The sequence below is a fragment of the Heloderma suspectum genome, chromosome 10 (genome assembly GCF_057233095.1).
Source record: "Heloderma suspectum isolate Gila_16-S chromosome 10, 16-S_ref, whole genome shotgun sequence".
NCBI classification, from domain to species: domain Eukaryota; kingdom Metazoa; phylum Chordata; class Lepidosauria; order Squamata; family Helodermatidae; genus Heloderma; species Heloderma suspectum.
In genome coordinates this window covers 33,256,673-33,756,282 of record NC_139467.1, presented here as the reverse complement: position 1 = coordinate 33,756,282, position 499,610 = coordinate 33,256,673, and the positions used below count along the sequence as shown (strand labels likewise).

Sequence of the window (499,610 nt, the reverse complement as noted above, 5' to 3'; positions counted from 1 at the left end):
AAACATGTATAGGACTACACCCTTAAGAAGCCTTTGCCAAATAGTAAGCAACACATACATAATTCAGGAACTTTCACAACTTCTCCAAAATTTATTCACACACTGATTTCACTCCTCCTGTCCTCCTTTCCCCCAAGTTCACAACTTCCCCTTATACTAAAACCCACTTCCGAGATACCTATTATAACAGCCTCCCCCAACATGGTGCCCTCCAGATGTTTTGGACAATGACTCCCATTAGCCCCAGCCAGCACAAGCAGTGGTTGAGGCTGATGGGAGTTGTAGTGCAAAACATCTGAAGGGCACCATGTTGGGGAACGCTGTACTGTATGATCTTAAGAGACTCAATCAGGCTGCTTTAGTTAAGTACGTGTACCCTTTTTTTGTATACTGCCTTGAAAGGCGGTTTGTCTTTAAAGGCTGTATATATATTTAAAATAAAAGTAAATAAATACACCCACAAGCTTCCTTCCCCCACCCCCACCCCTTCTTTCACATGACACTCCACATTCTGCATCTCCTCCCTCAACATCTTGTAGCTCTTGGAAGCTCACAGGTCCTTATCAGTATGTTTGATTTTGGGGTTCCTCTCAGTTCCCTCCTCCCGCTACCTTTTTAAAATTCCCAACCTAATATACTTCTGCCTACCTAAAGAAATCCTCGAGATATGTAGAAACCTTACCTGTTTTTTGTGTGGCCTGACTTCTCTTTCAAACTGATAGGCCATCCATGTAGGGCCGACCCTGCCATTAGGCAGAATGAGACAGCTGCCTCAAGCAGCAGATGCTGAGGGCCAGGGAGCAGCTGTGAGGTGTTGGGAGGAAAGAGCTGCGTATGGTATCTGGCCTGTCCTGCACTCCCCTAAACCAGCCTGTGGCCCTCAGGTACACCAGAGGACATTGCACCATCACCAGCGTTGAAGTAAATTTCAGTTTCCAGTCTGGCTGGATTCTGCACATGGAATGACAGGGTGCCATCTTATCCTTTGCCTCAGGCAGGCAAAATGTCTTGTGCCGACCCTGCATCCACATTTGGTGTTCGAGAGAATGATTCCACAATAAATTCCCAGGCATTTGGCAGAACATGGTGAGTTTTAATTGGTCCTGGATGAGTCTTTAGTCATGTCTTGACAGTTTGAAGTTGTTTTTAGTTATATGTTGTTTGTGTATATCGTCTGTGTGCTTTTATGTAAATGGCTTTTAAACTTTTTATACTGTATTTAATGTTTTAACTTCTGTAAGCTGCCCAGACAGCTTTGACTATGGGGCAGTATAGAAATGTAAATAATAATAATTTTATGCAGATTGTAGAATTCAGCTTTTCTTTATATAGGATGCTCTGTGGACCTCAGGGCCAAACTAAGAATAGAATAGAATAGAATAGAATAGAATAGAATAGAATAGAATAGAATCCTAGGGTTGGAAGGGGCCTACAAGACCATCAAGTCCAACCCCCTGCTCAATGCAGGAAGCCTGATTCCCAGGCGGTCTCCCATCCAAGTACTAATCAGGGCTGACCCTGCTTAGGTTCCAAGATCAGATGAGATTGGGCACATCCAGCCTTTGGAATGCACAGAAGTGATGAGACTATAATTCACATGCCCATCCCATTCATGTATAAGTATGGGTGTGATACTTTTAACTGTCAAAAGAACATGGAGGGGTACTGAACACACACACGGCAACACTTTCCCTCAGCCTGTTACTCCAGCCATTTTCTCACTTTCTGGTTCTCTCACAGTCCCCGTTTACAGTTCAGGACCCTCTCTGTTGTATTTCTCCAACAGTCAAGTTTCAGTAGCAGGATACCTGTAATGCCCTCAAGGGAGGAATCCCTCAGTGGAGGCTGGTAGCTCTGATGCCAGTGGGGTAGTGAATCCACTCTGGGTTTCAGTCAAAACTCTAAAGGAGCTGTCCAATTCCTTTTGAATTCTGACTGGTTCTGACTGAAACCCAGAGCGGATTCACCACCCGACTGACATCGGAGCCACCAGCCTCCACTGAGGGATCCCCCTCCTCTTTTGAGGAACTAGAACTCCCTGAGACAGATGAAGCCATGGAGCCACCTCTGCCAGGAGACATGGGGGAGCCTGGGCCCTCAGGGTAGAAGACCACAGGTCCGCCCCTGCCAGGAGAGGGGAGTTCTGCTTCAGAGGCTGAGTGTCCACCCAGTCCCAGAGAGTGTCTTCGCCTTAAGAGGCAGAGCAGTAAGGCTCTCTAAAACAAAATACCCGACTCCAAGGAAGAACTCAGGAGTACGGATTGTAATCTACAGCAGCTGGGCCATGGGTGGGACTCAGGAGGCCCTGGGAATATAAGCTTGCATTCTGTGTTTCGATTTAGCTGAAAAAAACACTGGCTCTCAGCTCCTTGTGGCCTGACCATAACTTGTGCTTGGACCTCCATATTATCGACCTTGGCTGCCCGACGCTACCTCTGTATTCTGATTATACCTGCCTGATATTCCATGTGCTGGACCTTGGCTGTGCTCTGACCCATCTCTGGAAAATCCTTGTTTGCTGGTAAAAACTCTGCTTCACTTTTGGCTGCTTAACTGACTCCTTCATTGCAATTAATGGTGGGGCGGGGGCTGGCTGCCAGTCCAACTGGGCCAAGTAGCTGTGTGGTCCCAAGCTGGTACTGGCCAAGTTAAAAGGCAGCAATCTAGGATCAGGAGAACAAGTGTGTAGTCAAAACGAGAGAGGGGTCAAGTGCAAACATAGCAAGCAAGGATCGGAGCGGGCAGGACCAAGAGACAAATTGCTCAAACAGGACCAGCGTCTTGAGACTAGGGCTTTATAAAGCCAGGTGGGCAGGGATTGGGCCTTGGAGTCAACTGACTGAGTGGGCGGGCTGGGACTGCAGCCTCGATGGTGCCCCCAATGCACAAAGCTCAGTTTTCCAGGCTAGCAGTGGGAATGAAGCACAAGGTAAGGCGCAAAATCCATGGTCCTCTCCCCTGAGGGCCCAGCTCCCCCATGTCTCCTGACAGAGGTAGCTCCATGGCTTCATCTGTCTCAGGGAGTTCTAGGGAGCTCTAGTTACACACATGTGATACATTACAACCTCCTGCCCTGTTTTATATGTGAATGCAATGGACATGTGAAAAGAGACTAAAGGCCTTTCTGCCCCAGCATTCTGTTTGCACAGGGCCAACCAGATGTCCATGAGGTGCTCACAAGTAGGGTATGAGTGCAACAGCAGCACCCTCCCACTCATGTTCCCAGAAACTGGCAAACTGCTTCTGATACCGAGACTGGAGGACATCAGTCAGGTCTAATTTGGCCCTTCGACATACTTCGCCCCCTCTGTAGGCAGAATTCAAATGTACAATATCTTTGGGGCTACTGTTTCCTTCTTTCCTACCCACCGTGCTCTCTACTTGCTCTTAAAAATTAAGCTGCATAACAAGAATGGGGCGGGGGGCGGGGGAGAAGGATATAATTACTTTTAGGATCCTGACAAATAGATTTTGTACCGCTTTACTTCAGGAGTTATGGAATGTTCACTTGAACTGTGAATATGCTCAAAATGGTTGTGGAATACTGAGTAGGCAGAAGTTTACCGAATATGCCGTGCTATTTCGTCTGTGTCGTACCTGTGTGGAATATGCCCTAAAAGTTAATTCTACTATTTAAATAGGCTGTTCCAGTCTAAAGATATGTCTGAAATTATGAATACTAAGTGACTGCAGCCCAGCCTCATGAATTACTGATGATGGTGCCACAGAATGAATTGATCTTTCAATTTTGCTGTGACCTTTTTTGAGCTTCTGGGTTGAAACTTTGGAACCCATGTACTCTGCCAGGCATTGTGCAAATCCTCTCTTTCTTGATCTGTGTATCTTATCCCAACTCAACCCAAAAGCTTGGGCAGGTACTAAATTAAAAATCATACAGATGAAAAAAATCCAGTTTAAAATCTGATTAAAACCGGTAAGTCCTACCAGGAGTAGGAGAAAAACATCACTTCAAGCTGGCTGTCCCTGACAATTTTCCAGGTGCAGGAAGAGTCTCATGAAATAGGATAGGGGCAAGGGGGACCCTAGACTAGATGTTAGCAACTGGTGCCCTAGGTGAACCATGCAATTGGCGCCCCCACTCCCAAACCCTAAGGGCAGATCTCTGCTGAGTTTTTGGTACACTGGAAAACATTTCGCTCTTACTTTCCATTTAATGAAGAGGCACCTCCCCTCCGCCCCGCATCTTCTGAAGCAGAAATATTATCATTTATAATAAAAGGCACCCAAAATGGTTTTGGGTTTGTTTGTTTTTTACTAAGCTCTGTATCAGCACAGAGGGTCTGATAAAACAACACACGAGCGCTGCCATCCGCTCCGTGAAGAAACAGAAGTCCCATCCACCTCACCCAGGAGAGGTCCCTGGAAGAAGGGTCCCGGTTGCATCCTCGGGGTGACATGGCCAACAAGGCATCGCCAGCCCCTAGACTCAGCCCTCTGAGGCAAAGGAAGTGGCACCTCTCAGGGGAGCCTCTTACTCCCTGCCTCCAACTGGGAGCAGCAGCGGAGAAGGAAGGTATCCTGCGTCGCCTGACGGAGGACCAGATCCCAAAGGTGGGCAGGCAAGCAACCTGACTTAGCCCCATCATCCCTTGCTCATCCCTTGCTCACCTCCTCAGCCTTGGTCGTATTCCCTTTATGCACATGGGCATCGAAATAATGACATCTTCATTATTGTATTGGTATTTTCTTTTTAATTTGTATTTTTCCTCTCAAATTTGGTACCCCACTTAACTTGGCCTAGTTCGAAATACTGACACCTTCATTATTTTGTTGGTATTTTCTTTTTAATTTGTATTTTTCCCCTCAAATTTGGCGCCCCACTTAACTTGGCCTAATTTGAAATACTGACATTTTCATTACTTTGTTGGTATTTTCTTTTTAATTTGTGTTTTCCCCCTCAAATTTGGCACCCCACTTAACTTGGCCTAGTTCGAAATACTGACATCTTCATTATTTTGTTGGTATTTTCTTTTTAATTTGTATTTTTTCCCTCAAATTTGGCGCCCCACTTAACTTGGCCTAGTTCACCTATATGGATGGGCTGCCCCTGAACAACGGGAGCAGAACCTCAGGACTGGGAGCCAAATCCGGCCTTCAGAGGTTCCCAAGACATTTCCCCCGATTGTTCGGTGGACTTCCCGACTTTTGTGCAGTTTCCCCCCCCCCATTCTAAAAGGTTGAAATGCCTCTCCTGAGGCCTCGCCACTAGTAATGAGAGCTTTCAGATATAATATGCTGGTATCTTGGTCCTGCCCCTTTTGCTTTTGATGCCACCCACCAAAGGTCCCCTGGGAGCTTCTCCAAAATAGTATTCAGCCCTCGGGCTGAAAGAGGTTCAACACACCTGAAATAGATGGTTTTCTTTTCCTCACCAGGACTGGAACATGAATCCTTCTTTTCAATAGCACTTCTCCATTCTGGAATGTATGAGGGAGAAATGGATGCCTCATCTACACCTCACTCACACACGAACTAGGCTGGGCTTGTGTCCTACTTTTTGAATATATGTATTTTTAAATTAAATTTCTTAAGATGCCATCCTACAGACAGAGGGCTCCAAGTCCAGAGCCCCCTGCCTCTTCCATGCCCTGTCGCCAAGAGGGCCTAGGAGGACAGGGGCCATTTTGCCTCCGTTCCTCCATTTAAACTTTTTGAAGCAGCTAGATGGGCCTCTGAGCCCATTCAGCTGACTTACCTTTCAGTGGGTATGGAGGGGACTGGAGAGAGCCCATACCATATTGCAGCCTCTCCTCTCCCCTCCCACCAGCATACCCCCTTTTCTCCATCTCCAACTTCTCTTGCAAGGTCGCAGTTGTAACCTCATAAGAGAAGCTTTCTGTGGCTGCTGGCAATGGAGGAGGGAAGATCCACCATTGGATCTTTTCCTCCACACCCATAGTTCTGTCTACTGGCACGGAGAAAGATTTCTGCAGCATCCTATGGCACCCCAGATACTTAAGGCCATAGGGTTGCTCTCCTAGACTCTTAAAAAAAAAAAAGACTCAAGGCATCTTCCAACAAAATTAAGTCACACACAAATTTAAAGCAGATACAAACAACAAGCAATAAAATACCATGACGCCATAAAACACCTAAAACATCAGTGAAAACCATAAACAACTCCATTGATGCATTAAGGAGCCCATCCTATGACATCTAATGCCTGGGAATACTCTGCAAAGGACAGCCCTCTATGTGAAGTACTCTCCAGTCCAAGGCTGGTTTAAAGATAAAGAACCGTCAGAAGGAAGAGCTGGGCCTTGGAGTTGCCCATCAGCAGCACCTGGGCAGCAGACAGAACAGGGAGGCACACAGGTCACCCCATCACAGCCTTCCCAGATGTATTTATATTTCTCATGAAATTAAAAGACGCTTGCTCCTTGGGAGGAAAGCTATGGCCAACCTAGACAGCATAGTAAGAAGCAGAGGCATCACCTTGCCGACAAAGGTCCGTCTAATCAAAGCTATGGTTTTCCCAGTAGTAATGTATGGCTGTGAGAGCTGGACTATAAGGAAGGCTGAGCGCCGAGGAATTGATGCTTTCGAACTGTGGTGCTGGAGAAGACTCTTACGAGTCCCCTGGACTGCAAGGAGGTCAGATCAGTCCATCCTAAAGGAGATCAACCCTGACTGCTCATTGGAAGGACAGATACTGAAGCTGAAGCTCAAATATTCTGGCCACCTAATGCGAAGAGAAAACTCCCTGGAAAAGACCCTGATGCTGGGAAAGACTGAAGGCAAAAGGAGAAGGGGACAGCAGAGGATGAGATGGCTAGATAGCATCACTGATGCAATGAATGTGGACTTGAGCACGCTCCAGGAGAGAGCGCAGGACAGGAAGGCCTGGCGTGCTACGGTCCATGGGGTCATGAAGAGTTGGACATGACTGAACGACTGAACAACAACCCAGGGTCATCCCATGAAACTGATTGGTGAGAAATCCAGGACAGATAAAAGGAAGGACTTCTTCCTGCAGCACATAGTTAAACTATGGAATTCACTTCCACAAATTGTAGTGATGGTCTCCAATTTGGATGGCTTTAAAGGGGGATTGGACAAATTATTGAAGAAGGCTATCAATGGCTCCTAGTCCTGATGGCTATGTGCTACCTCCGGTAGCAGAGGCAGTATGCCTGTGTATACCTGTGGCTTGGGAACAGGGGCAGGAGGGTGCAGTTGCATACATGGCCTCCTTGTGGGTCTCTGGTGGGCAGCTGGTTGGCCACTGTGTGAACAGAACGCTGGACTAGATGGCCCCTTGGTCTGATCCAGCAGGGCTCTTATGTTCTTCTATTTAATCATTATTTCTAAATATGCACCTCTACTTATACATTAGCCTATGGAATTTTTTTGGCGACTTTGCATCCTCTTTGGGGGCAATGCACATGTGGCCACCCTGCCTCCCCGCTCCCTAGACTCTCGATTGCCCAAACAGAATGGAAGCTGAAGCAAGCCACGCGATGACGTAAACAAACCCTCAGACTGCCATTCGCTGAGAACATGTAACTGGGTCATCCTCCTTCTTGTTAAGAAGCTGCTCCACTGAATTGTGCAAAAATTAGAAATTGTAAGGGGCAATAAAAAATATCCAGGTAATTAGAGCTTTGAAAACCGAACTGCAGCAGTAGATAAAAATAGGGCAAGGACAGGAGCTGCAATCTGAATCTTATGCAAGTTTGTTTTCTTATCTTTTCTGATTTATCATGGAAGGTTTCCCACCTTGAATTATTGTCAGTGGATAACATGGTGCTAGAAGAAGACCTGAGCTTTAAATCCTAGCTCAGACACTTCCCTGCTGGCCATGGTGGCTGGGAATGATGGGAATTGCAGTCCAACACATCTGGCAGAGGGCATCGGATTGGAGGAGATTGCCCTTGGGAGATATAGTTCAGTTCCCCAGCTGGAGAAAGAGAATAATGACTACCTTGTGGGGTTGTTGTGAGAAGAGCGAGGCCAGGAGGCTGTTACTCATTCTGAGATATAGGATGAGGCAATGTATAAACTTAAAAAATCTGTAAGTATAGATTTGGTCAATGTTGTTGTTGTTGTTTTTTAATATGTGTGTCTATTGAAAATGCTGAAACTTTTACATCTCAAACCCGAATTTAAAATAGGGCAGAATATAGAGGTTACAAGAGCATGGAATATAGGGGCAACTGAGAAAGAGGATACATCTCCAGTGGAATATGTTATCATTAGCAAATCATGCCCTAATCAGTTCAATCCAAAATCATTTGCACTGCATAGAAAAATAGCATACTGAAAAACCTGTTCGACCCAGACAAAGATGTACCCATGATGGGGTCTGGAGGAAGTTGATCTTGCAGTGATCCAGAGAAGGTAGTAACACAAAGTGAGCAACAAACTCGTCTTATGTTAGTATCGGTGGAGTTAGTATCAGTTAGTGTCAGTGGAGGCTGGTGGCTCTGATATCAGTGGGGCAGTGAATCTGCTCCAGGTTTCAGTCAGAATTCTAAAGCACCTTGGATAGCTCTTTTAGTGTTCTGACTGAAATCCGGGGTGGATTCACTGCCTCAGCCTCTACTGGAGACTGTATATCTATCAAGTCAAGAATTGGCGTGAAAAGCAAGGGCTGGTCTTTAGAATTCTGCACAGGTCCCAGAAAAGCAAGAGAGGGCCTTTAGAACTCTGCACAGGTCCCAGAGAAGAGACAACTTGTTCTGATGAGTGCTAACTAAGCTGTTGTCGTCCCTCCTTCTAATAGCAAATTATTTGGTGCATGCCTGCTAATGAAAATGGAACCAACACAGTGCCATTGAGAAACAAGAGGAAGGTATCCTAGATGTCCTAGATGGTGGCCATCACTACAAGATGTAGTGATGGCCACCAATTTGGATGGCTTTATAAGGGGGTTAGACAAATTAATGGAGGAGAAGGCTATCAATGTGTACTAGTCCTGATGGCTATAGGCTACCTCCAGTATCAGAGGCAGTATGCCTGTATACTCCAGTTACCGGGGAACATGGGTGGGAGGGTGCTCTTGCACTTATGTCCTGCTTGTGGGTTTCCTGTGGGCAGCTGGTTGGCCTCTGTGTGAACAGAATGCTGCATTAGATGGACCCTTGGTCTGATCCAGCACAGCCCTTCTTATGTTCTTGTGTTCTTAAAGTTGAGCATCACTTGGAAAAGAAAAACACAGTGTGTGTGTATGTGTGTGTGTGTTGGAGAGTAAATTGCCCTGCCTGTGCTCTTTATTATCTCCCCCAAGGACTGCTGTTTGCAGTGGTGAGCAAGCTTGGTGGCACGTGAGAGCCTTTATGGTGTGTGGCAAAAGTGCTAGCCCCTTTGGGTCATTCTTTTGCAGCATTCTAAAAACAGTAGCTAAAGAGCCCCCACCCCTGTAATTCGAGCACTGATCCAGTCAATTTTACCTCTCCCTTCATTTGTATGGGACTAGCATGGCAGCTGCAACTGCAGTAAGCAAGCTTTTTTTGATTTCCAGCAGAAACAGTTCCTCCCCTATGTACAGTTGCATGTTCTGTTAAACTACCAATGCTGGATCGAGGCTAGTGCAGCAGCAGCAAGAGGGAGATACTGCTCCAAAGCCTGCGATTAGTGCTGTCTATATCTAGTGCTTATTTATTTATTGCATTTATATCCCACCTTTTTTCCTCTCGCAAGAAACCAAGGCAGCTTACATTATCCTCCTCCTCTCCTTTTATCCTCCCAACAACAACCCTGTGAGGTAGGTTGGGCTGAGAGTCTGAGACTGGCCCAATGTCACCCAGTGAGCTTCCACAGCCAAGTAGGGACTAGAACTCGGATCTCCCAGCTCCCAGTCCAGCATTCTCACCACTACACCACACTGGATCTCTCATGGCTGAGCCAAGGGGATTCTCAGTGGTTCCTTGCTACCACTTATCTATGCATTGATTGATTTATTTAAAAGATTTATGGGTCACCTCTTTTTTGGGGTTTTTAGGGAAACCCCCCCCCAAAGCGGTGTACAAAATTTAAAACCCCAAATGAAACTATGATTAATAATAATAATAAAAACAGCAATTAATAATAATAATAAACAGCAATTAATAATAATAATAAAAACAGCAATAAAAAGTAATAATACAGCAATAAAATCAATATGAACAGTGAAACCCAGAAATAACAATGGGTCTTCCACTCCGTAAGACTTGACAAAATCTGTTCAAGGCCAAATTGCCTCTAGTGGAACTGGCTTTTGGGGCTCAGGGCTGAGCAGATTCAAGAGCTTTCTGTTTCATCTCTATCTTCCATCATGACTCACCCCAAGGCTTAGGGATGTGGTGGGCCATACAATTCACATTAATACACTGCTGCTGTCCCCTAGTGGTAAGTGCATGCACTCTGGTTTACTTTCTTCACAAAGTCTGGAGGAATGATATCCATCCTTTGATCCTTTGCCTCTCAGTGGGTTTTTAAGAGAAAAGTTTGAGTGGCTTAAAGGAAGCTTCTCTGTAGCAACAGAATGAAAATGCTTGGCAACAGCCGCAGGGTGTGTCTGTGTATACCCAGATGCCAGTTTCCAAAGCATTCTGCATTTGTTTCTCTAGGAAGCTGCCTTATACCGAGTCAGAAGATGGATCTGTCTGGCTCAGTATTGCCTGCACTGACCGGGCAATGGCTCTCCATGCTTTCAGGTAGGGGGTCCTTCCCAGCCCTATCTGGAGATGCTGGGGACTGAACCAGGAACCTTCCGTATGCAAAGCAGGTGGTCCTGCTGCTGAACCATGGCTCTGCTCTGGAAACGAACACAAGGTTCCAGTCTTCATGCTTCTGAGTAAAGGGTTGATTGACAGCAGCTCGACAGGGGTTTTCCCCCCTGCCAGGGACCAGCCTTCCCCAACACGGTACCTCTAGATGTTTTGGACTAGAATTCGTATCATCGTGGACTATTGGCTGTGAAGTCTGGGGCTGATAGGAATTGTAGTCCAAAATATTTGGAGGGTGTCACATTAGGGAAGCCCGCCCAGGATGGAGACTGGTACTTGCTGAATGCAAAGCATCTGCTCTACCACTGTAGCCCAAAGCTATGGAAAATCTTGTATCTCTTTTCCAGAGGTCCTCATGAGCAGGTATATTTAATCCTTCCTCTGTGCTTTCCTTCTGGGAGGATAATTGGGAAATATGTAAACCAAGTGCTGGACCCAAGTCATTCGGTAGTCTCAGAGAGTCCTGAGGAGGGCATGGTCAGGCAGCTTGTTCCTTTTTAAAGTGGCCACAGAATTGACAGGTGGCCTTGCGGCGAATTACAATGAAGGCCAAATCACAGATATCGGAGGAAACATCCAGTGAGTTCTTTTTGGTGTTGTTGGTTTTTTTATGTGAAAAGCTTGCTGCTGAGAGGTGGAAACGAGGCATCTCATTTTATTCAGACGTCTTTCTTATCAGCTCCTTGGGAAACCTGTAGCTGGCATTGTTCTTATAATTGTTCATCCCAATTTCAGTTTCTCTCCGCTTCCACCCCCATTCTTGCACAGATGGGTATCAACCCCGCAAAAGATCCAGCTGTTAAAAGGGAAGGCTTGTAAACATCCCCATAGCAGAGCCCCTTCCTTGTCTGGCTGCCCCAGTCTCCTTGTCCCAAATCAAGGGTCAGAGACTTTGTTCCTCTGCTCTTCAAGATGTCTCTCCTCCTTCTGACTCATCCCTTGGACCAGTTGATTGTGCTTCATGTCACATCAGACCATTTGGTCCATCCTGCCCTGTTTTATCTACTTTGATTGGTAGTGGCTACCCAGGTTGTCAGGCCATGCTGGCTGGGAATTATGGGAGTTGTAGTCCAACACATCTGGCCTGCCTGGTTTCCCAGTCTGGCCCACTGGGGTCCCCCAAATGGCCCCGCTCCTTCCACCACCCCCTTCCCTCTGACAGTCAATCATCTGGCGGTTTCCTGGCTTTTGAGCAGTTTTTCCCCATTCTGTAAGGTTGAAATGCCTCCCATAAGGCTCAGTCACTGACAGTAAGAACTCTAAGCTAAAATATGCTGGTATGCTTTGTATTTTGCCCCACCCCTTTTGCTGTTAGCCCCACCTACCACTGGAATGTGGCCCCCGAGAGCTTCCCTGAAATTGAATTTGGCCCTCAGGCTGAAAGTGGTTCAACACCCCTGCTCTAGGTGAGACAGCCACTCAGCCGAGACCAACAGCAAGCCAAGATGCCAGCTTAGGAGGATGGGAAGAGATGAAGAGGGGCTCAGGGAGAACAGTAAGTGACGGTTGCCACAACCACCCACTTCCAGCATCTGTCACTCTGCCCAGTGATAAGGCCGGCTCTACACCCAGAGTACAGAGCAAAGCAATTCTAGTTTTATTCTGGTTGTATTTTTATATTGTGGTTTTAATGTTTTTATATTTTATATTGTTTTACTGTGTGCTTTTTGCTTTTAGTTTTTGTGAACTGCCCAGGGAGCTTCAGCTATTGGGCAATATATAAATGAAATGAAATGGAATGAATGAATGAATAAATAAAGCGATGGGCAAAGCCAAGAAGATGTGTCAATAGTTTTAATAGACAATGGGTTTTAAAAATATTTGTTTATATAAAGGATTATCATCTTGTATTTCGACCAAATGATCTCCAAGGCATCTTACAACAGATCAAGACAATGCAAAAATAAAATGTGGTGCACTTAAGACCATTTAAAACAGCAGCAGAACAGCATCTCCACACTAAGTGAATATTTTGTCAAAAGCTCAAGCGAGCTAAACAACTGTTTACCTGGATCCTAAAAGAAAATCAGACTTCTCACCAGGGAAACATATTTGGGAAGGGAGTTCTGTAGTTGGGGAGACACAACAGAGAAGTGCCCGTTCCTGACAGCTACAACAGAAAAGCCTTGTTCCTAATCACTCCCCACCTAAATTATGAAAAAGAGGCGCACAGGAGCACTATATCTTCTGCAGAAGACATTTCTATAGCGGGCGACGTGGTGCCTTCACAAATGGAATGTTAATAGGAATGGATGTGGCCCAGGCTCCCTGCTGAAATCCCAGAAGCCAAGTGGGCGCTCAAATCAGACCTCCCTTAGTTAGACATGAGACTTCAGTGTCCTGTGTTGTGCCTTTACTTCACCCTGAAACAAGGAAAACCAGAACAAAATGTAGAAATCAAGAGAAATTATGCAAATCCCCTCTACCACCTACAAATCAACCTGAAGGAGCACCTTCTCCATTATGTTTCTGCCTGATTGCAAATATTGTGTTTGGAGGCTTTTCTCTGGGTGCCATCACCCACAATGATATGACATATAGTTACCAGGGAAAGAGTCTTCTCTGTGGTGGCCCCTCTGTGGAATGCCCTTCCCAGGGAGATCCTCCTGCTGTCTTCACTGTATACCTTTCTATGCCAGGCGGATCTCCCTGGGCCCTTCCTCTTCCAGCAAGCATTTAATATTTAACCTGTTGCTTTGATTGTTCATTTTGCTGCTGGCTCTTTAATGTTTTTAATATTTTAAAAAAGGTTTTAATGTTTCAAAATGTATTACTTTGCTATTTTTGTTGCTGTATTTTTTGTTTTGTTATTTTATTGTTGTTGTTGTTTTATTATTGTAAACTGCCCCAAGGACATTTGCAAGCTGGGCGGTATACAAATTTAACAAACAAACAAAATAACAAGTCTAGACTTAGTGCTTCATAGAATCATAGAATAGAAGGGCTGGAAGGGGCCTACAAGACCATCGAGTCCAACCCCCTGCTCGATGCAGGAATCCAAGTCAGAGCATCCCTGACAGGTGGCTGTCCAGCCTCGTCTTGAATGCCTCCAGTGTGGGAGAGCCTGCTACCTCTGAAGTAATTGGTTCTATTGCCGTATTGCTGTAACAGTCAGGACGTTTTTCCTGCTGTTCAGCCGGAATCTGGCTTCCTGTAACTTGATCCCATTATTATGTGTCCTAGACTCCGGGATGATCAAGAAGAGATGCTGGCCTTCCTCTCTGTGGCAACCATTCGAGTACTTGAAGAGTGCTACCATATCTCCCCTCTGTCTTCTCTTCTCAAGGCTAAACATGCCCAGTCCTTTCAGTCTCTCCTCATAGGGCTTTGTTTCCAGTCCCCTGATTATCCTCTTTGCCCTCTTCTGAACCGTTTCCAGTTTGTCTGCATCCTTCTTAAAGTGTGGTACCCAGAACTGGACACAGTACTCAAGTTGAGGCCTAACCAGTGCTGAGTAGAGGGAGGGAACTAGTACTTCATGTGATTTGAAAGCTATACTTCTATTAATGCAGCCCAAAATTGTTGTTTATTCATTCAGTCGCTTCCGACCCTTCGTGACTTCATGGACCAGCCCACGCCAGAGCTTCCTGTCGGTCGTCACCACCCCCAGCTCCCCCAAGGTCGAGTCCGTCACCTCCAGAATGTCATCCATCCATCTTGCCCTTGGTCGGCCCCTCTTCCTTTGGCCTTCCACTTTCCCTAGCATCAGCATCTTCTCCAGGGTATCCTGTCTTCTCATTAGGTGGCCAAAGTACTTCAGTTTTGCCTTTAATATCATTCCCTCAAGTGAGCAGTCTGGCTTTATTTCCTGGAGGATGGACTGGTTTGATCTTCTGGCAGTCCAAGGCACTCTCAGAATTTTCCTCCAATACCACAGTTCAAAAGCATCTATTTTCCTTCGCTCAGCCTTCCTTATGGTCCAGCTCTCGCAGCCATAGGTTACTACAGGGAATAGCATTGCTTTAACTATGCGGACTGTTGTTGTCAGTGTGATGTCTCTGCTCTTCACTATTTTATCAAGATTTGTCATTGCTCTCCTCCCAAGAAGTAAACGTCTTCTGATTTCCTGGCTGCAGTCAGCATCTGCAGTAATCTTTGCACCTAGAAAGACAAAGTCTGTCACTGCCTCCACGTTTTCTCCCTCTATTTGCCAGTTATCAATCAAGCTGGTTGCCATAATCTTGGTTGTTTTGAGGTTTAACTGCAACCCAGCTTTTGCACTTTCTTCTTTCACCTTCGTCATAAGGTTCCTCAGCTCCTCCTCGCTTTCAGCCATCAAAGTGGTATCATCTGCATATCAGAGATTGTTAATGCTTCTTCCAGCGATTTTAACTCCAGCCTTGGCTTCATCAAGCCCAGCACGTCGCATGATGTGTTCTGCGTACAGGTTGAATAGGTAGGGTGAGAGTATACAACCCTGCCGTACTCCTTTCCCAAACTTAAACCAGTCCGTTGATCCGTGGTCTGTTCTTACCGTTGCTACTTGGCCTTTATACAGATTCCTCAGGAGGCAGACAAGATGACTTGGTATCCCCATACCACCAAGAACTTGCCACAATTTGTTATGATCCACACAGTCAAAGGCTTTAGAATAGTCAATAAAACAGAAATAGATGTTTTTCTGAAACTCCCTGGCTTTCTCCATTATCGAGCAGATATTGGGAATTTGGTCTCTAGTTCCTCTGCCTTTTCTAAACCCAGCTTGTACATCTGGCAATTCTTGTTCCATGAATTGCTGGAGTCTACCTTGCAAGATCTTGAGCATTACCTTACTGGCATGTGAAATAAGTGCCACTGTTGGATAGTTTGAACATTCTTTGGTGCTTCCCTTTTTTGGTATGGGGATATAAGTTGATTTTTTTTCCAATCTGTTGGCCATTCTTGTGTTTTACAAATTTGCTGGCATATGGCATGCATCACCCTGACAGCATCATCTTGCAAGATTTTAAACAGTTCAGCTGGGATACTGTCATCTCCTGCTGCCTTGTTATTAACAATGCTTCTTAAGGCCCATTCAACCTCACTCTTCAGGATGTCTGGCTCTAGCTCACTGACCACACCGTCAAATCTATCCCCGATATTATTATCCTTCCTATACAGGTCTTCCGTATATTCTTGCCACCTTTTCTTGATCTCTTTTGCTTCTGTTCGGTCCTTGCCATCTTTGTTTTTGATCATACCCATTTTTGCCTGGAATTTACCTCTGATGTTTCTAATTTTCTGGAAGAGGTCTCTTGTCCTTCCTATTCTATTATCTTCTTCCGTTTCCACGCATTGCTTGTTTAAAAATAATTCCTGATCTCTTCTGGCTAACCTCTGGAATTTTGCATTTAATTGGGCAGATCTCCCCCTATCACTGTTGCCTTTTGCTTTCCTTCTTTCTTGGGCTGCTTCCAGTGTCTCAGCAGACAGCCATCTTGCCTTCTTGGTTTTCTTTTTCTTTGGGACGTTTTTTGTTGCCGCCTCCTGAACAATGTTGCAAACTTCTGTCCATAGTTCTTCCAGGATCCTATCTACTAAATCTAGTCCCTTAAATCTATTCTTCACCTCCACTGCATATTCATGAGGAATATTCATGAGCTCATATCTAACTGATCTGTGGGTCTTCCCTATTCTCTTTAGTCTGATTCTAAATTGTGCAATAAGAAGTTTGTGATCTGAACTACAATCAGCTCCAGGTCTTGTTTTTACCAACTGCATAGATGTCTACCACCTTTGGCTACAAAGGATGTAGTCAATCTGATTTCGGTGTCAACCGTCTGGTGAAGTCCATGTATAAAGTCGTCTCTTAGGTTGTTGGAAGAGAGTGTTCGTTATGCACAGTGAGTTGTCTTGGCAAAATTCTATCAGCCTATGTCCTGCTTCATTTTGTTCTACCAGACCATGCTTGCCTGTAATTCCAGGTGTCGTTTGACTACCCACCTTAGCATTCCAGTCTCCTGTAATGAAAATAACATCTTTGTTTGGCGTACTATCCAGTAGGTGCTGCAGATCCTCATAGAAATGATCTGCTTCTGCTTTTTTAGCATCTGTGGTTGGGGTGTATATTTGGATCACTGTGATGTTAAATGGCTTACCCTGAATTTCAATTGAGATCATTCTGTCATTTTTTGGATTGTATCCAAGCACTGCTTTAGCCACTTTATTATTAATTATGAAGGCTACTCGATTTCTTCTGTGGTCCTCTTGTCCACAGTAGTAGATCTGGTGGTCATTTGATGTGAAATGGCCCATTCCAGTCCATTTCAGTTCACCGACACCCAAAATGTCTATATTTAATCTTGACATCTCCCCAATAACCACATCCAATTTGCCCTGGCTCATAGATCTTACATTTCAGGTATGGTGTGCTGATCTTTAGAACATCGGATTCGTCGTTCACCACCAGCACTATCGGCTGCTAGCCGTCCTTTCGGCTTTGAGCTAGCTGCGTCATCACGTCTGGGGCTAGTTGAACTTATCCTCTGTTCCTCCCCAGTAGCATTTTGACCATCTTCTGACCTGGGAGTCCCATCTTCCGATGGTATACCGACATATCTCTGGTTGTACTGATCCATTTAGTTTTCATGGCAAGAATACTGGGGTGGGTTGCTGTTTCCTTCCCCAGGGATCGTATTTAGTCTGACCTCTCTGCCATGACCTTCCATCTTGGGTGTCCCTTCACGGTTTAGCTCATGACGTCATTGAGGTGCTCAAGCTCCAGCACCACGACAAGGTAACGATCTCCTTTGCTGAAGGCAGCCCAAAATAGCATTTGCCTTTTTTTGCAGCCACATCACATTGTTGGCTCATATTCAGCTTGTGATCTACAACAATTCCAAATTCCTTCTCGCTTGTAGTACTGTTGAGCCAAGTATCCCCCATCTTATAACTGTGCATTTGGTTTCTTTTTCCTAGGTGCAGAACTTGGCATTTATCCCTATGAAATTTCATTCCATTGTTTTCAGCCCAGCGCTCCAGCCTCTTAGGACCACTTTGAATTTTGTTTCTGTCTTCTAGGGTATTAGCTATCCCACCCAATTTTGTGTTGGCTGCAAATTTGATCAGCATTCCCTGCACCTCCTCATCCAAGTCATTAATAAAAGTGTTGAAGAGCACTGGGCCCAGGACTGAGCCCTGCAGTACCCCACTCGTTACCTCTCCCCAGTTTGAGAAGATCCCATTGATAAGCACTCTTCGAGTCCAATCTTGTAGCCAACTGTGGATCCACCTGATAGTTTTTTCATCTAGCCCACTTTGAGCTAGTTTGCTCATCAGGATATCAAGGGGCACTTTGTCAAAAGCTTTGCTGAAGTCGAGGTATATTATGTCCACAGGATTCTCACAGTCCATAAGGGAGGTTACCTGTTCAAAAAATGAACAAAAAATTGTTCATTTTTTCAAAAAATGTTCAAAAAATGAGATCAGATTCGTCTGGCAGGATTTGTTCTTCACAAATCCATGTTGGCTGTGAGTAATCACTGCATTGTTTTCAAGGTGCTTACAGATGGATTGCTTTATCATCTGCTCCAGAATTTTCCCAGGGACTGATGTCAGACTGGTCTATAGTTCCCAGGTTCCTCCTTTTTGCCCTTTTTGAAGATAGGGACAACATGCTTGTTGAACCTTGTCTTGGGGTTGGTGGCTTTAGCACTAATTCTGGCACCTGGGTGGGAACGCACGTGTGTGTGTGTTTATATTTGTGTGTGTATATATACAGGAAATTGTGTATTTGCGAACCGCCCAGAGAGCTTCAGCTATTGGGCGGTATAGAAATGTAATTAATTGATTAATTATCAGGGACAGAACTCCAGCAGTAGTGACACTAGCTTGAAACGCTTTTCTGTTTGCACATATTGTGGCTGGTGCCAACACAGCAAGCAGGCTGAGCTGGTTCTAGATTGTGATAGATGTCCTGCTTGACAGAGGACAATCCTCTCTTTGAAGGCATCCTCTTTTTGAAGGGCTGTCCGCTAGTCCGAGTCCAGTTCAAAGATACGGAGAGCAGCATGGTTTTTGGAGTCGCCCATCACCGCTCAGCACCTGAACAGCAGACTCGGAGGCAGGCTGCCTTTCCCATTCTGGTGAGACGTGTAGTATCTCTATTTAAATTATAGTCATTATTCCTCAGTTTGCATCTCTACCTATAAATTAACAGATGCCATTGTTATGTAAAGCAGCACCCTATTTTGCCTTTTCTTTAGCAATGAGTAAGTGGGCACCCTAAGAAAGGGGCTGTGTAAGGAAGTGGGCGTGAGAGCAATTTCCACAGTTGCCACAGCCACGTCACATTCTGCCAGCAGCGCAGTCACCATACCTGCCCCACCTCACCAGATCCTCTCGGAGGGGGTGAGTGATACAGGAAGCACAGATCTGCCCTCTGTAGTCTCTCGCCCGTGTGCAACGGGGCCCAGGGGCTGCCTCCTATAACAGAAAGAGGCCTCAGAAAAACATAGATCTAGAACTCTGCATGGGTAATAGCAGCTTGGGGAAGCAGGCAATTTTTAAAGTGGAAAAATGGCCAGGGTGGCAAGGATTATGTACCCCCCCGTGGGGCACTTCTGCTTAACTGCATAGTCTTCCAAGGCTGCTTTCCATTTCAAATAAACATTCAGGGCTTCATTGTATACATTTTATGTCACTTTAGTCTGCCTTTTTGTGTGTGTTTGACACTGGTCAGGCCTGTGCTCTAAGAGAAAAGTAGCATTGACTTTGACTCCAAATTCTAGCCACCATCTTAAAAGTGTGGCTTTTATGCATACAGATCTGTGAACTGGCCAGCCAGGAGGCCAGACATGTCTCTGAGCCATTGGTCTGGTGTATGATTGATTCCAAAAACTACTCCAGGGCTGGGCAACGTGTAGCTCTCCAGATGTTTTGGCCTACAACTCCTATCAGCCCTAGTTAGCATAACCAATGGTGAGGGATGATGGGAGTTGTAGGAGAGCCAGTGTGGTGTAGTGGCGAGAGTGTTGGACTGGGAGCCAGGAGATCTGGGTTCTAGTCCCCACTCGGCCATGGAAGCTCACTGGGTGAGCTATCTCATAGCCTGAGCTATCTCATAGCCCAACCTACCTCACAGGGTTGTTGTTGTGAGGATAAAATGGAGAGGAGGACAAGGAGGAAAAAAAGGCGGGATATAAATGTAATAAACAAACAAACAAATAAATAGGCCAAAACATCTGGAGGACTACAACTTGCCCAAACCTGTTCTTTCCCTCTTGTTCCTTGAACAGTGCAATGCTACGCATGTCTATTCAGAAGTAACTGCTATTGAGTTCAGTGGGGCTTACTCCCAAATAAGTGGGTATAGGATCGGAGCCTTGCCAGCATAAACTTTAAGGTGTCACCTGAACAGCAGACCCCATCCTCCATCACACGCTGGAGGACAAGATAACTGCAAAGGCCGGAGCAGCTCTCACCAATGTAACAAAATGTGTAAAAGCACTAAATCTCTCTTGACAAGCCAATTTTGTTGAATTTCACTGATTGTCATATTGCAAGTACAGCAAACAGTGAAGAAAAAAGAAGCTGCATTCCTGGGATTATTATGCCACTTTCAATTCTTTTTCTTCCTGATACTGGAAGTTTAAATCATAAGGCTTGCTTTGCTTTTTTGTAAATGTAACCATAGCAACAAGCACATCTAAATTATGACAAGTTGATCACTGGAGGCACATTGTGCATCATCTCCAAGATTTGTTGTTGTTAAACTTTTTTGCAAACAGACAATGGGGAACCGATGACTTTCCCCATTATCACCAGGCCCCTGAAATATTTATTTATTTATTTCATCTCTATACCGCCCAATAGCCGGAGCTCTCTGGGCAGTTCACAAAAATTAAAACCAATTCATTCATTTCATTTTTTTATCAGAACTTACAAAATTAGCAAATTTCTTCATAACATAATAATCTCAAGTTATTTAAAATTATTAAAAAAAAAATGGAGTATGGAGGAAAGCAAATCTGACAGGCTCATCCATCCAGGCAGGGGGCTTTGAGTGCTTAGCTCTTAAAAGTCTGGTTTTGAATCCCTGTGTACTCAGCCATGGCTGAAGTGCTTGTTTACGGTCGCCACTTCTTTTTCCTGCCAGGCTCCTCATTTTTAATAGCTACGTGGCAGGCAGGGACAGCATCATCCTCTCCTTGCTGGGAACAGCTGTACTTAACATCTGTCTGTGCAGATAGCCGAGAATTTTGTTCAGATCAGTTTTGATAAGAATTTACCAACATTTGCAACATTTGCAAATTTTGATAAGAATTTACCAACATTTGCAAATTTCTTCATAAATGGGACAGTAAAAAAATTGAGATTTAAAAAATTTGAATATAGGAGAAAGCAAAAGTGTCAGATTTGCCCTACCGTAGCTGGGAACAGGATAGCTTTGTCCTGATCTAGCAGAGCTCATATGTTTTTATGCTATATTCCAAAGAAACTGCCCGAGCCAGCTATCATGAGTCAGACTGAAAGCCCCACCTCACCTGAGTCAATGAATTCTGGACAAATATTGTGTCCAGAATATCCCACCCTTCCTTGAGTCATCCTAGTTACCAGCTGCAGCGCCTTGCAGAAGCAGCAGCTGTGTTGGGAAAGTGCCAGGATTTTTCACATACACACACACACACACACACACACACACATGGGGCCATCTATGAATGCAAAAGAGAAAATACTTCACCGAAAAAGAGGACAAAAGAGGGCGCTGTTTTGCGATAAATTTGCACGTGCTCATTTATAAGTATAAACGCAGGTGTGGAGATAATTTCTGTTATTTAAATAGAAATGCAGTACATCTCACCCCAGTGGGGAATACTGTGTCCAGGTGACCTACGGGTCTGCTCATTCTGCTGCCCAGGTGTTGAACTGTGCAGAATTCAGCAGCCAGGATGCTCAGAAGAGCACCAAGCAACACCTACATTACACCTGTGTTAAAATAATTGCATTGGCTGCCTGTTAGCTACCAAGCCCTGTTCGAGGTTTGACTGTTGGTATATAAACCCCTGCACTGTGGTGCTGGAGAAGACTCTTACAAGTCCCCTGGACTGCAAGGAGGTCAAATCAGTCCATCCTAAAGGAAATCAACCCTGAGTGCTCATTGGAAGGACAGATACTGAAGCTGAAGCTCAAATATTTTGGCCACCTAATGCGGAGAGAAAACTCCCTGGAAAAGACCCTGACGCTGGGAAGGATTGAAGGCAAAAGGAGAAGGGGATGGCAGAGGATGAGATGGCTAGATAGCATCGCCGATGCAATGAATATGAACCTGAGCACACTCCGGGAGAGAGCGGAGGACAAGAAGGCCTGGCGTGCTATGGTCCATGGGGTCACGAGGAGTCAGACACGACCGAATGACTGAGCAACAACAACAAACCCCTGCACAACCCAGGACTAGCATACTTAGCTGATCGCCTCCCTCTATACACCCAGTTGATCCCTGTGATTTTCTGAGAAGGCTTGATTGGTTGTGAGCAAGAGAGTGTCACCAAGTAACCGCGCATAAACGGGCCTCCCTAGTGGTGGCACCCACCTCTGGAACACCCTCCAATGTGGTGTTTAAGAAGCAGAAAGTTTGCTGGGCTTTAAACACCTCTTGAAGACATATTTGTTTACACTGGCTTTTCCTGACTTATAATGACACTGCTCTGTTTCATTATTGACTTCTTGTGATGTCTTTATGTCATTCTTGGTTTTTCTTGGTTTTTCACTGTTTATATATTCCTGTGCTGTATTTTAGCTATATGTCTATCTCTATATACATTTAGGGAGCAATCCTATGGCCTCTATCCTATGGGTTGTGGGGCCATAGGATAGTTCGGATTCCTGGATCCAAGGTCAGAGACAGCACTCCGAGCTCGGAGGCAGGAATCCGAGCTCCCTTCCCCCTCGTAGCCAGCATGGAAAGAACCGTGCTGGCTGTCTCCCTGAGCTTGCAAAAGCAACCTTGGTGAGGAGGAGGGAAAGGGGGCAAGCCAGTGGGAGGGGAGGGGACTGTGGAAGCTGGCATACGCCGTATCCCCTGGCCTCCCCAACTACCTTCCCTTCTGCTCTGCAAAGCCCTAGCTACACAGGCGAAAAAGCTCATCTAGCCAAAATGCAGAGCAGGAAGCAACGATCACCTCCACCACTCCTCCCATTCTGCACTGGATGGCCATAAGCCTCCAAGATAGGATTGTGCCCTCAGTGCTATAAAAGTAGTATAAATACATACATACATAATTTTAAAATGAGCAGCTTCAAGGCTCCTGCTCTTCCAGCTTCTGGGGGTGCTTCCAGATGGAGGGCACCTTGTGGTTCCAACTTTTCTTCCTTAACAGATCTTTCTCTGATATATAAAAAAAAAGGGAGAAGCGGTGGGAACATACGGGAGGGTTACAAGCGGAGGACGATGATGTCTGGACCCCCTGTAAAATTCTGTGAATGAGGCAGGGCAATTGCACAATAAAAGCCTCGTTTGAAAGCAGGCTGAGAGAAAAACTTATTTGTAACCACTTTCTCCGCACCATGCATAATTTTAGTTACCTCCCTCATGTCCATTCACCCAACCCCATAGTAGGGATGTATGGATTCTGTAAAATCTTCTCTGTTTGTGTTTCGTGGATTGTCAGGTGCCTTTTGTTTCATCGTCTGTTCACAGACAAATTCGATTTTTTTTTGTTATGTGAAAAAATATGCAAATAATTCCATTAGAGGGTTTACAGCAGAGCTTTCCAAACTGTGTGCTGCGACACATTAGTGTGTCGGCGGCAGTGTGTAGGTGCGTCGCGCGAAATGCAGAAAATTGTGCGGAAGGGCACCGCGGAGCTCCCTTACTCGCATTTGCTTCCCTTGGCCCCTCCCCCGGAACTTCCTAAAGCAGCTAATGTTAAAGCAGCTAAGGCTTAGCTGCTTTAACATTAGCTGCTTTAGGATCATGTAGCGTCTTGACATAGGGCGCACGTGATTGGTGGTGTTGGAGCAGTACGGCGAGGGGCGAAGAGAGGGGAGGGGAGGCGCCACCCTGGGAGCAGAGCTTGGCCAACGCCGGCGCAAAGTGGCAGCGGCCACCAGCCCTGAGAGATTTTGAGCGTGCCCTTCGCGGACTTCTGCACCGTGCTCCTGCGCGGCCAGGCCAGAGTAGCGTGTGGGTGGAAACACTGCCTGGGACTGGGACTGCACCAAGGGGGCCGTCCGCCATCTTGGCCAGTCAGAACGGAGCTCAGTGGAGGCCAGAAGCCTCAGAATCAGTGTGCTCCCAAGCACCCGGGTGAGCGCAGCTGCAGGCTGTCACCCAGTCAACTCACCTGCTGCTGGCTGAAGGGAGGCCACCCTCCCAAGCCCTATGTGGCAAACAGCAAGCCACCCACCACAAGGCACTTATAATTTGATTTCTGCCATTTATTTTTATTTTTACTCTGCTGTAATTGTGGATTAACTACCCACCGGCAGTGTACCACCAGAAAGTGCTGTAACTGGACTCTGGACATAGGCATTGCAAATATTTACAGCAATATAGCTTTGCAGTGAGACATATATATTTACACCATTTTTGTTGGACTTTTGCTTCTCTACTTCATGTGTTTTTGCAGCTGAGCTCCTACCTGGGCCTATGTCTCCAGTTGTAAATACTTTAGTTAATTTTGTTTATTTTTCACATTTTCTTGCACTTATTTACATATTGTTACTCATAAATGACAACAATGTATGTTATTATCTTACAAATCATATATTTTTTAAAATATAAATGAAAGGTTTTCATGAGATATGTTCTATACCCATACATTTCGTTATTACAATTTATGTATGTGTCTGTATCTCTTACAATGGGTTAGTTTAACCTCCGGTTTGCTAGTAAAACTGAATTACCGTGTCACGAAATGATGCATGTCTAAAAAGTATGTCACCAACATGAAAAGTTTGGAAAGCTCTGGTTTACAACAATTTACATAATTTACTTTAGTACATAACAGTTAGCATATTGTTCCCCCATTCCATTCAACTTTTCCTCAGCAGAAACTTGCTTATTTTCCTACCAATAAATATGCATAAAATTTGGGGGACAGGGGGGGGGGGAGATCTGAAAGTCCATGGATTCTGCGCAGCCTGAGGGGGTTGGTGTGCATCAGATTCTGCAGGTCGGATTCTTAGAAGTCCAAGCTCATTTATTCTGTCTTGAATTTCTCCAGCGTCCCTACCCCATATAGCCATCTTTTGGGAGTTCCACCTCTTGACCCATGCAGGGGAGACACACACACACAGAAATGATTGAGGCCTGGTTTGGAAGAAGCACAAGCCTCCCAGAGCAGCTGACAGGTTCTTGTTAGGTCACGCTTTGAAAAGTGAAGCTCCGGGAGGATTGAAAGCCTGCCTTGGTATTAGGTTGTTTACACAGTTTGCTTGATATGTGAACAAGCCGCATGTTGAAAGATTAAAGACAGGCCCCCTTCGGTTTACAAATAAATAAATAAAAAGGATAACAGAGAAGTGAAAGATGCATCAGTCACCTTCCTGCCTGATCATAGTCAAAGTGAGCGGCAGAGAGAAACTTTCCAGAACCTGAGCAAAAGGTACTTGAGCTGGGAGGCAGGTTCTTTCTTTCTTACCAGCTGAGTTTCCCTCTCTCTAGGGAGACTGGGGCTACGGTTGGTGAAAGAATCTTTGAGTCAGGAGAGTGTGGCCTGACAAAACAAGAAAATCCATATAATAGCTGCTGTTCTTGAAGTATGATTATGCTGCAGAAGGTGACTATTTGACATGGTGCCATTGCCTGCTTGCGCTGTTGATTCAGTGTCCTTCAACTCACAGACTGTGTGCTTTTTTCAGCTCCTTTTCTTCCCTCGCCACGCTGGCTCTGCACAGCTCATAAAGCTAATGAGCTGGATTATTTCCTCACTCATGTATCACTGGGAAAATTATATATTCCAGGTGTATAGGCTTTATTAGATGGGTTGGTGCTGGAGGCAGTGGGGGAAAACGTCAAGCAGGGGAGCTTTCAGCTTTCTGCTCAATCTGAAAGCTGATGGATTTGTTTTGTGTCTTTTGACAAGGAGGCCAGATCCTGCAGCTTGCTCTGCCCCTCACCTCTCCACCTCCATCCCCACAGCTCTGCCAGTCAACTTCTCCTAGGTGGGATTCCCATCTCATCTCCTTCCCTCCCTCCATTCTTATTGTGGATGAAAGGCCAGGTAGCAATAGAGAAGTACATAAGTGAGGAGCGGGAGCGTTCAGAACCTGGAAGCAAGGAACATTTCACATGACTACTTGGGCCTCTCTTTTTTATGTGCTGAAGTTAATCTCAAGTGGTCTGCAATTCCTATAGTCACCCTGAGGTGTAAATCCAGGTAAATCAGGCAAAAATATCCTCTGTCTATTTTTAGTCTTACCAGGTATATTGGGGGACAGCCAAACCATGCCAGCATTTTATGGACAGGGATTTTTTCCCCATTGAGGATCCCATGCGATTCTTACCCCCACCCTCAGTCTGAAGTGGTTCAGTCCAGGAACAGTTTTCCAGGGCCAGATCTACGCTTCATGTCATAACGATATGATCCCATCATGGTGATGCTGTATCCCTCTTGTGCATTTATACCTCGCAGCACACACAATGACATCCGTTGCAGTGCTTTGGACAATACGGAATAAAAAGCAGGAAATAATGCTAGAAAAGTGGTATGTGGAATGCATAATTCGCCCCAACTGTTACCAGTACACTTCAACACTGATAAAAAGCACTAGTGTAGATCCAGCCCAGGGCCGCATCTATATGGCACCACTTTGACCCCCCCACCCCGTCGCAACTGCGCAGCAATTCAGCTTCGAGTCAGCATGCCCTGCGATACACTCGCACTATACTGCGGGCTTCCCTCACAGACTCGCCATGCCCCTTTTTTTGCTATTATACTGAAATGCGCAGCTGTGCAGTCCCGTGAGTGTGGGGGTGGGACACTTCAGCGGCTGTTTTGTATCTGAGGGGCTCTGCTGTGTCTTTCCGTCCCATTTTAGGTAAAAAGTGAGTGTTTTGTGCTCCTTCATTTCTGCACCATCAGTTTGTCAGTTCCTCAGCCCGAGACCCTCACAATGGTTTGCACTCACAAGCGTGAGCACTATGTGCCTAGCCATAGCTCCAAAATGGTGGCCAGAGCGATGCTGGTCCTTCCTGAAGGCGCCCCCCCCCCGGCCCTTGGGTACAGAGTCCACAACTGTTGCAAAGATATGAAGCTGCAAAACTGTGCAAAAGTGTGATTAAATAGATGAAAATGCCCCTCTGTGCCTCTGTAACTGCACAGCTGTGAAGGGACGGGGGAGTAAAGGGGCGTCACAGAGTGATGCAGGCACTACGCACGCCTACAACACGCCCACTGCAAAATGTGAAGTCAGTTCAGGGAAGGAACGGACGGCCCACAACCATGGGGGAACCTGCAGCAAACCCCCAAAATCACAGTAAAGCGACTCCTGGGAACTCCGCATTTTCTGGGCAAAAACCATGGATGGCTGCAAAGTTGCGACTTTATCATCTATCACAAGGGACCTCGACTCGCACCCGCCCCGGAGTAAAAGCCCAGTGTAGATGGGGCCCAGGTGATCAGCTGTTTTGTAGCCTAAATCTCGCTGAGAGCCAGTGTGGTGTAGTGGTTAGAATTGTGTCACCCTGCAGTGGGCATTGAACTCTTAGGTTAGAAGTGCCAAGATAGTGATACATCAGACTCAAAGGTTTACTTACAAGGAGTACTTTATTGGGTAACTTACAGCACACAGGCGTACCCAATGGTTGGATCGCACAGCTTCTCTGAACCCCGAGCCACTGGGTACAATGGGTCTTATACTCTACAGGTTAGCAATAAGCAGCGTTTCAGCAGCACGCGCCCCTCATGTTCATTCTCAGCATAAACTAACAGTGCTTGGTTCTCAAGCACAGCCACCTGCAGCTTTAAGGTGAACAAACTCTGCTTCTCAGGCTCATCAGTGATAAGACATTCTCCTCATGAGAGACGAATGTTCTTGGAGCTACTTCTCACCCTTTTTACTCATCTGGCTACATCAGGAGGCCGGTTAAGGGAAAACAGCAGCCCCCTGACCAAAGGCAGAGAGCATTATGGATCGAAGCCACTCCAGAACTACTAATAGCTTGGTTCAGGCCTGGGGCCTTACAAGAATGTTGGACTGGGAGCTGGGAGATCCAGATTCTAGTCCCCACTCGGTCATGGAAGCTCACTGGGTGACTTTGGGCCAGTCACAGACTCTCCGTCACAGCCCAACCTACCCCACAGGGGTTGTTGTTTTGTGAGGATAAAATGGAGGAGGATGATAATGTAAGCTGCCTTGGGTTCCTTGCAAGAGGAAAAAAGGCGGGATATAAATGCAATAAATAATAATAATAAAACTATTATTATTATTATTATTATTATCCTCTGCAAAGAGGGGTAGTTGTTACTGTTGCCCCTATAACTCACTGCTAAAGTCTTTTTGCACCATTATTATGGAGAAGTCTATAAAAATGTTGAATGCTCACCAAACTTTCATCAATCAGGAAAACACATTTCTCTGTGTTAGAGAAGCGACTGTGTTTACAGTGCAATCCTATACATATCTACTCAGAAGTAAACCCTATTGTGTTCAGTGGAATGTATTCCCAGGGAAGCATGTATAGGACAGCAGCCTAAATCTCATTTAGGATATATGACTGAATATTGAGGCTTATCATTCAAGGGGAAGATATACTTTTGTTTATTACATATATACGTGTGTGTCTGCACACACATTATACAAACTTGGGTTTGCATAAATCCATACATTATAAACAATGCCATTGAAACAGTAGAGGCAGAGGGAGAGATGGTGGCAGGAGGCACCTGGGTCATTATGGGGGTGGGGAATGCAACAGCGTGTCAGTTGCTCCCAAGCTGTCTCCCTTATTGGAGAGCCTGAGTTGCCCTGGGGACAGTCCCCCTGGGTTGAAGGTCCTGCTGCTGAATGCCAGGTCGTGAACCAGAAAACAGCAGCCATCCAGGACTTGGTCCTGGACGAATGTTTCAAGCTGGCCTGGATCACGGAGACCTGGCTGGATGAGACTGAGGAAGGAAATCTCTCCCAGCTTTGCCTATATGGGTTCTCCATGTGGCAGCAGGCAAGACCTGGGGGGCGGGGAGGTGGCGTTGCAATGGTCTCTTGGCGATTCTGTCCAGGTGCCCCATCCCACAGCCTTCCAGTTTTGAATGTGTGCATCTGAAGGTGGGTGTTTGGGATGGAAGAGGGTTCCTGTTGGTGCACCGCCCACCCTGCTGCTCAACAGTCTGCCTTCCCGAGCTAGCTGAGGTGGTCTCAGTGTTGGTGTGGGAGTCTCCGTGGCTTGTTGTGCTGGGGGACTTCAACATATATGCTGAGGCCACCTTGTCAGGAGTGGCCAGGAATTCATGGCCTCCATGCCAACCATGGGTCTGTCCCAAATAGTATCTGGCCCCAGTTACTCAGTAGGGCACACTTTGGAACTGTTTTTTCTATGTAGGGTGGGATAACAATGATCTAGGGGTGGAGGAACTTTCTATAGTTCAGTTGTCATGGCCCCACCTGGTGTGATTTAGACTTGCTAAGACTCAGAGCCTCTGCAGGGGCGGGGGACCAATTAAGATGGTCCACCCCAGGAGAGTGATGGATCTGGATGTCTTTCTGAGGGCTCTTAAGGATTTTCCTGTCATCTCAGTGCACAGTTCTTTTGACGTCCTGGTTGACTTCTGGAATGAAGAAACGTCCTGGGTAGTTAGCACAATTGCTCCTGAGCATCCTCTTCCATGGAGTGGAGCCAAATGAGTCCCCGGGTTTTCTAGGGTGCTGCAGACAATGAAACAAGTGGACATTGACTAGAGTGATGTTGGTGGAAAACGTGGAATGAGTGCGATTGAACACGGGCTAGAGCTCATTTGAAAGCCTATTCAGTGTCAGTGATGGCGGCAAAGAAATTGTACTTCTCCACAATCATTGCACCTGGTCAGAATCGCCCAGCAAAGCTTTTCCAGCTGGCAATGGTCTGTTACGCTCTAGCCTGCAAGAAGAAGAGGTGGACCATTCGATGGCCCACTGTGACTGATTTGCATGAGACTTTGCAGATAAAATTGATTGTATCTGTGCCGGCCATTTCAATCTGGCTTCAGGCCTGGTTACGGGACAGAGACTGCTTTGATTGCCTTGGTGGACAATCTATGCTGGGAACTGGATAAGGGGAGTGTGTCTCTGTTAGTTCTGCTGGACCTTTTGGTAGCTTTTGATACCATGGTATCCTTCTGGGGCATCTATCTGAGCTAGGACTGAGAAGCGCTATTATATGGTGACTCTGGTCCTTCTTGGAGGGGCAATCTCAGAAGGTGGTGCCTGGGTGATTCCAGTTGGACACTGTGGCCATCGGCCTGTGGTGTCCTTCAGGGGTACATCTTATCCCCCAGGCTATTTAACATATACATGAAACCCCTGGGAGAGATTGTCCAGAGTTTGGGAGTTTGGTGCCGTCAGTGTGCTGATGTTCCCCAGCTCTACCTCTTCTTTCCGTCTAAATCTAAGGAAGCTGTTCTGGTTCTAAATCAGTGCCTGATGTCGGTAATGGACTGGATGAGGGCAAACAAATTGAAGCTTAATCCAGAAAAGGTGGAGGTGCTTTTGGTCAGTCAAAGGGCAGACCAGGGAATAGGGATTCATTCTGTGATGGATGGGGTTGCACTCCCCCAAAGACTCAGGCTTGCAGTTTGGGGGTACTCTTGGACTCGGCCCTGAACCTGGATGCCCAGGTCTCGGCATTGGCCAGGAGTGTGTTTGCACAGCTGTGGCTTGTATGCCAACTGCACCTGTTCCTAGAGACGTCTGATCTGGCCATAGTCACACATGCCTTAGTTACATCCTGTTTGGACTACTGTAACACACTTTATGTGGGGCTGCCCTTGAAAACTGTTCAAAAACTTCAGCTGGTCCAGAATGCTGCAGCCAGACTGTTGATCAGGGCTGGTTCCAGGCAGAATATGACTCCCTTGTTATAGCAGCTTCACTGGCTACCAGTCTGTTTCCAGGCAGAATTCAAAGTGCTGGTTATGACCTATAAAGCCCTTTATGGTTTGGGACCAGGCTACCTGAAAGAACACCTTCTCCCATACAAGCTTGCCTGGTTCTTAAGATCTTCTGGAGTGGCCTTTCTTTTGAGACTGCCACCTTCAGAGGCGTGTTCGGTGGTGACCCAAGAGAGGGCCTTTTTGGTGGCAGCCCCCAGGCTGTGGGACTCCCTCCCAAGGGAATTCACTCCCGCTCTGCTGTCCTTTCATTGGCAGGCAAAGACCGCTTTATTAAAGAAGGGCTTTGGTAGGACTATTGAACTGGGTGCTGTTTTGTTTTGTTTTAATCTGTAATTGTTATTTTTCATTGTATTTTTATTGCAGAGAGCTTCAGCTATTGGGAGGTATAGAAATAAATACGTTTTAATATATCACTTTATTGTTTTAATCAATTTTAATTGTGCCTGTAAACTGCCTTGAGTGCCATTTTTTGGAGGAAAGCAGGGTACAAATTAATGACATAAATAAAATAAAAACAACAAATACAATTCCAGGAGTATATCCTAGAGCTATTGAGTATTGCCTTCATTCAGCATAGGAGCACAGAGTTTGTTTAATACAAGCATAAACATCAGGTAAATACCTTTCACATGCAACCCAGCCTTGAGCCCTTACTGGTATTTTTCTATATATTTTAATTTGCTTGTGGTTGTATAGCGCTCTTTGGGGAGTCATGCAATTTTCATGTTGAATGGTTGTATAATTTATTGGCATAAAGGTCAACTGTTGGCTTGGGAAATTAACTGTATGAGTACACATGTTCATGGTAGGCCCATATAGTGCATTTGAAGCAACATTCACATTTGTCATCATCACAAATTGTGGCAAGTTCTTGGTGGTATGGGGATACCAAGTCATCTTGTCTGCCTCCTGAGGAATCTGTATAACGACCAAGTAGCAACGGTAAGAACAGACCACGGATCAACGGACTGGTTTAAGATTGGGAAAGGAGTACGGCAGGGTTGTGTACTCTCACCCTACCTATTCAACTTGTACGCAGAACACATCATGCGACGTGCTGGGCTTGATGAAGCCAAGGCTGGAGTTAAAATCGCTGGAAGAAACATTAACAATCTCTGATATGCAGATGATACCACTTTGATGGCTGAAAGCGAGGAGGAGCTGAGGAACCTTATGACGAAGGTGAAAGAAGAAAGTGCAAAAGCTGGGTTGCAGTTAAACTTCAAAAAAACCAAGATTATGGCAACCAGCTTGATTGATAACTGGTAAACAGAGGAAGAAAACGTAGAGGCAGTGACAGACTTTGTCTTTCTAGGCGTAAAGATTACTGCGGATGCTGACCGCAGCCAGGAAATCAGAAGACGTTTACTTCTTGGGAGGAGAGCAATGACAAATCTTGATTAAATAGTTAAGAGCAGAGACATCACACTGACAACAAAGGTCCGCATAGTTAAAGCAATGGTATTCCCTGTAGTAACCTATGGCTGCGAGAGCTGGACCATAAGGAAGGCTGAGTGAAGGAAGATAGATGCTTTTGAACTGTGGTGTTGGAGGAAAATTCTGAGAGTGCCTTGGACTGCCAGAAAATCAAACCAGTCCATCCTCCAGGAAATAAAGCCAGACTGCTCACTTGAGGGAATGATATTAAAGGCAAAACTGAAGTACTTTGGCCACCTAATGAGAAGACAGGATACCCTGGAGAAGATGCTGATGCTAGGGAAAGTGGAAGGCCAAAGGAAGAGGGGCCGACCAAGGGCAAGATGGATGGATGACATTCTGGAGGTGACGGACTTGACCTTGGGGGAGCTGGAGGTGGCGACGGCCGACAGGAAGCTCTGGCGTGGGCTGGTCCATGAAGTCACGAAGAGTCAGAAGCAACTGAGCAAATAAACAACAACACAGTTTATTTCCAATGGAACAATCCCAGATAGGATGCCCTTTGGGGTTGTCTGCCTTTTGAAAACAATGTTCTCAAAGTATTTTATGGTATGATAAGGCTGAACAAGTTGGGCAACAACTCAGTACAATGGATGAAGGACAACCGTAGTGGTTGGCCTGAGCGAGTCTCTGCAGTTTCCAAGGTGTTGCGTTTGGATGCTAAAGCACCATCCAACGCAAGGCAAATGCAGACCCTGTTATAGGAGCCCAATTCCATAATATTTACCACCCTGGAAACCCCTTGCTAAAAGGCTCGCTAGCACAAGATTGCTAGGAAGTAGTGATGTATGGATTTTGTAAAATCCATTCTGCCTGCATTTCGCAGATTGTCAGGTGCCTTTTGTTCTATTGTCCACTCATTAGTGGAGCCAGATTGTTTCCAATTTCCCAAATATGTGCAAATTCGCACTTGCGAAAATGTGCAAATCCCTCTCAAAATGTGCACCCTGTATGGGCATTTTCCTGCTTTAGCCTATGGGGGAAATGCATATTTTAGCAGGTGTCTTTTAATTATATGTATTTTTCTACAACTAAATTTGTATACAATTCCAGAAACTAAAAAAAAAAATGATCCGCAAGTCTGCAGAACCTGTGCAACTCGGGAAGAGCCAGTCCGCTGTGGCATCTGCAGGTCAGATTCATAGAAATCCAAACTCATTTGATTCCATTGCAGATTTCTCCAACATCCCTACTGGGGAGTCAGGTCAGCTCTATATGAACAGCGTTGCTTGGAGGATCAGATCAATGGTCCATCTTACCTGGTGTTCTGTTCCCAACCTCAGCCAGCCAGATGCTACTATGACCCTGGCTTCCATGAGCACAGAGACCTAAGGTCAGTGGGCAAACTGAGGAAGCAATACATCCAAGCCCAATGGCCAGAGCCCCACCGACTCAACCCAACTCAAGCCAAACCACAGATTATGGCTTAATAAACCAGTCCCATTCACACCTACTTCATTCCTCTCTTCACGTGAGCAAGTAAACAAACCAGGAAAGAGAAAGCTTTGTGTGACATTTGAACCCAGGATTATGATTTATTGCACTGAAGCAAAGCAGGATTCAGAAACCAACGACAAATCCTAGTTTAAAGCTGGGAGGAGGGAAGAAGAGGAACACGTGGGCACAAAGCTAGGGGATCCACCTGTGCATCACCAAAACAGAGGACAAAAAAGGGCACACATTTGCAGAAAGAGATTACATCTGCTAGATTATATGTATAGATGCAAATTGGGAAATAATTACTATAATTTAAACAGAAATACGATGCATCTTGCCACAGTGAGGAAGACTGAGAGCGGGTGAGATGTGTGCTTGCTGTTCACTCTGCCGTCCAGGTGCCAACCGTTGATGGGCAATTTCCAGCCCCCTGCTGCTCCCCCCTTCTCATAGCGCTTTGTCTTTAAACCAGATTTGGACTGGACAGCCCTTCAAATAGAGCAGGGGTGAGGAATCACAGGCCTGGGGCCAAATTCCATCCTCCTGGGGTCCCAATCTGGCTCTCTTACCATGTCCCCACCCTCTTTCCCCAACTTCCAATTGTTTGGTGCTTTTCTGGATTTTGTCCCATTTTGTCCCCATTCTAAAATGCGGAAACACTTCCCCTAATGCTTAGTGGCAGTAAGAGCTTTAAGCTAAAATGTGCTGGTGTGTTCGGACTGCCCCCTTTGGCATTCATCCCCACACGCCATTGGAATGCGGCCCCTGAGAGCTTCTCCGAAAAGAATTTTGGCTCTTGGGCTGAAGAGGATCCACATCTTTTTTTAGTTCTAACTGCTGTTTATTTTGTTAGGATTGTTTTAGTGTGTCTACGTGTGATTTATATTTTTGTGTGTGTAATTCGTCTTGAGTTTGATTTGATCAAAGGAAGGCAGAATATAAACTTTCAAACAAATAAATATTAAACTCCCAACATCAAGGTCCTATATAGTCATGATAATCAGTTACGGACTGAACTCCGTAAGTGGTTGAGACTTTCCACCACTCCCAGGCATTTGGCAGCATATGCTAGGTATTTAATCAGGCCATGGGATATTATTTAGATATGTGTGTGGGTGTATGTGTGTCTGCTCTGTTTATATGTTTGTAGCTAAACTTTTTATTTTATGCATAATGCCATATTTTAAGGGTTTTAATCTTTGTAAACCTCCCAGAGAGCTTTGGCTATAGGGCAGAACAGACATGAAACAGAAAAAACATGATGACAACATGTATTGCATAGTGGAGCACAGCACCAGCCTGATTGTGGGGGGAAAGTATGAAGGGGAAGTCACAATTTGATTGATCTGAAATATTAATTCCTTAAAAATATTTTTTTAATGTGGATTTTTAAGTGATGTTTTCCTCCTGCAAAATAGGGCTGAGTGTTGGTTATAGGGTTGTAAAAGGTCTACATACCTTCCTTGATTTGAGCAGTGAATTTTAAATTATTCTCCCAATAATATGTGCCCCAGCTGTGGGCTGAACTACAAGTTACATGTGACACAAAAATGTCACACCTGCCATAACGTGTAGGATCACGTGTCTAATGTCCTGACATCATCCAGTTGTGTCCCCACTCTGTAGAAATGGCTGCCTCTGGCAAGCACAGAGAAGCACCCATCATGATGACTTTAGATCATGGGGAAAGTGGTCCAGGGAAGAGTGGGGAAGACTCAGAACTGAGAATGCCATTTTCAGCTTCATCCTCTTGTTGCACATAACATGCAGTTTTGCCCTCTGTAAGGATGGGCAGATCTGACTGTTTCAGTTTCGCTTAGTTCTTCACTTTCCCTGTAAATTCTGTAAGTTCTGCACTTAAATTGTGCTTCAGTTTGCAAATTTTGTGTGTGTGTGTGTGTCTCTGTTCACACAAAAAATCATGCACATTTTTGTGTGCATTTCTTCTAATATATGCATTTTTGTATACACATTTCCTATGGTGCATGTTTTCTGCAAGTGGTTTTACCCTAACGTAATATGCTTTTGTGCATACCTTCCCTTTATATATGTATTTTGGTGTATACTTTTTGAGTTGTAAATTGCATTGCAACATTCTGAAAAGTGTGGATTTAGCTGCGAAAGGGTGTTCTGGTTTGCGTATTGGTTTGGGAGGCGCAAATTAGGGAAGCCTTTATAAAAATCCAGACTGAACTAATTTCTCAGCCATTTCTACCTGCGAGCTGAGAAGTATTCTGGTTGGGAGTCCCATGCATAAGGAGCAGCAAGAGAGTACAAGTGAATCATCCCTGCTGAAGTAACCTGTCCAAATATTGACCTGGCCTGTCTGGATGCTTTTTAGCTTGTGAGATGTGACAGGATGACAGTGCGCTCCGCTGTGGCTCCAGGCAAAAGCCACATTTGCAACATGCTATTGGAGGTTGCTATGAATAACATCAGGTGAATCTGTGTTCCAATTTGGAAACATGGAAAATAGTTGAGCTTGGGATTGTATTTCCTTACTGAGCTGCTATGTCCCATAGTGAACTGTTTATCATTGTTGTTTTATTGTTTTTGTTTATTGTCCTTTCCATAGGGCTTGATTTTACTATTTACAATGCTAGGGACCAGACCTGGAACTAGGGGTGCCAAAGAAATCGGTTGGGGGGAGGTGAAGTTCAATGAGGTTTTCTGGGTTCAGCCCCTGGACTTCATTTTGGTTCCTGCTGTGGTGCCCGATTTGATCTGCAGTGAATCAAGCCAGTTCGCAGTTTTATGGGTATTTTGTGCATCCTCCCTCTTTTTGTGTGGAAGGTTCTGCAATTTGTGATAACTTCTGAGAAATTTGCCCAAATTACAGCTGTATTTGCACAAATTATGCAAATTACAGCCAAATTCTCACAATTTGTGTGACTTTGGCCATAAATTACACAAGTTTGGCTGTAATTTGCGCAAATTCAGCCATAATTGGTGCAAATTGCTCAGAAATTTCTGCAAATTGCAGTACCTTCCAAAACGTGTGCAAAAAAGTTCCTGAGTTTGGGGAACAGCCCGCAGCTCAGTTTGCAGATGCAAAGCAAGTTGTATACACCGCAGAACTCCACTTAGCCAAAAACAAAATGGATTTCCCAGTTACAGACATCCCTACCTGGAACACAGTAAAGGTAAGTAAACACTAACGTAAGGTCCTGGAGTGGCTTGTTAAGCACGGCAACAAGCCACCCCGCCCGGGTTTGCACAACATGATAAGGTGAGGTGACTGCCCACAATGGTGGCCAGAACATACTGCAAACCACCACGGCTTATTTAAACCATGGTGGGTGCCGACAGCCATGCGAACCAGCTCAGTAAGTAACCAACAAAGGGGAGTACCCTTAATTTGGTTCCAGCCCTCTATCTTGTCTTGTCACAGTCTAGTAGGACATGCATGGAAAACCAAGGGCGTTGGTGCAAATTCCTACCTGGCTGGTGGAAATGGTGTTGTTCTTTGGCTTCTAAGGATGGCTTACAAGTGATGACAAACTTTACAAATATTGTAAACAATCTGGGATCCCTTTTTAAGTAGGGCTGTCACCCAATGAAAGGAATCATGATGCCAGGCGCTGCCTATGTTGATGTCTTTTAGGCACCAGGCAAATACCTTTATAAGAATCATATACTCTTAATCTCTGTTGTTGTTTTTCAGTTCCTTCTGCTGTGATTGCTTTTGGTGCTGTCTTTTGCTGTTTTATTGTGTTATTGCAAATTGTCCATGGAAAATTTGAACTGAAATGTTCAGAGAAATAAAATGCAGAGTATCCGACTTGCCCTGGAGTAACCAGAGCCAGCCTCCACATAACTTGGGAGTGGGAGTAGGGTTTCTGGATCAAAGGGCACAAATTCCAGCCAGGCTTGCGGCCTCTTCTTAGCCACTCCGGGTGCTTCCAGACAGGGCTTTTATTGTGCCACCACCGCCCTGCCTCATTCACAGAATTTTATGTGTGTGTGCCCAGATGCCATTGTCTTCCATTTGCAACTCTCCCGTCTATTTCCACCATTTCTTCTGACCTTTTCCTTACTGCAAAAAAAAAATCTGTTAAGGAAGGAAAGGTGGAATAGCTCAACAGTGCCTTTTGTTTGGTAGGACTAGGAACCCTCCGGTCTGGAAGCACCCACTCTCTTTCAAAATGAACCACTGGCTGCTTTTCCACAAGTGGTGGTAGGGTGGCCACATACGAATTGCCAAAAAAAAAAAGGAATGCACCACCAAAGAAAGAGGACAAAAGAGGATGGTGATTTGCATAAGGTTCGCATATGCTAATTGATGGGTACAGATGCAAATTTAGGATTATTTGTTTGTTTGTGACCCTTATACGCCACTGAATATAATAAAATCCTTCAGCAGTTCACAATAAAATGATTGTGAAATGATTATTAGAAATGAAATAGAAATACAGTCCATCTCATCATAGTGTGGAAGGGCAGGTGACCTGCGTGCCGGCTTGTTCAGTCTGCTAACTGTGGATGGGCAACAAATCTTATGGTCATCTTTAAAATGGAATTGGACTGTTCAGCCCTTCAAATAGAGGATGGTTCTCAGGCAGCTCTTCAAATAGAGGAGCGCCTTCTGTAAAAGAGGACATATGGCCACCTTAACTGTGGTGGCCATGTTGTTCCCTTCCATCACTTGAGCTTAGTCAATAATAAAAGAACTTGCTATGACAGTGTAGCGGTTATAATTTGAGATCAAGACTGAGATGGCTTTGGTGGGATCCAGATTTGTTCCTTCCCTGCCGTTTTAATTAAGTGCAGTCGGATCAGCTTGCTACTTATCGCAGCAACAATGTTTTATTAACTCTTCTTCTGGTCCTCACTTCCAAACGGCACATTGCAGAAGTGAACCATGCTATGCGAGATGCACAATGCGGCAGAGGACCCAGGAACAGTCATAGAATCTGAAGATCAAACTAGATGTGATGCTAAAGGCATCATTAGAAAGCACAGAAGGGTTTTGGGTTTTTTATTTAATAGCAGGCATGTGTATGGGGGTTGATTTTCAGATAGGCTGCAGCATGTGGGGAGGGGCAGTGTACTCCTTCCCACCCCCACCTCCTGCATTAGCCTTGAGACCAATGGGAGCGTGTGTGTGTGTAAGGGGGGGGGAGCATTTTCATCAGCATTGTGGCTGGGGAAGGAATAGATAAACCTCCTCTCCCTGCATATGTTTCAGATAAAAATTGGAAGCCTGCACACCTGCTGTTAAATGACAAAGCACATCCGGGTTTTGTTTTTTAAAGATGTGTTTAGTCTCACTTTCTAGTGTGGTAGAAGTCCAAAACTGGACTTGGAGATCTGTGCCCAGCTGCCCTCCAATTAAGCTCTGGACATGCGGGTAAGATCCAACTCGAGTTTATTCGTGTACAACGAAGGCTCTGTCAACCCAGAGGCAGCTCAGATCAACACTCACCGGTTACTTTTATAATCATAATGTGTCTAAATAAGTGACATCAGCCAAGCCTAGCGCGCATGTCTGCTCATTATCAACTGAGTTTTAGTGACCCCCCCCCCCCCCGGTTCCTCCCTGAGAGTCCTGCAACTTTCTTAAAATTCATGACCCAATTATTTTGGAAGCATGATGATCCATAGGTGTGGGGTGAGTTGCTGTGCCAACAAGATAACCTATCTCTACTGTCCTAGCAGTTTCTCCTTCAATATGGAAGAAATAGAGACAACAGTTTTAGGCCTTTGAGGAATCTGCCACATAGGCACGAAGAAGCCGAGACGACATGGCTTTGGCCTTAGTTTTCTCCACACTAGTTTGGCCCTAAGTTGTAGAGGGAGATACAACAGAAGCTTGGCCTAAAACAACAGCTTTATTGGAACTGAAATCTGTGATCAGATTGAGGCTGGGAGCAAGACGCCTGGAAACAGTTTAGCGAACCTATTCTCCTTAACTTCAGTTCCATTAATCATGTTGCAGCTACCCAATTTTTAAAATGATTTACATAAAAAACATAAGCCAATAAACCACAACCTCCCATCCACCCACCCTAGTGCCCATGAACAAAATTTGCTAAAATTGAGCCAGTCAGGAAGCCTTAAATGTGTTAGGTTACATAGCCTTTGAGGTACTCTGGTCTCTCTTCCAGATGGCTCCTGACGCTAATAAAACATTACTCTTCCACTGTAAAACAAAAGTGGAATTGCAGTTGACTTTCCACACTATTGGGGATATTGCACTTTTTCTGTGTGTTCATCCCTCCCTCTAAATCAGTGGGTGCGGAAGGTTTAATTCACCTGAGCAGCCCTTTGAAGGTAGAGTTATCCTTTTATAATAAAATACATTATTTATTTAGTGCTGAGTGTTTTTTCCTTTAAGTGCGATTATCCATTACTATCCCTTAAATGTCAAAAACAAAGTACTTAACATTTGTTTTGGATCAAAAATGTAGATTGCAAGCATTTAATTATGAAAAACACATTGCTAAAATGGTGATGACCATAATGGGTCCCCCCCTTTATTTGTTTGAATTAGTATTATAATGTTACAGTGCTATAACACTCTTACATTTAAGCAGTATTTTGCTCATCCTAATGTTTAAAAAACTATAGTTGGAAAAGCATTTTAGCAACCATTAAACATTTGGTTAAAAATATCAATGGGGTTATAAAATGGGTGTGCACTGCAAAGCTTATGAGGGATGTGTGCTAAGCATGCTGGGAGTTGTAGGACTTTTTTCTGTCTAAACACACATAGGATCACACCATTACCCACATCAAAACGACACCTCTTTAAAAAGACAGGACAGTCGCACCAAGGGCATCTGAACCTGTGGAAATTACGCCATTTGTCCATTCTTCTCCATAAAGGAAGACTTTCTGCAGTAAGAAAAAAGATGGGGAAAGCACTGGAGGATTACAAATGGATGCTGGGTGGCTGCTTGTGAATCACCACAGAAGAGAACAAAAGAGGACACCGATTTGCATAAAACTTGCATATGCTAATTGATATGTATCAATGCAAATTTAGAAATAATCATTACAATTTACATGATGCCATCTTTACATTATGTACACAAGGGATTCGTAATATGATGGTGAGCAAGGCATTTCCGTCAGGTCTAGTGACATGTCCCACCAAAGACTGCTTGAAAAGTTAACTTCAAAATATACATTGCCCTACAATCTCAGCTGCTCATTTTTGCATTAAGTGTTGTGCGTTTTATCATTATTTGTAGCACATCTCACCCCCCAAATACTGAAATGTCAGACGTTTAAAGTTCAGATTTTACAGCGGGAGCTGTAAAATATAGTTCCCAAGCAAGTCAAGAGAGTATTACAGCCACCAAAAGAGGTAAAGGCCACATGCAAATGCTTCCATTAATTAATTAATTAGCTAACTAAAGGATTTTCATCCCACTGTTCAGCCAAAAAGGCTGTTAGAATGGCTTACATATAATCAGTAAAATGATGGTCCCCGCCCGCAGGTTTACAATCTAAAAAGTCGCAACACATGAGGAAGAAGGAATGGGGAGGGAAGAGGGGAAAATTAAATAGCCCTGCTTCCCACTTTTATCTGCCTCAGTGCAGCCTGCTGGAATGACAGCTGGAGAAGGAGGCAGAGGAGGAGAAGCCTTCATTAGCACAAAGGAGCTTTTCTCCCTTTCCTTTTGAGCACCTGGTGCTGCCCTGGAGGTCACTTCCGAAGATCCTTCCTTCCCATGGAACTTCCAAGTTGAGAAATTTCCCCCCGAGTTCCCTTCCATTGGGCAGGAGAGGCTTCAGAAGCTCTGCTGTGAGAGGGGAACTCTTCACACAGCCCCTAGGATCCTGGTCACAGTTGGCAGGCAAGATCCAGGACTAGGCATCACCAAAAGAATCAACAAATGGAATGTACTGATCTGCAGAAGATTTACCTGTGCCGTTGTGTCTGTACCGACGCACGCTGAGAAATGGTTATTATAATTTAAATAGACGTCCATTTTGCCATAGTGGGGAAGACTGTGACCAGGTGACCAGCTGTGAACCTACGTAATCTGCTTTACAGGCGCGAAGAGTTAGTAGGGACTTGAAAAGCCGCCGCTGCTTTCCCTCCTTATAGGGCTTATCTTTAAACTGGACTTGTACTGGGCATCCCTTCAGTTAGAGGATAACACTGAATACTAGCACTCCACACAGCAACATTTTGTTGCAGGTCTCACTTGTATAGACTAACAGCAAACTCAGATGCAGAGGCATTGACAGCTCTGTAGCCAAAACAGGGCTTGTTGTTGCTCAGTCATTCAGTCGTGTCCGACTCTTCGTGACCCCGTGGACCATAGCACGCCAGGCCTTCCTGTCCTCCACTGTCTCCCGGAGTGTGCTCAAGTCCATATTCATTGCATCGGTGATGCTATCTAGCCATCTCATCCTCTGCCGTCCCCTTCTCCTTTTGCCTTCGATCTTTCCCAGCATCAGGGTCTTTTCCAGGGAGTTTTCTCTTCGCATTAGGTGGCCAAAATATTTGAGCTTCAGCTTCAGTATCTGTCCTTCCAATGAGCAGTCAGGGTTGATTTCCTATTGATTGATTTGACCTCCCTGCAGTCCAGGGGACTCGTAAGAGTCTTCTCCAGCACCACAGTTCGAAAGCATCAATTCTTCAGCGCTCAGCCTTCCTTACAGTCCAGCTCTCACAGCCATACATTGCTACTGGGAAAACCATAGTTTTGATTATACAGACCTTTGTCAGCAAGGTGATGTCTCTGCTTCTTACTATGCTGTCTAGGTTGGCCATAGCTTTCCTCCCAAGGAGCAAGCGTCTTGTAATTTCATGGCTGCAGTCACCGTCTGCGGTGATCTTGGAGCCCAAGAAAGTAAATTCTGTCACTGCTTCCATTTCTTCCCCTTCTATATGCCAGGAAGTGATGGGGCCAGATGCCATGATCTTAGTTTTTTTAATGTTGAGTTTCAAACCAGCTTTTGCACTCACCACTTTCACCCTCAACAAGAGGATCTTTAGATCCTCTTTGCTTTCTGCCATTAGGGTGGTATCGTCTGCGTATCTGAGGTTGTTGATAATTCTCCCGGCAATCTTAATTCGGACCTGTGGTTCATCCAACCCGGCATTTCTCATGATGTACTCTGCACAGGGCGACAATATGCAGCCTTGTCGTACTCCTTCCTTTCCCAATCTGGAACCAATCGGTTGTTCCATGTCTGGTTCTCACTGTTGCTTCTTGACCCTTGTACAGGTTTCTCAGGAGACAGGTAAGGTAGTCTGGTACTCCCATCTCTTTAAGAATTTGCCACAGTTTGTTGTGATCCAAAAATCCACAATCAAAGGCTTTAGCGTAGCCAATGAAGCAGAAATAGATGTTTTTCTGGAATTCTCTTGCTTTCTCCATGATCCAGCGAATGTTGGCGATTTGATCTCTAGTTCCTCTGCCTCTTCTAAACCCAGCTTGTACTTCCGGTAGTTCTCAGTTCGCATGCTGCTGAAGCCTAGCTTGTAGGATTTTGAGCATCACCTTGCTGGCATGTGAAATGAGCACAATTGTAGGGTAGTTTGAAACAGGGCTACTAGGAAACAAACGAGGGCGGTATCATTGTGAATCAGAAGATTTGCAGAAGTACCCCCCCCCACACACACACACACACAAATCTTTGGAAAGAAAAAAAGAAAAGAAAAAAGGAGGCAACCCTCCAGCACCAATAAGCTCAGTGAAGACTGAGGAGGCTCAGTGGTCACAAAATGCTCTCTAAGGGGGAATGGAGTGGCAGAAGGCCTGGTTGGCTGGAACCCTGAATAGCAGCATAACATTTGGGTGCAGGTCTCATTTATTCTTGAATTTTTCGAACTGCAGGCAGCATTTTGAACTTTGCTTGGAATCTGCCCCACTGCTACTGGCCTAGGTAGCGCAGCTTAGGATTGCCCTGGGAAAAGGCCAGGCCTCCTGCTTTTCCAGTGACACAGGCAGACAGCAGGGGCAGGTCTCCACGTGCATGCTGTACCAACTGTATATGGCAGGGGTATGGAACCTCTTTCAGCCCAAGGACTGGATTCCATTTCAGTAGAGGGCTGTGTTCCAGTGGTGGGCGGGGTCAAAGGCAAAAGGGGCAGGGCCAAAAAACCAGCATATTGTAGCTTGAAGTTCTTACTGCCAGCAGTTAAGCCTTAGGAGAGGGATTGCAGCCTGTAGAATGCAACTTAGGGATTGCAACCTCTTATGCCAGTAGCTAAGCCTTTAGGAGAGGGAACGCAACCTTTAGAACCAGGAAAAAAGCTGCACAAAAGCTGGGAAACCACCAAATGATGGGTGATCACAGGAAAGGGGGTGGGGCCAGGGACAGGTGGTGTGGCATGCTGGGGACTCTCAGGGCTCATATTTGCCTCCTGGTTCTGAGGTTCTGCACCCTGATATACAGACTCGATACCTGTCTTCCTCCACCTGGTGCCCCACAGATGTGTAAGACTGCACCTCCTATAATGGGAGTTGTACTCCAAAACATCTGGAGGGCACCAGGTTGAGGAAGGCTGCTCTGCGCACACACACACCTGCTCGCTCGCGGCACGGTTACTGTGTTCTAAATGATGCCCTTGAAGGGTTGCGTTGGCTTTTAGCATTCTTAAAGTGATGGGGCAATGGCAGGGGGGAGACGGGGGAGGGGGAGATGGAACCATTTGATAAATTGAAGCAGACACAAAGTAACAATTTGCCAAGATCAAAGTAGGTGACACTGTTTTCTCCTAAAAGGGGGCAGGAAGATGACCTCCGGCAATGCAAACCCACCCTTTTCTTTGCAGCTCAATTCACTCTTGCAGAGCAGTGGTGTTCACTCAGAATGGTGCAGTGAACAGTCAGCCACTGTGTGGGGGTCAAATTCCTTTCTGGGACAATGCTTTCCTACGGCTGTACCAGGGGTGCACGTTCTGACTGTGTGCCCACCAGGTGCGTTTTGTCTTTGTTCACTGTGTTCCGTGGAACCCACAGTTGCCTTGTGAATATGTCTAAATCTGAAAAGGCCCAGTACTGGCTGAAAACAATACTGATGACTCCAGGAACCTGAAGATCTGTAATTGCAGCTGATGGTTTCAGATATATATCAGCCCACAGCAGAACAATATGCATAATTTCTATTCATCCAATTCTACACGGCACATTTCTTCCCTGGCTAGAATTCTGCCAGTAATGTATATGAAAGGAAGCTTGTGGGAAGCTGAAGCAACCTCTCTCTCTCTCTCTCTCTCTCTCCTCTTCTCATCCTACCCCAATTTAGTTAAAAAAGAAAAGAAAAAAAGAGCTCTTGCAATTCTCCAAAGTTGACTCTGCTCTGCCCCATTTCTCTTTAGCTGCCTGGCATTTCACTCCAAATCTGTTCTGGAAAGATGTCCTGCATGCACAAGTGATGGTATAGCTCAGCTGCTAATAGCTCAACAGACACAAGGGTCTGTTTTGCTTTGTTTTTAAAATGAAAAGCAGCCTTTGCCCATGCATTGCACGTCTTAAATTGAAGACCAAGTTCTGGGGCAGGTTCCTGCTCAATGCCCTAAGGAACTGCCAAAGGACAACAGTGTCACAGCAGAGACGTTGGCAGCTGTTTCCCTGGTTAGAAGCCTGACTCAGCCCTGTTTGAGGTGAGGAAGCTCAGAACAAGTGGATGCCTCAGTTGCCTCTTGAGCTCTTGGTAAAGGGCTGAGCTATGACATTTTACAAAAGGGGTGCAGAATCTCAGCCCGGGGGACAAATCCGGCCCTCCTGGGCAGCAGCACCGCTAGGGCTGGACTTCGGGGCCAAAGCCAGGGGCCAAAGCCCAGCCCCCCCCCCCCGTGACCACCTGGACAGCAGCAGCCAATGAGGGCAGCAGACACAAACTCCATTCTTGTAGTCACAATGGTGCTATGATTTAAGTGAGTTTAAAAAGCAAAGCTGCACATGCTCAGAATTATTTTTTAAAATATTTTAATCACAGTTGCTGTTGTTGTTCCAACATATGAGGAATGTAGAAGCAGTTGTAAAGACTGGAATTGCGGTTGGGAGGAGAGAACAGAAATGTGGGTTGTGCACTTCACAACTGAAGTAATACTCAAGATCATCTAAAGGGCCCCCTGTAAGATCTATGAAGGCGCAATCCTATGCATGTTTAGACAGAAAAAAGTCCTACAACTCCCAGCATTCCCCAGCCAGCAATGGGCATTTGGGAGTTGTAGGACTTTTTCTATCTAAACATGCATCGGATTGCACCCTAAGCCTCCCAGGTCTACTGCCTGCTCTCCCTCAATCTGGGCATTATGTCGCTGCGAGAGGCCATTTCTGTGGCCTGACAGATTCTAGCACCACCTCCCTGCCAGTTGGTCTACTGGTCTATCCCAGATACTTGCTACCCTTTGGGCCTCGATGTTGAGAGTGGTACAAATCAGGGACAAGATAGTGCATGGTGAAGCAACGATACTGCCCCTAAAATCTTGCAGGTCTTGGGAGAGGAATTGCTGTAGCCATTGTGCCAATGTACTGCGTAGGCAGAAGGCACAGCAAGTCCTGGAACCTTTAAAGACCAGGTAATCCCTTTGATCTGGCCACCATAGGAAGGCACCACAAAGAACAGGGGCAATCAAGGTCAGCGCTTATTTCCAAGGGACCATGAATAGAAGGTAACTGGACAGGTGGGAAGAGAGGAATTCTGTCTAACTTACTTGGGTAGAGGCAGGGAGGCAGTGGCCATCTTACCTGAAGTAGCCTAGGTCTAATAGCTTTATTCACCAATGAGAGTGGGATTTTTGAGATCAGGGCAGAACCTTCAGCTGCAGTCCTGTGCGCAATGACTTGGGAGTAAGCCCTACTGAACTTGGTGGCCCTTCCTTCTGAGTAAACATGCATGGAGTTGGGTTGCCCATATGGTGGCCTCTTTTATAGAGGACAGTCTTTTATTTGAAGGGCTGCCAGAGACTGTCCTCTGTTTGAAGTCATCCTCTATTTGAAGGCTTATGCAGTCTAAGTCCAGTTTAAAGAAAAAGAACCTTCAGAACTGTTGGCCATCCACGGTTAGCAGCACCTGGGCGGCAAACTGAACAGGCAGGCACACTAAAGCGTAAAGATATCTTTAAAAAAAAAAAGCATTTCAAAGGGCACATTAAAAAAAAATACATATTTTTTGAATGCGATAGTAAATTTGGGAATTTGCAAACATTTCTCAAAAAGAAAAAAGAAGAAAAAAACCCTGCTGCTTGCGTTTGAGTTGTGAACAGGATATCTTTGCATGATTTGCGAATGAAGTGAAATTCCCGTACAGCCATACAAGCTAGCCGCTCAAGGTCCTATGCAAGCTCAAGGCTTTCTGTCACAGGTTTTTCTAACTAAAAAGAAGTAAAATAATTTTTTGTGGGTGGGGTTCAAAAATGGGATTCCCCACCCACACTCTGAAATGATACAGAGAGCCAGCGTGGTGTAGTGGCTAGAGTGCTGGACTGGGAGTCGGGAGATCCGGGTTCTAGTCCCCACTCGGCCATGGAAGCTCACTGGGTGACTTTGGGCCAGTCACAGACTCTCAGCCCAACCTACCTCACAGGGTGGTTGTTGTGAGGATAAAATGGAGGAAGGAGGAGGATCATGTATGCTGCCTTGAGTTCCTTGGAGGAAAAAAGGCAGGATATAAATGCAATAAATAAATAAATAAATAAATAAATAAATACAGAGTGTTTCCAGATGGACAACTCCTAGTGCTACTAGTCAAAAGGCATTGTGCAGCTATTGCATCTTTCCTCCTTTCATGGATTTATGGTGATCCAGAAAAGGCAAAAGAAGCAGTGGGAAAACACGGGTGGGTTACAAAGGGAAGACAATGAGATCTGGACGCCCCTCCCCCCGAAATTCTGAATGAGGCCGGCAGTGCCACGAAAAAAACCTCATCTGGAAACACACACGGTTCATTCCACCAATGCAGGGTTCTTCCACCTCATTCCCACCTCATTCTGTTGCATGTACAGGCCAGGCCTTAGTTCCAAATAAGCATGGTTAGGACTGGATGGCAAATTAAAAATCAGGAGCTGTGCTTTGTGATAAATGGGCTTCTACCGGATTGTTTTTAAAAAGTTGAACTTTGTTCACAGCTCTCGACCAGATGTCTTAAACACACTTCCTTGGCATATTCTGCTCACCCTGGTCATTTTAAACATGAAAATAAAACTCCTTCTCTGGATGTGATGCGGAAATATATATTCTGGAAATGTGAGCTCAATGGTGCTTGCATTGTATTCTGTTGGTTAACGTCTGGACAGGGAAAAGGGTAATTCCCTCATTTGGCAGGGTAGTACGCTTCAGCGGTTGTATTCTCCTCTGTGGGGAATATATATATATATATGTACTCAAAACACCTGCCCTTGTAACCTTACCTCCTCTTTCCCACCACCCCTCACCAATGCAATCTGGGCTTCATCAGAGCAACTTTCCCATAAGTCTCAGGAACTGATGTGCCTTCATTCCTTGCCCAGCCACACTGTTGGGACACAAAACGTCAGAAGCATTTAACCTAATCGATATTCTGGCTGTTTGAGACCACTGGAGAAAAGAGCTTGATGATGTCTGTCTGGTGCCTGTAAAATAGCCTGGAAGCTGCATATCCATCTTAATTTAATTGCCCAAAGGACACCAGTTGACCCATGTTTCCCCCCGCAGATGGAATTACGGCAAAGTTGACAAATGTGTTTAGAACAGGCGTTCCTGCTCCTCCCTGTCCCCCTCCCCCAACAGGTTCCTAAGTGGTGCTTTCCTACCACAGAGCAAACTGACTGGATGTTTTGTTTAAAAAAAAAAAAAATTCTTTGGACGCCTCACTTGTGCCCTGACTCTGAATCCAGGGAGATTAAGTGATTGTCTTTTGCTGCTCTGAAGTGGCTTTGTTTTGCGTAATTCAGAGCCATTCGGGTTACAGGGGAATTAATTTAGCTGCTTTGAGTGAGGGCAAAGAGATCTATTTTCCTCCGAAATATTAAGTGCTTCCTATGGCACTTGGGCACACTTGGGGGATTTTCTGCACGGCGTGCAGACTTGCTTCCCTTATTAGGTGAAGAAGAGCTGCCTTTCCAATGTGAATCTGGTTGGCAACTGGAGCTGGACTCGAACGGCACCCTCTCCGTTCAACAGCACAGGTACTGCCAGCATTTCAGCTCCTGCTGGGTCTCTTGGATTAGTTGACCAAGGGGCCCCAGTCCCTGGTGGCAAGTCCAGGATTAAATAGTCGCCATTTGAATTGCTATGGGGAGAGCCATTGCTCAGTGGCTCAGTGGCAGAGCACATGCTTCGCATGGAAAGGTCCCAGGTTTGATCCCCATCTCCAGGTAGAACTGAGCAAGGCCCCCATCTGAAATTCTGGGCAACTGCTGCCAGTCCATGTGGACCAGCCTTCCCCAACCAGATGTTCTGGACTTCATTTCCCACCAGCCCCTGCCAACATGGCTGATGGTCAGGAATGCTGGGAGATGTAGCCTGAACCATTTGGAGGGACATCTGGAGAAAGCTGGTGTAGCCAGTGCCACGAGAGAGTGTCTGACCTGGTTCTAAGGCAGCTTCATATGTTCTGTCCGTTCACCAGAGGGCTGCAGGGATATGGCAACATCCCAATCTACATCCATCAGAGAGTCCAATGGGGGCTTTCAATTTGGTACCGGACTGCCAGGCTCTGTGGCACCCTGGTTCCCCTGCTCCCACTTAATCTCTGTGCCAGTAACCTAAAGCAGCGGCGCGGAACCTTTCAGCCTGAGGACAAAATTCCATTTCAAAGATGCTCTCATGAGTGGGGGGGGGGGCATTCCAATCATTCCAGTGGTGGGTGGGCTTGAAGGGAAAGGAGGCAGGACCGAAGGGGCAGGACCAAAATCCCCCAAATGCCAGCTTGTCTTAGCTTAAAGCTCTGTTTGCCAGACATTAAGCCTTAGGAGAGGCAGTTCAACCTTTTGAAATGGGGGGAGGGAGCGGGAAAGCCAGGAAACCACTAACTGTTTGGTGGTCAGGGGGAATGGGGTGGGCAGGGGGCATGACCATGTGGGAAACCCCGGATGGCCAGATTGGGACCCCAGGTTCAAGACCCTGACCCACAGGATGTCAGCGGAAATACAGTCCATGTGCGGACACAACATCACTGGTTGAAAGAGGGCACTGAAAGGACATTGGCCACACCATCGGAGGAAGCTTCATTGCACTCATAAGCCAGAACATAAAAGAGCCCCCTAAAGGTTTCTGGGTTGGGCTTGCTTGCTGATCTGAGCTACTGGGGTGGGGGGGTTGTCCTAGTCCCAGACTGCCTTCCTCTCCATCTTTGCTTCTGCCTTGCTCTGCCTTCAACTTCACAGGAGCTGGATTTGACAGATACACTGTGGCAGGTCCTCAGGGCCACTGAGATGCAGTTTCTAGTTTCTATCATTGTCCTAGAGGAGCTCACCTTGGAGGGGGAAAAAAGCAACTCCAAAGAGAATGGCAGGCTTGCATGTTTGACCTGTGTTTGGTGGAAGCTGGTGGCTCTGATGTCAGTGGGGCGATGAATCCGCTCCGGGATTCAGTCAGAACTCTAAAGGAGCTTCTGACTGAAGCCCAGAGCAGATTCACTGCCCCACTCACATCCGAGGCACCAGCCTCCACTGCCTGTGTTTCTTTCTTCTGATCTGGAATAGGGTTGTAGTGCATTTGCACAAAATTAAGGAAGGGAAAAAACCCCACCAACCTGGCAAGAATTGAAATTGATGTTAACAGTGTGTGTGTGTGTGTATTCAGTGGCCACATCCAGGGTTTGGAACTCCTGAGGAAGATCCGTCTCCCCCCGCTCCGCCCTTCACACACACTCTCTGATGACCTTCCACCAGATGGTTAAAACCTTCTTATTGGGAATAAGAATCACTTAGGGAGCAATCCAATGCATGTTTGGACAGAAAAAAAGTACTACAACTCCCAGCATGCCCCAGCCAGCATGGCTGCTGGGACATGCTGGGAGTTGTAGGACTTTTTCTGTCTAAACATGAATAGGATTGTGCCCTGAAGCTCCTGGGCTGATTTGTGAGTTATCAAACTGCACTGCATTATTTTTATTGCTGGGGGATATATACTTTTTAAATGGTGGTCCATCTTTCTTTTTTCTTTTCTTTTTTTGGTATTCTACTGCTTTTAATAATTTTGGTTTTATTTGTTTTGACTATTGTTATTGTTAGCTGACTTGAGCTTTTTTTTCTTCTTAAGAAAAAACAGGATATAAATGAAGTGAGGCGTGTGGTACTAAGGAGAGGGCCTTTTCACTGGTGGCATCCTGGTTATGGAATCCTCTCTCCAGAGAATCTTGCCTGGTTGTGGGCTCTTTTTAGCACTAGGTGAAGACCTTTTTATTCTCCCCAGCTTTTTAGTCCTTCATTAAAAAAAACAACAACACTCTGTTGCTGCTGGCTTTTATGTTGGTTTTATTATGTTTTTAAACTTTTTAGCTGTTTATGTTATGTTTTATTATGTTTGTATTTTATGATCTTAAGTTTTGTTTTGTGAACTGCCCAGACAGCTTTCAGCTATAGGACAACATAGAAATACTAGTGCAAATCCCCGTCGCCACAGGAGCGAGTAGTATGAGAATGATTGAATAAAAATATGTTTGCCCATTTCCCTTGTGACTGGAACAACTTTACATTTTAAGAATAAATGTTCTACAAATAAACCAGCCAAGGTGAAAACAAAAAAACGATGTTCATTTTAAAAAGATCGTTTACCATTTCTTGAAGTTTGAGGTCAAAAACATGTGATGTAAGATTTTTCTCTCTCTTCTCCCTGTCATGTCCTTAGCGTCTCTTCTTCTTCCTCTAACTGACTTTTCTTAAGCTATTTCACCTCTTTCTCCTCAGCTTCTCTTCTTCCTCCTCTATCACAACTGACTTTTCTTCAGCCCCTTTCCCAACATTCTGTGCCTGTCCTTTCATTGGCCCAGCACCCTTAAGAGCTCACAGGAGAACGCATTATTACAGATGCACACACATTACATTAAATGCACAGTGGAAGGCATGTGCATTAACCTCCCCTTTGCCTCATCCCTCTCCCTTCTCCCTTCCTGAGCTGTCCAAAGCTCGAGCTTTTAACTTTTTCAGCATTTCAACATTTTCTACATACCTACACTGCTCAAGCTTTAAAACAAAAATGAGCAAAATCGGTCCAGTAGATCTCTAGTAATAAGCCTTACACTACCGTATTCTTATATAAGATGCACCAATGAAACAGTTCTGTCCTTAACCACTAACACACAACAAAGCAGAATAGGTTGAAGGAAAATTATGTGTATAAAAATTCAACAAAATTTTAACACAAATACTGGTATTTCACACAAAATTTAAGATAATAGATTAGCAGTCCATCAAGATATCACATATACATGGCTGCAACACTGATTTCCACATCAAAAGGCTGTACAAATATGCAGTGCCTATCTCCCAAACACCTTTCAACCAAACTGGTCCTCTTCAGTGGGAAAAATATAAATAGTAATTCTAGCCCTTACTAAAAACATGTTTTCATGATGTTAACTTTCCTACATAGAACCTGTAAAGCAAAATACACAGCGATATCTGGGATAATATAGAAATATAACACTCATCAATCAATGTTTAAATAAATGCATGCATGCATGCATGCATGCCACTACTAAATTTGGATAAACCCTTCTCCTGAAAACTAGGATGAAAATAGTTGGGGAAAAAGATCAAGAACCGAAGGTTTCTTAGAATTTCCCACTGTGTGCTGAACAAGGAAGTCATTCTTCAGTGAACATTTTCAATCAGGCTTCCCTAACCTGGCACCCCCCAGATGTGTTGGATTGCACTCCCATCCTCCCCAGCCAGCATGGATGATGGGAACTGCAGTCCAACACATCTGGAGTAGGGATGTCAGAGGAATCCGTCCAGGGGCTGAAGCTTGCTGAGCTTCCATCAGCTCAGCCACCTGCATCAATTTGGGCCAGCTTGCTGATTTTCCAGTTTGTTTGTTTTTTTGTCAATTGAAATTTGTGCAAATTGCAGCTGTAACTTGATCAAATTGTGACTCTAGTTTGCATAATTTGCAAAAAGTTCCCAGATTTCAGGAAAAGCCTGCAGTGCAGCTCGCAAATGCAGGCAGCGGAGATCCGTCAGCCCCCCAAAAGGCTGGATTATCAAATGACGGACATCCCTAATCTGGAGGGTGCCAGCTTGGGGAAGGCTGTTTTAAATCTTAGGCTGCAATCCTTTGTACACTTACCTTGGACTGGGAGTCAAGCCCCATTGAACTCAATGGACTTACCTCTGAATAAACACACACAAAAGCAGCTTTTGCAACCCAGTTCCCTTATCAAGTCAACAGTGGGCTTTGAACAATGTTTCCCATCTATTCTGCCCATAGCTCTGCTTTGGATAGAAGTAGACATTAATACAGTGTCAAAAGCCACAAAGAATGGAATGAGCAAAGGGAGGATGGATGTGGATCGAAGATAACTGAAGGCCGATCAAGACTGCAAGGAAAAAATGAAAAAATTGGGCACAGCACAACCAGGCAGGGCTATAGTTCAGTCGTAAAGCACATATTTTGCATGCAGAATGTCCCAGGTTCAATCCCTGGCATTTCCAGTTAAAAGGATCAAGTAGCAAGTGATGGGAAAGTCCTCCGGCCTGGAATTCTAAAAAGCTGCTGTCAGACAGTGCAGGCAATACTGGGTTAGATGGACAAATAATCTGTCCTGGTATAAGACAACTTCCTATGTTCATATACCTGGTTGTTGTTGTTCAGTCGTTCAGTCGTGTCCGACTCTTCGTGACCCCATGGACCATAGCACGCCAGGCCTTCCTGTCCTGCGCTCTCTCCCGGAGCGTGCTCAAGTTCATATTCATTGCATCCGTGATGCTATCTAGCCATCTCATCCTCTGCCGTCCCCTTCTCCTTTTGCCTTCAGTCTTTCCCAGCATCAGGGTCTTTTCCAGGGAGTTTTCTCTTCGCATTAGGTGGCCAAAATATTTGAGCTTCAGCTTCAGTATCTGTCCTTCCAATGAGCACTCAGGGTTGATTTCCTTTAGGATGGACTGATTTGACCTCCTTGCAGTCCAGGGCACTCGTAAGAGTCTTCTCCAGCACCACAGTTCGAAAGCATCAATTCTTCGGCGCTCAGCCTTCCTTATAGTCCAGCTCTCACAGCCATACATTACTACTGGGAAAACCATAGCTTTGATTAGACGGACCTTTGTCGGCAAGGTGATGTCTCTGCTTCTTACTATGCTGTCTAGGTTGGCCATAGCTTTCCTCCCAAGGAGCAAGCGTCTTTTAATTTCATGGCTACAGTCACCGTCTGCGGTGATCTTGGAACCCAAGAAAGTAAAATCTGTCACTGCTTCCATTTCTTCCCCTTCCATATGCCAGGAAGTGATGGGGCCAGATGCCATGATCTTAGTTTTTTTAATGTTGAGTTTCAAACCAGCTTTTGCACTCTCCTCTTTCACCCTCAACAAGAGGCTCTTGAGATCCTCTTCGCTTTCTGCCATTAGGGTGGTATCGTCTGCATATCGGAGGTTGTTGATAATTCTCCCAGCAATCTTAATTCCGACCTCTGATTCATCCAACCCGGCATTTCTCATGATGTACTCTGCATATAAGTTAAATAAGCAGGGTGACAATATGCAGCCTTGTCGTACTCCTTTCCCAATTTTGAACCAATCGGTTGTTCCATGTCTGGTTCTTACTGTTGCTTCTTGACCCTCGTACAGGTTTCTCAGGAGACAGGTAAGGTGGTCTGGTACTCCCATCACTTTAAGAATTTGCCACAGTTTGTTGTGATCCACACAATCAAAGGCTTTAGCGTAGTCAATGAAGCAGAAATAGACGTTTTTCTGGAATTCTCTTGCTTTCTCCATGATGCAGCGAATGTTGGCGATTTGATCTCTAGTTCCTCTGCCTCTTCTAAACCCAGCTTGTACTTCCGGTAATTCTCGGTTCGCATACTGCTGAAGCCTAGCTTGTAGGATTTTGAGCATCACCTTGCTGGCATGTGAAATGAGCGCAATTGTGCGGTAGTTTGAACACTCTTTGGCGTTGCCCTTCTTTGGAATTGGAATGTAAACTGACCTTTTCCAGTCTTGTGGCCACTGTTGAGTGTTCCAGATTTGTTGGCATATTGAATGCAGCACTTTAACAGCATCATCTTTTAGGATTTTAAATAGTTCATCTGGAATACTGTCATCTCCGCTAGCTTTGTTGTTACTAATGCTTCCTAAGGCCCACTTGACTTCACTCTCGAGGATGTCCGGCTCAAGTTCAGTGACCGCACTATCATGGCTATCAGGGACATTCAGATCTTTCCTGTATAGTTCTTCTGTGTATTCTTGCCACCTCTTCTTAATCTCATCTGCTTCTGTTAGGTCCCTGCCTTCTTTGTCCTTTATCATGCCCGTCTTTGCACAAAACGTTCCCTTGAGATCTCCAATTTTCTTGAAGAGATCTCTAGTCTTTCCCATTCTGTTGTTTTCCTCGATTTCTTTGCATTGTTCATTTAAGAAGGCCTTCTTGTCTCTCCTTGCTATTCTCTGGAACTCTGCATTCAGTTGGGTATATCTTCCCCTTTCTCCCTTGCTTTTCGCTTCCCTTCTTTTGTGAGCTACTTGTAAAGCCTCATCAGACAGCCACTTTGCTTTCTTGCATTTCTTTTTCTTTGGGATGGATTTCGTTGCTGCCTCCTGAACAATGTTACGGACCTCCGTCCATAGTTCCTCAGCCACTCTGTCTATCAGGTCTAATCCCTGAAATCTATTCCTCACCTCCACTGTATATTCATCAGGGATATGATTTAGGTCATACCTGAACGGTTTAGTGGTTTTCCCGACGTTCTTCAATTTAAGCCGAAATTTTGCAAGAAGCAGCTCATGATCTGAGCCACAGTCAGCTCCAGGTCTTGTTTTTACTGACTGTATGGAGCTTCTCCATCTTTGGCTGCAAAGGACATAATCAATCTGATTTCGATATTGACCATCTGGTGATGTCCATGTGTAGAGTCGCCTCTTGTGCTGTTGGAAAAGAGTGTTTGCTATGATCAGCATGTTCTCTTGGCAAAACTCTATTAGCTTTTGTCCTGCTTCATTTTGTACACCAAGGCCATGCTTGCCTGTTATCCCGGTGATTTCTTGACTTCCTACTTTAGCATTCCAATCCCCTATGATGAAGAGGACATCTTTTTTTGGTGTTAGTTCTAGAAGGTGTTGTAGGTCTTCATAGAACCGATCAACCTCAGCTTCTTCGGCCTCAGTGGTTGGGGCATAGACTTGAATTACTGTGATGTTGAATGGTTTGCCTTGGATTCGTACTGAGATCATTCTATCATTTTTAATATTGTACCCCAGTACTGCTTTTCCCACCCTTTTGTTGACTATGAGTGCTACTCCATTTCTTCTAAGGGATTCTTGCCCACAATAGTAGATATGATAGTCACCTGAATTAAATTCGCCCATGCCTGTCCATTTGAGTTCGCTGATTCCCAAGATGTCGATGTTCAATCTTGCCATCTCATGTTTGACCACCTCCAGCTTACCTTGATTCATTGATCTGACATTCCAGGTTCCTAAACAATATTGTTCTTTACAGCATCGGATTTTCTTTTCACCACCAGACACATCCACAGCTGAGTGTCCTTTCGGGTTTGGCCCAGCCGCTTCACTCTTTCTGGCGCTACTTGGAAATACCCTCTGCTCTTCCCCAGTAGCATATTGGACACCTTCCGACCTGAGGGGCTCATCTTCCGGCGTCATCTCGTTTAGCCTTGTGATACATTCCATGGGGTTTTCTTGGCAAGAATACTGGAGTGGGTTGCCATTTCCTTCTCCAGTGGACCACATTTTGTCAGAACTCTCTGCCATGACCTGTCCGTCTTGGGTGGCCCTGCACGGCATAGCTTATGGCTTCACTGAGTTACGCAAGCCCCTTCGCCACAACAAGGCAGTGATCCATGAAGGGGTCATATACCTGGAAGAAAGGCTAAATAAAGGTTCAATTGTATACACACTTACCTGGGAGTAAATCCCATTGAACTCAGTGCAGCTTACCTCTGAGCAGAGATGTATAAAATGGCACTGTAAGTCAAGTTCCTGAAAGCCAATATGACTTAATGCAGCCTTTCCCACCCTGGTACCCTCCAGACGTTTTGGACATGGCCAATGGTCAGGAAACCTGGGAGTTGTAGCCCAAAACGTCTGGGCAGCACCAGTGTAGCCTGTTATGTCTGACTTAAGGTTCCAGGATGTGGCTTGTCTTTGGCCTTGAAAAGTACTGAACCACAATTAACAGCTGGATAGAAGGATTATGCATTGCTTTTAATTAATAAGAAATAAATATCACACTTACACACACACACACACACCCATACCCTACAGAAAAACAGGAATAGAGAACAAGACAAAGTATCGAATATACGTTACCATTAGAACTTTCTGCCAGCAGAGGCTACCCCCTGCCTGAAGCAACCCCACCGAGTATCTTCCCTTTACTTGTATAGTTTTACACTTGAACATGATATGTGATTGCTTACTGTACTCTGGCTACTGTACTCTTTTAATCCTGCCTTTTCATATTTGATGAAATTTTGTATTTTCTTCAATAGTTCTATAGAAATTTCCCAACTTATTCTCTGTAGTTTGGGGGCATGAACCTTACTGAGCAAGTATTTTTCTCATAATGGTCTCTTTTCCCCAGGGCAAACTTCTTGCCAGTAATAGGTCAAAAGCAATCTTTAGTTTAGGCAGCCTTTTAAGCTAGGCCTCTTTGATAGGCCTGATTTGATCATTGCCTTAAAATTGCCTACACCCAGTTGGGAAAGGTGATGGACAGCATACTAGAATTGGACTAGGAGATAATTTTTAAATATGATCAGCAGTATGTAAATCTATTAAATAAATAAATAAATAAATAAATAATAAATCCTGCTCAGCTATGATGTTCAGTAGATAGCATTGGATAAGTTGAGACTTCTCAGACTAAACTACCTTACAGGGTTATTGTGAAGATAAGATGGGATAACCCCAGCCCCCATGTTATCCTGAGCTGCTTGGAGGAATAGGGGGATGCAAATGTGATCACACACCAATAATGACTTTGCTTTGATCCACTCTAGATGTCTCTCTCTTGTTGATGTTGTTTTTGTTATGCTGTTGCTGTTGTTCTATTTGTTGTTATGGGAAAAAATATCTATAACTCCAATAAAAACATTTTCTTAAAATGATTGCACATCAAGTTATCAAGGATCCATCCTAGTATAGAGTAATCTCTCTCCGTTTTGGTACTCTACACCAGCAGTGGGCAGAAGGTAGCTCTCCAGTTTTGGACTTCAACTCCCAGAAGCCCCTGCCTGCATGGCCAAAGGTCAAGAATGCTGGGAGTTGAAGCCCAAAACATCTGGAGACCCCTGCTCTACAGAAGAGGAGGGCAGACATCAGGCTTCTAGGATGTACTCTTTAAAAAACTAGTATGTATGTATGTATGTATGTATGTATTTATTTATTTATTTATTACATTTCTATACTGCCCAATAGCTCTCTGGGTTGTTCACAACAATTAAAACCACAAAATTCATCATAAAATACAATATAAAGTATATAATAAAAAATATAAAACCCAGTAGCAATGCAGAGATTTAAAATACAAAAACAACGACAGAACTAAAAGATTAAAATGCCTTGGAAAATAAAAAGGTCTTCACCTGGCGCCGGAAAGAGTGCAATGTAGGCTTCAGGCGAGTGTCTTTGGGAAGCTCATTCCACAACCGGATTGCTTAAGTCCTCCCAGAGCCAGGTGCACAATAGCGGAAGGAAGTAAGTGGATTTACCCTTAGAACTGAGAAACCGAAAGCCTCAGAGCACATGCTCACCCCAAGAATTTGTTTTCTGTGCCTGAATGGCGCTCATGGACATTCCACCCATAAATCCAGTCCTGGTTCTCCCCCAAGCTTTTGTTATCCGAGTAACCTAATTTAGAAAGAAAAAGCCTATTTGTTTTTGCTATTGTTAAACAACCCAGAGTCAGGAACCCTTGCTGTCACCTAGGGATGTATCCTGATCTACCTTCTGCCCATCCCTGCTAGGGTGGCTGCCTATGAAGTCCCCCAAAAGAGGAAATGCATCAGCAAAAAAGAGTGCAGAAAGATAAAGCTTTGCATGAAATGTGCATATGCTAATCTATATGTCCATGAAAATTTAGAAATAATCATGGTAATTTAAATAGAAATGCAGTACATCGCACCATAACGTGGACGACTGCGACCAGGTGACCTTTGTGCCGGCCGGTTCAGTCTGCTGTTCAGGTGCAGGGGGGTGGGCAACGGTTCTTAATCTTTCAACCAGACTTGGGCTGGATAATCTTTCAAACAGAGGATGGTCTTCTCTAAAAGAGGGCACATGGCCACCTTATAAGCGGCCAATGAGAAACAGAGAACCCAGCCTATGTAGACTTGCACTTATTGGCACAATATATTTGGTTATAATAACTGTGTTCCAGATGGATCACGGTAACCCCATCTGCTATAATAACGTTGTCTGATTCTCCACCTGGGCCTGCCATAAAGGGACTAGTTTCAAACAATGTCAGGCCCATAACCAGAAGGTCTGTGATGGTGAGGAGGCCTGAGGGGTGGGGATGGGAATCATTGCAGCAGGGTCAGAACCTAAATCCAGGTAGCCTAATATGCTAAACGATATTTAATTGTATTATTTCCTACTAGGGAGTACTTAAGTAGAATTTGGGCGGCACGTGTTGCTTTATTTTCCTGCAAGGGGCTAGGAGCTTAGTTTTTTGTTTTTTGTTTTAACGAAAGCTGAACATCAAGGGAGGAATCTGGAAGCAGAGCTGGCCTCAGGGGTCGGCATTGTTGGTCACGTGCCAAGGCCCATGTTGCGCTAGGAGGCCCACTGCCCATCAGTGGAGTCTCATGGCTCCTGCTGCTCTCCCTCCTTGCTTTTCCTGCCTGTTGACCTGCCCTCTCCAAGCAACCAAGCAAAAGGAGGTGGGCGAAGGCGCTTCCCCTCTGGGAAGTGGTGTGGATTGGGCCTCAGAGTATGGCAAGCAAAATAGGCAGCAACAGTATCGAGGAGGAGGAGATGGTGAGTGAGGAGAGAGGCTTACAAACAAAATGAATGTCTCTCTTAAAAATCCACTCTGTACGGCACAATTGCCAGTCTTCCTCACTCCACAGCATCCTAGCTGTCATGTCACTGAAGGATCTCCCAGGGACACAGGCTGGAATCATTTCCCCCTGGTGGGTCCTGTCTACCAGGAATGGGGAGGAAATATATTCCCATTTTCCTTGGTTGGAAAAGCATGTTGTTGGTTTTTAAAAGGCTTTCAAACTTTCCTGGCTAGACCTGAATAGATGTCTATGCTCTGGTAACCTCTAAATTAGATTACTGCAATGCACTGTATTTATTACATTTCTATACTGCCCAATAGCTCTCTGAGTGGTTCACAACAATTAAAACCACAATTTTAATTAAATTAAATTAAAATTAATTTTAATTGTGGTTTTAATTGTGTTTTGTTGTGAACCACAAGCGGTTCACAACCATTAAAACCACAGCTGCCTTTGAAGATGGTTCAGAAGCTGTAGCTTGTGCAAAATGCAGTGGCCAGATTGAAAGCAGGGACAAGAAAGTCCAAATGTATCAGTGGAGGCTGGTGGCTCCGATTTCAGTGGGGCTGTGAATCCCAAAATAGGTTTGGCACCTCGGATAGCTCCTTTAGAGTTCTGGCTGGTTCTGACTGAAACCCAGAATGGATACACAGCCCCACCACAATGGGAGCCACCAGCCTCCACTGGAACATAAAACACCGATTCTGGCCCGCTTGCACTGGCTGCCTGTTTCTGACTCAAGGTGCTGGTTTTGACCTATAAAGCCTTACAGGGCTCGGGACCACAATACCTGATGGAGCACCATTCTTGGCATAAACTGACCCATATGTGATGTTCAGCATTTAAGGTCCTCCTCTGGGTGCCTCCTCCAAGGGAAGCTTGGAAGGTGGCAATAATGGAGAGGGCCTTCTCTGTGGTGGTCCCCCAATTTTGGAATGATCTCCCTGATGAGGTCTGCCTGGCGCCAACACTGTTATCTTTTTGGTGCCAGATAAAACTGCCCTCTTCTCTCAGGCAGCATGGATTGTCTTTGGCTGATTGTTTAAAAATTGTTTTTAGATATATATTGTCTGAGTGTGTGCTGTCTGTTTATACATTATATGTAAATGGTTTTGTACCTTGTATAATGTATTTTAATGGTTTTAAATTTTTGTGAACTGCCCAGACAGCTTTGGCTATGGGGCTGTATAGAAAAATATAATAAATGAATGAAATGAATGAATGAATGATCAATCTCCCCTGCCCCCTGGTCAACCCACTCCTGATTCTACAGGGATCAAATGGGGCCTTTTCTTTATGAAATGTATCAAGCTTTCATTGGGAGGCCATGTGTCCTACATTACAGAGGACAGTCCTCTATTGGAAGGGCTGCCAGAGGTCAGTCCACTGCTTGAAGGTGTCCTGTATTTGAAGTGCTTCCAGTCCACATCTGGTTTAAAGATAAAGAATATATCTACATCAACACCTATGTATGAGTATTTACTCCTTTTTGTTGATGTGTACTTGTCCACCCTTTCATTTCCTCATCTTGGAACATCATGCAAGCAAGTTGAGGAGCAGAAGAACAAAGAAGGGGGGCATGCTTATGAGGAGGAGTGGTGTAGGGTTGCCACTTATGCATCGCTGAAAAGGAGGAAATGCATCACCAAAAAAAGAAAAGAAAAGGATGGCAATTTGCATAACATTTGCATATACCAATTTATAGGTATAGATGCAAATGTATTTATTACATTTCTATACCACCCAATAGCCAAAGCTCTATTGGAGCTCTAATTATAATAATTAGAAGCAATAATGATAATTTTAGCAGAGATGCAATGCTTCTCACCATGGTGTGGGCACACTGTGACCAGGCGAACTGTGCGTCTGCCTGCGCTGTCTGGGAGCCAGGTGCTAACTATGGATGGGCGACAGCTCTGATGGTTATCTTTAAACTGGAACTGGACAGGGCAGCCTTTCAGACAGAGGATGCCTTCAAAGAGCGGGCTGTCCTCTGTAAAAGAGGAACATGGGAAGTTGCCTTATCAGTCAGGCTCTTGGTCCATCTAGCCCAGTATTGGTTTTTTTTATCCTTTTTTTCTTTTTAAATATTTTATTTATAGTGACAAACACATCGAATTTAAAGTCTAAGGGCAGTGAGTCTAAGGGCAGGGACTGCCTTATCTTCTAAATCTTTGTCTAATTGTTGACAAAGGGTAGTGCATTTAATGCTTTCCTCCTTTACTTTCCAGACAGAAATACAGATGGAGTCCACCTCGCTCAGTACTGTCGACACTGACTGGCAGCGACTTTCAGGGGTTCAGGTAGGGTTCTTTCCTAGCCCTACCTGAAGCCAGGGATTGAACCTGCAACCTTCTGCATGTGAAGCAGGTGATCTACCACTGACTTACAGTGCCTCCCCTTAGGTGAGGATCCATGGCCACCCCAAAGGGAGGACCACTGAGAACATCTTCCCCAAGAGGTCCCAAATCCTGGAATTGGCCCTCCTTGAGGGAGCCAGCCCCTCTGCGGCCCTGTTAAAATCAAAGCTTCTGCTGTGACTGGCTTCTCTATTTTGACTTAAGCCAAGGCCTCCCATCTTTTTGCTGCCTCCTGTGCTGAAGAAGCAAGACAAGCTGTGTTAAAATACGACTCCTTTTCTCTTTGGTCTCTCAGCTGGGAAGGCCACATCTATGATGGGTCAACTGAAGCTGACTGCTCTGGTGGCAACAACCCAATCCCCCCCCCCCGCTCCCGTCTTGCACCAGAGTGGTTAACAGAACCTTACACTGCCTTGCAGGGGCCGTAATGAAAATGCAAGCCCCATTACACACTAAATAAAAGAGCAAAAGTGACAGTTCACCGTCTGGATCAGAAACAGATCGTTGCTTGTGGGGGCTGACATAAACCATAAGCCCTTTGAGGCGGGTAATGAAAATGGAGGGGCACTTTTAATCTTTGGCCAAAATGTTAAGAACACAACAGAAATAACTCTTCTCCCCTCTGCTTTGAAACAACAGCGAGAATGAAAAGAGGGACCATTCTTTCACACGGTTTCACGAGAGGTGATTGTTGTCATTTTGGTAGGGTGGCAAATCACCAAGAGATAGGGTGGCAAATCACCAAGAGATAGGGTGGCAAATCACCAAGAGATCTATCCCAACCTACCTTCAGCCCAGCCCTGCTAGACTGAGCAGTTCATCTACAGTCCATCTAGTCCAGCATTCTGTTCACACAGTGGCCAACCAGCTGCCCACTGGAAAGCCACAAGCAGGACATGAGTGCAGCAGCACCCTCCCGTCCACGTTCCCCAGCAACTGATGTACTCAGGCAGACTGCCTCTGATACTGGAAGTAGTATACAGCCATCAGGACTAGTAGCCACTGATAGCCTTTTCCTCCAGAAATCTGTCTAACCCCCGTTTAAAGCCATCCAAATTGGTGGCCATCACTACATCTTGTAGAAGCAAATTCCATAGTTTAACTATGCGCTGTGTGACGAAGTCCTCCCTTTTATCTGTCCTGAATCTCCCACAGATCAGCTTCATGGGATGACCCCCACTGAGTTCTAGTATTATGAGAGGGAGAAAAATGTCTCCCTATCCACTTTGTCCACACAATGCATATTTTGTACACCTCCATCATGCCTGTTACGAATTACCAAACAAGAAGAAAGCAATTTGCTTAAAATTTGCACATTACTTTATATGTCTAGATGCAATTTTAGAAATAATTGTTACAATTTAAATAGAAATAGAGTCTGTCTCACCATTGTATGGAAGATTGTGCCCAGGTGACCTGCGTGCCTGCTTGTTCAGTCTGCTGCCCAGGGGCTAACTATGCATGGGCAACAGTTCTTACGGTTCTTTATCTTTACACTGGGATTGTACAGGACAGCCCTTCAAATAGAGGGTGGTCCTGGGGCAGTCCTTCAAATGGAGGACTGTCCTCTGAAAAAGAGGACACATGGCCACCCTGGGAGGGGATGTGGGAATCTCATGGGAAAATGCCCTGGAATTGCAGAAGTGAGCTCTAGCACAGCAGAGCTGAAGGGAGATGCACCCTTTGCCAGCAGACTGAAGGTCATTGAGAGCCTTTCTACATGAGGGATTTATTGTGTGCTTGTGATGTTTCACTCACGGTAGTTTGCAGATACTTTCCACGTCATCCTTCTCCATGGCCTCTCCTGTTGTTTGAAACCCTTTTAGCATCTTTTTTCCTAATGAGGAAGGTCTGGTATATCCATGAATGGTGGCATGAAACCCTCATGTATTTGCGCAATTCCACTGTACCACAGCGCCACCAAGTGGTTGCGTAATGGAACATATAGAAAGGCAGAGAAAGGAAAAAACCCGGACAAAAACATGTGTTAAAGAGCCAATCTTAATCCCATAAAGAATCCAGAAGCAGAAGCCTCAGTAAAGTGGCGGGTTGAAAGCCTCATGTAGAAAAGCCCTCAGACAGCCCCCTCTGCCTCCCAGAGAGAACCTCATGGCAAAGGGGAGACCGACTGGCCCTCCCCATTAGCCAGGGAAGGAGCAGCTGCTCCAGTGGCTGCTTTCCTCTTCGATTTTTTTCCTTTTGTGTCATGTCTTTTACAGTGTGAGTCTAATGGCAGGGACTGCCTTATCTTCTAAATCTGAACAGCACAGAGAAAATGTGAGGTGCTTTATAAGATCATCATCACGTTTCCCCGGGAGGTTGTGGTGAGACCCAGGTGAGGATATAATTTGGTTTTATCTTGTGCTGTTTTATTGTTATCTTAGATGTTATGTTTTTCATTTATCTGTACGCTGCTCAGAGAACTTTGCTTGTTACATTTTTAAAAAGCCAAATAACCAATTGGTTCTGTCAGCTTATCACAGGCGTGTTTGTGGATGGGACTCTACCCTGCCACAATTGTTGAACCTAAGACTGGAGAGTAATCAAGTGGAGATTCAGCTAGGATGGCCACTTATGAACTGCCAGAAAAAAGGAATGCATCACCCAAACAGCAAACAAAAGAGGACGATTTTCATTTTAAAAAACGTATATGCTAATTTATAGGTATATATGCAAATGTTGAAATTATTATTACAATTTCAATAGAAATACGGTACATCTCACCATAGAGTAGGTGACCAGGTAACCTGTGTGCCTGCCTGTGCAGTCTGCTGGTTCTTTATCTTTTAACTGGAAATAGACAGGAGAGAGAGGACTGTCCTCCTCAAAAGAGGGCACATGGCCACCCTGGCTCGGTGCTGCAAGGACTGACAAAGGAGAGGACTACATCGAAATCAGCCAGACCTTTAAGAACATTCCTCAACAGCAATAGGCCAGAGTGGGTCATGTAGTGGAGCCCTATAAAAGCGGCTAGGTGGTGTTGCTCAGCTCACAAGTCTGAGCAGCAAGAGAACGACGTTGTTGTTCCCTGTGACAGACGGACTCTGCTCCCCTCTGCGTGATCTGACAGCAATAGTTTCCCCCACCCACCCCAAATCAGGTCCAGACTGTTTTAACTGTCTGCAGTGGAGACCCATAAACCAAAGTATCTGGCCTTCCTAGTCACATCTGATTTAGCTGCCAAGAATCTTCCCGATGCTCTTTATTACAGAACTGTAAAGGAGAAAGAAAATTGAACCGTCTCATTGGTTGCTGGGATGTAACCTCCCCAGATGCCTCTTGGCTCTTCTACGGTTTCTGCCTTGTTCTTGTTTCTCTGCATTGATTCTGTGGAAAGAGGGGGAAGGGAACTGTTGAAGCCTTTAGCCCTTTATCATATTTAACTCTTCATCTTGTTGCCAAATAGAAACTTGAAGACAAAAACAACAGCAGCAGCAAAACCCTTCGTCTAATTTCTGCAGAATACTGGGTTAAGGGCAGTGGAGCCTGGTGGCTCCCATGTCAGTGGGGTGGTAAATCCTCTCCAGGTCTCAGTCAGAACCCTAAAAGAGCTAACCAAGGTTGGAGAGCTCCTTTGGAGTTCTGACTGGCTCCAATTGAAACCCGGAGCAGATTCATCGCTGTACTGACATCAGAACCACCACCTCTACTGGTTAAGGGAAATGACATAGACTTTTTATCCCGACTACGAATCTGACTGGTTTTGGCTTGTTTAACTGATAAATCTTCCAGGACAGAGAAAGCTAGAAGGGTGGGTAATAGATATTGTCCAAATTCCTATCTCTGCCCTTAGCAGGCAAATGCAATTTAAATTCTAAGTAAGCTCTCAGATATATATAGATTAGAGTTTAAATCCAGGCTGTTGTAGCCTTCTGTGCAACAAAATTGAAGTTTACAACAAAGTTAATTTGCAAGAATGCTAATTTATTTAAATATCTGTTCGGAATATATTCTTTTCTGTGAACCTGGGATTTGTTTGTAATTTTGAGGGACTGATAGAAGCCTATTGCATTGCTTTAAAAACAAAAACCTGTTTGTTCATTTATCTGAAGCAATTTAATTCCGCTGCTCAGCCAATAGGCTTCTCGAGTGGCTTACATTCAATCAATAAAACAAGACAGACCTCCTACAGGCTTAGAATCTAAATAGGCACAACAGAAAAGGAAAAAAGGGATGGGGAGGGAAGAGGAATAAAGCAAGTGGCCGTTCATCTGGGCTGATAGAATGACCCTGCTTCCCATCTCATCTCCGTCTGCTGCTTGCCTGTGGGAATGGCCGTTGGTGGTGATGATTGAGGAAGGACCCTGAAGGAGGTGGCCTTATAGCAGGGCTGGTGGAATGGCCGTTGTCAAGGTTCCCCTTATGATCTGGACCCCCTGAGCAACTCCTTGAGGTTCTCTTGCCTCCTTAAGAGTCCCACGTTCCTCTTTTTAACCTTCCCCTTCCCAGTAATGTGGCGTTTAGGCTGTAGATGTGGGGTGATGGACACTCTAGACACAGGGTTTAACCACAACAGTTTACTGGTAAATTAAAGCAAGCAAATCACAACTAAAGGTATTTACACCATAGAGCTGAGTGATAGAAAAGGTATTAAAAGAAAATAAAAAGTTGCAAAATGAAAGTTCCTTTACCCTAGCTGTCCTTAGACTTTTCTAGGCTGCTTCTTCCTGCTCAATCTTCAGACCCTGCTCTCACTTCAGGGCCAGGCTCCTGCTGTCTCTCCTGCTCCTGATCTGGCTGCAGCCTGGTTTTTCTCACACTTACTGGCTTTCTCTCTCTCTCTGGATATACCCCCTCCCTCAAAACCGAAAGTACTGCTTCAAACCTGAAAAAATGAAACTTAAGTGGAGAAAAGAAACTGAGACTTAATGACAGAAATGAAACTACTCCTCTCAAGGTTACCCCCTCCCAACAGAAAACTCCAGGCCTCTAAGCCTGGCCCTTTCTCCCTTTGCCTCTGTAGGCCTCACACCTTCACAGCCCTGCTTCCTGTCTCATCTCAGTTTAGATGAAGTGAGGTCCACAAGCATGAACTATGATGATTTCCCCCTTAAAACAACAATTGCAAATAGTGGCAAATAAGTGACAAGTATGGTTACACTGCTCCTTCCTTACCACTGTTGCAATCTTGGAACTAGACCCCTCTTTTAGAGGTTTTCCCAGACTCTGATCCCAAGACTGAATATTTGGCCAAGAGATACTGGAATACTGAGTCCAGTTCTGGGCACTACACTTTAAGGACATGAACAAACTGGTGTATGTCCAAAGGAGGGCAAACACGTTGGTGAGGAGTCTGGAAACCCGGTCCTGTGAACAATGGTTGAAAGAGCTGGGTATGTTTAGCCTGGAGGAGAGAAGATGAAGGGGAGACATGAGAGTGGCCTTCAAATATCTAGAGGGCTGTCATGCAAAAGATGGACCAGACTTGTTGTTCCAAAGGGCAAGACTAGAGCTAATGGGTGGAAATGAGAGGGGAGTAGATTTTGGTTGACTATTAAGAGAACCTTCTTAACAGTGAGAGCTGCTCACACTGGAGCACAGACAGTGGAACAGACTACCTTGGGAGATGGTGGGTTCTCCTTTGCTGGGGGGATTTAAGCAGAAGCTGGATGGCCCTCTGTTAGGGATGCTCTAGCTTCATCCTGCATTAAGCAAGGGGGTTCATCTAGATGACCTCTAGGGCACCTTCCAACACAATGATTCTATGAATGCTCATGGCTTCTGAATCTGCCGAAGCTGAGAAGAATCTCTCCAAAGACCACTCTGAAGAGGAGAAAGACCCAGGAGAGGAGGTCAACCCCAGGCCTGGCATTATTATTATTATTATTATTATTATTTATTTATTTATTTATTTCATTTCTATACCACCCAATAGCCGAAGCTCTCTGGGCGGTTCACAAAAATTAAAACCAAACAACACACAATAAAACAATTTAAAATATACAGAACATTAAAACCACAATATAACAATACAACCACAATAAAACCTAGCAGCAGTACAGGAGTTTAAAATACAGATTTAAAACAGCAAAGATAAAAATTTAGAAAGCTAAAATGCCTGGGAAAATAAAAAGGTCTTCACCTGGCGCCAAAAGGAGTACAATGTAGGTGCCAGGCGAACCTCACTAGGGAGCTCATTCCAGAGCCGGGGTGCCACAACAGAAAAAGCCCTCCTCCTAGTAGCCACCCGCCTCACTTCCTTTGGCAGGGGCTCACGGAGAAGGGCCGCTGATGATGTTCTTAAGGTTCGGGCAGGCACATATGGGAGGAGGCGATCCTTCAGGTAACCTGGCCCCAAGCCGTTAAGGGCTTTGAATGTTAACACCAGCACTTTGAATCGGGCCCGGAAATGGACTGGCAGCCAGTGCAGCTGGAAAAGTACTGGCGTAATATGAGCTCGCAGGCCAGTCCCTGTTAACAATCTTGCTGCCCTATTTTGGACCAGCTGAAGTTTCCGGACTGTTTTCAAAGGCAGCCCCACGTATAACGCACTGCAGTAATCCAGACGAGAAGTTATCAGAGCATGGATAACTGTAGCTAGGCTATCTCTGTCCAGATAAAGGCGTAGTTGGTATACCAGCCTAAGCTGGTAAAAAGTGCTCCGTGCCACTGAGTTCACCTGTGCCTCAAGTGACAGTTCTGGATCCAAGAGCACCCCCAAACTACGAACCTGATCCTTTAGGGGGAGTGCAACCCCCTCCAGAACAGGTTGAATATCACCTAGCCGGGCAGACGAACCACCCACTAACAGTACCTCCGTCTTGTCTGGATTGAGTTTCAGTTTACTGGCCCTCATCCAGTCCATTACCGTGCCCAGGCACTGGTTCAGAACAGCCACTGCCTCTCCTGGTTTTGATGAGAAAGAGAGGTAGAGCTGGGTGTCATCCGCATATTGATGGCACCTCAGCCCACACCTCCGGATAACCTCCCCCAGCGGTTTCATGTAGATGTTAAACAGCATGGGGGATAAAATAGAGCCCTGTGGAACCCCCTCGGCACAATTGCCATGGCGCAGAGCAATAGGACAGGGCATCAGGGGTCAGTATCATCGGGCACCTACCAAGGCCCCTATCACACTGCCAAAGCCTGGAGTCTGCTGGTCCTACTGCTCTTCCTCCTCCATGCTGTCGCACTTTGGTCACCTGCCCTCTCTGAGTGAGTGAGCTCTGGGTGCAGCTCTGCCAGTCCTCAGACGTTGCTGGGAGAATGTAAAGGCTCGGTTCAAACTCTGGAGTAACATTAGCTGTCACTGGATGTAGCTCAGCAGAGGGTGATGGCTCCAGTGTCAGTGGGAGAGTGAATCTGCCCCAGGCTTCAGTCAGAACTCTAAAGGAGCTATCCAAGGGAGAGAGAAGAGAAGAAGAAGAAGAAGAAGCAGATCATCTAGGTGCCCAGTCCTAGAGGTATCTTGCAGTGGAGGCTGGTGGCTTCCACACCTTGGATAGCTCCGTTAGAGTTCTGACTAAAACCTGGAGCGGATTTATCACCCCACTGACATCAGAGCCACCAGCCTCCACTGGTGTAGCTACTGGGGGCTCTGCCAAGTACCGTAGAGCCTGCATAGGACCTGGCCTCCATTAGCCTTGAAGTCTGGACCTGTTACCCAGAGCCTGTCCCAGAGGGCCAGAGCAAAGGAGACATCAGAGATCCATGATCAGCTCTTTAATTTCTTTACATCATCTCTTCATGTTCTTCTCTAGATGTGTTGGACTGCAATAGCCGGTAATGATGGGGGTTGCATTTCAACACATCTGGAGGGCACTATGTTGGGGAAAGCTGATTTAAATTTTGGCAAAGAGCAGCCATTGGGGGCTGGGGGTTGGAATTTGGACTGGGACTGCAGCACTAGGCTTGGGGCTAATATTTTCCTCCAGTACCATCTTTCCAAAGAAAATACTCCCCAAGTTGTTATTTACATTGTTAGGGGAAATTTGCAAGTACAGCCTTCATTTTCCCCAGTGGGGCAAATAACAGCGTTGGAAGGGCTGATTTTCATCACAAAAACAGTGCTGGGGGAAAGGGTTGACCCTCCCCACACCCAGCACTGTGATCCCAATCTCATTCCCCCCTCCCCCCTCAGCTAGTATTTGCTAAACTTTAAAAGGGCAATCAAAATGATCAAGGGGCTGGATCAACTCCCCTAGAGGAAAGGTTACAATGTTTGGGATTTTTTAGCTTAGAAAAAGGGTGTGTAAGTTGAAGCATGATAGAGGTGTAGAAAAATCATGCATGGTGTGGGGAAAGTGAATCAGGAGACATTCTTCTCTGTCTCTTATAAAACTAGAATTCAAGGTCATCCAATGAAGATGAATGATGGGAGATTCAGGACAGATAAAAGGAGGTACTTCTTCACACAGCGCGTAGTTAAACTATGGAATTTGCTACCACAAGATGTAGTGATAGCAACCAACTTAGATGGCTTTAATGGGGCATTAGACAAATTAATGGAGAAGGCTATCAGTGGCTACTAGTCCTGATGGCTATATACTACCTCCACTATCAGAGGCAACATGCCTGTGTACACCAGTTGCTGGTAAACATGGGCAGGAGAGTGCTGTTGTACTCATGTCCTGCTTGTGGGCTTCCCACAGGCTTCTGGTTGGCCACTGTGCAAACAGAATGCTGGGCTAGTGGGCCTTTGGTCTGCTCCAGCATGGCTCTTATGTTCTTTAAGAGACTGTATCCCATTCTGTGGTTTCTTGGGGCCTGTAGGTAGGGATGTTAGAGAAATCCGCCGCGGATTCAAATGAGGCCGGATTCTTTGGAATCTGGCCACAGGAATCCGCGGCAGATCGGCACCACTTACCTCCGCTCCAGGAGGATTGGAGGCAGAACGGCACTCGGCTGCTTCTTTCACTGGAGCCATTCGCCTCCTCCATGCCGATCGCCATTTCTTTTTTATTATTATTTTTAAAGGTGATCGGCAGAATGTGCCCATACTAAAAATACAGCCATGAATCTTGCGTATAAGTCTATTTGTCCATAGGCTTATATGCAAGATTCACGGCTCTATTTTGCGTATAAGTCTATTGGCACATCCTGCCGATAGCCATTTTTTCTTTTTTTAAGAGATGGCAATTGGTGCGGAGGAGGTGAATGGCTCTAGCCGGCAAGGTAAGCGGCCCTATAGCCGGTGTGGCTCTGTGGAATCCTCATGGAGCGGAGCCACTCCGGAGGATTCCAGGGGGGAAGGAATGGATTGCCTTCCCCCCCACGGATTCCCCACTGGAACGGACAGTGGGGAATCTGTACACCCCTATCTGTAGGGAAAGCCAGTAGCATCTGATGGCAGTCAGTTCAAGGCAGGAAGAAAATAGGACCTTAGATAGCGCCATGTGAGTCCAGCTGGCTGGAACGTTTTCCTACTAGAGCAATAGGAGGATGTTGTCTCAGCAGGGGGCTAAAGCTGAACTGAAGCCTTATATAGGCTGACAAGACTCCTGAAGCTGACTGGACTGTTAAAGGAAGGCCCTTGCTTGACTTTGTAGCCTGAGACTTTTGTGAGGCTGGGGAGATGGAGGTTCTACCGAGGACTCGTTCTCTGAGCCAGAGGATGATGGCAGGGCTGCATCCTCAGGCTGGGAGGACCCAAAATAAGGCACTGGCTGCCCTAGCCCTGTGGAAGTAGCCTGTACTTTCTCCTCATCAGAATCTTCTGCTGCACACCAGGAGGTCCGAGGGCTGAGGGTCATGACAGAGTTCAGATCCTTGATGTCCATGGTCTCATCTAGTTTGACCCTGAGTTATTCCAGCTGAATGTCAGAACATGCCAGGTGAAGCTTAGCGACCTACAGGCTCATAGACTGACTAGAACTAAGCAGCTCTTAGCATTCCTGATTGCATAAACATGACTTCACGGGCATACACGACAGGCAGAAAAGAGAGGACCTGAGATCTACTCTGTACTAAGGATTTTGGAGAAATCCTCAACGGAATCAAATGAGTTTGGATTTCTATGAATCCAACCCACAGATTCCACAACAGACTGGCTTTTCCCAAGTCGCATGGATTCCATGGACTTGCAGACTTTTTTTTTACTTTCCAGAATTTTACACAAATTTAGTTGTAGAAAAATATTTAAAATAAAAAACACTGGCTGAAAATGTGCATTTTCCCCATAGGCTAAAGCATGAAAATGCACATTTGGAGGGATTTGCGCATTTTCACAAATGCAAATTTGCACAAATTTGGGAAATGGAAAAAAATCCAATCCCATCAATGAGTGGATGACAGAACAAAAGGCACCTGACAGTCCATGAAATGCAGACAGAATGGATTTAACAAAATTGGTACATTCCTACTCTGTACCATTCATTTCGCAACCTGCCTGGAAGATCCCCGTCTTTATAAATTCCAAAAGATTGTTTGGGCCGTAGTTCACTGGCTTGCCATGGGCTACCAGCCATAATCTCTCAGCCTCAATTCCTCATCTGTAAAATGGGAAGAGATGTGACACTCTTCAGAGGGCTGTTGTGATAACAATTTAAAATACTATGGAACATTTTGCCAGTGTAAAGGTTTCTTAAGAACTATTAGCAATCATAATTACCTCTCCCTCCCCCCCCACGTGTGCCTCTATTTACTCCCACAGAGATTAAAAATCTATATCGTTCCAGCCTTCTTGCTTCGTGCTGGATCAGTCTATCTAATGTAGAACTGAAAGCCCTTTTCATATTAATTGGACTCTTTGCGGGTTAAATGCCATTGATCAATTTGATCATTTCTGAGAGCATTTGCTAAAGTAGCGGCATTCAAGCTGTGTTCCAAGAAACCCTGGAGTTCCTCACAAACTTATTAGGGATTCCTCAGTTAGAAGTACAGTCCAGTATTGGTGGAAATGCATCCCTGAAAGATAGCTTGCCCAGCAGCCCAGCAGGCAATGCATAAGTGTAGGGAGAATGTCGGGTTTGCTCTCTCCATTCTCGGGTTTGCTCTCTCAACAAGTTCACCCTGCACGAACTGAGCTTGTGCCTTAGAACACTTCCCAGAATCCCCTGCAACAAGCAAGGGCCCTTTGATGGATGGGCAGGAGTTCCTTGGCAGACATGTTGGTATGAAAAGGTTCCCTGAATCAAGAGACTTTGAAAACCATGGTATTAGAGTGCATCTTCCAGCAGTGAAGGAGCATCTTTGCAACTTATCACTTGGTAGGGGCGAGGGTTGGAGGAGAGCTCGGGCAAGCCACTATTCTCTCAGCTTCAGACTGCGCTTCCGTAAAATGGGAATACTACTACTGCTACCAATCATAATCATTTAAAAAACACCAGCACAGATTTCCTTTTAAGGTTGTTTTAAATTTAAAGTGATTTGCATTCTTCTGATGGGCTATATAAATCGGATCTTGAATGTTCAAGATTTGAGCCTCTGATTTTGTAGCCCTCCTCAACAAGTTCTAAAGTGGGAAGTGTGATGCGACCTCTTGAACCGTCTTCTGTTGATGGCAGTACACAAAACATATTGTACTGAGGGAGATGAGAGGGGGAAACAGGACCATTCCACCAGCCCTGCAGAATTACATTTTCCCCCTCTTTGCTCCCCATTCCTTTTTCTTTGTGTGCTGTGTCTTTTTAGATTGTAAGCCTGTGGGCAGGAACTTTCTTGTTTAATTGATTATGTGTAAGCCGCTCCGGCTGAAAAGCAGCACAAAAAGTCTGAAGAAGCAGTGGAAGAACACAGGCAGGCTACAAATTGAAGACGACATCATCTGGACCCCCCATAAAATTAAGAATGTAAGACAAACCCTGCTTGATCAGGTCAAAGCTTTAGTTGGTCCAGCATTATGTGCTTACAGTAGCAAACCAGCTGCAAATGGGAAGCCCACAAGGAGGACATAATTGCAACAACACCTTCCTGCTCATGCTCCTAGGAATTGGCATGCAGTCATATTGTTCCCTGTCCATGAATGAGGTGATGTGATTGCACAGTCAAAGCCTCATCTGGAAGCACCCCTAAAATCCTTCAAAAGCCTCAGCCAGTCAGATAAAAATGCTCACTTTCCCAAGATTTTGATCCTTCTTTCCCCTACCCCCACTGCATTCATGCTTGCCTTGAGCACACTCGGCAATACAGGTTTCCAAAGTACCAGGCATCTACCTTTCTGAGGATAGGGTTACTTGGTACTGAAGTGCAATATTATTTTAAATTGCAAGTGTGTGTGAAAGATATGTCCAGTTTCTTCCTGATATGATGGGGCTACATCTCATGATCCCATGTGCCAAGCAGATAAGCCAGCCTGGCATGACTTCATACATTTCGTTCCATCCATCTAACTTCAAGAACTTGGCTTCATGGTTTGCAGCAGAATCGCTCATTACCTATAGGTGCCAGTTTCTCGCCTCACAAAGATTCGAACTACTCCTGTAAAGAATATGGAAGAGTTTTTTGGAACAGCAAAATGATTCAGGTCTCCTGTTACAAGACAAGCTGGACGATCTACAAATAAACACAGTTACTCTGCCAAAGTATTTTGCCTCCAGTTCTGCCCATCATACTGTAGGACTCCCTTCCTGCTTCTTCCTATACCAGTAGATACTACATTCTGTTTTTCCTATGGCCATAATAAAGTCCCTTCTTTAAAAGTATTTCTTCCAGTCATACTAAAAAATAAACCTCAATACAGCAACCTTCCATTTTTTTCCTGTAATTGCATCTTGGCTTTCTAACTCTTTCTTTGCCAGTTTATCAGTGACTAAACTATAGCAATTGAGGGAAGGGTTCCCCATACTAAGTTGCTTGTCTTAAATGTAATTCTGCATTTACCTCAAGGCCAGTGAACTACCTTTAAAAAGGAATGTCTTAATTTTAGCATAATGTAGAAATCTTCATTTGGTAAACAGCTTCTGTTGTGTATGTATATTATCCTCCATTTCCCACACAGACAATAAGCTCTTTCTTCTATGTATGGATGCACTTGTGTTTTCTTTTATTCAACATTGCAAATAACTTCTAAGCCAGAGATAGATGATCTGTTGCCCTTCAGATGTTTTGGGCTATGACTCCCATAATTCTTGACTTTTGGTCATGCTGGCTGAGGCTTATGGGAGTTGTAGTCCCAAATATCTGGAGGGGACCAGGTTGCCTACCCCTATAATCAAAGCTGTAGTGTCAGACAGTTTGTTTCAACTTTAATTTTGGTTTAAATATCTGGTTTCACTCCGCATGGTGCCAGGGTTAGAATGCTAGGAATTGTAAAATCCCAGTTCAAATTGCTGTTCAGCAGGTATGACGCTCACTGGGTGATTATAGGCAAGTCACTCTCTCCAGGGCTGGCATCAGTACCCAATGTCCTTGGGTAGCCACAAGGGCCCTAGCACCTGGACAGGGCCTACTGCTAACGCTAGATCACTGGGTCTGAGAGCTGCCCACCATTTAAATTCCCACAATGCCTCAGAGCAATATCACAGCATTGTGGGAAATTAAAATGGCAGCTGGCTCCCAGCCACTTGGCACAGATAGCACTGTTGCTGTCTGCTGCCACCACCTCCAGGTAGGACTGCTTGTGTGGAGGTCCAAGTGATGTAGGAGGGGGCCCGCTGGAAGATACTTTCCTGGGGGTGCTCAAACCTGGAGCCCACCTTATCTCCCACTACACATACCCCAACTCACAGGGTTGTGAAGCTAAATGTGCTGCTCTGAGTTCCTCAGAATAAAAGCAGGATATAAATGTAATCAACAGATCGTGCTGTTTGAATCGGTAACCTTCCTCCTTTTCAGACCTGGGATACACCTTTAGCCAAAAGACACATTTGACACATGTTAATTAATTTTAGACCCTGGACATATTTAAAGTTGTTTTTTCCCCGCCCTGCTCTTAAGCCAAAAAAGGCTCCCAGATTAGCTAACATATCAGTAAAAAACAAGACGCGTTTCTCCCCCACCCCCAGCTTTAGGTAGCAATATGTATAACTACACGTCAACATGTAGTGAACCAGCCTGCTGCATTGGTGGTGGGGGTGGGGGTCCTGCTCATTCTGCTGTAATGCTCTCCGGACCTCTGCCTGAAAAGTCCTTCCCTGGTGGCACCACTGATTTGGGGACACCATATATAACTCTTTTTAACCATATCTTTGTGCAATGGTCCTGCTGCTGTTGCAATCCACCTTAGGTCAAGTCAGGCTGCTGGAAACCAGTAGTGGGTCCTGACCCACCACTTGGAGGATAAACTGTTAGATGAGCATTGTAAATCTATCCTGCTACATCATGAAGGCAGAACCCTTATTCCATTCGGCAGTGGCCAGTGGAGGCTGGTGGTAAATCTGGGGTGGTAAATCTGCTCCGGGTTTCAGTCAGAACCACTCAGAACTCTAATGGAGCTAGGGTTCTGACTGAAACCCAGCTCCTTTAGAGGTCTGACTGAAAGCTGGAGCAGATTCACCACCCCACTGACATTGGAGCAACCAGCCTCCACTGTCAGTGACCGATATGCAGCTAGATCCTTCTGCTTTTGATCCTAAAACACAACTTTAAACCAAATCAGACCATCCGTTCATCTAGCCCAGTAGTGACCTAGCCCAGTACTGTCGACTCAGACTGGCAGTTCTCAGAAAGGGGGCCTTTCACCTTCTGCTGCCTGGGATCCTAGGCAGGAACACCTGGGCCCCCAGATGTTGTTGGACCAAAACTCCCATCATCCTTGACCATTGCTCCTGCTGGCTGGGGCTGATGGGAGTTCAAGTCCAAAATCTGGAGTGTCACAGGGTCTGAGTCCAGCTCTGTTTTAATTGGAGGTGACAAAGAGAGTTTTGTAAACTCTGGGGCAGCAGCACCAGAAGGGTAGGAAATATGAGCAACAGATGAGATCCCTTTGACACAGATGCCTGTCCTTGTGCCCTGACCTTTCTCCTGGCTTGCCTTGTCCTCAAGCCACCAGCCTCTGAGAGAACTAGGGTGGCCACTTATGAATCCACAAAACAGAGGAAAAGCATCACCAAAAGAGAGGACAGAAGAGGACACCATTTTGCAATAAATGTGCATATACTAATGTACAGGTATAGGTACAAATTTAGAAACTATTATATAATTTAAATAGAAATATGCTACATCTCACCACTGAGTGGAAGACTGTGACTGGTAGGGTTGTATGGATTGTGTAAAGTCCATTCCATCTGTGTTTTGCAGGTTATCAGGTGCCCTTCATTCTGTTGTTCGCCCATTGATGGAATTTGATTTTTTTTAGTTTCCTAATTTGTGCAAATTCGCATGTGCAAAAATGCACAAATTCCACCAAAATGCGCAAATCCCCCCATACCATTTTCACACTTTAGCCTATAGGGGAAATGTGTATTTTCTGACTTTTTAAAAATTTTGTGAAATTTTCTATGACAAAATTTGTGCAAAATTCCTGAAGGTTAGAAAAATAGTCCACAAGTCTGCAGAATCTGTCCAACAGGGGAAATGCCGGTCCACTGCAGAATCCATGGGTCGGATTCACAAAAATCTGAGCTTATTTGGTTCTGTAGTTGATTTCTCCAACATCCCTAGTGACCAGTGTGCCTACCTCTTCAGTCTGCTGTTCTGGAGCTAAGTGGTGATGGACAACATTTCTTATGGTTCTTTGTACTGGACTTTATACTGGACTTGGGTAGGGCAGCCCTTCAAATAGAGGCCACCTTCAAACTTATGACTGCCCTCTGGCAGCCCTTTAGACAGTGGACTGTCCTCTGTACAAGAGGACATGTGGCCATCCTATGCCATCTGTTTCTCTCTCTAGCGTTTAAAGCAGATAAACTTCCAGGCTGAATTGCAACATACACAGACTGCACTCAAGACATTTTGGCACCTGGGCAGAAAATCCAAATGCAATCTGTGGAATGGGAGTTGGGAGGAAGAAACATATGATTAATCTAAAGAATTGGCAATATCCTGTTCTTTAATGGTATCCCCACCAAAACATGCACACATTTATCACCTACACTGGGATATTGCACCTTGTCTAATAGTACAGGGGCAGCCCTGGGAGTAAGTGTGGTGCCGTGGTTTGGGGCCTTTCTATCTGTTAGATGCCAGCCTATCTGGGTTAGCCACTGAGTGTACAATCCTAACTCTGTATGATGAGCGTAGTTGCATGCTTTGTCTCATTTGTACATTACATTCTTAGTTGTACACTTAAACAGTAACCTTACATTTACACATAAAAACGGAACATTTAGGCTACTATCCTGTACCCACTTACCTGGGAGTAAGCCCTACTGAAGTCAATGGGACTTCTGAGTGGACACAACTAGGATTGCACTGTAAGTGTTCAGATTGGATATGGAAAATTTTGCTTCATATCCCTGTTCAACTGAAAAGCGTACTGGGCAAGTAATTTCCTCACCACCTAATGGGCTCTTGGGAAGTAGGGGGCTGTGATGCTAAAATGATTCCCTAAGTTCCTGGCCTAGAAGACACTCCACTCACTCTAGTGACTAGGACGAGAAGATGCAATGGGGGGCAATGTGACTGTATCTTTAATAGTTGTGTATTTGAAGGAATTTCAGTAGGTAGAAGAGGGAATTTGCTGATACGTCAAGGAGGATCTGCTCTCATCCCCTGTGAGAAGGCAAACTTCTTTGGCTAGAATAGGGAACACATATAGTTTTACGGCTGAAAGCTTTTCCTAATGAAGAACAGCTAGCTTGAAACATGTAAAGCATTTAGTCCCCTAATAAGCAATCAACAGCACCAACAGCCTTTTCCTTCTTTTTCTGTGGCACTCTTTAATAGCCTTCCCCAATTGGGTGGCCTCCAGATGTGTTGGGCTACAACTTCCATCACCAGCCAGCCAGGGATGATGGGACTTGTAGTCCAACTCATCTGGAGAGCACTAGGCTGGGAAAGGCTGAACGATCACTGGATCATACACTGCCTGACTAGTCCTATGGGAATTTTAACCGTTAAATACTGTATGTGTAATGTAAGAATGCTGCAGCAGAATCACAAGACATCTGTGCAGATAGTTACAATTAGATTGCTTGACCTGTATTATTAGGTGGAGAAAAAATAACAAGAACTCTAGTTATATTGAGGTGTTGATTTTTAGCCAAACCCACCTTATTAGACACCTTTCAGAGGAGTGGCACTGCTAGTCTCTTACAGCAGAAACAACAAAGGGTTTTGCGGCACTGTTAAAAGTAGCAAATGTACTATAGCTTCAGCTTTCGTGGACTAGAGGATGTGGATCCCAGTACACAGAAGCTTATATCATAAAAATGTTGTTAGTCTTTAAGGTACCACAAGACTATTTGTTGTTTATATTAGACACGTGGCTGTTACAGAAAAAAAAATTATGCGCACATTGACACGAGTTATACAAAAAGACACGTGTCAGTCCCCTTCAGAAGACCGCTGGCAACTTTGACCCCGCAATGCTCCATCACCCTCTCTGGGACCTCCCGTTTCTTCCTCTTCAACGATCCGAAGCACCTCCAGCCAATCAGAACTGAAGAGCTTGACAACCAATAGCGTACGACAGCAAGGAGCTCCGGCCTGCCTCTGTGGTAAACAAAATCGGGGAGGGGGCTCGTGCCCGAGCGACAATCCTACGTCGCCAATCAGTCAGTAGTAGTCGAAGCTACTGGGCCAATAGAGGAAGGGGAAGTCGACGGAGGGTGGGGGGGAAGAGAAGCGCGCGCCAAACTAGACAGCGGCGGCGCGCGCGTCCAATCTGCCTCTCGAGGGGAGCATCATCCGTTGAAAGGAGGCGTGGCCTACAAGGGGGAGAAGTGCCGGCGAGGCGTGGACAAACGCGCGGAGGCGGAGCCTCGTTGGAGGAGGCGGCGCCGGCTGGAGCAGGGGCTGCTGCTGTCGCAGTAGGAGATGAGCTGCGGAAGGGGTAACGTTAGGTGCGGATAAGGCTGCCTAGCGGCGGTGGAGGAGCGCGAGGACAGATGCAGCCTGGCAACTGCTCTTTCCCCTCTTTACAGCGGGCTAGGGCAGGGTTGTCATTGCATTTGATGAGCCTGGTGCTCTTAGGAGGAGGAGGTGCCAAACCTTTAATGCCTTGCTGGGCAGCGAGAAAGGCTCTGAAGAGGCTCGCTACCCCTGGAGCGTTCGCCTGGTAGGCAACCTTTTCTCCTCGTTTAATGGGCACTTAGATCCGTTGACAGTTAGCAGCGAGGAAAGGCAGAAACCTCCTCCTCCGTTTCTTTTCTTTCTGTGCATATACAGACAATAGCGCGTCCAGAGAGCCGTCTGCCTGCGATTTCAGTTTCCTGGCAGAGAGAGAAAAGAGACCGGGGATGGAAGCCCAGAGAACTAGCAGCCCAGCTAAATAATGGAATTAATGTGTGATGCCCAGATTATAGCTGTGTTCCTTTAGTATTCTGCCCGTGGCTTCTTTTGCTTGTTTTTAAAGAAGCTTAATATCACCCAATGAGCAAAGAGGAAAAAGTTGTGAATGTTTCTTCTCTGGGGAGGAGGAGCCACGAAAGTCGGGATGAAATTTACCAGATGGTTGTAAAACGGGGATGAAAGCAAAGACCGGACTATTTATTAATATATATATTATATATATATATATATATATATATATATATATAATCACTCTGCACTGGATTTCTCTGCTTGCAACAAGCCTGACTCGAGTCCAAAAGGCGATTTCTGAGAAGCCTGGAGAGGAACCAAAAGGCTACCGACAAAAGAGCCCTGCGCTAGTTTGCGGTGCGCGCGCGCTTTCCCCCCTTCTTTTTCTTTCCGCTCCCCATCCAATCCCTCCCTCGGCTGTGTGGATCCTCCCCTTCTAGAGGGGGAGGAGATGAATGCCTGGGTTTTCCCTAAACAGCCGACTGATTATTACCAGAAGAACCCGACCTGGGAAGCCTCGAGGATGCGGCTTGCAACAGCCGAGAGCTGATGCTCAGTCCGGGCAGAGAGAGACCGGGCTGAAGTGGATGGAATGAGCAGGACGACCTGGGCGATTACGACGAGCGTGGCGGCGGAGGGCTGCAGACGCCGCGGCGGCGGCGGCCGGGGCGCACGAGCCGGTCGCGGCTGCACGCAACAGCCCCCTCGCGCTGAGCGGGCAGGCGCGGGGCCCCTTCCTGCAGAAATGCTGCATCATGGATGGACCCATCACCCGTCCGGATCTGCCCCTGAAGCAGCCTGAGAACAGCACCCCTGGCGCCTACTAGCAGCAGCAGTACGCAAGCCGCGAGTAAGGCGTGGACGGAGTAAAACAAGAAAAGCCTCCCCGCTCCCTTTCTGTCTGTCTGGCCCGCGCTGCCCCATCTGCTGCCTCCGTCAGGGCCCCCAAGGAGGCAGCGAGGATGTCTCGGCTGTAGGCTCAAAAACGGGCGAGCGAAGGGACAGGAAGGAAGAGGCGGCTGTCGCTGCTGCTTTTCCGCCTTCCTCCTTGCATCTCGCCCGGCAACTCCTCAACTTCTTGCCCAGCTGCCGGAGCAGCTGCTGCTGCTCGGCCGCCGGGAACTTCTTCCAGAGGGCTGGGCAGCCAGGGCTGGGACGGGGGTGCAAAGACGCCCATCCGCGGCCGGGCGTGCATGCCCTGTGCCTGTCTAGGCTAAACGGAGACACGTGTCATCTGAGGCAAACCCAGTTGAAGCCCTAATTTGGGGAGACGCGCCATATATATACAGATATATATTTAAAAACTCTGCATTTTGGTTTCCTTCCGTTCCTGGATCTACTTTAAAAAGCCGGACGCACGTTCTCATATATTCCCCGCGTGCGCTCGGTTCTCTCCACGGCCAGCCGCTCCAGCCCTCGCCCGCTGACCCGCCGCAGGTTGCTCAGGTCGTCGCCCGAGTCTTGCCCGGGTTGCTGCCGCCGCCTCCCTCCAAGCCGGGTCGGGCCGCTTCGATCCGGGGTGGCGGCGGCGTCGTCGTCGTCGTCGTCGGGTGCCCCGCCGCCGCCGCCGGGCCTTGCGGCGCGCCCATGCTGCTGCTGCGGAAGCTCCCGGGCATGCCGGGCTGGCCGCCGTCGTCGGCGCTGGGTCTGCGGCTGCCGCAGAAGTTCCTCTTCCTGCTCTTCCTCTCGGGCCTGCTCACGCTCTGCTTCGGGGCCCTCTTCTTGCTGCCGGACTCTTCCCGCTTCAAGCGCCTCTTCTTGCCCCGGCGAGGGGCCGCCGGCGACCCCGACGCGCCCCGCAGCCCGCCGCCCACGCCGGGGCCCGGCCCCGGCCGCCGCCACGCCGGCCCCAGCCCGGCCGGCGCCGCGCCGCCGCGCCGCCTCAGGGACCCCAAGCTCCCGCCTGCGCAGCCGGCGGCGGCGGCGATAGCGGCCGCCGCCACTTCTCCCAAGCGGGACCGCCACAGCCACAGCCACGGCCCCCGCCAGCCGCCTCAGCAGCAGCAGCGCCACCAGCGCCAGGGCCCGCCGGGGGAGAAGCGGGCGGCCGGCGCGGGGACGGGCGCCGACACCGCGGCCCCGCTGAGCCAGACTCGAGCCCCGTTCCGCTTCGACTACGAGGTGTTCCGTCGCAGCCTCCGCCACCCGGTGCTGGGCAGGAGAAAAGGCGGGACCGAGGACCCCGGGGACCGAGCCCGACGGCTGAAGATCAAGGAGGTGAGTGAGGGAGGAGGCGCCTCCCCGCCCTCCTTCCCTCTTCGTTCCTTTGCCGCCTCCTCGTCCTCCCCTCGGGTCTCGCTTCCTTCGCTCTTCCCCTCAGCCCCTCATTCTTGTGAATGGTAGTCGTGATTGTGAAGGAGGCTTTGGGCAGAGCGCGCGTGAGGCGACGAGTCCCTGCCTGCCTCCGGGAGCACACAAGCCAAAGAGCCGTAGAAAGAGGGCTGATAGCTGGATCGCGCTTCTGAACCCTGTGTAGGCGATTGGTAAGGAAGGGCGCTCCGTCTACGCTCAGAGGTATGCTTTTCCATCCAGACTGGGCACCGCCTCACTGGAAGCGGGTTGTAGGGCTGAACCCTGGCTCAAGTTTAGGCCTTCCGGCCATCCTCGTTCAGCTCTTCGTGGTGTTTGCTCCCCTCTGTGGTTATTTTTCCACAGCTCCCCTCGGCCCCCACACCTTTTGAATACGTTCAGAATGAATCTGGAATAATCACCAGTCCTGTGTTCGCAAGTGCTTAGATGGATTAGAGTTCTTCTCTTTTGCCTTACAAGCATGTGTAGAACGGGTGGGAACAACTGAGGGAGTGAAGGACGTAACTTTGGGCCACATCACATGCTAGGATTTAAACAGGCACTTGCATTACAGGACCTGTCTTGTGTTCAGGTAAAGCACTAATCTTTGAAGTGGGGCCGTGCCTTATTTTTCAGCTGCAGAGAAATGTCCACCGGAGAGCAGGGGATAATTGTAGTTCTCTGTGGTAGTGTGTTTCTGTGGTGTACACGACATTTAAACACACACACACATCAAAGATTACAAGTTCTAGTGGGTGTGCAACATGAAGTTGTAACGCGTAATTGTTAAAATTGTGAAGTGGCTCATAAAAGGCATTTAAGCTAAGCAATAATGAACTAGCGCCCTTCTACCTGCTTTTATTTTGCATTTTGCACCCTCATATTTCCTTAAGTTGTACCTTCCATTACCTCTGCAAGCTTCAATTACCTGCCCATTAAACCTCCAGTTGTCTGCTCACCTTTTCCACATTTCTGTTTGCTTCCATTCCTTTCTTGGTGTCAGCAGTTCTTGCCTGCTTTATTCTTCTCACTTACATCCTATCCTGCATTCCTACCTCTTTATGTGTCTATTTAGCCACTCTTTTTCCTTTCTGATTTACCTTCCATTTTGCTCTCAAGGGCTTTTCCTGTTACTCTTTTATGCCTTCTATGTTTGCCCCTTCAAGCTTCCTTATAGCTCAGCATCCCCCAACCCAGCGTCAGATGTTTTGGGTTATAATGCTCATTAGCTCCAGCTAGCATGGCTAATGGTCAGTGATGATGGGAGTTATAGTTCAAAACATCTGGAGGGCTCCAGTTTGAGGAAGGCTGTTATAGCTGATCCTATGAATGTATACTCAGAAGTATGTCCCACTGATTTCTCAGGGACTTGCTCTGAAGTAACTGCATACGACCGGAGCCTTGCAGAACAAATCTATATGTACATTTATTTAGAAATAAGTACCACTGTATTTAATTTTTATTTATTTATTTATTCATTTCATTTCATTTCTATACCGCCCAATAGCCAAAGCTCTCTGGGCGGTTCACAAAAATTAAAACCAAACAACACACAATAAAACAATTTAAAATATATAGAGCATTAAAACCACAATATAACAATACAACCACAATAAAACCTAGCAGCAGTGCAGGAGTTTAAAATACAAATTTTTAAAACAGCAAAGCTAAACATATAGAAAGCTAAAATGCTTGGGAAAATAAAAAGGTCTTCACCTGGCGCCGAAAGGAATACAATGTAGGTGCCAGGCGAACCTCACTAGGGAGCTCATTCCAGAGCCGGGGTGCCACAGCAGAAAAAGCCCTCCTCCTAGTAGCCACCCGCCTCACTTCCTTTGGCAGGGGCTCATGGAGATAAGCTTAATAAGGAGATAAGCTTAATAAGGCTTTCTCCCCTGTAAGTGTGCTTAGGATTGCAGCCTGAGTTTCTTCACTTTCCCTTATCTCCCACCCCCATAACACTGTTACCCCTGCTTTTCTAGTTTCACCTTCTCTTCCACCCCAACACACACACACACACACACACCTCTGCACCGGATATTTTTTGTTTCAAGAAAATGGCTGCAGTAGTTTACTATTGTGATATATGTGTGAAGAAGCAGGTGTGGATTGGCTTCCTGATGTAACCCCCCCCAAAAAACCCGTTGAAGCTATCCCCACATGTTACAGAATACGTGGGATTGGATCCAGATTTAGTCATACATAGAGTAGAGCCATTGAAATAAATGGGATTTGTTAGTCATGACTAAATGGATCAAACCCATGATATATTGTACGTGACTATGGAGTTAGGACAGTGCACTCATTCTTTCATGTTTGGATTCTTTTGTTCTCCTGCCCTCTTTCAACACCTCTCATGCTGTATTGATTTCTGCCTCATTCATACCTTCTTGCTTTTCATTAGTGATCCTCCTCGATATTTCTGTTCATTCTTGTAACCTTCTCGGCCTTGATTTTTTTTTTATTCTCTTATGCTTTCTTGTGTACAAATGATGGCTTTTCAGAGACTTGAAGGTGATACGATAGTCTATGGTGTGCATGCTCCTCATTTTTTCTCTCCACTACTTGTCTCTAGTGAAACAAGTTCTGCTGGTTTTTGAAGCAGAGCTTAGAAAACTTATTGGACCATTATTCGCTTTTCCATAGAGCAGATATGAAGGAACTCTAACAAACTGTTAACTGGACACAATAAGATGAAAAGGAGTAAAATTAATCTTGGGTTGGATGTTAGGGGAAAACTCTGTAGAAATTAAAATGTCTCTTTGGAGGTAGCGGACGTTAGGCCGATAGAGATGTGCGAAACTGAAATTGGATAAAAGGATTGCAGTTGACAGGGTTAAAAAGCCCCAAGGCTGGCTCCAGCCCCAAAGCAAGGCTTCTTCCTGAAATACAGGAGTGTATCAGCCTCTTACCTCAACCTTTTCAGACCTGGAACCCGTAACTAAACACAACCTGCCATGTTGGACCCATTTTTGATATTTTTTTTACTATATATGTCGGTCTGTTTCCTTCTGCCTTTTTTCGACTTTTTGCTCCTTGTTCCTTCTCTTATCAAAAATAATAGTGGTAGTGTTGCCGATGTCACCCACGTTAGGTAAGGGTACTCCAGGTGGTGATCAGTGAATTAGGTATTGTAATCCAGAGTGCACTGTGCCACAAGCAGAGGACAGGGATGAATCATTTGCATCTACAGGACACACAGCTCCAGGTGACTCAAGCAAGAGAATCAATCTGTTATAAGGAAAAGACAAATAAATACATATCACAGTTGTTAGCACCTCTGAGCTGGAGGAAAACTCTTTCTGGCCCTGAACATTGGAATTGGTTGAGAACCTTGAGCATGGATACCGTGTTCCAGGTCCAGTTCATGGCATCAAAAGGGCTGCCTATACTGTTATAGTTCAGTTTGAAAGAGTTTCTACAAAACATATTTTGTGCTTGGCAAGAGAAGTGGGAGAACTTTTGGGGGGGCCAACATGCGGCAAAGTAATGCTATTTCCGGATTACACTAAAGAAATTGCTGACAAAAGAAGGCAATTTACCAAGGTGAGAAATCAGGCAAGACAAATGAATCTGCAATATCATATCACATATCGTGCTATATTTTGCATTCTTTTTGAAGGCCAGATGAAAAAGTTTTTAAATCATGAAATGGCGGAGGCTTGGCTAGCTGGCATTCAAAGTAAGGCAGGGGAGATATCTTCCCCAGCCTCATGAGCTGGGAACTTTTCAATTATTATTGTACTTCGGATTTGTTTGGGTTATAAGGTCCAGGCAGTATGCCAGTCCAGAGTACTGTTTACATACATCCCCCTTTTTTTCCCCCCTCTCTTTTTCTTATTTCCTCTTTTTTTACATTAGACATGATATACTGTATAATAAAATTCCTGTTTGTGTGTGTGTAGATATGTATACATTCATATATAGATTTAGAAATGACATTATCTAAAATATAGATTGCATAAAATTTATTAGTGATTTGTTATTATTACTTATCCTTTTTAATTTCCTTCTTTTTATTATTATTATTACTATCATTATTATGAGACTTTAATTAGTAATATTTTTGGCTGGTTAAATTGTTAAGCTTTACTATTATATGTTAACTGAAGGGCAATATATGGTTATTGGAAATGAATTGTAGGCTTGCTCCCTTGCTATAAGACTGATGATATGATATTGAAATGTAAGGTTGATTATCTATGCTGTACTGAATTGTAATACTGGCAATAGGTATAACTTTTAAGTAGAATGATATTTGAAGTTTGTGTGTGATGGAGTTTAAATTTAATCCTTTTAAGTAACTTTTTATATTTTTTCTTTTTCTTGCTTTCTTCTTCCTTTTCTTTCTTCTGTTTTTTTTCCCTTTTTCATTATTGCTGTGTCCTCCTAAGACTACTGTATTGTTGGAAACTGTAGATAATGACTAGGTTGTTGGTACTGTTTATTTCATTTATAAAGATAAAAAATAGAATAAAAAGTATTTTCCAAAAAAAAAAAAAAAAGAATTGGTTGAGAACCTTTTTGTGTGGCAAAACCCAACCATCAAATCTTCTGAAAAGGAGATGTCGTTTTGGTACATGTCAACTCTACCACCAAAGATACCATCTCTGGCCATAGCAGCCCCTGATTCCCAATGATATTGGCAACAGATGTGTATTGATGCCCATGGGAAGAACTGAGTATGGTCCAACAGGGCCTCCCTCCCTTTGTGTGGTATTTTGGCACCAAGCATTTGAAGAGACAGGAGGAGAACACTTGTGAAACGATAGACCAGATTTCACCATGTGCGTATGTTAGACTCTGAGCAGTCTCTCTTGTCACTGTGGGTTTCATGCATGTAACTGAGAACAAAATTTGGCCCAGTGCCCACAGTACATGCATAAAAGGTTGATTGGCAGCTTTGACAATGTTGCAGGGTGATTGGTGACCTAGTTAATCAAAGAGCTGTAGCACTTAACGATCTTTTGGCTACTGTGGCTAGCCAACTTGGAGCAAATCTCAGGTTGGCAATAGATGTGAATTCATAAACCAAATAGATTTAATGATGCAAGCCTTCATTTCTTGAGTCAGTTCCTCCATGAAACTACTTGGGTTGAACAGAGAGCAAAATCTAGACATGGCAGAATAAAATAGAAGGAGACTCATGATGGTAGCAATTTTTACATACAGTATAAAATATTACTTCTGATCCTGGGATTTTGATCAAGTCTTACAAAACAAAACACTTGCAATAGTGATAAAATTCCATCCCCTCTGCCAGGCAACCAGACAAAACATCCCCTTGGGGGTGCTCATTTTCTTTACTGTCCCAGGCATTGCTGAGATTAGCTCTGCCTGCCTGCTGCACTGTTAGCAGCGGGGAATTGAAGAGCACCCCGCTGCTGCTGCCACCACTGCCTTGGTTTCTTGCACACTTGGGACTTAAGGTTTCCCATTTGTATTGCTATGTTGCAAGCTTTTCAGGCCTAGAGCATGCTGGGACAAAAGTTTCTGTTAACCATGGCACAATTTTAAACAAAAATAAGATAAAGTACCACTAAGTTAGTAGCATTTGAACCTTGCAGCCGAAGGCATGTCTATATCCCCCTCCTACTTGTAGACAACTTCTAAAGTACAACCATGTTTAATGTGGTTGTTTCTCCATGTGTAAAGAATGACCTGTACAAAATTGCAGATTCAGAGGAATTAGCATCTTGGCATCTGCCATTACTCCTCACCTAACATTGAAGGGCCTCCAGTGCTCTCTGTTAGACTATAGCTTTGAATGCAGCGTTAATGGATAAATGGATTTTTCCGTTCTCTCTTTCCAGCTGGCTTATTTAGTTTTTTCCCCTGTGGATTAATATTGTTCTTTTCTTCTTTTGGAAAATCTGCAGCTAAGTTGCATTCTACTCTGAGAACTGGAGATGCTCCTGGGGAGTTTGCCTGTGGACCTTATTCAAGGAGGACTAGTATTGGTTTCTTTTGTAGATGGTTGGAAATACGAATCTGGCATTCCCCTTCTTTTATAAAATGGTATTGGAGAGCATTTGGACCTTTAATACAGATGGGGAAGGAAAAAAAAGAGAAAATGAGCACCGATTTGTTTCTTCCAAGTGACTGTAGCATGGGAACACAGCAGAAGTGAGCTAGATATTACAAGAAATTTGTTACAGGTGTGACTTACTAAATACATGTATGTTTAAAGACAGATTCACCCAGTCATTCACTCTGCTTGTGTTCAGTTGCTTTTTCCCCACCTTGCCTGGAGGGCAAAGAAATTCATCTGGATAGTTCAGCATGATTGGGAAGCCACAGTTCTGTCCATCACCACATAAAACTTTGGGAAGATGTCTGGTGGTGGGCACAAAGATGCTTCTGTTCACTGTGAAAGATTCAGACCCATTTGCTACTATCGTTGAATGCAGCCCAGGGGAGGAAGGAATGGAAGTAGAAGTGACTAACACACGTGGTGTGTCATCTGAATTGGCCTGGGGTGCTTTCAGATGAGGCTCACAATCTCCCTGCCTCATTCACAGAATTTTGCTGGGGGACCAGACAGTGGGATTCTTCGCACGGAACTTTTATCCTGCTATTGAGATTGGTTACTCACAGAAGTTTGCAGGCCTTTTAGATTATGTCATTAATCTCCAGGGTGTCTCCCGCACTAAATGATCTTTATTCCATTTTTTAAAAAGATCGGAGATAATGAGCTATGAAATTACTGCACTTGAATTCTGCTTCAGTTGCATTGTGAAAAACAAAATGCTGCAATAAGAGGAGCTAGACCACAGCGCTATCTAGCGGCTGTATAATGAAATATATGGAAGGCTCAGATAAGAGGGAAAAGGGGGTGGGTGGAAGAAGCACGTGTAAAGGGAGTCTGTCATGATCCTGCATTCAAAACAGAAGCAGAAAGCCCTGTTTTAAATGTGAGATTTTAGGCTGGTGTAGAGATGTTCAGTATCATCTTCCTCTTGTAACTCTCACATGTTTTCCCACTGCTCCTTCTGTCCTTTTTAGTTACTGCAGAAAATCTATGAAGAAAAAAACAGAATAGCTGCACAATACCTTTTGATCATTAAAGCTCCATTCAGAGGCAGCCTAAGTGTGACATCTGTAATATGACTCTTTTTGAATAGAAATTTGTGACATGTTTTGCCATATTCAGAATACACTGATGCATGTACAAAAGGCTAATATATGGGACTGTGAGATGTTCTTTTCCATATTTTATATTCTGGCATTCTGGTTCTAACCTGATCCTTCAGAAGCTTACAGCTAAAATCCAGTAAAACACATTAGAGTACACAGCATCCCAGTCCCAAGCAATAAAATACCAAAATAGTGCCAAAAGTTCAACACAGATAAAAACAAGAGAATCAACTATTGGTCCCTAAAAAGACCTCTGAAGCAGAAAAGCTGTTGCCCTCTTTCTAAAGGATATGAGCGAGCGACCCAGGTGAGTCATTCTGGTAACATATTCCAAATAAAGGGCACCACCAGTGAAAAGGCTGGTATTTCCCAGCCTTTGGTCACAGGGCCAGCGCATTTTGGCACAGGGCCTTGTGTGATGATCTGAACATACAGTAATACATTTGAGAGGAAAAAAAGAGTTCTCAATAGAGACTTAACTTTCACATGCTTTCTGTACTCAAGTTCTATGGAAGACTTACACATCATTATAATGAATGACGAAGTTATGTCTTTTAAAGGATCATCACTCATGCATGTTAACTTCTAAATACCTTATTTTCCCATGGTTTCAGCTGTTGGACTAGGGAGGTAACTGTGCACAACAGGAAAAGAGGTTAGTTAAAGATAAAGCGTTGGATTTTCAACAATTGTAAGGGCCAGAGGAAGGAAATGAACATCAGGGGAAAGACAAAATGTATTAAAATTGCTGAAGAAGCGTTACAGGAAAGAGAAGGAAGCAGAGGTCTGTGTCAATGTTTAGATTAAATAACATCTTGATTTGTGTGTGTGATGCAATTTTAGGGAGTCGGTGAAAAGTCACTCAGATTAGTGGGATGATTGGTGAAATTGCTGTGCAAGTTCTTTGTCAGACTATAGAAGCACAGAAGTGCTTTTGCCAGAAGATATTATGCAATGAGTTGGTTTGTGACTTTTTAGTTTCCAGAAAATTCCTGCAGGGGAGTATGAGAATCGGAATAGAATATAGAATAGAATAGAATCAGAATAGGAAGAGTGTAGTAATGAATCCAGAACTCATTCAGTTGAGAGTTAGTGGTACTTCACACTTAAGGTGTACACTTTAGAATAGCTTTCCCCAACCTGGTACCCTCCAGATCTTGTGGACTACAGCCCCCATCAGTCCCAGCCAGCATGGCCAATGGTTAGGGATGGTGGGGGTTCAGTCAGTTTGTAAGGTGTGAATGTGAGAAACCAGAGTTTACAGACATATGTACCATTAGCTGCTCCTTCCTTTTGGGTATACATTTGGTGACAAACCTGGGTTTGCTGCTGGATAACCCATGGGACAGCCGTGAATACTATGCTCCTTAAGGCTATCAAGCCATACATTCATATCTTGATTTGGGGGGGGGGGGTGTCTGGGGGATTGTTGACACAATCGTGATTTAGAGACTGTTGCCTCAGAGTTGTTACCCTCAGAGAGAATCTGCTGCCTATAGGTTCAAGGAGTACTGGAGCTGATGGCTGGATCATTCATTTAACCCATCCAAAATTATTATTAGAGTTGTAATTAGATCTCATCTGGGATTAAAGAGAGGCATGTTAAGAGCCCTTGATCTTGCCAAGGGTCATTGACTCAACTTGTCTCAGCTCCTTGAGAATGTAAACAAACTGAAGGTTGAAGTGAGTTTCAGCAGTGGTTATCCAAGAAGAATTTATGGTAACTTTGACTAGATCTAGCCTTAATGGGTGACCTCCTCCCTGCATACTAAGATTCCCCAAAGAGACCCCCTTGAAAGGTTCTCCACCATCAGAAGTGTGACAGATAAGTTATAGGGCTTTCTTCAGAGCAATACCTCTTTTTATAGAACTCTCTTTACAGAGGAGTCCACTTATCATAGACTGGCGAAGGTGGGCCTTTGTGATGGTCAAGTGTGTTTTTGTCTTCCAGTGCCAAATTGAGCCTGTACATATTGTATTTCCTGAGCTTTGATCCTTGCCTTTCAGTTTTGTGTTGGTTTACTGCCCTGGGGGATGGGGGGAACTGGTGGTCCTCCAGATGTTGATGGACCACAGCTCCCATTGTCCCTGACCATTGGCCGTGCTGGCTGGGACTGATGAAGGTTGGAGTCCAGCCATGTCTGGAGAGCCGCTAGTTCCCCACCATAGGTTCACCCCATATTTCTATCAGTGGTAGGCCAAAGAAGCTTATAAAATGTTTTATGGATGTTGTTTGTTGGACAAAGCACATAAAGCATTGGGAGCATCAAAAACAAATCATACTTAGCTTGGCCACCAAATGCCTGTTAAAAGAAAAAGGACTTCTGCCCTGTGAAAAGCAATGGATTCAGGTGAAGCTCTCTTGGGAGGGCATGCCATAATCTGGGCTCCAGAACAGAAGAGACCCTGTGTCTAATACCCATCCACTGGTAGTTGTGCAATAGGCATTTTATGAAGAATTCTATTTTAGTTTTAGTTTATATTGAATTTCATTGTACAATGCACTAAGAATTCTGCAACAAAGTGGGATATAAATTTTAAGATATAAACCTGTTACTCATAGGTAGCTTTCTTATGTGGCTGAGGAGTCCAAAGCTTAGTTTGTACCACAGATTTTTAGAGACTGTCCCTCTGAGGATAAGATGTTTTTCCTCCTGATATTTTTGAGCTTATGCTTGCATGGACATAATTTGTATATGCTAACTCTGGAGATCTTTTGCACTTTTCAAAATAACAGTTTTTCTATTTTGATGTGGGGAGAAGGAGAGTGTAGCATCAGCAAAGGATGTGGAGTATTCATGTACATGTCCTATTAGGCTGCAGGGCTTACCTTCTTTAAAATGTAAAGTCTGCTAAATCAGGGACATGCACTTTCTCAAATAAACTCCTTTTGGTTTCCTCACCTTTCTGCCTCTGCTGCAGATCGTCAGTGCCCATCTAGAGAATTTTGCCTAGGCTGAGCTGTGTGTTAACCTTTGCCAGCTGTTTGATGCAGGAATTTCTAACCTTCTTAGAAGCAAGAAAGCAGTGAAATCAATTTAGCAGTATCTCAAATATGTTGGGGTTTTGTGTTTTTAAGTCCAAACAAACGTTATATAAGTCATCTCCTAAATTTGTCTCTGGAAGCTGGCTGTCATATAATTGATCAGTAGCGCATAGTTTCAGGGAAAATCTAATTTTTAACAAGTGCCAAATACTAAATGATTAATGTTTGAAAACTGACGTCCGTGTGTGACTGTAAAAATTACACAGTGGGACATAACATATTTATGTTTCCAATGAATTTTTTACGTCAAATTCGCTTGAGTTGCAAGTCAACATGATTGGCTTTCTCCCCATCCTCAAGCCTGCCACCTCTGGAAAACACAGCCAGAGATCTAGAAAAATCAAGCTGTTTTGTTCCTGCCTCTTGTGTTATTGTAAGCAGTAATAACATTGTTGTTTTTTTGCAGTTGGAAAGGAGCTGACAGTTTTGCTGGTAATTGATGAGGCAGGAGAGGCTTGCACTGTGATATCTTGTTGACTTGGCAGGATGGGTGGGGTAGGGTGGGGGATTGAGAGGCCAATAGGAAAACATACAGTTGTGTGCCCTTCCAGTGTTTTGGGACTGAGACATAAGGGTTGTGTTTGTGTATAAAAATCAGTTATCAAAAGCTGGGAATAAATATTTTTGTTTTAATCCACATCTTCTTTTGACTTGATGGTCTCCTCACTTCATCTTGTTGTCTAGTTATTTTATGAGTTGTTCTTGTGACTTTTTTTGGAAGGGGAAACATTTCTGAATAGCCTAACAACATGACTGGCTCCAAAGGGCAACAAGGTGGGACAAATGCACATGGTCCACAGGCATGGTTTGATGAAGCTTCAGAGACACCATATGGCAGCCTTATCCAACCTGGTTCCCTTCAGGTGTGTTAGACTACAACCCTGAGCATCCCTAGCCACTGGGCTTGCTGGTTGAGGCTGCTGAGTTGGGGAAGGCTGCTGTAATGGTCTTAGCTTTCCTTTTTAGTCTTCTCTATGGGATGCTAAGAGCCATTTTTTATTTGTATGAATACAACTTACATATAAGAGAGCTAGTGTGAGGTAGTGGTTAGAGTGTTGGACTGGGGCTCGGGAGATCCAGGTTCTAGTCCTCACTTAGCCATGGAGCTCACTGGGTGACTTTAGGTCAGTCATTGAGTCTCAGTCTAACCTACATCGAAGGTTTGTAGTGAGGATAAAATGGGGAGGGAGGATCATGTAAGCCTCCTTGTATTCCTTTCAAGAAGAAAAATATTAGTATATAAATGTAACAATAACAATATGCAATTAACTGCATACCTGTGGTGGATCTGGGGATGCTAACTTCCACTGGTGACTGTGAGTATGGATCAAGGGGGTGGTCTGGATTAATGCAGTCCATAAAAGTAAGGCTGAATCTAAGTAACCTGGAAGATTGGGCAGGGAGGTGATACTGCCACGGAGAATGGGGAAGCTGACCTTGAGTGACCATGGGCACTTTGAAAGGTGAGAATATAAAAATTGATATGTTGCTTGGCTACTTTCACGAGTCATCTAGGCGGAATACTCTCTGTGCTTCACCCATTCCACTGTTTAAGTTTTAAACTTTAAGGAGAAACTCTCCCCTTAATGGACACACCTTCCCCTACCCCAATCCTGACAACTGCAAGATGGCTCTTCAAATGCTACCAAATAGCCAGGAAATTGTTGGGGACTGCTGTCCACTGTCAGTGGCCTTTGGCCCAGAAAGATGCTGTGTGACTTCTGGGGGCCCACTAGTCAGTGTAGATGGGGTATTACTGGCCAAGGGCTCAGCAGCTTCCCAGGTAGTGGAGGAGATCGGTGCCTTGAAGGCACATGCTCCAACATAGCAGCTGGGTCTGACTTAACAGGGGACTTCATATTAAGTCTGGTAGGGTGAGTTGTCCTTACTATGTGTACTTCCAAAGGAGTAACCAAACAGCCCACTTTATCACAACATTAGGTTTATCATAAGACTGGTACCATGTTGCAACCTGCCACCTACATACCTCTGTGTCAAATGGAGTATAAAAATGAAATTCGAGGATATTGGCAGATAGAGAAGTTTTTTCTGCCTTGACCTGTGATGGCGGCCAATGCTGTGGAAGTGGGGAAAGTTGAACAAAGTTTCAAAGGGGAAAACTCTGCATCATTGCTCCCATCAAAGTTGGCACATCTGATCCCTATCTGTGTGTCTTGCAGATGTGAATCAGAGGGCACAGAGCAAATACGAGCATGTACCTTTTAAGTGAGGAGTAAATTTTATAGGACAGCTTTTTGACAAAATAGAATTCCCTTTACTAAAATGTCTCTGCTTAAAGAAGGCTTCACATATGTTTTTACTACACAGGGTAATTGCTATGCAGGAAAAAGCATGTAATTTGTGAAGTGTGGCATGAGGGTTTATTTTGCCATAAGTACATGCGATGAAAAGCTGCTGCACATGTCTGCTTCCCACATCCCCTGTACTTGTTGTGCCAGTTGCTCTTATTGAACTTCTTTTCCCTCCAAATATCCTGTCTCCAAATTTAAACTTGCTCTTGTGAGGCTTTTTTGTTACTTCCTATTTTGTTATTTAGCTTAGAAAATTTCTCCTGTGCTTTTCTCACAAAGATGCGGATCAGCTTACGGTAAATAACACAGTTACAATGCAAGCAGTGCAGAGGAGGCCTTGCAGTGTAAACAGATAGTTTTCAAGTCCTCCTCTCCTCCTGCCAACGTCCTGGGTAGCTTTTTTGCTGTGATGCTGCTGCCAGCCTCATTTGCTTTTGAGTCTCTCCAGTGATTCAGATTCCAGCCTGAATGTCTTGAGCCAAAATACTCTCCAAATTGCCTCTACCTGATCCTCAAACTCTCCAAATAGCCTGTACCTGGAGGCAGCATTCCATTGCAGCACTCCAATATTTCAAGATGGGATTCTTAGGGCTGGTTGGGAGGCCAGGGCGGGTTAGCACAACTGTCGAGCTTCAGAGAGGTGGACAGAGCTAGGTTGATTTCCTTCCTTCTTCCAGCCACCAGGCTCCGGTAGGTGAGAAAGTGTTTTACATGCTGATGGGGATCAAGAAGAGGAGGTGGCAGAGGCAGGCAGGCTGTTGAAACCTCTGGTAGATACATAGGCAGGCCAGGTTGATTTCCTCTGTTCTTCCAGTCAACTGGCCCTTGCAGTTAAGATGATGATCTGCTTGGCAGGTGAGGTTTAGCCACTTCTAAATTTGCTACACTACATATTTGGGGAATTAATGCCATCTGAATACGACATAAGGTCATGCACTATTGTCAGGAGTCATCCGTTCTGTATCAGTTCAAGGAGCTGGCATAGTGCAATGGTAAAGGGAGCCTTCCCATTCAAGTATTGGCTCAGACACAAACTCACTAGGTGGTCTTAGGCAGCCACTGTTTTCTCAGCCGTTCTGCCTCCACATGCAGTCTGGGGATAAAGTTGCTGACCAACCTTAAAGGGTAATTGTAAGGATTACTAAAATAATGGATGCAAAATGCTTGAACACTCTAAAATACTTCATAAATGCGGTTTATAAATTTTTCTTCTTCTTCTTACAAGAGCCACGTTTTGTAAGGGAAGGTTCAACATAAGTTTCCCATAAATCTGAAGAGGATTTTCCTCTTACTGGAAGACCTCTGTATCCAGCCTTCTTATATTGGCAATAACATCCCATTTCACTCAGGATATTTCTCCATCCCTTGTTCTTTTTCTACCTGTGCAGCCTCTTCATTTAGACGGTTGTGATCTTTTCTGGATTCGTTGCATAGGGATTTCATCTATGTGGCTTCCACAACTCCTCTCAAGATGGTCACTGTAATGAACAATATTCCCTGCTGTACATTAATAGAAACAAGTAGCACTTCATTGTGTTGCTCAAGTCAACAGTTACTTGAGGGGAAGAAACAAGGGGGGTAGAATTGTAATGGACTACATTTGACCCAGAAAGCTAAATGGTGATAGTAGTTTCTGGACCACACAGCAGCAGTGTGGCTCAACTAGTAGGGTCTTGTGACTTGCAAAGAAATAGGTCTTTGCAAGGGCCAGAGGGCTGTGGGCACTTGGATTTCCTTCCTGCATAGACAGTACATAGACATTTGCTAAACAATGGCTTTCCCCTGTAGTATTGCTGCTCTCCATAAGCTGAATGTCCCTGAAATATATAAAACTTGCAGAGAGAATAATTGGCAATGTAGGCTATATTTTAACCTAAATGTTGACAGTCTATTTTGAGTAGAAAGTCAAGGTAATGGTGAATATCTTGAGTACCCCAACCCCCCGCCCGGAATATTGCACATCCATCATCCAAGGATTGCATGGAATACCAGCTATTGCTTAGCATTGGTCCTAAGAAATGAATCCCAAATCTGTTTGGAGTGTTAATGCTCCCTTGGCCCTTTCTCCTTCCTTGTTTTAATCCTTTTCTCTACTGTACTGATTGCAAATCTCTCTTGTATTAGAGATTTTCCTTTAATCTTGAGCACAGGATACAGTCAGTTTGAATCTAAGCTGCTGTCCTTTCCAAGGAAAGGATGTCAAAAGCACAGCTCCCTCTTGGTGCCATTTAACAAATTACACAAAGGCAAACTTGAAAGTTTTAGATGTACAGTTAAGCCATACCTAATCTCTTATGTTACTTGGGCTAGAGAAGTCAAAAGTGGCTGCATATGGTGTTTGGGGCACAACATACAGGTGGTAGAAAGAGCAACCTTGATTGGTTTCTAAATTTGGTTATGGTCAGATTTGTAATTCCAGTCTGCTAATTGGCATTTACAACAGACTGGGCATAAATTCCAGTCTTTTGGTTCCTTCCCCATTACCTTATAGATCAGGATGCTGGGTCAGGAGACTGTATGCTGTTAGCTCTGTCCCCTCCCCATCTTTTGGGATTCAGTAATGACTTATTTCGAACAACCGAAGCTGTACTAGTAAAGCCTACTTGTCACCATTGTTTCACATCATCTTTTAATTTGGTTATAAGTTCAGAGTTTAACTGTGCAATTATGTTGTTCAAAGAAACCACACAACAGTAACAGTTTCCTGGAGAGAACAGTCATGGAGTTTCCATTATTGATCTCTGAAAGTTATGTGTGCTGCTCTCACCTGTAAACTAGAGTGTAACAGGGCCACTGCCTACAGATTGCACCTATGGTGCTTCCCTGAATCGTTCGACCAACTGTCGCTGCAGTTTTATCTTGGAAATCTCCAGACAAGGAAATCCTTGCTAGCACTATGCAGATATGGTTCTTCCATTGAACAGTGATGGTGCAAGTTGACCCTTGGTTTTGGCATGTGAATAGCACTAGTAGCGATCTGAGCTGGAGATGGATACTGAACTTGAGGATAAAACTTCAGGCTTCTTTGGTGGCTGGGTTTTTGTCCAGTGTGCTTTTTTAAGAGGAACAATTTGTCAGGGCCAGGCCATACCCAAATCTCTGACCTAAAGCTGGGGCTTTGAACTAGGACTTGGGGCCAAAGCCAGATCCCAAAGTACAGCAGGCAGAAGGTCTTGCTCTATTGACCAGGCAAAGGCGGAAGGTGAGACTCCTAGTATTTATACGAGGCCCGGCCAATTCAGACACTTCATATTGCCAAAGAGACTGATCTTGCACATGCCTATCCTGTACCTGAGAAACTCTCTGAGGACCATATGACAAGGTTCCCAACTTCAGGCTGTGAGGTTCCTGATTCACCCCCCCCAAATTCTTTGACAAAAGCATGACTGAAGATTATAACAGGTCCAAATGAATCTTATCCAAATTCTAGCTAAACTGTTTGGTAACTATTTTTCCGAGTGTACTGTGATCCTATCACCATTTCAGTTCGGGGGTGGTGTGGGGGGAATGTTTTGAATATACCAATATAGTCCAATATAGTTTGTTGAAATCTAAATACATTTTTTTCTTCTGCTTTCTCTGCAGGCTGTGTGTGAAAAAAGACTATACGGGGTGGGCAACTTGTGGCCCTCCAGATGTTTTGGCCTAGAACTCCCATCAGTCCTTACCATTGACTGTGCTGGCTATGGCTGATGGGACTTGTATGCCAAAAGTCTGGAAGGCCACAACTTTCCCACCCTTGATTATAGAAGGTCCTTCTCTGGCTCTTCTTCTTCCTTGCCTTCTCTCTCTCTCCTTCTCCAGTACCTGCAATAGATTTGTGTGCCTAATCCATCTCGGGTGCATTCGTGCCAACACAATTTTAGAAGTAACCTGTCTGACACTGCAAAGTCTCTCTTTTTGGGGGTGGGGAGTGGTTTGGCTCTGGGGCAGATGAGTAATGGAGCTAAAAATATATTTGTACTGTTCATTGACATGCTTGATTGCCTAATATATATGCATATTTGCTTTAAGGATGAAAGCACATGAATGGAAGAAGTCCTTTTAACCCACTCCGGTTCACAAGATATTGCAACTATAAAACCATCTTCAGCATAAGGGTGTTTCTGCCTTTCAGGACGTTTCTGCTTGTCAGTAAATATTTCTTTTCTGCTATTAAAGTGGGTGTGGAAAATGCTTCCTTAAAAAAAGAAAAGTTGCTTTTAAAATTGATTTGTAAACAGCTGCTTCTGTAAAACTCTGTAGTGTTCGTACAGAAGCCAAGCTACTGGTGGCATGGATCTCTCCAGAGGATTGTTAATGGCTGAACATAAGCAGAGGCCATGATTAAGTAGGTTTTTGGGACACACGCACTGACCTATTGGTTATGCAGGAGGTCTGTACAACAGCATACCTTGTTCAACAAACATGCAGGAACTAAAAAGGCAAGGTGGAACATTTTAGTTGCCAGTCCACTGAACTTCTCTCCTAATTCTCCCCCCACCCTTCTCATAACTTGTAAGCCACCTCAAGATGTGGAGGCTGCAAACTTCGATCAACAGATTGCAACTCCCAGCATCCCTCAGCCAGCCATGCTGTCTGGGCAGTGCTGGGAGTTATAGTCTTACACATATGGGGGGTGCCAGGTTGGGGAAGGCTGAAGTAAAGAATTAGTTAACTTATTAGTGGCAAGGGGGCATATTTAATTGTTGAAGTTAAGATCATACGACCTTTGCTGGATCATCTAGTCCAGCATCTGCTTCCCAACAGAGACCTGCCAGCCCAGATGCATCACACAAAGGTAACAACTCTCTCCTATTGTTTGTCCCTAGTAACCCTAGTGTCCAAAGATTCCCTGCTTCTGGGCATGGAGGTTCCACCTAGCCAAGCCTTCCCAACCTGGGTCACTCCAGAACTTGTTAGTCTAGGCTACAACTCCCATCAGCCCAAGCCAGTGGTGAGGGATGATGGCAGTTGTAGGCCAAAACATCTGGAGGTACCCAGGTTGGGGAAGCCTGACCTAGCTTCCAGTAGATCTCTCCTCCCAAGATGCGAGTTAAGGACATGTTTGTTTGTTTTTTCCCTGAGGCTATTTTGGTTTTAGTGAATTACTGGAATATGCAGTCAAAAAGCAAACATTAAAGTTGGCCTTTCCTTCTAACTGAGCTGTAGGTTTAATTTATTAAATTGTATGTTTTCTTTTCCTTCAGTGTCTCAAAGGTATATATATTGAGGTTTGGTAATATTCACATTTTATTTAAAATTGATTGATTGATCAATGACTTTAAGAGGCAGATGATTTGTCAGCTAAAAATAAATGTGTGTGTGAAATATACGTAGCTTTTTATTGGAGTGTGAAGCAAGGGTTGCCAAATAATATAGGCCATGTCGACATGGGGATTTCCCGTTGAATTGATTTGGGAAGCAATGTGTTAGGAGGCAAAAGCAGCTGCCCTGTTGCATCAGACTTGTTAGGCTTTCAAGCTGTCTTTCTATCTTTTATGGCTGAGGCAGATACAGTTTCTCTTCAAATTGTATTGGTTCTAAGTATTATGCATACCTAGGAAATACTTTTTAGACTTGCAGAAAGCACTTTGATGTGTGGCATTAATATGCATTGGTGGTGACTGCCTAACCTATCCACAGATTTCCCATTTCTCTTATAGTCTATGGCAGCCTTCCTCAACCTGGAGCCCTCCAGATGTGTTGGACCAGAATTCCCATCATCCCTGACCATTTGTCATGCTGGCTGGGGCTGATAGGGGTTATAGCCTAAAACATCTGAAGGGCACCAGGTTGGGGAAGGCTGGTGCATGGTGTGGCCTAGAATTTTCTGGAACCTTGGCAGGCACTTGCCAGCTTAGGTCATTGAGCAATACAGAAGATGAGCAAAATTCCTGTATATGATAAGCAGTGTTTGGGCCAAACTAGATATTATGAGGGAATCCTGGGTTTCCAATTCCTTGTTTCTCCTGTATTGTTAATGAAGAGAGTGGAGGAGGCATTGCAGGGAAATTATGTGAGAGAGGTGTATTTAACCCTTCCCTGCAGTTGCCCCTCTGCTCTTCTGAGAGGTTCTCCCCTCCAGTCCTGGCTTTGAATGGGAACTGAACCTAGCTGGGTGGAACGGAAAAAGTTTGCGGGCGGCATTTATTGGTGAGCATCAGCAGGTATGAGAGGGGTTAACACCCCTCCCCCCCGCAACTACTTCCCTACAAGTTGGTTTCTAATAATAAGGAATAATATTCCCTATTATTTTGGCAAATGTGGGTTTAGGGCCATGCATTTACCAAGACAACATCTATTTCTGCCCTGTGTTTGCACATGTGTGCGCATGTGCACTGGCACTACACAGCCAGCTGCCTGGAATAGATAGCTGGCTTTGCCAGCACTTCTTACCAGGGCACATGAGTAAAATGTTGCTTTGTTCTACCGATGTCCCTGCCAAAGACTGTTCGTAATGCGATGGGCTGAATAGAATCATAGAATAGTAGGGTTGGAAGGGGCCTACAAGGCCATCGCGTCCAACCCCCTGCTCAATGCAGGAATCAAGTCAGAGCATCCCGGACAGATGGCTGTCCAGCCTCATCTTGAATGCCTCCAGTGTGGGAGAGCCAACCACCTAGGGATGTACGAATTACTTACCTGCTGTTCTGGCGGGGTGGGGGGTCTGCGGGGGGGGGGAGGCAATCCGTTCCTTCCCCAGAATCCTTGCCAGCCAAGTCCGCTCCACAGCAGTTCCGCGGAACCGCCAGCCGGCTCCAAAGCCCCAGCGATATGGCCACCATTGCCGTATCGCTGGCTGGACTGACGTACTGCGGATACAAATGGCATCCGACGTAGTGGACGCCATTTGTGTTCCTGCTGTTTGGCATGATAGCCTATCGTGTGAAGGAACAGGGACTCAAATACGCCGTTCGCGTCCCTGTTTTTTCACGCAATAGGCTACGTAAAGATTTACATAGCCTATCACGTCAAAGAGCAGGGACACAAATGGCATAGCGGACGCCATTTGCGTCCACAGTCCGTCAAGTCCAGCCAGCGATACGGCAATGGCGGCCATATTGCTGGAGCTTTGGAGCCGGGGGCAGGCAGGATCTGGCTGGCAAAGACTTTGCGGGGAGGCGGAGGTAAGAGATCTGATCTTCCACAGATTTCGGGGGGCCGGATTCAGTAGAATCCGGCCTCATTGGGGGTCCCTGGAGGATTTCTCCGCCATCCCTACCACTACCTCCCTAGGTAATTGGTTCCATTGTCGTTTTGCTCTAACAGTCAGGCAGTTTTTCCTGATGTTCAGCCAGAACCTGGCTTTCTGTAACTTGAGCCCATTATTACATGTCCTGTACTCTGGGATGGTCGAGAAGAGATGCTGGCCTTCCTGTCTGTGGCAACCTTTCAAGTACTTGAAGAGTGCTATCCTATCTCCCCTCAGTCTTCTCTTCTCAAGGCTAAACATGCCCAGCTCTTCAGTCTCTCTTCATAGGGCTTTGTTTCCAGTCCCCTGATCATCTTTGTTGCCCTCCTCTGGACCCTCTAGGGATGTTGGAGAATTCCGCTGCGGACTCCAGTGAGGCCAGATTCTTTAGAATTCTTTATGTGGTGGAACGGCGCAATCGCCTCCGCCACCCCGCGAAGTCCCCCCCGGAACGGTCCTACCTGGCGGCAGCAGCAGATGCAGTAGTGGATGCAGTGGCGGCGGATGCGGCGGCAGCAGCAGGTCGTCTTCCGGCCACTGCCGGGCTGCTGTGGCCACAAATGGCAGCCATCGTAGCGGCTGCCATTTGCGTCCCTGCATTAGGCCGTGATAAGCTATGTAAGTATTTACGTAGCCTATCACAGCAAAGTGCAGGGGCGCAAAAGGCGCCCATTACGCCATTTGCGCCCCTGCTCTTTGCTGTGATAGGCTACGTAAATACTTATGTAGCCTATCACAGCCTAAGGCACGGACGCAAATGACAGCCGGCGTAGTGGCTGCCATTTGCGTCCACAGTGTGGCAGCAGCGGCTGGAGGTCTGGCTGCAGCTGGCCCTGGCCGGCAGCTCTGCGGCTTTGCCATGGAGCGGAGCCAGCCAAGGAGGATTCCGGGGGGGGGGGTGTTGGATCCCCTCCCCACCCCAGCAGATGCCCCGACCAGAACTGGGTGAGTAATCTGCCCATCCGTAGAACCCTCTCCAGTTTGTCTGCATCCTTCTTAAAGTGTGGTGCCCAGAACTGGACGCAGTACTCCACATGAGGCCTAACCAGTGCTGAGTAGAGGGGAACTAGTACTTCCCGGGATTTGGAAGCTATGCTTCTATTACTGCAGCCCAAAATAGCATTTGCCGTTTTTGCAGCCACATCACATTGTTGGCTCATATTCAGCTTGTGATCGACAACAATTCCAAGATCCTTGCTTATAGTGTGGTTGAGCCACGTATTCCTAGGGATGTCAGAGAATTTCTCCACGAATCTTGGGGAGGCCGAATGCCAGCGCATTCGGCCCCCTGAAATTGGTGGAGAAACAGTCTGCCCCCCCCCCCCAGGACGGGACTTACCTTGGGCGAATCCTCCTGGTGGCTCCGGCGGCGGTTCGGCAGCGGTGGCGGCCGGTCTTCCGACCGGCTCCCGCCACCGCGATTTCCAAGTAAAAAACCCCCCAAACAAACGTGATAGGCTACGTAAAGATTTACGTAGCCTATCACGGCTAGATTTCTAAAAAAACACTGTGATAGGCTACGTAAATGTTTACGTAGCCTATCACGGCTGACTTGAAGAAAAAAAAAAAAGCACGTATGCAAATGGCGGTGCCCATGGGCGCCGCCATTTGCATTCCTTATTTTGGCACGTGTAGTCTACGTAAACATTTACGTAGACTACGGCGAAAATAAGGGCAACGCAAATAGCAAATAGCGTTGCCCTTATTTTCTCCGTAGTCTACGTAAATGTTTACGTAGACTACACGTGCCAAAATAAGGAACACAAATGCGTACGCTTTTTTATTTTTATTTTTTATTTGCGTACGCGCTTTTTTTTTTAAAGTCAGCCGTGATAGGCTACGTAAACATTTACGTAGCCTATCACGGCTGACTGCAGGGACGCAAACGGCGGCGGCTGTGGCCGCCGCCATTTGTGTCCCGGCAGGAGACACGGTTTCGTGGCCGGAGGGATGGGGCGCCTCCCCCCCGCCAGAATTTTGACGGGGAGGGACGGGGCGCCTCCCCCCTGGCCAGAATTTTGGCGGGGAGGGACGGGGCGCCTCCCCCCCGCCCAGAATTTCGGGGGGAGGGACGGAGCGCCTCCCCCCCACCGCGAAGCAAGCGTCGGGATCAGGTAGGGACTTTCGTCCATCCCTACGTATCCCCCATCTTGTAACTGTGCATTTGGTTTCTTTTTCCTAGGTGCAGAACTTGGCATTTATCCCCATTAAATGTCATTCTGTTGTTTTCTGCCCAGCACTGCAGTCTATCCAGATCACTTTGAATTTTGTTTCTGTCTTCCAAAGTATTAGCTATCCCGCCCAATTTTGTGTCATCTGCAAATTTGATCAGCATTCCCTGCACCTCCTCCTCCAAGTCATTAATATAAATGTTGAAGAGCACTGGGCCCAGGACTGAGCCCTGTGGTACCCTGCTCATTACGTATTCCCAGTTTGAGAAGATCCCATTGAGAAGCACTCTTTGAGTCCGATTCTGTAGCCAACTGTGGATCCACCTGATGGTTGTTTCATCTAGCCCACTTTGAGCTAGTTTGCTCATCAGGAAATCATGGGGCACTTTGTCGAAAGCTTTGCTGAAGTCAAGGTATGTTATGTCTACAGCATTCCCACAGTCCACAAGGGAGGTTATCTGATCAAAAAATGAGATCAGATTCATCTGGCAGGATTTGTTCTTGACAATTCCTGTTGGCTTTGAGTAATCACTGCATTGTTTTCAAGGTGCTTCCAGATGGATTGCTTTCTCATCTGCTCCAGAATTTTCCCAGGGCTTGATGTCAGACTGACTGATTTGTAGTTCCCAGGTTCCTCCTTTTTACCCTTTTTGAAGACAGAGACAACATTAGCCCTCCTCCAGTCATCTGACACTTCACCCGTCCTCCATGATTTCTCAAAGAAAATAGACAGCGGTTCAGAGAGTTCTTCTGCCAGTTCCTTTAGTCTCTAGGATGCAGTTCATCTGGCCCTGGAGATTTGAACTCATTCAAAGTCATTAGGTGTTCCTTGACCATATGCCTCTCGATCTCAAGCTGCAATCCTGCCCCTTCAGCCTGTACTTCGCCTTTGCCAGGGGGATCATAGACCCTCTTTTGGGGGAAGACTGAGCCAAAGTAGGAATTGAGCACTTTTGCCTTTTCTTTGTCATCTGTTATCATTTTGCCATCCTTATTTAATAGCTGAACCACCATTTCTTTCCTCTGTCTTTTACTATGCACGTAGCTGAAGAAAGCCTTTTTGTTGCTTTTAGCCTCCCTCGTTAACGTCAGCTCGTTCTCAGCTTTAGCCTTCCTGACGCCATCCCTTCAATTCTGTGCTACCTGCCTGTACTCTTCCTTTGTTGCTTGGCCTACATTCCACTTCCTATATGTGTCCTTTTTTGTTTTCAAGTCACCTCTAAGCTTTTTTTGAAGCCACGTGGGCTTCTTCTGTTGTCTTCCACCTTTTCTTCTTGATGGAATTGTTTGTAATTGTGCCTTGAGAATTTCCTTTTTTAAAAGCTCCCACCCATCTTGGATTCCTTTTCTCATTAGAGTCGCTTGCCATGGGACCTTACTGATCATTGTTCTGAGTTTATCAAAATCAGCTTTCCTAAAATCCAGGGTACGTGTTTGACTACACTTGGCTTTTGCTTCCCTTAGAACCAAGAACTCAAGTATAACATGGTTGCTTTCCCCCAGAGTTCCTGTAACTGTTACTTTATCCACTAAGTCATCTCTGTTGGTTAGGTTCATGTCAAGGATAGCCAATCCTCTAGTTCCTTCCTCTACTTTCGGTAGGAGGAAGCTATCTGCCATACAAGTCAGGAATTTCCTGGAGGGGCTATGTTTTGCAGAATTTGTCTCCCAACAAATATTGGGGAAATTGAAGTCCCCCATTACTACTACATCATGCTTCCTTGAAACATTGGCAATTTACTTTTCAAAAGTTTCATCCTCGTCTTCTCCTCGATAGGGAGGCCGGTAGTAGACTCCGACCACCAGGTTCCTTTTATTTTTTGCTCCATTTATTTTGATCCAGATGCTCTCGATGGGGCTACCAAGCTCATCCTCCTGTATTTCTGTGCAGAGATACGTATTTTTCACATATAGTGCAACCCCACCTCCCTTTCTTTTCCTCCTGTTCTTTTTGAACAAGTTATATCCTTCCATTGCTGTATTCCAGTCATGAGAGTCATCCCTCCAAGTCTCAGTTACACCTATCAAGTCATAATTTCCCTCTTGTATTAAGAGTTCAAGTTCATTCTGTTTGTTTCCCATACTCAGGGCATTAGTATATAGACATCGAAGACCATGTGCTTCATAGTCTGGCTTTCTTCCTACATGTTTCTGAAGACTATTATTGGGTGCTATTAGAGCTGTTCTCTCTGTTGCGGTGCACGAGCCTTCATCCATTGTTACCCCCAACTTTACATCTCCCTTCCCCATATAATCATAACAGATTATAAATGGTATTTTGTATAACATAGAGGCTCTCTGCTCTTTGCCCCCTCTACCACATTTTCTACAAATTTAGGGCTTATTTTTTCTGCCTATGAATGAATGGCTGTTATCTACTTACATGGGAGAAAATAAAAGGATGCCCTTGGACACCATTGGGGTGGGGGCCTAAACCAGCCCTCTTTCAACAGGGTCCTGTATTACTGACAGTGTTTTTTTGTTGGGCCATAGAACTTAACGGGAGCCACTGAGAACTGAGTCTGCTTCTATCCTTTCAGCTTCATAGCCCCACCTTTTGGTTTCTGTTTCTTGCATGTGAGACTTAGATGAAACATTGGGACTATATTTAGCTGAATGTGTTGTGCATGACTGGATCCACCTGTAATAATAGAGATACGAAAGAAAAACACTCCGAGTGTAATAATCTGCTAATGCAGGAGAATTAGAAATGGATTGCCTGTACAACTGAAATGAACACCACATATCCCTGCTGATTGCTTAGTTTTGCCAGTCAGAAATACCTAGAAAATATACATGTATTTGTGTGAACATTTCTCCCTTGCCCACAAAAAAGTTACAGATCTGACCAGAGAGAAGAGTTTGAGATAACGTTTGCATTTGCTTCCAAGCAAAGAGAGAAGAGGGCGCTACACCCATTAGCTTCTCTGTCTGAATGACCACTTAAGAGCACATGCCTATCTATAATCCATACGTGATTATATCGGTGAATGTGAGGCTATTAAACCACCTGTGACCCTGAGATCAGAGATTACTCTTAAGTGATCACATCTATCTCAGATTGTTTTGGAGGTTTGTCACTTTAAGATAAGTCTTTGTTACCTAGGCAGGGAATACCAGGGTATCTTGGCCACAACCTTTTGCACATCATCTTGCTTTACCCTTGTGTCACTGTATTTTGTATTAAATAATGACCTAAGATTATTCATTCATCCTAGATAAAATGGGTCTTCTGAGAATCAAAGGACAGTATCCAACTGTGTCATTCCGTTAGCACAAATGACCTTGCGCTAGAGAAAACTAGGTTCTGAACTATGCGCAAGAGATAAATTACGCTTGCGCAACCAAGTTTGCACACGTGGTTGTGCATTATGCTTGTGCAGCCAGTTGTGCAATGCATTGCGCAACTGCTTGCACACCCAGTTGCACAAGTGTAATGGACAACTGCTTGTGCAACAGAAAGATTCAGTGGAGCTCCGCTAGCGGTATTTGAGTTTGCGGAATGACACCATTGGATACTGCCCCAAAGCTCCTAATTATCTTGGGACTCTGCAGACTTGTGTATGCTTAAGTTGTTCCTGGTTATTTTACATCTTGACTGAATAGGCAAATGAGATTGAAGTGGGTGGAGAGATCGCCATCCTTTGACCCTTAATTTCACTGGAAAGAGGTACTAATTAGAAGTCAATAGTAATTAACCATCTTGGGTATACATGTGATCCCTTGGTTGAAAAACGGGATGGAATGATGAACTGAATTCCAGCTAAGAAACTAAACATTGTTTTAATCTCTGATGGAAACACCTGGTATTTGGTGTTCTTGTTTAGAGGACCTTAGCTTTTAACAATTCTACATCATATTTCCTGTTGAAGTTTCTGGTTGCAGTGGTAATTCTTCTGAAAATAGCAAGCATGGCACGCTCTTTCTCAATACTAGTGCATGTGTGTGTGCACGTGGGGGGCGCATTATATAAAAAGTGGTTCTTGTTATTCCTGTGTCAACGGGCTTTTGCTGGCCATCAAGAGGCCTGATTACCTATGAAAGCTAACTAAGCACTGATGTTGTCATAAGATCTTATACTTCATCCTGGTGGCATATATTTAAGCAAGCTCAGTTAATAGATTAAACATATGGTGTCTGAGGAGAGGACACAATTTGAATTGCCAGGATTTATTGATTTAGATTTACAACACCTCTGCCCTGAGGGAGGTGACTTAAATATTTAGTGGTACAATTGAAAAAAAGAAAGATGGATGCCTATCTCTGAAAGGTTCATAATCTGAAGAAAGCCTTTGCAACTTGTGACCTAAAAAGCTGAATGCAGCCTAGTAGCCATGTGTAAGTGACCTGTATTACCCGTGTGTGTGTGTGTGTGTGTGTGTGTGTGTGTAAAGTGGAATTAACCCAAACACACCCAGTTAGTACTGCCAGGCCAATTTAACCTAATTTATTGAAAAAGCTTATAAAGATTCCACAAGTGGGATCCGCAACAGAACATTGCAGTGTGGAGTGCTCCTGCTCTTCAGGCTTCCAGCCAGCCATGCCCTTTTCCAGAATGCTCCATTTCATCCCCCCCTTCCCCCTCCCCCAACAGTCAGCTAGCATTCTGAGCCTACTGAGCATGCTCAGTCCTCAATGGGCTGTTTTTGTGTGGTAGTTGAGTTGTCTTTTTTCCCCCCTAAGGTTTGTCCCTCCCCCAAATATATATATTGTTCTTTTGCAAACTTCTGTGCTTTCTCCAAGACTGTTGATAGCTCTCTCTTATGTGTGCATGGTGCCACTTTGACTACATAAGGATCATCACATGGAAAATGAGTTCATGATTAGTATATAGGATATTTGCTGTGGCTAGGGAGTCGTCCACAAGTCCTCCTTGCTGGCCAGGGATCCTTCTGGAGGTACTCATTGACTTCCATGGTGTCTTCAGATGACGGTGCAAATACCATGGGCTGCTGTATTCATATTCCATGATGGGCATTCTTAAAGGATGGCTGTGACTCCCACTTTGGCACTGAAGTGTTCTGTAATTTTTCAGCATTAATCTGGGGCGCAGGTCATGTTGCTGCTGTAGCTGATCATTCATTAAAAGAAGAGTACATAACTCCTGTTTGTTCTGCTAGGACAACCCACATGTCTTTCTCTTTGGATTCCACTGGGTCTGATTCCCCACTGCAGCCTTTTACCTGACCTCAGAACATGGAGGCTTCATAGGGAAAGAACAGAGACAGAAGGCAATAGATATAGGGAGGTAACACCTGCCTGGTACTTGACAGTCCCTTTTTTGTTGTAGTCTTGAGCAGGCAGAAAAGACAAGAATCGCATAGTATTCCAAGTGGGCTGCTAAATGTGGGTGGTGGGCTACATTTAGCTCAGTGAGTTGCAAGTTGCTATCTCTCTTCAGACTTTTTTTCTTCAGTGATGTAGAGAGGTAAGGAGTCCTTTGTATGTGAACATCCATGCAAGTGTGTATAGAGTTGGCTGTGCGCTTGCTGGGAAGCCACAGCTGAGGGCTGCTTATCATTGAGTGTACAGTGACAGCCAACAGGGTGCAGTGTAGCCTTCCCCAACCTGGTACCCTCCAGATGCAGCTTCCAGCATTCCTGATCATTGTCCATGCTGGCTGTTGCTGGTGGGAGTTATAGACCAAAACATCTGAAGGGCACCTTTGGGACAGGCTGTTGTAGTGGTTAGAGTATCAGGGTAGAACTATGGACCAGGTGTGAATCATCACTCAGCCAATATACTGTGACTGGCTCAAGGTCACCATCTCTTAGCCCAACCTACTTCACTGGATTGTTGTGAGGATAAAATAATGTGTTTGAGGGGAAGGATTGGACCTTTTATTCGACTCTGGGCTCCTTAGAGGGTGGATAGGATTAAAATACAATAAAAATGCATTGACAAGCTAGCCTTTAAAGCAGAAACCAGGTTTGTGTATTGATGATTGGCTAGTCTTTGTGTCAAACATGAAGGCACTTCCTCTGCTCTTTGGAATGGTTTGCAGTCTTTAAATGAATGCAGGATGGGGAAGTTAAAGAAATAAAGAGCTGAACGAATGGAGCAGATAAACATGCCAGGTACTTGGAAGGAAACCAAAATTAAGTGGGCACCTTGCCAGAAGCTGTGTGTGTATGTTTCAGTCCACGAACTGTATGTGTGTCAACTGAACAGTGAAATAGGGGTAGGAAGCAGAAATTGCCCTGTAGTTGAAAAACCTACCGCTCTTTGAAAGTATTTCTCCAGCCCTAAAAGGGAACTACAAGGGAGAGCAGCAGGACTCAAACATGTGTCACAGCTGGACACCTATAATGAAGTGTGGAGCATATTACAGGTGTTTGGTGGTGACCCACATTTGAAGATGAGCAGTCTGCTGTAGTTCCACTCTTGGACTTGAGTGCATTTTTGATATTCACTCTATGGCTGTCGGTGGTAGTTGTTGGGCTCCTGCTGGCTGTGCCACAGTGAAGTGCACAAGGGGAGGTTAAGTAATACAAGGTTACTGGTTTCTTCTAATGGTTTCCATGTTGTTGACCCATCTTTTGAGAGTCGGACTAGATGTTTGAAAGTCTAAAGGTGCAATCCTATGCATGTTTAGAGAGAAAAAAGTCATACAACTCCCAGAGTGCCCCAGCCAGCGGTGCTGGCTGGGGAATGCTGGAAGTTGTAGAACATTTTTCTCTCTGAACATGCATAGGATTGTGCCTTAAATCTTTATATGCTTCTAATAAGCAGAGGGGAGAGGAATGATTTGGAGGGGAGGAATGCTTAACCCTCCCCACTGTCGCTGTGCGCTCCCCTCCCCAAACATGGAGCTGGCAGAGGAGAGGGGAGTGTGTGAAAAAGAAGTGGTGGGCAGGGGAAGGATAAGCACCTGCCCAGTGCTTCCTCCTCCCCAGTACTTCCTGGCTGCTTTGTGGAGGATTCTGCTGAATGCTCTAACAGCAAGTTATGCTGGTAAAATATTTCTGTGTGTGTGTGCCTTGTATTTAACCACTAGCCACAGGAATTGCATGCAGGCAAGTACATGGTGTTCCATGCAGGCAAGCGAGCGGACTAGTAGAGGAGGGACAGACTGCTCATTCCCTCTCTGCACCCAGCATAGAAATGCAGTGGGCTGCTACAAGAGGGGCATAGCCCTCCAACCTCCACCCCAAATCTTTTGTAGGCTAGTAACATTTGTGGCCTTACTTACAAGTCTTAAATCTTAACTGGGATTAAGATTAAGATTAAGATGGCAACAGTTGTCTCTGCGACATTTTGTACTGGGTGCACTGAGATTCTCAGTCAGAGAGGAAAGCCTGCCTGTTTTTTTCTAATTAGGAGGTTCAGAGAAAGTAGCACTTCCCTCTTCTGAAAAGAAGGCCTTGTCCTATCGGAGCCCTCAAGGCAACTTCCAGGTAATTCTCAGGACCAAACATCAAGAGAGGAAGGGGAAGTTCCTGTTTGGCTTTTGCTGAAGCTCTAAAACCCAGGAGAACCAGGTTGGAAGATTAATTTCTTCTGGGCACAAGAATGGAGAAGAAAAAGATGCAAGAGATAGATAGAAAGATAAAAATAGCCAGTTCTCCACTCTAGAAAACCAGAATAAAGGGTGAGATTGTGGAAGTGAAGGGCTGAGGCTCTGCAGATAGGAACAAGCTCAGTACCCAAGGTCTTGTATCCCTTGTATTTATTTCATTTATACTCCTCCTTTCTTCCCTACAACTCAAGGCAGGATGCTTGTGGTTCCATCCAGATGAGATTTCTGAGAGCTGTGATTGGACCTCCTATTTGTTTAAATTTTAGCAAACAGCAACTGAGGTTGGGGAGGGGGAGGGGAGGGGACTGTGGTGTTGGGGCAGAGGGGTTAACCATTTCCACCAGTGGTATTAGTGAAAATTGTCTCCCTGAAACTCCTTGACCATTGCGGGAAGTTATGTGTATGCATAAGCTTCCTCATATGGATCAAATAACTTCAGGGGACAATATTTGATGGGAAACTGGTGCTAGGGGGGAAAGGTTTAAACCTCCCCAGCTCTGCAGTTCTGATCTGAATTCAGAGCACCTTGTGGGTGCTTAGCAAAAATGGTAGAGAAATAAGAGGTCGAGTCACAGATCTTGTCTAGTTGGGCCCTCATCCTGCTTAGTTTCAGCAAGATTTCTGTATCCTCTGCTTGCAGATTATGCCCTGGGACTATGTGGCAAAGTAAATCAGCTAAAATTGGCAAGAATATTGGAAGAGAGGCAAAGGCTGCTTTCTTCAAGAAACTGGGTAATGCGGGGGGGGGGGGGGGCTGAGCCTTGAAGCCAAGGGTGTTTTTGAGTAATTTTCCTTCCACAGGAATGAATGGCTGCTGTTTATTCCTATGGGTGGAAGTAAAACAATGTAGGGACAAATGATTAATTCGGTTTGCATTTCAATGCAAATTTATCGACTTTGCATGCTCTGAACCAAAACACAAACTGGAATGCAATTTTCCACCGAGATCCGTACATTTCTGAAGTTTGTGATGCAGTTCGTACAAAGATGTGCAAATTTTAAAGAAATGCTTTATTTATTGGGGAAATTGTGCATGTTTGCTAAAGTGCACACAAAAATGTGGATTTTTCAAACACTCATCCATATTTTTATGTGGACAAAAATAATATTGCAGTCCAATACGGAATGGAGACAGAGCAAAGTTAGCATTGGAAAAATGAGTAGTTGAGCGAAATTGAGCTTAGCAAATTCGCCTATCTCTCTAGTTAAGAGACCGCATGCAGTAAAACCGAACCCTGCCAATGGATGGAAGGCTTCTTCTAGAAAGCAATCTCCATAGAGGGGTGCAGAGCTCATAGAGGTCTCTGCACCACTCTGTTTACCCTTCTATCATAAAAGCAGTGCTAAACAGCCCTTGGCTCCACATACTCCAAAAAAATGAAAATGAGGCTTAATTCAGCGTTTGATATACCTCACATCTATCTCTGACCTTGTTTGCATATGGGCCCCCTTTGGGGAAGTGGTTTAAGGGCTTCTTGCAGTGATCTTAGCTTGCAGTCTCGTTGGGCAGCTTTGGAAAATAAGTATTTTATTAAAGTTTGAGGATGTAAACTTAATGGCTTGTGGAATTCTGCAGATGCAGGAGGAAATCTCTCTTGCTTATTTATCGTCTTCTAACTGCTGTAGGAGGCTGCATCCTTCTCGGGACTGTAATTCACCACAATCTGAGCTGCATTAGTATCACATTTCCATATCTCCAAATGTGTATTTGGCATAGTCTTCCTGTGCATGCCTGCTGTATACATTTTCCCTGTAACGGATTATTTATGTTAAATAATGCAAGCATAGGGAACCAGAGTGGTCTGGTAGATAGTGCCAGACTTGGCCTGAGTTCAAATCCTCACTCAGTTATATATTTACCAGGTGGCCTTAAGCAGTTGCTATCTCAGCTTTTGCATATAATATGGGAATAGTTTTCGCTCTCACAGATTGTCAGGGCGAGGGTAATGAAAAAGATGTTAATTGCTATATAAATACAGTAGTCTACCATAGTTCTCAGTGATGGATCTAGAGCCGAGTATTAGAATGATTGACCAAGTTCCTTCTCTCCCGGTGTATGTGTGTACCAACGCTCCATTTCAGACGTTCTTGGAGGAAACTGATTATCTGGACCCATTTCAGTCTGGTTTCAGGCTAGTGTACGGCACTGAAATGGCCTTGGTTGCTCAGACTGATGACCTACTCTGGGTGAAAGACAGGGGGAATGCTACCCTGTTGATCTTCCTGGATCTCTCAGCAGCTTTTGACACCATTGATCATGGTGTCTTACTGGATCGGCTCTGCGGGATGGGAGTTGGGGGCACTGTGCTACAGTGGTTCCACTCCTACCTGTGGGCTGATTCCAGAGAGTGGTATTGGGGGATTCTTGTTCTACCCCATGGCTATTAAGCTGTGGGGTGCCACAGGGTTCTATTCTTCCCCCATGCTGTTCAACATCTATATGAAGCCATTGAGTGAGGTCATTAGGAGTTTTGGGGTTGGGTGTCACCAGTATGGTGATGATACTCAGCTCTATTTCTCCTTGTCATCGGAGTTGGCTGAGGCAGTGAAGGTGCTGGACTAGTGCCTGGAGGCTGTAATGGCCTGGATGAGGGCCAATAAACTGAAGCGAAATCCTGACAAGACGGTAGCTCTGTCGATTGGTGGTTCCCTAGTCTGGAACTAGGACTAGTCTGGGAATTGGGTAAGCAGCCTGTCCTGGACGGGGTTGCACTCCTCTGAAGGAGCAGGTACATAGCTTGGGAGTACTCCTAGACCCATCCCTCTCATTGGAGCTCCAGGTGGACTCCATGGCCCAGAGTACTTGGGGCCAGCTTTGGCTGATCTGCCAGCTATGGCCTTTCCTGGACAGGGATAACCTAGCCACAGTAGTACATGTACTGGTAACTTTCTGATTAGACTGCCGCGATGCACTTTACGTGGGGCTGCCCTTGAAGATGACTCGGAAGTTGCAGCTAGTGCAAAACGCAGCAGCTAGACTGCTGACTGGAACATCTTATAAAAATCATATAACACCAGTTTTAAAGGGATTGCACTGGCTGCCAATATGCTTCCAGTCAGAATTCAAAGTTTTGGTGATTACTTTTAAAGCCTAAACGGCTTGGGACCTCGATATTTAAGGTAGCACCTTGCCTGCCCGAGGACTGAGATCTGTTGGAGGGGCCCTCCTCTGCGTCCCACCAGTGCGAGACATATACTATGGTGGGACGTGGGAGAGGGCCTTCTCTGCTGTGGCACCCTGGTTGTGGAATGCCCTCCCCTTGGAGGCCTGATTGGCACAGACATTGGTCTCATTTTGGTGCCAAGTAAAACATGGTGTTTTACCAAAGCCTTTGCGGGCTAAATGCATTCCCTAAAGTAGCACAGTGTTTTAACTGTTTTATTGTTTTAGATTTTAATTGTTATTAGCTTGTCCATGGTTTAATATGTTTTTAGCTGTTTAAATTATTTATTGTTTTATACTATTTACATTAATTTTATCTGTACGCCTCCCAGAGATCTTAATGATACAGGGCAGGATAGAAATGTTTTAAATAAATAAATAAATTTCAGTTTTACCCCTTGTTTTCCACTAATAATCTTCATTTTCTAGAAGTACAGAATGTCCTTAAGTGTCCACCCCACCCCTGTGTTGAGTTTGTATTGCCTTGCAAGAATGTTTGGATTTCTTTAACCAAAATTTGGATTACTTTAACCAGGTTTGCAAAACACTTTAAATTTTGGTTACAAATTGTGGTTATGAGGGCAGTCCTGGTTAGCTGCGATACCCATGCCTTGTTACACCATGGCTTTAGCTGTCTGTTCACCATGCAGACTCAGATAGGGTGATGTGGAAGGGTTTTTAAAAAATAGAAGTAAGGTGAATACGTTACAGGACTTTCATATCTGGGCTGGATTGAGAGATAGAATAGAATGTGAGATGATCAAATGAAATACGTGAGCATTTTAATAAAGAGAAATTAATTACAACTTTATGTTTTAAAAAGGTACCCTATAGAATGGTTTGATAATCTGCATATTGAACATTTTAGGAACAACATATGTTATGGCCAGTTTTTGCAATAAGAAAGAATAGTTCTAAATTTCAAAAAGAAGCTATAACTTTAAACAGCTGTTCTAAAAGTATGATGAAGAAAAAGTTGAATTTTGACTGCAGTGAAAACTTAATTTGCAGTTCTTTTGTAGCTCTTGTAGAAAAAAAAATGTTGCTCGAGCGCTTCCTACTCACCATTTTAATGATTACTTATTTATTTTATTTTATTTATTGCATTTATACCCCGCCTTTTTTCCTCTTGCAAGGAGCCCAAGGCGGCTTACATTATCCTCCTCCTCTCCATTTTATCCTCTCAACAACAACCCTGTGAGGTGGGTTGGGCTGAGAGTCTGTGACTGGCCCAAAGTCACCCAGTGAGCTTCCATGGCCGAGTGGGGCCTAGAACCCAGATCTCCCGGCTCCTAGTCCAACACTCTTGCCACTACACCACACTGGTAGTACACCACACCACACCACTACACTTTTGCCTTGATTATTATAATCTCTAAGGTCTTCGGCTCATTTCTTTAGAAAAGCTATATTCTTTCTCTCATTCCCATTGTCTTTCATTCATTCATATTTGCTGCCAAGAAATCTTTTGGTTTCTTGGGGGGAAAAGGCAGACAGTACAGTTATGTATGATCCTGGAAACTGACAGCCGTTTTTGCAGTAGCGCACATTGCTGTCTGAATGGCAGTAGCTTACTTCTGCTAGAATATGGTCTGTGGGATCAGATAACGGAGTTTGGCGCAAACACGTGACCTCTTCTTGCTTCTGTAGCCGCCCCGGAGAGGCAAAAACCCAAACGTCTCAACCACTAATAGAATTGTCTGCAAGCTCTAATTATGATAGGTGAAGGTCCCTTAATACAGTATTTCCTCTCTATTACAGCTCTTCAGTTAGTCCCTAGCCTTGCTATTTCACCCTCAAAATCTGTTACTGCTCACTTGCATTCTGCTTCCTCATTAGAAAACAATATCTTGCAAAGTCAACCAGTGCTGCTGCTGTGATGTTTCCCAAATTAGGTACCTTTGGGATTAATGCTTAATATAGCACCTGTTTTCAGGCTTTTTAAAGACACAAATCTGCCACGTTTCTATCCAGTTGGGCTAGGCATTCAATTAGGAGCATGCTAAATTGTGTTTTTGAGAGATTCTCTTTTCGGTTTCCATGGCTGGGGTGTGGGGAGAGTGGATGGTGAGTCAGGAGGCCTCCTGGGTACTGTTCCTAGTTTTGCTGCTGCTACTATGTCTGACCATGGGTAAGTCAACTCCCTCGCCAATGCTTTCCTTGCTTTCAAATATGGGGAAATTATTGGCGTTTGTCACAAATATGGTGAGGCTTAATTTGATAACTTTGAAATCTCTTGTAAGAGACTGCTAGATATAACTACCCCTTCATGGATCACTGCCTTGTTGTGGCGAAGGGGCTTGCGTAACTCAGTGAAGCCATAAGCTATGCCGTGCAGGGCCACCCAAGACGGACAGGTCATGGCAGAGAGTTCTGACAAAATGTGGTCCACTGGAGAAGGAAATGGCAACCCACTCCAGTATTCTTGCCAAGAAAACCCCATGGAACGTAACACAAGGCTAAAAGATATGACGCCGGAAGATGAGCCCCTCAGGTCGGAAGGTGTCCAATATGCTACTGGGGAAGAGCAGAGGGTATTTCCAAGTAGCGCCAGAAAGAGTGAAGCGGCTGCGCCAAACCCGAAAGGACACTCAGCTGTGGATGTGTCTGGCGGTGAAAAGAAAATCCGATGCTGTAAAGAACAATATTGTTTAGGAACCTGGAATGTCAGATCAATGAATCAAGGTAAGCTGGAGGTGGTCAAACATGAGATGGCAAGATTGAACATCGACATCTTGGGAATCAGCGAACTAAAATGGACAGGCATGGGTGAATTTAATTCAGGTGACCATCATATCTACTATTGTGGGCAAGAATCCCTTAGAAGAAATGGAGTAGCACTCATAGTCAACAAAAGGGTGGGAAAAGCAGTACTGGGGTACAATCTTAAAAATGATAGAATGATCTCAGTACGAATCCAAGGCAAACCATTCAACATCACAGTAATTCAAGTCTATGCCCCAACCACTGAGGCCGAAGAAGCTGAGGTTGATCGGTTCTGTGAAGACCTACAACACCTTCTAGAACTAACACCAAAAAAAGATGTCCTCTTCATCATAGGGGATTGGAATGCTAAAGTAGGAAGTCAAGAAATCACCGGGATAACAGGCAGGCATGGCCTTGGTGTACAAAATGAAGCAGGACAAAAGCTAATAGAGTTTTGCCAAGAGAACATGCTGATCATAGCAAACACTCTTTTCCAACAGCACAAGAGGCGACTCTACACATGGACGTCACCAGATATATTGAAATCAGATTGATTATGTCCTTTGCAGCCAAAGATGGAGAAGCTCCATACAGTCAGTAAAAACAAGACCTGGAGCTGACTGTGGCTCAGATCATGAGCTTCTTGTTGCAAAATTTCGGCTTAAATTGAAGAACGTCGGGAAAACCACTAAACCGTTCAGGTATGACCTAAATCATATCCCTGATGAATATACAGTGGAGGTGAGGAATAGATTTCAGGGATTAGACCTGATAGACAGAGTGCCTGAGGAACTATGGACGGAGGTCCGTAACATTGTTCAGGAGGCAGCAACGAAATCCATCCCAAAGAAAAAGAAATGCAAGAAAGCAAAGTGGCTGTCTGATGAGGCTTTACAAGTAGCTCACGAAAGAAGGGAAGTGAAAAGCAAGGGAGAAAGGGGAAGATATACCCAACTGAATGCAGAGTTCCAGAGAATAGCAAGGAGAGACAAGAAGGCCTTCTTAAATGAACAATGCAAAGAAATCGAGAAAACAACAGAATGGGAAAGACTAGAGATCTCTTCAAGAAAATTGGAGATCTCAAGGGAACGTTTTGTGCAAAGACGGGCATGATAAAGGACAAAGAAGGCAGGGACCTAACAGAAGCAGATGAGATTAAGAAGAGGTGGCAAGAATACACAGAAGAACTATACAGGAAAGATCTGAATGTCCCTGATAGCCATGATAGTGCAGTCACTGAACTTGAGCCGGACATCCTAGAGAGTGAAGTCAAGTGGGCCTTAGGAAGCATTAGTAACAACAAAGCTAGCAGAGATGACAGTATTCCAGCAGAGCTATTTAAAATCCTAAAAGATGATGCTGTTAAAGTGCTGCATTCAATATGCCAACAAATCTGGAACACTCAACAGTGGCCACAAGACTGGAAAAGGTCAGTTTACATTCCAATTCCAAAGAAGGGCAACGCCAAAGAGTGTTCAAACTACCGCACAATTGCGCTCATTTCACATGCCAGCAAGGTGATGCTCAAAATCCTACAAGCTAGGCTTCAGCAGTATGCGAACTGAGAACTACCGGAAGTACAAGCTGGGTTTAGAAGAGGCAGAGGAACTAGAGATCAAATCGCCAACATTCGCTGCATCATGGAGAAAGCAAGAGAATTCCAGAAAAACGTCTATTTCTGCTTCATTGACTACGCTAAAGCCTTTGATTGTGTGGATCACAACAAACTGTGGCAAATTCTTAAAGTGATGGGAGTACCAGACCACCTTACCTGTCTCCTGAGAAACCTGTACGAGGGTCAAGAAGCAACAGTAAGAACCAGACATGGAACAACCGATTGGTTCAAAATTGGGAAAGGAGTACGACAAGGCTGCATATTGTCACCCTGCTTATTTAACTTATATGCAGAGTACATCATGAGAAATGCCGGGTTGGATGAATCAGAGGTCGGAATTAAGATTGCTAGGAGAATTATCAACAACCTCCGATATGCAGACGATACCACCCTAATGGCAGAAAGCGAAGAGGATCTAAAGAGCCTCTTGTTGAGGGTGAAAGAGGAGAGTGCAAAAGCTGGTTTGAAACTCAACATTCAAAAAACTAAGATCATGGCATCTGGCCCCATCACTTCCTGGCATATAGAAGGGGAAGAAATGGAAGCAGTGACAGATTTTACTTTCTTGGGCTCCAAGATCACCGCAGACGGTGACTGTAGCCATGAAATTAAAAGACGCTTGCTCCTTGGGAGGAAAGCTATGGCCAACCTAGACAGCATAGTAAGAAGCAGAGACATCACCTTGCTGACAAAGGTCCATCTAATCAAAGCTATGGTTTTCCCAGTAGTAATGTATGGCTGTGAGAGCTGGACTATAAGGAAGGCTGAGCGCCGAAGAATTGATGCTTTCGAACTGTGGTGCTGGAGAAGACTCTTACGAGTCCCCTGGACTGCAAGGAGGTCAAATCAGTCCATCCTAAAGGAAATCAACCCTGAGTGCTCATTGGAAGGACAGATACTGAAGCTGAAGCTCCAATATTTTGGCCACCTAATGCGAAGAGAAAACTCCCTGGAAAAGACCCTGATGCTGGGAAAGACAGAAGGCAAAAGGAGAAGGGGACGGCAGAGGATGAGATGGCTAGATAGCATCACCGATGCAATGAATATGAACTTGAGCACGCTCCGGGAGAGAGCGGAGGACAGGAAGGCCTGGCGTGCTATGGTCCATGGGGTCACGAAGAGTCGGACACGACTGAACAACAACAACAAGATATAACTAACCTGATCGTCTTTCTGATGAATGGGATTTTTTGTCTTTCCACTCGAAAGAGAGGGTATCACAGTTCAACTTGGAAATTGTTGTAGAACTAGCATTGAGCAGGGTGCCCTGTTTTCTACAACTTGAAACTCCAACAAATTGTGCCATTGAAGGGAATGGGTATAAAAGAGTTTGCATGCATTCTTGAAAAGCTTTCTTATCTTGGGAGAATACAATTTTTCTTTGTAAGAGATAATAGCAGGACAATCAGGAATATGAATTTGTGGGTCTTGATAGCCAAAAAGTGGGTAGTGTGAAAATGTAGAGAATTGGCCCATGGGGAGGGATTGGGATCAGTGCTGAATGCAAATAGTTCACTCTTGATTATTTGAACTTTTCTCTCTTCTCGCAACCCTTCGTTTCTTAGCATACAATAAAAACTGTTTACACACTTCTCAGGTTTGAAGTTTACCATGAGGGCTAGAGACTCTCTTGATTTTAAAAAATGCAAGTTGAGACTCTGTGGGATCTCTCAAATTAGTTTGCATTAGAGCCTTTATACTTGCCTTGCATGTTCTAAATCTTCTGATCCTGAGAAAAGGCCATGATGGCTAAGGGTGGATCAGAAGTTTGGATTTAGAAGCCAAGGAGATAACAAGAGCAGCCGTGAACCTCTGCCAAACTTGGAGCCCAGGAAAGTTGGGCAGTTCATGGGCTGGCACATAAAATTGAGTTCACAGTAGAGTAGGGGCAGGAAGTGTTTTAAAATACGGTATGTGGAACTCCCTCCCTAGGGAACTCCGTCATGCCCCCTCTTTAATGAGCTTCTGTCGTGCATTAAAAACGTGGTTGTTCAGGCAGGCATTTGGGGTGGGTTAGGGTATTTTAGAAAATGTTTTTATTGTAGAATTTTATTGTTTTAAACTGTTTTATTGTATGTTGTACATCACCCAGAGTGGCTGGGTGACCAGCCAGATGGGCGATTAATAAATTTAATAATAATAATAATAATAATAATAATAATCTGAAGGGTTGCAGTGGACTTGTGTGCTAATTAGGCTATCTTATATAATAATGCCAAACTCATCCTTTCTGTGTGTGTATCCTTATTTCGCCAAAATGGCATCATTCGTGCTCGAGAGGGAGGTATATAAGGTTCTACCCTTTAAGTGACCTAAGGGAGTCAGTGTGGTGTACTGGTTAGAGTGTTGGACTGGGACTCAGGAGATCTGGGTTCTAGTCACCATGCAGCCATAAAACTCAGTGGGTGACTTTGGGTGAGTCACAGAGTCTTAACCTAACTTACCTCACAGGGTTGTTGTGAGGATAAAATGGAGAGGAGGAGAACCATGTAAGTTGCCTTGGGTTCCTTGCAAGAGGGGAAAAGGAAGGATATAAATGTAATAATAAATAAATAATTTTAAAATAAAATAAATTGGTGTGGGGGGAACCTCACATTTTGCAGAAGTACAAAACAATGATGGGGGGAACCCCAAAACAGCCCAGTGAGGAGTGATCATGCCCAGTGGGCATGAAATACTGACTGACTGTTGAGAGGAAAAGATGGAAAGCAAGGTGGGAGGGGAATGGAATGGAGTATCATGGAAGGAGATGTGGGTGGCTGGAACCCAAATTAGGCCATTCTTACATTGCCTAATATTGCCTTGAACCTGATGAAAACCAGACCAGGATGGGTGGACATGGAAGCATTTCTCCTCTGATGCCTTTTGTACAATCTGGCCTGAGTTCAGCATCCTTGAGAAACATTGCAAAAAATCAATAAACTGCCCCAAATGTTCTTGGTCATCTGCATAGTCTGAGAAGGTCATTTCCATAGTACAGTTGCTCATAGAAGCCACATGTCTGTGATTCTGTCCCTTGTTTGATCTCTCAGTGTTAGTAAACACTTCCTGAAAGGCTGAGAAATGTAATCTTTCTCCACTGGAGTCTTTCAAACAGCAGAGTGTCTTGGTCACCTGGTGTGCTCAAAAACTTTGGTATTGTTCACCTCAGAGAGGCTGTCAGCTGTGGTATTTTACATCATAAATGAGTTGGCTGGTTGGGGTCATTGTAGTGTATCATTTTGACACACAAGTACACTATACTTGTGTGTGTGTGTGTGTGTGTGTGTGTGTGTGTGGCGGGGGGGGGGGGGGCTTTTCTCCAGGTCCATGAGGTCTAAAAACTTTATTCTTTTTAAAATGAAGACTAAAGTGGACAGAATTGGGAGTGAGACCTTGGTTAGTCTAGGAACAATAAACAGACACATTGGGCCAATTTGCATGACAGGAGGGTGGTTAATAAGCCATGATGGGTTGTTAATCACCACTGCACATGCCTCCCAATTTACATAATTACCCTTGCTGGGAGTGGCTTGTCATCATGTCTGAAACCAATGAGGGTGGCTGGCTGGTGTGGTTAAGAAACCACCCAGAACCCCTGGTCCGTTGTAGGGTTGCTAGGTGGTTTGTTAGCTACCCCAGCCACCTACCCTCTCCAGGTTCGGCTGTCACAACAAGCTGCACCCGACAAGGGTAATTAGGTAAATTGGGAGGCGCACAACAAACGTGTGGTTTATTAACCACCCCCATGTGGAACCTGCTCACTGGTTCAGTTCTTATTTTCTTATCATCTAAACCAGGTTTGTGAACAACCTGCAGTGTTCCTCAGGCTTGCACACTCCCTGTTCCTCATATGAGGGGGGAAAATTCTGGTTCAAATTCATAGCAAACCAGAGTTTGTCATTTCATCAAAACATGGGAAACCATGATTTTCCATCAAAGCAGCATTCCAAACCGTGCTTTGTTTACAAAATATGGTTTGTGCAGACAGAAACATATCATCCTGAGGTTTGTGCATCTGTTCTCATATCAACAAATCATGGTTTGGACAAGTCCTACCATGGCAAATCCCATCTCTCTAACTATTGCACAGTGTGGTTGTGTGTGGATAAAATAGGAAAAAAAGTATCTTTTGTTCTCTTGTTTTATTCAGTTTTGATATAAAAAGAACATCAAAATAAGTGATCTTTCCATAACAACTGTCCCTCCCGCTACATTACAAAAATACCCCAATTTACAGCAAATATCCCATATGTCAATAGTGAACTTATTCTCCAAGGGTGGATATATTTATGTATTTGTTTGTTTTATTCAGAATTATTTTTTGACCTTCTTTAAGGGTAAAACGTTCTCAAGGCAGTGTACAGAATAAAAACCATATAGACATTTACAAATAGGCAATAAATATACAATAAAATACTATAAAAACAAAAACAAAATAGCACCATCCCTACACACAAGTGGGAGGTATCAACAGGCTTGAAGGAATCCCAAAGTTTGCAGAAGGACCAAAACAATTAGGAAAAAAATCCTGAGGGGGGCAGTCCCCCTCCAAAACAGCCCAGTGAGGACTGAGCATGCTCAGTGGACACGTAGTGCTGGTGGTGTGTGTGGCGGGGAGATCAGGGCAGTGTGAGGGGTGAATGGAATGGAATATCCTGTAAGAAGTCATAGCTGGTTGGCTGGACGCCTGAAGAGGAGCATCCTGTACTACAACGTTTTGTTGAAGGTCCCACTTTTAAAGCTATTTGCCAGTTTCCATATTTCCAGGTCATTCATCTTCAGCTCTCTTGTATTCTTTCAATAGCACAAATTAGCATTACCGCTACATACTTTAAAAGGTGGGGGGAGTTACATACACATATGGACATGAAAAGCAGAAACAGAGCAGGCCAGTGAGGATCCTAGTGGCTGGGCAGGGATCTCAGCAGCCAAGTGTGAAGACAAAGTGTTTTAGAAATAGATTTCAGATTATTTGCAAACGTTTATAAGGCTGTCTTTGTAAGCCATCTATTGCTTAGAAGCGAAATGTACTGTTTCTGCCATGCAGGAGTGGATATGTGGCGGATTCTTGGCTTTCCAAGCTGGTAGTACCAGACTTTGGCGAGAAGTGTAGCATGCCGGAACCAAGCTTGCTAAGAACCAGCCAGTGCCCACAGTCTTGGAATGGAACCAATTATAGATGGAACAAAACTGTTATTCTTGACTTCTGTTTTACGCTTCTAGGTTGCAAAATGTACTGCCTTCATACTGACCATGCTGGTTTGATGCAAGCGTAGGTGAAGTATGAGTCATACCTGTCTCCTTGCTGATATCATAAGTCACCCTGGGAAGACAGATGATCTTGTTCCAACACTTGATGCTGAGGAGGCATTTGTATTCATTTTAACTGTGTTACCAAAGAGCAAAACCTTTAATAATAATAATATTTTGCATGCCTTGCAAATATTCAGCTTTCTTACGAGATCTCATGGATTCAATTTTTTCCATTGTTCTCAGAAGCAGTCAGTGGATATGTGTCGAAAGCTTTTGTTTTGCAGAGAGGCATGGAGTAGGGCTGTCCTTTTTCTCCCCATCTGTTTGACCTTGCTTTGCACACACTAATGGTTCCAATCAGGGCTAATGTGACGAAATAAAAGTGTTAAGGTAGCCAATAATGACTACACGGTGATGTTCTCAGCAGACCATGTAATGCTGACTCTAATCCTGTATCATCTATACCTATGTTGCTCTGTCTTGTCACATCCTTGCCTGCCTACTCAATTGGAGTAAATCAGAATAGCCTTGGGATATTCATCTAATGCACGCTTATTTGTGCCATGACTTTTTGGATAGACCAAAGGTAAAATTAAGGATTTGAATCCCCAGCAAATTAAGATTGTAAAAGTTAACACGGATATGCTGTTACTCAAGACAATTTAGATTTGAAACATCAGCAGGCATTAGAATCTCTCTCTCTCTCTCTCTCTCTCTCTCTCTCTCTGGGGTAAGGACAAAACAATTAAAATGAATGTTGCCACATTTGATTTATTTAATCAGAAGTCTACATTTGCTTGTCCAAATTGCTTATGTTCATAAAATTAAATTATGTTTTGCAGTTTTCTACAGGATGGCAAATGACTATATCTTATTTTTAAAACTGCAGTTATGGGGTGAAAAGGGATATTTCCATGTTTCTAACTTTGGTGCTTTGTAACCTGATTTGCATGTCCAAACAACGTTGAGAATGAAGCTGGAGTGAGCATGCTAGTTCTTGCCCACCAATCACTCCTGCTGCAGCTGAGCAGAGCTAAACAACCTGGGATGCTCTGCCTCTGGGTTGTATATCGTGACATCCGAACCCGGAATTGTAGGCTGTTAGAGAAGGAATAACCCAGATTTGTAACCCATGGTTTGTTCTTGGGTTACAAGTCTGGGTAGTTCCTCCCACAACAATCTACAATTTGGGGTTTGGATGTCATGATAAATAACTCAGGGATGGAGTGTCTGTGGGTTGTTTAGCTCAGTGGGAATGGATAGGTGGCCAGGGGCCAGCATACTGGCTCGCCCCCTCTTATTCTCAGCTACTCAGGGTTCAAACAAACTCTGGGGTAGCCATGATGTGTGAACAAAATCTCACAGCCTTGTTTCACAAGCATTGAAGTGGCAGCCAGGCACCTCTTTTAAGCAAGTGAGATAGGTTAGGTAGGAAATAATGTATCTGCAATAATTTCATAGCATTATATAGCTGGGTATAGGATGTATATGTAAAAAGAACATAGGAGATAGGGTGGCTCCTTACCAGTTGCCAACAAAGAGGAAATGCATTATCCACAAAGAGGCCAAATGAGGGCAGCGATTTGCATTCAATTTTCATATATTAATTTATATGTTTAGATGCATATTTAGAAATAATAACTATTTAAATAGAAATGTACTACTTCTCTAAATGTACACTACATAGTGTGAAACACTGTGACTAGGTGATCTGTGTGTCTGCCTGCTCAGTTTGCTGTCTAGGTTCTAACTGTTGATGGGCAAGAGTTCTTATTGTTTTTTTTCTTTAAATCAGAATTGGAGTAGACATCTCTTCAAATAGAGGATGGTTCTCCAGCAGCCCTTCAAACAGGGGTCTGTGCTCTGTCACCCTAGTGGGAGGGAAGAGTTTCTTGCTTACAGTTCTGCGAAAGCTGTGTGGAGGAAACTGGCAAATGTATTGTAACTTTATCTTTTTATGTACCAGAGGTCACCCATTTGGTTTCACCCCAATTTGAAATTTGGGGGCAGTTTATTGCAAAATCTCAGGCGTAAAGGTATTCTGACATTATTGAGCTCTCAAGATCTCTATTATTATTTTTGATGAAGTGCAATAAAATATGGCCTTCCTGCTAATCAAATTTAGAAATACTCACTTATGCCATTTATTAACAATTGCCTTTGTGCTGGGTGCCTGCTTAGGTTTCAGCTGAGCCCACTATTATTGGTTTTCTTGGAGGTGCTTAGCATCTTATCTAAGACTACAATTCCTCCTTCTCTTTATATAATGAAAGAGCAAATTCTGAATTTAGATTCTTTTAAGTTGTAAGCTGAACTCAGAGTCTAGCTATGCGGGCAAGTCTTTTCACTGGAACAAAGCTCTGAGAAGAACTGGTTCTGTAAGGTCCACCAGGGAGATTTTTGGTCAGTAGTGGTGAAGCAAATTAATTTGAATGTGAGCTGTTCTTGTTTCTTGGAATGCCTCCCCAAGCTCCTTGGAGGAATGTGCAAGTGTGGCTAAATAAAAATGGATGAATGAACTGGAGCCTCCCTGGAACTCTGATTCAAGCCCAGTATGTTGTTGTTGGTGTTACTACTACTATTTATCATTATCATCATCATCATCATCATCTTTACACCGTCTCTGGGAGGTGTACAATACATTAAAAACATAAAATACAAACATTAAAACAAAACAAAGCAAATAAAACAGTGCAAAATAAAACTAACATAAAACCAGTAGCAAAGAATAAAACCAACAGCAGAACAAAGTATTAAAAGCACTAAAAACAGTTCTTAAAGTGCTTGGGAGAATAAAATTGTCTTCACTTGGTGCCGGAAATACCATAATGTAGGTGCCAGGTGAGCCTCTCTGGGGACAGCATTCTACAAATGGGGTGCCACCACTAAACAGGCCCTCTCTGTTGTAGCCACCTGCCTTGCCACATTTGGTGGCGGCACCTGGAGGAGGGTTTTAGATGATGATCCTAGTGTCCAGGTAGGTAAATATGGGAGGAGATGATCTTAAAGTAACCTGGCCCCAAGTCATTTAGGGCTGTAAAAGTTAAAACCAGCATTTTGAATTGGGCCCAGAAACAGATTGGCAGCCAGTGCAGATGGAGAAGTACTGGCATTATACAATTATATCTGCCAGTCCCAGTTAGTGGTCCAGCTGCCCTATTTTAGACTAACTGAAGTTTAACACGTTGCAATAATCCAAATAGGAAGTTAACACATACATACAGTGTGAATAACTGTTGTAAGGCTATCTCTGTCCAGGTAAGGATGTAGTTGGTATATCACCATTAAGCTGATAAAAGGTGCTCCAAGCCACTGTGCCTTTAGTGATAATGATGTATGGGCAAGTCTGTATGCTTACCTGAAATTTAGCAGACATGGTCTACATCTTTTGCCACAGTGGACCTTAAATTATTGAAGCAACTTTTTCAAGTCTCCTCAGGTGGAACAAAGAGCCAATCTACCCATTCAGAATTATGGTACGGTCCTATTAGGACCATACATTTTACATGGGAGGTTGCATGTCAAAATGCTCATCATGTTTTGGATGCACATACCCTTCCCAAATAAACCATCCTCCCTGCAGTTAGAAAACTTGCACATCATAGTAACATATGAGGCTGTCATATGTTATATGACTCATTATAAGAGTCAGACCATTTGTTCATCTACCCTAGTATTGTTGACACTGACGGGCAGCAGCTCTCCAGGATTTGGGGCAGGATTCTTTCCTAGCCCTACCTGGAGAAGCTGGGGATTGAACCTGGGACCTTGTGCATGCAGAGCATGTGCTTTACCACTGAGCTACTGCCTCTCCCTAAGGACATGAAGATCTGTTGGTAGCCCTTCTCTTAATTCTCTATATGGAATGCTTCCAGCTGCAGATTACTGAAGGCTTCCAGCTGCAAACTAAGTTGTCTGTTTTTTCTTCTCACTAGACCCATTTATTTATTAATAATTTATTAATAATTATAAATAGTATGTAAAACAGTGAGCACAAATTATTTTGCAATTTGCCCCCCTCCCCCAAAAAAGATTACAGAAAGCAACCCCCCATCTCATTGTTTGAACATTATTATAATGTATTTGTTTTGTTGATAATGTTTAAAACAAACAGTTTTCAGTATCTAGTATTTAAGGATAAATAAATAATTGTATTTACACTGCTGCTCCAGGTCTGGCAGACTTTCAGATTCCACTTCAACTCCAGTTCTGGAGTGTGAGTGTACATGTAGCTTGAAGGTAGAGACCCGGGCCATTCCTTTCCATAATTTCACATGAACAGGAACTGGCAATAGAACATGATTTCGGATCCCATCCCAGTAAGCTCTGCATTAAATTAAAACAAACACACAATACCCTAGCAAGTTTCTAGTCCTTAGGACAGAGAAGTACAGTTGTCACCCCCAAACTCTAGTTGAAGGTCGCATGGTGCTGCACCCAGATTTTTGAATGCCTTGTCCCATGAAGTGGGGTTGTGCCACTTCATCACTGTGTTTTTGTCAGTTGCTGAAGACTGTTTTATTCCAGCAGTGTTTGATTGAATGTGGCAGATAATGTTCTTATGTTTAGGGTTTAACTGCTGACTCTTTCTCCTTGGTTGGTTGATTTACATAATTGTTCTTATGAAACTGTAATTTTTGAAATGTTATTAAAAACAAAGATAGCCATGCTGGTCCATGAGAAAAAAAAATCCAAAATTCATAGATGGACAATATCTTTATGAGAACCAACCAACATTCCACAAAAGTGTGCAACCTTTCAAATTCTCCAGAGCTCTTCATCAGGCTAGGTGGTACAAAAAGTGGTCGATGCAGAAAGAAATGGCTTAGTTCAAAAAACTGGCCAGATGTACTTCGCAGATCACCTATTTATTTATTTTTATTTATTAAATTTGTTAATCACCCATCTGGCTGGTCATCCACTTTTTGTACCACCTAGCCTGGTGAAAAGTTCTGGAGAACTCTAAAGCTTGCACACACTGGAATTTTGGCTGGTCCTAGTAAATGTATTATCCACCTATGGATTTTTAAAAAGTTGTACACTCAATTATTTCACATTCCCAAGGTTCTGATTTCACAGCATCCAACACTACAAGCCTTCTTAATAGTGCTTTTGCACTACTCGTGATCGGATATAAGCATTTTAATAAGATAAATATAAAATAAAGTCAGCAGTAGGTTTCCCAGAGAGAAATCCACTGGCCAGGTTTTTCCTTCCCTTGGGGGCCGAGTTGGTCTGTTTGCTCAAGTGAGAATTGGGCAGTAGTCCTTTATACTAGGAGGCCATGTGTCCTGTTTTGCAGCAGATAGTCCTCTATTTGAAGCGCTATCCAGTTGAAGTCCACTTTAAAGATAAAGAATCATAAGAAGGGAGAGCAGGACAGCCCTTGAAGTTGCCCATGAACACTTAGCACCTGGACAGCAGATCACACAAGGGGTTGCACAGGTCACCTGGCCACAGTCTTCCCCACTAGGATGGGATGTATTGTAGTTCTACTAAATTACAATAAATTATTCCTAAACGTGCATATATACATGTAAATTAGCATATGCAACAACTTGATTAAACAAGGCAATAAAATTAGATGGCATTCAGCATTACTAGAAAACTGAAAATGTCTCTCCCAATGTCTTATTTCAGCTGTAAAAGATAAAGGGAGCTATGTTAGTACATAAGAAATTATCCAAACTCCATAGTCAGACAGTGGGCCAGTTTGCACGATCAAAACTGCCCCACATCATTTGGTCCTAATAGAGGTAATGATCCAGTTCACACAGTCAGAACAAACCATTGGGGCTTATTTAAGCCATGGCGGCTCATTTAAATCGGTGGCATGTGCCATGGCTTATTAAAGGGTTGTTTGCCCCTCAGACAAGCTTTGCCATCTGGGTTCAGAGAGCACAACAAGCCGCACCCAGGCGGGTGATTAGGCTAATGGTGCCCAGCATGCACTGCTGATTTAAACAAGCCACCATGACTTAAATAAGCCTTAGTGGCTTGTTTTGATCATGTGAACTGGGTCATTACCTTTATTAGGACCAAGCGATGTGGGGCAGACATTTTCCAGTGCTTAATTTTTCCACGGAAATGTTTCCATTTTGTATGTTCATTACTAACAATGAATGTATGGTAATTGCAAATCCAATATGAGGCATACTTGGCAGTTTCCAAGTTGTAATTAATGTTTTTCAGATGATTATCTCTAGCAAATATTTGAGAGAATACGTATATGTCATTGAAATAGGTGTCTCAAATTGAAATGGAACTAATGAAACTGAAGGTGCCCCAGCAACCTTAGTGGAAGAGAGTTGAACTCTGTTGAAACAGATGAATGGTTGTCAGTTATGTACATTCTTTGGGTTACTGAAATTAATTAGTGTGTCAACAGTTTTCAGTAATTTAGTTTTTTCCTGTTACATTTAAACCATGTAGGGGAAGTACATTAGTCTTTAAATCTTTTAGAAGTATTCCAATAAGAATGTTTACATAATAGAGCATTTAAATCACATTAAGTATACTTTAATTTTCGCCCTTCAAATATTTCTGGTGTAATGGGACAAGTGTAATAAATAAATAAGATACAAAAAATTAACGTGGTGTACTTTTTAAAGCTCTGCTGTTTGTTAAATACAAGTAAAATAAACATGCTAAATTAGATCACTCACTAAGCCATAGGGAGTCTAGGACAGGGGTGGGCAGAACGTAGATCTCCAGATGTTTTGAGATTCAGCTTCCAGAAGCCCTGGCCAGCATGGCCAATGGTCAGAAATACTGGGAGTTGAAGTCTAAAACACCTGGAGATCTACTTTCTGCCCAGCCCAGGTCTAGAGCATCTAAAACATTTCCATTTCAAACTGAAAATTTTCTGATGCCAGTTACCCAATTCAAATGAGCCTTGGAAAGTTAGCAAATCAGCACTGGAAAAATGTCCGGGAAATTTTCCGATTCAAAATTTTCCAGAAAACCCACATCATTAGGACTAACACAAAACAGCAAGCTTTCGTGTTCTCCAGAATTCTTCCTCAGGCTGGATGTTAAGCAAAGTGAGTTCTGGAAGGGGAAAGTGGCTTGTAGCCACAATCTCTGCATTTCATCAGTATCTTAAAATTTAAAGTAGGAGCGAGCTATCAGGCTTAATTGGATAAGGGTCAACTGGGGGTACTTCCAGAAGATGCTTTTATTGTGCCATGGCCTTGCTTCATTCACTGAATTTCACAGGGGTCCAAGCGATGACGTCTTCCACTCATAACCCTTCCATGTTTCCCCACTGCTGCTTCCTTTTTCTTTTTTGCAGAAAACCGGATACCACAGTTCTTACTGTGGTTGTGAGGGGGAGGACAGCGTATGGGGAAGGTCATCCCCACACACTTTCCTCCCCATAGAAATCGTGCTTCCCACAGCCTGCCTTAAGAAAAACATGCAGGTTCTTTGCTAGGTAGAAAATAAAAGTAAAGAGATTATCAGCAAAGCTAGAGATCAAGTTTAGGTGGTGTACTGGGTAAAAAAAACTCAATAGAATCAAATTGAGTAGCATTACATTTTGAGGGATATGTTCCCTCCAGCCACCAGGTAAATTTCCATCATCAGGTGGAAGAAAGTTATCCATCCAGCCCCTTCCATGAAGGAGCAATCTCAATCACAGGATAAAAGCTCAGTGTGAAGGAGCCCTGTATAGAGAAAGCAAAGGAGGCCACATTAGTCCATAAGTAAAATTCTAAAACACACAGTTCAGCAAATCTTTATTAGGAAGCTTATTAGCAAGCTTTCGAGTTCTCCAGTATTCAAAACATGGCCCTCCCCGCGCCTTTTCTTTTGATCCTTGCAGTGCATCCAGTTTTAGGTATTTGATTAAAAAGTGATAATAATCTTAAGTAACCTAGAAAATTTAGTTAATCAAGGACTGGAGACAGAGCTTTCCACACCAGAGGACCTGGCTTCCAGGGAGACCTGAGCAGAGTTGGTTTTAACAGGAGGTGTTTGGCTTCAAATTTGCCTAGGGACCCCTTTCCCCAAACGTCTGCTAAGTGGGGACTGGCTACAATTACTCAGGGTTGAGGGAAGGCCCGTTCTCTGTACATACTCAAGACATGGTGTTCTTGTTACTTGATATGCTATAGGGCACCCTTCTGCAAGCTGGGACCCTCTAGATGTGTTGGACTACAACTCCCATCATTCCCGGCCATGATGGGAGTTGCAGTCTGATACATCTGGAGGGCACCAGGTTGGGGAAGGTTGATATAGGGCCAAGACCTGTCATTGGAAGCTGAATCTGGGGCTCAGCCCAGGTGAACCAGAGCTTCAGTTCAGCCCTGGGCTTGAGTTCCAGCACTTGTGTGTATAAGTTAACCACCAGGAGTAGTTTATACAAATTGGGGAAAGACCTGCATAAGGGCGGTTAATTAATGTAAAGGCTAGTGGCTGCTTGTTTGAAGTCGTATTAAATTAAAATCTCTCCTGTTTTCCCAGTGTTTTATCGTTTAGGTCTGGACACTAATGTGACTGCTTGAAAACAGATAATTTGGCCAGTGTGTTTCTAAATTGCTCAAGTTCCTGTTGGGATCTATTGGATTTACTGTAATCTTTAATTATAGAAAACGTAATTACTTTAGGACGGATTATCTAAGTTGCTGTCCATTTCATAGTGTTGCCTAGTAACCTCTTTTGCTGTGCTGGGTCTGTTCCACTCGTTGCAGGCTTTTAAATTAGAGAAAGTAAAAGGCTATGGTGGTTTAGCGCGTTCCTGGCTGAGCAAAACCTTTTAGTCAAATGTCACCATTTTTTAAAAATAATGACTCGGATCAGAGACGGCCTTTGAAATTGTGTCGCAAAGCCCAAGAGCCTTCAAGTCTTTCATGCATCCACCAATGCATGTGTTTGCTTGCCTAGACATGTGAAGGCCTGGAAAACCCAGAAAAATTGGGAAAACCCAGAAAAATTAGAGGGAAAGTTTTCCCCCCAGTTTTTCCAGTGATTTTTGGGAAAGTGGGGATGGGTGTTTCCTGAATTTTTCAGGCACTTCTCCATCCTCAACTCAGTTTCTCCATGCTATGTCGAGGCATCTTGTCAAGGGTAGATGAAGAGGAGGGGTCTAGAACAGGTGTGACCAACTTACATGTTCTTGGCATGACTGTATTCTCCATTTTAATTTTGTTAGGTTTTTTTATATCATCAGTGATCTCCCCCTGCCCCTTTAAAAAAAAATCTTTCGAACTATCCCTTGAGGTAGGTCAGGCTAAGAGAGAAGTGCTTAGGCTAGGCTCAAGATCATCCGGTAAGCCTTATGAATGAGCAGGGATTCCTGCATTGAGCAGGGGGTTGGACTTGATGGTCTTATAGCCCCCTTTCAACCCTTCTATGATTCTATGATTCAAACCTGTGCTTCCACAGTCTTGCCCTAACACCCTAACCACTACAGCACACTGGCTGCCAGACACTAGTCTGAAGGCCAGTACCATCTAAGATGGAGTAGCAGTGGGATGAGAGCCTCTACTGGGTGAAAGAAATGCCATTCCTTGACTACTGGAAACTTAATCAGGCACTACCCATAATAAAGCTGGTGTTACTTAGTAGTAAGGGCTTCACCATGTCCTTTGTACTAGACTACCGAGGAAGACTATGTCGAAATATGTTTGATTTATTTGGTATTGGTTATTTTTGTATGGTTAGGCTTATCCAGCACAATCACATTGTATTCTCTCTTATTGTTTTGATGTATATTTCTTTTACAGCATAACACCAGTGTACTTTCCTGTATTGTTTTGATGTATATTTTAAAACTATATAGATACCTTAGGGAGCGCCTTCTCCCCTATGTCCCAGTCTGCCACCTAAGGTCCTCTGAGGGCTATCTGCTGCGGCTGCCTAATGTGAGATTGGCAGCCACACTCAAGAGGACCTTTTCCTTTGCCGCTGCTCAGTTGTGGAACAACCTGCCCGTTGAAGTGCTCCTGCTGACCTCATTGAAGGTTCTTAAGCAGGCATTAAAGACTCTATTATTCTGGCAGGCCTTCCCTTTTGAGAACTCTTGTTCCCTTTGCTGACTGTTGTATACTGTTTTTAAGCTGTGTTGTTTTAAGCTGTGTTGTTTTATTGCTGGATTTTTAAAAATTCTTTTTAGTTCAAAGTTGTTTCTAGTTATATGTTGTTTGTATATATTGTTCGTATGCTTTTATGTAAATGGTTTTAAAATTTGTATATTGTATTTTAATGTTTTCACTTTTGAAAACCACCTAGAGTGCTTCGGCTTTGGGGCAGTATAGAAATGTAATAAATAATAATAATTAAAAAATTATCACTAGATTTACCTCCATACATATTTATTATTATCAGTAAGCCCAACCCAGTTGTTTTGTGCTAGATGCCAGTTATTTACCTTTGGCCCTTGTGCATACAAAGCATGTGCTTTATTTCAGACCTATTGCCTCTCCACTGACACTAGAGCAGCCTTCCAGATGTTTTGGACCTCAGTTCCCATCTGCCCATCCAGCACGGCTAATGGTCAGGAATTATGGCAGTTGTGGCGTAGAACATCTGGAGGGCACCAGATTGTGGAAGGCTGCACTAGAGGGTAATTCCACTTCCTTCTTCAGGCCTTGAAGGAGGAGGAAACTTGTGTGCCCAACACCAAGCCAGACATTGGGTAATTTGGTGTATATGTGCTGCTGCTGTAGTGTGGACATCAAACATTTGTTGCCTTTGCTGCTGCTGCCTGTACAAGCTACGCTATCTACCCAAATCGTTGCTAGAAGAGCAGGGTAATCAGATTGCAGTGCTTAGGTATGATGCTGTCAAAAGACCAATTGAAGCAAGTGGGTGGGTGGGTTGGTTATGTTTCCAAGAATGCTTTGAAAAAAGGCTAACAAGTTGGCATTGTTCCATATTTAATCTTTTGGGCCTTTTCTTATTTACTTAGCCTGGGTGCATAAAACCGATCAAATAGCCTCCTTTTGGAACACTGCATTCTGAGGTCTTATTGGCCTAGCATAAGCGTGAGTTTATGCATTCAGTGGCATAAAAAGATGGAGCTTTTCCCAGACTTTTCCATGTTGGGTTGCAGATGGGTTTGCATGTTTCACTGCTCCTCTATTTTTTTTGGGGGGGGGGAATCTCCCTGCTAGCATGCTCGAGAGAAGGGGTCCCCTAGCCATCCTTTGGTGTGTGCGCACATGTATAACCAGAAAATGCAGTATTCCCCCTTGCACCTGGAAGTGATGCAGTCCAGGATGAGCTTTACTAGTTGACTTTTTATGAATATATATGCTGACACTTTACCCTGCTGATAGCTTAGGCTGTTAGAAGTAGATCTAACGCAAGAATTACAGTGTTTAAACTCCTGCATGTATCAGGTTAGACCCATACAGTATGCTTTTAGATGTATCTCCATGGTAAGCCAGTTCTTTGATAAAGAATTTAGTGCTAACCCACATTTTTTATCACATGCTCCAAGGGCTTCCCTTCTCTGCATTAACAGCTTGCCTTCTTCACACCAGGAACAAAATAATGTAATTGCTTTAAATTCTGGTTGACTTTTAGCCATTCCAGTTGTCTCACTGTGTAAGTAACCTCCACTTCCCTCGAAATCAGTAGGAGCCTCACAGTTCTCTCACTTTGAAACTTTAGGCTTTCCGTTATGGGGAATGGGGATCGTAACATATATTCTAGTCAAGTGACCTTTCAGAAAGTATATAGCCTTGAAGTCAATTAAAAATCTGCATTGTGGGACACAAATGGTCCATGCAAACTTGCATTCCATCAGGTCCTTCCTAGCATCCCAGGAATTGATTTTTATTGAGGAAAAAAACATTTCTAGCCCTCATGTTTGTAAAGAAAAGTATTTATTTATTTATTTATTTGATTTATACCCCACCTTTCCACTAAGAAAATGGTGCTCTAGGCAACTAACAATAATAACCAATTTTTAAAAATAAAAACTTGGTTAAAACAATCAAAACTATGAAAATGTGCTACTGTTAAATCTTACTAAATCAAGATTTGCCAAAAGAAGGGCAAAAGCATTCCATAAATAAAATAATAGGAACATGTGGTAGCAGATATTCAGGCCCCATGGGACACGTGTTACTTTTTCTCCATCATGGTTGCTAACATGGTGGTTGGGGCCCAGTGTTGGGTGGGGGTCAAAGCAAGCAGGTTGGTTGATGAGAGCAAGGGGTGTAAAGGGTGGGGACACATGCTTTTGCAGGGAATGCTGGAAAGGTTGGAACCTGCCTTGGCAGTCTCTTTCAACCTCTCAGTCATGTGCAGTGTGCCTTGTGCCAATTGCAGATCATGCAGGGGCATTCAAGGTCATGCTGTCAATTTGCAGAGTAATGATTGGGGTGGAGTGTAAGAGCACCATAAATGTTTATGCCAGCCCATAGAAAAGTTTTCTGATTGGTTAAAAGAGAAATAAAATAAAGCCAGTCCCTGTATCCATCTGCAGCTCATTTTGCCCCTCTCCTGGAGGGAAGAGACTAGAACCTGGAGTCCATCTAGTCCAGCATTCTTTTTGCACAGTTGCTAACCAGCTGCCGAAGGGAAACCCACCACCAGGACATGAGTGCAACAGCACCCTCCCACCCATGTTCCCCAGAAACTGGTGTACATAGACATACTGCCTCTGATACTGGAAGCAGCACATAGTCATCAGGACTAGTAGCCATTGATAGCCTTCTCCTCAAGGAATCACCAACTGCCAGGGGTCAGAATAGTCTCCCCCCCCCCCAACTTAGTCCTATTTTTATCGTGCTGTGTATGTGGTTTTTTGTTGGAAACTGTTCTTACTGTAAGAATGTTGGTTGACAGTGAGGTATAATTATCATAAAGTCACAGCAAACAGTAAAATTTAAAAACAAATAAAACTAACAATACACCAGAATAAAATTCTACAAATTTCAACTTAAAGGCATTCTGAAATTTGTCTTAAACTATCTTCTAAAACTCATGTCCTTCTTGCGAGCTTTCCACAGGCAGCTGGTTGGGCACTGTGTGAACAGAATGCTGGAGTGGATAAGCCTTTAGTTTGATCCACCAAGATTCTTATGTTCTTAACAAGGACACAAGGCAAAACTTCTAGGCCAGGGAGTTCCACAATTGGGACCATATGGCAAGGCTCTCTAGGTGCTGTTAGGGTGACCCACTGTGCCTCAGGCAAAGATGGCCAAGCATATATTTTGGTGCCCCTGGATCCATCACTGTCATAAGATAGTGGAGCACCTTTTACCAGCTTTGTCTGGTATCCCAAGAATGACTCTATCTGGTGGTGGACTTCAGATGTTTTGGGCTACAATTCCCATCATCCCTGACCATTGGCCATGCCGGCTGGGGCTTACAGGAACTGTAGTCCTAAACATTTGGAGGGTATTATGTTGCCTACCCGGATGTAGTTACAGTGATCCATGCTCTGGTGACCTCCTGTTTGGATTACTGTAATGTGTACCTGGGGTTTCTTTGAGGATGGTTCAGAAACATCAGCTGGTGCAAAATATGGCTGCAGAAGTTTTAACTGGGACCAGGTGAGAGGGCTCTTTTGATGGTGGCCTCCTGGCTTTGGAATGCAGTTACTAGGGAAGCATGACTGGCAGAAACATTATCTTGCTGGTGCCAGGCTAAGACTCTTCTGTTATTCTGGGTATTTTAAGTATTTTAAGTATTTATGCATTTTAGTACTTTGGTTAATTTAAGATCTACTATTTTAGTCCCTGCTGTGTGTGTGTGTGTGTGTGTGTGTGCGTGCGTGCGTGCGTGTTTTAGCTCCCTCCCATACAGTGCTGGTTTTAAAGTTTCTAATCTGTATTTATTATGATGTGCTGGTATGTGTGTTTGGGTTTTATGTTGTGTTGGGTATTAACTGATTCGTTGTGATTTATTGTACAATTATTAAATTTGAATTGTATAGCACTTACAGAATCCATTTATAGGTGTTTAATACATATCACAAAGAAAATAAACAGTACTCTTGATAGAGCCTCCTCAGATTATTTTAATGCTTGGGGAGAAAATCTTAAATTTGAACAATACAGGAAACCAGTGGTGTCAATATCTTTATTTATTTGCTAGATTTATATACTACTCTATATCTGATAAGATTCCTGAGCGGTAAGCAATAAAAATGGGGGGAAAATAATCAAAATACAGAATTAAAATATTTAAAATCAGATCGGGAGAATCAACAAGGTCATACTCCCCCGTCTCTCTCCTGACATAGGAAGGCAACCAAAGCTATTTCCATGCCCTACTTGGCCTGAACCCCGACTGAAATGGATCCAGATAATCGGTCTTATCCAAGAGAGTCTGGAGCTGATTGGCTACCACCTACTCAAGGACCTTGCCCAGGAAAGGAACATTTGCTACCAGTCTGAAGTTGTTAAGATCTTCTGGGTCCAGGGAGATTTTCTTCAGAAGTGGTCTCACCACCATCTCTTTGAGCTGGCGCGGGACCACTCTGTCTTGTAAGAAGGCATTAATCACTCCCTTGGCCCAGCTGGCTGTTTCTTCCCTGCCAGTTTTTCTAAGCTGGCAGTTTTAAACTTCTGTAAACCGCCCAGAGAGCTTTGGCTATGGGGCAGTATAGAAATGCAATAAATAAGTAAATAAGCAAGCAAGCCAAGAGGAGCAATAAGGTAGTGGTTGCTCAAATCCGTCCCAGTACCTTGTCAATGTCCTTGAGCTTTGCCAACTGAAACTCATCCAATAAAACTAGACAAGACTGTGCACTGGATACCTCACCTGATTCACCTGCTATAACACTGGACTCTAAGTCCCAATAGGTACAAGAGATTATATCTTGGAAGTACTTTGCAAACATATCACCGCAAGCCTCTAATGGTTCTACGGTGTCCTTAGGGCCAGCATGAAATAAGCCCTGGACAAATACCCTGGTCCCATGTAGTTTAGGGCTTTATACACCAATGACAAAACCTTAAACCTGGTCTGATAGAAAATAGACAGCCAATGAAGTTCTCTCAGCAAAGGAGTTATATGCTGAAACGAGGCAGCTCCCAACTGTCACATTTTGGACTAGCTACAGTCTCCGGACCAACCTTAAGGGCAGCCACACGTAGTGCATGTTTCAGAAATCTAGGGCTTCTCCACATTAATAGAAAAACCTGCTGCCTTACTGGGGTTTTCTGCTTCCAGATTCTTTGCGGGATTGTGATCGACTCTGTTACATGGGTGGACACGGGCGACCATGTGGTTTGAACTGAAATCTTCAGTTTCTGCACTTTTCCTATGTTTTCCTTTAGACAACGCTATCTAGTGGCTGAAATATAGTGCTACGGAGGCATTACATGCTACCAATTCTGTGCATTTTTAAAACATACCTGATTTAGTCTGGTGTTTTTTACAGCGGGATAAATTTGAAAAGCACAGGAGGGGCCCTGGATGTCGACAACATCATGCAATGAACCCACAAACCTCGGCAAGTGGCCAATCCCAAACATGTAATAAATTGCTGGTGCAGAGAAACTCCTTGTCTTGACGTTACTAGCATCTGTATCACTGCAGCCAAGCTATTCTGTCCCGGAGCAGCTGCAGCTGGCATACCAGACAAAACTGCTGTGGCTGCTTGGGCCTCCAACAACAAAGATAGATCCAGGAGTATCCCCAGACTATGAACTTGATTTTCAGAGGGAGTGCAGCCCCATCCAGAACAGGAACTGCTCACCCACAGGACCTCCTTCTTGCCAGGATTCATTCTCAGTTTATTGCAGTGATGTGGGGTGGAAAACTTTCAAAAACAGGACATTTGGGGGCAAATAACCAGTGCTTTATTTTTCTGTGGAAAATTTTCCATTTCTTAAGTTCATTAGTAAAAATTAATTTATGCCAATTGCAAATGCAATATTAGGCATGCTTGGCAGTTTCAAAGGTGTAATTAATGTTTTTCAGGTGATTATTCCTAGCAAGCATGTGAGAGAATACATATATGTCATTGAAATACATGTCTTAGAGTGAAATGGAACTAATAAGTAGTGACTGTGAAACTGAAGTTGCCCCAACAGCCTTAATAGAAGAGAACTGAACTCTATAGAAATAGATGAGTGGTTTCAGCTATGTTCAGTTCTTTGGGTTGCTAAAATTAATTTGTGTGTCAACAGTTTTCAGTACTTTGGTTTTTTCCTTAATTTTAAAACATGTAAGGGAAGTACATACTATTGTCTTTAAATGTTTATAAACATTCCAATAAAAAATTATATAAGAACATAAATTCCATGCTGGATCAGACCAAGGGTCCATCTAGTCCAGCGTTCTTTTCACACAGTGGCCAGCCAGCTGCGCATGGGAAACCCACAAATAGGACATGAGTACAACAGCACCCTCCCACCTATGTACCCCAGCAGGTGGTATACATAGGCATACTGCCTCTGATACTGGAGGTAGCATATAGCCATCAGGAATAGGAGACATTGATAGCCTTCTCCTCCATTAATTTGTCTAATCCCCTTTCAAAGCCATCCAAATTGGTGGCCATTACTACATCTTGTGGTAGCGATTTCCATAGTTTAACTCTGCGCTGTGTGAAGAAGTCCTTCCTTTTATTTGCCCTGAATCTCCCACCAATCAGTTTAAATCACATTAAGTATGCTTTAACTTTCCACCTCAAATATTTAAGATCAAATATTAGTGGAATATTGGGACAAAAAACTAACATGGGGTAATTTTTTTAGTGTTGTTGTTTATTACATACAAGTAAAATAAACATACTAAATTAGATCTCTCTTGGGGCAGGGTTGGGCAACTTGTGGCCCTCCAGATATTTTGGCCTACAGCTCCCATCAGCTGTAGCCAGCAAAGCCAATGGTGAGGGACGATCAGAGTTGTAGGCCAAAACATCTGGAGGTCACAAGTTGCCCACTTCTGTTCTGGGGCATCAGAAAAGTTTCTAATGAGAACTGAAAAGTTTCCAATGCAAATGATCCCATGCAAATGAACTTAATTTACAATGAACAATTTTACAGAAAAGCCACATCTCTGGTTTATTGGCCCTCATTACTGAATTTAGGCATTGATCCAAGACTTCCACAGCTTCACCTGATTCAGATGTCAGAGGGAGAAAGAGCTGCATATCATCAGCATATTGATGGCACTTGGCTCCACAACCCCTGATGACCACTCCCAGGGGCTTCAAGTAGGACCATAGGAAGCTGCCTTATACTGAGTCAGACCATTGGCCTATGTAGCCTAGTATTGTCAACACTGACTGACAGTGGCTCTCCAGGGTTTCAGGCAGGATTTTTCCTCGTCCTACCTGGAGAAGCTGGGGATTGAACCTGTGACCTTCTGCATGCAAAGCATGTGCTCTATTACACTGAGCTATGGCTCCTCCCCCCTTCATGGATCACTGCCTTGTTGTGGCGAAGGGGCTTGAATAACTCAGTGAAGCCATAAGCTATGCTGTGCAGGGCCACCCAGGACGGACAGGTCATGGCGGAGAGTTCTGACAAAATGTGGTCCACTGGAGAAGGAAATGGCAACCCACTCCAGTATTCTTGCCAAGAAAACCCCATGGAACGTATCACAAGGCTAAAAGAGATGATGCCGGAAGATGAGCCCCTCAGGTCAGAAGGTGTCCAATATACTACTGGGGAAGAGCAGAGGGAATTTCCAAGTAGCGCCAGAAAGAGTGAAGCGGCTGGGCCAAAGCCGAAAGGACACTCAGCTGTGGATGTGTCTGGTGGTGAAAAGAAAGTCCGATGCTGTAAAGAACAATATTGTTTAGGAACCTGGAATGTCAGATCAATGAATCAAGGTAAGCTGGAGTTGGTCAAACATGAGATGGCAAGACTGAACATCGACATCTTGGGAATCAGCGAACTAAAATGGACAAGCATGGGCGAATTTAATTCAGGTGACCATTATATCTACTACTGTGGGCAAGAATCCCTTAGAAGAAATGGAGTAGCACTCATAGTCAACAAAAGGGTGGGAAAAGCAGCACTGGGGTACAATCTCAAAAACGATAGAATGATCTCAGTACGAATCCAAGGCAAACCATTCAACATCACAGTAATTCAAGTCTATGCCCCAACCACTGATGCCAAAGAAGCTGAGGTTGATCGGTTCTGTGAAGACCTACAACACCTTCTAGAACTAACACCAAAAAAAGATGTCCTTTTCATCATAGGGGATTGGAATGCTAAAGTAGGAAGTCAAGAAATCACCGGGATAACAGGCAAGCATAGCCTTGGTGTACAAAATGAAGCAGGACAAAGGCTAATAGAGTTTTGTCAAGAGAACATGCTGATCATAGCAAACACTCTTTTCCAACAGCACAAGAGGCGACTCTACACATGGACATTACCAGATGGTCAATATCGAAATCAGATTGATTATGTATTTTGCAGCCAAAGATGGAGCAGCTCTATACAGTCAGTAAAAACAAGACCTGGAGCTGACTGTGGCTCAGATCATGAGCTTCTTGTTGCAAAATTTCGGCTTAAATTGAAGAATGTAGGGAAAACCACTAAACCATTCAGGTATGACCTAAATCATATCCCTTCTGAATATACAGTGGAGGTGAGGAATAGATTTCAGGGATTAGACCTGATAGACAGAGTGCCTGAGGAACTATGGACGGAGGTCCATAACATTGTTCAGGAGGCAGCAACTCAATCCATCCCAAAGAAAAAGAAATGCAAGAAAGCAAAGTGGCTGCCTGAGGAGGCTTTACAAGTAGCTGAGGAAAGAAGGGAAGCGAAAAGCACAGGAGAAAGGGGAAGATATATCCAACTGAATGCAGAGTTCCAGAGAATAGCAAGGAGAGACAAGAAGGCCTTCTTAAATGAACAATGCAAAGAAATCGAGGGAAACAACAGAATGGGAAAGACTAGAGATCTCTTCAAGAAAATCGGAGATATCAAGGGAACGTTTTGTGCAAAGACAGGCATGATAAAGGACAAAGAAGGCAGGGAACTAACAGAAGCAGATGAGATTAAGAAGAGGTGGCAAGAATACACAGAAGAACTATACAGGAAAGATCTTAATGTCCCTGATAGCCATGATAGTGCAGTCACTGAACTTGAGCCGGACATCATAGAGAGTGAAGTCAAGTGGGCCTTAGGAAACATTACTAACAACAAAGCTAGCGAAGATGACAGTATTCCAGCTGAGCTATTTAAAATCCTAAAAGATGCCTCTTGTTGAGGGTGAAAGTGAAGAGTGCAAAAGCTGGTTTGAAACTCAACATTAAAAAAACTAAGATCATGGCATCTGGCCCCATCACTTCCTGGCATATGGAAGGGGAAGAAATGAAAGCAGTGACAGATTTTATTTTCTTGGGCTCCAAGATCACCACAGACGGTGACTGTAGCCATGAAATTAAAGAACGCTTGCTCCTTGGGAGGAAAGCTATGGCAAACCTAGACAGCATAGTCAGAAGCAGAGACATCACCTTTTGACTAAAGGTCCGTCTAGTCAAAGCTATGGTTTTCCCAGTAGTAATGTATGACTGTGAGAGCTGGACTATAAGGAAGGCTGAGAGTGGGTTTCTTCCACACTACTGCCTTCTTAAGGGCAGCAGGAACCATCCCTTTGCATAGAGATGCATTTACCACTCCCTGGACCCACCTAGTCACACCCTCACCTAGCACTTATTTAGCCGGGAAGGGCAAGGATTGAGAGAGAATGTGGTCTGTAACATTGCTGCAAGCACCTTGTCCACATCATCAGGCCTCTATATTGACCAATTTTATCAAAGTAATTGCTCCCTCCCCCCTCTGTGTTTTAAAAACACAGGGCCTTTTGACACCCTGGCTGACCATCAAATCCAAAAATGGGTTGAAAATTACGAGATTTCAAAAGTACTCTGATAAACTGGAGTCTGCACTGAGAAGACCCCTCTAAGGTTTCTTTTTTTCTTTTTCTTTTTTTACCCTTACTCAAAAAGACAAAATAAAAATAGAATGTGCCAGAATTTGGTCGGGGGTGCTCTTCAGTTGTAGTTTTCAAACCACCTTCCAACCCTAAGCTTTGTGATGAATCAGTGAAAAATGGGTTGTTTGGGACAGCCTGAATATTCTTTTTGTCACTAATAAATGCTTACGGTCCATTTTCTTGGAACAGCGATGAAATGGAGGCAGCAGGACAAAAAAGATCTTGAAATATGTGATGTATACATTCCAACATAAGGGTATAAAAACTGTAAATGAATTTTTTGTTGCACACAAGAGAACACATTTGGCTCTCCAGTGTCTCTAGGCAACATGTTGAATGTGATCCATCCTCCCTGTGATTCTAAGCACAAAACAGGAGAATAAGTGCAAGAGTTTCAGACACAGTGACCAGCGCAGCCAACCAGAAACTCTCTCTCTTTGTACTGCTAAGGCTTTTCATAACAGCATGAGAAATTCAGCTTCATTTGCCATTCGGTCGGCAAAAGAGCAAACATAAACAAAAATTATTCCAAGTTGCTGGAGTCAAATGTTAGAGTCCATTTTGGGTGGGCCTTTATGGGGGAAAGCCATTTCTTTCAGTAGTGCCCTTGATTGGGAGGAGGTGCTTTTTCAAACAAGATCTGCCATGAGATTTAATCACTTCAAATAATGGTTTCAGGCTTTGGTTAATCTTAACTACTGGTACTGTCTGCACCAACAAGCTGCCTAACTGTGGTTCAGGTGGAGGAGTTCCAGGGAGGGGAGGGAGTTAAGTTTGGTGAAGGTTCTTCCGCGAGTTGGCATTACAGCTGTGTGGGCTTGCGATGTACAAAATTGCAAACTGTGTGGTTTAGCAATTTCCATCTCATTTTTTTCATAATCAACGTGCCTATGATGCACTGGTTGTATTCTTATTCTGAAGTACTTCCACCACATATGGTGGAAATCCAACAACGATTCTTGATAGATGGAGCTGGAAATCATAAAATGTAGGGGGTCATCTATTTGGCTTTTTTCATTGATTCCAATCCTACAGAATTGGTTGAGGGGATGGGGTGGTTTGGACTGGAACCAAGGTGATCCCCCCCTCCCGCTGCCAGCTGTATGACTTTCTGATTGAGATGGTGTTGCTGTTTCCTGCTACATAATATGGATGTGGTACATAAGTAAGCAAAATATGGAATAAGACCTGCCATCCTAAAGGTTTTTAGTTGATTCATCAGCTAGCTCATTCTAATCGGTTGACCTGGACTGAACCTATGACAGAAGCCTCAACAGGGAGACCAGTCCTATGGCTGCTAGACAGTGTCTAGACGGCCATAGGATTTTTCAGTTTCTGGGAACCGCACCCTCCTCCCCCACTGCTCATAGGTGGCACGGTTCTTCCCTATCTCTGCACTTGTAAATGCAGCGTGGAGTGGGCAAAAAGGGGGTGTTCCCGCACAGTGCTTCCTATGCACCGCGCAGCCTTCCCCCCCTTGCTCCAAAGCCCTCAGCTAGACAGCCAAAATCGGTTGTTTAGCCACAAATGCAGGGTGGCCAGAGCGTAGAGGAGAGGTTCCCCTCGTGCTCTGCCTGCCCTGCATTGGATAGTCAGATGCTTCCGAGTTCAGAGACAGCTGACTCTCCCAGTAGGATTGTGCCTTTAGGTACCTTTAGAGTTTACTGAAAGAAAGGGGCCCATGAGGCAGTTTACAACTATACACATACTTCTTAGTACAATAAAGGCTAAAAGCAATAAAAAAAAAATCCTTCAAAACAATAAAATGGCATAAAAAGAAGAAAAGAATTTAAAAGCATTAAAAAAACACACATTAAGAGCTTTGTGGAACAAACATTTCTTGGCTGACCGCCTACAAACCGTCAAGGACAAGGACAGTCAAACTGATAGCTTCTCTTGCTAGTGGTTCTTAATGGTAGAAGGTAAGCCATATGACCCCTTCATGGATCACTGCATTGTTGTGGCGAAGGGACTTGCATAACTCAGTGAAGCCATAAGCTATGCTGTGCAGGGCCACCCAAGACGGACAGGTCATGGCAGAGAGTTCTGACAAAATGTGGTCCACTGGAGAAGGAAATGGCAACCCACTCCAGTATTCTTGCCAAGAAAACCCCATGGAATGTATCACAAGGCTAAAAGAGATGACGCCGGAAATTGAGCCCCTCAGGTCGGAAGGTGTCCAATATACTACTGGGGAAGAGCAGAGGGTATTTCCAAGTAGCGCCAGAAAGAGTGAAGCGGCTGGGCCAAAGCCGAAAGGACACTCAGCTGTGGATGTGTCTGGTGATACATCACCTTGCCGACAAAGGTCCATATAATCAAAGCTATGGTTTTCCCGGAAGTAATGTATGGCTGTGAGAGCTGGACTATAAGGAAGGCTGAGCGCTGAAGAATTGATGCTTTCGAACTGTGGTGCTGGAGATGACTTACGCGTCCCCTGGACTGCAAGGAGATCAAATCAGTCCATCCTAAAGGAAATCAACCCTGACTGCTCATTGGAAGGACAGATACTGAAGCTGAAGCTCAAATATTTTGGCCACCAAATGCAAAGAGAAAACTCCCTGGAAAAGACCCTGATGCTGGGAAAGATTGAAGGCAAAAGAAGAAGGGGACGGCAGAGGATGAGATGGCTAGATAGCATCACCGATGCAATGAATATGAACTTGAGCACACTCCGGGAGAGAGCGCAGGACAGGAAGGCCTGGCGTGCTATGGTCCATGGGGTCACAAAGAGTCGGACACGACTTAACGACTGAACAACAACAAAAAGCCATATGAGTTAAACTGTGTATATGTTAACTTTCAATAACAGCTGGAAGGAAAGTTGCTTTGCATTTCTGTGTTATTAAATTTGGTGCAGGGGGTGAGGAAGGAGGTGACTGTTGTCTGTATGTCCTGCATAGCAGTCTGCCCTCCATTCTTGACGCCACTAGTTAATTCGGAAGCAGATTTTGAAGTGTGCTAAAGCTTTTGGCTGATCTCCCACCTTGTAAATAGCCACTCGCCTAGTCACCTAAGATTGCATCCAGGTGACAGACATAACGTAAAACAACAAATGATTGCTATAGGTATGTGCAGATGGATGGCCTGCCAACATTTTATAAGGCATACTAACGTCAGCGTCTAAAGTAATCAATTAAATTGCATCTGACTTCTTAGTTGGAATGAGTGGTGTCGGTACACAACATCATACATCGACTCAGAGAAAAAAGGAGTATGAAAAACCTGACTCAGATGAGTGACGTTTCCTCTAGAAACACATACAGGAGGTTGTGTTCTCACTAGCGAGTACATTAAGCTACAAGAGTTAATGAATTCTGGAGAACTGATTCATCCATGCTGGATCTCGAAAGCTGAGTAGGTTTTTTTCTTCCAAAATTCCTTGCTTTTGCTGATGGCGGCATCTTAATGTTATCAGTCTGTTCTGCTCATGTTTACCCTCATCCAGATGACAAGCTCAGTGAAAATTTACTTTGGAAGATGGATAGTGGGTTTTGGTTTTCTTGACAGGGGGGGAGTACTAAATCAAACACTGTCTGTAGTCCCCCCCCCCCCTGGCTAATTAAACCGGGTCCTGCCAGATGCAAGTAATGCTGGGTTTTGGAAAATGGACAACTGGAGAAAGAATTGAGACACACACAGGGAATGAGGACAGCACAAAGAATCTGAGATGTGAGGAGCCCATCTCCTCCTTGAAGACCTCGTACCCTAGGAAATCTGCATGGATAAGTCGGAAGGATCCTTATTTATTTTATTTATTTTGAGGTATTTTTACCCTGTGCTTCAGCCAAAAAGTGCAGATTACAAAGATCAGTAAAATGGTATCTGCCTTTAGGCTTATAATCTATAAGCCTTTAGGTTTATAATCTAAAAGGCACGACACAAAAGGAAAGCGGACTGGGAGGGAGGAGGAAAAAAGCAAACTCAGGCACTAGTTCTTAGTTACATAGTTATTGTAACAATCAGGTGGAGCATGTACAGTTCAAGAAGAGGAAGATCCAAATGTTGCTGGTCTCTCAGCTGAGCTGATGGCATGGTCCTCCCTCCCTTCACTGCTGCAGCCTGATACTGGGGTGCCGAACCTCTTTCAGGTTGAGGGTCAAATTCAGTTTCAAAGAAGCTCTTGTGGGCTGCATTCCAGTGGTGGGTGGGGCTGAAGGCAAAATGAGTGAGGCCAAACATACCAGTATGTTTTAGCTTAAAGCTCTTACTGCCAGTAACAAAGTCTTAGGTGAGGTATTTCAACGTTTCAGAATTGGGAGTGAGGGAAGCCAGGAAACGACCCAACAATAGCGGGTTGGGGGAAGGGGTAGGGCCAGGAGAAAGGGGTGTGGCCATCTGGCGAACTCTGGCAAGCTGGAATTGGCCCGGTGGGCCTGAGGTCTCCCCGCTCCCCCCATGGCCTAATGAAATGGTTGCCACCAGTTGACAGCTGAAGGAGGAACCTGATGGAGTTGACTTGAATGAAGTGCATGAACAAAAATGTTTGCTTATAAACTGAGAGTTCCCATCCTTCTCTCAAACCATCCCAAGATGGAATTAGGACAGCCTTACAGCACAAGCCGATCCACATTTACTTGGAAGTAAGCCCCACTTTGTTCAGTGGGGTTTAGTTATCAATGAGCACATTCACAGAATTGCTTAATGACTATTAATGCCATGTTAGGCAGCATAAGTCCCATAGGTCATGTATTTGGCCTACTGCTTATAGGGCCACTAAATTAGTTTGATGTTAGACCAGAGCTGCATATTCATGGCAAAAAGGGGATTCCCAACCCTGCATTTCCCATTAATATTCAAAGCAGCGAGGGAATTGGCATTTGCAGGGGGAAAGTAGTGGCCCAGAGGAGAAATGCTTGATTCTTCCCAAGCCCCTCTGCTTTTTGTCTGCAACTCTGCTGGCCGGTTTCCCCCTACTTATCCGTTAAATATGTCTGGGAACCCTGGCTGAAGAACAAGTGGCTGTGGGGAGGGTTAAGCTTTGCACACCACTGGCAAATGGGCATGGGAATCCTGTCTTTGCCACTGGATATGTTGATTTTCCCTTGCGTAATCCATTTAAATGGGATGAATGATGCTTCTGGGGCAAGGAAGAGAAGGGCTGCTGATGAAATTTTTTTAACCATAGTGCATTACGAGTGGAGATATGTGTACATTTCTGGAGCCAGGGTTTGTATTTGTGTGCAGTACCTTCAGTGTCTCTTCCTCACAGTTTTAAAATCTTGCTCACCTCTTTTGCCTTGGTGAGATGAGCCTGAAATGGAACTACAGGCAGAGACAAGCCAAATGTCCTTCCACCTCCCCCCTTCAGCTCAAAGCTGGGGACAGGAGGCCAAACCATGTGGGCTTCCCTCTGCACTCAAGGGGCATCCTTAGTTTGGAGCACCTGTTGCCTACAAAAGCAAAGCAGACTGACTCACTTCTTCCTCCCCCACTTCAGCTTGGAGCTGAAACGAGGGGATCATAGAATTAGAGATCATCTAGAGCAACGATTGGACACAGAGGCAGAACAAATCAATGCACCCCCTCCTCCCCCCACTTCAGCTTACCCCCTGGGTTTAGAAGCAAAGCAGGTTGGCATATGTGCATTTCCCCCCCTCAGTTCTGAGCTAAAGGAGAGGCACATCTGTTTGCGCAAGGGGTGCTCCCAGCTTGGAGTGTCCTTCAGTTCTGCCTCCTACTCCAGGTCTGAACTGGGGAGCGCATGCTCAGGCACTTGTTTTCTGCCCCCTCCAAAGCTTATTGCTGGAAAGAGGAGCTGACTTCCGCCTAGCTTTGTTATGCTTTTGAGACTTAGCATGAGATCAGGACAATACTCCACACCTTGTGGGCTGGGGCTGTCCTGACGAAAAATAAACTTTTGGTTGGCCAGTAAGGCCAGCCCTAATTCATTGACTGCTGCTCTTTCCCCTTTATTGAGTTGGTTCACACATAATGCTGAGCCACCATGCGTGAATTAACTTGCAGGGCTTCCCAGTGTGCGCCAGCCGCCATTTTGAATATGCAAGCTGTGGTGTGTGCCATGGCTTATCATGTCATGTGAACCCTGGCGGCATGGGTTATGCGAGGGTTAAACAACCCTAGAACTTCCCAGATGGGAAGGTCATACAATCAGTCTTGCAGGTGTGTGGAGTCCTGATCATGCAGCTGTGAATTTTTGCTGTCAGCTATGCCAAAACAGAATATTCAAGTCAGGCCAATGGATGCCGGATTTATTTACATACTTACTTATGTTCTTATTGCCCCCTTGACTTCAGTAAGCTTGCTCTGGACTAGGTGATTTGGGGATTGTGACCTTAGAAAACTCTCTGAACTAGGTTGCCATTAGATTGCTTTGAGAGAGAGAGAGGCCTTGTTTAGGGGAAAGCTTGGCAACTCAGCAGCATTCTTGTCTCTTAACGATGGATATTTGTCATTTTCATTTCCCCTGCCAGCTGGAGCCCAACTTGCAAAGGGAAGGCAGATAAGTTCCCTCTGAGCATATGTGTCAATGACCCCCATGCATCTGAATCCTTCCTGGAAGGCCAGTTTGATGATTACTTGGAATCTCTTCCCACCCGCACACTCTTCAGAGTTGGAGAGCTGCTTGTGCCAGGGGGAATCTTTTAAGAAGTCATAAGTCTTAATTTTTCTGGGACCTGAAGTTTTTTTTAATTGTTCTACAGACATTCCACTCCTCTCCCTTTAGAAAGCTCATACAGACTTCTGCAAGGAGCTTCTTGGGGTCTACAGGCCAAGCACTGCATCAGTCCAAATACATATCTGTAGGAGATAGTAGACTTTTTTAAAAAAATGACATGACAGAGGCTTTGCTTCACACCGCCCTTTTATCTCCTGTGGTTGTACAGGTTTTTGAAACAATACAAGATCCTCTTTGCCAGAGGAGAAAGTGTGCTGAGTATACCCAGCATGGGCAGCAATCCGTGTTTCAAACTGCTTTCACCATCTCCTGCCTCTTGCCCCTCCACTTAAAAAAAAAAAAAGCCACCACATTGGTGGCTTCCACACCTCCTGCTGGGTCCAGACTAGCCTCCCGATAGGGGATGTTCCAAATTAACATTGTTTGAGCCACACCTCACTTTGTGTGTCGTCTATTTGGTTTGGTTTTTAATATATGGAGGTTGTAAATGTGGAAAAACCTCCTTCAGGAATCTGTCACGTTGTAAATTGCTAGAATTTATCTTTGAGCTTTTCTACATGAGGCATTTATTGTGTGTCTGTCATTTCCTACTCATGGTTGCTTACTGGTTCTTTAAATGACTTTGTGACCCTCCACTTGCCAGTATTTTTTTTTAGAGTGGGGGAAATGGGGTATTTCTTCTGAAAGCGAAAGAAAATGTATTTTCCTACTTGTGTAATTGTGTTATTCCACTATAGCACAGTTCCGCTTAGAGGCTATGTAGTGGAAAACAGAAAAAGAAAAGCTCTTTGTGTAGACCTTGGATCTCAATTCTGCAACAAAACCGAAAGTAGATACAGTGGATTAACAACCTTGTGTAGAAAAACTTTTAGTAAACACTGTTTACTGCCTAGATGGCAGGTGCAGTCCAGACACAGGTGTACTGCTTCAGTGAAAACTAGGCATTTGGTAGCAGCCCTGCCTCCTTGCCTTCTGAAGCAGGCTATGCTCGCATGTGAAAACACATAGTTTTGCCACAGAGAAAACAGGCTCTCAGGGTTAGGCTCAAATTAGACTCTATTATCCTGTGGTTCTGTGTCTAAATAGAATTTCGTACCCAGGTTCACATCTCACTCAGCTACAGTAGCTGAGAACACAAGAGCCATGCTGGATCAGACCAAAGGCCCATCGAGTCCAGGATTCTGTTCACACAGTGGTCAACCAGCTGATGACCAGGAACCCATAAGCAGGGCATGAGCGCAACAGCACCCTCCCACCCATGTTCCCCAGCAACTGGCATACATAGGCTCACTGCCTTTGTTACTGGAGGCAGCACATAGCCATCAGGACTAGTAGCCCTTGATAGCCTTTTTCTCCAGGAATTTGTCTAACCCCCTTTTAAAGCTGTCCAAATTGGTGGCCATCACTGCATCCTGTGGTAGCAAATTCCATAGTTTAACTCTGCGCTGTGTGAAGAAGTCCTTCCTTTTATCTGTCCTGAATCTCCCACCAATCAGCTTCATAGGATGACCCTGGGATCTAGTATTGTGAGAGAGGAAGAAAAATGTCTCCCTATCCACATTCTCCACACCATGCATAATTTTGTACACCTCTGTCATGTCTCCCGTTACCCTCCTTTATTCCAAGCTGAACAATCTCAGCTGTTGAAACCTTCTTTATTGGGTAGATGCTCCATCCCCTTGATCATTTTAGTGGCCCTTTTCCGCACTTTTTCCAGCTCTACAGTATATTTTTTTAGGTATGGTGACCAGAACTGTACACAGTATTCCAAGTGTGGTTGCACCAAGGGTTTGTAAAAGGGCAGTATGATATTGATAGTTTTATTCTCAGTTCCTTTTCTAATTATGCCTAACATGGAGTTTGCCTTTTTTACAGTGACTGCACACTGGGTTGACATTTTCATCGAGCTGTCCACCACAACCTGAAGATCTCTTTCTTGGTCGGTCACCACTAGCTCAGATCCCATCAGGTTATACTTGAAGTTGGGATTGCCCCAACATGCATCACCTTACACTTGCTTACACGGAACTGCATTTGCTATGTAGATGCCCATTTTCCCAGTTTGGAGAGATCCTTTTGGAGCTCTTCACAATCCCTTTTTGTTTTAACCACCCTGAATACTTTGGTGCCATTGGCAAACTTGGCCACTTCACTGCTCACTCCTAATTCCAGATCATTTATGAACAGGTTGAAAAGCATTGGTCCCAATACAGATCCTTGTGGGACCCCACTATTTACTTTCCTCCATTAGGAGAATTTACCATTTATTCCTACTCTCTGCTTTCTGTTCTTTAACCAGTTACTGATCCATAAGAGTCCTCTGATTCCATGACTGCTATGTTTGTTCAGGAGTTTTTGGTGAGGGACTTTGTCAAAAGCCTTTTGGAAGTTCAAGTAAACAATGTCTACTGGATCACCCCTGTCCACATGTTTATTAACTTGTTTATCTTGTGGTAGCAAGTTCCATAGTTTAACTATGTGCTGTGTGAAGAAGCTAAATGAAATATCTGTGTTCAGAGGCACTGTGTCTCTGAATGCCAGTTGTGGGTGGGGGTGGGGGACAGAGTGGGTGGGGGGACAATAGGGGAGGCCGACTGCCTTCATGTCCTGCTTATGAGATTCCCAGTGGCATCTCGTTGGCTACTGTGGGAAATAACATGCTTGAGGAGATAAAGTGTTAGTCGAATTCAGCAAGACTCCCCTTAGTTTATATCTCATTGTTGTACCCGGTGGCCCTTTTTTCTGTATTTCTAAAAAATGGTTAATATATTTGTTGTGTTGATACAATTAACACAAACACAGCCATAACAACAAATAGGCTTGTAGAGACAGGAGAGAGGAGGAGGAGGACAAGGGTTGTCAGTGAGCGTTCACAGCTTTTGCTCATTTCCTGAGTGTTTTTTTCAATTTTACAGGGGCATGATAAACAAAATACTTTTACAGTCAGCCAGGCATAGAGTTCAGAATAAGCTTTCCATATTGATTGGTAAGAATCTAATTCCATTAATCTATAATATGTCGCTAGTTCATGTATGGCAAATGCGGAAAGGCCTTTTTTTCTATTGGTGGATTGTTGGTCTGTGTTTACCTTCCCAGTGTCATAAAATGATACATTCGGTGATCCATTTCTACTATCTTGGTGTCAGGTTCCATACAATTGCAAGGTATCTTATCAAATGCTATTTTGTCTGTGAATTTTAGATCAATTTCCTGACCTCTGTCCAGAATTGAGAAACAACAGGACAATACGACATTGTGTGTGTTAATGAGCCTTCTTTATCATTGCACATCTTTTCTTTCTATCTGGTATTTATCTAATAACTTTCTTTCAACACAGTGATTCTCAGACGATATGAATGAAGCCATCTGATAGCTGGCTAACCATTAGTTGTCTTTCTTTCTTGCAGATGATGAAATTTGCTTGGGATAACTACAAGCAATATGCCTTGGGGAAAAATGAACTGAGACCGCTCACTAAGAATGGACACATCGGAACCATGTTTGGTGAGCTGAACTTCAGTTTGCTGGAATGGTCTGTCAACTGCTGTCTTCTTCCTGAATATTTAGGAAGAATAAAACTAGGCCAGAGACAGTTGACATACTTGGAGGAGTGACTGAAACCACAGTGAATCTACAGTAACCCTTTTTAGAACAGATGCATAAATGAAGCCCAAAAGCAACCAGTTCTTCTGTTTCCAGAAGTTGGCTGCGCAGACTGTTGATTGGCTGGCCCTTATGACAGTCAGGAAACCATGTTTCTCCTCCTTCCCCCACCTGCCTGTGCAGAGTGCAGATTGGCTGGTCCCCATGACAGTAGTAAAACCACTCTGTTCCTGAAAAGATCTGTTCCTGAAAAGAGGTATGTCTGTCTCAGGTCTTATAGGTTGTTGTTACAGTTTTTGTCAGCTGCAGGAATTAGGTATGTAAAAACAACTGAAACTAGTTCTGGAAGAAAAAGAAACATGAAAGAAAACCCCACTGAAATGCAGCATGAACTTACTGTTCAGCTTCCTTTGCAAATTCTAGTCTATGACATGTTTTTTATAGATTTAGTCTGGTGTTGGGTCCAGGACTGATTAACTGCCCGTTTTATGTGGTGGAAAGAGGGTTGCACAATGCACACTGATTGCAAAGTGATCATTTGATGACCTCACCTCACAGCCAGATCCCTACTGAGAACGTCAGCGGGATGATCACTTTGCTGTCGTTTCAGCAGTTAAGAGAGCAAGAGCTCAGACAGAGCTGAAAGCCATTTTTGACATCCTTCTGAGGGCAGGAGGAGAGAACTAAGCAGAAAATGTCACAGGTTTCAGTCATTTCATTTATACATTTAAAGGCCACCTCTTCAGCAAAGCTCTCAGAACAGCTTACAATAAAACAATAAAACTACAGTTTAATATGAGTAATAAAATCACAATAAAATGAGAGGCATTGGAACAATAAAATCAAATGGTAGTGGTGTCTCAACTCCAAGCAGTTTTGAATGAAATTGATTATTTAGATCCACTCTAATGGATGGACAGAGTCGACCCTGTTGGTTCTCCTAGACCTCTCAGTGGCTTTTGACACTATAGTATTCTTCTGGGTCATCTGACCAGGGCAGGTGTAGGAGACATAGCATTGTGCCAGCTTCAGTCCTTTCTCGCGGGATGTACTTAGTTGATGGTGCTGGGGGACATTTGTTCCAACTTATGGCCCTTTGCCTTATGGAGTGCCACATGGTTCTATTCAACATCTACAACCTACATGTACTTTCTACATGGAGCCACTAGCAGAAGTCATTGGGAGGTTTGGGTTAAAGTATCATCATTTTGTGGATGATTCACAGCTCTGTCAGGGGAGGAGAGAGGGTGGCCAGCCTCGGTATTTCACAGTCGTGTGGTACACCTTTAGCCTTGCAGTTGCGCGGTACACCTACAACTAAGGAATACCCAGAAGGGAAGGAGAGAGGGCAGCCAGTACTGCAAGGGAGCATAGACAGGGCTGGGAACAAACCTCCCCAATCATGGAATCATGCCGGGTCACCCCTTCAGAGCAACGCAGCAGTTTGTTTTTTCCATTGACAGGTAGCAGCCGCTGATTCATTTATATCTCCTCTTCAGAATAGTCCCCTGTGTGTGTGTTTGTGGGGAGGAGGAGCAGGCTTAGTTCAGGTTGGGGAAGCAGAAGCAGCAGTAGCCACCGCTGCTGACTCCAGGGTGCTAGCTTAGGGAGGCAATTCCAGCCCCTTTCCTCCATGCAGGACCTAAGTGCCTCCTGTCTGCCCGCCTGTCGGTCTGTCCCGGGCTTCAATATTGCTGGTTCACAGTCGGTGGATGTGAGGAGAAGAGGTGTAGGGTAAACTATCCGACATTACTCATGTCTTCCATTAAACTTCCCTGAGCAGAGGAGCATGGAGAAGGGTGGGGGCAAGACTCTGTCACTGGCTGAGCAGCATCTGTGGGGTTGATGACGTTCACTTCTACTAGCTGGACTCCGCCCATGCAGCCACAAAGGCAGATTAATGTGCCGTTCGACCTGTGAAAAGCGGATTTTAAGGTGGTGTATGGTCTGCATTTTTTGCTTTGTGTGCCTGGGACTGACCAAAAGCAATTTCATGAAAATCCTGATAATACTGGAAGCACTTCTCATTCTGTTTCCATGTAGACTCCGCCTATTGTAATGTGCCTTAAGTGGAGCTGTCTTTGAAGACTGTTTGGAAACTTCAGTTAGTGCAGTTTGCCGCAGCCCTGATGTTGGTGGGGACTAAGCGCTTGAGCCATATTACATCAGTCCTGCATCAGCTGCATTGGCTGCCAGTTCACTACTGAGCTCTATTCAAAGTGCAGGTATTGACCCTGAGAACCCTAAACCGTTTGGGACCAGCTTACTTAAACATCTGCCTATACCCATATGAACCTGCCTGTGCATTAAGATCAGCTGCAGAGACCCTGCTTGTATGTTTGCCAGTAGGGTCAGTTAGGCAGGTGGGCATAAGAGACAGGGCCTATTTGTTAACTCTTCCCCAAGGGGTGTGATTAGTTCCCTCTCTCTATTTTGTTTAGGTGGGCTCTAAAGATGATTTTATTTCAGTCGGCTTTGAATTAAGAAGGTAGGGTAATGTTTCTGTTGCTTTGTGCCATTTTTCCTTTTGGAACAGCCCTCTCCGTTTCAAAAGCAGTTTTCCTTGCTTGGGGTGGGGGGTTGCTTTTTGAGAAACGAACGGCCAAGGCTCCATTAGGCATATGGAGCTGGCTGGGCCATATTATGTCAATCCTTTGGATCCTGGCCATCGCTTGAGACACTAGTGCATGTCCATCAGTTTGTTCTTTTAGGCCCTGCCCTCATTCTTCCAGATCCGCTGCAGCCCCTACATAAAGAAGGTGGAGGTGGGGTTCTCCCTTATCCAAACAAACCCAGCCACCTCTTGTTTAAACTATGGCATTATACTCTCAACCTGGTAATGCTGCTGTCTAGATCCTCAACTCTCTGAAATCAGCCAAGCATTTCCTCTTGCATCATTTCTGTTACAGGAGAAAGGTGGTGCTCATGAAATATTGAATACGTAAATCAATATTAAAGGCTTTGCTTTGTGTGCTTACTGGTTTGTATAATTTTCTCTTTAGCGGATTATAGTATTTTGGGTAACTCAAATACTTGTGCTGCTTAGACAGCTGGTGTTTTCTGTCAGTCTCTCTCCCCCTCCCCCTTGCTTTTCTGAAGCTAAGCGGTTTCCTTTGTCACCTCAGCTCCTCAATGTCACCAACGTTTGATTTGACAGTTTGGATACTTTTAAAGATCAGCTTTCCCCCACCTGGCACCCTCCAGATGTGTTGGACTACAACACATCTGGAAAGCACCAAGTTGGAGAAGGCTGTTTAAGATTATTAAACTGGATAGAAATGGTCTCCTGACTGGCTCTATAAGACTATGTTGGGGCAGAATTGCTGATTGCCTGATTTTTGTTAAACTGGGAAAACAGGAAGCATTACAATGATTCCAGATTGAATATCATGGCTGAAGCTGGGGGGTATCAGAGGATGCTGTTTGCTACATTTGCTTGCATCCTTTCAACATGGTGACCCTTGAGATTGCTAGAAGGGATGCTGGGAATTGTGAAGGCCACCATATGTAACCTGGATCTGTGCCCCTCATGTCTAGTTAAGGCTGGATGGCCAGAGTTGAAAGTTATCTGTTAGTACAGATAATTAACTGAGTATAGTGGGATTGTTGTTCCCTTTAAAGTGACAAGATCCTTCCACTGCAAACCCCTCAGATAATATCTGGCCAGCTACAGGTCTGCCTTGAGCCATTCTTTTCTGAGGAAGTTGATCAAATGTGTGGTCATAGCAGAGCAGGATTGATTGGATGATGCTTTCTTCCTTAATGGTTTCGGGCCTTATCAGCTAGATGATCTGTGTCTGGAGGTGGGGATGCCGTGCTGTTGATTCTCTTACACCTTTCCCCAACATTTGACACTGTGGATCATGACATCTTATTATGTTGTTTGGAACATCTGGAGGGTGTTAACTGGTTTAGCTCTGAACTGGCTTTGTTCCTTTTTATTAGGCTGTTCTCCAAAGTAGTTACCAGAAGACTCTCCCCTGCCCCCTGAGAAATGCAATGTGGTGGGTCTCCTTATAGGAAACCATTGGGAGAGATTGTGCAGAGCTTTATGGGTTGCCTGTTGTCAATATGCTAATGTGCTCAGCTCTACATTGTTTAGTCAATGGAGTCAGGAGTGGCAAGCCTTGGTTCTGAACCAGCATCTCAAGACCGTGGTCAAATGGATGAGAGTGACCAAGCGGGGGTTGAACCCGAACCTCAGACAAGACCTGCTGGTTGGGATTGGATGTCCTCGGAGTAGCGGTATGCATGTTGCAGTGTTGGCACAAGTCTGTAGCCTGGATGTGCTCCTAGGTTTGGTGCCACTGTTTGATAAACAGGTTGGGTGATGAGCAGGAGCAACTTCCATCCATTGCATCCAATATGCCGTCTACATTTCCTCAACCATAACCTCACAACTGTTATCCATGTTTTTGTACCTCAAGCGTTGACTGCTAGAATGTGTTGTATGTGGGGTTTCACTTGAAGATGTTCTGGACGCTGCTGCTAATGCCAAATGCCTTTTGGCAGATACAGGTAGACAAAGTCACATCCAGCTGATGCTGTGCAAACATATTTCCATGCTCAATACAGGGTACTTTTTTACCTTTAAATCTTTGATACTTGATACCTTTAAATCTCTACACATCCTGGAACCACCATATCTGAAACAGCACCTCTCCTGGTACAAGTCCACCCAGTTGCTGAATGTATCTTCAAAGCGCTGTTTTCAAAGTTCCCTCTATCCTGGAAATTAGAATATCTGCAGCCCGGGAGTAGGGCTTACTTTGTGTTTGCCCCTTCTTAACAGAATGTCCTACTCCAAGTAAAACCTGTAAGTGCCTTCCTTCTGAGCTCTAAGTATTTGTCTGCGAAGGACTTTGGCCAGTTGTTTGGAGGGGCCAGTGGATGCTGCCATACTGCTGTGGCCTCTTGTTATTGTTCTTGGCCATGTTTGTTGCAAGGTTTTTTATAATTGCATTTTTATTGAAAATATATAATGGTATGCCTTCTTGAACATTGGGGAAAGTAAGTTACAAATATTTTGAGTAGAATAAATACTGTAGAACATGGACTACACCATCCATGCTGATTTGGTTAAACTGTGTATCCTCTGTCTTAAGTTTAGAGCGTCAGGGGACAAGCTTAGGGATCAGCACAGTCCTCGTGTAGCTTTGTGGCAACTAGGTTGTCTCCAGCAGTGTGCCTGACACTGGGATAATCTCTGTCTGGCAGTGCCCTAAAATGTATGGCATGTTACCAGTCATGTTTGTGCTTCTTCATTCCAAACCACAAAACATTGATTTCAAAGTCTTGTATGGATTACATCACAGGGATCATCCCAAAATTTCATTCTGGGTGTGGTAAATATGACTTAAGTTATTTGAACATCTGGGGATGGATTTTCCATGCATGCATTTTACCTCCATTGTTGGTTTTGGACTATTCATCTTGGGACAACTCATGGAGGCACGGTTGTGGCTGCTCAGTTATGTGCTTCCTGGGAAACCACCCATATACTTTCCCTAGCTTGCTTTCTCCTGGTACACAGATTTGGTGTGTTCCCTCCCCCAGTGTCTTGTCACCCCTTGCAGGCTGGCCCTTTACAGTTTCATCCAAATAAGGAACTACCATAGGGATGAAGGAGTTCCATACTGACGCAGCATCACAAGTTGGGTCTAGCTAGGTGTTCTTATCTATTGTTAAGCCACCCAGCCACTCAAGACACCAGGAGGAAGCAGAGCAAGGCTTCTCCCCTCTAATTCTAAAAATAGCTCAGTTGCCTCTGGACCTTTGATGAAGTCACTGCAGAATCCCAAGCCTCTGTCTTTCCTCTGACTCTGCTCCTGTGTTACCCTTTGGAATTTTTTTCTTCATCTGGAAAGCTCTTGCTACCATTCTCGCTGTTTCTGGGATGGACTCCTACTGGCCAAAGTTGACAGTAGTCTGTTATGCTGGCTTCCAGTTGTCAGCACAGGAGCATCCTGGCAGAAGCAGTCCTTTCCTTTCCCCTGGAGTACTTTGCTTTCACAAGGTTGATTACATGGGAAGTTATAGCCCAGAAGTGACCCATGTTTGGGTCTGGCTCTCTTTATCTGCACTGCTTGCCCTGCATCTTGTAACTCCCCACCCCCCATGGATGAGTTTCACCCAAACTCCTAAAGAAACATGATACTAAAAAGGAACAAGCACCTGAGAAGATTGTAATGTGTGTATCATGCTCAAACTATTGGTGACATTTAGGAGGGGGTTGTACTGCATTTATGAGGGCTCTTCAGAAAAGATCCTGGAGCAGAAGGGCTTGCAGCCTTTTGGGGTAAAAAAAAAAAAAAAAGATTCCCCTGAGTGCATTTTCTGCTGGCGCTCTTCTTATCCCCCTTTCCCTTAACATGAAGTCAGCTGGTCCCCTTGCTGAGTCATTTTTCTCCCTACAATACTAAATGCATTTTATGAATTAGGGAGATAACTGCTCCCCATTTCTCCCCCCAACCCCAATACAATGGTTTAAGGAAATGAGTCACAATTGGGTAGCGTAGGCAGCCCTGGTACTTTCCTTGCTGGAGGTGTCAAAATTATGTGAGAAACTTATTTGCAGCTGCTTCTGTGTGGGAGGGAGGATACCTCACCAGGGCTATTTTCAACCATGTTTGTGTGCTGTGAAATCTTCACGTTCCATAAGGTTGCAATATGGTCTTTTCAGTTGTGCATATGATGCTCACTTAGGACCAAACCTTCCTTATTCAGGGGTGGTGCTTTGGAGCAGGGGGAATCTGGTTTTATTACATATAGTCTACTTTGCTGACATGCCCAAGATTGGATGAGGGGCGGGGCGCTATTGATGAACTCAGTGGTATATTGCAGATTGCTTTGCTGGGCTCTGGGTGTCCTTTTGTTCTCTTGTTTTCTGCCACTATGCACTGTCCCATCTATTTGGTGGATTGGCCCATCCATTGAATGGATGGAACAATTCTAATAAATACTTAAGTCTGCAGAGGGTATCCAGTAGCTAGATTCTGAGAGGAAGGTAATGGGGAAAACTAGAACGGTTTTCAGACCAGCAAAGAAACCTCTTTCAAGCAACAGGCCGTGGCGTGTCATCCGGCCTAACCCCTCTACAGAGCTGGAGGCTCACTCTGAAGCCTGAACAACCCGAGCCTGAACCTGACTCTCCTTTTACTGATTTTCTTTAATTTTACCACCGGGCTGTGTTATTGCACCCATCCTTGCCTTGCTCCCAGAACCTTGCTACTCTGACTTGGCTGGAGCCTGGGTATGGCACAGACGAGAGAGTGTGGAACTGGGATGGGGAAGGGGAATGCATGGTGGCTGGGAAATATGGAAGTTCCAGTGTAACACATCTGGAACACATCAAGTCAGGGAAGGCTGGTCTGTTTTGTCTGCATACCAGCATGATGTCTGGAAGGCCCAGCTAATTGTGGCTTTCCCTACCTGCCCCTATGCCACCCTTGGACGCCCAGGTAAGCCCAGCATAATGTTGTTCACTGTCCCTTTCCACCATCTCACTGCTGGCACTGTAGTCGTTGGAGCAAATTAACATTGGAAAGTGCACCGTGATCTTTTTTCTCAAAGGTGCTAGAGAGAAGCACATTTATTATCTGGCTAGGCATTTCAAGCACACCTGTCACCACAATGGCTGCCATTATACAACAGACTTATTATTCTGCCTGCTCCCTGTGTCTGTCATATCTACTTATTATTCTGACAAAACGTTTTAAATCCCTTTAGCCTGGCAGCGTTTTATGTAGTTATGGAGGAAGGAGCTGAATTCTGTTCTAAGGGTGCATCAACAAAATTTATCAGTTAAGGCCTGATGTGTCACACTGTACTCCAGTGTGGTTTTAAGATGCTAGAGACTTTTCTTTTTCTTTCATCCTCCTGGTATTTTTTTGAGGGCTCCATGTTGGCAGCCTAAAGGATCATCTTGTGACTTGTCTCCTTGTTTAATCTGCACTTAAATTCAGATGGCAAATAAAAACAACCCTTATAACATAGTTGGGCCCAGGGCCCTGTTTGTTCTATACCTCTGGATGATTGATTGGTTTTGATTGATTCTTAATCTATTTATTTGTAGGCCCCCTTCCCATAGAAGTGGGCCAGGGCAGCTCAGAACGAATCAAAATAGAACACTAAACAGTAAATGCAATGGCCATTGAGAACATCTCTCTGTGATAACATCTCTGAACTCTGAACCAGGCAAAAAGATGATGATAGTATTAATGAGGAGCCCTTTCATGGCTTGTAGTAGGACACAGGTGTAAAATCTAGTATCTGACCAGGAATTCAACATCCTGAGATTTCCTTGGAAGTGGCACATGCATATCTTCTTTTAGTTTGAAAAAGTAATGTTTTTCTAGTCCTTATGGCTGCAGTGACAATCTTAAAAGTGGTAGTGCTTAATGAATTCTTAAAAATCGAAGGCAGATTATCAGGATACATGATGCAGAGTTATATTAAGTTAAGTGTTATATTGATATATAATATATATTATATTAAGCATTTGCTTAATCTTCATAAGTCAGGCCTCGGAACTCACCTTTACTTGGTGCAGAACTTGGCACACCATTTGGATATTTTATAGTATGGAATTTACACAGCCCTGGTCATATAATCTCTTATTAGGAGTCTTATAAGCACCTTCATATGCTAGGTTATAGTATTGACTAGTTTAGTTCCTCCCTCCCCACACATTTAACATGTAAAATTGGCTTGACCAAAGACCTGAGGTAAAAGTAATACTGGGTATGTAAAAAATACTTACATGTGACAAGCATCGCATTTAAATCAGGTTGCTGGCCATTCATCATGTGTATCGTTAGCACAACAGGAATTCGAGGCCCCTCCATGCCGATATGCTAATGCTGTACACATAGAAACCAGGGCTTCATTTAAGCAAGTTGCCTTGCCATCTGTGTGTGTAAATTTCACTTTTTAACAAAATGGCTTTTGTTGCGGTTTGTACATCTTTGTGAGTCCTGGCAAGTTTCTCTTCCATGGAGGCTGTGACAACTGGCATATCAGCAGGACTTCAGTGGCAAAGATGTTGACATGTAAAGTCTAATGATATGAGGTTGCTTGTGTTCTGTGTGGAGATCTGTTGCTCCCTCTCTCTCTGTTCCACACACACACACAATTCCGCTGTGTGCAGCAGAGCGTGTGCCTTGCTGACTTAAAGACAGCACGATAAAATGTTCTTGGAAAGTGAGACTGCTTAGTCACAACTTGTGTCCTTCTCGAGAAGCTGATAGAGCTTTCCAAAGCTCTCTGTCTGTTCTCTGTCTTTGAAAATTGGGCTGTCTTTAGAGCTCCTCAAAACAAAGCTTTGTTGGTTAATCGTGTTAACTATATCATTATTTGCTCATAACTTTGCATATGAGCAAAAACAGCCATTTTGGAAAAGCATGCCTTCTCTGATTTCATTTGATGCACACCTATACTGCAGCTGGCACCAACAAAGAAATGGCATCCCTTTCCCCCATTTTGTGTCTGTGTATAAGAGAGGGATGTCTCTTCTAAGGTGGCCCCTATCACCTGTAAAATTTGCAATTACTTATCCAGGGGACACCTAACCGCAGGTTGATTATGTCGATGCCTCTAGATGTCACCAATTGTGATGACCTGAGAGAAGCCATGTTACAGCTGTCTTTTGCTGTACACGACTTCACACACCAGGTACTCTGCCTCATTCTTCCAATATTCTGAATGCTCTGTAACCATGCTCTTGAGGTGCCTGCTCCCATGATGTTGAAACAAGGTCCTGTTGTGAACCTGGCTACAAATCAGCCCAGTAGGGGTCTCTGATAAAGACATCCAAATCAGGAACATCTGTCCAGGGAATCTTTTGGCCTTCGAATCCACCAAATGCAAGTGGTGAACGCCTCCCTTGAGGAGGGAATGATGCCATCAGCCCTCAAGGAGGCAATGATAAGACCGCTCTTAAAGAAGCCCTCCTTGGATCCTCAAGTTCTGAACAACTTTCACCCAGTCTCAAATCTGCCATTTTTGGACAAGGTGATTGAGCGGGTGGTGGCGATGCAGTTGAAGGCACACTTGGAAGAAACTGATTATCTAGACCCATTTCAGTCGGGCTTCAGGCTTGGGCATGGGACAGAAAGGAATGCTGAAGGAATTGCACTGGTTACCAGTTGTTTTCTGGGCCAAATTCAAGGTGTTGGTTTTGACCTTTAAAACCCTATATGGCTCCGGCCCAGCCTATCTTAAGGTGCACCTCCAGCAACACCAGACAGGCCGCTTAACAAGATCAGCCTCGGATGGCCTTCTCTCTGTCCCATCAGCCAGGACAGCTAGACTGGTGGGGATGAGGGAGAGGGCCTTTTCTGTGGTGGCCCCCAGTCTGTGGAACTCCCTCCCTAGGGAACTCCGCCATGCCCCCTCTTTAATGAGCTTCCGCCATGCATTAAAAACGTGGTTGTTCAGGCAGGCATTTGGGGTGGGTTAGGGTATTTTAGAAAACATTTTTATTGTAGAATTTTATTGTTTTAAACTGTTTTATTATATGCTGTACATTGCCCAGAGTGGTTGGGTGAGCAGCCAGATGGACGATTAATAAATTTAATAAATAAATAAAAAGTATGAAGATGAATTCCGTGCAGACCTTTGTGAAGAGGCGGAAGAAGACAGCAACTGACTAGGCTCTGACCCTGATAGTGAGCTTTTCTACACAAGGCATTTATTGTGCTCTTGTGATTTCTTATTCATGGTTGTTTATGGGTTCTTTAGACAACATCGTAATCCTCCAGTTTTGCTTCTGTTTTTTAAGAGCATGTTCCTGTTTGTTTGTTTTTTTTAGACCCGGGAAAATGGGGTATTATTTCTGAAAGTGAAATCAAAGGTATTTTCCTACTTGTATAATTGTGATATTCCCCTACAGCACAGTGCCATCTAGAGGTTATGTAGCAGAAAAGTAGGAAAGGAAAAGCTGTTTCTGTAGAACTCAGATTTCAATTCTGTGATGAAATCAAAAGTAGATACAGCGATTAACAGCCTCATGTAGAAAAGCTCAGTGTCAGCACAGGCCTTTGGGAAAAGGAGTCTGAATCAACCCCTCCAGGAAAAAGCTCCCCCACACACACACACGCACCCTCCATTAGAAAGAATGGAGTTTGAGGCTGTGTATGGCCACCTCTTAAAATCCATTGCTGCATTAGTAGCTGGGTTCTGGCAATTGTCAGTCCCTGCTTGAGGGCAGAATGGCTCAGATAGGGGTAGAGCTTATGGATGTCATTAAGGGGCTCCTTCCCTACTCCTCCACCTAATAATTTGAGCACAGGTTCTAGTCTTATGAGCAAGGGAGAAAAATGTCTTACTCTCCACTTTCTCCACACCATGCATAATTTTATACACTTCTATATTCTCTCTTGCTTGCTTTTTTCTAAGGTACAGTTTTAACCTCTGGATGAAAGACTTTCTCAGGCTCAAGCATTCACAACTTATGATCAGCCAAGCCAAATGCAGTCAGCCAGGGGCTCAGTTAAAGTCTGGCTGCTTTCATGGAACTCCAAAAACAGGGCAGCTGTCAGACACCAGGAAAGACCCAATTCATGGCTGTTGGGGCTGCATTTAGCTTGGTGAATCACAAGTCGTGCAAGACTTTTATAGCTCAAAATGAATTGGGTTTCCTTTCTGTTTGATAAATTCCATTTCATGTGTGTTGCTGGTTGACTTCTTTGAGCTTCACCCTCACTTTTAGCGTCTCTGAAATGAGCCTTCCTTGGGGTCATTGCAAAGATGACTGAGAATGAAATGTTTACATGCTCCAAACCTTAACAAAAGGCTGGGTTATAAATTTAAATGAAAGCCTCTTGTTCTGTAGTTCTGTTACACAACACTTGTCCAAGTGTAGTACTGTCATGCCATTGGAGAGATAAACGCAAGGGTGACCTAGATAGGAGGCCGCGCATCTCATTAGCAGTCCCTTGAGTCAACTGGTCTCTGTCACTGAAGCACCCATTTTTCCAAGTCGTTGCATTTTGCTATTTATTTTTTTTTAAAACAAGGTATTGGTTGAAGATTATAGGAAAACAAGCTCAAGCTAATTAGAAGCAACAAGAGCCAATGCACTTGAGTTTAATGCAGGAAAAGGTAATTGGATGAAACATTAACGGGTATTTTTGCAGGTGCAAAAAGGGCCTGTTTGATGGCGTAGGGGCTTTGGTGTCCATCCCTCATTTCTTAGGCTCATATACAGTTTTAAAACCTCAGAGGTGTTCTTTTCTGTGATCGATTTGAGAGTTGTTCTCAATTTGCATTCCAAATCCATCCTTGCTAACTGCCGTGCCACATTATGTAGAATTGCTTTGCACATTTTGCAGGAGAAAATGTATTTTATCTCCTTCACCCTGCCTTCCGCAGCTCTAGCAAAGTTGTTTTCATCTTTTCCTAGAATGGCATAACCTGCTGTCCTCTTTCTTTAGGAGTTGCAGCTGGCTGGTCGATTATTGGTTTTAACCAGCACATTTTGGTTTTGTTTATCTGGGTTGGTTTTATTGCTCTGAGATCAGTCACAGCAAATCTGTTTTCCTCAATCCATCCAAACATGAAAGTAGTTGGCTATTTCCCATCTGATTCCTATCTGAGCTGACATTTATCCTTGATAGTTTCCATCCACAGCTCCCCACCCTCCCAAGTCTGCCAAGGACAAACCGATATCATTAGCTGGCCAATAGTTATCTGTAGGCATCACTTTCACATTCCAGACTAGGGCGAGGAGGATGCAAGTTCCTTGAATCTGATCGTTAGCAGACCACAATCCTATTGCCCGCTTCTGCCAAGAGCCTCTGCCTTTTTAGAGTGTCCATATTCTTCGAGTGCAGAGAATAGAAGGTCACACTGGATGTTGAACTTGGATCTTCCATTTGTTGTTCAGTCGTTAAGTCATGTCCAACTCTTCGTGACCCCATGGATCATAGCACGCCAGGCCTTCCTGTCCTCCGCTCTCTCCCGGAGTGTGCTCAAGTTCATATTCATTGCATCGGTGATGCTGTCTAGCCATCTCATCCTCTGCTGTCCCCTTCTCCTTTTGCCTTCAATCTTTCCCAGCATCAGGGTCTTTTCCAGGGAGTTTTCTCTTCCCATTAGGTGGCCAAAATATTGGAGCTTCAGCTTCAGTATCTGTCCTTCCAATGAGCAGTCAGGGTTGATTTCCTTTAGGATGGACTGATTTGACCTCCTTGCAGTCCAGGGGACTCGTAAGAGTCTTCTCCAGCACCACAGTTCGAAAGCATCGATACTTCGGCGCTCAGCCTTCCTTATAGTCCAGCTCTCACAGCCATACGTTACTACTGGGAAAACCATAGCTTTGATTATGTGGACCTTTGTCGGCAAGGTGATGTCTCTGCTTCTTACTATGCTGTCTAGGTTTGCCATAGCTTTCCTCTCAAGGAGCAAGCGTCTTTTAATTTCATGGCTACAGTCACCGTCTGTGGTGATCTTGGAGCCCAAGAAAGTAAATTCTGTCACTGCTTCCATTTCTTCCCCTTCTATATGCCAGGAAGTGATAGGGCCAGATGCCATGATCTTAGTTTTTTTGATGTTGAGTTTCAAACCAGCTTTTGCACTCTCCACTTTCACTCTCAGCAAGAGGTTCTTTAGATCCTCTTCGCTTTCTGCCATTAGGGTGGTATCATCTGCGTATCTGAGGTTGTTGATAATTCTCCCGGCAATCTAAATTCCGACCTCTGATTCATCCAACCCGGCATTTCTCATGATGTACTCTGCATATAAGTTAAATAAGCAGGGCGACAATATGCAGCCTTGTCGTACTTCTTTCCCAATTTTGAACCAATCGGTTGTTCCATGTCTGGTTCTTACTGTTGCTTCTTGACCCTCGTACAGGTTTCTCAGGAGACAGATAAGGTGGTCTGGTACTCCCATCTCTTTAAGAATTTGCCAGAGTTTGTTGTGATCCACACAATCAAAGGCTTTAGCGTAGTCAATGAAGCAGAAATAAGACATTTTTCTGGAATTCTCTTGCTTTCTCCATGATGCAGCGAATGTTGGCGATTTGATCTCTAGTTCCTCTGCCTCTTCAGAACTCAGCTTGTACTTCCGGTAGTTCCCGGTTCACATACTGCTGAAGCCTAGCTTGTAGGATTTTGAAAATAACCTTGCTGGCATGGCATGAAATGAGCGCAATTGTACAGTAGTTTGAACACTCTTTGGCATTGCACTTCTTTGGAATTGGAATGTAAACTGACCTTTCCCAGTCTTGTGGCCACTGTTGAGTGTTCCAAATTTGTTGGCATATTGAGTGCAGCACTTTAACAGCATCATCTTTTAGGATTTTAAATAGTTCATCTGGAATACTGTCATCTCCGCTAGCTTTGTTGTTAGTAATGCTTCCTAAGGCCCACTTGACTACACTCTCTAGGATGTCTGGCTCAAGTTCCGTGACCGCACTGTCATGGCTATCAGGGACATTAAGATCTTTCCTGTATAGTTCTGCTGTGTATTCTTTCCACCTCTTCTTAATCTCATCTGCTTCTGTTAGTTCCCTGCCTTCTTTGTCCTCTATCATGCCCGTCTTTGCACAAAACGTTCCCTTGATATCTCCGATTTTCTTGAAAAGATCTCTAGTCTTTCCCATTCTGTTGTTTTCCTCGATTTCTTTGCATTGTTCATTTAAGAAGGCCTTCTTGTCTCTCCTTGCTATTCTCTGGAACTCTGCATTCAGTTGGATATATCTTCCCCTTTCTCCTGTGCTTTTCGCTTCCCTTCTTTCCTCAGCTACTTGTAAAGCCTCCTCAGGCAGCCACTTTGCTTTCTTGCATTTCTTTTTCTTTGGGATGGATTGAGTTGCTGCCTCCTGAACAATGTTACGGACCTCCATCCATAGTTCCTCAGGCATTCTGTCTATCAGGTCTAATCCCTTAAATCTATTCCTCACCTCCACTGTATATTCATAAAGGATATGATTTAGGTCATATCTGAATGGTTTAGTGGTTTTCCCTACTTTCTTCAATTTAAGCCGAAATTTTGCAAGAAGCAACTCATGATCTGAGCCACAGTCAGCTCCAGGTCTTGTTTTCACTGACAGGATAGAGCTTCTCCATCTTTGGCTGCAAAGGACATAATCAATCTGATTTCGATATTGACCATCTGGTAATGTCCATGTGTAGAGTCGCCTCTTGTGCTGTTGGAAAAGAGTGTTTGCTATGATCAGCATGTTCTCTTGACAAAACTCTATTAGCCTTTGTCCTGCTTCATTTTGTACACCAAGGCTATGCTTGCCTGTTATCCCGGTGATTTCTTGACTTCCTACTTTAGCATTCCAGTCCCCTATGATGAAAAGGACATCTTTTTTTGGTGTTAGTTCTAGAAGGTGTTGTAGGTCTTCATAGAACCGATCAACTTCAGCTTCTTCGGCCTCAGTAGTTGGGGCATAGACTTGAATTACTGTGATGTTGAATGGTTTGCCTTGGATTCGTACTGAGATCATTCTATCGTTTTTGAGATTGTACCCCAGTACTGCTTTTCCCACCCTTTTATTGACTATGAGTGCTACTCCATTTCTTCTACGGGATTCTTGCCCACAGTAGTAGATATAATGGTCACCTGAATTAACTTCGCCCATGCTTGTCCATTTTAGTTCGCTGATTCCCAAGATGTCGATGTTCAATCTTGCCATCTCATGTTTGACCACCTCCAGCTTACCTTGATTCATTGATCTGACATTCCAGGTTCCTAAACAATATTGTTCTTTACAGCATCGGACTTTCTTTTCACCACCAGACACATCCACAGCTGAGTGTCCTTTCGGGTTTGGCCCAGCCACTTCACTCTTTCTGGCGCTACTTGGAAATACCCTCTGCTCTTCCCCAGTAGTATATTGGACACCTTCCGGCATCATATCTTTTAGCCTTGTGATACGTTCCATGGGGTTCTCTTGGCAAGAATACTGGAGTGGGTTGCCATTTCCTTCTCCAGTAGACCACATTTTGTCAGAACTCTCCTCCATGACCTGCCCGTCTTGGGTGGTCCTGCACGGCATAGCTTATGGCTTCACTGAGTTACGCGAGGCCCTTCGCCACAACAAGGCAGTGATCAATAAAGGGGGGATCTTCCATATTGTTATATAATTCAGTCGCTTGTAACCAGGGTTGTCTACCATGTCTAAACTCAATTATTTCTGTGTGTGTTATAAGGATGAATGTTGCCACGAAGCTCTTGTTTTTCTCTTCAGCTGCTATGGTTGAAAGCCAGTCTAAATATCACACTTGCCAAGAAGACGCCAGTCCCCTTGGTGATCACCTCGCACTGCTCCCAGTATCAACTAGTACTCATCCCATGACCTGGGGCTATGATGTTGTGAGTTTCCCTGTTCCCTCTGGAGAGTGTCATTGACAAGGCTGGATAAATTAGCAACATGGTGGCTCCAAGTAATGTGGAGAGTTGTATGAAAATGATACAACCAGGGGATGGAAAACTGGCCAAGACGATGTCAATCCCTGTAGTGGCGTAATGGCTAGAGTGGCTAACAAGACTTGCTCTGCAGGTGGTATGATTGGAGGAGTAGCAGAGATGCTTTTTCTTGTTGTTGCTAACTTTGTTGTAACTGGAGATACAAGTTCTGGATCCTTTCTGCGAGCTGAATAAACATGCCGTTTGCATCCTTTTTATAACCTGTCTTTTTTTTTGCTTGCTGAGCAGAGGATGTGCACCAAGATCGGCAGATGTGGCACTGGGGCCAAGGCAGTGGCTAGCTTTATTTAAATCTAGACCTCAGGGGCCCTGAAAGCAGTGGCTTGAGTTCGAAGCTGGAGCCCTGTAGTGGAGCAAGTAGAAGGTATTGCTGTGGTGACTGAGAAGAAGGCCGAAGCCTCAAGTATTTATACCAGGACAGTCAAAATAGAGGCTTGATATGTCTGTCTATTTCTGGGGCTGGTGTTAAAGGCTGCTGTTTGCAGTGTTGCCTGAGGAGAGCTATGTGGCCCAAGTGCACCGTCCAGGATAGTTCACTTAGGCTAGGTCCCAGGTTCAGAACCCGAGATTCCTGCTTTGAGCCTTGGAGTCCCTAGCACTGGGTTCATCAGCGTGGTGCCTTTGGGCACCATTGTGCCCACAGACCCCTCTCTTGGCACCCGTCAGGCTTTCTAGCCCTCCTGAATTGTATTTTATTTCTTAAGATTTTTTATTTTTTTAAATGTTTGTTTTTAACCTGGGAGGCTGGCATGAGGTAAAGCGAAGTGCTGCCCTCCAGCACCATCTTTATTTGGGTTCAAAAGAGTGATTTTGTGTTCTGGAGTTTAGAGCCCACCTCTGCCTTGTACTTAGGTTCTCGGGCAAATTACATTTCTTTTAGTCTCACCAGGTAGCCTTCTCGGAAATGAGTGATTTGAGACTGGTTGTGCCCACCATGGCAGGTGGGCATGGCAGTTATCTTTAGGCATCACTTTCACATTCCAGACTAGGGCGAGGATGCAAATTCCTTGAATCTGGTCAATAGCAGACCACAATCCATTTTATGAACAGACAACCTGCCCCATGGCAGCCATTTTGTGAGAGCACCCACAACACTCTCTCAAGATTCCAGATGTGCCCACTGACCCAAAAAGTTTGGGGTTCCAGCTTTAGCAGAACAGTACAAGCAAAGTGTATGAGGCTCTGAAGAAATTTGAGGTAAGAGATGTATTTGGCCTGTAAATGCATTCTGTGCTTGGATACAGGATGATGAAAGCCATTGTGATTTGCTTATGAAATCAACTGGATTTTCTAATGTTTACTGTTCTTGGTTTTTTTAAATTGTTTTCCAGAGCACTTCTTATTTGCAAAGTGCTTATTTGGCCTCACAACAACCACACAAAGTAGAACATGATTGTTTCTATGTTAGCATCTGAAAAATGAAGGTTAAAAGACTTTTGGCCATTTGCCCAAGGTTTAAAGTCTTCCTTCAAAATGCCATGTTTTGATCCTGTTTGGAAATGTTTCTTGTCATAGGAAGCTGCCATATACCGTGTTAGTATCTTTTTCTGAGTCTTCTCATCCATTAACGAATGTGTGCACCCGTGCAAAAACAGTGAAGCGCCTTGAGGCCTCCTTTATGATAGATAAACATTTCTCTGTGTAAGACATCTCTATGCCTCCAGCTCTGCTCCTTTTTTATTTTAAATTCTGCATATAATGTTCCCTTGTCTACTCAGAAAGGACTGGTAGATTTAAATTATTTTAATAGGCAATGTATAGCAGTGAATTAAAGGTAAGCAGCAATGGGTTTCTTCTGGCATAATTTATATCTACCTGCCAGAATAAGCCACTTCCTCTGTCTTTTAATTCTCTGTATACATCCCTGATTAGGAGGCATCAGACTTAATCATGTTATGTTAGCTTTCAATTTGAGGACTTAGCTTTTATTTTCCTTCTGGTTTGTTAAGCACCAAATAACTAAATACTTCCTTCTGCTTAATCTACCCCCCACCCCCGAATCAACAAGATCAATATTAATTTGCCCATTTTCTACTAACTCCTCTGTGATCTCAGTCTGAAATCCCTCTCTTGTGCAACTTACCTGTATTTTCTCCAGGTAATCACTTTAGTTCCTAATCATTAACTTGAGTGCTGATTCTCTCCCCCCTGCCCCCAATCCCACAGGACATTAGCTTTCATATCTGGTTGGCTGCCAATTTCAAGGGTAGTTTCATGTATTGTAGAGGTACAGCAGGTACATCTAAGAACTTTGCAACTTTTTCAGAGCGTTGTCTTCTGAGTTAGGAAATTTTCCCAATGTAACCTCAAAGGCGGAAAGGTTTGGCAGAACCATTTTCAGCTCCGTCCTGAATGGCTGGTCAAAAAAGAGGGGAAAGGAAAAGGAAAAACTCTGTGTTTGAACATGATTTGAACGTCTGCAATAATTTATTCTCAATAAGTCTAATTCCTGATATATGTTGTCCCCACTGGGAAGGGAGTTGAATTTAATCTGAGCTGAAAATAGATTTGAAAATTGAAAGGTTGTGAGTGAAAATGGCACAGTTCCATCCCACTGGTTAATCTGAGCAAGTAGCAAAATATATGTGATCTCACTTTTATTATCTCGCTTATCAAAATGACTTTCCAAATATTTGCATAGGAAATGGCATATGGAAATAAAATCTGCCAACCACCATGGGCAAGAAATGTCTTAGTTCAAGAGTGGAGAACCTCAGGCCCCGGAGCCAAATCTGGCCCCCCTGGGGTCCCCAGATGGCCGTGCCCTTTCTCCCTAGGCTTTTGTGCAGTTTTTTCTCATTCTAAAAGGTTGAAATGCCTTTTCTAAGGCTTAGTTAGTGGCAGTAAGAGCTTTAAGCTACATATGCTTCTTATGGTGGATTTTTTTGTATTTTTGGCCTGACTGCTTTTGCCTCCAGCCCCTCTCACCACTGGAATGCCCCCCGCCCCCGAGAGTGTCTCCAAAACTGAATTTGGCCCTCGGACTGAAAGTGGTTCCCCATCCCTGTCTTCAGTTGAAGATGACCATGTTGTGGCACCTTTGTGCCAAAGACATAGGAAGGTGTTGCTATGAAACGTTGGTAGGGCCACACCTAAGTACCTGGGCTTTTTGTTTTACTGTAACCCCAGGATCATTTATGGTTTCATTAACATAAGAACATAAAGAGCCCTGCTGAATCAGACAGAGTTTCATCTAGGCTAGCATCCTGCTTCCTATGCTGGCCAATCAGAAACCTCATGTCTAAGATTTAGGAAGTTATATACCACTCAGTCCTGGGAAGTCCTCATTTGGATTATTGAGCTCTACTTTGGCCACCATATTTCAATTCAGAGGGCAGTTGCATGGGTGCTACAGAAAGAGAAAGATGGAAGAACCTGGTTGTGTTTAGCTTTTAAAAAAAGATAATGAAAGGACAATGTGTTAGGTTTTTAGATAACTAGAGCAGAAACTCAGAAAGAAGATAGGCCAGCCATCTTATTTCATAGGACAGGAATATTTCCTTGAATGTTGGGAAGGTCAAACACAAGTGAATATTAAAAAGAACATGTTACTTCCAAAGGTAGTGAAACAAGATATCTATAAAGTTTTCAGAAGCACATTCCTGGGAGGTTTCCAAGAAAAATGGGTTAAGGAATCTCACCTTAGGTCAGAGTTGAATTGGAGATCCGGTAGGATCCTTGCCTTCTCTAAGGCTGCAGTCCCATGCAGACTTACCTAGGAGCAAGCCTAATTTAACACAGTGGGACTTACTGCTGAGTCAACATGCATGGGGTTACATTGCATGATTCTCATTCACTGTGGCAGGAAAAGTGTTACTGTGTATTGGCCAATTTGGTGGTCTCTTTCAGCCTTGGATGCCATGATACCAATGCTTAGAAAAAGTTCTACAGGATTGCATTGAACACTGAGTCAGAAAAGTGTGTTGTCTTGTAATGTATGAATGGTAGCATCTCCTTTTTCCCAGCTCTCATTCACATACTGGGAAGCTGCTGGGCATGGCAGCTTCCCAGTGCAGAGGGGATCCTGGGCAAACAAGTCAACCATGCTGTCATCCATATAGGTTTCCTTCCAATACAATTAATCGTAATGTTTTAACTCAAGTGTAAAGTGCCCCTCCATCTCATATGTGACACAGTCTTTACGTATGCCATATTCAGGTTCATCTTTCACCACCTCTCCTGGATTGCATTCTGGAGAGTTCCCAACCTTTGCAGTCTGGGTGGTGGGTGGGGAGATGCAGTTCCTGGCCACCAAAGTATCACTCCAGCCAAATCCTTCTGAATATTATTCACTGTAGAGAAATATTGTCTGGAGTTGCAAGCTGTTTCCTTTCCATTATCTTGACACATCTTCTGCTGTTCTTCGAAATACATGTTCAGCGTTGGAGGATGCGCCCCTTTCTTTTTGATGCCGATAGTGCAAGTCTCAGAGTCTCTCTTTCTGTCTTTCTGGATCCAAAAGGAATTATCAGCCTCTGCTCATTAGCAACTAGCTAAGGCGCTTGAAGTCCATGGATAATTGTTTTAGATGGGATGCGGGTTCTCATTTGAATGAGCCTCGTGTGTAATTGTGCAGTTCCTTGGGGAGGTGCATGATGAAAAAGCAAATCATGTTACCTTTAACCAGCTAGCAATTAATTTCAGCCAATAAAATAAATCCGCCTAGAGGGCCTTAGGCCAATAACATGTCTGTTGTTCTCTTTCAATTGGTGCATTTAAAATGGTGCAAATCTGTCTTGTCACAATTCCTCAAATCTGTTTGGTGTTTATATAATGCTAGCACAATGGTTACCATTATGATGGGCAGCACCAGTGTGAAGGGAGGGCTTGTACATTGCAAGGACCTCTCATAGGGAGAGGAAGGGCATCTCTGTGCAGGCACACATCGCACCACTTGTGAGATTCTGGCAAAGGGATGGTTGAGCCACCAATCACAGGGATGGTTTCCTCAACACAACAACTTCCCCTTTACTTCTCCCATTGGAACACATGAAAACTGTTCACTTTGATGGGAGAAAGGAAAGGGGTGTACTTGCAGCTACCTTTCAGTTGAGGCATTGGTTTTCAACTGATGAGTTAGGGCCCACAAGTGGGTTATGTCCTGAGTTGAGGTGGGTCATTCAAATTGCACCACCCACTTTTCTTTTTTTGTTGGCTTCGGAACATAGGGAGCTGCCTTCTACTGAGTCATTTAGCTCAGTTTTGGCAATACAGACTGGTAGAAGCTCTCCAGAGCTTCTGATGGTGGTTTTTCCCAGCCCTGCCTGGAGATGCTGGGAATTGAACCTGGGACCTTCTCTATGCAAAGCATGTGCTCTGCCACTGAGCTACTGCCCCTTCTCCCTTGCTTCTTTGAGTTTCTCTGAACAGAGCTGTGTGTGTGTGTGTGTGTGTGTGTGTGTTTGCTTTAAGGAACAGAGAGAAGGTGACGAGATGCAAAGTGAAGACTAGCTTCCTTTACCATCTTAAGAGTTGCATAGAGGAGGGAATTGTGGCAGCTGCATCTTTTCTCACCCCTGTATTGGCAAACTGCAGGTACCCCAACTCCCTTTTCTACCCAACCATCAAAGGGGCAGGAGCCCTGCTGGTCCTTCTTGGCATTTGGTCACTGAGAGACAGTAGCAGAAAGACAAGACATGTTAGGTTGGAAAATAGGGTCCTTATGTTATAAGTTAGAATCAAAGGCTAAAGATCACTGGGATGGGGGCTGTCCGCTGCTGGAAAGCTCAGCCATTGGGACTTGAACCTGCTCCTGTCTGCATACGCTGAGTTGCAATTATTGGCCAAACCATAAGAATAACCATAAGACCCTTGTCATGGTCAGATCACTATCTGGTGACATTGGACTTCTCAGTTCCACAACCCCTCCGCAGGGGTGGAGGACCCATTAAAATGGTCCTCCCCAGGCGTCTTATGGATCCAAATGGATTCCTGAACGCACTTGGGGATTCTCTGGGGCACGCCAACGGCCACTCGGTCGAGACCCTGGTGGGTGGCTGGAATGCCGCAATCACTGGGGCATTAGATCGGGTGGCTCTGAAACCCTGAACAGGGCTCGGACTGCACCATGGTTCAATCCGCGGTTACGAGCTCTGAAACAGGAGGTGAGACGGCTAGAGCGCCGGTGGCGGAAGTCTCGCTCCAAAGACGATCAGACACGGGCTAGAGCTGTATCTTCAGCCTATCACGTGGCGGTGAAGGCAGCAAAAAAGGAATATTATGCTGCCTCTATCGCGTCTGCAGAGCGCTGTCCCAGGAGGCTGTTCCAAGTGGTCCGGAGCCTGGTCGGTCCTGTGGCTCTGGAACCACTGGAGCATTCTGAGGCCTCCTGTGAGGCCTTGGCAAGGCACTTTGCAGATAAAATTGATCAGATTAGGTGTGTTACTCTGCACGCTGTGGATACAGTTAGTGAGCAAGAGGCGGCCTGTGGCAAACCGGTTTTGTGGGATCGGTTCCAACTTCTTCCTCCTGATGAAGTGGACAAGGTGCTTTCATCTGTATGGCCGACCACCTGCTTACTTGATCCTTGCCCATCTTGGCTCATTATGGGCTGCAGAGAGAGACTGGGTGAGGGGATCAGGGCGGTGGTGAATGCCTCCCTTGAGTAGGGAGTGATGCCATCAGCCCTCAAAGAGGCAGTGATAAGACTGCTCTTAAAGAAGCCCTCCTTGGATCCTCAAGTTTTGAACAACTTTCGCCCAGTCTCAAATCTGCCATTTTTGGACAAGGTGATTGAGCGGGTGGTGGCGGTGCAGTTGAAGGCACACTTGGAAGAAACTGATTATCTAGACCCATTTCAGTCGGGCTTCAGGCTTGGGCATGGGACAGAAACGGCCTTGGTCACCTTGGTAGATGATATGAGGAGGGCTCTGGATAGGGGTGAATGCTCCTTCCTTGTTCTCCTCGACCTCTCAGCGGCTTTTGATACCGTTGACCACAGTATCCTCCTGGACCGCCTGGAGGGGTTGGGCATTGGAGACACCGTATTGTGGTGGTTCCAGTCCTTCCTCTCCGGCAGGTACCAGAGGGTAGCTCTGGGAGAGGGGGTTTCGGACCCGTGGCCACTTGTGGGGTGCCACAGGGTTCCATCCTCTCCCCGATGCTATTTAACATCTTTGTGAAGCCGCTGGGAGCTATCATCAGGAGGTTTGGGGTGCAGTGTCATCAGTATGCGGATGACACGCAGCTCTATCTCTCATTCAAATCTTCACCAAGGTTGGCTGTAGAATCCCTGTCCAAATGTCTGGAGACAGTGAGTGGCTGGATGGGGAGGAATAGGCTGAAGCTGAACCCTGACAAGACCGAGGTACTTTTGGTGGGAGACAAGAGGAGGTTGGGGGATGTTGACCTGGTGTTGAATGGGGTACGGCTACCCTTGAAAGACCAGGTCTGCAGCCTGGGGGTCATTTTGGACTCCCAGCTGTCCATGGAGGCTCAGGTGTCAGCTGTGAGCCGGACAGCGCTGTATCAACTCCATCTGATACGGTGGCTGCGCCCCTTCCTTCCCGACCATCTGCTCCCATCGGTAGTACATGCCCTGGTCTCTTGTTTAGACTACTGTAATGCGCTCTACGTGGGGTTACCCTTGAAGACGGTTCGGAAACTGCAGCTGGTACAGAACGCGGCGGCTCGCCTGATTAAAGGCAGCCGCCGGCGAGATCACATCACTCGAGTTCTGAAGGAGTTGCATTGGTTACCAGTTGTTTTCTGGGCCAGATTCAAGGTGTTGGTTTTGACCTTTAAAACCCTATATGGTTCCAGCCCAGCCTATCTTAAGGAGCGCCTCCAGCAGCACCAGACAGGCCGCTTAACAAGATCAGCCTCGGATGGCCTTCTCTCTGTCCCATCAGCCAGGACAGCTAGACTGGTGGGGACAAGGGAGAGGGCCTTTTCTGTGGTGGCCCCCAGTCTGTGGAACTCCCTCCCTAGGGAACTCCGTCATGCCCCTTCTTTAATGACCTTCCGTCGTGCATTAAAAACGTGGTTGTTCAGGCAGGCATTTGGGGTGGGTTAGGGTATTTTAGAAAATGTTTTTATTGTAGAATTTTATTGTTTTAAACTGTTTTATTGTACGTTGTACATCACCCAGAGTGGCTGGGTGACCAGCCAGATGGGCGATTAATAAATTTAATAATAATAATAATAATAATAATAAGAAGAAGAAGAAGAACATAAGAAAAGCCCTGGTGGATCAAACCAAAGGCCTATGTAGTCCATTCAGCTTCACGGGATGACCCTGGGAGAAAGTGTGAGGGAATGTTGGAACTTGTCCTCCTGTCTATCTATCTACTTTTACTCACACATATGCATAAGTAATTAATTAAATACAATATTTAGTTCAGGTAGCATGAGGACTAGGATATTGGGCATACTGCAGGAGGTTTTAAAAACAGAATTGAATGGGAGTGAGAGATACTCTGGATGTATGTTTCTTCATTAGTGTGAACCTATTTGAGTCTGTTAGTAAAATAAATAATACAGTGAGTAACTTAGATATGTGTCTCAAGGCTGTGGTCCTACATGACATTCATGCTCAGGCAGTCCAAAAGCCAGCATCTATCATGCCAACATGTCTACTAGTAAATCTGACAGCGGTTGTGCGATGTGTAGGCTGGTTCTCATTGAACAATGCAGGTGGACCTGTGATTAATTAGTTCTGCCTATGAATTCAGAAGGATGAGCAGCTGACAAGACAAAACAGATTGAGATGTCTTACAGCCAGCTTTATGGACAAATCTTGTTAATGCTGTCCTTTAAAGATTTTTTCTTGGTGAAATAAGAAATGGAGCATCTTTATTTTCCATTTTTTTAAAAAGTCTCAGAGCAGCTTCTTCAGAGTTCTGTTAACTTGACAATCTGCAAAACAGGAAAAGCCACACGAGAAAGCAAGGTTGAATTAACCACTAAGCAAAGTACACAAAAGAGAAGGGCTCTACCACCACCCCCTCCAAAGAAGCCAAATCTGTATTATCATCCTTTTCCTCCCCTCTATCTTCAATGTTCAGAAATGAGCACTGGTGTTTATGTAGCCAAAATGGCTCATAAGGCAGGCATCAGCAGCTGTGGGGAAATCCTAAGGTGTGTAGAAGAACAAGAAATGTTTAGGGGGGAAAAAAACCTAAGTGGGAGGGAACCCAAAACCAGCCCATTGAGGACTGAGCATGCTCAGTGGCCATAGAATCCTGACCTACTGGTGGGTGGGGGAGAATGGAAAACAAAGGGAAGGGGAGTGGAGTGGAATGGAATGGAGTATCCTGGAAGAAGGCATTGCTGGCTGGCTGGCTGGAATGAACACTGAACAGGAGCATTCTGCAGATGTTGCAACCTGCAACATTTTGTTGCAAGTTCCACTTTTACTCAGATGTCATGGTAAGAAATATTCAGAATGAATATGTGTGCATTTAATTCAATTTCATTTAGTTAGTGCTTTAGCTCTCCTACATATTGGGATTCATAGCTATCCCCCGAAAGATCCACACATGTGTAAAATGCTTCCACTACAAAACAGGCATAGGACTTCTTCCTGTAAATACCTGGCTACATCACGCAGGACTAACACATCAAATGCACAAGACCTTTGGCAGTTTGACTATATGAATTGCATTTCCCTATTTTAAAACACAGACTTTAAGAGATGGTGTCGTATCGGTGTATAACAAGTTGTTGTTGTTGTTCAGTCGTTCAGTCGTGTCCGACTCTTCGTGACCCCATGGACCATAGCACGCCAGGCCTTCCTGTCCTGCGCTCTCTCCCGGAGCGTGCTCAAGTTCATACTCATTGCATCGGTGATGCTATCTAGCCATCTCATCCTCTGCCGTCCCCTTCTCCTTTTGCCTTCAGTCTTTCCCAGCATCAGGGTCTTTTCCAGGGAGTTTTCTCTTCGCATTAGGTGGCCAAAATATTGGAGCTTCAGCTTCATTATCTGTCCTTCCAATGAGCAGTCAGGGTTGATTTCCTTTAGGATGGACTGATTTGACCTCCTTGCAGTCCAGGGGACTCGTAAGAGTCTTCTCCAGCACCACAGTTCGAAAGCATCAATTCTTCGGCGCTCAGCCTTCCTTATAGTCCAGCTCTCACAGCCATACGTTGCTACTGGGAAAACCATAGCTTTGATTAGATGGACCTTTGTCGGCAAGGTGATGTCTCTGCTTCTTACTATGCTGTCTAGGTTGGCCATAGCTTTCCTCCCAAGGAGCAAGCGTCTTTTAATTTCATGGCTACAGTCACCGTCTGCGGTGATCTTGGAAGTATAACAAGACTATTATGTAAAAGAAAATGTGGGACACAGAAAAACAGCTTCCCTAGCTAACGTATTGTTCTACAGTAAGAGGGTCAGTTGCCCTGTGTTCTTAAGCCCCCAACCACAACAGAACACAATTTTAAAATCTGAGGATTAAATTAAAAGGATATTAAGGTCAGATCCCAATTGAGATGAATGGGTAAAATGTACTTATGCATAGCCAAGATATTTAGCGGGATGTCAGTGAGTCTTATACATGTCTATTCAGAGGCAGTTCTGTGAGACTTACTCCCAGGTAGGTATTATAGGTTGATGCAGCAATTAAGATAAGGGTTGATATTATTGTTCTCCCCTTCAAGAGACTTTTTAGGTTGGGAGAAAAATATGAATGATTAAGGTATGGGAGATCTCTGGAGTCTATCATTACCCCTTATTTGATTTTCTTTCTGTATAGTGTTACCTCTATAAGCCTTGATACCGTTTCATTTTTTTAAATACTACATTGAAGATGAAATTGGCAAATATATGCTGCTGTCTTTAAAAAAAAAATCCCGATTACTTAATTGGATCCCGAATGCCACAAAATCCCCCATATGAAGTGTTAATTAAAACATGGCTAAAATAATGAACGTGTGTTAATGCCCCACCTTTCTTCAGGGAAGGGCATTCCCTGGATGTGGATAGCCACTCTAATGGCTCTGCTATCCTTAGTGATTGGGATGTGGTGTAGTATTAATATGGAGGTCTCATCCAGAGGGCATTATCAGTTACGGTGTGACATTAAAAGATTTATCTGGATAATTGGCAGGTGTTCATTTGGTTTTCTTGTTTATTAGTAGAATTAATAGTTGGCAGTTGTTGCCAAAAAATCTCTCCCCTTTGGTCAGTGACAGCCGAGCCCAAATGCTTCTCTTTTTTTATTCTAAAGAGGTAGCTGTGTTAGTCTGTTACAGCAAGCACAAAAAATAATCTTATGGCACCTTAAAGACCAAAAGATGTATTATCTGTGAAAGTATCTGTCATAATAAATGTTAGTCTTTAAGGTGTTGCAAGCCTCCTTTTTGTGTCTGCTTTCTGATTATTGTCTGTGAGATCATCAAGGCTAGAGACTTACATCCGTGATTTTGAAAATGTTTAAATATGCATCAGATTCATTATGACACAAAAGAGGATGCACACCATCTTTGACATGTTGGCCTCATCTTTCCCTTATTCCTGGTACAACTAGAGGGGAATGCATGGTGAAGGTGCTAATGAAGGTGACTGTATTTCTTGAAGACATGTTTGTGTATGTTTAATATCTGGGTACACATAAATAAAGTCTCTGTGAATCAGAATTTTGTCTGCATTGCCCAGGTTGAGTCACTGCAGCACTTCAGAGTTATAGTAAACCTGGCAGGAAAATATCGAACCCTGCCATGACATGTTGGCTTTTTTCAATGACAACTTCAATAGAGTGACCATCTGATGAGTAGCTGTTCTGTTGTTTTGATTCAGAAGAATATATATGTTCTATAGAGGCAACAAAAATGATAAAAATGATAGTGTGTGTGTGTGTATATATATATATGTGTGTGTGTGCGTGTGTGTGTGTGTGTAAATATACTCTATAGATGTATATTTATGTTTTCTAAGTGCTGCCACTGTTGACTTGGCCACATACATAAGAGAGGGCATGTTTGGAGACAGGGAAGTTGCACCCAATTTTTGTATGATCTTTAATTATAAAAGAGGATGTGTGTCTGTCCATTCATCCATCAGTGCCATAGCCTGCACAACTCTGAAACTTAGACACCTGAAACTTGGCGTGCATATTAAAGGGACCCTAGGGGGATTATTTTCTTTTTTTAAATGCATTAATTTAAATTAATTTAAATGTGTGCATGCAGGTTGAAGCCAGGGAAAATTAGTAGACTGAGGGGCAGAGTTATATGCCTGCCCCTCCCCCCTGCTGTGGTGCAGCCCCCCCTGCAGGGAATGTAGTGGACAGACCCCTCTCTCGGGGACTTAATGGGGTACATGATGACAGGGGCCATGCCTAGGGTTGCCAGTGGGTATGGCTTCGCTCAGACAGGGCAGGCATAATGGGTCCAACTCTGACAGGTATATAAGTTTCCTTGAAGGCTTCGCTGTATAAAATGAAGGGTTAGCCCAACCCTAGCAAAGCCGGGTCCATTTGCCAGTAAGAACATAAGATGAGCACTGTTAAATAGGACCAACATTCCACCCAGTCCTGCATACCATGCTTGTAGTGTCCATTTCAATGTTTATGGAAGCTGACAAGTAGGGGATGAAAGCACCTACCATCTGCCACTGTTTTATCCTCTGGCACGTGGTATTCAGAGGTATATAGCACTTGAACGTGGATATTCTATTGATATGTGTCAGCTAAGAGCCGCTGATAGACTTTTCCTCCTCCTCTTCCATGGTTTTGTCTAATCCTTTCTTTAAAGCCACCTAAGCTGGTGGCCATCACTGCATCTTGTGGCAGCAAGTCCCATAAATAAATTAGGTGTTGTGTGGAGTGCGATGTTTTGTCTGACCTGACTATACTGCCCATCAATTTCATGGGGTGACCCAGAGTTCTAGCATTTATGAGTGAGGGAGAAAGATGGAAACTGAAGGATTGGTATTGATTACCAATATATGATAAATAAATAAATTCCAACAAAAATGAGAATTTCAGTGCTAAAGGACAAGACTCTTGGGGCTTTTTCGTTTAGGTGGGGAAGAGAAGGCTAAGGGTTGATATGACAGAGGTTCACAAAATTATAAATGATGTGGCGAGATTGCAGAGATAAATGTATTTGATATTGACTTCTGCAAATAAGATCCTGTACACCCAATCAGCTACCTACCCTGTAGTTAGGGGGTGTGAATTTTGTTTGGTCTGCATTTTTAAGCAAAATAACCCAAACTAATATGTGAATTGGAACATAGTTAGCCTTTTTATTATTCATAGAATCATAGAATAGTAGGGTTGGAAGGGGCCTACAAGACCATCGAGTCCAACCCCCTGCTCAATGCAGGAATCCAAGTCAGAGCATCCCCAACAGATGGCTGTCCAGCCTCATCTTGAATGCCTCCAGTGTGGGAGAGCCCGCTACCTCCCTAGGTCATTGGTTCCATTGTCGTATTACTCTAACAGTCAGGAAGCTTTTCCTGATGTTCAGCCGAAATCTGGCTTCCTGTCACTTGAGCCCATTATTCCATGCCCTGCACTCTGGGATGATCGAGAAGAGATCCTGGCCTTCCTCTCTGTGACAACCTTTCAAGTACTTGAAGAGTGCTATCTTATCTCCCCTCAGTCTTCTCTGTTTTATTAGTATACTCTGCCTTGGGAGGGCTTCTGCCCTGAAAAGTGACCAAGAAATATTTCAGATTAATTAATTAATTCTGATTGTGCACTCCTCTGCATTTTGCAAGGGAGTTCTCAGCTCAAAAATGCATACAAAAATGCATATTTAAGGGGGAAATATGTACAATTCAAATACAAAATTTCAAGTTTTTTCTTAAAAAGTCACAGAAAATGGAACTGAAGAGACTTATGAGTGAATGAATGAGAAATGGAGGCCACAATCCTATGCAGGCTTAGACAGAAAAAAGTCCTACAACTCCCAGCATGCCCCAGCCAGGATTGCCCCCTGACATGGACTGGAAATAGACTGAGCTGTCCATCTCTACCTGTAGCAAATGGAGTGAGGTTACATTTAACATGTATACAATAATGAGCTCATGGAATAGAACTTTGGTAAACAAATCAGATGGGTCAACACCATCATCATATTTATATACTTTTGTGAGCCGCTTTGGGGACCTTTTTAGCCAAAAGGCAGCATAGAAATAAACTATGACATGACGTGACTTACTGAGATACCACATCTATTGCATACTGACAGTAGACATGGGTGCAGTGTTGTGCAGTTCCACACGCTCATGAATACTGTCAAGATATGTGCTGAAAAGAAGTAGTATTTAATATTAGTGTCCTTCTGGGGATCCTGTTAACCTTAGACATTTGGGGTTTCCTTTCCGAACATATATTAATTCACAAAATTGCAGTTTCCCTACCATTCAATTTATAACGGAAGATATAAGTGCTTTGGCGTAATATCTGTTTGTTTTTAATCTCAGGGTTCATTAATTGCAAAAAAGGAAGTCACTAGCAATTTTATAATTGGTATTATCTATCTTAAGCCCTCTTTAGAAAACACCCTTGTTTATGGCTATGACAGATGGCTCTAAATCATGAGCAAATGATGATAGGACATCTGCAATAGGTAGTTTTAAATGGATAATTTTGAAAGTTTAGTTGACCCCAGCCCCTTAAAGCTGTTATGAATTGTTTGGCAGCCAAAATACTTCAGTCCAGCATATACGTGTGCTGGACACAGTTTTGTCTGGAGGTTGCGAAAGCCAACACTTAGGACTGAGTTGCAGGTCAAATTTAGTTATTCATAAATGCATACTTACTTCTGCCCTAAAGACTCACCATGCAGCTTACAATAATGAAATCACAAAATCCAGCACATTCCCATTGTAAAACAGTAAAAATCTTAAAATAACAAGCATTAAAAACAGGCACAGCAATTTAACCAGCAGAGGAGCCTGAATGGAACAAACATTAAAGCTGACATCACACCCCACCCGAAGCATGTTGAAATAATTTTTTTAAAGTCCTTAGCTTGCTTCCAGATGATCAGTAGGAAACAGGCTTTGGGAGGTATCTTCCTTATGGGTTGTGTGGTTGTGCTCACCGTGACAACAAAGAAAAAGAAATGCCATTAAAACATCTTGTATTGAGCCATTGCATTAACCATTGCTTTTCCCCCCATTGCCAGCCTGTTTCTCTTTGAGACTCTTAACGAGAGGGAGGAAGTTATTAAAGAGTACAGTCATTCTCCTAACAAACCTCCACCTCCCAAGTCTGGTGCCTGTCATATGTTAGATGACAACTCCCATCATCCCCAACCATCATGATGGGATTGATGGAATTATAGTACAATGCATCTGGGAAGCACCAGATTGGGGAAGGGCGTCGTAGCCAGTCAATTTATTCTTATTCTATCCTTCTGCCATGACCCCGGAGTCCAGCAGTGACATGGACTCTGAGGCCGAAAATCCAGTAGTGCCAACAGAGGAAACTCCAGGTTTGAGCACCACTGCAGAACTGCCAGAGATCCCTGAGCCTGAGCCTCCAGAGACCCCAAAGCCTATCCCCAGCACTGGACCAGCATTGTCATCTACAGGAGCCCCACATTCGAGGAAGCCAGTGTGCCAATGCCAGAAGCATGCCAGGCATGAACTCTTGGAGAGATGGAGGAGTGCTAGGCTACAAGCCAGAGACCTGTCCCTTTAAGGCTTCCATTCTGAAGCAAAGTGTGGATTCCGGGACTGCAGCATAAAAGCCTTCAGCCTGGTCTCAGACTTGATGGAGCGAGTTGCTCACTAGGAGCTCTCCTTGGCCTTGGCTCTGGGCCCGGCCACTTGCTGCCCGGCCACTTGCTGCCCAGAATTGATCCCCATGGGCTTCTGCTTGATCTTGAAAAGGACATCTTCTCTCAGACTTGAGTAAGGAAAGGTCCAGGGTAAGGGAAACTTGCAAACAGAATCGTACGTACGATGAGACTTCCTGCCTCCTATCGGTAGCTTCCCTCTTCCATGAATTCTCCTCATTCCTTCTTGGCTCCAGCCCCAATCCCTGGAAACTTCACCCAGTTGCTAAGATCCTGGCACCAGGGGGCTGTGACGTGACAGCCTTGGGAGTGCTGGTATTTGCCTCTCTGCATGTATGACTGTTACGTTTCAAAGAGCAGAAGGGCAAGGGTGAGTGTACTCAGTTATGCAAAGGGCATTTGGCAAAGCCTGTCCGTTGCCTACTTCTGGATTTCTGGGGCAGACCTCAATAGATGTCTCCCATAGTTGAGGGACCTTGAATTGAGAATACTTGCTCTTAACTGTAAATGTGTGAAGTTATTTCTAGAAGGTGGAAGGAAAAAGGGGGCAATTGCGGTTGAGTATACTGGTGTTTTCACAGGGTGGAGGAGTGGTGCAGACTTTGTATTGCTTCACTTTCCTATTGTTCTTATCCCTCCACCCTCACCCCAAGTTTTTCTCTCTGATCCCCATAGGGAGGCTTATCACATAGTGGTGAAAGAAAAGGAGTGGATTGAGGGCATAGGGCTCATTCATTTAGTACCAAATGATGGTTTGGCATTGTGTCTGAACCAGTTCTGTGGGTGTGTGTTTGGAGGGCTAGAATATAAATGAAATAAATATGCTTCATTTTCCCCCACTCTTATTTATGGTGGTACTGCATTGACCAGACAGAGATGCTTCATTGCATTCACTCTGACAAAAGCTACGTTCTTGTGCTATCGTCTCTTTCTTCTTTATTTTCTTTCTTTCTTTATTGGTTTTATTTCACAGACAATACTTCCATAGAAAAGAAACAGAGTTAAAATGAAATATCACCTACCATGGTTGTGATTGCAAATTTCTTTGGTATCCAGAACATTTGTCACTTATCACTAATATTTGGTTGAAATCGTTCTCTGGAATGCCACAATTGTAAGATGTAAGTGGACTATTACGGAGTTTCTGTCCTAAACAATTTCTTTTTTTTTTTTTTTTGTACCTGGCTGGGGGACAGGACCTACATTTATATAAGGATTGCTTAGCTTTGGAGAGAGGCTGATTGAAACTCACTGAAAAGCTCTGGAGAGAGGAAAATCACTGGCCATTTCCTGCATTATTCCCCCCCCCCCCAACAATTCTGCATAACCTTTTTTTCTTTTTTTATTTGCTAATTCTAGTAGAACCTCAGCTTTCATTTTTAAGAAAAGCAAATAGCTAGCGTTATGGTAGAAATACGTTTGAAAAGGGCAGGCCATGCCTTTGAAAATCTGTAGTGTGGCAGGAGAAAATAATCTTGTTTTGTGCATAGCTTACCTTATCTCCACCAGGTGGAGGTATTGCAACTTTGCAGATAAATCTACACAAGCTACTAGTCCACCTGATCAGACATTCTCCATTAATCACTTGTGGCACATTGGTGGTCTGAAAGAGAAGAACCACCAGCTCATCTCCAGTCTACAAAAATATGTCCCTCCATGGTTGCTCACAGTAGGCTAATTCACATGTAACAATAAACCAGGATTGCTGTGACTTCTGGCTTATTGGTAATGAACAAGTGCTGGTGCATGCTGTCCATTCGCTCTGGTTTGGCTCCTCCCATCAGTGGGAGTGGCTAAACAAACCAGACATTTACAGGGTTCATTTGTTTAGCATGCCCAAACTGGGATTTCTTGGTTATTGCTCCCAAGTAAGCCACGAATCAGAAGCCAGGGCTTGTTTAGCCACTCTTGATAGCAGGAAGAGCCAAGTGGGAGCAATCAGGCAGCATGCACAAGCACTCTCCTCATAAACTATAAACCAGGATTCTCAGCAATTCTCGCTTGCCATTACATGCAAACCGGGCCATTGTCTGTGGCTTGGATCGTGGTCAGTGGATAAAAGATCCAAGAAAAAACCTAGCAACAGTTCATTTAATAGGGAGCAAATTCCCCAGAGCAGCCTTCTGCAACCTGGTGCCCTCCAGATGTATTGGGTTATGACTCCTGTCATGGGCACACTGCCTGGGGATTATAGGAGTTGTAGGCCAACACATCAGAAGGAAACCAAGTTGTGGAGGACTGCTTTGGAGAATGCCTGAAACCCATTTTGATGGAATCCAAAGATGAAAAGAAGGTTCTTCCTTCTCAACCTGGGAAACAGAAGAAGCAGATTAAACATTCTTCTAAGCAACCCAGTGGCCCTCTAGATATTTTGGACTACAACTCCTATAAATCCCAGCCACCATGGCCAATGGTCAGGGATTATGGGAATTGTAGTCAAAAACATGTGGAAGACACCAGCTTGTCTACTCCTGCTATAGGTCCAGGGTGTCTCACATGATTCCCCTGTTTTATCCTCATTGCAATGCTGTGAAGTAGGTTAGGCTGAAAGAGAGTGATTGGCCCAAGGTCACCCAGTTAGCTTCATGGCTGAGTAGGATTTGCACTCAGGTCTCCCCAGTTCCTACAGTACACTGGACCTTCAGAATGTTCTTGCAAAATTGAAAGGTGGGGTATAAATATTCTATGACATAAAGAATTGAAGATTTCAGGGAATGAAACTGGGACCTCGGGCATGCAGAGTGTGCTCTACCACTAAGCTGTCACCCCTTGCCTGAATGCTGAACAACTGGGCCCAGAATCTGGAGGTAAATCAATGCAGGCACTGAAGCAAATCCCAAATTAAAGTGAAGTATATGTCAATATTAATATGTGGCATTTCCTGGCTCTTAGCCCTGCACTTGATCACTTGTATACAACCGTGTTGAAATGTTCAGTTATTTTTGCCTCTAAACATTGTCCAAGATGTTGCACTGTAATCGTGCATTGGGTCTTGAGGAATTCTGGACTTTGCACAGCTCTGTTAACAAAATAATTTGAACTGTGTGATATTAAAAGACTGAAAATAAAACAGATGAAGCTACGCAATGGACCATACCTGGAAGACTTTCCCTACTGTGAATTTGGCTAAGCAAATGAGGCCTTCTTACAAGCAGTGTAATTAGGGTACGGTGGGGGTGATGCAGAATGCCAAAGGCAGGGCTATAGTAAACCCTCAGAATGTGGCCAGTCCAGAGGAGGGCAGCTCAAGCAAAAGGTGAAGCTGCTGCACATACTTGGATGGTGCTAGCTGAGGCCTCCAAGGTTCTTCCTGAGAGCTGCTTCCAGTATGCTGTAAGCCTGGAAGGCTTGCAATATGACATTAGGCACAGAATCCAGCTTTCTGGGGATCGCAGCTTAAGCTTTTAAAAAGTTCCTTATCCATATAGCTGCAAATTCATTATTCCTTTTATCCCAGCTTTTGCTACGCAAGTGATCGAAATGGCTAACCAAAAAAAAAAAAAAAAAGCCATCATGTTCTATCCAGAAGTTAGTCACACTTCAAATCCAGAGGAAGTCAATCATGAATGATGTGTCCCACTGTTTTTCAGTTAGATTAAAGCAGGCTTCTCCAACCTGGTGCCCTCTGGATGTGTTGGACAAATCAAAATAAAAAAATCAGTCTGTGCTGTTTGGACTAAAACTCCCATATTCCCCCAGCCAGCTATGAGAAAACCTGCTAAAATAATATGGTCATTGCTGCCCACTGTAAAGTGAGCAGAGATAGGGCTAAGAAAAACATTTTAGGGAGGTTGTTAGAAATTCTGAGCACCACAATGGAAAAGGGCCCCATCTCTTGTGTCCACCTACCATACCTCTAAATGGAGTGAAGTATTGGGGGCGGGGGGAGAACTTGGAGAAAGGCTTTAGCAGTCATTTCATTTTAGCAGGGAGCACACACAAACCTTGCCCCAAGGTTTGCCTTGATCTTTGGTACTATTATTCAACTCATAAAATTGGGTGCCTGCCTTTCTTGATTTTTGGTTTAACGAGGCAGCAACCTAAATCAAAGCTGCTGAGCCTTTTGAATCTGGCCCAGACTATGCTACCATAAGAAAGGACTTCCTTTCCACAGCATCCATTCACCTGTCTTTTGGCAGCTTTATAGAACCGCAAGAGGTCTGACAGCATGCCTTGGAATGGCTGAGCGCTGCCTCCTATGACTAAGCAAGGTATTAAGATAACCGGATCTCACAGAAAAAGCATCCTAATTTTTTATTCCGAACAAGGTTTTAGCACTAATTTTTGTTTTGACAAATATGACTTGACATGAGAGTAGTAGGAGTCGGGGCCTTTAATTTTTGATGTGGCTTTGCATCATTCTGATCTAAATTCTTCTCTCCACCGCCTTCTTTTTCGACTGTAAACTCCATTATTAAAGTTAGCAGGAAAAGCTATTTGCAAACTCAACTCTGTAGCATTTAAGCGCCCCTGTTACATGCAAGATTAAGTATGATAGCTTTTTAATGACTTGTGCTGTTCACTTTTTTAAAAACATAGACAGAATGGATTACTGTATACTTGCTAAAAGCAGCCTCATCCCTCCCACTCTTCCTGGTTGCAGTTTTGTTCCGCGAGAAGCTACACTAGCAAATGTTTGCTCTGTAGCCATTTGGAACCTCTGCAAAGGTATTACACATGAGGGTAGAAAGGGAAAGCTCTGTCTATCTTAAGGCGAGGACTGCAGCTTTCTGTACAGAAAGTCCAAGGTTCCACCTCTGGCATCTCTAGTTATAAGGATCAGGTAGGAGATGAAGGAAAAGACTTTGGACAGCCACTGTGTCAGTCATGGTAGGTACCATCTGGACAAATGGTCTGATCGGATGTAAGGCCACTTCCTATGTCTTCCTTCTGCCACTACTTTTCATTTTGCTTGCTTGGGAACAGGAGCAGAAGATGTCATGCTGAAGTGAGGGTGTTGAAAACAGCATGAAAAAGGGGAGGGAGCAGGTCATATTCTGAAAAATGTCCCTGAAAAACTTTTAGCTCACTTCTAGTTACAATTAAACATCTTGTGCTCAGTGGTGCAGCAAGGACATTTTAGACCCTGGATCAAGTGGTTTTACAGGGGCTCCCTTTAGAAAGCCGTGTGTATTTCTTCAGTTGCAAAGCACCCAACTAATATTTATCTTCTCCCCCCTGCTCCTACCATTCCATGCTTTACAGGTGCTTCTACACTTGTGAGATGTTAGAGCAAAAAACTAGCAAAAGATAGTCTGCCAACCCTGATGAAAAAAAGAAATACCCTGAGCATGTGCAGTTTCACATTTTAAACTCACTTAGACTATGGGGCCATCACGACTACAGGAATAAAACAGCGTTTGCTTCGGCTGCCCTAATGGTAAACACATTCACTTGGGAATAAGCATAATTTTGTTGTTAAATGAGATCAAGTATTTTTAAAGTTAAATAAATAAATTGAGCATCTGTAACAACATACGTGTCTGGCTGTCCACTTTTAACTGGTTTTAAAAATGGTTTTAAAAATAAGGATGCTGTGGCGACCAGTGTCAGCCCTGGTGCCCCTAGCATGCCCATGCCAGCCCTGGTGCCAACCCCAGGCTTGTCTATTGCTGCCCCATCACCTATAGTTCTCTAGATGGTTAGAGAGAGCCAGTGTGGTGCAGTGGTTAAAGTGTTGGGTTGGAACTGGGCAATCTGGCTTCTAGTCCCCACTCAGCCATGGGCTCATTGGATTACTTTGGGCCAGTCACCAATTCTCAGCCTAAGCTACCTCACATGGTTGTTGTGAGGATAAAACAGAGAGGAGGAGGACCAGGTATGCCTCCTTGGGTTCCTTGCAAGAGGAGAAAGGTGGAATGTAAATGTAGTAGTAGTACTAATCAAAATAAAATTGGAGGCCACCTGGGTGAACTTTGGCCCTTGAGGTCCAGCCTCAGCTGCACTATTGCTTGTGCTTAGGGTGAGCATCCACTGTAGGCTATCTCTTCTCCATGCTGTAATGCCAACCACCCTGTCAGGAATGCAAGCAGGCCCCAAACCGCACCATGAGCTTTCGTCTACCTTCTGTGCCTTCTTTGTCATGTTCAAATTATGTTGTCTGCACCAGTCAGTGCAAACGTGAATTGAAGGGTGGGATCTTGGAGCACCTCGCCTCCTCCCTCCCCGAGTCTGTGATTACTTAGTGCTTTAGCGGCTTGATTACATGACAGACTTACTTAAACTTGTTAGTGTCCTTGGCTGTGCAGGTTGATGTGTGGCTTCCAAAGTATTCCCCAAATGGGCCACAGAACACACATTGTACTTCCTAATGAGCCTTGGGTGATGTGTTCCTTGTCGCTGAACCGTCACCACAATTGGCCCTAACGGATACTGTTCCAGGCAGATCTCAGGAGAGGGGTCCAGGCTTGCTGGAAAGAAATGAGAAGTGAAAGCGACTTATTAACTGGTCCAGTTCAGGATTTGTTTCCTGCAGGATAGTCAGACAGGTACTCAAATGGAGCCCAAAGCTCCATGTTTAAAAATCTTAGGCTTGGCTAAAATTCAATGCAGGATTTCCAATTCATAATAAATGTACTTCATTTTCATGCATCATTCTGGATAATCCTATGTGAAGTTTGGCAGAGTTCAGAATATTTTGGTGAGGGACAGTATTACAGCAGGAAGAATTGCCTTGGGGAGTCAGGTACAGATTAGGTTTATAGAGAGAAGACTGATTAAATGCTCAGGATGGAGACATTTGGCTATTTGGCTGACTATAAAAATATGACAGCCTTGTTTGATAGATTGGGGTGGAGAACCTCACCCTTGAGGGCCACATTCTGACAGGGATGACTGGTGGGTCTAGTGTCAGTGGTGAGCAGGGCTGGAACCAAACGATGGTGGCTCTGGAGCCACCCACACTCTGTCTTTCTTGCACACATGTACCCCAGCCAGCCAGCCATATGTTCTCTGTTATACATACACACATCACCCATTCGTCAATCATCCATTCACCCCACACTCCCATTCAAACGCACCTCATCCATTCAAACACAGGGGTCTATCTAGTCCAGCATTCTGTTTCCCACAGTGTTCACCAGAAATGGGGGAATCACAGTTGCCTCCAGGAAGCCCAAAGTGGGAAAGGCTACAGACAGTATACCCCTCTCACTGTTGCTTCCTAGCAGCTGGTATGTCATGGTATGGAGATTCCATTGAACTATCTTGTCTACTTATGTCCACTAATAGAGCTATCCCCTCCCTAAATTCATCTAATGCCTCCTTTCAAGTCCTCCAAGCCAGCGGCCATCACCACGTCTTATGGCTGTGAATTCGGTAAGTAGATTATGTGTTGTATGAAGAAGGACTTCCATTTTGTCTGTTCTGAATTTCTTGCTCATCAGTTTAATTGTGCACAGTTAAGCCTTCCCTAACCTAGTGTCCTCCAGGTGTGTTGAACTACAACTCCCATAATCCCCCAGGCAACCCATCTGGAGGGCACCAGGTTGGGGAAGCCTGGCATAGTATTTCGTAGAGTGCTTGTTCCCTTGGAGGTCTGTCTGTGGCAGAATTGCCATCAAGACCCACTGTTCTTTTCCTCCCATTAACTTTGTTTTCCCTGAACTAACTTTGGAAGTCTTTTGGCTGCTTCTAAAATTAAGCCTCCGGTGCTTTGCCTTTTTGCCCTGGTGGTTTCTGCCTCCAGAGCTGTCCATTCAGCACCTCTCACAGGCATTGCATCACTTGAAGCAGCACATGGACTTCTGTAAAGTAGATGGAGCCAAGATGGGTGATCAGGTTTCAGGGTGGGTTGAAAACTAAACAAAGCTGCCTTGTTGCACTCCTCGCATATGCCCATTCTTCTCTGGTACAAGCTGAATAAATGAACACGAGGCTTAGAACTGTGTGGTACCAGCTCTCGGATGTGAGGAGTGGGCAAAGATACTTTGGGTTACTGTTCCTATCTGAAATTGCTTCTGCTGTGGGTAGTTTTCTCCACTCCCCCTCACAGCTGAGGAAAACAAATAGAGGCCTTGTTGAAATCTCAGGGCTTCCACCACAGTTTTGGGGGTTGGTTTGGAAACTGAGGATTTTAACCTTTTCCTTTCTTTTTCTGAAATAATAGTATAAAGTTAGCTTGCCTTCAGTGTTTTGCAGAGGCTTCCCTTTGGTTTATGTTGACCGTGCTAGCCAAGAATAATGGGAGTTGCACTCCAAAACATCTGAAGGGCACCAGGTTGGGGAAGGCTGACTTAGATGAACCTTCTGTGGATGCAGCATTTGGCAGTGGAGTTCTGCCCAAGAGGATTGATATCTTCAGGGGAGAGGTTGTAAGCTGGGCAAGACCCCTTGGCTTAGGAGAGCAGGAGGTGGCTCCCTCCTGCTCAAGTTGGAACTTGATGTGGTATTCCACAAGGAGAGAGGTGTGCTCCTGGAAATGAAAGACAATTTGTATGGACACTTATAAGAACCTGAATTTATGCTAAGCCCGTATGCTCTTTTTTCCACTCCTCAATCATGTGGGCTTGAAATTTGGAGAAGACTAGAGAAAAAATTGGCTTTCCCACAATTCTATGGAAACAACTAGGTTTTCTGATGAAAATAGGGCTGTTCCAAATGTTCCCCACCCTTTTTTGCCTCCATACCTAGTGATTTTGATGGGGTGCAAGTTTTTCTCCCCAAAATATTTAGACTGTGCAATATTCACCTTCCTTCTAATCCTGTTCAGCATCATGATTGTCAGAAGCGCCCTAGCAGTCTCTTTCAGGAGACTCGAATAGCCAACTCAAGACACAGACGAAAGGTTTCTTTTCAAGGCTTTAATCCTTTTACAACTTAATGACTCTTTCAGATGCTAATCACCAGCGACTAAGCAAGGAACAGCAGAGTAGCCTATGCTCCGAGTAGGCAGTTGATCCCCGTTTGAAGGAGAGTCACTTGAAGACCCTGAACTTATGGACTAGGGAGAGATCCTCCCTCTTTCCCTTGGGTCCACGGGAGGCGGCCATTGCTTGCGCACCAAACGGGCGCTATGCCTCCTTTCCGCGTCCTCCATTGCTCGTTGCTCCCTGTGACTGCGTCGAGCATCTAGCAAGCCCCGTTCCCACACTTTCTCACTGCTAGTGTCACTATCTCAGGAATGCCGGCAGGAGGAATCTCTGCCAGCTGCTGTGCCTGTGAGGGATGAGCTGGCCCCTCTCCCATGGATTGCTGATCCTCCTTAGAATCAGAACTGCTCTGGAGTTCTTTCGGCTCAGTTTCCACCCTGACAATGATTTCCTTTGGCTGCTGCTTCTTCTGTACCACCCCTTGGCTACTGTTGCCATTTCACCAACGTTTTGCCCCCCTGTGCTACTCCTTGGTTTATCCACATGGCTGCATAATTGCATAATGAACTAGATGTCACAGTGCTACATAGCCAGTCAGGTTGGTTTCAAGATGACATCACTTACAGCAAGTGGGAGACAATTCAAACAAATAAGTGAACATTTTTACAAGGCCTGCTGGGAAATCATCAAACGTGCAGTCTGGGGGGTGGGGGTGGGGGTTTCAGCATTGCCAAAAATGTTCAGGGAAAAACAATTAATAGTTTGGGCTCAGCTCTATTTAGAAGCTTCACACATCATGCTGTGCAGCAGGGTGATAGCTCTGCAGGTTCCCAAACTACCAGTATTAATGATCATTTTAACACACTTTAATTCACACAGTGGGATTGTTGGTGCTGCTTAAAGGGTGTGCCTGCCCCCCTTTCAAAACTTTTAAAGCTTGGGATGATGATTCTAATTCTTAAATGTGATTATGAGAAACCTTCTAAGTTAATTACACTAGAATAAAATAGCTCTAGGATGCCTTTCTAGGAGGGCGGGCTGGCTGGCTTGTCATCCATCCAGTCATCTCAAAATCACCTTCCTTCCTTTACAGCTCCCTAGTGTCTTTTATGCTGTGCATTTGATCGAGGCTTTTAAAGCTTCTTTTCCTAGCTGCTTCCCTGCTTCCACCTGACCGAATTTATGCATTTGATCTTTTCCAGGGCATCCCCATTTCATTAAGGATTTCACCCTACCAGCATGCCGAACAAAGTAGAGTGTTGTTATAGCGCTCTTGCATGTATTTATAAGAAATTGCCACAATATCTTCGGTAATTCAGCATCCTCCAGCATATCCAAGACTAGAGTGGCAGAATAGTTCAAAGTTTTCAAAGTCTTTTTGTTCAAGGTGAGCTAGCTAGTTGCATCATCTGGCCTTGTGCCTGCAACAGAATGTAATTCTTTCCCAGTGTTGAGGTGTATATAGAATAGCTGTTTGTGTTTGGGTTTTTTTTTCTCTGCAAGGTTTTGAACAGGACATAGCCCTTATTTAATGGGAGGTCTTCAAAGCAAAAATAAAATTTTGTTCAGTATAAGAAAGTATGAAATTATGTACACTCAGACAAAATTGTTCTAGCTTCATATATACATTGATGGGGGTCTAAGCTGCTGATTGTGATTACCCAAGAACAAATTCTTGGAATCATGGTTGAAAGCTCATGGAAAAATCCTGATCCACTGTGCAGCAACAATGAAAAACTTCAATGCTTGGAATTACTAGGAATGGGATTGCCAAAATTATAATGCCTTTATATAAATGTAAATAAATTTATATAAATTTAAATAAAGGAATAAAGTATAACATATAAATTTATAGCATGGCCAATGCTATGGGTTGTATTCAGTGTTAGTCTAATTTAAGTATCATTTATTTCAATGAGTCTACTCTGAGTTGGACTAACATTGGATATAACCCAATGCCCCCATCTAATTATCCTATCCCCAAAGGATATCATACAGAAAAAAGCAATCAAACCCATTGAGATTTGGTACATCCCCATGCAAGGCAAGTGTATAGTGTTATGTATTTCTTTAAATGGATGTAGAGAAGATTGGTAGTTAATTTGCTTAAGCAGTTTTTGAGCATGCATAGAAAGCACACTGGAAGCCAGGATGAGCTGGGAAAATATTGAGAGAGACTTAAGGATATATTTGTGCTTTATTATAACAAGAAACAAACCAGTCTGGTAGACTATGGAAGTACCAAGTATGAACACACCCAGCTTCACAGTAGAAATCCATATCCTGTGCAAGCGCAGGAGATTCTGAACAAGTCCGTGTCTGTTCATACAGCGGAGCATTCCTCCTGGACAACCTGCCTCACTGCTTGTTTCAGCCAGCTGCATGCTCAGTACTGGCCAAGGAAGCCACAGAATTTTCAGGAACAGTGAACAGATCAGCATAGGCAAGTGTAGCAGCAAGCATGCTATGCTGCGCTGGCTAAAGAACTTGGTAAATTACTTTGGAGAGGTGGGGAGAGGGGAAGAGACAGGATGTCACACAGATACACCCCCACCATCCATTCATACACTAGCACTGTGTCTGGATATTTCCATCTCATGCTACATAGTCCTTTTAACTGGAGATGACAGAGACTGAACCTGGGATCGTCTGCATACAAAGCATGTACTTTGCCACTGTACTGCAGTCCTTCCCTAGGGCTCTCTGCAGAGAAAGGGTGTCTGCTAAACTGGTGTGTTTACAGTGGCGCTCCCCCATGCAGTTCCTTTGGGTGCCATGCCACCCATGGGCACCTCCAATGGTGCCCGCAAAGCTCTCCCTGCCCCCTTAAAAAAAATTGTTTTAAATAAAAAATGGACAAACGTTAGGGCACCAGGCTCTCCTTCCTGTTCCTGAACCTGCTGCGGATCAGCTGTTCAGTGGGCAGGAAGAGAAAGCAAGGCAAAGGGATAGAGGGAAAGAAATAGTGAGGCTAGAGGCTGGGAGTTGAGAGAAACAGCAAGATAAAGGAGTGAATGGGAGAGAAAGAGCAAGGCTAGAGGCCTGGAAGGAAGAGAAAGAAGAAAGCTTGGGATGGGAAAGGGAGAGAAATAGCAAGGAAAGGGGTTGGGGAGAGAAAGAGCAAGGCTGAGAGTGGGAGTGGACAGAGAGAGAGTGCGCAAAGGTGAAAGGTCTTTGTGGATGGAAGAAGATTGGGTGGGCCAGGAAGCAACTCTTCCCATTTCCCCTCTAGCCTTGCTCTTTCCCTCTCTCCCCACACCCCTTGACTAGCCAGGCCTCCATGGCAGCCATTATGTGACTAGTCACATCCTACATGGGGCCATTTTGTTGTGGTGCCCACAGCAGTTGCTCAAATTCCCATATGTCCCCCCAGCTCCAAAAGGGTTAGGGACCCCTTGTCTACAGTATAGATGTCATAGTCATAGAATCATAGGGTTGGAAAGGGCCTACAAGACCATCAAGTCCAACCCCCTGCTCAATGCAGGAAGCCTGATTCCCATGCAGTCTCCCATCCAAGTACTAACCAGGGCTGACCCTGCTTAGCTTCTGAGATCAGACAACATTGGGCGCATCCAGCCCTTTGCTTGTGTGTCTGTGTGATGAAAGACAGATAGAGAGGAGGGGGGAGAGAGAGATCCATTAATTAAAACCGAGTCCTCCATTGTAGCTGGGGTTAAAAGGTTAATCCCCAGACTGAAATGACTGAAGGCTGCTGGTTTAAATCATAGTGATGTGAATTTTCAGTTTTTAAATGTGTGTTGTGGATAAGGTTCGTTTGGGAGGCGGGGTTATTTTTGCCTTTTTCAAATGTGAAAACTGGCAGTTTTGTTCATTATTTGCACAGTTACTCTGTAAAAAGATTTCTGCTTCTCGGTCACAACCATATAAGAAAAAAGAACGAAATATGAGAAGTTGAAAATAGTGATTTTCAGAAGAGCAGGAAGGGCATGGATGCATTCCAACAGATTCTAGCTAGGATTTCAAATTTTGTTTTTGCCACTCAGAATATACAACTTCTCTTTTGAATGCACATATATTTCTAGCAAGGTGTGTTTTCGAAACCACTGCCCTTGCTGTGCTTCAAATAGGCAGTCATAGTATAATCCTTGCAAGAGCTTGTTCTCCACCGTCTCTCCACTCTGGTCAAGTGACAGCATAAAATGGTGAACCTTTGGCTTCAGTTCTCATTGTCTTGACACACAGGCACTCTCTCTTTCTCTCTCCAGTGCTGCTCAGATGAAAATAGATACTCATGTTCTAAGTGAAACAGTAACTCATCATGGATGGGTAAATGGCACAGGGAAGCCACTTCAAGGTGGTGGTGGGGAATTGTCTGGTGGCCAGTGCATTAGGCTCAAAGGATATGGAAAAACTTTTGCTATTAAAGGACACAATCCAGAGCGACATTCTCCTGCACAAGCCCTGTTGAAACCAGTGGGAAGAGCACAAAAATGTTCTCCTGAAATTCCATTCATTTCAGTGGATCTTGCGCAGGGAAATGTCCTGTTGGATTGTGCCCAAAATATATTTTTTCCTTTGACAAAGAGCCATAGTTCTCCCAGCAGCGGTAAACCTGTGTCTCTTTGCTGTAGCACTTCTAACGAGTTGGGAGATTCAAAAGATGGCTCTCTCCCCCACTAAAGAACATTTCAACACATGCCAGACTTCCAACACATAGAACCCTTCTCTCTGACACCTATTTGTTCTCTTTGTGAAGAGATTTTTTTTATTTTTGTATAGAGAAGGGTTCAGTTGTGTGAGCTGTCACCTGCAGTCTGGAGTGGCACAGCCCAAGAATAGATTGACTGAGAAATACACATGTACATTTCAAAGCTTGAAATCAGTGTCACACATCTAATTTCTTGTAATATAACTTTCAAGATAACACCGTCAGAGTTTGTTATGCCAACATTGTGATGGTTACATCCAAAATGGGTACAAAGCAGCAGCTCAAAGAAATCTCTGCTTATCAGGGGTCTCATAGGACATAGGAAGCTGCCTTATCCGAAGTAGAACATTGGCCCATCTGGCTCAGTATCGTCTCCATTGGCTTTCCCCAATGTGGTGACCTCTGGATGTTTTGAACTACAATTCTCATCATCCCCACCCAGCATAGCCAATGGTCAAGGATGATTAGAGTCATAGTACAAAACATCTTGAAGTTCCCCAACACCATGTCGGGAAAGGCTGGTCAAGGTCTACACTGACTGACAGCTATTCTCCAGGGTTCCAGACAGGGGGTCTTTCCCAGCCCTTCCTGGAGATGCTGGGGATTGAACCTGGGACCTTCTTCATGCAAAGTGGGTGCTCTGCCACTGAGCTATGGCCCTTCCACCCTGCCTTTTCCATGAGGAGAAGGTAACGTCTGATTCAGGTTGTGCCCCATTTATTTGAAGCAAGGCAATGCAGTTGCGTGGGTGTGGTGGATTTGGGGGCCGTAAAGGATGGCAAAGTGGGTGGGAGACAAACATCTGTCCTTCCTGGGTATAAACTCTGTTGAAATGAATTTTGCAGGAAACCTTCCCAGTGGTTTGTGACCCATGCTGATTAATCATTTTGGGTGTCCCACCTTGAGCACTGGACTCCCTTGGGCCAGCTCTGGTTGCACCTTCTAAAGCAGCAATTCCCAAACTGTGTGCCAGAACAAAAGGGTGTCCTGTAAGGAAAGTGCAAGTGTGCTGCAAGAACTGAATGCTCCTTTGAGACCAAAATACTCATGCATAAAGGAGGAACATATGAAAATGGCATATACCAGGCCAGACTACTTTTCCATTCTGCTCAATATTGCCTAGTCTGACTGGCAGCAACTCTCCAAGCTTTCAGGCAGAGGTCTTCCCCATCATCACTTACCTTCTTCTTTTAATGGGAGATGCCAGGGATTGAATCAGGGACTTTCTGCATGGAAAGCAGGCGCTATACTGCTGAGCTTCATGCCTATTGGCCACACATCTGCATGCTTTACTGCTCTGGCCTTGCCTTCTTATCAGTCTCCATTAAGGGTAGGTTGTTCTACCCGCTGTCTGCATACAGTGGGCTAGTTCAGATGATAATTTGCCCGCTGGGTCTGAGCCTTGGGCTATCGCTCTCTGGTTCCTTCTTTGTTTGGGCCAACTGTTGTTCTGGCTGTTACTTCCAAATTAGCAAGCAATGGTTTGCACTAGCCCTCCAAGACAGAATTTGAAACCTTGGTTTGCAGTGGGTTTGCTCTGAGAGAGAAATGTTTTGCTCTCCTCCACCCCCGTGAATGAACGTGCGTGGGCGCACACACTCTCCTGTCCCATTCGCAATTTTTACAGATCTGATCAAAGGCGTTGCAGAAGAAATGAATGTGCCCAAAGTCCCCATGCAGGAAATACAGAATTTCCAGCTCTTGAGTCTTTGGACATCAAGCATTCGAGGAACAGGATGAAATAACATCTTCATGCAATACAAAGGACAATCCATCAGCAAAACCCTTCTTTGCTTACGTACAATACGCAGCATCAGGGAAGGCAAAGCCATTCATGATGCTGGATAAAAGAGCAGAGCCTGTTACTAATCCCTCAGCGCATTTCGTGTATTTAAAGGCATTTACTTTACACAGAAGCCCTTTACAAATTCAAACTATTTTTTCCCCTTCATTTCAATTAAGCAAGCTGGAAAAATTACTTTTATGATTGTCTCTCAGTCCCTCTTCAGTTCAGAGGGAGGAATCTAACTTCTTAATTGTCTGTCTCTATTCTTTATGAAGGGCTTTGTGGATTATATCATCAAATTAAATCAAGCCCATTAGTGTGTAACTTTTGCAATATCACAGTAATAGCCTGTGCCTCAGGCGCTGCTGGGTGGGGTTTGTGTCTCTCTGTGTGTTTGTCCGTATTTGCCAGTGGGTGTTTTTTTTTTTTGCCAGTGTCCCATGTTGCATGGAGCTAGTACATTTCTTCTGCTAATAGAAAAGAGCATAAAAATCACATAATCATTAATATTGCAGAATCATTAGAGCACTCATAAAAGGAGAGGCGAGCGCTGGCTGCGGAGATGTTATTTTTCATGGTCAGTGCCTTTTGTAAACATGCTACAGAAGCATCAGCCTTTTTGGAACAAGCTTGTAGATTGGGAAGCGGGGGAGGAGGTTCTACTCCATCAATGTTGGGCTCCCTTCAGATCATGTTGGTTAGGTAATCATTCTTCAAAACTGTTGGGCTGTCTCCCTGCTAGCTGACGGAAAGCAGCAGGGTTTTCTGCGTCCATACAGGCACAGGGGTGACAAGTTATAGCACACGGAGCAAGAATTAGGGGAACAGAGTCTGAATCAGTCTCTGAATTTCAGCTGCCACCGGTGATCACTCCTTTATTACTCAGGTGGATGAGAAACCTGAGCTACAAGTTGGGGTTGTTGTCCTTGTTCTACGAAGAGTGCAAGGCTAGGCAGTAAGTAGGCCAACTATTCCAGAATTATTGCAGTGGCAGAAGAGGAAGTTAAAAACACACCTTTTCTCATTCTGTTGGTGGCATTTGCGTTTGCCTTGTGGCACGCAGGTTCCTTTGCACACCAAGGGCTAAACTAGATGAGAAATTAATTGAGTAGATCCTTACATGTAGATAAGTTATCATGTGGTATCATATATCACATTTTTTTTTTACAGCTAGAGTAATCACTGGGTCCATAGTTTGGAGTTAAAGGCAGAAGATCCAGTAGTACTTTTCAGTATCCTGGGGGTTAACGCTGGGCCACAGGCAGCTACGTACACAGGAGTCAGTGCAAAAGCAGGATTGAGGTTGCAGCCGAATGAACAGGGTGCTGATGCAGATGAACAGGAGGGTCATTATGGAGACAGTTTGTTTCAAATTGCTTTGCACACTGTGCAGTGGCAAACGTGTTTTTTTGGTACCATGCTACGGACATGCTACAAAGACCTGCAATCAATCCTAGGTCCCTGGTGCGCATGCAGTGGAGAACATGTGTTGTCTCATGCACACACATGGCACTTTACAGGTATATCTTTAAAATGCATAGGCTGTATCTCTCCCTGTTTTTTGATGTGATCTGGACTGCTTGTATAACCTAGCAAATTTGTAGCTGTTCAATAAAAATACGCATTGTGTGTGTATATAGACAGATATATACACTGTATGTGAAGTCAGCAATCTGCTGACTAGTTCAAAACTGTCAAACACTTCAACCAAGTAGTAGAATAAAACTGCAGGCCTTAAAACAAGAAGTCATTTTAAAAAAATAGGGCCAAATTGGAAGGCTTGAAGGAAATGGCAGCATTCTGCAGAATGCAGTTCATCAAAATGATTTGCACTTGTATTAAAACCTTTGCCTAAATTCCATTTGTTATGCTTATATCCTAGATTTTCTTTAGAAAGCTCAAAGGAGCCAGCGCCCTGCTAGATTCCCCTTAGATGTGCTGACCTCTTCCATATCTCCTTGCTTTCACCTTTGTATAGCATTATGTGAACCGCCCAGAGAGCTTCGGCTATTGGGTGGTATAGAAAGGGAATGAATGAATGAATGAAAGAAAGAAAAAGAAAGAAATGTATTCTGACCATGGGGCCCTAGTGTCTTTGAGTGGAGGCATTCTCATCACATAGGAGGAGAGTCATGACCACATGTGAAGTCTCCTAGTCTACATGGTGGCTTGTTTCGAGTGTGCCATGCCATGAGCATCAGAAAGGTATGGAGACCCTAGAATACAATTTGATATAGAGGCCCCATATCCAATGCCACTCATAATAACCGTGGGAGGTGGGTCACCATATCATTCCTGAGCTGAGACTGAGAAGTAGTTACTGAAATAAAACACAACTTTTTATTTGCAACATAACGGTAACAACAACGGACAAGCAAAAAAAAGAGGGGTTAATATCATGAAACGTTTCAATATACATTAATATTTAACATCTCCCTTGATATAGGGAAAAGAAAAAAGGGGGGGAAAGATGGTGTGTGTGGAGGGAAAGGATTAATATTTCCCTTTCAAATATAAGCAGTCTATATATCTAAATAAGCATCCATATGACTTTGACAGTTGTAGGTTGCTCAAATGTAGCAAGAGCAGTAGGATCTTCAGTCCATTGAGTGATAGGTGGTGGGTGTTTTTCCCTCCAAGCTTGGAGTATAAGTCTCTTTGCAACTGTAAAGACTCTCAGTATCCACTTTTGCTGTCCATCTGTTAATCCCGACATCACAGGGATGTAATTTAAATTTCATGTACATCTGCTATTATCTCAGACTTTTCAAGAACAAAATTTATACGAGCAATGACTTCCAACAAAAAAAGAAACCACTACAGGACATAGCTGCATTGTATGCCTCAATGAGACATTGTCCTCATTACATGCCAGCTTCTAGCAGAGCTAGCCAGCTTCTTTGTAGCAAGCCTATGTGGTGTCTGATATACACGAAACATCAATTTTTGTTGAATCAATCTCAATTTTAAATCTACAGAAATAAAACGTATGGAAGCTAAGGCTACTTTCCATTGATGAAACTGTACAGAATATTCCAAATCCTTATTCCATTCATCTGTGACCTTCTGAATATCTATTTTACTACATTCTAAAAGACTTTTATAGACAACTATTGTAGGCTTAGCTTTCTGCAAGGAACCAATTAATTCCTCCCACCACTGTCATTCCAGAGCTGAAATTTAGAAGTAATGACTTAACCAAAGGTCCATAGTGAATCCACCAGCACTGAGCTGGGATTTCCACCATCATGGAACCATAGAGTTGGAGGGCTATTGTAGGTCATCAAGTCCAACCCCTACTCAATGCAGGAAATTCAGAGCTAGAACACCCATCAACAGGTGGCTGTCCAGCCTCTACCTGAAAATCTCCAACAAGAGAGAGCCCACCACTCCCTTAAGTAATTGGTTCCACTGTCACACTTCTCTTGCCATCCAGAAGTTTCTCCTGAAGTTCGTCTTAAATCTACCTTCTTGTAACTTAAAAGATCTACTCCTTCCCTCTGAGGCAGCAGAGAACAGGTATTTGCCCTCTTCTGTGTGCCAGTCTTTCAGGTATTTGAAGAGTGCTGTCATGTCTCCCTTAAATCTTCTCTTCTTTAGGCTAAGCATGCCCAGTACATTCAACGGTAGGACTTGTTTTCTGACCATCTTCCTTGAACTCTCTGAATGTGCTCCAATTTGTCTACATCCTTCTTAAAGCGCACTGCCCCAGAACTGTGTGCACTACTCTAGATCAGCCTTTCTAGCTGACTCGGGATGCTGGGAGTTGTAGTCCAACACATCTGGAGGGCACTAGGTTGGGGAAAGCTGCTCTAGATGAAGGGTCCTTCCAGATGAGGCTTTTATTGCACAATTGCCCTGCCTCATTTATGGAATTTTACTGGGGGGGGGGGGGTTTCCAGGTGAAGACACTTTCCATTTGTAACCCTTGTGTGCATTCCCATGTGTTCCACCTCTTCTCTTAACACACACAAGATAACAGGGGGCGGGGGGAATGGAATAGCTGCACAGTGCCTTTTGATTAGTAATGCAAAGTCTGGCTAGTACAGAATAACATGGAACTCTTACTTCGAGTGACTTGGAAACTCTGGTTCTGTTAATGGAGCCTCACATTGCTGGATCTTCCTGATGAGCTTCAGGGCTGGACGGAAACTCTTTTAGTCTGAGGGCCTCCCTGTGCATCTGAAAAACAGCAATATTTAGAACAGACCTCTACAGCGCCCGACCCATCAAGCCAAACGCAGCCCTTGAGCCGCGTAGTCTGGCCTGGCAGGGGCTCAGCAACCCCCCTGTGCTTCTGCATGTCAGGACAGGCAGCAACGCCAGGGGGTTGAAGGATGCTGTTCTGCTTGGCGGGCCACAAGCTGTAAAGCGTGGGTGGTGCAATGCACTGATGATTGTGCTTTGTCTGCATGTACACTGTTGCCCCCTGCTGGAGAAGAACAACAGTAATGGCCAGATCGCTGCTCAAGGGGGAGCTGCTAGCTAAGCCAGCAGCGCTGTTCTTTGACACGGGCTGTTTTGGACACCCAAAGCATTTGTTCAGAATCCTGCGGTTGCCAGCTGATGTCATATCTTACATTCATATCGGGGCTGGAAAGCTGTGAGTCACTTCTCCCTGGAAATGCGCATTCGATGCCTGACAGAACAAACGGTGCGCCGTTACGAACGCCATCTGAGTTCGTGCGGCATCTCTCTCAGCTAGAGAATGGCTCCTTGCTCTTGGTAGGTAGGCAACTGTGGAGGAAGACGTGCTTTGTCCAGAGAGGGTCTGGAGAAACTGTGGCTGTGTTTGGACATCACGCAAAACCAGGGGTGTGGAAAAGCAGGGCCAGGAGCCAGATCCAGCCCTCGGGGGTTGCCCGGGCGGCCACACCTCCTTCCCTTGGCCACACCTCCTTCCCTTGGCCACACCTCCTTCCCTTGGCCACACCTCCTTCCCTTGGCCACACCTCCTTCCCTTGGCCACACCTCCTTCCCTTGGCCACTAATCTGTTGGTGGTTTCCTGGCTTTCGTGCAGCTTTCCCCCCTGTGCTAAAGTTGGAATGCCTCCTCTCCTAAGGCTTAGTGACTGGCAGTAAGAGCTTTAAGCTAAAATTTGCTGACATTTCTTTGGTGTTTGGGCTATGCCCCTTTGCCTTTGGCCATACCCAGCACTGGAATGCACCCCCTCGCGCACACACACACGCCAAGGTTCTCTAGGATGGAATTCGGCCCTCAGACTGAAAGAGGTTCAACACTACTGCACTAAACTCCTGTAATGTGAACAAGCCCAGTCTGATCTCGGGCTAGTGCTGTCCTCCTCCCTCCTTCTGCAGCACCGCCACAAAGAAGAGTTCAGAAGCTTACTCAACTGAGGTACAGCATTTTTGTCCGAACTCTAAACTGTGGTTAATGTTAACTTTGGTTTGCTTAAACAAGCCAGCTTTGTGAACCATGGTTTGAAGATGGCTTGTTTCAAACAAGCCAAAGCTGAGGATGAGCGGGCATGGGATCAGCAAAAGGAGGCCCAGCCTCACCAACCCTTTAGAATGGTTTGAGGTAGTCAGCAAACAGGAAGAAAGAGGCAACCCCATGCGCATGGTATATTTGGACTTTTTAAAACCTTTTGAGAAAATCCCTCACCAAAGGCCCAGAAGTAAACCAAGAAGCTGTGGGATAAAAGGGCGGGTCCTCTTATGGGTTGGTAACAATTAAGGAACAGGAAACAGAGGGTATGAGAGTATATAGATTGCAGCAGTTTATTCAGGATGGTGAAATTTAAAGTGGACGGTGAAGAGCTCCAAATGGGTTTGTGCTGCTGGTGACTAACCAGGAAAGAGATCTTGGGATTGTGGTCAATTGCTTGATAAGGTCAATTCAGTCTGCGGCAGTAGTGAAAAGGGCAAATTCCTGGATCCTGGCTAAACGGGGTAAAGGGGAGTTGCTTGCACCTCTCTGAGGAATTGCCTGTGCTTCTCTATGCAGGCCTGCCCTGTGTTTTGGTCTAAGCTCCATTTTTGTTCTCCAGTAAGGCAGCTGATAGAGTCATTGTGCCAGTTGTACTGATTAATTGGCCTGTTCTTTGAGATCCTCAAGAGCAGGCTGAAAATGCTGTTTTTAACAAGAGGATGTAAATATTAAAGCAGTGATGCTAAAGCTGATTACAAAACTTGGATTCTGGTTGAGGTGTCAAATATAATGTGATATATCCTCCAAACCATGAACCTACCTGTATACTACGCTCAGCATCTGAGAACTTCTTCCAGGTGCCTCCTCTGGGAGGCTCAGAAGGTGGCAACAAGAGGGCCTTTTCAGTGGCAGCCCCCAATTATGGAATTATCTCCCCAATGAGGCCCGCTTGGCACCAACATGGTTATCTTTTTGGTGCCAGATTAAGACTTTTCACTTTTCTCAGGGATTTGGCAGCAGATGATGAGTTCTAATCAGGTCCTAGATTTGTCTTGCGGTTATGGTTGATTGCTTGAAGTTGTTTTTAGATATATGTTTTCTCTACTGTCTGTATGTTTTTATGTAAACAGTTTTTAAACTTTGTATGCTGTTTTTTTAATGGTTTTTAATCTTTGTAAACCACCCAGAAAGCTTTGGCTATGGGGTGGTATGAAAATATTATTAATAATAATAATAATAATACCCTTCTTCAGACCCTCACCCTTTCTGGGGAACCATCAACTTAACCCCTGGGGCCTCAGCCGCAATCAAACAAAACTGAAGTATGTGTAACTCCCATTCATCTCATGTTACCCTTGCCTCTCCCATTAGGCCCCTCCCCTTCCCAACTAATTCCCCTGCTATTGCCATATGGGTGACTAAGTTCCTTGAGGCAGGGATCTGCCCTCTTTGTTTTATGAAACTCTATAAAATGTTGTGCATATTGGTGGCACTGTATTTGTTATTAGTATTATTATTATTATGAAGAATAATAATATCAATACAAAATTCCATATTTAACCATTGGTAGCAATTTGTTTAAAGCCATGCCACATATGCATATGTGCACACACACACACGCACACATCCCACAAAGGGAAGTGAAATAAAGATCCATCCAAGTTTTCTGTTTTCTGCTGATACAGGAGGTCTGCGGGGAGCAACAGTGGTGGATGCCTTAGATACGCTGTATGTCATGGAGCTGCAGGAAGAATTCCAAGAAGCCAAAGATTGGGTGGAGAAGAGCTTGGACTTAAATGTGGTGAGTCAGTCTTTGAATATGCTTCTCTGTGTTGCAGAAACTGCCTGGTATGTTTTGAACCCTGATCTTTTGACCCTGGGTTCACACCCACAGCCCCTGTAAAAACAAGCTGAGAATGGGGAAATATACAGTTGTGTGGGGAGGCAAGGAGCCAAAAATATTAGAGAAAATGTTCTGGTTTATTCTTCTTACTCTTCTGCCATATACCATGATCACCAGGTAAGGGTACAGTGGAAGAGAAAACCCAATCAGTGTCTCTTTCGTTGCAGCTTGCCCTTTAAGCATCACCTCTTTTCATCTCCATCTCCTCACTCAGCAGGGTTGATAGTTTGAAAACCCAAAAATATGTGTGTAGGTGTTTGAAGCTTAAGCATTGACCTAACACTTCTCATTTGCAATATAATGTTAACTATGTTACCATTTTTATTGTATAGGACATCATTAAAAATTTGTAAGGTAATCCATTATTATTACCACTTTACAGATAAAAGGGCTGAGTCTGGGAATGGGCAGAATGAGGCCATAGTAGAAGAGGGCCTTGAACTCAGGCTGCCCAGATCTAAGCTTAAATCACTATCCGCAAGATCACAGTGGCTGTCCTATGAGCATGTAAATTTAATGCTGGTATCTGACAACCAGAAAAGTGTTTCTGAATCTCCTGCTTCAGATAATCCCCATTTGAAAATGAAGTTTAACATAACTAGGCATAATCCAGTGCAGCCTTATAATGAACCACTTGTAATAATACAAGATAATTGAATATATGTAATGCTTTAAGCTAAGACTGCTTGGTTTTTCCAAGGGTAGAAAAAAACTAGTTTTCCAGGGCTGTGAAAAACAGCAGCAGAGTTCCCCTGTTGCTTTGCCCAATAAGCAACCCTGGCTTATTAGCTGAAATCTCTGTGTTCAGAGGCAGAATGCCTCTCATTGGCGAATGACAATGGGCAAGGGCTATTGCACTCATATCCTGCTTTTGGGCTTCCTGGAGGTATTGTTGGTGTCAGGGTGGAAACTGAGCAGATAGAACCCCAGAGCAGTTTTGATCCTGAGGAGGATCAGCAATCCTTGGGAGAGGAGCCAGCTTATCCCTCACAGGCACAGCAGCTGGCAGAGATTCCTCCTGCCGGCATTCCTGAGATAGATAGTGATCCTAGCAGGGAGAAAATGCGGGAATGCCGGGGCTTGCTAGACGCTCGACGCAGACGCAAAGAGCAACGAGCAATGGAGGGTGCGGAAAGGAGGCGTAGCGCCCGTTTGGCACGCAAGCAACGGCCGCCTGCCATGGACCCAAGGGAGAGAGGGAGGATCTCTCCCTAGCCCATAAGTTTGGGGTCTTCAAGTGACTCTCCTTCAAATGGGGATCAACTGCCTACTTGGTGCATAGGCCACTGCTGTTCCTTGCTTAGTTGCTGGTGATTAGCATCTGAAAGAGTCATTAAGTTGTAAAAGGATTAAAGCCTTGAAAAGAAACCTTTTGTCTGTGTCTTGAGTTAGCTATTGGACTCCACTGAAAGAGGCCGCCAGAGCGCTCCTGACAGTTGGCCACTGTAGGAAACAAGATGCTGAACTAGAAAGGCCCTTGGTCTGATCCATAGGAACACAGGAAGCTGCCTCATGCAGAATCAGACCATCTAGTCCAGTATTGTTGATACTGATTGGCAGGTGCTCTCCAGGGTATTAGGGAAGTGTTTTTCCTACCTGGAGGATGCCAGGGATTGAACTTGCAACCTTCTGCATGCAAAGCGTGTGCCCTACCACTGAGCTCATGGCAAGTCTTGTGCACATGTGTGTATTGATATAAAAATGTCTATCCAACCCTTTTATCCCAGAGATAAAACCTCCAGGGCGGCTAACAACCATAGTCAATTGCAGTAAAAACAATATAAAATCCCTTATTGAAAACAATGAGTGCAGCAACAAAATCATTCGGTTAAGAGCAGTATCTGAAGCATAAGCCAGTTGAAACACTTTCCTCCCCCTAAATATCTCAGATTCCTTATATTTCAGAAGGTACTGCTATTTAATTTATTTATCTGCATTTCGTTGGTTCCTTTCAGTTTCAAAAAACACACATTTTTACCTTTTCAATGGAAAGCGGGGCGGGGCGGGGTCAACTAGATTTGCAGAACAAGGTGTTCCAAAGTGGAGGTGCTGCAAATCTATCCAGGGTTTCCTGGCTATCCAGGGTTTCAGACAGGGTTTTTTCCAGCCCTATCTGGAGATGTCAGGGATTGAACCTGGAGTCTTCTGCATGCAAAGCAGGTGCTCTGTGGCAGAGATGGGGAACCTCAGTGGAAACCTGTTGGGGGCCAGATGCCTGTGGTGGGTACCAAAGTGGGTGGAGCTGTGGCCACTCACACACACACACAGACACAATCATTCACTTTCTTCTTCCCCCACCCCCCTCAACCCTCCAAATCAGGCTTGTAAAGCAGAATATTCTGCTCCTGCTTTGCCAGGAGAAGCTGGCTGCATGTCCTCCATGGCCAGTATCAAAGCCATTTGGACTAGCAAAGCAGGGACAGAGTGTTTGCTTTGCCAGCCCAGCTGGGTATCTCTCCTCTCCCCGCACCCTTTGCTTTTCAGCTGTTTCCCAATCAGCTGAGCAATGGGGCGGGGGGGGGGGATTGTGGGGTTCCAAATGCCCTGTGGGCCAGAGGTTCCCACCCCCACTCTGCGGCTTTGTTACTAGCCTCTCTTTAGTTCCCATCTTGGATCAGAGCTTGGTGATGATTTCCCTCCAGTCCTTACTTTAAAAACTGCTGTGGGCTCAAATCTTGTATATACCGAGACGATGTTGAACTTCTAATTCCAGAGACGCATCATAGTTGTTGCAGCAAGGCTGGCGCTTTCTTGAAGCAAGAGCAGTGAACGTGGCCGCCTCTCCTTAGGAAAGCATTGTTTTGAAAGAGATGACCAGCACAGGCTGGCAAACAGACAGTTGCATCTAATACATTTGGTGGAGTACTTTGTGTTTGGTTTCGGATTGATAGGAGACAGAAAGAGAGCGATAAGAGACAGAATAGAGAGCGTTAATTGATCCGTGTTTTCACAAAAGCTCTTCCTCCCACCCATCCGCCCCCACAGATCAATCTGTAAATGCAGGAATGAACCTTGGAGATAGACAGCTCACAGGATGTAATGCAGAAGAGACCAAATCTGCATTAACAACATTTTTTTTTTTAGTACAGTCAGTTATGATAGAACAGAGCCAACTAATATGGAGATGAAACGTTTGGAAAATAAAAGATATGCTGGGTATTGTTTCCGGAGGCTGGCAACATTTCTTTGAGCAGAGATAAGCTATTTCAGAATGGTGTTATCCTGAAAGTATTGGGCTTAGATATGGAAGTCCTCTGTTCAAAACTAGCTCAGTCACAACTGAATGGCCTTTGGCAAACATCTCATCCTTCATCTCCTGTCCATAATGATAAAAGAGGAAATCTGTGTTGTCTATCGGTGCCATAGCGCCAAGACCATGAAACCTAGACACTTGAAACTTGCCATGCATAGTAAGGGGACCCTAGGGGTTATTTTGTTTTAAACACACATTAATTAATGTTAATTAATTTAAATGTGTCCGTGTGGTTGAAGCATGCAATAACAGCTTCAGCCATGAGGGGAAGACTTCCTTAATCAGCACATAGTTTTGCAGTCCAAACCGTTTGAAACCAGGGGAGAGTAGTAGGCCAAGAGACAGAGTTATATGCCTTCTCCCTCCCGGCTGCTGTAGGGCAGATCCCACTCTGGGGAATGGAGACCCCCCTCCTTCAGTTTGCTTGAAACCTTCTCTGTATCAAACTAAGGGCTACTCCAACCCTTGTGAAGCCGGGTCTGTTCACTAGTCTGAAATAAAAGTGCAACATCCTGTGGCTGTGATGTTCCTCGGTTTGGTGGCTGGTGGGTTACATGTCAGGCCAGCCAGACCAAAGCTTCCTTCCCTTCGCATTTGCCCTTGTGTGTTCACCCAATGCTGCCATTGACCACTAGCAGCCAGACACTGGTGGTCATCAGATGCATGGAGCAGGTGGGTTTAATCTACCCAGCAATTGGACTAAGCAGCCCTGCCTTATTAGAACTGCTGTGGAAAGTATGGTGAAAGTGCTATATAACATCGTTGCACCATCTATATTTGCCAGTTTCTGGCTTCTGTCGTTTGGTCATTCCGGCCTTTCGATGCCATGTGCCTCCTGCCCATTAGAGGCAGGAGGGAACGGACAGTGTGAGCAAGAAACAGAATCACGAATAGACCCATGGTTGATCCTGCTATGGAAGAACAAGGGAAGGGGAGGCAGCACTCCTTCTTGTTTTGTAGTGGCAGCAGCATCATTGTCACCAAGGGAAAAGAAGCACCCCCTTTTCTCAGCAGGGACAGTCTGTCTCTTCACTACTAGCTGACTAATCCAGATGTGAAAGGACAAACCTGAAAGAATGGAATGGAGAAAAGTCTCTCCTTACTTGCTTTACAGGAGCATCACAGGAACTGAGAGGAGACATCCTTGTTGTCTGGGCCCACTCACCCAATGAGGAGCAACACATAGTGATAAGCATTTTTGCTTGTTAATAATCATAATAATAGGGAGAAGAAGGTGGAACTGGTAGGACCACCATGGTCCAGTGGGCCTGTTTGGTTCAACTCTGAATGCAAATGTGATAATCATTATAATCTAATACTTATATTGCACCGGTAATATACTAGGTGCTTTATGTCGGTAAAACATAAACAAGGTCCTGTCCTCAAGCTGTCTTAAAAACATGAGTCAACCAGTAAGCGACCCTGGAGGGTAGAGGAAACCATTGTACTTAATGACCAAGTTTAAAAGGGGGGGAAAGGAACAGATACAGCAAAGAGACCAGGGCTTGGGACAGATGATTGTATTAACAAGAGCTGAAGGTGATACGATAGAGGCCAACTCATTCCCACCGTTTTCTCTGTTCAGAGGTTTTGGTAGTGTTTCAGAAACCTGCAGAACCTGTTTGAGCATATCCTTGTTGGTCTGCAATTTCTTCTTCATACCATTTTCAGTTCTCTTAAGAACAGAATTGCCCATCTCCAGGCAAAGAATTGGAAAGAAACTTAAACATGGCAGAGCAACATTGTGGAGGGAAGGCAGGTGAGATGTAGTAGTAGTTGTTGTAATGGAAGAAGATGGAGTTGAGGTCAGACAGATCTCCGGAGGAAGGCAATGCCAGGCCTTTGAAAGCCCTGTGAAGTTCTGTACCCCAAGGATTGTGAAGTAAACGTGTGTGTGCGTGTGTGTGAGAGGAAGAGAGAGAGAGAGAGGATCAGTTGAGTGGTGTTGTGGATAGAGTGTTAGAATATGACCTGGACTCAAATTCCTGCTCAGATATAAAGCTCCCTGGGAGACCTGCATCACAGGGCTGTTGGGAAAATAAGGGAACCATGCACGCCACTCTGAGCTTCTTGGAGGAAAGGGCTGAATGTGTGTGTGTGTGTGTGTGTGTGTGTGAGAGAGAGAGAGAGAGAGAGAGAGAGAGAGGGAGGGAGGGAGGGAGGGAGGAAAGTTCCTTCCTGCAGGTCAGTGTTTAGCGCTTGCTTGCAGTGCTTTCTCTTCCCCTTTTTCTAATGGTGCCTCTTACTTATCACTGAAATAGTTGGTCTACCTGCAGCCTCAGGGTGTGTGTGTGTGTGTGTGAGAGAGAGAGAGAGAGAGAGAGAGAGAGAGATTGTAAGGAGCTGATATTTACTCAGAAAGCAGAACTGAATTGGCATGCAGGATCAGGCTTCAGGAGCGAATTTTTGAAAGGAACAATTTGACTGCAATTGCTTTGACATTTCACTGATCCAAAGCTGGATTATTATAGATCATAACTAGCTCCAGGTAAAGGGCCATCTGAAAGATTCAGTCTGCCATTGTCAGTGGATGCCCATAAAAAGAAAGGGTTGGGGGTGAATGTGACCCAGGCCTCCCTTCTGCCCCTTGCTGGCCTAAACATGTTTACTTGGAAATATCCCATTGATTTCAGTGGAATTGTCTTCTGAGTAACCATGGTCAGAATGAATGGCGTTATGGCTGCCCATAATGTACCTCTCCATGCTTTAATGGCGTGGATATGTGAGTTCTTCCTCAGACAATACAAAGAAGCATGGAGAACAGGAAAAACATGCCACCACGCTCCCTGTTTTTCTTCCACCACTAGTATCCCATCCCACTCTTGTAATACTCAGATTCTCAGTAGGTGGCATTGGGCAAGTGACTGCTGGCCACAATGTTTCATCTGTGAATTTTACAGAAATTAGGGAGGACATGTAAAGTCCTTTTGCTTGTTAAAAAGTGCTAAATAATAAAACCAGTTCACACATGGCCCTGACATGTAGGGTATGCACACTGCTGGCACAGGAACAGATGATGGCTATATATGTTCTCTCCCACTGTGTTGAATTGTGGATCGAGGCCTGTGCGTGTAAATCCTTACCTGGAAAGCACCCACCCATCTGACCACCCCCTTTTTGGCAAGTGATGGATTATGTAAGGTGGAGCCTGCTCAGGAATTTGCACACATGGGCTACAGCTTGCATCCAAAACATGATGGGAGAGGCTGAACAAGCCCAAGGCTCACTCCTGCATCCCGTCACCTATATGCTGGGGCATCCTAAGGCCAAAGCTGGATGAGACAGAGAACATGCGATAGAAACAGCAGCCCTGCAGATCTCCTTCTTTCTTATCCCCATGTTAACAGTTAAACACACAGCACGATGTCATTGTGGGAAGGGTTTCTCTATCTCTTCAAGCCACAGCTAGTGGAAGGTTATAGGGGCAGGCAAATGCCCAAGCTTATGATTGTCATGTCATGAGATTTACTAGATGATACCGGAGGAGGGGGTGGCAGGGAGGAAATGCAGGGCTTCTGCTCTTGGTGGTGGCCCCACATTCTCTATATCCCCTACAAGTTCTGTCATAAGGAATGTAGTTTTGTGAGTACTGGAAGTGCCCTTTTGTGCCATTATTCAGTTGCATATTGTCTTGTCTTACTGTTTACAATTCAGTTAACATATACTCTGAAACCATCCTACCTTGTTCTCCACAGAATGGTGAAGCTTCCTTGTTTGAAGTGAACATCCGCTACGTTGGAGGGCTTCTGGCTGCATTTTACTTAACTGGCGAAGAGGTTTGTTCCAGCATGTTTGCACCTTTTCACGTACGGAGAACATTTCTGCACGAAAAAAGCTACATGCACGCATACATTCCACCCAGCAAACCCTACCCACCAGACCCTTCAAAATCATTTCCTTTGCCTCAACAAACTAAAAACATAACTTCTTTATAAATATTGAAATGCTGATGATGCCTGTTAATTAAATCTCACATAATTACTTTCCCCGGCTCATCTGTATAGATGTTTCCTCCTGTGGACCATTTCTCCTAGATAGCTCTTCGGCTTAGTACATTGGTCCCTGCTGAGAAGCCATTTGCCACGATCTTGGCCTTGCGTTCAGAACTTGTTAATTTCCTGATGTTGGAGAGAGGAACTTTCACAGGCCCCACAAGGTCACATATAATGTTGTAGTGGGGTAAACCATCATTTTCAGTAGCAGCTTTCAGCTTTATTGCCAAAAAGTGAAAGCTGTCGTAAGTGTTAAGGCAGTGGGACGAGAGCTTCAGCCCCTCTGTTTTTGCATTCCAAGGGATCCTCCACTGTTCCAGGGAAGAGGGCACCACACACATACACACACTCCCCATGAAGCCCCTGAGGTTGCACAACCACCACGACAGCTATCTCCAAGGAAAACAAGCCCCACTAGGACAAGGCTGGGGAATCTCAGGCCTGGGGGCCAAATCCTGAAGTCCCAGTCTGGCCTTCCAGGGTTTCCCAGATGGCCTGTCCCTTTTCCTGAACCACCCCTCTCAAAGCTTGAAACACCACTCCTAAGTCTTAATTACTGACAATAAGAGCTTTAATCTGCAATATGCTGGCTATTTTTGCCCCACCCCTTTTTGTTTCACCCCCACCCACCACTGAAAGGCTCCCCTCCCACATGCGCACACACAAGAACTTCTCTGAAATGGATTCAGCCCTTGGGCTGAAAGAGGTTCCCCACCCCTGCTTTAGGATTTGCATGTATCAGGAGGGAATTCATTAATTTTGGCATTAAGCCCTTTTCTAAAAAGCGTGTAACCAAATTATCTAGGCAGGCTCTTTCATAAAATATAGATGCAAGCTGATAAGTGTTTAGCCAAAACTCTTATTACAATGAAGGTAGTTGTTATTTGGACAGCTTTAAAGGGGGATTAGACAAGTTTATGGAGCATAAAGCTATCAATGGGTGCTAGTCACAATGGCTATATGGGATCTTGAGGTTTCAGAGGCAGAATGCTTCTGCATGCCAGTTGCAGAGGAACAGCAGGAGATGGATGCTGCCTTCTTCCCCTGCTTGTGGGAAGAGATCTGTGGCAGTTGAACCCCAGGCTCACTTGTGGATCATACAGAAGACCTTGGGCAAGCTGCGATGGCTTGATCTCCATTCTTGCAACAAGTGCTCAGACAGCCCTTGCAGATGCTGTGCAATGGCAAAAAGGGAACAATATTCAATACTGGGCCCCAGCTTCAGCTTCTTGAACATTTCAGCTTTCCTTGAAGAGCAATAGCCCCCATGATTGCAAAGTTAGTCTTGGGAGGCAACATCTAGTGAGGTGTCAGAAGTCAGGGAGGGGCTTCTCTTAGTAGGATTTCCAAGGATCGGGAGACAGGCTGTGGTGCCCCACCCTGTGACTAGCAAAACCAAGATGAATTCTGCCAAATGTACGTGGGCTGCTATCTATCCTGTCCTATCCTTCCCATGATTCCCCTCCTCCTGCCCCAATCCTTGATGCACCACTTAAAATAAATATTTGCCCCCAGACTCAACCCCAGAGGGAACTTGCTGTCTGTCCAAGCCCTGAGGAATTGGGCTGCCTTTGGTCACCCAGGGCCCTAATCTGATTTGCCTCGCTTTTAGTTGACAGCTTTGAATGGCTGGTGTGTTTGTGCATGCCTCTGTATGAGTGCAATCTGATAAGCAATCTGACTGGGGTAGGCACAGGGGGACAGGCTTTATTGACACCCTTCCTCCCCCTGCCTACCTCTGATGATATGTCCCTCCAAGGATGTTTCTTCCCCAGGAGTAAATGCCACCTGCTTTTCAAAGACGAAGCAGCCTCCAGTCTGACCAAGATTAATCTTCCTTACCAAAATGAATTTTGCTGAGCAATAAAATGTCATTGCAGTATAGTTCCCCCTTATTTTCCTGCAATCTCCAGTATGGGTTGAGGCTGATCACACCATTTATTTGTGATGGGAGGCATCGAGAGATGGCACAAAATATCCAGGGCAGAGACTAGAGCAAATAGCAAGCTGCCCTCCTGTTAATCCCGGTGGTGGTTTTGCATGTCAGAATGAGAGCGCAGCAATGATCCATTACCGCTAGAAGCTTTATGCAAAGGTGTTATCAGGAATGACTTTTTCTGTCTTGCTTAAGAAACCACAGTGGAGTGTGAGCTGTGAAGCCAGTCTTCAGGAGCATAGATTTATATACCATCCAGCTGACACATGCCCTGTGATGGCAATCATAAAACCAAACAACAACAACAAAATAACCTAATGATAAAAAATAATAATAATACAAAGAAGTATCTGAATATGAAACAGTAAACATATTTAAAAATATGTAAAACATTGAGAAATCAGCAGTATAATACTCTTTCATTAGCTCTTGTAAGTAAGCTTTTTCTCCTCACTTCTGTCCAGAGACTTGCTTACCATTAGTTATCTTATGCAGGGTTAGAATGCATCAGAAGGTATTTTAACCCGGTATAAATGTTCTGCTTTCTTAGGAAGTTTCACAGTTTGAAATCTTAGATTTCTTAAAAAGAGAGAGATTCTCAGTAGCACCTACTGAGCCATTTGCTTTTGGGTTTGGGTGGGGGATTTTGCGCATGAGTGAAAGGCGTCTGGATGTTGGGCAGGGTTTCCCATGATCAGCCTTCCCCAACCTGTTGCCCTCCAGATGTGTTGGACTACAAGTCCCAGCACGCCCCATCTCGAGGGCACCAAGTTGGGGAGGCTGCCCAAGAGGAAAGGGTGTCTGCCATCACCACCTCTTCATGGAGGAGGCCAGGGCTTAGGTACAGCTGGAAATTGACCTTGTACGTTGGTCTTCTCTCCACTTTTTTTCTCCTTCCTGAATGAAATCTTTGCTAGCCTGAGGAAGGCCTGTGAGCGTGTAGGAAGAAGTCCCAGTGGACTTTCTCTGCAGAGGGATCTCTTGCTGTCTTAAAGTCCTCGGTGGCAGCTTGGACTGATCTAGAGGGGCTAGAAGTAAAAGGCTTGGGCTCAATTTCTGACGTCACTTAACAAGCTTCCCCTTTACCACGAATAGTTAGAGTAGCCAGAGGCTAAGAGGTAAGTTGGCTGCAGGAAGCCCAGGGGGCTGCCCTTTGTCCTTCTGAGTGGCTGTGAGCTCACCAGGTGCTTCTGAGAGCTCCAACTGAATTGGGGGGGGGGTGGCCTGAGTACTCCCAGCAGCTGAGTGGGCGGGAAGCTTCAGTCTGTTTCCCACCTCCCAGTTGAGCAGAGCAGAGCAGAACAGAGCAAGCTGCTCCAGCTGGTCCAGGGACTACAGAAGCAAGCAAGCTCCCAGAGAGTGAGCAACCAGAGCGAGCGAACAGGGGGAGCAAGCCAGAGTTGGTCAGGAGAGTTTAGCAGGGGAGGTCAAGGGGGAGGCCCCTAACATTTTTTAAATTTTTAAATTTTATTTTATTTTTTAACTAACTTTTTTTCATTTATTTGTCTTGTAACACACACTTCCACACCAGTGGGACTCTGCTCTTAACCTCTACTGAGTAGAGGAGCAGGCACAGGCTAGTCTAGAACAATCACAAAGCTAGACACAAAAAGGGAAAAGAGGCAATGGAAGGACAAGACTCTCCAGTGGTGGTGACCTGCAAAGTGTGTGCAATGTTTGTTTTCTTGCCTGAGAACAACATGGCCTACACCTGCAACAAGTGCAAGTTGATCACGCTGCTGGAAGAAAAAGTAAGTGGACTGGAGCAGTGACTGTCGACCCTCCGGGGAATAAGAGAACACGAAGAGTTCTTGGACAGAATGGGGGAACTACAGCAGCAAAGTGAAGACCAGAAGCTTGAAGAGCAACAGCAAGATGAGGCAGAAGTGGGAAATGCTGAAGCGAAGAAAAATGGAGTAGAGGATACTCCTTGGAAAAGGGTGACAGTTAGGAGAAGAAGAACTAGATGCCACTCTGCACCAGTGGAAGCAGTGGAGCTGTGGAACCGATTCCAGGTACTTGCGGATGAGACTGGAGGACAGCCTGCAGAGGAAGAATCACAGGGGAACCTACATGAGAGTGAGCAAGAGGCTGAAGGTCAGTCAAACAGAGGCGATGAAACCCAGGCCTACAAGAAGAAGAAGAGAAGAGTGGTAGTAGTGGGAGACTCCTTGCTGCGTGGGATCGAGACCCAAGTATGTCGTGAAGACCCGTGGACTTGCCAGGTATGTTGTCTCCGTGAGGACGGATTAGAGACGTGACTGAAAGGTTGCCTGCACTTATAAAGCCCACTGACAGGTATCCCTTTCTTCTCATCCATGTGGGAACAAATGATACCGCCAAGCGGAGCTATGAAGAAATCACATCAGACTTTGAATGTTTGGGAAGGAAACTCAAGAACTTTGGGGCCCAGATAGTTTTCTCATCCATCCTTCCAGTAGTTAGAAGAGGGATAGAAAGGGAATGAAAAATACTCCGGGTGAATGACTGGCTACGAAGGTGGTGCCGACGAGAGAGATTTGGATTCTGGGACCACGGGCTACACTTCCTGGAAGATGGGGTGTTGGCAAGGGACGGGTTGCACCTCACAAAGGCTGGGAAGAATGTGTTTGGCCACAGCATGAACAACTTCATCAGGAGGGCTTTAAACTGAATCCTACAGGGAAGGGAGATGTAATGTTGGGGGTAACAATGGACGTAGGCGCATGCACTGCAACGGAGAGAACAGCTTTGATAGCGCCCAATATTAGTCTTCAGACACATGTAGGAAGAAAGCCAGACTATGAAGCACATGGTCTTTGATGTCTGTATACTAATGCCCAGAGTATGGGAAACAAACAGAATGAACTTGAACTCTTAATACAAGAGGGAAATTATGACTTGATAGGTATAACTGAGACTTGGTGGGATGACTCTCATGACTGGAATACAGCAATTGAAGGATATAACTTGTTCAAAAAGAACAGAAGGAACAGAAAGGGAGGTGGGGTTGCACTGTATGTGAAAAATACATATCTCTGCACAGAAATACAGGAGGATGAGCTTGGTAGCTCCATCGAGAGCATCTGGATCAAAATAAATGGAGCAAAGAATAAAAGGAACCTGGTGGTCGGGGTCTACTACCGGCCACCCAATCAAGGAGAAGATGAGGATGAAACTTTTGAAAAGCAAATTGCCAATGTTTTAAGGAAGCATGATGTAGTAGTAATGGGGGACTTCAATTTCCCCGATATTTGTTGGGAGACAAATTCTGCAAAACATGGCCCCTCCAGGAAATGCCTGACTTGTGTGGCGGATAACTTCCTCCTACCGAAAGTAGAGGAAGGAACTAGAGGATCGGCTATCCTTGATTTGATCCTATCCAACAGAGATGACTTAGTGGATAAAGTAGCAGTTACAAGAACTCTGGGGGAAAGCGACCATGTTATACTTGAGTTCTTGGTTCTAAGGGAAGCAAAAGCCGAGTGTAGTCAAATGCGTACCCTGGATTTTAGGAAAGCTGGTTTTAATAAACTCAGAACAATGATCAGTAAGGTCCCATGGCAAGCGACACTAACAAGAAAAGGAGTCCAGGAAGGGTGGGAGCTTTTAAAAAAGGAAATTCTCAAGGCACAATTACAAACAGTTCCAACAAGAAGAAAAGGTGGAAGACAACAGAAGAAGCCGATGTGGCTTCACAAAAAGCTTAGAGATGACCTGAAAACAAAAAAGGACACATACAGGAAGTGGAAAGAAGGCCAAGTAACAAAGGAAGAGTACAGGCAGGTAGCACAGAATTGCAGGGATGGTGTCAGGAAGGCTAAAGCTGAGAACGAGCTGAGGTTAGCGAGGGATGCTAAAAGCAACAAAAAGGCTTTCTTCAGCTACGTGCATAGTAAAAGGCAGAGGAAAGAAATGGTGGTTCAGCTATTAAATAAGGATGGCAAAACGATAACAGATGACTAGGGGTGGACCAAAGTCCCTTACCTGTCGTCGAAGGACGTTCGCGGTGGGGGGGAGGCGCTTCGCTGCTCCCCCCGTGAAGTTCAGGCCGGGGGGGGGAGGCTTCCCGCCTCGCCCCGGCCGAAATTCAGGCCGGGGGGGAGGCTTCCCGCCTCGCCCCGGCCGAAATTCAGGCCGGGGAGGAGGCTTCCCGGCCGCCAACGCGAAAGTTTTTTTTTAAAAAAAACACCCCCTGATAGGCTACGTGACGATTCACGTAGCCTATCACGGCTAGATCTGCAAAGTCAGCCGTGATAGGCTACGTCAATCGTCACGTAGCCTATCACGGGTGACTTAAAAAAAAAAAAAAAGCGCGTATGCTAATGGCGGCCCCCATAGGGAGCCGCCATTCGCGTTCCTTATTTAGTCGCCGTAGTCTACGTAAACATTTACGTAGACTACAGCGACCAAATAAGGAACGGGAATGGCGGCTCCCTATGGGGGCCGCCATTATCCGTACGCGCTTTTTTTTTTTTAAAGTCACCCGTGATAGGCTACGTGACGATTGACGTAGCCTATCACGGCTGACTTTGCAAATCTAGCCGTGATAGGCTACGTGAATCGTCACGTAGCCTATCAGGGGGCGTTTTGTTTTTTTTTCTTTGATTGCAATGGCAGCGGCGGCAGCCGGTCGAAAGACCGGCTGCCGCTCCCGCCCCGCTCGAACACCCGCCGAACCGCCGGCCGGACCCGCCACCGGGAGGGACATTCGGTGAAGGTAAGTCCCGTCCCGGGGGGGGTGCGGGGGGCGGGGGGGGTTCAGAGGATTTCTCCCCGAAACTTGTTCGGGGGGCCGAACACGTTGGTGCTCGGCCCCCCGAAGTTTCGGGGAGAAATTCTCCGCCATCCCTACAGATGACAAAGGAAAGGCAGAGGTGCTCAATTCTTACTTTGGCTCAGTCTTCTCCCAAAAGAAGGTCTATGACCCCCCTGGCAAAGGCGAAGTCCAGGCTGAAGGGGCAGGATTGCAGCTTGAGATCGATAGGCACATGGTCAAGGAACACCTAATTATTTTGAATGAGTTCAGATCTCCAGAGCCAGATGAACTGCATCCTAGGGTAATAAAGGAACTGGCAGAAGAACTCTCTGAACCACTGTCTATTCTCTATGAGAAATCATGGAGGACGGGGGAAGTGCCAGTTGACTGGAGGAGGGCTAATGTTGTCCCTATCTTCAAAAAGGGTAAAAAGGAGGAACCTGGGAACTACAGACTAGTCAGTCTGACATCAATCCCTGAGAAAATTCTGGAGCAGATGATAAAGCAATCCATCTGGAAACCTTGAAAACAAGGCAGTCATTACTTGAAGCCAAGATGGATTTGTCAAGAACAAGTCCTGCCAGACGAATCTGATCTCATTTTTTGATCAAGTCACTTCCTTTGTGGACCGTGGGAATGCTGTAGACATCATATACCTTGACTTCAGCAAAGCTTTCGACAAAGTGCCCCATGATTTCCTGATGAGCAAACTAGCTCAAAGTGGGCTAGATGAAACAACGATCCGGTGGATCCACAGTTGGCTACAGAATCGGACTCAAAGAGTGCTACTCAATGGGATCTTCTCAAACTGGGGAGAGGTAATGAGCAGGGTACCGCAGGGCTCAGTCCTGGGCCCAGTGCTCTTCAACATTTGTATTAATGACTTGGAGGAGGAGGTGCAGGGAATGCTGATCACATTTGCAGATGACACAAAATTGGGTGGGATAGCTAATACTTTGGAAGACCGAAACAGAATTCAAAGTGATCTGGATAGACTGGAGTGCTGGGCAGAAAACAACAGAATGAAATTTCATAGGGATAAATGCCAAGTTCTGCACCTAGGAAAAAGAAACCAAATGCAGTTACAAGATGGGGGATACATGGCTCAACCACACTACAAGCGAGAAGGATCTTGGAATTGTTGTCAATCACAAGCTGAATATGAGCCAACAATGTGATGTGGCTGCAAAAAAGGCAAATGCTCTTTTGGGCTGCATTCATAGAAGCATAGCTTCCAAATCCCAGGAAGTACTAGTTCCCCTCTACTCAGCACTGGTTAGACCTCATCTGGAGTACTGTGTCCAGTTCTGGGCACCACATTTTAAGAAGGATGCAGACAAACTGGAGAGGGTTCAGAGGAGGGCGACAGAGGTGATCAGGGGACTGGAAACAAAGCCCTATGAAGAGAGACTGAAAGAATTGGGCCTGTTTAGCCTTGAGAAGAGAAGACTGAGGGGAGATATGAGAGCACTCTTCAAGTACTTGAAAGGTTGTCCCAGAAAGGAAGGCCAGCATCTCTTCTCAATCATCCCAGAGTGCAGGACACGGAATAATGGGCTCAAGTGACAGGAAGCCAGATTCTGGCTGAACATCAAGAAAAACTTCCTGACTGTTAGAGCAATACGACAATGGAACCAATGACCTAGGGAGGTGGTGGGCTCTCCCACACTGAAGGCGTACAAGACGAGGCTGGACAGCCATCTGTCAGGGATGCTCTGACTTGGATTCCTGCCTTGAGCAGGGTGGTTGGCCTTGATGGCCTTGTAGGCCCCTTCCAACCCTGCTATTCTATGATCCTAGTCTCTTGAGCACAGATTACTGCTGGTAGCAGTTTGTCCTCAAAATAATTGGGCGCAATTTCCCTCCATTCTAGCAGGTCTAGATTTGGGAGGCTGGGAAGGAGAAGTAATTTGCCATTTTTTTTAATGAGACTTGGAAATTGACTAGAACAGTAAACAATTAAAAGGGAGATTGAGAAGAAATTAACTGTGGACATGAAGTTCTAGATTCTGCTGCTTGTGTAGGAATAATCTCTCAGCAGAAGGCTGTGCAATGCTGGTATATTGACAGTTACTGGGAACAGTTGTGGCTGGGCTTAAAGTTTTAAAACTCTTGTGGTTTCTGTTTTGTGAAACCTTATTTGTCCTTGGCATGAATGTCCCATGTAATGCCCCTCTCACCCTCCTTCCAACAACAGCAGCAGCAGTAGCAACAAAGTGAACGTTGTTTTCCATTTCACACTTCTCTAAGCTGAGTTAAGGCTGGCCTGCCAAGGCATTAGCATAAGAATACGTGGAGAAACGCCATAAGTCAGCTTCTCCCAGTTGGCAGTCTGTCAGGTGGCAGGATTTGAAGCTGAAACCTTTGACTTGACTGGTTAATCTTTACTCCGTTGGTTTAAAGGAGCAGCTCTGGTGGCTTAGGAGGTTCATGAGGAAATGCCACGTTTTTTCATGCCAGATGCAGACACACGGTTTTGCATAATCCACTTCAACTTCCATTCCCCCAGATAATGCAGGGCTTGCCTGTAAAGAGAAATCACATGTGGTGTGGTGGGAGGGGGCAGGGGAGAAAATACAGAGATGTAGGCCAACAGAAAGGAGGTATCTTTTTTGCAAATTAATGACTTACACTGAGCAGTCTCTGCAGAGGAGCTGGGATTCTTTTAGCATTCTTTACACATCTATTAAACTCCCCTCTCCTTTGTTTATTTGGATGTAAGTGTCATGTTTCACCACTCTTATAGGGAGGGGTGGGCAACTTGCAGCCTGTGGCCTAATTTCAAAAGCCTCTTCAACTGATCAGTTCAGTTACCCCTCTCCCAGCAGCCTCCTCGGAGGAAAGAAACAGATTAAGCTGCCTTATACTTAGTCAAACCATTCGTCCACCTAGACCAGTGTTGTCAACACTGACTGGCAGTGGGTCTCCAGGGTTTCAGGCAGAATTCTTTCCTTGCCCTACCTGGAGATACCGGGCATTGAACCTGGGACCTTCTGCCTGAAAAGCAGGTGCTCTACCACTGTGCTACAGAAGACGATAGTGGAAAGAGAGAAAAGGGGGTAGCCCTGCCTGCTTCTGGCTCTGGTCCATCCATTGCTGGGATGCATCCCCTGACAGATTACTTCCAGAGAATGCAGCCCTTGGCAGAAAAAAGATTCCCTGTCCCTGACCTTGGGTAGGGATGCTTGAAACTGATATGTTTCAGAGGTTGTTTATTTAGGCCAGCCTTCCCTAACTTAGTGCCCTCCAGATGTGTTGGACTACAGCTCTCAGCATGCTCTAGCCAGCATGGCTGGCTGGGGCATGATGGGAGTTGTAGTCCAACACATCTGTCAGGCACCAAGTTAAGGAAGGCTGAGTTAGGCTGCAATTCTCTGTATGCCTTCCTTGAAATAAGTCCTACTAGACTCAGTGAGGCTGACTTCTGAGGATACAGGTATAGGATTGCAGCTTGCATAGTGTAATGCTGAGTTGGCATCTCCTGACTGCGTAGAGTGGGGATGGAGAACAATTTTTAAGGGAGCTGAAAGTGCTACGAATGGGGCACCCTCGTTTGTGGTGTTCATGCCCATTTATTTCCATTCTCCTATCAGCTCTGGTCATTCGAGCTTTTGCAGGTTTACCAGAGATGAGAGCGGGATAGAGTGTTGAAGATGGCACGCTATGGACAACAGTGCCTCTGTCATGCCATCTTCAACACTGAAAAAAGCACTTGTTGGTCTCCAAGCATAGGAGATGAATTCCCAGGGTATATCAGCCACATCTCTCTTTTCTCACTTTCTCAAGTCATTTACAGGTCGCTTGTTAGGGAACAGCACACTTCATCTCCCTTTGCATTAGGGTTGTTACTTCCAATCATGAGCTCACTTGTGTCCTATTTTACTTAGAGCTGATTCAAGCTGAGTCTCAAGGTTCCTGAAAACAGGAGCGGATGCAGAGGCGGCGGAGTAAGCTCCGCGTCCCTCACCTTTGTTCCTGCACTATCACAGGTACAAGCACCAGATCACAATCTGCCCCCATTCTGTGCTCCAGGCAAGCTGTCTGTTTCACTTCCTCCCCCACGCCCAGCTATAGTTACCTATTTAAGTATCTGTTTGATTTGGAGGGGTAAATTTGAAAACTAGAAACAGTGCTCAGAGCCCTGCTCTTGAGAAGGGAGAGAGGTGGCGTCATGATCAACACAAGGGCCGGCCAGCCAGCATTGTGCAAATCCAACTTCTGCTCAAACTGGGGGGGGGGGGGGAGTTGGGTGCATAGGAAGCTGCCTTATTATACCAAGTTAAATTATTAGTCTTTGTAGCCCAGTTCTGTCTCTCTTGACTGGCAGTGGCTCTGCTGATGTCCGGTAGAGGATCTTTCCCATCACATGCTCCCTGGTCCCTTTAAGTCAGCGGTTCTCAACCTGTGGGTCGCGACCCCTTTGGGGGTCGAATGACCCTTTCACAGGGGTCGCCTAAGACCATTGGAAAACACATAGTTCCGATGGTCTTAGGAACCGAGACACCGCTCCTCTATCCGTCTCCAGGCGGGTCCGCCCACATGCAGATACGCTAGATAGAATCTAGCACCTTTGTGAGGCTCTAGGTGAGGGAGGCGAGAGAAGGGGAGGCGAAGAGGGAAGGGAGGCCCAGAGGCTCCAGCGCTGACGGTGGCGGCTCCCCTTACGAGGGTGACTGGCTGGTGGGGTCCGGCGTGCTCCGCCCCGGGGAGGCCGGACCAGGAAGCGCGTGTGGCCGGCCGGGGGGCTGCTGAAGCGGCAGCGGTCTAAGCGGTAAGAGCGCGGGGAGAGAGCCAGGCAGGGCTGGCATGTCTGTGTCCGCCGCCTGCAAGGCCCGGCTAGGCCTGGCCGCCCGCCGTGGGATAGGCAAGGATGGCGTGTGGAGAAATTGGAGATGGCGGGAGGCAGAGTGGCCGAAGGGTCGCCGCTTATGGGCGGGCGAGGGAAGATCTCCATGATACGAGGGATGGCAGGAGGGAAGGGCGGTGTCCAGAGCTGCACGCCAAATTATTGGGGGATGTGGGGAGAGAAGGGAGCCGAGGCCTGGCTGCTGTGGGCAGAGGGTGGCCCCCGCAAGCCAGGAGGGTGAGGGGAGATGGGCCGCGATGGTCTTGTGAGGATGGTGTGTGAAGCCAAGGCCTGATGCTGTGGAGTGGGCTGGGTTGCGCTGTGCGGCGAGGAGGAGACGGGTCCCCTGCGTGGGTTCGGGGATCCCTGAGGTGGGGATGAAGGGCAGCTGCGAAGCACTCCGTGGGGGGCAGGCGGGCTGTGGGGTTGGGGCGCGGCGCACACAGGCCTGCCCCTGAGGAGTGGGCTGGGCTGTGGGGGTGTGTGAAGGGGGCATTTTTATATGGGCTAAGGGAGGCCTATAGGGTGTGTGGAAGAAGGGCGCAGTGCAAAAGCATATGGGGTGGGTCAGAAGGCTGGGCGAGGACCTGGAGGTCGTGGGCTGCAGAGGCTTGTCCTTATGGGGTGGGGTGGGCAGTGAGGGGTGAAGGGGGTGTTTATGGGCAAAACGACCTGGGAGAGGAGCCCTATGTGGGGTCGTGGGAAGCAGAGGCTAGTCCCTATGGGGTGGGCTGGGCAGTGAGGGGTGAAGGGGGTGTTAATGGGCTAAAGGAGCCCTGTCTCTTCTTGGGTGGGGGTTGATTAATCACTATGCTTTAATTATGTTCAATTTGTAACAATGAAAATACATCCTGCATATCAGATATTTACATTACGATTCATAACAGTAGCAAAATTACAGTTATGAAGTAGCAACGAAAATAATTTTATGGTTGGGGGTCACCACAACATGAGGAACTGTATTAAAGGGTCGCGGCACTAGGAAGGTTGAGAACCATTGCTTTAAGTGGAGATGCGAGAAACTGGGGCTGGAGCATCTCCCCTATGAGGAAAGGTTACAACAGGTGGGACTCTTTAGCTTAGGAAAAAAGACGAGTGAAGGGAGACAGGATAGAGGTGTACAAGAGAAAGTGGAAAGGGAGACATTTTTCTCCCTCATAATACTAGAACCCAGTGGGGTCACCCATGAAGCTGATTGGTGGGAGATTCAGGACAGATAAAATGAAGAGCTTCTTCACACAGCGCAGAGTTAAACTAAGGAATTTGCTTCCACAGAATGTGCTGATGGCCACCAATTTAGATGGCTTTAAAAAGGGATTACACACATTCATGGTGAATAAGGCTATAACTGCCTACTAGTCCTGATGGCTATATGGTATCAGAGGCAGCATCCTGATGGCTATATGCTATCAGAGCCAGTATCAGAGGCAGTAGGCCTATGTACACCAGCTGCTGGGAAACATGGGCAGGAAGGTGCTGTTGCACTCATGTCTTTCTTGTGGGTGTCCCACAGGCAGATGATTGACCACTGTGTACATAGAAGGCTGGACTAGATGGACCTTTGATCTGATCTAGCATGGGTCTTCTTATGTTCTTAACATTGTGCAAATGCATGGGTGGTTGTGGAGTAAGATTTCTTTGCCACCATCACTGTCGCAAAGTAAGCCCTATGATGGTTTCTCAGGTGTGTTTGGTCATGCTCATCCCAGGTTTTTTGCCACCTACACTCTAGCCGCCAGCCCAAACCTGTTGCAGTTTCCCTGAGCAAAGGTGCTGATGTCCTCATTTGATCCAGGCAAACAAAATTAAGTCTGTGTGGACTGAAAACTAAACCAAATTCTCTTAGTGGCTGAAATTATGGAGGTTTATATTTAGAAAACCAACACAATTTGCATTTCCCAACCTGTTCTTTTTTCTTTCCTTTTTTCTTTCTTTTTTTTACTGTCAACTTGCTCACTTTGTCCTTCCTCTCTTTAAACAGGTCTTCAAGAGCAAAGCTCTGGAACTTGGAGAGAAGCTTCTGCCAGCCTTTAACACACCGACGGGCATCCCACGGGGAGTCATAAACCTGGGCAGGCAAGGCACATATCGTTACTCTCTTGTCTTTAACAAATGCACCTCCTAGTAAAAGACCAGGAGAGCCCTGTTAGGTGGGACTAAAGGTTCACCTAGTCCAGCTTCCCTGTTTCCAACAGTGACCGGCCAAATGCTTCCGGGAATCTCATAGGCAGAGCATGATGGTGACAACATTCCTCTATTTTTATCCCCAGCATCTGGCATTGAGAAATTTACTGTAGTTGTTGTAGCTGGGTTCTCATCTACTCCGATACTGCAACTAAAGTTTTTCAATAACTCCAAAACCATATCAGCAAGACTCACATCTGCATTATATACTCAGGCACAAAATAAACCTGAGTATAATTTTTAAAATAATAATAACAACAACAACAACGTTTATATCCCGCCTTTATTCCTCTTGCAAGGAACTCTTTGCAGCTTACTTGGTCCTCCTCTCCATTTTATCCTCCCGACAACCCTATGCTGTAGGTTAGGTTCAGTGACTGACCCAAAATCACCCAGTGAGTTTCATGGCTGAGTGGGGACTAGAACCCAGATATCCTGAGACCCGGTCCAACACTAACCACACCACCACCTCTCAGAGAACTAATAAATAAATGTGGCTGCCCTTTAGGCTGGTCCAGAAGCTGCAGCTGGTGTAGAATGTGGCCGTCCTGCTGTTGTCAGGTGCCACTCTGTATCAGTACATGACACCTCTGCTGAAGGCTCTGCACTGGCTGCCCATTTGCTACTGGTCCTGTCTCTAAAGCCCTGAACAACTTGGGACTGGGATACTCGAGGACACTCCTTCCCCCTTGCCATCCTGCCCAATCACGGAGGTCTTCTGAAGAGGCACTCCTGGTGGTCCCATGCGGGTGGGAGATCTGCTTCGAAACCACTGGGAGCAGGGCCTTTAGTGTGTGGGCTCCTGCCCTGCAGACTGCCCTGCAAACTGAGATCAGGCATGCACCTACATTACTTTGTTTTTGGCGCTTGCTGAAGACTCTTCTTTTCGGGCAAGCATTTCCTGACAAATGACTAAATTCCAGTCACAGATTTACTGTTGTTTCTGCTTTTATTGTTGTTTCTGCTTAGAATTCTCCTAAGTTTGGATCTTGTAAAGGAAGAGTGGGGAGCATTCCACCCCTCAGGTGCCTTTGAGCGACCCACAGGCTTTTGGAAGAATCCAGCCTCAACCCCCTTAGTGAAGGGAAGTGCAGCCTGGGTACAGCCTCTGTACAAAAGGCCAACAGCTGCTAGGAACATGTGCCCTCCCTCTTGACAAGAACTGAATCACAATAGCCAGCTGGTCTGAGAGCGGCTGCCAAAGGGCATTCGCTATTCTGGGACTACTGGAATATTTCCAGGAGAGCTTGCTTTTCTCTGTTCTTTAACCCTGTCTCTTTTATTTACAAAAATAAATACATCTGTGTATGTGAGGTGGCTTGAGGCTTAGGGTTAAGGAAGGGTTTAAATCAACCAAACCTGAGAATTTCAGCTTTTGTTTCTTTAAAGTAAGTTTCTAGCTGTCATGGTTGCAGCAATAAGTTTGAAAATGAGATCCAAGGATTGCAAGGCCGGCAGTCATGGTGGTGAGGAATAAGAAGGGAGGCAAGTCACAAAAATATTAATTCAAAGGTATGCTCATATCATGTTTTTGAATTTCGTTGTCTTTAAATGGGGTTCCCATAGTGCAGTCTTCCCTTAACTGGTGCCCTCCAGAAGTTTTGGATCTCAAGTCCCACCAGCCCCAACCAGTATGTCCAGTGGTCAGGAATGCTGGGAGCTGCCAAGCAAAACATATAGAAGGCAACAGGCTGGAGAAGGCTGCCAAATGCCTGCAGCAAAAAAATATTGTTAAACCCCCTAATTTTTGCAACAAGGCAGCAGCCAACATCAAGTCTTTGTATGCTGTCATATTTTACTCTGGTCTTTTGAGTTGTAGGATTTCCTGGAATTTTCTGTAATTCCAGCCATGCAAGCACCTCCATGTATTTCAGGATTTTCTTCATGGTGTAAAACTCCCGAGGGCCTCATAGCTCAGTGGCAGAACACATGCTTTGCATATATAAGAAGATCCCTGGTTCAGTCCTTGGCATCTCCCGTTGAAAGGATCTCAGATGACAGGCTTGGGGAGGATCCCTGCCTGAGACCTCAGAGAGCTGTTGCAATCAGGAGAGAGTGTTCTGGGCTATTTATTTTATTTATTTATTAAATTTATTAATGGCCTATCTGGCTGGTCACCCTGGCTAAATGGACCGATGACCTGTCTCTGTACATGGGAGCATCAAACGCCCATGTATTTGTCCTCCTCTTTTCATCTTACCTCACTGAAAACATGTCACCTTTCCCCCCTCTGCCTTAGCTAGTTTCATTTACCATCAGGGTCTGGTTCAAGATGCTGTTCTTATTAAGGTCTAACTTCTGCTTTTTTAATCAGCCTGAATCCTTCACCAGCTAATCTTTGGCCAAAATGCCAGATCTTCTGTAATCCTTTGTGAAGGGACAATGACGAGATGAGACTATCACTCTAGTCCAGGGGCGGGGAACCCTTTTTTCTTTTAAGGGCTGCATTCCCTTAAGGGTAATCTGTCAGGGGCCACATGTCAGCAGTGAGTGGGCAACCCCCTTTTCTCTCTCTTTTTCTGCCACCCCATTTTTCTCTCTTTTTCTTCCACTTCCCTTCTCTCTGCCACCCCCATTTCTCTCTCTCTCCTTTTCTGCCACCCTGTTTGCGCTCTCTCTTTCTGCCATTTCCTTTTCTCTCTCTCTTTTTGCCTCTACTTTCTCTTTTCCTGCCACCCCATTTTCTCTCTTTTTCTTTTTCTGCCATCCCTTCTCCCTCTTTCTCTCTCTCTCTGCCACCCCTTTGCTCTCTCCCTCCTCCTCCTCCCTGCCCAGCCAGCTGCTATGGGAGGGACAGATTGCTGATCACTTGCACAGGTCTGTTGAAATGAGGACTGCAAGTTGCCCACCCCCAGTCTCGACATCCCCAAATGGCTCACTGGTGACCTTGGCTAACATTGAAACATTTGGAGGAGGCTTCTTGAGCATTCCAAAAGAACAATACACCCTGATTAGAGGGTATGGAGATTGTGCAAGAGCTGCATGAGCGTATATGGGAGCATAAACCCAAGGGGGTGAGGGAAATAATTCAGCAGAGCATGGTGGTGGTGGTGGTGGTGGTGGTGGTGGTGGTGGTGGTGGTGGTGAGGTGATCAAAGCAAATCAGTACAAGTCCTTCTGCTGCTAACTAAGGAAATACAAAAGGCCATCCAGAGTCTCCCCACTCCAGTTTTCTGTTACTTAAAAGCATAACTGGGACCTGTTACTAGAGGCAAACCAAGCAGGATTTATGACCCAAGAAATTTCTTACAACTTGACCTGATTAATCTTGCTTTAGCTGCAGTGGTACAGAGGATGGATTGCTAGGCAACTGCCACCCTAAATACTGAAAAAAACAAACAAAAAAAAACAATAGCAAAACGTTGAGCCCAACATTTGTGCAATTAATTTAATGTTTATTTCTAGAGCATGTGCACGAACTAGGCAGTGCATATGAGACAAAGTAAGAGGCACAGGGCTTGCGCTCAGGCCTAAGAGCCTGAGCCTAGACACACAAAGGACGTGGATTGGAGAGAAGTGGATTGGAGAGAAAGCGGGGGTGGGGGAGATCAGTCTGAGAATGTGCTGGAGCAAAGAGGCGAGTTTTTAAAGTTAGAATGAATCCTAATTCATTTTGAAATGTGCATCTGGGTCTGTTTTTCCTCAAGTGCGAGAATTGTCTACAACAGAGCTCAGCTGCCAGGGGCAGCAGTGAAAAAGACTGGGCTCTCCAGCATGGTTCCCATAGGCACCAGTGAGCTCAGGCACACTTCTCTTGAAGCCCACCAGGCTCCCTATCTCTGCTGATTTTTATTCCACAAGGGTTTTGTTTGTTTAACTAAATGGGAGACTGGCATGCTGTAAAGTGAAGTTCTGCTCTCAAGCTCCATCTTCATTTGAGTTCAAAAAAGTTGTTTTGTGTTTTGGAGCTCAGCTCCCACCTCTGTCTTGTACTTAGGTTCTCAGGCAAGTTACTTTCCTTTTAGCCTCAGTAGTTTGCTTTCTGGGAAATGGGTGCTTTGAAACCAGCCATGCCCACTATGGTAGCCATTTTTTGAATGACCAACCCCTTATGGCAGCCATTTTGTGAGAGTACCCATACCATCCTCTCAAAATGCCAAATTTGCCTACTGATCCAAAAAGGTTGTAGACCTCTTATCTGAAAGATAAACCCCCTATATCGCTTGGAATGCTGCAGAAGCTGCTGGTTGCCAGAAGATATATATGCATGATCCCAGAGAGCTGAGTCTTAACAAGCTTACAAGAGACCCCAGATTTAGTAGTGCTGTCTTTCAGATTGTGTGATGCAAAATATTTCAGGTCGCCTTGTAACCAGTAGTTGATGGGTGAGAGGGAAGGAAATGTCTATATCAGGCTTCCAGGGTTAATGGCAGGCCCAGATCAGCCAGCTTTTACAAAACCTCAGAAACCTCTGCACGTTGCTGAGACTACAGCTCTTCCTGAGTGAGCTCCAGCCAGCCTAGATCTGTCCAGGGTCCTGACAGACTCAGCTTGGCCTGGCTGGACCCAATTCACCCTGGCTGAACTTGACTGTGCCCCATCAGACTTGACTCTGCCACATCCTTCTAGTAAGTGCAACAGCTTCAGATTGGCTCTCCTGGGAACCTTGAGCCAAGCTAGACAGGACATCAGGTTCCTAGAGTGCCTTACCCATGAAACAGTCAAACCACCAACCCCCGTTGTCATCATTTTCAGCTTCAAACCTGAGGAGGGCAACTGGGGATTGGCTGTGACCTCACACAAAAATACAGCCTGTGGTTAACCACATAGGAAGAGGCAGGGTCTTGTTGACAACATGTTTTGGCTTGGCTAACAAGGCCAGCCCAAAAACTGTAGACTCCAGGCCTTCCTTCTTTAACATTAGAGGGTGAAAGCCCTCTTTTAAATATCTGAGCACCCATCGAGTTCCAGCATCTTGTTTCCAAGGGTGACTAGATCCCTCTGGGAAGGCCATGAGCTGGGCATAAAAGCAACAGCCCTCTCCCGTTGCTTCTTCCCCAGCAACTGGTATTCAGAGGTTCCATTGAGCCATCATGGCCAGTAGCTGTTGACAGACCCAATTTTCATGAATTTCTCTAATCCCATAATCCCTTTTGGAAGTAGATTGGAGGTGTAATTCTGCACCTGAGAATGTCTTATTTCCCCAAAGCCCACTCATCCGCCCGCCCACCCACCCCATTTCTCCAAAAGAGTTGACTTTTCAGCAAAAGAGCATTTGCTTTTAAACCTTGAGCTAGTGGCAGCCCCTTGGAGTTTGGTGCACAAGCCTTTTAGCGCCATCTGCTGCCTCCCCCCAGTTGGAGCAATGGTAATTCCTCCCTTAAAGATATATATAAAAAGAGAGAAACATGAAAGTAATCTGCCACCCATGATCATGCTAATCAGGAGATCTCACAATCAGGCCTGCGTCTCTCCTGTGATAAAAACCGCTGAGCTTCTCCCATGCCAGCAGCTGCAGAGGCTATTTTCAGATCAAGCCCCGAAGATACAAGTTGCTCTGCAGAATCTGGAGAGGCTGAGATGATTTTAAAGGGCTATAATCAAAGATGTTGTGTGGGGCGATTGAAACAGACAAGCAAGACAGCAAAGCCAATGAAAATTTCTTCCTCTGGTGAGCACATTTTAAGCTGTAGGGGCTCCCTTCAATTTCGTTAAGACCTGGGGCTCTGCGTGCCATTTCAGTTATGACCAGAAGCAGCACTTGGTTGCTTAAGGCCTTGGATCTGAAGCTCTAGATTTTGCTTTCAAGGCAGCTTGGGGTCACCCCAGCTGCGCCTGCTACCTGATGACCAGAGCTGCCTTTGCCAGTGTCCGCTTTCCATGTGAATGCATATATGCGCATGCAAAACTGTACACTATGCTCTCAGGTCTACACAACCAGTGACCCATTCAGCCAAACCCAGCTTGCCCTGTATGGCGATCCACTAGGGCCCTGATAAACATCCTTCTGTTTCTGCTTGCAGCAAAAACAGGGAGGTTGTAACCTCCAGATACCGTTGATTTGTATTGGGCTGAGTGCAACACTTCTTGTAGCTCTTGTCTTCTAGAGGCCCATCCAAATGGCACCTTCAGAGTGCAGAAAGTATCCCAAGAAAAGACAGGAGCCCTTTACTCCCTCTGGACACCTGTGCATTCACTGCACAAAGCCAGACATGTGGATCTGTGCTGGTCTGTGCCCGCTTTATGGACTGGCAGATCCAGGTCCAGCTAAAGCACTCTGTGCATTTGTCCCTCAGCGATTGGATACCCTGAAGCAGCACACCTGGTCCCTGAAATTGGAGTCTACCATAACAAATCATGTGAACGTCTTTCGTGGCTTCTAAATAAAAAGAAAGAAATGGGAGCTTATACCATGAGACAACAGGTCTCAACCCTATCTTTAGCTGTTGCAACAGTTTTGAAAGTTTCACTTTTTGCACAGCTGTAGATGTAATCATGAAAACTGTGGTGTAATCATGCACCCTTTCCCCACACTGATAATCCCAAAGGCCTGGAACAGAGGTGGGCAGTTCCTGGCAGTGTGGCAGCAAGGAAAATTAGCCTCCTTTTAAAAGCCAGAAGTGGCAGTTTGCTGCTGAGCCTCAATGGCGCAGCAGCAAAAAGTAGCTTTTTAAAAGCAAAATAGCCCCTTTTCCCACCATCACGGTGCAAAATTTTGGCGGCAGGGCAGGGATGAAGCCCCCAGTGAGATCCAGGCTGGCGGGGCAGTGCAGCCTCCTAACCCCTAGAAGTTGCCTTCCCTTGGCCTAGAAGAAGGGAGGTGGCAAGGGTCCTCACCCCTCTTCACCATTACTTTGATTGCCATCCTTGTTAAGTCAGCAGTGTAAGTAAACGGCATTGACTTCAATCAATGTGTTCCATGGCTTGCATTTTTTCTAATTTTTATGGTAAATGTTTATTTTTCTACCTTTTGACCTGATAGGTCAGCAAGGCAGCTACCAAAAGGCTTAACATCCACAATACAATTTTTAAAAACACCATAATAATGAAGAAGCAGTAATGTAATTTAGCTGAGTAGCAGAAAAATCAGCAGAAGATAGCAGTAGCCAACCTATTCAAAGGTAAAGCTAATCACAGAAATTATTTTTTAAAATTCCTCTTTTGGAAAGGAAAAGAAAAGAAGAGAATGTGTGGGACGTGGTGAAAAGACTTTCAGGAAAGTCATTGTGGAGGGTGGATATTCCCCGGCCCCATCCCAGACACGAAGGACTGTGCTCCATTGCTCTCGGTGGACTTGTGTAGAACAGGAAAACAGGCCTCAGTGGCCATGTTAAAAAAATCCTGGTTTTGTCTATGGTTTTCCAAACCTCCTAGTTCCAAGGAGTCCTTCCCACATCACTTCCAGAAGAAGCTGCTTTTTATGGAGATCGGACCATTGGCCCAACTAGCCTAATATGATTGACTCTGACAGACAGCAGCTCCCCAGGCTCTTGGGTGGAGGCTTTTCCCATCACCTGCTACCTGGCCTCATTTTAACTGAAAGTTGACTGGGGCCTTCTGCATGCAGCACGTCTGCTCTGTCACTGAGCAATGTTCCCTGCCCTAGAAATGTGCTTGCTGAGCAAATTCCCCCTGCCCCCCCCCCCGATATGGGCAGTCCCCAGGGCCTCCATGGCAAGGCAGGCAGTCTTTGGGGGACAACTGACCTTCTCTTTGAGTGGCCCTGATAAGCTTCCAAGGAGCCCCAGCGTCACTGAGGACACACTTTGAAAAGCACTGGTGCTGCTAGACAGGCCCTGCTGCGAACAGGCAAAGGCCAGCCCCATGCCAGGTTTGCAGAGGGGATTGTTCTGGAATTCTGCCTCGTGTGCTTAGGGATGAATGTTTTCTTTTCTGCCCCTGCAGTGGGATGAGCTGGAGCTGGGGATGGGCATCTGCGGGAAGCAGCATTTTAGCCGAATTCGGCAGCCTCCACTTAGAATTTCTGCACCTCTCGGAGCTGTCTGGGAATTCAGTATATACCGAAAAGGCAAGTACTTCCCTTGTTCCTTCTGCATATGCTTACAGCCGTTCCCCTGAGACATCACTGAAGCTCGTTAGGTGGTAATGACCGGAACTGATGAGCAGGAACCTTATACTTCCACCGTAACCCACCTGTTACCTCCTTGCTGATTTCGAACTGAGTGCATGGTTGCATAGCTGGGCCTGCTTAAGGCTGTGACGGCGAGTCCCTGATGAGCTGCTGCAGGGAGCTTGGGAGCCTCTTCTGTCAGCTTTCTGCCTCCAGCCCCTGGAGTGGAGACCCAGGGATCCATCAGAGTTAAGCTCCTTGGCTAAGCCCAGCAATTGCAGTGGGGCACCTTTTGACTGCCTGTTAGCAAAATGAGGCACTCCTGTTTGCGCTGTCATGCCTGACATAATGAGGTCACTGCAGATTATTTGGCCGTAAAGCCCTTAGAAGACCCAGCTCTGGAAGACAGAGTAACTCTTTCCGTACATGTTCATGGTCAGGCGTTGGTTCTTTGTATGAGCAGCTGTATGGCAATGGGCCATTTCCAGAAGGGGTGGAGAGCAGTAAATACTGCTTTCTCCAAACTCTTTAGGCATGCATAAGTAGCTGTTGGGAAGGGTGATGGGTTATAGCCCTGGGTGCACTCTATATTTTGTGATCATGAAATGTCCTTCTTCAGAGGATTATTGGAATTCTTTAAGAGTCGCTTTCTGCTAAAAATATTATTAGATGTTACCTTGAGGTTTCATTCTGTGCTCCTGCAATGGCGTGTGTGAGTGCATGAGGAACTGGGTACACTGCTGGATAGCAAGTCTCATTGGCTTCCCTCCACCCCAGCAGCTCTGGAATACCCCACCCTGAAGGAGACATTGCTCCAATCAGAATGAGAACAAATCCCTTAACCCCAACTAAAACAGATCAGCCACTCATGGCACAAAATGCTCTGATGGCTCTCCCTGATATTTCCGTGAAACAGCTCAAGAACAGCCTGTTCCAAGGATATATTCAATGTTAGCAATGCAGTCATCTGCCCACTTGGTGGTAGGGAATAGGGCATAGAGGAGGACAAGATGCAAAGGGGGTGCAAAAGAGAAATTGGGAAGCAAGAGAGAGACACCAAAGGTAGCAAGGAAGTGGGAAACCAAGGAAATGGAATAAAAAAGAGAAGGCATGAATGAAGCAGAGTAGTGGAAAGACTGCTACATAAGAATGATGAAGTTCACTGGAGAATAGAGTGAATGGGGGAAAGGGTGGGGAGAGAAGATATGAGAAAGGAAACAACGAGCAGAAACACTCTGGGGAGGAGGGATGAACCCTTAGGGGAAGAGCCATAGTTAAATCTAGGATTAACTCAAAAGTGTCGTGTTCATGACATATCATGCAGTGTATGGGGAGGGCTCTGAGCTTGTGGGGAGGGAATGAGGTTCTTAATGCTTTTCCAAGAGGACCAATTGTATCTCTAGTCTGTTATTAAGTCCAGCCAGTCAGTAAGTGTGAGAACTGGCTTGTTAATGGATTCACCCACCCAGAACATGCTATAGATTAAAGCTAAAGCCATGTGAGAAAACAAAGCACACAGGAGGAGCCGGTTGCAAACAGCTATCCGGAGGGAAATGGGCTTCCAAAAAGCAGATCAGCTCATTAGCTCTCAGCCAGAGACTTACTGGTCTTTGTAATGGAGCACTTCCAATCTGCATTTGTGCTCAGGCTTGTCATTAATATACCACGTTCTTCAGTTGAGCCAATACGTCACGACTGTGTGGCTGGGACCAGCCTTTCAGTTGATAAAGACCTGGTGCAGACATAACACTTAATCCTGGTTTGCTTGTTTGTACGTTTAAAAAAAAACCCTCCATCCTAATCCTAGTTTTTTGTCTTTGCCTGACAATCCATCTCAGGGTTAAGCTGTCATAATTGTGTTTGCTCAAAGTAGGCATAACATTTAAACAGAGTCCCATGCAAACCATAGTTTAAAAACTCAGCTTTCAACCATGCTTTCACATCCTGGTTTGTAGCCAATTCTTAATCACAGATAGTATTAAGATTAACACAACTGTGGCAAACAAAAACAAATGGTGGTTAAGCATCATGTCTGCAAAGGGCCAGTTTCACTTGATTTTATAAAAGATATAGGGCATAATTTACCATAAACACCTCCCATAAAAGAAAGCCCCATAGAAATTTGCGGGACTTACACAAGAGCACGTGCCTGATTTCTCCCTGGCAGACAGCTATTAAAGTATGAGGAATCTTCGTTGAGGCCAGGTGCTAGCAACCTTAGCTATCGCCGTGTGCATACTATAGGGCAGGAGTGGGCCTTCCAGAAGTTTTGGCCTACAAAACTACATCCTTCACCGTTGGCTACACTGGCTAGGGCTGATGGGAGCTGTAGGCCAACACATCTGGAAGGCCACAAGCTGTCCACTCCTGCCATAGGGCCATGCAGCAGTGGTTGGCAGCTGACACCCTTCAGGCCAGATGTGGCCTGTATACAGCTGCTACTTGGCTCAGTCACTGTTGCCTTTACTTCTTTGACTACGTGAGGTGAGAGATCCCCCAGCCTGCCAGAGCTCATTGGCATAGGGGAGACTAGAGGGAATACATGGGTACTTGTTAGGTTGCAGTTGCTTGTCAACAGACAAGGCTTTTCCCTTTTCATCCGATGGGCTTTTTCCTTATAGGAAGCTGCCTGCTATCTCTGCCTTTTTTTACTGTCTCTTGCTTAGGACAGGCCTTTAGCTGTCAGCCTTGTGCCTTTGGCCTTTGCTGACTCTGAAGCAATGGTAGATTGTAAGATTTGCTACAACCCTGCAGCAGATGTGTAGGATTTGCTGGCAAGCAGTATCTATCACGAGCATGCCCTGTGGAGGATAGGTCTGTCAGTGAATATAAGCCTTAATAGCTGAATGAAACCTCCATGTTCCAAAGTAGTATACCCCAGAATATACTCCTTTGTATAAGAAGAAGAGAAGAGTAGTAGTAGTGGGAGACTCCTTGCTGCGTGGGATCAAAACCCAAGTATGTCGCGAAGACCCATGGGCTTGCCAGGTATGTTGTCTCCCATGAAGACAGATTAGAGACATGACTCAAAGGTTGCCTGCACTCATAAAGCCCACTGACAAGGTTCCCTTTCTTCTCATCCATGTGGGAACAAATGATACCTCCAAACGGAGCTATGAAGAAATCATGTCAGACTTTGAAGCTTTGGGAAGGAAACTCAAGAACTTTGGGGCCCAGATAGTTTTCTCATCCATCCTTCCAGCAGTTAGAGGGATAGAAAGGGAAAGAAAAATACTCCAAGTGAATGACTGTCTACGAAGGTGGTGCCAGCGCAAGATTTGGATTCTGGGACCACAGTCTATACTTCCTGGAAGATGGGCTATTGGCAAGGGACGGGTTGCACCTCACAAAGGATGGGAAGAATGTGTTTGGCCAAAGCATGAAGAACTTCATCAGGAGGGCTTTAAACTGAATCCTACGGGGAAGGGAGATAAAAAGTCGGGGATAACAATGGACGTAGGCTCATGCAGTGCAATGGAGAGAACAGCTCTAATAGCACCCAATAATAGTCTTCAGACACATGTAGGAAGAAAGCCAGACTATGAAGCACATGGTCTTCGATGTCTATATACTAATGCCCAGAGTATGGGAAACAAACAGAACGAACTTGAACTCTTAATACAAGAAGGAAATTATGTCTTGATAGGTATAACTGAGACTTGGTGGGATGACTCTCATGACTGGAATACAGCAATTGAAGGATATAACTTGTTCAAAAAGAACAGAAGGAACAGAAAGGGAGGTGGGGTTGCACTGTATGTGAAAAATACATATCTCTGCACAGAAATACAGGAGGATGAGCTTGGTAGCCCCATCGAGAGCATCTGGATCAAAATAAATGGAGCAAAGAATAAAAGGAACCTGGTGGTCGGACTCTACTACCGGCCACCCAATCAAGGAGAAGACGAGGATGAAACTTCTGAAAAGCAAATTGCCAGTGTTTCGAGGAAGCATGATGTAGTAGTAATGGGGGACTTCAATTTCCCCGATATTTGTTGGGAGACAAATTCTGCAAAACATGGCCCCTCCAGGAAATTCCTGATTGTGTGGTGGATAACTTCCTCCTACCGAAAGTATAGGAAGGAACTAGAGGATTGGCTATCCTTGACTTGATCCTAACCAACAGAGATGACCTAGTGGATAAAGTAGCAGTTACAAGAACTCTGGGGGAAAGCGACCATGTTATACTTGAGTTCTTGGTTCTAAGGGACGCAAAAGCCGAGTGTAGAAAACGCGTACCCTGGATTTTAGGAAAGCTGATTTTGATAAACTCAGAACAATGATCAGTAAGGTCCCATGGCAAGTGACTCTAACGAGGAAAGGAGTCCAAGATGGGTGGGAGCTTTTAAAAAAGGAAATTCTCAAGGCACAATTACAAACAATTCCAACAAGAAGAAAAGGTGGAAGACAACAGAAGAAGCCGATGTGGTTTCACAAAAAGCTTAGAGATGACCTGAAAACAAAAAAGGACACATACAGGAAGTGGAAAGAAGGCCAAGTAACAAAGGAAGAGTGCAGGCAGGTAGCACAGAATTGCAGGGATGGTGTCAGGAAGCCTAAAGCTGAGAACGAGCTGAGGTTAGTGAGGGATGCTAAAAGCAACAAAAAGGCTTTCTTCAGCTACGTGCATAGTAAAAGACAGAGGAAAGAAATGGTGGTTTAGCTATTAAATAAGGATGGTAAAATGATAACAGATGACAAAGGAAAGGCAGAGGTGCTCGATTCCTATTTTGGTTCAGTCTTCTCCCAAAAGAGGGTCTATGACTCCCCCCCCCCCCCCCGGCAAAGGCGAAGTACAGGCTGAAGGGGCAGGATTGCAGCTTGAGATCGATAGGCATATATGGTCAAGGAACACCTAATTATTTTGAATGAGTTCAAATCTCCAGGGCCAGATGAACTGCATCCTAGAGACTAAAGGAACTGGCAGAAGAACTCTCTGAACCGCTGTCTATTTTCTTTGAGAAATCATGGAGGACGGGTGAAGTGTCAGATGACTGGAGGAGGGCTAATGATGTCCCTATCTTCAAAAAGGGTAAAAAGGAGGAACCTGGGAACTACAGACCAGTCAGTCTGACATCAATCCCTGGGAAAATTCTGGAGCAGATGATAAAGCAATCCATCTGGAAGCACCTTGAAAACAATGCCGTGATTACTCGAAGCCAACATGGATTTGTCAAGAACAAATCCTGCCTGACGAATCTGATCTCATTGTTTGATCAAGTAACCTCCCTTGTGGTCTGTGGGAATGCTGTGGACATCATATACCTCGACTTCAGCAAAGCTTTCGACAAAGTGCCCCATGATCTCCTGATGAGCAAACTAGCTCAAAGTGGGCTAGATGAAACAACGATCCGGTGGATCCACAATTGGCTACAGAATCGGAGTCAAAGAGTGCTTCTCAATGGGATCTTCTAAAACTGGGGAGAGGTAACGAGCAGGGTACTGCAGGGCTCAGTCCTGGGCCCAGTGCTCTTCAACATTTGTATTAGTGACTTGGAGGAGGAGGTGCAGGGAATGCTGATCAAATTTGCAGATGACACAAAATTGGGCAGGATAGCTAATACTTTGGAAGACCGAAACAGAATTCAAAGTGATCTGGATAGACTGGAGCGCTAGGCAGAAAACAACAGAATGACATTTCATAGGGATAAATGCCAAGTTCTGCACCTAGGAAAAAGAAACCAAATGCACAGTTACAAGATGGGGGATACGTGGCTCAACCACACTACAAGCGAGAAGGATCTTGGAATTGTCGTTGATCACAAGCTGAATATGAGCCAACAATGTGATGTAGCTGCAAAAAAGGCAAATGGGCTGCATTCATAGAAGCATAGCTTCCAAATCCCAGGAAGTACTAGTTCCCCTCTACTCAGCACTGGTTAGACCTCATCTGGAGTACTGTGTCCAGTTCTGGGCACCACATTTTAAGAAGGATGCAGACAAACTGGAGAGGGTTCAGAGGAGGGCGACAGAGGTGATCAGGGGACTGGAAAAGCCCTATGAAGAGAGACTGAAAGAATTGGGCCTGTTTAGCCTTGAGAAGAGAAGACTGAGGGGAGATATGAGAGCACTCTTCAAGTACTTGAAAGGTTGTCCCAGAAAGGAAGGCCAGCATCTCTTCTCAATCATCCCAGAGTGCAGGACACGGAATAATGGGCTCAAGTGACAGGAAGCCAGATTCCGGCTGAACATCAAGAAAAACTTCCTGACTGTTAGATCAATACGACAATGGAACCCAATGACCTAGGGAGGTGGTGGGCTGTCCCACACTGGAGGCATTCAAGACGAGGCTGGATAGCCATCTGTCAGGGATGCTCTGACTTGGATTCCTGCCTTGAGCAGGGGGTTGGACTCGATGGCCTTGTAGCCCCCTTCCAACCCTACTATTCTATGATTCTATGAGAATACCAGGTGCTGGGGGCAAACAGTAGAGAATGGCCATTGTCATTATGTCTCTGCTCGTGAGCTACCATAGGCATCTGGCTGGCTGCTGTTGAATGCAGCGTGCTGGACTAGATGCATTTGGCCTTTATCCAGCAAGACTATGCTTATATTCTTGTGGATCACCCCATGGGGATGCTCACACCTAAGGAAGGAAGGATGCCCCTTGCCAAATGTTGGCACTCTTGTAAAGGGAGACTTCTCTACAGATGTGCCTTGACACTCCGCACACCTCACCTCACTTCTTTAATATGACCTTGCTGGTAAATCGAATTGGTTTGTATTTGTCCTATAAATAGCAGTGAGAACCAGGGTAATGATATCATGACATGGAGTATTTGATCTGGACCAGGGAAAGCCTGGTTCAAATTCCCACTCAGCCGTGAAGCTCACTGAGTCAGTCACACTCTCTTGGTCTAACCTACTTGCTCAACAAGGTTGTTGTGAAATTAAAACAGTATAAGAGCCATCCAGCACCATCTCTGGTAGAGGCTGCTCTGAGCTCCTTAGCAAAGGTGCAGGGTGCAAGTGCGATAAATAAACGACCCCTACCGAACTGACAGCTGACATTGTCCACTGTATCTTCCTGGACCGGGGGCCACATAGGCTGCTGAAAAAAATATTTTAACAACCTCTAAAACATGGTCGGGAATGCTATTTGTTTATTATTTAGTGCATTTCTATTCTGCCTTTCTTCCATCATGGAACTCTCAGCAATGTACACAGAGTCCCCAGGCAGTCCTCCAATCCAGGCACTCACCACACTCCAGCCCGCTGAGCTTCAGCAAGATGGATACAAGGCAGGGGTAGGCAAGCTTTGGGGGCACATTTGGCAATTTCAGAAACTGTCCTGGGCACCACTGCAAACTGGCTGCCATGGGAGGTGTGGCTAGTCGCAAAGGACAAAGAGCCTGCCTGACAGACTGAGTACAAAATAGAAGTGGGGTCTGAGCACCCCAACACACTAAACAACTCATCTGAACCCACAGTTTTTAGTACCATCAAAAACCTGTTTCACAGAAGGCAAACTTTTTTTCTTCCCTGACCCTTCTTCTGCCAGCCAGCTCATTTTCCCCTATCGCTTTTTCTCTCCCACTCTGGATCACCACCCATAGACGTTCTCTCTCTCTCTCTCTCTCCCCCCCCTCCCCCTCCATCACCACCCCTCACACACAGACACACACACACATATGCAAGCAGCTCAGGTATCCATCATGCAAGTGGGAGCTGTAGGGCCCCTTGGTGGATGCCAAGAACAATGTCCGGGGCTCATTGGTGGCTGCAGGCATCACATTGCCCACCTGTGTTATAGGGTGGGCCTTCAGAGTATGCCATGGAACCTTATCTAATGTTTCCATAGAAATACATTTATTTATTTATTTATTTATTTAACGATATTTATGAACTGCTTACATTAAAGAACGTTTCAAGTGATGTACAGAACAACACAGCATAAGATAATAATTAAAAACTGTGTGGAGAAGACAGTATTACCTTCCTGGAAATGCTTGTTGCAAAAAGTATGTTTTCCGTAGACACTGAAAACCCAGAAGGGTTTGCACCCATCTAATTTGTACTGCTAGGGAGTTCCAGAGAGGTGGGTAGTATGATACTAAAGCTTCCATTCCGAGTCATCATGGACCAGACATCTGAAATTTTGGGCACCACCAGAAGGGTATCACCTGATGCGTGCAACCAACAAATAGGCAGGGAGGGGGTCAGGCAATATCTTAAGTATCCTGGTCCTGAATTGTTTAGGGCTTTGGCTTAAGGTGTAATATGTATAAGGTGTAATACACCTGTTACACAGATGTAATAAGTTTTGTAATATGCCTTCCCCTGAAGACCACAGATTCATAAACCAAAGATACCATTGGCCTTCCCAGTGAATGACAGTATGTCTGTAGAACTGATTGAAACAGATGCTGCTTGGGAGTTTGTACTGCTTTAAGGTTTGGTGGGTGGCTTGTTTGTCTTTTTAAAAACTGCAGCTGTGGATGGGAAAATAGAAAGGAGTTTATTTGGTCTCTCTCTCTCTCCCCGCCCCCCCCCCTTGTAGGTGATGAACATCCGCAAAGTCCTGAACAGAATTGAGAAACCACAGGGACTCTATCCTAACTTTCTTAGTCCCGTAACTGGGAACTGGGTGCAGCGTGAGTATTAAGAATCCCTTGGCTGAGCTGAATAAATGCTTATCCATGCGTGTCAGACTTTCTAGCGCCTCCACAAGTGTGAGAGCCCTAAGCCAAGAAAATGTTAGCCGCCAAATTAAAATCCTCACTGATGCTAATCAAGGAGCTCATTATGCAGGGTGCTTCAAAGTAATTCTACTGTACAGATGCAAAAGAGTCATTCCTAACACTCAGAGCCCTTGTCTCTGCCAAGTACCTCTTAACATCCAGAGCCACAAAGGACCACTAGGCCTATTGGCAAGTGACCTCCAGTGTGTCCACAACATGCCAACGATATTAAGCTTTGGGAGATTTCTCTCTTTCTGCAGTAGTTGCCTGCTACAGTTGCCAGGCTGGCTGGCCAGGGCTGAAAGAGCCTTACAAAGCAGTGTTCATCACTGCAATGCTCAAGGGCCACTTTTCCCAGTCACCTCAAGTGTGGCCCTCCACCGCTCTCTCGCTCTCCCTTTGCAGTAGCTGGTCACTCTCAGCTGGGTCTCTCTGGTTCTTCCTTGTTGTTTGCTTCAGCGTTGGGCTAGCTGCTGTGTTTTGGGCTACCGGAGGCGGCTTGAGGGTTGGGGAGTCGGTGACCTGCTGCTCGTCAGCTGTGCGGCGGGGGGGCAATCAGCCAACTACCTATGGTGGGAGAGGAGTCTAATAGGCAAAGAGCAACATGATTGGCTAGCTGCAGTGGTGCACTGAGCAGGTGATGGGGTTGAAGCTGAATGCACGGCCAAAGGAGCAAGCAATATGGACCTTGTCTGGGAGATTTTGCTGCACCGAGCAGAACACTCTCAGTGACGAGAACAAGATCCATCCCAATCCAAGGACCAAATGAGTCTGTTGGAATTTGCCTGCTGGGCGACTTGGTGACTGACTGATGAGTCCTTGTTTGGATGACATGGAGGAGGATGGGGAGGAGAGGACTGAAAAGGCCTTCAGCCAAGTCCAGTGCAGAGTGTCACCACTTGATCGGGGGAGAGGAGAGCCCCCCTATGTCTCAGGAAAGGCCCTCAAGCAGGTGCCTGGGCAGTGCCTGGAGCCAAAGTGGCTCCTGCTGGAAAAATAGTGAAGATCGTTGCTATAAAGAGAGCAGAAGAAATCCAGGATACTAGGAGTCGGGCCTCCCCTGTAATTGTCCATGGAGCATCAAAATTTGAGGAGCTAGAAAAAGATGATCAAAATGATCTGGGGTGGGAATTCTTCCCTACAAGTAGAAGCAAAAACATTTCTGGGGATTTAGGGTTTTTTGGAGAGGGGGAGACAAATAAGGGGAGAACTGAGAAAGGTTCATAAAATTATGCATGATGTGGAGGAAGTTGTTCTCCCTTTTTCCTAGCACTAAAACTCAGGATCACCAAATAAAGTTGATGGGCAGTACATTCAGGACAAACAAAATATGACAAGAGCCCTGCTGGATCAGCTCAAAGGCCCATTTAGTCCAGCTTTGTATTCTCACAGTGGCCATTCCAGATGCCCTAGGGAAGCTCACAAGAGGACTGGAGCAGAAGAACATTCTCCCACTGTTGTTCCCCAGCATTGTTGATATTCTAGGCATGCTGTGTCACTGATTTGCTGTTGTTGTTGCTCAGTCGTTCGGTCGTGTCCGACTCTTCATGATCCCATGGACGGTAGCACGCCAGACCTTCCTGTCCTCCGCTCTCTCCCGGAGTATGCTCAGGTTCATATTCATTGCATTGGTGATCCTATCTAGCCATCTCATCCTCTGCCGTCCCCTTCTCCTTTTGCCTTCGATCTTTCCCAGCATCAGGGTCTTTTCCAGGGAGTTTTCTCTTCGCATTAGGTGGCCAAAATATTGGAGCTTCAGCTTCAGTATCTGTCCTTCCAATGAGCAGTCAGGGTTGGTTTCCTTTAGGATTGACTGATTGACCTCCTCGCAGCCCAGGGGACTCGTAAGAGTCTTCTCCAGCACCACAGTTCGAAAGCATCAGTTCTTCGGCGCTCAGCCTTCCTTATAGTCCAGCTCTCACAGCCATACATTGCTACTGGGAAAACCATAGCTTTGATTATACGAACCTTTGTCGGCAAGGTGATGTCTCTGCTTCTTACTATGCTGTCTAGGTTGGCCATAGCTTTCCTCCCAAGGAGCAAGCGTCTTGTAATTTCATGGCTACAGTCACCGTCTGCGGTGATCTTGGAGCCCAAGAAAGTAAAATCTGTCACTGCTTCCATTTCTTCCCCTTCTGTATGCCAGGAAGTGATGGGGCCAGATGCCATGATCTTAGTTTTTTTAATGTTGTTGAGTTTCAAACCAGCTTTTGCACTCTCCACTTTCACCCTCAACAAGAGGCTCTTTAGATCCTCTTCGCTTTCTGCCATTAGGGTGGTATCGTCTGCATATCTGAGGTCGTTGATAATTCTGTCACTGATACTTTAGGTAATATATCTATTAGCCATTATGATTAGTAGCTGCTGATAGCCCTTTCCTCCAGGAATTTGCTAATCCCCTTTTAAAGCCATCTAAATTGGTAGCCATCAGAACATCTTTTGGTAGCAAATTCCATAGTTTCAACTATGTGCTGCATGAAGAAATGCTGCCTTTTGTCTGCCCTGAGTCTCCCCCATTCAGCTACATTGGATGACCTGAAATTCTGGTATTATGAGAGAAAGAGAAAAAAAAAATCTCTATCCTCTTTCTCCACACTGTGTATAATTCTATAAACTACTATGATTGGCTCCCCTTATTCTAAAAAGTCCAAATATTGTAACCTTTCCTCATAGGGGAGTTGCACCAGCCCCCTGATCACGTTGGCTGTTCTTTTCTACACCTTTTCCAACTCTACAATATCCTTTTTGAGATGCAGTAAGCGGAACTGTATTTTTATTGTGGTTCCACCATAGATTTGTGTAAAGGTATTGTGATATCGGCTGTTTCATTTTTGATCCCTTTCCAAATGATCCCCATGGAATTCACCTTTTTTCACAGCTGCTGCATACTGGATTGGTGTTTTCATCAAGCTATCTACACACAACCCCAAGGTCTGTGGAGGCTGGTGGCTCCGATGTCAGTGGGATGGTGAATCCACTCCAGGTTTCAATCAGAACTCTAAAGGAGCTATCCAAGGTGCTCCACTTGGATAGCTCCTTTAAAGTTCTGACCGAACCCCAGAGTAGATTCACAGCCCCACTGACATCGGAGCCACCAGCCTCCACTGCCCAAGATTCCTTTCCTGGTCAGCCACTGCCAGCTCAGATTGCATCCATGGAAGGGTTCACACATCACACTAATCAACCCAGTGTGGGTTGTTGTTGAACTGTGGACTATCATGTTGTCTGGATGCTGCACTTTTTCCGTAGGTTGGGTAATTATGTTGTCTGAACACAGCGCATTTCCACAAGGTTGCTCATTAACCATGCAGTGTGGCTTGTTAGCCACTCTGAACAACCCAGCAACAAGCCATGTGTTCTCAAGGTGGCTTGTTCGAGAAAAATAAACCACACTGTATGGTTAACAAGCCATCCTGCAGAAAACACACTGCGTTCAGTCAACACGTTAACCCACACTGTGGAAAACATGCTGCATTCAGACAACACCATATCCCATGATGGGTTAACGTGTTGTGTGAACCCAGTGTATGTGAAGTTAGGATTCCCCCTCCACAATGTGCATCACTTCACACTTACTTACATTGAACTGCATTTGCCATTTTGTTGCCCGTTCACCAGTTTGGAGCAATCATTTTGGAGCTCTTCACAACCCCTTTTTTGTTTTTAAGAGCCTGAATGTTTTGGTGTTGTCAGCAAACCTAGGCATCTCATTGCTCACCCCTTACTCCAGATCAAGTTTAAAAGCACTTTTGCTTGGGGGGGACCCCAGTTCTTAAATTCCTCCATTGTGAGATCTGTCTGCTTATTCCTCTTCTCTGATCAGCAATTTCACATTTGAGCTCTTTAAGGACTCTTGGGTGGATGCCATCTGGACTCAAAGCTTTGTTCATTTTAAATTTGTCAATAAAACAGGAAGCTGCCTTTCACTGTGTGAAACCGTTGCTCCATCTTGCATGGTCAGCATGAGTGGCAGTGACAATCTTAGGTTTCAGTCAGGGGTTTTTCCCAGCCCTACCTGGAGATCCTGGGGATTGAACCTGGGACTTTTTGCATGCAAAGCAGGGGCTCCACCACTGCACGAAGACCTGGAACTTCATTTCTTGTCGCCACTGTTATCCCCGGCTTCTCCAGGCAGGGCTAGGAAAGAATCCTGCCTGAAACCCTGGAGAGCCGCTGCCCGTCAGTGTCGACAATACCGGGCCAGCTGGACCAACGGTCTGACTTCGTATCAGGCAGCTTCCCATGTTCCTCAGTTCTTTAGACTCCCTTCCTGAAAAAGTCAGTTCAGGTACAGGTATCTGCCCTACATCTCCTGTAGTGAAGACAGTGCAAAGAATTTTTCAGGTTTTCTGCAACCACGGTACCCTCCTTTCGCATATCTAGCCGAAAATGCAGGGCAGCTGGAGCACAGAGGAGAGGATTCCCTCCATCCTCCAGCCGCCCTGCAATAGATAAGAATCAGCCTCCAAGTTCGGAGGCTGACGTCTGTCTCCATAGGATTGCGCCCTTAAAGAATCCTTTATTGTTGGTCTTGATGTTTTTAGCAGTATACATCTCTTATTGTCTGCTTGCGCTTGTGTTATGTGTGTTTAAGTTTGGGTTCCCTTTCGTTCTCATTTGGGCAAGACTTCCGTTTTCTGAAGGAAGGATGTCTATCGAGGGCTACTAGTCATGATGGCTATATTGAATCTCCATATTTAGAGGCAGCATGGCACTAAATTGTATGATAGGTTTTTAACTTGTTCTGGGATTTCTATTGTTGATTGGTTTAAATTGTTTTTCTATATAAATGGTTTCTTATATTAAGTTTTAAACTTAAAACTTATATTAAGTTTTATATTGTCTTTTTAAGGTTTTAATCTTCTGTAAATGGCCCAGAGAGCTTTGGCTATTGGGCAGTATGGAAATGTAATTGATGATGACGATATCAGTTAATAGGAAACACTAGGAGAAGGCTGCGGAAGCATCTGATTAGTCATTGTGAGGAACAGGATGCTGCGCTACATTAGCTTCCCGTTCTCTGTATGATCATCCTATAATATTCATCCGTGCTATTAAATCAGAGGTGGTGAACCTGATTGGTCCTGGAAGCCGGATTGCCTCCTGGGAGCAATCCAGAGGGCCGCATGATGTCAGAGGCAAAGCCCCTCCCTGAATCCCCCACCCCTGATGCCACCCAACCCCATTTTTCCATCCTCCGGAGGCTCCCCGTCCCTGCTTTAAAGAATATTTATACAGCACCTCTGCACTTCCCATAGCTCAGTCGCCAAGTGAGATTGATTGGCAGTAGGCAAAAGAAAGTAATTCTTTGCACAACGCACACATTGATTTATAGGATTTGCTGCCACAAGTTGTGGTGATGGCCGCTGGCTTAGGCAGTTTTAAAAGGTGATTAGACCAAACTCGTGGAGAAGGAGAAGCTTGTCTGCAGCTGTTGGCTGTGATGGCTCAATAGGGCCCCCGTTGTCCAAGGCAGGAGGTCACCAAGTACCAGTTGCTGAGGGCCAACAATGGGGCAGGGCACTGTTGCTTTCATGACTTCTTCCCAAGATCATCTGGCTGAACGTTGCAGGAGATGCTGTATCAGGTGACGCTTTTGTCTGATTCAGCTGGTCTATCCTTGTTATGTTCATACATAACATAACGTGAACGACAGTGGATGCAGCTGCACAGAACAGTAAGCCAGGATTCTAGTGAATCCTGGCTTACTGTGAATGAGCTGCATGTTGGTGCATGTAGCTTGTTCACTCCAACTTGGCTTCTCATAGAATCACTGGGTTGGAAGGGGCCTACAAGACCATCAAGACCAACCCCCTGCTCCCACTATCACAAGCAGCTAAACAAGAAATTGTTTCCTTACTATGACATCTGAACCTGGGATCCTGATTTGTTGCTCCCAAACAAGCCAGGATTCACAAGCCAAGAGCAAACTGATGCATGATCTTGGTTGTAAAGGGCACAACAAGCCAGGATCCTGGATTCATGCAACTCACTAAGCAAACCAGCTCCGGCAGCCTTGTGGGCAGGAGGAGCCAAGCGGAGCAAATAGGCTGCGTGTACTGGCACACAGATCATTCACAGGAAGCCAGGATTTACCATTCTGTAGAAACACAGCTAGTTCCCTGCCTTCAGGATCACAACTGAAAAAAAAGGCAGATTGGGAAAAGGGAATGTGGCAGAAAAGGGTGGAGGAACGGAGGAGGAGACAAGTCTTGTTTAGACAATTTGTACCGGTGTCCTGGATAGGATCACACTCCTTCCTCTTTGAAATCCAAGGGGTGGCCTGTGACAGTGGGATGTTCTCTTCCTCCTGTTGCACCCGCTGCCTTCGGGTCTCTTCGCTTTGCTAGAGCAATGCGATTGTCAGGCTTGACTGCGCCTGTAGCCAGGGAGATGCAGCAGGAGGTTAGTCTCTCTTCAAGAGCAGGATTTCAGTATTTCTGATAAGCTTCAAAGCATGCAAGGAACAGAGAAATCAGCTCATCCAAAACACATACACCACGCATTAACCTGCATTTCAGCAGGAAGCCGTGCACATTAACCAGTGGAGGGCCTCAGAGTACGTGCACTCGTGTCTGGGCATAGAAATAAATCCCAATAGAAATAAATTCTATTCTCTTTACTTTTCTTGAAAGGTGATTTCCACATCCTTGGCTGCCCTGAAGAATCTATGCTGAGATGTAAAACTAACACCCCCTCCCCCCAGTGTGCTTTAAAGTTACAGATCTGTCCAGCAGTTTCTCGGACCGATTTTCCCCAGGCTAGCTGGATGCAGAGCAAGTGCAGTCTGAACAGGTAGCCTTGGAAAAGCACCGTCATTGAGTATTCTGGGCACACCTCCACACCTGACATTGTAGCTCTCTGTGCTGTCCATCTCCCCACCATGTCAGTCTGCTCAGGCTATACAAACCTCCACAGGACCCTAATATGTCACTCCAGGCAGACAACCACAGCTACAAAATGTAGATGGCCGTGCCAGCTGCTAGGAGGTTCTGAACTTGCAATCCAGTCAAATCCCGGGCTTTTTTCTGCTCTGATGCCGGCAAGCAAGGCTTGTTCCACATCCCCTGCAGTTCCCTTTCCCCTCTGTGAGGAAGAAGGTAATGGCTGATGCAGGTACACAGTAACAGGGCTGCCTATAAACTATCATTCTGAAGGAGGACAGCATATGCTACTGGGTGAAAAAAATTCAGCTTCCCAAGAAGGTCTGTTTTGTTTTGCTTTTTTAAAAAAAAAACACCCAGGATTTATTATTTATTTATTTGTTAGATTCATATACTGCCCAACTGATAAATTGAGGGAGTTTACATTCATAAAACCAAACAACAACAAAACAACCAAACAAAAAATACAAGTATCAAAATAATACAAAATAATACAATTAAAAACATTTTGTAAAAATTAAAGACATTAAGGAGCCAGCAGTAAAATGAATAATCAGAGCAAAAGATTGAAGATTAAATGCCTGCTTAAAGAGGAAGGTCTTAACCTGGCATCTAAATGTATACAATGAAGATGCCAGATGGATCTCCCTGGGAAGGGCATTCCGCAGACAGGGCCACGACAGAGAAGGCTCTTTCCCTCAGCCTGCTTTCTTAATGTATTCCCCTCCCTTCAATCCAGAAAGATCACCGAAGGCAGCTTATATAAAATAACAAAATACAAAAACTGTATGGAACATCAAACTTATGCAGTGAAAACATGCCTGTGAAAAGCTACAGTTGATCACAACACTGGCCAAAGAGCACACATAGATCTGTTGTGTACTGCAGCTGGCCAACAGCCTCAGCTGCTTTGTGAAACAGAAATGGTTTTGTCAGCTTCTTCAAATGCAGGAAAGAGGAAATCTGGCAGGTATTGCTTGGCAGGAAGCTCCAGAGAGAAGGGGTGGGCACTCTGAAGGCCCTGCTTCCCTTCAACACCTTCCAAACCTCAGTAGCCTCAGGGGAACTGGAAAAAGTACCCATGGCTTAACCCTCACTCAAAACATTAGCCAAAAAAAGTGACAGAGAAGGGCTGCAACATTTAGGGTGCAATCCTATGGCTGCTAGACAGCGGCTAGATGGCCATGGGATTTTTCGGTTTATGAGAACCGACCAGCGCTCCAAGGTTGGTTCCCAGAAAACCACCTCCCTGCCCACACCACCTCGTAAGAAGCGTGGTTTGTCCCTGGCTCTGCACTCATAAGAGCACCACGGAGCGGCGGAAAGGGGGAGTTCCTGGGTGCAGGGGGAGGGGACAGAGGAAGCGCCAGTACTACGCTTCCTATGCCCCCACCCCCCTCCGACCTGCTCTGGCTAAATGGCTGAAATTGTCCGTCTAGCCACTAATGCGGCGGCTGGAGCATGGAGGAGAAGATCCCCTCCGCGCTCCACCCGCCCTGCATTGGATAGTCGGTTGCCTCCAAGTTCAGAGGCAGCCAACTATCCCCATTGAAGTGGGCACTTACTCAATTAAATGGTTTGATTAATTGTTTAAAAAAACTTTTGATCAAATAAAAAAGCTGTTCCCAAAATCAGGGAGTGAGTTAGGGGGCAGGTGTGCGTATATGTGTGTGTGTCTATTTAGAACATTTCTATCTCGCCTTCTTTCTATCATGGGACCCAAGGTGGTATGCATATCCTCAAGCAGTCACCCATCTAGGCACTGACTGACCCCAGCTTAGGTACAGCAAGGTGGCTGCATTGTTTGTCCTTGACCCTGTCCTGGGACCAGCAGAAGGAAGGCATTACCTTTGAAGAGGCATTCCCGCTTCTCCCACACACAAGAAAGAATGCCTCTTCCAAGGTGGCACGTGCCATGACAGGTACATACTTCGCCTAAACAGAAAGGAAGTCTCCTACCGTGAAAAGCGGTTTGCACTGCTGTGCAAATTTACACAAATTGAATGAGGTGATTAATGGTGTGTCAACCCAAATCACACTGTGTTGTACTCCTTCTTCTTGCTCCTGCAGATCATGTTTCAATTGGTGGCCTTGGGGACAGTTTTTATGAATACCTGATCAAATCTTGGGTGATGTCGGGCAAGAGGGATGCTGAAGCCAAAAACATGTATGACAAAGCGCTGGAGGTAAGATGAAGAATGAGGCTGGATTCCTTTTGCAGCTGTGTTTCTTGAAGAGAATGTCATACCAACCTGAACAGCAGTGTGTGGCTCACAAGCTGCCATGCTGGATGTTAAGCCCTGTGAGCCTTGGGTTCAAATCTCATCTCAGGCATGGACTCACTGGACAAACGGAGCCGAGTCACTATTTGTGTTTCAGCCTCAGGATGAAGACAGTGCAGCTGGGCTTGAACATCACGATGAACAATAGCTTATCAGGATGGGAATGGGCCTTGGGCTTGCATGCTCCCCACTCCCCTCTCTGTTGCAGCCCCAAGGAGGAGGCTGGCAGCTTTTGCTTTTGATTAGCCACAGTTTAGCATTGCATCCAGACCCTAAACTGCGGTGAATCTTAGCTGATTTGAATAAACAAGCCAGCTTTGTAATGCATAGTTTGACGTTTTGAAGTTGGCTTGTTTGAAACAAAGCATCATTAAAATTAACTACACTTTGTTGAGTTCAGACAATGCAACAAGCTGCATTTAATTTTTAAAAGGGAAGTGAAAATTCTGGCCACACCAGAGAGGGGAGCATGCAAGCCCGAAACCTGTTCCAAACGCAACCATTGTTTTTAGGGGTGGGATGGGGTGGGGTGGGGGGAGTGAGGGTGCTTTCGATATAGTTCTGCAGGTTTTCAGTGTGGTTCAATTTGAACTGGGGAAAGTTAGCTGTGGGGGCTGCCTATTGACCACCACCTGTGACGTCGCAGCACGCACACACACGCGCCGCATTTCTGGAGCAGTTTTGAGACTGTTTTAAAACTTCCCTATTAGTCTTGTTTTGTTTTTAGTTGTTTGGGTTAATGTGAAGGATGATGTATAAACAAACGTACATGCATGCTTCAAAAAGGAAGGCAGCGTGCCTGGCACACCAAGAGAGTGGCAAGAAAAACAGACAGCCAATTCAGCGCTTGGTCTGTTGAACTGAACATCTGTCACACGCATTTCAACATAGGGAGCCGCCTTATACCGAATCAGGCCATGGGCCATTCTAGCTCAGTATTGCCAATACTGATAGACAGTGGCTCCCCTTGGATCCCTTCCCCGCCCTACCCAGAGACGCTGGGGATTGAACCTGGGACCTTGTGCACGCAAAGCGGGTGCTGTGCCACTGAGCTACGGCCCCTCCCCAAGCAGAGTTGCAGCTCTGCAACTCTCACGCTCTGCGTGAGGAACGGTGACCACCCTTATATCCTTAACCTCTGTCTCTGCTCATAGTTGCCCTTCTCTTTATGAAATGGAATGGTCATGATTTGCAGCACCAAGTCAGTTAATGATAACGAGGGAATATATGGACTGGAAAGATCTTAAAGTGCTGCAGACTTCATAAATGGGATTTTTTTTTAATCAGGTGGGGTTTTTTTCAGTTTGATTTTCTATTGTAATGTGTCTTGGAGACTTTTTTGTTAAAAAGTGACCAAGATGTTTGGAACAGACTGTTGTGGGAGGGGGTAGAGCCTCCTTCATGAGAGATTTTAAGCAGAGGCCAGGTGGCCACCTGTCATGAGTGCTGTAATAGTGGATTTCCTGCATTGGCAGTGGGCTGGACTAGATCAGCCTTCCCCAGCCTGGTGCCCTCTCCAGATGTGTTGGACTGCAACTCCCAGCATCCCCAGCTAGCCAGCATGGCCATTGGCCAATGGCCATGCTGGCTGGCTAGTGATGCTGGGAGGTGCAGTCCAACACATCTGGAGAGGGCACCAGGCTGGGAAAGGGTAGGTAAAACGATCTTTGATGTTGCTTCAAACGCTATGATTCCATGATTTGTATATACACGAAATGCTGCTGTTCAGGCAGCATCCTATTTGCCTACAGTCCGTTTCCCACATGAGCAACATGCATTTTCTTTCTCCTCAATGCCACTGACTTTAGGCCATAGAAAAGCACCTTGTGAAAAAGTCAGCCAGCGGACTGACTTACATTGCAGAGTGGCGAGGAGGCATTTTGGACCACAAGATGGGCCACCTGGCCTGCTTCTCCGGTGGCATGATAGCCCTGGGAGCGGAGCATGCCGCAGAAGAAGAGCAGAAGCAGCACTATATGGACCTGGCTGCAGAAATCACACACACCTGCCACGAGTCTTACGCCCGCTCAGGTAAACACGAGACCTGTCCTGAAGAGGAGTGGCGCGAAGCGTTCCTTCCCTTTAAGACGGCCCAGCCAACTTTTGCCCATGGCCATTTGGAAAAGCCGCTCCCACCCACCCATCACCCCCAGCTGATGCTATAAGGCTACCTCTAAACTGCACCACTCCTTTCATGAATGTGCCTGCCTTGTAGCGCCCTCAGTGTGCTCTGTACATAAATAAGCAAAAAGGGCAAGTCCCTGGCCCAAGGAGCCTCCTTTCGAAACTTCAGCAGGAGCGGGGGGGGACACACCAAAGGACAGGAAAAGGGTGTGGTAGCAAAGGATGGATGTGCTGACGTGTGCTTAGGTTTCATCCCAGTGGGAATGAGGGCCTAAGGGGTGAGGCTAGCAGCTTCATGGACAAGGCGGGTTTGACAAGTAGCCTTTTGCAGGTGCAAAGGAGTTCCACTTCGAAGAGACACAGACAAACACCAGAAGAGTAACTAAAAAGTGCATGAGAGATCCCTCCGTAGCTGAGGTAGAACTGGAAGAGCAAACACTGCAGACAGGGATATAAAGGAAAGCAAGGCAGAAAGCGTGGGCATGGGCATGAGAAGGCTGTAATGACAGTTTCTCCCCTATAGAGCTGGAAAGGGGGGGGTGATCAATACTGGGCATGGTAGCATTGTTTGGACATGGCATTGGACCCTCCATGGTGGCCAGGACACACAGAAACTGCATCAGAAAGTGGTCCGGTGTAGTGCAGTGCTCTCACCTTGTACCTTTCCGGGTGTGCATCAGTCAGTGCTTAGTGCTCATTTGAGGCCACTGCAAGGCACATCAAGGGGCAGTCACGGAAGGATTCCCCCCCTCCCTCCCTCAGCTACGTGTGTTTAAACGTGTGTGCCCTGTTCACAGCTGATGCTCAGGACTGGCTTAGAGAGTTTCCTGCCCTAATTGGAGCAAAGGTTGGGGGCTGGCGGTACAGCCTGCCACACAAACTTAGGGAGCAATCGTATCTCCCCTAGAGGGTGTTTCTTGTTTCCTGGCTCTGCGCTCTTAGACAGGGCTCGGAGCCAGGAAACTGCGCTCCTTCCTCCCCCTCGTGGCCAGCGTGGAGAGGACCGTACCGGCTGCCTCTCTGCCCTCGGGAAGTGGAGTGTGGAAACGGGGGGGGGGGGGGGAGGCCAGGGTGGCTGGTTTACGCCTTTTTCTAATGTTTCCAGCATCCTTTCCTCCCCTTCCCCAAAGCTTCCGCTAGACAGGCAAAATAGCCTGTCCAGCTAAAATATAGCACGGGAAGCACGAGGCGCCTCCCTCTCTGCATAGGATACCCATAAGCCTCTGAGTTTGGGGGCTTGTGAGGGCGCAACCCATAGGATGGAGCCCTTAGAGTATGCTCAGAACCCTCTGCACTAGGGGGCAGCTTGTAGCCAGAGGTAGCCTTGCTGGAAGCAGCGTGGGCCCTTGGCTCTGTACATGGCGCCATGATAGCAGGCTTCTCTTGAATTGCGCTGCCGTAGGGGACTACCTGGTCTGCCTGCGTGGTCGAGCCTCGCTGACATAAGGGATGTGTATATTTCACGCATTCTTTTTGCAGAATTCAGCCTTTCTTCACCCAGGTTCTGGACTGCAGTAGTGGAGAGGTACTGAATGCACACAGTCTACTCAAACATCTCCCTGCCCCCTGCCTTCAGTAAGGGCAGGGCCACGCTTTACACAGCAACAGTGTTTGCTGTATAGACACACTGCTGCCACCCACAGGGAGCCATAAGGCAAGGTGGTGGAATCAGGAGTCGGAGCCAAAGAAGGCACCGAAACACACCATAACCAGGAAGACTGTTGTTGGTCTGGCAAAGTCCCAGCCCAAACGCGGCGCTGTTTTATAGCCCTTCCTGTCCATGAGTGCCCACTGGCCAGGCGGGGCCAGTCCCGAGCCGGAGAATTCTTCACTGCCCACAAAGATGCTCCAAACCGTGGTTTTGCTGGCTCATCACATGGAGCACCTGTGGACTGAGCTGTGGATTCCCAGTTCTAGCCCCAATGACTCCCGGTACTGTGGAGGATATGTGTCCTGAAGCCCCTTAATTGGGTCAGGGCTCCCAGGTAGTACATGAACACGTGTGTGGAAAGGCAGATGTCTGCCATCCACATATGCTGACAAACGCACCAGCACAAGGCTCGCGCCTGCACAGCCATGTTTGTGGCGCTTCCCTTGGTAGCAGTCCATTCATAAGCTGTCTAGTACAGCGGCTGACTCCACAAGGCCAGGCAGAGAAGGCAACCTGCTGGCAGCACTGACTTGTCCCACTGTGTGGGCTAGCAAGGCATGCTGTCTCGAGTTAAGGGTTTTAGAGGTTTTGAAATACTCAGCAGGTCCCGGAGTGCTTGGTGCTTCGTATCTAGAGGTGCCCCCCAGGCCGTCTTCCCTGGGAGAAGGGAAAAGCAGTTGAGCATCAGCCCAGAACACAAGCATGCAAGCCAGGATGACAGACACCGCTGGGACTGGTGTTGTCCTTTTGCTACACCAAAGGTGAAAAGTGGCTCGAGATAGTTGCTGCTAAAGTGGCTATTCGATCAAGGGGGCTTGACTTCTTGTTTTGTTTGCTAACCATCTTCCCAATGCATTCAGCTGGGCTTGGCAGTGATCTCATTTGCCCTGGGCAGGTCAGAGCATTGCAGCCTTCAAAGTGAAAACAGGAACCTGTCCCAGAGATGAAAACAGGTGCAGGAGTGTCAAAGACATTGCCAGTTCCCATAATAACCGTAGTTTCCTTGGGGCTAAAGATCGGTGTCATTTCCCCCTCGAAGCTGGGGGCACTCCCACCAGGGTCAACATTTCACTCTGAGGGCTTCCTAGGGGTCTGAAAAACATATTTCCCATTCTTTAGTTGTCAATGTGTCTGTGTTTTTAGGAGCCCCACCATCACCACACACACAGAGCTTAATAAACACTTCAGCTTACTAGGATGTGACAAGCATCAAAGTCCCAGGTTCCTCTGAAAGCCTCATGTCTAATGTATTCCTTTGCTAGATACCAAGCTGGGCCCAGAAGCATTTCGCTTTGATTCCGGCACTGAAGCCGTAGCCACCCGACTCAGTGATCGCTATTACATTCTGCGCCCCGAGGTTGTCGAAAGTTACCTGTACATGTGGAGGTTGACACACGATCCCAAGTACCGGCAGTGGGGCTGGGAAGCTGTACAGGTATGGTCTGAGAAACAGCCACAATGCAGATCTCTTAAAAAGACAGGAGGACTACAAGGGGGAAAATACTGGAATGCAGCTGTTTTGGCAGCAACGTCGCCTGGATGCTACCTTATTAACTGAGGGAACACATGAGGCCAGTTCCGGAGCAAATGGCTAGCGTGGAAGCAGCTGTAGTCAGGAAGCCGAGCTGAGGTCATTTCCAAGAAACAGACAGGGTGGAGGAGAGGAGTAGGTAGCACGCAGCAGAGCTGGCAGGACCAAGGAGCACTGGAGCAAGGTGAGGGACTGCGAGCTTCACACAGGACAGGAGCACTTTCGTTGTACCATTCTGCCAATAGCAGGAAGGCACTAATTCTTATTCTGCTAGCAAATGAAGCTTGCATTTTGCGAGCACAGATGGAGGCTTCTGGCTGCCACCGGTAGTGCCTCCTCCCCTATAGCTGTCTGAAAAGGCAGTGGAACCCTCCATGTTCCAGCTTGCTTTTGGCTGAATTGCTGCCCTCTATTATGACGTCCACTTCATGCCCCATCAACAGCTTGGTTATGGCCTGCTTATTCATTCGCTTACAGGTATATTACGAGTATTTCTCAATTTGTTTAGTGCCCTGAAATTTGACACATCCTTAGCCCTGGGTATCCCAGTTACTCAAAGCATCTGAGAAATGGTCATCTTTATATTTCTCTCCTAAAACAGGGGACTGCAAGTATGCCTCACTTGACTAAACTACTCCCTATGCTAGCTAGGGGGCTGAAATTTGGTATAGCCATATTCCAAGATACCCTGACTACTGGAAAAGTCAGAGGAGTGGAGTGGGGTGGGGTGGGGCATTTGTCAATCTCTCCTGCAAAAATGCAGGACTGAGCGTACCAGCAAATGATTAGGCTACTTCCAGGCCTACCTGGACAGCTGAAATTTGGCACATACATTGTTCCAAGATGCTTTGATTAGTCAAAAGTTCTGAAATTGGGACATCTGTAAGTCACTCTGTACATTTCTTGCACCCCGAAATGGTTGCAGTACTTCTAGAAAGTTGAAATTCAGAACAAATGAAGCCTAAGATGGCTTTGTAGCAAAGCCTGAAACTGGAACATGAAGGGTTGGATCCAGATTTAGTCATACCTAGAGTAGACTCATTGAAATCAATGGGACTTGAGTTAGTCCCATTGATTTCAGTGGATCTGCCTTTGTTGTTGTTCAGTCGTTAAGTCGTGTCCGACTCTTCGTGACCCCGTGGACCATAGCACGCCAGGCCTTCCTGTCCTCCACTCTCTGTCCCCTTCTCCTTTTGCCTTCAATCTTTCCCAGCATCAGGGTCTTTTCCAGTGAGTTTTCTCTTTGCATTTGGTGGCCAAAATATTTGAGCTTCAGCTTCAGTATCTGTCCTTCCAGTGAGCACTCAGGGTTGATTTCCTTTAGGATTGACTGATTTGACCTCCTTGCCGTCCAGGGGACTCGTAAGAGTCTTCTCCAGCACCACAGTTCAAAAGCATCGATTCTTTGGCGCTCAGCCTTCCTTATAGTCCAGCTGTCACAGCCATATGTTACTACTGGGAAAACCATAGCTTTGATTAGATGGACCTTTGTCAGCAAGGTGATGTCTCTGCTTCTTACTATGCTGTCTAGGTTTGCCATAGCTTTCCTCCCAAGGAGCAAGCGTCTTTTAATTCCATGGCTACAGTCACCGTCTGTGGTGATCTTGGAGCCCAAGAAAATAAAATCTGTCACTGCTTCCATTTCTTCCCCTTCTATATGCCAGGAAGTGATAGGGCCAGATGCCATGATCTTAGTTTTTTTAATGTTGAGTTTCAAACCAGCTTTTGCACTCTCCTCTTTCACCCTCAACAAGAGGCTCTTTAGATCCTCTTCACTTTCTGCCATTAGGGTGGTATCGTCTGCATATCTGAGGTTGTTGATAATTCTCCCGGCAATCTTAATTCCGACCTGTGATTCATCCAACCCGGCGTTTCTCATGATATACTCTGCATATAAGTTAAATAAGCAGGGCGACAATATACAGCCTTGTCGTACTCCTTTCCCAATTTTGAACCAATTGGTTGTTCCATGTCCGGTTCTTTCTGTTGCTTCTTGACCCTTGTACAGGTTTCTCAGGAGACAGGTAAGGTGGTCTGGTAGTCCCATCTCTTTAAGAATTTGCCACAGTTTGTTGTGATCCACACAATCAAAGGCTTTAGCGTAGTCAATGAAGCAGAAATAGATGCTTTTCTGGAATTCTCTTGCTTTCTCCATGATGCAGCGAATGTTGGCGATTTGATCTCTAGTTCCTCTGCCTCTTCGAAACCCAGCTTGTACTTCCGGTAGTTCTCGGTTCTAGGGATGGACGAAAGTCCCTTACCTGATCCCGATGCTTGCTTCGCGGTGGGGGGGAGGCGCTCCGTCCCTCCCCCCGAAATTCTGGCCGGGGGGGGAGGCGCCCCGTCCCTCCCCGCCAAAATTCTGGCTGGGGGGAGGTGCCCCGTCCCTCCCCGCCAAAATTCTGGCTGGGGGGGAGGCGCCCCGTCCCTCTGGCCGTGAAACCTCATCGTCTGCCGGGATGCAAATGGCGGCAGCCGTAGCCGCCGCCGTTTGCGTCCCTGTAGTCAGCCGTGATAGGCTACGTAAATGTTTATGTAGCCTATCACGGCTGACTTTGGGGGGGGGGGAAGCACGTATGCAAATGGCGGTGCCCATGGGCGCCGCCATTTGCGTTTCTTATTTTGGCACGTGTAGTCTATGTAAACATTTACGTAGACTACGGCGAAAATAAGGGCAACGCTATTTGCGTTCCCCTTATTTTCGCCGTAGTCTATGTAAATGCTTACTTAGACTTGTTGTTGTTGTTCAGTCATTCAGTCGTGTCCGACTCTTCGTGACCCCATGGACCATAGCACGCCAGGCCTTCCTGTCCTGCGCTCTCTCCCGGAGCGTGCTCAAGTTCATATTCATTGCATCCGTGATGCTATCTAGCCATCTCATCCTCTGCCGTCCCCTTCTCCTATTGCCCTCAGTCCTTCCCAGTATCAGGGTCTTTTCCAGGGAGTTTTCTCTTCGCATTAGGTGGCCAAAATATTGGAGCTTCAGCTTCATTATCTGTCCTTCCAATGAGCAGTCAGGGTTGATTTCCTTTAGGATGGACTGATTTGACCTCCTTGCAGTCCAGGGGACTCGTAAGAGTCTTCTCCAGCACCACAGTTCGAAAGCATCAATTCTTCGGCGCTCAGCCTTCCTTATAGTCCAGTTCTCACAGCCATACATTACTACTGGGAAAACCATAGCTTTGATTAGACGGACCTTTGTCGGCAAGGTGATGTCTCTGCTTCTTACTATGCTGTCTAGGTTGGCCATAGCTTTCCTCCCAAGGAGCAAGCGTCTTTTAATTTCATGGCTACAGTCACCGTCTGCGGTGATCTTGGAGCCCAAGAAAGTAAAATCTGTCACTGCTTCCATTTCTTCCCCTTCTATATGCCAGGAAGTGATAGGGCCAGATGCCATGATCTTAGTTTTTTTAATGTTGAGTTTCAAACCAGCTTTTGCACTCTCCTCTTTCACCCTCAACAAGAGGCTCTTGAGATCCTCTTCGCTTTCTGCCATTAGGGTGGTATCGTCTGCATATCGGAGGTTGTTGATAATTCTCCCGGCAATCTTAATTCCGACCTCTGATTCATCCAACCCGGCATTTCTCATGATGTACTCTGCATATAAGTTAAATAAGCAGGGTGACAATATGCAGCCTTGTCGTACTCCTTTCCCAATTTTGAACCAATCGGTTGTTCCATCTCTGGTTCTTACTGTTGCTTCTTGACTCTCGTACAGGTTTCTCAGGAGACAGGTAAGGTGGTCTGGTACTCCCATCACTTTAAGAATTTGCCACAGTTTGTTGTGATCCACACAATCAAAGGCTTTAGTGTAGTCAATGAAGCAGAAACAGACGTTTTTCTAGAATTCTCTTGCTTTCTCCATGATGCAGCGAATGTTGACGATTTGATCTCTAGTTCCTCTGCCTCTTCGAAACCCAGCTTGTACTTCCGGTAGTTCTCGGTTCGCATACTGCTGAAGCCTAGCTTGTAGGATTTTGAGCATCACCTTGCTGGCATGTGAAATGAGCGCAATGGTGCGGTAGTTTGAACACTCTTTGGCGTTGCCCTTCTTTGGAATTGGAATGTAAACTGACCTTTTCCAGTCTTGTGGCCACTGTTGAGTGTTCCAGATTTGTTGGCATATTGAATGCAGTACTTTAACAGCATCATCTTTTAGGATTTTAAATAGCTCGGCTGGAATACTGTCATCTCCGCTGGCTTTGTTGTTAGTAATGTTTCCTAAGGCCCACTTGACTTCACTCTTTAGGATGTCCGGCTCAAGTTCCGTGACCGCACTATCATGGCTATCAGGGACATTAAGATCTTTCCTGTATAGTTCTTCTGTGTATTCTTTCCACCTCTTCTTAATCTCATCTGCTTCTGTTAGTTCCCTGCCTTCTTTGTCCTTTATCATGCCCGTCTTTGCACAAAACGTTCCCTTGAGATCTCCGATTTTCTTGAAAAGATCTCTAGTCTTTCCCATTCTACTGTTTTCCTCGATTTCTTTGTATTGTTCATTTAAGAAGGCCTTCTTGTCTCTCCTTGCTATTCTCTGGAACTCTGCATTCAGTTGGGTATATCTTCCCCTTTCTCCCTTGCTTTTCGCTTCCCTTCTTTCCTCAGCTACTTGTAAAGCCTCATCAGACAGCCACTTTGCTTTCTTGCATTTCTTTTTCTTTGGGATGGATTGAGTTGCTACCTCCTGAACAATGTTACGGACCTCCGTCCATAGTTCCTCAGGCACTCTGTCTATCAGGTCTAATCCCTTAAATCTATTCCTCACCTCCACTGTATATTCATAAGGGATATGATTTAGGTCATACCTGAATGGTTTACTGGTTTTCCCTATGTTCTTCAATTTAAGCCGAAATTTTGCAAGAAGCAGCTCATGATCTGAGCCACAGTCAGCTCCAGGTCTTGTTTTCACTGACAGGATAGAGCTTCTCCATCTTTGGCTGCAAAGGACATAATCAATCTGATTTCGATATTGACCATCTGGTGATGTCCATGTGTAGAGTCGCCTCTTGTGCTGTTGGAAAAGAGTGTTTGCTATGATCAGCATGTTCTCTTGGCAAAACTCCCAAATCAAAGTGTTTAATTTGTAACAGAAGCTTCCATTTCAACACAGAACATGTCTAGCAAGTGTGCAGCGAGCAGGGTGGGGGGAAATACTGGGCTGTGAAGGGTTCTTTTGCCTTCACCCATACTTCTGTTTTGGGGAGAGGGGACACAAGTGGCTAAAGTCCAGGGTGTTTCTTGTTTTGTTTTTCTCCGTGGCAAGGCTCAAACCCACAGACATGACAAGCAGTCATCAAGAAGGGGTTGCCTCTGAGCATCTGCAGACGGTTTCTCCCCCTCACCCCCACCACTGGATAACTAAAATCAAGCCTACACACAGTGGAGGCTGGTGGTTCCGATATCAGTGGGGCGGTGAATCCACTCTTGGTTTCATTCAGAACCAGTCAGAACTCTAAAGGAGCTATGGATAGCTCCTTTAGAATTCTGACTGAAACCCGGAGGCCACCAGCCTCCACTGCCTACATGCATCTAGCAGGGTTGGGGAGAAGCTTGCACATCAGAGGGCACAGCTGCATAGCAGGTTCATTCCCCATCACCTTGCTTTTTAGAAGTGGAGCAGTGAGAGACACTCTGATTGCAAGGACTATTTGACACGGGGCCAGTGTTAGAATCCCAAATTCCAGACTTGGCGCCAAATGTGGAAGCAGATTTGCATAATGCGATTAAGACCCATATTTCATTTATTAAGTTTGGATTTTATTCCTTACTGCTGAGTTTGGACTTCTTGATCTCATTAACGTTGTCGTCGTCACAGATTTGAGATGGAAGCTTAGGACTCAGTGATGCCTACAGGCAAGGAAGGGCTCTTGCGCAGCTCCTGTTAATTGCAATGAGGTGGGAGTGCGAGAACCCTCTGCGGGCTTCTGCTCCATGGCTCAGAGCTTTCTCTTCCCCACTCTGCTGTCCTTAACAGCGCCCCGCCCCCGAGTCTGCCGCTCACAGCAATGACTTCACCTTGCCTCCTTGTAGAGCCGCCTCTGATAGCGAGCATACAAACAGCCTGCTGGGTCAGTCCAGTATCGTGTTTCCCACAGTGGCCAACCAGATGCCCATTTGAAGGCCGACATCTAATGTACTGGTGGTTATATTTATCAGCCAACCTTCATTCAGTTGAAAAGTATTTCAGGAAAGGATTTCTCTGCTCAGTTGTTTGTTTGTTTATTATTTATTTGTTTGTTTGTTTAAATTTTATCCCACCTTTCCTCCAAGGAGCCCAAGGCAGCGAACATGATCTTCCTCCTCCTCCTCACAACAGCCCTGTGAGTCAGGTTAGGCTGAGAGTCAGTAACTGGCCCAAAGTCAGCCAGTGACCTTCATAGCCAAGTGGGGACTAGCACCCAGGTTCCAGTCCAACACTGTAACTGCTACACCACACTGGCTCCCAGTCTTCTGACAGCTATTACCAAAGACTGGGTGTAACAGAAAATGCCGGCCATCCAAGTGTCCCATCCCTCCAATTAATCAAGGCGAGCTTATTTTCTTGGACCACTGGGTAATAGTCACCAGCTTTTCCATGGGAACCCTGCCTCTATAAAATCTGAATCATGCTCATACACCTGCATAGGTAAAACACAACTGATTGTGCTTAGTTACTTGTTTGCTGCTCTGCCATTGCTGGAAGAGATATGACATTCTACCTCCCATTTGCTGCCCAAACCAGGCACTCGAGAAATACTGCCGAGTAGAAGGGGGTTTCTCCGGGATCCGTGACGTTTATACCACCAACCCGAGTCATGACAACATGCAACAGAGTTTTTTCCTGGCAGAGACATTAAAGTAAGTCGTGAGCATTTCTAACATCTCTGAATGGAAAGAGGCTTAGGGTGGCTATTTTTGTAAAAGGAGTGTGGGGTGGGGAATCAACAGTGGTTTCATCTTAAATAGAGCAGGAATCTCTGTGGTGCCATTGCACAAGTTTAAGGGATCAAGTGTTTTTTGGGTTTTTTTTAATTTCTATACCGCCCAATAGCCGAAGCTCTCTGGGCGGTTCACAAAAATTAAAACCAAACAACACACAATAAAACAATTTAAAATATGTAGAACATTAAAACCACAATATAACAATACAACCACAATAAAACCTAGCAGCAGTGCAGGAGTTTAAAATACAGATTTAAAACAGCAAAGCTAAAAACTTAGAAAGCTAAAAAGCTAAAATGCCTGGGAAAATAAAAAGATCTTCACCTGGCGCCGAAAGGAATACAATGTAGGTGCCAGGCGAACCTCACTAGGGAGCTCATTCCAGAGCTGGGGTGCCACAGCAGAAAAAGCCCTCCTCCTAGTAGCCACCCGCCTCACTTCCTTTGGCAGGGGCTCATGGAGAAGGGCCGCTGACGATGATCTTAAGGTCCGGGCAGGCACATATGGGAGGAGGCGATCCTTCAGGTAACCTGGCCCCAAGCCGTTAAGGGCTTTAAATATTAATACCAGCACTTTGAATCGGGCCCAGAAATGGACTGGCAGCCAGTGCAGCTGGAAAAGTACTGGCGTAATATGAGCTCGCAGGCCAGTCCCTGTTAACAATCTTGCTGCCCTATTTTGGACCAGCTGAAGTTTCCGTACCGTTTTCAAAGGCAGCCCCACGTATAACGCATTGCAGTAATCCAGACGAGAAGTTATCAGAGCATGGATAACTGTAGCAAGGCTATCTCTGTCCAGATAAGGGCATAGTTGGTATACTAGCCTAAGCTGATAAAAAGTGCTCCGTGCCACTGAGTTCACCTGTGCCTCAAGTGACAGTTCTGGATCCAAGAGCACCCCCAAACTACGAACCTGATCCTTTAGGGGGAGTGCAGTCCCCTCCAGAACAGGTTGAATATCACCTAGCCGGGCAGACGAACCACCCACTAACAGTACCTCCATCTTGTCTGGATTGAGTTTCAGTTTATTGGCCCTCATCCAGTCCATTACCGTGCCCAGGCACTGATTCAGAACAGCCACTGCCTCACCTGGTTTTGATGAGAAAGAGAGGTAGAGCTGGGTGTCATCTGCATATTGATGGCACCTCAGCCCACACCTCCGGATAACCTCCCCCAGCGGTTTCATGTAGATGTTAAACAGCATAGGGGATAAAACAGAGCCCTGTGGAACCCCACGGCACAATTGCCATGGCACAGAGCAATAATCCCCCAGCAACACCTTCTGGAATTGGCCATCCAAGTAGAAGCGGAACCACTGTAGTGCAGCGCCTCCAACTCCCAACCCAGACAACCTATCCAGAAGGATACCATGGTCGATGGTATCGAAAGCCACTGAAAGGTCCAGGAGAATCAACAGGGTCGCACTCCCCCTGTCTCTCTCCCAGCAGAGGTCATCCCACAGGACGACCAAGGCAGTTTCCATTCCAAAACTAGGCCTGAAGCCCGATTGAAATGGATCCAGATAATCCGTTTCATTCAACAGTGCCTGGAGCTGTCCTACAGCCACCCGCTCAAGCACCTTGCCCAGAAATGACCAGAAGTTGGTCATTTCTGTCTTGGAATGTACTTTGTAATCAGTTCCTGGGGTTAGCTAAGGTTCTTTGTCAATTCGCTTTTCTAATGGCCTCTGTTGAATGGAACTACTGGAGGGATCAGTGCCATGTTCTTCTTTTGAAACTGGCCGGGCGGGGGGGTACTTTTGCATATTCATCACTTGGGAGGTGTAGAGGCAAAATGTAAAAAGACGGCTCAAAGCGCATTCACGCTGCCTCTTTGCGGTTGTAGCAGACCAGCAAACCGAGCATTGGTTAGATGCCTTCCGCGCTTTGACCCGCTGCCCCATCGTCACCCCTTTTCCACCCACTGGAGGAAGGGCCCCGCAGCCAGGTGCCTGAGAACGTTGCGCTGCGTTCGTCTCGGGCGCCTGGTTGCAGGCAGCTGATGTTCCCCGCCCGCTCACCTGCTTTCTCACTGCTGCACTCCCACTGCTGCTGCCACCGCCACCTCCTGCTGGGAAAGAAAACGCTCTGCGGCTGAGTGCCCGAGAGGGAAGTGGCGCCACCTCCTCCCATCTCGGGCAACCGGCTGTAGAGCACTTGGCTCTTCCGCAGCAGGAGGAGGGGGCAACGAGGGGGCAACTAGCCCATGGGGGAAAGAGCACAGCCCATTTATGTACATTCGGAAAGAGGCACATTGCACTGTGATCACACTTTGCGTGATTCCTTCATATTTCCTGTGTGCACACCCTTAATTTCTCACCGCTTGCTGATGCACGATGAGATGGCAGAACTGTGACCTAACCCAAAGTTACTTAGGGAGAAAATGGTCCAACAAGCCATCTGAAATGACCATGCTAGCCTTGGACTGCATCTCCCATCATCTCTCTCTTGCTCCCCTTTTCTGCCACCTCTTCTTCCCCCCTTTCTCCCCCTCTTTCCAACCCCCCCTTTCCTTTCTCTCCCTCTCCCTCCCCATCCAGCAGGCTGCCAGAGGAGGGACAGATTCCTCTTGCAAGAGGTCGCTCGCTAGCAGAGGGCTTTTGAAATTAGGCTGAGGGGTGCAAGTTGCCCACCCTTGTCTAAATGTACTCAGTCATGCAATCAAATCAGGAGGCTGAAGAAAGTTAATGGGGGGTGTCTTAGTCTGTTGATTTTCAGACTTGTACTTCCTGGAACTGTAGCCACTTTGACTTGTCTGCTTAGGAACGTCTGTGCATCTGAGTTCTGCAAAGGACTCTGGGACGTGTTCTGCAGCGCGCGCACAGTTCCTACAGGATACTAGCCAGACTTCATGGTCACTCTCCATGAAGTGAAAGTGCACCCTAAAACACCACCCATGCTCCCTTGCAGCTGCACACTGCAGGACGCGAGTAGTGATGGAGGACGCTGTCTTTTGCGGAGCACTGCCTGCCATTACTGATTTTTCCCTTGAGCATCCTATCTTTCCAAGTAGCCCCTCTGGCTTCCCTGGAACGCAGTTTGAAAATGTAGTCTTAACAGATGATCCACATCAGCTGATGCACCACTGAGTAGAGCCAAACAGAATGTTGCCTGACAGGCTCATCTGGTGTGCCCTTTTCTCTTTCCCTCGGCTCCAGGTACCTCTATCTTCTGTTCTGTGAAGATGACGTGCTGTCTCTTGAGGACTGGGTGCTCAACACCGAAGCCCACCCTTTGCCTGTGAACCACACGGACTTTCTCCTAAAGGCGGCCGTGCAGTAGGGGCGTCTGCACTCCCCCAGCCTCCGCAGCGGGAGGCAGAGGGTTACTTGCTCTCTCTCTCTCTCTCTCTCTCTCTCTCCTTTCCAATAAAGGAATATGTACGCTCCCAAAAAGGAATTTGGGGGGCATTCGTCCAATTCCGGACAGTAGTATATCGGGGAGTATAAAAACTGTGAATCAAGCACCTTCGTGGTTTTTTTCCTCCATGAGGAAACTTTATAAGCCTGGCAATGAGATGTTGATTATGGGCCATAATACACACAAAATCATGGACATTCCTTTCTACGGAGAATTTCTATGGAACCCATTGACTTAGTTTTCATGTGGCCAAAGGATCAGGAGTTTGCCATAAAACAGATGTGGGTTTGTGCCACTCTTCTTGTCTCCCACCTCCCATCCTGCCTTCTCCTTTTTATATACACTTGATTTTTTATCACCTAATTTACACTTTTTTCAAAATAACATGCATCCTACTAAATGATCTCGATGCCATAACTGATCAGAAAGTGTCTGCAAAATTCTGAATCCCAAACGTTGTTTATCTCTCTCTCTCTCTTTTCCCCCCTATGCTCTTAAAACGTTTACTGAATGTTGCGTCATGTGGTTGGGGGGTGGGGGTAGCTTTCTGACGTTTGAAGTTTTCCTGCTTTTGTTTTGTTTTGCTTTGTTTTCTTTGGTTTCGACTTTGGTTTAATTTGGAGCTAAATATCACAAGGCACTTGTAATGATTTCATTTCTGTAACATTCAGAGATGTGAAAATAGAATAAAAGTTCCTGTCAGATCAGAAGTGGCTGGATGGCTCAGGTCTCTCTCATTGCCCCAGAAGGTGAGAAGGAAGAGCTCGGTGGCAGGGTGAAGCACGAACCTGAGCAGAGCCTCTGGAGTTTTTGCTGCAGGGGCAGATGGAAGGGGCAGCTGCCTCTGCTGCTCTGGAACAGCAGAGGACAGAAGGACCCTGATGCAAGAAGGCAGGAGAGCGGGGAACAGGGCAGAGGGCGGGTGAGCGTCAGCATTCCGTTGGGACCTGGAGGTGCAGCTTACGCCGGGCGTGCTCAGCCTGTGGCTCTCCAGAAGTCGTTGGACTCCAGCTTCCATCAACCGGAGCCAGCATGGCCAACGGCTGGTGGGAGTTGTAATCCATCAATATCTGGAAGGCACCCGGTTGGAGAAGGCTGTGTTAGGTGGTGGATGATGTTCCTTTTCTTGTTGTTGTTGTTGTTGTTATTGCTTTATTTATTAAATTTATATGTTGCTTTCTTCTGCAAAAAGCAGTCTCAAAGCGACTTACACACACAATACAGAAATCCGTAATTAATATATGAGAGAGAAAAAAACCAGAATCAGTACAATAATACAAATTGAAATGAACCCCATAAATACACGGTGTAAAAACAATACAAATCAAAAAGTGTTCATCCACGATACACAACATTTCCCCCTTCTCACAGCCTAGAATGAACACCACAAAATCATCCCACAACAATTGGACCGTAACTAGCATCCAAATGCCTGAGAAAATAGATTTACTACCCTATAGCAAACTAGTTTTCACTCCCCCCGCCCCCATGCTATATGGTTCATTCAAACACTAAGATACTTTGCCTTGGATGCATTTCTCCTCATCACATTTGGTGGGTTTCTTTCTTCACAGCCTCAAATGAATGAAAGGGGGAAAGAAAAAACACTTCAAACAAGTAGTAAAAGACAAAAGGTTTCATTTTGAATTCACACCTCTTGAAGTCCCAGAGGGAAATAAGACTTGTCAGATGGGGACTTTAATTTCATCTTGGGGATAAGGAGACTGACAAATAATCTTCTCCTAGATGGATAGTTGTTAGTAAGTAAAAGCTTTGGGAATGAGTCATCCTATTGAGAGGTTTTGATAGCAGGGATATAAGCTTAGCCCAAAGTAATTTTATAGTGGATTAAAATATGCATCTTGTGGAATCCAAAGCTTCCTTTTGACATGAATTGAAGAGTGTCATTCCAACTCCGTGGGTTTTCATCATTTATAATTTTGATTGATTTTTTGAAGTGCGATACGACAATATAATCTGTAGAAAATAAAGGAGAGTTGCCAGTCCCACCCTAATTTAAGTTACACACAAAATTCCCACAAACATGAAAGCAAAAAGAGAGAATAGCAAAAGAAGAGACCAAAAGAAATAGAAGGCAGTGTTTGTTTATGGAGAGATTCGGGAGGTTTATTATTATTTCTGTCTTTTCAGAGCCCCATTGCTTTTAATTTCTACATACTGTTTTTGTTTTTCAGTTTTCAGAAAAACTAGAGCCGCTGTTTGGCAGTGCTAGGTACTGTAGTGTATTGATTACTAAAGCAAGGTGATGTGATTGCATTATGGCGTGCTTTAACCTACCTCATGAAAACTAGTATCCTATGCACCAGGCACACTCTGCCACAATTCTTACGGGAAAGCTTCAGATGACCACTGTTTCCCTTAAGCCAGCCTTCTCCAACCTGTTGCCCTCCAGATGTTTTGGAACACAATTCCCAGCATTCCTCACCACTGCCCATGCTGGTTGGGGGACAATGGGAGTTGTAGTTCAAAATACCTGGAGGGTACTGGGTTGGGGAAGGCTGCCTTATGCCATGACAAAACAGTACAAAACACTGCATGACAGTTCAGCAGGGCTGGCTGGAGACATTTTGCTGCCTGAAGCAAAGAATGAGACGGCGCCCCCTCCTGATCCATGTACAGAAGCCAACTGGACTGGCCGTTGAAGAGTTCTCCAACACTGGCAAGCGGGCACCGTCCTCCACCGCATCTGAGGGCAGCAGGCTAGCTTAGGAGTGCAGGGCAGGTTGCACACAGCTCTGGCCTCCCAGCAATTCCCCACCACGCCTGTTTCCCAGCATCTGCTGCCTCCCCCAGCCTGTGCAGCTTTCCCCAACCTAGCGCCCTCCAGATGTGTTGGAACTACAACTCCCAGCATCCCCCAGCCAGCCAGGTTGGGAAAAGCTAGCTTAGCTGTAGGCCAAGCCCTGCAGTTCAGTTTTCCCAACAAGATCTGTTTGAAACTGGCTTGTATTATGTGAAGTAGTCACAATGTATGTATTTATGTCTCGTTTTTCTGTATAAAGTTGTCCAAAAGAGGCTAACGGAATAAAACCCTAAATTAAAAAAAAATCCATTAAAATATAAATTCCATTAAAACAAAAACAAATCAATCAGATGACAAAGTAGCAGCATCAACAAACAACTTATCCAATATAATCTCACAGCAGCAAACAATTAAAATATTGAATAAGAACATAAGAATAGCTCTGCTGGATCAGACCAAGGGTCCATCTAGCCCAGCATTCTGTTCACACAGTGGCCAACCAGCTGTTGACCAGGAACCCACAAGCAGGACACAAGCGCAACAGCACCCACCCACCCATGCCCCCAGCAACTGGTGTACATAGGCTCGCTGCCTCTGGTACTGGAGGTAGCACATAGCCATCAGGCCTAGTAGCCAATGATAGCCTTTTCCACCAGCAATTTGTCCAACCCCCTTTTAAAGCCATCCAAATTGGAATGCCTATTGAAAAAGAACCTGCAGACTATGCCAAAAGAGGGAGTGAGAGGGGCCACACAGATCTCTTCAGGGACAAGGTCCCAAAACTTTTGTGCTACCACCAGGAAGGCCTTGTACATACCTGTCCTGAATTCCCACATTGCGAGTAGAGCCTCCAAAACTGATCTTAAAGCAGGGGTGGGGACCCTTTATTCTGTGGAAGGCTGCATTCCTTCAGCGGTAACTGTTGGGGACTGCATACTGACAGTGGATATGCCCCTCCAAAAAAGTTGATGGGGCCACTCTCAAAACACACAGGACCACACTGCATTGACTCTCTCTAGTCATACCCATTTCACAAACCTAAGCTAGTTTTCTACTGCTTTAGCAACCATGACTTTCCTGTACATTGCACACCCTTCAACGCTTTACAGGCAAAAATTGTAACCTCCCAGTAGTGCTAGTAACACCCTAGTTTTCATACCAATAATCACTCCCCAACTGTCTGTGTGCACATGTGTGTATACACACACACCCCTTCACTTTGCCAAAGACTTACTCTGCGATGGCCTCTCCCGCACGGATTTAAAATGCAAGAAGATGCTCCTTTGAGTTAAAGATACAGGGCAAAATCCAAAAAAACCCCTACTTAGAGTAGACCCCTTGAAATGAATGGGGCTTCAGTTAGTCATGACTAACAAGTCCCATTCATTTCAATAGGTCTGCTCTAAGTAGGACGTATCTTTGATTTTACCCACACCGTGGGTGGTGGTGGGGATAAATGGGAAGAAAACATAATTTAGAATAATAAAAGGATGTGTGTCTATCAGTCAGTGCCATACCTCCAAGACCATGAAACTAGCACTGTACCAAAAATTTCTCCCACTTTTTTCCCTGCCATTCTCATTCAATTTGATAGAAAAGGAATTGCTTTTGAAAAGCAATTCAATGGTGAAGAAAATTTCAGAGAAATTCTCATGGGTTCAGGTTTCTTGTGCTTACCTTACTTACGAAGTGGCCAAGGAGGGCATGTGAGTGTCTTGTCTTTCACTGTACAATCACCTCTCTGTCAGCCTGTAGCCTCCTTGGCTTCCCTTATTTCAATTAAAGCCCAGGGGAAGACATCCTGATGTAATTCCTCCCATAGGGCTCTTTCGGATCAGGAAGTGCAGGCAGCCTGGGAGGCTGCAGAGCAATAGAGAGATGTGTAATAGAAAGAAAGAAAACACACACACATACAGCCCCCTCAGCTGCGTCACGGTGAGTACGTAAGCACAAAAACACCACAAAAGTAAATTATAAAATACCATGAGAATGAGGATGCAGACAAACTGAAGAGGGTTCAGAGGAGGGCAACAAAGATGATCAGGGGACTGGAAACAAAGCCCTATGAAGAGAGACTGAAAGAACTGGGCATGTTCAGCCTTGAGAAGTGACGACTGAGGGGAGATAGGATAGCGCTCTTCAAGTCCTTGAAAGGTTGTCACAGAGAGGAAGGCCAGGATCTCTTCTCGATCATCCCAGAGTGCAGGACACAGAATCACGGGCTCAAGTGACAGGAAGCCAGATTCCGGCTGAACATCAGGAAAAACTTCCTGACTGTTAGAGCAATACGACAATGGAACCAATTCAAGATGAGGCTGGACAGCCATCTGTCAGGGATGCTCTGACTTGGATTCCTGCACTGAGCAGGGGGTTGGACTCGATAGTCTTATAGGCCCCTTGCAACTCTTTTATTCTGTGTTTCTATGATTCTATGAATCCTCTTTCATGGGGGAAGAAAACCTTCAGGAAATTGGAGGACAGATTCCATCTTGGCACTAGCTCTACCTCTGCCCTGGAGCTGGACACAACACTGCCACCCTCACACCTGCATTGTGGTGGATGCAAAATGGAGCCCAGCCTGCCAGCACAATTGATGCTGTAGCCCGTTGCAGTGGCAGCACCTAAAACCCTTTAAAAGAGAAGAAGCTGTGCTATGACCCCTGCCAAAGAGAAATTGTTGAGAAGTTCTCCCCCCCCTGGAGAAATTTGGTGAAATTCTCCCCCCAATTTCTCTGCCTACAAATAGGGTGGAGAATTTCAAGAGGCCATTTGCGCTCAGCTCTGTGTGAAACCTAGACACTTGAAACTTGGCATGCATACCAAGGGGACCTGCAAATTAAATAAATGCATACATGATTTTTAAAAAATTATTTTAATGTTATTAAAATGAATCAGTTTTAATTAATTTCATGTGCATAGTTAAACTATGGAATTCACTACCGCAAGATGTAGTCATGGCCACCAATTCAGATGGCTTTAGAAGGGGATGAGACAAATTCATGGAGGAGAAATCTATCAATGGCTACTAGTCCTGACGGCCATATGCTACCTCCAGTATCAGAGGCAGGATGTCTATGTACATCGGTTGCTGGGGAACATGGGCGGGAGGGTGCCGTTGCACTCATATCCGGCTTGTGGATTTCCCACAGGCAGTTGGCTGGCCACTGTGTGAACAGAATGCTGGAGTAAATGGACCCTTGGTCTGATCCAGCAGGGCTGTTCTGATGTTCTTGTATCAAATGTGTCCGTATGTTTGAAGCCTGCAGTACCACCTCCAATCACTAGGTAGCAGACTTTTCTAACCAGCACGAAGCTTACAGTCAATTTTGAAGCCAGGCAGAAGTTATATGGCAGCCCCCTCCCTTGGGGATGGAGTGGACAGACCCTTCCCTTAGGGCTCTCGGGTGCCAGCAGGTGTGGCTTCACTCAGACAGGGTGGGCACAATGTGTCTAACTCTGACAGCAACGTAAGTTTGCATGAAGGCTTTGCACTGTATTAAACTAAGGATGGTTCCAAGCTGTGCAAAGCCAGGTCCATTCGATTGTCCCCAGACAGCATGGCCATTGGTCATGCTGGCTGGGGGGTGGCAGGAGTTGTCACCCAACCGATCTGGAGGACACCAACTCGAGCAAAGGTGCTAGAATGTGTGTCGCCATCAGTTCCAAGTGAGCCTCACCGGCGACCGCATGCACAACAGCAGCTTGTGCGCTGTGTGGTGCGTTGCCATTCATGAGCACACGTCAACACTGTGTGCCTTGGAGGTGAGCTTGCATCTCCCCCACCCCACACAGGGATTTACATTCTAGAGACATCAAGGTGGGAGGGAGATGAAGCCTGAAGAGTGACAGCTCTGACGACCCACACTGAAAAGTTCAAGGTCTTAAAAAGGCAAAGATTTGTTTTTGTTGGATTGTTTGTTAACTGCTTGGAAGCTTGTTCATGCTGAAAAACAGGTGGGTTTGGGGGCCTCATGCCAGGCAGGATTCCTTCCTAGGCCCACCTGGAGATGCAGCGGATTGAACCTGGAACTTTCTGTATGCAAAGCAGGTGCTTCACCACTGAGCCACAATTCCACCCCTAAGGTTCACACAGATACATGCACCCCATACACACACATGCACCCCATTCATTCATTCACACACACACACACACACACACTTCCTAGCCCCACCTGTGCTGTTCGGCTGGTGAGGGGGAGCATTTTCCCTGCTCAGGGCTAAGAGAAAAGCTTCTCTCAGCCCTGGGGCAGGGAAAGGGATGGATGGGGCTTGGGAAGAAGCTTGGTGGGCCACATTGGGAACTTTGGGGGATGTATTTACTGTGCCTAGTATGATTTATATATTTGCTCACTTGAAGCATTTTTATCACACTCTTCAGCCAAGGCTCTCAAAGTGGCATACAAAGATCAGAAATAAGTCAATCCCTGAAAGATCAGAAATAAGAAATAAGATCAGAAATAAGTCAGTCCCTGCCAGCAGACTTACAGTCTAAGAAATATAGCACAAAGGGAATTGGGAGGGAGGCGGAACATAGGAGGTATATAGGGATGTCAGAGAAATCCACAGTGGATTCAAATGAGTTTGTATTTCTATTAATCTGATCGGTGGATTCTGCAGCAGACTGGCTTTTTCCAAGCCGTGCTGATTCTGTGGAGTTGTGGACCATTGTTTGTTTACTTTAGGGGGGATTTGTACAAATTTGCACTTGAGCTAATGTGCAAGTGCACAGTAGCACTAATGCACACTTGCACTGATGTACATTAGCATTAACGCGCGCTTATGCAAGTGAAATGAATTTCTTGTATATCCCTAAAAATAATCTGATTCTCTCAATGAGCAGAAGACCCCTGATAATCCGTGAAACACAGATGGAATGGATTTAACAAAATCCATACATTCCTTTAGGTATGTAGCGACAGCTGGAACATACGAATTGTGGTTTGGTGAGGGTTCTGAATTCTGTGCTAGAGATAACTACCTTCCTCCCCTTACAGAACTACATTTCCCAGGGTTTTTAAATCCCCTTTTAAAAGGGGATTAGACAACTTCATGGAGAATATGGCAATCGACGGCTACTACACATGATGGTTTTATGCATCCTCCAGGATCTGCAGCAGGGTGCTTCTGACTACCAATTGTTGGGCAACATGACTGGGAGGGTGCTATCAACAAGTCAACAAGCATATCCTGGCTGGCCACTGTGGGAACAGAATGCTAGACTAGACAGGCTTTCGGTCTGATCCAGCAGGGCTCTTATGCTCTTTGAGGAGAGTGGATGACTATTACACCAGTTTAAATCTGTGCTGTTGTAACTACGTGTGCTAGGTAAATGTCCAAATACATGTTTTCCTCATCTTTCCAAGCACAGAACACCCTGTCCATTTTTCTGGGCCTTGTTTCATATATACTTACATTAAGCTACACACAAGACCGTTGGTTCACAAATATGTTTTCATTACTTCTCCAGAACTCTCTGAAGTGCCCAGTTCCTCTTTTGATGTAGGTTATGAATGGTCTTGTATTGACAGCAAGAACAATGGCGTCTAATGGCACCCTCAAGACTGGCATAAGCAGTTGTGGGCCAGAGACTAATCGAGAGTACTTCCATGGCTGGGGAGGGGCAGGAGGATATAAGACAACCTTAAAAACAAACAAACAAAAACAATTAAGCAAATGAAAGAAACAGGCCTCAAAGCATTTGGTTCTCATATTGCCTGCTACTTTCTACAGATTAAAAAAAAACATTTGATGTTAGTAGCCCCCCACATGCAGCAGAGGAAGGGCAGAAAATCTCCGTTATCAGTCTGAGAATTTCATAAACGGTGTAGGAATGTGAGCAGCACGAGGAAAGGTTAGGAGACAGTAATTTATGGAGGAAGATTAAAAGAACTTAATATGTATCGCTCAGCCAAACGGCTAGCTAAGGAGGGATGTGACATTCATGCAAAAGGAGTCTAGGAGCCTTTAGGAAGAGGGCTTGTTTAGAAGAATGATATCAAAGGAATGTGATAACAAGGAGTAATGGGAGGAAATTAATCCAACACTGGTTGGAAACAAACCTTTTGGCTCAGTGTCAGACACTTCAGCATGTAAAGAGTCCCTTGTGTAACTGCATAAGTGTGGGAAAGAACAGGGCAAGTGCGCAGGCCCAGAAAGTGCAGAGTTTAGCATATGTGGATTGCTTCATGGTGCACCCAGCTTAGAACCCCACCCGTTTTCATAGCACTAGCTGCAAAGTAGCTGGAAATGGTTCAAGCAGTAGGCTGGCAAATGTCAGGTGAGTTGTAAGCAAGGTGCGATGTGCACCGTAGACGTGACACTTGTATGTGTGAGAACAGCAGCAGAGTTTTTAAGGAATACTCCTTAAAAACTCTGTTACACATTGTTTACAACCCACTGGGGAAAAGCCCAGGGCAGAAAATCTATATTGCCAGAAATGAGGGCGGAATGCAACCTAAAGCGCAATCCTATGGGATTGCCGCCTGCTAGACGGAAGCCCCGGAGACCGAGAGGTGATTTTTGCCTCTGCATCCTCCTTCTTGATTTTTTTCCTCTAGATGGGGGAGGTTGTGCTGCCGGGACTGAGGCTGGAGAGGCCACAGAATAGAATGGATCTTGGCCTCTCCTTTCCCCTCCCTCCCTTCCCCACCCACTGGAACACAGCCCCCTTACGCCTCTACAAGGTCATCCAAGGTCGATCTTCCAACTTTGGGAAGCAGTCACCGTGGTTCTTCTGCAGTGGCTGCAAGGGGGTGGGGGTGGGAATGCAGACTCCCCCTCCCAAAGCCATAGCAGTGATTTTGGCTTTGGGAGGGGGAGTCTCGCTTAGTCTATGGTCCCTGGAATGCTCTTCGAGGGACCATAGGATTGCTCTGACCTGTATTTGATTTATATCCCACCCAAGGAGCTCAAGGCAGCACACTTGGTTCTCTCCCATTTTATCCTCACAACAACCCTATGAGGTAGGTTAGGCTGTGAGATCGTGACCGGCCCAAGGTCATCCAGGGAGCTTCATGGCGTTGGGGATTTGAACTTGGGTCTCTCTGGCCTTAGCCCAGTACTCTAACCACTTTACCACACTGGTTGTCTTAACTGAGAAGTGTCCTTGGTTAGTGATCCATCTAGGCCTCATATTGCTCTGGCCTTTGAGCAAATTTTGCAGGCCCAACCACTCATGTAGGTGTCTGCTGCAAAAGTGAACCTGTTTCTTCCAGTTCACTCATGTGGCCTGTCTCATCCTGAGGACTCCTGGGTTTGCTTCTTTATGATGCAGTACACAACAGTACAACAGAGACAAGAAGGCCTTCTTAAATGAACAATGCAAAGAAATCGAGGAAAACAACAGAATGGGAAAGACTAGAGATCTCTTCAAGAAAATTGGAGATCTCAAGGGAACGTTTTGTGCAAAGACGGGCATGATAAAGGACAAAGAAGGCAGGGACCTAACAGATGCAGATGAGATTAAGAAGAGGTGGAAAGAATACACAGAAGAACTATACAGGAAAGATCTTAATGTCCTTGATAGCCATGATAGTGCAGTCACTGAACTTGAGCCGGACATCCTCGAGAGTGAAGTCAAGTGGGCCTTAGGAAGCATTACTAACAACAATGCTAGTGGAGATGACAGTATTCCAGCTGAGCTATTTAAAATCCTAAAAGATGATGCTGTTAAAGTGCTGCACTCAATATGCCAACAAATTTGGAACACTCAACAATGGCCGCAAGACTGGAAAAGGTCAGTTTACATTCCAACTCCAAAGAAGGGCAACGCCAAAGAGTGTTCAAACTACCGCACAATTGCGCTCATTTCACACGCCAGCAAGGTGATGCTCAAAATCCTACAAGCTAGGCTTCAGCAGTATGCGAACCGAGAACTACCGGAAGTACAAGCTGGGTTTCGAAGAGGCAGAGGAACTAGAGATCAAATTGTCAACATTCGCTGCATCATGGAGAAAGCAAGAGAATTCTAGAAAAACGTCTACTTCTGCTTCATTGACTACGCTAAAGCCTTTGATTGTGTGGATCACAACAAACTGTGGCAAATTCTGAAAGAGATGGGAGTACCAGACCACCTTACCTGTCTCCTGAGAAACCTGTACGAGGGACAAGAAGCAACAGTAAGAACCAGACATGGAACAACTGAGTGGTTTAAAATTGGGAAAGGAGTACGACAAGGCTGCATATTGTCACCCTGCTTATTTAACTTATATGCAGAGTACATCATGAGAAATGCCGGGCTGGATGAATCAGAGGTCGGAATTAAGATTGCTGGGAGAATTATCAACAACCTCCGATATGCAGACGATACCACCCTAATGGCAGAAAGTGAAGAGGATCTAAAGAGCCTCTTGTTGAGGATGAAAGAGGAGAGTGCAAAAGCTGGTTTGAAACTCAACATTAAAAAAACTAAGATCATGGCATCTGGCCCTATCACTTTCTGGCATATAGAAGGGGAAGAAATGGAAGCAGTGACAGATTTTACTTTCTTGGGCTCCAAGATCACCGCAGACGGTGACTGTAGGCATGAAATTAAAAGACGCTTGCTCCTTGGAAGGAAAGCTATGGCAAACCTAGACAGCATAGTAAGAAGCAGAGACATCACCTTACCGACAAAGGTCCGTCTAATCAAAGCTATGGTTTTCCCAGTAGTAATGTATGGCTGTGAGAGCTGGACTATAAGGAAGGCTGAGCGCCGAAGAATTGATGCTTTCGAACTGTGGTGCTGGAGAAGACTCTTACGAGTCCCCTGGACTGCGAGGAGGTCAAATCAGTCCATCCTAAAGGAAATCAACCCTGAGTGCTCATTGGAAGGACAGATACTGAAGCTGAAGCTCAAATATTTTGGCCACCTAATGCGAAGAGAACTCTCTGGAAAAGACCCTGATGCTGGGAAAGACTGAAGGCAAAAGGAGAAGGGGACGGCAGAGGATGAGATGGTTAGATAGCATCACGGATGCAATGAATATAAACTTGAGCACGCTCCGGGAGAGAGTGCAGGACAGGAAGGCCTGGCGTGCTATGGTCCATGGGGTCACGAAGAGTCGGACACAACTGAACAACTGAACAACAACAACAACACAATAGTGCCAACTTTTATTTTTCTGGTCTTGTTTTAACAGTACCCTGACATGCAGAAATGTAGCAGGTTGAGCATTTTCCTGGTTTTCTCTAGTATTCCATGCTGTTTAATCTGTTCTGACCAGCAGGAAGCAGGCTATACTAAAAATTCACCTAGATCCTTCCATTTAGGTGATAAAAGCTTCAACAAAATACTGAAAAATATTTATATTAAAAATGTCTGTCCTGCATTCCCCCTCCAATGGAGAAGCTCTAAGCGCCAACTAGATATAATAGACAAGCAAAGGATAACATGCGCTCAAAAGCAGCAAGGTCTAGAGCAGTAACAACTGTTGCAACAGAAGTGGGTGCCACAATAAATCTGTTAGCCTTTAAGGTACAACACGTCTCAGTATTGTTTTTGAACTTGAAGACTGATAAGTCCAGGTGTATCCACAGGTGTCCTCGTGTATCACAAGGGATCCTTTGCCACCTGTGGACCTCAATGAATATCAGAAGATGGTTTTGCTTACCATCAGCTACAAAACAAAAAAATTACGTGGCTAGGATGTACACCTTGAACTGCTTTTCATTCTCATAAGAGAAGGACAACTCACAGATAAAGACCTTGGCCATTCTCCCAATGATCTCAGAGGCTGTTCCACACTGGATCCAACAAAGCAGTACACGCCCCTCCACTCAGATGGTTTTTGCCATGCACAGAAAGACAGCCAGAGAACATGAAATGTCCCTCTTTGAGGAAAAATTATCAAGTTGCTAGTCTCTGTTGAGGGCTGCAGAGGGGAAAAGTATGAAAATATGAGGCCAGGAAAAACTCAGAAGCTAAAAACCATCTTAAACAGGGCTTCTTCAGATGGCTAGGCAGTAAGGTAGTTCTGTCCACGGAGTTAATAGGAGTGTATTTGGGCTTTGACCATGTTTAGGATCATGTCTACGCCCTCACTGCTTCTGTTCTCTGTCCCTAAAACTTTATTCCTACTACCCTTAGAAATGACACCTATTCTTTGTGACAGAGACTTTTGTGTTGACCGGCTGTGTCACACCACACAAAAACTAAATAGCTGCAGTTTTTCTCCTGGGAGAAAAACATATCACTTTGGTGGAATTATGGGATTCCGAATAGGATCAGATGGTCAATAGTCCACCATTTTCAGGAAGACTGGGATTGTTATCTGCCATGAGTCTCTGAAATTAAACTGAGTAGATTGCAAAGTGCTGCAAAGGAATCTCTCCAAATTGGATGGATGGTGAACAAAATGGCGTTAAGTGTAAACTCATTCACATTGGAGGAAAGCATCCTAACTTCATAGATATTTATTCTATTATAGAAACAAGTGGAATCTGCAACAAAATGTTGCAGTGTGGAGTTTTGATGTTCAGGATTTTAGCCAGCTGGGGAATGCTGTAGGACCTTTTTCTGCCTAAACATGCATAGGATTGTGCCTGTAATTCTATTCCCTTGCCCACAATTTTCAATTTCCCCCCTAATAGTGTCCCCGTGGCAATAATAGCCAAACCATCTAGAAAAGAATAAGGAAGTGGGGCTGTGCACCCCACATGACGCTTTGAGCCACCCCAAATCTCATCTGATCTCGGAAGCTAAGCAGGGTCAGCCCTGGTTAGTACTTGGATGGAGAACTGCCTGGGAATCAGGTTTCCTGCATTGAGCAGGGGGTTGGACCCGATGGTCTTGTAGGCCCCTTCCAACCCTAGGATTCTATGATTCTATGACTGGCCAAATCCACACACATCTAGCATGAGATGGCATTAAATCATATGCAACCCAACATCTTGCACCCAAAGAAGGCACTGAGCTGGATGTGACTCAGTGCCGTTGCGTAGAGGACACTCATTTGGGGTGGTTGAAAGCTTATTGTGAGGTTCATAACTCCCCCTTCCTTATTTGTAATTGTCATCTGGGGACATCACGCATTAACAGAATCGTGCAAAAACGATGGTTTAGATTAGAGATCGTTATTGTTCATCCTGAAGGGGGCAGTCCGTCCGTCCGTCCGTCCCCCCCCCCCCCGTCTTGGAGATACATGAAAGGGGTAGTCCAAAGTCTATTTTGGGATGCAGGAGCATAAGAAATTTAAGACCTTCTTAAGTTTACCGATCAAAGTCTGTTCTGCACAAATAACCTACTGGGAACTAATTAGTAACTTCAGCATCACTGGTTTGAGGCATGGTATCTGACTGGAAACACTTCTTGATGCAGTGGAAAGTTTACGAACAACAACAAAAATAAACATCATACTAACATTACTAACCACAACAACAATATGCTGTACAGCATGTTTACTTGGAAGTAAGACCCACTATATTGAATGTGTAAGACCCACTGCACTTGGAAGTAAGGCCCACTATATTGAAGGTGACATTACCAAATAAGTCAGGTTTGCAAGCACAAAATAAGGAAGGATTGCTGTAGCAACAACAAAAACAGTAGTAGTAGTAGTAGTAGTAGTAGTAGTAGTAAGTGTAAAGGAGGGGCCGTGGTGGCTTAGTGGTTAAGACGCTGAACTGCAGACCAGAAGGTCAGCAGTTCGAGACCCAAGTGCCGCGTGACCGAGTGAGCTCCCGTCTTCAGTCCCAGCTCCTGCCAACCTAGCAGTTCGAAAGCAAGAAATTGCAAGTAGATAAATAGGCACCGCCTTGGCGGGAAAGGTAACAGCGTTCCGTGCACCTCGGTGTTCGGTCATGTCGGCCACATGACCGTCCTTGGACAGTGCTGGCTCTTCCGCTTAGAAATGGAGATGAGCACCACACCCTAGAGTCGGACACAACTGGTTGGGGACACCTTTACCTTTTTAGTAGTAACTGTAGTAGTATTTGCTGTGTAGGCACTTTGATGCATGTTTACTGGGAAGCCCCACTGCACTGAGGTGGCAATCATATACGGACATGTTGTTGTTCAGTCATTCAGTCGTGCCCGACTCTTCGTCACCCCATGGACCGCAGCACGCCAGGCCTTCCTGTCCTGCGCTCCCTCCCGGAGCGTGCTCAAGCCCATATTCATTGCATCGGCAATGCTATCTAGCCATCTCATCCTCCGCCGTCCGGGAATAAGCCCAAGTGAGCTCAGTGGGACTTACTTCTGAGCACACATGTATAGCATCTGTGAATATGACACGCAACCTAGACAGCATAGTAAGAAGCAGAGACATCACCTTGCCGACAAAGGTCCGACTAATCAAAGCTATGGTTTTCCCAGTAGTAATGTATGGCTGTGAGAGCTGGACTATAAGGAAGGCTGAGCGCCGAAGAATTGATGCTTTCGAACTGTGGTGCTGGAGAAGACTCTTACGAGTCCCCTGGACTGCAAGGAGGTCAAATCAGTCCATCCTAAAGGAAATCAACCCTGAGTGCTCATTGGAAGGACAGATACTGAAGCTGAAGCTCAAATATTTTGGCCACCTAACGCGAAGAGAAAACTCCCTGGAAAAGACCCTGATGCTGGGAAAGACTGAAGGCAAAAGGAGAAGGGGACGGCAGAGGATGAGATGGCTAGATTGCATCACCGATGCAATGAATATGGACTTGAGCACGCTCCGGGAGAGAGCGCAGGACAGGAAGGCCTGGCTTGCTATGGTCCATGGGGTCACGAAGAGTCGGACACGACTGAACGACTGAACAACAAACAAGTGTGCAGAGGACTGCAGGCATGGGTGAAGAATAATGCTACAGTGATGCAGCGTTACTACAGTAATGCTGTAGTAATACTATATAAATAATAAATAATCGTGTTTTAGTATTATTATACCAACAATGTAATAATAAATTTAAATGTATTATTAAATTTAATAATACAATCAATTATATATATATATATATATACACACACACACACACATAATGTTTGTGACATGACACCTCCTGGCAGGAGCCACCCCGGGCGCCTGTGGGCCGAGCGGGCCGCGGCGCTGCCTCTCTGGCGCCTCCTCAGCCCGGCCCGGCGGCGCGAGGCGGGAGCGAGCGGGGGAAACGGGGCCTCGGAGGCTCCGGCGGCGGCGCCGGGCGATGGCCGGGGGAGAAGAGGGGCACAGGCCCGCCGAGGCCTCCCCGCCTTCGGCGGCGGCCGGCGGCCGGCGCCCCCCGTCGCCGCCGCGGCTGCCGCGGCTGGGCCTGGCCTTGGCCCTGCTGGCCGCTGCGCTGGCCGTGAAGTACTACCGGGACTCGGAGGCGGCCCGGCGGCAGGTAGGGGCGGCGGGAGAGCGAGAGCGAGAGCGGGCGGCCTCAGCCCGGGCGGCCGCGGGGCCCGTGCGCGGGGCCCGGGCGGCGGCGCTCTGGGGCGGCCGCGGGGCCTGGCCGCGGGCAGCGCGCGGGGCTCAGGAGGCCGAGAGGCCGGCGGGCCTTCGGGGCCGGGCGGGCGCTCGGAGGGCTTCGGGGCTGGCGCGCTGCGGGGAACCTGGCGGCGCTTTCCGTGCTGGAGGTTGCGCGGGGCGCTCTCGGGCGCGTCTCCTCGGGAGCAAGCCGGCCGCGCCCGGCGGGGCTGCCTCCCGGGCGAGCGCGCACGTCGCGGAGCAGGCCCGGCGGCGCCGTGCTGCCGCTCGGCCTTGCCCAGCCCGGCCTCCCGGGGGGCTCCGACGGCACTTCCATGATTCCCAGCCAACACGGGAGTGCGCCGAAACATGCCGGCCGGGAAGGGTGGGGCTTGCAGCCCGGCGCATCTGGAGGGTGGCGCCGCTGCGCGCATCTGCACAGAAGGACGTTCTGCTGTGTTCAGTGGTGTTTACTCCCAGGCAAGCCCACATATAGGACTGCAGCCTGAGGCTTGCCGTATCTACACGCCCTGGCCTGAGAGTGACCCCCATTGACCTCAGCCGGATGTCTGAGTGGGCGCGGGTGGGATTGCCCTGTAAGGACAACTCTGCCAGTGCAACATTTGGGGCGCAATCCTGTGCATGTTTAGACAGAAATCAGCCCTACAACTCCCAGCAACGCTGGGAGTTGTAGGGCTGATTTCTGTCTAAACATGCATAGGATTGCCCCCTTAACGCCTTTAAACTTTAGGCACTTAGCTGCAGCGATTATATTTATTTGTATTTACTATTACTGCATTTATATCCTGCCCTCCTGCACGGAACCCAAGGCAGCTTGCGCGGTCCTCCTCCTCCTCTCCATTTTATCTTCGCCACAACCCCGCGAGGTAGGTTAGGCTGAGTCAGGGACTGGCCCAAAGTCACCTAGGGCACAATCCTAACTAGATAGGTGGCCGCCTATCCGAAGCGAGGCAGGAGAAGCACAGGGGGGTGGGGATCATTCCCTCCGCGCCTCTCCTGCCCTGCTTTTTCTGCTAGACAGCCATTTTTGTACAGCAAAATGTTTGTACAGCAAACAACAAAACATGTTTGCTGTTGTACAGCAGCCTCCTCTCCCGCTCCCCCTGCCCCCTGTGGCTAGACAGCCATTTTTGGCTGTCTAGCCACAGGGGGCAGGGGGAGCGGGAGAGGAGGCTGCTGTACAACACATAGGATGCGTCCTACACGCAGATCCACTCTCCCCACCTCAGAACGCCCCCAGCCCTGCCCCTTTTCAGCTGCCCTGTGCTCCTCTTCCGAGCGCGGAGGATGGGGTTTCTCCACGCTGCCTCCGAGGCAACGTGGAAGTTGGGGGAGGTCAGTTTTCTAACAGTATATCCTATGGCCATCTAGCCGCTGTCTAGCGGCCATAGGATTGCTCCCCTAGTGAGCTTCATGGACTAGAACCCGGGTCTCCTGAGTCCCAGTCTGACATTCTAACCACTGCACTACACTGGTTTTTAATTATACAATTGCTGTTATGGACATCCAGTAAAGTAGAATGCTGGGAGGTGCAGGATGGACCAAAGGAAGCACAACCTTACACAACAGTGTAACAAATCTGTAGAATTTGCTGCCACAAGTTGATGACATGCCTGCCGGCTTAGATGGCTTTAAAGCAGGGATGGGGAACTGTTATCTGGTGAGGGGGCTGGGTGACACATGCACACCACACTGACCCTATCCTGGCCAGATGCTATCAGTGAGTAGGGCCATGTCCCTGACACCATCCGTTTCCTGGCTGGAGCACAAGCTGGGACTTCTTCAGCCAGCGCTTCGGTCAGAGATCTGACTTTGCTGCATGTGGGCTTTCCCTTACCAGGGAAAGCCTGGGTGAAGCCACTGCAACAGAGACATCCTCTACCCCACACATTGGTCAGAGTAGCTTCACCCGCCTTATGCTTTCCCCCATTGGGGAGGATGCATGGTAGGCAAAGCACCCTCTGTTATCGCCAATCACTGATGGTAAATAACAATGGGGATTCCTCTCCCTTCTAGCTTCCAGGGGGTGGGGGCTTGGGGAGGGGGCCAGGTAAGCCTGGGGGCTGGGTAGGAAACCTGCGGGCTGGATTAGGCCACAGGCTGGAGGGTCCCCATCCCTGCTGTAAAGTATGTGGGAGAGAAAGAGACAAATTCATGGAGAAAGAGACAAATTCATGGAGAAAGAGTCAATGGCTGTTCGTTATGATGACCCCATAGAATCTCTGTGTTCAGAGGAAGTATGCCACTGAATACTAGTTGCTAAAGGGGACGAGAATGGCAGGTGGCTGTAGCCTTCATGCCATCCTCATGGGCTTCCTGGAGGCATCTAGTTGGCCACTTTGGAGAACAAGATGCTTTACCAGATGAATATCAGAATATTGGTCTGATATAGCTGGGCTCTTCTTGTGTACATAATAAGTTGTTGTTAGGGTAAGGGGAAGTTAATGGGGCAGGAGCGGACTTGGTGGCCTCAGCTGGGAAGAAGCCATTTGCTAAATGATGCCATTAGAAGGGAAGAGTGGCTAAGAGGAAATGAGGCTACTGATGGGATCTTAGCAGTTGTATAGTGGTGTGAAGATTTCAGGCCTACAGAGGCAAAGGGAAAAAGGGTCAGGCATAGAGGCCTGGAGTTTTCTGTTGGGAGGGGGTAGCTGAGAGGAGTAGTTTCATTTCTCCGGTTGTCAGTTTCATTTCTCCACTTAAGGTTAATTTCTTCAGGTTTAAAACAGTGCTTTTGGTTTTGAGGGAAGAGGGTATATAAAGAGATGGAGAGAGCCAGTAAAAGCAGATCCAACCAGAGCCTGAAGTGAGAGCAGAGTCTAAAGAGTGAGCAGGAAGAAGCAGCCTAGAAAAATCTAAGGACAGCTAGGGTAAAGGAACTTGCGTTTTGCAACTTTTATTTTATTTTAATGCCTTTTGTATTGCTCAGCTCTATTTGTAAATACCTTTAGTTGTGATTTGCTAGCTTTAAATTTACCAGTCAACTGTTGTGGTTAAACCCTGTGTCTAGAGTGTCAGTCAACCCACATCTACAGTCTAAACCCCACATTACAGGGAAGGGGAAGTTTAATATTTAATATTTAAGGAAGGTGGGACTCTTAAGGAGGCAAGAGATCCTTAAGGAGTTGCTCAGGGGGTGCAGGTCATAAGGGGAGCCTTGATGGGTGGAAATAGAGCACTTGGTGGGAGAAACTGTTGCAGACAGAGAGGGCTGATGGTTTTACTGTGGCCGGGGGGAAACTAGGGGTCAAGAGGATTGGGGGTGTTAGCAGGAGACTGTGCTGTGATTTACATGTTGTGTAGAGATTTTTATTGGAATACTTGCAAAATTGTAAAGACAATAGCATGTACTTCCCTTACATTGTTTAAAATTAAGGGAGCGGGGGAGAAGAAAGGTATTGAAAATGGTTGACACATTAATTAATTTTAGCAACCCAAAGAACTGTGCCTGATATGCTGACAACTACTCATCTATTTCAACAGAGTTCAATTCTCTTTTGTTAAGGTTTTTGGGGCACCTTCAGTTTTGCTGTCATTTATTTTTTAGTTCCATTTTACTCTGAGACTATTTATTCATCTATTTATTTATTTTCAACATTTATTTATTTACCACATCTAAACAGATTCTGGAACAGAAAAAGGGAATAAAACACCATATTAAGTTTGTTTTGTTTTTTAAAACAGAATACCGATAAAAACCATGGCTGGTCAATCAAGGAAGGCAGCAAAAACAAAACATCACTGGTTGCTGATGCCTGCCTGACCTCCAGAGCCAGGGAGTTCCACAGAAAGGGAGCCACCACACTGATGGCTGTACTCCCAGTGGACTCCAAAACGGGCCATAGGTCCATGTGGAACCACCGGGAGTATCCCATCTGATGACCTCGGTGACCGGGTACTTTGATAAGGGAGAAGGCGCTCTCTCAGGTATCGTGGTCCCAAGTTATTTAGGGCTATATACACTGATAGTAAAACCTTAAACCTGGCCTGGTAGCGAATAGGCAGCCAGTGCAGTTCCCTCAGCAAAGGAGTTGCAAGCTGAAAAGGGGCAGCTCCCGACAACAGCCAAGCTGCTGCATTCTGAGCTAGCTCCAGCTGCCGGACCAGCCTTAAAGGCAGCCCCACATAGAGCACATTGTAGAAATCCAGTCTTGAGGAAACTAGCACCTGTACCATGTATTTCAATGACATATATGTATTAAGAACATAGGAAGAGCCATGCTAGATCAGACCAAGGGTCCATCTAGTCCAGCATTCTGTTCACACAGTGGCCAGCCAACTGTCGACTAGGAACCCACAAGCAGGACATGAGCGCAACAGCACCCTCCTGCCCATGATCCCCAGCAACTGGTTATGTAGGCTCTACATACTGCCTCTGGTACTGGAGGTAGCACATAGCCATCAAGACTAGTAGCTAGCCTTTTCCTCCAGGAATTTGTCTAACCCCCTTTTAAAGCCATCAAGACTGGTGGCCATCACTACTTCCTCTGGTGGCGAATTCCATAGTTTGACTCTGCGCTGTGTGAAGAAGCCCTTCCTTTTATCTGTCCTGAATCTCCCACCAATCAGCTTCTTGGGATGACCTCGGGTTGTAGTATTTTGAGAGAGGGAGAAAAATGTCTCCCTATCCACATTCTCCACATCACGCATAATTTTGTACACCTCTATTATGTCTCCCCTTACCCTCCTTTTTTCCACGCTAAAGAATCCCAGCTATTGTAACCTTCTCTCATAGGGGAGTTGCTCCAGCCCCTTGATCATTTTAGTTGCCCTTTGCTGCACTTTTCCAGCCCTACAATATCTTTTTTTAGGTGTGGTGACCAGAACTGTACACAGTATTCTAAGTGTGGTTGCACCAAAGATTTGTATAAGGGCAGAATGATATTGGCAGTTTTATTCTCAATTCCTTTTCTAATTATGCCTAACATGGAGTTTGCCTTTTTTATAGTGGCCGCACACTGGACTGATATTTTCATTGAGCTGTCCACCACAACCCCAAGATCTCTTTCTTGGTCGGTCACCACTAGCTCTGATCCCAGCAGGTTATACCTGAAGTTGGGATTTTTTGCTTCGACGTGCATCACTTCACACTTGCTTACATTGAACCGCATTTGCTGTTTAGATGCCCATTCTGCCAGTTTGGAGAGATCCTTTTGGAGCTCTTCACAATCCCTTTTTGTTTTAACCACCGTAAATAATTTGGTGTCATTGGCAAACTTGGCCAGTTCACTACTCTCTCCTAATTCGAGATCATTTATGAACAGGTTGAAAAGCATCGGTCCTAATAAAGGTCCCTGTGGGACCCCTCCATTGGGAGAATGTTTGTTTGTTTGTTTAATTTCTTAATCGCCCATCTGGCCAGTCACCCAGCCACTCTGGGCAATGTACAGCAAAACAATTTTAAAACAATAAAATTCTAATTTAAAATGTATTTCTAAAAATACCCTAACCCACCCCAATTGCCTGCCTGAACAATCATGTCTTTAATGTGTTGCGGAAGCTCATTAAAGAGGGGGCATGGCAGAGTTTCCTAGGGAGGGAGTTCCACAGACTGGGGGCTACTACAGAGAAGGCCCTCTCCCTCATCCTCACCAGCCTAGCTGTCCTGGCTGATGGGACAGAGAGAAGGCCATCCTTGGCTGATCTTGTTAAGCGGCCTGTCTGGTTTTGCTGGAGGCACTCCTTGAGAATTTACCATTTATTCCTACTCTCTGCTCTTTAACCAGTTATTTCACAAACTTGCTAAGGATAATTGCCTGAAAAACATTAATTATAACTTTGGAACTGCCAAGTTTTGCCGAATAGTGTGTTTTCCATTGGCATACATTCATTTTTCCTAATTAACTTATGAAGCAGATTTTTTTTCACAGAAAAATAGAGCACTGGAAAGTTTTCCACCCCATATCACTGATGTAGGCAGATTCAGATAACTGGAAAACTGTTCTCTCCCCCACCCCACCCTGCCAGTGTATATAGTAGTGATCAATCTTGTTGATATGCTGGCAGGTTCCAAGTCCTGGTACTTGACTTTTTGTGGGTAGTGGCAGGATTCTGTAGGAATTCTTTGAAGGTGATCCACACCTGAAGAAAATTCTATACTTGCAGATGCTTTAACGTCACTGCTCAGTCAAGACAGGGATTTGATTGTCTGAATCAATCCTCCTTTGAATAACAAGAAGGTCCTGGTCATGGCTACTTTTTGTAAATACAATTGAACATGATGCTTCCCTGTGGGCCTTTCTAGGTGAGAAAACAATTCCAGATTTGTTCCTCAGGGGCATTTCAAATAGCCTTGATCCAGTACTAGCAATGATGTCTTGGCTCCACGTACGTCGTGGTGTCAGGGGCCCCTGCTAGATTTTTAGCTTCTACTTGGCTCCCAGCTCTTCTGAACCTAGGCTTCATGTCCTTTGCCAGCTCATCTCCGCTTTTTACGCAGCTGGTACCATCCTGGCTGCGCCCTAGGAGGCACTTGAGTGCTTTCCTGCCTGTAATTGACAAGAGCAGCACCTTCCAGGCAACATTAGCATCCTTTTAGGCTGGCAGGTGGCAGATGGAAAATAAACGGGCTTGGGAGCTGTGGGGATGCTAATGGTGTTGCAGGCAGCACAGAATCACTGCAGCTTGAACTGCAGAGGGAAGAAACCTCATTGCACAGGGCGGGGTGGGTTGTCCCCCTGCACTCCATGGAAATTGGCAGAGAGAAATCCAACTTGTATGAGCCCTCCCCATCCTGGCTTGGTTCATGGGTTTGTTGGTGTGCAGTCTCTCCTGAGGGATTGGCCCAGGCCTCCCATGCATTCGAACATCCTAAAACAGGCTGAAAAAAGGCAAATGTTTAGCCAGTAGTAGTGAGCTTAGCTTGAAAGAACGCAAGTTGTGGATGCATTCCATTGGGAACTTTGCCTTAAATGACACAAATGAATGGAGGTTGGAGGAAGAACATGACTATATAACCATTATTTAACACTTGCTGCATCCCAGCTGTATGCTAGGAGCTCAGTACTTCTCCCATTTATATTGATGGGGCTTGTGCAGTAGAATATCCTGAATGAATTTTGCCCTGTGTCTGCTAAACACTGAGAAGTCAGGATGGGCTGTAGGCTCCATTAGGCTTTGGGTGAGTTGGGTGGGAATGCGTTCCTCCCTCCAGGTCCACTACTCCATGCATGGGCAGCCTGCGGCCCTTAGTTGCTCTCTATCCAGCCCACTTTTCTGAACACCCAGCTGATCAACTATCAGCTGTTAGGGGAAGAGATCACTGTTTCGCTGCTGCTGCAGCAGCAGCAGCAGCAGCAGCAGCAGCGGGGAAACTGCAATCTTGATCAGGATCAAGGGGAGGTTGATCAAGGGATGTTAAACCCTCTCCCTCCTCATCAGCTATCGTGATCCCACTGGGGTGTGGGAGGAGAGAAACTGTGTGTGTGTGTGTGTGCGCGTGTGTGTGTGTGAAAGAGAGAGAGAGAGAAAGAAAGAAAGAATGAATGAAGGGGTGTGTGTGTCTCTGTCTCCTGTGCCACCCATCGAAGCCCCACTCACCACCAGCTTTGACCTATTGTGTTCTGCAGAGGCCAGTGCAGCTCCCAAACCCATATAGGTTGCCCACTCCTGCACTACTCTTTGTCACTTGTACACCATTCCCAGTACTTAAAATGTTGCAACCCCCCCTCCTCATTGGAATGCAGATTATTTTCAGTTAGCACAATTCAATACACGGCGCTTGAGTTTCTTGGGTTCAATAATTGGAAATGTTTTGGTGTGGAAAATGCATGTTCATTGGGGAAGGGCTGAAGCTCAGTGACAGAGCACCTGCTTTGCATGCAGAAGGTCCCAGATTCAATTCCTGGCACCTCTAGGTAGTGCTAGGAAAGAATCCTGCCTGGAACACTGGAGAGCTGCTGCTGCCAGTCTGCACTGATAATACTAAGCTAGAGAGACCAGTGGTAGATGGCAGTTTCCTATCTAAGGTTTTGCAGGCATTTTATGGGGAAGGGCCATAGCTCAGTGGCAGAGATTATGGTTTGCATGGAGAAAGCTACAGGTTCCGTTCCCAGCATCTCCAATTCCCAGCATCTGAAATTCTGTCAGTCATTGCCAGTGAGCCTTCCTCCACCTGATGCCCTCTGGATGTGTTGCACTGCAACACATGTAGCCCACCACATGTGGAGGGTGCCAGGTTGGCGAAATCTGGTGTGGGCAATAGTGAGCCAGTGCTCTGACTGGATATAAGGCAGCATTCTGTGTTCCTATAGTGATGGTCAGTTTGTTTATATGCTGCATTTCCCACAAATGCATTATGCTCAAAGCAGTACACAAAAGATGAAGTGAGAGCAGTCTAAATACAACAGCACATACCTGTACCCAAAACACATGTATTACATAATAAACACTATAAAAATGAGAACACATTACACGATAACATTGACAGTTCAAGAATTCAGTAACCATTCAATTAAAGCATATGAAATTTAAATAAGCATAAAACATACCAATGTCACAATAAAGAATAACTAACAACAACAAAACCCCTATAAGTCCCTATTATAACAACAAAACCCTATTGCAGACAAACTGGAGAGGGTTCAGAGGAGGGCAACAAAGATGATCAGGGGACTGGAAACAAAGCCCTATGAAGAGAGACTGAAAGAACTGGGCATGCTTAGCCTTGAGAAGAGAAGACTGAGGGGAGATAGGATAGAGCTGTTCAAGTACTTGAAAGGTTGTCACAGAGAGGAAGGCCAGCATCTCTTCTCAATCATCCCAGAGTGCAGGACACAGAATAATGGGCTCAAGTTACAGGAAGCCAGATTCCGGCTGAACATCAGGAAAAACTTCCTGACTGTTAGAGCAATACGACAATGGAACCAATTACCTGGGGAGGTGGTGGGCTCTCCCACACTGGAGGTTTCAAGACGAGGCTGGGCAGCCATCTGTCAGGGATGCTCTGACTTGGATTCCTGCATTGAGCCGGGGGTTGGACTCGAAGGCCTTGTAGGCCCCTTCCAACCCTACTATTCTATGATTCTATGAAGTCAATTAACAAATGCACCATCCTTTGCATCACCAGCTTCTTCTTTTATTGGTGATGCCTTCTTCACTGTAGCTACTTTGCTGTTCAAAGGGTGAAGAAGAACGAAAGAGGGCCGGGTCATGACGTTTTGCTAAAGCAGACAATCCATGCAGCAGGCTCCATATGCACACTCTAATTAACATGGGGAACAATTGACAGTGACATTCTCCCACACAAGCTCCATTGAAATGAGCCGAAGCTACTCAAGGAGCCATTCGTTTCAGTGGGGCTTGTGGAGGAGAACATCTCTGGGGATTGTGTCCCATCATGCATTAAATCTATCTTCCTAAATTGCGCCAACTCACCTTGTCTCATTGCAGAGGTCCCTCTAGAACCTAAGGCTCTTGTCCCTCTGAGTGATGAGGTGACAATAACCTGGTTTGCATGGAACAACAACCTAAGTTCTTTTTTAAAAACCCTGGGTTGTTGTGGACAAGCCAGTGTGCTAATCACCATGGCTTGATCACTCCCCTTGGTTCCTCCTGCCAGTGAGAATGGTTAAACAACTCAGGGACACTTCATCCCTGGGTTGTTTAGTGTGATGTATGAACGGAACTCTAACTTGTCTCTTGTCAAGCCAGAGAAATAATCCACTGTTTGTTCTTAAATTATTTCTCTGGCTTGTCAGGGGGGAGACAAGTCAGAGTTCCAGATTCAGATGTCATGTGAAAGAATCCAGAAACAGAGCGTCCTTGGGTAGTTTAGCTGCTCCCGCTGGCAGGAGGAGCCATGCAGAAGCAATTGACAAGCCAGTGACTAACACATTGGATTGTTCATGACAAACCAAGGTTTAGAAAAAATCCTGGGTGTTTTTTGTGTGCAAACTGGGCCAATATTGGGGCTCCTTATTTGCTGGCCTTCTCACAATTGCTTCAGTTTACAAGCATCTTAACAGACTTCAACTGCTCTTCTATTTTCACTTCTGTGGCTTCAGACAGCCATGTTTTATTGCTGTGCAGGGATGGACAGCATAAAGTGATATCCACTTGAAACGAGGTAGTTTGAAGAAGGGGCCCAAAATCTGCCTGAGCTACTGGATTTTTTGCATTCACCATGAGAGCATAGCTTCAATTTGGATTTGGAAGTGCCCTCTGGAACATTTTAGAATGTTATATGTGACTGTAACCTTCACGGTTTATGCACTGGGTTGGTTACATAAGTCTATGCAATCAGAGCACAAATAAAAGGTCCGTGGTTCACTGACCAGCACTGAGCCAAACACAAATATCTGCACATTTCTGGGCTACCTGCAGGGCCTACATGACTTGTGCATGATTCCACTGACAGATCCTGGGCATTTGGGTGTGATTTCCATGACAGAGGTGCTCCTAGATTACATTTAGAGGTGCTCTTTGATTAGATGTGAATTATTTAGACAGGCTTCCTTTTAAAAACAACAGCGCACCAACTTTTTTCTTGCAAAATAAGGGCTGATTTGCAGGAGCCAATGTTGGCCCTGACCATGCACTGAGCCTAGTCAGTGCATACTCTTTAACGCAGGGGTGGACAGACCTGAGGCTTGTGGGGTCTACTTTGTTTTTTCCCAGAACCCTGAGCTCCCCCAACTGGAGCCAAAAACAAAATGGTGGCTCAGTGGGTGATGCCAAATACTTAACCTTACCCCCTGTGATGTACATCTGACATAACCTGCATGTGCATGTATGATTACATCTAGCTCGACACTCTAAAACTGGCCAGCAGAGCAGCACAAAGACCTGGTCAAAGGCAACCAATTAATACTTACATTTTACAGGGGAGGAACACTGAGGCTGAGAGAGAAGTGATTAGCACAGCATGTGTTGACTACAACTCCTTTCACACCCCAGCCTGCAATAGGAGTTGTAGTCCAACACATCTGGAGGGTGCCAGGTTATGGAAGGCTGGATTAGCACAAGGTCAGCCATTTTGTTACTTGCTGCTGTTAAAACTACTGGGAGTCAGAAACACTGATTTAGTACAACTCGCCCAGAGATCTACCAGTAGATCCAAACCTACCTTCTGCCCACCTTTGCTCTAACTGGCAGCTCTGCAAAGTGGTCCTCTGATTTTTCAGCCAGCAGAAGGTAAGAGCCCCCACCCCCCCCGCTGGGTTGGACCAAGGGCCAATCTAGTCCAGTGTCCATTGGTAGCCAGCCAGATACCTCTAGGAGCTCACAAGCTGGACATGCAGGTTGGTAGCCCTTCCCCATTTCTCTCCAGCATCTGCTATGCCTGGCAGTTCCATTTAGTTCCATATTGTAAAGCTACCTTGGGAAAACTGCAGTCTTGAAAGGCAGCTAAGAAATGCATTAAATGATAGACAGTTGGACAGAGAATCATAACTAAGCATTTTCGGGTGTGACAAATAACTTTCTTCTCCCACATCTCCTTGTGGGCTGAAAATTTGTGCACAACATGAGGGCTTTGCTAATAATGCTCACCAAATCCGCTGCACAGCCAGGCCAAATAATTCAGTCCTCACAATTTCCTTGCAAGATAAACAACCTTAGAAGAAAACAAAAATGCCTAGATCCTGCATCACAACAGTTTTACTGGGGAGAAAAATAATCTCAAGAGGGACTGGAATTTCACCCCGTGCAGAGCACTCCTGCTTAGCTTAGATCTGTGTGGAGCACATTACATAGCTTGGATGTCGGAGGAGACACAAGTTCAAATCCCTGCTCAGCTGTGAAGCTCACCAGGGTGGGAGCTCTGCCACTGAGCTCTGCCTCACTCCATAGTTGTCCTTTGTCCTGCCAACTCATGTTGACCCCTTGGTCTTTTCTGACTGTTGTGGAAGATGTCTCCCTCCTGCCCCCAGCTCAATCCGAAATGCAGTTATGAGAGTAAGCCCCCTTGAGTTCGGTATAACTGCCAGATAAGTTTGCTCACAGCCTTAGTTCTTATGCTTAATGCTCTTGCAATAGGGCTTTTTATTGCCTTTATTCAGAGTACCTCAGGGCATTTATACCGTGCCAACTTCAAGGCCAAAATAAACATGAAAATCTCCCAACTTAATTTTTTTCTTAAAGCATCCTGCATTGTTGAGAGTGTTCGACTTTGATTGGAGCAGTGATACTGCAAGAGGGGTTTTAACCCTTTCCACCCGTATGCACATACATATACAGTGGGCCGGTTCACATGACATGATAGCCCATCATAGGTTATTTAACCCTTGGTGAGGCTGCGGGACACATGCAGCCACCTTTTTGCATATCCAGTCCCCGTTCAGAGGTTGTATTGTGCAACTCTGGCAAGCATTGGGTTATGCAACGGTTAAACAACGCTTGCATAACCTTAGAATAGACCATGAGTTATGCAACGGTTGTTTAACTTTCACATAACCCATGCTCGTCAGGTTCACATGACACGGCAACCCCCAAGCAGGGGGTTGGACATGCAAAGTGGTGTCTGTGTGCGCCGTGGCACATGCAGCACAGTACCATGCAAACCAGGTCAGTATCACCCTGCTGGAAGGAAATACAGACCATTGAGGATCTCTGTCCTGTCCTCAGGAAAAGAGAAGGTGGATGCTCCACCAACTTGTATTTTCCCCCCAGCAGGCCTAGTAGCTGGGGGGGGGGGGATTTAGGTCAGGAAAAATAGTTTAACAGCTTCTCCTTCAACGCTGCTGCTCCAGTCAAGATTGGAGCCCTGCCCCCTCCCTGTGGTTGCTTTTAAGGTTTAAAAAATGGAGGATCTGATCACGGATCTTCTGCATCACATCTGTTTTGGCCCTCAGCCCATTTCATATATCCAATGAAGTAAGTTCCTGCCTTCAAAGGTGCATGTTCAAGAAACCAGGTAATTGCATGGGTGCTAGAACAGATTCTGTGTCCTTTGAGCTCAGGTTGTTAGAATGTACATGGAATTACTTCTTTAATTCATGCATTGAAGAGCCTCTCTTCTTTCCCAACTAGGAGACGGCCCTGAATTCTCTGGGGAATGAAGGTCTTTTTCTGTTCTCTTCCCTGGATACGAACAATGACTTGTACATCAGTCCTGAGGAATTCAAGCCAATTGCAGAGAAGCTAACCGGTAGGCATTTAATTCCTTCAGTACACAGATGTCTAATAAATATTCCTCAGAGAGGACTATCTTATTAATTCTTTTAACATAGCTTGTCTAGGTCTTCCTGATTACTCCCCATATGTGCTGGCTTTCCCCATCTTTCACTGGGGATGTCTATCCTATCCTCAGGAAAGGAGGAAGATTCACCAGCCAACTTTTCTGACCTGAAAAATGGGAAGTTGTTATTCCAGACTCTGTCTGATTCTCCTTGTATCACTGGCTCCCTGAGCATGCAAAGAACAAATGTTGGATCTTCCCAGTGCTGGCTAAATTGGTTTGAAATCAAACTGCATCGAGGAAGTGTGAACCTGACAGAGGTGGTTTCACCAGCAAAGCACTGGTAAAATTCTAGTGGAGAAATGCACAGTAAGCATAATGCATGGGTAAAGGCATATTTTAATTTATTATCTTTAAAACAGTTTGCCCTGTTCTTTGACTGTGTGGTCCCCAAGGCAACTTACAACTCATCATTTATGACATTGCCACCATAAATGAGTAAAACAATTAACATAAAGATGAAGAAAAACTCCAAACACAGCAACATAAAACACTGCAAAGTGAGAGAGAGCATAAAACAAATAGCTGATTAATCAAATGCCATGAAAAGCCCAGGCAAAAAGAGCAGGTTTTACCAGGGGCTTTAAGACGCTGAACTGCAGACTGGAAGGTCGGCAGGACAGCAGTTTGAGACCCGAGTGCTGCGTGATGGAATGAGCTCCCATCTTCAGTCCCAGCTTCTGCCAACCTAGCAGTTCGAAAGCAAGAAATTGCAAGTAGATAAATAGGCACCGCCTCGGCGGGAAAGGTAACAGCGTTCCGTGCACCTCGGTGTTCAGTCATGCCGGCCACATGACCACGGAAGCGTCTTCGGACAGCGCTGGCTCTTCGGCTTAGAAACGGGGATGAGCACCACACCCTAGAGTCGGACACGACTGGTTGGGGACACCTTTACCTTTTTAAAGATTAGTAAATGTTGTGCCTGTTAAGAGTCAGGAAGCATGGTCAGGTCCAGCTGCTGCCAATGGCCCAGCTGCAACTCCTCGCTGCACCCTTCCTCCATTGGCGGCAGTGCCACATCCTCCTCCTCTCCCTGCTGTTTGTGGGGAGGTCCTGCCAACCTACCCATCCACTGATAGCGGACTTTTATAGGGCGGAGACATGGAAGGATGAGTGAGAGGATCTGGGGTTGCCGATGGCATGGTGGGGGACTGATGTAAACCTTTTATAACAGGGGTGAGCAACTTGTGGCCCTTCAGATGTTTTGGCCTACAATTTCCATCATCCCTCACCATGGCTATGCTGGCTAGACCTGGTGAGAAATGTAGACCAAAACATCTGGAGGGCCACAAGGTGCCCACCCCTGTTTAGAACTAGTACTGTGAATATTCACAGTATATATGAATATTCATATATTCATTTCTGTGGTCATTGAGAGGGCAAGCCTCATTCAGCACAATGGGAGAAAACACCCCTTGACTGGGGTCATGGTGAAAGGCACACCGCAGGGCAGGGCTAGCATACCCGAGCTAAATGCGAGGGGTTGGGGCATACAACAACTATACCAGGAAGAACCTGACTTAAGGAAAAGAATCGGACTTTAAGCAGTCTCAGGAGATCCGGTTTTTCCCTGATAAGCTCCAGGGTGGCTGCTGGATGGCCACGACATCATGTATTCCTACCGCTCTCAATACACAGCCAGCTCAGAGTAAATCACTGGTGGAAACACCCCCTTATTCCACACCATTTTCATTTCTGGCATCTGCTTCCGTCTCCTTCCTGGATTGGTTGCACAAGTGATCCCACCCGATCAGTTATCACACAGTAAATGGAACAATGTCACAGTGCTATGTAACCTATTGGATTTGGTAGACTGAGGGCAGTGAACAAATGAGTATTTTTGCAGGGAGTCCTGAAGAATTACAAAAAGGGGAGGGGTTTTTGTTGTTATTGCAGCGATGAAAATAATTTGCAAAAAAACTGAGTAATCTTAGCTAAGCTCTCCTTTCAGTGTGTAAATCATGTAGTTATTTCCATGGCTTAAGCAGCATAATTTTAAGCGACCCCCAATTTAAATGAAGGATTGATGACCACATGAAAGCATCAGCAAATAGCCATACATTAGTCATTCCACATTTCTTCTGTAGCAGTTTGCACCCTCAAGCAGCTGTTGCAGCCCTATTCAGCAGCAAGAGTTGCCAGGTGGCCCGAACAAGCTCCAGGTTTTTGCAGAGACTGTTTTAAAAACGGTGCCATCTCGAATTCCCTATTGGACATGTGAATGACCTTCCTCTTGGTAGCTTCTTGGGAAAATTCTTCATGTAAATCCATCATACGTACATAAAAGGCTGGAGATCTGTGTGCGTGAGCTGTGTGTGTGAGCTGCCCACAGCACACAACTGCTCTTGCTTTAATTCTCTTTGCTCAACCCCTAGGCTGATTTACACAACGAGAGGCAGCTAAGCTTCCTGTGTTTTTCAAAAGGCTTATGCACCAGACACCTCTCTCACAAAGGGCAATTTTTCCAAATCTGCAGTTCCCATTGTTGAACTTGCAAAACTGCACACATTGGCTTTGTCTGGGGCTTAAAAGGGATTTAGAACTGCTGAAGACAAGAGATACAGCTCTGCGGTAATGTGGCCAGAGAGCTGCTGGCATCGAGATGCAAGTGGGCTGCTGCTCTGATCTCTGAAATCTCATTGCATATGGAAATTGCGGCACATCCACTTGCTGGTTACTTGTGGTCTTGATGATGCTGCCTTGGGCAGAGCATCTGATTGCGCTCACAGTCCGTTCATAGGAGAGGATTCAGCCTGCGCATCTCTGGAGTGGATAAAGCAGATTGTGAAACCAGCGTGGGTTCTAGAGTGTTGACAGCTGGCTTCCTATTGCAAAGACAAGGGCATTCACACTTCTGACCCTGCAGTATTGCACCACACAGAGAACAAAGGCAGCAGCTGTGTGGCCATGCCTCAGGATAGCGAACATCTGCTTATTCATCCTGGCAGATTCAGCCTGGGGGACCAGATTCTGTCCAGTCAAGCTGTTCATGTGCTGGAGCCCTCCTGGCATGGTGTCATCCTCTCCCACCTCCCTCCAAGCAGCTTGGTAGCACAGTGCCCCCATCTTGCTGAAGAGTTCCGGGGGGGGGGGGGGCTGGCTGCACTCAGAGTAGGGTCTGGAGGCAGTCTGCAAGCCTGCGGTTGGTTGGTAAGTCCTGACTTACCCACTTGGAATATGTCATGTAGCAGAATGATAATAGTTTCACAGAAACTGCACGTACAATTGCATAATCAAGCTGAGAACACGCACAAAAAATCCCCCCCCACACACACACACTTCAAAGAATGCAAGACCACTGCTGGTGGTCTGTTGCTGCCCCCTGTTGCTCCATGAGGGTAGAAGCACTCAGTTGTCTTTTTTTTTTGTACCTTCTTCCCAGGCTAAAGGCCAGCTAATACAACAATACACATGGTAAGAACATGGGATGAACATGTTCAGGTTTAGTTGTGCTTGCGGTGAAGAGATAGTTTTGGTGAAAAGGGGGGGAGACAGGCTCTGGTGCTCAAGAAAACAAAATGTATTGAGCTCAACGTGTTTCGGAATACTTCCTTTCCTCCGGAGCTATTAAAAGCCATTTGATCTCTTGTTCTGAAACTGAGAGCAATGGTCCTCCACAATAGCATTTGCAAGTATCCAGAGGAAAGAACACTCTTCGCTTCTGCTTACTCGTCGGGAAGAGATAGTTTCACTACGAGCACATTCTCAACCCTCATGTAACCCTCTGCCTGCCCCTGGCTGCTTCATCCCAGCAGGGTAAACATGGGTTGCATTGTGTTGCAAACTGGGTATGTATGGGGTATGGGCTATGGGGTGTGGGGAAGCAGTGTTGCAACTGCCATGAGCCTGGATTGGTTCAACCTATATTCTTACTGTGCCAATATCTTCCTGTGAACCAGCACAACTACTCCCCATCCCCTTGGAGCCTGTCAGTGTCTTGCCAGTTCTGCAGCATAGCCGAAAGGGTGGGAGAGAAAGCAAGGCCCTTATGTTGGGCTGTCCGGCCCAACTGCCACCCACTCCTTCCCTTCCTGGATTCCAGCAGCAGCTGCCAGAGTCACAGGACCAAGGGAGAGGCCCTTCTGTGGGTCTGGTTTGACAACAATTCACCCTGGCTTTTCCCTCTTGATTCTCCTTCCCTTTCATTCTCCTTTCCTTTCCTCCTTAAACTGCCCTACCTCTAGGTTGTAAGCCTGATGACATGGCCTGTGCTATTACTAACGGTCGTACAGCGCCTACTGATTTTAGGTGCTTTAATAAACATAGCCATAAAGCAGGGTTTCTTACTGTTTGCTACTTGAATCCATTGTGGACAGCACAGAAAAGGCAGCTTTGAGGAAACGACAGGTTTCTGTAGAACCAACACACACGCACACACATATATTTGAAAGGGTGGGACAGGAGGTGAAATTATAGTTTTTATTGGGACGGATTCTTTCTGGAAGACTTCAGTCCAGTCCACATCATCATGTAAGCCTTTTGTAGCAGGGACTTATCTTCTCATTCTTTGTACATAGAGGGTGCTATATTATTATTATTATTATTATTATTATTATTATTTTTCTATGCAATAAGTTACCATCATTTGAGATTGCATAACTGTTGCTACCATGAATTCACATGGATTCACTGTGACAGGGTGCTTTTCCTTAATATATTTCAGGCAACCTCCCTTTCATAGGTAGTAATTTATGGGTACCTGATAATAAATTAATAATATGTTAATAATAAATTATGGGCAGTATCCTGTCCTGCTGCGGCGGCACAGCTACTTGTGTTGCGCCAGTGGACTGCTACTGCTACAAGAACTAGCAGTTCGTGAAATAACCCCCCAAAAAGAAATGAAACACTCACTGCAGAATGGGTCAGGTCAACAGAACTCCCTCCTGTGAGCTCTGCTGACGTGCTGAAAACGATTATTGGGGTCATTTCTGCTCGTTTCAAATATCACTGGTTCCTGTTGCACTAGTAAGTCTTTTCCGCTAGTGCAGGGGCAGTGTAGGATACTGCCGAATGCTGTTGCTGTTTCTCTGTTCAGGCATTGTCCCTGTCTCTGACACTGAGGAAGAAGAGGTGCTGGATCCTAGTGGGGAGACTCTTTCTATCATTGCAAAATTCCAGCCCCTGCTAATGGAAACAATGACAAAGAGCAAGGATGGTTTCCTTGGAGTGAGTATTATATTTAATTAGTGCTGCATGCTCTCATCAGCAGATTAATCACCCAATGACTCAATCCTGTGCATTTCTAGACAATCCTATGCATGTCTACTTTTTCTAGGACTTTTTTCTGTCCAAACATGCATAGGATTGTGCCCTAAAACTCTACTTGCTTAAGATGTACAGAAAGGACTGGCTTTAATCAGCAGGTCTTCAAATTAAGGCCACATCTGTTTGTATTTGGGGGTTTTATATTTCCATAATAAAGAATGCAAGAGAAAAAAATGTTAGCCTTTCCTTCTAATCATAACTCAGTACAAACATCACATCAGTTCGTGTTGAAGGAAGCGTATGTTTATGGATTGGAGTAATGTCTGAATGGCTTGCAATCTGCTGGCAAACTAGAAGCAGAAGCCATAGTTTGAAGTGGGTTTGCAGATCACAGTTCGTGCCAACTGTGGTTTTGGCATGATGTCCGAATTGACAAACAGTGGTTATGGTTGTTTTGCTCTGTATCTGTACCGGAGAAATGAACTGAGGCACACCAAAGCCTCCCCTGGCGCCTTCCTCCTGGGAAGTACTTAGTGCGCTGCTTCCCTTCCCAATTGGCAGGGCAAGCGGAGCACGAACGTGGAATCCCCACTGTTCTCTCTGATGTGTGATCGGAGATAAAGCAGGGATTCCCCGCATCATTCCCCCTCCCACATGACCTGGAGGCTGCTGGGGGCTGGGGGAGAAAGCAGGGAGAAGAATCCCCATTGTTATCTCTGATCACAGATAGGAGATAAAGGAGAGGATTCCTCTGTGCTGCTCCCCCTCCCAGTTGGTAGAGCAAGCAGAGTTGGGGGTGGGGGGAATCCCCACTTCATCTCCAATCTGTGATCAGAGATAGGAACATGGGAAGCTGCCTTATCCTGAGTCTGATCACTGGTTCTTCTAGCCCAGTATTGTCGACACTGGCTGGCAGCGGCTGTCTAGGGTTTCAGGCAGGAGTTTTTCCAGCCCTACCTGGAGATGTCACAGATGGAACCTGGGACCTTCTGCATGCAAAGCGGGTGCTCTGCCACCGAGCAGTGGGCCCTTCCCTTATAACAATGGGATTCCTCTCCCTGCCTTCTCCCCAAACCTCTGGTAGCATTTGAGGGACGGGGCTTGGAGAGTGGAGGGGGCAGGGCCTACAGAGGCAGCCCAAGCCTGGATGGGCTGGATGAGGAACCTCCACGGGCCGGATTAGGCCCGTAGGCCGGAGGTTCCCTGTCTCTGCTATAGCATGTGCCACTCAGACAGTTTAGTGTTAGGCAGAGAGGGATCAAGCCCAGTAAAGCAGGGTTGCGCCCACTTAAGCACGGTTAGGTCTAGGCGAGCAGGGTCACCACAAGGTAAAGAACTGTCAGGACCCTGGGCAGTCTACTACAGGGAATACTCACTGGAGTGTTTCCCCATAGGGAGAGCTGTCCTCCCAGCAAGGGCCTGCAGGCCACTGAGGCCTTAAGAAGCTTGGGAGGCACAGAAAGTTCCAAGGCTACAGCTCCACTGGATGCTGGTGGTAGCTCTTACAGGTCCTACAGTTGTTTTTGTTGCCTCGTGCTCTCCATGGCTAAGGGACAGGCGAAGCTGCAGAGGAGCCATCCTCGGAGTCTGAGGTTGAAGGGAGGGCTACGTCTTCAGGCCTGGCAGGTGCCTGAGCGGGTGCCAAGGGTTCTCCCTAAAGTGGGGAGATTCCTGACTCATTGGACTCTGAGTCTTCCTCGGGGTGCTGCTGAGCCTTGGAGCCTGAGGATGTGACACCTAAAACAGCACAAGCTTACTAATGAGCATGTTCTTATTTTCAGATTTCCCACGTTGCCCTTTCTGGGCTTCGCAACTGGACCACTCCAGCTTCCCCTCTGAGCGTGATGTTTGCCCGGCAATTCAAGGCCTTCCTTCCCCCAAAGAATAAGCTAGAACTTGCCGGTCCTTGGTGGATAATTCCCAGTGAACTAAACATCTTTACTGGATACCTTCCCAATAACCGTTTTTACCCTCCAGCTCCCAAGGGCAAAGAGGTAAGACTTACGCTTATCACTACTACTACTACTACTACTACTACTAAAATTGTAGTAGCAGTAGTTACATCACACATTTCAGCTGTTCAAAGCACTTCATACACTGTATTTCCTTACATTTCCTGGCCATGCTGGCTGGGAATTATGAGAGTTGCAGTCCAACACATCTCGAAGGCACCAGGTTGGGGAAGGCTGTGATAAAGGATATATTTGAGTGGCTCTAATTCTATTTATCAGGAGATGTATTTAGTGCTTGCAGTCCCTGGAGTCCAGATGTGCAGGATGGTTCACTAAATGCTGGTCCCTGCAAGACTGGATTCCTGCTTGAGGGGATTTTTTAAATTTAGTTTTAAGTGGTGGAGGAGGGACCTTGCTTTGCATGTGATATTTTCAGTGCAGCGCTTTTGGAATCAACGTTCTGAAAGAAATATCACAGATCAATATAGCACAAAAGAGAAGCATGGAGGAAAAGGGCAGATCAATTTCCAGTCCTTGGCTGCTATACTCAGAAAATTTTGGATATAGTGTGTGTTAAAGCCCAAGAGCACTCCCTATTACCATAACAAATATTCAAGGTGACAGGGGGGGCTATTCATTACCAGAAGAGGCTAAGAAAACAGAGAGGACAACCCTCCTTCCATCAGATCCAAGATGCTGATAATTGAACCTGGCCTTGGAGAGGAATAGTGTTTGGCTTTGATGTTCACTGACTGCCACCTTCTGTGCACTCCCCTCTGCTTCTTTTCTATAGATCATTGTTCACAAGCTCTTGAGCATGTTCCACCCCCGGCCATTTGTGAAAACTCGCTTTGCTCCTCAGGGAGCTGTGGCCTGCATTCAAGCTGTTGCCGAGTTCTACTACAAGATAGCCTTCAGGTAAAGTCCAATGAGAGGAAGGTGCTGGCACCTTATTTACTTCCTGTACTTTTAAACCACCCAATAACCAATGTTCTCTGGGCAGTGCAGAATACACTGAAACATAAAATACAAACATTAAAACAAAGAACACAAACCGCGCAGAATAAAACTAAAATAAAACCAGCAGCAAAGAAGAAGCCCATTCCAGCACATAAAACCAAATTAAAATCAGTGGCAGAGTAAAGTACTAAAGGAACTTAAAAAAAAAAAAAAAAAACTCCTAACATACTTAGGAGAATAAAAAGGTCTTCACCTGACACCAAAAAGATACCAAATAAGCCAATATGTTTTAGCTAATTTTTAGAAGAGGCCTTTTAGAATTCCGTTTAGAATGGGGGGGGAAACACAAAAGCCAAGAAACTACCAGACTATCAGCAATTGGGAGAAGGAGGTGGGGCCTGGGGAAGGGGTTGTGGCTATCAGGGGAACCCTGGAGGGCTGGATTGGGACCTCACGTGGGCCAGATATGGCCCAGAGGCCTGGAGTTCAACATCCCTGCTCAAGAACATGGCCCCGTGTAGGACTTTCATTCCTCTGCACCTTGACGGGCCTTTAATCCAAGGAAAAGACAGCTGTATAACAAAGTCATTGGACCTCATTGTCAGGGCCCAGCTTCAGCACCTCAGTGGGCTTTGTAGGTTATAGCCAGGATTTGATTAGAAGTAGCCTGGAAGTGTTTGGGTCTCTTCAGCCTCTGGAATGTCAGAATCTGTGTGAGCTTATCTCTGTCAGCGTTCTCAGAGCAGAGCAGGAAGGAGTCGCTCAACTCCCTGTCCACCTGCTGGTTTTGCCTTGGTGAGCAGGGAGGCTGGAAGCTGTCCTGGAGAACCTGACAGAGGCTGGGCGGAGTTTGCAGAAGGGCCGCCTAGGTTGAAGTGTCAATGCTGGAGGGCTGAGCAGTGCCGCCCTGTTCAGACAGAGGCCTTGCTGAAAGGCTAAAGGTCCTGTCTGTCAAGGGATCCGGAGGGGGTGTCTTACAGTCCCACCTTCCCTTTTAAGCTGATGCAAAGGTGAAGAGCCTTTGCTAGGAACATCTCGTCTTCATTGCCTGAAGCCTTCCCTGTTTGGATTCATCATCGTCTGGGCTTTTGGAGGCACTCTGCACGTGGACTCTCCCTTAATTGGAACTTTGGATTGCTAAAGACTTGCCATGAAAAGTACTGTGAGACTTTTCATAGACTTGAATTCTCATTTGCTGTGGATTGTATGTCTTTGTTGTCAGCTCAATGTACCGGCATGCTGGGTTTGAGCTACGACTTTTGGATTTTCCTCTGCCTGGACTCATGCAGCATGGAGCTACCAATGCGAAAGCAGTGGCACGGAACTCCTTGCATGTATGGATTTACCCTTCCGTTGGTCTTGATAGGCCTCAACCATGTAGCCTGGAGTTACCAACAAAAGATTCAAAGTTGGACTAATTCTCTGTGGGTGTGGTTTTGTTTTGGCCTTTCAAGCATTTATCCCTTGATTGCCTGAGGGATCATTCCAGGAATCATTCCCATTCCTTGTCCAGGGTTTGGAACCCTGTGGATGGATTGCCTGGGTTAGATATGCCAGGAATCCCAGAGACCCTTCCCTTGTGTTTAGAGCCGTGGAGATAGCAGTGGGGAAACCATATTGATGAGGATCTCAGTCACGGTGGTAGTGTTTAGCTTTGGACTGTTCTGGAATTACATAGAGCCTGTAGCTACTGACCATCAGCTTTACGATTTTTGAAGAGTATAACTATTAAGCTTTTGCTGTGGGATTTCCTGCAATAAAGAACTCCCACTGATTTAGGTGTCCAGTGCCAGAATGCCTGAGCGTGTGTGCTGAAGGGACTGGGAAACCTGACACCCATGTTGGACTGTTGTGAGGGCTTCTTTGCCCTCATTAAGACGTCTTGGCTGATGACTGCCTTTTGTTTCAGAATCCATGCAGAGTTCCAGCTGAATGAGCCTCCGGATTTCCCGTTCTGGTTTTCTCCTGCCCAGTTCACAGGCTATATTATCCTCTCCAAGGACTCCTCCCATGTTCGAGAATTCAAGCTGTTTGTCCCTAACAACAGGTTGGTTTGTCCCACTTCCATTATGTACCGATCAGAGGTGAGCATGCAGTTGGTTTTTTATACAACCCATGCAAACTTAATACATTGTATTGGTTTTGTATTATTTGAAGTCGGGAATCTGAGATGTTGTATTAAGCATGTTGGATGTTATTTATTTGCAGAGGAAGATCAGGCTAGGCTTATGCTACAGATTTTAACAGGTTTAAGGTCTCTTCTTATAGGTGGAATGCTCTCCCAAGAGAGGCTTGCCTGCTGTCTATTTTGTGGTCTTTTCAGCACCAGTTGAGACCCTTTTAAGGTGCAATCCTATGCATGTTTAGACAGAAAAAAGGCTCTACAACTCTCAGCATGCCCCAGCCAGGAGTTGTAGGTATTTTTCTGCCTAAACATGCATAGGATTACGTCCTTAAACTCTTAAATTTTTTAATCTAAAATCTGTTTAATGTATTTCTTGGGGTTGCTGAGAGGTTTTGTTATACTGATTTTAGTCTCGGCTTTATATATTATTGTCGTCTTTTATTGTAAGCTGCATAGAGAACTTTATTGCTGGGCAGCATATATATACTGTTAATAACTAAATATGCACCTGCCCATGGACTAATATGGACTCCAGAGGTCCTGCGCTCTGTTCCCCTACCATCTAAAGTTTGGCAGGCGAACACAAGAGATGGGGCCTTTCGAGCAAGATTCTGGAACACCCTCCTGAGAGAGACCCTCCTGGTCTCACAGCTGACAGCCTTTCAGCAAGTAACGAAACAATTCTGTGTACTGCTGTTTCCTTGTGGTCTGGTGTTCTTTATTCCCCTTGTGTGTTTGTGTTTTATTGATGTTTTCTGGATTGTTTTTACCATTTCACTGTTAGCCCACCCTGAGGGTTTCCAGACTAAAAAGGGGGATAATTTTAAAAAAATGAAATTATCAAAAGCTTCTTGTTTAGGTGCATGTTTCTGATGATGCCAGTTTCTCTCATTAGGTCTCTAAATGTAGACATGGAATGGCTGTATGGTGCCCTAGAGAGCAGCAGCATGGAGGTGGATATAGGATACTTACCTCAGGTCTGTAGCAAGAATCTCATTTGGACTGGTCTTCTGTGTCATTGCCTTGACAGTGTTCACTGATTCCTTTTGATGCATTTGACAGCCTGATTCCTTAACTAGAGTTACTGTGCAGCATTTGGGGCCTTTAATCATTATTTTTCTTCAAGCCCCTCCAGCTACTAATGGGTTGGTAGATGCAGCCAATCACTCCATACTCACCAAGTCATGTAGCCACAAGGCAAGAGAACAGCCCTACCAAGGGTGTCGTTGGACGAGGGCCCACCTGGGCACAGGCCCTGGATGTTTGTTGAGCTGTGCCCTGGATCTTTTGAGCTGTCCTAATTGCCATTTTTTTAAAATTTTCCCATAGACTTGCATTGGAAAACAAAAATGGCCATAACTTTTTTAGTGTGTATGACAAATACATGAAATGTGGAGGCTTGGTAGCCCCCATGGAGTTGATTGAATAAGCCAAATTTCAGGCAGTTAGGTCCAGTGGCTTTTGTGCTAACCACAGGTAAACTTTGCTTTTTCCAAGAAAATCTGTCAAAGTAAAGAGCTATAATTTTTTTGTGCTTCCACATAAATTCATAGAATTTGGGGACCTGGCAGGCCCTATGAAGCTGACTGAACCTACCAAATTCAGACAGTTAGGTCCAGTGGCTTTTGCGTTTTGTTGTTGTTTATTTGTTCAGTCGCTTCCGACTCTTCGTGACTTCATGGACCAGCCCACGCCAGAGCTTCCTGTCAGCCGTTGCCACCCCCAGCTCCCCCAAGGTCGAGTCCGTCACCTCCAGAATATCATCCATCCATCTTGCCCTTGGTCGGCCCCTCTTCCTTTTGTCTTCCACTTTCCCTAGCATCAGCATCTTCTCCAGGGTATCCTGTCTTCTCATATCATTTCCTCAAGTGAGCAGTCTGGCTTTATTTCCTGGAGTATGGACTGGTTTGATCTTCTTGCAGTCCAAGGCACTCTCAGAATTTTCCTCCAACACCACAGTTCAAAAGCTAGCCATGCGTAAATTTTCCTTTTCTCAAAGTCTAAAACAAAAAGTAAAAACTGTCAAACCACCCAGGGGATTAGGGATCCTAATCAGAAGTTGTTTAAGGTGACCATTAGGAGGGCACTATCCCTAATCTCTGGTGTAGTTTTTTTTTTTTTGAGGTGCAAAGAACCTCTCTCCCCCTACTTTTCTGCTCTTAGATGCCCACAGTTGGGAGCTTGCCTGCAATGAAATTTTGAAGAGGGAGAAGGAAGGGAAGAAAGAGCTCCATGTGAAATACTGGTATTTCACACAGCATCTGATTTTACTGCCCCAAACTGGAACCTTTGGATTCTGCAGAAGTTTAGTAGCTTCAGTACAGCAAAGGATCCAATCAGCCTCCACAAACTTCTTTCTCCCCCTCCACTTTAATTTCTCCTAAATAGCTGTAGGACTCAAATAATCCCAAAGGGAGGGTTAGGACTATGTGGCGTCATGATTGAGAAACTGCTGGGGCTTTTAAATAGGTTCTACAGTTTTAAAAAAGCTAGAAAAAGCCCTCAGCCACCTCACCTCATAAAGTTCATTTAAGTACGTGCAATCCTTACAAACCCTCCACAGCCTCCTAAATTCCTCTGAAGTACCACCTCTCTGAAAGGAGCCACTTGGCTTAGGGAATTCTCTCTACCCCCCAACCCCACACACATTTCCAATCACCATTCTTCTTTTCTTCTTCCCTCCCTTCCCTTCCCCTCCCCTCCCCTGTCCTTCCTTCCTTTCTCTTCTTTATTCCACCCAGAGCATATCTTGGGGAATTCTTAAAGAACTTCTCTTCGGTGGGCAAGAGAAGTTCTGAACTGTATTTGACTTTATACAAACAGACAAGAGGGTTGTTTTTTCTCCTTCTCCTCACTCAAGTCTTTGAGAAGAGTGGGTTCACATAGTCACCGAGAAACAAATCTGGGGCTGTTTTGTTTGTCAGTTGCCATTATCCAGCAATAGGAAGGGCTGTAGCTCAGTGGCAGAGCACCTGCTTGGCATGCAGAAGATCCCAGGTTCAATCCTCAGCATCTCCAGGTAGGGCTACGAAAGAATCCTGCCTGAAACTTTGGAGAGCCGCTGCTGCCAGTCATTGTCAACAGTTCTGTACTAGATGGGGCCAGGGTCTGACTCATTATAAGGCAGCTTCCTATGTTCCTATGAACAGAAAGCTTTAATTAAAAAACGGGAGTTTTTGGTTTGTTTTTTAAGTGGAAGGGAGATAAATATTGCTAATTTATGCAAGATTGCCAGGAGAATTATCAACAACCTCAGATACGCAGACCATACCACCCTAATGGCAGAAAGCAAAGAGGATCTAAAGATCCTCTTGTTGAGGGTGAAAGTGGAGAGTGCAAAAGCTGGTTTGAAACTCAACATTAAAAAGCGAAGATCATGGCATCACTTCATATGCCCCATCACTTCCTGGCATATAGAAGGGGAAGAAACGGAAGCAGTGACAGATTTTATTTTCTTGGGCTCCAAGATCACCGCAGACGGTGACTGTAGCCATGAAATTAAAAGACGCTTGCTCCTTGGGAGGAAAGCTATGGCAAACCTAGACAGCATAGTAAGAAACATCACCTTGCTGACAAAGGTTCGTATAATCAAAGCTATGGTTTTTCCTGTAGCAACGTATGGCTGTGAGAGCTGGACTATAAGGAAGGCTGAGTGCTGAAGAATCGATGCTTTCGAACTGTGATGCTGGAGAAGACTCTTACAAGTCCCCTGGACTGCAAGGAGGTCAAATCAGTCCATCCTAAAGGAAATCAACCCTGACTGCTCACTGGAAGGACAGATACTGAAGCTGAAGCTCAAATATTTTGGCCACCTAGTGCAAAGAGAAAACTCACTGGAAAAGACCCTGATGCTGGGAAAGATTGAGGGCAAAAGGAGAAGGGGACGGCAGAGGATGAGATGGCTAGATTGCATCACCTTCGCAATGAATTTGAACTTGAGCACACTCCGGGAGAGAGCGCAGGACAGGAAGGCCTGGCGTGCTATGGTCCATGGGGTCACAAAGAGTTGGACACAACGACTGAACAACAACAACAATGTAGGCCTACTGAGAAGTCCCATTCTGTTTAATGAGGCTTACCCTCAGGAAAGTGTGCATAGGATTCCAGCTTTTGCAGGGAGGTTTGCACCTTGATGTTCTGCATGTTTACTCAGAAATAAGTCCTGAGTTTTGAGCATGGTACTGCAAGCTTAACACAGTGCCTACACAATTCCATCTCATTCATTTCATTTATATCCTGCCTTTTTTCCTCCTTAAGGAACCCAAGGTGGCGTACATAATCCTCCTCCATTTTATCCTCACAGCAACAACTCTGTGAGGTGGGTTGGGTTGATAGGCTGTGACTGGCCCAAAGTCACCCAGTGAGCTTCCATGGCTGTGTGGGGACTAGAACCCGGATCTTCTGACTCCCAAGTCCAACACTCTAGCTTCTAATGAATTGACTACCCTTTCAGCTCAGTCCTATGCATGTTTTGTCATTTGTGGCTTTGGGGTTTTTTTTTGAACTCTAGCTTCATTAGTGAGGGAAAGGCACTTAGTACACGCTCAGAGTTTCTCCATAACTTAGCGCTAGTTTTGAAAACGGACTCATTGGCTAAATCCTGGTGAAGTCTTGGCACAAATGAAGTTATGGAGAGGAAGATACAATGAGAGCTTGTGCATAACAAATCACTCCCTCCCCTAAATTGGAGAACTCCCCTTCCACATGAACTGCTGCACCTCATTATCCAATAGTAGTCAACAGGAAGCATAAAGATACATTTTTCCAAACATTGACTCAGGTTTGGTGCTAAGCTGAAGTGGTCCGACTACAAATTGGCCAGAGCAGAAGCAGGATGTTTTCCAAAATGCTGAATCGGGGTCTGAGTTGAAGTGGGCTGGGGCATCAGCGTGCATTTCTTATGTATGTATGTATGTATATAATCTATACCCACATGCAAGCACACCGCATGCACACACCTCATGCACACACCACGCACACACCACACACACACATACTAGATGTGCGTTTAGACTCGTGTGTGTGTGTGTGTGTGTGTGTGTGTATGCAAATTTGTGTTATGGGCCTGTGCCCCGGATCTTTTAAGAACCTAGCAACGCCCCTGAGCCCTACCAATAATACTTTGCATTTATATAGAGCTTTAGAGCAGCGGTGGGCAGAAGGTAGATCAGGATCTACCGGGAGATCTCTGGGTGATTTGCAGTAGATCAGCAAAGGTTTCTGACTCCCCATTGTCTAACAATAGGAAGAACTTTAAAAACACCATCCCACAAATTAAGTTGCTGTAAAAGAATGCTTTGGGGAAAACCAGGAGTAGGTTTTTGCGTGAAAGGATTTGCAAGCCGAGTTCTGGTACTGACCACAAATTCTTGGCTGAGCATGTGCTCAGAGGCATAGTGTATGTCCACCCACCTGACCCACTATTTTTCACCTAGGTCCAGTTGTTGGACCTCAGAATTCTAGTAAAAAAACAAAGTAGATCCCACAAGCCTGAAGTCCACCCATCCCTGTTTTAGAACAATGATGGCCAACATTTTTGGCTAGTGTGCCACAAGTCAAGTCCAAATAATCAGATAGTGCCACCCTAATACAAGGTAGGAAATCGGTGAAAATTTCTTTCAGTTCATTTTTTAATAAGAATGTACACAAATTAGCAAAGAACTTGAGATTTTAAAAATCCAAATGCCGAAGAAAGTGAAACTGACACATTTCTCCAATCCTAGTGCAAGCTCTTGTACGCATACAGTTACCCAATGCCATGGTGTGGTTTTTCCTCCAGTCTCTTGAACTGGGGAGCAGGTATCACTGCAGTGCTACAGAAGCAGACTTAATTCTCTGAGTATCCAACAGTGTCATTCTGCAGACTCAAATAGCACTGGCAGAGCTCTGCTAAATCTTTCCATTGCGCAAGCAGGTGCACAACCGATTGCACAAGCGGAACACACAACCCGTTGCACAACAGGAGCAAACAGTTGCACAACGGGTTGTACAAGCATAATGCACAACCATGTTTGTGCAAATGTAACCTTAGTTGGATTCTTCTCTTGTGCATAGTTCAGAACCTAGTTTCTGCTTGTGCAACATCATTTGCATTAACAGAATGACGCAGTTAGATACTGTCCTCTGGTTCAGTTCATACATTGCATCAACCTATGGTTTGAGCTTCCAAACATACAAGTAAACCACAGTTTGGAACTGCTTGTCTGCTTTCATTTTCCATCTGCTCAGCATGCCAGCCCCTAAGTGCAGTGGCCTCTGGAGATGGAGCAATGGATATAATTCGGGTTAACCAGTTCAGACATCATGCCCAACCCAGAGTTAGCACAATTCACGATTAGCAAACAGATTGCTTCAAACCATGGTTTCTGATTCTGGTTTGCCAGGTAACCGCTAACCAAACTACCAAGGGCCACAAACCAGGTAATAACCAATACCTTAAATTGCGTCCAGAAGTACTAAGAAGCCAGTGTAGATAGGGTACAATTGGCATGGCATATTCTCTACTCTTACATATTTGCTCCAAAGATCTGTTCAAAGTACAGTCCTTTGTATGTCTACTTGCTTTCTTTACTTTCAAAATCTTGAAAAGTACTTTTCAAACTGTAGAAATCAAAATGTTCCTTTTTCCACAGGCATTTAATTATTTTTTATGGATTAGTTTGTTTGCTGGTTGAATAGTTTTTTTTCTTTTAATTTAATCATTATTATATTGTATTTGTCTTTTTATGTTATGTACACTGCCGTAGGATCCCTTGTGGATGGACAGCTGTTTATATATTAATTAATAAATATCATACTCAGAAGTATGATTACATACTTACATACTTTCAGTAAGTAGGTATACAATTGCACCCTAAGTCTTATAGCTCTGTATCCAGCACTGCTTCCTAGGAAAACACAAGGATGTGGGGTGCAGCTGCTGAGCCTGTTCAAATGTCATGCTAAGCCATAGTGGATTAATTAACCCCTGGGGCTTAGTGGTGTGTGCAGGCAGCCATTTTGCATATTCAAGCCGCAACTGCAGCTTGTCATGTTACGCAATTTCGAGGAGGGTGGGTTGTTGGCATGGTTAAGTTTGTTAACCACACCAACAACTCACCTTCACTGGGTTCACATGACATGACACAACAAGCTGCAGTTGTGGCTTGAATATGAAAAGTCACCTAGTACGTGCCACAGCCCTCTGTGGCTTAAATAAGCCATGCTGGGCTGCACTGATTATGCAAACCAGGGTGCTGTGGGAAATCTCTATAGCAGTTGCCTGTTTTTTTAGATTCCAGTGTACTTTTACTGGGAGTTAAGTGCTTCATATCCCTGTTGCCTTGCAGATGGAGCTGGAGTCTTTGGGGCCATCCATCCCTTCTGTGATTCATGATGAAAATGGAAATGTGATTGACAGCAGAGAAGGAGACCCAATTCAGTTCATATTTGAAGAGATTACCTGGCAACAAGAAATAAGCTGGGAAGAGGCAGCTGGCAAACTGGAAGTTGCCATGTATCCATTTAAGAAAGTATGAAAACACCCTCCCTTGAGCATGTCCTTGGCAGATAAAGTATTTCTGTCACTGCTCCAGTAAAGAAATACTAAAAGGATGAACCCGCCCAGTTTGATTTGGTGGTTGTGAAACTGACTAAGCTTTGCAATTTGATATCTGCTAACAAAATATCTCAGCAGATTTATCCAAGATCCCATAAATAAATGCACAGTACATCTTTTTGAGAGATGGATGCAAATATTGGCTGAGGTCACAGAGAAACTCTGTGCCCAAGCTCCGATTACTTAGGTACAGCTAGTGCATCATCCATCCTTTCCCTTATCATGAGTCCCTGGTGCCATTTTGAAAGAGGCAAGTAATGGAGGTGCTTCTAAGAGCATTTTGCTGCTGGAAGGAGAGCAAGGCATGAAACACTCTCAGTACTGCACTTTCCTTATCATCAGAAAACACACAAGACACATGTGGCTTGAGACCCGGAAGCAAAGAATGAATTTATAGCATGAAACACTATCTGCCTTTCTACAGCAGCCAGAAATGTCCCTCCATATCTAATTCATCAGCTGCAGAAAGGGGGGAGATTTTTTTTAAGGCTGTGAAAAATTGTGCCATTTGAAGACACTTAACTCCTTAAAAAGACAGGATTTCCTTAAAGGAGCCCACCTTATGTCCTTTAAGGTCTTGTTAGGTGTTATTATTAGTTTTGTGCTATTAGTGTACGTGGTGCTTAAGCAAAAAAGATCCCTGCCCTGGGGACCTTACAACGTAAATTAAAATCGGGTGGTGTAGTGAAGAAAAGAAAGCAGAGGTAGGAAAGGGAGAAACAAGGGCAGCACATAAATTCTTTTTTTATTTTTAAGTGCTGTCGTTGACCCATAAAGCGCAACAGCTTGGACCCTTAATCATCTTTCCCCCAATGTTGCACTGAGATTTCTAACAACCCAGTGATTTATTATCTGCTGTACTGGTTTGTTTGGTCTTTGTGGATTACCATGTGTTATTTTGTTATGGCTCCCATGCAGGGGGCTAGTTAGCCTGAAGGGCTTTCAAATATTCATTGCAGCTTCTGGATCCTGAAAGTGCACCGCAGACCACCGGTAGTCCATGGACCATAGTATTAAGCATCGCTGGACTCTACTATCCATGTACCACTTCCATATGATAGGCACACGTGGAGAGACATTCATGATTACCTTAGATGTAAAGAGTCTTGAGAATTTTCTAAACCCTTCTCTTCAGACCCTATGTTAAGGGGAGTAAGAGACACACAGGCACATGGCAAGCAGGAATAGATCTTATAGGGTGTAAGGCAGCCTCCCCCAACCTGATGCCCTCCAGCTGTGTTGGACAACAGTTCCCATCATTTCCAGCCAGCATGTCCAACACATTTGGAGGGCACCAGATTGGAGAAGGCTGGTGTAAGGGCCGAACTAGGGAGGGACATTGATTTTAGAGTGCAATTAACATGCATTTTCCCATACTGATACAATCTACAGGGGCCAGTCAGGAGCCCCCTACCATGTGTGACCATATTGCAAATGTATTTTAAAATACAAAGTATTTTTACTGTGTCCAATACATAATAAATGAAGTACCCCCATTGCCCCCACTGCCTTTGTTCCATAGGTGGATTGGGTTTCAACCTCTTCTTTTGCTCTTTCTGCTTTCAGGTTTCCTACCTTCCCTTTACCCAAGCTTTTGAGAGAGCAAAATCTGAGAATAAGCTCGTCCACTCCATATTGTTGTGGGGAGCACTGGATGATCAGTCCTGCTGAGGTAAGAGATGAATTTCATGGTTGTATGTGTTTTTAAGGAGTTTGTCAGGGTGTCCCAAGTTGCCCCCCCCCCCCCCGAGGAAGACGCTACAGAGCATTAGTGGAGAAATCAATAATGATTGCCTTCAACTTAATAACTAATATCCTGCACTGTGACTTTTACCTTGATTAACCCATGAAATTCAGACATTGTCTTTCTTGGCAGAAAGGCTGGATATAAATTAAATAAATAAATAAAATGGCAAAGCCTCTACAACGGTGTTTTAAGTTTTTTTAAGGATCTTGCATGAAATTGATTGTAAGTAAACCCTCAATAAAATAAAATTATATGATTAGAACAATAAGACAATAAGGTTTTTGAAGCATTGTAGGTAAAATGGTGATCGAGTATTATTCCCCAGTGGGCATTTCCACCTCATGGAGACACAACTGCCAGCTTGAAGTTCTGTTATAGCAACGCTTTGGCACTAAAATTTACATTGTAAGTTGTCCTAAATTTATACTGTAAGCTTCTCAGGGCAGGGATCTCTCTTTTTGTTTGAGAACCACGTGCATAGATGACATAAAACTAATAAGAACCTTATTTTATACTAATAAGAACCATTTTACCTACAGTGCTTCAAAAACCTGCACCTAAAATGTCATAGGGAAGTACATCGTGAACATTTCACTTAATCCTTGTTTTCTCTCTCTCGACAGGTTCGGGGCGAACTCTCCGGGAAACAGTCCTGGAAAGTTCGCCCATCCTTGCTTTCCTGAATGAGAGTTTCATCAGTACCTGGTCATTGGTGAAGGAGCTGGAGGATTTACAGGTAAGCATCTAGCAGCACACATTAAGAGGTAATAGAAATTCCTAGCTCGACAACACAAGCAGATGCTAGTAGTCCTGGGATGGGTGCATCCAGGCTCTATAAGCTTCCCTACCCACCAATATCTGTTCCAGACTTCCTAAGAAGCAGGGGCTCTCATTGACTGAAGAATGTTCATTTGATTTATCAGTTAATTTTAAATAAAAATCTCCCAAACTTTAATATTAAGTGTCTTTTGGAGATGTAGAAAGCAGTGAAATATTAACATAAAACTTGAAAACAAACACAAAGAAATGTCTTCTTAATATTTCTTTTTCAGTGGTGGAGCTTATCAAGGAATTGGTTACTCCTCCCATTTGCTTCATAGGCAGAGCTATGCTAACTTCATGGTTGGTACCCTTCAGTGGCAGGTGCCTTCTCCAGATCCAGTCCTGCCTGCGTATTCCTTCTCATTTACTTACAATAATACACCAAAACAAAAACAAGAAACAAATATCCTCATTTTTACCTTGACCAATTTGCCCTCCCTTATTATAATTGGCTCATAATGACTAATCAGCTAGAGGTAAGCATCCAGCAGTATCCTCAGCCCAGTGTCCTCCAGATATGTTGGACTATAGCTCCCATCACCCCCACCAGCATAGCATTCTCCATGTTGCTTGGGGATTATGGGAGTTGTAATCCAATACATCTAGAAAGCACCAGGTTGGAGAAGGCTGAGCTAGAGCTTTAGTGCGCAATCCTGTACATGTTTAGTCAGAAAAAAGTCCCACAACTGGGAGTTGTAGGACCTTTTTTCTGTCTAAACATGCACAGGATTGCACCCTTACCTAACTAATCTAGCAGTGTAAATGTTTTAGTCTTAATCAAATCATATTTCCTTTTACTCCTATTGGGACACATATTGGGAGAACCAGAGTTCATATCTCCCTGAAGTTGACCACCTGTCCCTTTTTTGAGAGCTATTTGTTTAACCTTCCTTATGCATTTGACTCCAGTGCAGGATGTACAGTAAGGGGATTGACTATTCTGTAGTGGTTCGGCATCCACCCCACCCAATTCTGTTTGTTTAATTTGTGGGCTTCACTACAAGGGCAGCAATGGAATTAATCAGATCCAAATTAAAATGAACTGAGATGTGTGTGACATACTGCAGGATCCAAGGTCTTATGGGATCTAAACTACCCCTATATGATGAGAACTTTCATTTAGCAATACAGTAGCTATTTTATGCCGATATAACAGTTAAAATAAGGTGTCAGCCATTCAACATTTTCTTTCCTTTTCCATTATTCATACCCCCTGGAGATTTTGAATTGAAGAAAATATCTATGACTAAGGAATCGGGGGTCTGAGCAACACCTTAGGAATTAACATTGGGGGTCACTGCAGACCTCAGATACTGTCCCAGTATAGTTGTGCCCCCTCTACTTATACAATGATCCATAATAACAATTTCATATTTTTACATTACATTGGAGTCTTTGTCCCTATACTTCATTTTTAAACTATGATTTAATTGGATTCTGTTTGACCCCAATGTGAAACCTGATAAGGGCTTTTTACAAGTGTATGTAATTTAAAACATGCACTCATTTTCTACAGGCAAAGAGAGAGAACGAGGTCAACAGCAAACTTGCCGACTTGCACCTTGAAAAATATAACTTCCCCGTGGAGATAATGATCTGTCTGCCCAATGGCACCGTGGTAGGGCTCTAGCTCCATTTCATCTTATCAGTACCTTCTTATCTGTCTCTTTTTTAAATTGGTGGCATCTATTGGAATTGCAATTGACTTCCACTGATATGCTTGAAGTAGGAGCCAAGGTTCTAAGATGTATTTCTGCCTCTCAGATCTGAAAAACAGTCTCATTTAGAGCAGTGCAAAGCATTTCCAGACTGAAGACATAAGGCAGGGGTGCAGAACCTCAGGCCCATGGGCCAAATCCAGCCCTCCAGGGTTCCCCAGATGGCCATGCTCCTTTCCCCTGACTGTTGATCATTTGGTGGTTTCCCAGCTTTTGTGCAGTTTTTCCCCATTCTGAAAGGTTGAAATGCCTCTCATAGTTACTTCATTGCTGGCAGTTAGAGCTTTAAGCCAAAATATCCTGGTATTTTGGCCCCGCCCCTTTTGCCTTCAGGTCTCGCCAACCAGTGGGATGCAGCCCCCAAGAGCTTCTCCAAAATGGAATTTGGCCCTTGGACTGAAAGAGGTTCAACACCCCTGTCATAAGGATATTTTAAAGTGATTAATTTTCCCCCCCAAAGCTCAGAAAATGGGTTCTAGAAAACTTACAGGTTCACTAATGGTGCTTCTTAACATACTCAGAACATTTCAGGGGATACCCAATTATATCTTGGAACTGGACCAACTTTTATTTTGGGGGAAGGAAAATGTAAAGATTGAAGGCTTAGGATAATTTTATACTTTATCTTGTAATGTTTAGATGTTTACTCCACATTTCTCAGGAACCTCTAGCATTCCAGAATCTGGTGCACTTCCAACACAGCTTTTACTTAGGATTCGGGCTCTTTGTACAGACAAGCTAGGTCTGGTGAGGCAGTCCTGAGAGGTTCTGGTAAGCTTCACTCCTAAGTATTTGCTGAGAAAGTTGTTTTAATAAAACTACTGGGACAACTTCTCAGCGTTTTCCTAGGTCCCTGAAGAATCTTACAAACCTCACATTTGACCTTCTTCCCCCAAATTCTACAAACACTCAGAGTTGGTTCACAGGTTACCCTAGTTTGTTTATTTTATTAGGGAGATTATTTGAGAAAGGAATGCATGTATTTGCTCCTCCCACCCTCCATTTTTGAAAGCTGGAGAAGGGGGCACTCTTCTATGAGCAGCCACTACAGGCCAATGGCACTTCAGGGCTAGTTAGTGTACTTTGTCTTGTTTGTGACTCCCAAACAGAAGGAGGACAAGATGGAGGAGCCCTTCCTTCCTCTTTTCCAGTAGCAGCAGCCACCTCTAATTTTGTTTAAAACTGCAGTACATCGCTTAATCTGGCATCAGCCATTTTGGCCTTTTAGGGGGAAGCAGCTGCTGCAAGATTTAAATGATGTAGTGCATCCTCCTCTTTGGGAGCACAAGGCAAGGCAAGTTAAGCCAGCCCTTGACCTCTCAACGTTCTTCCACCTGGAATGACCGCTGGGAGGAAGGAATCTGCCCATGAGGACTGGAATTCTGTTTTCCTAAACACACGTTTTGTTTCCCAGGTCCACCACATCAATGCCAACTACTTCCTGGATATTACTTCTATGAAGCCCGAAGAAGTTGAGAGCAGCATCTTTAGTTTCTCTACCAGTTTTGAAGATCCCTCAACAGCAACCTACCTCCAGTTCCTGAAGGAAGGAGTTCAGAGAGCAAAGCCATTCCTGCAGGCCTAAATGGAGAGGCAAATTAATGCCCTGGTGTTGATCACCAAAGATACAAGAGTTCTTGTTTCTGGCACTCAAGCTCATGCATGACACAATATTGAACAGTAAAACGCTGTCCTTGAATGAAAGGGCTCTAGGCATGTAAGTGGCCCTCGAAAATACCAAACTGTAACATCTTTATATTACATTAATTATTTTTAGAACTGTTCTTGGAAGGAGCTGAACATATGATTCTCTTACTTACTGGCACATTGTGAGACTTCTGTAAAGTCATCAGGCTGCCAGCAGTAGAGGTTGGGAATGGTTTGGCCCAGTGGTCTGGGATGGGCTGTGGTGCAAGGCCAGCAAGTTGGAACTTGAATGGGATGCCTTCTTTTTGTATTAGCTCTGGAATCTGGTCCCTTTCAAGGCCCTGAATTATTCATATGCAGCTGAGGCTTCACATTTTAGAACTTTTGTGTTGCAAACCATTTGGCTTCAGGTGACCTCAGTAGGTCCCATGTATCTTCAAGATCAGAGACTGTGTGGATGATGCAAGGCAAGACCTGTGTTATACTCCCACTGTGTTATACTCCCACTGATGTCTGCAGGGCTGCATAGGTTGGTGCTATCGCAGAGCTACAAGACACAACAGGGAATCCTTTATTTAATCATTGTTTTGTTTTTACTCTAGACTCCTAAAGGCTCTGCTGCTTTCTTCTTTATTGCCAGCAATTCCTCAGAGGGGCAGATTTAGTCCTGGGATATCCAGTTGTTGACCCTTAGTATACTTTAATCAGTCACCTCAGTCAAGAAAATATCAACTGTCATTTTTTAAAGCACATACAACAAATGCCCCCAACTGGTGCCCTCTAGATGTGTTGAACTATAACTCCCATCATCCACAGCCAGCATAACTGTTGTGGCCCAACACATGTGGAAGGCACCAGGCTGAGGAAGGGTGACATACAATATAAGTGGAATTCATTCACAATTATTATGTCACTGCCCAAACTCAAATATTATTTGTGGGTGGTTTTACGTGAGTCTTTGTTTAGCCAGAAACAAACAAAAAGGACATTTGCGTTCAACTGAGAACAGAATCATTCCAGAAACGTGCAATATAATAAAAGAATCAGATAAATTTTCTTTTCATTCACTCACTCTAATACCTCTTGGCAGTGTTTCTCAAACCTTTTGACACCCCCCTCATCTTTTGTAGTTATTCTTAGCTTGTGGCCTTCCTAACTCATCACCCGCAATCTGTTCCAAAGCTGAATATGTGGAGATTCATGTGTGCAAGATTTGTGGACTGGACTATTTATCCAACGTTAGAAGAGGAAAACCATAGGACATCCCTGATGCCCCTCCTAAAATTACACGCAAGGAACTGTAATTAGAACAAAGCAACAGTTTTTCCTGTGCCTTTTTCTTCCCAGATCAGGTTGGGGCAGTGGGATACTGTCACCTTGACAAATTGGGGGAGGATCCTAGCTCAGTGGTAGAGCACATAGTTGCATGGAGAAAGTCCCAGGTTCAATGCTTGGTGTCTCCAGCTAAAAAGGATCTCAGGTAACTGGTGATGAGAATTATTCTTCTCTGACTGAGACTGTGGAGAGCTACTGCTAGTCAGACAGTGCTGGGCTGAGCAGACAAATACTCTAACCTGGTATAAGGCAGCTTCCTGTCTCATGTGGGTCTTCTACCAGGGGCATTCATCCCAGTCAAGACTCAGCTGGGGTTGAGGGGCCTCAGAACATATCCATCCCAGGCTCTTGTTCTTCCATGGAACTTCATTCCCCCTTTAGGTTCCCTATACCCTCAAGTTTGAGAACCACAGCCCAATCTGCACAGGGATGAACAATTGAGGAACACATGCACACACCTTTATGGGGTACAGGCACAAGAGTGATAAGAAACAGGCAGGCAGAGATGGAAAGGAGAGACAGAAAACACAGAACAAAAGGTCAAGAGCAGCTACATGGTCAAGAGCAGCTACATTGGTCAACAGCAGCTACATGGCAGGGGGGTGGGGGAAGGACAAGTAATTCAACCACTTGCAGTCAGTTCACATGTCTTTTACAGGTATGTGCAAAATGCTAATATGTCCCCATAAAACAGTGATGTGTGCATATGGCAAATGCATGTTTCCAGCTGCATGAATCATACAGGTGCTAAAATTGCCACAGCCCCCTGCCACATAATGCATGCAATAATGCACACATGTTGGCACATCCAAATTTGTCACTACATTTGTCAGTTCTGGGGGAACAGGATATTTTCATCGAAAATCAGCAAAAGACAAAAACTACCATGTATCTTTCATTAGCTTGGTCTCCTGTACTAATGCCTGGAACTTTCCTTTATTCCCAGTAAAAAGAAGGCACTTGAATCCACAGGGCCAGATTAAACTGTCATGCTGCTTATATGTACATAGAGAAAGTTCAGATTTAAATGTTTTTGTATTCCAAATCCAAACTTTCTGTGCTGCCTTCAACATATGTGATATGTAGCCCAATCCTATGCCTGTCTACTCAGAAGTAACATTCAGTGGACATAAGTCCCAAATAAAAGTGCATAGGATTGCAGCCTTAGAGAACAATCCTGTGCACGTTTATTCAGAATTAAATCCCACTCAGTGGGTTCAGTGGGTCTTACTCCTTAATAAGCATATTTAGAATTGCAACCTTAGGGTGTTACAGACAAGGCAGTGGGGAAAGGACTCTGTGCTTGCAAACCCTTCTAGGGGCTGAAGGCAGATCTTGCAAATTATATCCATGGAACATAAGAGCTGTGCTGGATCAGACCAAGGGTCCATCTACTCCAGCATTCTGTTCACATGGTGGCCAACCAACTGCCCACGAGAAACCCACAAGCAGGACATGAGTGCAAGAGCAACCTCCCACCCATGTTCCCCAGCAGCTGAAAGATGGTGGTCTTCAAACTGTTCTTAGGAAAGCCGGGGGAGTTTATTTTGTGAAGATCAGTAGTAGGAGGGAAGGAGTCTTGAAAGACAGATTAAGCCACTAATCTTCCCAAGCAATGTACAGCCATAAGGGGTGTGTTAAGTACCAGCGGCTCAGCGGTGCTCTAGAATACTCTGCAATGGGAAGGGGGTTTCAGAAAGATGTTCAGGAGTTACTTGGCAGACCAGTTGCTGGCTTCCTGAAGCTAGAAAGCTTGAAAAGCACCGGTATACAAGCTTAAACAGGATTTGATACACCCTCGGATTTCATGAAGTCACCATAATTCTCCTTTAACATTTCATGGTTGAAATCTTGTGCACCGTGTTGTTTCCCATACGTTTTGGTTGCTTGCAAGACTGGAACATTTTGATACTTTCCTCTGGCCGTATCTTTTTAGTTCCTTGAAAAATTTCCAGTGTGTTTAAAACAAGCAAACAAATGAAAAACCAAAAAACGTTCTCCAAAAAAGAAGAACCTATACAATCCAAAATGTGAACTTGGAAAATTACTTTGGGGAGTAAGTGTGAGGACCTCAGCTGGGAAAAGGTTGCTCTTTTCCTCCATCTCCTATTGATTTTAAAAGAAAATCTTTACTTTCCCCATGTATGTTTTAGACTTCTGGCAGTTGAAGTGTGGTGCTTTTTCCAAGTGGTAAAGAGGCCATCAATGTTAAGCCATCAAAAGCAGTCACTTGGCACAGCCAGATAAGGTGCCTGACAATATTTTCTGTTCCCAGAAGCACAGCTTGTTTCATTGTTCATTTGATGGACCAAATTTTAAGAAAAACAGCTTTTAAGGCTGGCTCTTTTCCTGTTTCCTTATTCTCATTATATTTTTCAGCATGAATTTTATATACACAAAAACCTTGCGTGGAATTTGCACTTAATCAGGGACAGGCACTAGGCTACAAGTGCATTAGAGAATTCAATCCGACAGTTTTTGGTGGGGTTTGCAAGGAGTATTCATATCCCTCAACGGTATTATTCTTTAATCACCTTCTGCAACTGGAATGTTAGCCAATAGCAAAACATCAGCATTTCTTGTTTGAAAACAGCACGTTCAGCTTAGGCTGGGCTTTTCAACCAATTGTAAGAGTAGACTGCATCTGAATGCTTTTCAGTTGATGTTCAGCAGGCAATCTGCTTCAGAACACTAAATTAATTTAGAACCAACTGCAAGGGCTTTTACAAAAGCTGTTGATTATAAAAGTTCTGTTTTATTAACTTTTCCCTGCTTAAATATTAGCAAAAATCCAAAGGGGGAGGAATTAACTATCCTCCACGCTATTTGGCACTGGTAACTAAGTTTTCCTCCGTAAGGCAGCTGGCAGCTGGGGCCTAGGGGATTATTTATCAGGAAAACAGCACAGGGAAACATGTTAACCCCCTAGTCTGGTGCCATGGTTCTAATTCAATCCCCCCATTATATTTTTTTTATTAGGGCCACGGTGGTTTAGTGGTTAAGATGCTGAATTGCAGACTGGAAGGTCAGCAGGACAGCAGTTCGAGACCCGAGTGTTGCGTGACCGAGTGAGCTCCCGTCTTCAGTCCCAGCTTCTGCCAACCTAGCAGTTCGAAAGCAAGAAATTGCAAGTAGATAAATAGGTACCGCCTCGGCGGGAAATGTAACAAGTGTTCCGTGCACCTCGGTGTTCAGTCATGCTGGCCACATGACCACGGAAGCGTCTTCGGACAGCGCTGGCTCTTCGGCTTAGAAATGGAGATGAGCACCACACCCTAGAGTCAGACACGACTGGTTGGGGACACCTTTACCTTTACCTTAATTATATTTTTAAAATGGATTTCCCACTGTTACACCTACTTTGGTCCTGAGAATTCCCACAGCAGTATCAGGCCTCCCCTTGCTTCTCTCTCCAGTCTCTTTGTCTTGAAATTAAAATCTGCAACGCTAGGGTAAAGGAACTTTTGTAACAAATTATCACATCTGGCTGGTTGCTTAAAACTTTTCAGAAATGACCCATTCTACCAGAGTAGTTCAGTACATCATGCTTCTTCCTTGAAATTTTGTGTGTTTAGAACCCAGTTGAGGTATAAAATAGCTTATAAGTAAGATTTTCTGCTTTCCTTCATGTTCTTATTCTTGCCAAGTAACTTTATAAAACCAGTAAAACTTGTTTATCTGTTTCAGGACCTCTGACAGCACAGTGGGTCTTTGTTACTCTTGAAAATGGGTCAACTGTTTAAGGGTCTTCTTTGTTTCAGATGTTCTGATGTTGTGGAGAGCCTTGCAGCTGGTTGGCTTGATCTCACATTCCAAAGTCTTTGGGCACAGGGCTGGCCCGGTCATAAGCAGGCTGAAGCAATCTGTTCCAGTGGTGGGAGTAGGATAAATGAAGACTGGAGGTGGTATTTGGATGGTGCAGCAAAACTTTTTGAAGTGCTGACTCCAGTAGGAGGGGGTGGCTATTTGGGCTCCACTTCTACGAAGCATTGTTTAGGCAACATTTTTCTACATTAAACTAGCCTTGTAAATTAGCCCACAATGGGACTTCTGCTCAAGCAATAGGACTTCCCTGTCCTCTCCTCCCCCCTGCAGCCCCCCGCATGCATCCCAGATCTGATCCAGTGAGTCCCCCAACTCTCTGGAGCAGATTTGGGGAAATCCATTCTGTTAGCAGTTTACCTCCCACTAGCAGTTGACCAGTGCTGGATCCAACTTTTATCAGCCCCTTATCATGGCCAATGGTTGAGAAGATGGGAGATGTAGTCATAGAATCATAGAATAGTAGGGTTGGAAGGGGTCTACAAGACCATCAAGTCCAACCCCCTGCTCAGTGCAGGAATCCAAGTCAAACCATTCCTGACAGATGGCTGTCCAGCCTTTTCCTGAATGCCTCCAGTGTGGGAGAGCCCACTACCTCCCTAGCTAATTGGTTCCATTGTCACATTGCTCTAAAAGTCAGGAAGTTTTTCCTTCTGTTCAGATGGAATCTGGCTTCTTGTGACTTGAGCCCATTATTCCATGTCCAGCACTCTGGGATGATCAAGAAGAGATCCTGGCCTTCCTGTCTGTGACAACCTTTCAAGTACTAGAAGAGCGTTATATCTCCCCTCAGGCTTCTCTTCTCAAGGCTAAACATGCCCAGTTTTCAGTCTCTCCTCATAGGGCTTTGTTTCCAGTCCCCTGATCATCTTCGTTGCCCTCCTCTGAACCCTCTCCAGTTTGTCTGCATCCTTCTTCAAGTATGGTGCCCAGAACTGGACACAGTACTCCAGATGAGGCCTAACCAGTGCTGAGTAGAGGGGAACTAGTACTTCACGTGATTTGGAAGCTATACTTCCATTAATGCAGCCCAAAATTGCATTTGCCTTTTTTGCAGCCACATCACATTGTTGGCTCATATTCAGCTTGCAATCTATAACAATTCCAAGATCCTTCTCGCTTGTAGTATTGTTGAGCCAAGTATCCCCCATCAACAACAGCTGGAAGGCCAGAGGCTCCCCAACCCTGAGTTGAAGTATACTGGGCTGGATACTAGAGTAGACCCATTGAAATCAAAGAGTCCAAGTATGACTCCATCTGGATCCTACTCATTGTATCTGAATATGGAGCTTATGCTTCTGAGTATTGTAGAACTCTTTTTCTATCAATCCAATTCTATAAAATTGCATTTATGCTAATAATGACTCTCATAGTGTTCTCTGATAATGAAACCCATGGGTGCACTAGGCATTAAAGTAATTTAATGCATTCTATAATAATGGGATCATAAAAATTAGAATGAGCAAGTAACCCCCCTTTTTTCTGAGTCAATTTCTGTTGGTGTGAGTATAGTTGCTGTTGTTTTTTATCTTCACAGACATAAATGTAGTGCTTTTTCCATGTTTTAATTTAAAAGAAAAACAAATTAAGCATGGCCAGACTAAATCTGTAAAGAAGGATAAATGAAATATATGGTGTTCAAGCTCTTTCACAGCTCTCAGAAGGAAATGATAAAACCTTTGCTCGTGTTGACAGGCTGTCTGCAGGCCTTTCCCAGGCAAGGTGGTGAGACTCTGCAGGCATGGATTAATGGTCCAGATGACTTTTGCCCAGGAAGTGCTTCCTCTGTGGAGGAATGACCACTTCTCAGCATTCCTAACCACTAAATGTCATTGCTGTTGGAAAACAGCAATCCCTGCCCCAACTAGGGTGACTATTGCACCTGCTTGTATGTAAGAAGCTACCTTACATTGAGCCGGATAACTGGTTCATCTAGTCCAGTGCTGTCCGCTGTTGACTGGCAACAGCCCACAAGATCTGCAGTAAATGCCTTTTCTAGCTCTGCCGCCCAAGAGCCTTTTTATCCATAGATGCTAGTGATGGAACCTAGGACCTTGTATGCAAAGCAAGGTGCTCTACCACTGAAAAATGGCCCTTTCCCTGTTTTGCTGTAGGGATAGTGGTCGCACTAGTTTCACAAGCATCAGTTGGATGGTGCCCTTGAGATCACTGTCTCTCTGTCACACCCACCCACTCATCTTGCATATGTACTATTTTGACTGTCCCTGTCATTAAAATCAACAACATAGTTTTCTCCCTACCCTTTGCCATTTTAAAATCTTGTTGGGTTTACATGAAGTTGGAGGCTTTTAGTGTTCTTCCTGTCTAGTTCTGATTTCTCAACCAGTATTAGGGACTACTAGGGATCTCCTACCCCTTGCAAAAGGCTAATCTTATAGTCATCATTTGCTCTGGCTTGCTCATGTTAAAAACAAACAAACACTTGAAACTATAAGCAATCTAGCTTTTCCCCGAGCAAGGGCCTTCATTTGCAAAGGCCTTTAAGGCTGCAATCCTGTACCCACATATCCGAGAGTAAGCCTCATTTACCTTAATGGGACTTACTTTTGAGTAGATATGGACAGGATTGCACTAGAAAACACTAACAGGCACTCTTGTGTGATGACTTCATCTATTCTTTTTGAGCCATGGACTTTAAACAAAAGTTGTGTCTTAACTTTTTAAAAAAACATGCTAAGCTTTTCCTATTTATATTCTCTCTATATTTCAAAAATTTTATAGATATTTTGATAACTCCAAAGAGGAAAATTGAAAGAGGGTTGTTTTTTTCTCCCTGTTCATCTGTTCTTTGTGATGGCCTGGCCTTAAATCAAGAATGGGTCAAGCCTGATTTCTGACAGGTGCCTCCTGGCAAAAAAGAACCCACTTCATTTCATTCTCTTCTTTTTTAAAATGGTTACTCTTTAAAAATTTATTTTTTTGCTAAGTGCTTATTTTTAGAGGTGGTTTAATGTAAGATGTGAGCTTTCTCCAATGCTGTATGTTCTCTGTTACATTGGGAAAGTTTCAAACCTAATCAGTGTTAGTACTCATAAATTATATTAGAAGAGCTTTACTGGACATTTTTTGTTGTGGTTTTGAAGAGATTTTAAGGATTACTTAAAATGCAGAAAATATGTGGGCAGTAATATGATCAACTTATTTTTAAACTGTTTTTAACTAACTGGTTAATAATTCATATATTTATTGTCTTAACCTCCATTACCCCCACTCCAAATGTGTTCTGGTCACTTTGAAATTGAACCGTTATATTTGAGTATGATTATCATTATTCAGTACAATTTAAAGACTTGACATGTTTAAATATCCAAGTGTCATTTCACTAATGCAAGTCTGCCTATAGTAATATACCGTCCAGTTTAGCTAGTGTTAGCTCAATGTTTTAGCAAAACGTCATGAGTATATTCTTGTATAAAATGTCCTCAATACTGCCTCCTGTAGTAACTTAGCTCACAGTTTTAATAATAAAAAACAGAAAACTCAAATGTTTCAGTTTTATATTTTGATAAAATAGCAATATACATTGCATTTGAAAAGTAAAAAAGGAATGACCTGAAATGTTAGCAGTGAAAAATGTATTTTTAGCATATAGTGAAGGTTGTATATTTGTGAGTGGTGTCAGAGCTTTTAATACATTTACAGGGGACTATTACATATTGCCAAGGTCATATACAAATGTCTTGCCAGCTTTTGTTTCTGTCTCCAATCTGGAGACAGCACTTGTTTAAGAGTTCAGGGGCAGTAAGCAACTCTATACATGCAACTTCTTCCACACTGGTCTTGCATAGTAAAACCATCTGGTCTCCTCTGCAACTTGATGCTGTGAACTTGAGTACTTGTATACATGTGCAAGTGGAATATGATAAAATGGTGGAGTGGACTGCACTACTACAGACTGTAGCTGGGATATGCTATCTTTTGAGTCCATCCCCGTATAAATAACTATCCATTCAGCAAGCAAGGTCTAATCTTGCCTTGCCAGCTAGCTTTCTATTTGCAAGGAGTTGGATTTTTTACACAGGGACACATTCAAAAATTGTATCCCCTATCTACCATGTGAAGTGGTGGAGTCAATTCTACTAGAACTCTACAAACTCATCCTGACCTCTTGTCTACTGCATGTGTAAACTAGATTAAGGGAGCAATCCTATGGCGACTAGATAGTGGCTAGACGGCCATAGGATATGGTGTTTTCCAGGAACCTTGCATTCCGAGGTCGGTTCCTGGAAAACCGACCTCCCCCCACTTCCACGCTGCCTCGGAGGCAGCACAGAACAGCCCCGTCCTCCGCGCTCACAAGAGGGGTGCAGAGCAGCCAGAAAGGAGGGTAGCTGGGGACGTTCCGGGGTGGGGAGAGCGTGCTGGCTGGGGAATGCTGGGAGCTGAAGGACATTTTTCTGTCCAAACATGCATAGGATTGCACCCTTAGCTTTAATTCTGAATAGACATATATAGGATTGCACTATTAGTCTTTCAGGCGCCACAATACTTGTGTGTTTGTAGGATTGACTCCTGAAACATATTTCAGTTTCTGTTTTAAATCTGCAGAAGAGATCAAGAAAAGGTGGCAAGAATATACGGAAGACCTGTATAGGAAGGATAATAATATCGGGGATAGATTTGACGGTGTGGTCAGTGAGCTAGAGCCAGACATCCTGAAGAGTGAGGTTGAATGGGCCTTAAGAAGCATTGCTAATAAAAGGCAGCAGAAGATGACAGTATCCCAGCTGAACTGTTTAAAATCTTGCAAGATGATGCTGTCAAGGTGATGCATGTCATATGCCAGCAAATTTGGAAAACACAAGAATGGCCAACAGATTGGAAAAGATCAACTTATATCCCCATACCAAAAAAGGGAAACACCAAAGAATGTTCAAACTATCGAACAGTGGCACTTATTTCACATGCCAGTAAGGTAAAGCTCAAGATCTTGCAAGGTAGACTCCACCAATTCATGGAACGAGAATTGCCAGATGTACTAGCTGGGTTTAGAAAAGGCGGAGGAACTAGAGACCAAATTGCCAGTATCCGCTGGATATTGGAGAAAGCCAGGGAGTTTCAGAAAAACATCTATTTCTGTTTTATTGACTATTCTAAAGCCTTTGACTGTGTGCATCATAACAAATTGTGGCAAGTTCTTGGTGGTATGGGGATGCCAAGTCATCTTGTCTGCCTCCTGAGGAATCTGTATAATGACCAAGTAGCAACGGAAAGAACAGACCACAGAACAACGGAATGGTTTAAGATTGGGAAAGGAGTACGGCAGGGTTGTATACTCTCACCCTACCTATTCAACCTGTACGCAGAACACATCATGCAGTGTGCTGGGCTTGATGAAGCCAAGGCTGGAGTTAAAATCACTGGAAGAAACCTTAACAATCTCAGATATGCAGATGATACCACTTTGATGGCTGAAAGCGAGGAGGAGCTGAGGAACCTCATGACGAAGGTGAAAGAAAGTGCAAAAGCTGGGTTGCAGTTAAACCTAAAAAAAAAAATAAGATTATGGCAACCAGCTTGATTGATAACTGGCAAATAGAGGGAGAAAACATGGAGGCAGTGACAGACTTTGTCTTTCTAGGCGCAAAGATTACTGCAGACACTGACTGCAGCCAGGAAATCAGAAGACGTTTACTTCTTGGGAGGACAGCAATGACAAATCTTGATAAAATAGTGAAGAGCAGAGACATCACACTGACAACAAAGGTCCGTATAGTTCAAGCAATGTTATTCCCCGTAGTAACCTATGGCTGCGAGAGCTGGACCATAAGGAAGGCTGAGCGAAGGAAGATAGATGCTTTTGAACTGTGGTGCTGGAGGAAAATTCTGAGAGTGCCTTGGACTGCCAGAAGATCAAACCAGTCCATCCTCCAGGAAATAAAGCCAGACTGCTCACTTGAGGGAAGGATATTAAAGGCAAAACTGAAGTACTCTGGCCACATAATGAGAAGACAGGATACCCTGGAGAAGATGCTGATGCTAGGGAAAGTGGAAGGCCAAAGGAAGAGGGGCCGACCAAGGGCAAGATGGATGGATGATATTCTGGAGGTGACGGACTCGACCTTGGAGGAGCTGGGGGTGGCGAAAGCCAACAGGAAGCTCTGGCGTGGGCTGGTCCCAAAGAGTCACAAAGAGTCGGAAGCGACTGACCGAATAAACAACAACAACAACTGTATTTTACATCTTTGCACTGCAGCTAGCTTCTATTTGGTTATTATACTGTACTTTTAAACTTTAAAATTTTTATATTGTATTTTATTGCCTTATATTTTATATTGTTGCGAACCACCCAGAGGGCTTTGGCTACCGGGCGGTATTAGAAAAGTAATAAAAAGAGGGTGCAATCCTATGCATGTTTAGCCAGAAAAAAAGCCCTACTGTCAGGGTGGACACTGAGCCCATAGAATCCCAGAGTAGTTCTGATTTGGAGGAAGAGCAGTCGCTTCTGGGAGAGGAGCGCGCCCCTTTTTCCCAGGGCCCGCAGCTGATAGAGATTCCTCCCACCAACATTCCTAAATTAGAAAGCAGTCCAGGGAGTGACCCAGCACTGAGAGCAGACTGGTTGGATGCACGGCGCAAACGCAGAGAGCGGCGCCAAATGGAGAGCGCGGAAAGGAGGCGTAGCGCCCGGTTGGCGCTCAAAGAACGGTTGCGCCCAGAGGATCCAAGGGAAAAGGGGAGGGATTCTCCCTAGTCCTTATATTCAGGGGTCTGCCAGTAATTGCCTTTCAAACGGGAACCAACTGTTCCAACTTAGGTCATAGGGATGCTGCTGCTCAGATCTAGTTGCTACCTGTAGAGTTGTAAGTTGTAAAAGAAGAATAAAGCTTTAAAAAGAATCCCTTTGTCTGCGTCTGGACTTGGCTACTGGATTAGACTGAGAGAGCCCTCCAAGGAGCCCTTGACACCTACAATTCCCAGCGTGCCCCAGCCAGCCATGCAATTTAGGGCACAATCCTATGCATGTTTAGCCAGAAAAAAGTCCTGCAACTCCCAGCATTCCCCTATTAGTAATGTTAGCTGGAGGATTCTGGGAATTGTAGGCTTTTCTTCAGTCTAAACGGGCATAGGACTGCACCCTTAATGACTTTTCTTCTGTCTAAACATGCTATTGTCCCTGTTGTTAAATTCAGTCTCTATAATTATAGAGAATTCATATTATCTACATTAACGAATTAACATTAATGAATCAAGGTAAGCTGGAGGTGGTCAAACATGAGATGGCAAGACTGAACATCGACATCTTGGGAATCAGCGAACTAAAATGGACAAGCATGGGCGAATTTAATTCAGGACACCATTATATCTACTACTGTGGGCAAGAATCCCTTAGAAGAAATGGAGCAGCACTCATAGTCAACAAAAGGGTAGGAAAAGCAGGACTGGGGTACAATCTCAAAAACGATAGAATGATCTCAGTACGAATCCAAGGCAAACCGTTCAACATCACAGTAATTCAAGTCTATGCCCCAACCACTGAGGCCGAAGAAGCTGAGGTTGATCGGTTCTATGAAGACCTACAACACCTTCTAGAACTAACACCAAAAAAAGATGTCCTCTTCATCATAGGGGATTGGAATGCTAAAGGAGGAAGTCAAGAAATCACTGGGATAACAGGCAAGTATGGCCTTGGTGTACAAAATGAAGCAAGACAAAGGTTAATAGAGTTTTGCCAAGAGAACACGCTGATCATAGCAAACACTCTTTTCCAACAGCACAAGAGGCGACTCTACACATGGACATCACCAGATGGTCAATATCGAAATCAGATTGATTATGTCCTTTGCAGCCAAAGATGGAGAAGCTCCATACAGTCAGTAAAAACAAGACCTGGAGCTGACTGTGGCTCAGATCATGAGCTTCTTGTTGCAAAATTTTGGCTTAAACTGAAGAACATAGGGAAAACCACTAAACCATTCAGGTATGACCTAAATCATATCCCTTCTGAATATACACTGGAGGCGACGAATAGATTTCAGGGATTAGACCTGATAGACAGAGTGCCTGAGGAACTGTGGACAGAGGTCCGTAACATTGTTCAGAAGGCAGCAACTAAATCCATCCCAAAGAAAAAGAAATGCAAGAAAACAAAGTGGCTGTCTGATGAGGCTTTACAAGTAGCTGAGGAAAGAAGGGAAGCGAAAAGCAAGGGAGAAAGGGGAAGATATATCCAACTGAATGCAGAGTTCCAGAGAACATCAAGGAGAGACAAGAAGGACTTCTTAAATGAACAGTGCAAAGAAATCGAGGAAAACAATAGAATGGGAAAGACTAGAGATCCTTTCAAGAAAATCGGAGATCTCAAGGGAATGTTTTGTGCAAAGACAGGCATGATAAAGGACAAAGAAGGCAGGGACCTAACAGAAGCAGATGAGATTAAGAAGAGGTGGCAAGAATACACAGAAGAACTATACAGGAAAGATCTGAATGTCCCTGATAGCCATGATAGTGCAGTCACTGAACTTGAGCCGGACATCCTAGAGAGTGAAGTCAAGTGGGCCTTAGGAAGCATTACTAACAACAAAGCTAGTGGAGATGACAGTATTCCAGATGAGCTATTTAAAATCCTAAAAGATGATGCTGTTAAAGTGCTGCACTCAATATGCCAACAAATTTGGAACACTCAACAGTGGCCACAAGACTGGAAAAGGTCAGTTTACATTCCAATTCCAAAGAAGGGCAATGCCAAAGAGTGTTCAGACTACTGTACAATTGCGCTCATTTCACATGCCAGCAAGGTGATGCTCAAAATCCTACAAGCTAGTCTTCAGCAGTATGTGAACCGAGAACTACCGGAAGTACAAGCTGGGTTATGAAGAGGCAGAGGAACTAGACATCAAATCGCCAACTTTCGCTGCATCATGGAGAAAGCAAGACAATTCCAGAAAAATGTCTATTTCTGCTTCATTGACTACGCTAAAGCCTTTGATTGTGTGGATCACAACCAACTGTGGCAAATTCTGAAAGAGATGGGAGTACCAGACCACCTTACCTGTCTCCTGAGAAACCTGTACGAGGGTCAAGAAGCAACAGTAAGAACCAGACATGGAACAACCGAGTGGTTCAAAATTGGGAAAGGAGTACGACAAGGCTGCGTATTGTCACCCTGCTTATTTAACTTATATGCAGAGTACATCACGAGAAACGCCGGGTTGGATGAATCAGAGGTCGGAATTAAGATTGCCGGGAGAATTATCAACAACCTCAGAAACGCAGACGATACCACCCTAATGGCAGAAAGCGAAGAGGATCTAAAGAGCCTCTTGTTGAGGGTGAAAGAGGAGAGTGCAAAAGCTGGTTTGAAACTCAACATTAAAAAAACGAAGATCATGGCATCTGGCCCCATCACTTCCTGGCATATAGAAGGGGAGGAAATGGAAGCAGTGACAGACTTTACTTTCTTGGGCTCCAAGATCACCGCAGACGGTGACTGTAGCCATGAAATTAAAAGACGCTTGCTCCTTGGGAGGAAAGCTATGGCAAACCTAGACAGCATAGTAAGAAGCAGAGACATCACCTTGCCGACAAAGGTCCGTCTAATCAAAGCTATGGTTTCCCAGTAGCAACGTATGGCTGTGAGAGCTGGACTATAAGGAAGGCTGAGCGCCGAAGAATTGATGCCTTCGAACTGTGGTGCTGGAGAAGACTCTTACGAGTCCCCTGGACTGCAAGGAGGTCAAATCAGTCCATCCTAAAGGAAATCAGCCCTGAGTGCTCATTGGAAGGACAGATAATGAAGCTGAAGCTCCAATATTTTGGCCACCTAATGCGAAGAGAAAACTCCCTGGAAAAGACCCTGATGCTGGGAAAGACTGAAGGCAAAAGGAGAAGGGGACGGCAGAGGATGAGATGGCTAGGTAGCATCACGGATGCAATGAATATGGACTTGAGCACGCTCCGGGAGGGAGTGCAGGACAGGAAGGCCTGGCGTGCTGTGGTCCACGGGGTCACGAAGAGTCGGACACGACTGAACAAAATAATGATAGAGAATTCATATTATCTACATTAACGCAGCGAGCATCCTTCCTCCTTGCGGCCACCACGCAGCAGGAGATATACAACCGAGGCCTCACTTTTTCTTTTCTAAAGGATACTCCAGTCCTGTCAGCCTCTTCGGGCGCTTCTGCCTGAGGGGGGCGGACATGCTTCCCGCCCTTTCTTGGGCCTCAGCCGAGAGAGGGAGAGGGGGAGGGGGCGGGGGCGGGGGAGGGGTGTTGTCTAGCGGCCTTCGCCGCGCAGCACGCATGCGCGAAAGGGGGCGCCGCTGGGGGCTGCAAGAGCCGCAGCTGTTTCCGAGCGGAAGGGCGACGCGGGGTTTTTCGCTTCGCGGGCTTCCCTCGGGTTCTGCTTTCCGCGTCCGGGTCGCCGCTCCACTTCGCCTGAGGCGACGCGGTGAGCTCCGGTGGGGGCGATGAAACACGGTCTCCAGGTCGCCGAAAGGGGAAAGGGGGTGGGGGAGAGATGGAGGCGCCTGCCACGGAAGAAACAACAAGGCGTGTCAGGGGAACGTGTGAATGCGGGCCGGGGATGGCGTGTTTTGAGGGCAAGGCTTCCATTTGTGTCAGGAGGAGGGTGTGGGGAAGGAGCTCCGGGCGTCCTTCGGCATCGTTTTGCTCTGAAGCCTGCGAGGCCCGACCCTTGGAGCTGTGTGGAGTCGGAACGCATGAGAGCGCCCGCTCCCTCCCCCTGAGCAGGTGCAGAGTGCTTTTCCCTGCGCTGTGTGATTGGAATCTGCCTGGAGTGCCGTTTTTCTTAGCGGAAAGGCAGGGTACAAATCAAATACATAACTAGGGAGACGGTTTCCAAGGGGGTAGGCGTGTACAGTCCGTTGCAGCAAAATCCATAAAGGAGTCTGGTGGGATCCATCTGATGAAATGGACTCTGGACCATGAAAGTGTATCCTGCTACGATAAATGCCTTCTTCCAAGGTTACCACAAGATTCTCTATTGTTTGCACTAGACAGAGTTTCTTGTATTCATCCCCCCAGGGATGCTAGAGACCTAGCATTGTTTTTCCCTAGCTAATCCCAGAAGAGTATGCATCTAGTAGAACCATCTTGGGCTGGGTTCTTTTATTGCTTCAGTTTCTATTTTCTGTACCTTTGAAACTAATACCTTGTTTTAAAACTGTTATAAGCTGCCCCAAGCACTGTGTATTCAGTATCAGTGCCTGATAGTGCATTCCTCAGAAGTAAATGTTGTGTTTAATAGAACTTTCTCCCAGGTGTGTATAGGATTTCAGCCTTAGGACGCAATGCTATGCGTGTTTGGACAGATAAAAGTCCCACAACTGCCCACTACAAGAAGGTCCTGCTGTGTTTAGTGGGAATTACTCCTTTAGTAAATGCATTTAGGGGGTTGGACTCGATGGCCTTGTAGGCCCCTTCCAACCCTACTATTCTATGATTCTATGATTGTAGCATTAATACCATAATAATAAATGTGTTGGGTTTAAGGTGCCACCAGGCATTCTATTTTTTTGTTTTTATTTGTTATTTATTTGTTGTTTGTTTATTTTATTTACAATATTTATCTACCATGCCACATCAAAAGCTTTCATAGTGGTGAACAGCAAAGATAAAAGAAACAAAGATAACAGAAAAGATAAAACAGCAAAGATAAAAAAAACCCTCTTAGATGAGAGAAGGGGATTCTTGCAAAGGGAGTGGGGATATGAATGAACCAGGGCTTTCAGGGTGGGGTTAGTGTGTTGAGCTGTACTTCTAGTAGATGGGGGCATTGTTAGCAGTAAGTCATCAGTATGGTTTTTTGGGGAACTCTTTTCTCAGGTTGTCAAGCACTTTTTTCATTTCATTTAAGTTTCCTATAGGGGGTAGGATGTTGATGCTTCTTGATCCTCCGTGCATGTTTACTTGAAAGGTGTCCCATAGAATTCCAGAAGTTTTACTTCCAAGTAAGTATGCAGAGGATTACAGTGGTAACTTCTTTCTCTTAGGACTGGAAATCCTAACAAGTGGTGACTTAGCTTTTGTAGTAGAGATTAGGGCAGTGTTTTTCAAACTCTTTATACCTGAGGCACAGTTGGGGGTGGTGGTTATGGGCTGAAAGTAGATAAACTCAGAAATATATATTTCCTCTGTAGAACAACAGGCAGACATCTTCCGTGCAACCACAGGATAGCCCAGTTAATATAGCCTCCTGTATACCATCCTTTGCCCAGTCAGTCAAGGGCTCAGGAAGGGGACTGTGGAGTGATGATGCTTCTGGGATTCCCCCATGCTCGTCAGCGGTAGCACAAGCTGCATCAAAGAATTTTGGTGTAAACTTATTCCTTCTTTCAAGGTAACGTCACTGTCTATATTTTGTTTGAAAGAAGGGGGGTCAGTGCTGCATGGACTCTCCCACCTCTGAGATGCAGAGTAATAGATGCATCAAATATGGTGGGTTTATTTTTCAAGGCACTTCTGCTCCTGTCATGGCTTAGATTGGAAATTCCTGGACTGGTATGGTCAGATGCAGAGGAGGACAAGTCTCAGAATGTTCTGTTCACTAGTTTATCTGATTCATCCATCTTTCTTCAGAAAGGGATTCTGTGGGTAGGTAACATTAAATATAATGTTAGATAATTAAATATAATCATTAAATATAATGATAGAAATATACTTATAACATAAAATTGAATCTTGGCACATCCTGTTTCTCATGCAGGGGGTAGAAAGGTGATCACAACCCCCCAAATAAATCCCTTTTCCTTTGTATTTGGCTACCCTACCATTGGAAAACCTGAGTTGCTGCCTTAGGTCCTCATTTGGTACGCTTGGGAAAAACACACAGGAGTTTTGCCACCTCTTCTCTCCCTTAACAGATAGATGCTCATCTTCACCAACCCCCTCCTAGTGGAGAATGCAGCCCAAGAAAAATCTGGACTCAGCTGACACCCATGGATAGGCACCCTGGCGCCATCCAGATGTTTTGGAGGGCACAAGGTTGCCTAGTACTGCCTTTAGCCATAGGGAGATGCTACCTATTCTAGCTAAACCAGTACATAATTTTCCTTTTTTATTTTCTAGTATTTATTTGTTAAATCATGCATATCTCACCTTTCTGTTCCAAAATGGAACGCTCAAGACAGTTCATAATATTCCTAAACCAATAATTAATTGAACAATAATAATAAATCCAAAAAAGTATTGAACAACAATAATAAAACAGACCAATGTTGTCACATTCAGAGTGCACTCTTAAATAGCACATCTAAACGAAACAACATTTTTAACAGCAGCCTAAAGGCATAGAGGGGTGTTGCTAGCCAGACTTTGCATGGTATGGAGTTCCATAACTTCAGTTCCACCACTGAGAATGTTCTGTCCCTCATGCACCTCTGTCCACGAAGACAAAGGTGTATGGCAGATTTATGTAGGAGGAGGCAGACCATTCAGATAGTTTTGTGGAGTTAGAATGAAAAGTACATTGGGAATAACACTAAAATGAATTCTCAGGATATAATGTCATTCATTCTTGAATTTTCTCAGTTACATGTTTGCTAATGATGCTGTTTGCTCAATTGACAGTGTTTTGCATCCTTAAATAAACAGAGATGTCTGTTATCTCTCCTATCCCAGGCTAAGCTAGGCTAGGAGCTGTTCCCTTTGTATTAGGTGTCACAAATGTCTTGTGTACAGGCTTCTTGAAAAACAAGTTTATTTCTCACAGAAGACTAATCACTATACTGTCAGGCCCATTTGTACTTCAATAAACGGAAAGGTTGAACAGTTCTTGGAGAGCACAACTCAAAAAATTCTTACACACACACACACGAGCACACCCTCACTCTGTATTCATCCATGTAAACTGAGAAAAATGTAAGTGCCTTATGATTTCTTTTCAGCTGAGAAAACAGCTGAGTTGTCCTGAGCGATAGATTTTAATCTCTGATCTGCTGTCCCTTCTGCTGACCTTGTTAAATCTCTCTTTGACTTCCCTTCCTTAAGCTGCAGGCTCCTGCGCAGACCAGTGCTTACACCCAACATAAACAGCATGTGAGCTGGGGATAGATAAGCACCAGCTCCACTTATGCCTCTGGCTGAGTGACTTGTCAAAGAATCCCTCAGTGTCATGCATAGTTATGCTTGGTTGGCTGAGTGGTGATACCATTAGCAGCATCTGTCAGTCTGTTGACCTTGGCTTAGTGTAGGGGAAGCTCCTGGTGGGTCAGCCATCTGAGACTTTTTATCAGACCTGTTGCTGCTGAGCAAGTACCTTTGTGATGTCTTCTTCTGAAGATTGTCACAAATGTAACAAGAGGAATATATAAAGTAATTGGTTAATACATTTGGAGATCTTATTAGAACCTATCTGGCTACCTTTCAGGTGCTAATATTGTAATTATACCTAAGATTGCACTCTTTTCCTTGCTTCTTTTTCCCTTTGCAGCCCCCTACCACTCCAGTTCCCATCCACATGACCCTCTTCCTTTGTTTTTACGTATAAGTGTCTCCTTAAGACTCATCTCTTCACCCTGACCTTTCTTCATGAAGCCTCATTTCCTTTCCTCCCCTTTCTTTTCGTCCCTAATGTGTCTTGTCTTTTTTCCCTTTAGATTGTATTCCTTTGGTCAGGGCCTATGTTATTTTTAATTCTTGTACAGCATTTTGTAATGTTAGGCATAAGTTTGCATATTAGAAGAACTTGATACACAATAATTGTAATATTGCATTCTATAGCACTTGTGCAAAATGCTTCACCATCCTTATATTTCATATCTGTAGTGTAGGTGGTAGTTTTTCCCCTCTTCACCGTGGGCAGGCTGAGGTTGAGAGCTACTGATTGATTTGCTGGCTGCTCTGGGATTTGAACCACAGTACCTATTTGCTCAAAAGCGGGAAGCTGTGCAAAATCTGCACAAAGTTGCATTTTGTAATCACATCCAGTATAACTTGTGACAGATAACTGAGGGCTGAAGGCTGAATGTCCTCTGTATGTATCAGCCCTGCTTCTTATTTGTGTAGTAGTGTGTATGGTTTGTTTCTTCATCCCAACAGTCCTAAGTGCAACTAAAAACCATCACAGCACCTACTAGAGCAGGGATGCAGAACCTCAGGCCTGGCAACCAAATCCAAGGTTCCCAGTCTGGCTTTCTGGGGTTTCTCAGATGGCTACATCCCCTTTCCACTGACCAGCAATTATCAGGTGGTTTCCCGACTTTTGTGCAGTTTTCCCCCCATTCTAAAAGGTTGAAATGCCTCTCCTAAGGCTTAGCTACTGCCAGTAAGAACTTTACATTAAATTATGCTGGTGTGTTTGATATTTTGGTCCCGTTCCTTTTACCTGCCACTGGAATGCGACCCCTGAGAGCTTCTCCAAAATGGAATTTGGCTCTTGGGATGAGCAAGGTTCGGCACCCCTGTACTAGAGCCTAGTTTGAATTTCTGCAACCTTCTTGCACAATCCATTTTAACACTATGACTAAATGTAGACTCCATGACTTCAACATCAGCCACTTCCCACTTCTTGCTTCAACATCAGCCAGCTTCCTCTCCAGCCCTACCACTGGTTTTGTTTACCATCTAGCCTGAGGAAGAGTTTTGGAGAACCTGAAAGATTGCACAACATTTTGTGACCTTCAAAGTGGCCTAGTAAAGATATTGCCCTAATAATTTATTTTGGAACGTTTATTATGGCCATCATGGCTACTTTTACTTTTGGTGTAATTTCTCAGAGCAAGTGTTGAAAGTATGGTATAAAAGGCTATTCTACTCTGATCTTGCCCTGAGGGGCAAGGAGAAGATATTAGCTTAGGAGGATGGGTTATGTTTTCAAAGCAAACAAGGCAGGTGTCCATTATCCAGTGACGCTTGGTGTCAGTATTTTTACCTTGCTCTTCTGGTTCGTTGACATCATGAAAACAAGGAGGAAACTGTGAAATATAGTATATTTCACAGAGTTGGGAAGATGCTTTTAAAGCATTTTATTTCCCATAAAAGTCTCCAGTTTTATTTTTTTTATTTTTTTCCTTTCTTGTAAGTAAATGTTGTTCTTTTCATTCTGCAGAGCACTCAGGTCAAGGCTGGAATAACTACAAAGTTTTGGATTGCTGATCTGTCCTGTGGTGAATGTGACATTGGCCAACAGCTCCTTAATGATGAGGAATAGCTGAGTACCTTCTGATTGTCCTGTGAGTCCCATGTTTAGGTGAGGGGAGGAGAAGGAGGGTTTTCCACAGTAGCATTCCCCATCTTCTATGGGATCTTTAATCCTTACTTCCTTTTAACTGGACAAAAAGGTGACTAAATGGAAAAAGGGCTTTGCTTCCCTTCATCCATCCCTCTGTTTTAAAGAAAAGAACTGTCAGCATCCAAATCCAGTAGATAATAAAGATGCATCAGCCTTGCCCTATTGCTCCTCCTTTGACAGGTTATTAATGCTTGTGTTGCATCGTATGCTTGTTGCTTACAGAAGGAAGAAACTGAAATATGGATGGCTAGAAGAGAATCTTCAGAAATCTCAGTGTGTTTGTGGCTTAGAATCCTAGTTTCTATTCTGGTGCCTGAGCTGCTAAGTTTACATTGTGTGTTAACAGATATAATTAAGCTCCACCTTTATGGAAGGTGCATTTGGATACCACTTAATCTGGTGCACTGTTATAAGGACACCTGGCCATTTGTTGGGCAAAAGAATGGCATGGTTGTAATTCAAAACACTTACCCTACAGTTTGAATATTATGCTAACTGTAGCAAGAGTTGGGCAGTGAAGCATATTACCAGGGGAATTTGTGAAATCAAGGAAGACTATATAAGTGCTTGCCAGGAATAGGTTTCATTGCGCTCCCCTCTCTATGTTGGACTACATAATTAATGGCATTCCTTCTGGCTCTGAAGTCTACAAGCTAGCTTAATTGTGGAACATGATTATGTAACCGCTTAAGATGTAATTGGGATTCTTTTTATCACTGCTTATACCAGCCTTCCCCAACTTGATGTCCTCCAGGTGCTTGTGTATGAGGCTGTGATCTTCTGCATGCTTCCTTAGGAACCGCAAGTCTCAAGTGAGAAGGGAAACAGCTGATAGAACCATAGCGTTGGAAGGGGCCTACAAGAACATTGAGTCCAACCCCCTGCTCAATGCAGGAAGGAAGCCTGATTCCCAGGCGGTCTCCCATCCAAGTACTAACCAGGGTTGACCATGCTTAGCTGTGTTGGACTACAACTCCCATGGCTGGCTGGGGGATGCTTGGAGTTGTAGTCCAACACAGCTGGAGGGCACAAGATTGGGGAAGGCTGGCTTACACAGTTTAACTGTAATAAAACAAATGTGGAGTTTGCCCTCATCTGCATTTATAACGAGCAAATAATTTTCTTTAAGGATGAAATATTATGAAGCTAATGTATAGTTCGTGGAGCTACAGTTTTGGCCTTTGATTTATTTGTACTTCCTGTTTGGTCTGAGATGGAAGAAGATTTGGTAAGTACAGAGCTATTTAGCATAATTTCTCTATAATATTTTCTGTAAAACTTGTTTCCCAAAACTTGCTGTTCACATTGAGAATAATTCTCATGTGGATTAGCTTGTTATTTCAGAACTGCTGCTTGGGCAAATCCTTAAATCGAACTAAAAACTCATGGCATTTTATCTCCTAAATTGCTGAAATCCTTTGGAAAACTGTACCTATATAAAACCTTGTTCTTGTGTTCGGTGTATGATAATGTTTTGAATAAATAAATATAATGGTTTAGTATGCTTTTAGCTGTTTAAATTATTTATTGCTTTATACTGTTTAAATTGATTTTATCTGTACACCGCCCTGAAATCTTAATGATATAGGGCGGGATACAAATGTTTTAAATAAAACAAATAATAAATAAATGATCAAGCTTGAGATAGTTGCAGCCTGCAGGCACAATCCTACCCACAGACAATTTTCTAGGGTTAAGCCAAGAAAAAAGTGGTGAAAGGAAGTAGGCCCTCAGCATGAATGGTTGTTGGGTGGGATGGGGAAAAAATGTGTTCCTGTTGTCATGCCAAGTGGGCTGATTCCCTGCTTTGTTGTGCTGTGCCTATTTAATTGTCATAATACAGTGTGACAAAACAGGGTGGGTTAGCCTTGTTGGATGCACGGCCTCCCCACCACCCTTCACCCAATTCAGAGCAAAGTGATTGGCCCTCAGTGATGATATCATATAGCTAAATCAGATTGGCTGTATGATGCCAGAGTATCACCACTTTCAGATCATGACAGTTCATTCAATGAAGGAGCAAGAAGCTTTAAAAAGAGAAAAGAGGGGAGGAAGCACCAGAGCAGAAGATCAGGGCTGGGGGGGAAATGCAAATTGGCACAGGAAAGAGCTTGGGACAACAGCAGAAATTCAGCACAGCCCCAGTACCACTGTCACAACCTGTGTGGAAGTGTACTATGCCACCAAGTGCCCTGGCCTTTAGCTTGCTTTCCTCTTCCTCGTGCACTTCCAGCTACCTAACAATTTGCCCCCAGTTGTGTATGCTGCCCCTAGGCCTGCTAGAATTATGAGACCTCCAGGGTGAAAGGAATGGGCAGGCAGGTGGAGTAGCCATGGGGAGTCTTTAGATACAGTGTAACTGCACGCTCTCCAGTGGATATGCAGACAGATGAATGGCTGATCTTCATAGGATGAAGGGAGAGTTCTCTTCTTGATTAATTTGAGGCTCTGTCACTGTAATCAGTCCTTTGTGTTGAGAAGAAGGTCCTTTGCTCGTACTTCGCGTAGCCTGGCCCACATCTTGGGCAATTCATATTCTAGCAAAACATTTGTAAAGAAAAGTCTCAATTGCTTTGTTTAAAATTAAAAGGCAGCTGAGTAGCACAGAGAAGCGTGGTGTTTTTCTTCAATCACGGAGTTGTCTTTATTCAGGTTCCATTATTCTGTTTGGATCTGGTGCGTCTGAAGTCTACATGCTCAAATACAAAACTTGAAACAGCATATTGAATTTTCACTAAATGTTATAATACAAGACAGCATGTTTTGCAACCTTTGGGCATCAGCAAACTGCATGCAAATAAACATTTTAAAATTGTAAGAGACAAACTGACAGGTGGCTGAGGCCCCGGGGTATGCTGGGGTATATTTATAGTACCAGCTGTTTACAAATTTCTTAATGGATTAAAACAAAAGTTCTCTTTGCTTTAAACAAAGTGACCCCAGCAAATCCAGCAGGGAAAACTTTAAATGTTGGATCAAAATGATGGTGTTGCTTGGTATTGAGAATTCAGAAACCTTTCTGAATTGCGTCAAGCCTGACATCTTTAAATGTTTTGTCGTTTTAATAGCATGCTTTGTATTCTACAGCAAAAGCACTTAACATTGACTTGCTGTGATCTGCGTACAGAAATAGGGGTGGGGTAAGGGCAGAAATAATTGCAGCAGCCTGCCTGTTCACTTGCACAGTCTTGGTGCCCTTCCCCAATGATATACTGTCACTGTGAAAGGCTTCAATCAAGGGGGAGGTACACTGACACAATTCATGGGATTCCCCTGGTTTCATTTCATTGGAGAACCAATAGGGTTTGTACAGGGCTTTTGATCTGTCTCCCATCACTCTGTGACAACAGTAAACCTCAGCAGTGAGCACACAGCATTCTTCTCTGCTTATTGTTCTCTGGACTGGGACATTCAGTGTTTCATGCGTGAAATTGGGGAGGCAGTGTTTAGAACTGAACTACTGCTTAGATAAACAATTTCACTAAATATTTTGTTGACCCACAGACTATTCCAATTTGGCAGAACAAACCATGTGGTTCATCACGCAGCTTTGTGAGAAGAATCGGGACAAATCTTCCTTTAAAACCATGTGCTAGGGCATGCTTTCAGGTAAAATGCTGTATTTCAGACGTTCGGTACACCTGTGGTAAAGACAGCTTTAAATGGGAAGTACTGCTGTTTAGCCTTGCTTTTCAGTTAGTATAGATTGCTTTTTATTGATAAAGGGCCAAATATGTTGGGAATCTGTGTAAAAAGTTAACACTCGCTATCCAACAGTGGTTTAATGTTTTTTGGCCACTTTCAATCTCTTTTCTGAAGGCTTTATTCTGTAGTGAAATATGTTTATCTCATTACTTTCAGAACTAGTTAGGTAGAAGGCTGTTGTCGGAAGTGCAGCAAATATACTAAATACAAGCAAGCTCTCGTTACTGCCGTTTAGATTATGCTATTTCTTGTTACCTGCTATGTAACTGTATACCTTACAGCCCAATCCTATACATGTTTCCTCAAAAATAAATCTAATTGAGTTCAGTGGAACTTACTCCCTGGTAAGGGTTTCTTAGGAAACCAGGTGCAGTTCCAAAGACAAATTTTAAACCCCAACAGACCCGCCATTAACGTTAAAGCTTATAATCTTAAAAGGTTGCAGTGGAAAAATATGTGCATTGCCTGGACGCTGCTGTAATCCAAATGCTGGATTAGGAGGTCCTTGGCCTGACAAGCAAGGTAATGCTCATATACTAATATTGGTGGTTTAGTTTTAGTTTGTTTACATGCCACTTTTCCATTGTGGATCCCATGCCCAAACTGGCTCACAATAAACATAAAGTATCAAAATACAACACCTAATATTGGCGTTGGTGCGAAAATTATGCAAGACCAGAAAGCAAACAGCAGCATTCTCATTATTTTGAAAACTGGTAATAAGATTTTTAAGGGGCCAGTTTGTAACTTTTAGCTATAGGAGTTTTGCTATACTGGAACCTGTTGGTCACCCCAGGTATCAGAAGTATCAGCTGCTGTGAATGGCCTGGCCTTCTCAGAATTGGGGGCCAAGAATCTATGCCTTTCCTGTAGGCAAGCCATGGAGCTTCATCTGGGACACCTCATTTCAAAGTCAATACACAATGCTCTGTTGATGCATGAAGCTGCTGAACCACATCAAGAGATGATACTAATCTGCACTACTAACCAAACTTTATCCCTAGTAGTAGCAGCCTGATCTGTAGCATTGGTGTTGACCTCTACAGAAATGAGTGTTTACTTTAGCGCTACTATGGTTTCAGGATTCTCCTATCTGCACAATGCTTGCATAACACTGGGCTTGGAGAGGGACTTGCACTGTGCCAATTTCTCCAGCTGCTGAGAGGTTTTCAGGAAGCAAAGAATGTTTCCATGTTGCAGTAAATCCTTGCCTTGCCTTCCTCTAACCATTTGCTCCGTGGTAGGCAGCTTCAGTGGTCATGGGTTACAGTACAGTCTCTTTTCCAATTCTTGTTCAAGACACAGATGCTGGGAGGATTGGATCTAAAGGATGTAAACATCTCCATTGCTCAACCTCTAGTGTATGTTGCCATTTGCATTTGGCTAAAGTTTGCCTAGTTCAGGAGTGGGCAACCTGTGGCCCTCCAGTTGTCATTGGAGTACCACTGCCATCATTCTTGACCATTGGTCATGCTAGATGTTGCTTATGGCAGTCGGAGTCCCACAAATCTGGAAGGCCAAAAATTTCCCACCCCTGCTCCTAGTTCACAAGTATCTGTAATCCCATGTAGCATCTCAGGAGAACTACCTGCAAGCCCTATCCAGCATGTTTATGCAAATTAGCTATAGTCTCTAAATCAGCCTTCCCCAACCTGGTGCCCTCCAGATGTGTTGGATTACAACTCCCAGTATCCCTCAGTCAGTATGGATGCTGGGAGTTGTAGTCCCACACATCTAGAGGGCACCTTTGGGGAAGGCTGCTTTCAATTATCTTCAGCATGACTGCCAATGCTAAGGAAGTTGTCCACATGTGACTCCCTCCACAAGCAAACTCAGTGCTACCACCCCAACAAAAGTGGAATCAAAACAGAGCCACTGAGAAACTAGGGGCACGCTCAGGGAACTCCAAACTTTGCAGATGTACAAAAAAACTTTTTAAAAAACAAAAGGGAGCAACCTTCTCTCCCCCTGCCGACCAATGAGGACTGACCATACTCAGTGGACACCAGGAGCGAGGGGAGGTCGAATGTCCGTTGGAAAAAAAAAATGTTGCAGGTTCCACTTGCCTCCTAAATTCACTGGGAGTTAAGTTTTTAAGGCGAAGGTCAACCACAGATCTGATACTGAATTTTTAATAGAACCACATAATTATGCTAATTGTGTTCTCTTTCTGTCCTCCAGGCACTACCAAATGTTTCAGATCTCTATTTAAATGACACACCCCCTGTCCCCACTCTGGCAGATGTTGCATGGATAGCTTCAGATGATGAAGAAACATATGCTAGAGTCAGGTACTTCTTTTCTCTTTTTTCCTTTCATGCCAGTTGACTTCCATTCTTGGTAAGTCCCAGTACAACAATTCGGTACTTGCTAAAGATGAGACAGTCTTGAGCTGGTTTCCTATCTTCATTTCTTTCTTTTTTAATAATAGGTCTTTCTTAGGTGAGAAATTTCAGTGAGAAATTTCAGGTTTGCGGAGGATTCCGTGCCCCACACACAAGACATCAAGGCTCAAAGGCCTACTCTTAGATATATTCAAGATTAAATTGTAAAAGAAAGGAGTATATATTAAAAGCAATTGTTTTTAATATATTAAAAGTTGTTTTTAATATATCATAGTAACTCTAGGTTACAAGGTGCTCTGCATTAAGGAATAATCCTGCATAGTTAGAAACACTGAGTAGTGCCCAAGTAACAGGACAGTGAAAATGAACAGAGACTGACTCTTACACAATAAGCTAGAGGGAGCTGTTGGAGTGAGAGAGAATCTCAGATGAAGAGTGGAGCTACTCCCTGTCCCCTTTCAGGCACAGAGGGACTATTTATGGCATTCACAGGACATGGTAGCATAGGTATTGTAAGGGTAAGACGGCGGCAAGCAAGGAAAGGGGGATAAAGGCTACTTCACTCCTGATGACGCAGTTGTGAACTGTCTTCAATTATTACCTTGTGAACTGAACTGAAATACTATTTTAAGGTGATATGGAAGCTCTGTAGGTGGTGCCTTAATGACTTGCAGTCATCATTTGCAGTAAAGTTATCTTGGGAAAGGGATGTGTTAAACAATGCTTGCTTATGGATTCAGCTGGGTGTGCAGTGATGAATTTTTGAGTTGCAGAAAAGGAAAGAAGAGATTAATGGGCAGCCAAAACTGGGATCCTGTAGCAATGAGAGAAGTAGTAATGACAGCTAGCAAGCATGGTCTGGTACAATGAATGTGGCGCTACTTTTTACTCTCTGGGGTCATTAATCGGAATTTCTGGGTCCTTGACTTCTAGAACAGACACTCGTCCACTAAAGCACAAGTGGAAACCCACCCCGCTGTTTGTTATTCAGCGGAATGCCTCTGTCCCAAATCTGAGAAAGCAAGAAGAGAAGTTGTTGGCTTTGAAGAAACCAGGTTTACCTGCTTTGAGCCGAACTACAGAACTCCAGGAAGAGTTGAGTCACCTGCGGAGTCAGATTGCTAAGATTGTAGCTGTGGATCCAAGTAAGAACCCAGCGTCCAAATATTGTGAGGCAACATCCTAAAATATGTATTAATATCTGCAAGTGTAGTTATAGCAGACAAGCAAGTAACTTGAAAATTATATTTCTGCTTTTGCAAGCAGAAGTGGTGGAGAAGAGGTTGGGATAAAATTAATTTCAATTTGTGGAGAAGGTCTGATGCACCCGTTCTGTCCTACTTTCCTGCTCATTGGACTTTTGAGTCTGAGCATTTGGTAGCAACTTTGGACCTCTTCTTAAGGATTAGCTTGGGAAGTACAACAGATTTGCTGTCCTTGTGAAGATGGCAACAGGAGCTTATACAATCCATATAGATCCAGGGTATGCAACTTTTTTGGCCCTAAAGGCTGCATGCACTCTCTCTTTCCCTGCTGCAGGTTGGAGGTGGAAGCAGTGATGTCAGCTGCTGTGTGGCTGCCGAGGGGAGGAGGAGGCTTTAGCTTCCTCCTCCTCCTGACCGGTTTCACTGCTTTTTCATTACTGGCTGCTGTGGGGAGAAGGAGGATTTAGCCTCTTCCCCTCCTGGCAACCCCAGTGGGCATTGCTGCTTCTGGGTTTCCATGGGGAGGAAAAGGCTTTAGCTTCCTCCTCTTCCCAACATACTGGCTGGCGTTGCTGCTCTTGTGCTGCCACTAGAGGTGCAGAAGCAGGAGTAGCAGCTGCTGCACTGTGGCCAAGGGGAGGAGGTGCCTTTAGCCTCCTGATCCAGCGACCCTGGTTGGCATCACCACTTCTGCGCCTCTCTTGCACCAGCAATGCCGATTGGCGAGGGGAACACGAGGGCTGCACAACATGTCTGGGGGCTGCATGTTGTGTACCCTTGATATAGATGATCCCTTATTGACTTAGATGGCTTATCTTTTTGAATAGACTTTACTGGGTGCATTCTTTGGGGAAGAATATGCCCAATGCTGAATATCTTTGGTTGCAAAAGTAGTACAGGTCATCTAGTCCTCCAACTTGTCCTGCTAGTTAAATTGTGTCGAAAAGGGCTGTTTTACTTCTCCTCCACCTCCCTTCATATTTTGGAGTCGCTGATGTAACTTTATAAACCATCTCCTGCCACTTAATCCTACTAAGGTATTTAGAACATAAAGAGTCACGCTTGATCAGACTAAGGGTCCATCTAGTCTAGCATTCTTTTCACACAGCGGCCAACCAGCTGCCCACAAGAAACCCACAATGAGAATATGAGTGCAACAGCACACACACACCCCGCCCATGTTCCCCAGCAACTGGTGTACATAAGCATACTGTCTCAGATACTGGAGGTAGCATAGACCTATCAGGACCAGTAGCCATTGAGAATTTGTCCAATCCCCTTTTAAAGCCAACCAAATTTGTGGGCTTCAAATTGGTGTGACCACCATCTAGACTACACAATTCAGTGTGACCATCTAGTAAATTGTGCAACTAGGACTGGTCTAGTTAATGTCATATGTGTAAGTAAGTTCAGAGTAAAATGGGAACACTTTTCCTATAGTCTCTAGCCTCTCCTGGGAGTCGCTGAAATGTCCAGGCATGATGATGCTTTTACAGGATCCTCGGGAGGGGCTGCAGCAGAAGCCTTGTATTTAACAACTTACCTGGTTGCCAAAGGCAACAAGGAACTGTATGCAAGGAAACAAGTGGCAGAGGAGGAACAGATTGCTCACTCTCTCCTCCACCAACCCACTTGGTTTCCATGCTGGCCACAGAGAAGTTTTTTCTTCCTCTGTGGTCAGTGTGGAAATGCAAGCTGCTGTCCTCTTAGCAAGCTAGTAAAACATTTTGCAGGCGAGTAATTTTCGTAGCCTTATTTGCAAGGCTGGGCTACAGTATCATGGTGGCCTGTGCTAGCACTAACCATGCTCTGTTGCCCTATTAAGATTTCAAATGTACAGTGAAATCATGGTTTAGCTTACCAAATGAAGATTTGCATAAAGGACATGCACAACCTGCTTGCCCTCTTCCAACAGAGAAATGGGGAAGCTCTTAAATATGGTTTGCTCAGTGCTGATGTAACAGTTAACCATGGTTAATGCAAACCATTTTCACAGTCTCACATTCTGGTTTGGTGACCAATCCTTGACCATGGGCTTGCTATCCAGACATGCCACTTATATTTGGTTTTCCTGACCCATGGTTAATTGTTACGCCTGAATAGGGCTTGTGTGTTCGCTAGTCCAAGTGTAAAACCACGAGTAGCAACAGAGACCCCCATGGTTAGAATAGGTAACATGCCAATGGATTATAGTTTAGCAGATGAATTTTAAAAGGGCTCTAAAAACTTAGTATAGCTTAAAAGGTGAACATTTATTTTTGCTACCTAATACTAAATATATATCTAGGGTCACCACCTGGGTGGATGTTGACACTGGGAGCAACATGTTTTTCTACATCACATAGCTTTGGAATTTATCCTTAGCAGCAACATGTGCCTTAGGCCCTATGCTAATTTATTTTTATATATTCCAAAATAGCTAGTTCATTTTTACAATTGGATTTTCCCTTAAGGCAGGACTTTGTGGAATATGTGACAGCTTCTATTGGCCTTCACCAAGTAATATAAATATACCTGTTTAATATACCTGATCACAGTAAGTGGCTTTTAATGGACAGTAAAATTCAAAAACCATCATTTGTATAAAGAGGTTAAATTGACACATCCATTCAAGATATTAAGATATTGCAGGTACGTGAAGCAACAATTACTATTTCATTAGCCCTGGTTATAACGGTGTGAGGCACACATTCTTTACCCTTGTACTGTAACATCTATAAATACAGCGATCCACATATGAGCCATCATGTCCATTAAGATGAGCAGAGGTGACTCTACTTAGGACCAGTTTGGAAAGTCAGTTTGACTTTGTGCCAGTCACAGACTCAGCCCAAACTACCTCAAAGGGTTGTTGTTGTGAGTATAAAATGGAGAGGAGGAGGATCATGTGCGCCACCTTGGGTTCCTTAAGGAGGAAAACAGGTGGGATAGAAATGTAATAAATAAATTAATTTAACTAGGCTAAAATACAGGCATTCCTAGTTCCAGAAATGGACCCCTTTGGTTCTTGTGCAGAGGACAGGGTTGGTTCTGACTGAAAAAGGAAGACCGGGGTCTTAACACCAGGAGTGGCTTCCTAAGTCTCCATGGGCCAATTCCCATCCCATCTATTGAATAAAGGGAATGGTACCTTGCTTCTTCTAAGGACCTTGTGAAAATCCAGCTCATTTTTTGAGGTGGCAAGATTGGAACCATAGACTTCTAAACATATGGGAATATTGCCATGTAGGAGATGATGGTGGCAATGAGCGGATGTGGGATGCAAAGCTGCTAGGCCCCTTCTACTGCATTCTGAGAGGCATCTAAGTAAGGACTGTGGGGAGGAGGGCCTATGAAGTCTTTTCATGGGGAGATTTGTCTAAGGCGTAGGCTTGCATGTGTTCTATTGCACAGCGTAAAACCTGTAGTTTGGCACTAGGTTTATGTCTGCGTCTATTGTTCTCTTTTTCAGCTTCCTCTTCATTAACGCCAGATTTATTATCTCCAGGAAGTTCAAATGTCTCTTCTCCCTTACCTTGTTTTGGATCCTCATTCCAATCTACAACTTCCTTTGTCATTAGTGATATCACAGAGGAGGAGGCAGAATTAGAAAGCCCAGAGCTTCCATCTGTTTCCATGCTTTGTTCTGCAACCTCTGAATGTTGTAAAGCAGACCCAAAGGATTCCGACGACGAAGATTCGGTGTCTCTGTCAAAGGCCAGCAGTTTTGCAGATATGATGGGCATTCTTAAAGACATTCATAGGATGAAACAGAACAAAGACTTGTAAGTTTTTTGTTTTGTTTTTCTCCTTTCTTTCCATCCCTAAAAGTCTCTTTATTTTCTGATTGGAAGCTTGCAGTTTTGCTTTGTGTAAAATCACGTCTGCTGGTCTCTAGTGCTGTGACTGAGCAGTGCAAAACATGACATGTTTGGAAATCTTTTCTTATGATGAGCTTTATAATTTGATTCAGGCAGCCACGCAAATAAATCCACTAGCCTGCCTATCCATATATACCTGTCATAGACATTTGTGGCCCATAAAAATAATGGTTGTTTCTGGAAAGTTTTGTTGCCTGTTCACCTGGACATGATTCTCAGTGCCCATAGGCAACCAGGCAACTGGCTACTTACAAGCCTGCCTTTGGATGAATGTATTTTAGCCGCTTACCTGTGGCTCTGAAAGTTCTAAACCACTATTCTGCAAATGAACACTGAGATTTTTATAACTTCAGCAGTTAAGACAGGCCAGTGATAAGAAATCTTAACGGTCAGAGATACTGCCTTAGCTCTTGCCGTTTTTCTGCATCTTCCCCTGCTGCCTTCCAAATTTCCCATAATGCACTAACAGAACTGAGTCACCCCACTTAAGTATCATTCTGGGAATGTGTGTAAAGATTTGGGCTTTGATAAGCTCGAAACCACTTCCCAAGTGTTCTGTCAGTTTCTTGGCAGAAAGCCTCACTATTTTATTTAATTTATTATATTTCCATACTGCCCAATAGCCGAAGCTCTCTGGTTCACAACAATTAAAAGCATAAAATACAACATGGTAAGATGGTAACCAAAATACAACCTAGCAGCAATGCAAAGATTTAAAATACAGTAACAAATCTAAAACAACTCATGTACAGTCACGTGAAAAAGAAAGTACACCCTCTTTGAGTTCTGTGGTTTTACGTATCAGGACATAATAAAAATCATCTGGTCCTTAGAAGGTCTTAAAATTAGGTAAATACAACCTCAGATGAACAACGACATACACATATTAGCCATAATGGAGAAGCCATGTGTGAAAAACGTAAGTACACCTTATGATTCAATAGCTTGTAGAACCACCTTTAGCAGCAATAACTTGACGTAATCGTTTTCTGTATGACTGTATCAGTCTCTCACATCGTTGTGGAGGAATTTTGACCCACTCTTCTTTACAACATTGCTTCAGTTCATTGAGGTTTGCGGGCATTTGTTTATGCACAGCTCTCCTGCCACAGCATTTCAATCGGGTTGAGGTCTGGACTTTGACTGGGCCATTGCAACACCTTGATTCTTTTCTTTTTCAGCCATTCTGTTGTAGATTTGCTGGTGTGCTTGGGATCATTGTCTGTTGCATGACCCAATTTCAGCCAAGCTTTAGCTGTCGGTCAGATGGCCTCACATTTGACTCTAGAATACTTTGGTATACGGAGGAGGTCATGGTCGACTCAATGACTGCAAGGCGCCCAGGTCCTGTGGCTGCAAAACAAGCCCAAATCATCACCCCTCCACCACCGTGCTTGACAGTTGGTATGAGATGTTTGTGCTGATATGCTGTGTTTGGTTTTCGCCAAACGTGGCACTGTGCATTATGGCCAAACATCTCCACTTTGGTCTCATCTGTCCAAAGGACATTGTTCCAGAAGTCTTGTGATTTGTTCAGATGCAACTTTGCAAACCTAAGCCATGCTGCCATGTTCTTTTTAGGGAGAAGAGGCTTTCTCCTGGCAACCCTTCCAAACAAACCATACTTGTTCAGTCTTTTTATAATTGTACTGTCATGAACTTTAACAATTAACATGCTAACTGAGGCCTGTAGAGTCTGAGATGTAACTCTTGGATGTTTTGCCATTTCTCTGAGCATTGCACGGTCTGCCCTTGGGGTGAATTTGCTGGGACATCCACTCCTGGGAAGATTGGCAACTGTCTTGAATGTTTTCCACTTGTGAATAATCTTCCTCACTGTAGAATGATGGACTTTAAATTGTTTGGAAATGGCCTTATAACCCTTCCCAGATTGATGGGCAGCAACAATTGCTTCTCTAAGATCATTGCTAAAGTCTTTACTCTTTGGCATTGTGTTAACACACACCTGAATGCTTGAGACCAGCAAACTTCTGAGACTTCGGCTTTTATACAGGTGGTCACACTTGCTGCTGATCAGTTAATCAAGGGCCTGGCCGCTACTTAGCCTCTTCATACCCATGGAAGCAGTAGGGTGTACTTAGTTTTTCACACATGGCTTCTCCATTTTGGCTTTATTCCTGTAAAATAAATAATGACACGATGTAATATGTCATGTGTTGTTGTTCATCTGAGGTTGTATTTACCTAATTTTAAGACCTGCTAAGGACCAGATGATTTTTATTATGTCCTGATAAGTAAAACCATAGAACTCAAAGAGGGTGTACTTTCTTTTTCACATGACTGTATACTATAGTACATATAGGTTAGAGTACTGGACTTTGATTAGAGAGACTTGGAGTCACATGTCTGCTCAGCCATGAAGTTTAGTAGGTGACCTTTGGCTACTCTCTTCCCAGTTTCCCCCCTCCTTCAAATCTACCTAACAGGGTTGTTATGAGGGTAAACTGGGATAACCCCAGTCTTTTTATGCCTGCCTGAGCTCAGTGGAAAAAGGGTGTGATTATTAACAATAATACAATATATAACTTACATTAGTAAGCTGGGAATTCTTGCCAAAGAGTGGAGAAATATTTGCCAGCACTACTTTGGGAGTTTTGGGTTTTTATAGAATGCTAATATGCCCCTTCAGCAACAACAACATTTCTAAGCAGTTTGCACATTAAAATTGGGCAATAATTAAAACATAATTCTAAAGTTTTCACTTCTGTTTCATCCGCACTTTTCTTTGAACATAATATTCCTTGAATCTTGCAGGCTTCATCAGGCAGATGGTATCAAAAAATAGTATTCAATATCCAGAGAAAGAGCTTTTGAAAATGATAATATTCCTTATTAATTTAATGCACAATCCAGTTAGAGCAATTTAATTCTGGTAATAAGCAGTGTGATACCATGGAAACATTGAATTAAAGTGTAAGTTATGTGGTCAGCTTCTGCGTCAGCTGCCCTTCGTTTTTTTTCCTCTCCAGTTTCCTAAGGAACTACATTTTACGCTGAAGGGAGAACAACTTTCTCCTCTGAGTTCTTTTGCTTAAGTTTATTGGCATCTGCAATATGATTCACAAAGCTGAAATGGATCTTTTCTCATACAACATGTATATCTTCTGAATGGCTGATTTTGAGGTTATTTATATATTCCAAATCTACTTTTTAGGAAGAAAAATCTGTTACAAGTAAAAAGGGTGTACTTTCTTGTTGCTCGGCCTGTTGCAAGAATTAGCAGCAATCTCTCTACCTCCATTCACAAGTCAGGCTTGTTTAGCTTCAGCTTTGAATAACTTATGTGAAGTCTGGTAAAACATCCAGTAATAGAGAAATTGTGCTGTTGTAAGCAGTTCTTCTAAATTATCTGCATTGCAGTTATGCACCTACACATGTTGGTCACATTTTGTGCAACATAATAGTGTGTGTGTTTTTCCTGAACATGTTTAACTGCTATTCTTTTGTTAGACTTCATTGGGTTTTACATAAACAATACAATTTTCAAATCTGAAATTTTGCAGAACATATGCAAAGATGCACAAACTCCAGATGTTCTTTCCACATCCATAACTTTATTTACAGATGCATATTTGTGACCATAATTCTTCCAAAGGACAAGCAGTATTTGCCAGATTGTAATAAATTTAGTCACATGTATCTTTTCTTTCATTTGAACGGTACTTGTGTTCACCCCGCAGGCATGGGCAAGTTGTGGCCCTCCAGATGTTTTGGCCTGCAATTCCCATGATCCCTGATCGTTGGCTGTGCTAGTTACGGCTGATAGGACTTGTAGGCCAAATCATCTGGAGGGCCGCAGGTTGCCCACTCCTGATGTAACATAACGGATGTAAATGAGGTAAATGTTGCACTTGATCTTTTTCACTGGAGATGCCAATAATTGAATCTAGGACCTTCTGCATGCAAAGCAGGTGCTCTGCCACTGAGCTATGATCCCTTCCCATAGTCAATGGTCATCACCATTTTTTAAACTTTATTTGAAGTTTTGAAAAGCAATCCAAACACTTAGAAGTCCCCCTACCTACTACTTCATACACATTTTTGTGTCATCGGTTTCCATAAGCTGCATCCTATATAATGTCCAGGTTCCTCTACCTTTTCATCATCACCACAATTATTTATTATTATATTTCTATACTGCCCAATAGCTGAAGCTCTCTGGATGGTTCACACCAATTCAAACCATCAAATGCAACATAATAAAATACAATGTAAAAGTTCAAAACTACAGTATAAAATAAAAACCGAAATAAAACCTTGCAGCAATGCAAAGATTTAAAATACGGTAACAGATTTAAAACAGAAACTGAAAGACGAAAATGCCTGGGAAAATAAGTTCTTCATCTGGCGCCACAAAGAGCACAACATAGGCACTAGGTATACCTCTCTGGGAAACTCATTCCACAACAAGAGTGCCACAACAGAAAAGGCCCTCTTTTTAGCTGCTCTGTGCATGGTTTAAGTCCATGGTAAGAAGAATAGCTTAGCATCCTTCCTGTTAGGGAACAGGAAGTCCTGCTCCCCCTGTCTTAGCAATGAATGGAACCCTGCCTTTGCAGAAAAGGGAAGCTGCTCCCCTCACTGCAGGGTTGAAGGATCTGTGAACAATTGTATTTCGTACAACTGTTGCAGTCTGTGTAGCTACTGAGCCTTGTCACAGCTGAAATGAATAAAATTAGGGCTTTTAAGAGCTGCACCCCGCTCCATGCTTTGCAGTGGGCAGCTGCAGAAGAGGGTTCTCAAAAGGAGAGAAGGGAGTACGTCTTCTTTAGGTAAGCTCAGCCATTCATTACTGAGCGGGGAGAGCGTTGTGGACACATGTTGGATGCACACAGGGGACTGTCTCTTTGCATGAGTGGTTCTTGAGTAAAATTTAGAAACTTCTGCTGCAGGGAGCCCTCAATTAGAGAGATTTGCCATACTTTAATTTTTGTAGTAGCAGCTTCAGGAAGTTTAATCTAATGTAGGCATTTCTGAGGAAAGCAAAGAGGAAGCGATGAATGAATGTGAGAACTTTATTACTACTGTCACCAGTCTTATTAATAAGTTGCAGACATAACAAGAATTTGTAGAAACAGGGGTGAGTTTTCTTGTCAGGTGAATTTATAAAACAGTGGAGTCAAGGTTGCACTTGAAGCTGCTTGGTTTGCTTCTTTTGGGTCAAATACATGGATTGGCTTTGGAGTTCAGACCCTTCCTCTGCTTGTACTCCATTTCTTGAGTGAATTACTTATCTTTTCACTAGCCAGGCCCCCACGGCAGCCATTATGTGACTAGCCACATCCTTCATGGGAGCTGTTTTGTGGTGGTGGTGCCCACAGCAGTTTCTCAAATTCCCAATTGTGCCCATAGGTCCAGAAAGGTTGGGTACCCCTGCATTAATGACTGTGGCTTCCAGGGCAACAGCTAATCTAGATGAGAGGATGGTGGTGATCATAAACTAGATACTCCAGATCATTTAATGTGGATTAAAGTTTTTGAAACCATTGTGATGCTCATAGCCAAGGTGCTCAAATAGTGAAATGGTAGGTTTTTTCCCCTTGCCCTTTTGTCATATGTTATCCATGAAGTGAGGATTCTGATTCACACTACTGACTGTGATTATGAAACCAGAGGAAGATAATTCCAGGCCGATTAACATAGAATGCAAGGATGTGATTGTGTGCGTGCGTGTGCATGCACACGTTAGATGATTTCCATTTATGATTACCAATTCATAATTACCTTTAGAAAGAAGAGGTACTTGCCAAGTTAAAAGGTGTAAAGGAGGATATAAAAGCACGTTTGCTTGGAGGTGTATCCCATAAATTCTATACCTTTGGGGCTTGAAGTAACTCTCCTTAGTTTCTAAGTGTACTGCTAATATTTGAGATTGGCATAGAAAGTAGGAATTTGATAATCTATGGAGCAAAACAGAACTCAGCTGTTTTGATAGATTTCCAAAATATTATAGCTTAAAATAACTTGTATTTTAGGCTATCTTGGGGAAAAATGCCAGCCTAAGAAGCTACCAGGAGAAATTTAATATCATTTTGTAGAAGAGCCTTTAATACGCTTATCCATGGGGATTCCCGCCTCACCCCCAAGTTAATTAAACTGGTAAACAGAATTATCTAGAGTATCAGGGGAATACAACATGGTTGAAAGCTAGAGCTGCAACAGATGTGAGATAACGTGTTTGAAAAGAGAGTTGAAATTGGACAAATTCCAAGTCCCTATAACACTTCTTGTATGAAGAAAACAGGGTTCTTTCACACACGCATTCACATGGTTTTACCTTTAAGAATCCAAACTTATGCCATCAGCTTGAATTTAGCATCCCCCAATAGCCTATATCCTAAACCCATAATTTTTCTGTCATTGGATGCTTTGTTTCCTTTGATAAGCAGCTTTCAATTGCTAAACCAGCTAGGTAGGCAGGTGAACATTGGATGACAGTGGAGTTAAAGGAGGACTAAACGAGGATAAGGAGATTGCAGAGATGCTGAATGAATCTTTTCATCTGTCTTCACTGCAGAAGATATAGAACAGGTACCTGTGCCTGAACTGTTTTCAGGAAGGGAGTCTGAGGAACTGAGGCAAATAGTGGAGACAAAAGATGAAACTGTCAACCTTATTACAAACTGAATCAATTACCAGGCCTGGATGGTATCCATCCTAGAGTTCTTAAAGAACTCAAATACGAAACTGCTGATCTTCTAACCAAAATATGCAATATGTCCTTAAGATGGGCCTCGGTACCAGAGGACTGGAGAATGGCCAGTGTAGCATCAATTTTTAAAAAGGGATCCAGGGGGATCTGGGAAATTACAGATCAGTTAGCTTAACATCTGTTCCAGGTAAGTTGGTTGAAAGCATTATTAAAGATAAAATTAGTAAGCATGTAGAAGGACAAGCCCTGCTGAGAAAGAATCAGTGTGGCTTCCGTAAAAGTAAGTCCTGTCTCACTAACCTTTTGGAGTTCTTTGAGAGTGTCAGTAAACATGTGGACAGCGGTGATCTGGTAGACATTGTTCACTGGTTTTTTACAAAGTTCCTCACCAAAGACTCCTGAGCAAACTTAGCAGTCATGGAATATGAGGAGAGGTCCTCTTATGGATCAATAACTGGTTAAAGAAAGCAGGAATAAATGGTAAATTCTCCCAGTGGAGGGATGTAAACAGTGGGGTCCTACAGGGATCTGTGTTGGGGCCAATGCTTTTCAACTTATTCATATATGATCTGGAATTAGGAGTGAGCAGTGAAGTGGCCAGGTTTGCTGATGACACCAAATTATTTACAGTGGTTAAAACAAAAAGGGATCTCTCCAAACTGGCAGAATGGGCATGCAAATGCGGTTTAATGTAAGCAAGTGTAAAGTGATGCACGTTGGGGCAAAAAAACCCAACTTCAGGCATAAGTTGTTGGGAGCTGAGCTAGGAGTGGCTGACCAGGAAAGAGATCTTGGGGTTGTGGTGGACAGCTTGATGAAAATGTCGAGTCAGTGTACGGCTCCTGTGAAAAGGGCAAATTTCATGTTAGGCATACTTAGGAAAGGAATTGAAAAGGAACTGCCAAGATCATACTCCCCTTACACACATCTGTGGTGCGACCACACTTAGAATACTGTGTACAGTTCTGGTCACCACATCTAAAAAAGGACATTGTAGACTGGAAAAAAGTGCAACTAAAATGATCAGGGGGCTGGAACAACTCGTCTGTGAGGAAAGGTTAAGCAGCAGGGACTGTTTAGCTTGGGAAAAAGGCGAGTAAGGGGAGACATGATAGAGGTGTACAAAATAACGTATGATGTGGAAAAAATGGATAGGGAGACATTTTTCTCCCTCTCATAATAGTAGAACCTGGGGTCCTCCCATAAAGCTGATAGGTGGGAGATTCAGGACAGATAAAAGGAACTGTGTCTTCACACAGTGCATAGTTAAACTATGGAATTAACTTCCACAAGATGTAGTGATGGCCACCAATTTAGGTGTCTTTAAAAGAGGATTGGGCAAATTCATGGAGGATAAAGCTATCAATGGCTACTAGTCCTGATGGCTATATGCTATCTCCAGTATCAGTGGCAGTATCCCCATGTACACCAGTTGATGGGGAACATGAGTGGGAGGGTGCAATTGCACTCATGTCCTGCTTGTGGGTCTCCCATGGGCAGCTGGTTGGCCAGTCTGAACACAATGCTGGACTGATCCAGCATGGCTCTTCTTGTTTTCTTAAACTATTATTTACTGTGCCAGTCTCAAATATTAATAGAGTATTTGGGGATTAACCTCCTAAACTTGTAAAAAGCACTTTACTAACCTAATTTTGGGGTCAGATAAACCTCCAGTTAAGTCATAGTTTGGAAAAAGTTGTACAACTATATTCAGTGTGTTGAACTAAAATTATTCAGTGTTTTGGAGTCCCTGTTGTGCAATCTGTCTTGTTTTCTGCTTTCATACCAGTCAATGTAGTATGTCACTGGAATCCTTTAAGGAAGCCTTCCCCAACCTGTTACCCTCCAGATGTGTTGGACTGCAACTCCCATAATTCCCAGCCAGCACGGCCATCTGGAAGGCAACAGGTTGAGGAAGGCTGCTTTGGGGCTTGAATCTGCTTTGAGCAGCAGATACCTCTGAAAAGCATTACTTGCAATAGGTTTGAATGATCCCATTTAGGTGTAATTGGACTAATTTGCTTGATCTCTAGCCATTTGAAGTTGCCAAGAGAGAAAGACCATAATTTAAACGTTGTGTATATTAGTGCAGTTTTGAGGTAAGCCTGGCCGGCTAGGTAAATGTGGATTACACAGTTCTTTAGGGTACAAGTTTTAATGTTTTTGTACTTTTACTAGAAGGTACACTTCCATCTTGCAGATTTGCTGGAGAATTTCTAGGGATTTTATTATGAATTCTACTCAAGAGTGAAGATCCTGTAACTCAAGACTTGTTCTGATCTGTAAATCATGTAGTGTAATGCTTGTGAAGTAGCATTATTAGTAGGTACCAAAAGCTGAGAGGTAGGAAGTATCACCAAGTTCAGTTTGTTTTGATACAGAAAACAAGGTGGAAACTTAAGAGAGAAAGATGCATTTAGTAAAAGCATGTGGTAGAGTCCTTCCTGGAATATACCATGCCAGAACGCAAGTGAGGGATTGCATTATTGGGTATATTCACATAGAAAATTAGCTTCTTGGTAAATCTGGTCTAACCTCCCTACAAGACTAGTTTTGTTGGTGGGAAAAAGCAAGTTTCTCTCAGCTGGTGCATCCAGTACAATTTGTGACCCTGTGGAATTGTCACACAAGTATCATGGGGTACCTACTGAATAGTGCCAGTGACATCACTAGTGATCAGCAGAGCCACATCCCTTCTCTCTCCATGCCAATGCTAATTTGTGTGTTTCTTGAACAAACAAAAAACTACTTTCAAGGATAGCTACTCCCCTTGCTATACTACTGAAGGATGGAGATGCCCATGAAGCACTTTTTTTAAGTGAACACCAACAAGAATCTCACTGTATAGTACACCCTGCCTTTTTCTTTTTACCCTGCCCTTTATCTACAAAAAAGCGGTTCATTGGAGTGCACATCTCCTGCTGTCTTTGGTGTTTTTAACGTCCAAACAGAAGTACGAATATTCTCTCTCTCCTCCCTTTCCTTCATAATGTTTGTAGTCCTGTAGGAAGACCTTAATGCTGGTAGGTCAACCTGAAAGCTGCTAGCAAACTTTTAAGATCTTGTCTAACAGTCTTCACTTGTCACACTGTTTACATCTCAGATACATGGGATTTGTAATGCTGTGGGATTTAAAACCAATAAGGGTTTGGGGAGAACCCCCCCGCTCCCCCCCACACAAAACTCAGTTGAGATACGGTTAGGAAATACTTCTAGCATCTTGTTAAATAGTGTGCAATTATAATTGAGGATCTGTCCATGCTCCTGTTAATACCCTTCATCATGTGTTTTCTTTTAGGAACAGAACTTTACTGAAAGAGGAGGATCCTGCAGTTCTTATAGCAGAAGTTTTGAGAAGGAAATTTGCCTTGAAGGATGAAGATGTGAACATGAAAAAGAACTGACATTGTGCTCATTTATTACCTTGTAAAGCAAATTATTGTACCCCTAAAATATTTCTCCACAGTGGCTGCCTTCCTTGAGCATCAAACGCCCTTTAGGGATTAGGTTTCGTGTGTGTGTGTGTGTGTGTGTAAATAACTCCTATGTGAGAGAAACTGTCATTTTGCTATGTTTTTTCCACATAGCTGATACAACTTTTTTAAAAAGGTAAATAGTTTTCCACGTTTTGAACTGAAGCATTGTTAGTAAAAAATACTTGGACAGTGAAAATTGCCAGTGACTGACTTACTGGTGAGTTAAAAATGACCTCTTTATAATTTTGCTGCAATTCTGAAGCCTGTGATACCTTACAAGATTTTTTTTTCCTTCCAAATTCAAGTTATAGGTAAAGATTTTTTTTAAATTTAGTTTGTTGAAAAAATGCTTGTTTTCTGAAGCCTTTTCCCACAAGTAACTTTCTTTCAATAACAAATATTGTGTGCTGTTGAGGATGGGAGGGTGCGAAGCCCCTAGTCTAAACTTTTGAATTTTAAACCTCGCTGCTTATGAGCCTTTCCAAGGCAAGAAATACTTTGCTTCAGCCTTTGTTTCTCAACTTTGTACCTCTTGCTCTTCTCCTTTGGCCCAGGTCAAGCAGACTGAATAACAAATGGAGAATATAGCATAAAGTCCCTTTGGAGGGGGACTAAGTAGATCGAATATCTTACGAAGTTGATAGATATCCCACCACTGACGCTTGGCTCAAGGAAACAGAGGCACAGACTAGGATTGCACTGTGTTGGCCGCTGCCTTCTAATACAAAAATAACTGAGACATGCTTAAAGCTCACCATGTAGCACTTGTAACCAGGTGGAGAGATGATCTCTCGTAGCCTCTGACCACACACTTAAATGCGTTACCACTAATACCTTCTCTCCGGAGCTGCTTGAAAAACTACAGAAGTGAAAGTATATTTTACAGTATATATTAAAAGCCCACTATATGCACATGCAGATGTCCCCTAAGCAGAGAATGTACTCTGACTTTGGTACTGATGCTGTCGGTTATCTGAGGGCATCTTGTTCTTTTAGATCACTGATCTGAAGCTGGTACATCACATCGTTATGTTTCCTGTGTTGCATAGAGCAGATTTCCACTTAATGCATTTTTCTTCCTTTTCACACCCTTAATATTCTACCCAGCTATTCAGACAGTGAGATAACTATTTGTTATCTTTGCATCTTATATTCATCCTAGCAAGAACCCTGATAGTGGATTAGACCACCTGGCCCCAGCCTGGTGCCCTCCAGATGTTTTGGGAGTTGAAATCCAAAACTAGAGGGCACAGGTTGGGGAAGGTTGGATTAGACTAAGTTTATTAATGCCCATTGAATGGAGATTTGAAATCAAGTCTCCCTGCCCCAGCATTCCCTTTAGAAGTAATGGCTATGTTCAGAACAGTTCTTAAGAACAATTGTGGGTAGGGGAGGCAGTGTCTTTGTACATAGCATGGCTAACGGCCTGCAAGTGCCCAGCTAACTTTGGAGAAGCTAGCGGTCTTCTGCTAGGATTTACATAGGCTGTTGGTTGTCATACTGTCAATTACCCTTCTTAATGAATCTTTACCTCTAGCAATAAGCTTAGAGGAGAACTATTTATATTTTCAATCTCATTGGCACTGATGGTGGGAAAGATCCTAAAGTGGGGACAAAACAAATACCTATAAAAGTTAACTTGCCCCTTGTTAAAAGCAACGAATAACATTCCCTTATGTTGCATTTTGAGCTACTACTTGTAACTACAGAAGAAGTAAAGAGCTCAAGAATAACAGCAATTGTAAGTGGAACTAAGAAGGCATGGAGTAGTGGTTCTACCGTTGCATCCCAAGCTCCAGGGGGTGGGCTGTAGCTGATGGATCCAGATCGGGCTTGTCTCAGGATAACAGCTACCTTGCCACCCTGTTTCAGGGCCTTACACCAGCTACTGCTGGTGGGTACATCAGCCAGTGACAGTTTTTTGCCTGCCAAACATTTAATAGGCAGTGCAGGAGAGTTTCCACGGTGGCACACCTCACCCCTGCTGGTGGAGAAGTACCTCTGCCATGGCCTAATCCCTTCCAGCAAGTGACATCAGGTTGTTAGAATTGCATCGCCATCCTGGCAACTGATACCAGTCTATTACCGGATGTGGATAGGAGACATTAAGGACCCACGCAGCTTATTTTTAATAAACAATCTGAGCAGCCTATTTTTAATTATTTTTTGCAAGAGGTATTAGTCATCCATTTTTATACACAAAACTAGGCACAGTACAACTTTCACTAGACTTCTCCGTATCTGCTAGGAAAAACATCAGAAAACTTAAATGCAGGTAACAGATACAAGGCCTCCAAGAAAAAAAAGGCACGATTTAAGAACTAGTAATACAAGCAATCACAGGTTTTTCAGACAAAAAAAATGTATACTTGAGCAAGAGGAGAGGGCCTGTTCATCTAGTTCATGCAGGTTTTTTTTACTCAAGACGGTGGATATAGCTGCATATTTTGCCAACAGGAAATTTAAGCTTCAGGACCAAGACAATTTTCCCTGCTATATTTCCTTTATTAGACCACCACATATGAAAAACCGCAGCACACAGAATAGCTTGCACATGCTATGTACAGCCATAGGCAACACACAAACATATATACACACACACGCATACACAATACAACTACCTTTAAGCCTCAAGTCTGCATCAGTTTGTTTTGTAACTAGGCATTGAGGGCATTTATCCCACAGAGCAATTACGAATTAGTGTTTAATGACTCTATTGCCTTCTGAATCCTCTGTGAATAGCAAGTCATAACATGACTTCTGACTAATGTCTGCTAGAATAGACAAGCTCATGCCTGGAGCTATGTGGAGCCCTCTTGCTGCAGAAAAACAAGCCCCAAAGCAGTCCTTATAGGAAGGGCTCGATATTGTGCTGCTTTTGTCCTGAAGAGGTTTCTTTTGCAAAGACAGTTTGCCTTGTCCATTAAAAAAACGGTTAGAAATTACTTTGTGACCCTCAGAGTCCTGAGTGAACAGGAGACTTGCTGCATCTATGTGGCTGGTCTCATGCCCTTTATCAGAAATAGAAATGGCATCATTGGTTTTCAGACAGAGCCCAGATACAGTGTTATTGAAACTCTTCAAAGTCTTCATTTTTGTTATACTTTTCTCCAGCTGAGGATTTATATTCTCAGAGTCGGAGGAATCACTACAGGAGGATGGGCACCTGTATCTTTTCTGAGCCTTGGTTCGTCTATTTGAAACTACCTGCAGGTTTTGACTACTCTGAGGAAACAAGGTTGTGCATGGTTCTCTCTTCCAACTACCATTTTTCTCTCTCAAAGGTGAATCGTAAACAGCTGCATGATCAAGAACCTCCTTCTCAAGAACCTCCTTCTCTTCTAGGTGCTGAATGAAGTCTAAGGAGAGAGGGTTTCTTCGCTCTGCAATAGAGACTTTTCCCTTGGTAGATGGGAAGATACAGCTGTTACTTTGGACTTGAGTCAGGGCAGAACTCCCAGGGGAAACGCATAAGCCTTGTGGTTTCTCAACCATTTGTTGGCCACGCTCTTCCAGGTCGAGTGGCTGAAGTGGAGAAGAAGCTGGCAATGGGGCTTTCTCCCCGCTAGACAATTCATGGTTTTTCAGGTTGGAGGCACTGTTTGATGCAACTGCCAACAGCCTTTTATTTGTGTTGGTGTTCCTCTCCTCTGTAAGAACAAGTTGAATCTAAATTGAGCCACACAGGTCAAATACTTTTTGTGAACCACCCAGAGCGCTTCGGCTGTAGGGCAGTATAGAAATATAGCAAATGACTGAATGAAATACACAGCCTTTAATATATAGCCTAGAATGGCAAGTACAAAACAGTCTACTCCCTACTTTAAAGACCAAATGTGGTCAACTCTGAGAGGTAGAACAGCCCAATCAAAAACATCTTGTGTAAGCCCAAAGTACCAACTAATAGGGGAGGGTGTCTGCTGCAACTTGCATGCCTTACTGCTCTGCCCTTGCCCCTGGCAAGGCAGTCAGGATTCCAGTGGGAGTTCGACCTTGTCCCTGGAATAGGCGAGCACACTCACAGTCAGTATAGAGACGAATTACCCACCCCCAGAGGAGGCTACATGGTACCTCCAGTGACTCATGCAGAAGCCTCGAACATCAACTTTGCTGAGTATATCTTATACTAAAATGGGAAAGGCGAGCCCATTTTAATTCAGAAAAAAAGTAGTGTGCCTTAGCTAACAAAGGTTTAGGAAGCACTTACTGTAATAGATGCAAGAACCATTCTGGCTCATTGAAGAAAGTAATGACAGAAGTGCTGACGCAGGGCTCTCCCCCTTACCCACCGCTACACTTCATGGCAAATTAATATGCAAAGCAACACCTTGAGAGTCGGCCACCAGAGACCAAACACTTTCCTGCAAGATCTCACCAGTGCCCACTTCTTGCCCTTCCATGGTGGTGAACAAGCAACAAACAGCTGCTCCTCTCTCCCTAAGAAAAGTGACTTGAAAGCAAAGTAAAGTCACGTCATGCTGCTTTCCTCAGTTACCTTTTTCCAGCTGCTCATTTTGAGATAATTCAGAATTGGCTATGAAGAGGGAGTGTAGCGACAGTGATACAGTGGAGAAGCAAAGCTTTTTGAATGACATTGTGTGTTTTTGCATAGTGTATTCACAATGAAAGGTGCAATGCAAGCGTGAAATAAATCCTCTTATACAAAACTCTGCAAATGTGTACATTATTAAAGCCCAATACTTTCCTCTTAGTAACTTTCTGCCTTTGGGGGAGAATATACAGCTACTGCACCTGAACATTTAGCTTTCTTCTCCTTGAACACTAGCTTTTGTGTGTGTAACGCTAAAAATGCTTAAGTCAGGGATGGGTCCCGAGGCTGTGTGCAATGCCAGGTTGGGGGCTATGCACTCTTCTCCCCACCCACCCAAATCTAAGTGCTCAGTAATGGAGAGGTTTAAACCTCGCCTGCCTGCTGAAATCAAGGGCTAGGGTCACTGGGACAGGAGTATGTTAAAGCTTATTCCCCCCAATCCCAATCAAGATCACTGTCCTGCTGCTGCTAATAGCAGTGCTGGAATGGGTCTTTTCCCCACTGCCCAGTTTATGGCTGGGCTGCGGGGAAGAGCAGGCGCGGCTCCCTAGGACTGCATGGAAAGCAGTTGAAGGTCTGAGCAGAACATAAATGAATACAAGAGAACCAGCCCTTCTACAGTGTTGGTTATAACAGAGATGGTTATAACAGAGTACATTTAGGGCGCAGTCCATAGGATTGCTCTCAAAAGGAATCAAGTAGTAATTAAGAATGCAATCAGCCAATTTCAAGGTTGTACACATATTCAAAAAGAGTAATGCGGATTTGGACCTGCATGTTTACTAGAACAATCCATCTGCCAGGACTGCATGCACAGAGTCCTAATCAGATAGTGATAGAGGCAATCAGCCATTCAGGAAAAGAAGCAGGGGGCTGGATTTGGTCCCCATGTGTCTGACCCAGTTTACATACATGCAGCTTGGATGCCAGGCATGCATGCAATTCAATCAGGCCAGAAACATTCCTCTCCACATAGTTCCGTCTTAGTGCATTTAGGTGCTGTTCTGAGCTTAACATTTTCATGAATCCTCCCAGGCAACCACAGGAGTAAAAACCACACCGTGCAAAGGATTTATAAAGAAAATTGTAGATTTAGGAGAAGTGGGATCCAACATTACTTGCCATAAAACCATAGAAGACAATAGTTCAACTGAACACCCAGTTCTCTGCCTCTGACAAACCCAACATTTAGTACTGATAAATGGAGTCAATTTGATCTATTTTCAATTATCTGGATCCAACTGTAACAAGACAATTCTAGAAAGAAACTGGAGGTCTGTCAAGCCTCACGGCTACTCTTCAGAATCCCAAGTTCCAATTACCTTGCCCCCGCTCCCATGACAGACAGCAGGTGGTTGCCTTCCAGAGGGGAAAAAAACATACCTGTTTGTTGAACGCTGAAGAAAGTAGAAATGGTGGTTTGTTTAGTGAATGGAAGAGGCACTTTTGTTGACGCAGAATAAGGAGAGAGTTGGTTCGCTACTCTTAACACTGGCTTACCTATTAGGTTCTGGGTGGGAATGAAATACTGGGTTAGAATTCATCTCCCCATCACCGTGCACTGACATCATCCATATGCCAAATGATCCCAAATCATATGGCTTAGAACTGATTAGCTTCTGTAAATCACCTTAAATCCATGAGAAGAAAAGGATTCACAAGTGGGACCTCACTTAGCAGGAGTGCTCTTGTTCAGGGTTTGAGCCAGCCAGTCAGGGCCTCCGTCAGGAAACTCCTTTCCCCAAACTGATACTCAATATTCCATAGGTACTGGACACATTCTGTCCTCATTAGGCTGTTTGATGGCATGGTGGGGAGTTGTCTTTTTTTTTTTTTTTTGCACCCTTGGGTTTTATTTTTTTAAAGACTTTTGCGTACTTCTCCAAACTTTGAGGCTCCCCTGAGCACGCCAATATCTCCTCCTCGTTTCCCAGTGGCCTTGTTTTTTTATTTTATTTATATCCCACCCTCCCTTGCAAGGAGCCCTGGGCAGCTAACAATACAAATGATGAAAATATTTATTTGATTTGTAGCCCACCATTCTACCAAGAAAACGGCATTCAAGGCCACCATACAATGCAAAAAAGTCTCTAAAATGCCTGGGAGAAAAGAAAGGTATTCACCTGGCCCTGAAAATATAACAATGTAAGCACCAGGCAAGCCTTCTGAGAAAGGGCATTCCATAAACAGGGAGCCACCACTGAGATGACTCTCTCTCTTATGGCCACCTGCCTAAGGTTCCTTCGGTGGGGCCACCCAGAGAAGGGCCTCTGAAGATGACCTAAGGGTCTCAGCAAGTATGTACAGGAGGAGACATTCCATTAAATACTCTGGTACCAAGCTGTTTAGAGCTGTAAAGGTCACACCACTTTGAATTGGGCTCAGAATATCTTTGGGAAGGACCCACAGCTCAGTGGTAGAGTGCATGCTTCACATGGAGAGGGCTTTAAGTTCAATCCTGGCATTTCCAGTACAAAAGGGATCAGCAGATGCTGTCCAAAACATCTCTTCCAGAAACCCTGGAATGCCACCACTGGTACATCCAGAGTAGCTCCTGTCAACTGGGCTCGATGTACAAATAGCCTAACCTAGTATAAGGCTTCTTCAAATCATGGATGTCGAGGGGGCCATGTAGACTGTTTAGTCCAATCTCCTGCTCGCTACAGGAAAGCTACAGGTAGAACATATTCAACAGACAGCAAGGGAGATCCCACCTGCCCTCTAGGTAATCGGCAGTATTGTGGAAATCAGTGCAAAAGCTTGTCTAATGTGAGGGGGTCTTCTGCACCTGCTTCTCAAACACAGCTCAGGATTCCCCACATTTGTCATGAGCACAGATGAAGAAACAGCACCTGCTCTTCCTGAGGGGTACTACATAACCTGCATGCCTCAGGGACCTGGAATGAGCATCTTCTCACGCTTCCACGGAGAAGCAAACGTATGTCCCCTCTGCCACACGCTCAACACTCTTAAGTAATCCAATGTGAACGTTAAAAGGCCCAGGTAAAAAATCGTGTATTTTAGGCTTGCAACAGACAGTACATATATGTAAATTTCTCTATCTTCTTCACATAGTGCACAGTTAAACTACGGAATTCACTTCCACAAGATAATGATGGCCACCAATTTGGAAGGCTTTAAAAGGGGATTGGACAAATTCATGGAGGAGAAGGCTATCAGTGGCTGCTAGTCCTGATGGTTATATGCTACCTCCAGTATGCCTATGTGCATCAGTTGCTGGGGAACATGGGCAGGAGGGTGCTGTTGCATTCATATCCTGCTTGTGGGTTCCCTGTGGAAGGCTGGTTGGCCACTGTGTGAACAGAGTGCTGGACTAGATTGATCCTTGGTCTGAACCAGCACAGGTCTTTATGCTCTTATCTACAGGACTGGAAACATCCACAGTTACCAGGCTGCTGGGACACCTGCACATTTTGGGTGGGCACCTAAGAATTACATCATTTGCTCAGCCCTATGCAGACCTGGCACATAAAAATGTGGCATTTTTAAAAACACAAAAAATGTGGAGTTTTTAAAAGCAATCCCAGTCTTTTAAAAACAGTGCATCCAGGTTTGTTGATCCATTACCTGTAACTTGCTCTTTTTGAGTGCTGAAGTATCCAACCAGACATCACAAGACTCAGGCTGCTTCTCAGCAGGGCTTCTCCTCCTCCTCGGCTTCATCAGAAATTTGCCTTCGGCGTTCAGGCGGCCTGTGACTTTCTGCGGCCTAAAACAGAAGGAGAGAGGCTGCATAGCAAGTTCCTAGTCCTCACGATGGCAAAAAAAAAAAAAAAAAAAAGCTGAAAAGTTTTGACGGTACTCAATACCCTAAGAGCTTAGGGACTACAGTGGGCAAATAAACGCCTACACATTCCACTACCCTGGGGGGGTCTGCATCCATTTGCCACTCGCTCCAAATCCATTGGATGCTTTGGGCCGGAGCACGAAAGGGGAGCCTCCAACTTAATGGCTCAATTCGGCCCGCCAGGTAACCAGCCCACAGCAGCCCCGCACGAGCCCCTTTCCGAAAGCTCCACCCACCCGGAGAGAGGGGCCTCGAGGGCCGCCCCTCTCCTTGCGGCTCCGCTTCCCAGGCGCAGGGCGAAAGTCCCTGCAACCTCCCGGCGCTGCCTCCCCCGCCCCGCAGCGGGGAGCCAGCCAAGCCGGCGCCTGACGCAGCCCGCTCCGAGGGCGCCGCGGGGAAAGGCGAGGGCCCACAAGCCCCGCCTTCGGGCTGCCGCCCGCGCTCCCGCGGCAGGGGCGGCGGGGCTTTCCACGCCCACCTCGGCTAGCCTGGCAAGCGCGCGCCACGGCGCGACGGGGGAGCCCTGGGCCAGGGGTTCTCCGCGAACGGACGTTCCCGCCGCCCCCGAGGGGGCCCCGCTGAGCCCGCGCGCCGGCCCGCTCCCCGCTCGGCGCGGGACTCCCGGGCTTCGACCTTCCCGCCTCTCGGGCCCGCCCCTGCGCCCGCCCGCCTGCAGCTGCGCCCGGGCGCTTGTTCTGCGGCGCCTCGGCGGCTCCCGAGGCAGGAGGGGGCAGAAGCGGGGGGCGGGAACGCGCCTCTCCCGCGCTCTGCCGCAGAGCTCCCGCTCGGCCTCTCCGGGCGCGGCCCCGGGCGCGGCCGGACAGCAATACGCCCTGCGGCTCCCGGCGTGCTGGGAGCCGCGGGGCGTCTTTCTGGCTGGGCCGGGCGGAGCATTGGGTTTGTTCGCTCCCGACGCTTCGTGACTTCGCGGACCAGCCCGCGCCAGAGCTCCCTGCCGGCCGTCGCCGCCCCAGCGCCCGCAAGGCCGAGTCCGTCGCCTCCAGAATATCATCCATCTTGCCCTTGGTTGGCCCCTCTGCTTCCATTTCTTCCCCTTCCATATGCCAGGAAGTGATGGGGCCAGATGCCATGGTCTTAGTTTTTTCAATGTTGAGTTTCAAACCAGCTTTTGCACTCTCCTCTTTCACCCTCAACAAGAGGCTCTTGAGATCCTCTTCGCTTTCTGCCATTAGGGTGGTATCGTCTGCGTATCTGCGGTTGTTGATAATTCTCCAGGCAATCTTAATTCCGACCTCTGATTCATCCAGCCCGGCGTTTCTCATGATGTACTCTGCATATAAGTTAAATAAGCAGGGCGACAATATGCAGCTTTGTCGTACTCCTTTCCCAGTTTTGAACCAAGAACTTGCCACAATTTGTTATGATTCACACAGTCAAAGGCTTTAGAACAGTCAATAAAACAAATAGATGTTTTTCTGAAACTCCCTGGCTTTCTCCATTATCCAGCGGATATTGGCAATTTGGTCTCTAGTTCCTCTGCCTTTTCGAAACCCAGCTTGTACATCTGGCAATTCTTGTTCCATGAATTGCTGGAGTCTACCTTGCAAGATCTTGAGCATTACCTTACTGGCATGTGAAATAAGTGCAACAGTTTGAACATTCTTTCGTGTTTCCCTTTTTTGGTATGGGGATATAAGGTGATCTTTTCCAATCTGTTGACCATTCTTGTGTTTTCCAAATTTGCTGGCATATGGCATGCATCACCTTAACAGCATCATCTTGCAAGATTTTAAACAGTTCAGCTGGGATACCGTCATCTCCCGCTGCCTTGTTCTTAGCAATGCTTAAGGCCCATTCAACCTCACTCTTCAGGATGTCTGGCTCTAGCTCACTGACCACACCGTCAAATCTATCCCCGATATTATTATCCTTCCTATACAGGTCTTCCGTATATTCTTGCCACCTTTTCTTGATCTCTTCTGCTCCTGTTAGGTCCTTGCCATTTTTGTTTTTGGTCACACCCATTTTTGCCTGGAATTTACCTCCGATGTTTCTAATTTTCTGGAAGAGGTCTCTTGTCCTTTCTATTCTATTATCTTCTTCCGTTTCCGTGCATTGCTTGTTTAAAAATAATTCCTTATCTCTTCTGGCTAACCTCTGGAATTTTGCATTTAATTGGGCAGATCTCCCCCTATCACAGTTGCCTTTTGCTTTCCTTCTTTCTTGGGCTGCTTCCAGTGTCTCAGCAGACAGCCATCTTGCCTTCTTGGTTTTCTTTTTCTTTGGGACGTTTTTTGTTGCCCCCTCCTGAACAATGTTGCGAACTTCTGTCCATAGTTCTTCCAGGACCCTATCTACTAAATCTAGTCCCTTAAATCTATTCTTCACCTCCACTGCATATTCCTGAGGAATATTAGTGAGCTCATATCTAACTGATCTGTGGGTCTTCCCTATTCTCTTTAGTCTGATTCTAAATTGTGCAAAAAGAAGTTCATGATCTGAACTACAATCAGCTCCAGGTCTTGTTTTTACTGACTGCATAGATGTCCGCCACCTTTGGCTACAAAGGATATAGTCAATCTGATTTTGGTGTCGACCGTCTGGTGAAGTCCATGTATAAAGTCGTCTCTTAGGTTGTTGGAAGAGAGTTGTCTTCTGTTATGCACATTATGCACTTGGCAAAATTCTATCAGCCTATGTCCCGCTTCATTTTGTTCTCCCAGACCATGCTTGCCTGTAATTTCAGGTGTCGTTTGACTACCCACCTTAGCATTCCAGTCTCCTGTAATGAAAGTAACATCTCTTTTTGGCGTACTATCCAGTAGGTGCTGCAGAGCCTCATAGAACTGATCTACTTCTGCTTCTTCAGCATATGTGGTTGGGGCGTATATTTGGATCACTGTGGTGTTAAATGGCTTACCCTGAATTCGAATTGAGATCATTCTATCGTTTTTTGGATTGTATCCAAGCACTGCTTTAGCCACTTTATTATTAATTATGAAGGCTACTCCGTTTCTTCTGTGGTCCTCTTGTCCACAGTAGTAGATCTGGTGGCCATCTGATGTGAAGTGGCCCATTCCAGTCCATTTCAGTTCACTGACACCCAAAATGTCTATATTTAATCTTGACATCTCCCCAATAACCACATCCAATTTGCCCTGGCTCATAGATCTTACATTCCAGGTTCCTATGGTGTGTTGATCTTTAGCACATCGGATTCGTCATTCACCACCAGCACCGTCGGCCGCTAGCCATCCTGTCGGCTTTGAGCTAGCTGCGTCATCACATCTGGGGCTAGCTGAACTTATCCTCTGTCCCTCCCCAGTAGCATTTTGACCATCTTCTGACCTGGGAGTCCCATCTTCCGATGGTATACCGACATATCTCTGGTTGTACTGATCCATTTAGTTTTCACGGCAAGAATACTGGGGTGGGTTGCCGTTTCCTTCCCCAGGGATCGTATTTAGTCTGACCTCTCTGCCATGACCTTCCCGTCTTGGGTGTCTCTTCATGGTTTAGCTCATGGCGTCATTGAGGTGCTCAAGCTCCAGCACCATGACAAGGTAACGATCTACTTTGCTGGAGATGCTGGGAATTACAGGAGTTATTTCTGGCTGGGACATGCAAGGAGTTGCAGGCATAGTTGGCTGGGGCATGCTGGGAATTGCAGGATGTATTTCTGGCTGGGGCGTATGGGGAGTTGTGGGCATAGTTGGCTGGGGCATGCTGGGAGCTGCAGGACTTATTTCTGGCTGGGGCCTGTGGGGAGTTGTGGGCAGAGTTGGCTGGGGCATGCTGGGAGCTGCAGGACATAGTTCTGGCTGGGGCGTGCAGGGAGTTGCGGGCAGAGTTGGCTGGGGCATGCTGGGAGCTGCAGGACGTATTTCTGGCTGGGGCGTGCGGGGAGTTGCGGGCATAGTTGGCTGGGGCATGCTGGGAGCTGCAGGACATATTTCTGGCTGGGGCATGCTGGGAGCTGCAGGACATATTTCTGGCTGGGGCGTGCAGGGAGTTGCGGGCATAGTTGGCTGGGGCATGCTGGGAGCTGCAGGACGTATTTCTGGCTGGGGCGTGCGGGGAGTTGTGCGCAGAGTTGGCTGGGGCATGCTGGGAGCTGCAGGACGTATTTCTGGCTGGGGCGTGTGGGGAGTTGCAGGCAGAGTTGGTTGGGGCATGCTGGGAATTGCAGGACGTATTTCTGGCTGGGGCGTGCAGGGATTTGCGGGCAGAGTTGGCTGGGGCATGCTGGGAATTGCAGGATGTATTTCTGTCTGGGGCGTGCGGGAAATTGCAGGCAGAGTTGGCTGGGGCATGCTGGAAATTGCAGGACGTATTTCTGGCTGGGGCGTGCGGGGATTTGCGGGCATAGTTGGCTGGGGCATGCTGGGCATTGCAGGACGTATTTCTGGCTGGGGCGTGCAGGAAGTTGTGGGCAGAGTTGGCTGGGGCATGCTGGGAATTGCAGGACGTATTTCTGGCTGGGGCGTGCGGGGATTTGCAGACAGAGTTGGCTGGGGCATGCTGGGCATTGCAGGACTTATTTCTGGGTGGGGTGTGCGGGGAGTTGCGGGCATAGTTGGCTGGGGCATGCTTGGAGCTGTAGGATGTATTTCTGTCTAAATGTGCTTAGGATTACATCCTAAGGGTGTATACGAGCCTTCCCTAACCTGGCGCCCTCTAGATGTGTTGGACTATGACTCCCGGCATGTCCTCATGCTGGCTGGGGTATGCTGGGAGTTGCAGTCCAACACATCTGGAGGGCACCAGGTTGGGGAAGGCTGGTGTATAGGATTGTCCACCTAAGCACGTGTTATTGTGTGACGGGCCAAAACAAACATGACTTTAAATCTGTATCTAGCAGCTATGTCAAGTGTCTGTCCCCTCCATTTTTACTGTAGAGTAGGCCAATCAGGAGTGGGCCCAATCAGGATTGGGATCCTAGCATGGTGGAGTAGGGGGGCTTTTCAGATCCAGATTGAGCTGCCTTGTGCCTACTCTACGGTGGGAGGGGAGGGGAGAGAGAGAGCGATGCTAGTTATGTAAATAATGAAAATAACATTTAAGGTAATGTGTGTTTTGGCACAAAGCTGACTGCACGCATGCCCCCCCCCCCCGCCTGTCAGGTTGCCTGCCCCAACTCCCACTCTTCCCATCCTTGTTTATGCCAGAGGTTTTGATTGCTCACCCACACCGCCCCAAAATGGCATACAGAATTATTAAGCCTTGTAATTTCATCTCCCGACTGGGCTCATTGTAATTCACTTTCAGAGGTGTTCCCCATGCCCTGCTGTGCCTTCTTTATCACTGCCTCATCTGTCACTTGCCTTAATTACATGCAAGACAGTGGTTCTGGTTTGGTTTTACTGTCTTTGTTGTAGATTTTCTTTCCTGTATATTACAGGTATAGGGTTTAGGGTGCAATCCTATGCATGTTTAGGCAGAAATCAGTTTTTTTTCTGGCTAAACATGCATAGCATCCCACCCTTAATTTTGTTTTTTACTGCCTGCATTTGTTACATTATGTTTTATTTCGGAATAATTGTTAAGTGATTAATTTTTTAATTACAAATAAAAAGTTTTTAAAAATAATAACACCTGAGACTCGCTCTTTTCTCAGATGTTCTAATATAACCCGTGCTTAAGGCTGCAATCCTATACCTTCTTTCCTGGGAGTAAGTCCCACTGAACTCAGTGGGACTTACTTCTGAGTAGGTATGCATAGGATTGAACTGCAAGAAGCACTTTTTTAGGCCCAGCCTGAAAAGCGGCAAAGGGGAGTATAACAGTGCATTTGTGCTGCACTTTTACAGTGCAGTTGTCATGCATATTTACTCAGAAGTCAGCACCAATGGGGCTTACTCCCAGGAAAGTACACATAGGATTGCTACAGACTTAATGGGACTTCTGAGTAAGCATACATATGATTGCGCTGCCTGTCTCCAGATGCCTGTGACTCTAGCTGCAGTCCTATACACACTTACTTGGGAGGAAAAACCCACTGACCCTAATAGGACTTATTTGTGAGCAGACATAGGATTGTGCTGAAAAACTAGATGGGGGCCAAAATCTGTAGAGCAGAGATGGGCAATCCCAGTGGAGGCTGGTGGCTCCAATGTCAGTGGAGTGGAGAATCCACTCCAGGTTTCAGTCAGAACTCTAAAGGAGCTCTCCAAGGTGCTTCACTATCCCCCTAACTCCTCTTCGCACCTTGGAGAGCTCCTTTGGAGTTCTGACTGAAACCTGGAGTGGATTCACCACTCCACTGACATCGGAACCATCAGCCTCCACTGGGCATCTCAATAGGCCTCCATGAGTGATCCGTTAGTTCTCTGGCAGGAGCAATTTGTCCCTCCTGCAGCAGCCTCCTTGGAGAGGAGAAAGGGAGAAAATGGCGGGGGGGGGAGGGAAGGGGTGGCTATGGCCCAACCCACCATTGGCTTTTCCCCCCACCGGCCCCGACAGATTACCCCCCCTCCCAAGAGTGATGGAGTAGTGGTACATTTTGAAATGCATTTCATTTATTACATTTATATTCTGCCTAATAGCCAAAGCTGTCTGTACGGTTCACAGCATAGTAAAACACAATACAAAACCTTTTACATTCAGAAATTTAAAATAATTTTACAACAAGTTAAAAACAATCAGTAAAACTACCAGGACTTGATAACAAATTAAAAACACCCCATCATTAGCTGCCAAATGCCTGGGAATAGAGGAAACACTTTCCCTGGTGCTGAAAAAAATGACAAAGTTGGCACCAGGCAGACCTCACCGGGGAGAGTGTTTCATAATTGGGGGGCCACCACCGGAAAGGCCTTGTCCCTTGTTGCCACCCTCTGAATCTCCCTCGGAGGAGGCACTCAGAGGTGGGCCTCAGATGTGGACCATAGTGTATAGGTAGGTTCACCATAACAATTCCCATCGCCACGCCCTCAAGGAGAATCCAAAAATTCAAGCAGCTGTGTTGATCCACATCAGCAAACCAATTCTACCAGTTTTCATTTCCACCAGGGGCAGGCAGTTGATAAACCTAATGGGTCTTGATTCCCCAGTCGAGACTGGTCCTGTGCATTATATCTGTCAGTTCTGACCAGCCAACCGCAGCTGGCAGTGATAACTTACTAGGTGATTACAGGGTTGTAAACCTGTCTAAGGCTGAGAGAGGAGAAAGGAGGCTGAAGCAGGAAACTTTACCAGTTCATTCAAATCCAAGGTGATGTGGCAAAGAGAAGTCCGTTTTCCAGTCCCAAGTCCAAAACACAAGGGAACACGAGCAAGGCTGGGGTTCAGGTTTAGGGTCAAGGTGAGGCTGACAAGATCTGGCGTGTGAAAATGATGTTGTTCTCCAGCAGCCTTGCCCCTGCCTGCTTCCTGCTTTTAACTGCAGCATCCTGAAGCAGCTGCTTGCAATCAGTCCTCTTGCTTCTGGGAGCGTCTCTGCCTTAAACAGACAGATGTTTGCATACGTTGTTCTTTTACACACAGCAGCCTTCGCTCTACTGGGGCCGGAGGCACTTCACCCTCTGAATCCTCTAGGGAGGCTGCAGCCAGGCAAGGAACATCCACAGGAGGTGAGGGGGCTCAGGCTCCTTCTGCGCTGGTCCCTTCCCCTGGGTCTGGAGCCTGCCATTCCTCTTCATCCTCGGAGGACTCTGAGGGAGGCAAGACAACTACAAAGATCGCACACAACAGTGTATCATGTCATCATTCCTGCTAATCAAAAAGTCCTGGTGCTTCTATCCTACGAGCAAGGGTGCAGAACCTCTTTTAGCCTGAGGGCCACATTCCATTTTGGAGAAGCTCTCGGTCGCATTCCAGTGGTGGGAGGGGCCAAAAATACCAGCATATTTTAGCTTCAAGTTCTTACTGCCAGTAGCTAAGCCTAAGATAGGAGGCATTTCAACCTTTTAGAATGGAGAAAAACTGCACAAACTCTGGGAAACCACCAAATGATGGGAGCGGGAGGGTGTGTGGCTATCTGGTGAACCCCATAGGGCCAGATTGGGACAGACGGGTCAGATTTGAGCCCCGGGCCAGAGGTTCTACACGCCTGCTGTGAGTCCTGGTTCCACTATAGCACTGCCCCCCACCCCCTGGAAAAAGGCTCCCTATCTGTGCTGCAGAGAAAAACAGAAAGGCAGCCAATATTTTAAATTTCCTCTAGATTCTGTGTATGTGGCCATAACAAACCTGAACATGTGGTTCATTCTCTTTCTCCATTGCCCACTGACCACCGAGCCAAGGGACAGGTTCTTAAAAAATCTTATTTGTTAGATTATAGAAATTTCCCGAGGCCCAGAAAATTTGTTACCCTCTTGTGGGTATTGATGTGTTCATAACTTGCAGGACAGCGTTATCTGCCAACGCTTTAATGATAAACTGGGCAAAAGCATTAGCTTTTTCTTTCCCTGGAGGCTAACTGATGTAATGGTATTGGTATTTTACTAAAGTTTAACTACTGTACATAATTGTTGTTTTTTGCTGGAAGAACTTGCCATGACCTTTGCCTAAAGCAGACAAACTGGCTTTGAGCTGAGCCACAGAGGCAGCCCGAGCCAGAGAGATTTCTCAATTTGCGCTCCCTGCTTCTGTCAGGATAAAAGGGCTCACTGAGGAGACTTTGCTGCAGGGACCCCCAAATAATGGAGCTGGCACTGCCCAGAATGCAACAGAGCTGAAGAGTGAGCGGACAAATCAGGGATCTGATTCACTAAACACAACTGTTTCAAGGCAAAGCAGGGCAGAGTTCTACATGTGGCTTAGAGGCAAAGTGGGGCAGGAGCTCCCAGACTTCTAGGGCTGGATCCAGGATCTCCAGTGGCTCTTCAGGATTTCAGACAGCAGCTGCTTTTCACAGCCATATTTGGAGATGCCACAGAGTAAACCCAGGACATTCTGCATGCAAAACATGTCCTCTACCGTTGAGCTATGGCCCTTGAACATAAAATGTCAGCAAAACCTCTACACAGGAAGGCGCTTTATGCCAAGTCAGATGCTTGGTCCATTGGCTCAGTATTGCCTACGCGGGGGGGGGGGGGAGTATCTCCAGATGTTTTAGAGTTCAACTCCCAGCATTCCTGACCACTGCCTACGCCAGGTCTACACTGACTGGGAACAACTCGCCAGGGTTTTGGACAGGGGTTCCCCCAGCCCTACCTGGAGATGCCGGGGATCAAACCCGGGACCCTCTGCATGCAAAGCGGGTGCTCTGGCACTGAGCTCTAACCAGAGGCAGCTTTATATTTGGGGCGAATGGGTAGTGACCCTCTGCTTTCCCCCACCCACTTGAGGCAGAGACATCCCCCCACAACCAGGTACATTGGCTCCAGCGCACGGCATGCAGCTGTCGATTACCACGCGTGATCTTTGCCTGCCCCCCTCCAATCATTTCAGTAGAATATTGAGTATCTGCCCCACCAGCCACCACTGGCTACTCCCTTTACCTTTCAGACTCAAAGAATCTGAAAGATCCTTGATCAAAACCCTGCCTTGAATAGTTTAAATGTTCTACAAAAGCTGTTAGCCTACACTATTTGTTGTAGAAAAGGTTGTCACCCTTCTCCACTTATCCTACAAAGGCTTTCAACCTTCTGTACTTGTTCTACAAAGGCTTTTCAACCTGCTCTACTTATTCTGAAAATGTTCTCTAGAGATTTAAGCAAAAGCAGCACAAACAACATTCATCCTTTAAACATTCCAAAACGCAAATCCCATGAAATGAACCTGCAAAAGAATCATTACACTGCAAGGGAAAAACCAGAGGCGAAAATTTCAGGGTCCCTGGTATTAGATACCTGGGCACACTCATTTTAAACAGCCTCAGCTGGCCCAGATGTTGTAGGTGAGCTTCCTTCGAAGACTCAAGCTAGAATGTTCACATTCACTCAAATTTCCTTTAATTCTACAAACGAGAACTAACATAAGCTAAATGCATTTATTAAGGAAAGACAATGTTTGACAAGCACAAACTCTTCACTCATCAAATTAGATAAGACTAATATTCATACATCCTGCACCTATATACCCACCAATCACACCTGTACTTTACCAGCAAAGGGGATCCTTCCTAACAAGCAGAGGGAAACTGCTCACAATACAGGACCTCTGTCGAGGGCCGAGGGCCTGCAATCGGGAGGAGGAAACCCCGCGTCCCATTCTGCTCAGGCTTAAATTCTCTTTGAAACTTGATGACATTCTTCTTAATACATATTCTACAATTTTTAAACCTACTGGTCCACATCACCTTTTGGGCCTCCTTTCTCCCAGAAAGTCTATCCCTTTCCCCTAAGGTTCCCTCCTATCCTGGATGCAGGTTGTTTACTAAGTGAGCCTTGGTTCTTCTTTTCTGCAGTCAACGGCTCCTTTTTACTTCTTTTCCCCAGACAGAGGGATCCCAAACCACAACGTCTACCCTTGTATAACCCTTGTTGTTGTTTATTCGGTCAGTCGCTTCCGACTCTTCATGACTTCATGGACCAGCCCACGCCAGAGCTTCCTGTCGGCCGTCGCCACCCCCAGCTCCCCCAAGGTCGAGCCTGTCACCTCCAGAATATCATCCATCCACCTCGCCCTTGGTTGGCCCCTCTTCCTTTGGCCTTCCACTTTCCCTAGCATCAGCATCTTCTCCAGGGTATCCTGTCTTCTCATTATGTGGCCAAAGTACTTCAGTTTTGCCTTTAATATTCCCTCAAGCGAGCCGTCTGGCTTTATTTCCTGGAGGATGGACTGGTTTGATCTTCTGGCAGTCCAAGGCACTCTCAGAATTTTCCTCCAGCACCACAGTTCAAAAGCATCTATCTTCCTTCGCTCAGCCTTCCTTATGGTCCAGCTCTTGCAGCCATAGGTTACTACGGGGAATACCATTGCTTTAACTATGCGGACCTTTGTTGTCAGTGTGATATCTCTGCTCTTCACTATTTTATCAAGATTTGTCATTGCTCTACTCCCAAGAAGTAAACGTCTTCTGATTTCCTGGCTGCAGTCAGCGTCTGCAGTAATCTTTGCGCCTAGAAAGACAAAGTCTGTCACTGCCTCCATGTTTTCTCCCTCTATTTGCCAGTTATCAATCAAGCTGGTTGCCATAATCTTGGGGGTTTTGAGGTTTAACTGCAACCCAGCTTTTGCACTTTCTTCTTTCACCTTCATCATGAGGTTCCTCAGCTCCTCCTCGCTTTCAGACATCAAAGTGGTATCATCTGCATATCGGAGATTGTTAATGTTTCTTCCAGCGATTTTAACTCCAGCCTTGCTTCATCAAGCCCAGCACATCGCATGATGTGTTCTGCGTACAGGTTGAATAGGTAGGGTGAGAGTATACAGCCCTGCCGTACTCCTTTCCCAATCTTAAACTAGTCCGTTGTTCCATGGTCTGTTCTTACCGTTGCTACTTGGTTGTTATACAGATTCCTCAGGAGGCAGACAAGATGACTTGGTATCCCCATACCACCAAGAACTTGGTATAACCCTTGACCAGTCACCTTATTTCCCTATAAGGGCCCTCATGGCTAAAAGATCAATACAACACGTCTCATCAATATACATGTTGCCTCAGTAGATCTTGCTCTCCTACTTGTCTCATTACACGTTAAAGCGTTACCACCACCACATGCCCAAAAGTGCTATCTTCTTATGCTAAGTGTAAGTTACAAAGCCCAAGAAAATCCTTTCAGAAGGCAATGAACTCAGCTGTCAAGTGAACTGATCAACGATTTGTAAAAACTCTTGATTTTGCTCTCTGTCCATCAGGGCTCCACTGCAGACACTCTTTTCTGACTCATCTCCAGCATGGTAGAAAAGGGAATTGGGAGATCCAGCCTCAGGGTCGTTGTTAGGCACTTACAAGATTTGGGACCTAAGCCCATGGCACACCAATCTGTATAAAATTGGCATATGTTGATTTATATCTATATGTGGAAACACAGAAATAATTTCTAGGATTTATTTAAATTCCACAGGAAGCAATGCCAGCCCCTTAATTTCTCAACAAAATAATCTCAAAATAAAGACTTCAATTAATTTGCACCCTGCCCCTAGATCATCCCAAACAAATGAACTTTTTTTTTAACTGTTTATTTATTATTATTTATTACGTGTCTATACCACCCTGTCTAGAGCTGTCTGGGTGGTTCACAACAATTTTTCTAAGCTTTACTGCCATGCAGGGGGAAATGGGGTGGGGGTGGGGGGACTGCAGCATGTGGGAAGGGGAGAGTTAACCCTTACCTCCCCAGCTGCAATCCCCCTTGAAAATCACCCCCTGCATGGCAATTAAGCTAAGCAAAAAAAAAAGGCACCAATGGACACTCAAGGCCCTGGGGAATAGATCTGGACCCTAAGAAATAGATTCAGGGTCGGGGCCCCATGGAGCCAGGTATAGCAAACCCCCTGGATCGAGTATGTTCAAGGACATCCTGTTGAGACTGTCAGCACTGACCTAACCAGCCAATGGGAAGGAAATTTTTTAAATAGAAATATTTGATGGGAGGGGGGAGAAGCTGCCTCCCACCCTAACTATCGTGAGCTGGCAGATTATCTGCCCCCCATCTGACCCAGGTTTGCTCTGTAAATCCACCAGTATTTAAGATGCCAGAGAGAGAGAGAGAGAGAGAGAGAGAGTTTATCAGAAGGAAGGAAGTTCCAATGCAATATTTATTTATTTATTTATTTATTTATATACCACCCAATAGCCAATGCTGACTGGGCAGTTCACAAAAAATAAAACCACAAAGCGCAGCATAAAATAATATAAATATGAATGCTCAAAACCACAATATAACAGTACAACCAGAATAAAACCTAGCAGCAATGCAGAGAGTTAAAATACAGATTTAAAACACCAAAGCTAAAAGACTAGGAAGCTAAAATGCAAAAATACTGGGAGAATAAAAAGGTCTCCACCTGGTGCCAGAAGGAGTACAACATAGGTGCCAGGCGAACCTCTCTAGGTTCACAGCCGGGGTGTCACAGCAGAAAAGGTCCCAATGTCTGTGACTCAGTATTAAGGCTTTCAAAGTTTGTACAAAAATGTTTCTCTGGAAAGACTTAGCAAGCTTTCCAATTGTGCCTGCTCAGGACACAAGACATGGAATGTTTATTCTTCTGCGCTAAGTTGCTGCAACACAGAACCAGATGTTGAATGCTCCGGATTACATTTTCTGCATGAAATGGATTAATGGATCGACCACCCATAGAGCTTCTGAAGTTAGACACAGCACAGCCATAGCCACCGGCCAGTGAATTTCACTTCACTTTATGAATCATTACCACTGTGCCCACTGCATGCTGCTATCACAGTACATGCGTTGTTGTTTTTCATGTACCTCATTTTGCATCAGTATTACATACAGTCAGGGCCAGGAATATTGGAACAAGGATAACTGCTTTGGCAGTTGGCCTCTGTACACTACCACATTGAAGTTGAAAGGAAACACACCCAGATGGGACCAAAGTCAGGACTTTCAACTGTAATGCAAGGGGTTTGACAAAAGTGGGGCACTAACCATTCAAGAAGTACAGCCAGTGGCATACATACACACCCATCGTTGGGGGCTCATAAGTAACAAACCAACATCATTTCAAACTTAAGGATCGCCTTTAATACTTGGATGAAAATCCTTTGCGGTCAATGTCTGCCTGAAGTCTGGAACCCATGGACATGAGCAAATGCTGAGTTTCATCCCTCGAGATGCTTTGCCAGGCCTTGACTGCAGCTGCCTTCAGCTGCTGCTTGTTTGTGGGTCTTTCTGCCTTCAGTCTTGTCTTCACTAAGTGAAAAGCATGCTCTATTGGGTGGAGATCAGGTGACTGTCTTGGCCATTGAAGAACATCCCACTTCTTTGCCTTGAGAAACTCTTGGTTAGCTTTTGCTGTATGTTTTGGGTCATTACCCATCTGCAATATGAAGCGGCGTCCTATCAGTTTGGCAGCATTCAGCTGAATCTGAGCAGAAAGTATAGCCCTATACACTTCAGAATTCATCCTGCTGCTTTGATCAGCAGTCAGGTCATCAGTAAATACCAGTGACCCGGTGCCATTGGCAGCCATACATGCCTATGCCATAACACTACCTCCGCCATGTTTGACAGATTATGTGGTATGCTTTGGATCATGAGCTGTTCCTTTCCTTCTCCATACTTTTCTCTTCTCATCATTCTGGTACAAGTTAATCTTGGTTTCATCAGTCCAAAGAATCTTATTCCACAACTGGGCAGGCTTTTTTAGGTGTTTGCTGGCAAAGGCTAATCTGGCCTGTCTCTTCTTGAGCATTACCAGTGTCTTGCACCTTGTTGTGAAGCCTCTGTATTTACATTCATAAAGCCGTCTCTTGACTGTAGATGTTGACAATGACATGCCTACCTCCGCAAGAGCATTCTTGACCTGGCTAGATGTTGTGGAAGGGTTGCTCTTCACCATGAGCAGAATTCTGCAGTCATCCACTTTAGTTGTCTTCCGTGGTCTGCCAGGCCTTTTGCTGTTGCTGAGCTTGCCAGTTAATTCCTTCTTTTTCAGGATGTTCCAGACTGTTGTGTTGGCCACTCCCACTGTTTTTGCTGTCTCTCTGATAGGTTTATGTAGTTTCCTCACCCCAATTCCCCTGGACTGCACGGAGGTCAAATCAGTCAATCCTAAAGGAAATCAGCCCCGAGTGCTCATTGGAAGGACAGATACTGAATATTTTGGCCACCTAATGCGAAGAGAAAACTCTCTGGAAAAGACCCTGATGCTGGGAAAGACTGAAGGCAAAAGGAGAAGGGGATGGCAGAGGATGAGATGGCTAGATAGAATCACTGATGCAATGAATATGGACTTGAGCACGCTCTGGGAGAGAGCGCAGGACAGGAAGGCCTGGCATGCTATGGTCCATGGGGTCACGAAGAGTCGGACACGACTGAACGACTGAACAACAACAACAGCCTAATGATGGCCTCCTTCACTCGCATGGATACCTCTTTGGAGCTCATGATGGGAGTTCCAGTGAACAGCTACCAAATGCAAATGTAACACTCAGAACCACCTCCAGGCCTTTTCTCCGCTTGATTGGTCATGGGGTACCCAGGAAACAGGCCACACCTGGCCATGCAGCAGCTTGTCAGCCATTTGTTCCACTACTTATGAGCCACCAACGATGGGGGTGTGTGCATGCCACTGGCTGTCCTTCCTGAATGGTTAGTGCCCCACTTTTGTCCACCCCCTTGAATTACAGCTGAAAGTCCTGACTTCGGTCCCATCTGGGTGTGTTTCCTTTCAACTTCAATGTGGTGGTGTACAGAGGCCAACTGCCAAAACAGTTATCCTTGTTCCAATATTTCTGGCCCTGACTGTAGCTATTTCCAGGGTGCTTTCTTTGCTTTTGTGTGGCTCCAGCAAAGAGAAGAGGGGAACATATAGCTTGGGGTGTGTGAGGGGAGCTGGGATGACTAAAGAGTGATTTGCAAATTGGCAAGGTATTGCTGCAGGGAAAACAGGTGCCCCTGCTGGCATATGCCACACACAGTCATATCAATGAGCCTGTATTTTTAATGACATTATTATTTTACTATTTCATTAATTTATTTGAAATGATCTATTTGAATGATCAAGGGGATTTGTTTGAAATGATCCAGGGGCTGGAGCAACCCTATGAGGGAAGGTTACAACAGCTGGGATTGTTTAGCTCGGAAAAAACACAAGTAAGGGTAGACACGATGAGAGAGATAACAAATTATGCATGGTGTGGAGACTGGGGATAGGGAGGCACTTTTCTCACTCTCTCATAATCTAGAACCCAGGATCATCTCATGAAAGTGACTGGTGGGAGATTCAGGATAGATAAAAGGAAGGGCTTCTTCACACAGCGCATAGCTAAACTATGGAATTCGCTACCACAACATGTGGTGATGGCCACCACTTTGGATGGCTTTAAAGGGGGATTGGACAAATTCATGGAGGAGAAGGCTATCAATGGCTACTAGTCCTGAGGGCTGTATGCTACCTCCAGTGTCAGAGGTAGTATGCCTATGTACACCAGTTGCTGGGGAACTTGGGTGGGAGGGTGCTGTTGCACTCATGTCCTGCTTGTGGGCTTCTGGTTGGCCACTGTGTGAACAAAATGCTGGACTAGATGAACCCTTGGTCTGATCCAGCACGGCTCTTATGTTCTTATGTTTATACGCCACACTTCATCTTACTAGATTTGGGCTGCAATCCTACACATACACAGCTGGGAGAAAGCCCCACTGAATTCAATGAGGCTTATTTCTGAATAGACACACATGCTGTTATTACATTGCTGCTACAGGCTGCAGTGAGGGGCCCAATACTGGAAGAGTGTGATTTGCCACCCCTTCTGATCCACCTGAGGCAGGGGATTCACCTTGCCTCATGGAAGGCCTGGCCCTTGCTGATACCCTGATTTCTGAAGAACTGCAACTAATTTTCAGTGAAGTTATGCATAGATTGTGGCAGAAGCCGAAATTTCTGTAAACTAACACTCATCAGAAACTGCAGGCATTCTACTATGGGGCAAATACAATTAAGCCACCTAGCTAATTTGCCTATCAGGTGTGAGCTTGCAAGAGAAATTGACTTTGAGGGAGATAATTAATGATTTTGCAATGTATACACCCCCAAAAGTAACACTTTGAAGTCCTGTTTATAAAGTCTTTGCAACCACGTTGGCCCATTAAAGGAAAAAATAAATAAAACAGGATAATACTTTTATTAGGAGTTAGGACCAACTCAAAAGATACAAAATAATCAGCAAACATTGTTGCTTGCTTTTGATTATTTTTTAAAAACCAGTCAAAAGTGGGGAAGGCATTTGGGAGCATGGTAGAAAAGTCCCAGTGCAGGCCATAGACTCAGAAATGTAAAACATGCCATTTCAGGATCACAACAAAATGTTCTTTCATGATTCATAAAACTGTATGTATGTGATGGGATTGTAGGGTGGGTGAAGGAGGGGGCCCGTTTTGCAAGCTTGTCCTCCCCCCTCCCAGAAAATTATGCTTGGACTCTAGGTTTTCTTCAGCAGCAGCAGAATGGAGACAGCAAGCATGACATCCCTTATCTCGTGTGAGCAACAGGAAGGAACATTTTTCTGTGGTATATACAATGACGCATCCACCGCTCACTTCTGCTTTGAAGAGTACCAGCTGCTGCTCTTCAGCGAAAGAATCTCGAAGGATCTGACCAGGGCCGATGTCAAGGGTAGGCATGGTTGGGCACCTTCCAAGGGCCCACACCCCAGCAGGGGCCCTCTGACAAGAGCCCCCTGGACTTGCTCCTCCTCTTCGTCATTGCAACCTGCTTCCTCACCTGCCTCGTGCTCTGGCCCAGACAACGGTGGTGGTGGTGAGGAGAAGGAGCAGGAGATGCCACGGCCTCCTTGCTCACTGGCTCTCTGCCTGTCAAGCAGGCGAGGGGTAGCAATGATGAGGAAGAGGATGGGGAGCGAGAGCAGCTGGTGACAATCATGGTGAGGAGGTGGACCCACTGAGGGAGGGTGTCTTCCCAGAGGCCCTTGAAAACCTGGAGCTGGCACCAGATCTGACCAATGACTAGCTTGCCAATGAACGAGCCAGAACTGAAGTGGATGAACAGCTAGATCCGCTCTCTGTTAGCCAACCTGGAGCCCATCATTTAAAAAATTCTGGCAAGGGAGGTTTACTAAGCTCAATCATTATAAATTAATAAAACTTAATATTTATGCCCTCTTATTTGCAACACGCCAGCTGCGCTACCAGAAGTGATTGCAGAACATCTGCATGCCATTGGGCCCAATTGAAGCTTTCCTCCCACTGCAAATAGCAGGCATGGGGGGGGGCAATTTGGATCAGGACCATGGTGGGGACAAAAAGGGAAAGCCCCCCTCCCTCAGCATCTCAGTCCTGTTCCAGTCCCCTTTCCACATGCCTATTTAATTAAAAAAAAAAACTAGCCACAAAAAGGCTACAATAAAAATGTGAATAACATTTTTAGCTATATGAGGTCTAGTCTGGACCTCCTCCTACCGCCTGAGGCAGGAGGCAGCACATGGACCTTTTAAAGAGCTCTTGGCTCACTTAAAAAGAAAAACATCATTTTGCAATCGAATGACATGCTGGAAAAAAGGAAACTGTGATGTAACATGTGGAGCAACTAGAAACCTGGCAAGGTGTGTTGGCCAGTGTCCTCCCGCAATGCGCTTCAGGGCATCTGCTGTCTGCACCATCCGCTCAGCTTGACCATTTGCTTGGGGATGACAAGGTGCAATGGTGCCTGCCCCAATAAGGTTCTTGTCTGCAAATGTTTTAAATTCAGCAGATGTAAATGCAGTCCCATTGCCTGAGACCGCAGTATCAGGCAACCCCTGGGTTGCAAATAAGTGGCGCAGTGCTGTGATGCTTGCAGCTGTTTGTGATGGTACTAAGCCTACTTCAAGCCACATCAAGAAAGGATCTACCACCACCGAGAAGTTTTGTCCTCGAAATGGTCCTGCAAAATCCGTATGAATTCTTGGCCAAGGCTTCTTGGTCACTTCCCAGGGAAAGACAGGTGCCCTCGATGGACTGTGCTTAGTGGCTTGACACGTACTGCTCTCATTTAGTTTTTTCAATATCTGAGTCAATACCAGGCTACCAGACATAGCTCCTGACCCTGGATTTGAGGCCTGCTGATTCTTACAGTCTTTCCCTCTACCTATACAACACTTGATGTGCCAAACCGCCTTGTAGCTTTGGGCTGTTATGGACTGATATGGCCAACCTCTGAGCAAATGTAGTACAGGTATGCATAATCTGCCCCAACTGGTTGTGCTCAAGCAAGGTGGAGTTCTTGAGTTCAGTATCCACATAATCCTGGGTGTAAAACACGTCAAGGCTGCTGCAAGCTCCTGCACGTTCGACAATCATTTCCAGGAAGAGGAACTCTTAATAGGCACCGGTCCAGGGGGCGTCCTGACCTCCACCCCGAGCAAACAGGAGCACAAGATTTTTGCATCAATTTTAAAGCAGTAAGTCTGCATTTCTGTGGGGAGAGTTTGCAAGCAGCAGCACACATATTTTGCATGCATAAAGGTTCCAGGTGCAAAGTCCGGCATCCCCAGTGGGATGGATCTCAAATACCAGAGATGAGAAAATGACATTGCCAGTCCAAGACAAAATGTCCATTGTTATAAGGCAACTTCTTAGATCCCTAGTTCTGCAGAGTAAAAGCCCAAAATTACTCAGCCAGAGCCCCCTCTACATTCTGCAACAATGTGCATCAACAGAGTTCATTTATATGCTTTTGCCTACTGAACCATGTCAGGATTGTTTTTCTAACTCAAGAACAGGGGTGGCGAACCTCTTTTACCCTGAGGGGCAGAATTAAATTTAAATTGTGGGGTGGCTGACCTTTTAACACAACAGAACAGTGGACTTTTTTTTTTTTTAGCATATGGAGTGACAGAACTCCTCTGGATACCAGGCTCCCAGCAGCTGCCATTTTGTTTTTCTCATAATGCCCCAGATGTTGGGCCAGTCCCAAGGCATTGTGGGGAAAAAAAAATGGCTGCTACCACAAAAACTCAATGGCCAACTTCCCCCTGCCCCTTATAATACTTCTGACTAATGCAATGTGAGGCATTTTGGCAAAACAAAACAGTGGCCACCAGCTGAGTTATGGCCACCAGGGCTCAATTTGCCCCAACAGAGGCCCAAGGGCAGGCTGACAGAGTACTGAGACCTGCTGCCTGAAGATGCTACATGCTCTTTACCTAGCATCTGAAGGACAATCTCCTTCCACATAAACTTGCCTATGCGCTGCAGCCATTCTTCTCCACAGGATTGGACCTTTTCATCTGTGATGATCAGATCGTGATTTTTTTTTTTTTGCCCTGGGAACAGTTAAGATGGCAGGTCAACATTACCTCGCTTCAGTGTGCCTTTTACAGAAATTGTTTGCTGATCTTGATTCCGTCTAGTTTTCTTCAGTTTTGTCTGCGCGTTGATTTGTTACTGTTGCTGGTGGATTGTTTGTTGCTTTGTTTTGAAACACTTTATTGTTTTCAATGTTTTACGACTAAGGAATTTTAATTGCACTGTTCCCTGAGGATCCCATAGGAAGGAAGTTGTGGGATAGAAATACTTTAATTAGGCATTTTTTTTTAGAAACGTGCCTAATTTTTGCAAACCAAAAACAAAGCAAGACATAGTCAAAATCGATCCCTCTATTTCCGATCTTCAGGTTGTGCGTCCCATTGCTTATATAGCCAAAATGGCACCACTCACACACAAGAGGGAGGCATCAGCAGGGTTGGGGGAACCCCAAGATTTGCAGAAATACAAAAAATGTTTAGCGCCAACCCTAAAAAAACAGCCTAGTGAGGACTGAACATGCTCAGTTGTCAGTGAATATTGATAACTGTGGGGGAGGGGTGGAGATGGAATGTAGTCCCCTGAAAGAGGGCATGGCTGGCTGGCACCCTGAACACGGGCACTCCAGACTATAACATTTTGTTGCAAAACTCACTTGTTTGTATATGATGTCAATATATGCTTTATATTTGATGCCTAGTTTCACAGCCCTATGAAGGCTGTGCCCATACTGCCCCAGCCTAGTTATGCTACTGTTGAAAGTGCTGACGTGAGGGTTACACGAGACAGAAGACTATAAAACATTTGGCTTGTGAAAAGTGTTTTATAGAAACAAATGATGGCACTGGGCCGATTAAAGTGTATAAAATATAAGACAGGCAGGAACACACACCAATCTATTCACCCTTCCAAGTTTCCATTCTGCAAATTTCTGCAGAACCCCTGAAATTTATCTTCATATATCACACATAATTGCACCATCTCCAGTACATGGATTTAAGCCAAATATTACTTATTCAGAAATATAATCTGGTGTACACACACACACACACACACACACACACACCTGAAACTATGCCACTTTACAAGCTGGATGGGGGTGCATGTTGGAATGCTCCAGAGTAAAGCATTTGCTGCGTATGGAAAACTGGCATATCAGGCAGAAGGATCCTAGTATAGCTTTCTCCCTGACCCACTGATTTCATTTTTAAATTGATTTTTTAGTATCAGGAATACAGCCATTTCAAGATATTAAGATCATATTTCCAAGATGATGCATATGAGACGAAGGCAGCCATAGTGCAGATTCTTGTTGATCTATAAGGAAGCCACCCACGCAAAAAGAGACAGGCTTGGCCAAGCCTCTGTCCCAGCTTTCCCCAACATTACACCCTCCAGTTGTGTTGGACTAGAGCTCCCATAGGAGCTGTAGACCGACACATCTGGAGGGTGTCAGATTGGGGGAGGATTCTCTATGCGATCTAGATCAGGGATAAACAACCTGGTGCCCTCCAGATGTTTTGGACTACAACTCTCATAATTCCTGGCCATTGGCCATGCTGCCTGGGGCTGCTGGGAATTGTAATCCAAAATTTCCAAAGAGCGCCAGGATGCCTACCCCTGATCTAGATTGAGGCTAGATTTCTATGTGCAGGGAGATCAAAGCACCAACATCAGAAAGCATTCTTGAAGTGGGGCAATCCTGAGAGGGCTATATCACATGCTCTTTCCTGAACATTCCATCTGGCTTTCAGTCCCGCTGAAACAAGGAACTCGAGATGGCTAAAAGCCACCCCCTTGACTTAACAAGATTGAATATCAGCCTGTTTCCAACCAGGCCCACCTACCTTCTGTGGAAGCTCAAACCAGATCAGCATCCCACCACAGAATTACAGACACCAAAGTCTAAGTGCTGAGCCACAGAACCATCGTGAAAGGGCAGTGGCCATATTTTAGAAACAAGTGAAAGAACCCGCCTGGGGAATGGCTGGCCACATTGTGTCTCAACACACAGGCTCTCCAGGGCTTAATAAGTCAGTGAGTTCAGTCCAGACTAAGCGAGGTGCACTTAAGTCCCATTGAAATCAATGTGAAAAATTAGCCAGGATGAAGCGAAGTCCCATTGTTTTCAATGAAAATCTAACCTCACCACCCTATGCACTGGACTTACTCAGAAGTAAGGCCCTTTGAATGGAGCTTACACCTAAGTGTGCATATGACTGTGGCCTAAATGAGCTAACATCATCTGGATCCAACCCATTGTTTTGTCATATGCCAGAGACATTGCAGAATAATTCCTACCTAGTTCTTTGGGTGATTCTAAACTCAACCCAACTTGGAAGAACTAGGACACATAAACAGCACATTTTAGCCTGCAAGCCTATGCACTCTTACTTGGGAGTAAGCCCTACTGAACACAGTGGCCTCTGATCCTGGAGGTAGCACACAGCCACCAGGACTAGCCGCACTGACAGCCTTCTCCTTCCTGAATTTGTCCAATTCCCCTTTAGAGCCATCCAAATTGGTGTCCATCCCTACATCCTGTGGCCATGTGTGTTTGCTTCTTCATTCTGCTTTTTGAAAGCCATCTACAGAAGTCACCACACTAAAAACATGACCATTCCACTTCTCCGCATCCAAAGGATGATGCAGACCCATCCCTTAAGGCCCGTCTTCCAGACTGGCTGGCTGCACCCAGCCAGACGTGGAGGAAGCATTTCTAGAAGAGGCAAGAACGTTCCCCCTCTGGGACATCCCTGCCTTGTGCAAGGTGGAAGGCAAGCTGTGAAGGCACTGCGGTGTGACCCAGTCCTGCAAAGATCCCTCTGTCAGTCATGCAGATGAGCTTTGGGGTGGGGGACACATACTGGTGGGCTACAGCAGCCTCCTCCTCAAACCTGGTGCCCTGCAGATGGGTTGGACTGCAACTCCCAGAATTCCCACCCAGCAATTCCCAGCCAGGAATTCTGGGAGTTGCAGTCCAACCCATCTGGAGAGTGGCAGCTTGCGGGAGGCTGGGCTGTAGCATCCTGGGTCCATGACTGCATAGATCAGATGTGCTGAAAGAGCATCACGGCTGGTGCAGGCAAAGGGTAAGGCCAGCCTTTGCTCAAGGGCCACAGACACTTGAAAGGCTCTCCCGCTTAGCCCGGTGCTGATCCAGCGCAATCCTAGGCCCACTTCTCCTGAAGCTCTTCCACTGTTTAGAACAGGGGTGGGCAGAAGTCGTGCTGGGATCTACTGCAAGATGTGTGCATGATTTGCAGCAGAGGTGCCAAAGGATGTCTGGCTCCCGAATTGTTTAGCAAGAGCAGCAACAAAATTACCCCTTCCCCATCCCCGTCCTAAATTAGACCGCTGAAAAGAAGGAAGCTTGGGTGAACCAAGAGTGGATTTTTGTCTGGAAGGACAGTGAACTCCGTCTAGTTCTGTTGCTCCAAACATATTCCTGGGTTCCGGACAACTCTAATTCGAAGTGTACGTCTTTTGCACCAGGCTTTGGTTAGTGGAACTCGGGGTTCTAGGAAAAAAACAAAGTAGATCCAAGCAACTCTGAAGTCTGAACACCTCTAATTAGGGATGTACAGGCTGTGTAAAATTTGTTCCATCTGCATTTCATGGATTGTCAGGTGGCTCTCCTTCCATCGTCCGCTCATCGATAGAATTATTTTTAATTTTCCGGATTTGTGCAAATTTGCATTTTCGTGCTTTAGCCTATAGGGGAAATGCGCATTTTCGGCTGCTTTTTAAAATGTTGCATATTTTTCTATTGTTACATTTGCGCAAAATTCCTGAAAGTTAAAAAAAAAAAAGTCTGCAAGTCCACAGAATCTGTGCGACTTGGAAAAAGCTGGTCCGCTGCGGAATCCGTGGGTCGGATTCCTAAAAATCCAAGCTCATTAGATTCCACTGCAGATTTCTCTGACTTCCCTACTTCTAATTTAGAAGAGCAGCAAGAAAGGTGCATTAGAGATTGTGTGGGAGGTGGATGGGTGGGGGAAGTATATGAGTGATGCGCTCTTCCTGCAGGACAGACTGGCCTCCTAGAAAGCAAGGTTTCAGTTGGGTCCATGAAAAAGGCCCCCTTCCTCCCGCAACAGCAGTGCTGCCACTAGGTAATTTTAGAACCTGGACTTAATAGTCTTTTGGGGGAATCCCTTTAGATGGCCGCCTGCATTACTTCAGTTGTGAAGCATACAAACCCACAGTTCTCTCCTCCTCCCATGGCCGTTTCCTGCTTTATACCTGCTTTTACCTTTCTGATATGTTAGAGCAAAACAAGACGAGTCCTGTCACCAACCCTGATTGAAAAAAGAAGAAATACTTCGAGCATGTGCAGTTTTGCATTTTAAACTCACTGAAACTGTAGCACCGTTCATGACCACAGGAATAAAACGGCATTTGCTTCTGCTACCCTGATGCTAAACACATTTGACTGGGGAATAAGTATCATTTTGCTATAGTGAAGGATGGTATGTTTTAACAGTACCAATAACAACATGAGCATCTGTGACCATGTGCATGCCTGGCCAGCTGGCCCCGATTCTAAAATGCTTATAAAAACAAGGAAGGATGCTGCAGTGACCACCGGCGTCAGATCCCGGTAGGGTCCAGCAAGCCCATGCCCACCCAGGTGCTGACACTGGGCCTGTTTGCTGCTGTCCCCATCACCGGCCACCCTCTGAGGGGTCATTTGGGCCCCCCAGGCTGTGGTCCAACACTAGCTGCCGCACTCCACAAGGGGAATCTGCCTATGCTGCCTTCTTTCTGGCACAGGCTTTGATCCACCCACCCAGCTGTCGTAAGCATCCTGGAAAAGAGCAAGTGATGCCCTGCCCTTCGCTGAAAAAAGCACCACCCATCCCAGCCACAATGCCCAATCTCCTAAATTATGACGGCACAGACATGCCCAGAGGGCACATAAACAAGAAAGCCGGTGGATCAATCCCCCAGCAGCGTCTCTCCCTCACTCTTCTTTCCGACGCAGTTTGCGTCTTACTTTGGTGGTCATGTGGAGAGCTGTCAGGCTGCAGCAAACCACCACCAGAAGGCACAGGGCAGAGAAAAGCGGGGCCAGGCCACCATGCAGCTGAGAGTAGATGGACCGCCTCGTCCGGTAATCCAGGAGCACCGCCTCCACCTGGGTGAGGGTGCACAGGATGAGGAAGATGTGAAAGATCTGGTGTCCCTGACCCACAAAGTGGCACTTCCCTGGAAACCATTTCTCAGGATAGGGATAGGCGAAGAAGAAGGCCGCGATGAGGAAGGAAAGCACGTGGCACTTGTGGTAGAGGACGGCCGGGTCCGCGAGACCTGAAGAAGAGGAGGTGTAAATGCGGTGAAGCACTGGGCTGATGTCCAAAGCGTACGCTATGGCCGAGGGCATTTCCTGGCACAGACGGCCCATCAGGGAAGAGAGGTGGGGGGACCGGTATTTGGCATAACAGGAGCCGGCGCAGGAGAGCCAAGCCAGCAGAACAGCTCCTGGAATGTAGAAGCTCCCGACCTGAGCGTGCCACTCAGGCTCAATGGCGTAATAGTAGTGCACCAAGGCACTGCCGTACTGGTACACGGCAACCCCCACATAGTCCAGAAAGAAGAAAGCACAGTGCCAGAACTCAGACTTGGCCTGCAGGAGGTGCGCCAGGGTGCTGAACGTCGCATACACGATGGAAGAGGCCACAATGACGAAGAGGGGCTGGGCGTGTAGGTCGCCGTGGAAATCCACCACCCGGGCCAATTGCCAGAACCGCACCGCCAGCACCAGCGCAGCCACCAGGTGCGTCCAGACATTGATCGCCTCGTTGTGGCGCTGGAAGAGCGACAGGAAGTAATACCTCCAGGTCCGGTCGACGGGGCGGTAGCCAGCCTGGATATAAGGCTTCTGGAAAAGCTGAGGCACATCCGACACCCCCACGGTGCTGGAGAGGGAGGGGAGCACCTCCTCCAGGAGCTGGGGGACTTTCCAGAAGTGCTGGCCATTGATGAAAAGACGGCTGAGCTTCTCGGACACAATTGTTGCCATGACACGAAGGCCGAGCCCTGAAGAAGGGAAGAAAACCTGTTCAGAAAAAGAGGAGGAAGTGAAGTTGGGTCGATCTTTATTTGCATTTATTAAAACAACATCAGTAATGGTGCCAGTGGTTGAAATAGCAGCCACAGGAGACCAGAGGCGGGAAGAAACACCTGTGGGGGTGGCAGCCCCTTGACTAGTTAGAGAGGATCAGCTCAGCAGTGTAACTGAGGGCACAATCCAACAGAAGCTTAGACAGAAAAAAAAGTCCTACAACTCCCAGTATTCTCCAGCCAGCATGCAATCCAAGGCATGCTAATCCAGGAGTAAGTCCCACTGAACACAGCAGGACTTACTTGTGAGTTAATGTGGGGGGGGGGGCTGTGCTGCCAGGTGGCACCTTTTCCCTGGGTATATCCTCAAATGGGGTGCAAAAAGGTGCAAAGTTCATGTAATACAGGAACGGGGAACCTCAGGGTCAGGGTCCCAATCCAGCCCTCTGAGCTTCCCCAGAGGGCCACAGCCCCCTTCCCCTAACCCCATTCCCCCCACATCCAATCGTTTGGCAGTTTCCATCATTTGTCCAGTTCTTCCCCTCATTTCAAAAGGCTGAAATGCCTCTCCGAAGGCTTGCTTACTGCCAGTACCAGTAAGAGCTTTAAGCTACAACAGGCTGGTAGCTTTTGTATTTTTGGCTCCACCCCCTTTGCCTCCAGCTCCACCCACTACTGGAATGCAGCCCCTGAGACCTTCTCTGAAATGTAATTCGGCTCTCAGGCGGGAAAAGGTTCCCCAACCCGTGATGTAATGTATCGGCAGCATTACATGGGGCAATGCTTTCATTTCCACTTGGAATTGTTAGACCCGTTTCAAGGCAATCGCTGAAAGGCCAGAGATCAGCTTGCCTGGAAAAAACAGCAGGCCAGGCAGACGAAGGAGACATTGATTAGACAGCAGTGGCCGGCAGAAGATCTGACTCATTGTGGAATGGCAGGAGCAGTCTATCTGAGTGGTAGAGCTTAGAATTTCAACAGCTGTACCCCAAAAGGTCCAAAACAGCCTCCCCAACCTGGTGCCCTCTGGATATGTTGGACTACAACTCCTATTATTCCCAGCCAGCATGATCACAGGCTGTTCTGGATGGGGACTATGGGAGTTGGGGACGGCTGGTCCAAAAACATTCTTCTGTTTTCTTAGATGTTACCAATCTCTCCCAGCAATCCAGGGATACACTGATGTTTTTAACCATTTCACTCATTACATATTATCTCCAGGTCAATTGGGGGGGGGGGTCACTTGTGTGCCTGTGCACCTGCATCCGTGTAGAAGCTGAACCCCGGCCAAGTATAGAAATGACAAGTTATGGCTCAGACGGCAACATTTTATCTATTCGTTGGTTACATTGATTTTTTTTTTTTAAATGATTGACTAAAAAGATGCCCCCTTAATTAAGTCATTAGCAGATTTTAATTTTTCTTAAAAAATAAATAAATAATTCTAAAACCCGGAGATGGCAAATTCCACCTTAGACGAGGCACAGTATCGTGTGTGGGTGGGTGGGTGGGTGTTGGTGTGCGTGTGCGTGTATAGAAGGCCTGTTCTAATATGCCTGCCGCAAAACATGTGCATCATCTGAAACTATTTCTTTCTTTAGAATTATTTCTTCTTATATGCAAATTCACACACAATCAATCACTTATTGATACCAATGACCAGATTAAAATAAAATAAAAAATAGGGCATTCAACAATTTGCCATTATAAATGAATCAACACTAAACAAATCAAGAATGAGTTATCTGGGCTCTCAACTTAACTGCAAAACAAAGCGACTCTGCAACTGTTTCAGTAACTACAGAGATGATGTCTTACTGTTTAGCTGATTACCATCATTATCTTTACCAGGGAGCTTAGATAACAAAGGCAAAATTAGTTCTCTCCTAATATCATAAAAATTACAGAATAGGAGTGCTGAAATTAATCAATTATCCAATTGGATTGACTAAAACTCATACAATTCATCTTTAATCGGTTGACAGCCACAGTGATGGCACTGGATACGCTTTTTAGCATCCAGGGAGTGTTCCTTCGTAATATCTCACAGCCAGAACATCCGACTCCCCAAAAGTGTCAAGTTAAGGTTGAATAGCACTACTGGGCAGAAGGACCAGCCTTAATCAGACATGCTGCTTTAACTGCCCTTCAAGCTTCTTGTCCAATCCTCATGTGGGGGAAGAGTTCATGTCACCCTCGCTCTGTTTTCTTTTTTTAAACCACAGGTTATCTCCACATTGCAACCGGAATGTGTCTTTTTTTCCAGCTCCAGAGCCAAGAGCAGCAAAGATTTTAAACCTTATATCCGTGACATTTCCAAACGTCTTGTTCAATTCTGGAGATCCATACAGCATGGAAAGAGATGGCACCATCAGGGGTGGAGAGAGGGGAGAGCTACATTTTACAACCCGTTTAATTTCAGAAGCTTGTACACACTGAAATCATGGCAATTGTGAACCGAAATGTCACAAGGGACCCAGAGCTCCATTAAGTAGCTTCACAGATCCCAAGAAAGATCATCTCGACAACAAGGATGTAATTGTATACCTCCTGGTAGCAGCTAGACTTGAAGTGGCCAAGTGTTGGGAAGATGCCAAGGCTCTGGCAAGTCTTTCATTTTATGTGCATGTCTTTTGTGGCCAGCTCTGGTTGGGGGATCTCAGGGTTCTCGTTAAAACAAAGCAGATCCCGCAAGCTAGAAGTCTGCCCATCACTAGCCTAAAGGGACCATTTCTCTGGCCTGGTATCTGGCAGCTTCCTCTTCCTATATTACATCACCTGATTCAGAGTAGAAGGGACCTGGGCATTTCTCCCCCTCGGAGCATTCGCAAAACCATTTTTGTTACTTCATGGAGCAATCTCAGCCCAGTGAAGCTCTGGTGAGAGTGCCAGAGGAACTCTGAGAGGAACCTTAGGAACTCCGGCCCAGCTCTGAGTGAGCCGTCTCTGGCAGAGGATGAAAAGACGCCTCTGAAAATATGAAACAACGGAAGGAGTTTCCAGGAAGAGCAAGACTGAGTGGGTTGTTGTTTAATGGAGCTGGAAATCAAGGGCAGACTGTGCTTTCCTTAAAAACTTTAGATTAATTATCTCATTTACAAAATGTTTTCTTTTGCCAAAAAGAAACCCAAAGAAAGCTTCCAGTGCGACAGTTTTTCTTGTAGAAATTTCACCTTCAAAACATTCTAGGTAACCTGCCCTGAACCCCAGGAATTGGACAGTCTATATAAATCACCCTAAGTTTTGCCTTTCTGGACTGGAGTGAGGTGAATTTAAGTCCGGTGTCCTTTTTCCGACAGCAGCCTTTGGACGCTCACAAACGGGGCTCAAAGCTGGTCACTGGCCTTCCACCCCTCCCATGTGGCAGTTCACAGGTATGCTGCTTCTGAAGATGGAGGTTCCATTCCCAACCACTATAGCAGATAAGCCTCTCTCAGTCCAAGCCAAATCAGCCATCTCCACAACTTGTGTGTGGCAGTGAGCTCTGTATATGTTCATTACATGTTGTGTGAAAAGTACTTTCTTCGGTCTGTCTTGAACTAATCAGTTTCACTGGGTGATCCAGAATTCTTGTATTACCAGAGACAGAAAATTGTCTCTATCCACTCTCTCTTCCTGTTCATAATTTTATAAACCTCTTTCATGTTTCCCCTTAGCCAATGTGTGTGTATGGGTGCACGCGTGTGCTCAACTACAAACCACCACGTGCGCACCGCTACAAACCACAAACCACCACCTTCCCAACCTGGCGCTTTCCAGATATGTTGTATGATACAAGCACTAGCATCCCCAGCCAGCAGTCATGGGGTGTTCTGGCTGGGGATGATGGGAGTTGCAGTCTGACACGCCTGGAGGGTGCCAGGTTGGGGAGGACTGCTTTTGCCTTTCCTTGTAGGGAAGGTTGCTTAACACTCAATCATTCCCGCTACTCTTTTTGTGTTCCTTCTCCTTAACTTCCAAAGGCATGTACCTCTGGCAATGTCTTCCATGCTGGCTGTGGGTGATGGGAGTTGTAGTCCAGCTCATCTAGAAGATGCTGGGTTAGGGAAGGCTGGACAGAAGACACTGCCACTGGACTGTGTTCCTTAGTGTGCACAACCACGGTGGCTTGCTGTGGCTTATTTAAGCCACAACAAGCCGTGGTGACTGCAGGCGCCGTCTTGCACATTTGAGCCGGAACGGAGACTTGTTGGGTCATCCGAACCCATAGCCCACGGCCTGTTTTAGCATTATGCAAAGGTTATTTAATCCTTGCACAACTCGCCCCTGCTGGGTTCAGACGACATAATATTCAAAATGGCCACTGGCGCACGCTGCAGCCCACCCTGGCTTAAATAAGCCACGGTGGGCTGTTTGATCATGCGAACTGGCCCATTAACTCCCTTCAAAAATTAACTAAGGCCCTGACAGCGGTCTGTTGTTGGCACAGAAATCCCATAATCTGTAAAGCCCTGCCTTTTCCCAGCATTGGAAGTGGGAGGTAAAACACTGGATGGGTCACTATAGCTCTTGGGTGGGGGTTGGGGAATGGATGGGGAAATCTCTTTCCACCACTTCTTCCAAGCCTGCAGCCAGTGGTTTAATGGAGGCAGGGCTCACAGGGACGCAACACCGGCACATTTTTATTAGCAGGGACGCTGATGTCATCCACCCCTCCCCCCCCCCCCTGCCCTGAATATCCTGCACCCTCTGAGTTTAGCTGTAATCCTATCAGTAGCAAGGGCCAGGGTGGGGAAGATTAATTTTCCCAGCAACAACATGCTGTTCTTTGTTGTAATGTAAAGTGTTCTGAGCTGGCTTGGTCTTGAACGGGCAATTAAGAGGCTGGACAGCCACCTGTCAGGGATGCTCTGACTTGGATTCCCGCATTGAGCAGGGGGTTGGACTCGATGGCCTTGTAGGCCCCTTCCAGCCCTACTAGTCTATGATTCTGTAAGACCCATTCGCTTTACAAATGACCTGCTCCTAGCAGATGAAAACTCCTAGAACTGGTTTGTTGGTAATGGATCAATGCAGCTGCCTTCACTTCTGGACTCTCCTCAGGGGCGTGGCTATGGGGACTGTCACGATGAATGCCTGCACTTCAAAAGGCACCACTGTACCAGTGCCTGCAGTGCTACTTTCAGGAAGGGACTGTTTAGCTTGGAGAGGTCTCTAAATGCGGCTGGTGAGAACAAAAGCCACTGCAGGGTTTGTCTGCCAGTTCCATGTTTACCCATGGCTTCTCTACCTCTCATAGAGGAGGGAGATTGTTTACACCAGAAGGCATCCTAGGACACGATCCTATGCATGCTTAGACAGAAAAAGGTCCTACAACTCCCAGCATTTGAATGCTGAAAGTTGTAGGACTTTTTTCTGTCTAAACACGCGTAGGATTGTGCCCTTAGTATCTCTGAAGATTTGACATACCTCCCCTCCTGCTGATGTTACTCTGTAGAGCAAGCTGCTCACTAGCCAAGATCTCTTGCCTTTGCAGGCAAATTTGTTGAATATTTCTTGCCAGTTTATCAGACATTTAGGAGGAAAGCTTATTGGCAAAGTTTGGCCCAGGAAGAAAACTCTGGGCATTGCTGACATTTTAATTGCTGCCATGTGTCTGAGCCAGGATAGACTATCCTTGGACCCGCACAGCCTTCCCCAACCAGGTGCCTTCCAGATGTGCCGGACTGCAACTCCCATCATTCCCAGCCAGCACTAACTGGGAATGATGGGAGTCGCAGTGCAACACAATTGGAGAGCACCAGGTTGGGGAATGCTGGACCAGCAGATTCGATCTTGTTTAACCTGGCCAAACGCTGCATCAGGGGTCCCCAACACGGCGCCCATGGGGAGCGCTCCCTTAAAAAATGATTTTTAATCAAAAACTGGAAAAATGTGAGGTGACCGGGTTTTTCTTAGTGTTCCTCAACGTGCCACTGACCAGCTGTTCGGCAGGCAGGAAGGGAAGGGTTGCTTCCTGGCCCCACCCAGTCCTCTTTTGCCCACACAGCCCTCTCTTTAGCTCTCCATGCCCAGCTTCTACCTTTGCTCTTTCTTTCCCCCAACCCCTTTTCTTGCTGTTCCTCTCCCTTCCCCATCCCTAGCCTTCTTCTTCCTCTCCCGTCCTAGCCTCACTTTTTCTCTCCCACTCATCCCTTTATCTTGTTGTGTCTCTCCACTTCCAGCCTCTAGCCTTGCTCTTTCTCTCCCCAAACTCTGTCCTCGCTCTCTCTCTCCCTTCCCCATCCCTAGCCTTCTTCTTCCTCTCCCGTCCTAGCCTCACTCTTTCTCTCCCACTCATCCCTTTATCTTGTTGTGTCTCTCCACTCCCAGCCTCTAGCCTTGCTCTTTCTCTCCCCAAACTCTGTCCTCGCTCTTTCTCTCCCTTCCCCATCCCTAGCCTTCTTCCTCTTCTCCCTCCCTAGCCTTGCTTTCTCTTCCACTCATCTCTATCTTGCTGCATCTCTCCATGCCCAGCCTCTAGCCTATTTCTACACACACACACCTCTTTACCTCTTTCTTTCTCCCCTCCACAGCCTCATTCTTTCTCTCCCCTCTACCCCTTTGCCTTGCTATTTCCCCCTCCCTCCCAACCTCTATACTTGCTCATTCTCTCCCCACATGCTCTTTGGACTAGTCAGGCCACCACGGCAGCCCTTACGTGACTAGCCACATCCTCGATGGGAGCTACTTTGTGGTGGCGCCCACAGCAGTTTCTCAAATTCCTAAACGTGCCCCTGGGTCCAAAAATGTTGGGGACCCCTGGGCTATGTTGTGATTCAGTTTCTTCAAATGTGCAAGATTCTTTGAGATGTCTGCTCCCAAGTATCTAATTAAGTCCAGCCGGAGTGCCAAGTTAGAGGTGAGTTTCAAATGTGGCTGATCTCAGGGGATTAATATTGAAACCAAGGGATTTCCAGTTTGGTGAAACTGATTTGCAGGCAAGTAACAGAGCAGCCACATCAGTCATTGGGCACCTGCTTTCCATGCAGAGGGTTCCCGGTTCAATCCCTGGTGATTCCAGGCAGGGCTAGGAAAGAATCCTGCCTGAAACCCTGGAGAGCCGCTGCCAGTCAGTGTCAACAATACTGGGCGAGATGGACCCAGGGCCTGACTCCCTATAAGGCAGCTTCCTACGTTCCAGTTCAACCCGTCATGTCCGGGACTGCCTGTGCACAAGTTAGATAGGTACAAAGCCGTGTTGTCAGTGAAGAGGTGGATAACCTAATATTGGGGTTGCTGCGCAGGGCCTCTGCTAACCGCTCCACGGCAGCTGCAAAAAGCAATGGACATCCCTGTTTTGTGCCTCTGTTTAACTCAGTCCTTTGGGAATCTTAGAGGTTAATCCTACTTACAGCCATGGAACTGAGATACATCCAGGAGAGTACCTTTTCAAACCGCTCTCCAGTGTCCCTTTTCTGCAAGACTTTTCCCAAGAAACACCATTCTACCTTGTCCAGAGCCTTGTACGTGTCCAATGATAAGATCACAAGGGGGTGGATGACATTAAGGAACCATCTGATGGGTCCACGACTTGTCTATGAGGCAGGAATCCTCTTTAGTCTGCTTTTGTATAGGATGTAAAAAAGGATATTGTCGAGTAGGGAAAAGGGCAACCAACATGATAAAGGGGCTGGAGCAACTCCCCTATAAGGAAAGGTTACAACATCTGGGATTGTTTAGCTTAGAGAAAGGGTGAGCAGAGGGAGATATGATAGAGGTGTACAAAATTATGCAAGGTGTGGAGCAAATGGGTAGGGAGAAAAACATGGCTTTAAAAGGGGATTATACAATTTCATGGAGGAGAAGGCTATCAGTGGCTACCAGGCATGACGGCTGTATATTGCCTCCAGGACCGGAAGCAGCATGCCTCTGTTAACCAGTTGCCTGGGGAACATGAGCGGGAGGATGTTCTTGTGCTTGTGTCCTACTTGTGGGCTTCCCACAGGTAGCTGGGTGGCCACTGTGTGAACAGAATGCTGGACTAGATGGGCCCTTGGTCTGATCCAGCAAGGCTCTTATGTGATGGAGGAATTTCATCTGGTGGTCAAGACCATTGTAAGGATCTTAAGCATCCTGCTTTCTAGCTCAGCTCCTTGATATCGTGCTGGCCTTTGCAGGAGTTTTAATGTAGAAGAGCATTAAAAAAACATGCCATTCCAACTGTAGCCTGCAAAGCTGCAGTCACTTATCAGTGGGAGACCTTTTTACCCAGTGGGGTGGAGAGTTATGGGAATACAGTTATTTAGCTTCCAAGGTTATTTTGGGTCCAATATGTTACTCTGAATACACGATGAAAGATATCGAAGGTAACTTTTCCTTCAGTGTATTATATTATATACTGCTTCTCCTCTAAGGATCTCAACACAGTATTATCTATACGACTTCCCTCCATTTTATTTTCACAGTCAGCCAGTGAGGTAGGTTTGGCTAAGAGATAGCGACTGACCCAAGATCACCCAATCAATGAGCATCATGGCTAAGTGGGGATTTGAACTCAGACCTCTGTTCCCTCCAGTTCAGGCTGAACACACTACACCAGGGGTAGGAAACCTTTTCAGGACCATGAGCACATTTGCCATTTTTTCACGCCCCCTCTCCCAGATTCCCACTTTTCTTGCCCTCCCTCCAGCTTCTCTCTCTTTTCTTTTTCTCCCCACCCCATGCCCATGGGAAACCCACAATCAGGTCATGAGTGCAACATCACCCTCCCGCCCATGTTCCCCAGCAACTGGTGCACATAGGCACACCGCCTCCAATACAGAAGGTAGCATATAGCCATCAGGACTAGTAGCCATTGACAGCCTTCTCCCAATTTGTCCAACCCCCTTTTAAAGCCATCAAAATTGGTGGCCATCACTACATCTTGCAGAAGTAAATTCCATAGTTTGACTCTGCGCTGTGTGAAGAAGCCCTTCCTTTTATCTGTCCTGACTCTCCCACCAGTCAGGTTCAGGGGATGGCCCCATCGGGTTCTAGGATTAGGCGAGAGGGAGAAAAATGCCTGCAATCACGTCAGCACTGCCAAAGCCCTAATGAAGAAGCAGGAACATAGCAGATCGGTTGCAGTGTACCAACTTCCTAGATCCTTGTTAGGGCTTTGGCAGTGCTGAGGTGAGGAGGCGGTGGGGTGGGGAATCCCAGGAAAGGGGTGGGGAAGGTGCGGTGTGTGTGTGGGGAAAGCACGTGCATGGATGAGTGCAGTACACTCAAGTACAGGGGGCAGTGCACTCATAGGCGCCAGGTTGCTGACCCCTGCACTACACCACAGGTAGATTGTAGCCCACGACTAGTGGCCCACTAGCCAATTTCTGGTGGACTACCTTGTGCTTGCTGATTGCTTTAGATGCCTGCAAAAAGCTCTGCATTAGGTGGGCTTTGATCTCATTCTGGATTGATTCTGGAACACGTAACGTTTAAAGCAGGAGTAGGCAAGCTGGTGCCCTCCAGATGTTTTGTACAACTCCCATAGTCCCTGACCATTGGCCATGCTGGCTGGGGCTGATGGGAGCTGTAGTCCAAAGTATCCTTAGGTTCCCAGATCGCCTACCCCCACATCTGTGTTAAAAGATCCAGAGCCAGTATTTTGGCTTGATCAATTTTAACCACCTCGGTGGCTGTGGAGATCCTAGTTTTAACCAAAGAAAAGCAGAGCAGGCAAGAAGGAACCGGCTCAGCCCAGCCCAGCCCAGCGCCACAACACATCGGCTCTTGCTAACAAAGGTTGCTGCTTTCCTGCTGATGGAGCAATAAACGCTCATGTGCTACTCCCAGCAAAGCTCACTTAAGCGGTGGTTCCAGTAAGGTGCGGTGGTTCCAGTAAGGTACCCGTTGCTTCACCCGTCCATCAACTGATCCACAGACTTAAAATTCTTTCGTCGGCTGACAACAGCACTCACCCTTTTTTTCAGACCATCCACCCTCATTCAGAACAACACCCTGCCCGCTGTTACATAATGAGAGTGGCTGAGGGCGCGGCTTGCATTTTCTTTAGGAGCAGCCTTCCTCCTCCAGCCAGCAATGGGAGATGTGAGTTGTAGTCTGACACATCTGGAGGGTGCCAGGTTGGGGAACACCTGCCGCACGGAATCCATGTGTGTGCTTGCTCATTTTAAGAGATATGTGCACCTTTTCCTTCCAAAAAATAAATATGCTTGGGACGTTCAAGCTGTTTAAACACCCTATTTCCGCCTCCCTGTGTAAACACTCTTGGTTCAACATGTTCCCCTCACACTTCCCGAAGTTGTGAAACACTCTTTTAAGGGGCAGACAAAGGCTGGCCAGTGCCGTCCCCCCACCCCATGCCTTCCCCCCCCCAGAGTGAAAGACAGACGACACCAGCAATGAAAAGATGGACAGGCGGAGGAGTGCCCCACAGCCAAACTCCACTACTCCAGAATAAGCACATGCTGGTTTTGAGCAAAAACACATCTCTCCAGCCACGCTTCTCTCATCTCCCTGATCACCCCAGCCTCGCAATGTGGCGCCTCCAGATGTTTTGGCTAACAGTTCCCATCATCAATGCTGGCTGGGGCTGATAGGAGCTGTAATCCGAATCATCTGGAGGGGTCCCGGTCGCCCTGTGCCTAGAGAGTTTTCAGGTCTCGGCAAAACCTCGCAGGATTTCCTACCAACGAGGACGGCAGAAGTTTGAACTACTTGCAGGCTGACCCAGCGGACGTTTACTCAGAAGTAAGTCCTGCTGAGTTCAGAGGGGTTTATTCCCAGGTGTACTTCGCCTCCAAAGAAAAAGTACGGATGTAATCCTACGCAAGCTCACTTGAAAGTAAGATCCACCCGAGTCCCGCGTGGGGCTGGCTTCTGAGCAAGCAGGCATAGGACTGGGCCGGAAAAGATCCAGGGAAGCCTAACAGATTTCCCCAGAATCTCTCGCTCTCAAACACGAAGGCGTACACACCTTGCTCAGTTTCGTTAAACGCTTCCTGGATTTGCATGGACTGTGGACATTCGCGCCCCCAGAAACCTCTCTCGCCTCCAGATTTTGCTCCGTTATTACACAGCCCGCGATCTCTCCCCCGCCCCCAGCCTGGGACTCTTGCCCCTCAGGAGAGAGGGGGCTGTTCTCACTCCGATGCCCCCCTTTTCTTACTGACCTCCTGCTCTTTCTTCCAGAGGATGCTCGTCTGAAACCCGAAAGGCGGCGAAGAGCTAAAAAAAGAAAGAGACGGGGAGAGAGAGACTCGCCCAGCCCAGCAGGGCAAGGCCGCCCCTCTGCGGCAACAGCCGCCGCTCCCCGCGAGACCCGCCTCGTCTGTTTTCCTTTCCCACGCAGCTGCAGGGAGAAAGCGAACAGGCGCGGACTTGCGCCCATGGGCGCTGCGCCGCCTGCTGGATGCGGCCGGGCGGGCGGGCGAGCTCCAAAGCGGAGCGGGGTGGGAGAGGCGCCCCCTCGCGCGCGGAAGCCGCAGGAAGGAGGAGGCGACTGGGGAGAGGGTGTGGGTCTGTGTCGCTCCCCCCCGCCCCCACTGCATGCAAAGGAAGATGCAAGGCCCCTCGCAAGAGGGGATTTTCAACGAGTGCAGCTTTTCTCTGCCCACCATTTTACGAGAAGCCGCACTTGCCCAAATTCTCCCTTACGCACGATTGTTCAAGGCCCCAGGAACGAGCCCCGTCCTTGCCCCTGATCACCAGTAGTGCAGCGATGCCATCCTAGGCCCTGGATCAAGTGGCTTTACAGCGGGGCCCTTTGGACAGCCAGGTCTAATTCAGTTGTGAAGCACACAGCTAAAATTTCTCTCCCCCCTCCCCCCCCCAAAACACCATTCCATTTTGATTTTTTTTTTTAGAATTGCTTCTATATTCCCGATATGTTAAAATGTTTTCCAACCCAGATTAAAAATAGCAACTACGTTTTGTATTTTAAGCTCACGTAAATCCCAGCACCGTCACACCACAGCGATAAAATGAGAGTTTGCTTCTGCTGCCCTGATCACCTACCACTCTCGGGGTGGCCATTTGCAGCGGCTGTGGAGCCCTGGACTTTGGCCCCAAGGCTCAGCCCCTAACTGCACCACTGCCTATCACCATATTTGAAACTCCCATCAGTTGCAAAACATGGGTTAGCATGGAGCCGCTACTCCTTGAGAAGGCAAAGCCCATTTGAACTGGTTGCGTTGCGCTCCAGATGCTGAGCGGTGTTTATACATTAGTCTTGATAAATTGAAAGAGCTACATCCACCTGACCATAACGGTTCAAATCGGCTCTCTTCTGGGGTCTTTTCCCCTGGGGCCTTTTTTACATCCACCTGACTGCACCGTTTTTTTCTGGGGTCTTTTTCCCTGGGGCCTTTTTTACATCCGCCTGACTGTACCGGTTCAAATCAGCTGTCTTCTGGTGCCTTTTCCTCTGTTACTTTAGACCAGCCTTCCCCAACCTGATGCCCTCCAGATGTGTTGAACTACAACTCCCACCATCACCCAGACACCTGATGGCTGGGGGTGATGGGAGTTGTGGTACAACACATCTGGAGGGTGTCAGGTTTAGGGAAGGCTGCCTTAGTCCCAATGAAGTGGCATCTTAATGATGAAAAGGTATGCCAAGCTTCAGGCAGCAGTTCAGCTGTAGGGTGGCCATGTGTCCTCTTTTACAGAGGACAGTTCTCTATTTGAAGGGCTGTCAGAGGGCTGTCCTCTTTTTGAAGGCATCTTCTATTTCAGGGCTGTCCTATCCAATTCTGATGTAAAGATAAAGAAACTTAATAACTGTTGCCCATTAACAGCTAACACCTGAACGGCAGATCACCTGGCCACAGGTTAGATATACTGTATTTATGTTTAAATTGTAGGAATTATTTCTAAATTTGCATCTATATATATGTTAAAGGTAAAAAAGGTAAAGGTGTCCCCAACCAGTCGTGTCCAACTCTAGGGTGCGGTGCTCATCCCCGTTTCTAAGCCGAAGAGCCAGCGCTGTCCGAAGACGCTTCCGTGGTCATGTGGCCGGCATGACTGAACACCGAGGTGCACGGAACGCTGTTACCTTTCCCGCCGAGGCGGTACCTATTTATCTACTTGCAATTTCTTGCTTTCAAACTGCTAGGTTGGCAGAAGCTGGGACTGAAGACGGGAGCTCACTCCGTCACGCAGCACTCGGGTCTCGAACTGCTGACCTGCCGACCTTCCAGTCTGCAGTTCAGCGTCTTAACCACTAAGCCACCGCGGTCCCCATATATATGTTAGCATACACAAATTTTATGCAAACCAGTGTCCCCTTTTTGGGTGATTTGTAACTGGCCTCTTTAATAGAGCCTACCACTATTCCACTGCCACCAGTATTTCTAACCAACACACATTTTTAAGGGGACTAGAACTACACTTTGGTAAATAGGCACATAGTTGAGAGTCCTGCAGGAAATAGTCAGCCACTCTCCCTCCAAGTAGCAACCAGACATGGGGGGCACTCTGGAAAGATCCAGGCCCAGAGGAGGAACACACATCACTGCTTCTTCACGTATCAGCATTGCCCCTCCAAACTGGAGCAAGCAGGACCAACCCTACTATCAGGTAGAGTGAGATGGCCATCTCAGGCAGCAGATGTAGGGGGTGGGAGTGGCAGCAAGGGGTGAGAGCTGGGTGTGCTATCCAACCTGCCCTGCGTCCCCTGAGCTGGCCTGCTACCCTTCCATGCAGTGAAGGATGCTGTCCCTGTCAACAGTGTTGAAGTAAGGTTCAGCTGCAAGTCCAGTCAGCTTCTGTATAAGGAACAGGAAAAGCAGCAGGGGTGTGTGTGTGTCTGGTTCTTTGCCTCAGGCAGCGTAATGTTTTGGGCTGACCCAGCATAATGGACTCCTTCATGGATCACTGCCTTGTTGTGGCGAAGGGGCTTGCGTAACTCAGTGAAGCCATAAGCTATGCCGTGCAGGGCCACCCACGACGGACACGTCATGGTGGACAATTCTGACAAAATGTGGTCCACTGGAGAAGGAAGTGGCAACCCACTCCAGTATTCTTGCCAAGAAAACCGCATGGAACGTATCACAAGGCTAAAAGATATGACACCGGAAGATGAGCCCCTCAGGTCGGAAGGTGTCCAATATACTACTGGGGAAGAGCAGAGGGAATTTCCAAGTAGCGCCAGAAAGAGTGAAGCAGCTGGAGAAGACTCTTACGAGTCCCCTGGACTGCAAGGAGGTCAAATCAGTCAATCCTAAAGGAAATCAACCCTGACTGCTCATTGGAAGGACAGATACTGAAGCTGAAGCTCAAATATTTCGGCCACCTAATGCGAAGAGAAAACTCCCTGGAAAAGACCCTGATGCTGGGAAAGATTGAAGGCAAAAGGAGAAGGGGACGGCAGAGGATGAGATGGCTAGATAGTATCACCGATGCAATGAATATGGACTTGAGCACACTCCAGGAGCGCAGGACAGGAAGGCCTGGCATGCTATGGTCCATGGGGTCACGAAGAGTCGGACACGACTGAACGATTGAACAAGAAGAAGCATAATGGAGCACTGCATAAGCATGTGCTCACACCCCAGCCATTCCCATATGTAGAAGGAAAATGTTTAAGTCCTACTTGGATAGTTCACCTGGCATTTTGCAAGCTTGAGACCAGCATGACTCAAGGAAGCAGCAATGGTATCTGTTCTATTCCTGCTTTTGAAATAAAGCAATTATCCCCAATCTCAGAAAACATTTTAAATCAAAATTTAAGACACCCCCCCAAGTGCATTATAAGATTGTTTTAAACCCATTTTAAAAAATTCAAAAACTTATTTGTCACAGGGCAGTTTCATTTGTCAGACTTTTGTGTGACTCAAGAGAATACCAAATTTAGCTGTTCAACAGTGGGATTACACTGGCGGAAGAGAATTTTACACCGCCTGAAGTTAGGATTTTATTATCTGAGGGTATATCCCCTCCAACTACTAGGTAATGCTACCCAATTCAGCTTCTATTTTTTTTAAACGTAGTACATCATCTACAATAATCTCCTGCTTCGTTAATATAAAAACTGTCTGATTTCTATTTTCCAACTAGCAGGGAACCTGTGTTCCACCTAAAGATGGAGACTGTTCTGAGTAACAGCTGGATCTTACATTTTCAAAAATGGATCAACCACTTCATCCCAGCAGTCCCAAGTGCAGTCTGAAACTATCACAGCACCTGGTACAGACTAATTCAAATGGCTGCAGTCTCCTCCCACATTCCATTTTAAGAGTGACTAAATGAAGGCTGCACAGCTTCAACAACAGCCACTTCTTGTTTACCATTTAGCCTGATGATTTCTGGAGAACTTGGGAGACTTGCACACTATTCTGTCGAGTTGGCCTAATAAAGGCATTGCCCCAAAATGGATTTTAGAGGTTTTCTATGGCCAACATGACTACCTTTGCATTTTGTGTAACTAGCTATCCCACACGCGCTCTCTCCTCTCCTTCAGCCATACCAAAGCATCCCAGAGGGAGAGGAAAATTAGCTAGTGACTCTACTGCCATAAACTGATCCAGCCAATTAAGATTAGCATATACCACCAGTGGGGGAAAACACACAAGAACAAGTGTGAAAGACATACCTTAACAAACCTGCAAGTCACGGCTGCTTACTGTACTCCTTTAACCAAGGGCCACCACCCCTCTATTCGCATTGGTGCTGCACAGCAAAGACACCCCCAAAACCTCCAAGGCTCAATCTGGAAGGATGGTCCACTGTTTCAGTTTTCAACCATTTTTCCCCTCTTCGCCCCAGAGACTTGTAACCTGAATATGCAGTCTGCCATGTTGGGGAATGTTCCTTCAGGTGCCAAATTTAGTCAAGCTCCAGCTTCCAAACTTTTAAGATTTATTAAATCAGGGAAAACAGAATTAGGCAAGTAGCATTCAAAGAAATAACTAAGTTTCTACATAGCCTGCACCTTAACGGTTCTAATGTTAGGTCCCAAACTTACATGTAAGTAGCAGATCAACTACATTGGACCCAAAGTTGTGAGACATGTGGTCAACAAACTTCATGAGGAAAACAGTCCCATTTTACCCCTGCATTTGGTGCGGGTGGTGGGATTTATCGGACGATGGACTTAAAGTGAACAGCGCCTGGAAATGAGCAGCTAAAACTTTTCCAACCCAGAAAGTTATAAGGAAGAAGAGAGGGGCTATCTTCCCTTTCCTACTAGTAGACAAAACATATTAGAGGAAAATTCATAGCTTGCGTATGTTTGGGATGTGATTTGACTGTTATTTTGAAGTGACAAAGCCAAGTACATTAAATTCTTAAAAGGGACAGGCTTCTTAAAATCAAGCCTTCATCACACTTCTAAAATCTTAGATGTTGATACTAGAAGTCTTGTAGTGTGAGAGCCTGCATAATCCGAGATTAAAGACACACATCTTAATGGGGCTTTAAGGCTTCCATTCTTTACTTGCATAAGCAATTCCCGCTGCCTCTAAGTGTGCTGGCATGTTACCAATATCGACTCCATGAACCTCAGAAGCCTTTTTCTCAGCTTCCAAGGAAATAGAAGTTGTCCTCAGTCAATTATGAATTCTCATTACATTTGCCAACACAGTAATTTGGATTAACCCATGCCAAATAAACTGGGGGGGGTGTGTGTGTGTGTGTTGTACCGGCCCTTTGTATTCACTGGATTGGATCAGTTGTTACAATCTTGAGATTACATTTGACACCCTACAATCAAAGTTGCATGAACTTCAAACATCTTCCACCTTATGCTATAAAACAGTAATTGTTTACATGTAAACACTAGAACTAATAGCTTAAATATAATGCATACTACATCCATTATGTTTCCGATTTGGGTTCCTCAAAATTTTACAGAATGTTTAATGACAGTAGCAAACTAAAATAGCAAGCCTGAAGTATTAAATAATCTAAAACAGCCCTTTGCTGTGGGACCCATTTTCCATTCTTTGGGGCCACAAGATTTGACTGTAGAAGGCACAGCAAACATTCAAACTGTGTGTGTGTGGGGGGGGTGTGTGCTTTTAACTGCTGTGTTATGGTCCCTGGTGTCTTGGTGCCAAAATAACAATTTCCCTACATGAATTCCATTAAGCAAAAGGTATTTCCAACTGGTAAGATGTAGCTAGGCTACAGGTGACACAAGACACTGAATTATTCCTGGCAGCTTGGAGCTATGTTTCTGAGAAACAGAACAGATGCATTAAGTCTGCAATCCTATATACACTTACCTGGGAGTAAGCCCATTTAATCCTTACAGAGTAGGATTGTACTGCAAGTCCTAAAACTGTTTAGCTTGAAAGAAAACTTCATGACATTCTCATGTGAAGATTCCTTCCTTTTAGCTCCAGTTATAGTTTTTAATATGAATATACACCACAGCTAGCTACACCACCTGGAACTTGTATTCTCATCAGCTAGCCTCCTTATCTTCCCCCAACACACTTTCAAATGTGTCACATGAAGCCTTCACAGTGGCAAGATATTTGCTATCTAACGACAGCAAGGAAAAAGCACCAAATTTAGTTACGTCTATTTATTGATGGCTGACTAAATCTAAGTTACAGAGATGAATAGTTATAAATTTTTGTATGTTGATGAAATGAGCAAGTAGATCAAGCACACACATCTGGACACAGACATGCACAGGAAGCATTTTCACATTTATACTATTAAAAATACAGCATGAAGAACCAGACACCAGCCATACTACTTTAATAAGAAACATTCCAAGAGCTTTGGGGGGTGGGGAGAGTAATAGATTCCCTCCTATCAAGGTAGGTAGCTGGGCTACGAACAGGTAGGTCCATTCTCTGTACCACAGTTGAGGAAAAACCATCTATTTCGTAAAAGAATTAAGATTTTTTTGAGTAGTGTTGTGATTGCAGTAGGTGCTCGCCACACAGGTTTATATGATGGAATTTAAGTATTAGAAGTTTACCTTAAACTTATATTACTTCCACTTCCAGTAATGTATAGGATATGCCATTCTGGACTCTGAAGCTGCCAATATTTTTGACACATGGGGGAGCTCTTCAACTGGCAAATCCATTCTACAGCATTAAGATTGTTTTTGTTTTTTGTTTAAAGCAGCACAAATTAAGTGGATGCTAGAATTCAGCAGAGATGGTTGCTATATGTGGGGAGCGATGACAAGACAAACAACTGGAACAGGTATCCTATGATATATATTCAACTAAGGCCAAAATCCTAAGCTTACTTTTAAAGTAACACGTTCAGGAAGCAAGTTGTGGTAACTACAGAAATAATTTCTCAAAAAGTATTTTCTGGGCTACTAACGGGTTTGTCAGGGAACCCACCAATGCAATAATTGTTTTGTTGTTGTTGCAAGATGCAAGAGTTCCTTTTTCTGCAACCAAATGAGAAAATCTGCTTTTACTCCTGCTGTAAATAAATCTAACTTACAATATTGCCTTACAATAGAAAACCGGTATGTTCCAACAACGAAGGCTAAATATCCCGGACCACCTAAGCCTGTTGTTCATCCCAACCTGTATTTATCACTATACTTGAAACCAGAGCAGGATTTCCAGCAACAATGACTTGGGAGCTTATAGTTCTGTGAATACTCCCAAATTCTAAATTCTAAATACTTCCAAACAAAATCAGCAAATGCTTTCAAAGTCAGATCACAGTCACATGTTAACAAGGAGTTATTTGTTGGAAGTACAAACATATCCAAGGAGGGAGGTGGTTCTGAACTGTTTGAACAAAACAGCAGCTGACAACCGCTGAGGTGCAAGACAAAGATCTTATTGTAAAATTGGGACAATAGGCAAGAACTCTATGGGAAACGGCCACCGTGGACTAGCACTAGCCACTGGATATGAATATTGTTTGTTTTTATTCTAATATTGCATCAAAATGTTCTAGCCATAGCTATGCTTGAGTTGCATATTTAGTCATGCTAGTCTTAGAAACAGTCACCTGTGATAACAGCACTGTGCAGCTTTATTAAGTCACTCAGTTACAGTAATATCTTAAAGACTGACAGATTCTGAAGTGTAACAGATCCAGCATGAACATTACACTACATGTTTTGTTCACAAATGTGTCAGAGCTGAATACAGCACTAGCCATCAATCCAGGAACAAATGCACTGGAATAGAAGAGATGCAAAAAGATAGCTACACTGGAAAGACAACAGTTTAGAAAAAGAGTGAACATGAAAGGGCTCCCCTCTAGTTTCCCAAAGCAAGTGTACAGTTGGATCTAACTATACAGCTCTACATCAGTTTTCTAGAAACTTAACAAAAAACACTGGCCAATACAGTCTTTGGATATTTAGACAATGGGGAGAAAGTCAGTTTCCAGGTTGAAGTCAGTCGCTTTCATTCTCACCAGGTTCTTTGCCGCCTTCTTTGTTCTTCCGTACTTCTTCAATATGCTTGTCCTGGCAAAGCAGAGTTAAGACAGTGAGATATCAATTAACTCTTCAACAATAATTTTTAGTCCTACCAAAACTGGGTTGTTGCTGTAAACACAATGCAAGGAGTGGATGGAAATAACTTCCAAGTTTGCAGCTTCTGCAGAACACAGCCTAGAGCATCAGGCTTTTATAGTGATGTACTCAAAGCAGATTTGCACTGTAATTATTGAGAAGCATGATTCTTCATCCCAGCTAGCCAACATTAAACTTCATATGCCCAAAGAAGCCACCCATTACGACCTTCTAATCCACTTTTAGGAATGCACTTCAGATCAGTACAGCTCTTTTATGAGCCATCTTATGCTTAAGGCTGTTGTTTAAAGGAAAAGAACACATTTAGATTAGGGGTGGGCAACTTGTTGTTGGATTGCAACTCCTATCAGCCCTAGCCAGCATAGTCAATGGCAAGGGCTGATGGGAGCTGCAGTCCCACATCTGGAAGGCCACAAGTTGCCCACACCTGATATGAGGGAATAACCTCTATCACTGAAGGTCTAGTTTTACAGGAGTTGCTAAGACACACAGGAACAAAGCCAAGGACTATCTGCAGCTATGGGTTGGATTCATATTTGCACTTAGCAGTTTTGCTGGCACTGGAGGAAGAGCGAGAAAGCATTTTTCACCACTTCTTCCTTCCTACTGCAGTCCCTTGAAAAGATGTTCTGGAGGGCTGCGGGAACCTCCTGAACAGCCTGTGAGGTGGGACTGGAAGAAGAGGCAATTAGTTGATTCCCTGCCCCTTCCTATAGCAGGAAAGCACCACTGGATCCTGGTTCTATCCTCAAACAGAAGAAGCTCTTTTGTTTGTAGAGCAACAGACTAGATCCAACCCACTGTGATTTAGTCAACTGTTGTCCCAACCTCACAGTGGGCATATTGTAATTCCCTCAGTTAGAAGCCTATGATGGGCAGCAAGTGTGGTTGCCTGGCTATTTGTTCCTTACAATTGTTTAAGAAGTCCAATGCTTTTGTTTATAGTATTAGGAGTGCAGGGACCATCCTCTCACCAAAATGTGTTAGCTAAATCATATATAAAATCTGGATTCTTAGCTGCTATATAAACATTTTAAAAAACAGAGCTGTGTATGACTACTGTTGCCAGCTGTTAATGTAACTGGTAATCCAAGTTCACATTCCATTCTTTATGGAGAAACTGAAAGTTTAGACTTACTTTCTCTCTCAAGCGCTCCAGTTTAGCAGCCATTTGTGCTTCTCTGTTCTCTTTGTTAGCTTCCATTTTGTGGGTCAACTTCTCCTCTGCCATTTTGCTGAAGTTGTTATTCTCTTCAATTGCCTTCTGCAGCACCTCTTTTTCATGCTCTCGTTTCTCAGCTAGTTGCTTCAACACCTCAGCTTCGTGGGACTAGAATATAGATCCATTCCATTTTTAGTTGAGAGTTGTCTGTATGTAATTACAGTTGTTGGCTCGTTAAATATTAGTCATTGAGAGTTGCTAGCACACTCAGACAGTTCCAATCAGGGCAGAGACTGAACTGTTAGCAGGTCCCCCTACTCCTCTTTTCCCTCATAACTCCTTTCCCATTTCTAGAGTACTTGAAGATCACTTGGGACTCCTGTTATGAATATATATATATGAGTCATTCAAATAGAACTGCGGTAATTTTAGTAGAGCCATCATTTGTTAGTTTTGTCCTCCATTTTTTCTCTAATAACTAGTAAGAGCTGGAGCAATTACACAATTTTGAGGTTTTTACCATTAGGTACAATACTGCTTATGGTCAGTGCTGTTAATTGGCTATAATTTAAAGTATACACTCATGCAAGATGTATCAACCTACAAATGTACCCATAAGTATTTAGAATTGTAGCCATATGTATTTACCTTACGCCTTTCTTCTGCAGCTTCTAGCTTCCTCTGAATTTCTTCCAGTGAGAGATCTTTTTTCTTTGGAGGAGAAAGGGGAAACTCTGGAACAGCTTCTTTTGAAGGAGGACCAAGTATCAATTCAAATGCCTGCCCAGAAGCACGTTTTTCTAGTTCTTTCACCTGAATGTCTAGGAGATATTGTCATTAACAGTTATGTTTTAATAACTGAGCAACATCATGTTGACACACATAGTGCTGGTTAAGGGAATCTTCAAGCTGAAGGAAGTTCAAATTCCAAGTCTACCTCTGCACTACAGACCTAACCTGTTAAACTGGTTAATCATGGCTCCCCATTTCCCTCAGGATCCTGAAGTCATAGCGTTCTGAGGGCTCTGGGGACCCAACAGAATTCCAAGAACTCCCACAAAGCTACAATGCTCATGTTTCCTTCAAAGAAGCAATGCCCCCCCAATTTAAAAATCTGTTTGTTTTTTGCATACGTGCTTCCTAAATATACACTCCAGTTTTGTCTAGCCATCCCATCAATGCTCTGAGTACTTTCAGGAAAAAATAGTTTCACTGTTAGTTAAGTTAGAATACAGACAATGACATCTGACAGCAATCGTAAGACAGGCCTAATCAACTATAATTGCACAGAACAACTTCGCATACCCTTAGTTATATCCATATATTGTCAATAATCGACTTAAGCACTAGAAAAAAGTTTTATAATTGGTCTAGAAACCATCTGTGCACTTCAATGTATGTATTACACCTATAGTTAGGCAGGCTATAAGATGTAGTACTTCTTTAGAACCTGCAATCCCGAAGCTTGCCTGATAAAGGCCATTGAAATAAGCTTGCAATTGTGGCTGAATGGGGAGAAGCACCATGCTAAATACAAATACTATCATCAGTTAACTGATCATAATACTTACCAGAGGAAGCCATGGCTAAGCTAGACTCCAAAAGACTGTGCTGCAGGTAATCCAGTAAGTGAGCACTGAGAAGATGGAAACATCATTAGATAAATTGAAACAGTAAACAAAGCAGTACCATTATCGTCACTTTGACCTGGGTATTTGTTTTTAACACTTTAAAATTAGCTGCCATTTCTTGGTACCTTTGTTAGGCTTTTAAGTCTGCTCACACATTTATGTTCTCATTCTACCGGCTTCTAGCTCTTTGTCATTCAAGTTTGGAAGATGCATATGAACCAGTGTATCTTCAAAAGGAAGCAACCAATATGCCATATATAAAACTAGGAAACTCAGGGGTAAGTTATGGCCTAGTTTCCACCTCAGCCCTGGCCCTAACATTAAGGGACTATTCACTGTTATATGCCCACATAAAGCAAAGTCATGTTACCAAGTGGCTGCACTTCAAGAGATACCACCACAGCAGCCTTATCTGTGATAGAGACAAAACAATGCTGCTGTTTTATTGCTCGGTGTAAAGCAGACTGCAGACCAGTGACTTGTGTCTCAACATACAAAAATTTAAATTAAACACAACTTGTCCATTTTGAACAGCTTGCACTTTGTCTGGGGCTACCAGCAACTACTCTATTTATTAAATTTCTATTGATGCTCTCAATGCCCACAGTTTTCAAGCAGAAATCCAGGAGATGCACAAGTAACTTGTAACAAAGGCATACCAGTTTTTTCCTCTAAATTAGCTGCGATAAAACCATCTAGAGCTAGAAATATCTCTGGAGTGCAGGCTGCTTGGGCACTTACTGTTGCTGGCACCCAGGAATGTTATCGTTTTTCTGCTCAGCACAGGAGGAGGCAGCTCCTAAAAATAAGATGCTAGCACTCAAGGGTTTGAAATTATTTTCTAGGCATGAACACTAAGCTACTGGGCAGATGGAGTACATCTGTCCCTTCCATATTGATGATTAAAAATGATCAGAGCCTTTACATAAGCTATTGGGTTCCCTGAAGCCCTCCCTCAGGAGCCTCAGAAGGATTACATATTCCCTTTGATCTGCCAGCCTAAGATCAGGACAGCCATTGTTCTTGCTACCTTCGTGGAGGCTCAAGGCACAAAGGGTGACTTGCTGTGATAGAGATCTAGAACCATTTGCTCTTCACCGACATGAACAAAGCAAGGCAGCACCACAACATATTAACAAAAAAAGAAACAAAAAAACATAAAGCTCAGCCGTGCCTTATCCTAAGCTCAACCACGCAGGGCTTTTGGGAGATAAAACTCAATTCAAATAAACATTTAAAAATAAAGAACTGGTAGTTTCGCTTGTACGTACAGGCAGACAAAGCTGTTTAGGGGTGGGAATACACAATAAGGAAAGCGTGTGAGGAGGGAGAACCCCTTTTACAGACGGGCTGAGCGCACAGCTGATACACCAAGAGAGCGAACGCCCAATATTTTGGGGAGCGGGTGAGGAACGACACCCCACAGTGCACACTAGGGCGGGGCCAGGCGAGGGAGAGTCCCAGCCAATAAAGGCCACGAGGAAGGGGAGGGAGAGCAGAGGAACCACGCCTCCTTCGGAGCCCCGCCCACCCCACGCGCCGTTCTAGAACCGCACCGAATTCAAACCGCCTGAGAGCGCGCGCGGGCGCGCTTACTCCCTCAGAGGGGGCGGGGCGGGCTATAACGGTAACATCCGGGCACCTGCTGCTCGCGCGCCCCTCCCCCCCCTCCAGTCGAGCATCCCCTCCCTCCCATCCTGGGCGCGCCAACCGAGTCGGAGCGGGGCGGCGCCACGAAACACCTCAGCCGCCGCGAACGCGCGTTCTCCCCTCGGTTCGGCTTGGGCTTTTTCCCGCTCTCTTCGCCCCTTCTCGCCACAAAGCCTCTTCGCACGCGGCGCTTGTCCTCCTCGCCGCCGCCCTCCCACCCTCCCCGCCCGCGCCGCCGCCGCCGCCGCCTTCTCCGTGGCGTGAAGAAGCTTTCCAGGCGCCCTGCGAGCGTCGGGCGCCCCCTCCCTCCGATCGCCGTGGGCGCGCGCGCGACAAGGCGGCGGCGCCGCCCCTTCCCCTCGAACAATAGAGAAGGGGCTACTCCTGTCAAGAAGGAAATGGGGAGTCGGGGAGAGAAAGTGGAGCGGTGAGGCGACTGGGGCAAGCCCCGACGGGCCATCCTCATCGCCGCCGCCCATAGCGTAGCACGGAGTGCCGCCTGCCCGTCTGAGAATTATTGGGGGACAGGAACAATAGCCGAGCCGCAAAGACTGGTTCGCTCGGAGCCCTTTGTCTCCCCCTGCAACCCGCCGGGAACACCACCGCGCCGCTTCCCTTCCTCGGACTTTTTTTTGTTTTAAATAGAATCCGCTCAAGGCGCGAAAGTCCGGCGCCGCTTAGGTTAAAGCGGCTTCTTGCATTAAGACCCCGCCCGAGACGCGACGAACCGCCCCCCCCCCCCCGGCTACCCCACACACAAAAATCCCATTGCCCGTCCCGCCTCAGTAACAAACACCATTCGCTCCTTGCAGGCACAGACGCGGCGGCGGCTCCGCCTCGGATTCAAACAGGTTCTAGCCCCCCCCCGCCCGTCCCTTGGACCCACCTGCTCCTGTCACCGCGACAGCTACACACACACTCCGCTCCTAACTGCCCTGCCCGCTCCACAAAAGCGCCAAACAAAGGCACGTGACCCGCGCCAGCCACGCCCCCTATTGACCGAGAGAGGCGGCACGTGCCGCTCAGCGGGGGGGGGGAGAGAAGAAAGAGACGAGGAGGGGGGCGTTCTCTATCCTCCCTTCGCTCTCTATCGTCTAGGCAGGATGGGAAATGTAGTCCAGGGAAGGGCTACTGCAGTAGGGTGTCGTAAAGAAAGGAAGGGTGGATAAAGGCAGTAGAGGGACGAGCTGTCCTTTAACTTAGGCTCCTGCGCAGCCTGTGTGGGCGTCACAGCCCATCCCTCGCTCTCAGTGCCGTCCAAGGGGCGTCTTGAGAGTCCTCCTTGTCCCTTTGTTCCCATCCTCCGTCTGCTGCGCTCCTGCCTCGGTCGCTCGCCTGCCAATGGTTGCCCCAAAGCAGAAGCCCCAAGCAAGGTCTTCGTTCGCATCCCCCTCTCCTGAGGCAGGCCTCACATGCAGCCCAAACGTATAGCTCGTTTACTCCTCCTCGGAAGCAAGCCCCACTGAGTTCAACGGAGCTTACTCCCAAGTAAGATATACTTGTCGGATTCTCCACCCAAGCTTTAAACGGGTTTGCTCAGAGGGGTAAGTCCCGCTGAGTTCAATGGGTGTTCCGCCCCTGAAACCTGGGCCCTTTTTTCTTTTTTAGGGTCGCAGCCCCAAACTGTGGTGTCACTAAGATCTCCCAAGGATCTTAGTGACACCACAGGATCTCCCAAGGACACCCATTGAACTTGATCTAACGTTCTGATCGGTGTGTAAAATACTGAGCGAGGATCCCAAAAGGTCGTGAGAAGCGTCTACTGACCCTCATTTCAAGGGGCCCGCGTGGGTCTTCAGATCTTGGATGTCTGAAAGCAAATTAATTAATGGCCAGTGGGAAGTAATTCATTACTTACTTTTCCTCTGTGCAGTTATCTCTTGTGCACTCGTTTTGTTCTAATATTCCTCTTTTGTCTGTACCCTTACACATGTCATTTGTGTGTGCGTGCACATTCTGCATTTGTCTATTTATGTATTCTATATCGCAATCGTTCTATAGATAAGTCTTTAGGTGCCAGCAGACCTCGTTGTTTTAGAAAGCAAATTGTGTACTTAGATGCCTCCAGTTTCCAGTTCAACAAGCTCCATACACAACCTCATTAAGCCCACAGCTGCAATCCGATGCACAGTGACGGGAGTAAGTTCCATGGAGACTTTAGCCCAGTCCTATGTACAGTGTCCACTAAATTTATTGAGACTTACAAGCAAAGCACACACAATTGCAGCTTTGGGGTAATTTGTGAGGACTCATGCTTAGGTTTGGGCTGCACATTTCAAAAAGGCCAGTTGATGGATTGGGAACCATTTTCCTTTGGGTTATAGGTTGTGCCCTATGGGTATTTCCAGATAAAGCTTTCATTGTGCAACCTCTTTGTCTCATTGATGGAATTTTACAGGGATCCAGATGACATAGTCTTCCATTTGTAATTTTGTGTTTTTCCACCTCTTCTACTTTCCCTCCTTACTGGATTTTCTTTGGTGAGAAAAAGGATTGAAGAAGCAGTGAGAACACACAGGAGAGTTGCTGATGGAAGATGTCATTGCCTGGATCCCCCCATAAAATTCCATAAGGCAGGGTGCTTGCGCAATGCAAGCTTCATCAAGTCGGCCCCCCAACCCCCTGTAAATGCCTTAAGGTGGGAAAGGCGCAGTAGTTGCACAATGTCTTTTGGTTGGTAGTGCTAGGTGTTTGTTCTTATGTGAATCTGTGGGTGTGGCTATTCTACAGTGGTCTTTTTAGAGACACAGCTTAGATTCGGCCTAAAACTTAAGTAGCTGTGAGAGTGTTAGTTCTCTGAGCAGCAAACAGTTTGTACAGATGCTGCTATCTTCAGCTGGGGTTATTTGACACCTCACCTATGGATCAAATGTTTGTTATAGGGGCAATCTGGCCAGAATTTAGCATTTAATACGATCTCATTGTGCTGAAATGAACCTGGAAAGGAAAACTAAAAAACAAAGACCTAAAAATATGCAAGTCCAAATGGTTAGTGATTTTCACACACAAACATCTTGTTTTACTAATTGTATGGAAGCCGTTCTGTGGGTCTTTTTGTTTGAGGAGCAGAATAAAAATATTTTAATTAAATGAATGAATGAATGAATGAATGATAAAAGCACTTTTTGGATTTCACAAGTCTAATTCAAATATAAAACCTGCACTGGTTAGATGTTCTAACTTAGGACATATGTATACCACAGACTTTAAAAGTGTGTGATAGTTTTTAAAAAGCAGCCAAGTTGTCCTGTGGCACCTTAAAGATTAAGAAATGTACTGTGGCATAAGTTTTGTGGGCTTTCTGTCAGAACCAAGATAGAGTTTCGAAAAGCTTGCGCCACAATACATGTACTAGTCTTTAAGGTGCCATGGGACTCTTGGTTGGTTGTGGTACAACAGATTAACATGGCTCTGGTTAAATTGTTTTGCCTCCCTCTTAGGAACTGTAGTTCTGTGCAATATACAGCTTTAAAATAAACCTGTTTAGAAATTGTTTTGACTCACTGCCGTTGCTTTCGAACAAAGAATCCCTCAGAACACTAACGCTGGAAGAAAGCTGCGCAGTGTCTGTCAGATTGGTAGCTCCCTTTACAGAACTACAGTTCCCAGAGTTCCTTGGAGAGGTGAAATAATAGTAAAGGGGCTTGAAACTGGTTCAAATCTGTCAATAGAGCCAAGCCCCACAATCCACATTTTGTTTAGAAATAGCTCTCTTCTGCTTTTTACCCCATCAACAACCTTCTGGTCATTTCCCCAATTGACACAAAAAGCACCTTTGTGCTTCTCTTGTGCTATTTGTGTGCCTGGGGGAATGGTGTTCTGGGGGAACCTCTCCCTCATAATTTTTCAGCAGGTGTCTGTAACATTCAGAGATCTGCAACAATAGGAAGTCTGCTTCGTCACAGCCTGGAGGCCCTCTGGCAGCCCCTTACTTGCCCTGATAGAAGTTAATAAATCATGGCTAATTCGTAGGACTGTTGTTAGGGTTCATTTACTAATGTTTGTAACATGCTGGCAGATGCTTTGGTGGAAGATGCTATAAAAAGGCTAATTATAAGCTGAAAGACCTCAAAACATGAGTTATCATAAATTGTGTGCTGTAACTTTAATGAGGATGAAATATACACATCAGACATGAAAGAATAAAATACAACTGCCACACACAAAAATGTACAAACGACTGTCCCAAATAAATATTTTTACTTATTAGCTGATTTTTAACTGGGGTTTTTTTGGCCAAAAAGAAAGCATTATCCAGCCAGAACTAAGCATGTTTAAGTCCCATTGATGTCATGCATGTCTAAGTGGAAATAAGTTCCATTGAGTTCAGTTAGACTTACTCTCAGTTAAGTGTGTACAGGATTCAAGCCCTAAGCAAGTGCTCAGCAATCATACACACAGTGCTAACTCAAGTCCCAATTAAGTCTGTGGTTCCTAATTACAAATATGCATGTGTACGATTAGCTGCACGTATCATTGAAATCGAAATGCAATCTAGTCTGATGTGGTAAGATTTGAGAAAGTTTGACAATGGATAAAACTTCATCTCAAATTAAAGGTATGGCTAACTTCCTTCAGTACGGACTTCTTAGAGAAATGGCTCCTGTTCTAACAGGCTAATCCTATGCATGTCTATTCAGAATTAAGCCCCGTTGAGCGCAATGGTATTTTCTCCCAGGTAAGTGTGTATAGGATTGCAGCCTAGTTTATATGGATTTCACTAAATTATTCTGCAAGAGACTGAGAAGAGTGAGTTCCATCCTCACCTACTAAGAAAAATTACACAAGTATTTTTTGCTTATATGTACAACTTTTATTTAAAAAAATTTCTAATCATCATTGCAAACTTATAGTTTAAGCTCTATTCTCCATCTTTTTGTGTTTTTGCACTTTCTGTATTTGTTTGTTTGGTCCCACAAATTAGGGACCCTATTTTAAACTCGTTAAAATACCAAAATAAAAAGGGAAAGAAAGAAGAAAATGTAGCACAGCTGTGATCTACATGGATGTAAAGAAATGACCAGTTTTAGCATGACACTAGGCACTTGAGGACTGATTTTCTTCACGTGTAAATTTCTCTTGCTACATACTTCGCTACAGAGCAATCCTGTGCATGTTTACTTAGAAGTAAGTCCTGAACGATGGCAGTGTGGTTGGGCCTGGGCAGGCTGGGACCACCTAATTAATTTTAAATGGTGGGCCCAGCCTACCTACTTATTATCTTAGGGTCTCAGTATTTAATCTTCTTAATTAGGTTAATTAAAAAATAGAAAACTAACTTTCAGTTCACTGTATTTTGATAAAAAAAACTATATACATACACACACACACACACACACAAACAATTAAATAGACTACAGCAGAGTCCAGAACACCTTAGAATCATAGAATAGTAGGGTTGGAAGGGGCCTACAAGGCCATCGAGTCCAACCCCCTGCTCAAGGCAGGAATCCAAGTCAGAGCATCCCTGACAGATGGCTGTCCAGCCTCGTCTTGAATGCCTCCAGTGTGGGAGAGCCCACCACCTCCCGAGGTCATTGGTTCCATTGTTGTATTGCTCTAACAGTCAGGAAGTTTTCCCTGATGTTCAGCCGGAATCTGGCTTCCTGTAACTTGAGCCCATTATTCCGTGTCCTGCACTCTGGGATGATCAAGAAGAGATCCTGGCCTTCTTCTCTGTGACAAGTACTTGAAGAGTGCTATCATATCTCCCCTCAAATCTTAGATGTTTGCAGTACATTTTATTAGACTAGATTATGGTAGATTGACAGTGATGTTCTTATATCATCTATGGAGGCCCACCTTCTTCATGAGTTGTGATTCCTTCCCCGTACGTCCCCATTGCGCTCAATGGGACTTACTGCCGTATAAGTGTGCATACGATAGTGCCCCAGCACACAAACTCATCATCCTGGGAGGTGCAGTTTGGAAAGGATCTGCTCAAAAGACATAAATATGGAGAGTGCTGGTGTTAATAGCTTTCTGTGGGCTTGAAGCCACGGGACAGTGCTGGAAGTGGCCCAAAACATGATATCTTGATTAGTGGATGTAGATCCTTGCAGAAGATGTCTTGGTTTCCCTAATTAGTCATCTACACTGTTTCCCCATCATGTTAATTATGAAGTGCCTTAAACTTCAGGCTTTAAACTATGTACACTTCATGAAGTATTCAGGAACAATTCATTTATTGAGGAATGCCATTTCTAAGCGTAGCAAGCAACTAAGTCACATAGGTTGTGGACATGTTTTCCCCCTCTGTGTGCCAGGGTGATCCCACAGATTTTGCTGCCTGAGACACAGCACCAAACCCACCCACAAAGGAGGTACATATTATCAAGGCTGTTCCAAGTTCTTTTGGCATCAGAGGCAGAAAACCCCATAAGTGCTGTTCCCCACTTCCCCTGGCAGTAATAGTAAAAATACAATAGTTAATTAACAATAATTAATAATGAAATAGTTAACCATTTGTGGCCCTCGCATGACACCCAAAATTAGATACCTGAGGTGACTGCCTCACTCTGCCTTCTAACAGGGCCTGGTGTTGGCAACTGGCATTCTTAGGGAGCTGCCAGCGCCCCAGGTCTGTAGCGGGGCCCATGGCTGACACCTGTCCTGGGCCTGTCATAAAAAAAACACCCCAGCCTAGCACTCGAAGCAGTGTTGAGTGGCTGAGTCAAGCCACCATTTTATTTTTCCATAAGGCCCCCGGCGCAAGGGTCATTCTGGGTCATTGTGGGAAATTAAAATGGCAGCTACACCCGACCACCTGGCATCGCTCAGAGTGCTGCTGCTATTGCTGCCAACTCCCACATCCCGGTAAGGCACCAGGGCCTGCTGAGCACATTTCTGATTACAGGTCTGCCTCTGTCCTGTCCCAAACCACACTTAGGGCGCAATCCCAACTACATAGGCGGCCACCTCCAAACGCGGAGGCGACCGCCTATCCAAAGCAAGGCAGGAGAGGCATGGGGGGGGGATCATTCCCTCCACGCCTCTCCTGCCTTGCTATTTTTCGCTAGACAGCCATTTTCGGCTGTCTAGCAGTGGGGGGGGGGTGACTGGGGGAGGAAGCTGCCATAGGACACATTGGATGTGTTGTACATGCAGCTCTGCTCTCCCCGCCCCGGAATGCCCCTTTTCAGTCGTTCCACACTCCTCTTCCAAGCACAGAGGATGGGGCATTGGTCAAGGGGGGAGGTCAGATGAGGGAGGAGGTCGGTTCCCAGAAATGAGCATATCCTGTGGCCCTCTAGGCAGTGTCTAAATCATTGTCTTTCAGTCGCTTCCCATCTCAAGACAGTAGTGGGTTGCTTCCTTCTAGGGTTGCCAGCTGACCAGAAAAAATGACCTGGTGTGCTCTTGTGTCTTCAACAGCAGCACGATATGCAAGAATTAGCAGGTAAAACTTTTCATAGTGTGGAGATCAGCCAAAACACAGTCTAACCTCTGTAGTTCAAATGACTTTAAAAGTGCAGGTACAGGACTGGTTTAAAAGCTGGCGGCAACTTTACAGTACAACCTACAGTAGTCTTGAAACAGTATGACACACTGCCCCACCCCACAATCTCCCAGACTTGACAAAATGGTCAGAGGTGAAAAGCTAGTTGATGAACACACTCTTTAGAGTGCTCAGGACAAACATCCCATTTATCCAGTAGGTGGGCTGTGCTGGATCCACAATCCAAATAAGCCAAATTCCTGGACTGAAGCCAGTTTAGCCCTGTCTGGGCTGTGGAATTTTAAGAGGGCTGTAGATCATCAGGCTTGTAAGTGGTTAGCTCTTAAATTAACTTTGAATTCAATGAACTGGATGTGCTTTAGCGATTATGCCCTCTTTCTCCCTCTCTCTGTCTTCTCATCCTCAAATACTACATATCTCTCTATTTATCCACACACATACCCCTCTCAATAGTTTGGTTTTTAACTGGTAATGGATTGTTCTTACGCTCTTTTCATTTAAATTATACCAGAAATCAATATACATGCCAAGGACTTGTGACCACCAAGAAGCAGAGTCTATGTATTATAAAACCAAGCCCTTATTTTACGAGCATTTGCACTTTTACATCATCCATGGGCTGATCTTTATCAAGAGGATCCTGATGTGTTATCTCTCTCTTCTTCTAAAAACCAAAGATTTCAGTGCGCACAGCCCTACATGAGAGAACATTAATATTGTGACAAGCAACAATAGAATTTTTAAAACACATATTACTTTAAAACTGGGTTTTGTTTTTTCTTCCCAATTGGATGTCTGTTTCCATGGAAACAGCACCTGGCATCAGATTTTTATACCTCCCAGACTGAATAAACTGTAATAGCCATTTTTCAAGCAGCTGTTTAGAACCAAACTGACTCTGTAGTCTTTCGAATGTGGTTCAGCCACTTGACCCCAGTGATGAGACCTTCTGTGCTGGACATAATCGTAATTCTCTTCAGAGAAATCTCAAGGTTTCTCTGCAATGTTTACATGCTATTGTTCATAGCAGACTGTGGCTCAAACCCTCCCAACCCCGCATGGTTGTTCATAGCTCTAAATGTTGTGTCAACGTATGTAACATGAAGTCTTTCTCTGTAAATTCAGGCCTGGCCCTACCATTATTTATTTATTTTATTTCTTTACTGCCCAGTAGTCTCTGGGCGGTTCACAACAGTTAAAACCATAAAATACAGCAATGTGATAAAGCATAATATAAAACTTTTAAAAGTTTAAAACTACGATATAATACCAGAGTAAAAGCCAGTCACAGTAAAGATCTAAAAATAAAATAACAGATTTAAAACAATAAAAATGTAAGAACTTAAAATGCCTGGTGGAATTATTTATTTCTTTATTACATTTCTATACCGCCCAATAGCCGAATAAAAAGGTCTTCACCTGGCACCAGAAAGATCACAATGTAGGTGCTAAATGAGCCTTTCTGGGGAGGACATCCCACAAAGGGGGTGCCACCACTGAAAAGGCCCTCTCCTTAGTAGCCACCTGCCTCACTTCATTTGGTAGGGGCACCTGGCGGAGGGCCTCTGAGGAAATCTTTGGGTCTGGGCAGGTATATATGGGAGGAGGCGGTCCTTCAGGTAACCTGGCCCCATACCATTTAGAGCCTTGAAGCTCTAAATACAAGCACTTTGAATTGGGCCTGGAAACAAATGGGAAACCAGTGCAGATCACAAAGCACTGGTGTAAGATGTTCATAACAGCCAGTCCCTCTTAACAGTCTCACTGCCCTATTTTGGACCAGCTAAAGTTTCCGGACTATTTCAAAGGCAGACCCATGTATAATCCATTGCAGTAATCCAGATGAGAAATTACTAGAGCATGGATAATTTTAGTCGGGCTATCTCTGTCGAGGTAAGATGACATTTTAGCCGATAAAATGTGCTCCATGCCATCGAGGCTATCGGTGCCTCTAGAGACAATGCTGGATCCAAGAGCACCCCCAAACTATGAACTTTTAGGGAAGGTAACTCCCTCCAGAACACACTAATGGTGCCTCCATCTTGTTTGGACTGAGTCTCAGTTTACTGGCCCTTGTGCAGTCAATTACTGCGGCCAAGCACTGATTCAGAACATCCACTGCCTCACTTGGATTTGATGAAAAGGAGAGATAAAGCTAGTGTCACCTGCATATTGGTGACACCTGAGCTGACATCTCAAGATAACCTCCCCCAGCGGTTTCATGAAGATGTTAAACAGCATGGAGGATAAGACAGAGTTCTGTGGAACCCCATAGCATAATTGCCAAGGGGCAGAGCAATAATCCCCCAGCAAATGAAACACCTAAACCAGCCGGTGCTGTGAACACCTCTGCTAAATGTTGCATGAATGTGTGAATATTGCGTGGATGTGTGAATATTGCAAATTGTTGCTGTTTCAGCATAGAAACTGAATGCTTAGGCATAGTTCTTACAAACAGCAAGCAAAGTGGTAAAGCCGGACTGTACCACTTCAGACTGCAAATGCACGTGTGATAGAATGCTCCCCAATGAAAAAGTAATGAAATCCTATATATAGAAAACTAGCATGTCAGAGAGAAGAAAAGGACAGAACCTTTCTCCTTGATACTGAGTTGTCCACATACAGGTTTTTTTTTTGTTCATATGGAGGAGCATTCATATGGAGGAGCATTCATTCATACGAGCCCCACCTGAAACCTGAGGTGGTTCAGTCCAGACAGCTATTTACCATCTCACCTGCTCCTTGCAATGGCCTACCTAGACATGGGGGTGGGGCTGTATAAAGAGTGAGTGTGTGTGTGTGTGGGGGGGGGGGGGTGAGGGTCAACTTTTAAACATCAAAAGGAGTGTAGGGTTAAGGAGAGCCAATCTTTCCCTGCCTTCTCTCTCCCTGTGCTGTATTGTTACAGGGACTTTTCTCCCAGCCTGCCTTCAATACTTAAAGTGAACCAAGCTTGGGAGAAAATTATCTGAAGTAACAAGAGTATGAGGAGGTAAGGTAGGACAGGGGGAAGGGTTTAGTACTCCTCACCCACAAGTCCCTTTTGATGTTGAAATTAGAACCACCCCTTCTTTATGGGATGGACACATGCAGAACAAAGATGGCTGCCACTGTTGCATCTGTGTTGGCCTAAGAACCAGGCCTTAGTGCTTATCCAGATTTATTTTAAATACCCCAAAAACTTTAACAAGTGCTAATCCAGCAGCAGTATCTTGTTTACATGTATTGCTGTGTGTTGCTGGGCAGGGGTGTCATCTGGAGAATAATTGCCTGTTTGCTGAAAACCATGGGAGATGTGCACTGGAGAGGGACAGCACACAACCTTTTCAGCGGGGAAGTGATTCCTCCCCACCTCCTGCCCAAAGCTCACAAAATGGCTAGGCCTTGTTGCAAAAGGCAAAACAACCTTGCTAGCATTGACTATTTTCCCCCCTTTGAAAATGGTTATTGGGAGGGTGCTGTTGCACTCATGTCCTGCTTGTGGATCTCCTGTTGACAGCTGGTTGGCCACTATGCGAACAGAATGCTGGACTAGATGGACCCTTGGTCTGATGCAACAGGGCTCTTCTTATGTTCTTATCTCATGTGCTTGATTGGCTTTGCTGGGGAGTGCTTAGTTTCAAAAGAACTGGATTAAATAAATATTTAGCATAACTTCACAACATGGTACAGGCATGGGAGGGGGTGAAATGCATGGCATCAAGAGCTTAATTAATTAATTAATCAATCAATCAATCAATCAATTAAATTTCTTTACCACCCAATAGCCAAAGCTCTCTGGCCAGTTGGCCTTGTTTTATTTATTTACTTAATTTCTATACCACCCGATAGCTGAAGCTCTCTGGGCGGCTCACAAAAATTAAAATCACAGAGTAAAGGCTTATGCCTCAACAGGCACCCCGCTATCAATGCCTGGAGGGCCATGGACCTGGTCTCTTTGCTGTTACTGCCTGTTCACCTGCCCTCTCTGAGTGAGTGAGCTGCGACAAGAGTGAGAAGGAGAAGCAGCCTCCGCTTGCCTTTCCTTCATCCGGTGGGTTGCCATGCAGATGAGCCCACAGAAGGAGGACGAGTGAGTAGTGGTGGTGAGGAGGGGGTGGTGGGCCTACTTGCCCAAAGGCCCCCCAAATCTGGAGCCAGCACTGTTTCCTTATGTCACTTTTTATCAGCAATGTGGCAGGTACAATCTTGGAGTAGCCATCTAGTAGATGGCTACTCACACTGTCCAAGCCTCATGGCGGAGTAAGATGTAGCGTTAAAAATCTTTTCTTTCTTGAAACAGAGCTAGATACAGTCCTGCTCAGTATACATTGATGGAAGAAATTTACTGTCTTGGGTACAGGAGGAAATGTTTATACTCCCTTATTCAGCAGACGCTTGGTGAGAAGCCAACAATCCTACTAGGTACGATCTTGGAACCAGTGAGACTTCTGTAACCCCACTGCAGTCAGCACTCCAAATTGTAACGGCTCTGCTAGCTGAGGAAAGAATTTGCATTTTCCCAGCAACAACATATGCGTGATTTAACTGCTAAGAAAACACCTCATCCAAGAACAGGAAGCATTTTATTGAATTTTATTGTTCCTGGATCCCATGCAGCAAATGAATAACAACAGTGCAATCGACTGAACGTCTGGGAAAGCCAGTAAATGTTCAAGTGGCAGGAACAAAAGGACTTCCAAGTCTCCGACAACCAATTTCGACATTATTTTGTAGCATGCATCTGCCAACATCTGTGCATTGGACAAAATCAACAGTAACATGAGAATAGTTAGAAGCGTGCCAATTTCGATGTTAGGATGTATGCTTGGAAAAAGCACCCTCATGGAGCTTTTAAAGGGAGTTGCTGTATAATTTTTTTTGGAAAATACTTTTTATTCTATTTTTTATCTTTATAAATGAAATTAACAGTACCAACAACCTAGTCATTATCTACAGTTTCCAACAATACAGTATTCTTAGGAGGACATAGCAATAACGAAAAAGAAAAACAGCAGAAGGAAAAGTAAGAAGAAAGCAAGAAAGAAAAAGAAAAAATATAAAAAGTTACTTAAAAGGATTAAATTTAAACTCCATTATGCACAAACTTCAATATCATTCTACTTAAGTTATACCTATAACATTGCCAATATTACAATTCAGTACAGTACAGATAATCAATCATTTCAGTATCATATCATCAGTCTTATAGCAAGGGAGCAAGCCTACAATTCATTTCCACTAACCATATATTGCCCTTCAATTAACATGTAATAGTAAAGCTTAACAATTTAACCAGCCAAAAATATTACTAATCAAAATCTCATAATAATGATAGTAGTAATAATAATAAAAAAGGAAGGAAATTAAAAAGGATAAGAAATAATAACAAATCACTAATATATTTTATATTATCTATATTTTAGATAGTGTCATTTCTAAATCTATATATGAATGTATACATATCTATACACACACAAACAGGAATTTTATTATACAGTATATCATGTCTAATATAAAAGAAGAGGAAGTAAGAAGAAGAGAGAGAGAAAAAAGGGGATATATGTAAACAGTCCTCTGGACTGGCATACTGCCTGGACCTTATAACCCAAACAAATCCGAAGAACAATGATAGTCGGAAAGTTCCCAGGGAAGATGTCTCCCGTGCTTTGCTTTGAACGCCAGCTGTCCAAGCCTCCGCCATTTCATGATTTAAAAACTTTTTCATCTGGCCTTCAAAAAGTATGCAAAATATAGCAGGATATTTGATATGATACTGCAGAGTCATTTGTCTTGCCTGATTTCTCGCCTTGATAAATTGCCTTCTTTTGTCAGCGATTTCTTTAGTGTAATCCGGAAATAACATAACTTTGTCTCATGTTGGCCCCCCAAAAAGTTCTCCCACTTCTCTTGTCAAGCGCAAAATATGATTTTTTGTAGAAACTCTTGCAAATTGAACTATAACAGTATAGGCAGTCCCTTTGATGCCACAAACTGGACCTGGAACATGGTATGCATGCTCAATATTGAGTAAATAATCAGATGGCAGAGCGAGTAGCTCATGGAGAAATTTATCCAAGAATTTAGACAGACTTATATCAGCAGGCAGATCTTTGATACCAAGGATAAACAGATTCGCTCTACGAGTATATACCTCCAGTTGGGAAATTCTCGCAGACAGGATATTATGAGGGGCATGTATAGCTGTCTCTTGCGCAGACACCTGGTCTTGGAGAGCATTAACCTTCAATTCCATCTTTTGCAAAGAGCTATTAATTAGATCCACAGCCCCTTGAAGATTAGTAATAAAATCTTGGATTGTATCCAGCCTCTTAGCCTGTTCTGCTAATTGAGAAGAAAAAGTTTTTATCAGAGCCAGCAACTCTTCTACATCTCCGGCATCTCTAGAAACCTTTGCCAAGGGAGGGGTTGGGGGAGTTGGCGGTGGTCCCACAGCTTTTTTCCTTCCCCTTGGTGCTGCCATCCTCCTCTTCCGTAAAGAAAGCAAGTAAGTATAATTACAAACAAACAGTCACTTCAACAGATTTTGCAGGTCCTCAGATATCGTTGGTATTTTTAATTCATAAATACTTTTGGAGCTTGTCAGCCCTGAAGTCTCCTAATTATATAGGAGTTTCAAAACAGCTTCGAGTAGATGACACTCCGGAAAACTGACCTTAGAGTCCAGCTCTTCTGCTGCTCCGCAAAGAAGTTGTTCTTCCAAGATCTTATCCAGATGGTACTCTAGCTTCCCCTTTTAATTCTAGGGGAAGATGAAAAGGTTTTTCAACCTTTTAAACGCTGTTTGAGGAGACGACCTGTGGAGCCTCCGCAGGACGCTTGCTAGGGCGACATGGCTCCGACTGGGAGTTGCTGTATATTTGAAGCACCTTCTACAAGGCACTTAGTGACAAAGTCAGTATCACCCAGAAGGATTTGGGCCTTCCTGCCTCAGCCAAATCTCGATAACATACACTCCAGGTTGCTGCCCAGAATTTTATTTATTCTTGTGACAATGACACCCACCAGGATTACATCCTGGACAATATATGCCTCAGAGCCAAACTATAGAACTATCACACGGTACAGCTCCTCATAGACTGTACCAATTGTTATATTTTTACCACCTGGAAGAAGCGCTTCTGGGATTTTCTACCTCAGGTGCCAAAATAAGTTAACTGGCCTTCGGTACTATGCACCTTGTACTTGGGGTGGAGAAGCCTTTTGTTGTTCTGCCTCAGGCAGCAAAATGTCTTGCACTTGCCCTGTTTAGACCATAGATGGAGAATAACCCAATAGCTTGCTTTCTAATGTGAAAAATACACCTTGCCTCTGAAAACCTAGCATGTCATGGAAACAGGCTGTGAGCTATTCTCATACCTTCCCATTTGCCATGTACAGGGTGAGGAATATTACACAGGGATGGGAAGCAGTCTGATATGACAATGCCCAGGAAAGACTGGAATATACAAGTTTGAATGTGTTCTTTGACACTTACTGGTGACTGACTTGGCATCAACTAGTTGGTCAGATGGGCTACTGACATGGTACCGAAGGTATCCATGGCTGTGAAGGGGCCTGGAAGAGATAATGGCCCTCAACTCTCCACTTCCCTTTGCCCTAAGTATCCTTTCCCCATGCCAAACTTAATCTGTGCTAGAGCAAGGTCCCTTTCCATACAGAGTTTATATAAACTCCTGTGTTTTCTCTCAGCAATGGCTAAAGAAACCACACAGCTTGTAGGGTAGCTGTTCTGGGGCATATCAATCCCTTAAGAAGTAGGTTTATGTAATCGCAGATCCTTCCCAAACACAGAGGACATAGAGGACCGCACCTCCCATATTTGCCATTTATGGTGTGCTTATATAAACCTCTACCTTTACTTGTTATGTCCAGGATATATATATATAAAATATTAAAGGGAGTGTCAGGAGTACCCTAGCTGCCTCTTGCAGTCCCTTCCAATAGCCAACTCAGGACACAGACGACGAGGATTCTTTCCAAGGCTTTATTCCTTTATTCCTTTACGACTCTTTCAGATACTAATCACTAGCGACAAAGCAAGGAACAGCACTGGGGAAAGATAGCAGAGCAGCCTAAGCTCCACGTAAGGCAGTTGGTCCCCGTTTGAAGGGGAACCACAGGAAGACCCTGAACTTATGGGCAATGGAGAGATCCTCCCTCTTTCCCTTGGTTCCTCGGGACGCGACCGTTGTCTGAGTGCCAAATGAGCGGTACGCCTCCTTTCAGCGCCCTCCATCTGTCGTCCCTCCCTGCGTCTGCGCCGAGCATCCAGCAAGCCCCTCTCCAGCGCTCCCTCACTGCCAGGGTCACTATCTATCCCAGGAATGCTGGCAGGAGGAATCTCTGCCAGCTGCTGTGCTTGTGAGAGCTCTGGGGCTGTATGGGCTCAGTTTCCGCCCTGACAGGGAGTGAGCTGGTTCTCCTACTGTTTTCCCACACAACGTCCCATGATATTTCTAGACCTAGCATAGAAAACAGCTGCTTTGGATCTCAAAATAACTGCTCTGCTCCTTGTGCATCAGGCTGCTGCTGTCTAATAATCAAACAGCTGCTATGTAGCAGTGGGGGGGGGGCGTATTCTCCCATCTTCATCATAGGTGACATGAAAAGCACTAATTAGATTTCAGAATTGTCAGGAACAGCTCCCTCACCTTGGATCTAGAAGAGACGCGATGCGATTTTTTTTTTTTACAACCCACAGCATAGCAATGCAAGAGAAGCCATAAAATATTCAACACAGAAGGAAAAGGCGTGTTCCAAAAAGGTATTTACTTCAGCTCTTTGAAACGGCAATAGAACAGCCTAAAGAGGTTAGGAGAAGCACTAATTATTCCCCAGTCTCTCATTAGTCTTTGAGATTCAAAAAAAGTAAGTTCAGACATAACAGGCTCAGCAAAATCCTTTGTATTATTAATACCTCATTGCCATGAGGTGGTTAAACATAGTTATGACACAAGCCTACCTGGGGGAGGAGTTCTTACATGGAATCCCTCTTAAGTGGTATCTCCTTTGTGAGTAACCTCGTTTGCAATATTGATTGGTGATGGAGAGAAATTAGCTACCGATCCTGCTGCTTCGATTAAAATGAGAACCTATAAACTCCATGGCTTATGATTAGCAAAGCACTCGCTTAGGAGGTCAACCCTGCAAATATACCACTGCATCTTTCTTTCAGTGGTGCCGTGAGGACAGGATTGCGGGGCAGAGGTCCAGGGCCCCACTCAGCAGAATGGGCAGGAGGGCTCCTGAAACACAGCAGGGCTGGCTTGTCATATTTTGAAGTAAGTGAAGTAATGCCCATTCCCATCTAAAGAGGAAAGGTCTGTAGGGGTGCAGTCCTATGTGTTTTTAGACAGAAAAAAGTCCTGCAACTTCCAGCATGCCCCAGCCAGCTATAGGAGTTGTTGGACATTTTTTCTGGCTGGGGCATGCTGGGAGCTGCAGGACTTTATTTATTTATTTATTCATTTCATTTCATTTCTATACCGCCCAATAGCCAAAGCTCTCTGGGCGGTTCACAAAAATTAAAACCAAACAACACACAATAAAACAATTTAAAATATATAGAACATTAAAACCACAATATAACAATACAACCACAATAAAACCTAGCAGCAGTGCAGGAGTTTAAAATACAGATTTAAAACAGCAAAGATAAAAATGTAGAAAGCTAAAATGCTAAAATGCCTGAGAAAATAAAAAGGTCTTGACCTGGCGCCAAAAGGAATACAATGTAGGTGCCAGGCGAACCTCACTAGGGAGCTCATTCCAGAGCCGGGGTGCCACAGCAGAAAAAGCCCTCCTCCTAGTAGCCACCCGCCTCACTTCCTTTGGCAGGGGCTCACGGAGAAGGGCCGCTGATGATGACCTTAAGGTCCGGGCAGGCACATATGGGAGGAGGCGATCCTTCAGGTAACCTGGCCCCAAGCCGTTAAGGGCTTTGAATGTTAACACCAGCACTTTGAATCGGGCCCGGAAATGGACTGGCAGCCAGTGCAGCTGGAAAAGTACTGGCATAATATGAGCTCGCAGGCCAGTCCCTGTTAACAATCTTGCTGCCCTATTTTGGACCAGCTGAAGTTTCCGGACCGTTTTCAAAGGCAGCCCCACGTATAATGCATTGCAGTAATCCAGACGAGAAGTTATCAGAGCATGGATAACTTTAGCAAGGCTATCTCTGTCCAGATAAGGGCGTAGTTGGAATATACAGATTCTAAGATCACCTAACTGCACCGCTGCCTCCTCTTGCTATAAGTAAGCTAGTGACTGCGTGATAGAAATAAAATGTTACAGCCATCAAATGAAGGATTAGACCTTTCTCTAGTCTTTTATTTAGGTAATAGCTAAAGATGTTTCCAGTAAAAATAGGTTCCAGTGGCTAAGAACATGTTTACTCAATGGCTTTTCATGGCTAGTGGCTACTACCTAACCACTCAATACACCTTTCATCCAAGATGTTGAACTAAGGATGCTTCCAGACAGAGAGCTCCTAGTACTACCAATCAGAAAGCATTGTGCAGCCATTCTGTCTTCTCTTAACAGATTTTCCGTGGTAAGAAAAAAGATGGAAGACGCGGTGGGAAAACACAGCAGCATTAGGAGAAGATGATGACATCTGGACCCCCTGAAAAGTTCTGTGAATGAGACAGGGCAATAGCACAATAAAATCCTAATCTACAAGCACCCTAAATCTAGCTGCACTATGTATGTGTGGCAACAGAAAAACAGTTGAGATTTGGAATGTAAACAATGAGGGAAACAAGAGTCTGGGTTTCTGCAGTTGGGTGTGGGGCTCCAAGGGCATGCTGTTTCCTTTGGTGGTGCTCATGATGCTTCAAAGGCTATTGTCTGTGCACTCCCATGCTTAATTTGCAATTGCAAATAAAGGGGATCTCTACACCTCAAGTTTATTGCGCATTCATAGTTGCTTACTCACTGAATTGTGTGGGTCCATTACATGATGTCATCCTTGTCCAGTCATTATTCCACTATTTTCTCCCATCTTTCCTGTGTTTTCCTCAAATGGGAAAAATGGGGAATTTTTCCAGATATGCGCAAATGGAGCACCATGTCCTCCCGCTGTATTTCTCCCCTAGCATGAATGAAGCGCTGAGTGTCAGCAGCTGTGAGCGGTTGTTGAGGGCGTGGTCATGATGTCGAAGGTGGTGATGAAGGTCTGATGGGCATTCAGCCTTCCCGTGCCTGTGCCATTTTGGCTCCTCGCCATTTTCAACCTGCCTGTTGGTGGTGGTGGAGATGGGGGCTGCGACAGCAGAGCAGCCCAGGAGCAAGTATTGCTGATCCTGGAGCGTGTGTAATGCCTCTTCCCAGAAACATAACGCTATGGGAATGGCCATCTACAGAGAAGGAAGCGTGTGTAAAGAGAATCAGTTCTGATCCTGCATTTAAAATGGAAGCGGAAAGCCCCATTTTAAATGCAAGATTTTAGGCTGGTGTAGAAAACCCCAAAGAGACGTTACAAAAACACAGTAACTCTCCAGTACTCTCTTTCCTCAAGAGGAACTGAACCTCTTGCAGCTGCTCCTGAAATGTCCTACCACCCAGGAAGTAGGAAGCTTCAGCTGGAATTAAGAGCCTGTGGTATTATAAACCAGTGAAGTAAAACAAAAGCTAGTTTCACCTTTTCTTTTCCCTCAGCATGGTGTTCAGATTCTCTGTTAATGCGCCACGGGTCACATCCTGACAGGGCTGCAGTGAAAATGCACTGGCTGCTTATTGGCACAATTCAATGTGATGGTTATATTACCAATTAAGCATTGGTGTAGTAGTAAATTTTGAAGTTCAGGCACTCGTCATCACAGTTCTCATAGCTCCTCGCCCCCAAACCCAAACTGTCAGGCAGGTGTGTTGATCCATATCAACAAAGCAGTTTGGCAGTTTTCATCTCCAGCAGGAGCAGGTCTTTTGTAAATCTATTGGGTCTTAATTGCCCATTCAAGACCAGGTCAGCCCAAAATACCTTGCACTACAGCACGGGACAGTACCTTGCTGCTGGGAAAATTCATCCCCCCCCCCCACTCCTGTGGGGATGCAGCTAAACTCTGAGGGAACAGGGACATCTGGGGTGGCAGGACGGAGAGGGGCAGAGGATGTCAGTGTCCCTGCTAACGTGTGGGTGGGGCATCCCTGCAAGCTGTGGCTCAGTTACACAACTGCAGTCAAGCCAGGGTGGGGAACCTTTTTCCTGTCAAGCCCCACATAACTTCAGCCAAAACCCCTCAGGGTCCGTGTTCCAGCAGTAGGTGAGACTGGAGCCATAGTGGATGGAGTTTGCGAAATGGTCAGCTGAGGTCCATCCACCTGTGGCCTTTGGGCCACAAATTTCAAGAATATGGGGTAAAACTCTCTGGCACCCGCCTGGTTTATTGCTGCTGCCAGCAGCCATCTTTTGCTCCCTTCAAATGGTACTACTGAAGCATTATTCTAAGTGGCGTTCTGGGGAAATATGATGCCTCCCCACCATTTTAGGGGGCTGCTAGTAGGGGCTGCCATATTTTTCCAGAATGCTCCTTCAAATTATGCTACATTGTGATATAACGTCATACCAGAGCCATTATGAGGAATTGAAGTTGTTGGGTGGCGGAAGTGAGGCACCAGGAAGAGGGCTGGTGAGTTTTCACGTCCTCCCTGCTCATAACATTTGCCCTGCCTCCCCAAAATAGCTGAAATGCTTCCCTCTGCACACACACATTTTGTTACCAGCAAATGGGGTGGTGAAATGGGGGACATTTTAGTTCCAGCCTAAAAAAACATAAAGTGTAAATGTGACAAACACATGTTTGCCAATGCACATCCTGGCTGTTCAGAGGGAGAAAAGGCGGCAATACCTCCTCCATTGGCCCAGTTGGGGCGTGTTACCTTTTTGCTCTTCCCCTTCCAGAACTGTCCCCATCGGCTCCTATTCCATCTGGTCATTCTGTAACATCATTATGTAACATTATGACGGAGTTGGTATCTGAATTTCCATATTTTCCTTTCCCTCTTCCTGTCCCCCTCCTAGTGTGTGTTTCCTTTTTCTATCGTCTCTTTTAGACTGTAAACAATCTCTCCTTCTAATAGCAAACTCTGCTACTGCGTGCCAACAGCTGTGTGCACAAAACAGTGCCACTGAGAAACAAGAGGGGTGTATCAACAGGCTGGGGGGGACGGGACCCAGGTTTGGAGAAGTGGAAAACATATTGGTGTGCATGTGTGGGGGGAAGCCTAAGGAGTAAAAACAACAACCCAAACAGCTTAATGAGGAGTGAGCATGCTCAGCAGCTGTAGAATTCTGAGTGTCTGTTGGCAGAGGGGATGGAAAGCCAGTGAGGCGGGGAAATGGAATTTAGTATCCTGGAAGAGGGCTTGGCTGGCTGGCTGCCATGCTAATCTAGGGTGGCCATGTGTCCTACTTTACAAAGGACAGTCCTCTGTTTGAAAGACTATGAGAGGACACTCCTCTATTTGAGGGTGTCCTCTCTTTGAAAGCTGTCCTGTCCAAGTCCAGTTTAAAGATAACCATAAGAAGAGAGAGATGCTCGTCAACATTTATCATCTGGACAGCAGACCGAGCATCAAGCACACTGTGCTGAGAGGTATAGTATTTCTATTTAAATAGAAATAATTATATATATATATATATATATATATGTATATGTGTGTATATATATATATACATATATATGAAATAATAATTATTTCTAAATTTGTATCTATACATATAACATTTCATGCAAATCTGTGCTCTCTTTTGCCCTCTTTTTGGGTGATTTGTAAGTGGCCGGTCTACCCTGAAAAGGAGCACTTCACACTGTAAAGCTTTGTTATTATAAAATGGAAAGCACCTTGAATGCTTTGGCAGGAAGGTGGCAGACAAATGTAGTAAATACATATTAAAAGACTGGGTGCAGCTTCCTGTTGAGTGTACTGGCAAACCCACATTTGCTTGTGTATAAGGTATAAAATGGCTGATGATGTTTCATTATGAATTTAAAGATAACATGGTTTAATTTACAAAATAAAAGCAAAGTCTTCAAATCAGAACAGTGGGTAGTTGCTTAAAGAAAAATAAATTTCTGGCCTTGTGGTTTCCCTACGTATCTCATATAGAAATCTCATATAGAATATTTGGGCCAAACTAGATGATACATTAGAAATACATTATTGGATCTCCTCTCTCTTTAATTTAAAAAACAACAACATGGGGTGGGTGAGTGGGAGGGAGTGGAGTCCAGATCAGGAGGGGGAGAAGGGAGTTTAACTGTTCCACCCTGAGCCATTTTTCTAATGTAAATTTCCCATCCCTGTGGTGTTGAGGGAGGGGGAATTTACTCTGAAGACAATGGCACAGAGGAAAGGTTAATACTACCCAGTGGTGCCATCCAGATCCAGTTCATGCTTCTTCCCAGGCTGTGGTTACTTATTATTTTTTAAAGAGACAGGAGATTCAATCCATTTCAAGCTTAGGACAGTTACCTTATTCCTAAAACAGAAAAGGGCATTGCAGGAAACAAAACACAAACAGATTACTTAACTTTCAATCCTTGCCAGTTTTTGACTGAAGGAGGTGTGGCTCTTCCTTTCCAGATTTATGTTGTTTTATATTCTCGGAGCACTGGCACTTTCCTTTTCTGGGTTGAGTATTTATTTATTCTGCTCTCTGTGAGAAAACAAATTGGTTTTATTATTATTATTATTATTTCTATTATTGTTATTATTATTACTGCTACTACTACTGGTAAGAACGACTCTGGATTTTAATACAGAATTGCATTGCTGTATTAATTTATGCATTTGTTACCATTTAAAAAATCTTATATAGTTAAAACAAGACAACAAAAATAGAATATAAATACTTTAAATAGAGATAAAATAAATGCATCAAGTTTCACATGGACGTAGTTAAGGGAGATGTTAGAACAGACATAGGCAACTTCATCAATTGTATTAAAAAGGTACAAAAAAGAAATGTCATATCTAGAATTCTATCAGCAGTTACAAATCTTCCATGCTACAAATTGGTACCAGCATAGTGTTTTTGTAGCATTAAAAAAAAAAAACTCTCCAGAACTACAGTTTACCATCAAATGAATGCAAGGATTCTGCGTTAATAAAAAGTAGATACGTTTCTCCACCATGCAACCATATATACAAACAATCTGCCCAAAGTAGTCTCAGTCATTTCTGAGCCTTGTCAGAAGCACTTAACTGGCAGCTGACCAGCTCTTGTCTATATGGAGACCCTCTTGCTACGGACATATATTTCGTGTCAAGAAATATTTTTATCATTTCAAACTAGCTTTAAAGACCCCCCTACTCACAATTTCTATGAGCTGCTCGGGCTGTTTTCAGAATTTGATTGATTGCCCCTGATGAGGGATCTCACTGATCAGAAATGCCTGGGACTTAATTAAATTATCTTAATTGGTATCTCTGAGAACTTGGTTTCCCTTTTTGCATTCTTTCTGGCTTTGGTGCCTCCCTTCTGGTTTTTCTGTTCTCTTTTCTTCATAGAATCATAGAATAGTAGGGTTGGAAGGGGCCGACAAGGCCATTGAGTCCAACCTCCTGCTCAAGGCAGGAATCCAAGTCAGAGCATCCCTGACAGGTGGCTGTCCAGGCTCGTCTTGAACGCCTCCAGTGTGGGAGAGCCCACCACCTCCCTAGGGAATGGGTTCCATTGTTGTATTGCTCTAACAGTCAGGAAGTTTCTCCTGATGTTCAGCCGGAATCTGTCTTCCTGACACTTGAGCCCATTATTCCGTGTCCTGCACTCTGGGATGATCAAGAAGAGATCCTGGCCTTCTTCTCTGTGACAACCTTTCAAGTACTTGAAGAGTGCTATCATGTCTCCCCTCAGTCTTCTCTTCTCAAGGCTAAACATTCCCAGTTCTTTCAGTCTCTCTTCATAGGGCTTTGTTTCCAGTCCCCTGATCATCTTTGTTGCCCTTCTCTGAACCCTCTCCAGTTTGTCTGCATCCTTCTTAAAGTGTGGTGCCCAGAACTGGACACAGTACTCCAGATGAGGCCTAACCAGTGCTGAGTAGAGGAGAACTAGTACTTCCTGGGATTTGGAAGCTATGCTTCTATTAATGCAGCCCAAAACGGCCATTATCATTGTTGGCTGATATTCAGCTTGTGATCGACAACAATTCCAAGATCTCTCTCGCTTGTAGTGTTGTTGAGCCATGTATCCCCCATCTTGTAACTGTGCATTTGGTTTCTTTTTCCAAGGTGCAGAACTTGGCATTTATCCCTATTAAGTGTCATTCTGTTGTTTTCTGCCCAGCGCTCCAGCCTATCAAGATCACTTTGAATTTTGTTTCTGTCTTCCAAAGTATTAGCTATCCCGCCCCATTTTGTGTCATCTGCAAATTTGATCAGCATTCCCTGCACCTCCTCCTCCAAGTCATTAATACAAATGTTGAAGAGCACTGGGCCCAGGACTGAGCCCTGCAGTACCCCACTCATTACCTCTTCCCAGTTTGAGAAGATCCCATTGATAAGTACTCTTTGAGTCCGATTCTGTAGCCAACTGTGGATCCACCGGATTGTTGTTTCATCTAGCCCACTTTGAGCTAGTTTGCTCATCAGGAGATCATTGGGCACTTTGTCGAAAGCTTTGTTGAAGTCGAGGTATATTATGTCTATAGCATTCCCACGGTCCACAAGGGAGGTGACTTGATCAAAAAATGAGATCAGATTCGTCTGGCAGGATTTGTTCTTTGACGAATCCATGTTGGCTTCGAGTAATCACGGCATTGTTTTCAAGGTGCTTACGGACTGATTGCTTTATCATCTGCTTCAGAATTTTCCCAGGGATTGATGTCAGACTGACTGGTCTGTAGTTCCCAGGTTCCTCCTTTTTACCCTTTTTGAAAATAGGGACAACATTAGCCCTCCTCCAATCTGGCACTTCCCCCGTCCTCCATGATTTCTCAAATAGAATAAACAGCGGTTCTGAGAGTTCTTCTGCCAGTTGCTTTATTACTCTAGGATGCAATTCATCTGGCCCTGGAGATTTGAACTCATTCAAAGTAATTAGGTGTTCCTTGACCATATGCCTATCGAGCTCAAGCTGCAATCCTGCCCCTTCAGCCTGTACTTCACCTTTGCCAGGGGGGTCATAGACCCTCTTTTGGGAGAAGACTGAGCCAAAGTAGGAATTGAGCACCTCTGCCTTTTCTTTGTCATCTGTTATCATTTTGCCATCTTTATTTAATAGCTGAACAACCATTTCTTTCCTCTGCCTTTTACTATGCACGTAGCTGAAGAAAGCCTTTTTGTTGCTTTTAGCCTCCCTTGCTAACCTCAACTCGTTCTCAGCTTTAGCCTTCCTGACGCCATCCCTGCAGTTCTGTGCTACCTGCCTGAACTCTTCCGTTGTTGCTTGGCCTTCTTTCTTCTCTTTATGAACATACACAAGACAAAACCCAAAGATACTGTAAGCATCCACCTCCTACAAAGGAAACTGAGGCCCAAAATGCACATGATACTAAATGCATCACCACCAAAAATAGGGCACTGCACATTTTACTCATCTTATGTAACATCTAGTAGAACTCACCTGTTTCCTGATGACACAGCACTCCATTTATCCCACTTCTGTACCACATCACTGGATGCAGCTGGAGCGGGGAAACAGAACCATGATGTCACAACACAGGTAAGTACTATTAGATGTTTATAGACTATTGTAGTACATTGTGCCTGGGTCTGCCTTTACAAATGGTCCATAAACTGCAGCTGGTTCAGAACAGGGCTGCAAGATTACTGGAACTGGTATTTCGATCATGTTATGCCAGTGCTTTATCAACTGCACTGGCTCCCAGTCCATTTCCAGACCCAATTTAAAGTGTTGGTTTTAAACTTTAAAGTCCTTATCATACAGGACCAGCTTCCCTGAAAGATCTCACTCCTCTTCTTGCTGCTTTTCCTCTTTTCACAGAGGGAACTCAAGCAGAACACAATGGGATAATTTGATAGCTCATTATCTGTGATCTCTTTAAAAACGGAAGAAAGGGCATTTAGTGCAGGAGACACCTTGGAGGTTAATGGTGTCATGTAAAGAGCCCGCAAATTTCCATGAAGGAGCAATCTCAATCGCAGGATAAAAGCTCCGTGTGAAGAAAACCTTTAAGATCTTTTGCAGAGAATCTTTTCCATGTGCCTCTGACAAGTGAAATGAAATTGGTTACTTGCTACTAGAGACATGACTTTCTCAGTGGTGGTTCCCAGCTGTGGAAGAGCCTCCTCAGAGAGGTTCATGGAGGGAGCAATCCTATGCAGATCGACGGTTGCCTCCGAGCCTGGGGACAACCGCCTATCCAGTGCAGGGCGGGTGGAGTGGTGAGGAGCAGATCTCCTCCCTGCTCCCGCCGCCCTGCTTTTGTGGCTAGATAGCCGATTTTGGCTGTCTAGCTGCAGGACCTCGGAGCGCAGGAAAGGGCAGCCGGACGACACATAGGATGTGTTGTAGCGGCACTTTTGACCTCCCCACCCCCCAGGAACGCCCCGTTTCCCCCACTTCATGCTGCTCTTCCGAGCGCGGGGCCAATCCACGCTGCCTACAAGGCAGTATGGAAGTGGGTGGAGGTCAGTTAACCAGGAACTCACCTCGGAGCATGGGCTCCGAGGTCGATTCCTGGGAACTGACCAATCCTGATGAGTGGCCATAGGATTGTGCCCTTAGAACCTTTTAAATAATTTTTTGGTTCCAGGTGAAGACCTTTTTATTCACACAAGCCTTTTAAACAATCTTGCATTAAAAAAAAGCTTTTAAGGTTTGAATGGCTAATTGGCCTTATTTTTCTGCTGCTACAAGGGGAATTAATTTAGGTGACATTTTACTCTTTTTGTTCTATTCTAATCATATTTTTACATTTATTTCATTATCAATTATGTAAGCCACCCAGATAACATATGCTGGGAGCAAAACATTTTGGCTACAGATATTGCATTTAGCATCACATGTAGTTTAAGCCTAGAGGTACATAAAAATAGCCACAAATGCATTGGTTACTACCAAAATTGTTAACAATTAGAGACTGAATATCAGGAACTGTTCCATCTTTTTCTGATTAGTTAAGGAAAAAAATGACCATGGTTAATATAAAGAAACTTACTGAATATATACTGAGATGAAACTAATGCTATATATATTGACGGACTTTGTGGAAAAGTAGGACCTGCTTGTTAATTATTGGAATTAGTATTGTAAAAAAACAACAACACACAACCAGTTGGAACACAAGACTTTTGTTATTCTTTTAAGTATTTCTGAAATTTAATTTTGATTAAAACTAAAATAGCAGCAACAACCCCCCAAAAACCCCACCCAGAACTTTTCATCGCTCAAGAAACAATATTAAGGTGTGCAATGTCTTCTTGGGATATGAAACACTAAGAAAGCTCAGTTCAAAGAGGATTTTGGGAGATATGCATGCCAATGTCCCAGTATGGCAAAGACCTACAAGGAGGTACACGTTAGTCGTTTGGCTTGCAAGCTGCAGTTCAGCAGGATGAAACCTGATGTCGAACACGGCCCGTTTGGGGCAATCCCATGCCATCTGATCTGTCTGTGTGGTACAGTCTGCCTCTGCCATCTTGCGGCCTCCACCCCTGAAGCTACTGTCTGTCTCTATGGCAACAGGGGCAAAGGCCTTATCCACTGGGGTCTGAAGGTAGGCCTCGGCCTCCAAAAGATGCAATTTTTTTTTTCTCTGACCAGCTTTTGCTGGTGTCTTATCAGCAGATGGCTAGGAGCAAGCCACATTAAGTAGTGCCGTATCTAATTACCATTAAAAAGAAAACTGAGGCTAAGGACATTTCTTCTGCTCTCAACCTATGTTTGGCAGCTATGGCAAAATTAACATGCTAAACTAATTGCAGTTGGCCAGAAATTAAATGCTGGCCTCTTCATCATGGCCCAGTCACTTCGTGATTGGCAAAACCAATGTAAAGGTAACGGAATCATACGCCATGTCTGTTGGACAGAAACATGTTTTTAAAATGAGCCTGTCAAGCTGTAGGGCTATGAAGTGGTGGAAGGCAATATCCTCCAGTGCCAGTGGAGACTTAAGTGTAAAATAAAATCAAGGAGACCTAAGCAGCCTTGGACTGACGGTGATAGTATCAGAAAGATGTGGTGGAGAATTTGGGTTGCAGTTCTATCTCCATGAAGTATCCTCATAGGCACGTAATGGCACTGAGATGCGTTGAGTCATGTAGGGTGGCCATGTGTCCTCTTTTACAGAGAACAGTTCTCTATGTGAAAGGCTGTCTAGTCCAAGTCCGGCATCAAGATAAAGAACTATCAGAAAGGACAGCTGGGCCTTGAAGCAGCCCATCAACAGCACCTGGGCAACAGACTGTACAGGCAGGCACACAGGTGGTCACCTGGTCACAGTGTTCTGTGCAATGGTGAGATGTACTGTATTTCTGTTTAAATTCTAAAAATTTATAAATCTGCATCTGTCCATAAAATTAGCATAAGCAAATTTTATGGAAATAGGTATCTTCTTTTGTCCCCTTTCTTTGGTGATGCATTTCCTCTTTTTGATGATTCATAAGTGGCCAGCCTAGCACATGGCATCCTTGAGCAGCTGCCGAGATCACAACATCCTGGCAGGGCCCCCAGTGATGTCTGTCTTGCTCCCTGCTTAATTCTTTTTCCTGGCTCAGTACTCCAAGCCCTAAAATCAAGCTGGCATGTACATTTCCCACAGTGCTCTCAACATAGCACCAGCATCACTTGGGTGCATTGTGGGGAATATTTAAAATGGCAGCCCACCGCTACCTGGTGATGGTTGGATTGCTGCTGCTGCTGCTGCTCAACTCTACTGTGCCAGGTAAGTCCGCTAAGGCATTTTGCTCAGCGTCTCCTGAAACCTGGAGTCCGCCCTGACCTGGTGTTTTTTTCCTTTGGAGAGATAAAGGTTACAGCTCACACTGACAAATAATAAGAGTTAGAATCCCATCGGTCAGTAGGTAGACAAGCCACACACTTTCTGGCAAATCCCTGTGACCAAGCCAATTCCAGATGTATTCAACGCCGGCTGCCTGTTTTCCTGATTCAGGTTCGTGAGATCAGGGGAAGATGGGGGGGGGGGAGGGATTCAGATGCTGTTGGGTGCATATATCACTGCCTTGGCTTTTGCTGCATACCATGAAGAGGACACCTCGTCCTTGCTTTCACCCAGAGGAACACTGCAAGTCGATTGTCTTACCAAGACAGATGGTTGCCAACGGTCAAAGTAGTCGTGTGGAATACTCTCCAACATATGATGAAAGGGAAAGGTACATTTGTTTTATTGAAGGCTACAGAATACTGGGCGCAGATGAAAGTCACACAATCACCTTCCAGGTGGTACAAGAAAGCATTAGTCAAAGAAAAGGAACAGATTTTCCCAGCGACCATCATTTTTAGTTTGCGTGCTGAGAAAATGCAATTTTCCTGCATTACAAGTGGAGACAGGGGATCCAGAACCCCTTGAAACTACTCAGTAAAGACTATGCATTCCCTAGGCAGACAACAATTATCTACAGACTCATAAAAGTCTTCTGTTGAGTTTGCATTTTACTTTTTATTTTGTGTGCCACATTGCGTACTGTTAAATAGGAAAGCAATCTAGAAATGTTAGAACTAAATACATTGTGGAGCAGGGTAGGCATACTAAAATATTAGGGAGGAAAAGGACCCTTGTGAGCCTAAAGATCTTTGTCCGTTGTAGCTACTCAATGGCTCACATCCCAGCCTATGGTGGCTCACAGCCATCTAACCATCACCATTTTCCTGCCTTAAAAAAGCGTTTTAAAGAGAAAGAGAACAATCCAGGTCAGCTCCAGGATTGGGTGTGTGTGGCAGGGCTGGGGGGGGGGAGGGCTGACCTTAATTCAGTCGACTCTCTTAAACCAGTATGGGATGGTATTGAGGCACACCAGCAGAACATCCCAGAGGTCTCTGCCCAGATGACTTATGCAAACAAGCAAAGTCACATGTCACATCCTTTTGGAAGCGCTTCTGCTTCTGAAGGTCCTTCAGTGGAACTCAAGAATAGCGTTACCATTCTCCATACCAGTATTCCTGCCCAGGAACAGTGTCACTCCTGCCTCAATTCCCCATTAGCTTGGGCTATTTCAACCTCTAAAAAATCCATTTTTATTTGACTTAAGAGTATGGTGGCCATGTGTCATCTTTCACAGTACTCTATTTGAAGGGTTACCAGAGGACTGTCCTCTGTTTGAAGGGATTCTGTATTTGAAGGGTTGTCCTTTCCAGTTCTAGTTTAAAGATCAAGAACCATCAGAACTGTTGCCCATCCACAGTTAGCACCTGGACAACAGACTGAGGAGTCAGGCACACAGGTCACTTTCTTCCACACTATAGAGGTGGACTGTATTACTGTTTATAACTAATTTAATAATTATTTCTAAATTTTTGTCTATACATATAAATTAGCACATGCAAATTTGTGTCCTCTTTTTTTGGTGACACATTTCCTCTTTTGGGAGGGGGGGGGTGATTCGTAGGTGGCTACCCTTCTTACAAGTCACCAAAGACAGTTTTGATAATATAATAGGCAAATTAGCATTGATTTTTGTCTTTACAAATGGGACTTGCAGCAAAATGTTGCCGTGTGGTACATGCAATAAAATGTAGAGTGCTCCTTCAGTGTTCCAGCCAGCCGGTCAGGCCCTCTCCCAGGACACTCCATTCTATGCCTCCTCTCCCACGTCTCACCCAACAGCCACTCACCATTCTATCCCCACAGAGCATACTCAGTCCTCATTGGGCACCATCCACACAGAACAGGAAGTTATCAACATGCTTGGGGAAACACTAAGGGGTTCATCACACAGAGCTTTTATCCTGCCATTGAGATGGCTCTGTGGATTTTTGCGGGATTTTTGCTTAATGTAAAAACACCCTAAGCTTTGCAGGAGTACCCCCCCCACACACAAATCTTTAGGGGGGGGGAAACCTGGGATGCGGGGACACACGAAGGACTGAGCCCAGTGAAGAGTGAGCATGCTGAGTGGGCACATAATGCTGTCTGTAAGGAGAGAAAACAAATAAAAATGAGGAGAAAGGGAAGTGGAATAGCGCACCCTTTCCCAAGCTGCTGCCCTCCAGATGTTTGGGACTATAATTCCCAGGATTCCTGACCATTGGCCATGCTGTCTGGGGCTGATAGGAATTGAAATCCAAAACTTTTGGAGGTCATCAGGTTAGGGAAAGCTGAAATAGTGTGCGTCCTGGAGGAGGGCATTTTTTGCTGGTTGGAACACTCAGACAGCCTTCAAGACATACAGTCAAATAGGACAAGAAGAAATGGGAGGAAGTACATTAAGGGCACAGTCCTATCGATTGTGCCCTTGATGATCAGAAGCCCCTGAACTTGGAGGCTTCTGATCATCCAGTGCAGGGCGGGAGCAGTGGCGGAGACAATCGTTGCCTCCCAGTCCTCCTGCCCTGCATGTTTTGCTAGACCGGCTGGAGGGAAGGAGGCTGGAAGAGGCTCAGGATAGCTTGTATCCTGGCCTCTCCAATCTCCTCTCCTCCCCTTTTTCCTCTCTCTGAGGTTGCTTTTTCCACCTTGGAGGCCAGCCAGCATGGATCTTTCCATGCCGGCTATGACAGGGTGGGGATTGGATCTCCGACTCCCCCTTCTGAGGTTGGAGTGCTGTCTCTGACTTTGGAGATGGGAATCCCCAGTAACCTATGGCCCCTCAGGCAACTAAGGGCCATAGGATTGCTCCCTAAGACTAAAATTGAGAGCCAATGTGGTGTAGTGACTAGAGTGTTGGACTGGGAGTTGGGAGATCTGGGTTCTAGTTCCCACTCAGCCATGGAAGCTCACTGTGTGACTTTGGGCCAGTCACAGACTCTCAGCCCAACCTACCTCATAGGGTTGTTGTTGTGAGGATAAAATGGAGAGGAGGAGGAGGATCATGTATGCCGCCTTGGGTTCCTTAAAGAGGAAAAAAGGCAGGATGTAAATGTAATAAATACGTTCAAAAAATAGAATGGCTCCATTGTATTCCTTTGCTATCACATCCTCTGGCACATCCTTTAAGCCAGTCATCCCTGTGAGATCTCCGTAAGTCTAACTTACCTCCCAAGGATAAAATTGGAATAATCCATATATGCTGCCTTGAACCCCTTGGAGCAAGGGCGGGATACAGATGAGATGTGATAAATAGCCTCCTCCTTTCGGGACTTCATACACCTGCGGTTGAAATCCAGCACAGCCGTTTCTGCTGGAACAACCTCCTCCATTAGCATTTGCCCTCGTAATATGACAAGTGACAGTCAGAGATGTAGGTGGTTTTTCCTTCACAAGTTTGAGTGCAGAAAAAGAGAAGAAAAAGAAGAAGCAGGTTTTCTAGCATAAGGAGAAATGACCCCATAGTGGGGAAACAATCTCTTGCAGCCTATACACCAGTGATTCACATAAGAGAAATATTAGTCTTAAAGCAAAATGTTTGCTTTAAAACTTTAATATTTCTGTTATCTTAATCACTGTAATGAATATATGGTTTTAATGATTAACTGCATCCTTCGGGGATCCAGAACAAACATGTCTGAAGTGCTGTTTGATGCTTTAAAAATTCTCCCTCTCCTTTTCTCTCTCTCTCTCTCTCTCTCTCTCACACACACACACACACACACACACACAGAGTGTCCGGGTTCCAACAATCATGGCAGGAAAAGAAGCCACCATGGCTTCTTCTCCCACCCCCACAACTGTCATTTGCATAATAACCCATGACACTGCATGGGTTGCTGGTTTTTTTTTTAATTAATCTTTTATTGTGAATTTTTACAAAACAAAACAAACTGAAAACATTACAAAACCTAAAAAAAAAAAATGAAATAAAAATACAACAACATGTTCAAAATCCTCAGTTTCTAACATTACACTATTCAATTAAAAAAAGGGGGGGGAAGGTTACACATAAACTACAGTAAAAGCAGACCAAATATCCACATATAAATCCATTTGCAAGTTACGCCTATATGCCACTCTTTCAAATGTTGCTAGTGTTAAGTCTTCAGTCCATTGTGTTATAGGTGGTGAGCTTTTATCCTTCCAATATCGTAGTATCAGTCTTTTAGCAACCAAAAGGGCGCGAAAAATCCATTTACACTGACCATGTGTTACATTCCAAGAAGCAGGTAAGTAATTTAAAAGAACATTTACATCAGTAAATATTAAAGAGCTTTCCAATACAAAATGTATCTGTACAATAACTTCCTCCCAAAAGGAGGCGGCCACTGGGCATTGAGCAGCGGGTTGGACTCGATGGCCTTGTAGGCCCCTTCCAACCCTACTATTCTATGCTTTCCAAAATATATGAATAAAAGACGCATTGACTGCATTACACCTCCAACAATTAGACAAATTTGACAAGTCTTTACTAAAAAGATGTTGTGGCATCCAATAGACTGGAAACAAGAGCTTTTGCTGAATAAGGTGTAACCGAAGATCCATTGAAATGTCCGATACAGATGCCAAAATTAAGCAAAATAGGATGTTCCACTGATTAAGAAAATAAGGACTTTCCAATTCCCTGTTCCATTCCTGCTATAAACCATTTGTGTCATATTTATTCATTGATAATAAATGTTTGTAAACATGATTCATAGGTCGATACATCTGATCAGCTTCAATAAGTATTTCCAATCGCAAAGGAGACTCCGAGGCAATAAAAGCAGCAGGACCGAATCTAGATACCAACAAATGTTTCAATTGCAAATACTGCCATTCTGCTGAAGCCGGCAGATCAAATTGATCTTGTAAAATTGAAAATACCAAAAACTCATCATCAACCCCCACTAACTGATCTAAAGTAAAGATCATCATATCTATCCCGGTCCGCCATAAAAACATTTTCTTGCCAATTCTTAAATCTGGATTTCCCCATAAAGTCAATTTAGCATGGGAAAATGGATCAAACTGTAATTGATGTGACATTATACGCCAGACTTCCCTAACTGCCAAAATTGTGGGAGGAGCTCTGTCTACCTAAATATGCCGAGAACCTAATGCCATCCATTTAAAGAGAGGCTCCACAGCAAACATGTCTGAAGTACTGTTCGATGTGTTAAAAATTTTCTCTGTCACTCACTCTCTCTTTCACACACACACACACACACACACACACACAGTGGCTGGGTTCCGACGATCATGGCAGGAAAAGAAGCTGCCGTGGCTTCTTCCTCCACCCCTGCAACCGCCATTTGCATAATTACCCATGACACCGCATGGCTTGCCGTGTTGTCCGAACCCAGCACGGTGTGCAGCAGGGCTGACTTCTTACCCACACCACATCCCATGGCTTGTAGGAGGGGTTGTGGGTGGGTAAGAAGTCATGAGTAATTATGTAAATGGTGGTTGCACACGCAGGAGCTGGGGAAGAAGCCACTGTGGCTTCTTTTGACCTCGTGTTAGAGCATACGGTTTGCATGCAGAAGTTCCAGGTTCAACCTCTGGCATCTCCAGGTAGGGCTGGGAAAGACCTCAGACTGAAGCTCTGCAGAGCCACTGCCCGTCAATAATGAGCTGGATGATCCAGTGTTCTGACTCCGTACAGGGCAGCATCCAGTGTTCTCCTGGAGGATCAGGCCATCAGTGGCTACTAGTCATGATGGCTATATATTACCTCCTGTACTGGAGGCAGTGTGCCTCTCTGTGCCACTTGCTGGAGAGCATGAGCGGAAGGATGCTATTGCACTCATGTCCTGCTTGCAGGCTTCCCGTAGGTGTCTTGCTGACCACTGTGCGAACAGAATGCTAGACTAGATGAGCCTTTGATCTGATTGAGCATTTGTTCTTACTCAGTTTTTCCCACTGTGGACCTCCATACTACGAAAAGCTTCACCTGCTTAATTCATGTGTGTCAGGCTGCAGTTATGGAAACAGAAACAGAGCCAGTAAAAAAAAGTAAAAATTATGGCAACTCTATTTCATAGGGAAGATAATCTGGCCCAATGATGATTTTAGTTATTCTTCTCCATCAATGCAATCTCCTTTTTGAGACGGCCTATGGCCTCCTCCGCTCCCAATATATATTCCTGATCAATTTGTTCATGATACAATTTAAGAAATGTCAGATTTTTATTTAATTATTTGGGAGAGCAGAAGTTACTAGTCCTCATGGCTTCACAAAGGGAGTTGGGCACCCAAGAAGTCCCCTGTACAAATTCATATTGATTTGTCAGTTGGTCGAATGGAGTCACCAGGATATCCTTCTCCATCCTTCTCAGATGATGCTTAAGTGATTTTTAATACGAAGTGTTCGAAATGGCAATTGTACATATTATTCCTGATCCATTTTTAATATTCCAAGTACAGCTGTGGGGCAGTTAGGAACAGCCAGCAGCCCCCATTGGAATTCGCCTCACAGCTGTGTGTAAAATGTCTATTGGCTGAGAAAGGAATACATTTTTAAAAGTGCTGCCTTATCTTTACAGAGCAGCAGCAGCCCCCAACCTTCCTCGACTTCAAAGCCTCCGGCTTCAGCTGAGCCCAACTTCCTTTGCAAGTGAGATCTGACAGCATCAACACACAGATGTCTTAATAGACCAAGGCTGTAGTCCTGTGCACACTTACCTGGGAGAAACCCTCATTGAACTGAACTCAGAGGAACCTACATCTCAGTAGACACATGTAGGATGGATTGCACTGTTTAGAAAATTAATAGCACTCTGGAAGATTCCTTAGGGTTTGGGGTGGGGGGATTCCACCCCATCATTTCTCCCTATTATCCTCAAGGGGAAAAAAACACTAGTAGCCTTATTGGCTCTCCCCCAAGCCAACCCAGGAAAGGCTACCAGATCTGCCTTACTTTTAAAGAATTGTCCGTGGAAAGGTTGCAGAAGTTAGCAGTCAAGAATATCTGTATTTGGTCCTGCGCTTGATTTATATTTTTCTGACAATGGAAATCAAGGCTGTTTTAACTAAGGCTAGATTATCAAACAGGCTAATAAGGCCTTGGCCCAGGCCCACAAGTTTCATAACACAGCACTGGTTTTAATGGTGATGCCAGTACTGAAGAAAAAAATATTATTAAAATATGAATTCGGTATGTTCTTTGACTTGCAGATTTGGGAGGGGGGGTTCTTCAGTGGTCTGCCAATCCTCCTAGCAATAATATTGACAAATAATCTTCTTGCCCAGTGTTGTTAGGGTGACTGGATGCAAAGGACGATAGGGCTCCTGAACCTTTAATAGTTTTGTAAAAGAGAGAAGTTGGTCAAATTCAGCTTTTCTTATCTCTGAAAGACAAGCTGCAGCTGCCAAAATTCCCCCTCTTCTACATGACTACTAAAGGTATAGGTCAGCCTTCCCTAACCTCATGCCTTCCCACGAGTTGGGCCACAACTCCCTGCCAGCATGATCACTGAAGGGCACCAGGTTGGGAAAGATAGATGCAGTGCTGTCAGGGGTCCCACGCACTCCAGCATGGACTCCACTGCTGACTCCCAGAACACCCTGAGCCTGCTCCTTCTTCCTGCTGTTGGAACCTGCAACCTGCCCCCTCCAACCTCCAACCTCGTGACCAGAGACAAGAGCATGGAGAAGGAGCAGCTGCCTCTGCTTGCCTTGCCCTCCCCTGGGCAGTGGTGCGGATTGGGTCCAGGGGGGGTGAGCAAGTGAATGGGCAGTAGTGACAGTGGCATAGAGGAGGTGGGCCAATTCAAGGAGGAGGATCCTCTGAGAGCATCTTGCCCAAGAACACCCCCAAATGTGGAGGAGAGACCGAATGCTCTTCTCCTTTGCATCTGGTTCCCATAAATGTCAAACTGCCTGGAGTGCAAATCTGAAGGAATTTTAACATGTTTTTAAAGCTAGATTTGCTGTCAGAGGCAGTATTTGTATATGATGGCTATGTAGATTCTCATAATACTAGTTTCTCATGATACCTGTCTCTAGTAGAACCTGGGGTCATCCCATGAAGCTGTGACTGGTGGGAGATTTAGGACAGATAAAAGGACAACTTCACAGAGCGCATAGTTAAACTATGGAATTTGCTACAATATGTAGTGATGTTCACCAATTTGGATGGCTTTAAAAGGGGATTGGACAAATTCCTGGAGGCAAAGGCTATCAGTATCTACTAGTCCTGATGGCTATATGCTACCTCCAGTATCAGAAGCAGTGAGCCTATGTAAACCAGTTGCTGGGGAACATGGGTGGAGCAGTGCTGTTGCACTCATGTTCTGCTTGTGGGTTTTCTGTAGGTAGCTGGTCAGCCAGTGTGTGAACAGGATGCTGGACTAGATGGACCCTTGGTCTGATCCAGCAGGGCTCTTCTTATGTTCGTAGATTCTTTTTAGCCACAACAAAACAAAACACAAAACATAAACGAATGCTGTCACTAAAAATCTAATTGAAGTAATTAGAAATCACCTCCGTCAAGGCTTTGAGGTGCCCATACATATAAACACACTTGATTTTTCTGGTCTGAGGCTGCAGATTGGGAGATAGTCCACTATCATAACACAAAATATACATCATTTCCAGTAGGGCACGTTTGCATGACTAATGAGCTAACTTCACCAGGGCTGTCTCATCTTCTGCTTTTCCGGCAGCAAAGAACTCTCAGAGGCCCTGGTAGAAATGATGTGATCAAAACTGGCTAAGACTGAAAATAGCTTTTCTTCATGTCACTGTTGAATATTGGATTCCCACCCCCACCCCTCCACCCCTCTATACACAGGCTGTGTTTGATGCAGGCTTATTGTGATTTTCTAGGATACGGTAAAATGAAAATTAAAAAGTGGAGTGGAGGGAGATTGGTGAAAGATACGTGGGTCCCAGTTTTCAAAATGACAGATGGTGGGGTTAATGGAGCAGAAAGATTATACAACTGTAGCACCAGAAGAGACTCTTGAGAACTCCTAATTCATTGTTTGGCTTTGATGCAGGAGGTTCCTCTATAATTAAAAATCTCACCCAGATTATCCCATATAAACAAATGCAGTCTTTGAACATCAACACTGTTGTTATCTTTATAATTATATTATTTAGTTATATGGCATCATGAATATACACTGCACATTACGGAATAACATGCACAACAGGTCTCTGCCCCAAGGAATTTACATACATCTTGACAGTGGGGGACCATAGAAGAAGAGGAGACGAGGGAGAGAAAAAGGTAAGGGGATGTGAGCAACACCCTGTTTCACATATGAAATGTTTGTTTCAATAGGGATTTGGCCAAAGGATTCATGGAAGAAGTGATTTCGTGGAGGGATCTGAAGACAGAAAAAGAAGGTACCTTGTAGGTGTTCCAGGAGTAAGGGCAAAAAAGGAGAAAAGGCAGAGACTGTCATACTGAGGAGAGAGCAGGATGGGCCAAGATATAGCATTTAGAATTACGACTAATGTGGACAAAATTCTGCTACTTGCAATTTTTTTTGCAAAACTTTTCGCCTATATCCCCAAGTTTAAAAATTGCATGCTGATAGCTCAAAACTGCAAAATGTGAATAACCAATCCAGCAGTTGGGTTTTTAAGTTCTGAATTTGTGTTTAGTTTTGGGGGTGATTTCAGGTTTGGGGGAGCCTGGGTGTGAATGATCAATTTCTGGTGAAAACGCTTGAAATTTCAGCCTTCACGCTGTAGTAATATTTATTTAAAAAAACCAAACTCAGGATACTATTAAGAACATAAGAAGAGCCATGCTGTATCAGACCAAGGGTCCATCTAATCCAGCATTCTGCTCACACAGTGGCCAACCAGCTGTTGACCAGGAACCCACAAAGAGGGCATGAGTGCAACAGCACCCTCCCACCCATGTTCCCCAGCACCTGGTATACATAGGCTCACTGCCTCTGGTACTGGAGGTAGCACATAGCCATCAAGACTATGCCATTGATAGCCTTTACCTCCAGGAATTTGTCCAACCCCCTTTTAAAGCCATCCAAACCGGTGGCCATCACTATGTCCTGTGGTGGTGAATTCCAAAGTTTAACTATGTGCTGTGTGAAGAAGTCCTTCCTTTTATCTGTCCTGAATCTCCCACCAATCAGCTTCATGGGATGACCCCTCTGGGTTCTAGTATTTTGAGAGAGGGAGAAAAATGTCTCCCTATCCACATTCTCCACATCACGCATAATTTTGTAGACCTCTATCATGTCTTCCCTTACCCTCCTTTTTTCCAAGCTAAACAATCCCAGCTGTTATAACTTTCTCTCATAGAGGAGATGCTCCAGCCCCTTGATCATTTTAGTTGCCCTTTTCTGCACTTTTCCCAGCTCTTTGTTGTTTATTCGTTCAGTCACTTCCAACTCTTCAGGACTTCATGGACCAGCCCACGCCAGAGCTTCCTGTCGGTCGTCGCCACCCCCAGCTCCTCCAAGGTCGAGTCCGTCACCTCCAGAATATCATCCATTTTCCCAGCTCTACAATATCTTTTTTTAGGTGTAGTGACCAGAACGGCACGCAGTACTCCAAGTGTGGTCACACCATAGATTTGTATACGGGCAGTATGATGCTGGCAGTTTTATTATCAATCCCTTTTCTAATTACTCCTAACATGGAGTTTGGTTTTTTTTTACAGTGGCTGCACATTGGGTTGACATCTTCATTGAGCTGTCCACCACAACCCCAAGATCTCTTTCCTGGCCAGTCACCGCTAGCTCAATTCCCATCAGGCTATACTTGAAGTTGAATTTTTTGCCCCAACGTGCAGAATATGATGATACCACTCTGGCTCCAGAAAGTACATTTTTGTAATGCATCCTAATACATATGATGAAAGAGGGAGATAATTAGAGTTGTACCATGTACTGTTTTATAACTGACCACTGCAGCATTTCACAATTTTTGGCATAGTCGTATCCCTTAAGTCAAGAAGAAAATATCCAATCCAGCAAAAGATTGGCTTTGTCATCTCGTCAGTCTTCCCCACTATGGTTAGATGTACTGTTTTTCTATTTAAATTGTAATAATTGTTTCTAAATGTGCATCTATACACATAAATCAGCGCATGCAAACTTTATGCATATATGTATCCCCTTTTAACCTCTTTTTGGTGATACATTTCTTTTTTTAGTGATGCTTAAGTGGCCACCTTAAATGCACATCATCACCACCATGCTCCTTTGGGATCTATTGAAGTAGTTGGATGTCTTTTCTGGGCTCAATGATAGTTACGTGTTGCCCATGACTAAAGCTGGATTGAGGCCAATGGATTAGATCCTCTCCCAGCATGAGTAAGAAAATATGGTCACTTTCGTCTTGCAGGGACCAGGCCCTGAAGGTACTTTATTGCATGGGCTGATAACATACTATAGGCTGCATTCACACAACTCCCTAACCCACACTCTGTGCTTGAGTCTGGGTTGTTTGTTGAACCATGGGTTAGCATGTTATCCAAACCCAGGACATTATCTGCAGTGTGGCTTGTTAACCACCCTGAACAACCCAACAACAAACCATGGGTTCTCAAGGTGGCTTGTTCAAGAAAAATAAGTCACACTGCATGGTTAACAAGCCATCCTGCAGAAAATGTCCCAGGGTCAGACAATACACTAACCCACAGCTCAAGAAACAACCTGCAGTTCAACAACACCATTGAGTGTGGGTTAGCATGTTGTGTGAACCCAGCCAATGTGTCTTCAAGGCAGGGAGCCTGCAAAAGTGGCCACAGGGTGTGTGTGGAAGCACCCAACATTCATACAGTACAAGCTTGTTCCATTGCTTGCTTTCTTCCATGCAGAGAGACACCTATCTGCCCTTGATTGTCCTGTGTACAATCATGATATACACAGGGTGGCCATGTGTCCGCTTTTACAGAGGACTGCCCTCTATTTGAAGGTGTCCCCTATTTGAAGGGTTGTCCTGTCCAATTCTGGTTTAAAGATAAAGTATGATAATAACTGTTGCCTATTCACAGTTAGCACCTGGACAGCAGGCTGAAGAGGCAGGCACACGGGTCACCTGGTCAGTTTTCCATGCTACAGTGAGATGGACTGTATTTGTATTGAAATTGTAATATTTCTAAATGTGCATCTATACATATAAATTAGCATATGCCAATGGTATGCATATTGGTGCCCTCTTTTTTGGCGACACATTTCCTCTTTTTTGGCTATTCATAAGTGGCCACCCTATACGCAGGAAATCTGGCTTTGGAGGGCAGGCATATGTCTGACACAGGACGGTGCCTCCCACAGCAGCTGTCCATGCCTCCCAAGGGAAGGCCATTTCTCTCACTTTGTCAGGCCTGATTTTATCACATTTCTGGGGTTCAAGTATGTTAGACAGCTGCTCCCCTGCACACTCCTTACCAAGGAAATTTTTGCCCTTTGTGCATTGTCATTTAAAGGTTGGTCCTTGAAACCCTGAAACCCTGTTAAAATGAGGACAGCAGCGTGCACACTCATGAAGTAACGAAGAGCCAGGCAGCACTGAGGGAGGCAAAGCTCTAATGTGTCACAAAGCCACCTCCTGAGGTAGCTCAGCTGTCTCCTTGCGCGGCCCAAGATGCTCCCCTGTGTTCCTGTTGCACAATCACACTGCGCAACCGGAGGCGTGCCTTTCTCCCGTGGTGCAGCAGTGCCAAGGATGGATTGGGCGAGACAAGCTAATTCTTCGTGCTCCATGTAGCTGTCAGAACGAATCCCTAGCAAAGCTAATTCAGGGTGGAAATGGGATTTGATTTCCACACCAGTTGCTTCCTTGCCCGCTTTTTAAAAAAGAAAATGACAAGACCCTTTCTCATGATGGCCTTTTTGTTCATTAGCTCTCCTGCCAGAATTGGTCATGGGTGAAACTCTGCCTCTGCTCCATCTTATTGTGCCCTCCTGCTGCCCTCACCAGGGATCTGAAGTCATGGCTCCGTTCACAGCAGCCATCCAGCTCCAAAGCTGTTCAGCAGATATTCAACAACATGCTTGTGGGGGACAAATATTCTTCAGCCTGCCTACCTTACCAACCAGACTTTTAAGCTATTCTTTGTAATACAACCCGAATTCCTAGTATTCCTAGATACCGGGTCAACAGAACAGATGATTTAAGCTATTGCTCTGAGAGCATGAAGAAAATAATGCATTGATTCCTTGGATTCCATGGGTTTATCATGAATAAGTGATGCCAGACCAAACTTCTCTCCTTTTTTGATAGAGTTATTAGTTAGTAGAACATGGGAATGCCGTAGACATAGTATATCTTGATTTCAGCTAAACATCTGACACACTCTCCCATGATATGTCGATGACAAGCTGAGTATGAGCCAACAATGTGATGTGGCTGCAAAAAAGGCAAATGCTATTTTGGGCTGCAATAATAGAAGCATAGCTTCCAAATCCCGAGAAATACTGTTCCCCTCTACTCAGCACTGGCTAGGCCTCATCTGGAGTACTGTGTCCAGTTCTGGGCACCGCACTTTAAGAAGGACGCAGACAAGCTGGAGAGGGTTTAGAGGAAGGCAACGAAGATGATCAGGGGAATAGAAACAAAGCCCTATGAAGAGAGACTGAAAGAACTGGGCATGTTTAGCCTTGAGAAAAGAAGAGTGAGGGGAGATAGGATAGCGCTCTTCAAGTACTTGAAAGGTTGTCACAGAGAGGAAGGCCAGGATCTCTTCTCCATTATCCCAGAGTGCAGGACACGGAATAATGGGCTCAAGTTACAGGAAGCCAGATTCTGGCTGAGCATCAGGAAAAAAACTTCCTGACTGTTAGAGCAATACGACAATGGAACCAATGACCTAGGGAGGTGGTGGGCTCTCCCACACTGGAGGCATTCAAGATGAGGCTGGACAGCCATCTGTCAAGGATGCTCTGACCTGGATTCCTGCATTGAGCAGGCGGTTGGACTCGATGGCCTTGTCGGCCCCTTCCAGCCCTACTATTCTATGATTCTATGATATCCTTCCTGAGAGGCAGGTAAAATGCGGGCTGGATGATAACACTGCTAGGTGGGCCCACAGCTGTTTGAACAACTGTACTGAGTGCTATTGGGAGGGTACTGTTGCACTCATGTCCTGCTTGTGGATTTCCCATGGGCAGCTGGTTGACCACTGGGTGAACAGAATGCTGGACTAGATGTACCCTTGGTCTGATCCAGCAGGGCTCTTCTTATGTTCTTATGAGTGATCATTAAAAGCTCTGTATCAACTTAGAAGAATGTCTCAAGTGGAGTGCCACAAGGCTTCATCAGGAGACCACAGCTGTTCAATATTCATATAAATTTCTTGAATGAGGGTGTAGAGGGGATGCTTAGCACATTTGCAGATGACACAAAGCTTGGGGGGATAACTAACACTGTAGAAGACAGAATCAAGATTCAGAATTATCTTGACAGGGTGGAACCAAACCAACAAGATGAAATTAAGCGGAGACAAATGTAAAGTCCTGTATTTAGATTTTTTTAAAAAATCAAAGGCACAACTATAGTGTGGACAAGACCTGGCTTAGCAGCAGTACATGTGAAAAGGATCTAGGTGTCTTAACAGATCACAAGCTGAACATGAGCCAGCATTTTGATGTAGCTGCAGTCTTAAGCAGCATTAACAGAAGCACAGTGTCCAGATCACAAGTAGTAGTAGTTCCACTCTATTCTGCCTTGGTCAGACCACATCTAGAGCCCAGTGTCCAGTTTGGGTTGCCATATTTTAAGAGTGATGTTGATAAACTGAAGCTTTTCTAGAAGAGGATGATCAGGATGGCGAGGGGTGTGGAAACTGAGTCATATGAGGAACACCTGCAAGACCTGGGTATGTTTACAATGGAGAAGATGAATCTGCTAAATAAGAGTTATATTCTACTATTGCAAATATCAAAAAGGGGGTCACCTAAAAGGTTAATGTGTTTGTTATGGCAAAAACATTCATGGACAAGAGAACTCACTGGGGCTGTTTGCACAGCACAAAAGCCCACTGTGGGTAATTTAACCCATGGTGAGGTTGCAGTGCATGCAGATTGCGTACGGCCACCATTTTGAGTATGCAACCCCCACTTGGGGGCTGATGTGTTGTGCGAACCAAGCAAGCATGGGTTACACAAGGATTAAACAACCCTTGCATAACCCATGGTCTGTTTTAGGGTTATGTGGGGGTTGCATATTTAAGCTGGCATCTATGGATACTGTGGCTCATAGTGGGTTAAATAATATTTATTCATTCACTTCATTTCTATACCTCCCAATAGCCAAAGCTCTCTGGGCAGTTCACAAAAATTAAAACCAAAAGGCACAGAATAAAACAATGTAAAATATAAAAGCATTAAAACCACAATAATCCAGGACTGAGCCACAGGGTGTCATCCAAAACTGGCTATTGCAGTGGAAGAGGGCTGCTGTTTCCTTCACACCTTCACTATCCACTGTATATATCAGTTCATGGAGCCAGAAGCATGAAGTGTTTATCTTCTCTTGATGAAGGGGCCACTAGTCTATCAAAGCTTTTGCCATAATAAATCTGTTACTTTGTAAAGTGCCGCAAAACTGTTTTTGTTTTGTTTTTACCTAAGCTTAGTTTCATTTGGGGATGGGAACTAAGGGGTTAAGCCAAAGGTTTCATGGAAAAAGTGGGTTTTGAGGAATAATTTGAAGGGAGAGAGGTAAAGACTCACACAGGGAGAGATGGCACCATAGAAGTGTTCTGGAAAGGAGGTCTAAGCATAAGGGCAGTAGTGCAGTTAGATAATTTTAGATTCTGGACTTAATGGTCTTATGTATATGCTCCCCTCCTGCTCTTGCGATGGTAATGTGTATTACTTCACTCACTTTGAAATGTGACAAATCCAGCTTGCTGTGTTTGGGGCCCTCTACTCATTCTGCTGAGTGGGGCCCTGGTTTTCTGCCACGAAGTCCTACCCTGAAGGCACCACTGCACAGGAGACAGCAAGGGAGCACGGACCATTTAATAAAGTTTTGTGGGTAGTAGAGGGTGGTAGACTTGGAAGGTAATGGATTGGGAAATAGGAATAAGGGTTGAACAATGTGGTGTGGAAAGAGGGTAGAGATATTTAAAGGCAAGGACATTATGAGGGGTGCCAAAACAGTCCGGAAGCCAAGGCAAGGATTTGTGGCTTCCCCATTCGCTGTTTGTAGCAGAGAATTTTTTCTGAATTGATGGCAGGCGGGAAGGGAAAGCTATCAAAGAGGAGGTTTCAACTAGCCTGCAGGAGGAGCCTTTGCATAGCAGCGCGTGGCCCAGAACCCTTCGTCCTCTTCAAGGATGACAGGAGCGGTTGAGAAAGGTTCATGACAGCTGCCTCTGGCATACACAGTGCAGAAACGAGAGGAGGGAAGTGGAGGGTCAAATGGAAGCCATGAAACTGGAGGAACGCACAGACCGATTCAAACCAGGATACAATACTACGGAGTTAGCACACAGCGAAATTTGTACTGCATGGAATTAACTGTGTGTGTATTTTTGTAAGTCATAAAAGGGGCCTGAAGAAATCCAGGATATGGAGAAATTGCGTGAGCAAAATGGTTTGGGGAGTGTGTCATGTACCACACGAGTGAGACAGTCATTACAAAGATGGGGGGAAACTAATGTAGATTGCACCCCCCCACACTGTGTCTTGGTAGCTGGATGCTTCTGTTCCAGTTTTAATTGCTCCTCCACAGAATGAGTATGGATGCACCTTTTCTCTCAAAACCAGTCCTTGGGTGCTTCGAGGCAAGTCTTTTATCACACCATCACCCTGCCCCAATCACAGATTTTTACTGAGGATCCAGACAATGCCACCGACCACCTGTAACCCTCCCGTGTTTTCCCACCGCTTCTTCCATCTTTTTTCTTAATCCATTAAGGAGGGAATGACAGAATAGCTGCACAAGGCTTTCTCACGGGTAGTGTTGGAGCCCTGTTTGGAAGCACCTGTTTATTCGAGCAGTACTTTATTTCTGTCTTGTCCTCTCTACCAGCTCGGGGTGGACTCTCCTCTGCATTGCTTCCAGCAGCAGATGGTGTGTGTGTGTGTGTGTGTGTGTGTGTGTGTGTGAGAGAGGGAGAGTGGGAGGGAGGGCAGTTGTGGCAGCCCCACCAGCTGTTCCTCCTGAGCCCTGCAGCTGTTCCCCTCTGTTGGAGGACATAGCTGTGTGTACTTTTGGCTTCCCCTGCAGCGACTGGCCTAGCCTGCTGCTCTCAGGTATGGTGATCTGTGCTGTATGCCGGCTGGCAGCGGAGAGAGGAACATGGCAGCAAGAAGGGTGTCTCTTCAGCAGGGAACAGCGTGGGTTGTACAAGCTCCTTGATCATGCTTAGAGGAGCAGAGGGAGAAGGTGGTGACAACCGGTGTCCTCTGCATCTGCCTTTTAATCCCCCAAAGAATCACTTTGCTTGCCAGTAGCCAACACAGATGCTTGCCAGTAGCCAACACAGTCATCGCAGGAGGCCATTACTGCACCCAAACAAAACCAGATTGATTCCCACTGCCGGAGGAAATGGTCTCTCTTTCATGCTCAAGTGGCCACTTCCATCTTGATTCTAGTGCACATGTTTGCGGATGAAGACTAAGGGTGCCACCCTTCTTTGTTCAGACACTTTTTACAGGACACTTCTTACACGACATTAAATTGTTATCCTCCTGTTCTCCCCCCCATCCCATGTTTCTTGCACTCTTCCTTGTGGGTTTCCTGGTCAACAGCTGGTTGGCCACTGTGTGAACAGAATGCTGGACTAAACGGACCCTTGGTCCGATCTAGCATGGCTCTTCTTATGTTCCATATTTTCACAGACCACAGAAAACCCAACTTCGGGGGAAAGAATGGAGACAGTCGTGCAATATTCCCAGGTATAGATTGGCAGAACTCTTAGCACAAAAGCACTTAAATTAAAAACAACAACACTTTAGCATAATTTTTTTAAAAAACACCTCCTTGCCTTTCAGGCCGCTGTCATTTTATCACAGATTTTAAAAAAAGATTTTTATTTTACTTTCTAACATCATTGAAGTAATTGTGTAATAGTGCTGACGTTTTAAAAAGCACTTTAGTGCAATTTTTATAAATGAGTTAAAAATGTGGTCTGAAAAATAGGATTAAAAATGGCACACTCAAGCGACCGTGGACAGAACATAATGCAATGTAAACACGCACAAAAGTGCTATAGCCCCGAAGAGTAGACATGTAAGTCAATAACTGCAGATCTACATGTAGCTTACACCAAAAGAGCAATGACTGGGTAGCACAAGAAACAGCTAGACTAGAATCAGCCTTAGGTTGCAACCGTATGATCACTGATCTGGGAGTAAGGACATACCTCTGAGCAGACATGGGCTTTCTTCAGATGGAGCTTTTATCCTCTGATTGAGATGGCTCCCTCATGGAAGTTTGCAGGCTCTTGACATGATACCATGACCCTCCAGGGTGTCCCCTGCACTAAATGCCCTTTGTTCCATTTTTAAATAGACCACAGATAATGAGCTATCAAACTACCCCACTGTGTTCCACTTCAGTTTCCTCTGTGAAAAGAGTTAAAGCAGCAAGAAGAGGAGCAAGATCAATGAAAGATACTGGAAGACTCAGGGCTTCATCACGCGGAGTTTTTATCCTGCGATCGAGACTGCTCCTTCATGGAAGTTTGCGGGCTCTTTACATGACACCATGAGTCTGCTGCACTAAATGCCCTTTGTTCCGTTTTTAAATAGATCACAGTTCATGAGCTATCAAATTACCCCATTGTGTTCCGCTTCAGTTTCCTTCTTGAAAAGAGTTAAAGTGGCAAGAAGAGGAGTGAGATAAATGAAAGACAATGGAAGACTCAGATACGGGGAGAAGGAGGGGGAAGGGGGTGGGGGAGAAGGAAGCACGTGAAAAGGGAGTCAGTTGTGATCCTGCATTTAAAATGGAAGCAGAAAGCCCCATTTTAAATGCAGGATTTTAGGCTGGAGTAGAGATGCCCATGCATAGGTGTTCACTGATGACGCAACAGTCAGCCTTCAATTTCTCATACACACACTGCAGCTACTTTTTAATATCTTGGACTGTTGATATATTGGGAAAATATAACAGCTTGCAGAAACAATTATTTTCCCAATACATCTTTAACACCCAAATCACCACCTCCCTCTGTGTTTTCAAACCAGTGCTAGACAGGATCTTACAGAATTAGGGAATGTGGCACATAGCAAGAGAAGTGCAGTATTCAGCAATGGATAAGGATGGTGGTAGTGTATGTGAGGTCAGGGGAAGAACAAGCCTAGATGGCACTGGTGTGGTAAATTTTGAAGTGCAAGAACTCGCCATGACAGTCCCCACAGCCACACTCCCAAGGAGAGTCCTAAATTGCAGGCAGCTATGCTGATATCAATAAACAGTTCTAGCAGTTTGATCTGCATCAGGAGCAGATCTGTTATAATGCTACTGGGTCTTAATTGCCCATTCAAGGCCAAGCCATTGCAAAATACTTCGCATTAAAACAGAGAACAATATACCGTTGGGAAAATTCATTTCCCCCAGCTACTGTGGGAATTACAGCCATGCTCAGAGGTGAGAAGGTCAGCTACTTGGATGATGTTTTTCCCCTATTCAGAAAGCTGCTGCAATTTCACAACTCAAAATACACCCTATGAATTTTCCCTGGAATATAAGTTAGCAAAGTTTTCTATCAAAGGGTACATTCAAGCCAGACCTTAAGTGACTACTGTGCTCTTGGCCAGCTCTCTTTTGGTTCAATGGAACCCCATACATGAGAAAGTCCTTGAGGATGGGTCCCCGAGGTGACAATAATTATTTCTATTCTGCACGCAATCACAGAGAAGCAGAGAGATCAGCCCATTTCTGATCACCTCTCTGTAGTCTTGGAGGAATGAGGAGCATGTCTAGGGATCCTTCACGACAGGAGGAACAACTCAGCAGCAAATCCACCATGAGGTTGTTAAAGGGCCTTGAGTCTGGACAGGTATTGTATAGAACAGGGAGCTCCCCGCACCTCCCCAGTTGGGGGAAAACAGAGATGCCCCAAAGCACCTTGAGAGAGAAAGAGAACATTTCGTGTCTAGAGGCTGGACTTCTGTAGAGGGCTGTCTGGAACAATGCAGTCACCAATGCCTTCCAGAAGATTATCCCACTTGTCAAAATCTTCTTTCAGCTCTAGGGGAAGAGGAAAAGGGGGGATATATTTTTGTTTGAAGCATTTCTATCCTGCTCCTCAGCTAAAAAGGAGCAGCTTACTTGCAACCAGTAAAACAAGACAGTGGCTGGCTGGGGCATGCTGCAAACTGTAGGCCTTTTTTTCTGTCTAAACATGCATAGGATTGATCCCTAAATTAGATCTTCTGCATCACATCTGTTTTGGCCCTGAGGAACCTAGAATGTACATTTACAAGATAATCCTTTTTTTATACATAAGAATGAGAATGAGAATAACAACAAATTCACATTTATATCGTGCTTTTGAGTGTTCAAAGTGCTTATGCGCATTATCTACTTGTAATCCTTACAACTCTGTAAGGTTACTATCTCCCATATTGCAGGTGGGCTGAGTGAGGCTGGAAGAGAGCGGCTTGCCTAAGGCTGCCTAGCAAATTCACAACTGAGAGATTCAAACCAGGGACTTCTTGATTTGTAGCTCTGTCTTAGTCGCTACACTACACCAGCTCAGGTGGGTGGGGAGGAAAGATGCAAAACACTTGATGGAGATAACCAAAGCAAGGCCTCCAAAAACAAACTTGGCCACTTCTTTGCTAAGGAGCTCAGAGAAAGGGCGGGGGGAACCCTCCCCACTCATGCACTAACCAGCAGAGGGATGGAAAACCTCTTACGAGGATAATCTGAGCTGTTCCCCAAAAGTTCCGATAGCATAATGCTTCCAAAAGCCTAATGAACTCTTAACATCTATCCAACTGATGAGAGGCGATGGTTTTGATAGGGCTGCAACATTTAAATCAGTGAGATGAATTTATTTAAAGCCTGTTGATCAACTAATAAGGTGCTCTGATGAAAATCAGGCAGCATTACAATATGACACAGACACACATGCAAGAATTTTAGAACTCAAGTACTTATAAAAACTGTAGATGACAAGCAACATCTTAAAAGAGGCACCCCCCCCTTTCTCCCTCACATGGGATGGTGTGGGGCAGAGAATGCCTCTAAATCCAGGAGTAGGCAACCTGGTGTCCTTGCAGATGTTTTGGACTACAATCCCCATAACCCCCAACCATTGATATTGGTTGGAGTTAATGGGAGTTGTAGTCCAACACATCCGGTGGGCACCAGGTTGCCCACACCTGCTCCAAGATGATGCCTATGACATGTGTTCATTGTCTAAAATACAAAAACGATGCTTCTTGCTACAGAATGACTGCGTTTATTCCAATGCAAATTTTTAAACTAATTATATGAGTCTTAGGGCGCAATCCTATGGCGATAGGCGGCTGCCTCTGAACTCGGATGCAACCGCCTATCCAATGCATCAGCTAAGTTTTAACAGGTTGACTGCTCTAGTTTCTAGGGGGAATTGAAAATGGTTGGGATGCTTTGTTCCCATGGTGTATACCAAGGGGGGGGGGGCAACTTGTAGCTCTTCCAGATGCTGGACTGCAATTCCCATCATGCTTCATCACTGGCTATGCTGGCTAGGGCTGATGAGAGTTACAGCCCAACAACATTTGGAGGGCCGCACATTGCCCACCTGGTATATACACACACACACACACACACACATCTTTTGCTCCACTCTCGCCTCTAGTTAAAGGAGATTTCTGAAAAAACAGGAAGACCAGAGGTGAAAACGGGATCATCACCACCCCCTCCCCCACACACACACGGTTCTTTGAAACAACCATCCCCTGCCTCCAGCCCTAGACGGGGCCCATAAGCAGCTTGGCGACATGGACTTACGGAGATGTTTCTGCAGGAAGGCGAGAGCAGCTTGGTTGGTGAGGTTAAGGCCTTCGTAGGGATCAATGGTGCCTCTCGTTTTGAAGACTCTGTTCACGAGATTCCCCACAAGGAATGTAAAATCAGTCTGACTCTGGTGGACGGTACCCCTGCGAAGAGGACACAAGCATTTAAAAATGACAGGAACCACTGGGCAGGAACAGATGCAAATGGAACAGCTGGTACCTCACCTTGGCTCAACATGGGACGCCTTACATCAGCCTTCCCCAGCCTGGTGTCCCAGTCAGCATGGCTAATGACCAGGGCTGATGGGAGTGGTAGTCCAACACATCTGGACTTCACAACCCAAAAACAAACCATGAGTTCTCTTCCTAAGTTGTTTGTGGTTAACAACCTGTAGTTAAACCATAGTGCAAAGGTTTGCACATAATGACAAACCACGATTCAACAACAACCAATACTCGACCTGTACTCTGGGCTGTTGTTATGTTTGAACCAGGCCTAACTGTTATTTCCTTCTCCAGCCCCTTCTTCAGCTCAGCATCTCACCTATTTTTACTCTCCCTCGCTTACTTTCATTATGCATCATGAAGAAAGGACCATAAGCCTGCAGGTGGAGGCAGTGAGTCTAATTCTTTATTCTATGTATAGCACCTACTTCCTTACACACACACACACACACACACACACACGTATTCTGACAAGCCCCTGATGGCCCTGTCTGAGCAAGTGCAAGCTTACAAGATGGTTATAATCCTGCTCTCGTTGCTTGTGGTGGTGACCTTTTTCATTTTGTCCACGCTTTCTGCAGTCTGGAACTCCTCCGTGTTGACAAAAAGCACCGGTTTGATCACTTTTGGGTACAGAGAGTTCTCCAGCGGGAACATCCAGGCATCGAGGGCAACAGCACATCTGCAATGAGGGGGAAGATGAAGTGCGTGGCGCTTTACAACCAAGCAGGTAATCAAGGTCTCGGATTCCTCACAGGCTGCATCTAACTAGAAAGCCAGCCCCAATTACCACTATCGAGTCTTCAGGGTAGCTGATTTTTATTATTTTTTTCAAGCACTTTCAAAGCAGCCTCTGGAACATACTTACTTAAATTGGGCTTCTTTAACGAGGGCTAGAATGGCCGTTGCTCCTCCGAAAGAGTGACCCATGACAGCAACTTTGGTCAGATCCACATTATCCTGCAAAGTGATTAGGAAGAAAGCTCTGAAGAAGCCAGATCCCATATTTTATTCTTTAACACAGGGTGCGGAACCTCACACTTGCCCAGGGTCCAAATCCACTCTTCCAGGGTTCCCCAGGTGGCCACACCCCTTTTCTCTGCCCCCCCCCCACTACTGATCATTTGGTGTTTTCCAGGCTTTTGTGCATTTTTCTCCCATTCAAAAACCAACCAACCAACCAATCACATTTCTACACCCCCCCACCAATAGCTCTCTGAGTGGTTCACAACAATTAAAACCACAAAAGCAAAGCATAAATCATAATACAAACTTTAAAACTTTAAAACTATGGTACAGAAATAAAACCAAAAGAGAACCAGAAGCAGCGCAGAGATTTAAAATACAAGAACAGATTTTAAACAGAACTAAAAGACTAAAATGCTTGGGAAAATAAGGTGGTCTTCACCTGGTGCCAGGCGAGCCTCTCTAAGGCTCTCTCTCCTAAGGCTTAGTACTAGTAGTAAGAGCTGGTAGGTTTGGTATTTCTGGCCTCACCCCTTTTGCCCTCCGCCCTGCCCACCACTGGGATGTGGCCCCTGAAAGGTTCTCCAAATGGAACTTGGGCAGAAAGAGGTTCCGCACCCCTGCTTTAACGCCAGCACCCACCACCAGGGCAAGCACCTATCCTCTTGTACTCCGTGGCGTGCCATGAACTGATGGTGGTATATAAACAACAGCAGTGGGTTGGATCCATGCTTAGTCATGAGTAGGCCCATTGGAATCAATGGGAAATGTCAGGACTAACTTAAGTTGCACTGATCTCAACGGGCCCACTCTTAAGTATGACTAGGGGCGGAATCTGACAGGGCACTTATGCCCCTGCTAATTCTCTTGCACCCTGCAGATGCTGTTGTGAAAGCTGATTCACTGCTTGCGGAACAGAGATATAGCGCTTCCTGAAGGAAGCCCTGCAGCAAGCGGAAATGCATTTCTCAGTTAAGACAGGTTGGTAGAGCTCCGTTATGCAAGCTCCACCAACCTCCCCTTTCCAGAAAGTGTTTTTGCTTGTTTCTGGTTTCCCTGGAAGTGCTACATCTTCGTTCCGCAAGCAGCGAACTTGTTGATGGGAACTGGCAGGGAGCAAGGGAATCAGCGGGGGCGTAAGCGCCCGGTTGGATTCTGCCCTAAGTCTGGATCCAACCGACTGAGTTCATGGTGGGTTTTGAACCAGAGATTTCCCAGTTCATAACCAATCCATAAGTAGGGCAGGAAGCCATGGCTCTTTCTGATTGTTTGTTTGCTCCCCCCAGCATCATGTATTCTGAAGTATGCTGCCCCTGTGCATGGAGGTTCCATTTTAGCCATTATGTCTACCGGAGTCACTGAAAGCCCCACACTCCATGAAGTTGTAGAGCTTTTTCTCAAAGGCATCCAAGCTCTCATCGGATCTCATGGCAGCCCACCTTCCGCTACCAATTCTCACACCATCCTGCATTAAAACACAATCATTCAGTGCAGGAATCCCCAACTTTTTTCAGTCGGTGGACACATTTGGAATCTTGAGAGAGTGCTATAGGTACTCTCACAAAATGGTTGCCATGGGGGCAGGCTTGCCTGTTCATAAAATGGCTGGGATGGTGCGCATGGCCAGCCACAAAACACTCACTTTTCCACTAGATGAATTTCTCCAAACCATTTAAATGTAAGTTCTTTAATCTCCGTGATTTCAGACCCTGCTGCTTTTAGTCTGTAGGGCAGAGGTCTCCAACCTTTTTGGGTCGGTAGGCACATTCAGACTTTTGTGGGCTTGTTGTGGGCACTCCTTCAAAATGGCTGTCATAGGAGGGTTTGCCCGTTTACAAAATGGCTACCATGGGTGTTCACAAAACACCCATTTCCCAGAAGGCAAACTGGTGCGATGAAAAGAAACGTAACTTGCCCAAGAAGTGAAGTACAAGACAGAGCTCCAAAACACAGAAGCCAGTCTTTTGAACCCAAATAAAGATGGTGCTGGAGGGCAGCCCTGTGCTTTGCCGTGCAGCAGCTTCCCAGTTTTATTTCTTAAGAAATAAAATAAAAATTAGGAGAGGCAAGGAGCCTGGTAGGTGCCAAGAGAGCATGGGCACATTGGGGAGTGCAGAATTAGTACAAGTTGTTTAAAAGCACAATATCCCCTTCTCTAAATACCCTTTGGAAACACCCCCCCCACAACCTTTGCCATAGCAAATTATGATGAAAAGGGTATCATGTGTGTGCGCGCGCATGCATGCGCACGGAAGCCTTTATATATGGTACTCTGGAAGCTTTCTCTAGGAGAAAATACTGGCAGGTCGCACAGGGAGAACACGATACAATGATTTTTGCAGGAACGGTCATGTGAACGGGGCCTGCTAGATAACAAGCAACAATAGGCACACAGCCACGCAACACTTTACAGCCTGTCCCAACCTGGCGCCCTCTCAATGTGTGGGACTACAGCCCCCATCATCCCCAGCCAGAAGCCTGAGGGCGATGTGCGATGTAGACTTCATATCGAGGGGTATCAGGTTGGGGAAGCGGGGCTTGGAGAGTCCTTTGTTTCGTTTTTTTTTCCTTGCTGATTCTATTCCCATGCACAAGGGCGAGATGTACATTTTCCATTTCTCCCAAAGCAGACGAGGTTCTGGCTCCCCCTGGTGACGAAATGGTAAAATCACAGGGAGGTCTCCGGAGGCGAAAGATGGGCTGGAGGCTGCAGCTCATAGAGAGATGGAAAGAACAAGAAAAATCGAGGTGGGGTGGGTTGTGGAGAGGCTCAGGAGGGGCCATAAGTGTGACTAGGACGTTAGTGGAAGCAGGCTGAGACAACTTGAGCAAATAAGGTTACGGAGCTCCCTTCCCTAGAGAGATTTGGTCGGCCCCCCTTCTTTTAAGCTTGAAGCAAGCTGCAAATACCTCTTTGTTTCACCAAGCTTTTATTTTTTTATTATTATATCTATATCCTGCCTTTCTTCCAAGAAGTCCAAGGAGGCTTATGTGGTCCCCCTCCACACCTTTTTATCCTCACAACAACCTTGTGAGGTAGGTTAGTCTGACAGGCACTGGCCCAAAGTCACCCAGTGAATTTCACAGCCGGGTGGGGACTAGAACCCAGCTCTCACCAATCCTAGTCCAACACCCTAACCACTACACCACACTGGCTAAACTGGGTTAAAGCCCCATCTCCCTGTTTTTATATTGAATTGGTTTAACCTGCTCCTGGTTTTCATGTATGAAATTCATTTTAGTCACCTGAACTGTTTTTATTGTAACTTGAACTGTATTATGTATGGGTTTGGGGTTTTTTTTTGGTAGACAGATTAGAGTTTATTTTATAAAGAAAAGTGAGGTATAACTCACTTATAGTTATAGTTATAACGCCCCCCCCCCCCCCGGCCAGAATTTCGGGGGAAGGACGGAGCGCCTCCCCCCCGGCCAGAATTTCGGGGGGGAGGGACGGAGCGCCCCCCTGCCAGAATTTCGGGGGAGGAGGGACGGAGTGCCTCCCCCCAACCTCGAATCAAATTTTGTTAAAAGTAAGTCACTTTCGTACATCCCTAGTGTTTTGTGGCCAACCATGCCCGCCATGGTAGCCATTTTGTAAATGGGCAAGGCCCCCATAGGGGCCGCGATGGCTTAGTGGTTAAGACGCTGAACTGCAGACCGGAAGGTCGGCAGGACAGCAGTTCGAGACCCGAGTGCCGTGTGACGGAGTGAGCTCCCGTCTTCAGTCCCAGCTCCTGCCAACCTAGCAGTTCGAAAGCAAGAAATTGCAAGTAGATAAATAGGTACCGCTTTGGCGGGAAAGGTAACAGCATTCCGTGCACCTCGGTGTTTAGTCATGCCGGCCACATGACCACGGAAGCGTCTTCGGACAGCGCTGGCTCTTTGGCTTAGAAATGGAGATGAGCACCACACCCTAGAGTCGGACACGACTGGTTGAGGACACCTTTACCTTTTTAAGGCCCCCATCCCTATGACAGCCATTTCGAGGGAGCGCCCACAACACACTCACAAAATTCCGGATGTGCCTACTGAACTGGAAAGGTTGGGGACCCAACCTGCCCCCAAAGCAGCAGGGTCCCAAATCACAGAGATAAAACAACTTAGATTAAATGGTTTGGGGAAATTTATCTAGTGCCAAAATGACATCAGCATAAGCACCAGGTGGGCCTTCCTTTGGAGAGCATCCCGCAATTAGGCTTCTACTACTGAGAAGGGAGAATAACTCCCAGAATCCTTTGCAATGCAAAAGGGTTCTTCTGCAGACAAAGTGATGCAGAAAGGATTCCCTCATGTTTGAACACTTCTGGACTGTGGGCCTACATTCAAGCCTTTTCTCTGCCACAAAGGTAAATAAGTCAGCCTCAGTCCTGCGTCTGTACAATGGGAACAATAGTGCACCACCTCAAATAGCTGTGAAAACAAAACCTCAGGCGTGGCACAGAAAGAATGAGCAGCAGTATTTAAAATTAAAACACCATGACCAGAACACAGTTGCTTTCTTCCAAGCCGTTAGAGATCACGTCCCATCGAGCGATGGCAGACTGAATGAGCTCAACACCATTTACCTTCAGCGCAGACAGATCAAAGTCGGTGTGTAAGAGGTTGACGGCCGCCTTGCCAGTGTTGATGGTCCGGACCAGCTTGAGCCCTCGAACGCACTCGTTGGCTCTTTGATGGAGCTGAAGCGAGAAGAAGCTCTGCCATTAATCCTCTGTCCCTCCATTGACTTTCACAGGGTTAAGCCTTCCTTTATGCTCTTTGGACGAAGACGGAACCGGAATAGAAACAAGGGCTACTCGCTGCAGTCAGTGGCATTCCGGGCTGGCCCAAGACGTTTTGCTGCCTGAGGCAAAGGGCTAGATGGCACCCTGCCCATTCCATGCACCTCAGCACCAGCAGCAGAACAGGATCCTCCACCACAGCAGGCTAGCTTTTCCTGGCAGGGTGGGGTGCACAGAGGTGGCAAGAGGGAATATGGGCTCTGCTCAGTGGCAAAGCCCCTGCTTGGCATGCCGAAGGCCCCAGGTTCGATCCCTGGCATCTCCAGGTAGCGCTGGGAAAATTCCTGCCTGAAGCCCTGGAGAGCTGCTGCCGCTGCCAGTCAGTGTCGACAGCATTGGCCTAGATGGAACCACAGACTGACTCTATGTAAGGCAGCTTCCTAGGTCCCTATGGAGCCTCAGAAACATATTGCCCTCTTCCCTCCCTTGGGAGCTGCCTACAGAAGGGGGAAGACAGACAGTATTTTAGAACATTTTTTTAAAAGATGCATCTTACAGCTCTTTCTAAAAGAAACCCTACAGCTTGGCGGGGTGGGGAATCATTCCACATCCATGGGGCCACCATTGTAAAGGCCTTGCCTCTAGCAGTTAACTCTTTCAGCTTCCCATACTGATGCAATACAATTTATAGATCAATGTTTTAACCTTTTCCTTGTTGGGTTTTTCTTTATGTGGGTGGTGAACTGCCTTATGATGCAATCCTATGCATGCTTAGACGGAAGAAACGTTCTACAACTCATGGGAGTTGTACAACTTTTTTTCTGTCTAAGCATGCATAGGATTGCATCCTTAAGTGTCCTTAATAGACAGGGTTATAAGATAAAACAGTGAAAAAAAGATCCAACAGCAGCTTAGACCTAATATTGTAGTTATTGTATTTATTTTTAATACGTATATTGCTCTGAAAGCTTCAGCTATAATTCGACTCAAATTTAATAATAATAATATCTTAAAAACCTTCCCCCACTTCTTCCTCCTCCTCATCCCACTGTGATCTCGGAGATCAACCAAGGGCACCTTCTTAACAATGCCACCTTTGCAAGTTCAAATTGCAAAGGTACCCACCGGAGATGTACCAGAGCATCTTTTTTAAAGTGCTGTAAAATCCATTTGAGCTGGCTACTAGGGGACTACAGGCTTTTTTACATATGGCTTTTAACCTGCAACTTTACTGTGTCTTCTACTTCCAGATTCTTTGCGGGATTAAGGTCGGCTTCTTTACATACTGTTTTTCCTCGGGTTTTTCTTTCTCTGCCTTTCTCTTTCATTACACATTACACTAGATGGCACTGTGGTATAGCGGAATTGCACAATTACATGAAAGCCTCTTTCCGCAATTTCTAAATCATACCACACTTTCCTTGATCTAAAAAAAGACAGGGAAATGGTTGCAGAGAGTGGGAGAGGCCCTGGAGGATGACAACGCTGTGTAAAGGACCCGCAAACTACCATGAGTGAGCAATCACGAGCGCACAATAAAAACCTCATGTAGAAAGGCTCTATAGTTAAGCCTATAGAAGGATATTAGAAGGCACCCTGACCTTAATTTTATTTTGCTTTGCTCCATAAGAAAAAGCCCACTAAAAAAAAAGAATTAAGAGCATACCTGTGGGTTTCGGAAGCGAAACTCCTGATCTTTTGGTGCCCCTCGATATGCAAGCCACTCTTCCTGCACCTGAGCCTCAGGGAAGTCCGGTGCTTCGGGTTCCAGTTTGCAGAAGTAAGTGGTGGAAGCAGAGCGATCTCTGAAAAGAACAACTTTGTTGAACATCGGCTTCAGGCGGAGACAGGCAGGAAGGCAAAGCAGAAGAGGGACCCAGCTCAACTCCTGAACTTTTTCCAAGCCCAGCTCAACTCCTGAACCTTTTCCAAGCCCCATGTGGAATCAAAAGGTCATCAGGGTGTCTGTAAATCTCACTGAAGTAACTATTCCACCTGTCCATCCCTGCTGCTGCACACATTTTGAACTCTGTCCCAGAATTCCTACATGACACCATCTCTCTGGGGGAGGAGGGGAGGCAGGGGGCTCACACAAAGCCTTCATGTGTTGAATGCAGACAGAAAGGAGTCGAGGGCTGAATCTACACATAGTAGTTTTACCGTTGCGGCCCCCTCCCTCTCCCTGAGGGAACGCAAGTTTCTGAGGAGGAGGAGGAGGAGGAGGAAGAGGGACTTGAGACACGCCAGGGTGCATCGCAAAGCAGAAAAGTTAGGGGCAGGGCTCAGACGCTCCACCAGGATAGCCACTCTTGGAAGCCAACGTAGGAGGGAGCCACCCTAAGGAAGGGGCATCACTGTGAAGCAAGTTTGGCTGTGAGGTTCACGCCCAAACTGTCAGCAACGTCACCACCCTCCAGTTTGTCTCCTCTAATTAGAGATCACAGATTAGTTGTTTAGAGGCCTGAGGCAGTCTGAGAGCTTCTTGGGATCTGCATTTGTAGAGAGGCTACTACAAAACATAGTTGTATCAGCCTGAAGCTTTGTCTCTTTGTGGTGTTGATTGTGAAGGGGAAGGACCATCCATTTCTGACACATTTTGCCTAATGAAAAGATCTGGAGATCTCGAAAGCTTGCACATTTTTGGTGGCTTTTTGGTTGGCCTAATAGAGGTATTACACTAATATACTTTACGGCAGGGTGGGCACATTTAGAATTTTGAGAGTGTGTTGTGGATGCAATCACAAAATGGCTGCCATGAGGCCTAGCTTCCCATTCCCAAAATGGCTACCATGGTGGCTGTGGCCAGTCTCAGAACACCCTATGGGAAGCAGCCTTGTTATTAGCTTCCTTTTTTCACTGCTGCGATTGCGGGAATAACTGCTCGGAAATGGTGGATGCATATATCGGGAGGCTCAGTTAATTTTCCATGCAAAGGCACATGAGGGGTGGGGGACGCAATAACTGCAGCACTTCGCAGAACCCTTTTTATAAACACACGATTGGGCCCAAGGTCTTAGCAGTCTAAGGAGATTCAGTTTCTCACCTGTGCTCGAGGGCCATCACCAAAAACCCACGCGAAGCCATTTCAACACAGATGGCAGAATACACAGTTCTGAAAGTTGAAGGGCAAAGGAGATGGTGAGAATGCAGGAATACTCCTGCAGTTCCTCAGGATGTTGGATGCATCTCTTTCCCGGAAGGTAGGTGAGTTTCCAAGAGCTTGCTACACCAGCTACTATTTTTAGTCATTTCTCAAGCCTTTACAAAGTGTTTGAGGACTTCACTATTTGTCCTTGCAACAGCCCTGCTAAGAGATGAGTGCCCCCGAGTTCAAATCCCTCCATCAAATGCCACAAGCTGTTCGGAGGACCACACTGGCCACCTACTGCATGATGATGATGTATATACTACTCCTACTACAGTTGGTGGAGAGTGTGGGCTGCCGAACAGCTTGTTGCATTTGATGGAGGGATTTGAACTCAGAGGCACTCATCTCTTAGCATGGCTTGTTTCAGGGTTATTTGAGGGTTAGCTGAACATGGTTAGAGGGTTAGGTGAATCAAACAATCCCTTGGGTTCGGATGACATGACAAGCAACAGCAAGTTAGGCGCCCGTGGGCACCATACAAAACTGGTGCTCGCAGATGCCCGGCACAACGAAGCCACAGCGGCCTGTGACCTGGTTCGCACAGTTGTGTCATGCAAACCAGGTCACCGACTCTCAGCCTAACCTACCTTGCAGGGTTGTTGTGAGGATAAAATGGAGAGGATGAGGAGGACCATGTAAGATAAGACGGGTTCCTTGCAAGAGGAAAAAAGGTGGGATATCAACGTAATAATAAATTAATAAAACTATTCGTCCCAGACATCTCCAGGGAAAAAGAATCTTACATTGCAGAGCCGCTGCTAATCGGCATAGATTATACAGCAGGGGTGGATCTGGATGTGCTGCTAGATCTCCGATCGATCCGTAGTAGATCAGCAAGGACATCTGAGTCCAGCTGTTTAACAACAGCAGCAACAAAATGACCCCTGCCAAGTTATCCTGATGAAATGAAGAAAGCTTGGAGAAACCAGGAGTGGATTTGTGTGTGGAAGGACTGTGAACTCCATTCGGTTCTGGTCCTCAAAACAAATGGCTGGGCTCAGAATTCTTTAAGTTTAAGCGGATGTCTTTCACACCAGGCTCTGGTTGTTGGATCTTGGGGGTTTAGTCAAAAACAAAGTAGATCTTGCAAACGGACATGCCTTCGCTTGTACCCACATCCTAAAAACATGTAGCCACCATTGATATGTTACTAGAGTGGTATGGGAGATGCCAATGGAGGCTGGTGGGTCCGATGTCAGTGGTGTAGTGAATCTGCTCCAAGTCAGAACCAGTCAGCTCCGCACCGTGGATAGCTCCTTTAGAGTTCTGACTGGTTCTGTCTGAAACCCGGAACGGATGACCACCCCACTGACATTGGTGCCACCAGCCTCCACTGGGAGATGCAGGTAACATCTTTTGCACAGGCTCTGGGAATCTCAGGGTCCTAGTAAGAAACTAAGGAGATCTTGCAAGCCTGACATCTGCCCATCCTTGCTATACAGGGCTAAAATGAATTATTTGTTTAACGCTGTATAAGGCAGCTTCTTATATTCTTATCAGAATGGGTTGCAACAGTGTGAATGAATGCCAAACATGGCCTCTGGTAGCTGTTCCAGAAACCTGAGCATCTAGTCCTCATGGATGCTGAGAAAAGGGATAAAAACATCGGGGCAACTTCTTCAGAGTGGAACGCCAAGTACACAAGTATCGTTAAGGGTCATCACTGGCTTGCCTGAATTGTTCATATTCCCACCCCACCCATGCAGAAGTAGAAAATGCCATTATGCATAGATCGGAAAGGCAAGCTCTCTGCAAAGGCGAAGGGATGTAGGAAACAGGTCAAGACTCTTACCGAAAAGCTCCTAATCCATGGGAGAATATGATCAATGGATACTTGTGGCCACTTGCTCTAAACGGCGCATCCCAGCTCACGGGGATTCTGCACGACCCTGTGGCAATGAAATGGCGCATGTTAAGAGAACAAGGCCAGCACCAGAAGGGTTAACACTTCACATATCTTCCCCAGTTATGAGATTGCGACAGCATTCAAGAAACCATCTGCTCTCTGATCTGCTCTCAGTGGTTTCTTAAGGATTAGGATCATTTCTGATTCAAAGGCATCACCCTTTTGCACGTGCTGCATGATGCGCGCTGTGAGGCAGCAGTGGAATCTGGCGCACATTTTGGCTGCTTGAGCACGTTCCCAGACCATAAAGTTCCAGCTAGGAGTTGGGGCGTGGAAGCAGCACCACGGCACAGAGCAGCCCTGCAGCCAGCAACCATCTTACCGAACGTCACGTTGAGCAGCGGGGCGCACCATTTCCGATTCATGTTCAAGTAGTCAGCTAGCCCACAGCAGTACTCGTAGCGGGGGATCCAGGCTGGCTGCTCTGCGCCATCACGAGGGATGCAGGGGTAAAACAAGCGGAAGAAGAGGCCCTGAGGAAGAGAGAAGCAGATGCGGCATCAGCACCAACATGTGCCTCAAAAGACTTTGGCCATTCTACAGCTCTCTGTGTTTGGAACTGCCTGCCAGAACACCTGAGTGATGCCACCTCTCTTACTACATTCAAATCCCCCCTTAAAACCCACCTTTTCCATGAAGGCCCTCTGTCCTGTTCTAACTCCACTGGTCACTAAACCCAAGCACATTAAAACCCAAGGGCATGCAATGGAAACAAAACCCAAGCACATACAGTGGAAACAACAGCATATTGCTTCCCTGTTAACCTTCCTTCCTGGGATGTACACTGTTAAGTGTAGTGCTTCCCTGTTAATGGCGTAGTGTCAGAAAGCCAAGCACATGCAATGGAAACAACGGCATATTGCTTCCCTGTTAACCTCTGCCTCCTCTGCCCTCCCTTTCCTCTGCAGCAAATGTTAGACTGTAAGCACCTTGGGGCATAAGAACATAAGAGCCCTGCTGGATCAGACCATGGGTCCACCTAGTCCAGCATTCCATTCACACACTGGCCAACCAGCTGCCCACGAGAAATCCACAACCAGGACATGAGTGCAACAGCACCCTCCCGCCCATGTTCCCCAGCAACTGGTGTACATAGGCATACCACCTCCAATACTGGAGGTAGCATAGAGCCATCAGGACTAGTAGCCGTTGATAGCCTTTTCCTCCAGGAATTTGTCCAACCTCCTTTTAAAGCCATCCAAACGGGTAGCCATCACTGCATCCTGTGGTAGCAAATTCCATAGTTTGACTCTGCGCTGTGTGAAGAAGCCCTTCCTTTTATCTGTCCTGAATCTCCCACCAGTCAGCTTCATGGGATGAGCCTGTGTTCTAGTATTATGAGAGAGGGAGAAAAATGTCTCCACACCATGCATAATTTGGTTCACCTCTATCATGTCTCCCCTTCCTCACAGAGGCCTGCTCTCTTGCACTCTGCAAAGCACTACGTACAATGCTGCTGCTAGATAAACAACATGCTATGTGTGTAACGCCTGTGTTGCCTATTCCAAATACAGTTAGGAAAAGAATCACAGAAATGTTAAGGTCATCCAGTCTGACCCCCCATCCCAGCCCCCCAATCAATCTGCACAGTCTTATTGGATATTGTTGCAATTTCTTTAATCCTGCCTAGCGTGCCATATACAATGAATGGCCTGCACACCTTTTCCCTGACCGGCCCTTCCTAGGAAGCCTTTTGTATATCCTGCCTAGGCCGCTTTTCCTTCCTGCAATTGTCCATTTGAACATCAAGAAGCTTTGTTGCCAGGTGGAGGCCTGGTTAGCTCTGCTCTGGTTCACGACAGACACTCGCAATTTGCTTCCCTCTAACTGGCTTAGGGAGCTCTGGGGGTACAACCTGGTTACCAAGGTGGAGCATTTTAGGCTGAAAAAAACGTGGGACAGATTTCTACATACTTCCAGATCAGGCTTTGACTGTGCAATTCCCCAGCCACCTGGGAGGCCTTTTCTCATATTCCTGCCAAATGTGACTCCACCAGTTGAGGCTGGTGGCTCCGCTGTCCGTGGGGTGATGAATCCCCTCCGGGTTTCAGTCAGAACTCTAAAGGAGCTATCCGAGGTGCAAAGCAAAGCACTTCGGATAACTCCTTTTCTGACTGAAACCCGGAGGGGATTCACCACCCCACGGACAGTGCAGCCACCAGCCTCCACTGTTGCTGGAGGGACAGAGAGAAGGGTTTCTCCGGAGGATCTTAAAATCTAGGGCAGGCTTGCGTTCGAAAGGTCCCAGGGCCTGGTCTGAAGGCACGTGAGGCAACCACCTTGCTGAAGCTAAGCAGGTCTGTGCCTGGTCAGTGCCTGGAGGGGAAACCACTTTGGAACCGCATGTAGCCACTGTGAGTTCTGTGATGGAAGAAAGGTGGGATATAAATGTAATAAATAAACAAACAGACATCCAGTGTATCCCCTTCCCCAGGAAGGGACAAAGGGTGTGTGTGTGGGGAGACATTTTGGGAAGAGGGGGGTGACTAAGCCTTTGACCCTGCCTTAATCCAAGTTGCCCCCCTTAAGAAGTTCCTATTAAGGGTGGAGGAGAAAGTTCCAGTGGAGTCCAAACGTTTCCTGCTCCGAAACGAACTGCAGTTTGAGGACAGGCATTTATGTCAGGGACTCAACACGGGCTTAGGTCCCTCTATTCCCCTTGTGCCTGTGGCCAGGGCTGCCGTCAAGGGCAGGCACGGTTGGGCCCCTGCCGAGGGCCCACTGACTAGAGCTGCGCCTCCTCATCTCCACTGCAACCTGCTTCTTCACCTGCCTCTCGCTCTGGCCCAGACAATGGTGGTGGTGGAGAGGAGGAGCAGGCGATGCCTTGGCCTACTGGCTCCCTAGCTCTCTACCGGTCAAGCGAGCAAGCGGTAGCAAGGACGAGAGAGACGAGGAGGAGCAAACAGCAGCGGGTGACAATGGTGGTGAGAAGGTAGACTCATCCATTGAGGGTGTCTTCCCATGAGCCATCACTGCCCATGGCCCCAATCCAAATTATCAACCCCACCCCCCGCGTTGGCTGCTTTTGTAACCTAAAGAGGTATCAGGGGTTCCAGTCAAATAAATCCTACCTCACATGTAGCTTGACTCTTAGATGTACTTAAATCCCTCCAGAATCAGTGGGATTGAAAAAAATTAATGCAGTTACGCACTTCAATGAAAATCCCCTTGTTTCCAAAGAGGATTTAAGAACAATTCAGCACTTCTGCATTTAGCATTGCCAGCAGAGCCCCCATAGCTGTCCCTCAACAGCAATTGGCTCTGCAGCGATTACCATGTGATCACATTTAATTATACATGCCATTAAAAGGCTTCTCTGCTGATTTTTGCATATCAAACCCCTGTACAATGCACAAAAGCAGAGCAAGCTGGGGAGGTTTCTGGTCAGTTGGCAACTCTATCTGGATTGCATCCAGATTATTCATTTTTGATCCCTGCCCCAGAAAGAACCTCGGCTGGCTGTCCTAGTGACAGTGAGTCACCCTAACAAAACATCACAGGAGCACACTCACAAAGCTGCACCCATTTTACCGTGGAGTAAACAATCTGGATTAACTGCTGATTCAGTATTCACACTCACAGTTCCAGTCTGATAATAAAACTACAGTTCTAAACATACTTTGCCAGGGAACATCTCTCATTAAACCCAGCAGGTCTTACTTCTGAGTAAGCATGCTTAGGATCATGTTGTGGATCGTGGTTAGGATCATGAATTGAACCATTTTTTCCCCCATTCATCAGTCTCGCCCAAAGTACCTCACACACATTATCTCAGTAGCCTTTACAACATCCTTGTGTGGTAGGCCAATATTAAGCACCTGGTGTGAATTTGGAGTTGGGGCCGAGAGAAAGAGAGAGCGCGCACACAAGAGTGCTACCTAGTACGTTCACGGCAGAGATGAAATTTCAACCTGGGATATCCTGATCTATATCAGCCTCTTAGCAGTTGTGCTATGCATCTTATTCATGAATACTATGCACCAATGAGCAAGAGAGAAACACCTGTTATGTACTTGTATTTATCAATTGTTATTTTATTGTTAACCATTATATATCTGCTAAAAAACCATCAAGATGGTGTACATCAACTTAAACAACAAAACTATAAAGCAATAAAAACAACATTTAAAATGGTAAAAACATTAGAATATTAATTTCCACATTTAAAGGCACAATCCTATGCATGTTTAGACAGAAAAAAGTCCTACAGCTCCCAGCATTCCCCAGCCAGCAGTGCCTTAAAAGGCGAAATTGAAAAGATGTGTCTTTACACCTGTTCTAAAAGTTAAGAGAATGGGGGCCAATCCTAGTTCTTGAGGGAGCACATTCCATAGTTTGGGGACAACACACGAGAATGCCCTTTCATGCATGCCTGACAAACAGGCCTCTGCAGGTAATGGCCCCGCAAAACAGCCTCTCTTGTGGATCTTAGTACCCGGACAGGTCCATAGTGAGACAGGCTGTCCCCTAGCCAGCTCCTAAACCGTTTAGGCCTTAAAGGTTAAAAACCAAGACCCGGAATTGAGCCCAGAAAGGAAATGGGAACCCATGCAGGGCTTTCAGGGCAGGCGTAATATGGTCCCAACACCGTGCACCTGTTAGCAGCCTAGCTGCCGCATTTTGCACCAACTGAACTTTCTGGACACTCTTCAGGGGTAGCCCCACGTAGAGCGCATTGCAGTAGTCTAAATGGGATGTAACCGAGGCATGGTAAGTCCGACTGACTCAGAAAGGGTTTAAAGTGTAATTGTGTGATTGTGCAAATGCGCTCCTTGCTGCTCCCACCATCTGAAGATCCAGGGAGAGCGTGGGATCAAGGAGCACTCCCAAGTAGGGACCTGATCCGTCAGGGGAGCGCAACCCCTTCCAGAACATGTTGGATCCCAATCCCAGAGACAGGCTCTCTACCGACTAACAACACCTCCGTCTTGTCTGGGTTTAACCTCAGCTTGTTCACCCTCCTCCAGTCCATCATCAACCCCAGGCCACCTTCAAGGGTTTCGACTGTTTCCTTGGCCTTAGGTGACAAAGAGCAACAGAACTGGGTGTCATCAGCATATTGGTGGCACCTTATTTCAAAACTCTTGTAAATCCCTCTTTAAGCACACTGACTGCAAAAGTGAAAGGCAGGTGCAGTAAACATGCTTTCTATACATAATCTGTGTTAAACCTTCTCCGCACACCCACGTAGCCATGTGTCCTCTTTTACAGAGGACTGTCCTGTCCAAGTCCAGTTTTAAGATTGTTGTTGTTCAGTCGTTCAGTCGTGTCCGACTCTTCGTCACCCCATGGACCATAGCACGCCAGGCCTTCCTGTCCTCCGCTCTCTCCCGGAGCGTGCTCAAGTTCATAGTTAATGGTTTAAAGATAAAGAACCATTAAGATTTGTAGCCCATCCACAGTGAGCACCTGGACAACAGACTGGACAGGCGGGCGCACAGATGGTCACCTGGTCACAGTCTTCACCACTATGGTGAGATGGACTGGATTTCTATTTAAATTGTAACCATTATTTCTAAATCTGTATCTATACACCAAAATCTGCTTTCACAAAGCTTATGCAAACTGCTTGTTCTCTTTCTTGGTAATGCATTTCCTCTTTTGGGGTGATTCATAAGAAGTCGGCTTACATGAGCTACTGACTGGCTTATTTTTTTCCAAGAAGATTCACTAAATAGGCAGCAAACTTGCTTACTTGGGAGTAAGCCCTATTGAACTCTGCTGCACTTTACTTCTGAGTCAGTATGCACAAGACTTGTTGCAATCCTATGCACATTGACCTTGGAGCAAGGTCTGCTAAAGATATAGTAGAAGGACTGCAAAGTAAACACATCAAAGAACAGGCTACAGTGCTGCTTTCAGGAGTTGTTTCCCTGCATTTAAGACTTCATAGGCTGTGTGTGTGTGTGTGTGTGCGCGCGCGCCCATGCACATGAGGGTGGGGAATTGAACAGAGGAAGGATTAAACAGCCTCCCACCTACCTCTCTATTCTCAGAGAGGTACTGTTCTAGCTCATTTAGAAGAGGCCATTGGGTTACTTGCTCAGCTTCACCACACTTTCAAATGGATGTCACAGAACTAATGTTCAAGAGGCTGGAGCAGCTCCCTTCGAAGGAAACCCTTTATAACGCTTGGGGCATCTTGGTTTCGAAAGAAGGCAAGAAAAGGAGTGCATGACGGGGTGCATAAAATTATGCATGGGGCAGAGAGAGTGGACAGGAAGTCCCCTCCCCTCAATAATTCTGGATCCTGGGTCATCCCATGAGGCTGAAGTACATTTTCACACAGTACACAGTGAAAGTATGGAAAGTTGGCTGCCTCAAGATGAATTTGCTGCCTCAATATGTAGTGAATGGCCATCAACTATGATGGCTTTAAAAGGGGATTAGACAAATGCATGGAGGATAAGGTTATAAATGGCCACTGGTCATGATGTCAATATATTACTGGCAGTTCCACTAGCTAGGGAACAACAGCAGGAGAGGGCTACTGTCTAGCTCAGGGGTGGGCAAAAGGCAGTTCTCCAGTTATTTAGGACTTCAACTCCCAGAAGCCCCTGCCAGCATGGCCAATGGTCACAAGTACAGGAAGCTGAAGTCCAAACATCTGGAGATCTACTTCCTGCCCACCCCTGGCCTAGTTCATCTTTTCTTATCCTTCCCTATCCTAGCTCATATCCTCTCCCAACCTAGTGCCCTCCAGAAGTGTCAGGCTACAATTCCTATCATCCCCCATGCTGGCTGGGAGATGATGGAATCTGTAGTCCAACACATCCAGAAGGCCATCGCAGCTTGTGGTTTTCCCACAGGCATCTGGTTGGCCACTGTGCGAACAAAGGCCCTGCATTTGATGGGCCTTTGGTCTGATCCAGGACGGTTCTTTTTATGTTCTTATTACAGACATTTGCTCGTAATCCATAGTCTGGGCCTCCCCTACAGCTCCCCTTTACAAGCTGCATTTCTGCACACATGGCCACTGTTAGGTGGGCATCTCATGAGTAACAATAACTTCCAGCATTTATATTGCACTTCGGCATATCCAAAGCACCCATGCTTATTATCTCAGTAGCTCTTCCCAACAGCCCTAAAATGTAGGCCAGTTATCAGTTCCACAATCCACCTTTACAGCAATCCCGCAGGGGAGGCTAGCAGGTTCCATACTCCTTATGAACAGCCCTGCAAAGTATTATCAACATATCCTAAGGAAGGAAGGAGGGGTGGGGCGCTGAAAACAGCAGAGATGAGATCTGAACCAGTAACTTCCTGATTCATCTCTCGCCCTCTTTAGCCACTATCTCAGGGGTGGGCAAATGGTAGATCATGGTCTACTGGTAGATCTTTGGGTGATTTGCAGTAGATTAAAAGTAAGAATAGACACAACAAAATAACTTCTTCCACCTTAATTAGGTTGCTGGAACAAAGAGAGTTTGGGGTAACCAGGAGTGGATTTTTGTGTGAAAGGGCTGTACGCTCCCTACCATTCTGGTACTGAAAACAAATCCCTAAGATCAGAAGACCATGTTGTTTAGTTAGAAACATAGGAAGCTGCCTTATACTGACCCAATTCACACAACCACCACAGCCCAGAGTTTAATCCGGAGTGGGTTGCAGCGCCTGTGGGCACCAGTTGCCAATTCACACCCCTGCTGCAGCTTCTTATATTGGCTGAACCCAGCAAGGGTAGATTGTTGGGGTGGTTAAGAAACCACCCCACAACTCTACAGCAAGCCGTGGGTTTCTTTCTTTCTTACATTTCTGTACTGCCCAATAGCCAAAGCTCTCTGGGCAATTCACAAAAATTGAAACCACAAGTACAGCATAAAAACAATATAAAATATAAAAGCACTAAAACTATAGTATAGAAGTACAACCAGCACAAAGCATAGCAGCAATGCCGAGATTTAAAACACAGTAACAAATTTAAAACAGCAGAGCTAAAAGACTAGACTTGTTTGTTAACCACCCCAACAAGCTACCCTCGCCAGGTTCGGACTACACAACAACCTGCACCCCACAAGGGTAATTAGGGAAATGAGCTGCCATCTGGCAGCATGGCTAACTCATGTCATGCGAAGGGGGGTTAATAAGCCACAGTGGTTAAAAAGCCACCGAGACTTATGAACCACTCTTGGTCCATTTAGGCCAATATTGTTGACACTGACTGGGTTCCGACAACACAATAACCCATACTCAAGGGTTGTATATGGGTTGAGTGTGGGCTGAATGGTAGGCTGTCATTGAAACATGGGTTATCATGTTGTCTAAACCCAGCCGTGCTAAAAAACCATGGTTTGTTGACCACAAACAACCCATGATTTCTTGTTGGGTTGTGAACTGTGGGTTGTTCGTGGTTAACAAACCATGGTTTGTTATCACAGCTGGGTTCAGAGAACATGATAACTCATGTTTCAACAACAACCCACGGTTCAAAGACAACCCATACTCAACTTCTGAGTGTGGCTTATCGTGTTGCCTGAACCCATCCACCGACTGGCAACAGCTCCCCAGTGTTTCAAGCAGGATTCTTTCCTAGCCCTACTTGGGGGTGCCAGGGATCGAACCTGGGACCTTCTGCATGCAAAGCAGGGGCTCTACCACTGAGCTACAGCCCCTCCTGTTCTATGTGTATGCCTTCTGCACCTAGCTCTGGTTCGTGGATCTTGGGGTTCTAATTAAAACAAGCCTAGAGTCTGCCCACTTTTGCATTGCAGTACATTACCCTTGCTCTAAAGCTAACCTCCTTGGGTGGAGTGTGTGTGTGTGGGGGGTCCAGCTGGCATTGTCATGTCCCCTCTGGGGTACTCATAGGAACATAGGACGCCGCCCTATACTAAGTCAGACCCTTGGTCCATCTCGCCCAGTATTGTTGACCCTGATTGGCAGCAGTGGCTCTCCAGGGTTTCAGGCGGGAATTTTTTTCAGCCCTAGCTGGAGGTGCCAGGGATCGAACCCAGGACTTTCTGCATACAATGCAGGCGCTCTGCCATGCCACAGGGCCATGGCCCTTCCCCTGCTCTTCAGGGGAGGCCTTAGAGCGTCCCGCGCTGCACATCGTAGAGGAGCTCCCTGTGCCGAGGGACCTTGCGGCAAATCAGGGGGACCCTGGGCCGCTGGGGGAGACGGCCGTTGTACCGAACACCCAGGATAGGCCGAGCCCCCTCTCGGCCTCGGAGACGGACACCGAGCGGCCACCTAGTCCCAGGGACTGCGGGCACCCAGAGGCGCAGGGGCAACCAGCTACCGGACGCACTAGTGTCCGCCAGAGGAATGCGGCCTCTTTGTGAGCAGAGAGGTGAGCAAGGCTCTACTCAGGAGCGGACTATTCCTCAGGGGGCGCTGGGGGCCCGCACCTGTGCTCTGGGTGGGGCTCAGGCTTGAAGGCCTCCCGCTGCAGGCTGGGGGTGCCGGGACATCGCCTGTCACCCGCGCCTAGACGCCAGCCGCGTCTGGACACGGCTGTCCTCGCTCTGCTTCTCCGGGCGCCCCTGGGGCCGGGCCTCGGGCCGCCCGTGCCTTTGAAGCCGGCCCCGGCTAAGCCCCCGGAGCGCTGTCCGTGCGCCCCGCAAGCGGGGCAGGCCTCGCGCAGGCACAACAGCCTGCACTGCGGCGGCGCAGCTTCCTCTCGCGGCTTCCCCCCGCGGGCCAAGGCACGCACCTTCTGCGCCGGGCCCACCATCACGTCCGTGCAGCCGACGGGGTGGGGGCCCCTGCCGGGAGGCAGCCCCAAGGACTGGGTCACCCCCATGCTCTCTCCTGCGGGACCGGGGGGCGTCCGGGCTGGGCCCCAGCGGCGGGCCGCGGCAGCCCCGGCTCCGAGAAGCGGAACAAGCGCAGTTCCACTTCCTCCCCGCGTCCCTGCCGTTGCGCAAGCGAGGGGCCGGCGGCCGCCGCTCCACGCGCCGTTGGCCGCCGCTGCTTTTGGCTCCGTGGGAGGAGTTCGGAGCCGGGAAGGGGAAATCCGAGCTTCCACCACAGCGTCTGCGGGCGGAGACTGGCCGGGCAGGAGGCGGAGCGGAGTCCGCTGGCGGGTATCTGCGGGATTTGCAGCAGGTCGGCGCCGGGCCCCCGTTGCTGAGCAGTGGCTTGCAGCGGCGAGATGACGCGCCTCCTCGCAGCCTGATTTAAATGCCCCCGCTGGAATCGAGACAAGAGCTGCGTATTGGTGCGTAGTCATCAGGCCATCGCAAAACGAGCATGTATGGATACAATTTGTCGGTATCGATACAAAGGTAACGTATCTACATGAAGAGAGCACAAACCCAGATCCCTCTAGAATTAACTTACAATTCTGGCTCTCCAGCTACAATACAGGGAAGTGCACAAATCTGTATAGAATTACATAAAATCACTGGTGAACGGAAAAGTTCTGAATCTCCCTGGCAAGGCTGCCTTTGCAACCTGCTATCTATCTTGCCCACAAAGCAGATAGATTCTACTTTCATGGACAGACCTCCCCAAATGGCTCTCTAAAATCTGACCCAAATATGGTTGCTGTAGTATATTATACAAAGGACAATATAATAATAATGATGCTGATACTGTACAAATGAAGAAAGCTTGGAACAGGATTTGTGTGTGGAAAGACGGGGGGGCTCGGTTCTGTTCTGGTAATCCAGAATAATTTTTGGGCTCAGAATTCTTTCCTTCTAAGGCTGCAATCCTCTACACATGCTCCTGGGAGTAAGTCCCATTGCATTCAGTGGGGCTTACTTCTGAGTAGACATCGATAGGATTGCACTGCAAGTGAATCTCTTTAGCACCAGGCTGTGGTTGTTGGATATTGTGGGTTCTAGTCAAAACAAAGTAGGTCCCGCAAGACTCAAGCTGAGCCAGTCCTGATCTAAACAAGCGTGTCACGTCAAGCTGCCCAAGGATGTTTCATTGGAAGTGCCATGTAGTGGAGGAACACTTCTGTAAAAGGGTACATTTAAGCTTTAATGGAACGGGCGCAGACTGTACTTATTGCACTACATTGCTATTTAAGTCACATCCTCAGAAGAGCTTGTTCTGTCTGTCCCGCCACTAGCAGGGGCACATTTGATGGGGAAACAGGGCAGGGCTTTCTTGGTGGCTACTCCCAGGCATTGGAACTCTCTGCGAAGGGAGACCTGGCTAGCTCAGTCTGTTATCTTTCTGCTGGCAGGCAAATACATTTTTATACAGGCAGGCTTTTGGCATCTAAAGGCACAATCTTATACATGTTTAGACAGAAAAAAGTCCTACAGTTTTCAGTATTCCCCATCTAGCATGGCTGTTTGGGACATGCTGGGAGTTGTAGGACTTTTTTCTGTCAAACCATGCACAAGATTTCACCTTCAGCTGATTTGCTACTGAACTGGGTTTTTTAATTGGTCGGTCCTGTTATCTTTCTCACTGATGTGCTTTTATTTGCATCCTGTTTTATGTGATGTGTTTTAAACTGATGTGTTTTAACGTTTTAATTATCATTTTGTCATTTTTTCTGTATTTTATTGCTAGCCACCATGATCACAATTTTTATTGGAAAGGTGGGATATACATTTAATAAATAGACAAACAAATGCATCTAGTCCACAAATCTGTTAGTCTTTAAAGTGTCACAAGACTCTTTGTTGTTTTCTTTAAAAATAATAACTTGGTACTTTTCTGGTGTGTTAATACCCGTGTGCCCTTCCTTCTGTGTTCACTAAGGATGACACACATCCGTGTAAGTTCTTCTGGCATTCTGCATAAAGCAGCCACCTCACAGCTTCCTCTAAGACAGGCGATGAAGCAATAAAATAAGAACATAAATGTTGGCTTTCCTCTTGTGTCCAAGAGCAGCTGAACAGGTTCATAGTCAGGGCTGGCTAGTTGCAGCTGGTGCTGACAGAGAACAGGTCAGCTAATGGTAGGCAGAGCCAAGGGGTCACAGCAGGCAGAGCCAAGACAGCAACCCATTGTACAGAAAAGGGAAACTGTGGCAAATCAACTTTGAGATCATGCCTGCAAAAAAGAAGGTGGGGGTGGAGATCCTGTACATTTACACACAAAAGCTGTCTTTTGAAACCACAGGAGCAGCCCATAGTATCAAAAAGGGAAGCTGAGGCAAATTAAGTTTGCGCTTTTCTAGATGAGGTGTTTATCATGCGCTCCTCTGTCCCTACTCACAGTTGTTTATGGGCTCTTTAGACGCTGTCATGACCCTCCAGTTTTGTTTCTGTCTAGTCAGCCCTTTTGGCCAGCTTTTTTTTTTTTTAAGGGCAGGGAAAAATGAGGCATTTAATTGTGAAAGTGAAAGAAAGCGGGATTTCCTCTTGTGCATTTACGTTATTCCACTATACTACAGTGCTTCTCGGAGGTTATTTAGTGGGAAAGCAGGGAAGGAATCTCTCGTCGTGTAGTGCTCGGATCTTAATTCTGTGATGGAACTGAAAGGAGAAACAGCAGATTAATTTTATGTATTTATTTTGATACCACCCAACAGCTGAAGCTCTCTGGGCGGTTTACAGAAATTAACAGCCTATTAACAGCCTTGTGTAGAAAAGCTCTTTGAGATCATGCCTGCAAAACAGAGGGTTGGAGAGAGTGTCTCTGACCCATAAAACAATGCCAAAGCACACCTTTGGGCCCACATTTTTCAGCTCCTCCAGCAAGCCATTGCACTGAAGGGGAAACTGAAGCAAGCAAAGCAAGTTTAATATCAGGAGTGCAAAGCAAAGGGTCGGGGTGGTGGTGGATGT

At 45.3% G+C, this 499,610-nt stretch overlaps 8 protein-coding genes and 2 long non-coding RNA genes across 45 annotated transcripts; 4 read left to right on the top strand and 6 right to left on the bottom strand.

Annotated features, from left to right (window-relative positions):
• Positions 1-27,127: 27,127 nt before the first annotated feature.
• Positions 27,128-66,829, bottom strand: LOC146338093 (uncharacterized). Of its 3 annotated transcripts, none has more exons than XR_014785160.1 (4): positions 66,675-66,829; positions 56,533-65,370; positions 40,344-53,301; positions 27,128-37,646 (listed from the first exon to the last, which is right to left on the bottom strand). It is a non-coding gene; the product is annotated as an uncharacterized LOC146338093 (long non-coding RNA). The 3 variants fall into 3 exon arrangements; XR_014785161.1 differs by having other exon boundaries at positions 27,131-32,614; XR_014785162.1 differs by having other exon boundaries at positions 27,137-29,513.
• Positions 66,830-80,539: 13,710 nt separating this feature from the next.
• MAN1C1 (mannosidase alpha class 1C member 1) lies at positions 80,540-281,953 on the top strand. Of its 5 annotated transcripts, XM_084815837.1 has the most exons (12): positions 80,540-82,542; positions 154,612-154,708; positions 209,286-209,401; positions 216,452-216,532; positions 230,250-230,344; positions 238,298-238,421; positions 246,964-247,057; positions 256,099-256,214; positions 258,119-258,341; positions 261,348-261,520; positions 268,338-268,453; positions 271,694-281,953. In XM_084815837.1, the coding sequence occupies exons 1-12, from the start codon at positions 81,913-81,915 to the stop codon at positions 271,815-271,817; spliced, it is 1,989 nt and encodes a 662-aa protein (XP_084671963.1). In that variant the 5' UTR covers positions 80,540-81,912; the 3' UTR covers positions 271,818-281,953. The 5 variants fall into 5 exon arrangements, 1 of the variants encoding a protein (XP_084671963.1); XR_014785156.1 differs by lacking the exons at positions 80,540-82,542; positions 209,286-209,401; positions 216,452-216,532; ... (6 more) ...; positions 268,338-268,453; positions 271,694-281,953 and adding exons at positions 135,338-153,173; positions 154,120-154,190 and having other exon boundaries at positions 154,612-154,622; XR_014785158.1 differs by lacking the exons at positions 80,540-82,542; positions 154,612-154,708; positions 209,286-209,401; ... (7 more) ...; positions 268,338-268,453; positions 271,694-281,953 and adding exons at positions 135,338-153,143; positions 153,504-154,190; positions 154,406-154,509.
• LOC146338092 (uncharacterized) lies at positions 154,822-209,277 on the top strand. Of its 2 annotated transcripts, XM_084815839.1 has the most exons (3): positions 154,822-192,323; positions 194,174-194,260; positions 196,956-209,277. In XM_084815839.1, exon 1 carries the CDS (start codon positions 178,347-178,349, stop codon positions 179,259-179,261), a length of 915 nt encoding a protein of 304 aa, XP_084671965.1. In that variant the 5' UTR covers positions 154,822-178,346; the 3' UTR covers positions 179,262-192,323; positions 194,174-194,260; positions 196,956-209,277. The 2 variants fall into 2 exon arrangements, with proteins under 2 accessions (XP_084671965.1, XP_084671964.1); XM_084815838.1 differs by having other exon boundaries at positions 194,174-209,277.
• On the bottom strand, positions 272,282-286,376 carry LOC146338090 (uncharacterized). The gene is made up of 3 exons (XR_014785159.1): positions 284,334-286,376; positions 280,072-280,299; positions 272,282-273,872 (listed from the first exon to the last, which is right to left on the bottom strand). It is a non-coding gene; the product is annotated as an uncharacterized LOC146338090 (long non-coding RNA).
• Positions 286,377-287,618: 1,242 nt separating this feature from the next.
• Positions 287,619-326,025, top strand: SELENON (selenoprotein N). Its single transcript, XM_084815845.1, has 12 exons — positions 287,619-287,934; positions 300,990-301,107; positions 306,236-306,366; positions 308,187-308,399; positions 309,151-309,275; positions 311,227-311,364; positions 312,338-312,419; positions 318,771-318,953; positions 320,606-320,711; positions 321,410-321,522; positions 323,125-323,226; positions 324,741-326,025. Exons 1-12 carry the CDS (start codon positions 287,758-287,760, stop codon positions 324,909-324,911), a joined length of 1,659 nt encoding a protein of 552 aa, XP_084671971.1. The 5' UTR covers positions 287,619-287,757; the 3' UTR covers positions 324,912-326,025.
• A 14,370-nt stretch (positions 326,026-340,395) lies between these two features.
• MTFR1L (mitochondrial fission regulator 1 like) lies at positions 340,396-372,272 on the top strand. Of its 16 annotated transcripts, none has more exons than XM_084815858.1 (10): positions 340,396-340,543; positions 342,255-342,454; positions 342,597-342,708; positions 346,163-346,286; positions 347,475-347,573; positions 349,850-349,954; positions 352,232-352,341; positions 353,329-353,540; positions 357,052-357,364; positions 367,432-367,657. In XM_084815858.1, exons 5-10 carry the CDS (start codon positions 347,559-347,561, stop codon positions 367,535-367,537), a joined length of 861 nt encoding a protein of 286 aa, XP_084671984.1. In that variant the 5' UTR covers positions 340,396-340,543; positions 342,255-342,454; positions 342,597-342,708; positions 346,163-346,286; positions 347,475-347,558; the 3' UTR covers positions 367,538-367,657. The 16 variants fall into 16 exon arrangements, with proteins under 16 accessions (XP_084671984.1, XP_084671979.1, XP_084671988.1 ...); XM_084815853.1 differs by having other exon boundaries at positions 342,571-342,708; XM_084815857.1 differs by having other exon boundaries at positions 340,533-340,580; positions 342,571-342,708.
• On the bottom strand, positions 369,720-376,621 carry AUNIP (aurora kinase A and ninein interacting protein). Of its 4 annotated transcripts, none has more exons than XM_084815843.1 (4): positions 376,448-376,621; positions 375,750-375,891; positions 373,545-373,671; positions 369,720-371,259 (listed from the first exon to the last, which is right to left on the bottom strand). In XM_084815843.1, the coding sequence occupies exons 2-4, from the start codon at positions 375,843-375,845 to the stop codon at positions 370,307-370,309; spliced, it is 1,176 nt and encodes a 391-aa protein (XP_084671969.1). In that variant the 5' UTR covers positions 375,846-375,891; positions 376,448-376,621; the 3' UTR covers positions 369,720-370,306. The 4 variants fall into 4 exon arrangements, with proteins under 4 accessions (XP_084671969.1, XP_084671967.1, XP_084671968.1 ...); XM_084815841.1 differs by lacking the exon at positions 376,448-376,621 and adding an exon at positions 375,992-376,357; XM_084815842.1 differs by lacking the exon at positions 376,448-376,621 and adding an exon at positions 376,045-376,357.
• Positions 376,622-395,276: 18,655 nt separating this feature from the next.
• Positions 395,277-419,052, bottom strand: PAQR7 (progestin and adipoQ receptor family member 7). Of its 8 annotated transcripts, none has more exons than XM_084815830.1 (3): positions 418,961-419,052; positions 412,904-412,958; positions 395,277-401,805 (listed from the first exon to the last, which is right to left on the bottom strand). In XM_084815830.1, the coding sequence occupies exon 3, from the start codon at positions 401,767-401,769 to the stop codon at positions 400,711-400,713; it is 1,059 nt and encodes a 352-aa protein (XP_084671956.1). In that variant the 5' UTR covers positions 401,770-401,805; positions 412,904-412,958; positions 418,961-419,052; the 3' UTR covers positions 395,277-400,710. The 8 variants fall into 8 exon arrangements, with proteins under 8 accessions (XP_084671956.1, XP_084671951.1, XP_084671953.1 ...); XM_084815825.1 differs by lacking the exon at positions 418,961-419,052 and adding an exon at positions 417,328-417,419; XM_084815827.1 differs by lacking the exon at positions 418,961-419,052 and adding an exon at positions 417,328-417,419 and having other exon boundaries at positions 395,277-401,786.
• Positions 414,017-426,577, bottom strand: STMN1 (stathmin 1). 4 transcript variants are annotated; one of them, XM_084815831.1, is made up of 6 exons: positions 425,717-426,577; positions 424,747-424,804; positions 423,946-424,010; positions 423,023-423,195; positions 422,351-422,542; positions 414,017-421,143 (listed from the first exon to the last, which is right to left on the bottom strand). In XM_084815831.1, exons 1-6 carry the CDS (start codon positions 426,132-426,134, stop codon positions 421,072-421,074), a joined length of 978 nt encoding a protein of 325 aa, XP_084671957.1. In that variant the 5' UTR covers positions 426,135-426,577; the 3' UTR covers positions 414,017-421,071. The 4 variants fall into 4 exon arrangements, with proteins under 4 accessions (XP_084671957.1, XP_084671962.1, XP_084671961.1 ...); XM_084815836.1 differs by having other exon boundaries at positions 426,452-426,577; XM_084815835.1 differs by having other exon boundaries at positions 426,542-426,577.
• A 43,912-nt stretch (positions 426,578-470,489) lies between these two features.
• PAFAH2 (platelet activating factor acetylhydrolase 2) lies at positions 470,490-496,832 on the bottom strand. The gene is made up of 10 exons (XM_084815821.1): positions 496,565-496,832; positions 487,229-487,379; positions 486,793-486,889; positions 484,896-484,964; positions 483,519-483,657; positions 481,697-481,810; positions 477,034-477,125; positions 476,677-476,847; positions 475,936-476,084; positions 470,490-474,183 (listed from the first exon to the last, which is right to left on the bottom strand). The coding sequence occupies exons 1-10, from the start codon at positions 496,652-496,654 to the stop codon at positions 474,089-474,091; spliced, it is 1,167 nt and encodes a 388-aa protein (XP_084671947.1). The 5' UTR covers positions 496,655-496,832; the 3' UTR covers positions 470,490-474,088.
• Between the last annotated feature and the right edge of the window lie 2,778 nt (positions 496,833-499,610).

Excerpts from the sequence above, each read along its gene's own strand:
- MTFR1L (XM_084815848.1), top strand. Across the intron at positions 349,955-352,231 it reads GTGCTAGGGCATGCTTTCAG|GCACTACCAAATGTTTCAGA; the intron begins GTAAAATGCTGT and ends TCTGTCCTCCAG. Across the intron at positions 352,342-353,328 it reads GAAACATATGCTAGAGTCAG|AACAGACACTCGTCCACTAA; the intron begins GTACTTCTTTTC and ends CTTGACTTCTAG.
- PAQR7 (XM_084815823.1), bottom strand. The coding sequence starts at position 413,350 with ATGGTGGGCAGAGAAAAGCTGCACTCGTTGAAAATCCCCTCTTGCGAG. Across the intron at positions 401,806-412,903 it reads TCTGGAAGAAAGAGCAGGAG|GTTTTCTTCCCTTCTTCAGG; the intron begins GTCAGTAAGAAA and ends TTTTCTGAACAG.
- AUNIP (XM_084815841.1), bottom strand. The coding sequence starts at position 376,065 with ATGGATGCAGACCCCCCCAGGGTAGTGGAATGTGTAGGCGTTTATTTG. Across the intron at positions 373,672-375,749 it reads TCAAAAAGAGCAAGTTACAG|AACCTAATAGGTAAGCCAGT; the intron begins GTAATGGATCAA and ends ATTCCCACCCAG. Across the intron at positions 371,260-373,544 it reads CTTCAGCGTTCAACAAACAG|AGGAGAGGAACACCAACACA; the intron begins GTATGTTTTTTT and ends TTGTTCTTACAG.
- PAFAH2 (XM_084815821.1), bottom strand. The coding sequence starts at position 496,654 with ATGGGGGTGACCCAGTCCTTGGGGCTGCCTCCCGGCAGGGGCCCCCAC. Across the intron at positions 484,965-486,792 it reads CATGGATTAGGAGCTTTTCG|AACTGTGTATTCTGCCATCT; the intron begins GTAAGAGTCTTG and ends TTCAACTTTCAG. Across the intron at positions 476,848-477,033 it reads GTTAAAGAAGCCCAATTTAA|ATGTGCTGTTGCCCTCGATG; the intron begins GTAAGTATGTTC and ends CCCTCATTGCAG.
- STMN1 (XM_084815831.1), bottom strand. The coding sequence starts at position 426,134 with ATGGGCGGCGGCGATGAGGATGGCCCGTCGGGGCTTGCCCCAGTCGCC. Across the intron at positions 424,011-424,746 it reads ATTCCTGGGTGCCAGCAACA|TGCTCACTTACTGGATTACC; the intron begins GTAAGTGCCCAA and ends CCATCTTCTCAG. Across the intron at positions 423,196-423,945 it reads CTTAGCCATGGCTTCCTCTG|ACATTCAGGTGAAAGAACTA; the intron begins GTAAGTATTATG and ends AATATCTCCTAG.
- LOC146338092 (XM_084815839.1), top strand. The coding sequence starts at position 178,347 with ATGCTATTTAACATCTTTGTGAAGCCGCTGGGAGCTATCATCAGGAGG.
- MAN1C1 (XM_084815837.1), top strand. The coding sequence starts at position 81,913 with ATGCTGCTGCTGCGGAAGCTCCCGGGCATGCCGGGCTGGCCGCCGTCG. Across the intron at positions 82,543-154,611 it reads GACGGCTGAAGATCAAGGAG|ATGATGAAATTTGCTTGGGA; the intron begins GTGAGTGAGGGA and ends TCTTTCTTGCAG. Across the intron at positions 261,521-268,337 it reads GGGGCTGGGAAGCTGTACAG|GCACTCGAGAAATACTGCCG; the intron begins GTATGGTCTGAG and ends TGCCCAAACCAG.